Below are 409,739 nucleotides of genomic sequence, written 5' to 3' on the forward strand. Positions count from 1 at the left end.
AACAGGCTGCTTCATATTTAACTAGAAGATATGAGTGGTATCGATCCCTCATCTAACTCTCCTAGAGAAAGTGAATAAGCATATTTACAAAAATGTCAAATTTTTGTTTTGTGACAATAATTCGTTTTAGTTCTATTTTGTTGTTTTGTTTGCAAGACTTTTTTCTTACTCGTCCTGCCTGTTGTTTGGATTTACTTTAATGTGAGCACAAACTAAGTGAACTACTCCTTTAACCTCCTTTTCTGTTGCCTTTGATCAGTTCAGACTAGTCGGAGCGTTTGGGCTTTGTTAAGAGTTCACATTCTTCCGTTAACGCCCAGGTAAAGTTCCAGCTTTCAGTCAAACCCCGACTTACGAGAGTGTGTGAGAGAGAGAATCCCCCTTGAAAATCTAATGATTCTTCTTCTTCTTTCTGGCAGGTTTAAGGAGGAAACACAGCCGCTGTGCCAGTTTCTCTCCGTGGAGATCAATCTGTTTACCACCAAAGACACGCAGCCAGGACAACGGAGAGAGAGAGAGAATTACAAGTATTTGATTTGTAGATTTTATTTGCATCAATTAATTTTTTATGTGTATCTTTGCAGTTGTGTGTATGTGTTCATGTGCGTTAATATGTGTGTTAGTTTACATGTTGTCCAATCATAGTGATTTTAAGTGCTTTTTTTGGGTTTATGTAGTAAAAAAGTGTGTTTATCGCTTACGTTTAGACTGTTAAACTGATCAATAGTTAGCATTGTATTGGTGTGTGTGTGTGTGTGTGTGTGTGTGTGTGTGTGTGTGTGCATGTGTGTGTGCGTGCATGTGAGTGAGTGTTAATCTAACCAGTATAGTTAATATGTTGTTCTCATACTCTATTAGCCACTGTTGACAGCTGATGATTGATCTTCTCATCATTTCTCCCTCCAACACCCTGCGGTGACTGTGTGTGTGTGTGTGTGTGTGTGAGAGAGAGAGATCTGCAAGTGTTTGTGTGTGTTTAAACCCGACTTCATGTCTGTTTTTGCCTGAAATCTTGTGCAGTGAGGTTGTGTGTGCTAGCTCCTGTGGTGTGTGTGTGTGTGTGTTTTATTTTACTGCTGTTATAGATACGATAGCGACACAGCTAGCATTGGCGTTAGCATAAGTAGTCATAACCCTCATATAAAATAAAACCCACGTAAATTATATTTTATATAATCATTAGTATCACGCAAACAATAACTTCAGCAAACTAACTGCTTGCAAAAACTCTTTTTTCGTGTCTAATCCTACGCTCAGGATTGAGACACAAATATAAAAGTTTTCATCCCATCTTTACTTCAAGAGCACATGTGTATTTGTTAGTGATAACTAACAGCCCCTTTCCACTGCAGGGATTTCACAAAATGTAACGTTCAGCCTTTGTCACAGGTTACTAAAACTACATTTCAGCACTGCTCAGGAGGCGATACTAATTGCAAGTTCCAGTTACTGGGCACAGTGGAGGAAATTACAAAGTGGTTTGATGTGGTGGACCAAAATAAAGTTTTCCTTCTCTTTCCTCTTCTTTTTTCTCATGTATATACTTACAGGTGTTTCATCTGTCCTTGTGAAATGTATTTTACATGCATCTTCCTTGTTTTTGTTGTTTTGCTGCCATGTTGACCAGCACTCCATGGAAAAGGTAATTTTGCACCTCAATGGGACATTCCTGGCTTAATAAAGGAGCAAAAGTCCATTTAAAATCAGTTTAAAAATACCTAACACATCTTCTTAAGCAAGATGGGATGCTCTCTTCTGCTGCAGACTTACTTTGTGATTCCAGCTGATAAGATGCGGCATATTTTTACCTTAAAATCTCACCTGCTGCAGGTTTAACCTTCCAGCCTGCAGTGTTTTATTGAGCTTACCTTCAGTGAGGCCTTGCAGGGTCTTGGGAAAGCCTTGGCAGCCTAACACAGCCAGTAACTCACTCCAGCACTTCAACAATGCTGTTAGGACTCAATTATTTTCCGCCTTTGTTGCGTCCCAACCCACACTCCGAGAAACCTCTGCGCCTCAGAGTCGTTGCCACATGAACCTGTCCAAGTTTCGTAGCCATAAAAACGTCACTTCTTCTCACCTCTTTTACATTCGACGGCTTAAAACCCCTTCAAAGCAGATCAATCACCAAAGCCTGACTGGGAAATTGAAGCGGAAATGCCTCGTGCGACGGCTTTCAAGTTGGCAACCGGCAAAGTTTTTCGGCTAACGAAGCTGTTATCTATATGAGAAAAGTTAAGCTATATGTTGAAATGCATATCTGAGGCGATCGCAGTTTCAAAGAGTCACTGGCGCTTATCCAATCACACAGCAGTCAGTCTCTCCTCCCTCCTCCTCCTCCCTCGCTCTCTCTCTGGCTCTTTCTTTTTTCATTTTATCTATACCTCTCACACGTTCCCTCGATCCCACTCCCCTCTTCTTCTTCTTCTCTGTTTCTGCTCCTTTTCTCTGAATTAGATCCATGTTTTGCTATCACTCCCCTTCAAATCTCCCCCTCTCTTTATCTCTGTTAAAGAGTGTTGATCCCCTTCCTCGCTCTAGAAACCTCGGCGTCAAGCCCGGCAACACACACACATGCATTTTAATTAATACATAGATTTAAATTGCGATGCCTGTGTGGTGAAGTGATATACACCCCCGCTGGTTAAAAGTCTTTTTTATTGCTTAATCAATGTTGAAATTAATATGATTTAACTCCCGACCCCTCGTTACACATATATACCCACCCCGCATGCACACACACACACACACACACACACACACACACACACACGCATATACACATACACATGTCTGCTGGGTTATTAATTATAACACTAATTAACCTACAACTAATGATTTGGCCTCTGTGTGAGTGAGTGTGTGTGAGTGTGTGTGTGTGTGTGTGTGCATGTGAAAGAGACAGAGAAATTATGTGAGTGCTTGCATTTAAGTGTGTGTGTGTGTGTTCGTGTAAATATATGTTAATTTGATTCCCAGATATGATGGATTATAGGGGCTTACGATAACGACAGTGAAACTTCTCTTCAAAGCTCCGGGTTTGTTTCCGTAATTCCGTTTGGCACTCGGATCAATAAAGTTTTCCGAGTCAAATTTAAAAATGAGCCCTCGTCCAAATGCTTTCATTCTTCCTGTGCCATTCCCCTGTCCCTACTGATTTTTATTTATTTATTTATTTGGAGGAAATGAAAACTGCAGCATCACCTGGGGACCCCAAGCACCCCCCTCCCAACAACAACCGGCTTTGGTTTTGATTTATTAGACTGAAGGTATTTTTCTCTCTGATTTTTTTTGTTTAATGTTCACTTCTTAATCAGATTGACTCCTTTCCCAACACACTCTTTTACTGCAGTGAACGGGTCGGGTGCTTTTGCTCAAGGTCATTTCAATAGTAGCTTCTTCAAACAGTTTTCCCATCAAATACTCAGTTTTTAACATTTTAAAGCTTGTGAACTGTTTTCCAGCTGGGATTTGAACCAGCAACACTGAAGCCATGAGCTCAGACAAGGTATATTTTTACCTGAATCACAGATACAGTACGCTTATGAGTTGACTCTACATGTTTCGTGTAGTTATTACAGGGATTGAGGAGGTGTAAACGCTACTGATACTATGTCACTAAAGTGGGCAGGTTGACTAAATGAAGGTGTTAATTGTTCTGCTATCCTGTTGGGATCTGTCAAATGTATGTAAAAACAAAACAAGACAATAGTCTACAGCCATGCTAGCAGCTCTGTAAGGTTGCAATATACACAGTGGTGCTTTGAGCTAAAAGATAACACAGAATGCTAACATGCTCACAATAAGGCTAACTTGCTGATTTAGCAGGTGTAATGTTGTACCATTTTCACCATCTTAGTTTAGCATGTTGGTATGCTAACATTTGCTAATTAGCACTAAACAAAAAACATACTATAAGCTAAAACTGATTGGAATATCATTAGTTTTGCAGGTAGACTGAACTGCAAATTACTGAACAAATAAAATTTTGATCTGATGATGGCACATCCTGCGTGAAAAATTATTGTCTGCACCAAATTTCATGGCAATCCATCCAAATAATGTACCAGTCCATCTTGTAGATGTTGACATTGGTTAAGTAAAAATTGAACCTGCTGGTGGTCCAACATTGCCATCCCTAGAACCAAAGCGTGGCTAAAAAAAACATTAACATTTCTGTAAAGCATTAAAATATTTTTGATGACTCATCCTGCTCTAGGGGGCGTTTCCATGAACTTATCAAATGTCATTTGGGGCAAGCAGCTACCCCTCCGATCATTCAAAACCGCACTTGACCGTATAGCTTATGGGTTGTTAGTATGGAAGCTAAAAGCTAGTCATGCGACCCAGATGCATGTTAATGTTAGCATAGTTTGGCATTTTGGAAAATACACTTATTTGCTTTTTTGTCAAGAGTTAAATGATATCACCCTCTTTACAATAAATATGGCCAGCAGGTGATTAGCTTAATTTAGCATAAAGACTGGAAGCAGGGTGAAACTAACTTCTGTCCAGAGGTAAAGGAAATCCACCTACCTACACCTTTAAAAATCACTAATTGATGCTATATATCTTGTTTGTTCCGTATCTGTACAAAAAACAAAATGTAAAAAATAAAATATTGAGTTGAGACAGGTCTTACAATGTAGCTGAGCCCTGAGCCTGACACACTGAATCTGAGATGTCCTAAAATGTCCACCATACACAGAATTAGCTAAACTTTCTTTAGCTAGCATAGCTATATCCTTGGCCTTGTCTTAAACTGAGTAGAGTCAGCTCAGTAACATTTACATTATAGGTAGCTGGCTTAATTGTGTGTGTTATTTTAGCAAAGCCACTGATATTGTTTGTATGCTAGCTGCTACCAGATAAGGTGAGCTGGTGTGATAATCACTGAATTAACGAGAGCTGGGGTTGGCTAGCTAACTAGCTGACATTACCCAAACACAGAATCAAGCACATGGTGGTGAAATGATTACTTTATGAACAGAGATAGAAAAAAAAAATCATGTCTGCTCACGTATATTGAAACAGATGAGTTGCTCGTTTAGAGACGCAACTAGCTTGTTTCTGCCTCAGTTGCCCAAGAGCTGCAGACTACCATTATGGCAACAGAAAGTGAGTTTTGTCTTTTTCTCCATTTTGTTCACACACCTCCATAAAACTAGCTTAAAAAAATGCAGCTGTCTTCATGGTGGTGTAGCAATAAACTGTATATGATATATTAATGTTAATATGTTGAAAGAAATAAACTTTGTTGCAGTGTTACAGCTCTTTTAGGGGTGCAAAAAGGTTTTTTCTTATTTGTTAGCATGGAAGCTAGTTGTGACCTTTGAGCTTTACAACACTGCTGCATTTGTACTGCAGAGTGATGAAGCTAAATTTAAATGAAATTGATTTTGTCTGTTTGCCTTCCATCATGTCTTCTTTCCGTCCTTTTGTTTGTCCTTTCTTTTTATATTCTACTTCCGTTCTTCTTCACCTCTTTTAATCCTTCCTTTCATCTTACCTCATCTCCTTGCGCTGCTTCCTCTGTCCTTTGCCTTAAGACGAGTACTATTGATTTTACACACCTTGTTGAAATTGCGTCAAATACACACACTCTCTCTCTCCTTATTTATCTCTCTCGCTCTCTCTGCGACACACACACACACACACACACACACACACACACACACACACACACAGGCAGCGGTGTGGTGTGACAGCCAGGCTGACAATAGGTGGCTGTCACAGTGATTGATGGCACTGATTATATGTTAATAATGAAATAAACATTAAAAAACACATTTAATAAAGCTCCCCATTAATGAACCAATCACACTACCTATCTATCTATCTATCTATCTATCTATCTATCTATCTATCTATCTATCTATCTATCTATCTATCTATCTATCTATCTATCTATCTATCTATCTAGGGAGGGAGAAAAAGGGAGAGGGAAGAAGGACGGTAAAGTGAGAAAGACATAAACATAGGACAAGAAAGAGAGAGCGATAGGGAAGTAGAAAGAACAACAAAGGAAACAGCTTTATTTTAAATGTTATTTTAAATTAAAGAAATAGATAAATTCTTATTAACAGGTTCATTGCTTTTTTGTTTTTGATCAAAACAGATCCAAACATTAATATCAATCCACTGTTTAAAAATAGGTGTTCCAAAAGTGGTTAATTGTGTTCATATTAGTCAATTTCAGGAAAGCCGTGGTAGCGGTTGCTAGGAGCAGTTAACTTAACGTTTGCCATGTTGATCAAAGAAAATGATGTTATTTCTTCATGTTGACTTACAACAACCAGTGTATTTGCATCGATCTCATGTACACTTGTAGCTTTTTGCAGATTTTTCTGGCTCTGACACAGGAAGACGAAGACGACCCCATTCTTATTGGGGATTCAGACCAAAAACAGCCCCGTGTTAAAACAGCACACGGGTTTTTACAACAGTGGAAAATGATCACAGCGGCAACAATTGTATCTTTTGTTGCGATGATCGTGAGATAAACAGTTGAAATACGACATTCACATTAGAAAGTAATCCACCAGAAATGTGCACGGTTTGTGTTGCTGCAAAAGTTGAGCCAGGTTCAACTTTTTTTTGCCAGACGACCCTGCGTTGTTTTGCCCGACCCCCTTGCATTAGCACCCCCTGTTGTGTTGCAAGACTGGCCTCATTCAAATTAATGAGAGGCCGTTTTTTTCCTGCAGGGCTAAAGTTGATCTAAACGCAGCCTTAATCCTGCGTATAAAGCTCTGATTGGCTTGGGTGTTGTCCAGCTGGGGAAACAGCTAAATGGACTACTTGTATAGCGTCTTTCTAGTCTCTCGACCACTCAAAGCGCTTCACACTACATATCACATTCACTTCATTCATACACTGATAGCAGGTACCAACTGCTCCTCAGTCCAAAGAAACTAATCATTCACACACAAAATTTCGGGTTCAGTATCTTGCCCAAGGACACTTCGACATGTGGGCTGGGAGAAGCCGTGATCGAACCACCGACCTTCCTATTAGTAAACGACCCACTCGACCTCTAAGCCACAGCTGATGATGAACACAGCACCAGACCTTTTGAATCGTTAAAAAAAAAAAAATGTATGTGTGTGTTGTTCGTGGGCATTGGCTCAGATGGTTTAAATTATAATTAAGACACAATCCAAATATTAAAGAGTTATACAGATATTTCAATGATATATTTTAGATTATATATATTAATGTTTACATTAAATTCAGATTATTAGAAACACAATGAAAAAACATTTTGAATAGATTGAACTAAATTTCCAATTATTAGTATCCATGGAAATCATAATGAGAAAAAGTGTGATCTTTGCATACAACATTAATAATATTTACTTGTTATACTGTATATTGTCATTTTAAAGTATTTGTTATGGATAAGAGAAAAGTCCTTGCATTACTTTGAACACGCACATACACACACATACATTACCCAGCAGGGGGGAGTTGACTTTCACATTAGCAGTTTAAAAAAAAAAAGTTGAAAAAGTTTTGAGAGGAGGGGGAGAAGAGAGAAAGAAAGAGAGTATTTTGGTCAAAACAGAAAGCAGGACACAACGGTAACCGACGGCAACCATCATCAATCAGAGTTTGAAGACATCGCTGCTGGCAAAGACGACAGGAACAGAGAGAGAGAGGGTAGCATCAGGATGAAGGGATGTAAATGCTAAAAGAGAACGAGTTAAATATAAAAAACAGAGAGAGGGAGGCGGGTGATGTTTTTAGCCTCTTTCAGTGAAGATGGCAGGAATAAAGGGAGAGAGGAGGGGTAGGAAGAGGAAGAGAGATGATGAGCAAGAGACATAAGAAGAGAATGAGAGAAACGGGGAGAGAGTTTTGTTTTTGGCCTCTTTAGCTGTTTTAAAAGAGGAATTAGGACAATGACTAGTCACCTTGAGACCTGCTCTCTCTCTCACTTAATCTCTCTTTTTATGTCTCTCTTTCTGCCTTCCTCTTTCCCTCCTTTTTTCATCTCTTAGTGCCCAAAAAGGCCAAAAAGTGGCACAGCAAAATTAATTTGTGCAAACTCGTGAAATTTGTGGTTTACATACTTGCGAGGCGAGCTGGCGACCTACTGTAACTGGTCAGCTAACTGATAACATGCTAACTAACCAATAACATGCTAGCGCTAGCCTGCCACACTAACCCACCAAGTTAGCTGGCTTTCTGACTTAGCTAACCCAACAAAAAATTAAAGGAGTACTTCAACATTTCGGGAAATACACTAATTGGCTTTCTTTACAAGAGTGAAACGAGAAGATTGACATGTTTAGCCTATCTTAGCATAAAGACTGGAAACAGGGGGAAACAGCTAGCCAGGCTAAAGGTCCAAAAACAGGCTACATCTGCCTTATTTACACCATGTAGGCCTATCTTGTTTGTTTAACTCAACAGAAATGTTAAAATGTAAAACATAAAAAGTCTCTAGCTATAGTACACAGATAAAGTCACTGAGCACATGTTTTGGTTTTGGTCTCTGCAAACCAAACCTGCAACCTCACTGTGAGCTTGGAAAGCTGCAAACAGTCACCGCTATTGGAGGTTGTTCACCAAGAAAGATAACTCTGTCACAAATTGCCATTCTTCCTTTCATTTGCTGGTTAAACAAACAAAATACAACATGTAAATTAGTAATCTTTAGAGGTGTTGGTAGGAATATTTTCAAACTTCCAGTCTTTATGCTAAGCTAGGCTAACGTACGGACATGAGATTGATATCGATCTTTTTCAACTCAGTTTCGGAATGAAAGTGAATAAGGGGTTTTCACAAAATGTGAAACATTTTTTGTAAGAAAGTTTACTCAAGAGATGTATTTGTATTTGTAGATGTATTGTCTACTCCTGTCTCACAACTGTCTGCAAACCATGCCTCTCTTGTGGAGCAGTTTATACTCCAGCAGAGCAGGTTATATGAAATTAAATGATGCAACACAGGTAATGATAGCTTCCTCAAATTAGGACTCTCTGACTCTGTTCCTTCAAAGGTCAGCACAAGCATGACGGTTTAAAATCGGTCAGTGACTCTAATTTGCGAGTCAAAGTTCACCAAAGTTGAATTCACACAAAACTCAAAGTAAATGTACTTTGCTTCTGTGAGCGAATCCACCAATCATGCTAATTCCATTGAAATGACTTGATTTAAGCCTGAAATTTTACTATCACAAGTACTGCTGTGCCCTTAATTCTCTCTTCTTTCATCCCTCCATCTTCCCTCTTCCTCTTCTCTCCTTGTCTTTATCCCTCATTCATTTCTCTCTTCCTCCTGCCCCCCCGCCCCCTCTCTCTGTCTCTCTCTCCCCCATCCTCCTTTAAAGTCTGTTCTTTCTGGATGAGCAGGTTTTATGAGTGGAGTGATAAAGAGAAGGGGGGATGAAGGGCAGAGAGGGAAGGAGAGGTGGAGGACAGAGGGGGACGTAGGGGAAAAAAAGAAGAGAGAGGGAGAGATGGGGCCAGAAAGAAGTGGGAACAGGAATGAGCTCGGCCTTTATTACACCAGACTGGATGTTGCCCAAGAACATTTTTTATGGCATAAAATGTCTGTCCTATTTCTGTCTCAAGGTTTATTTCTGATTTGAAACTTTGGAGCTGATTTGTAAAATAAATAAATAAATAAATAAAACAACTACAGACTGCTGGAAAACACGGAGGCAGCATCTGTGACATCACCAACATGTTTCTGAAATTAAAATTAAGTCTTAATATGGCTGAAAATCTTTTTAATGGAACAAATAATGTCAAAATCAACACTAAGACACACATAACAACAATTGAAGAGCAGTCATGCCATTGAGACCTATAGTCTTGTGAAAACATATATTGGTATTATCTTAAGCAAATTCTGACTTCAGTACAGTCCCAATTTTATAGTGCCCATTGGAAAAAAAAGGAACCTAAAAAGGCACTTCTGCATTGGCTTCAACACGAGGTCGCTCTTGTAATATATACCACAATATTGATATACATCATGATATGGTACATTGTTCAGGAAACTTAATTGAGAATTTAATCACGCTGATGCAACAAGACTGAGTCTACATGCTAGCAGCTGAACAGCTATGAGGCTGTACTTAGGCAGCTAAATGCTAATATCAGCATGCTAATATGCTCACAATGACAATGCTACCATGCTGATGTTTAGCAGGTATAATGTTTACCATGTTAACCATCTTAGTTTAGCGTGTTAGCATGCTAACATTGGCTAATTAGAACTAAACAAATAGTACATCTGAGGTTAATGGGAATGTCATTATTTTTGCAGGTATTTGGTCATAACCAAAGTATTGGGCACATTTTTAAAAAGTCAATTACATTTACACCTGATGATGTTGCTAGATGAACAGTGAAGGGATCACGAAAGTTATTATAGTTTATCCTGAAGGCAACATGAATTTATATTCATTTATATTCATGACAATCCATCCAGTAGTTGTTGAGACATTTCACTCAAAACCACAAATGTAACATTGCAAATTAGCACCAAACAAAGTGCAGCTGAGGCTGATGGGAAAGTCATTAGTTTTGCAGGTATTTGGTCAGAAACCAAAGTATTGGACAAAAGTGGTGGACCGACCGACTGACCATCCATAGAGCCATGCCAACAACTATCAGATGGATTGCCAAGGAATTTTTTACAGACATTAACGGTTACCAGATGATGAATTCTAATTTTCCTGACTTTTCATTTAGCGCCACCATGAGGTTCACATTTGTGGATTTGGGTGAAATGTCAACTATTGGATGGATTGCCATGAAATTAGGTACAAACATTTATGTATGAATGTAAAATAAGAGGAGATTTTTACTGAATATTTGCTGTGTCCATTGAGTTGTAATTTAGCTAATGATTGTAAAAAAAAAAAAAAAAGCTCCTTGTATGGAAACGAAGCGTCGCTGTCGCTCTGTCCGGCCCCGAGACGCTCGCTCTGCAGTTTGACACTTAGTAATTGTGTTGTTGAATTAGATTATTAAAGAACATAACTTGAGCCGCCGTCATCAACATCATCGCTCGAGGTACCGAGGATGATGGGAAAAGACACACACACACACACACACACACACACACACACACACACACACACGTGTCATCTCAGAATTACTGTATATCATCACAAACACAAACTTGCTTACATGCACGCAATGTCATCTGCTGCTCACACACACACACACACACACACACACACACACACACAGTAATGAAAGCTTGGGGGCTATTGTGTGTGAGATGGATGGTTTGACTTTAAGCTTGTATAAATAAAAGCTAAATAAATCCTGATGGCCTCTAGTGATGGCTCAGATACAGCAGCAGTGTGTGTGTGTGTGTGTTGTTTGTATATAGAAACACTTTGGACAAGAACTGAGGTGTTTGTGTATGTGAGACAAGAGTTTGAAAAGACACACACACTCACTCAGACAGCCCGCGGCTCTTTACTCATTCATGTTTTTGTCCCAAAGTGAAATAAAAAAAGAAAATTATAAAAAGCCAGCAGACCAATGTCACCCAACACTGGAGTCTAAAACATTCTCCCTCTTCCCTCTTCACTTTCTCTCTTGCCCTTTTTCCTTCATTTTTCTTAATTGCAACTATTTTCTCTTATTATTCCACCTCTTTTCATTCTCTTTCATCCATTTCCCTCGTTCTGCTTTTTGTTTCTTTTTAATCGATTTCTCCATTTTATTTTTATTTACTATTTTCCTTTCCTCGTCTTATCTTTCTATTTCTCTTTTCTTTCCTCTTTACTTCCCATTGATCTGGTGATTTGCAGCTGCAAGTCTTGGTCTTTGCAACACAATTTAGCAGGTTAAAACTGAGCTAAATGTGGTTGAAAAGTCTTGTTTAGACGTCTAGGTTACAAATAAAAGCTGTTTCAACATAATTTAAATGACTATTTCAATATGAAGCATCTCCAACAAGTCCTCTAACCTAAACAACAAAACAGGTTGCTAGTTGTTGCTTTACAAAACTACCCACAGGAGCGTTTTCTGATTTAATGCCACTATCTGCAGGACGACATTGTTTGTCAGTACCTTTTGAAAACCATTACATAATGTCGGTTTTATGATCTGCTCTATGGTTAAAGTTTGGTTCATTTTAAATGGGTTACGGTTCATGCTAAAACTACTTGGTTAAACCTGCAAAAACTGATTTTTTTGGCCACTTGGAGACAGTGAAAACAAGTTGTGAACACAACACTGACATATCATCACCTTTTAAGTTGATATGGCAAACTTATTAGCAAACAGTTCCTTATTTACACGTCCAGCAGTTACAGAGCAACATTATCATTCATTTGGAGTCGTGTGAATGTACAAATAATCACTCTGTTTTAGCTCTGTTTTTGGTCTCCACCAACTCCTGAGGGAAATACAGTATCTGGCTCTTTAGCTGCTAAACGCTCCACTGTGTTCACCAGCTGCTCTCTAACTGAGTGTGTCTGCTGTTTGCTGCTGAGCAGGTATGGTACAGTGGGTTTTTAGAGCTTTTTTACTGAAACTGATGTCTGCTGCGGCCAAAAACAACGCTATTAGAGCGGTGAGAGTGAACCAAAACAGTAAAGTTGTGGGCCGGACAGATAAACAATGAGCTGAAACTCACTATAAAGCTCCATAAAGCCGAGGGGAGCTGCAGATTCAGGTGATAATTATGTGCGGCTTCATCGCTACAAGTTACCCCTTTCACATTGTCACATTATTTTATCATTGTCTTTGATACATTGTTGTTATAATTATAGCCGCTTTAAAGTTAGGAAAAGATCATGGTCATGGTGAAAAGAAACCAACGTTGAGTGTTGATAGGTAACCCTGTCCCCTAGAAATAATGTCTCCATACCACTAATCTGGTTTGCCAGTTACATTTAGAGAAAAACTTAATTGCTGCCTCGATTGTGCTTTGTTCTTGCACCACACAGAAGGGAGGTGGCTGGGGTCGATGGTGAACGTAGAAGGTGCAGGACTTTGACACCAGAGACTGGAGTTTGTGTTTAGGTTTAGGCGAGTAAAGCGCTGATTAAGGTCAGGGAAAAGTCAGTCAAAAGTTTTCAGTTAAATGTTAAAGAAAACAAACATGTCTTGTGCTTCAAATTTCTCAATATTTAACTAAGTCCATGATCTTTCCCTGACCTTAACCAGTGCTTTGAGTGCCTATAACCCTAACTATAAAAAACGTTAATCATGCTTTAGTTGCTACAAAATGAAATATGTTATCAGTAAACGTCTTACAGATACGTTCCTTATGAACATTTTGCAACTTTGCAGATACGTTAAGTAATGTATCCTCATTATGTTGATAAATATAGTCATTCATGTGGCATTAAGATTCTCTCAAAATGCATTTGTTGTTGCTAATAAGCAGTATAAAAACTTCATTTCTAGGAGACAGGGTTGTGGTAGGAGATGAGATACAAACTGTTCAAGTCACACTCTTTGTTGACCTGTCCATCCACCTGGCCCTTCTGATATTTCGTGGTGGTATACCACACATTATTCACACGACACACAAGGTTCCTGTCAGGATGCCTATACGTTTAAATAAATGTTTTTCTGGTGAGGCCAGTTTCAGGAGATCCTAATGACACGTTGAAATATATTCATTAATTAAAATGCTGTTGAAACAGCGATTATATGTAAGATGGATACTTATTTTGGTATTTTGCTTTTCATATTCTTTTGTTTATTTATGCACAATCCAAACATCAGTAAAATTTTCATTTTTTCTTAGAGTGTTTATGACGTGAACGCAGAGGCTGAAACACTCACAATGACTTATGACAGCAATCATTATAATGGGGCTTTAGTTCCCTATGTAGAAGATTATCAGCTGACTTGATACAATTCATATGTAATCAACAACAAAACGAAGTGCACTGGTTGGCTAACATGAAGAAAATCCCTTGTTGAACCACAGTGAGAAACGTTCATTTTGTGAAATGTAATTTTCATGTTTTAGCTTCATTTGGAGGATGTACTTTGTTTTGGTGTTTATAGGTCTATCAAAACATGTAAAGAAACAGTAAATGTGTGGTGGTAAAGCTAAAACAAAACAGTTCCTTAAGTTTGTAAACCATTGTCAAACTTTACTGTTATCTTCTTTTGCAGTTACAGTCCAGGTAACTTTCCTCAAACATACATCATTGTCAAGTGACACTGTACATCCTGCAGCCGCCCTGGGAGTTTCTCTTCACAGATAAATGACATTATTTCCCCTCCCTGCTGTCATTCATGTGGTTTTCAGAAGTGAAAGCGTGATAAAGAGAGATGATGTTAGGAGGAACACCAAGCTGGATGTTGGAAAGACCACTTTTTGAAACAAAAAACAAACAACAAACATGACATCATTATGTCCTGTCATTTCCATTAAATCGCTGAATGACAGCAATAAAGCATCTCCCCAGTTTTCAAAATCAAGAATGAGCAAGCCAAGTTTTTCCAGACTGCAAAATAGTTTAGACAGTAATTGATATTCTGGTGCCAGGTAAACAATTTATCAGTTCTGCAGAACAGTAATGTAGGCCTATGTCAGTGTGTTTTCTCCACCAGGATGATGCTTTTTAACGTTAGCTAAATGAAATGCTAAAAATATACTGGTTAGTCTTATTTAATGTGTTGCCTGTCAAAAGTAAACTATAATGCTTTGGATACTCTGCAGTCAGTTAACATACAGATCATCAAATTTAGCTTGGACTAGTCTGAGCACTGCAGCAGCTCAGTACGATCTAACTTCATACAAAACAGATTGAATGAAATCATGAAAATATGCCAGCTTGTCATGTTTACCTCTTGACTGTTAAAAGTAAATTGCTGCTTTTAAAGAAGCTGTGGATACTTCATAGTCACATAGTCAAACAGTAAACAGATCTACTGCAGTTAACGTTACTGGTTGTAGCACTAGCATGCTAGCTTTATCAAGAACACCTGTCCAAATGATAATAAGAGTCTACAGCCATGCTAGCGGCTCTGTGAGGTTGTACTTAGGCAAAGCGGTGCTTTGAGCTAAATGCTAATGTAAACATGCTAACAAGCTAATGTTTACCATGTTCACCATCATATCGTATTGGCTAAGACTTGCTCATCAGCACTAAACACAAAGTGCAGCTGAGGCTGATGGGAAAGTCATTAGTTTTGCAGGTATTTGGTCAGAAACCAAAAGGATTGGACAAATTGAAAGTTTGACCAGATGAAGACACTAGAGGGAAAGTTAAGGAATCTACAAAAGTATTACAATTCCTCCTGAGGTGAACATGAACGTGTGTACAAAATTTCATGACAATCCATCCAATAGTTGTTGAGACATTTCACTCAAAACCATAAATATGAACCTCATGGTGGCGCTAGACAAAGCGTCAGGGGATCAACATCGTCAGTGGGATTCATCCTCTGAGGACCACGAATGTCTGTACTGAATTAGACCTGAATCCATCCAGTAGTTGTTGAGATATTTCAGTCTGGACCAAAGTGGTGGATTGACCAACTGACCAACCGACATTTCCATATTCAGCCGTGCCATGGCTTAAACTTTTGTCTGAATCAATGAAAAAGCCCAGGCCTACTGTAGATCAAAGTGATAGAAACTGTGCCACCCTTTTGTTGTTTGCTGTACAGTTCGTGGTGATATTTGCTACTGATTGGCCCAGGGCAGTGTGACATCATCCACGGAGGTCTTCTTCTCCCTTGTCTTTTCCTGCAGCTGCTGCAGCTCTTTGCTCCACAGAGAAAAACTGCACCAACACAAAAATACGACATGTAGCAGGACGAGTTCTTTAATGGGCTGAAAAAAAGGCAAAATGGCCTTTTGTGTAGAACATCGGACTCTTCCTCTGTCTCTCTCTCGGGATGAAGACCATTTTGCAGACAAGTTTTTCCACTTTTGTCCTCTCCCTCTCTTGTCACCTCTTCTTGCTTCTGTTTTCATCTTTCTTTCTGTCCTTTTCTTACTCTTCCTCCTCTCCTCACGTATCCTTTTTAGTCTCATCTTCCTCCCCTCTTTATCTCTCTCTATATCCCAAAGTCCAACTCCAAGTTCATATCGGTCATTATAACCCCGCTGAGAGATATTCACCTCCACTAAGACCTCATCTCTCTCTGTCTCCCTCTCTGTCTTTCTCTCTGAGTCCAGCTTCAGTTTGATCATTATTAGTCCTGAGAGACAAATTATTGCCCTCGTGTCTCTGACTCTCTTTTTTTTCTTTCCACCTTTTTCTTACTTTGTCTTACCTTTTTATTTCTTCTTCAGTGCCCCACCTTTTCTCCTTGGCCCCTCATTCCTCCTTCACCTGTGTATTTGTATTTTTTCTCTTAAATTCTTATTTGCATACTCCCCACTTCCTGCTCTGCCTTGTTCCTCTCCAGAGGCGAAATATATTCTTCCTACTGGGGAATGACAAATAGTAGACACAGCAGTACTGTATGTATCTTGCTATATATTGTACATACACGATACCAGAGAGAAATTTGCAGATTATAATTTTACATAGAAAAATGGTATTTTGTGGAGCAATTTGCTATTTTGGTTTAACTGATACACTTAAAGTTTGCAGAGATTTTAATTTGGTTCATGATTTTCTGTCAGTTCAGCCTTTTTTGTGTTAAACAAGCTAAACTTCCATTCAGATATGTGCACCTGTGATGCATTTCCACACACACACAAAAAAAGCATTAAATGTCAATTACTTTAATGTGAAATTTAAAAAATAACACTTATCATGCCAGAAGGTCAGAAGGTGTGAGCTGGATGAATGGAAGGTGTAAATAAAATGTGTAAATTAAGGGTTTTGATTCATTCGGATAACTTGCAAACACAATTAGTGGAGCTAAACCGACCAGAAACAGAAGGCTCATTTCATCCTTTCAAATGTTTGGCTATATTATTCCCATTGCAATTACTAAATAGTTGCTTTTGGGGAACTTCCACAAGACTGGATTATTGGCAACTCAAATCTGTCCCGCGTGTTTCAGTGTGTTTGTGTTCATTTGATTAAGATTAGACACTTTTAAATTACAGGTGTGAGGGATCTGGTAACTGTGTGTATCAAAAGCAGGGCACAGAAACAAGGCAGGTGAGATCAAGAGGTAGTTCACTTGCTCTTCAGGCAGAAAAAAGGTTCAGCGAGAGGCCAGGCAAGTGTCATAACAAATCAGGCAGGAAGACCGGCTGCTGGCTGGCTGGCTGGCTGATGGCCAGGTGAGGAATGACAGGGTGTGAAATGAGAAAAAAAGTTAGCACTGGGGAAAGGGATGAAATGTGTAAAAACAGAATTAAGTGGATGAGGTGCTTTCTAAAGTTTGTAAAAAAAACAAAACCACAACAACAACAACAACCCAGCAACCCTGATGATATCATAGTGATGTCATCAGGGTTATGTTGGCTTGGGGTTTGAGACTTAAAAGTTTTAATGGGAAGCCTGCGTTACAAACTGGACGTGTGGGGTTTGGAAGAAGAGGGAATTTAGGAGGCAGCGTCTAATGAAAGCCACTATCGAGTTGCGTTATGGGAATTGTAGGATCCAGTGTTTTTGGAGCTGACACACAGTAGGAAATAAAAGGTTATAAAACTGAGTTGGACGTGAAAGAAAGTTGACTTTCTAACATTGCTAGAAATATTGAGAATAGATTTTTACATGAAGCAAAAGTACATCGGGCATGTTTGTGTAAACGGTCTAATGCTAATGACGTAGATTTTTAAACAGATGTGAATTCTTTCTTTCTTTTTTAAACTTTTTCCTTTCCCCATCTCATCGTCGTTTTCCCACTGTGTGTGTTTCTCGCCTTTTCTCTTTCATTCAGTCAGGGTTCCTCAGTGTAATGAGATTACACGGGATTATAAAACCCTGTCTGTCTGTAATCCACACCACTCAATCCCATTTCACTGCTTAAACACACACACACACACACACACACACACACACCAGTAATTAATTCTCTCTGGTGCTTCATGATGATCTCTTTTCTAGTCTTTTCTCTTTTAATCCCTTTCTTCTTCTTTTGTGATATAAATTATCACCACATGCCATTTAATTTGTTCTTTCCTCCTTCCTTTCTCCTTTCCTTCTGTCCTCTGCTCATCCATCCTTCCTAACTTCCTTCCCTCATCCATTCCTTTTCTCCTCTGAGTTCTTCTTCTTTAGGTCACGCTTCTTCTTTCAGTCTTTCCTATCCATCCCGCTCTCCTTTCTTCTTCTCTTTCCTCCCTGTTTTTATTTCTGATTTTAATCAAATCAACAGTCCCTCTTTCCTTCCCACCTACTTCCTTCCTCCTCTCCTCTGTCCAACCTTTCCCTACGTTTCCACCTACAGCCTGATGATTTGTTCACTGATCAGCGGTCAGTGTGTGAAGAACATGCGTCCGTCTCGCCACCAGAGCTCGCATGTGAGCCACTACTGGACACACACATGCACAGGGACCCGCACTCACGCGCACGCGCACGCGCGCACACGGAGTAGGGGTTGAGCATTTGAGCATTTGACCCCCCCCCCCCAGAAGCAGAAGAAGAAAAATAAAAACTTCCCGTTAGCGAATCAAGCAGCTCGTGAGAAAGTTTATGAAACAGAAAAGCAAGAGATCACACCGATACCCTCCACACACACACACACACACAAAAACACACACTCACACACATCAATGGGGTGTAATAAAGTCCTCCCCCTCTGTCCTCGCCTATCACATCCTCAGTCCTACAAGGAGTCTTCTCTGATTGGCCCAAAAGGCTGTTAATCATGTGTGAAGAAGGCGGGACCAGGACAAGGGCTGACCTGGAGTCTGATCCAGTCGCTTTTACGCACAGACCGGACAGTCCGCTTTCCGCGCACGGATAACAAGAGTCAAAGCGTATTGTGGATAGACAGAGGAGCGAGTGGAAGACGAAAATTAGGAAAGGGGAAGAAGAGGAAAAAGTGAGAGGAAAACAAGCAGAAAAGACGCAAGGACGCACAAGTGTTTTCCTAACTGGAAAGAGAGATAAGAAGAAAGTGAGTGAGTGTGTGAAAGAGAGAGACAGAAGGAGAGAGAGTGTGTGCGCCTTCACCACTCTCCACTTCTTACACCACCACCAATTCCATGTCGCTCCCCGGCTCCCCTCCACTCCTCTCGCCGGGCTCGGGCGCCCCAACTCCGGCCGCGCTCTACCGCTCGGCCCCGGACGCGCTCCTCACCTCCGTCGCCTCCACAGGCACCTCCAGCCCGGCGCACACCAACTCCAACTCTCACTCTCACTCCCACTCCCTGTCCCCGTCTCCGCGGCTCACCAGTAGCATGCTCAGCGCTTTCCTGCCCGGCTTGGGCAACGGCGGCGCCGCCCCGCTTGTGTCCGGAGGCGGCGCCGCTCTGGGTCCTCTCAGCGGGCTCGGCTCGCTGAACGCGGCCGGCCTGACCCCCGGTTCCCCCGGCTTGGCGCAGACCTCGTCCAGCCCGGGTCTTTGCAGCGAGTGCAAGCTGGTGGAGGTGCACGGCGTGAAGGTGGCCAGCTTCAGCGTGGACGGCCAGGAGCTCATCTGTCTGCCGCAGGTGTTCGACCTCTTCCTTAAGCACCTGGTGGGCGGGCTGCACACCGTCTACACGAAGCTGAAGAGGCTGGACATCTCACCGGTGGTGTGCACCGTGGAGCAGGTGCGCGTCCTGCGGGGGCTCGGCGCCATTCAGCCCGGCGTGAACCGCTGCAAGCTCATCTCCAGGAAGGACTTCGAGACGCTGTACCAGGACTGCACCAGCGCCAGGTCGGTGAATACTTTTATCACTTTTATGAATTTTAAGATTCCACCTAAAAGTCTCCACAACAGTCCGAAAGATGGACGGCGTCGAGTGAGTCCGCATCGCTGTAATTTCCTCAGAACTTCCCGGTGTGTTTGTAGCGATACAAGTGACTTTAATGACTTTTCTTCGCATGATATTTCTACAACATAGAGGCTGTTACCAAGGCTTCTTTCCCACATTTTTTCCGCAGTGTCTGTGGCTCCAAATTTACTGTTCTTAAAAAAATCCTGTTCCTACAATATTCCCACTTAGCTCTGCATCTCTGGAGACTTCAGGTGTGTTTGGGACACTCAGTAACAACTTACACTGTTTTACTGAGTATTTTTAGAGGCTGTCTGTATTTCTTTAATATCACTACACTCACTTACAGTAAGGCTGTGGTGGTAAAGTTGTTCTAAAACAATATCCCTATCATTAATTCTTACTGGTCATTCTTTGACTTTTCTAGAGTATTTCTAAGCTCTTCCTCATGAGTCCCATAGTGATTCATCAGTTTGCCTGAACAGATAACATTCCTATAACTCCTTTCATGTGACCTGGTCATCATTAACAACATTATATTCTTATAGTATTTCTCCTGGGACTTAGTATTTGTCATTCATATTGTCTCAGTCTAATCTCTGCATGTATCACTGTGATATTCCTGCAACTTTCCTTCTGTTTTTAGGAGATATTTATATGATATCCCTTTTTAAAATGTATTATAGACTCACTGACTTGTTTGTTTAGTGGTTATATTCTTGAAATTGACTTCCTTATTTTGCTTTTACTGTAACGACTTTGGAGCTTGATGGAAGTGTGTGTATCTGTGTGCGTGCTGCTAAATGAGCAGACATGTTTCAATAGTTCAGTGTTTTTAGTAAAATAAAAACACAGTGACAGCAAACAAATGCAAAACAAACAACCTTCTGTTGACTTTAGTTATGGAAAAGCTTCTCATACTCATAATCCATTACTTTATATCTCACCACTCTGTGTGTGTGTGTGACTGTTTGTTGGAGAAATGCAGCTTCAATGTGTGTTTTGTGTGTAAACCTATACTTTGAGTGTGTTTTTTAATGCCTGTTATGTATGTGTGTGTGTGTGTGTGCTCAGAGCTTCTGTACATCTACCTGTCACCTGCTTGTTTGCACTGTTTCCGTTAAACTGACAGCTTCGACCTTTCAAATTAAAACTCTAAAGTGACGTCCTGTGTGTCAGTTTTGCATCTCCACCATTTTGAAGGTAGTAAGCTCGCTCTAAAATCACAAACCAGGGCAGAAGCACCTCGCACATACACTTGTAAAAATGTCATAATTAAAAAAATCTACATGTTAAAGAGACAGTAACCTGAGATGAGAGGTAACAACATCTTATCTGAAGCAGAAAACTGATGTAGCGTCACTGCAGGCTGCACTTCTAGAGAAAAATCTCCCTCTTTGATAGCTACGCAGCACAAATGAAAACTAAAATTCACTTTTGTTTAAAAACTTTTGCTTCAAAATGCTAAATTGGACGAGTGTTGTGGAAGCCTGTAGTGGCCCAAAACCTTGCATGCCCTGAAACTTCTCCGAAGAAGAAACATCCTTTCAGTTCGGATTGAAATGTCTCTAATTTCCAGATGTGAAAGTGCTCAAATGCAAAGAGCAGGTTGTTTGTTTTCACCAGAGAAAGATGAACAGCTGCGTGATGGTCCAAGTGAGTCGCTGAACATGTTGCCTTTGTTGTCATTTGTGGCAAAGTATTTTTGGTAACGGAAGAATTTTGTTTCCTTTTTGGGCCAACAAGCTGCACAAAATTAGTATGTTGAAAGAATAGAGGACTCATTTGTTCGTGTAAAAGTTCATTCATATGTCCTACAGAAACTGGTAATATACTTTTTACCTCAACCAGCATGTCGTCACAGTAGTTTTCAGTTGTTTGTTGTATGCAAAGTCTTATTTTGAGAAGAAACTCGTCACGTGAATCAGAATAAGAGTACATTTGTTTATGTTGGTTGTGTTGTAACTTTCATTATTGTTCTGCTGTTAAGGGAAAACGTGAAATTCTGTCATTAAATTTCAGGAGTATCAAGGATTTTAAAAAGGGCTTTTTCCAGACAGGAGAGGTCAGGAAACCAGGAGATCCACTGATATTTAAAACACATAAAAGTAGAGTTACTCCTAAAAAGGACAGAGGCATTGTTGGCAGTTTCTTTCTTTTCTTGAAAGCTTTTGCTTTTACTGATGCTGGTTTTAAAGTAAAAGCGAAAGCTTGAAGCTGCAACAATGCCTCTTTCGAGTGACTCGACTCGAAAAAACCTGAAAACAAATGAATACAAATGAGTCACTTTACATCAGACGTGTTCAAACTGTGAGGGAGAGATGGAGACAAAGATACTTTGTGAGGTGAAAGACACGTGCATAACGGTTTCCTAAAAACAACGAAAAGAGTTATTGTAGTCTGGCCGCTCATTTGGCTTGCTTATCACCATGGTTAGCATTTGGAGCAGCTCATGGAGGCTAATAAGGTACTTTAAAACCCTCAGCGCCAGATTGCGGCAATTTGCACCAAAATTTGCACTCTTTCTCAGTCATAACTCTGAGAAATTTCAAAACACAGACATGATACTCACATTTTTAGATTCAGTGTAACTTACACTTCCCAAGGAAGATGGATCCATCTTGAACAAACATCCAGAAATCCGCTTAGAAATCGGAGAAATCATCACATTTTTAAGTTTTCTTCAATATCTAAGCAATTCAGTCATAGTTCTCTGTACATCCATAGGTACATTGCAAACAGGAACTGCTAATAGCTAATTCGGCATACTTTCAATGGTGCTAATTTGCCAAAATGTGAACCAAGATAGGCTAAAAAGTTGTAACTCACGCAATCCATGGCAATATTATACTTGTTGTTTACATAGTTCCAAAACTTACAGCATGGGGGTGTTGACAGGCAGGCAGTTGTCTCAGTTTTGTCTAAGGGGGGCTGCAGTGTCCGACTTTGAAAACCCTTGCTTTACATGAATACACTTCCTAGTTTGACATACTTGTTACAGCGTCTATCTCTGAAAAACAACAACAAAACCAGGGAGGAGGATGAGAAACATGTTTTAGCTTCATGTAAGTGATACGACATAGTTCTGGAAACTCCTTGAAAAGTCCTGGAATTTCACATCAGGACCTCAGTGGGAACGCTGGACGTCGTCTGCACTCGTATGTGCTTTCAGCCCAGTTAGTTTTGTGTCGTTGAAAGATGAAAATGATAGATGGGTAGTTTTTAGGTGGCAGTTAAGTATCAGCTAATTATTAACAGTGTATTGTGTTGCTGTGGAGTCACTGGATTGTTGGAGAGTGACCTGTGATTTTTAGCTGACCACACACACACACACACACACACACACAGGCTAACTCTATAGTTTATTAAACTTGAAATGTTCCATCCCTCCCCCTGTTTTTGAAGAGCAGGGTCATTTCTTTCTCTCTTTTTGTCGTTCGCTATTTTTGACTCTTTATCACTAAGTCTCACTTTCTCTCTCTGTCTCACCCTCTGTCTCTCACCCCTATCTGTTTCTTTTCTTTTCTATAAACACACACACACACACACACACACACACACACACATACCCCATTAGCAGTGTATTTCTGTCTCTGGTTAATTGTCTCTTCTTCTTCGTTATCCCCGTCTTTCACCCCTCTCTTCTGTCTCTTCATCTCAATCACTCTGTCTTCTCTCACACTCACACACAGCGGTACATGTCAGGGGTAATAATGGATCATGTGAATGCGCATGGAACAACACGGCTGGAGAGCTATTGTTGTTGAACGCACAGCGAACACATACTCCTCTCTCTCCAATCATATTGACATTCCTCTAATGCCTCGCTCTCTCACCCTCTCTCTCTCTCTCTCTTGATGTTACTCTGGGAAAAGAAAGGAAAAATTAAATGCTCAAAAAAAAAAAAAAAGACAGAAAACTCCCACTGGGCTTCTGCATACTTCGTCTTCTCGGTAACCATGTGTGTGTGTGTGTGTGTGTTGTGTTTCTGTGTGTGTGAAAGCAATGACCACTTACATCCACTTATACCTCTGGTGCTGATATTGGTCTATTACAGCATATGTTAACTTGTGTTTTGTCATTTTTATTTAAAGTCCTCTTGATGTCGTTTTCTACTTCAATTAAGGAGCTGCTCTTTTAATAATAATAATAATAATAATAATAATAATAATAATAATAATAATAATAATAATAATAATATAAAATCAACAAAAATTAGAAATACTCTGTGCTGTACAAAGTGAAACAGAGTTCCCACACATCCTGCTAAAGTTGGAAAATTAAATATGACTTATTCAAAGGAGATGACATCAGCACTGTGACTTGCAGACTTTAAAATTCCCCGATGACGTAGAAGTTCAGATCTCACCGCACACCGGCTCTCTAGACAGTATTCTTTATTTCTACATGAGATAGAAAAGTTTGTTAGGAGGTTCGTGAAGCTGCTAACACAACGTTCTTTATTCATGTAGAAATAAAGATAAACAACTTCCAGAGATATGGCGTGCGGTGGTTTGTCCTGCACTCTGCCAGCATCATTTGGTAGAAATCTTTTCAGAGTAAATACACTCTTTACACTATCCCGACCACGTGGATGATTATGTGAAAGTAAAGGGAAAAAATAAAAGAAAATGCTCCTTTTTTATGTTAGAGGTCCTCATCAGGAGGTCGGGGTACATTTCCTCAAACCCAGTTTCACCCACAAAGATCAGCTGACCGTTATAGTTTTTATCAAACGTTACTCAAACAGGAGGAAATAGTGCATTTGTTGGGGACTATTTTCAGTGGCGGATGAATCAACATTTGGTGCTCTAGTGAGTATTTGGGGCAGCAGGACGGTGTGTGTGTGGGACTGAGTCAATATAAAGTATAGTGTGTGTGTGTGTGTGTGATCATGGTGATGAAGGAACATGTCACCCAGTGTAACAGTGCGGCTCACTGATGTGTTTTTTAATAGTTCTGGACATTAATTGAGCTCTATGGCTCAGAGGACACCCACACACACACACACACACACACACACACACACACACAATACTTGTTAGTGGATCAGTCCATTGTTGGTTTTGGTCTTTTCATTGGATTTGTTACACAGATTATATCATTAGAAACAGAGATATTGTAAAAATCAAAGATCGTGCAGACCATTCACTACTTCACATCTCACTGAAATGGAGCTTTACTTTTATGCTAAAGGTCTTAGTGTCATTCGATCACGTCTAAAGTGTTTATACAAATTTGGGATAACGACGCGCACTATTTGGACAGGCTCTCCTCGAAGTTATTCATGGTGTTAAACCTGGTTGCACAAATGAAAAGTGATGGAAGTAGTTGTGCGAAGAATGAAAAAAGAGAGCTTAAGAGAAGTTCAAACACCTTCTTTCTCAGCTCCTCGCACCCGTCCAGTCGCTGCATAAAACAGGCGCACACAGCCTTCGACTCCACTGTTGGAAATGTGGTTTCAGACGCCGTTGGACGATTCAATAAGCACTTTATTTTACTCCTACTGAGGCCTTCTCTCTCATTCTGCAAGCTCAGATTTATAAAAGGTCGTCATATTTCTGGTCATCTACTTGGATAAACATGATTTTTCTTGAATGTAAAAAATGTATATATCTGCACACAGATGAACAGATTTGACTTTAAAACACAGCAGATGATTTTTTTTTATCAAACCACAAAGCTTTTTTGGGAGGAGAATCTTTCTGCTTCTTCGTCACCTCCTTGATTTTGTGTGTGTGTGTGTGTGTGTGTGTGAGGGGGGGGGATCGATAGTGAGTGACAGGAGGGAGGGTTGCTGATGTCGGAGTGTTATTCTGGGCTCTCCTTATCACGACAGGCTGTTAGAGCCCACACACACACACACACACACACAGACGATGATGGAGGTCGTATTGTTTGTAACACAGGGGGAGCAAAGTCGTTTTGTTTTTGTGAAGAACTGCGGCTTCACACACACACACACACACACACACACGCAGAATAACGTCCACACACACTCAGCATGAACTCCTTTCATCAATTTGGTGTTTTTCATTCTTTTGCATGGGGCATTAAGTTCTTTTAATGGAGCACAGTGGTTTGTAAAACACACACTCGAACACGGTCAGTTGTTTTGCCTTCTGGCTAAGGTATGTCTGTGTGTGTGTGTGTGTGTGTGTGTGTGTGAGAGAGAGAGAGAGATTGTATAGCAAGCACAAACAGAGCTATCAGTTGTTACACTGGGTCAGGTTACATCTGTGTGTGTGTGTGTGTGTGTGTGTAAGTCTGCGGTAGTGTTCATATTCGCCTGCATGCGCCTATATTTGTGTGTTTGTTTGGCTGGTTTTCGTGTGTGTGTCTGGTTTCAGCTCTGCTTTGTGCTGCTGGTTAATTGATAAAGGTTAAAGCGTTGGCCGGCGGGTAGCTGAGGTCACCTCGCTGCAGTGTGACAGTGTGCGTTAGGAGCCACACGGTGACGAATCAGACAGCATCTAAACACAATTTATCAGTTATTATTGATCGGTGATGAAATGATCAGTTTTGCAGTCAGAAACAGAAATTCATAAGTTTATAAAAACATTTCTGGAATGTTTCCTTCCAGTATGCTCCCATTGGCTGATTTACATACCTGGGTAGGACTACATGTCAATAACACGTTTTCATGCCAGTCGATATTGGTATAAATGTCCTCAAGTGATGTCACTTGAGTCAGCGTCGGTTGGGGCTGAAGACTACAAGTTTGAAAATGAAAACAACCTTTGGGGTGTGGAGGCAGAAAGAAGTGAGCTTACCAGACCTCCGTAGCCCGCTCCTCATCTCTGCTGCAGGCTAGAGGCTCGAGGCTACATTAGCCGCTACTAGCTTAACAGACCCAAATCTCCTACTGAACTGTCGGCAGTCCAGTTGCATTATGGGTAATGTAGGTGCCAGGTTTTGACAAGGAAGAAGAAAGCGTGAGGGGGGGGAAAGACGATATCTCTGGTTCTGCTGCATCGATCTTGATCCCTTTTTTGCTGTCCATGGTGAGTCCGACAGCGTTATAGAAGTGCGATGCTAAATCAGTGGAGTATTCTTTTAAGAGGTTGGCAGTCCATTCCTGCCATACATTTGACCAGAAATGGCTTTAATTCTGTGATGTGACTGAATATTTGTGCATTGTCAAATACACACTTTGGCAGCCTTTGACTTCCTTGCTAGACCTCCAATGTATTTTATGCAGAGAAAAAAGGTGTGCGGTTCTCATGAGGCCAAAAACATGTCACATTCGGTTTGTGGCATAAATTGCACCCGCTAATGTCCTCAACTGTAAATTTGGAAGCTGGAAATTTACCAAATTTCTATTGGAAATGTTTAATATATAATAGGAAGGGTTGCATTGGATTAACCCTGACCCCGAGCAGAGCTAAATAACTGCAGATCTACAAAAAGACAAAATTACTGTGCTACAGTCTTTAGGGGTTTTCATGAAGACATTTTTTATTTGACTAATTAGAACTAACTGAAAAGCCAATTTCTTAATCAACCAAGATTCTAATGACCAATTAGCTGTTAATAGATCTAATTACCTATAAAAGGCAGCTAGAAATAACTGTTTAGCTGAACAATAAAATTTCTATTAAGTACAGTTTAACACTTATCTTATACATGATGTAATATAAAAAAAATGTTTTGTACTTTTATTTAACTGTTATTACAATTTTCTCAATCTCTAAAACTAATTTGAACCATGACCACAGAAAATGCTTGATTGGTTGGAGGGTGTGCATTATTTTCAGATAACTGCAACGCTCTGACGTAGGCTGCGCGTGTCTACAGCTGTTACTTGGTTCCAGCTTCTGCTACTTGTTGTAATAGATACTTTATTTAAGCAGCAGTACACGAAGGAACCACACGAATAGTGCAAACACAAGAACTAACACAGTAAAAAAAAAGTATGCCCCTTTAAGCACGTGCATGCATACAAGTGTGCAAAATGAATGTAATTTTATGTTAAAAAGACGTATTGCACTGTGCCAGAAGTTACAGAAATGTAATTGTAAGTCCAGTTAGCGAGTCCAGTAAGACCTCAGCAGCGTCCCGGGCCACTTATGTCACAAAGCGGGGATGAGATGGACAGTTTGATGACACCTTAGGGGTATAAAAGTCTTTGGCGAAGTGAAGGCGCTCCTCTTCTCAACCGGCATGTCGTGGAGGGGGTGGGAGATGCTGTTCAGGATGCAGACCCAACTTGGACAGCATCCTCTTCTCCGTCACCGCCTCCAGAGAGGCTGGCTCAACTCCTCCTCCAATCACTGATTGTGTGTTTTTTATATAGTATATTTGCAAAGTTGCCATTTTAAACTTGCACTTCCCCAAAATAGAAATAAAGAAAATAAAGAATACTTATATTTCGATTGCTGGCTGTCGTATAAGCGTGAAAATGTACTGAGACCTCTGCATCTATAACAGCACTTCTCATCAGGGATTATCGCTAACATGTTTGATGTAAAGTGAGAAGGTTCCTCACATCCTGTGTACAGTTTAATTTTTATTACGTCTTCTATCCAGCAACTTGGTGACTGTGAGCTTGTGTGTGTGTGTGTGTGTGTGTGTCTCAGGGGCAGAGGAGGCGGTTTCATGCTTCACTTACCAACCAGCCAGGGCGAGAGACAGAGAGGAAAGATTCTCTCTCTCTCTCTCTCTCTCTCTGCTTCTCTGTTTTCTGGATAAAAACAAAGAGAGAGGGAGAGGTGAAGATCAAAGTAAGAAATATGACCCTCTGTCACCACGGAAAAGAACTGATCCTCTCCCCCTGTGTGTGTGTGTGTGTGTGTGTGTGTGTGTGTGTACGGACCGAACAAAACAGCAAGAGGGGAGAGGCAGGTCAACGTGTGTGTGTGTGGGGAATAGATAATGTTTCACAAAGGCTGTTTCAGTCTCTGACTTTTCAGAAAGAGTCTCCAAAAGGAGTGGGGCGAGGGACATTGACAGTGACAGAGAGTGAGAGAGAGTGAGACACTCTGCGTCCACACTTATCTGGATAAAACTGAAGTACGTCCGTGTTCGTATTTTCAGCTTGTTTTCGGAAACCGGCTAAATCTCTTCTTCCTCTTTTTTTTTTTTTTTTTTTTTTTTTTTTTTTTTTTGTCGGCAAACAACAAGACTGTGCATCACAGCCAACATCTGGTCAGCTGTGGCACAGACGGTGCAGTGGTTTACTGAGTCTCAGCTGGTTAAACCTCTGTTCTGTCCCCGCCTGCTCTGTGATCCCCTACACTGTGTTTCAGTACAGCTGAATCCAGAATTAAGTTGTTTCCATTTACGTATTTTTCTGCTTCTGTTATCAGACAAACGGTGACTTGATTGCCGCTCATAAGCTCTACATGTTCACCAGGTGAAAAGTTATTGCCAACTGTTTTGATGATAATCGTTTGAGTCATTTTGTCAAACAAACGCTGAATCTTACCTAGTTCAAGCTTCTCAAATGTGAATATTTGCTGCTTTTCTTTCTCTTATGTGATAGTAAATTAAATATCCTTCGGACTGTTGGACGGGCAACAGAAACAATTTGAAGAAGTCACCTCCGGTTTTAGGAAATTGTGGCGGGCGTTTTTTCCCCCCAACATTTTATAGACCGAAAATAATCTGCAGATGAATCGATGGAACTCCTGCTGCACTGAGACGTCAATCAAATCTATGTTTTATGATCGTGAAGTTGCCAGCGAACTGTGTAATTGGCTATATTGATATTTAAACACAGAGCTCACAGACAGGCCCGTAGAGCTACAGGACGCCGAGGCCGATTGTTTCTGGGAATATGGCGTTACTGTACTTAACGACCTGCAGATGTGTTTAGATTCTACAAAGTACATGTGTTTTTTTAGGCTTTTTAGACAAAATAAAATAACTGAATTAAATTTAAAAAAGATTTATTATTTCACAACCATTACGTAGAACATAGTCATTGCAGGGGAGGCGCACGTGACCAGGGGGGAAACATGTTGAGTGAAACTAAAGTTGAACACACAGAGTTGTTGAACACACTTGTGGCTAATAACATTGTTAATTGCTGCATTGCAATAACTGTTGGGCTGGAGCCATTATTAATGCTATTAGTATTGCTTTTCCTGCTATGATAAGTCAAAACTTCATAAAGGAACAATGAAGAAACAAGAGTGATCTGACTTGCTAATATATCAAGATATGTTTTCAGCTTCCAAAGGTGGGAATGAAGTCTGATATAGAATTTTATTCCTGGCTTTGAAAAACCGCCTTTCGACCAACGCTTAAGGATATAAAACATACAGAAAATATAATTGCACAAAGAAAAATGTTAAGAATTAAAAGCATTTTACAAACTTGTTCTTAGGGTGCTGACGTGTGTGTGTGTGGGGGGGGGGTGCATTGGGGAATTTGGATTTATAAACTCCTGATTATGGTGAAAGTTGACAGGAAGTTGTCTCCTTAAATTTCCTCCCACGCTGCCTTTGACTGTGTTCAAACTGGCGTATGTCATCGTTTTCAAAAGCTGAGTTTTCCTCGGCAACACTAAAACACAATGTTGGGGTTTTTTAAGATTTGAAAAGCTTCATTTTGGGGTGCAAAAAAACTAAACGTCTGCTTTAGTGTGGACAGAGGGCCAAAACTGAGAGAAAGATGCATTTTCAGATGTGGCTGGCTTAGTGTGGACGTACCTCAAGTGACAGAGAGAGAGAGGAGAGAGAGAGAGAGAGAGAGAGAGGGAGGGGAGGGGGAGAGGGGAGGAGGGTGTGTGCAACAAGATTATTTGATGCCTGTGAACACACACACTTAAACACACAAACACAGTCTCTTAGGTGCACTTAGCAGATTGGTTTAGAAATCGCATTAGGGAGTGTCACAACAGCTTTTCCTCTCGTTCACCAGGTAATCTCTCCATCCCTCCTCCTCCTCCTCCTCCCTCTTTCATATCTCTTTCCTCTCCTCCTCCTTTCACCTCCTTCTCTTCTCATCTTTTATATCTCTTGAGTTCAATCTCTCTTCCCCTAATTTCCCTCCTGCACCTCTTTTCTCTTTCTTTTCTTTCTGTTTACCTCTTTTTGCACACTTTCTAGTTTTTCTTTAATTTGTTAAACTCTCTAAATGACTTCGTCCTCTTTCTCCTCTCATGTCTTCTTACTCCATCTCTCCTTTCCTCCTCCCTTTCTTTTCTCCTCTACACTCTTCCTTTTCATCTTTTTTCCCTTTTTTCCTCATCGCTCCACTTTCTTTACTTCTCTTGTTGCCTCCCTTTTCGTTTTTCCTGCTCCTCTTCCTTGCCTCCCTCCTCTTCCATATTTCTGTCCATCTGTTCATCATTTCCTCCTTTCCCCCTCATTCACAAGCCTCCTTTTTCTTTCATTGGTCTGTCTCTCCTCCTCTCTTCCCTTCTCTTCCACCTTTTGGTCCATTTGTTCATCCTCTCCCCTTTTTCCTCGCTTTCTTCTTTCTTTGCTCTCCACATTCCCCAGACTTTTTATTTTTTTCTGCTCCTCCTCCCTCTTTCTTCCCATCTCTTCCATCTTTTGCTCCATCTGTTCACCCTCTCCTCCCTTGTGTCCTCCCCTCTCCTCATCTTCCCCTTTTTCTCCTCCTTTTCTTTCTTTTTCCTTCTCCTCCTCTTTTCTTCCCTCTTCTTCCATATTTTGGTCCATCTGTTCATCTTTCCCTCCCATATCCTTGTTTCCTTTCCTCTTGTCCTCTCTTGTTTCCTCTCTTCTCCTTTTTTTTGCTCCTTATTTCTTCCCTTCTCCTCGTACTTTTTGGTCCATCTCTTCATCCTCTCCTCTTTATTTCTTTCTTTCTTCATTTCTTTTTTCCTGCTCCTTCTCCTCCTTTCTTTCCTCCTCCTTCCACCTTTTTGGTCCATCTGTTCATCCTCTCCCCTCTTCCCGGTTTCCTTTCTTGTTCTCTCCTCTTGTTTCCTCTCCTTTTCCTCTTTTACCTCCTCCTTCTTTCTTCCCTCCTCTTCCATCTTTATGTCCATCTGCTCATCCTCTCCCCTCTTGTTTCCTTTCTTGTTCTCTCCTCTCCTCTCCCTCTCCTACATCCTCTCCTCCTCCCTCACATCCCTCTTTTATTCAATCTTCTTGTCATTTACCCCTCCCTCTCTCTTCTTCCTCCACCTGGTCTTATCTCTCTATTTATTGTGACAGCTTGTCAGAGGTGTGTGTGTGTGTGTGTGTGTGTGTGTGGGGAAAAAAAAGAAGCAACCGACAGATTTACAGTTTAGAGCGAGCGGCATCCACAAACTGCAATATCAAAGAGAGCGAGAGAGGGAGAGAAGGAGGAGGTCAGAGGCGAAGCAGGAGATGAAAGGAGAACAGAGAGGAGGAGCTGAGAGAGGGTAAAGAGAGGGCAGCGAGGGGGATGACAGGTGATGTGTGTGTGTGTGTGTGTGTGTGTGTGTGTGTGCTTTCCTACAGACATGTTATTAATAAAAACAGGAAAAAATGTAATTATCATCAATTTTTAAAATGCCATGACCGTCCCGAAAGAGAGGGTGTGTGTGTGTGTGTGTGTGTGTGTGTTATTACAAAATAATTATAGCTGAAATCAATTAAAAACATGACATACATGCATATCTGTGTGTGTGTGTGTGTCGCCCACCAGTGTTCTCGTCATACAGAAACTTTGGCAGACAGCGTGTTATTAACAAAAACTTTAACTTAGTGTAATTTGTAATTAGCAGAGTGAAAACATGTCAGGAGCATGCAAGTGTGTTTGTGTGTGTGTGTGTGTTTTCTTAAAAACTTAAAACTAATTTTTTTCCCTATTATTGCACATATTTCCTCTTTTTTTCAGTTTTTTATGGATTTGTGTGGCTTTTATGTGTGTGTGTGTGTGTTTAAGTTTTTTTTTTTTTATTGCTGTGGACATGTACAGTGTGTGTGCTCGTCACCACCACCCTGCGCGTCAAAACTCCTTCCCAGACAGCGTGTTATTAATGAAAACGTATAATAATCCATTTAAAAACATGTCATCATGATTAGAATAATAACAGTGGTTAAACTGACTGAGACGTTTATGGAGGAAGAAGTTCTCATCATTCTACCAGCGTGGGAGTGTGTGTGTGTGTGTGTGTGTGTGTGTGTGTGTGTGTGTGTGTGTGTGAGCAAACAAACATGTTAGCGCTTCAGTCGAGTGCCAACTTCCCAAACTCGTTTTGTTTCTTCTATTGTTTACATACAAAAAGAATCTGGACAAGAAAATGAAGTTATAACAAACGATGTTCACAAAATAAAGTTAGGAATATGACAACTTAATCACCAAAATTATATATATATATATATTATATATATATATATATATATATATATATATATATATATTTTTTTTTTTTCTCTTCATGAAGGGATGAAGCTTTTACCTGAAGTTTACAGTTTAATATATTTTAAAATCCGGAGACTCTAAAATGCTTTCTACTTTTGTCAACAAATGATTTAAGTTATCATCTTCTCTTTAGAGAGGAAGAGTTTTTAGATGTGTAGTTTCCGTCAGCGGTGGAATGTAACGAAGTATTACTCACGTACTGTATTTAGAGTGCAGATTGGAGGTACTTGTACTTTACTTGAGTATTTCTATTTCATGCAACTTTATACTTCTACTACATCTCAGAGGCAAATATTGTGCTTTTTACTCCACTACTATTTGTCTGACAGATTTAGATACGTTTCAGATTACAATTGTTCATACCCTTCCTGTCCAGTGAAAACCACGTATCTCCACATTTGGTGATATTTTTTTTTTTTTTTGAATGTGAATTTTTCTGATAAACTGAAGGATGAAGTGTTTCCTTTTATGGGTTGAGAAAATTCTCCTACTTCTTTAAGCTAAATGAACAATTTTTTAAAAAGCTCACGAAAAGTTGACTTTTTAGAGATACGTGGTTCTCGCAGGACAGCGACGCTACAAACACATGATGATCTTATAGACCAAGATGCATTGCTGTAGATTAAACTACCCAACAGAATATAAAGCAGTTAAAATGAGCTCAACCTTAAACATCTGCAGCAGTAAAATGCAACACACACATTAATGCAGCAGGAATATTGAACCAGAAACATCAGATATAACATTTTACTGCACTATGAGTACTTTTACTTTTGATACTTTAAGTACATTTAACTGTTAATACTTACATACTTTCACTTAAGTAAGGTTTTGAATGCAGGACCTACTTGTAGAGAAGTATTTTCACAGTGTGGTATTAGTACTTTTACGTAAGTAAAGGATCTGAATACTTCTTCCACCACTGGTTTACAAAGAACCAATATTACAACAGAATTTCAATGACTGTATTTCACTGTAAAGCAGGTCCTCATTACATGAAATATTGAAATATAGTTGTTTAGGTGCAACTGACGCAACACTTAACGCAGACATCTAAATAAGTTTTTTCAATTAAATTTTAGATTTAGCCCAGTTTTAACCAGATGTCTAGATGTTTTTGACCAGCAAACCACGAAATCAGTTCCTTCTGGGTGATGTCATCCTTTTCTCCTTAAAGGATAAGTCTGATATTCTTATTTTTCTTCTTGTCAACAAATCCAATGAAAACACCAAAACCAACAACAAATGTATCCTACAAACAAGTATTGTGTGTGTGTGTGTGTGTGTGTGTGTGTGTATCCAAAGCCTGATATATCTTCTTCCTCCGAGCCATAGAGCTCCATTGTTGTGCAAAAACTATTAAAAACACATTAATGAGCCACACTGTTGCACTGGGTGACATGTTCCTTCATCACCATGATCACACACACTGCAGTTTATTCTGACTCAGTCCCACACACACCGTCCTGCTGCCCCAAATACTCACTAGAGCACTAAATGCGGATTAATCCGCTGCTGAAAATAGTCCCCAACAAATGCACTATTTCCTCCTGTTTGAGTAACGTTTGATAAAAACTATAGTGGTCAGCTGTTTTAGGAAATTACCGAGCCTTTAAAAAAATGAAAGTATATATTTGTGACCTGTTTTTTAAAGATTTACGTCTTTAGTAAGTAGGAACCAGTGATCTTGGGGCTGAGAGCCACAGAGTGTCGGGAAGTTAGAAAGTATTGAGAGATGGACTCACACATTGTTGGTTTTGGTCTTTTCACAGGATTTGTTGACAATACCAAGAATATAGTACATGACGAGTCTTATCCTTTAGAAATGCTCCATGTCTCTTTGTGAATGAGACAACTGTGATTAACTCTTTCTGATTTCTTAACTTTGTCTTTATCTTTGAAAATATATACTGTAAATAAACACTTTGTTGCATAAAAAAGATTGCGTGTATATTTTAACCACAAACGCATAAATGTCAGAAGAAGAAATACTGACACAGGAGTACAATAACTGAAATGATGATGAGAACGAGATGGTCACCTCTCATTGTTGGTGTCATAACCCCGCTGCTTTCTACCCTTCTCTTCCTCCCTAAAGAAGATAAATACTGCATGTTTGAGGTGAATTTGTCCATAAACCTTTGACTCCTTCCATCGACTGTTTTAAAAACTCTGAAGGCTTTAGCTTCCTCCTGTATATTTTATTTTTTTGTGCTGTTATGCAATCCAACAAACCTTCGGAGCACTGAGCGGAAAATGGAGGTATTTTTCTCAGTGATGGTGGTGTTTGTTCACTGCACTATTAGTAGTTACAACTCAAAACTAAAGTGCCATTGATTATGTTGAAAATACATTTCCTGAGTTTCTTCGAGGACACAACAGCGTCTCCAAACCCATAAAATGTTCCCCTATATCTCACATCAATGGACGCAACAACAAAATCTCGGACCAAATCATTAGACACAGTGCAGTTACTAAAACTTAACTAGCCCTTGCATATTAGCAAATAAAGGATTTTTCATACATATTTTTAAACCTCTAAACACGTCTGTTGTACCTTGAGTTTGCAGCTTCAGCAGCAGGGAGAGAGTTCCTAATGTGAATATCTGAAAACATTTGTTTTTGCAGCTATGAGCTTGTCATTCAGTAGCAGCATGGTACATTTGTGTGTAAATGTGTTTGCATGTTAACTCGTGTATCTGTGATAGCCTGCTGCATGCTTTGTGTGTGTGTGTGTGTGTGTGTGTGTGCAGGCAGACATGCTGTCGTTTTGATAGCTTGTCATTGAAGCGATCGGGTCCACTGTAATTTTCTACTCAAAGGAAACAATGCAACAATACATGCTTCGCTGTCAAAAAAATCCCTCCATGCTGTGTGTGTGTGTGTGTGTGGGGAGGGTGTTCATGCTCTCGTCACTGTAACTGTTGAATCGGTCTTAGTTTGCACAACATCTTTTTGTCTTTTGCTTTCTTTTCTCCCATTTTTTCTATTTCTGTTTGCGTTTTTCATTTTTTTTTTTTCCATTATCTCCTCCTTTTTCCCCCCTGTATCTATTTTTCTGTCGCTCTCTCTCTCTTCACCTCCTCCTTTTTCCCCTCCTCTTTGACATATTGGTGTCACCAATAAATCATTGTATGCACTTCACCTTTTTAAAAGAGAGAGGGACAGGTAGAGGAAAAAAGACAGAGGGATGGATGGAGGGAATATTGTTTAGCATCTCATCAAAGTCGCAAGGTTTTCCTGAAAAAGGTAAAGACTGATGTAGGATTTTAAGATTCCCTGCAAGAAGTCTTTTTAAAATTTTTCTTCCATTTCAAACCTTTTTGTGTTCGTATGTTCATTAATCTCAATCAAATGATAGATTCCTCATCAATGAGCAGTAATGAGCAGCAATCTTTACAACACATCTTACAGAAGTGTAATCGAACAATAGCCTTGAAGCAAAAATAGAGGCTGAAAAGTTTAAGAATCTATAAGAAATGATTGAATATTATAAGATTATGACAGGGATGCTGGGAAATTTGCAAGGTTTAAGTCATTTTTTTTTTTTTGTAAGTTCAGACACCATGCATGACCTTTGCCCTCTGTCCCTTCTATCACTCATCGCTTGACAGTGTAAAATACAGAATATAAAATACAAAACATGCAGGAAAATGTTACTTTTAACATGATATCAGTCTTGGGTTCCATGTCCACTACATGAATTTGGTTTGCATTTTAAATACATATGAAAACCATGTGAATAGCCTGCAGGATTATCATAAAGTAAAAGGAAAATTAAACCGCAGCTAAAGCCAGTAAAATCACATACTGCAACCTGACATAAAAGCACAGTCAAACCAATAAAACCACATACTGTAACATGAAAGCAGAGTGAAATATAGAGCAGTCACACATAAAGACACACTCGCTGTTCATTCATTAACTGAGTTTTTAATTATGATGGTGGCCAGTTTATACCATAAAAGTCTGGTTTAGTAAATATGTGTTTATAAGCCTAAATGGACCATTTCCTGCTTTAACCAGACTTTTTCTGCTTTCTAATACAGGATTTGGCTTTTATATCTTTTCAATTAAAATGAATACATTTTTAAACCATGAATTTCTTCAGATGGGGGATTTTCAAATTTTAATCCAACAGTGTTGCCAACTTGGCGACTTTGTCACTAGATTTACCGACTTTTCAGACCCTCTTAGCGACTTTATTTCTAAAATAATATCGACTAGCGACAAATTTAGCAACTTATTCAGACCATCAGGGAAAAGGCGAGAAATATATTAAAATATATTGTAATTCATTTCCCACGCATGCTGTGGCTCTTGCACTGTGCGCAGGTAGTGTGCGCCGTGTGGAGCAGCTTCACTCTTTCTCTCGGATCTCTGAATTAAGATTTTATAGCTTGTAAATATGTAAATATATTGTTTGTGCTTCTCTCTCACTCTTTCGTTCTGGATTAAGATGTTACTACATGTTGTAAATATTTAAATTGTTCATTTGATATTCTCCCTCCTCCCTCCCTTTTTTAGATTTTTAATGTTTTTTGTTAACTTCAAATATATGATGTCCCTGTAGTGAGTTTGTGATTATTTAGCCAAAGACTTCTCTGTCTACGTTTTATGTCTTAAATTAAGGCGATCTCTCCCTCACTGCACTGAGCTGGATGCAAATGAATGCGTGATCAACATGCAAATGAGCGTATGACGTCATCTGGCGACTTTAAGCGACTTTTGGAGGTAGTGCTCGCTACTTTAACTGGGAAAAAGTTGGCAACACTGCTCACAGGTAGCAGTTAAGTTCTACAGTTTAACAGTTTGAAATTATTAAAACTTTCTTAAAGTTACCTGTGTCATTCTGTTTCAGAGCAGATAGTGGTTTAGTTAACAGACTGAGTGAACTTTTATTTAAAAAAATTGAGATTTTAAGGCAGTTCTAAGTCTAAAATGATTAACATAAAGCTCAAATGTATATAAAAGTTTATAAAACCTTTTTAGGAAGTCAAATATGACGTGCAGTTTCCCACAGATAGCAGAAAAGCTAACAGGCCTCAGCTAGCGTTAATCCAAAGCACAAAGTCAGCGATTTAATGACTGAAATTGATCCAAATTAATTCAACCATTAATTCAGCCATACATCTCATTAAGAGCTCATCTCAAATATTCAAATTAACAAACTAATTCCTAATCAAAAGTGTAAACTATAGATTTGACGTAGGCTATCTTCTTGAAAAGATTGGTAGAAGTTAAGCTAGCAGGCTCAAAACTGCTCCCAAACTACCACAATTTATAGATGCAAAGACTTAAAATTAATCCAAATTTATTCAATTAAACGAAGACCTCCAACCTGACTTAATCTAAATCTCAATCACATGTATAAAACACATTTGACACACCAGCTTCCTGGCAGATAGCGGTTACGCTAGTGGTAGTATACAAACTGACACAAGTCATTGATTCAAAGACTGACTAATCGAAATCCACTTTACTTTAAATAAAAACCCTTCAAATCTCAATCAAATGTATAAAATCTTTAACTCGTTGGACACGGCAGTTAAACACCAGCAGATTAGGTTAAGGTAGCAGGCTCGGCGCTAATCTGAGCCCGCATTAATCATTGATTCGGTGTCTGCCTGTAATTGATATGTAAATAGCATGTTTAACCTCCATTTACATGTGTGTTTGTGTGCGCCGACGAAGGCTAAATCTCACGCAGATGAGTGTGTGTGAGTGTGTTTCAGTATGTGTGTGTTTGTGAGAAAGACAGAGCGAGTGTGGGAGTGCAAGAGGCATGTTGAAGGAGGGGGGTTGCTTCCAAGTTACAAAAGAAGTTAATTAAAAATGAAAAAAGAGAATGAAGGGAGGGAGGGAGGAGAAGGAGAGGGAAGATGGGAGTGGACGGAAGCAGTCGGGGGTGGACAGGGGGAGAGAGAGGGAGGAAAATATAAAAAAAAGGAGGGGAGGAGGAGGGACGCAGTGTTTTATTGAAAACGGGTGGACAAACAGTGTGTAATTGGCTGGGGCCGCAGGGGCTAAAGGAGAGGTTCAAAGAGAGGAGAGAGAGAGAGAGAGAGAGCAAATTAACAGATAGTGGAGGGAAGACGAAGGGGAGGAAGAGGAGGAAGGGAAAGAGATGACTTGGGAGAAAGAGAGGGGGGGAAAAGTGTTGACTCAGAGAAAGGGAAGATCAGTGGATAAAAGAGACAGTTTACAGTACATGGCTGAAAGTATGTGGACACCTGAACATTTACACCAACATGTGATTGTTGGACATGTCATTCCAAAAGCATGGACTCTGCTGCCGTAACAGCCGCCACTCTTCTGGGATGCATTTCCACAAGATTTTGGAGGCTGGCTGCAGGGATTGGCTCCCATTCAGCCACAAGAGCATTTACCTGCGTAACAAAGAACGCAAGAGGCTGAGCTGTTTCAGGTACCAGTAAGATAATAAAATACGATCCAGGAAGCCTGGTTTGAGGAATAGCTCCATGAGCTTTAGGCTTAGCAGACGCTAAAACCAACAAGTCCTCCAAATTAACTCCGATCACTACTCCAAATGACATCACCAGCGCAAGATGGCAGCTCCCGTATCCAAGATATTTTGGCTTCATTTTTGTACAGTGGGAGGAAGTGGAGACGCGCCGTCCATCTTTATATACAATCTGTTGTCTAAAGCGTCCACATATACTTTTGGCCATATAGCGCAAGTGTGGTCGCTCAGGTAAATAAGGGGCTCACTTTATTAGCATTTGTGTGTGTGTGAGAGAGTGTGTGCTGACTAAGGCTTATCAGATTCTCAAGGGGCAAGAAAAAAGAGGATAGAGTCTCTCTCTCTCTCTCTCTCTCTCTCTCTGATTGAATGGATGCTGAAAGGTCGCGACCTCTTTCTAAACACTGCACGGTTCTCAGCATTAATCAAATAACACTCACACACACTCAAATGCGCACACACACACTCTTGCGCTGACCTTCACACACTTGCATGCATGCACACCGAACACGCATAGATTTAAAAACACGAAAAGAAAAAAAAAAATCATATGGGCTTACGCAGCCAGATGCAAATGATAGGTCGGCTTACACGTGTGTCTCTCACACACACATACATACACACACACACACACAACCAGGTGAATTTAGATAGGATTATACACACATACCACACTGTATAAACAGTGTCAAATGCCCTATGTGTCTCTCTCTACGCATCTTTATGTGTGTATTGCTTGATGTGTTTGTGTGTGTGTGTGTGTGTGTGTGTGTGTGTGTGGTCAGTGACATCTGCACCGTTGGCTAAACAGCTTGCGAATATGCTGATAAAAACAACGCCGGCAGCCAAATTTACAACACCTATAAAACACACTAACACACACACACACACAAAGCTCACAAATGCACACACACGTACACTCAGAGGGCGTATTATGGTGAGATTTACGGTGTGTCTGTGTGTGTGTGCTTGGGTTTATTGCAGTTTACAGGACAGAAAGAGCGTCTATGTAAGCAACAACTTCTGTGTGTGTGTGTGTGTGTGTGAGAGAGAGACAGATGTGTGTTTTGTTTGAAAAGGACACCCAGACTTTGAATTTGAATGTAATATTTTTTTATTTTGTTTTGGTCACAATTAATTGATGTGATTTTACTCTTTTATTTTTCTCTTGTTGCTCCTTTAGCTATATACCTCTTCATCCTGTACAGTATTTGTACCCCCAATTTTTACGGTAATATTGTGAATTTTGTCTTTTTTAACTCGTTTTTTAGATAAATGGATGTATTTTGCAGTAGAATTCTGATGTTTTGTCATCAGATGGTAAAAGAGTGTTTTCGTGTCAAATAGTTAACACTTAGAGGTACCATGTGGAGTTTTTGACCAATAATGGCACTATGGAGCAATGGTTTTATGAGCGGGGTCCTTGTTTTGTTTGTAACTTGTGCACATGCATAAGGGGGTACACACATGCGAGAATGCGCACCTTCCTGACGAAGGTTTCATCCTATACCATTGGTCGAGAGTTAGCGCCAAGAAACGCAGCAGTGTGCTAACACATGCAACAAAAAAGACAACTCCTAGCTAGCAAACATGGATGTAAACAATGCAGGTTTCAAAATATTAAAAAAATCTTTGCTTTTGCTTCACAAATGTTTTATGAGGAAGGAAATGCATTCAACACATTTGTGAGGCCTCAGTGATGTACTGTGAAATGAGTGTGGTTTGGTTAGAAACACTGAATGTAAACAAAACTCCACAAGGTACATTTAATGCAGTATTGATAATAATGCGCTTTGAAGTTTTTGCTTAAAGTCTTAAAATTAAATACTGTAACAGACAAAAATATACAATATATTAGTATTTTTTAGAAACGGTTCATGTCACATGTTAGTTTTAGATGTTTTCATACATTATAATGGATTATCACCATGTAATTTTTTGTTGCATGGTTTTGTTGAATTCTCTGATTTGCCAGTGCCGCCATTGCAAGGTTTTCAATCGCATCACTCTACAATCAGTAACTTCAATGCACTTTTGGTGTTTTCTGTTTAAATTAACAAGTGTAACCTTGTGGCAAAAAGACAGTAATGTTTGGTTGTAGCAAACAAACATTCAGCTAACAGACGCTGGATAAATCGCGTGTGTTTCCGAGATTATTCCAATACTTTGGAGGCTTTGTGAGGCAATGACAGTGGATTTACTCGCATAATATGTTCATGCTAAAGTACAACATGGACCCTAGCTACAATTGTTTCTATGGTTACAGTTCTGATACAGTGTAGCATGGAACCTAGCTACAATTGTTTCTATGGTTACAGTTCTGATACAGTGTAGCATGAAACCTAGCTACAGTCGTTACTATGGTTACAGTTTTGATACATGTAGCATGGAACCTAGCTACAGTTGTTACTATGGTTACAGTTCTGATACAGTGTAGCATGGAACCTAGCTACAGTTGTTTCTATGGTTACAGTTCTGATACAGTGTAGCATGGACCTTAGCTACAGTTGTTACTATGGTTACAGTTTTGATACATGTAGCATGGAACCTAGCTAAAGTCGTTTCCATGGTTACAGTTTTGATACATGTAGCATGGAACCTAGCTACAGTTGTTTCTATGGTTACAGTTCTGATACATGTAGCATGGGACCTAGCTAAAGTCGTTTCCATGGTTACAGTTTTGATACATGTAGCATGGAACCTAGCTACAGTTGTTTCTATGGTTACAGTTCTGATACAGTGTAGCATGGACCTTAGCTACAGTTGTTACTATGGTTACAGTTTTGATACATGTAGCATGGAACCTAGCTAAAGTCGTTTCCATGGTTACAGTTTTGATACATGTAGCATGGAACCTAGCTACAGTTGTTTCTATGGTTACAGTTTTGATACAGTGCAGCATGGACTTGATCTACAGTCATTAATATGGTTACATTTTACAGTTTTGATACAGTTTAGCATACATGGACCCTAGCTACAAAACTCAGAGCAGAACATCTGAAACAACAACAAATATTACAGACCCAATGTGCCATCGGGCAATGCACTGACCTCCTAACTTATAGTACAGTCTGCAGTGTAGCAGCACAACAGCACACTGTGGCTGTGAATGTGTGGGAGTGTGAGAATGTGCAACAGGAAGTCATTAAAAATGTGCGTAAACATGCTCATGAAACATTTTCCTGGATAAATACAGCACCATTCTTAAAAAGAGTCAGTGCACTTGGAGCAGAAATAAAGGCCATGTGTGTTTATGCAGCCTATATCAGGAGCTCTTAACCTTTTTTCCAGCATGTAACCCACACTGAGTAAATTTAGCCTCAGCATGGGACTCGGGCAAGAGACAGAGCACACTCTGGTCATCAGGAAACAGGCTGGACTAAAGCCTGCAACCTGCTTTTGAGTCCCAGCTGTATTTCATGAGAAATATCCACCTGTTAATGAAGTGTTTAGAAAAGGATTAGGGCTAATTTAGAAAACCCTGCATTTCTATTTAATATTAAAATTCATCATTCAGTGCTTATAACATGAAAAGGTTTACACATGACAACAGTAATCTGAAAGATTAACAAGGAATCCAACAAGCTTTATGAAGTGGGTTATGTTCACTCAGATTTCAAATTCAAAGCTAAACTCAAACACTCATTCCTTTGCAGACTTCAATATGATTGTAAAAACTTTGTAGTTAGCTTATTTACAAAGAACTGAGGTTCTGCTTGAATTCATGTCAGTTACAAAGGATTCCAATGGCAACCATGTTTGTTTTTTATGGGTACAATTACAATGCATCGACCAGAGTCACATACTACAACATTTACAGCCTCTGATTATTTGGATGCTTGTTTCTAGATGGGCTTATACACTTAGACAACTACATATAACATGAATGATAGACAATAAAAGGAAAGTACCAATAAATGATATCATACATTTCCCAAAATGTCACATTTCTGCTAAAGTACATGCACAACTTCTCTCTCATATTTTGTGCACCATTTTACCCGAGCACACTTAAAGTTAAACCTACAAAGACTTGACATACATACACATAGGATATGATTTGACAGTAAGAACTGAAAAACTGAGCAACTGCAGAGGACAACAGGTGGACAGGAGATTAGAGTTCACACTACAGAAATGGACAAAAACTGTTTGTGCAAAGAAATTGAGAGAAAAGCTAAAGTTTAATGAGATGATGGATGGTGACTCTGACCTTTTAAACTTGATTAAAAAATAAAATAATATGGAACGCCACACTGTTTTACCATTTTCTCAACATTTACAGCCATTTTGTTTATTATGTCTTCGGCTATGTGACAGTCCTTATTCCAAACATATTTAAAGTGATCCAAATAAGAACGACAGGCAGCAGCCAGATCGAAGGTAAATCATTAGAACCATTAAACACCACAGACAATGTGATTTTGTCTCCCAACTGTCAACACCAACTGGCTGATTGGAAGAGACTCGGCCTAATCAGTTTTGACGCAGAAAGTATAACTTTAATCTGCCCAACAATTGTAATGTGTGTTCTCTAGGTTAACCTGCACTTCCTATATAAAATGTCAAGTCTTCAGTCAACAGAGGATGAGTGTTTCATACTCAAAAGACAGATTTTGGCACAAGTAACAACTTTAAATCCAATAAGATAAGCTGGTTAAAGTATTTACATGACTGTTGATGTAATAAGCACCTTAATGTGGTTATAATTGAATTATTGGAGTGTAAGTAAACACACTGATGGAAAAGTTCTGCAATTTGAAATCAGGGCCGCGGTGGGACTTCAGCTGCTCTGAAGATGAACCAGTCTACTTTTATAAAATAAAGTAGAAACTTCACTTTCTCCTCAGATCATTTAATTTTCAGTCTCAAACTTCAGTCTGAAGCAGGAATGTGTGTGACTCTCTCTCAACCCGTCTCATGTTCCTCCTCATTTTTCTCTCTTCCTCTCCACCTCCTCCCTTCCTCCACTCCCACATCCCTCCATCCTCTCCCTCTCTGTGGTTCGAATTAGACAATGAAAACAATGAATTTGGTGTCTGTTTCTTTCTCTCGGTGTGTCTCGCCCTCCCCCACTTCTTTCTCTTCATCTTGCTCGCCCTCTCTCTCTCTCTCTCTCTCTCTCATGGTGACCCTGTGTCATACTCTCTCACCCATGCCAGCAACCCCCACTTTTTTTATTTCTCTTTTGTGTCTCTCGTCTGTCTGTTTTTTAGTTTTTCTCCCTATACTCAAATATCACCATGTCTCTCTCTATTTCATCCCCCTTTCTCTATCTGCGTCTCTCTCTCTCTCTCTCTCTCTCTCTCTCTCTCTCTGTCCCCATAGTCTTTCTCTGTCTCTCGTCCATTTTCTGTCTTTCTCTCTCTCTCTGTCTCTGTGTCTTTCTTTGTGATTTCATGCTCCAGCTGCTCTATTATCAGTCTGTCTGAGGTTGTGTTAACATCAACAATACTGCTACACATACACTGATGGACAGATAGATGGACAGGCAGATAGATAGTCAGATAGACATTGAGCAGGGTGGATCCTTGTTGAAACTGCATTTCATTCTTCTTTCTTTTTTGTTCTGTTTTTGTTCTGTCACTTTTTTGCTGCAGCTATGTGTTTCAACTTGAGTTTAAACAGAAGTTGAAGCTCAACTTGATACAAGACTTTTGAGTTTGAACAGAAACACAAGTTTTAAGAAGTTTCATGTTGAAGTTAACTAGAAATTTTGAGATAAAACACAATATATCGCAATTTAAAAGTGTCTTTATCAGGAGCCCAGTGGAATGCCAGTTCAAACAAGCCCCCGGTGTTAAAGCGCGTAAAGTGCGTAAAGAATTTGTTACCCATGAAGCACGCTGAGATCCATTTCTGAGTTTAAAGTTGAGTTTAAATATAAGTTCAAGCTCAACATGACCCAGAAACAAGATTAATTTAAACACACATTTTGAGGGGAAACTAATATATGTCAAATAAGAAGTATCTTATCACTGGTTGAAACGAGCCGTTGGTTTTATGCTCAACAGTTTATTTCTCCAAAAAGTCAACTTTAATGTGCTTTAATGTGTTAAAGATGAATTTAAGGTCAACTTGACACAGGATGTGTGACAGATCAGCTTCATGTTGAATTTAACCAGATATCTTGCGGGAAAATGTAATGTATCTCATTTAACGTTTTGTGTAATTCTATACTGTAAGATGTCATTTAAACATCCTTTTGAATTAAGTTTTTTTCTGGATGAGGGTGGTTTTCCCTTTGTTCACACTACTGATTCTCAAACTGTGGCTCATGAATGTAAAATAGACCACCATCTATTTTCTGGAGGGTCCTCAAGTGACGGGAGTATTTCCTTTAGTCTGGGTCACAGGGTGAGACTAAATGTGCTCTGTTCGGTCTTCAAACATGAGAAGAATCCTGATATAGTGTCTCCAAACCCAACAGGATTTTTCTATTTTGTCAAAAATATTTGTAGAGTTAATTTTTACTTTTACTACTTTATTGTCTTTGACTTTATTTTTGCTTGTTGCTAAATATCACCCAACACAAACAAGGCAAACATTAGCTGCCTCCTGCAAGAGAAACATATAGATATCCAATAAGGAACTCCCTTTGGAAATCTAATGTTTTTACATGTCACAACTGGCAAACTGATGGAAACGTCTTCAGTAAATCAAGTTCAGTTATTTTTCAATCATGCTAAGGGTGTGGCGTTCCTCCGGTTTCCTTTCGTAGTCCCAAATGTTTTTGCACACAAGTGTAATATTGTACACAGTTACGTGAAATGTTTCTGCAGAACAACAATGACATCGCAACACTGGTGACCTTTGACCTTTTGGAAGAAAGCAGAGAGATTTATGATGGAATCTGCATTTTCTTTCTGTCTTTCTGTCTTTCTTTTTCTTTCTGAGGTAATGTCTTTTTCTTTCTCCTCCTCCCTTGTTCATTGATCACTCCCTCCCACTGCTCTTCTTTCTCTCCATCTTCTCAGTTGCTTCTCTTGCCTGTCAAACATCTGTCTTCTTGTTCTTTTCTTCTTCTCCGCAAGACGATTTGATTCACTCACGAACCCCCTTGTTTTCCCTCCTTCTGCCTCTCCTTTTTCATTTCAATTTCATACTTTTTCTTCCTTTTGTTTCTTTTTCCTTCCTCTACTTTTCTTTTTAATTCATTTGATTTGCCCTCCTTTATTTATCTATTTATTCTTCCTCCCTTCCTTCCATCTCTTGTTCCTACCCTACCTTCTATCTTCTCTTACTTTTCCTTCTTTCCATCTTCCTTATTTCCTTTATTTCCCTCCTCTTTCCCTTCCTTCGTGACTACCTTATTTCCCTTTTTCCTTCTTTCTCTTTCCTTGAATCTCCTCATCCATTCTTTCTTCCATCTTTCTGTCCTTTTATTTCTCTTGTGTGTGTGTGAGAGAGAGACAGATCTTTCCACTGTTTTTGTTTGGATTCTTTCAGGATTTTGTTAAATCTCAGCCATGTTTGTAGTTTTTGGAGGACGGGGGCTTTTTTTTAGCTAATGTGTTGGTATGTAAAGAGAGAAGGAATGTGTGTTCAAGTGTGTGTGTGTGTGTGTGAACATCCATAACACAACTTTATAATTGTGTGTTTATCTAGTGGAAGACTAGATTTGTGTGTTTTTGTGCACATGCGAGCATGCAAACATCTGTAACACTTCAAAAAATTGTCTATGTGTGAGAGAGTGTGTGTATAATAGATGAGAAAGTTTGTGTGTGTGTGTGTGTGTGTGTGTGTGTGTGAACTACTCTTTTAACTCAAACACACAGAGCTTAAAAGCAGCATTTCCTGCCTTGGAGGATGAAAGCTGCATGATTATTTGTCCTGTGTGTGTGTGTGTGTGTGTGTGTGTGACCCACTTGAGGCCAACAAATACCACAGGCCTTGCTGTTCGTGTGAACTCTTTCTTGATCTCGTCTTGTGTGTGTGTGTGTGGGAGAAAAGTGAGAGAGAACATGTGGGCCTGAATGTATGCACCTGTGTGTGTGTGTGTGTGTGTGTGTGTGTGTGTGTGTGTGTGTGTGTGTGTTTTTTCCTAATGGGATGGTTGTAGGTTAGTTGTGAAGGATTCAGAGTCCTCTACCAGCCTGTAGTGTGTGTGTGTGTGTGTGTGTGTTTCATGTTCTTATATCCCAGTGGGGAAAAAATTGAGGTCCACATGGGTAGAGACTTGGTTTTAGGGTACACTTAGGTTAGGGTTAGGGTAAGGGTTAAGGTTAGACATTTAGTTGTGATGGTTAAGGTAAGGGGCTAGGGAAAGCATTATGTCAATGACTGTCACAATGAGTGTGTGTGTGTGTGTGTGGGGGGGTTCGTTCCCTTATGCTTTGTTTGGGATGGCCTACAAAAGCCACTGCCACATTCTTCTGCACTCCCTCCCTCTCCGTTTGCTTCATACTATAGGCTACACACATTTTTTCCAGCCATAATAACTTATTATTCTCTATTAACTTATGATAAACTAGAGATTATTATTATTATTATATTATTATTATTATTATTATTCTTGAAGACATTTTGACAAAGAGTAACAATCAGATATTGGGAGACAGCGAGAAATTACATCTGAAAAAATGCCTGTTGATTGTAATCCAAGGTCATTGTCAGCACGACACTGAATGTACCAAAACAACGTCTTTAAACTGAAATGGCGGTACTTTAAACATCCTGTTGCTTTTAAAAAATGAGGTTTTTCTTATAAAATACTACTCATGACTCTTTCTGGAAAGCTGTGATGTGACATTGTTTCATTCTATTATCTTATTAAACAACCACACCTGCTCAAGGTTTTTATAGCACGTGTGTGTGTGTGTGTGTGTGTGTGTGTGTGTAAAACTGTAGCATGGTTTCATTTAAAGGATAGGTTCAGTCTATCTCAGTACAATACTAACATGCTAACATATGAGCGCTGAGAGAGTTATGGGATGCTGTAATCATCCACTTGTGCTGCGACAACACTAAGAAATTGTTGTAGAAAATAAGGGCGAATATTACAGAAAAAATGATCTGTTCACAGCGAATTATCTGTGCATATCGGAATATTCGTATTTGTTTACACCCCTAATAAATGGCAGTAAAAAAACAATTCACTGCAGAAAATTTAATAATTTCTAGCAACATATGGAACCACACCCACTTCCAGTATAATCTGAATACGGATACAAATACGGATATTTTTGTGACAGATACAGATAGTAGCTTTGCGTTGCACTCCTACTTTGGGTTCAACAGTCTCACAGCAGTTTGTGAAATAGTCACACAATTTAATCTATAGGATTCATGGACACTAATTGTCCATTTTGTTGTCATGACACTCAGCACAACTTTCAAACTAACGCACTGTATTTCCTTTGGAAGTATCTTTCATGCCTGCACCACATTTTTTTTCAGTCAAGTTAGCATTAATAAATATGCAATGTCAGGTTAGACTTTAAAAATAAAGCTTGCTGAGATACATTTCAGGTGACGGTTGCAGCTTGGTTAGGATTAGACATCAAAACTACTGTGGTTTGGGTTAGAATAAATACTTCATTAAAAGCAATCAACGTTGACTATTGGTTTCACACGGGAGACCGGGGTTCTTTTCACGGCCTGTGTTTGACTTGCTGTTCTTGTGTTTCAAATACATGGGCCAGAAATGGCCATCGAACAGGTCGTCCTGGGTCCTGGGTCCTGTGTTTGACCCATCCAATCACCCCGACCTCCTCCCTATATGGCCTTTGTCGCTCTTTATACTGCGTTCGTCCTTATTAGTTTGAAAGTCGTGCTGTACATAAATCTATAGATACATTTTTGTGACTATTTCACAAATTGCCGTGAGACTGGGTTGGTGGGTTTGTTCCCCATTTATTACAGTGTAGGAATGATTGCAGCGACCAATACAGCTCTTAAAGTACATATGACGTTTAAGTACCTTTTTATTAAGGTAGAACATATCCTTTTATTGTAGGCGGAGCAAATGAAATGACCAACAAGTCCTCCAAACTTCTGATCTGGCGCTCCTATTCGCAGGACAACGTTGTTTGTCACTGCCTTCCAAAACTGCCACAATTGATTTGTTAAAACATTGATCATATGAACATTTTCATTTTCAAGAAGTGCTTGCCAGGTAAACTTAGATTGTTTTAGGCATTTGAACAAACGATCAATGCTGTCACTTTTCTGATCAGGACAGCCAAAATGGCATTTTCCATTCCATGAAATGAGGGCACCATAACTTCTGTCTATGGCAGATTTTGCTGCAGTTCAGAACCACAATTTGAATTAGAAATCTCCAGACTTGTCACAAAGTAATTGAGTTGTGTCTGGCTCTAAGGGAGGTGTAGCTGGCGAATGCCTGAAAGTAATCTTTGTACGTTCCTACATAATAAGATATTAAAATGTTAATAGAAAGTACCATTTAGCTCAGAATATGAATAGAACCACTTCGTATCAGGTCCTCCCAAGTGGCCTTAAAAACAGAAAAGTCTCAGGTTTGACACCTGCAACACCTGATGTATGTTCACCAACAGCCATATGAGCAGTTAATGTAACTTCGGCAAGACGCTGACTGTGTGCTTCAGTGCATGTTAAGCATCTGTCTGTTTTTAGCGTCACTTTGTCCAGAGTCGGCTGTTTTCCTGGAAATTTGAGTCATGGTGATCGGGGGCTGCTGTATAATTTGCAGAAAACCTTTTAGCTTCCCTGTGGTGAAATCATCATCATAATATTCCAGCTTGCACTGTGACGACATCATCATCATCATCATCATCATCATTATCATCATCATTAAATGGGCAGCAGGCCACCATGTTAGTAACTCAGCCTTTCCTAAATCTTTTTTAGCAAGGCATTAAACCTACAAATCCACGAATAGCTGATTTCTTACATCGTCGTCGTCATCAACATTACTTGTCCCATTAATTGTTTTACTGTGACATCATTATTGATAAAGTTAATTTATGCTGGGATCATTGCGATACTCCCTTTCTCATTGTGATGTCATTAAAGTTTTTTTTTTTAGTACATTTTTAGCCTTCGCAGTGGTGGAAGACATTCAGATATTTCACTTAAATAAAAGTAGCAATACAACAGCATAAAAAAATACTCCATTGCAAGAAAAAGTCCTGCATTCATAAGTAAAAGTACAGAAGTGTTGTCAGCAAAATGTGCTGAAAGTATCAAAAATAAAAGTACTTGTAATGCAGACAAATGGCCCCTGAGATTGCTGTGTTGTTATTGTCACTAATGCATTCATGTGGAAGTAACATTTTACTGTTGTAGTTGGTTGAGCTTGAGCTTTTAACCACATTATACACTTTTGGGTAGTTTTATCTGTAACAATGTTTCATATTTTCTAACATGATCGTGATATTTTGTATTTAAATCTTAATCTGCAAATAAACAAGTAACTATAGCTGTCAAATAAATGCAGTGGAATAAAGAGCACAGCATTTCCTTCCGAAATGTATATAACAGCAGAAAAGGGAAGCACTTGCGTAAATGTAGTTGCTTTGTTAATTTCAAAGTATATGGAAAAACTTTATTTATACCACTTTTCAAAAGTTACACGATGCTTCACAATAATTAAGGTAAAAGAAAAAAGTCCCCCCCCCCCATGATGTCACAATGGGGAGTTTGTGATGGCTCCAAAGCAACCCAAATATCAACATTACAACAATTACCACGAGAAATACAGCACTGACGGCTTCATTTGCATAGCCATTTACTGCACATTGTAAAATAAAAAGAACAAAACAGGAAAATTATCAGTTGGCTATAATTAATAGAAGACTAATGCTGACTCCATTAAAGCCCGTGGCTGGTTAAGGCTGACTCAGCAGAATCCAGAGAGCACACTGGACTCCCTGAAAACAGATTAACTAGACTACGACAGCATAATGAGGGCAATAACAAGCCGCTTTATTAAAAAACAAAGTTTGGTTTGTGTGGCTGGTGTCTGTGAAATCTAACCAGGCAGAAGAGGAGTCACGTTTTTACAGGCCGCCTGCTTCCAGGAAAGGGAATGACTGTCACAGACACAGAGAGGCGATGTGTCACACCGGCCCTGATATTTACTGGAAACACCGGTGAACTCATAAGCAGAGGCTTCTTTCTATTCACTGCTGAGTCGTAGAGGCAGATACAAAGACAGACGGACAGAAAGACACGAGTTTATTCATCTATAGATACACTTAGAAAGACAGAGAGACTGAACAAAAGACAAGCAAGACAAACTGTAAGATGGACAAGACAGACAAAAAGGGATTATTGAATTGATCATTTGCATTAATTTGTAAGCAAGACTTAAGAGTCTACAGCCATGCTAGAACCTCTGTGACGCTCACAATGACAGTGTTGCATGCTGATAAGCCGTTTTTGATGTTTACCATCATCATTTCTTCTGATGTTAGCGATGTCTCCACTATAAAACCCTGTGGGAAACCCAGCACTAGCATCCCGGTTTTTAAGTCTTATCCTAGCTTTGTTCATATTCGTTTACATGGAACATAGAGAACCCTGGTTGTTTATCTACCTGTATAACTCATTCACAGTTTTGGGTAGTGAGGGCTTGCTATAGTTTTGCTTTTGTAGTATTTCCGGTAAGTTGTAGTTACAAACGTTTCTACTGTTTTTTGTCTCTCGCGGCCTTAAAGGGAGGCATAAACAATTTATGAATGAAACTTAAGATCAGTGGAGTTTGTCTCTGGAAGATTGGTGTCCAGATTTGTCATACTTCCACTTTTATTTCAGTTTGGAGATCATCGTTACATTGTTTATCATCACTGACCTACAGTAACTTGATCAGAAACCTGGAGCTGGTGTTTACACGCCACAGTACTCCAGGTAACAGATTTATCCAGGTGTCTGAAACCAGGATATGATTATTATGTAAACACTCTCAACTTCTTATCAATAACATCATATTTGTCATGGACATTCGAGTACACAAAACCTGTTTTAACTGACAGTGTTGTGTGTGTGTGTGTGTATATAAAGTAGCCAAAACACCTCTTCATTTCCTCCTTTTTGGAGCTCTCACCACCATGCTCCAGCACACCTTGTGTCCTTTAATGCAAAATGACAACCCTCCAGGTCTGGAGACCTGCTGAAATCCCCTGATGGCAGAAACTGTGTCATTTTGTATTAAATAGATTGTGTTTTGGAGCATAATGTTCCAGGGTGGCCCCTGAAATGAGGCACTGCATCACTCTGAGCTAATATATCCACTGCAACAAGAGCATGAAAATGAGCAGTTTTTATTTGACGCATGTTTGACTCCAGTTTTCATACAAATTAGTGTTTTGTGTCTGTTTCTTTATCTCTTTAACAATCGACCTGTAGCTAGATCTTGAAAGCAGTCTTTACTGTTTACAGGTCTATAATTTAATCATGATTTCCTAATAATTTCCTTGGATGTTTCCTGGAAATAATTATGTAATTTGGTGCTAAAAATAAAGACTAAAACTACAGAATTTTCAGTTAGTTAGGGTTCATTTTAGTTTATTTGACCCAATGAGAGAGAGTACCCCAGGTCACATATACAGTATCTACAAAATGTCAAGGATATTCCAGTTAATTGATAGTACAACGTTTTAGTCAGTGATTAAAAAAAAAAAAAAAAAAAGAAATTAATCTACAGGCAAGCACACAATTAAACATATACAGAGAATATAGCGAATATAGAGAATATATAAGAATAAAGTCTCCAATAATTAAAATAAAAAAATAATTCATGGTTTAAATGGAGCAATTCTTTCCAAGGAAAATCCTATTTTTCTTAATACCAAATTATATAGTTTCTTTTAAAAACCTGCAAAAGAGTTACCCATTTGTTTGTTTACTGTGAGTTTTCTGTTTTTAGTTGTCAAGTGAGGAATTGAGAAGGCAAGAATTTTAAGTGTTTTAGTATGTCTTTCTTGTGAAAAATCTCTTTAGGGATAAATGCATGTTAAGATTTTAGAGCAGCGAAGGATGTAAGGCAAATATACTGTGTGAGGTGACAGGAACAGGTGGATGCAGGTGTTCTGAAAACAACAGGAAGTTAGTTTTTGTAGTTTGACCCACTTACCAACACGGTCAGCTGTTGGCGCTGCAGTGGCTGTGACACACAGCTCATGGAAGGGATTAAGGTACTTAAAAAACCTAAATGTCCGATTGCTGCAATTTGCGTAAAAAATAGTTTTCCTTCTCTGAGTCATAACTCTGAACACACACATGATGCACATGTATGTAGATTCAGTCTCTTTCTGAGGATGTAATTATCTCTGATTTCCATCTCGAATAAATATCTATAAATCTGCTTAGAAATAATAGAAAAAAAGATGGTCCTTATAACTCCAGAACTTGCCTGAGAATCATCACGTTTTTAAGTTTTTCTTCAGTGTCAAAGTAATCCAGTGATAGTTGTCTTTACATCCATGGGTACACTGCAAACAGGAACTGCTAATAGCTAATTCGGCATTCTTTTAATGGTGCCAATTTGCCAAAATGTAAACAAATATAGGCTTAAAAAATGGGGCTCAAGTTGTAGCCCACAGTTTAACTCAATGAATCCATCATACTTTTTGTGTACATCTCATTATGGGAGCTGTACTTCCAAAACTTTTATAATAATCTGTACAATGTATACAGTGTCAAACTTAACTTTGAAAACCATTGGTTTAGAGTAAAATGAAGATTAGGCCATCAAAGCTGCATCAGAGGCAGCAGAGAGGAGCAGCCAGCGGCTGTGGATGAAGAGGCATGACCCCTGCTGGGCCCTGAAGTAGCAGGCCAGGATGAGACTGAGGGGGTGTTTCTGGGACGCCAGAATTCACTGTTGAGCCCTCCAGAGGCGTCGTGGGCTCATCAACGAAACATCAAGGAAGGAGGGTGTCCACTTGAGACCTCCTCTGTGTCAACCTTCCATCGTCAGTCACTTCGGTGTTGTGTTCACCATCAGCAAGAAGACTCTCTTTTAAGTGCTTGCACAAACGATATTGACGTCTTATCCTGTGTTGTTTTGGTTTGTTTTTTTTTTTTTATTTGGGCAGTTAGCATGAGCTGACATTTCTGAACAGACAAAGAAAAGATTTCCACCTACAGAAAATCAAATGTCATGAAAAGAAGATTGTGGGGAAAAGATGCCACTATCGACACTGTTTGACAGAAAAGAAGAAAAAGAGGAAGTCCGTGATTTAATGACAGATAAAGACGTAAACAGACGGAGGTAAAGTTGTACTTTGAAATGTTAGCATGACCCAACAACAACAAAAGCAACTCCCCTTCTCCCTCTCCCATTGACTACCTGATAACGGAGTTAACAGCCTTATAAAGTGATACGGTTTGTGTGTAATCAAATACCATCGACAGCCTTATACACCATTAATGCTGCAAGCTGGGCTGCTCGACTTCCTTTCACAGGGCTTGTTGACTCCATGTTTGCATCAGATTGGCTTAAAATCAAACAGGTAGTGTGAAACGGCAGCAGTAAAGCACACGGTGCGATGTTTGTGCGTCCAGGAGAAGGTAGAAAGTCGTACATTTTTCTTTAAATGAACCGATGGAACAATATGACCATAATATCTCTGCTGGAGAACGTTGATCAATAACAGCAGGTCAATAATTGCTTCACCAGCTGCTGTTTGTGGCTTTACTTTCTGTTTTGAAGCAGAACCCCCCCCCCGGCCGCTCACCAACAACAACAAACACAGCTGAATATTTAACCTACGAGGGATGAAAAGCCCCTGTTCTCATGCCAAAAAAAGCAAATGACAAAGCAGTTTTATTGTTCCAGTAGTTAGCGCGGTGATATATTACCTCCTCGGTGGACGTTTCTCCTGGATCTCTGCTCTAATTAGCCAGATTACTTCTCCCTCTGTTGTGGAAATGTGATTGTATTGTTTGTGTCATCTACAGGCCTCCGTAGCTTGAGGGGATATTATAGCACTTAGGGACCAGACGTCTCTGGCGCATATCACAGGTCGATAAAGGTCACAGCCTACTAATGGCGCTTGATATTTTATAATAACCTTTTATCAAAGGAGGTTTAGGTTTGGGCTGTTACTCTATTTAGTTAATACGTTTCTATGGAATTTGGATGGATATAAACTGAGAAAATGCTTTAACTCAAAATTTTGTTGATTAAAAATGTCTCCCAGAAATTTAGTGTCGAGAATTACGTAATAGCTGCCTGGACTATGTTCACTGGCAGTGTTTTCTTTAACAAAGTAGTGCTACACTTTCACAACGGATGCAAGTTGTAGGGAGCAGATCGGGTTGAATGCCGACTTATACAAATCGCAGGCCACTGGAGTCTGTGAATGTTTAGGCAACACAAGAGGACTTACATTTGGGAAAGATTGTAGTTTCGGTTTCTTGTTCATACAGTAAACACGTATTATCTCCTGCTCCAAGTAACATTCCCTAACCTGAAGAGTACGCCACTGATTTAGCATTACACTCCTATAACACCTTCAGACTCAAGAGGGCGTTTTTAGTTGTTGTTTGGACAAAAATCGATGTAGCAGATATCAACTTTTTTATTCCACACATTCTTCTTCTTTGTTAAAACCTGGTGCCTACATTAAAGATGACAATACATCTGTTCTCACAAGATGAGCAGTACTCCACATGTCGAGTAAACTGAGCGCTTTAAGTTGACTTAAAATTACAAGATTCAAAACATAAGAAAAGTTATGTTAAAAGCTTTTATTTACTCGAGTATAATGGTTTAAAACCCCGACTGGTATTTTATAGACAATACACCAAAATTAAACATTGTATTTGTTGGTCATTTAAATAAATGAATTATAAAACCAATGTTACACATAACAAACAATTCAAAACAAAGATACAAAAGTAAAATCAACAAGACAGAAACCAGTAAAACACACAAGAAGAAGTAAAATATTTTATACGCTGCACATTTTAGACTTTTATACCTTTACTTCTCAACTGTTGAGAACTGTGGTTAAATGTTAAAAATTAAGATGCTGTACTCGACGTTAAAACTGGCAAAATTTTGATTTAAATCAGGAACTTTCTAGTATACAAGATTACGAATCTGACCAGACATTTGATGCCAGCTTTCGTTACTCCGCAGTTTTCGATGCTTGGTGTCACAGACACATTTCGTTCAGTACCACAAGAGAAGATTTTCGATATCCAGCCTTAATCATCGAAATTAGAGTCCACTAGAAGTTGATAAATGATAATACTGAAATATTATATTATCTGAAGTGACAAAGTAAAAGGAGGTGTATTAGGTGCAACTCCTCCTATACTTCATGATAAAACACTGTAAGTTTAAGCTTCTAAAATGAAACTCTCAGCCTTTTCCTACGACAGTAGTTTTGCAGATAAGCCATCTTCTTTCTGTCATTATGAACGGAAACTGTGACTTTTCTCCTGGCCCGAGTGTTCCTGCTGCTGAAAGATGTCCAGCTCTGAAACTCTCTACTTTAAGTCACTTTGTCACCATAAAGCGGTTTAATGTTTCTGACTTCATATCAGCTGTTATAAAGGAGGGGAAAAAGGGAATTAAAATGGTTTAAATGGGTGTGTTAAAACACAGCCGCAGCCTGAGAACGAGGACAGTCAGCCGTTAATAAAGTTGATATGTTAGTTCATCACTGTAAAACTTTACAACTCTTTGAATGTTTATCATTTTTTATAATAACCAGCTCAGTGTGTGTGTGTGTGTGTGTGTGTGTGTGTGTGTGTGTGTTTTATTACATTACTGTTATCACTTTTATAATGGCTAGCTGTGTGTGTGTGTGTGTGTGTGTGTGTGTTTTTCCTTACATGGCCAAGCCGACCTACCACGAGGGTATAATAGAATAAAAGCTAATCTGCGTGTGTGTGTGTGTGTGTAAATCTGCAATAATAATAATATATTCTGGGAGATTCAATGTGTGTGTTTATGAAAGGAAAGAGCTCTGTGTGTGTGTGTGTGTGGGCGTTTGTGTGTGTGTGTGTGTGTGTGTGTGTGTGTCCACTGTGACCCAGTGTAAACTAATATTGATTCAGCTGTTGGTGTTATACACTAGTCATAAAACTGGACTTATTGTAGGATCCAGGCTTACCTTCTGACTCTGTGTGTGTGTGTGTTGTACCAAGATTGTCTTCTGTGTTTGTGGTAGTGTCTCTGTATGTGTGGTTATTGGCCTTCGGTTGGATTTAAACCATGTGCGGTTAAATTTAAAAACCCATTTTACGTGTCAGACAGGGTTTTGTTCGCACTAAACGTTTCACGCTGAAAATTGATTAAAAAAAAACGGTTAAACTTCTTCATTCTGTTGGCGAAACAACCAAACAGTGCATTACTTCCCCCATCTGGTGAGAAGTGTGGTTGGATGAATAGACTGCTTTGACAAATACGGTTACTCTGCTTTGTTCTTACGAGGGTAGAGTTCTGTTTAGTTGACTCTTTCACATTTGCAGCTAATCTGTCCAATTTTGTGCGGATGAAGGACAAAAATGATGTCTTTTTAGTTCTGGTCCAGTTCGTGTTCACACTGGCTTTTCACAAACGAACCAAGAAGAATAAACATGAAGTCACTGACAGGTAACTCAGTGATTGGACAGTTCTGGTGATGTCATCCTGCATCAGCAGCACATCACCAGGGAAACCAAATTTCCGGTGACTGACATGCAGCACTTAAATGCCTCTTATGTGTATATTTCTGTTCTGTGTTGTCACAACGATCTAACGAAGAAATAACTGATCGTGAACATTATTAGGACGAGAAAGAGGCGTCTTGTACATAATTTATACAGATCGCTTATTATAAGATCGCTTCCTTGATGGTTCACAATCAGCAGATGGGTTTATTAGTAGTTCAGCTTTTATCTACAATACAAAATATATTGTTGGCTGCCTGCTTTGCATTCACACCACATATGACCCACTTAAATGCGGACTGCGACCCACCTTTTCAAGTGGTCTCGGTCAGAGCTTTATAGTGAGTTTCAGCTCATTGTTTATCTGTCCGATCCGTAACTGTTTTGGTTCACTCTCACCGCTCTCATGGCGTCGTTTTTTGGGTGTAGCAGGAAGCTGTTTTCAGTGAAGAAGCTGTAAAAACCCACTGTACACTACCTGCTCAGCAGCAAACAGCAGAGAGACTCAGTTAGAGAGCAGCTGGTGAACATAGCGGAGCATTTAGCAGCTAAAGAGCCAGACATTTCCCTCAGGAGTTGGTGGAGACCAAAAACTGAGCTAAAAGAGAGAGAATATTGGACTTACATTCATCAGATGATACAAACATGACTCCAAGTTAATGGTAATGTTGCTCCGTAAACTGTAACTTTTCACTTCTCTGTATCAGAGAACACAGTTTATGGAATGAATACAATTTCATAATATATATTGTGTTTGTTTGAATATTTGTATGTTTGATATGTGTTGCATATATTTGCTATATACATCAATATTGGAAAAATATTCTTACTACTGTAGTAATAAATTGATTTCAACCGTATTCGCCAGCCCGTAAAGGAGACCCAGTTTCAAATCACTGTTTTTACTTGTACAGTTGTCTGCAAACAAAGACAGCGCTGGAAGAAGATCTCAGATCTTTTACTTAAACGCCCAGTGTGTAATTTCTGCCGTTTGATGACATCGTGACGTAGCGTTGGATCATGGGAGTTGTTGCCTTCACCACCATTGCCGTCACTGCAGTCAGCTTCTCCCGGTTAGGATTCCTTCAGTGTTCGTTGTGCAGGAGGTTTTTACCGGGAGCCGCAGAGGTCTCCTCCTCTCCAAAACAAACGGAGCAGGTGAATAAAACCGGTAAAACTGATTTTTAACGCAAAACTGCTTTATTCAGTTTTTCAGTGTTCCTCCGACTCTGTCCCGGAGGGGCTGTGAGCTGCTAATGAGTGCTTAGCATGTTTCTCTGATAACTCAAGATCCAGACGTCCAGATGACTAAAATCGTTCCGTCCACAACGCTGACGCCATGCGCAGAGGGAATGTGACGCCATGTAAAAGCGACCGAATGAAACGGACCGTTACCTTGAATAAAATGACAGATTTCTCTGGGTTTGGGAAAAAAAAAAGATTTGGGACAATGTAAATACACAACTCACCAAAATATATAACACAGGTCTAGTCGTTTTTAGACATTTTAATGCGGAAAAGTTACATATTACACATTTTAAGTAAATGCAAGAAAATGCAAAATAATGTATATTGTATTATTGGATTATAATTAAACACCTATTAATGTGTAAACATCACTAATGTTGCAGCTGGTAAAGGTGGGGCTAATTTCAATCACTTTAAATACTGCTGGGTAGCTTAATCCATAATAATACATAATTTATTATTCTTCAAAATAAGACGGTGTAGTCCCTCATTCGTCCAGGAATGTTCTCCTAATGAGGGACTACACCGTCATAATTTATTATTGTTTTTACTTTTATTTTTTATTAAGAATCTTAATCTGCAAGGTAACTAATGTTGTCAAATAAATTTAGTGGCGTTAAAAGTAAAATATTAGCTTCCAAAGTGTGGTGGAGTAAAGTACAAGTACCTCAAGATTGTACTTGTGTACAGTACAATAGACAACAGCAGTAGAGTAAATGTACTTAAATTCCACCACTGCATGAAGATACAGCGCATTAGTGAGAGTGAAAATGTTGTGTGATTCGATGCACTGATGAACAAAATAACAATCCTGCAGAGAGAGAGCTGGATTTGTTGTTACATAGAGAACTTCAGACAATTTCTTTAAAAGATTAACACGGCTGCTTAAAATGCCGATTTAAACGCAGTGGAGAGCTTTTACCTAAATCTCCATTTTTTTTGAAGGTGGAAAAAGAGAAAGAAAGTAAGCGGGTTTGCCTTTTGGTGTCCTTGTGTATTTGTTTGCGCTCGAGAGAGATTCAGTGTCTGTGTGTGTGTGTGTGTGTGTGTGTGTGTGTGTGTGGTTACATGTTTGTGTGTGTGATGTATGGGGACGGTGAGTAATACTGCATGTGTCATTCTGAGTCCCCAGAGTTTTCTTCTTCTCTTCTTCCTCCCTCTCTTTCCTCATGGCCTTCCTCACTCGCTCTCTCCCATCTGTCTGTACTCTCTCTCTCTTTCTTTATTTCTTCATCTCTATTTTTTTTTTTTTCCTGTGACATTCCTGTCCGGCGCTGAGGGTGTCATCCTATTTTTCTGCTGACTCGGTGCTTCACAGACACACACACACACACACACACACACACCCGCACACGCACACACACACTCCAGCTGTTGAGAGCAGGGGCGTTTATTGGATTGTCTGTGTCCTCTATTTGGATAAGGAGAAAGGAAAGAGGGAGCGTGAGGAAAAAAGAGAGGAGGAGAAGAAGGAGGAGGAGGGAACAAAGGAGGACAAGGAGTGACAAGAGGGATGAGAGATGAAGAGAGAGAGAGAGCGAAAGAAAACAGAGGACAGAGAAGAAGAATCAGAGGACGCTGTAGAGGAGCAGAAGAACGAGCGGTGGAAGAGAGGAAAAAATCAAAATGAGAAAAATCAAGTGCAGAGAAAGTATGTAAGGGACAAAGTAGAGGCTGATCAATAATCAGTAATACTTGATAGTTTCCATTTCCAAAAAAAAAAGTATATATATCAATATATAATATACTAATATCAGTATAATCAATATATTGACCTGTAAGAATAGTGTGATTATGTTTAATAATATCACCATAATGTTAGTCATAATAATTGTAAGTACAATTAGGATGTTCTTTTATTTTTTTAATTACTTTTATTTTGTAATTTAATTTTTCATGTATATTATATTACATATTCTTTTACTTATTTTGGGCATTTTTAAACTTTTTAAACATCAAATTATTTGTTAATTAGTCAGGATTAGTCATATCTGTAACTATATAACCTATATAGCTTGATTACAGTATATCTGTTTATACTTCTAATTTATTGTTTATGTCAGACTTGTGAGAATAAACAGTGTGAAACACAGTTTTAGAGCAATAATGCTTATCAGTGCAGGGTTTTTTTTTTAAGAAAATCTGTACATACAACCATAACAATGATGAAATATATTTTGTCATTTATGTCTGTTATTAATTGTCAGTGTTTTACAGTTTAATGACAGCTGAGGATGGAAGGACATGATCTGCATTATGACAAACCCAAACACAGATATACATAGATGTTCAAATTTGTTCAAGGATTTAAATCCGAGCGAAAGTCGCTGAAAATAGCAAGGCATTAAAAAAAGTGTATTTGTACTGTACACGCGATATTAAAACAGATAAAAGACCATTTATTTTCTTCACGTTATTCACAACAACTACAGCTCCCATGAGGCTTTGGGAGCGCTTCTGTAGCTACTGTATGAGACTTAGGATGTGTTGTTGCTGAATATTAACAAGATAATTGTAAAGCTAAGCGATGAAATCAATATCTCAATATGATGTTTAAGACTATGTTATGATATTGATACAGTATTATTGCACTTTGCATATAAAATAATGAAACTGATATTCATGATATTCATTCATTAATTATTCCACTGTTTATGAATCACAACACAGAAAACAACTTCAACTTTTAATTGTAATTTGCTTGGGATCATTCATTTAAGACAACAGACGACAGAATTTTGTACCACAATAATATGAATTGACAGGAAGTGGATAAACTATAATAATACTGAATTATCACCCAGCACTAGCTAATCATTATTTTATCTTTGATTAAAAAGACAAATTGTAAATCTGAAAGCAAGAAAGGACACTTCTTGGCAAGGAAGCAAACAGATTATTCCTTTAAATATCTACAAAGTTGCAAAATGTTCATACTGACAACATATTTAATTTGTTTTCCCTAAGATACACTGGGGGAAAAGAGATTTGTTGAACCAATTTTTAAAAATTCAACTTCAACTGGTAATTGGTGTTTTTTCAAATCAAGTTTGCAATTTTGATCAACTCAACTGCTTTAGGTCAGATATACTTTAATGATTGAATTCCTTTCAAATCAACAATTTGCATTACTACAACCTAATATTCCTACAAGTCAACTTAAAATGACCAGTTTTCTTATTATTTACAACTAGTCATTTTAGTTTGAAAAATCCAATTAAAATACTTCCTTGACAATTAAAGATTTAACTTGGCTTAAAGAAATCAAAGACTCCAATCTCCCTTTCACAGGGCAAATTAGTAGTCTATAAACCTAATTTCTGGGAGAAAGGGGTTGAAACCTGAGACCTACAGCAATATAATGGGACCCTATCTGGACCTGATTAGACTGAATATAAGTTGGACCTTTTGTGGTGGTCTGTGTTCCTTTAAGCGAAGCTAGCAGGCCAAAGATGGACTGCAGAGACCTGAGACAGCAAAGAGAGAGAGAGATGGAAAGAAATGAAGAAGGCTAAAATAAAAGATGGTATAGGTAGGAAGAGAGAGAGCAGATGCTCGGAAAGAACAATGGAGGAAGAGAAAGACATAAATGATGGTCTGTGAAAGAGAGAGAGAGAGAATAAATAAAATGAAGGGAGAGGGAGAGATGAAAGATGACAGGTGTGGGAGGCAGTGGGCGAGCGAGGGAGAGAGACATAGAAAGACAGTGAGAAAGAGAGAGACAGGGGAGAAAGAGATAAAAGATGTTACGTGAAGGAAAGAGCAGCCGAGGAGAGAGAGAGAGAGAGAGAGAGAGAGAGGGGAGGGGGGAGGGTGTGAAAAAGAGAGAGAGTAAGTGTGTGTGTGTGAGAAAAGAGAGAGAGATGACAGGACGATGAAGAAGAAGAAGAGGAGGAGGAGGAGGAGGGTGAGCGTCCTTGCACTGTCAGGGGCGATCGATGGCACATCATTTACATTACACTGACTTAACTGCAGAGAGAGAGAGGGAGATGGAGAGGGGGAGGAAGAGATTGATAGATAGATAGAGAGGGAGGGAGGGAGGAAAGGACAGGTAAAAGAAGAAGAAGAGGGAGGGATGGACGGAGGTGAGGAATGGAGGGGCAGAAAATTAACTACACTTGAGAAGAGATGGAGGGATGAAGGGATGGTGAAAAAAGGGGAATGAAATGTATCTGGTGATGGTTGGGGCAAGTCTTTCTTTCCCTTACTGCCCTTCTTCTTCTTCATATTTGTCTCTCGCCTCCCACACTCCTTCTCCCCCTCCCTCCCTCGTTTATGTGTCACACGTCTCTCCTCATTACTTTCATCCCTCCTTCTCTGCCATCTCCCTCTCTTCATCTTTCTTATGTCTCTCCTCCGAGCAAAGATCAACACAATGAGCCACTCTGCTGCCTTCTAACTGGTTAGCAATGCTACTAGCCTGTTTACACGGTAATAAGACTAACCCTCATCCTCTTGGGCTAAATGCTAACATCAGTATGCTAACATGCTCAAAATGAAAATGTTAACATGCAGATATTTAGCAGGTATAATGTTTATCATTTTCTTAATTCAACCTGTTATCATGCTAACATTAGCAATGAACGCACAAGACAAGTATTCGGTCATAAACCAACGTACTGGACGAACTTTTGACCCGATGATGAAAAGTCAAGGGATCGCCACTCCTTCACAAGATATTCCCTCATTTATATACACAACCTTTATTTAATCAGGTAATCTCACTGAGATCAAGATCTCATTTTGCAAGAGAGACCTGAGTACAGCAGATAGAAAGAAAAACAAACATAGCCAGACATGACAAAAGGACATATAGCATCAGAGACAGTCATACACTTTACTAAATAGATTTGAAGATAAAAGTTTATATTATATCATTTGTTGTTATGGCCCAAAATCTTCCATAGGTGGGAAACTGGGTTGAGATCTGGAGACTGTAAAGGCTGGAGCATTTTATTCACATCATTTTCATACTCACTAAAAAATTCAGTGAGCCCTGGTGCACAGAAGCATCTGCATTTGATGTTTCTCCACTCTTTTATTCAGGTTTTTCCTTTAATTTGTCCTCTGTCTGTATTTTTTGCATGCATTTGACATTTTGACATGAGGCACCCGCAGAAAGACCGTGATTTGTACAAAATTGTCAATTTCATGACCATCTGCTCTTTCTCAGATATTTCTCATGTGAAAATGTAAATTGCAGCCCAGTGGTTGAACTGTAGGTAAAGAGTAAATACACCCTCAAATTCTACTAGAAAAGATTTTCTCCAACCATATTTAAAAAATAGAGGAGTGAGGGAGCAACGACTGTAGTAGGTGTAGTGTTTGAGGTGGGAGGTCAGGGGACACGGGGGAGACTGACCACCGCTCAGTATAGCATGGACAGCGACGGGAGACTGGTGGAGCTTTGATAGTCACTAGAAGCACATTGATGGCCCTTCGAGAGAGTCGCTGTGTGGGTACCTGTGTTGTAGCCCGGCTAGCGGCTCCACTGCGAGAGGCTCTCCTGGCGCTGGTATGTCTGTGGCGAAGTTACCGTTACCGTTACCGTTCGTCAGCCCAACATACCTCGTTAAGCTCTGAATATAGCATAGTTATCGGTGTTGTGTTTACTGCCACAGAAGAGAAGTCGTCTCTCCGCCGGCGCTGCTAAGGTCACCAGCACTCCTGTATGAGAGGAACGGTCAGCGAACGAGGGGCCAGAGAATTCGCTGAACTGAACTTTCAAATCGAAGCAGACGCATACAGGCAAATTTTGAGCAGAAAAAGGTGTTGTTTTTTTTTTTTTTTACACACTGTGTATTGTTGGTAAAATCACCTGTATAAACATAATATTCCAACAAGAATCTATATGATTATGTACACAACAAAAAACAAAACAATTTGCGTGGCATTTAATTGTTACAAGTTATCCTAAAGGTTCGTGTAGTGCCCGTGAATGTCCACAGCAAATTTCATGGCATCTGTCTGTCTTCTATAGTCCTCCCTCCCTCCCTCTGTTCATTTCTCCCTCCCTCCCTCATACCATATGTGACATTCCTTCTCAATGTGGCGCATTGAAAACTTCCTGTTGTTATAGTTTGTTATGGAGCACTTCAAAGAAAGGAGGGGGGCAGACGGACAGAGAGAGGGAGACAGAACATGGAGTCTGTTATAGTTTTACCTCTTAAATGCTAACATGTGAGAGCACCGTGTATGCCTGTATGAATTATCCCTGCCTTTCTCTCTCTGTGTGTGTGTGTGTGTGTGTGTGTGTGTGTGTGCCCACATGCCTAGGAAGTAAGGTAATGACGCTTAAAGCCATCACACACACACACACACACACACACACACACTCACGCAGACATGCAGACACACGTTAGCCCATCGACCTGTATAACTTGTCTCGTCAGCGATTGTGTGTCTGTGTGTGTGTGTGTGTGTGTGCGGTGTTTAATATTTAATAGGTGCTGGTTAAAAATGCAGGAGTGTTTTTGTCTCTTGTCCCGTAGCACACCTGTTCCTCTGGAGAGAGAGCGAGAGAGTATAGCTGAAGGATGGATAGATGGATGGATGGATAAACGAGTGGATAGATAGATAGATAGATAGATAGATAGATAGAGATCGATGGATGGATGGATGGATAGCGATGGATAAAAGGATGGATGGAAGGATAGATGAATCGGTGGATGAAAGTATAGATGGATTGCCAGAGAAATTGATAGGTGGATAGACAGATGATGGGTGGATGGATAGATAGAAGGATGGATGGAAGGAAGAAATGATGGATGAATTGATATATGGATGGATGGATTGATATATCAATTAATCACCAATCAAACTTTATTTCTATAGCACCTTCCAACAACCGAAACTGAACCGAAGTGCTGTACAACATTAAAAACAAGATTTAAAAAAATAAATGGATGGATGGATGGTGGATTGGTTGGATGGATGGATGGATGGATATATGGATGGATGGAAGAATAGAGATGGATGGATGGATGGATGGATATATGGATGGATGGAAGAATAGAGATGGATGGATGGATGGATGGATGGATAGAGATGGTTGGATGGATGGATGGATGGATGGATATACGGATGGTTGGATGGATGGATATACGGATGGATGGAAGGATAGAGATGGTTGGATGGATGGATAGAGATGGTTGGATGGATGGATGGATTGATATATGGATGGATGGAAGGATAGGGATGGATGGATGGATGGATGGATGGTTGATTGGTTGAATGGATGGATGGATGGATTGATATATGGATGGATGTAAGAATAGAGATGATGGATGGATGGATATATGGATGGTTGGATGGATGGATGGATTGATATATAGATGGATGGGTAGAAGGATGGATAGATGATGATAGATGAATCAGTAGATGAAAGGATAGATGGATTGCCAGAGAAATTGATAGGTGGAGAGACAGATGGGTGGAGGGAAGGATGGAGGGATGGATGGATTGGGGCAGATAGATAGAATAGCTGTATATAGATGGATAGGATGATTGAAGGGTGGATAGATTATTGATAGAAATATAGATTTATGGATAATGGATAAATTGATGGATTGATGGATACAGTAGATGGATGGATGGATGGATGATACAGTAGACGGATTAATGGATGGATGGATGGATACAGTAGACGGATTAATGGATGGATGAATGGATGAATGGATAGATGGGTACTGTACATAAATAAAAAGGATGGATGGACAGAAAGTGATGGATGATAAAAGGATACAGTAGATGGATAAATGGATGAATACAGCAAACAAATGGATGGATGGAAATATTAATTTGTTACATGGATGGAAAGACTGTTGGATGGTTGGATGAAAGAATAGATGGATGGGTAGATCGGCAAACAGACAGATGGTTGATGTAAGTATAATGCATGATTCAAGGATAAACGGATAGATGAATGAAAGAATAGATAAACATTACATTACATTTGGAGCAGATGTAAGAAAATAAATACAGAATAAAAGACGGGGAGTGGACAGATGACTAGTAACTACAATAAACAGAGAAAGCTCATAGATGAAAAGAGGGAAGAAAGAGCGAGGGATGAAAGAGAGAGGTGTCATCAGTTAATCAATGTAGTCTTCCTGTTTCCCTCCACTTTGTGTTTTAAGGTGATTCTTTCTTTCTCCCTGATTATTCTCGCTCTACTTCCCTTATCAATCAATACTTATTATTGGCCACCTCACTTTACCTCTGTCTCTCTCTATGTATCTGTCTATTTCTACTTGTCCTCCTTTCTTTCTTCTCTTTCTCTCTATCTCGTTTTCCCTCTGTCAAAAAGAAAGGCAGGGAGAGGAGGAAACACACAGATACACAAACACACACACACACAATGAAGTCATTCATCTGTCCAATCAAAGAGGCGGAAGCCCACAGGAAAGTAAACATCCATCTCTCTCTCTCTCTCTCTCTCTTCTCTCTATCTATCTGTCTCTCGTTCACTCCGTGAGTCCGTGAGCGTCCATGATTATGATGCCCCAGTGTGTGTGTGTGTGTGTGTGTGTGTGTGTGTGTGTGTGTGTGTGGACGGACAGACATATATCCTATTTCTCTGGTGTCTCTTTAAAAAGAATAGATTGTTCTTCTGCTACAAACAAAGAGCAAACACACACACAGTAAGGGAGAGAGAGGATGTATGTCTGACAGGATTTACGATGAGCGAGAGATGTGGGCAGACAGAAAACAGACAAAGAGAGGGAGGTAGCGGAGCTTAAAAAGAGGAAGGAAGAAGGAAGGAAGGAAAAGTAAGTAATCGATAGAGAGGTTGTGACATCATCATTTGACCTCAAATTGGGGGAGGAGAGAAGATGAAAGAGGGAGGAAGGGGAAGACAAGATGGATGGAGAGATGGGTAGATTAATGGAGCAATAGATAGCAAAGAGAAGTGACACTGAAGCAGAAAACAAAAAAGAGGAGTGTGTTTTTGAAGCAAAATTAAAATAAACTTTTGTTAAGAAGTCAGTATATATATCTGCTTGGTGTTGATTTTGACTTGTGTATGGTCAAAATTGTGATAACCAAAATGAAGAAGTTTAAGTTTTATTTAATTTTCTGAAGTGATAGCCGCCCCTAAATTAGTGGGCACTAAAATAATATGACTACAGTTCCAACGGCCAGAGTACTACTCTCTGATACTCCGTGGTGAATAATTCCTGTCGGCACTAACTGAAAGTTAATTTAAAAAAAGGAAATAATTGAAATTACAGTTGTAATACTTTTGAGAAGATCACGACACTCGAATGAAAGTCAATTTTTTCACGTGGGCCGACAGATACAACACATCACAAAAACTGAGGATAAAAAAAAAATACAAAAAGCAATGAAATCCAAATAACAGAAATACATCTCAGAAAGAGAAAAAAGGGAAGAAATATTGCACAAACATTGGGGAAAATGTGCTACCTACAACCTCAAACACATTTTCCATCCATCTGTAACTAAACTTGTCCTAAAAGGAAAAAATTACAAAGAATATGCATCTGAAAAACACAAAAATAAGATAAAAATGAAGGTTACAGTAAATCAAAAATATATGAATGAATTAAAATATGTACAAATCAGTTCAAAGAGGAAAACTTTAAAATTAAATAATTGAAATAAAAGTTAATGAATTGAAGATTAAATGTTAAGCGTGAAAACAAAATAATTCATTCAATAGAAGATCCAGGTATGCAAATTACTTTCATGTGAACACCAAAAATACACTAAAAACCACAAACACATTTCAGCCTATTAGGGGGGGAAAGAGAGGCAGAATGATAGAAAGACAGAAAAAGAAACCAAATCTGAGAACAAAGACAAATATGAACCTCAAGATGACGGAGGACTGAAACAGAAAAATGATAAATGAAAGAGAGGAGGGAAAATAACCAAAAAGAAAAACGAGGAGGAGGAATAGATCTGCCAACTGATGGAGAGATAAAAGAAAAGAGGGAGAGAAAGATGAAAGATTTTAGCTAAAGAGGGCTGACCCCTCGCTCTACCCCGCGTATTGACCGCACCAGGCTTTGATAAACTACACTGTGTGTGTGTGTGTGTGTGTGTGTGTGTGTGTGTGACCTCTGCACGTTCCGAGCTAAATCAATCTGTCAAACGTGTTAGCGAGGCCGTGCTTATTCACCGCCATGCCTGTTTGTGTGTGTGCGTGTGTGTGTGTGTGTGTGTGTGTGTGTGTGTGTGTGTGACCGACCCTGACCGGCCATCAGAGCCAATGACGGAGTATTGATCAAGGCTCCGTCGCCATAGAAACGGCCATTTGGGAAGACAGGCGAGGGTGTGTGTGTGTGTGTGTGTCAAAGTGGGAAGACTTACTTCAAGGTGGCTCATCAGATCATCTGGTGTGTGTGTGTGTGTGTGTGTGTGTGTAAAATGTCAGCTTAATGTTTTCCATTCGTGGCATGTTTTTGTGTTCTTAGCCAATTAAAAGGTCATCAAAAACAAAAATACATCAGCAGCAAACATTTGGAACCTGCTGTTTTTTCTCATTTGAATTAGCATCAATTACCTCTTAAATTATGAGACATCATCATTATTATTATCATTACTGCCAACAAACAGTTGGCAGATCGTCTGCCTCTAGCTGCCTCCACTCTGTATGTTCCCTTTTGAACCGCTGTGTCAGATTCTGCTGGATTGATTTATGGCAGGAAAAAGGTAGCTGTCCGTACCTGCATTTATTTTCTGAGCTTAGATGTCGTCCTTTTCGAATGAAAAGTGTCTGAAGTTGAAATCAGACGCTGCTCACGTGCTCGCACTAATGCACAGATGAGAAACATCATCCCTGTAGCATCATTCGTTCGGTCCTTATTTGCACATTTCAGGCCTTTTAGCTATTATTCAAAACCCACACCCGAAAAGAGCAGATTTAACAAGCAACTAACTGTGGATTTACACTGCGAGGTGTCTTTTTTTATTCTGTCAAAGGCTGGACAACAGTTGATCACACCATGTTATTACAATGATCTTACAAATTTCGATCCGAGGCTGATCGTGATAACGATTTTTGAGAGTTTAACAAATCAATATTTCAATATTTATTTATTTATTTTTAAAGAAATAGCCTACGTAACAAAATTTTTTGATGAGGATACCTTAAATTTAGTTATTAAAGAATTGTAACCAAGACAAGTACTGTGTGGGACATTTTACAGAATTTAATACTATTTCTGTACAGCAATTTCTTGTTACTTTTTGGCGATACAGAAATATTTGTGATAAGCTAAAATCAGCTAATAATATCAGCCCTGCCAATGTTGTGGTCGGGATCCAATTTATTGTCCAAGTTAATGATTACAAGCAATTTGTAATGGAAAACTAACAAAATGAGTTATTGACAGAGCTGATATTTTTATAAGTTTTGTATCTTGACAGCGTAACAGTGAGACACAGTTCATTGAACTTTTGTGATACAGACCAAAAACATTTCTTATTAGTATCTTCATATTGATTTCAGCCACATTGCTAAGCTCTTAATTCTGTCTGGACAGGTTTCACTATGTCAGCACAACTTCCAGTGATACTAGTGGTGCAGTTTTAGATGGAGAATAAGCTCCAGCTTTGGGCCGGTGTCGGCACCCAGAATCCATAATGTCCAGTAGGGGTGGGTGTCATTTGAAATGTAAATGCGGATAGGCTGAGTGATTTCCGTACTGAAACCAAAACTTTTTTTGACACCTTTTTATTTTGAGAAATATCAACATGTTGACAAATGAAGCCAAAGTTTTCAAATGTTAATAAAAACACAAGCAGCCATACAAGATATTTGCCTAATAGAGTAGTCTAAAGATGGCAGAATGTTTAAATCAGGAACTATCTGATTAAACAATTCAGTAAGTTAACAAGATTATGAATCTAACCAGACCAGCATGTTGGTCAGTACCAAAAAAGTGCTGCGATACCCGGTCCTGCAGCCAGGCATGCCAGATTTAGGGCATTTTCAAACCTGTGTTTCGTTTGCTCTGGTCTGAATCAGTAGAGTTCACAAACTTTCCCCTTGGCATGGTTTCTTATTTACAGAAAATTCAAGCGAACCACAATGCATCACTAACATGAGAGAGAGAGAACGTTCACCGCGCTCACTGGTTACATGTAACGCAGGAAGAAGGTCCTGAAAAAAGGTCCTGTCTGTCCAAATATCAAGAAGACAACGCACTTCATTACTAGTCCAGGTCAGACCTCGATTTGTTCTCCGGCTAGCTAACAACTGTTGATTTCACTCATCCACATCCCAGTATGCAAAGCACACCTGGCTACAGGAGCCGTTTGGGTCAGAGTGAGGTCGGACCTCGTTTCAACTACAAACGGCTCCAGAATTAGTTTGTGACCAGACGGAGACCACTTCCTTTAAAGGATCTCGCACCCATGTATGATTGCTGTGTTCAAACGAATCAGATTAAACCAGACTAAATGACGCAGGTTTGAAAACACCCTTAGTCCCCATTTTGACAGCACATTAGTCTCACTGTCAGTAAAACATAGTGGAACTCAAGAAGCACAATATGCATAATTGATATTAACCGTAAAAGGTATTCTATGTGCACATCATTTGTTCGGAGATTTTCTGATCAAATAAACTTTGATTCGGAGACGTTTATTCCTGTTCATCATAGTTTCTTTACTTTTGAAACGATCACATCAAGGAGGAACTAAATGATCTGACTGGCCGATGACGAGAAGTATACAGATCTGCTTGCAGCGTCCTGGAAATGAAAAGAGCTCCAGTGAATGGCTGCTCAGCTTGCTCACAGTGTGAATGCGGGCATGTAGGAGGTCAGGGGGTCAAAGGTCGCTGGCTTACCTGTCCTGTAGTGACGTCACATAAGTGTTTCGGTGAAGAAATGAGAGCCAGAGGAGGACAAATGGACTTGTTTCTATTTAAGGGTTTGAATGCAGTCAAGGTTAAGGGTTAACACATGAATGTAGGTCAGTGGACTGGCAGTGAGAGTTTGTGTGTGTGCGTGTGTTTGTAGCCAGGTTTGTACATCGATATGAGTGTGTAACTGTGTGTACATGACTACGTATGTGAGTGTTATATACGTCGGAAACTACGTGCATCGTGTGTGTATGATGTGTATGTGTGTGTGTGACCTGCTCTTTGTTCCTGTGCTCGGTGCAGTAAGGAGAGTGGACCGTTGACGAGGATTAATGCGCAACATATGGCAACCCTACGGGACACACACACACACACACACACACACACACACACACTGCAGTCATTACTCTGAACAAAGAACTGTAAGGCTAATGAGAAGGCGATATCATGTGTCCTTTGCAGACACACACACACATGGCATGGATTCACATGGATACACATACACACCTTAATCTTGCTTATGCATGGATGGATGCAGATGAACACACACACACACACACACACACCTGGTACTGTAACGTGTATCCATTGTGAGTGTGTGAGTTGAAAGGTAGCAGGGGGTTTGTTGATGGAAAGGCTTTAAGGTTTGAATGCAAACACCTGTGTGTGTGCGTGTGTGTGTGTGTGTGTGTGTGTGTGTGTGTAAAAGAGAGAGAGAAAGACAGAATAGCGTGTTGTACAGGTGTGTGTTTGTGACTGAAAGAGAGGGAGAGGTTAAGCAGAGTTCAGAAGAAAAGTGAAGGTTCATGTTTTCATTTCTTCATGCTCCTCTGCCTCTCTCTCTCAATGTATGTGTGTGTGTGTGTGTGTGTTTTTCTCAAGTGTAGAATCACACCCCAAAACATTTTCAGACATTTTCTCTCCACATCTTTTTACACACTTTCTCTTTCCCCTCTCTCTCTACCGCTCCCAGTGGGATCTGACGATATACTCTATTATTCTAGTACCATTGGATATTAATGGACGCTTCTTTAAGCCCCGCCCTCCTTAGTTACTGTTGCTATGCCTGTGAAGCTTCCATTCTAGAACTGCGTGTTTGTAGTTTACAATGAAACGATGTGTCTATATGGCTAAAAATTACATCTGTCTGTTTTTATTAGATTTAATGGGCTCTAGCTTTCGAGCTAATTAACGTTAGCTCCGTGAGTTTGTTTTACCCCATTAAACCCTATAAAAAGGTCTTAAATACGCACTTGACATGGAAATAAAGAAACAGTAGTGTTCTTATATTAGCGGCAAAGCTAGTTAGCCTAAGTATTTATAGTACGGTATGATAAGAAAGAAATGTAAGATCAGAAAAACACAGAGGTTAGCTAGATTCATGCTTTATTTTTTTGTATTTTCAAAGAATATGTTTCACTTTTATGAGAGAACTTTATAAGAAGAATGACAGGAGGGGAATTGTTGCCGTACAAAGTAGGAAAGAGTGCAAATATAAAGACTGCAAGTATAAAAATATCAAACAGATATCTAAAATCCACAAATCCAAAATACAGGCTACACAATGCCAAAAATATAGACAAGGTTAATGGTATAATGGGTATAAGAGAAAAGGCTAACTATCTCAGGTAACACTAGAGTGTAAAATCCAATAAAGAGCAATTCCTAACAAGCCTAAAAAATAATGTAGCTTAGCGAGCTCGGTTAGCGTTACTACTGTAGGTCCTAAGCTAGGTAGATGGACATGCTAACGTTAGCAGCTCATATTAGAGTAGACAAACACAGTTTAATCTATCAATTTCAGTTTTGCTGTTGTGTTTTTGGTTTTGGAAATTTCAATATAGTGTAGTTTTTATATTCCTTTGTTTTATGTTAACCTATATATTCATTTGGGGTTTCTTCTCTTCTGTTCTTTTCTGTTCTACTCTATCTTCATCCAGTGGCACTGTGGTGATATGTTGTACAGGTTTTAGTTTTTTGGTTCTCTCTCTCTCTCTCTCTCTCTCTCTCTCTCTCTCTGTAGGTGTAAATGACTTTGGACGGCCATCTGTTACTTAGCCACCCTGCAGAGAGTTGGCCTGCATGCACACCTCCTGTGTGTGTGTGTGTGTGTGTGTGTGTGTGTGCCTTCCTTTATGTTTAGTTGCACGTGTGCAGTTACTGAATTCTTGTTTATTTATGCCTATGTGCACATGCATAATACAGTAGGTTATGTATGTGTGTGACAGAAATAAAGAGAGAGAGATGCTGGCACTTGCACATGTAGAACATGTTTGCCTGTAGAACATGTATTCCCGTGCTTGTGTGAGACAGTTTTACATCAGTGTTAGCATATTTAGCCCCAGTCATCGCTAATGTCTCTTTTTCGGTCTCTCTCGTTTTGTATTTAAACCAATCCTTTAGTAACAAAGGCTTACAAATCTACAAATATATAAGTTATTTTGATTGTTAGTGTTATTCAGTTTCCTGCCTGCGGCTTCTTCACAGTAAAAGTCGTCCAGCTGCAAAAACAAGTTTAAAACTGAGACGGCATTGTTAGCAGGGCTGTAGCAAGGATTTTACAACATGAGTCGAATGTCCCCCCCCCAACAAACAGACACCAAAAAGAAAGTCTCTAAAATGTTTTAATTATTTGGATTTTTTATATTTTATTTATTGAATTAGCTGTTCAGTTATATTTAATAATAATCCCTCATATCGTCTCTATAATTGGCTCCAAATAACTTGATTTTCTAGACCCCTAAAATAAAGCGTTACTGTTTAATTTTCCAACATTAAGGTCTAAATGATGTTTCCAAGCACTCTTCACGCTGCCAGGAATAAAATTCCAATTGGGAAATACAGAATCAATGATTTATTTGACCTGAAAGTAATCAAATACCTAACTACTAACTAGAAATACTGGAATCAACCTAAAAAATACCAAGAATATGTAAATTTTTAACTACAGAATATAAAATCCCCCAGATCGCTAACTAACTAACTAAAAGCTTGAACTACTAGTTAAGGTTACCCGTAAAAGCATTTGGATATTCAGAATATTAATATTAGTGTTATCTGGTGTTGAATTAAGATCAAAGTTCTTTGTTTTATCACATTTTATGTCACTATCACCAAGTCCCAACAAATTTATCACAAATCAAAAATTTGTTTCCATATCTTGCATCAGGATTCTTCCTTTCATGTCAAAGCTGATAAAGACTGAGCTCTTTCCGTCTTAAAGTGGGAATATTTTAGGATGTGGCAACTCCTGCTGTTTCTGCTGGTTGAAGTACTTCGAGGTGTGAAAATGTCACAGAGAAAAGATGATTTGTTCTCGTCACTTCTTTTCCCCTGGAGACACTGACTATAAGAACGACCAATCAGATTTCACTCCTAGTGTTTGTTGGATTGTCCTGAAATAAGCCAATCAGGTGTAACCTCACTATTCTCCAGTATGGCGGCCAGTGAGAGCGCTCTGCTGAAACTACTGTGCGCTGTGTGTTGTCAGTTTGGGATTTGATTACGTCTCAGTGACCTGCTGTCTCTGCTGGAGCATCCAGCTGTCAGCTTCCACTGCTGAAGTGACGCTCGACCAACAGTACACCACACATTTAAAAATGTTTAATTAAAAAAGGTTTGTATCATGACTGAGGGAAACCGAAAGGGTAAATAATGTAAATAAAAATCAGGTGTTACTTTGAGTAGTCATTTGACAGAAAGTGAATCAGTCACAATTCTAAGTGTTTCATCTTTTTATAAAGTCAAAATGTGTTAAAATGCTTAGATTTGCCCAAATGTATCTTTCTTCTATCATGAAAGAAATATTTTTGTAGTTTCAAGAGTGTCATTATTTTGGATATCTTCCTCACTACATGATTAATCAGTGAACTACAAATCAAAATTTCAGAATCAGAAAAACTTTATTGATCCCCGAGGGGAAACTCTTTGTTACAGCAGCTCGCCTTTACGTCAGTGCACACAGGAGAAAGTACTAGCAAAAAATATAAAACAGGTCAGAAAATAAATTAAGTACCAAGTGGGTAAAATAAAATAAATGTGAAGTACCAAGTGAGTTTACCGGTTGATGATAATCGTACAGTATAAGATAATAGTGCATGAACTGTCAAGTTAAGTGTAGCTTATTAAGGTTATGAGGTTAGAGGTATGAGTAATATCAATAAATAGGGAATTATAAACAAAAATATTGCACAGGAGTATTACACAGAATATTGCAATAGAAGTATTGCAGAGATGTAATGATCAATGTCCAGTTTAATGACTTAATGAATGCCTTTTAATAAATCCGACATCAATAGTTCTAATTAGTTTCAGCCCTAATGAGCACTGGAAATAGTAACAATTAAAATAAACAAAATAAACATAAGTTAACATATAGTTAGTATAATGAATATGAACATAGACTTAATACATAAAACATTCCTAAACAAGTGAAAATATCAAATTCCATCAAATCTGAGCTGAATATTGAATTGTATCAGATGAGCTTTGAATCTCAGTGTGCAGTTTTGTATGATTGTGGGCCATGTATTTAGATTCGTATGAGAGGTATAGATACAGACAAAGGCGCTAACATCAACAATTACGATCTCTTCGTCTTTTCTCTCTACTCAGCGCTGATAATCTGTGTCATAGTAATTCATCTCTGTCTCTCCCCCTCCAGCTCTCGTCCGGGCCGTCCTCCGAAGCGTTGTTCTGGTGCAGGGATCCAGGAAAGCCCCAGGCTGCTGCACCCGGGCCTCCCCGGCCTGCTGTCCCCCAACCTGCTGTCACACACCGGTAAGAGAGAGAGATAGTGTGCGATAGTTTCTCTTCTTATCTCGTTTCTACTCTCTTTCTCTCTCAATCTCAGTCTTATTCCTTCAACTCCTTTTATTTAAAATGTCAGCTTTTAATGATTGAAGGAAAAGAACCCTTTTCTTTAGTTTTGTGGCAGTACATTTCTCAGGTAAATTGATGTTTTTGTGTTTTTTTTTTTTTAAATGGCATGAACTCATATAGGTACACTTCAGTTCATCTGAAAAAAAAAAAAACATTTAAAAATCAGCAGATTTGGAGATACAAGATTTTCACTGGGCAGCGACTGTTGGTACAAATAAAATGCATGTGTGTATGTGTTGTACATGACATAAGTGTGTTCGTTTCTATGTCTACAAACACGTATATGACCAGTGGATCCATTCGAAACCCATTCAATGAGCGTATCGTCGTTGTTTGTGTATTTTGAGAACTGGACACGTAACATGCTGATGTTTAACACCAAAGTCATTCGGCTTCCTCCTCATGCCAATCCATCTAATAGTTGTTGAGATATTTCAGACCAACCAACTTTTATAATGGGGGTCTATGGGGAAAATGCTTCTTTGTGCAGTACCACAGTCGGCCACTAGGATACACTGGCAGCAGAGCTGACTGGCCGCACTCATTTTGTTTCATCCTTCCTTCTCTTCCTGTTGCCATTTCTTCTTTCGTAATTGATTCCTTTTATCATCTTCTTCCGCTGAATCTCAAATACATCCCCCCATTTCTTCTTCCTTTCCTTGTTTTATCTCTCCTTTCTTCCACATAACCCCTCACCGGTTCTTTTTCTCTCTGCTGCACCTCTTCCAGTTTCAAATTCTTCCATCTCTCCTTCTACATCTTCTCATCCATCTTTCCCTCCTCTACCAGATACCTCCATTCCCTCCTTCCTTTCTTCCATCTCTCCTCCCCATGCCTCGCTTTCCTATCCATTCTTCTTTGCTTCCACCTTATCCTCCCTTCCTCCTCCTCTCCTTTCCATCTCTCTTTCCATCCATCCCTCCATCCACACCTTTTCTCTTTGATGAAATGGAAGATATAGAGATTTTTCTTTTTGGCACTGAAAGTGAAAATGGATAGATAGAATAAGTTGTGTGTGTGAGAGAGAGAGAGAGAGAGAGGGAGGGGGGGAATGGAGAGAAAAAAGGAGGGATGTCGCCAGAGGAGATGATGAAACCTAAAAACGACTGCCAAAGAGAAAGGGAGGGAGAACGGGAGACAGAGCAAGAGATGGTGGGAAGAAATTGTTTAGGAGTTGACAGCAAACAAGTGGGAGGAGGGAAGGAAAGATAAAAAACAGAGACAAATGATCTGGACAGCGATTTGAGGGATACAAGAGAATAAATGAATGAATGAAGAAATAAAGAAAAAAGATGTCATATAGGGAAGAAGAAGAGGAAAAAGACCTGCAGAGAAAGAGAGAGGGTGAACGAGTGCAGACTGCATGGTGGTGTGATGAATGACACGTCTCTGGGGTCCCACTCCTCCATCTGTCCATCCCTCCCTCCTCTTTCCCTCCCTCCCTTCCTATCTCCCTCTTTTCTTCCCTCCTTCTTTCTGCACTCAGCCATCCCTACTTCACTGTCCCCTTTTCTTTTTCTCACGTTCGTTCCTCCCTCTATCTCCTTCCTTCCATACCTCATTCTCTCCTTTATTTCCTTCCTTTATTTCAGCCTTCTCCCTCTATCCTTTGTCATTCCTACTTCTGTACTTCTCCTCTTTCCTGTCTCCCTCCTTTCTCTCCTTCCTTCCCCATTCTCTTTTATTTACTTCCCCCCTACCTTCCTTTTGACTGTCTCTCATTGTTCTTCTTCCTTCTCCCGCTCTCCCCGTCTTTTCTTCCCTCCTTCTTCCTTGAGTCATCTTCGTCCCACCTTTCTGCGCTGTCATTTCTAATTCAGTATTTCCTCCCTTCGTTTCTTTCTCTCTCCCCTTTTCTCTTTCTTTCTTTCCTCTAGCCATCGCCCTCCTTTCTCTCCCTTCTTCCTTTCTCCCCTCCATCCCTTTATTTCATTCTCTTCTCTCCCTCCTTCCTTGTTTTTCTCGCTACCTCCTTGCTTTTCTTTCTTTCCTTTTCTACTTCCTTCCTCTGATCCTTCCCTCGTTTTCTTTTCTCCTTTTCCCTTGCCCTTTTCATCTCCCTGCTTGCTTCCTTTCTTGTCTCCTTCAATCCTCCCTTTTTTACTTTTTACCCTCCTTCTTACTTCCTATCTTTCATTGTCACCCTCCGTTCTTGACTTCTTCCCTCTTTCCTTAATTTCTTCTTTCTTTCCCTCTCATTCATTTCTAACATCTCACCTTCCACACTCCCTCATAATGTCCTTTCCTCCACCCCTTCTTCCTCCCTCCTTTTTATCTCCCTTTCCTTCAACTTTTTTCTGTTCTGGTCCACCCTTTCTTCGCCTACTTCCTTATCTCCTATCATTCGTCCTTCCTTCCTACCCTGTTTTCCCTCCTTCCCTCTCTTTCATTTCTAACTTCACACCTGCCATCTTGCTCTCTTCTCTTCCACTCCTACCTTTTTCTTCTTCCTTGCATCCTTTTCTGTCTCTGTCTTTCGACCTTCCTTTTCTCCTTCCTGCCCTCTGTTTTTGTCTCCTTCTCATCCTTTCATTTCTCACTTGCCATCTCTGCCATCCCTTTTCCAACTTCATCTGCTTCTTCGTTTTCTTCCGTCCTTTCTTTCTCGCTCTTCTTCATCTCTCCCTTCCTCTTATTCTTCATCTCAATTCCATCTCCATCTCAACCTTCACTTCTCCTTCTCACCTCACTCTTTCCTTCAAATCTTTCATACCAATTTTCTTTTTCCTCTCCATCTTTCCCTCCCTCCCTCCATCCGTCCGTCCGTCCGTCCCCTTGACAGTGACTGTTGGCCTCTCCCCCCTCTCCAGGATAAATAAAACATGGTTGTGTTTAGTGACATATGGACACAGCTCACTGTGGCATACTAATGACACACACACACACACACATTACTGACTGCACATACACATCAGGTATGTTTGTGTGTGTGTGTGTGTGTGTGTGTGTTTGTCGAACATTAGTGGAACCCAGAGAAAACATTTGCTCACTTATGATCGCTCATTAGCTCTCTCTCACACACACACACACACACGCGCACACACACACACAGCACATATATACAACACACACACACTTGGCAGTCGTCGGATGTCGCATTCCGCCTCAGTCACACACACATGCAGAGTTGGTCGTCTTAGCGGCCCTGCGTCCATGGAGACGCCACGTTGCCGGGGGAGACGGGCTGTTGTTTACAACCTCGCGGGCGCCACAGCGATGGGGGGCATCGGCCAATCACAGATGGACATTTATCACACTGCTAGAAAACACAGAGCGAGAGAAGGAGAGAGAGTTTGGAGAAAATAGTGAGAAGAGAGAAAAGGATGAGAAGGGAAGGATAAACAGATGAGAGCAGAGAGGGAAAGAAGGGGAGGAATGAAATGAGAGAGAGGAGGAGATAGAGATGAGTATAAAGACATGAGAGAGGAAGAAGAAGACTACAGGAGGAGGGAAAGCTAGGTGGTTGTTGGTAAGATGGAAGGTGGAAGAAGGGAGCCACTTAGAAAAGGAAGAGATGGAAGAAAAAGTGAAGGAAGAGGAGGTGGGTGAAAAAGGAAGACATTTTGAAAGAGGGGGAAGGAAGAAGAACAGACAGAGGGAGGAAGTAAGATGCAAAGATAAGATGGTGGTATGGGAGGATGAAAGATAAAAGACGGAAGAAGTAAAGAAAGAAATGAAATGTTACAGGACAAAAAATTTAAGATAGAAAGAAAGGAAAGGAGGTGAAAAGAGACAAATAGATAATGGACGATGGAGCAGAGGAAGGAAGATGGAGGAAGAGAAGAAGAAACAGGCAAAAAGTGGGTGAAACAGAAGATGAGGCATAAACGACAACAAGAGGGATATCAGTTTAATTGGCCTCATCTTCCTTAACAAAGAAGCTGTGATGATAAGCGTGGGAGTGTGTGTGTGTGTGTGTGTGTGTGTGGTAACCTATGCAGGGTGCTGCGGCACTCATTTGACTTGTTAATTCACTTCAAAAACAGCTCAATGGTTTGCCTTGTCTTCTAACACATACACACACACACACACACACACACACACACACACAGAGCTACAAACACTTTGGATACAGAGACACAAACAAACCTACAAACACTTAATACACACGCGTATAAACACACACACTTCTTACAAAACACAAATACACTGCACAGACACACTCACAGTGCACAGACACGTGTTTTTGGCACAAACTTGCACAAATACACACATTTTGCAGTGACAAACATAAACATCAACACATCTGGCGCATGAGCGCACACACACACACACACACACACACACACACAAGTACTCTGTGTAGGTTACAGATGAAGTGCTTTCAATCTTGCCATGAAAAGAATACACTCATCTGAGGACTCTTATGTGCACCTGCAGAGCGAGAGAGAGGGTGGTAGATCGAGGGAGAGATGAAGGGGGAGGAGTGGGAAAGTGAGAGGAGAGAGAGAGGGGGCAGGGAGGGAGGAGGGCTGAAGAGGACTAAAGTGACATTAAGTCTTTTTCATCTCTCCTCCTCCTCTTTTTATTTTTCCACCTCCTGCATCACATTTTCCCTCTTTTTCTATACGAGGACTAAACACACACACACACACACACACCATGATCAGTGATGTGTGGCTGCTAGCGCCCCCCACTGGTGAGGAAACCATCAGTAGTTGAGTGAAAAGCTGCTCTAAAACGGGCAATAAAAGCTTGTTTTGATTCTTTTTTTTGCTCTAAAACACCTAACCGCACAGGAAATGATACAGGAACGTCAAACTACAGCAACAGAAAATACGTGGAAAAAGACTACACAGTCGACATCCACACAGTTAGATTGACAGCTGATCTCAGTGTTGTGGTGTTTCTCTACTGCATTTCACAGAGCAGTGAGCAACAAACAAAACAGGACTAAATAAACAACATAACTCTTTAAGATTACAATTTAATTTAATGATCCCTTGCTCATAAACAGCTAAAAGTGTGAAGTTCTGCCAGACCAAAATCAATGAGGTTATAAACTATAATAACCTGCAGCACACTTAATTAAAATAAAACACTCTGAATTGCTTGTTTTTACCAACCTGCAAGTAATGCTAATAAAAGAGGGCTGTTTGGTTCTGTGTAGAGTTGTTTTGTTTAAAAATTTGATGTCCACCAATTTGGTGTTTTGGTGGCTGTTAGAACACAACTCATAGTACAAAATCAGTGTTTGAAAGAAACGAAAACCCTTTGCACATTCGCGATCCACCATGTTTCAGAGATAAAAGAAATATAAATGTCTTTTATCTCAAATAGACACATAGTGCTACCTCTCGCCTTGATTTTTTTAGTTCTTTACTTTTCAAATTTAATATACAGCACTGACCTTAACTATTGACTTAAAACCCTAACCATTGACTTCAGAGAATATAGTCTCTAATCATTGAATTTAATCAGGTATTTTTGACTTTATTTGGTAACACATAACCCCTGACTTATATTTATTATATTCTGACTTTTTTTATATTGACTTTATTGAGCAATAGAACCCCTAACTACAGGCAATACAACCTCAGCCGATTTTACTTTATTAGGCAATAGAACCCTAACCATTGACTTTAAACAAGCAATAGAAGCCCCTAACCATTGACTTTATTAGGCAATAAAACCTCTAACCATTGATGTTAAATAGTTAATAGAACCTTTAACCAGTGACTTTTAACAAGCAATAGAAGAATCAATGTTAACAGACAAAAGAACCAATAATGAACGTCTTTAACTGGGAACAGAATCCTAAATCATTGACTTAATTAGACAATAGAACCCTTTACCAATCTTTATCAGGCAATATAACCCATAACAATTGACTTTAACAGAAAATAGAAACTCACCATTGACTTAGTAGGCAATAGAACCCCCAAGTATTGACTTTAAGACAAAAGAACCAATAATCACTGTCTTTTACAGGGAATAGAACCCCTTAACACTGAATTTTAACTGAACCTCTAACCACTGACTTAAATATTGACTTTTAGATAGATCCACTAACACTACAAGCTTTACTGTCTTACTTACTGTAGGTCATCAACCTACAAACCCAGTTGCTCTTCCAGTTCATATTGAAAAACGTAATGGAAAGTTCTAATTGAGTCTGACTAAACGCAGTGCTCAAGACTTCCTGTTGAGCTGTTTACAGACTCAAAAACATCTTATAGTCAAAGACTTGGCAAAAACAATTACTCTAAAGCCAGTGTCTATGTCTATTAGAGATGACACAAAATGGCCGCTTTAAAATGGTTCCAAATGGGCATTTGGACTTCCAGTGAAAGCTAAAGATGGGCGACCTAAGTGCCAGAGTGCGGAGCTGAAATCTATTTGACTCAGCACAAGAGCAATCGACTGCATTTGTAAATTGGCACTCCAAGTGCTCGCAGGAAGAAAGAAAAAAAACCCCCAGAAAAACAAAAAAGCCAGAATAGTGTGTTTCTATATTCAGAACACAAAGAGCAATTTCTCTGTTTTCCTGTTTGTTTTATTCAAAGTGTCACTCCGTCTCTGAGAGCGCATTCAGAGCACTTCGTCAGAGATGTAGGTGCAGTGGATTAAATATTTACAACCACGGCCAAATGGGGTGGGTTTCACGCGAGCTCAGGAGGGGGGTTTAGGACTCTCGAAGATCACCCAACAGCCTCCACCAGCAAACTCAAAGCTATTAAAGACCATCCTGACACACTGTGCTGTGGAAGGACACTGTCAGATCTCATTTAGAATATTGCCTGCCATGTAGTGGATGCTTTTACTGAAAAAGGCCTTACAGTAGCAGGAGAGGGTAGATGATATTTATGATGGTTGGCGTTAATGACGTGGTCTAACTGTTGTACTATGTAGGACAGAATCCTGGACATACAAATACGGGATGTGTTGAGAAGAAGACGTTTTGTTCGGTTTCCACGTGTACAAAATGAAGAAATTGCTTCAAGAGAGTGAAACGTATCTTGAACTTGAAAATCTCCAGTCTGTGTCTTCGTTACCTGATTGCCCACTCCTTCATTTAACCTACCTTCCTGCAAAAAGCTTAATTATTTTTGTTTTAATTTCATGCTGTCTTGCTGTGTCAGTCTTTCCCAACCAATTAAGCCCTTATTTTGAAAAGTCTGAAGTCAAACGTTTCGGCATTCAAAAGTTTAACTGCCATCAACATCTGCCAACAACAAAGTTGTAATTGACAACATGGCCTTTTTTATTTTCTCCTTTTGCTGTGGAGTTTCTGCTCTAATTTGTAGATTTTACCTATTAATCGAACAGTGTGGGTGAGACTGTTTCCTCATTTATGTAGGTGACGTTCTTTTAATCTTTTATTTAAACTTTATTTAATCAGGAAGTCTCTTGAGAAAGCATCTTGTCTGTTCAGCATTTTTTCTATCTCAGTCATTAGGAAACATTAATGTCTGTATGAAACTTTGTGCCAATCCATTTTGTTCAGTAGATGTTAGCGATATTTCACTGGATAAGTGACATATTGACCTGTTGGCAGTGCTAGAAGAAAAGTCATAGGATCACCAAAGTCATTAGTCATTATCCTGCGGCTGCCATGACTGTCTGTACCAAATTTCATGGCAATCCATCCAATATTTGCAGAGATGTTTCCGTCTGAACTAAAGTGGTGGATGAACCATGCCACTAGCATGGCTAACAAACAATGCTACGATGATTACAAATACAAAAACAGACAACATAACAAGGCCAAGAATACTGTCATATATAGCACAAAAAAGAGCAAAGAGATTATCCAGTTTAAATATACATATCAGTACTTCAGTCACAGAAAAATTGTGGACTTTTACATGAGGGCCAAAGTGATGAAAATAATCTACGTTAAAAAGTCTTTAAATCTCAACTTGTGGCCTTTTTAATCAGGCAGAGCAAAGTCATGATCATGTGAGCACTGGTGGGAAAAGTCCTCTCGATTTCTGATGAGTTGATTTCTCCGCCCCGGTGATGTTTATCATGTTATGCTGACGATTCACTTCTGTTCTGTCATAATCCTGTTTGTCCTTACACTTCCTCTTTTCATTCCTTCTTCCTGTCGTCTCCTCCTTTCTCTCTTTCGTCCTTCAGAAAGCATTAGGATGCACGTGAACGAAAAAGAGATCGGTAAACAATGTATGGACAACCCACAGGGGACCACTGAAACACACACTGACTGGAATATATTTATTCTCTCTCTTACACACACACACATAGGTTCTATATGATGCATGTGTCTTTGAAGCAGTCTGTCAATCAATCACACACTAATTCCCAAGGTTCCGTGGTCGCCATTAGCGACAGGGTCGATGCTCGGTAACCGTGGACACAGCGGACAGCCATCGATCTGAGAGAGAGTGTGTGTGTGTGTGTGTGTGTGTTTAGTCATGATGGAGAACAGTGTTGTGGCTCTGCCTACTATTGATTGTCTTCTGGTTGCATTGAGGCGAAGCGGGCGTTCTGACTCTGTGTCCAAGTGTGTGTGTGTGTGTGTGTGTATTAGTGTGTAGGGCTGTTTCTTGTATCTGTATATGCATCTTTGTGTGTGTGTGTGTGTATTAGTGTGTATGGCTGTTTCTTGTATCTGTATATGCATCTTTGTGTGTGTGTGTGTCTCAAGGTGTTCGTCAGTAATCAATGTGTGAATGCAGTCCTGACCCCACAGATGGACTCCATTTTCCATTTTTATTCCCGTCCTCTTTTCTCTCATCTTTTTTTCCTGTTACCAAGGCTGTGTTTGAAACCGCATACTAACATCCTGCCTACTACATACTCAATCATTATGTACCACATACTGCCTACTCAATGATCGATTAAGTATGCCAATATCAGCAGACTGTTCACACTGAAGTATACTCATGCAAGACAGTCATGTGCCTGCATCACATGATCGCCATTGCACAGTCTGAAGAGATGCAATGCATTGTGGGGCGGTTGAGTAAGTCCAGTAAGCTCACGGCGCATACTCAGAAATTCTTGCTAATCTAGTAAACATCCGGGCATTTCTCGCGTACACAAAATCTACATACTATGCAGCTGGAACACACTACATACTCAATTTGACGTCATACTTAGTATGAATACTACGTTAATATGCGATTCCAAACACATCCCATGTATTGATTCTTAAATTTTAAAAACTTTATTTGCAAACATTTCCACTTCCAGCAAAACAGAAACAGCTTGTTTTTACCAGCCTGCAAGAAATTACTGTTACTGGTTTTGTTGGACATGTTTTTTCGGTTGGTTTACCACTTTGGTCCGGACTCAAATGTCTCAACATCTACTAGACTTATTGGCACAAACTTTGGTACCAACATTCATGGTCCCAAGAGGATGTATTCTAATGACTCACATTTGTGGTTTTGAGTGAAATGTCTTTAACTATTGGATGGATTGCCATACATTTTGGTACACACATTCATGTTCCCCTCAGGATGAATTCTAACAACTTTGGTGGTCCCTCAACATTTCATCTAGCGCCATCGTCGGGTCAAAGTTTTAATTTGTCCACTACTTTGCTTTATGACCAAATACCTGCAAAACTAATGACATTCCCATCAGCTTCAGCTGTACTTTGTGTTTAGTGCTAATTAGCAAATCTAGCATGCTAACATGCTAAACTAAGAAAGTGAACATGGTAAACATTATACCTGCTAAACATCAGCATGTTGCCACTGTCATTGTGAACATATTAGCATGCTGACGTTAACATTTTGCCCAAAGCATCGCTGTGCCTGAGTACAGCCTCACAGAGCTGCTAGCATGACTTTTTAAATGAGGTGTCTTCATTTGAAATGTCCACATATACTGTTATAAACAATTTTTTACAGGAAACCTTTCATTTAAATTAAATAAGTCAAGTTTAAAAGTTTAAATATCAGTTTTACTTTAAATTCTGAATATATAAATAGTTATTACTTTGTAGTAGAGCTGAAGATTCTGTCAATTAATTGATTAGTTGATGGACAGAAAATTAATTGGTAACTATTTTGATAATCAATTATTTGGTTATGTCATGTTTTAAGTATAGATGCCAAACATTTTCTGGTTCCAAAAAAAAAAAAAAAAAAAAAAAAGATTTGCTGCTTTTCTCTGTTTAATATCATTTAAACTGAATCTTTATGTTTTGGACTGTTGGACAAGTTGTCACCTTGGGTTTTGGGAAACTGTGATGGGAATTTTCCCATTTAGACCATGAGTTTAATCGATTAATCAAGAAAATAATTGTCAGATTAATGGACACTGATACTGTTAGTTGCATTTCTTGCAGACTACCACAGTACTTACTTATTTATACACAATACAAATTGTAGGAATTTTTAAAACTTTTAATAGATTTATTTTAAATCTGCAGTTTAACATTTTACCACCCACTGTTGGCCAGAGGATGCTAGCACACTGTAGAACTCATAAGTTACAGGAATATAAACATGCAAAATACTGTATGTGTCAATAGATCAGACTCTCCTCTGTCAGTCAGGCACAACATGCACAACAGCATGTACAACATACACTTTAAAAATCTGATGTCTCCCTACCTTCAAAGCAGTCTAACAATCTAATAAATAAATCTTTAAAAAGAGTCTAACAATCAAAAATAGTTTTTGATTTGTTTATTGTTGTTATAATTTAGGAGGACATAGTTCAAGGTGTAAAGGAGTTTCAAAACAAGAAATCTTCTGGGCAAACAGAAGAACAGCTGTGCTCAAAGGGAACTGAAATGACCGACCCAAAGCTCACTTTACGTTAAAAAATGTCATAATGCATTACGGCCCATTACGTGAGAGTTTAAGCATTATAAACACATTTAATATGCGTGAATTTGAAAAACATCACTTTTCATTTAACATAACTTCTATCCTTGGTTTCTCACTTCTTCATTCCTTGTTTTCCGATACAACAGCACCCGATGTTGTTCCTCCCTGTTTCTCTTATCTATTTGACCTCTGTGCCTTCATCCATCCCACTTCTTCATGTCACTCATTCTTCTTTGTGACTGTTTTTCCAGACCCCTCTCGTTTTCTCTCGCCTTTCCATCTTTATATCCTCTTGTCTCCATCTTTTTCCTATTTCTTCTTCCTTTCACATCAATCCTACTTCTTTCCTTCCCTTGTTCTCTCCGTCATTTTTCGCCTTTCAGTCTTCCTCAGCCTCATTTAGTTTTTTTCATTCTCTTCCCCTTTTTAATGCATTTTTCATGAGCATGTTTACATCCTCTGCTGTAGTGGGAAACAAAATTAATACATTTAAAGTTGTTGTATAGCATAGCTTGTAGCACCAGTAAAAACAGAAAAAGCGTTTTTAACTGCTTCCCCCAATAAAAAAAAAAACTGTTCACATTATTTACATCCGATTAATACTATTTGCTATAACCTTCATTTTATGTGTGCTTGTGAGCAGCAGCTCCTTATTGTCCTCTATTCATCTTCTCCGTTTTTGGCCTCCTTTCCTCCATCCTGTTCCTCCATTTCTTTCCTCCTCCTCTCTCTCAGCAGGACAGCAGACAATACGTCTGGTCACTCTGCCCCAGGCTCTTTGACTGGATCTCTTTCTTTCGGTCTATTCTCCCTTTTCCTTTCCTACTCAGTAGCTTTTCCTCATTACAGCATGTGTACTTGTGAAACAGATATATTATAAATCACTTACTGGTGGATTCTGGAAGAGTTCTGTTCGAAATCAGAGTCTGATTTAAGATCCATTGTCAGGTGGCATTTCAATTTGAAATAGTCGGCTCTTTTAGAATCACAACTAAATAACTTACTTAGAAATAAAAGGAATAAAGTAGAAAGTAATAAAATTGATACATATTTTTCCCATGTCATAAGGTACACATATTTAAATATACATGTATTCATTAAATTGCTAGTTTTTTTCCCTGGAAAACTAGTTATAAACCTACATTATTTTGGCAATGATTTTCTTGGCAACTTACTGGCAGCGGAAACAAGCTGATTGTTATTGCTGATTGTAACTTATTAGCAAACACATCCAGCAAATAGCATTTATTTCGTGTTGTGTTTCTGACCAATATTTACTCTTTTTACGCTCTGTTTTTGGTCTCCACCAACTCTGGAGGGAAATATCTGGCGCTTTAGCTGCTAAATGCTCCACTATGTTCACCAGCTAGTTGCTAACTGTGTCTGTGTACCGTTGGGTGCTCAGGTTTTGTGTGTGTGTTTTTTATTGAAAATGCGCATAAAAACATGACGTGACTCATTGTGACCTCATCCTGCACTATTGTTTATTTACAAATAAAGTACAAAAACAATCAAAATCACCATTTTAAAAATAATGTAAATGTTTTCTGGAGTTAGCTCATCAGCTAATTCACACCCGTAGTCAACACAACTAAAACCGCACAAAACAGATAAAAATGATTACAGTATATATACCCTAACATTTCAATGTGGTTGTGAACACAAACACACATAAGTAATAGGTTTATAGTTTAAAATGATCCCTCTCTGCGATATGTCTGTAATGGTGACCTCATCAGCAAATAAAACAAACAAGCTGCCACTTTCATTCCTTAACTTAACTTCTATTGGTCCATTATTTTATCACATTATGAAAAAAAAAACACCTTTACACTATGAATTATCTAGAAAGGAGTCTCAGTGTGTCTAGAGACAAGATGGAATAAAGTAGGTCTCCACACGGCACGATCAAAAAAATTACTTATGTTCTTTCATTCTAATAAATTCATGAAACTTAAAGTTAATTTTAAATGAAAACAGGTTGAAAAAAATCTTTTACAAGCCACACTGACATGAGATCAGACTACAGTAACATCAAGTATCAGTGTTTTTCCTTCCTTTTACCCACTTTAAAAAAAAAAAAGAATTAGATAAAAAAAACAACTTTTTTTAGTGTTGAACTGTAAGTTTTTAACTTTGAACCTCTGTAGTTAATTGAGGAACTCCACTTTGGTTTAACCTGCACACAACACCCTCTTTCTCTCTTCCACACCTCCCCCCCCTCCTCCATCCATCCCTCCATCCTGCTTTAAATTAAATTTCAAACAACGCGACAACTCCTCCCTCCCTCCCCCTACTCCTTTTCCCCCCTCCCTCTATCTTGTTTTCTTTATAGCTTGCAGACAACTGTACTGTGTGTGTGTAATGGACATTCCTCCAAGGCCGTCAACCGTGACCAGGCAAAAAACCCTACACACACCTACACACACACACACACACACACACACACACACACACACACACACACACACACACACACACACACACACACACACACACACACGTATGCACAGATAAGCATGCATGCATTCTCTCAAACACACACATTTATACATGAAAGCAAACTGTACATACACACTCAGCACGACGCAAAAGCTCACGTGCACACTTACAAACATAATAGTGTATTTACACAAAGCATGCTCTCTCTCTCTCTCTCACACACACACACACACACACACACACACACACACACACACTCACTCTCACTCTGCTGGTTGTTGTGTATAGAAGTCAGTTCCAGGTCAGTGCACAGAGCCAGGGATCTTAGTCCATACAAAAGAGTGTGTGTGCGTGTAGCGGTGGGTGCATGTTCTCTGTGTGTGTGTGTGTGTGTGTTGTTTATACATGTGTGTATCAGTGAATATACATCAGCCTCGAGGCGTCTGAAACAGCACTCACACCCTGAAACACTTCAACAAAACGCTCAAACTGAAAAGAAAATTTTGACAGCGACAGCCGAGCGCGAGTGTCAGTATGTGTGTCACAGCTCACTACAAAGCATCATGGGTAAAGGCAGGCGGCACCTGTGAGGATAGTAGCTGATGGATTTTAGGGGAGCTGATGGTATGAATTCCAACACCGGTTCGACAATTATGGGCGTCTTACCTCTGTGAGAGTGTGTGCTGCTACAGATGTCTGTCATGAAGATGATGACGGTAACTGTGTGTGTGTGTGTGTGTCTCACAGGCCTGACAGCAGCAGCCATGGCCGAGCTACAGAAGCTGCAGAAGATGAAGATGATGATGAGTCTCCAGAACGGCAACGAGTCGGACAACGACGACTTACACTCCAATACAGGTAACACACACACACACACACACACACAAGCAAAAACACACAAAACCCGATGTTAAGTACATTCACTCAAGTATTTAAGCACTTAAAGAGTAACTAAACCCCCAAACCAGTTTTTTCAGCTGAAAACCGATATGGGTATTTAGTAGTGTTGTTGATGGATTCAGGTCTAAATCTTGACATTTTAGAGCAAAGTATTTGAATGCTACGTGTTGTGTTATAAATATGCAAAGTGGCCGCCCTCTACAAGTTGAAACCCGACTATTGCAAGTGAATTTTGCTGTTGGCTGATCTGGAGGCAGGTGACGTATGTCTGGGGGCAGCTTTCGTCACCACCACCACCCCCCCCCCATTTGAAAAGTCACATGTCAAACGGTTTGCTGCTTTGATTGGTTGTAGCATCAAGTCTGCAGGTCCATGCAGCGCAACGCACCAGGCTCACGAAACTCAGATCAAACATGAATCCAGATTCTGTTACTGCATTGCCTATTTCCTGCCTCACTGTTTTCAGAAACACATTTTAGTGTACTGTTTAGCTGTAATCTGAGAAAGCTTGTAACCAGGCCACCGTCTTTTTCCTGCTTGAAAACGGACCAAACCCCATCGCTCAGCGCTACGTAACGCCACACATTTCGTTGCTCTGATTGGTTGTATTTTTTTGAATTTCCAGGGTAGAGACACTTCAGCCAAAACTTTGGGGCTTAGTTACTCTTCAGGTACAGTTTTGAGGTACTTGTACTGTACTTGAGTAATTCCATTTTATGCTACTTTACTTTTATACTTTACACTACATTTCAGAAAGAAATTGTACTTTATTACACCATGAATAAAGTTTACTGGACAGGACATATGGAAATCTGTTCACTGAAATAATTAACATTTTCATAATTTTGACGCATGGCATAAAACTCTTTTAAGGGTCAAATATCTTAGTTTCTATCTTCTGCTACCTTCGTATTCATTTACTCTACTGTCCATTGTCACACCTCCACCTTTCTCTTCTTTCCTGAGTCCCCCCCCCCCCTACTTCACCCAACATAACATAACAAACTGTAAAACATATCGATGGCTGCGGGGAGGAACCAAAGACAGAAGAGAAAGTATTATTTAGTATTGAAATTCGACCCGAGCTCGTGTCACAGATAGTCTCTTCACTGTGATCATTTACACCGACTGCAAACATATGGACACATGACGGAGACCTCCATTACATAAACGTGCATGTGCATGTTATGTAAGAGCTTCTTCTGTCATTTGCTCATTTTTTTTGTTTCCTCGCTTCAGATTTCCCTTCAACCCCCCCCCAACATTTATTTAACAGTACAGTCTTGTTGATACAGTATATGAGCATCCTAAACGAAATGCACAAGGTTGTGAAAATTGCACTTATATTGTGTTTTTGCTCAGTAAAAAGAAATCAAAGGCAAATCAGTGCCTTTGTCTATGTCACTCTCAACCTCATGATGCCTCTGCTCACATTGTGATAACATTAACGGTATTTACGGAAATTACTGTAAATACCTCACTGAAGACCTGCTGATGTACAGGGAAGGGTTTCCATTGCTTAATATTCCTAAACATCCAAAAACTCATACATGAACAATATATTATACAATATTCAGAGCTATATTTTAGGGAAACTGCTAGTCTACTGTAAATATTGAGTTTCAGGAAAAAATACTGCATTTATAAGCAGTAATAAACATTTATTAAATGTTGATAACACACTTTAATGCAGATATAAGTGTTCATTAATGTATTTTCCAACAACTAACTCCTCCTGTGGGCTCCCATAAGTGGAAAATATATTTTATACATCATTTACAATATAATGTTGTCTTCATAGGAGAAATCATAATTGTTGAAAAATACTGTACATCAATAAACACTCAAATGTCCTTATATCTGCTTACATTATAGTGGTTTAATGCTAAATAAATGGGGACTCAAAGTAAAGTGTTACCTAAGTTTCTTATTTTTATCTTTTGTTTCATTAATAGCCAAGTAATCATACTGAATTGCTGTTTTGTTTCACTTCATTATTCAGTTTGACACTGTGTTCATGTTAGCCATTTTCAGTTTGCGGGAGGTTTATTTTGCCCTAAATCATCAGTAACTAGTGGTGTATCTGTCCCTGTAAGGGACACTGTGTATGCGCTATCACTGGTGTGCTACAGCTAGATCTTCCTGTCTTCTGTTAGAAGGTGCAGGTGAACAACTTTAATGGAAAAAGGACATTGCTCTTCTTTAACAACACTCTCCAATACCTTATTACCTGTAATTGTATCTGGAAATACACAACACATATGTGCAGGCTAAATATAGATAAATGGTAAAATACTGATGCAATAATCACACTTGGGTCCAAAAGGTGACCTTGAATACACAATAATTTAAATAAGAACAACAAATACTGAATATTTATAACACAAATTGGTCCAGTACTTAAGAGAGTACATTAGCAAAGTAAGCACGACCACACACACACTCGTGGTCTCCAGTGCTATCTTAAAATATTGCTAACTGTTAGCTGCAACAACTGCAATGTTTTGGGACATAACACCCATTAACATATGGCTATTTAACTGTTACTTCTTCAACTGCAGGTATGGAATGTATGCACCAAGTATGATTTCTTTAGCATGTGTAGTTTTTGAGATATTGATGCTTTTATCTAAACCCCCTTCAACCACCATTTTTTTAACCATTTTCACCCCCCCAAAATATTCAATAGTTCAAAAAGGTTGAATGCATGCTAGACCGTAAAACTTAATTTTAAAGCCAAGCCCCAATTAGACGCCGATCCCTTTTTACTGGCCGGGTGTGGCTACACGCTTTGATAAATAAACACAGGTCTCAATTAAACGCCGGGTAAAGTTTTTATAGAAGGTCTTTTAATGTATAAAAAACCGGGTCGCCCGCTTGAGCTAGTTCTAAGCTGCTTAGATTGCGCATACGAATATAAATGTTTAAACCTTTGTCCATATGGACATGCTACACATCGTTAGATCGGTTAGATTCTCCCAATTCAATTGTTCAGTTCATTTTACGGAAACCATGAGCGCCAAAGTAAAACTCATTCAGTTTTAAGGGCACTGTAAACGAGAGAAGAAAAAAAAGTGGTGACTCCTTACCTTTTGAAGTGGTCATAAAGTCAGAATATGTGTCTATTCCTCGGTTATTTACCATATTTCCCATCTTTACTGAGCAAGAGTTTTGTGCAAAAGTAATTCAAGACCTGTCCCATATAGACAGGTTGAGTTCAGTGATTGAAACAAATAAAAGCCCAGGCTATTAATTGAAGTTTTACGGTAATGTCCTACTTATGCTGCACATATGAGAGTTAGAACTACTTTTTTGTAGCTGTATGTGGCAGTAGCCTAGATACGTGCCAAAAAACAACAGGAAGAAAATAAAAAATATAATAATAATAATAATAATAATAATAATAAAGAGCGAAGAGAAAACGTGTGGATGCTTGCAGCAATTATCCTTGACTGTCTGATTATAATGTTCAGTCTAAAAGTGTCTATCAGGTAAAGATACTAAAGTACTAAGTGACATACATAAAAACAAAGACTTAACACACACACACACACTTTCCAGCTAACTCCATCTCTGCTGTGTTTGCTTCTCTGAATTATTAAAAAGACAGAAAACAAAAAGCAAAGAGAAAAGAAAGGGAGAGAGAGAGCGTGCAATCCTTCCTTCTGTTTTCACCCAGACACAGTGTTTCTATTTTTCTTTCTCCTCTTCCATTTCTTCAGCTGACCTGGCAAATGGGCTGCTAGAGTTACACTTCCTCTATTCTCTCATTTTATTCTCTTTTGCCCTGTCGTTTTTTATTTATTCCCTCCTGCTCTTCTTCCTTCTTTTATTTCAGTGTTTTTTGTTTTGTTTTGCGAGTGCGTGGAAAGCCTTCTTTTCATTGTCCGACCTTATTTTCTTTGTAAGAGACACTCACACCGGCCTGGGAAACTCCAGCGGACAATGGAGCAGAGGAACAAGTGTACGAATGAAAAAGAAAATAAAGCGAGGGAGGACAGAGGGGGGAAATAGACTCATAATGAGAGAAAGGGATATTTAGGGCGAGAGAAAATGGGGGGAAAGAAAAGATGTTTTGGTGTTTGATGGGTGAAAGTCGATAGCTCTGGTAGTCATACTTGTTTTGGGCTTTTTTTCATCATAGAAATGAGATAAACAGAGGGATGAATGAGAGGAGTGATGGAGAAAGAGAGGCACATGTGCTCATAGATGCGTTTCCCATATACTGGACACAACCTCTCTCATTGTTAAAGTAAATTAAATATGGCGGCAGATAATAAGAATGACATCACATTTTAATGTATCACATGTATCGTGCCACCTCCAGGGCTCTGCAGAGTTTTGACTTTTATTCACAGTAAAATAAATAAATAAATGGAGGTTGGATGGTGTTTTGTGATTTTTGGAGAGGTGTATTTATGTGTGTATCTCCATCACACAAATTGAGGCTTTTACGCGGTCTTTAATGTTTATGGACCAATCTTTGAGTGTTAAAGTCTGACGTTCAGACACCTTTACAGCTACTGTAGATTTTTCATCAAAGAGTGGCTTTGTGGCTTCCTCTTATTTGGCGTTAGATTTGTTTGAGCGGCATAAGAGCGAGAGACTAATATTAATATCGAGAGCACATATTGTTTTTTTTTTTTCATCCATGAAATCTCCCGTTTAAACGTAATGCAAAATGAATATACTATTCATCATATCATTATCATGCTGGCTTTCCAATTTTCTGAGAGGTAAGACAACATTTTTCTTTTTTTTTTTTAGACAAAAGATTTATAGATTTTGTTTGCATATTTTGGCATGCCAACTCATGGCCTACAGTCCAGTAGTTGTTAGGAAACTTCTCTCACTCCGACAGCTGCCACAGGGCTTTTATGCAGGTCGCTGTCCAGGATCATTAGACAATTACATTGACATTTCTGGTAGAGATCCCGGTAAATGTTTTCGATAACTGAGTTAAACTGAAGAGTGTTTAAAACCTGAAAGACAGCTAGTTTTGTGATGGAGTATGTGTAGAAGTGTTTGACCATCATCTATATTAACTCAAGGTTTTATCTGGTGACATGTGGACAAAAAAAGATGTGGGTCTAAACTTAAGACTTGCACCAAGATGGAAAGAGTAAAGACGTACTTTTAGCAAGTACATTTGAATTAAACTGAACTGAATTAAACTCAAGTGGACTGAGAGCAAAAGAGCAAGTTAGTGAAAGAGAAGAGAAGGCAGAGGTAGATGGAGAGATGGAAGGAAATCCAAAAAGAGAGAAAAGAAAGTGACGGAGGAGAGAGAATAAAAGAGAGGCAGAGAAGAAGAGGACAAGGCCAAGGAAAAATTAAGTGTGTGTGTGTGTGTGTGTGAGAACATCTGCCCATCTGTTTATACTTCTTTTCTTCCCTGGTGTAAATGGCAGAAGGGATGAGGCCCAGCTGTCATCTACACACACACACACATGCACACAGCGCAGGGAATTCAGTAGGCAATAATAGAGAGAGACGGTTGCTAATTCAAACTAATGGAGGGAGATGAAGATGGATGAGAGAGGGAACAGGGGAGCAGAGAGAAATGTGGAGGGCGAGAGAGGCAGCGTTAGAGAGAGAGAGAGGGGGGGAAGACAGGAGTACAGGAATGAAGGTGTGAAAAGTGATTGTTTAAAGATATTTTCAAACTTTATCCTGAAGATAAGACTGGTTTAATAATAATCATGATGATAATGATCATTATCATACTCATAATAACTTTGTATTAATTGACACAATATAATGGTTTATTAATGCTTACATCATTTCTAAGTAATTAAGAAATGTATTTGATTTACTGTAATTAAACGGTTTGTGGCCAGTTTGTAAAAAAAACATTGTTTATAGCAATTCAAACCAATAAACACTTTTTATTTTATGTTTAAAAAAATAAGCAGATCAGTTAAACTAATTTCTTGTTGAGTTTCCTGCTGTAAGAATGCACTTTTCACATCAGGTTACAGTAAAAAGGTACTCTTGTGTTGAGTTCTCAGAATTGCAAAAAAACTAAATAAGCATGTTGTGTGTAATATATGTAACAAAATAATTAGTAATAATGTTATTAAATGCAAATGTTTTCCTCTTAGATTTTCATGTATTATGAGTGTTTTTTAAAATTCAAATTCCACCTATTCCTTTTTGAAAACTAAAAACAGAAAATAATAAGTCCTAACCTTTTTATGATCAATATCAACCAATGCTTAGAATGAGTTTAAGATACACTTCATGGTTTTGTTTCAGTTTCCAATAGTGCCACAAAACCCTAATATCCTCACAGATCATGGAAACTCAACATTAAACCGTACTGAGTTTCTAAACATCAACAATTTGGATATAGACGGTTCTAAATCTGTGTGCCAGGTACAGCACATTAACCTGCAGGTAACCACACCAACAATACTTCAACAAAAGGCTTCACCTAACCTTGGATTAACCTGACCATAAACAAACGTAATTTAAGAAATACTTTATCAATGAATTTTAATCATGGTCTGTTGCTCCTTTTACAAGTAGCCATGGTATAAATGCAATGCAGTCTGAGGTGTCCTGATATAGAGAATAATGGACTTTGCTTCCACCGTGTCAATTTACCGTTCACCGAGCTCCTCCCCCGAACGGTGATTGTCCAATCATAGCTTCAAAACTGTGACTAGGCTTCTCCACATGTTGAAGCATTGTGTATTTTTTTTTTAGCCTTTCCAAACCCCAAAACACAAGAGCAACAGTGTAAGAATAAACAACGGGTTCATCTGTTCCAACGTAAGCAGCAAACATTAGCATGTCCAGCAAACTAGCTTACTGCCCACAATAGTAGCGGTAATGTAGCATTAAGCCACGCAGCATGTTATTAGCTAACTACAATTTTTTGTGGGGGTACAGGTTACGGGACATCCACTGTGTAGTACACACCGCCTGGGAGGGGTCCTGGATGCTACTAAATATATCAAAGTCAGTATAACATTAGTGGCTCGATAAAATATGCTAGCCTCAGTTGTCATTTCAGCTGGCAAAAACAACGGTCGTCGGACAGAAACGAAAAGCTTGATTCTGACTGAAACGAAGGAGCCATTGTTTCAAAAATTACAAAAACTTCTGAGAAATCTGCAAACTGCAGATGAGCTTTGCGAGAACAGGAAGCCTGACAGGCGAAGCAACAGTAACTAAGAGGGGTGGGGCTTTTCGAACTGTCAAATAGTTTTGAATGGTGGGACATCTTCTAGTGCATTACCACTTAAATACTCCATGTGAACTGTATATTATGATATGGAGAAGTATTTTTTTAGTATTTATTGCTCAAGTTTTTGATCAATTTTGAGTATAAATGTCTAAATATCCAAGCCTCTGTGTGTCTGTCTCTACCCAGGAGGGAGTGAATGTTCCTGGGATAAGGAGCGTCTGACCAGCCCCCCTGCTGGAGCCCACAGTGGAGGACAAGGAGGTGGAGGAGCACCAGTAGGAGCAGTGGGAGGAGGAGGAGGTGCAGCAGGAGGAGGAGGAGGTGGGAGGGGGCCGGCCATCGGAGCTGTCAATCAACAACAACTCCAGCAGCAACAACAACAGCTACTGGCTAACAGTGAGTACACACACTCTCACATAGGTGATAGATATATATTCAAACAGACAACACACTTAAACAAACTACATGGGAAAAGGGCAGAAACACACACACATTCAGGGTGTGTGTGTGTGTGTTTAAAGGGGTGGCAATATTTGTTAATGTACGCCATTTAATCTGTTCCCATCTCCTGTATTAACACTCTGCCTGGATTAATCAGCACACACTCTAATAAATGACTCAATTTATCAACACACACACAGTCCCACGTATGGACAGTCACGCAAACAAACACGCTCATACTCGCTCTTTTTCTTACTGCAGAAGTAATGTATTTACACACAAACACACACAAACTGGGCAGCGGGAGGTGACAAACACTCACATTGATTATTCTATCACTTCAGTCGTCACGACAACAGCAATCAGTGTTATTGTTTCATTGGAATGAAAGCAGCCACTGCAATATTTATTGTGTGTGTCTGTTTGTGTGTGTGTGTGTTTTCGACAGCTGAGGCGACACCTCGTGGGAGCTTGCCTTTGAAAATGGGGGGCTATTTTAAGGTCGGGGGGGTCTGAGGTCAGAGGTCAAGGTTATGTTTTTAGGAGGTTTAGGGTTAAAGGATGAATTAAAGTTAATGGAACGTCCTCACAAATGCAGTGTTATTGATGTGTGTCTGAAAAAGAGGAGGAGGAGGGGAAAGGAAGGAAAGAAAAAAGGACAAAGTGAGAGATGGATGAAGGAAGAGGTGCGGAAAGAGAAAGATAAAATGGTGGGAGAGAGAAAAGATAAGGATTAGCTTAAAAAATGGAAGGGTACAGAAATGGAAAGATGGAGAAAAAAGGCAACAAGAACAGAAAAAATGGGGAGAAAGAAAGAGAATGAAAAACAAAGAAGCGAGGAGTAAAAAAAGAGGGAAAGGAGAGGGCAAAAGTACAAGAAAGCAACAGAAAAAGGGAGTAGAAACTGATCAAATATGTTGCAAGACAGTCCAAAATAAAGATGGGACAGAAAAACACAATGAGGGAAAGAGAGAAAAAAAAGAGAGCGAAAGAATGAAAAATAATTAGCTTTGACCTCCTTTTTCTTTCGCCTCATCACCCTTTAACCTTTTGACCGCCATATTTTCTCCTCTCCCTTTCTTTCTCTCCCTCCTCCCCTGCTTTGTCAACTTTTATTAGCGAGACATTTGACAGAGATGACACCTCTCCCTCTCTCTTTCCTCAAGGTTAAGTTCAACACAAGTTCACAGACACAATACCATCCAGTCCTTCTCTCTGTTGTCTTTTTCTCACAAAGGCTTCATTTCACAGTTTATCCAAATGTAAAAATGATAAAACAGAAAAAAAACACAGAGAGAGAAGAGGGATTGGAGATTTGATGTGATGCTACCTGCAGTAAGAAGCCTGTATAAAGTCAAGGTGGCTAATCTGAAAGCAAGATCAATGACTCGTTTCACTTACTTTTCACGTATTTCACCAGGAAAATCCACTCAGTATCAACACTTCTTTCCAGGGAGTCTCGGGTACATGTAATGAAAACAAACCATAAAACAATACAACAACTGAAACATTTATTTTATTCGGAAAGTGACCATGTACAATATTAAACATAAATGTTACCATTTGATGTACTGTACCTGAGTTTGCTTAAAGTCGTCATATTATGCTCATTTTCAGGTTCATAATTTTATTATGGGGTTGTAGCAGAATAGGTTGACATGGTTTAATTTTCAAAAACGCCATATTTTTCTCATACTGCACACTGCTGCAGCACCTCTTTTGTCTTGAATGCTCCGTTTTAGCTACTGAGTGAGGCATCTCCCTTCTGTTCGATCTTTGTTGGGAGTTGCACGTGCGCAGTACCTAGGTAAGGACTACTAGCCAATCAGAAGCAGAGTAGGGCGGGTCCTGACGAGCAAGGTAGTGTGATCCAAAACTGAGCCGCTTCAGCCGTACAACCCGAACCAGCTTCACAACTTAGACTGGAGCAAGACGTTTTTAAAGTTATACATTTGTAACTAATTTATCTTTCATAGTAACGTTTTAACTTTGCGCTGTCTCTACATCACAGTAACAACTTTATTGACTGCCTGGAGGGTATCTAACGTTATTTTAATTTCATATTTAGGTGTACTAGTGGAAACCGCTCAATTTGTGCATCATGACGTGTGTTACACAGTGACGTAGATACGTTACAGAAGTGAAGGCTGGACTACAATCAAGCTTTCAGGCAGCTCAGGAACAGTGTTTTCTGTGGGAGAGGGTAACTTTGGGCTTTTTCACTTTGCAAACCTATTACATACACAAAAAAGATATACAACACAATAAAGGAAAGGGGAAAAAGCCAAAAAGCATAATATGACCACTTTAAAGCTCACAATTAAAACATACACATAGTGAAACATTGTATTACAATGTTACACTGAGTAGTACATATCACACACACAGACAAATTAAAAACAAGGATATTTGTATACAAACAAAATTAATAAAATGGAAAGTCAATGGTTACAGGGTTGAATAGCTTTTTGACTTTAAAGCTACTGAGAGAACTACAACTCTTGGTCTGGTAGGACGTTCCACTGAGTTGTGGCTTTCACAGAGAAAGCTGAGCGACGAAAGCACAGTACAGTCTACAGAAGATATTCTTGTGGATTTTATAGAGTTCTCTGAACGAAAGTAAAAGAAGTCATGTAGTGGAAGACGGGCCAAATTTTACACACAAGACACAAATTTGAAATTTGTCAAAGCTCAGAAGATGATGTTTCTCCAGTATCTTACAGTGGTGACATCTAATTGGCTTTTTATCCAGAATTTTCAAGGCTTGTTTGTACAAGGACTCTAGTGGTTTACTGACTGTTTCTCCAGCCTGTAATACAATAAAACATGTGGGAAAGGATCATAGCATGCATAAATATCTTGGCTGCATCCATGGAAAGACAGATATTAAATAGAAGCGGCAGTTTGCACAGTCTGGCAATCAAGATGACTGATTGTATGGTCAACAAACCTCCTGATAATGACAAACCAGTGACAAAATGTGGACGCCAGTGTTACAATATTTGAAGAACAAATACGAAAAAAGCAATTTATCAACCAATATATTATTATAATTTTTTTTACACTTTTCAAAAGCTTTGAAAACGCAAAAAGTGTTAGCTTTCATGTGTTTGGTAATATTACACTGGTTATTTGCAGAAATGTCAAATGATCAACATCATCAGTTAAACAAGTGTTATTGCTTCAACAGTGGACAATCTGTTTACATATGTAATAACTTAAGTAAATAATCTTTTACATTACTGTAATATTGGACAGAAGCGAGACCAGAAATTCCTAAACATAATATCAGGAAGTATGTTTCCATCCACCTGTTTTTATGTGCATCTTCAGTTTGAGTGGAAACTCAAAGTTTTTAACGCTTGGCTGAGGTGGAAAAGTTGGTGCATCGATGCAAGCAAACAAAGTGACTTAACGAATAAATTATGACGTACATGAAGCATGTGAACATCCGCTGAAGCTTCCACTCCACTGGAGAGACGAAAACATCAGATCTGTGTGGAGCGATGAGGAGACTGTAACCTTCCTCAAAATAATACATTAAACAAACAAATGCCATATTTCCACAGCGTTTTACTCAATGTTTTCACTGTTTTAATGATGTCATCTCATTACGGCTTCTTCTTCTGCAATGGTTTAATGGCACCCGACTGGAGAAATTGCGCCACCAGCTGTTTATCTCAAAGCGTCAACTCCTAATATTCACATAACAGTAGTGGATGGAAACAAGCTTTAATTTGCATTTTCTATTGCCGATTTTCTTAGAATTTGATTAAAATTTGCGCCACAGGACACACAGGATTTTTGAAATGCTGAGGTTTATTTACAATTGTTAAACAATATTTTCTGCACATTTCAATTTTTTTATTTCAACTACACCATGATGTGGATGCTCTGTCAAAAGTCTTGTGGGGAAATACTGAATCCTTGCATTCATTTTTCATTGCCTTAACATAATTACGTTTAAATGTATTTAGTCAAACACTATTACCATTAAAAGCCCACCATGTGTCAATTATAGAATATAAACTGCACTCTAAAATAAACTGGAAATGGCAGGATGTGACCTTAATGGTCATATTTCTCTTTCTTGGTCTATCTCTCTCCTCTCGCCCTTCAATTCAGTTCATTTCAACGTAGTTCACTTTAATTAGAGTTCACAGTCGCTGATCTTCCTCACCCACTCTCTCCTCCTTTCCCTCTGCCTCGCTAAGGATTGGACCTGCCCTTCATGATGATGCCCCATCCTCTGCTGCCCATGGGGCTGCCACCTGCATCTGTAGCCATGGCGATGTCACAGATGAACCACCTCAACACTATCGCCAACATGGCCGCTGCAGCCCAGCAGATACACACTCACGTACACCGCGCGCCTGTCATCAAGGTAAAACACACACATTAACACAATCTTTAAAAAAAAAAAACCATGACCCCAGCAGGTTCCATGAGAAATTTCTCAATGAAGAACTTTTGTTATACTTTTCCATATAAAGTTTAGGGTTTTCTTTCAGAATGTGTGGATACCGGTTACCAATAATTACCAGGGGCTGCCATCACTTTGGAGGACTGGTAACAAATTAAAGAATTAAAAAGGGTTTTTCAGTTTAGCATCTTTAAAACTGAGCAGAGTTTCCTCTGCCTTTCTTCAGTACTTATTGTATTGTGTCTAGATGCTGCAGGCGCTAGCGAAGCCAAATCACTCAGATGTAGCGGACTAGATGCCGTGATGACACACTTATTTGGCGTTTCTAAAATCAGCATATCTGCATTGTTCCATTATTGTGGTGACAAAATAAGATAAATTATATTACTTCCATTACATGTATCATTTCTTTTATTCTACGTAATTTTATGCTACAACATGGCAGTGTCTTCTCTTTAATCAGTGCTAGTCAATGGTAACCCATAGTAACCTCTAATGATTGACTTAAGAGCTCACAGAATCTCTGTTGTATCGATACACTTAGTTACACCTTACTCATTCCTTCTCTCTCTCTCTCCAGGAGAGAGTGTGTGACAGTCCCTCTCTCTCTCCATCTGTTGATGAGACCAACACTCCTCTGCAGTCGCAGCCCAGCAGCTCGGCCTCCAGCTCGCCCGAAAGACTGGGTACAAACACAAACACCAATATGACGAAAATGAAAAGTGAAAATATGCTGTAGATTAGCTGAACGATTAGTCGATTGAAAGAGCAACTATTTTGATAATCAATTAATCAAAAGTCAATTTTCAATCATAAAGTCAATTTTCAATCAAAAATGGCAAATATTTAATGGTTTCAGCTTCTTAAATGTGTTTATTTTCTGGTTTCCTTCTGTCTTCTGTAATAGTAAACTGAATATCTGATTTATGACTGTTGGTCAAACACTTGAAGCCATTTAAAGAGTTTGAGAAATGTTTTGACATTTTATAGACCAAAAGGACGATCGATTAATTGAGAAAATAATCGACAGCATTAATTGATCTGGAATGAAAATAATAGTTAGTTGCAGCCCTGCTACACACACACACACACACACACACAGACCAATATGATAAAATATAAACCAGATACTGTAGATACACTCTTGCATGCAGTAACATTGTACACATACACACACCTAGACAGAGACACACATCAATGCACTTACTTTACTGTTTACTGCATGTACACAGTCAAATATCTAGATTCATTAAACACAAATACTTTCTTACATACACATACTTCTGTATATAGAGTATATACACATTAGTAGTAAGTAGTTGTACACACACATTTAAAAAATGCAAAGACACTAACAAACAGATACAAACATACACAAAATATTTGATACTGTACACAGATATGCAGCTGCAGATGTATTTACACATACATGCATGCAAACATACTGTGTGTTCATGCACCAACACACACACACACACACACACACACAAACTTACTGTGCTTTTTCTCTCAACAGGATTGGTGTCAGCTGATGCAGATGTTGCACTGCCCAACCCTGCTGCACCCATCAAGAAAATAACAAAGGACAAAGGTTGGACCACACACACACACACACACACGCACGAACACTTTTGCCTGTTTACTGGTCGACAAAAGAAGACACACACACTTATAAGTGAGGATATTCCATTACCCACCTTAATCTAAACCCTCACCCATTTCATTTTGACAACTGACAAATTGTCCTCACTTAGGAGGGCTTTCCTCATCTACTGTATTTATAAACACACACACACAGAGTGACTGAAAACACACATGCACACTTGCAGAGACGAATACACAGACACACAAACAGAGAAACAGAAGCGTCAGGAGGTTCTGCCCCCCCTATTGATCACCTGTCTCTGAGCCATCAATCAGAGGAATAAGGGAGGGAGAGATAGATAGATGAAGGGAGGGAGGGGGGTGAGCGAGGGAGGCTAAGTGAACGAGGCATGGCTAAAAGGGGTCAAGAGGTCACACACTAAAAGCATGTGGGGCCTCTCTTCCCTCCATCACACTCTCTTTTCCCTCTGTATTTTCCATTCTTATAACACGTTCGGTTTTCATCTAATTCTTTTCTCTGCTCCTCCTTTCCTTCACCTCTCCCTTCATTTCCACTCTATTCATACTGCTGAAGCTCCACTGCAGACATCAGCAGGAGCAGCAGACGGGATGCTTCCTTTAAAATCAATAAGGGCAAAAAAAAAAAAAAAAGTCTGTTGCAGCTTCTCTATGGAGCATGGATCTTAAAGAATAAGGAAAGAAATTCAACTTCAAATGTCACTGACTTTAACTTAAATAAAAAAAAAAACCAACACAAATTTGGTGTCATGTTGATGTGGCTGCCTCTCCCTAACCGATATCACTGTGACATAACACAGAAAAAAACAAAGCAGATTGTTGTATTTTCCAACTTGAAGCTTGAGATCATTGCAAAGAAAAAGCTGCTTGGTGATATTTTCTAAAAGTCAATGACGGTTGACGTTTTCACCCTTGGTTTGCGACACGTTTGAGCTGCAATGTAGGGTTAGAAAACACAATCACACTGCAGCTAAATGCACCTGTTACCAAGTGTGCAAAGTGATATAACTTATACCTGTAAGTTCAGCATCAGTGCTCTTGAAATATTTAATTATAGAAACATCAAGCTACAACAACAAGGTAGCTGTACATAACGCTATAGATAACTTTGTGCCAAAGATTGTTATTTAAATCGGATATCTCCAGTGGTGTCAGGTCACATCACCTCCTCATAAATGCAGAGGTGTGTTCCCAACTTTTAAATTTAAAGTAGGCTGTGTGAACTGATCAGAACAGAGACTTCTGACTTGTGTTTACTGTAGCCAACAGGAAGTTAAGAGAAGAAAATGGAAAAAGTTGTACCCAGAGCTGAGGCACACTGGGAAGTCTGGACTTGAGACCTGTTTTGGGCTAAGGGGTTTTCAGCGGTTGAGATTTCTTGAAGACCTTTGGCACCGTTACAAATGACAGCTGAAAACTGAATGATGTACAACAAAGTACTACAGTTAATGAGTATTAGTACGTCATGTTGGGCTAGTATGTTGTACCAAGACTTTTAAGCAGTCAAAAAGGTCTTTGCCTCTGCAGTTGTCTAATCAAAATTTCAAAAGATACTGTACTTAAACAGTTGTGGACTGCTCATTAAAAACAAAAGACACAGAAAGTGTTTACTGCCCATCTCAGGGGAAAATAACAGACAACAAAATGTTCTCTGTGGTCTCCCTCCATCTGGAAGGTATATTGGAGCAATTACTGTAGCAGAATGACATAATAAACTAAACCTGTGTTTGTTGTTGAAAAATGACCTTCCTGCGTGTCACATCCTTGGTCGGGTTGAGCGTGTTTTCTTTAAGCGGCCGACGGTTGTGTTGCTACCCTATTAGTGCTGAGATATGCTTTTGATTAATTCAAATTTGTGACCAGTGGAAGCATCCAAATTTAATCAAATATTGAGGTTCACTTGTTGGTGAAGTCTGTTTTTTTTTTTTTTTAAATACTGTAACTCATAAAAATGATTAATGAGCATAAATTATCAAGCCACAAACACTCTGCACCCTAAAATGTCTGCCTGTTTGTTTCAGCTCAGCTTTCCTTTACATCAGCAAAAACGTATGGAAGTTACTGTATAACTCGGTAACTTAGTAAATCAGGTGCAGGTGCTTTCCTCCTCTGCTCCTTTTTCAAAATAAAAGCACACTGTGCTACAATGAAACATTACTGTGACACTCGTTCGTTCTGTTCTCTACTCCTCCCTCCCCTCATTTTTGTAATCCTGTCCTCTCCCCTCCTCTTTTTATCCAAATTGCCTGTCTTTCTTGCTTTCTTAATCCTTTTAAAACGCTCTCTCTTTCCTTCCTCCCTCCCTTCTGTATTCTTCTTTTCCTCCTCCATTTTTATTTTATCCCAGTTTTCCCTCACATTCTCCCCTCTCTACCACGCCATCTTCTACCATTTGTTCTTTCGCCTTTTATCGCCCTTACCCACTGCTCTTTCATTCTCTTAACACTTTTTTTTTTTTTGGCCAAAGATGACATTTCATTGTCACAATGAGATGAAATGTCTGAAAAGCTTTGCCAACACGTACAGGGAAAGCGAAAGGGATGGAGGTCAAAAGAGTGGAAAGGAACATAAGGAAAACAGGAAATAAAATCACGGTGGAAAGATAAACAAATAGACAGAAGTTAAACCACAGAAAGAGGCCCTTTGAGGCAAATTTGTGATTTTTGGCTATATAGATAAAACTGACTTGACTTTATTAAGGAAATTAGGGAAAATTTCAGAAAGAAAGTACAGTAAGTATTGAACAAGAAAGAAAAGGACAAGAATGAAAAAGGAGGAACGAAATGGACATGTGGGGAAATTGGGAAAGAGAGAAGGAAAAGATGGTGAAAGAAGAAGGTTGGAAAGATGAAGTTTAGGGTAAAAATGTGGAAGTGGACAAAAGGTGATAAAGATATGAGAGAAAGAGGAAAAGGTAGAGTGTAAAGGGATGTTTGGATGAAGTGGCAGATAGGGGATAGAGATGGTGTGTGTGTGTGTGTGTGTGTGAGAGAGCTAGAGTGCATCTTAATCAGCGTTAATTTCACAGCAGAGTTAACCCAGTTGTCAGTGTGTTAGGCATTAAGGGCTGATCAGACGCTGTGACGCACTCGCAATGAACAAACACACACACACACCAAGGATGTCTTTAATCCTTGCCAATTAGTACCACACATGATTGTCTGAATACTAACGACCTCTCTATGTGTGTGTGTGTGTTTGGTGTAATTGATTTCTCTGATGCTGCTTCGTTGCCTTATATACCTTAGTATGCATCAACATTTCATAAACTTCACTCGAAGCTTGTGACAACGTATCGCTGACGGAAAGCTGCCATCTCCAAAACATTTATTTTTTAGTAACAATTTTTAAAAGAAACATATTTTAACACTGTGGCTTATTAAAAGTAGCACACTGACTACAAAAGGAATAGTTAGACAATTTGGGAAATACACTTATTTGCTTACTCTTTTACTCTCGTCTGTTCGTTAAATGTGAAGCTACAACCAGGAAATGCGTAGCTTAGCATAAAGACTGGAGGAGTGGAAAAGAGCTAATTAGTTGGATTTTATGCTCAGCTAACGTTTGATGCACTAAGATACCTGCAGCTGAATTTTTTTTAAAACTTTGAAGGCAGGTTTTGAGTTCATAAACCCCTTACAAATCCTCTCGTTTGTTTGAAGTAGTAATAATAATTTTAATTTTTATTTGTACAGCACTTTTCATACAACCAAGTTACAAAACGCCTCACACATGGCGACATCAAAAAGAAAAATCAGTAAATAAATACTGAATGATGAAGATAAATATGTTGTCGTAACAAGAAAACTTTCTCGTTAAAACTGAATAATTTGGTATGTGTCAATAACGAAAAAAACATAACTTGAAAAATAATGTTCTCCTTATGAGAAACTGAGCAAATATTTTTATGTCACGGTAAATAAAAAGCATTAAACCAGACCAGATTTAAAAATAAAAACAAGGTGAACCAATATTCAGAAAAATAAAATGAAATAAATTTGAAAACTGCTCAAAAAACTCAAGTAAAAAGAGATTTTAAAAAGAGGCTGAGGACTTTAAACTTGTCTTTTGTTAATTATTCCTCACAGAAGAGTCTTCACTGGGACAAGCCCTGCCCCCTGGCTTCCCTGCTCCGTTCCTATTCGCTGACGGCCTGTCGTCAGTGGAGACCCTGCTCACCAACATACAGGTATGATCCTGTTTCTAAAAACTGTTGTTAAGTGTTGTCTGGAAAAGGCAGAGGACTCGATGTAATATTATCAATAAGGATTACAGTACAGCAATATTACAAGACATTCTTTATTGTCAATTGTATTAATCGTGTTGGTTAATTACAGGTTCCTCCCCGCTCTCGTATTAATAAAAAAGATAGATAGATATAGCTAGAGCAAAAATACAAAAATAATGATCCCTGTTGGAAATTTGTGACAAGCAATAACTAAACTAATATGTTTAATGATGTTCCATGAAAATTCATGCAAAAGATCAAGTGCAAAATAAGAACAGTACAACATGAAAAGGTAGGGAAAATATATTTTGATTTGATATTTTTCCAAACAATTAGATGTATTGTATACTCTTTATATTAATATCATACACATTACTCTGTTGAAACCTGTTATAAAATGAGCAATTTAGAAATATCACTAAATGGGAATATTACTCCAAGCAATCGATTGGACAAAAATACACCGCAACTGTGCAGGTAATTCCAGTAAGTCTCTTTCACGATTTGTTTAATCGTGGTATGAAAATCATCACTGACTGTTAGTGTTGGACTGCAGTGCTCCCAACATATACAGTATTGTAGTGAAAAACTATTAAAACAGCGGATATTCAAAACTTTTAAACACATGTCATCAAGATGTTTAATCCCTGATTTCAGAAAACGATGCTAGTAGCAGCTGTGCACAACTGTAGATGTCGCCACAACTTTCTCTTTAGTTTCAATGCAGACAATATGGCTCATCTTATCAACATCTGCATATTGTCAAAAGTGTTAGAACTTTAAGGTTATTTTTCGATAACCAGACTTGTACCAAATCTTTTGTCCCAGGGCCTGTTGAAGGTGGCGGTGGAGAACGCCCGGGTGCAGGACAAACAGATCCAGGCGGAGAAAAGAGAGCTGAAGATGGAGCTCTACAGAGAAAGAGAGATGAGAGAGAGTCTGGAACGACAGCTCACCTCCGAACTACAGAGCAGAGGTCTGACTAACAGATAAACAGCCATTTCACATGCTTTTTGAACAATGATACTGGAACAAATCAATTGTTTTACAGCCAGAGGAGCTGAAACTAACAACAAAACATAAAGCCCCAATGGAAAAGGCTGGAACTTGAGAAAGAAGATTATTTTTCTTGATTTTTTTTGCTCTAACTGTGCCATTGCTTTGGCTATCTCCATCTATATGTTGGATGGCTTATAAGTTGCACTCTGGGAAATGTAGGAACTAACCAAATCACAATTAACCGAACTAGAAGTACTTGAGTGGGGTTACATTATATACAGAAGGAGACATTTTCCTTCATGTCATCATATTTCTCCCCTCAGCCTCCATCCAGAAGCGTCTGAAGAAGGAGAAGAAGGCCAAGAGGAAGCTGCAGGAGGCGCTGGAGTTTGAGTCGAAGAGGAGGGAGAGAGTGGAGGACGCTCTGAAACACTCGTCCTCGTCCTCTCCTGAGCCGCTGCACGTCGCCAACAACAACACCAAGAACGGTACGATGGACTGTTTGTTGGTTTATTTCAGGGTTTGTTTTGTGTCTGCCCTTCTGCCTTGTATCTTACAGCCCTATCTGTTTTTTAAAATCTTTTTCATTGCTCGCTTGGTTTTCCTAACTTTTTCCTTGTTTAAGTGTCTTTCCAATAACCTTATTTGTTTTTCTTCTTTCCTGTTTTTATTGTTTCAGCTTGGATTCTTTGTTACATCTTTGCTAATTTGCACCTCTTGTTCAGTTTTTAATTTGTTTCTTATTCTTTCATTCTTACTATTTTGTCAAAGACTTTTGGTTATTTGATTAAGTTTCTTCTCTTTTTCTTGATCTTATTCTTTCTTACTGTCTTTGATTTAAAAGTTGTGGATAGTTTTCTGTTTGTGGCATGATTTTCCAGCCTTGTGTTTACATCGACTAACACTTGTTGTATATGAGCTGTTGTTGACTGAAGCTCTTAAAACAGAGGCTGCTGCTGTTTTTCTGTCTACCTTCCATAAAATCCAGTGTAATCACCAGCAGCAGTTAATCTGTCTGTGTAGCTTCACTGCAAACCAATACTAAAATAACCAGCACAGTTGACTAATACTGTACAGTATCGGACATGTACTTCCATATTTGCTTGTGTATAGCAATGCACAGTGAAAGAATACAGCTGAAATGATTAATAGAGCATCAGAAAAATTAATTATTTTTAAAAATTGATTGTTGAAGTAATTTATCAAGCAAAAAAAGCCAAATATTTGCTGGTTCCAGCTTCTCAGATGTGAGAATTTGATGCTTTTCTTTGTCTTATATAATAGTAAATTGAATATCTTTCGGTTTTGGACTGTTGGTTGGACAAAACCAGCAATTTGAAGACGTCACCTTGTGCTATTGGAAATTGTGGTAGCCATTTTTCGCTATTTTCTGCCGTTTTATAGACCAAACAATTCATTCAGAGAATAATCGGCAGATTAAGCGATAATTAATTAGTTGTAGCTCTACAAAAATACAAACATTTTAAAGCTGCTGTTCAAACCAATGAGGATGATGTTACTTAAAATATTTTAGGTATCACTATAAGAAATCTTATCAATATCTACAATAATAACATACCTTATGTTTTCTAAAACAACTCTGACACAGTAATGAGTTTGATGTGAGGAAGCAGCCAAATGTTTTTTTTCCTAATATCAAAACATTTTTTTACAGAGCAGTTGAAGTGCTTTGACAATTAACATCAAGAGAGAAAAAACAAAATAACATCCAAAAATATAATTCTCTGGACAAATGGTTGTTTGGGGCTCGGCTTTCTTTGTAAATCCAGTTTGTTTTTGACCTGCACACAGTTACAAGGTGCTGTTTATTTTTTATTGGCCGACCCACTGAGACTCTTTCTTGTCTTTGTGTTTCATACCAGACGCTGCTGTAGCCGAGGATAAAGCTGAACTTAATGGAAACCAGCAAGACAACAGTGCTGTACAAGGTACTTGAACACACACACACACACATCCAAACAATAATAAAAAAAAAAAAATCATAAAAAACACACAGGCACAGAGTCAGATACACACACTCATGCATGCAGAGTCATGCTGATACACACATGCCACATATTAACAGATATGACACTGTACACAAGTGTGTTCAAAGGCAGACTTACAAGTATTTAGACACACACACACGTGGTAGGCACATGTGTGTGTTGGGGCCCAGGCTAGATTAGTGGAGACATTAAGCAGACAGAGACGCTGTGGCCTCCCTTTGATGTGCACCTGATCAGACACACATGTGAGTGTGTGTGGAAATATATCATTGAGCTTATATGTCAGTGTGTATAAGTGTGCATATTTGTGTATCAGTATATTTTTTTAAGGTTGTGTTGTTGAGGACCAATTTGAAGTGTAGACATTTGAAAAAATTAGTTTTTTTTTTTGGAAAGTAGGGACATGTTTTGTGAGAATGTTGCTGGAAAATTTTGGAAAATGGCAAAACTTTAAGAAGGTGAGGACACTTTGTTTTATAAATAAAGCTATTATTATTACTTTATGGAAAGTAAGGATAGTTTTTGGAAATATTGTAACAAAGTGGGGACATTTTGAATAGTGAGAACATTTTTAGACAGACTTTTTTTGGAAAGCGAAGACATGTGGTGGCTGGTCTTCACTTCCTTAAAAGATCGTTTGAGGGTTAAGACTGAGAATTTGCTTTAGGTTAGGGTTATGGACTGGGAATGCGTTATGCCAATGAGGGTCCTCAGAAGTACAGCACTGACGTGTGTATGTTAGTATGCATGTGTCGTCCTCTTTCCACCAGCTGTGCTCAGTCCTCCCTGACATTGAAAACCTTCACTTGAAACTCTACGCGTGTATAAATGCACACACTCTGTGTGTGTGTGTGTGTGTGTGTGTGTGTGTGCATGCTGTACCTGTAGTTGTGCATATCTGTGTGTGTGAGATCCACACTCTGGTGAGACAGGGAACTCTAATTAGCTCTCTCTCCTCTTTAGACCCCTTTTAGATCCCCTCTCTTCTGCAAGCCAAGCACTCCGACAAACACACACACACACACCCACCTGATTTCATTAATGTTGATTGGCCCAGTAGGACCCCTTTGCTGCCTTGCTCACACACACACACACACACACTCATCCCTCCTGCCATAAATGCATTTTGCACCTACGGTGGTTTACACACACACACACACTCTCCCCTGCCTCTCTCACCTTCCACACTCTTAATTAACGAGTGAGGCGAAAACTGCTGAATGCAAAGAAAGACATCGCATTACAATCAGAAAGAGAAGGAGAGAAAGAAGGGAGAGAGAAAACGAGAAGCAGGGGAGAGTGAGAGACAGGGAGAGAGAAAGGGTTAAAAAGAAGTAAGATCGTTTTCTCTCGGTTGTTTAAAGCCGACCAAACTAATTGCCTGTACAAAATATAGAAGGGATGGAGGAAAAGAGGGCAAAGGAGATGAGAGGAATGGAGGAGAGAGAGTAGGATGAAGGTAGGACAATCCAAAGGATAGGGAGGAGCAGAAGGAGAAAAAAAAAAAGACATGGATGAAAAAGGGAGGAATAAAAGCAGGTAAGAAAAGTAAATCAGGAGAGAAAGAGGGAGCAGAGGTAGGAAATAAAATGAGAAGAGAAGGTAGAACAGTGGATGAGGAGGGAGAGAGGAGGGGAAGAAAAGGGAAGACAATAAGGCAAGAGAATGGAGGAGAAAAAGAATGAGGAGAAAAGGAATGAAATGTGAGGAGGAGAGGAAAAAGTGATGAGAAAAGGGGAGGGGGGAAACAGGTGAAGAAAGGAAGAGGAGGAGAGGGGAGACAAGAGCTAAAGGAAGGAGGAAATAATAAATGGATTGAAAAGGAAAACTAAGTAGGGGAAGGAAGAACAGATGGAGGAGAGAAGATGGGAAAGTGGAGATATAAAAAGAGGAGGAGAGGATCTGAGGAGGAGAGTACAAGGGGAGACAGAGAAAAGCAGAGGAGGGGGGAAGAGGAGAAAAGAACAGTGGTGAAGAAAGGAAGAGGAGAAAAGGGAAGGGGAAAGGGGGACAAGGATAACTAAAGAGGGGCGGATAAAAGGAGAGGGGGAAAATAGGAGGAAGAAGAGGAGAAAGAAAGGGGGTGGAGGAAAGGAAAATGGAGAGACGGTGTTGATCTGTGGAGGGTCAGAGTTGAGAAAAAGTGATGAGGAGAAAGTGGGAATGAGGAAAACGAGATCAGAGGTAATGGGGAAAACAGGAGGAAAAGAGCGTAGGGAAGAAGAGGAGCGGAAAGGATGAGGACGACATGAGATGAGAAGCAAAAAATGGTGAGAAAAGGGGAAAGAAAGATCAACATACAAGAGAAAAGGGATGCATGGGATTGGAGGAAAAGGAGGACAGAAGAAAGAGGGGGGAGGAGGAGGAGAAGTGTTTAGATTCCTCAGGAGGTAGTTTGAAAAATGTGACCTTGTTCCGAGACCTGGTGACATTTCCTCCACCCAGCTGATCGCCTTAACAAGGCAGGTCAGCGTCATTTTTAACCAGGACAGGCAACACACACACACACACACACACACACACACGCTGGAGGTGTATTTTATAGTGACAGATAGAGGTGAGAGGGGAAGGAAAACAGGCTTGCCAGGTCAAAATAGTGCCCGAAACGGGAAAGGAGAAGAAAACGGAAAGGAGAAGAAAACGGAAAGATGAGCAGAAAGAATAAAATCATTAAAAAAATAAATAAATGTCTCACTTCCATACTACATGCTAATTCTAACTGGAGCTTTGGTTTGTAGTACATTCACACTAAAAAAAAAAAGTGACAAAACTGAATATGGAAGAGGTCCTCTATATAAATGCTTGCTTTGTAAGTGTGGTGCTGATGGACACTGCTGTCCCCACTACTGAGTTACTCACAGCTGGAAAAAACTTTGAATAGATTGTGGACGGTGGCGAGAGAAGCTCCAGGTACATCTAGAATAACTGGAAAACAAAAAAATGAAATGTTTGGAAATGGGGCTGGGTGACAAGTCATATCATAATCGTCTTTCAGTGGAATCATTTGTGATATGATCTTTTTGTCATTTTCTAAAATTCTGTGGGCAAAATTTGATTCCAAGCAAAATATAAATTAAAAACGAACAAAATGAAATGAAGTTTTACGCGTGTTATTTATTTGTGTGTGACGTTTTATTTTAGATATGATTTTGCAAAATACAGCATTTTAAATATACTGATTTTAAGCAAATTGTCTATTTGGAAATACTGTACGTGTCTATGTGAACTTTAAAAATTTGACATTGGCAACAGCTTCCCAAAATTACTAAAACACAGTACATTAATGACCGCCTCTTTGCCCCATATTGGCCATGACCAGTGTAGTTTATTTTGAAATATAGCCCGACTGATACTGCATTTTTGAGGCCGATAATGATAGATATTTGGGAGTTTAAAAAAAAAAAAAAAAAAAAAAAAAAAAAATCATATCGGCTGAATTTTTTCTAACAAACACAAACAATCTCTTGACACGGACGCCTTAGATTTGTTTTTGTTTTTAAGAATTCTGACTTGTCAGTGCTCTCTGGTGGACAAACTATGTGACACGGTTTCTAAATGACCTCAAACCTAGCTTGGCGTTTCTGTACTGTAATTTCTTGTTACTTATTAGCCGACACATGTGCAACCATATGATATCTGCAATAAGCGGATATATCTGTCTAGCTCTATTCTGAAACAACTTCACGACCACATTTTGGTTCTTCGGAGAGTTAACGCAGCATCAAGCAGACAGCACTGAGCATGCTCGGGAACACAGTTCTGTATTTACAGTATAACTATTAGTCGATTAATGGAGAAGTCGATCGAGAGGTAATTAATTGGCAACAATTTTTAGAATCGATTAATCAATTCATTTAACTTTTTTAGTCAAAAACTCCAAACATCCTCTGGTTGCAGCTTCTCCAGTGTGAGGATTTGCTGCTTTTCCCTGATTTCCAGTACATAATTGTAAACTTAATATCTTTGGGTTTTGGACCATTGGTTGGACAAAGCAAGACAACTGAAGATAACTGGAATTTTTCATTATTTTCATATATTTTGTACAAATGTACCGATTTATCAGTTACTGAAAACAATCGTTAGTTGCAGTTCTCTATTTAAAAAGGCATGCTGAAACTGCAAAAATGGCGGAAAACATGCCATTTCCTGTATGACTGTTCTGGTTTGAACAGACTTTTTACTTGAGCTGAAACAATTAGTTGATTAATTGACTACTCAAATAACAGAAATTCATTTGCAACAATTTTGATAATCTATTTACTGTTTTTAAACAAAAATGCCAAATATTCTCTGGTTCCAGGTATAATATTTGCTGTTTTATATTGTTGTAAATTGAATATATTTTGGTTTCATTTAAGTATGTCAACTTGGGCTGTGGGAAATTGTGATGAACATTTTTCACAATTTTATGGCATTTTATAGATCAAACAATTGATACATCAAAAAAATTAATTTGGCAGATTTATTGATAATGAAATATTCATTAGTTGCAGCCTTAATTGTCAGGCAGAAAGGTAGTATGCCAGAATAATAAGATTAAGATGAATCCAGCCACAGAAAATGTACAAATCTGAACCTCTAACAACAGTCGACCATGATGACATGAAACTGTTAAGTTACAGATTTAAGTTTTAAGGACAGCACTGGGGGGATCAAAGCTGCGACTTTTTAAGTTGCAGGACAGTTTTTAAGCACCAGGCCAAACCTGCTGCCTAAAGGAGAAAAAGAAAGGACAGAAGAGGACAGAGAGAAGAATGGGTCGGGATAAAAATAATATGAGTGTAACAAATAGAGGACAGGAGGGAGCAGAGGGGAGGTGAGGAGGAGGAGGAGGAGGAGGAGGGGATGCATGTAGAATAGAGGGATGAAAGAGGAGGAGAGGAGGGGGTTTGAGTGGATCGGAGAGTGATAAAAATAGGGAAGGGCAGGAGATGAGAGGGATGAAAAGGAGGGAAGGCAGGGAATATGAAGGAGGAAACGAGGGGTGAGCGCAAGATGAAAGAGAAAATTTAAGAAAGTTTTTTTTATTCTAACACAGAGACCTCGAACCTGTTTCATATCTTAAAAAAAAACAAAAAAAATGATGAATAGAGGACAAAATGAGAGGGTAAGATGATGACACAGAGCAGAGGAAGATAAGTAAAAAAAAAAAAAAAAAGTGGAGGGCAAGAGAAACAGAAGTGCAGGATGGAAAGAGGAGAGAGGGCAGGTTTATGGTTGCTGTTATGCAGAAATGTAAACACTTTGCAACGTTCGCAGAAAACAATGACACCGCAGGGAGAGGAAGGTGCGCATGCGAGTGTGTTTCTGTCTGTTTCTGTTACATGCATGTGTGTGTTCAGTGTGTGTGTGCATGTGCTCCTGTGTGGGTGGGTGCAGCAACAGCACTACGGGGAGCGGAAGGAGAACGACGGAGGTGAAATGAGAGAGAAAGAAAGAGAGAGGGATAGCCGACACTGGCAAAATTGGAGATATGAGATTTATATCATAAACGGATGCTGCATAAAGAGAGAACAAGATGCAACACTTTCAGCTAAGAAAAAATGTGCTGATTTTAATAATCATGATCAAAGTATGAAGTTCCTGTACAAATGTGGCTTATTAGATTTGCACTTTTTTTAATACACTTAAAGCTGCACCAGCTGAGTTTGCGGGTTGGTAGCATCAAGAGGTAACAGTTTGAAACCACTGTGATTTCAATAGTGATGTCTTACAGTGCGGATGGTACAGTATGTACAAAGATGTTAATTTGAGGTCTCTAGTTTCACAGCGGTGTGTGCGGGTGAAAAGACCAGTGACCAAGACTAAAAAAGGTGGGGCTAATTTAAAATAATGAGCTGCATGGGTTGTCCCTGTACCAGCATGTCAGCGACTACTGAGAACCACCAGTCTCCAGACCAACAAATGTTTACAGCTCGTAACAGAAATACAGAAATAAAAAATTAGGAAAATTAAGTATTCCTATAATTGGTTTAGTGACTTTACAGTGGAGCTGAAACGATTAGTTGATCAACAGAAAATTTAGCGTCAGCAATTTTGACGATTGATTAAGGAAAGCGGTTCCAGCTTCTCAAATGTGAATATTTACCGATTCTGTGATAGTAAATTTATTATCTTCGGGTTTTGGACTGTTGATTGGAAAAAAACAAGACATTTGAAATATGTCAACTTGGATTTTGGAAGATTGATCTATAAAATGTAAAAAAAAAACAAATTGTCAAAAATTCTCATCACAAACGTTTAATCCATTACTCGAGAAAATAATCGGTAGGTTAATCGATAATTAATATTTATTATTATATTAAATCGATAAAGAAAATAACTGTTAGTTGCAGCCCTACTTACCTACAATCACTCAAAGAGGATGTCAATTTTATTTTTGTTTTGTTTGTTTACTGATTCATTGTTTATTTTTACCCAGAATCCCGGGCGTTTCTGAAGACCCCCATGATGTTCTAGAAAGACGGACTCCGCCTCCAGAAAACCCCGCCCCTTTCCACCTTTCCTCTCCCACTCCTGCACAGAAGAACTCCACTAGCCCGTTTCCACAGCAACCACGGCTTCCACGGTAGCCTGGACCACCACGGCAACGACCTCGCCAGGCGGGATTTTATCTTTGCTACACGCAAACTTTTTGATGTTGCTATGAAACAATGAGACTACTAGGAGGCACACCCCCCGATTTGGACTCACTGGGGGGTCGTCTCTCTACTTCTTTCTTCTTTTTAGACAAACTTCACTCCATTCATTCCTATTTTTCTCTCCCTGCACCGGGACTTCTCTCATCCCTCGTTTGTTTCGAAAACTGAAAAATAAAACTCATCCCTGAGCACATGGCAAGGAAAGAAGAAAAAAAAAAAGTCACCACGAAGCAAACGGACTGGACCGACATCAACGCGCTCTCAGATTTGGACAGCTGTCATCTCAAATCAACACGGTTGGACGTCATGCGGGAAAATAACACCGGGATCAATTCAAAATTCAAGACTTTTTAAATGGTCCGACAACAAGTGTTTCCGATTGGTGCCGACAAAACAAGAATGGTTTGATGAAGAGTGTAAATGTTTTTATTCACGTTCCCCTAAAGAAAAAAAAGAAAAGTTTCAAACCCCCTCTGGATTTGACGCAACTTCAGTCAACCTCATTGGCTGGCTGTTAACACCCTCTGATTGGACGGTAATCAGCTAATCGGAGGAGCTCAGGACTGGAGAAGAGGGGTTTAGAAAAAAGAAGTGGAAAAATATTGGGATGGGTTAAAGAAACTGAAGGGGGGGGAAAGAGGAAAACAACTTGGGAGGCTATTTCTGTCTCTCGTTTCATTCATTTTTGTTTTCCGTACAAGGACTGAAAAAAACAAATGCATGGGAAAACATTTCTTATGTTGTCATTCGGCTTATTTTATCCTCTGTACACTCCTTACCTCCAACACTCTCTCTTCTTCTCCTTCTTATACTCTTTCTTCCAATTTTTGGCTTCATTCCTCTCTCTTTTCTATAAATCAGCTCCTCTTCCTCTTATATCGTCACCTTTTTTTGCTTGGCTCGTCCCCTCTTCCTTGCTTCTTCTATCTCTCTTTTATCCTTCATTTTTGTCTCTTTCTCTCTCTCTCTCTGTAAAGAGGCATTACTCTGAAAATGTTGGATGCAGCTTTTCAATGTATTAAGTATTTTCTATCACCCTTAACCTGTGAAATCAGTTTCTCAAATGATGCAAAAGTTCAAAAAAACAAACCCTTTTTTTATTACAATGGAGTGATTTTTAGACACAATATTATATCCTAAAGGTACGTTGAATTCTCTTCCTCGACTTTGGACCTTTTCACCTTTTGACCCCCGTTCCCTGTGACCAGGAAGTAGTAGTCACATTTCTGGTGTTTGTCAAATTAAAAACGAGGAGCGCTTGATTTGTCTGTTTTTAAACTCCACTGATGCAAACTTTTATCATGACCTTCCATAATAACTTAAACTTAAATTCAATTTGATTCCTTTTTGGTTGGATTTGAGAACTTATCCCTGAACGACCCCCTTAAAGTGATGAAGAGATCAAGCGCTCCTCAGCTACATCAAATACAAGAAACTTTGTATTCCCCTGATTTTCTGACCTACTAAGAGTGCAGACTGTTGTGTTGCAGTTTTGTTTATTCCACTGCGTGTTTTATTTGTTTATTTGTTGATTACTATTTGAAATGTGTAGGGGGGGGGTGGTCGGGTTTGGGGTTAAAGGGATATTCCGTGTAGATAGAAACATTCAGCGTTTTCTTGTTTTATTATTTTTTTCTCCTGATGATCTCTCAGTCTGTCACTGTTCTCTGGGTTTGAGCTGACTGCAAATATACAGTATTATAATGACTGCTGTATGGTGGTTTTTTTTTTTTTTTTTTTACACACACACACAAATTATTCTGCTGATATACATTTTTCACAATCCTGGTGAAAATTGCAATCAAGTAATAAAAAAATAAAAACATTGTTAGCAGTGTTTGAGCTCAGATATATTAACTGCTGTCTACGAAGACACCCAAGGCGCTTTGTTAACGCCATTATGTCTAGGATTTAAAATTTCTGACTTTGTCGCCATCTGGTGATGGTATAAAAAAAAAAAAAACAGCACTGCTGATACACCTCCACAGATCTGAATCAAGGACTCTTAGCCCTTTCTGACCAAAAAGTTCAATAACTATGAGACCAGAGGAGCTAAACTCAGAACTAGAGAAGAACTAAAAGTCCCTTCTGCACATTCCTGTTTGCATTTCCACCACATCAAGCCCCATGAAGATTAGGCAGATTAGACTGATGACCGATTCAAAAAACACAATTTTTGCACGAGGAAACAACTCAGTGATTCAGCTGAGAAACTTCAGTGAGAATCCGCGAATATTCTAAGCTTCGACAGGGGTGGGCTAGCCACCATTAGTAGCTTAACCCTATGGCATTTTACACTGCATAAATTAGCCTAGCGGCTAGCAGACTTTACCTCTACTCATAGCTTAACAAATTACATATTATTTATACATTTTCTTACTCACCGTTTGTTTAGGTCACTGAATCTCCTGACAGAACACCACGGTTGAATTTCAGCGTAACATAACAAGTTGTCATCAACTCAAGTAACTCTAACTTCACCTGTCTCTCCTCTGCTCTGCTCCGTGTGGAAAAAAAAAAAATAGTGTCCAGCTGTTTTAGGAGATTTTAAAGATTATATTCCCACTAGGAACTAATGATCTGACAGGAAGTCAGAAAGTATAGAGATGGACTAACACATTGTTGTTTGTCTTTTCATTAGAAATAAGAAATATAGAAATACACTAGCCTTATTCTGTAACACATCAGTTTGTCATATGTAAAAATTCAGATGATACCACATCCTTCTCTTTCCATGATGTTAAATTATCTTTGTGGGATTTTAATACACTCACACATATACACACACAGTATTTGAAAAGATATTCACACACACACACACACACAATACAAATACAGATAGGCACTTTGGTATTCTGGTAATGTATTTCGTGGACACACACACACACACACAGTCTATGTTCCATTTAGACTGTATATTTACTCTGCATTACGAGGTTAATGAGGTGAAGCCTTTCCCTCTCACTCTCTCTCTAATGGATCTCTACCTCTCTCGCCTTCTCTTCCTCATACGTCTGTCTTTACCTGTCCTTTTACCTCACCTGTCACTCTTTTCTCTTCCCTTGTTTTCCTTTTCTCTCTTTCACAATCATTCCTAATGCCACTCTCTAGATCTTTGCTTTCCATTTTCTATCCTCTGTTTCATCTTCTCTGTCTTTCTCTCTCTCTCTCCCCTCCATCTCTCTCAGTTTACCAAATAGCTGATGTCACTTTTTCCATTTCCCCCTAATGGAGGCAGAAACACAGAGCGATGGACAGAGAGGAAAAATAGCCAGAGATGAAGAAGGATGGATAGAAAGCGAAGGAGGCAATGACGAAGGATGAAAAGGTGACAGCGTGGGGAAAAGAGATTGAAGGATCCAAGAGGCGACGTGGGAGAAAATGAAGTAAAAAAAGAACAAAAAAAAAAAGTGAAAAGAGATGATGGACAGAGAGGAGAGAGAAAGAGGTGTAACATGATGAAATGATGTGCGTTTAAAGAACGAAGATAGGGAGAGGGTGATGGGTAATGAAAAGATAAAAAGTGAGAAACATGTCTGGGACAAACAGTGACCCATCATAAAAAGGTTTATTATTGATTCTTCTTCTTCTGCTGCTCCAAACATACTCAGGACATAAAATGCATCCCATCCTGTGTTCCAGGGGTGCAGCAAAACAGTTTTATTTAGGAAAATATATATATATTTTTAATTCAACTCTAAAAAAAAAAAGAGTGTAAAATAACTTGCCTGTAAATATACAGACTGATCAAAAAATAAAAACTTGCAGTGCTACGTGTAGCTTGACATGGGTAAGTTGGTGCATACACAGTGTTTGTTGAGTTATTAGGATGGTTAGTAATCACACTTTCAGTCACTTTACTGTGATGATGGCAATCTCACTAGGTCGGACCTGGTAACACTTCTAACACCGCACATACCTGAACTGAATGTCGGCGCATTAAGTAAAAGCTGCAGCAGCACAGGGTTAAATACCAACAGTGAGAGATGACATGCTTTGTTCATCCTATAAAGATCACTGTAATAATTTTATCACTTCTTATTATTCTTCTTATGCACAAAGTACTGTAAATAAAACCAGTCTAATAAACCACAGAACACTGAATGAGCCAGTGTTGTTGAGTCTATATAAATGGGCAAAAGAGCTAAAAAATTTTTTTTTTTATTTTTTTAAGTTGCACAATCACAATAATTAAATCAGACCAGCACTCCCTCTATATTTTCAGGCATTTTCAGGTAAGCTGCATGAAATTATGAATATCCAGCAAAACACTTTACATTCAACATGAACAAATAGGAGTAAATTAATCATTCAATGCTTGTTCACTGAATTCTTTATTTAAATGAGAAAAGTGATGAGAAATGTTATTAGAGGACTGACTGTGATAAGAGGAGGCGGATGTCGCTAGTGCTAACGATGAAGCCTGCGAGAATATTTTTCTTCCTTCATATTGTAACTTTACAACTCACCGCTGTTTCCCAGCAGAGACAACGCTCCCTCTTGCACACCAGGTGCCAAATATCGCGCGAGAACTGCAGCACTTATTGTAACGGGCCTGTCATGTCTGAATAAACCCGTAAAATGCAGCAGACGCCTACGTCTGAATGACAAAAAGCTATTAGTTCAACAAATAGATGAAGCCAGCAAGGGTACATGTTTGTCAAGGGCCTCTGAGACTGATGCCGACTGAAAGTGAAGTACGGTCGGTTCAAATAGACCAAATAGAGTAATTCCTAGTGATTCCATTCACCACAGCTGTACACTATATGCAAGGTGAGATACCACTAGAGGAAAATAAATGTTGTAATTTGGATGAACCAACCCTTTAAGCCAACTTGAATCATGCTTCACCTGTGTTTTACATGTGTAACTGTGACCGAAAGCGTGTCTTTAGGCTGAAAGTATATTTTTTCCTCTCGTACGCATACAGTAACTACATTATTGTGCTTTGTGGCTGAACAGAGGACTGCAGCAGCTGAGGTCGTCCCGCTAATGGCGGAGACATATCTGCTCTTTAGCTGGAGAACTATTCTCAAACTAACTGCCCCAGTGCTTTAAAAATGTCTCCTGTCTTAGTACAAAATGATCAGTTTCTCATTAGCTGACATTATTTCTTTTCATTATTTCTGTCTTAGTAGATCAGTATTAATTAAGGACTGAGGTGTAAAAGGGATGAAACAGAGGAAAATGAAAGAAGAGAAATGTAAAAGAGAGAGAGGGAGAAGGAGAAACAAGAATGAATGAGGGATAAAACAACAGAGAGATAACCAATATGAACAGATGATTAGAAAACAGAAAGAGGAACAAAAGCAAAAGGGCAAAGAGACAGAATACAAGAAGGATGCAAACAGGCTGAAAAGATAAAGAGAGAAAATAATAAAACATCAAAGGACAGACAGAGAAAATAAAAAAGGGAGGATGGAAAAAAGGGTGAAAGAGGCTGAATGAAATGATGGAGGGATGGAAGGAAGAAGGAGCGAGGAGAGAACAGAGACATTCCCAGACAGAACAGCCAGGCTGTTAAAACACACACAAACACACACACACACACACACACACACACACACTTCGCTCCGTCATTAGTCTTCATTAAAGCCTTTATGAGGAAAATTAGAAAGGGAGTTTCCTTCCAAACTGAGCCCTGGGGTCCAACCTGCTGGTGTGTGTGTGTGTGTGTGTAATTGTAGATAATTTCTACATGGGGTTCAGTAGATGAAGGAAGGAATGATACAGTAACTGTGTGTGTATAAGTATGATACATACACTCGCACACAATCATGAAGAACCTGTGTGTTTTCATGAGAGAAAGCACGGACGTGAGTAGAAAGTAAGAATAACGGACAGAGAGAGGAAAAGGTAAAAGATCAGAAAATGGAAAGATGCTGGACTGAATAAAAAAAAGTGTGAGGAAAATGATGTAAAACAGAGAGCGAGAAATAATGTCCAATATTGCACTACGAGGGATACAACACACCAGTAAGAGCATGCTACATTCCTCAAAGTAAAATAAACTAACCTATTTTTGTTGGTCGAATCGTTGAACAGCACTACAGCTGACTCTACAGGTAATGCATTTATGATTGTAGGTAAAGTGTATTGATGAAAAAACATCAGTAATAATGCTGGGGGGGGTTAAATGAAAAAAATAGCTATAGATTAGAAAAAACAGGAACCACAAGCACATGACAGTAAAATAAAATAGCCCACTAACCCCTCAAAAAGTCAAATGTTCAGCCTAAACTTCTGATTCTAGTCTGTACCACATAATGTTGTAATACACATTTTTGTTGTTTGCCAACTAATAGGGAAGGACGAAGAAGAAATTCAGCAATTTTCGCAACTAACGAATAATTCTGAATGCTGAACTTTTACTTAAATAAATGATCTGAATAAATCTGAAAAGTTTACAGCTTGCTTTCTCGTGGAGGGCGGCAGGTATAGTCATTCACTGGGAGCCAGTTAAAAATTGTGCCAAAACACAGACTGTAGGGAACTTCTAACATTAAGATAACAATTATCTTATTATCAGCCTTTGATCTGTATGTTCAGCATGTTCAAAATAATCGCTAAATATGCTACTTCTGGTGGAGCTATAAGGAAGCAGTAATATGAGATGGAAGTAGTGCATTCATCTCTGTTTTGCAGAATCGGAGGATTTGGGACATATGGTCAGAAACTCTCTGCTCTCAGGGACTCACAATCCTGCTGCCTGCTGGACCTTATGTTGTCCACTTAACTGAGGACTCACACTGATGATCTGTAAATCAGATGATCCAATACTGACATAGCCTGCGTCTGACAGACTGGACCACAGACCGGAGGGTTTGAATCCTCACAAACTTGATAAAAAGAACAAAGTCTCCCTGGATTTTCACACGAGAACCAGAACTTGACATCGCAACTGGGGTAATAACGATTTACCTTTACACTACTCTCTCTGCCCTAAAATAAAGAATGAAAAAGTGATGTTGGACAGAGTGGGCAAGATAGACTGCATCTGTGGGTGTATAAAGTGTGTGTGTACGTGCATTTGTCTTACAGTGTGTGTCTTCTAGTGTGCAAATATCATGTGCACTGGTTTGTGCAACTGTGAAAATATATATGTGTGTGTATGTGTCCTGTCCTCTTGCTGCTGACAGCTTCTCATTATCCACCGACAGCTGGAGGAGGTCAACACTACCCCTGTCACACACACACACACACACACACACACTGTACTTGTGAGGACCCTCACTGACATAATGCAATCTCTAGCCCCTAAGCCTAACTTTAACCTAAACCTAAATACAGTGCTTTCCAAAAATGTCTTCACCTTCCAAAATGTTCTCAATTTTTTCAAAACAGTCCTCACTTTCACAAGTTATCTTACAAAAAGGCCTTACTTTAATTTTTTCACAAATGTCCACCAATGAAAAAACTCCTCACTTTCCAAAATGTCCTCACTTTGAAAAAAATGTCCTTACTTGAAGATAAAATGTCCTCACTTCCAAAATGCCTTCACCTTCCCAAACTGTCCTCAGTTTCAAAATAGATATCCCTACATTCCCCAAATATCCTCACTTTCCAAAATCGCATTAAAAAAAAAAAAAAAAAAAAAAAAAGTCCTCTTTCCAAAATGTGCTTATTTAAAATAAAAGTCCTCACTTTCTAAAAATGTCTTCACCTCCACAAAATCTCCTCACTTTAGAAAAGTTGTTCTAACTTTCCAAAAATGTCCTCATTGAACAATGAACTGTTTGCAAATACATTTCGAATACAAATTGGTAAAAACATAATCCAGCCAACATTATGTTTCTTTCAGAAAATATTTTCTAATAAAAATTATTAATTATTATTAATAAAAATAATACTTCTGCGCAGATGTGTTTGCTTTTAATTACGCGTTTCCTTGCCCCTGATGGCTACACCGCGCATCCTGCTCTGCACCCTGAACTCCTTCGAGAGCGTTGGTTGTGCGAGTTTTCAGAAACAGCTAAACACTCGCAAGGTGCAATGGCGTCCTCAAATGTCTTGTTTTGTCTGGTAAAACCCAAAGATATACAGCTTACAATCATAGAAGACTGAGAAAGCAGCAAATATTCACATCTGAGAACCTAGAACCAGAGAATTGGCATTTTTTTCTTTTAAGTTTAAAAAAATAATAAATAAATTCGATTATCAAAATTGTTGCAGATTAATTCATTAAAATCGATCAAAGATTCAATAATTCGACTTATCGTTGCAGCTATAGTCACAGCAACAACGGAGGGAGGTTTTGAGGAGAATCTGCTGTTTTTTTCTGACATGATCTTAACATTAAGAGTAGGAGTAACCTCTTCCAGTGTCGCCAAATTAAAGTTTTCTCAGAGCAGATATTCTGGTGTCTGCCGGCTAGTGGATATACTTTTTATTCCTCCAGGTACAGCTGGTAAAAAGCAAGTATATCATGCCTAACTAGGATTGAGTGTTTGAGTTGGTCATCTTGGAAATATTTACTTTGCATGCTCACTGAGCGGGATAATAAGTGTGTTTGTGTGTGTGTGTGTGTCTGCCTACTGAACTGGTACAACAATAAACACCACCCTATTCTCCTTTCTCCATCTCTCTCATCTCTCACACACTCATTTGCTTTGTCCTCTTCTCTCTCTTTCAATTTCACCCCACACACACACACACACACACACAGACAAAAGTACATACACACAAACACACATATACCTTCATCTCTTTCTCTCTCTCACACACACACACGCGCACACACACAATAAACACTTGTCATTGGTCGGCATCAGTGGTTTATTCTTGCCGGAGCGAGGGATTTGTTTTTGTTCTTCCTGTCATTCGCCCATTTGACTTGATGGATGGTGGGTGGTGACGCAAAACACCTGCCACACACTAAAACATAACGTACAATAAGTGATGTTTTTGTGTGCAAATACTTCATTTGAAAACAGCGAACAAATACAGAACATTTAAGTTCATACACGCAAACGTATTTACATGTGCACACACACACAAAAAAGGTTACAATTAGCAATATCCATTCCTTAAAGCTGACCTAATCCACCATTAATTTCTTGGAAAAATGAAAAGTAGCAAAATCTGCCAATCTTTTTTTTTATTATTCTTGTGAGGACCAAATAAAGAAACACACACACACACGGTCCACACCATCAGGGTGCACAGACAGATTCCTCTTGCCATGGTTGACTTCCTATGTGGCCTGCAGTGTAAACAACAGTTTATCTCCATAGAGGACAAATGGACAACAGCAGCACAGAGAACATGAGGAGCAGAGGAGGATATGACCCCATGAGGCTGCGGTTCAAATCCCAGCAGAGCTGGGAAATGTGAATACCGCTCTGCTCAATAACTACCAACCAAGTAACCCTTAAGCAAGACATTTTGCCTCAAGAGTTGGTGGAGACCAGACCAGCGCTTGAAAAGAGAGAAAATATTGAACATTCGTGTAACACAACCCCAAATTAAATAACATTGTTCGGTGTCTGCTGGATGACTAAGACGTTAGCCATAACAACTTTATCAACTAAGATATGGTGATGGCTGTGCAATTAACAGCTTGTTTAGATGTTTTTTGCCCACTAATGGCCAAAAAATGATTCACTCCAAGCACCAATCTACACATTGATTAAAAAAAATTGCACCCCTTATTCATAATTCGTCATAGTTAAGTCACACACAAGGCATCCACGTCTGCAACTAACGATTGTTTTCATTATTGATTAAACTGCTGATTACTTGATTAATCAATTAATTGTTTAGTCTATAAAGTGTCTAAAAATAGTGAAAAATGGCCATCACAAGTTCCAAGAACTTAAATAACTCGTTCCGTCTGACCAACAGACCCAAACAGGCTTACAGTATATTAATTTTACGATGACATAAAACACAAAGTTCTCATTGGAGAAGCTAACACCAAAGAATGATTAGCAGTTTTGCTAAAACCAAGACTACAGCCATGCTAGCAGCTCTGTGAGGCTGTACTTGGGCACAGTGCTGCTTTGAGCTAAATGCTAATGTTAGCATGCTAACAATAACAATGCTAACATGCTGATAGCAGGTATAATGTTTATCATGTTTACCATCTTAGTTTAGTGTGTTAGCATGCTAACATTTGCTAATTAGCACTAAATACAAAGTACAGCTGAGGCTGATGGGAATGTCATTAGTTTTGTAAGCATTGGACCAATTTAAGTTTTGACCTGATGATGGCGAAGTTATCACAATTCATCCTGTGGGGGACACGAATGTCTGTACAAAATTTTGTGCCACTTCATCAAGTAGATGTTGAGCTATTTCACAGGATAAATGAAAACTTTGACCTGCTGGCGGCGCTGCAGGAAATGTCAGGGGATCAAGTAGGTTTTATCCTCTGGTGACCATGAATGTCTGTGCAATATTTTATGGCAATAAATGCAATAGTTGTTGAGATATTTCAGTCTGGACCGACCGACCAACATTGCCATTCCTTGAGCCACAATTCTAACATGGATAAAAATGAATTAAACACAATTTATAATCAAAACTGTTGCCGATTAATTTCTTCGTAAACAAATCAATTAATTGACCATAATAATACTGGAATCAGTGCAACTTACTTTTTGCAATGATAGCACTTCCTCCATTGTTTGTTGAGAATGAACATTACTTATAATCATGTACAAAAAAAAAAAAAAAAAAGGTGCTTGTCATTTTCAGTCAATTTCAAATCGTGTAAATAAATAAAAAAAAAGGTTTCCTACAACATGTATAGTACCACTCACGTGCCAAAAGGATGGCATTTCTGAGTAGCCTGGCGTATCCTGAAAAATGACATATGGCATGTAGAGACTACGCCACAAGTCTGTAGATAAAGGGAGTGAAAACTGAGCTAAAACAACCAAGGAGTCAAAGTGGTAATACAGCTTTAAGTACAACATCAAGTTCGTTTTCTGTCAATTTAAAATGTTCAAGTGCAATCAAACAATACTGGTGAAGAATGGATAAATCATGATAAATAATCATGATGCCAAAAAATAATGAAGCAGATCAACTTAGACTTAAACCATCACAGAGAAAAAGAGACAGATAAACGCTGACACTGATGTAAACATGGACAACAAGATGTGAATATCATCAGGCAAAATGTCAGAACAACTATTTCTGTCAGTTGCAATTCTGGGGGTGGGAACGTGTTTGTGTGTTGTTTGTGTTTGTTTTTGTTTGTGTGTGTGTGTGTGTGTGTGTGTGTGTGCATCCCATATGGTATCATGGGAATAGAATGAGAAAGCCACACACAGTCTATTACACACAAACACACACAGGGTAATGACAAAACTGGATTCTTCAGATTGATACCAAATTAGAAACAGTTTTTTTTGTCCCCCCCCAAAAAAAAAACAGACCAAGAGGAGCTTGGCAGGCGGGATGAACACTTGACGAGAGAGAGAGGTACAGGCAAAGAGACAGAGATGGGGGTGGGGGGGTAGCTAGAGGTGGAGAGGGAGAGAGAACGTGAGAAAGAAAAAGGGAAAGGATGGATGGAGGAATTAAAATAACTGTAAAAATGGAATGAGGGCGGGTGAGGTGGAAATGGATCCATGGGGACTCTGTGTGTGTGTGTGTGTGTGTGTGTTGTTTTAGCTGGGCGGCCTTGGATTCCTTGTTGACCTTTACAAAGATAGCAGCTGGTCATCTCTTACAGTTTTAAGTTTGGTTTGTGTTCTGGTTTGACCACAACAATCTGAAAAGCAGATGGAGAGAGCGTGGTGATGGAAAATAAATTCCTCTGTCGTTCATCGACCTCTCTGGAAGGAAAGGAACTGAGAGAAAGAACGAAATGGCTTAACTGAACTGAGAGAAATGAATCTGGCAAATATTTATTTTTTGTTCCGTTAGTCTTTCATCCAAATAAAGCCTTCACTTCGACTGAGGAAGAAAGAGAAAAGTTAACTGTGAGTTTGGCCGAGCTGCATTCTTTTAACTTTCATGCCAAGAAAAAACACTTTGAATTTAGTTAAAAAGGAAGAGTTTTCACACAAAGTTAGAACTGGTCGACTTTGGACAAAAAACTTCTTGCACATCTAATTATTTAGGGTAGATCTCATCAAGTGGCTACCATCATGGGCACAAGCTGAAGCCTTAAAGAGCAACCTAACAACCCATTTTAGCTTGAACTGACCCCCCCGGTTAAGACAGTTTAAAAATGCATTAAAACCCAAACTGAATCTCTTTGCAAATTAAAACTCCCAACTCTCCACATCACTGAGAATTGATTTCTGTTTTTCTATTAATTGATAGTGGGTATTATCCATATCAGGACATCGCCTTGATGTCCTAAAAATGCAGACCCGGTGCATACCCAAGCCAAGAATCAATAGAAAAAGGTTATTTTTCTGGCTTCAATGAACCTGCGCACAGCACAGATGTTTTCCAACAGTCTATAGTTCCCTGGCAGATGTAATAATAATAATAATAATAATAATAATAATAATAATAATAATAATAATAATAATAAAGTGAACTTGCGAATACGGAGCCATGGAGGGAAATAAGCTAAATTGTGCGTCAATTCAATAGTTCGGCTCTCAAATTAATAATGAATGTACATGAATTACTAATTTGTGCTCTCGATGTATATATATATATATATATATATATATATATATATATATATATATATATATATATATATATATCTGAATCAGAAATACTTTATTGATCCCCGAGGGGAAACTCTTCTGTTACAGCAACTCACTATCACGTCATATCTTGCCTACTCCACTCTTGCAGAAGGCAGAAAATGCCTCTGGTGCAGCATCCAGTCAAACGGAAGTTTGAAGGCGACTTTTTCCAGGGTTGCCAAGTCTCATTGTTTTTGCCGTGAGACACCCTCTTTCCCACCCGCCCAAACAAATCTCGTGCAAAATTAAGAGTAAGTCACAAAGCCACTCCTTCATGAAGAATATACAGTAGCTGTAGAGGTCAACAAGGCTTCCACCGCACACAGGACAACGTCTGAATGAGAGTCAGTGGGTATTTCCATTATGCAAGTAATAAGTAATACAACATTATAAAAATTACCTGTAATTGTATTTTGTTGATGTCTCATTAATGTTACATTTCGCTGAGTGAATGAATTATAGGGCTGCAACTAATTACTGTTTCCATTGTAGATTTATCTGTGGATTACATTTTCAATTAATTGACTCACTGTTGAGCTAATAAAATGTTAATAAATTGTCAAAAAAAGAAGCTTATGTTGTTTAACAGTCCAAACCCCCAGATATTTAATTTACAGTCACATTTGAGAAATGATTGATTGTTTCTGTTGCTTGACCTATAAATTGATCAACTAATCGTTTCAGCACTAATGAATTACTTTGTTTCCTCTGCTGAAAATTTTAAAAAGAAAGTTGCCTCTCTTTTCATCTGCTTTCTTATGACCAAACCATACAACACAACAATGATGCAAAAATAGGAAATGAGACCAACGTCTCCACAGGGAAGGGATGATGGATGGATAGATAGATAGATGGAGGGATGATTCAAACAGAGAGAGAGCGAGATATGGAGGGATGACGCTATGAGACATGAAGGGAAGTGTGATATGCCATCCTCAGGTCTGCTTTAGTATCATTTCACAGCCTAAACGTGCAAAGGTCAGCTGTTATTAATGGCAGGCCCTGAGGAGTGTGCGAGTGTGTGTCTGTGTATGCAAATGTGCGTGAGACAGACAGACAGCAAGTGTGAAGGCTTGCATGTCACACCTTTCTGCTCTAAATGCCATGTAGCCTGCCATTAGTGTCGTTGCTGTATCATCCCCACGGGGCATGAGGCTCAGGGTGCGTCTGGAAATTTGACCTGACGCTCCCTTTACTGCTTCCATGTACAACACGAGCAGTTTTATTTTTCTGTCGTGAGCTAAAATCTGCTCTGGAGGAGCCGCATGTTGTCTGCTTTCCACCTGAAGCTCTTATATTTTTCTTTCATGCTTTTCTACAAATTGTATGAGTTTAAAACAAATAGTAGAAGAAAGCAAAAAAATCTCTATCAGTGTTACATATTTGTCATGACTTTTTAACATCACAGCTTTCAACCATCAACTCTACTAAATAAAGTATTCTGTTTGTGACATGGCAGCTCAACAAAGCCGTTAATGGTAACAGTGTTTTTCTGGAAAGCCATTGTGTGTATAATTTTTGTGTAATTGTATAATCTTTCAAAATATTCTGATACTCTGATAGTATGTTCTTATTATTATTGCTTTCAGCTCATTCATCTTGGTGTCCCTGGGACGGATCATTAATACACAAGTAGAACAGACAATTATAAAAAGACAGAAAATAAGATTATAAACCTCAAAATCTAAGGTTACCAAGTACATGTATAACTAAATGTAATGGTGGAATACTTAAAATTTAAAAAACGCCATATGTCCACTCAATACCAGCACAGTGGACAAGGCTCAAACCCCCCAAAAAACTCAAATGTTAGGCCATTTCACGATGAACCCACTATTGCCTGCTTTGATTAAACTGTGCCACTTTAAACCATGCATTTCCCCAGTGTCCCCGCTGACCTGTGGTGTTGTGGTCCTGTTTGGTAGCAGGGTCGACCACGACCCCCTCCCTTCAAAAAACAAGCTGTGTCTTGCACATAACTGACTTAACTTTACTGTGATATGGGAGCTGTGTTAAGTTACAGGTAATGCAAACTGAACATTTCCTGCTGCTGCTTTCCACTGGCGAACCAGCGGGAGGCTTTTAGTTATAGGAAAGGCAATGTGCTTATCACAGAGTTAGCGGAGCATTGTTAGCGGTGCTATTCTTCAATAAAAAAACAGGTCTATGGACATATGAACATATTCAGCACTATTTTGTCAATGATCAGTTTTAGGTACTGCAGAGAATGGATGTAGGAGAAACCGCCACAGTGACCTGTTAGATGAAGGACTGCAGACGACAGGCTGCAGGGCTCTTATTGCGAACCAGCACACCTCCAACATGTCACCTCCGTCATGTCAAGGTAAACAATTCATTTTACCCTGCCATGCTGTACAGTGGAAAACCATTCACAGCATGCCAGCACAGCTTAAATGGCCACGGTTCACAGCTCGGCAGCAGTATTGAACAATGAAAAATGGCATTAGGTTAATTTAGAGGTACTGACTTTGTAAGTCCAGAATAAACAAGAGATTCAAACTACCCAGCCCTATGTGAAGTCAAGGGATTGTCCCTTTAAAAACTACACTGTTTTCCCAAAAACAACCTTGCTAATTGGCTAAATTAGATGGTGATGAATCTGTCTGTCCAGGAAATGTTCTGGATAAACTTTCTCTCAGTCGAAATGGGAGGAAATCTAAAGCAGACGGATGTGTCATCAGCTCTGCCACATGTGGCCAGACAATAATTCAGGATGATTCTCCAAACTTAAAAGCAACTAAATGTCACCTCGTTCCGGTCTTTTGCTTCTTCCAAAAGGACAACAAATGCAGCGTAAATGCAGAACGAATGCGGTGTAAATGCATGCAGTGTTGCTGCTCCGCTCCACCTGATGTATTTTTGGCTGCGGCTGTGTCCCAGTTGTGTGCGGCTCCTTGGTGTTAGGAGGCAGGTGAAGGGTGTCTGGTGACAAAATGCCTGGTGTGTAGCCTATTTTCCGGGTTTTGACCTTCCCTGAATACACTGCTGTGAGGAGAACGAAGATGAATTAGAGCACAGAGGCTGTCCACTTGGAGGAAAAAGAGAAGACTAACTGATGGATATTAAGTGTTTGTCTCGTTTTCTCTTTCTATTTGCCTGTTTTTCTGTTTTATTTTTCTCTCCATCTCTTCCTCTCTGTCTCTTGTCTGGATCAGAGTAATGGAGTGTTTGAGGTCAACTCGAGGTTCACAATGAGGTTTTGGACAAACAGCAGTAAAGATTGTCTGTTGTTTAACCTGCGCGACATGGAAACACAACACCGCCAAACAAAATAGAGGAAAATGGATTACAGTTAACGCAGAAGCAGAGAAAGATGTAATCTTAACCTCTACAGCTCCACACATAATGGTGTTTGTTTTTCCAGGTCATCAAGGGTTAGAAATCTCCTATTTTTCCTCCACACACACACATCTCGTTCTTCTTCATGTTACCACCTTCTCTCACTCTCAAACGTTTCCCGCTCTCCTGTAATTTCTATCACCTCCTTTTATTTTGTTTCTTTCACTGTCTTCCTCCTTAGTGTCACGTTCAGGTCGTATCAGAGGAAGCTGGGGAGCTGGAGGACATTTTGTTGCTACAGCTTGAAAGCGTTGATGTGAATAACTTTGAAGTAGCTGATATGTCAACATCCAAGATAATGGTTACGACAGAGCTTTTGTTAAAACAGAGTAAAGATATTATGTTTTTAGATTGGATTGAGTTTGCTTGTTGACTGGGTGCTATGTTTACCACCTGTCTTAAAGAAATGTGTTCCTAAAAATCTATATTAACTGTAATCATTGACACTTTTACAGGACAATAAAAAAGGGATGCAACTGCAAAAATATCTACCGAAAATCTACAGAAAAATATCTTTCCCCCAGTATTTTGTGGGTTTTTTAAATGAAATTGGACCCAATAGCGACACCCTGTTGCCATTTAAAGAGCATTTGTCTCCCTATACAAGTTTAGTAACTATTAAATCAATTTGTAGATGCCATGCCTATTTCTGCCTTTAACCAATGTTGTGTGATTTGGATTTTTTTGATGAGCAGGTTTTGCGCCATTTGTATAAACTCTTAAAAAGGTCCTGCAGGAATTTAAATAGCCAAATCTCTAAGAATTCTACAAAAAACAGCCAGATTGTCTATCACTGTGTGCATTTTGATGCAGATTTAAAAATGTTATCATGTTCTGTTAAAATTACAAAGTTTGAAGATTGTGCAGCCTTAAACTGACATTATTAGGTTGTTAAACTGTTAAGTCAACGTTGATCATTTGTGTGTGACGGCTACTTTTAAATACTTTCCTATAATGCCATATCAATTGTGCTGTGCAATGTACTACGCTGGGTACGGTGAGAGCCTGTTGGATGTTATGATGCCTATAGGCCTGGAGTGTACACTGTATTTTAATGCTGAATTTGCACTGCTGATTATGGTTTTGTTTGTTTATTCAGTTGCAGAATTTGTTTTGAATAGTTTTCAATGTAGCGGCTCTACAGGTAACTTGAACTGTCATGTTCATGCCTGCTTCACCCCCCCCCCCTCAATACACTTCACTGTGGAGAGATAGGTCTGTAGCATTTTATAGTTGCGTATTATATATAATTTAATAGTTACTGTGTACTGTCCATGGGACAGAAAATCATTTCAGACGGTGTGTGAAAGACAGAAAGAAAGGTGAGCTTGTACATCACACACACACACACACACACTGGTGGGACAGATAACACCAGATGAAGATTGAAATGGGAGTAAGAATCAATATTTCCATTCAAACGTCTGTTTCATTTTCTCCAGATTAGAGGAGACTGTTTCCCTCTGTTCCATCACCAACCGACCTCTGTCCACAACACTGTCGCTGTGTGTTTATATGTGTGTGTGCGCATTTCTTTCTGTCTGTATGAGAACCCAGTGTCCTCACAGGGATGGAAAAAGATGAAGATATGCAACATATGAGGCCACTGAGGGGGTCTCCATAGGTAACAAATGTGTGTACACGTGTGTGTGTGTGTGTGTGTGTGTGTGTGTGTGTGTGTGTGCGCGCGCGCTTGTCCACATTTGGTACTTTCCATTTCCACCATCCACAGTGTCCAAATAAACTGTCAACCCTGGCATGGCTGATAAAGTGTGTGTGTGTGTGTGTCACAATATTTGTCCTATGTTATTGGAGCTCTGAGGCCACAGAGTCTTCTATAAACACCCAGCTGTGAATTATTCAACAAATAAACACATCTAACACCTCACACACGCAACATGCATACACACATATTCAGACACAACATATTTTAAATAGATGATACTCAATTCTCTACATGAACACACACACAAATCTACAAGTGTAGATTTGAGTGTTGTAAGGAGAAAAAGGCTGATGGATTGAATTCACTTTGGACACACACACACACAAACACACACACACAGAGGCCATTTCATTTTGTCTCAGCTTTAGTGGATTAGGCTGTCGGTCAGTTCAGTGGAAGGTGAAACAAAAACTGCCGTTACATTCAATGATGGGGTGACACCTACTGTTTGATATGAGGTACTGCATGGAACTACCTGGGCTGCTCAGACTGTCAAGGTGTGCGCGTCGCAAGCAGAGGCGGAAATGATAATTCACGCTTTTATCTCGTCATGTCTCGACTATTGTAACTCCCTCTTCCCCTGCCTCAGTAAAACATCCCTGGATCGTTTACAAGCGGTCACAAAATGCTGCTGCTAAGCTTTTGACCGGGTCCTCCAAAAAGGTGTCAAGTGACACCAGTTGATTGATTTCTCTTCCCCATCAAATTCATATTCCAATTCAAGGTTCTTGTGATCGCTTACAGAGCTCTGCAGGGTCAGGCACCTGCCTACGTTAGAGATCTACTGCAGCCTTGTATTACCAGCAGGTCTCTAAGGTCCTCAGATCAGGGTTTGTTGGTTGTTCCTCGATCCAGGCTTAAAACTAAAAAGGAGACTGTGACTTTAAGCTCTTATTTTAATTGATTTTTATTATAATTATGTATATTAATTTATTTAGTATGGTGTTTTATTCTTCCCAAGTCTGTATTTATGTCTGTTTTTATGCCGAATGTCTGATTTTTTTTCCTTTAAAGCACTTTGTGATGTTCTGCTCTTGAAAGGTGCAAAATAAATAAAGTTCTTTACATCACCATCATCATTGGACATAAGTTTTTTTTCTTTTCTGTTAATTCATGCACTCAAATTATTATTCAAAGTGAACAAATTAAGGAATTTGTGGGTGCACATTGCTCATTCATGAATCATCAAAACGTACCCCTAATAGACCTTTTTCATGGCAGACATCTTCACATTAAAAGGAGGAATAAAAAAAATGTCAGGCCTGTTGATTGACTATTTATTATTTTAACTATTTTTTTAAATTTATAATTTAAAGAAACCAAACTACAACACCAGAAAAGAAAATCATAACACTGTTACGCTAACTCAAACAACATATAGACCTAACACCACCAAAGGCGGAGCAGAAAATCACAAGGAGAATTCATAAATGTTTCAATTAAACAGAACTGGATGAATTTTCATATATTATTACAAACGTTGGACGACCAATACAGTGACTGACTATTTTCTAAGTAGGAACTTAAGTTCCAGGGTTCACTGAATCCATTATCAAAGTCTTGGAGGATTGATGCTGCCCTCTCCATTGTCAGCCAGTCCAAGAAGCCCTTCAACTATTTGATAAATTGGTCAATCCATTAGACTATGAAGTGCCAGAAAACAGTGAATAACAGTCCATCACAATTTCCTAACGCCCAGTGTGACGTCTTAAAAAAAAAGCATTTTCTGTCAGACTAACAGTCTGAAACACAGACATTCAATTTACAGTGATAGAAAACAAAAACCAGCAAATCCTCACAGTTGAGAAGCTGGAACAAGAATATGTATGGTATTTGTGCTTTATAAACAATTTAAGTGATTATCATAATAGTTGTTGACGTTTTTGCCCGTTTTCAGCAATATATAGCCTGGTACTGCCTAATAACCGCACACACACACACACACACAGCTGGCAGACACAACAACAGCAGCATTAAACCATTCATAGATACACAGGAACCAAAAGACGAGCAGTAAAAAATAAATCAACAAGCCTACCAGAAACAAAAGTATGAGGCAGACTAGACGACTGACTGGGACCCCCAAGAGGGTCTCTAAAGAATATAGATAAAATATGTTTAAATACAATACATATAAAACTATGCTCCTATTCTAAGAAATGTTTGAGGTATCCCATCAAACACTGAAACAGAGTTATCCAAGTGGGCTTTCAATAAGAAAAAAAACAAAAAACATGGAGGGAAAGTAAAGCATTCATTGCAAAACTCCCAAAAGGTAAACTCCTTTTTTGTTAGACCCACTGAAACAGTGACAAAGGTAATGAAAAAAATACCAGAAAAGAAAACTGCATTCAAGAAAGGAGGAGAAAGAGAGAGAGAGAGAGAGAGAGAGAGAGAGGAAGAGTAATATATGTAGGAGGAAGAGGAGGAGAGAAGGTGCAGCAACATGCAGGCCTGGTCCATTGAGTGGGGCAATCAATAACCTCCTTAATACCAACATCCTTAATTAGAGAAAGGGTGAGAATAAAACAGGAGGGAGGTCCCATGCCTGGGTTTGCCCTCGGGCCCCCAAAACGCTAAATCCACCCCAGACAACAGTATGACAGCGGCCAAATAACAACAAACTGACACAGTTTGATGCAACAACATCAATACATCCATTATAGTCAGGGTCACAGAAACAGCTGCACAAACTTAAACAACACCTATTAAGTCTAAGGGCTGCAACTAAGGATTAGTTTCATTATCAATGTATCCAATATGTATGTATTATTTTTCAATTAATTGAGAAAAAACAAAATACATTGTTGTTAGGTCTATATAATTTCAGCAAATTTCGAATAAAAGCCCATCACAATTTCCCAGAGCCCAAGGTGTTGTCTCCGAAACACAAAGACTTACAATTCAATTTACAATAATATAAAAACAGAGAAAAGCAGCAAAACGTCACATTTGAGAAGCAAAAACCAGCAAATGTTTCGTATTTAAGCTTGAAGCTTGTACTTAAGTACAATTTTGAGGTACTTGTACTTTAGTGGTATTTCCACTTCATGCTACTTTATATTTCTGCTCAACTACATTTTGAAGGCAAATACTGTAATTATCGTACATTTACTTCTCAGCTTTAGTTACTAATTACTTTGCAGATTCAGATGTTAACACAAAATATAAATCATCTGATAAATTATGATATAAATTACTGTTATAGATTAAGCTACCCAGCAGTTTATAAAGTAGCTGATATTAGCCCTACCTTTACCAGCTGCAATATTAGCTTACACATTAATGCATCACTAATTATAATCCGGTAATATAACATGAATTTTCCTGAAATGTTTAAGTATATTTTTATGCTAATACGTATGTACTTTTGCTTAAGTAACGTTAAGCTTTTAAATGCAGGTAATGTCTGTAACAAATATATACACCCCAAAATAGCTTAACTAGCTTACCTTTGATGATTGCAGGGCACTGATGGTCCAATGATTAAGTGTGTCACCAGTCATGTCCTGATGCCAGTTTATAAAAGAGCCTTTAGGACAGTAGGCTATGTTTCTGGGGGGAGGCGTCCAGTACTTCACCACAGGTGGTGGTGGGTGCTGGCAGGTTGTTTTAGGGCTAACTGGCAGCCACGTTTGTCCACGTTAGCTAGCTACTTTGGGACAAAAGCGCGGGAGCAGGCTTCTTTGAGAACGACAGCAGATTTTTTTTTAACTCTTCTTCCTCGCGACAAAATTTTGTGACAAACTTAATAAAAAAAAAAACTTGTGCCATATGAACTTGAGCTCCGTTAAAAGCAGCTAAGATAGCTTTAAGCTACCATTACTCTCTGCGCCGAGGTGAGCGATGAGTGACCTACGCGGACTGCTGACCTTTGACCCTTCGCTAAGCCACGCCCCCCTTAGCTACGGTTGCTACGCCTGCTAAGCTTGGCTAGCGAATTTAGCACTCCAAATTATAGGATTTTTTATATACTTGATACTTGATTTCAGCTTAATTAAGCAATAAATAACCAATAAAAGGTTTTGACTAGCCACCAACCAAATTCTGTAAAATTGTTTGAGTATTAGGAGTGGTTCGACATTTTGTGAAATGTGCTTATTCACTTCGATAGTTAGATGAAATGATCAATACCATTCTCATGTCTGTGTGTAGGCTAGCTGGAGCTGGGAGGCGATTAGCTTAGCTTAGCATAAAGATTGGAAGCAGGGAAGAAACAGCTAGCCTGGCTAGCTCTGTCTAAAGTTCGACAACACCCCTAAACCTCAATAACTGACTTGTTTCTCGTTTTATTAATTTAATTTTAATAAATGTAAAAATGACAATTTGTTTGTTTTACGGGGAGTTATGCGCTGGAACTATTTCTTGGCGGAAGGTTGTCAGGCAAGCAGCAGAGGCGCTGCACAGGGAAGCTGGGTGGGCAGATAAATTGTTGTTTTGCCAAAAAATAGACATTGCATATAGTGTAACCCCCTCTACTCCCAAAATGTGGATAATTGTAGAATGTAAATTCTTCTCTGAGTATTATAAACCCCATAATTCAGCCTGTGGCTACGTGCATTCTGGGCTCTGTACAAAACTGCAAAACCCGGGTGTAAAATAACAAAAGTCAGAGATATGTTTTTTTTTTTGTCTTTTATTCTGTTACTCTTTCAGACAGTGGATGTATCTTTTGGACGATGACAGTGTGTGATTTGAGGTTTGACAATTAATTTACAATTAATAAAATGCCCCCCCTTTTTTACTGCAACAATTGCTACTGCTAAAAATGAACTGTTGACAGAGAAAGTCTAGTACTCTGCCTCCCTCTAGTGGTCTGAGCTGTACCTTTGTTACTTGACTGCAGAGAAAGGTTGCAAATACACCACTGGACAATTTACTGTTGTTAATTTATTGTTTTGATAATTTGGCTGTTGTGAAGCACTTTGACACTGTAGCAGAAATTGAGAGATTTACAACTTCCTTTGAGAAAATGGTGTAAAGAAAAGTATACCAAACTGTTGATGGTGACCGACAGACAACATCATAACATCCAATTTAAAATGACACCTTAAAATCTAGAAATGATCAGTTATTTGCGATGCGTTTACAAGAGTTTTCAAACCTGTGTTTATTGATCCACTCAATGGTTTCAAAAAGCAACTCCAATACAACACAGCCAGCATTTTAATACAGAATAAAAATCTGTAAAAACACACACACACACACACACACACACACACACACACACACACACACAAAAAAACACACACACACACACCTTCATCGTCAGCTTGGGAGTCAACAACCACACACAAATACACCTTAAATAGCAGCTTTTGTACAGCACACACAAGCAGAGAAAACAATTCATGAAAAATCCTAAAAATCAAACAATTATAGAAACACAAAATCGCTGACATTTAAAAAAAAAAAAAAAAAGCTATCATATGTTGTATTTAATCATTAAAGGGGAATTTCACTGAATCTGAGAGTCTAAGAAAATGCAATAACCTGGTCTGCATCACTTCAGATGGTTAAAAAAGTCAGAATAGTAGACAGTCGGTTTCCTCTACTGATATAAAACATTTCGAAATACTATAATATTAAAAAGGAAAAGCATTTCTCTATCAGGATCAATGTATGTTTTATATACAGCTAGAGTGTTAACCTTCTCGGGCAACATAATGTGAGCATTTCCAAAGGTTGTAAAAAATAAATGAACTCAAAACTAATTATGTAAGTCCCAGTTTTCAGATGGAATGAATATTTCAGTAAATACAATACTTTTAAAAACAGCAGAAGAGTGAGCAAACATACAAATTCACATTATGAGGAGATACAGTATGAAAGCCCCACTGCAAATCTACATCTGCATTCAACTGAGAGAGAGAAAGAAAACTAAATTCCCTTCTGCCGAGGGTCAAGTTCTCCAAAATCATCTAAGTACTCTGAGACTCACACAGATTCCAGTGTTGGTGCTGCTGCAACTAATGATGCAATTAATGACTTTTCGATTAAATCGATAAATTATTTAGTTGATAAAATGTCAGAAGATATTCTATTAACAATCATATAAACCAGAGAACTACAGCAAATCATTCAATCTTTGCATCATTTTTGCTTAACTAACGTCCTAAACGATTAATCCACCATCCACATTGCTGTTGATTAGTTTTGTTGATTGAATGATTGACAATCCTTTCTGCACTACTGCTTTTTGTTTATTGTTGATTTGATTTTAACGAAAAGTCTGCGTAGGTCTGTTTCCGACCTGTCAGATTGTCCGACTGCTCGTGTTTCTTGCCCTGCGGACTTAATTTGAGTGATATCAACATGCTCCCAGATCTCAGCAATTCTAATGTATCCTAACCGATAGAAACGATTGCAAAAGTACGAAAATAACACCCAAGTTGTAATAAACTCAACGTTATTTTTAAAAAAAAGGTGCCTGCAAGTTCCATCGAGATTAATCTGAATTTCAAAAACCCATGCCAATTAACTGCGACAAACCGTTTCAGACAGACAGAAACTGAAATAAAGACTTTAAACACTGTGTGTAACAGTACAAGATCCGATTAGGAAATGCAAGGAGTCGAACCTCCGTTTTGACAACAGTTGAAGACGTTTAAAGAAGCTGCAGACTGCTTTTACTAAGAGTTTACTTTTGTTTAGGAGAGCTGATCCAGGTCCAGACAGGAACCAGGGCTCACAGCTCCGTCTTCTGCCCAGACACAGGCACCTGTGGCTGGATCTCCTCATCCGACGACATCCCTCCATCCATCTTCTCCACCGGAGCTTTGCTCTTTTTCTTCTTCTTCACCTTCTTCTCCTTCTTCTTCTTGGTCGCCTTCTCTCCCTCCGAGCTGCCGTCTCCTCCCTCTTCTCCCTCCTCACTTTTGCCCTTTCCCTTCTTCACTCCCTTCTTCTTTTTCTTCTTCTTCTTGTCCTCCGCAATGGCTGCCTGGTCTCCCTTCTTCCTCTTTGTCCAATCCTCCTTCAGGCAGGCTGGACAGAACAATATAAGACGAAAGGGAAAAATAAATGGTGAAAAGAATAGGGGAAAGATTAGAATGGAGGAAGGAAGGATGAAGGGTAGAAAGTCGGCAAAATTAAAGATGGAAGGAGGGAGAATAGAGGCAAGAAAAAGATAAAGAGAACAAAAGAGATGAGAAAAACAAACGGAAAAGATAAATCGACGTAAAAGGGAAGAGAAAAGGTACGAAAACAGGAAAAAAGGGGATGAAAGGGGAAAAAATGAAAGATAGGAGTAAGGAGGAAATGATGGAGGGAGAAAGCATGATGGTGTGTGAATTTGTATGTGTGTGTTACCTTTGTCCTGTCCTTTGAGAACGTGTTTCTCACACAAATAAGTGGTCAGGTCTTCTTCCTGACTTCCTTTGTACCACTCCTCAATCACGTCCTCATACTGCTCTACCAACACATCACACTGACACACACACACACACACACACACACAAACACACGTTAGTACAAGTGTCAATGAATATTATATATAAGCACAATTCACAAGGTTTTTTCAGTTTTTTGTGATTCTGTTTTTCACACCATAAGCCCACACTTTTATTTAGATTAGAAATAAAAGCTTAGGTTTGTGTTTGTAGGTTCGACTGCTGAAATCTTGTTTGGATGTATTTGTTTTACCCAGTTTTTCTTTGTAACTGTGTTTTCAGAAGTACACACAAAAGTGGTGATTTTCAATTTCAAAGATGAAAAACAAGGGATGCAAAACTCTCAGGACAAAATCAATTTGATTTAAAGATTTTCTGTCATTTCAGTGAATGTGAAAGTACCTGTTTTTTAAGGTCAGCCACTTCTGCTGACGTCTCGTTCCACAGCTCGTAGGGAATATCCATCACCACGTTCACTCCTTTATTCACCAAACCATGAAGGGTGGAGAAGGTCTCCGACATGCCCTGCAGACAGTAACAGTGCTGTCAAACAGGACAAACTTTCCAAAAGCTTGCACCATGAGACGTTTCATTTACATGAAATATATTTAACTGCAAAAGTGAATCATTTCCAAACTGCTTTTCACGCGGAGCGCTGGCTTTTATTTTAAAACAGCTGCAAGTGTGTGACATACATGTGCAAGTGTTGACTTTCAGTTAATGTGGAGATCACACAGAGACAGGTGTGCATCAAAAATGCTGCAAAAAAATGCAGCAAAAATGTGAAAGGATTTTAAAGTCTTTAAACGGCTGACAAAAAAAGAAGAAGTGCTACAAAAGCCATGTGCAGGTGTACGGCACCAGGGGACATGGTGGTTTTGCAGGCGTCATGTTTTTAGAGACATTACTCTGCATGACCTCATGAATCTAAATGTAGACGTTTTTAAAACTACTTTTTTTTGTCAGTCTGAGACATTACAGGGGAGGAAAATACTTAATTATACGCCAAATAAAGCTCAACAAACACAGAGTTGATGAGAGCTGAGAGAGTGAACCAGAACAATGAGCTGAAGAACGCTTCGTAAAGCTGAGGGGGAAATGCAGAGTTGGGGGATATTTCTCTGTGGGTTTGTCACTACAAGCAACCCCCTTTCACTTTACAGGTAGCCATTTCATCCATTGTTAATATAAAAGATAATAACATCAGCTGTAACATTTTAGGATCATGTTAGAAATAAGGGTTCTCAAATTATCCCTCAGATTCAATGTGTTTTACAGAACCATAAATAAGACTAATTAATTTAAAATGAACACTACCTACATCTATTAAAATAACTTTTCCCAACACTTAACATCAAACTGCAGCTACACAACATGTAAGTAAAATAACAGACACAAAACACACACACACACTGACCTTGGCAAAGCGGTTACTACCAGTTCTCTCTTTGTGCAGATTGTACTCTAACAGCCTCTGACACACATTTTCTACAACCTCGATGAATCTGAGGTCTCTGTGGGGAGAGAGACACACAGAGACACACAGAGAGACACAGAGAGACACAGAGAGACACACAGAGACACACAGAGAGACACACAGAGAGACACAGAGACACACAGAGACACACAGAGACACACAGAGACACACAGAGACACACACAGAGACACACAGAGACACACAGAGACACACAGAGACACACAGAGACACACAGAGAGAGAGAGAGAGAGAACTCAGGTTTCAGATTTAAAACTTTTGTCAGACCTTGTTTGACTACAACACATTTGGATATTTCATGTTTTGTCTGGGAACAGAATTTCAATCAGAGTTGTGTTTATTTTTGTGATATTCACAAAGTTCAGTCCTTCTATGTCGGAGCTGCCTCTGGTGTCGAACAGCCTTCTGCTCCTCAGTGCTTCGACTGTTTAAGGGATGACAGCACTTTGGGTCTGCGAATGTCACAGATGACCTTGCGGACTCTGAGTTGCTTCTCACGTAGTTTCATAATGCTTTTCTAGTGAAAGTGTTTTGGTTGAATGAGTTCCCATCACAGTGAGAGCCAGAACATGTATGCGGTCTTACAGATACAAACCAGGTGCGTCCACATCTAAATGCCACACTGTTTCATCAGTTTTGGGGAAGTGACTGATTCAACAGAAAACGCAGAATGTTGACTGTGTGTTACATAGTCAGGGAAAGGAATTAAAGACCAATTTAAAACGCTGAAACAAAAGCAGAGATGACAGACAAAAACACATCATTTCTAACTGGACGTGACAATGGTCGTTAAAGTAAAAATGGGCAGAACGTGATGAAGGACACCAGGAGATAACTGCGTTAGGTAAAGCCCATTAGACTTATGTTATACAACTGCTAAAGGTGTCTACTAGTAACTGAATTTGAGATCATTTTAAAAATCCTGAATTTGGAAGTCTTTTTCAGGCTCAAAGTCAACACTTTCAACTCCTCGAGGCTGAGCTCTGTTATCACACATCCACCACCAACAGCAGCTTCCCTGCTCTATAATAAGTTCCTCCACAGGAACTGAGACCTGACCAAATTCCTGTCCCCTGCTGCCTGTGTGTGTGTGTGTGTGTGTGTGTGTGTGTGTGTGTGTGTGTGTGTGTGTGTGTGTGCGTAGAAAGAGAGACAGAAAGATCCAGAATCATCTCAGCAAACAGCAGAGTGAGACGTTTAGTTTCTACTGTGAAACAAAGCTAAACTACTTTGTGCTTGACATTTCATGTAAAATCACAACAAAATGAAAATACTTAACATATAACATATAACACCACACACACACACACACACACACACACACTTACGACTTGACATATTTGATTGGCGGCGCCCCCTTGCTGTCTATGAAGCGGTAGTTCCTGTCGATGACTTCCTTGGTCTTCCCCGTCTCATCGAACGCCGACTTCATCTCGATACTGACAAACTTACACACTGGAGAGGGAGACAGAGAGAGTGTGTTTACTCAAGAAACACTTCTTCTGTCCTGAACATAAATATTGCCTTCTGTAATGAGAACAACTGACTCATTTTAAACTTGTCTTGAACACTCAGTGACCCTGCAGGTTCCTATTAAATGTTTTAGTCTGCATGAAATTTAAAGCCAGTATTATCAGCTGATTTTAGCTTACTACGGATGTATATGTATTAGCATATATGTAGGCAGATAAGTAAATTACAGGTTTAAAGGCTCCTCATCAAAAACGTGTGTTACTGTTAAGTATTTATGTTAAAAAACAAAGATCGGCTGATATTTCGTTGTCTGATTTTGTTGGCCTCAAAAATCCAGTATTTTGACATTTCATTCTTCAAATTAATAATTTTATCAAAAATAATAATAATAATAATAATAATAATAATGCCAAAACTTTACGCAATACAGCTTCACCAATTGAGTTAGTTGCCTTTTTTGTTGTATATAGCTTAAAAAAGTAATTCATTTATTCTTGTTCTTGACTTGAACAATATTAGCAATTTATAAGACATGGTATTAATTTTCAAACTCTAGCAGGCTTATTGAAGACACAATCAAAAGATTTGAACAGTTAATCAAACAGTTACTCAAAATAACATTTGGTCTTGAGCTCTTTAGAGGAAGCTGTTGACATGTATGATTAAATCGATTGTAAACAGTGGTTATAGTGGTTAACAGCTATATTATAACAAACCTCAGGCCTTTTCTCAGTGTGAGCAACCAGACATTAAATTACAGAGACATTTATCTATTTCTCATTGTGCTGTGGACCTCTGGAGGCCCTCGGACCCTGTTTTGGGAACCAAACGCTGCTAACAGGCAGTTACCTTCACATTTGTTAGGAAGATGAACCCACTCATCGTCCCCTCCATTCTTGGCTGCTCCGACCGATGAAATTATCAAGAAAAACGACAAGTATGCCGCTGAAATCATATCGTCGGCTCTGTCTGACTCTTTATCTACCTATAAAAGTCGTTTTGTACTTAAAAAGCATACAAATGACCGTTATATTTCCGTTTCCACATCCTTCTCTGTTTCTTCACAGCTGTGAAAATCTGAAAGTAATCTCTTCCGCCTTTGGCGCGACGCACGCTGCGCTCCGGGCCAATCAGAGAGGAGCAGCTGGACCAATGAGAGGCAGGGGAGGGCCAGAGAGTTGGAAAAATGCAAGAGGTATCACTCTGCGCCTATTTCATGATACAGCCAAACAGGAAGTGAACCTCTCATTCACGTTAGACCGTCCTTATGTAAAATAAACCAGGCACCAGCTAAATCATTTGACTACAACATAACATAAAAAAAGAACAATAACAATACATGTTATTACAAGAGACTACTATATTAGCAATTATTATATAGTGACTGTACTAAAATTAAGTGGAAAAGTGACAGGGTTGTGTTTTCTTTTGCTGAGGGGAGGGTAGTATATTTTTGGAGAACGCAGGGGAGAGTCTTTCAACTTCTTTATATATGATTTCAGCCTTCCCTTGAGAGACGTATTGAAAAAGAAAATCTATTGTTTGGACACCGGGACGGGGCGACGAAATATTGCGTTAAGGACCTCAGCAGCATTTTGGCAACTGCTACTGTAACTCCACTTCTGAAAATTACTGTTCCATTAACATTTTAATGTTGAAATATGAGTGCACTATCTTAAATTCTTTGTGTACTTTGCGGTTATTAATGGTGAAATGAATTGTACCAACTCAATATTGTTATATTATTTCAAGATTTTGGGGGTATTTCCAGTCCCTTAAGTATTTGTAGTTTCTTTCTCGTTTTTTTTTTTTCACTGTATACAAAAGAACAGGAAACTCCTTGAGTCTTTGAGGAGTTGCATACTTTATTTATTCTACATACCCTTACCCTTTACTAATGGGTGGCTCCTCTGTTTTTGTAGATTATCTTTGGCTTCAGTGTTGCCAGTTGTTTTGCAATTTTCAATTTCACCCAACAGAGGGGGCCATGCTCATACCGCAAGGACAGTAAGTTATCACTGGTTATGCAACATTCAACTGAAAACAAACCCTGTGTGTGTGTGTGTGTGTGTGTGTGTGTGTGTGTGTCCTTATTTCCTGGTGGGGACTTTAACCTGAATGCACACTAACCCATAGGGAAATTGAGGTCCTCATGGATAGAGACTGCTGAGGGTTACGACTTGGTTTTAGGGCACAGGTTACAGTTAGGTTAGGGTAAGCATTATGTCAATGACTGGAGGATAGTGAAACAAACTTGTGTGAGTGTGTGTGTGTGTGTGTGTGTGTGTGTGTGTGAGAGAGAGAGAGAGGGAAAAAAGCAATGTGTTTCACCCAGTGAGATAAGAGTGTTTCTCAGCAGTTCAGTAATAGTCCAGTTTTTCTGAGAGGTGCTTCAGTTTACTGCTGCCTGCCAAAAGGACAGCCAGCTTCTCATACCACAACGCAAACACACACACACACACACACACACACACACACACACACACACACACACACACAACCCAAACACACACACTAACACACACACACACAGATCACTTTGTGTCTCATAGCAGAACTTGACACTGAGTTGGTGGAGGGGAGGCTGATGTTGAGAGAGAGAAAGAGAGAGAGAGAGATGAAAGCCGGTTTTTATTCAGCAGTGCAGCCCACACAACGGGCAAGCGAGGGCTTTGTTAAAAAACTCTCATCTCTCTCTCTATCTCTCTCTCTCTCTCCCTTGCTCTCCTTTTCAGTTGTTCCTTGAATAAAATAATAATACATTCAGATTATATAGCAGGTTGTTGAAAAGCTCTCTCGCTCTCAACACATACAGTATAAAAAGAGGCAGCTTTTAACGGTTTAAACCAATATGCGCTCAAACGCACGCACACAAACACTAAACTGAAACAGTGATGCCAGCCTGATCACGAAGAGCATCCCAGACAAAAGAAATAATAGAGGGAACTGGGATTGGAGGCTTTGTATTTAAACAAAAAATGTTTTCATTAAAAACTTGCATTGGAAATGTGTATGCTCCTCTTCTCCGGTCACTGTTGGGGTTTTCACATGTCCCACAAAAGTCTGCAACAGTCTGCTCATCAATAATTTACTGCACATGTTCTAATATTTACATAAAATTAAAGTCTTGGTTTTAGGAAAATGTAAGGGGAAATTGACCGTTTGCTAAGCCCCACCCCCCTTAGTTAGCGTTGCTACGCCTGTCGAGCTTTCCATTCTAGCACTGCACCTGTGCAGTTTACAACAGCCAAGTTTCCACCCAAATGTAGTGCAGATTTTAACAGAATTTCCAGAAAATTGGCAAAAGACTATGTTACTATCCATTACTGTTATTTGAATACACATTTTTTTATGCGCAAATTGTAAATGTGCGTAAAAACTGTTGGATTGAAACACCTGGCAGATTGAATTCATAGTCATTTTTGAAACAATGGGTCTTCCATTTCACACAGAACAAAATCAGGCTTCTTATTTATAGCTCATCACTGTCAGTTTTGTTGGCTTAAATGACTATTTTATCAGGCTAACAGTGTTGTCTAAAACATCATTGTGTGCTGTAGCAGTAAGATTTCCATTAACTGGAACCAACGGAGCCTATCCTGAACAATAACAACCAGTCCCAGACAAAAAGCCCCAGACGTGGCTGTCCACATAATATTGGCCATATAGTGTAACATTATTAAATATACAAAATCGTATTAATAAATAGAAATCAGCTTCACAGCACAGTACATGTAAACCTCCACTAAGAACTCCCACTGCTTACATAAGGAAATTCACTGCATCTGACCTGATTTACATGGATCTGGTCTCTGTTCGGCTTCAGAAACCACATCCTCGCAGTTTTATGGCGAGCAGGTTTCTTACAAGTCGCTGCACTTGCTCGGTCAGAGGAGACAGTCAGTCTCAGAGTGAGTCCTCGTCTCAAAACGTGTCTAAAAATAACCTGAGCTGCAGAGCTGGAGCAGACAAAGCAGCTGTTCCTGTTAAAAGTGACTTGTCAACCGCGATTTACATTTATAGCTGTTCTTTGCAGACTTGTAGCAGATGTTTGGGTCTTGAGACATGTGGGAGGATACTGGGATTATTCTTTTAAATTATGGGGGCAATGGAGGACACGACAAAATCACGACAAAGCAGTTTTTTGCCCTTCTCAAACAGTTTCATCTCTGATTAGCTCGACTTCTCCTCTCTAATGAGATAAATGTGACTTCAGATTAATTCTATGTACAGTCTTTGTATCAGCTGAAAGAACAGGAGCGATGTAACCGCTTTAACCCACGACTTCACCCCAAACTCTTCATCATCCTCTGCAAAATCAGTTTTACAAATGTTAATGTTTGACGATAAACTGCTGGAGAAGTAAAGAGAGGCATTCAGACTCGTCTACCAGTGCCATGAAAGCGGTTTTACTGATGCCACTAATAAATCAAAACTGTATGTCTTAATGAAGCTGATGTTATTATTATGGTTACAAGTAGGATGAGACAGGCTCTAAGAAACCTCTGTAACACACGTCTCTAAACAGATTCTAACTGACGACAGGAAAATTGTGTTAGAATTAAATCATAATATAATCTATGACCTTGGCACACCCCCACAAACAGAAAACAGAAGAAAACTGGAGTTCCTATTTGCAGAATCTTATATTTCTAAGGTTTGTGTAAATTCTGTGCCAAAATTGGAGCATGTAGAGATGAGTCGACATCTGAAGTCGTACGCAGCTGCTACCAGCTTCTTTTTTAAGGGTCGAGAATCAAATACCTGTCTGCAATTTGTGGCTGTCAAAGTTCACTTTCCCCCTGAAATAATGTGAAACCTGTTGGTGTCGAAACGTCTTTCTGTTCGTGATGTTTTAAAACAAAAGAAGAACCAGCAGACTGAAGCCACCGATCACATGACCTTCTTATACCAGAGACAAGAAAGGATGAAAGTCAAATAAACAGTCCGGCCACACCCCAGTTTTCTAAGGATGCCTTTATTAAAGAGTCAACAACGTGCGCTAGCCGTCCGGTTCTAGAAAAATAACACAGTCATACATTCATCCATGTGGAAATCCAAAAAACAAAGAAAAACAAGGACAGGTTTTTATTCTTAAAGCTCAAAATCCCTTTAGAAGGTGAGAGGGGAACCTGAATGATGCCATATATATGTACTGTATATGTATGTGTGTGTGTTTGTCACTGTGTGTGCATGTGTCTGTGTGATGAGTAGCCATGCCAAATTATTTTGCAAATCAGATTTTTACTACCACTTCACAAAATTACCATGCCATATATACTGGGATTTGCTTATTGATCGATACCAATAACTGAAACGTTACTCCACCACCTGTTCTGGCTATTAGAACTCTTGATTTGGGATGTATACCTTTCTAACTACTTTTATGTTGTGTGCTGTAAAATAACAGTTTAGTAGCTTTAGATCAGTTTTAGATTTAGAGGTTGCACATCCGTTTGTGAACCTTTAAATGTGTTCAGTGCTGTTGGGAGCCATTTTAACAGATTTACAGCTTGTGTGTTACAGTTCATCTTCAGATCATCTGCACAAAGCTGGCGTAGCTAATGTGCACCTTCTCAAAACTGTAACTGCACATCGGGGGAAACGTGATTGGTCAGTTTGTTCCTACAAGGTTGCGATGCCAGTGGAGACTGATGAGAGTGAAGACAACATTAAACAAGATGAAGAAAGACTCGGTGCTCTGCTGCTTTTCAGTAACACACATCTAGCAAAGACATTCCCACTGCAAACCTTCTGCTCACTGCGGTAACTGCTCTCTGTCGCAGTGAAGGAAACAACGTAAACCCAGTGTCTGCACTGCAGTAGTCTCCTGTTCAGTAATTAGACAAGCCGAAACAGAAGTGACCTGAATGTTGTTCCAGTCCTGTAAGTATGTGCGTCGCCCATCATCGCTCTACATCGCAAAGTAAATGAAAGGATGTAAACACAGTTCCTGCTGGGAATATAATTAAAGCACGATCGGCCTGATCATGGTCAATATGACCTTTTAGCGTTGCAGTGGTGATATCAACTAGCCTGCCATCGCCAGACCAATTCACAAATATGTAGTCTGGAACCTCTCAGTTCATTTTTGATTTCCAAGCCGCAGACCAAAATGCCTCTGGACGCAATTGGATGGACCTACAACCAATCAGAGCAACGAAACGTGTGATGTAGCGCTGAGCAACGGTTTTTGCCATCAGAATCCAGAGGTCCAGTTCGTTTAATACTGCGTTAGCGGATTCAAGACGTTCCACATCAGCAGCAGCCATCTTGGATGTTTCCGAAAATGCCTCAAAGGCGCTCCTCTGTACAGTCATCGTATCAAGCCCGCCCCGTGTGAGATAAACGGTTGTGATTGGCCCGACCCGGGCCATGTCGGCTGGAAGTCTGTCTGAACGAGAGGGGGACCAATCAATTCATGGAAACACATCGCTTGGGAAATGAACTGCTCTGTCGTGCAGCAGTATGGTGGCAACGTCAGAAAATAACCTAATCTAATGCCAAATCTAAGCTGAGTGTGTGAATTAGTGCTCAGCGCAAGCACGCCTAAAAACACATTACACAAACACATTAGACACGAGGCTGCCACCTTTAAATCCACGTGTGAACGAGGTGAGAGTTAATGCCACTGTGATACACTTGGAAATACACATTTTAACACGATTTAATCTGTGGCGTCGAATTTTGATGAATGTCACGTCTTAGCCGAACAAAACATTTTCTATTTAGTGTCCTAAAATTCTGTTACACAAGAGCTTGAAATGGTTTTTGAATCTGAGTGTGAGAACCATTCTGTCTCTCCTCCTACATCGTCACTATTTCTGTCTTACTAATGAAAACTCAACCAGAGCACTGTCAGTTTGTCTTCAGTGGTCTTCATGCATTATAACTGCATTTTAAAGCACGCCTTTAAGTATTATTAATGTACAGAACGTTTGTTGTTGTGCATGTTTTATGTGTGCGCGTGGTTTGTTACAGCCTGTTCTGATGGATTCAGCGTCATGTGATGCGACAACCATCTCTCTCTCTCTCACACACACACACACACACTAGTGGACAAGGCTGGTTGCCGTGGAGGCAGAGTGAAGCCACACAGGACTATTAGCTCTCTGTGTGTCTTTGTGTGTGTGTGTGTGTGTGTGAGATTCACATTACAGAGATCACACAGGGTTATTAAAGTGGACTGGAGGCTGCAGCCACCTCAAACTATTTACAGTCAAACCTGCAGCCGGTCAGTGATTATATGTCTGTGTGCGCGTGAATAATGCATGAGATGAATGAACCTTGTGCCTTTCCCTTCCTCACGCCTATTGCTATCAAAGTATCTGCTCTATGTGTGTGTGTTGTCCCATCTGTCCCTTAAGAAGTCGTCTTCAATGATGCTCAGTTTGTTTCTCTATTGCATAGTTCCTCTCTCAACACACACACACACGCATGCACTTCTTTCCTTTCATTCAACCCTCCTTCCTTTTATCTTTTTTCAAAACACTTTCATCTCCTCAGATATAACTACCTTAATGATCATTATTAATCAGTCTTTAATACACACACACACACACACACACATATATATATATATTGTGTGTATAGTGTTTACAAGTCCTCTACATATCAATCAAAGGCTCAACACAGTTTAATTATGGATCAATAATCCCTGTGCGACACACACACACACACACACACACACACACACACAGCAGCGAGTTAAAAAGGCCCAAGATCAGCCAAGCATTATCAATACTGATCTATCAGAGTGATTGATTATTAGACCCTCTGACGCGGTGCATGTGTGGCACTGCGCAGCCCTGATTATGGGGTGGTGAGCAGGCTGGTTGCCGTGGTAACCAAGAAAATCCCCCCCCCCTTCCTGCTCTCTGATTTATCTGCAGTTACAGTCTCCATGTGTCTTGCTGAGTTGAAGTGGATATTAGATCTGCTGGGGAATAGGAGCATTGCTTTCATCTTGACGAATTTCTTTGTTTTAATGGACAACAGTTTAGTTTAGTGGAGTTTTGTCAACCAAGAGAGGAGCAACGTCAATGCTAAGCTGAGCTCAAATATAGAAAATAATGAAATTATGAGGCTTTCACATCACACTGAAACATTTTTATTTTATTTTGCTCCACTTTCTGTTTAAAAAAAAGCTAAAATCTCATTTTTGTTCCATTCTTATTAATGAGAAGTTGCAACAAAGTTATGTTTAAACCATTTTGGGGATCGAGGCTGCTGCAGCAGGACGGGACACTTTTACTGTTTTGCTGAGCAAAACACATCCACCTCTCCACCTGGCCGCTCTCCATCCTTTCCTTATTCACCTTCTCTGTCAGACACAATCACTTTCCTGAAACAGCAGTTTGTTCCTTCTGTGGCTCCAACTTTTGCTATCCCGAACATTAGTTATTTAATCGTGATCTTAAATCTAAAGCTCACTTGAGCTTTAATTCCTTCGCTCAGAATTAGTCAATGATGCTGATTACATGTGATGTCTCTTCAAGAACCAGTTTTCAAAAATCAATAAACTCTCAAAACCCATAGAGCAAGTGTGCTCTATGTGAGACTGAGCTGGCAGATTAACCATTGATTTATTAAATGTGTGGAGCAGAGGATCACAAGAGAATTAAATTTGAATCTACATTTTTTTAATATCCCAATGCATTAAAACTGGATTGATTACATTTTTTTTGGGCCACTTGGGGACAGTGCAACAAGCTGAAAACACAACACTGACATATTACCACATTATAAAATTGTTTTGCGGAAAAGTTAGCAAACAGTTGCCTATTTACACGTCCAGCAGACACAGAGCAACTTTTGAATTAATTTTGTGTTTAGTCCCCTTGACAAATATAAGTCCAATATTGTCCTTTGAGCTGTTTTGGTCTTCAGAGAAAAGTGTGTCGCTCTTAGCTGCTAGTGTTGCGTTCATCAGCTAGTCGCTAACTTTGTCTGTCTGACGGTTGGTGCTGGAAAGGTAGTGTACAGTGAGTTTATTAGAGCTTTTTTTCCGATGAAGACAAACAAGGCTGATGTGTGTGGAGCCTGCAGGTCCGAAAAACCCCAACAAAGAGCTAAAAGAGGCTAAAAAGGCGCAGTAGCGCTGAGGGGGACTGCAAATTTTGTCACTACAAGAGACCCCTTTCACATTAATTATAGTCATTTGATCCATTGTTGAAGCCCCTTTTAAATAAATAAATAAAATATTCATGACTAAATGGGCAACAATTAAAGTAAAAAACAACAACATCCTAATAAATATATTTATTAGGAGCTTAACAGTGAAAAACTGTTAAAACTTGGATCCCATCACTCATAGTAAGAAGCTAGTTGACAAAATACTTTTTCAGGGTCTTTAATATAACAATATTGATTAGTGCAGCTTTAAAACTCAGAAAACACGAGGACCTGATATTATTTTTTCTCACACATTCCTCTAAAAATTGTGTAATTTTAGAATTTTTCAGATTTTTGCAGTCTGCAAAACGTAAAGTATAAAACACCATGTGTAGTTGACAATAATGCTGTTAATTATGTGACAACAGTGTGAAATGGACACTCAAATGTCAGGGTACAGGTTAGCTAGTCCTTACATTTAGGTAAGTAAAACACCGTTGGTTAACAACAGATGAGCTGCTCTAGGGTTAAGATTTGATTAGGCACAAAACACTCTTGTGGTTAAAGTAAGGGTTAAAGTTAGATGTTCCCCTTTTACACATTTGTCTTTCTGTGTTGTTGGTGGGATGTAAATTTACATAAAACTGATTTTGTTTTTAAAGACAAAAGAGACGGGTGTCATCACTACCCACTTAGCTGCACCCCCGCTGCCAGCGCCAGGATGCCCGGCGGCGTCTGACTCCCTGTTCTGGACGTGACATTATGATTACAGGATGTTGAGCGGGTAATCGGGTCTCCATGGTTACACCATGACATTTTGGGACGTTGATTCATCGACGGATTGGGGCTTTCTGCTGCCTTCACCGCCAAGACAGCTGGTAGTGAGGTCGCAGCATCTGCCAGAGGGGCGAGTGTGTGTGTGTGTGTGTGTGTGTGTGTTGTCTGGTGTAGGTTAGGAAAAGAAATAAAGGTAAGGAGAAACCAAAACAGGTAAAACTGCCTCCCTTTCTCTTGAAAGGGAGGGAGAAAGAGAAAGAAAGGATGTAAAATAAGACGGAGAGACAGCTGATGTCACCCTGTTGAAGAGGGAGACAGTGGAGGACTCTGGAGAGAGCTCACAAAAGGGCAACACATTTGGCCAGAAGCTACTCATCACACTAGCTGACATTTGGAGTGTGTGTGTGTGTGTGTGTGTTGCAGGTAATGGTGGTTTTTTTGATCAAACATGCATAATTTCTCTACTTCATCGCTGACAGTCGTATAGTAACCAGAGTAAAATTCAACAGCCTCTGCTCATGCCAACCTTTTGAAGTCGCTGCACTGAGCGGCGACTTCAAGAAAAAAAAAATCATGATGAAATTCTGGTGAAATTTCCCTTTAAAATAGATTTCCCAAATTTAAACTTGTCTCTACTTTCTCCATCTACCCATCAATCTTTCCTTCATTCCTCTTCCTTTCTTTCCCCCTTACCTTTTTTCCTACCTCAAGCCCTTTCTCCCTTACCTCCTTTCCTTTTCTCCCATTATTCCTTCCTCCTTGCCTCCTCGCTGCTTCCTTTCATCTCCTTCATTTTTCATCCAGAAAACGTTCTGCGTTCATTTCCATTTGTCTTTCCCCCCCTCTCCCTCCCTTCCTCCTTTCCACCCATTCATACATCCATCATCCCTCCTCCTCACAATAAATATCACCATATATTTGTATTCATCAGGTTAAAGTGTACTTATTAAGGAAGAGCTGAACGAGAAGCCAGGATATCATAGGCAACTCAAATAGAAGCAAAGACAGTCTTTAGAAACCAGAATAGTCCTCATTACTATTAGAAGTCTGTTATTATTATCGTTATTATTATTACTAGTATAACTGTTATTAGGATAAAATAAAGTTCCTTGGCCCTTGTTGATGCAGAGAGAGAGAGAGAGGGGGCAGGCTATCGACAGCACAGCAATGCTTCCAGGCCGTTCCCTTTCATCCCAGTGATTCGGTCGGAGTTAAATCCATCAAGAGGAGGTTATTCCATTTGTCCCGTTAATTTTTTTGCAAATTTAAGTTAGTCACATTTCATTTGGCTGAGTTTCACAGTAGTTCCATTCAAATTCCAGTGGTTTTAACAGGATTTAATTCCATTTTTAATCTGTTACAGATTTGAAGTTTGGTTAAAGGGAAAGACAGCATCATGTGTTGAAAACCAAACAGGGACTTTTAACGATATTTCCCTTCTGAAAAGTCACTTTGGCTACTTGTAATTCCATAATAGTCACGCGTGTTTGAATCTCCCAGAGGAAAGAAGAATGAACGTGTGCTCTCCTTTTAATTCTTCTCTTCTCGCTTCTCTTGTGACGTGTGTGGAAAATGGCAGACGTTTATAAAGACAGTTTGGTGTAAATTTGTGAACGCCATGAAGATGCCCGTTGACCTCGTCCTCACCGTGCATGTGATGTGCTGAGAGAGCTGCGTGGAAACAGCAGAGCGAGTCAGACCTGCTGCCGACTTGTCCCAGTTGTTCACTGCAATATGGCAACAAAAAAAAAATCCTCAGCAGCTCCTGAACATTTTCCCCATAGACCACGATTAAAAAGGAGACATATATGAAACTGCTGACAAGTCAATAATTACTCTTTGTGTTATGAACTTTTAAACTATGAGGGTTTAATGAGTGTAAAATATTCCCAGAGACTAGAAAAGCTATTTCTATGTGTGTGTGTGTGTGATGTTATCGCCATGTAAAGTCTAAAGCGGGAAAGGCTCAGGGAATGAGACAGTAACGAGCATATGCAGTGGGCCACACACTATAGAAGCAAAACATTCTTGAATCCAGTTTTTCCAGTCAAATTCATGCAATTTAGGGATGTCATGAACCTCACATTCTTGGTGAAAGGAAAGACAGTCTGAGTGACTTGAAAACCGCTCTTAAGTTACATCGCTCGCTACTTAGCTCACTAGCAGGTTACTTTGGTAGCTCCCTCGCTGTCCAGCTAGTTAGCCCACTCAGTAGCAGGTTAGCTTGGTACCTCGCTCACTGGTTAACGTGTATAGGGCCTGGCGTTCTTTTTGAATTGACAAGAGTGAACAATGATGTGTCTGCGCTATATTCCCTGAGGAATCCCAGACACCCAAACGATGTCTTGGTGAACATCTGCCATTTCAGGACCGTCGCTGGACTGCTCTGTTCTCGGAAATGCTGCATTCTAGAATTCCGCTGTGGAATCCCGGAATCCATCCTGCTGAGTTCCAGAACAGATTCCGCTGGGTTCTCGTCCCCCCGCCTCTCTCTCTCTCTCTCTCTCTCTCTCTCTCTCTCTCTCTCTCTCTCTCTCTCTGAATGCGTTCAGCCATTTGCAAACAAACAAATAAAAACTGTTTGGTTGTCCCTCTCTCCTATAGCTGTGTGGTGACAGAGTCCTCTATGACCTCACAGCTGTCCTCTATGACATCGTCGCAGGGTCCCACCCACCCGCCCATCATCAGCACCCCTCCTCTTCCCCCTCCTCCATCCACGCCACGCTCGCCCGCTCCTCCCACGCCTCCGCCCTGGAAAACGTCCTCGCTGGAGTCCAGGAGGCGCGAGCTGGACTCGGACATGTTGGAAGCACAGTGCAGGGATTGGCAGGGGCACGGGGGCGGGAGGGGCAGCGTCAGGAGCGAGTCCCGCCCGTTCGTTCTCCGCGGGGAGAACGAGGGGTTATTGATGTCGACTGAGCGGCCCACCTCGTTCAGGTGAGTCTCGCTTCTGGTCACGTCACTGAGTCTGAAGTCGGAGTGGCTGTGGCTCCCCAGGGGGCGGAGCAACCCGTCGGAGATGGTGTAGGAGGGCGGGGACTGGAGGGGGAGAGGCATGGGTGGGGCTTTGCGTTTGGAGCGTGAGAACAGGTAGGAGAGGCGCTTGAAAGAGTCTGTCTTTGCGCTCGGAGCTGAGAGGCGCTGCATGCGGCTCCTCGTACGAGCGAATGATGAGGAGAACGACAAGGAGAATGATGAAGACGGGGAGGGGAGGACGGTGGTGGAGGACGGAGGGATGACGGTTGTCTTCAGCCCGTTGCTCTTTGGTTTCCCCTCCTCTTCCTCCTCCTCTTCCCCCCATCCAATGCCCTCCTCCAGCTCCCCCTCCTCCCCCTCTCCCCCTCTTTCTATCTGGGTCATTCCAGAAATGGAGCGCACCAAGGCGGACACGCCAAGCGTCGGTGTCGGCCCCACTTCGTCCTCCAGCGGGGTCATGAAGGTCACGCCCTTTGACCTCTGGCCACCACCTCCACAGCCATCACCCGATTCGCTGTCATCCTCCGAGGCCATGGCGCCATCGTCTCTCGCTGTCTCGCTGGAAGAGGAGTAATGTCGCCGGGGAGGACGCCGGTTGCCGAGGAGATCCAGGACCTCGTAGCGGAAACTGGAGATGTCTTGCTTCAGCTCCTGGAAAGAGACAGAGAGAGAACTGTTGTGAATTTAATGTAATAATGTAATTATTGGTAATATTTAAAATGAGATCACGAGAAATTAAATCTCTCTGTCAACTACAAGAATAAAAGAGAGACGAAAGTGTTAAGAAAGACCAAGAAGAAGAAAATTAATGTAAAAAGAACAGTTTAACTCTAACTACAAGTCCAATTTCCCTTTGAAATGAAACTGTCATGTTGAGCCAAGAAATTTAATTAAAGAATTTCTTTTATCAGGAAGGCTGAAAAGTTCAGTCTAAAGCTTTAAATGGAATACATATCTGATATTCAGGGGAAAACATGAGAGAAAACACAGAGAAGAAGAAGAGGGGGAGGAGGGGAAGTGGAAGAGATGAGAACGATGACTGAATGAGAGAGGGGAGGTGAAACATCAATTTGTACAGTCAGAGGGTGAAGAGGAGGGTAAGGACTCAGGAGGATGGTGGTGAAGAGAGGGAGATCAAGGTCAAGAGACAAGCAAAAGAGAGAAAGAGAGAGTGGATAAGTGGAGAAAGTGAAAGAAATGTGCAAGTGAAGAGAGAGGGGGCGGTCGAGGGAAAAGACTCGAATAAACTCTCTCACTTTGTTTATGCCTAAATAAATAGCTTGATTCATTTTAAAGTCTTTGTTGCCATCCCAGCTACCACCCTGAAGAACGGTACGATAAAACATCAGTAGTGCTATTTCAATGACAATCCGCTCTGAAACTAATCAGGTGCAGTGTTTAATTAACACATAACATGCTAGGACATCATTATAACTGAACACTGAACACACACTCACTGTCTTCATTTACAGTAATTTTCTGATTGGTGCTGAATCAATTAGCCTTTTCAGCCTGAAAAACGTGAGGATTTGCTGCTTTTCTCTGAACTGTCAATTGAAGAACTGGGTTTTGGTCTGTTGGTTTGGACAAAACAAGCAATATGAAATAGAGCCCGTCTAATACATCATGTTTATGTTGTGGATTTCTGACTTCTGCTACTGCTCTACTCTGCGCATGCGCTGAAAGTGACCGCTGCACGCACCTCGCAAGACCTCGCAGAGCAAAAAAGTTACTTTAATGACTTGTGAGGAGATTTAGTGTTCTACCACCAGTGCTGACAGACGGCCTCCTTGACCAGGTCATGCAGTAATTATCTTACAGATATTAAATTACTAATGAAGCTGCTTTGATGGCCGATGCTTTGGCCACAAGATGCTGCTGTACAGCCTGAGCATGTCAAATCAAGGTGCGTTATTGCCTCCTCTTATACTATTCATAGTGCATCACAGGCTCTAAACCCCGATGCTTAAAAACAAATCGGTGACGACGAAACACTTCAACGGTGGGTTGCAGGAAACCTTGCACACTGTAGGAAACCTTATTTATGTACACTTGGTCACTCCTACGTTCATAACAGGCTACAGTCCGTCTGTCATCACTAATAAACCTGGTTATTATCTCTAATTAACACTAATTTTCCAAAAAAAAAAAAAATCAAATTCCTTGACCTTTACCTTAATTTTCAATTTCAAAAATGCTTTACAAACTTCATTTGAATCAGCGTGCTCTCGCGAGGTAACTGCACGCTGCAGATCAGACTGTGCATGCACAAAGCGGAGAAACAGTACTGAAACAAATAACAGAAAATAAAAATACTTGTTTTTTGGTTTTGGTTTTTCTTATTTATTAGATTAAAATTTTACCATTTTCCGGATTGAATGAAATAACTGAATGAACGGATGATACACAGTCCTGACTTCAGTAACTTCACGAGTCACAAACTGCAGCAACAACAAGCGTGTCCACGATGTGTTTAGCACTTTTTAGTGTCATCTGGAAACACCGGTGTCGTTTTGTGTCTTTGCAGCACGTTTGTGTATAATGAATTTTCTGACAATGATGTAGGAGTGCAAAGCTGAATCGGTGGAGTTAAGGAATCCTTATCAAAAATGTTTCTTTATGTAATGGGTTACTTCCATAAAGTGGAAGGAGATCTCACAAAAGACAAAATAATGGATGCAGCAGAGGCAGATTGTTATAGCAGTATGCATGACATCAGGGTTATTTTCTCAGACTTTAGAAAGCCCCATTTAAAAAAACCCAAATATCAATGCCAATATATTGATATGCGTGATTTTTTATTTTTGTAAACTGAACACTGATATTAGTATCAGCCTCAATTGAAGACACCACCTTTACTCTGGGAAATAGTGACTGAAATTATTAAACTATTTTCTGATATTGTATAAACTAAAACAATCAATGAATAAATCTAAAGCTTTTATGAACATAACAATGTGGTCATGTTATCTGTCATTGGTCCACCATCTGTGAGGAGAGGTGTTTATTCCATCACCTTTTTCTTCTTCATAGGAAAACATGTATTAGATGTAGTAGTATTTTTAACGTGCAGCATGTTCCGTTTGTTGCTCAGTGTTTGGCTTCTGGGGGAAAGTTGCTGGTTTTTATTGTGATTCAGTTCAGACAACTTGAATTCAGCCTGTAGCTTTTACAGAAAATGAACAGAAGTGCCTACATAAACATTTACTCTGTTTACTTCTACTGTAACTCCTTGCTTCTTTCTCTCTCTCACAGACACACACAGAGACCTACGAGCTGTGAGCCAAATAAACTCAGTAAACTTGAATCCTTTCGTCTTTTAAAATATGATCACAGCTACTCCATCTTTTTTCTTTTTGACTCGCCATATGGGATCCAAATCCTTTATTCCTCAGAGGATAAAACACTGATTTACTTCAACATGCACCTGATGTTAGTTACACATTTTAAACACACAAACACACACTCTCTGCAAATGCACACACAAAAACACACTCAGGGTATGAAAGTGATTCAGCTCGATGTGCACCTGATGTTGTTTTTGCATTGAAAAGCCCACAGGAACTTTCCACTTCAAAGCCCAGGCTGGGCTCCAGAGGCATCATGGGAAACACACACGGGAGCTAAAACAGCTCAGAATAAATTACGGCTCAGAAGATTTGGAAAAAGCAAAGAAACTCTCCTCAAGGATTATTGGCTGAACTGGTTGCACGTTAGTACGCCTGCCGCCAGCTCCGAAGAAGTTGAACCCTCCATGGACGACGAAACTTAAAGTGAGGCATCGACAACTTCATCGACATCTTTGGGTAATTAATTAGCTAGTTGGATAAGTTGTTGTTGGAGATAACTGAGCTTTTTTTCACTGTCTTGGTTGACATTTTTACTAGCGTTAGCTACAGGACTGTCAACTATCATGCACTGACGGAGAGACTCCCTCAATTGACACTTTCCACAGGCTCTCACGCCACACGTCCATTTTCTCACACGGTGAAAAACAAATTTATAACTGATAACGGCACGAAAAGAGGACACTGACAGCGCACAGACAGACAAAGTCAGCGGCTCTTCGGGCAGCAGCGTCTCTCCCTCTCCTCTTGCACCGTGTGCAGGAGTGATGGGGACGCTCTGTCGCTCTGAAACTTTTTACAGGGAAATATTACAGTATGCAAGCACTGCGGTAGTGAGAGAAGTTTGGTTTTACTGAAATTACATTTTGGTTATTACAGAGAGAGTAAAGTACCGAAAAAAAGGTACCCTTGGGTTTCCAGCACCGAATTCCAGGTGCCGGTACTGGTACCGCATCGGTTCAAATGTGAATCGTACCCAACCCTAGTCACTGTCCATGTTTCTGCAGACTGAGCTCTGCAGGGCATCCAGCTACAGACTAATAAGATTTACTGTAAAACAATAGACAGATTTAGATTGTACTTAATGTTTAAACTCTATAGTGTTTGAGCAGAGACAGTCAGCCTTAAACCAAAAAAAGATTCAGATATGCTGGTGTCAGGTGTAAACATCCTCTGACTGACGTTCTCTTTTTGCTCTTTTGTCTTTTGTCATCATCTTTTTTCCTTCTTCATGTATTTGGATCCCCATAAGCCATCACCACGACAACAGCGGCTTGTCCCAGTTTCCACCATAAAGTAGGCTACCCACCTTAAAGTTCTCCTCCGTCAGTCCCTCGTCCGTCTTGGCGCTGCGTATCATGGCCGCCACGTACCTCTTCACCAGGCTCCGGATCACTTCCTGTTGGAGACAGTCAGCATGGTTACTTAACATGCTCAGTTACTTTATATGTTATTTTATTGTTTTATTCAACATATTTGCTTTACTTTTATGTACGACCCTCGCAGTATGAAAACCTCCGATCTACAGTAATAATTTGTGTTGTAATGTTAACTCAGTTAGAGCGGGACTTCTGTATTCCTACACATACGCGCCGCTTTGTACACTTAGACTGATATTGATTTTTTTAGGTCGAACTGTTTTGGCTGTTAAAATACGTATTACTGTTGATCCCCATTCACAACAATACAGAGCTGAGCGTCTGTGGCGGAGCAGCTGTTTGCTTCTCCAAACTGGCTGCGCGCCAACCCCCATCTACTGTAGGTAACACACTGACTATCGATAAGTACCTCATACAACCCCACTTCAAAAAACCCAAACTATCCCTTTAAAGCGCATGCAGGTTGGACATAGTTGTATGACACAATAGTAAAAACTTAATCCAGATTTTTTTTCCAGGAAAAGTAAATTCAAGGAAAATTACGGGCTGAGGAACAATTTACGTTCATGGTTGTCAGTGTTTTTTAATGGAAATAAATGAAACCATTACCGTGTGATCATTTTGAACTTGTTCACTTGCTGGTTTGTCACAAAATGCAGATTAATTTAACCTAACTGATGAATTTAAATGTTATAATGTCATTAGGTAAATCAGCCAATGAGGCAGGTGACCCTTATTGATTTAAAGACCAAAGACAAATTTCACCAGCAGTTGGTGCTCAGTGGGTGGTAATTCAAACCCTGACACACTGCTACAATACACACACACACAAAATAACACACTGCATCCTCCCACAGTCAACACCTGTGACTGCCAAACGGGATGGTCTGGCATGCTGTCACTCTCCGCCTCTGCCAAAACACACCACACACTCTGTTAAAGTGAAGGGCAGATTCCTACAACAATCCTTAAAAACACTGACGGTGATCAAAGTAACAGTCGGCGCTGCCAAATACAAAGTACTGGCGTTCCTGCGTTTGTAGTCGCTGCCAGTGCTGAGGTGTCGAAATACAAGTGCTGCGTCTCGTTTGATTTGCTGTACAAATTCTTTTCCCAAAAACTGGACATCAGAATTACTGTCATGGCTGCCAAAAACAATAAACTGTGTTTCTGAAGGTTCTAAAGGTGCTCTATCTCAGTTTAATTTATATTAGGGGACACTTTTTTAAAAAATACAAATGTGTGGAATCACAATCATCAAACCTGATATCAAATCTAATGCTGTTACTGCTTTTACAATGATAAAACACATGGAAATTCTCAAGTGATATGAGTTTTATGAAGTTGTTTCTGATGAGACTGATGTTTAAATCAGAGCAGCTGTGGCACCCTGTGAAGGACCTGAGTGGGTCCCTGTCTTGTTTGTACTGCGCATGTGGACGCACGTGCACACGGGCAGTGGTGGAATGTAGTACTGTACTTAAGTACAAATTTGAGGTACTTGTACTTTACTTGAGTTTTTTCTTTTCATGCCACTTTCGACTATACTTAGAGGGAAATACTGTACTTTTTACTTCACTACATTTATCTGACAACTTTAGTTACTTTACAAATTAAGATAAAAAAACAAACACACGAAGAGTTTATAAAATATGATGTTTTTTTTATAAATGAAACTACCCAACAGTTTATACAAGTACAGCTGAAACTATTAGTCGATTAATCTATTGATGTAAAATTAATTGGTAACTATTTTGATAATGTTAGTCATTTTTTCATGCAAAAACATTTCATGGTCCCATCTTCACAAATGTGAGCATTTGCTCCTTTTAATTATTTTCTTATATATAGTTTTTAATAAATTTGAGGTTTGGACCGTTGGTTGGACAAAACAAGCATTGAATTTTTACTTTTTACAAACCAAACAAATCAATCGATTATTGGAGAAACTAATCAGCAGATTAATCCAGAATGAAAATAATTATTAGCTGCAGTCCGATACAAAATAGTTCAAAATGAGCTCCACCTCAACCAACTACAGCAGTAACATCCTGCTTTTACATTAATGCATGAGTAATAATAATCTAATGATATAATATATAATAGCATAACAGGCACAGAGGACAGTTTACTGCATTGAGCACTTTTACTTTTAATACTTTGAGTACATTTTCCTGATTATACTTACATACTTTTACTTAAATTACATTTTCAATACACTTGTAACAGTATTTTTACACTGTGGTATTAGTACTTTTACTTAAGTAAAGGATCTGAATACTTCCTTCACGGCTGAGACGATTCACATTCCTACCATTGGTTTCACACCATTCCACTGATCTACAGGTGGCGGTAATGTGCCAAGAAATGCAGCAATGGTGCCAACAAAGGCAGGGAAGAAGAAAACTGCTAGCTAGTAAACATGGATGTAAACAAAACACTGCCAGCGAGACATGGCTGGGGGAGATGCAGTCTGTTGTGTGTGTGTGTGTGTGTGTGTGTGTGTGTGTGTGTGTGTGTGTGTGTGTGTGTGTGAGAGAGAGAGACAGAGAGGCTGGGAGCGACAGTGAAGGAAATTGGGTGTAAATATGCAGGACAGGGTTTTACTAGTGTCTGGACTGTTTCTGCTGTGTCACAGATTGGTCTGTTACAGGCCCAGTTAAACTGGCTTTAGCTCCAGTGGTTTGAATTTCAACTGACTGTGTTGTTAGAGAAATGTAAACACGAGTGAGTTCACCACATGTTCTTCTGTTATAAATTATTCAGGTTTTATTTGCTCTCAGATTCCAAAGCTCTTCACAAGCCTCAAATAATATTTCCAACCATAAAAGGAGCCTTAACAAAAGACGGACCCGTGCAATCAAAAAACAGACAAGCCTGAACAGACCTGAATCTTTAGCATCAACAAGGTTTTGCAGATGCTGTATTTAAAATTTATTTCCTTTTTTTTGTCTACAAATATCTTCCACACTGCACTTTATTCTTCACTTGATTTTACTTGGTCACATTTTAATTGTTCAAGTCCCTTCCATTGTTGTTATTACCTTATAAATTAAATTTCCAAAATGGACTTCCCAACAGGAAGAGGTAGTACTGACTTCTGAATGTTAACTAGTGTTATATTAATGTTTCCTCCCACTTCATCACTTCATCACTACAGGCAACATAAAGAAACGTCACTTCAATATACCATGTGTTCATTATAGTGTTGATTGGTTATTTGCATCAATAATGGGTGTGACTGTAACCACACCCAACAGTGACAATTCGCTTTCTTGCCTATAGTTAGATGAGAAGAGCGATATCACACTAATTAGTCCGAAAACCAAAGTGTAAAAATGACAAGTTGTACTTTTACGGGTTATCTGGCGGACTATTTTCTGTCTGGAGACAGTTACTTCCTGGAGTCTTCGCTGGTTGCCTGGCAACCTCACAGTGACGACAAGACTCTAGGAAGCCACTGTGCCCGGCCGCTGGTACCTTTTGACAGAGCCAAGCTAGTCGTTTCACCCTGTTTCCAGTCTTTATGCTAAGCTAAGCTAACAGTCTCCTTGCCATAGCTACATGTTAACCGTACAGACCTCAGAGTGGTAGTGATCTTCTCATCTCACTCTCAGCAAGCAAGAAAACAAATAAAGCAAAAATGTCAAAGTATTTCTTTAAGTTGGACTCAGGACAGTTCAGGTTGGATCAGGTACTGGACTGTTGGGGGGATTGTGTTCTTCTGAAGACCTCTAGCACACACAAACAAACGCACCTCTACACACAGTAAACAAACAACCATGAAGCTGTGACGGGGGTACAGACCTGGTAATGCTGATTCTGTATCAGACTGTCAGCGTGGCGTTCCTGCAAAGAGAAAAAGAGATCATGATGTTTCTGCATTCATCAACGCATTATTCTGTCTTTCTCTTTCTCCACATCCTTTCATTCCTCTCTCATTTACCCTGTTTTCCTCTCAGACAACCTGATTTACATTACACTTTCATTCCAAAATTACAGTTTTTGAAATAGTGACGCTCTCTTTGGAAAAATGAATGAATAGCACCAAACTTAAACAAAAGAGAACAGGTAACAAATTGCTTTTGGCTGACAGCCTGGATCCTCCATATTGGAGAGGTGCTGACTAATGAACTCCAGTAAATCATTTCCCCCCTCTAAAAAGGGATATCGGACATTTTGGAGAGAGAAGTTCTGCTCTTCATTTACATTTTAGACCTTTAGCTGGTGCTTTCATCCAATCATCTAAGTAACAGATGTGAGCAAAAATGTGAGTATCTTCTCTTTAAAGCGCTCTTCTCACCTCATCAAACGATGGAACCAATTAAATCAAGTGTACTGAGAGCATTTAGGTTATTTTTAGAGAGCTACAGCATCAAGCCATACCTATATGATTCAGTGTTTTTACTCTGATGCTGCAGACTTAGACGCAGCGAGAGCACAAGTGAGCGTTATTCATGCAGCGTTTTGTGACTAAATGCTTTACAAAAGAAGACGATAAAGAGAAAAAATAAGAGAAACAGACAACATGGTAAATGTGTATCCAAATCAGAAAATAGCAAAGTATTATATCAGCTAAAGGTCAATTAAAACAAATGTGTTTTAATATATTTTAATATATTTACATCAGATGCAGATAGGTACTGTGCTAAAGTGACAACAACAGAAATACAAAATGTCAATATGGCCTTTACAATTTTATTTTTTCATCCAAGAAATAGTGACACAGGAGTTGTTGATGTTGAAGGTTTGATCTCTGAAGTTTAGGTTTGCACTTCTACCACTTGGAGTGGCAGAAGCTGGACGTTTCACCCATTTATCCAGCACATTTAGCTAGTTTCCATGCAGCATGTGGTCTTCAGGTGTTACAGATGACTCAGTTTTCTGGGATGATAAATATTGTGACAATAAATATTCTAAAGATCAGCCTCACACCAATTTCTAATCCTATATTTTTGTCTTTAGTTTTATCCTAAACACAAGTGTGTGGATATATGTGTGTTTACCAAATCACAAATTCTTTTTTAAAATTCACTGACCTACTCCACAATGTTTCCATGTACACGTACCCTCTGGCAAGTGCAGAAGTACCTCCAGGGCTACACGTACCTGGGCAACACTGGGTGAAAGTATCTATTATGTATTATTGAAGTTCCTGTGGATGATTGCCTTTTCTCTATAAAAAGGATGATGCCTCTCTTTTGTTGCTCTGATGAGGGCTTGTCAGCATAAGGAATGAAATGATAAACTGTGGCCATACTGAGAGTTTACTGAGAAGTGTTTTAAGATGCCTTTGAATCAGCAAGACTGATTTGGTTTTCTGAGACAGTAGGTAGGAGGTAAACTGTCTGGCTCGAGGACACTTCATCAGCTACACTCATGAACTTTTGGTTATGTGACAGTCTGCTCTTGTACGTCATTCATCAAAATCGAGTTGCTTAACAGTGTTGCGTTCAGGTGCTGCTACATGAGGGAAATCAAGCACAGGTATAAAAATAGGGCTAATCATGTTTGCTTTTGATTGAAAATATCCAGGATTTTATTTTGTGTTTAGTTTGAATATTAATAATAAAGTGAAAATCAAGATTTTACAAAATCAAAAAATGAAAAATGATTCCTTCAACAATCAGAAACCTGAAAGTGGATTTGGAGGCCAGTTTATTCATCTGATATGAAACTGTGTCGGCTGCAGTGGTGGAAGAAGTACTCTGATCAGTGCAGACATACTCCTGCATTCAAACTCTCACTTAAGTAAAAGTTCTCAAGTATGTGAATCAAAATAAAAGAAAGTAAAATATGCAGAATGGCCCATTTCAGATCGATATGTTATATTACTGAATTATAATTATCAATGTATTAATATGTTCATCACCTTAATGTTGCAGTTGGTAAAGGTGGAGCTTATGTTTTACTATATATACTGCTGGGTAGCTTGAGAATTTCATGAAGTTCATGTCAATAAAGTTTTATCTTTATCCATAACAATGCATCATAATGCATTTGTTGATTATATTTTGTGTTTTTAATCTGAATCTGCAAAGTGACTAGTAACTAAAGTTATCAAGTATAAAGTAGCCGAAAATGGAAATACTCAAGTAAAGTGCCTAAAAATTGTACTTAAGTATAGTACTTGAGTAATTCCCTAACCCCAACCCAAACCTAAAGCTGTTATCATTGTTTTATTCCCCCACTTTTAAATATTTTATTCATGATTTTTTTAATAAGATATTTTATCATTAGAGGATATACCCGGTCACCCGACCCTCTCTTATCGTAACCTAAACCTGATTCTAACCTGAACCTTAAAACCAAGGTCTGAAACTCAAACTGGTCCAAACAAACACACACACACACACACATATACATGTAACCCTGCATTCATCCTTCCCACATCTTCCTCTAACAATCTTTCTCTCTCTCCCTTTTCAGCGATGTCATTGCTTTCCATATATCATGCTGTTTTTCTGCTTATACTGTTCTGCTTATACTGCTTATACACACACACACACACACACACACACACACACACACACACACACACACACACACACACACACACACACACAGGCTCTCTCCCTTGATCAGATCTCTACAGTGCTGTGTGGCTCTGTGAACCTATGTGGGCTGGTGGGCTTATATAACTCAGCTGACTTCAGCTGAGGTGAACATGCCAGCTGCACTCTGTGTGTGTGTGTGTGTGTGTGTGTGTGTGTGAAAAAGCCTTATCATTCTGCACTGCTTGCTCACAGTCTCTCTCCAGATGACTGGATGGTTAAATGTGTTTATCAGGACGTGTTTATCCGCTGATGTTCCTTCTGTGCTTATAGACGCACAGCTGATGTCCGTCCATGTGCTGTGTGATTATGTATCTGTAAAACGATATACATCCACACATTCCTGCCCTGCTCTTTTACTCTGAGCAGGTGGGTCGATGAGTCCTTCTGCTCTGACTGATTGTGGGCTCTGAATTTATTTATTTCTTATGCTACTTTATACTTCTACTCCACTACATTTCTTTAAAAGCTATAGTTGTCACAACAGCTGCCTCAGTTTTTCATTTTACTCAGTGTGTCCCTCTGTCCCTGTCTCCAGCCACTTCTCATTTTGCCCATGCATTTCTTAGGAACTCTCCAGTCATTGCAATTCTCCACCTGTCCACCAGATGCCCTCAGACTCTCCCACCTGTCCTCATTCTCCAATCAGCAGTCAGTATTTATACCAGCCCCCTTTTCCCCAGTCAGTTGCCAGATTGTCAATGTTGTTTCTACCTTTGCTTTCCAGCCTCTGAACCGTGTAACCCGAACCAAAACAATCTCCCCACAAGGTCCATTTAGTAGCTGTTCTGGAGCTTTTGATCGTACGATCTTCCTCAGCAGATGAACTTGCCCAGTTGTCATGGAAAGTTGCCCAACTGGTGTTTCCATGGTCAAGAATGAACTTTCAATCTGAATCTTTTTTGGTTCATTTAACAAAACAAACTAAAGTTCTCAAACACAGCAGCGTTTAACACAAGCAGCATCGACGTACATCCGAAGATATCTGGTCAAAGAATATGTAAACAAAACAAAAGCGCTGAGTGACAGTACTCGACACATTTTGGTCAGTACTCAGGAAGTATGGAGGTTTAAAATCCAGCCCTACTCTTCCAAATCATTTTGGTAAAACATTTTAGTTTGTTTACAATCTGTGTTATCCTTTGAGCTTGTTGGACTCATACTGGTGAGTAAAACACAGAAAACTGAATTTTCCTTGAAGAGAAAGCACATCCTTTCAACTCATGTAGCAAAGTTTCAAAGTAACCAGACCTCAGTTTGCATGTAAAGCCATTGAATCCTCCAGTGACTTGTTAACATGAATATCAGAATATGGCCTTTTAGCCCAGCTGAGGCTTGCGCAGCATGTTTGCATGACTGCTCAGTGACAGGCATATGGCCACGCCAGCATATTAGGCTACACATGAATAAATGAAACGTTTACACATGTTTATTCTTGAGTTTCTGAACTTTGGGAGTTTTGTCTGACGTGGAGCAACCGAGAGACTTGTAAGTTAGACTGGCTGTCCCATAACTGCAGTGTTCACTGGTTGGATCGGGGCAGCTGCATCTTGTCACAATCATTCAAATTCAACTTCAGTTTTATTTAATATACAGATGAATGAAATGTCGTTCCTCTCTGGGGCTGAGGCGCAGAAAACGTAACATGGATGACACAAACAATAAAGGAAAACAAACAACCAAGAAAGCCAATCCCTGACAAGCCTGCTGTGTATAAAATGTGCCCGTTCAACTGGACATGAAGCTATAATACCCTCTGTCAGATGTTCCCGAACCCTGGGCGGCACACTGACACTGGCATAGGAAAATTTGGTACCGGTGAATAATAATTATAAATCTTCATAGGCTATTTTTGCATGAATTACCTTGAACTTGGCACAGTGAGTGGTGCTTTTTTCTTCATCATTCCTGTCACGTCCACAACATTATATTGATTTTAAATTAAATATAGGTCATCAGTACACAAGGTAAAGAGTTCTTCATCACCACAGTTTAAACTACAGTTTAATTTTTATTTATAAGTAACCACAACAAACACAGAACACAAAGTTTTGGTTTCTGTTTAGTTTCAATTTTATGGTTGTCCACTCTCTCTGGTGAACTCTCTTTTCTCTCTTTCTGTCATTTCACTCATATAACTCTGTCTCAACACTTGTGTGTTTATCTACTACCTTACTTGCCTAATGAGAATAATTATGATTTGCAATTTTGAGCCAAATGAATAAAGAAAAATTGATAACAATATGATTTTGATCAGCAGTGATGATGTAAGAACTGTAAGACTCTGCGCACTCTTGCTTGGTCTTCACTTACCGTGAACTCTCGGAGGTTTTCACATTTGTGCGTGTCCTCCCCGGGCGGCTGGCCTCTCCTGCACAGCTTGTTGTGGAGCCACATGAGCAGGTACCAGATGGACTTGGGGCTGGGGATGATGTTGAACGGAGGCGGCAGCGTGCCGCCCTCGTCAAAGTAACTCATCCACAGCTTGGTGCGGGCAAACTTCCACTCGATGTCGGCGTGGTCCTGCAGGACAAAAAGAAGACAGCTTGTTGAATCTACGAGGTCATGTAACAATGTGAAAGGTGATCTTTTTTGTTTTAAATTAAATTTGGTGAAGCAATTAAAAGAGACATAATGCTTAACAGCTGTTACTAAGCTGTTCATTTAGAACTAGTGCAGACTTCAAGACTTCAAGATAAGATATACTGATAGATCATTCCTTCTGAAGAAATCTGCAGTTGGAGCGAATGAGCGCAATACCGTAAATTCTCATATAAAGCATTCAAATAATGTCAGAGTCTCAAATGACAAACAAATAAAGTCCGGTCGCTAATAAAGGCCAGGTAAAAAAAACATTTCCGGTAGCCTCGCACAACAGCTCACGTAGTGTTATGCCCATTTCCACAGCGCTAATTTCATCAGTAGCCTACAACAGCAAAGTCATGTTATACTCGCCACTCTGCTGCTCTGAGTTTCTCTTTTTTACCACAAATAATGTTTTCATTCCCTAATTAATTCCAGTTGTTTCTTCCTGATTGATTTTAAGCTACAGCGTCAACAACACTTCCTGATGTTTTCTCACATTAAAATCCTACCTATAAAAAGGGATGGCTGCAAGGATGGGTTCAGTTTCAGTCGTGGTATTTTAACATCGTTCGGGGAAAAAGGCACTCCTGACATGATGCTGTGGAAATGGCCATTATAATGAATCCATCAAGACAACAGGCAAACATGGAGGAAGTTTGGAGTTTGCATTAACTGGGGAGCAGGGGCAATTCGAAATAAAGGCCTGGGCTAACTATTTGAGAATTTATGGTATTTAACATCTCTGATCCACTCAAACTAGACGACCCGCTGAGATAAAACCTCAACGAATTTTTGTCTCAAATCTCAAACAATGTGTCTGGGACAGGCAGATCATGGCAGGGATTCACACACTTAATCCATTTCATTTTCCATTAACTTATTTCATTTTTTCATCTGTTCGTCTTTAAAGGTTAAAAATTTGAGCTGACAAAAAAATCAGTATTTTTATAAACGATTAATCGTTTCAGTCATTTTTAAGCAAAAATGCCAAACTTTCATTTCACTTCTTTGTCATTTCTGATTAATGACATGTGAATGCGGGTTTGTGGGTCACTGACTGTCCGGTCCAACAAAACAAGTCATTTGAAGATGTTACCTTTGGTTCTGGAAAAATATATTTTACGACATTTTAGAGAAATTAGAGACATTTAGAGAAAACAATTAATAAAAAAAAAAAAAACATGCCCATCACAAGCTCACAACCCAAAGTAGTGTCCTCAAACTGCTCGTTTAGTTTGTTTTAGTTGAGATGATTTTAATGAAAACAAAGAAAAGCTGCAAATTCTCACATTGGAGAAGCTGGAACCTGCACCTTTGGGATATTTACTAGATAAATGCCTAAAAAGGATTTAATATTGTGACTTACAGCGATGAGCTGGTAGGAGTTGTTCATCATGGCGATGAGCATGTTGAGCAGAACCACCAGCGAGATGACGTTGTACGTCCCGAACATGGTCGCCCCAATGAACTCTGTGAACTCGTGCCGGGCCTTCACGTTGGTGACGTACAGGTTTAACAGCCCGAATATCGACCAGAACAGAGACTGAAGAGTTTCAAATAACCTGAGGAAAGAGAACAACACAGAAGTTTGCTTTTGTAAAGGATTCTTCAAAAGAGCACTACAGAGAGCTGCACAGGCAATACAAGGACAACAATTAGAAATAAGATCTCAGAGGAAAAGAGAGGAAAACACAACTTAAAGTGACACACAAACATTACTTTTATCTATAAAGATATGTATGTAACACTGAGATTGAATGAATACATTATTGTAGAGTTCACACTAAGATCGTGTTTCTTCATCTTTCTCAGGGTGTCCTCATAAGCAAACAACAAGCACAACAAATTTAAGTTGATTAACCATTTCATAGGCATTCAAATGCTTACAGCTGACTAGGCTGACATCAGTGGCTCAAAGCAAACACGAGAAACAGTCATTAAATGTCTCTCTCTGTAAGAGCAGATACATGTTAACGCCTGACAGACAGAAGAACAAACTAAACTCTGATGCTCATATTCATACGCCACGTCTCTCTAACTGGTATGAACACCAGAGAAGGTAAATTACAGCAAACGAAGCAGATCATTGCCTCTCACTCAGCTTAAGTCACAAGACTGTTTACAAGATTGGTTACGACTCCCCCAGTCGCCAAAATCCCTTTGAGTGGAGGATGACAGGTTGCCTAAACTGTAAATGAGCTACTTGCAAATGTGCAGTAAATGTCTCTTTTACAGGATGAGTGTTGCTCCTTCCACTGAGTAGTTGCTGAGAGGAAATCCATGCTCAGATCCTTCTGTTGAGTATAAAAACCTTCAGAAGGAGTCAGGCAGCGGTGATGCTGCTGAGGAGTTAAACGATATGAGATACTATACTAGTGCTGTAAAACCAAACAGTACAATCCGAAAAAAATACATTTATTGCTCGATTTTTACTCAAACAACTCATGACAAAATAGCATGAGACCGCCAGTAAGTTTGAAAAGAAGAGCTGGATCTGTTAACAGATCCCAGTTAGTAAAATCAGTCTTAATGGTGCTGAACTAAAACAACTCGATGGCACAAAATGTGCATCCAGATGGCAACACAAATACAGTACATGCTGTAGCAGGAAGAATAAACAGATTCACAGGAACTACAGAAAAAACCCCAAGCCATATCAACATGTTTAAATATTTTAAATCATGTAAAGTAAAAGACATTTTGCCACTGCAGCATTGCAGATCATTGTCTCAACATAAACAGAAGTGTGTAGCATGACTGAGTATAAAATTTCATCCTTGACCTCGGTAACAAGAGTTTGACAAAAAATCTTAACTCAAGGTCCACTTACTAGCTTTTTTCCAGGGGTTTCTTCCTGACAAAAAGTGCAGAGAATCTGCTTTTAGAAAAACTACATCCAGTCAGTTATTTGTAATGTTAGCTAACCCCGAATGGCACTGTGAACACTTCTGGTTTCACTGTAAAACGCCTTATTGTGAGTTACTATCAACAAAATAAACTGCATTAACTGCCCTGTAAAAACTGTATTTAATGTGGACTTTGACCACTGTTGACCTCCCAGCATGCACGCTGTTTTTGGCCGGAGGCTACACACGACTGACCAAAGATCGACGCCCAGAAACGTCCCGAACACAGCAAACTAATAAGGCAGAGGGCAGCATCTCTGCAGATACAGACACCGCCACACACTTCTAGTGGGTCATAAGTGATGACTGAGAGGGATTATGCTTGTATGAGTCTATACATTGTTTTTTAGAAAAATCCGGCTCATTCTGCCTTTAAGGTTTGGTCGGGTTTAGGCACAAACGTGACTTAGTTTAGAATAAGATCGTGGTTTGCGTTAAATGCTGGATGTAATCTAATGATATTAGCCCGATAATTGCCCTAACCTGACACACAAAGGGCGTCGGGAACGAAAACGGGCGTCAGGCGCGACAATTGAACGTTGTATCATAGTGGACGACAACCAGCACTGCATCTGGGACGCCTCGTGACGTCCCAGCGTTGTTGACCAATAGGAGCACAGAGCGCTCTTCCGCGCACAACTGTAAACATGGTGACGCGAGAGAGGAGTGATGTTGGTGCTGCGAGGTGGAACAGTGAAACAGGGGAAAGGTCATAGTCGTTTTTTTTTCTTTGACAGCTGAGTTTCATAATGATGTTGACAAAAACAAACTGTATTTAATGTGGACTGGCCACCTCTGGCTCGGTGCGTCCCTCCTTCTACTCACAGGATCACATTTAATCACAGTGTTGACTGACTGTTTTGATCATATTTGCTTTTTGAATATTTTCTGACAAACTGGACTCTACTAGCAGATGGATTCTTGGTCTGTCCGTCCTCGTCTCTCTCTCTCTCTCTCTCTCACTATTTTTCCCCCTCTCTCTCTTTATCTTCTTCCATCTTCCTCGCTTCTCTCTGTCACTTCATCCCTCTGTTTACCTCCTCATTTTATTTCCCTTCTCTGCTCTGATCTGTCTTCTGTTTCTCTCTCTCTCTCTCTCTCTCTCTCTCTCTCACACTATTTTTCACCCTGTCTCTTTCTCTATCTTCTTCTACCTTCCTCCCCGCTCTCTCTCTGTCACTGTTTACCTCCTCATTTTATTTCCACTCTCTGCTCTGATCTGTCTTCTGTTTCTCTCTCTGTGGCTGTTTGTGTGACAGTCACAGTTACAGCGGAGGTTGCTGAATTTTTGATGAAGCAACAATTGGCAGAACCAGACAATACATCACACGAGAGAAAGAGAGAGAGAGAGAGAGGTTTTGTCTGCAGGGTGTTATATTTGTGCTGCATTAAATATTCAACACTCCAACATTTATTGTCATTGCAGTGTGTGGCAGGAGTGTGTGTGTTTCTATAAGGTATGTGGGTGTGAATGATCACCATATCAATCAGTATACAGAGTGTGTGTCTGTATATACAGCATGTGAGCGGTGGTGTGAATTTTCTGTAAATGTACATGTGTGTGGAGGTGAAGTATGTTTACATGTGTGTGTTGCTGTGTGTATTCAGAGGGCGAGAGACTGAGGTGAGTGTGCAAATGAAGAGAGAGCGAGGGAATTTAATCAACCATGAATGAAGCAACCGAGCGTGATATTGCGTCGGAGTTATGGAACGAGAAAGAGGGGAGGACGTGAACGAGATGGACCGAAATATTAACAGAATGAAGACAAATAAACCTCTCTCTTTAACCTTTCCTCATCAAGCACACTTTAATTAATCTCTAGCATCCATTAATTAATCATTATAGTCTTTTATTCTTGTATCTTTCCTCTCCTTCACCGCCTCTACCTTCCTTCTTTTCTAGCTCTCTGTTTTTCCTCGCTGTCTTTTCTGTACTTATTATTTGTCTCTTTTTATTTCTACTCTCCTTTTATCCAACCTCTTCTCCTCTCCTCTTTGTTTTGTTTTTTGGTACATGTAAATATTTTCGCTTAACAAGAGGAAATTAGCATTTTATAGGTATTTTCTGTTGCTTTTGTTTAAAAAAAAAAAAAGCTATTTTTAAAATCCAATTCTCTCCTTTCTTTCCTCTCCTTGTTTTTTCTCCTCCTCCTCCTCTCCTCTTCGTCTCCTCTCCAATCCTGTCTCCTTTCCTTGATTCCTCTCTTCTCCTCTCATTTACTCTCCTCATCTCCTCTGCTTTCCTTGTTTCCTCTCCTTTCCCCGCCTCCTCTTGGATCCTCTCCTCTACTTTCCTTGACTGTGTTTGAAACCGCATACTAACGTACTGCCTGGTATATACTTAATCAGTAAGTACCGCATACTGCCTACTAAAGGAACCATTAAGTATGCCAATATCAGCAGACTGTTCACACTGAAGTATACTCATGCAAGACAGTCATGTGCCTGCATCACATGATCGCCATTGCGCAATCTGAAGAGATGCAATGCATTGTGGGGCGGTTGAGTATGTCCAGTAAGCTCATGGCGCATACTCAGAAATTCATCCGGGCATTTCTCACGTACACAAAATCTACATACTATGCAGCTGGAACGCACTATATACTCAATCTGACGTCATACTTAGTATGAATACTACGTTAGTCTCCGTTGAGTCTGAAAGTGGGCATTTTGTTAGTTGTTCTTGATTTATGAATGTGAAATTTCCCCAGCAGACAAACAAGTTTTATTTAGTCATCAACCATTCTGTTATCAGTATGAACAGACTCCTTGTTTCCTTTCCTTCCCTCTCCTTTACTTGTTTTCCCTACTCTCCTGGTTTCCTCCCCCTTCCCTCCCCCCACCTCTTTTATCCTCTCCTGGTTTCCTCTCCCTTCTTTGTCTCCTCTACTCTCTTCTCCTCATTTTCTCTCCTCTCGTTTCCTCTCCTTCTCTCTCTTCCTTGTTTACTAGCCCCCTCCTTTCCTTGTTTCCTTTCATTCCTCTACTTCCCTTGATTTCTCTCCTTTTCTCTTCTCCGTTCCCGTCCTCTCATCTTTCTCTCCAGTAAGCCGAGTCACAAACTGCTGCAGCTGATCCTCACAGCCACTCAGTCATTTCACTGTTATACTTCTACAGTTGTGTGAGTTGGTGTGTGACACGGAAACATTGTATGCAGTGTTTCTGTGCGAGAAAACAAAGTGTGTTTATGTGTTTAGGTTTGGCAGCCGGACAGCGTGCAATTAAATCCCTCCTATAGTAGTGCTTACCTTGCTTTAGAGTAGGTTAGATTTTCTGTGTGTGTGTGTGTGTGTGGTCTTGACACAAGTGTACAGTTAAATTACTGCAGCCTGCTGAGCTTATGACTGACTGCAGACACTTAATCGTAACAGTGTAGTAACAGTGGGCCACTGTGACCTGCCTTATGCTGTAACCACAGGAACTTTTTTTTTTCTTGCAGGCTTTGTTCTTTTGAGGAGTTTCTCCTTCCACTCCTCTGATGCCGAATATGAACATCTCTGGCTCACTCACAGAAGCATTTCAGAAGTGGAGTCTGTTCGTCAGCATCCACATTTGTAATACAGTTAAGAGTTGTTTTGCCAACATTTTTAGTGTTTTACAAGCATAAATACACATTTGCAGCTGATTTAGATGTGGTACCAAAAGCTTTTTTCCTGTATTAAATATGAAAACCTGTTGTTGCTTCCACACCCCTTGTCCTGCAGATAGGGGAGTCAGATCAGACTTCTATGTGTCGTTCTAGAGGGCGTGGACAAAATATGTATTTTGTTGTTTCATTTGGAGGACTTGTTGTTTTGATGATAATACCTCAAGTAGGATTTTGAATGCAGGACTTTTGCTCGAGTATTTTTACATTGATGTACTAATACTTTTACTTATGTAAAGGATCTGTGTACTTCTTCCACCACTACCAACAAGAATCTATGTGATTCTGTGCACAACGCAAAAAAAAAAAAATCATATGGTATAATCATATAACAAACTACTACTAGAGAGAGTGAGCCAAATGAACAAAACCAAAGTTTTATTTTGCTTTAGTACATATCATTGCAGATATGTACTAAAGCATGAACATACAGCAGACCATCAGAAACACTCAGTTTATCCTCCGTACTTTTATAAACACACACATCAAAACACAACCAACGGCATCTTTATGACTGTGTTGTCTTGTCGTGTACAAAATGATGTCTCTCCACACTGTCATTTTTTAAGCTGTTACTGGTCTAACCATGGTTCTTGAAAGCAGAGGAAACACTCAAACAAACGCACTGAAAGAACTTTATAGTCATATGGAATTTATAGTCCATATGACTATTTGGTTGAAAAAGGTCTACAAGTTAGATTCTGTCTGGTGAATCAGAATCCCAGTAGCACCCATGCTGAGGGAGAGAGACTTAGAGAAGGTGTGCAAATCCCAGAAAGAAAGAGAGGATTGTGTGTGTGAAAGAAAATAGACGAAATATAGAAAGTGAAGGAGTATTTACAGCATTTGTGTGAAGGCCAAGAAAAGGGAGAGTGAGGTAGAGACAGAGTCAGACACACACACACTCATGCTGCATGGTGTAAAACGATCTAACACATTAACGGTGATAAGTGTGTGTGAAATACAGATGAGCGAGAAGAGGGAGGCAGGAGACGCAGAGGGGAGACACCTGAGCAGAAACAGGAAATGATCTCGCGAAATAACTCAGAAATGTTGATAAGTGTGTGTGAATTACAGAGAGCGCGAGCAGGATGCAAAGCTCTCTCTCACTCACACACAGAGGAAATAATCCTTGCATTGTAAACCCATGAATGTTGATGCAGGCCGGGTTGCCCGCGGGGCTGCGATCGCTCTATTTGCATAATGCATCATCTCAGCCGTCACCGCGGTGATCTGCTCGCTCATTTAGCTTCAGAGGCTGATTTCTTTCCTACAGACTCTGATCCACCAGCAGCACGTCAGGGCCGACGTACAGATGAGGAATCCCGACATGATCAACACGATAGTTTTTACTCTTTTTGTTTATTCAAGTCGCGGTTTGCTGAGTGTGTTGTTTGTTTAGCGAGGAGGTCGGAGTGGATTTATGGGTGTAAAAACTCCCGCCTCAAGTCAGCAGTGCATTTTCAATATTTATCCAAAGCTATAATGTTTCCCTAACCTTAACCAAGTGCTTTGGGTTGCCATGAGTAAATCTTGTGAACTGAAAACTTTGACCGTGAAAACTTGCACAAACCTTGTGACAACAACTCTTCCTGGGTTCCACACAAATTAAAATGGATTTGTAATACTTCTAGCAAAAAGGATGCATCTTAAAAAAACATTAGCAGTGAACATACTACTGTACTGAATGTCTCGTTCACGTGTTGATGTAATCTGGGCAGCATCTTCAAAAAGCTATATAGCTAGTGTGAACTTTTTGTCAATTAATGCTTTTCACTGACAATAAACAGTTGATTTTTTAGTAAGTTGGTGCAATGCTACTTTTCTTTATTTCACTCTTCTGTTACAGGCAAAAAGATCTCAAATTTGATTCTACTGACACCTGAAAACCACATACAGACTGAAAATGTTATTTTACAGCAAAAGAAAAGTCAATGGGAAAACTTGTCCTATTTGTCTTATCATTCACCTGCCTGATGATCTGTTGAAGATTATATTTATCTAAAAAAAAAACACTTTTATATGAAATACCTTTAATAGAAACAGACACAGTTAAAAGTTAGAAGTGTGATCTGTTGTTTGGGCATCCATTCTCCTCGCAGTCCTATCATTGTCCTGAACGCTTTACTGTAATGGAATCGATCACAAGTCAATACAGCTATTATCTAAAACAAACCACATGCCTCATCAATATTCAGCCCACTGACTCGGCTTGGCTCTCACTCTGCCTCCCTCAGCAAAGATACACTGGATCTGTGCTCTGTGTGTGTTGCAGAGCTGCCATATGAGCCATAATTCAAACTTGGCCTCTCAATAAGCTAAACCCCCGACTGGTTTTCCGCATTTGCAAATTCGCCCGTCTCACGCTAAAAAACAGCCCATTAATATTCTTCACGTCTACTGAACGAGCCTGAGCTCCTACTCGACACCAAAAATCGTTTCCATATCATTATCTGGTGCAATGACACATAAGAGCAGGGTCTCACACACACACTACTTGGACAGGATTTTATTCTCAGGGTGATGTGCGCAATAAAATATTCAGTCATCGATCCAGACAGCATTTAAATGGATGTTAGCATCACTGCTGGTGGATATTATCACAGTTGTTATTAGCAAACATGGCATCACCAAAAACAAAAAAACTTTCCCCTAAACATCAGAGTTCATTTACCATCCAGAGAAAAAACTGGACAAAAGTTTGTTTTGCAACTAACTACAGACCTGACGATACACTAGGGATTCTTACTTTTGTTTTTTAAATGAATGAATGAGTGAATAAATACATAAATAAAATCCAGAAATGTATGACCATATATAGTATTTTCAATATTGAACAATTTCTACGTGAAATTCAGATTTAAATAATGACTATAAAAACTTTTCACACTGACTAAAGAAACAAGACTAAGAGTCTGCAGCCATGCTAGCAGCTCTGAGGCCGTACTTTGGCACAGTGGTGGTTTGAGCTAAATGCTAACATGCTGATGCTAAGCAAGTATAGAGACAGAGCGCAATTAAGTCCCCACACCGGAGGGGAAAACAATTTATCGCTCTCCACTGACTTTGCATTGCGTGAAGGTGCTTCCTTGTCACTTCGGTCTGCTAGCAAACAACAGAAAAATGCCTAAAAGCTGCTGTGTGGTGGGAAACACTACCAAGAGGGTAAAGAACCCAGAACTAAGTTTTCATAAACTCCCGAACCCAAAAACTGAGCCTTTAAGAAGACAAAAGTGGATACAGGCAATAAGACATGAGGCATCAGCAGGAAGAATGGGAAAACTGGGAGACCCTGCACTCAGTATGTGATTCAATCAAATAGTTGTAAATATCAAGTATTTCACTTCTGGCCATTAAGTGTCATAATTTCTCCAAGAAAAGCAACGTAAGGAGAAGGAACACTGAGACAGACTGACAATATTAAGTTTGTAAATATACCTTTTCCTCTCTAGTAGACATGGGTTGCTAAAATAATCCTTTGACATGCTGAAATCTAATGTTTTTAGCTAGCTACAGGCATTTTGTTAGCGTTTCGGCCCTTGGTTGCATCGTGGCGCCGATTGTTTTCCCCTCTGGTGGGCGTGGGAATGTTCACCATCTAAGTTTAGCATGTTAACAACATATTAACATTTGTACAGCTGAGGCTGAATGTCATTAGCTTTCAAGGTATTTAGTCATAAACCAAAATATTGGACAAATTGAAATTTTGACCTGGTGATGGCGCTGGAGGAGTTATTACAATTCATCCTGAGGGGGACATGAATACCTGTACCAGATTTCATGGTAATCTGTCCGATACTGGCAGAGATATTTCAGTCTGGACCAAAGTGGAATGACAGAGAGGCAGATAGACTGACATTTCCATCCCTACAGCCATGCCGCTAGCATGGCTACAAAAAATAAATAATGCAGTTTCCCTTGTAAAAAGTGTCTGAAACACACCCTTCTTTTTCAAGAATAAAATGAGGATCACAGCTACACCAGGTGAAGTGCTACAGCACTTAAAGCTATTTAGAGATATAAGAATATATAATATAAAAGTAGAAACACATATGCTAATTTGATCAGCTGCAGATCACAGTTAATGTTTCCCTTATTACATTTTATACACTTTAAAGGCATTTCTAGACCAGGAAGTTCAAAAATTAATATTTTAGAGACTTTTAGGGATCAGCAGGAGTCATACAAATGACTGAACTGCATATCACTTTCCTGAGCAGGAGATAAAACACACCAGTGTTTTGTCAGTGACAATTAGATCAACATTAATGAACAGTACTGTAAAAAAAAACACATTACCTGTTTCCACCAGGAAAGGTGAAAAACCTTCAAATAGTGCATTTTCCCCCGTTGATATCTCCAATGAAGTCTTCACAAATGTCTACTTTACTCAAACAGAACGTATTTGTGTATCAAAGTGCCGCAGTTTCACCTTTATTTTTTAGTTTCACTCCTTTTCAGACCATTACAGACACACACGTGGATATAGAGTTTGCATTATGGATGGTACTCACGTTGAGAAGGCGTTGTTCTGCCTCTCACAGCGGATGCCCTTGCAGTTGTTGTGTTCCTCTGAGGCCTTTGTCTCATAGTAGAAATACAGCTGGTTCAGACCATTAGCAAACGCCAGCAGGACCTACACAGGAAAGACATAATTTCATTTATCCCTTCATGAAATCTTCTTCTTGAATAATTTTGGGTGGAGTATCACGCGGTGTTGACTTGACCCCCTACTGCTACAGGGGGCATGAAGCGATGTGGCTCCTGTGCCTCGGGCTCACTGGGATTGATTTTAAGAGTTGTAGGTTAGGAGTTCCCTTGAGAAGGAATCAATGAGTTCTGAATGTAATGAAATATGCCTTTAATGTTCTTCTACCATCAATGAAGAATACAGTGTGCAGAGGAATTTCTTGCTCTCATCATCAACGATGCAGTTTGAAAATAGATATAAAGTTCTAATAGAAAATTATGCAGTAGATGATCAATATTTGTACAATTATTTGATGGATTGTCACAGAATTTTATACATATATTCATTTCGCCCAGAGGATGACTTTTATTGAGTTTCGTGATTTCCTCAGTTTTCATTCAGGTAAAAATTTCCACTTCTCCAACACCTCAGCTACTCTGAAACTCATGACTGAACTTCCGTTAAACTTTGAGATGAATGCTAACTGTGAATGTTAGCATGCTAAAATGCAAAATGTTAGCATGCTACATTGAATATGCTAGATATTAGGAAAAAATAGCACAGCACGCTAAGATCCACAAGTTGTTTAACATGGATGTTAACATGCTAACTGTAGAAAGGTTAACTGTTAGTATGCTAACTGATCGCCTGACAAGCTGGATCTGAGATGGCCTAAAATGGCCGCTGTAAAGGCTAAACTTTATACTTTTGCCTCACTAGTGGTGCAAATAGAAGAATAGCCAAGTTATTACTTCATTTTTAATCCATCCAACAATTTAGTTTTCTGCATGAGAATCACGCTACCGCTAGCATGAGGAAAAGCCGGAAAGCAAATTTCAAAGAGCTTTACTGAAGTTAAAACAAAACACTAAAGTTTCAAAAATGACAACGCAAGCACACACACTAATTATACACATACAAAACAAAGCAAACCAAATTCTGTCTCAACGCAGCTTGTTGTGAGTGAAACACAAAACCCCCCCCCACCAGATTTGTGTCTGAGGTGGATCAAAATGTCTTACCAGACAGTAAATGAAGAGAAACTTGAGGATGTCCAGCAGCATCCTCCCCAGTGAGATCTGCAGGGGCCCGAGGTGGGAGTTGGCAGTGAAGAGGGAGATGAGTCTGAGGGAGCTGAAGATGTTGGCGATGGCGAACAGAGCCTCGGCTATGAGCGTGGGGTGCCACATCTCCCACTCCTCCCTGGGACGGGAGGAGTTATACTGAAGGAAGGGGAGATGGAAGGAGAGATATGGGGAAAAAGAGAGGAGGCAAGGGAAGCAGGAGGATGAGGAGGACGAAAAAGCAAGACATGGAAATATAAAAGAGTTTACTACAAGAAGAGGTAAGAGACTATTCAGAGAGTCAGAAAAATGAGTCTGTTAATAGCAGACTGCAGACAATAGCAGACAAGCTGAGTGTTTTTGTAACTCTTATTCTGTTCTTTTTGAATTACAATGAGACAAGCACTCTGACATTCTGGCAAATATGCTTGTTTTCTGTCTAATAAGGACTTAGATGAGAACACTGATATACATTTTATCTCTACGCATTCAGTACAGTGGTTAGTCTAGGCGTGTTTTAGCCTAGCTTAGCACAAACAATGGAAGCAGGGGGGAAACTGCTGGCCTCTGCCAAAAGAGGAAAAACTCACCTCTCCACAGCTAAGATAAGATACAATGTGTTAATAAGACAATTTTGGAGCTATTCAAAGGCACCTTTAATGGAGCTAGCTGTTTCCATATGCTTCCAGTCTTTGTGCTAAGCTAGGCTAAACTTTTCCTGGGCCAATATGAACACACAGAGATAATTCTGTCCTCACCAGAAAGTTGACTAGCGTTTGTACAAATGCCAAAAACAACCTATAGCCAATTCAGTTTCCATCCAAATTTAGCTCAAATTTCAAACACATTTCCAGAAAATAGGCAAAAGAAAATGCAAATGAATGTGTTTTTCCATCCACTACCAATATGCGAATATTAGTGGGGGCATCGAAATAAACAGCTGGCCATTGCGGAAGAAGAGGGCACAATGAGATGACATGGTTCACTCTCAGTGCTCTCAAAGCGTTGCAGAAGGCAGCTGTTTTGAGAGAAAAAGCTTTAAAAACTCACTGTACACTGCCTGAGAGAATAATGGACTTGGAGATTCGCCAGGTGGCCAAAAACACAACTCCAAATGAATGATCATGTTGCTCCGTAACTGCTGGATGTGTAAATAAGCAACTGTTTGCTAACAAGTTCGGCATATCACCTTAAAAGGTGATATAGTTACTCTTTAAGCTTCAGGGAAAACAAGCAGTGGTGCTACATCTCACAGCAAAGGCCCTGCTTTTAATGAGTCAGGTGAGCATTTTAAACCATCATCTGTAAACTATGAATGGCTCCCGTACAACGACCTTAAGATTAAGCTGAGGATCTACTGAAGCGTCGATCCCCGGTGACGCATGTGTCTTGGTGTCGGTTGTTACATTTGATAAAATAGAACCATAGGTATCTGTTCTGTGAGACGGACGAGTGACGGACTTCAAAAACGCTTTCTGTGTGGATTGCCCTTTAGGGAGAAGGTCGGGTTGGATGGTCAAGTCAACAAAGCATCTGACATTTACAAGGGAGGCCACTCGTATCCCTTCTCCTACAAACAGTCAACACTGTGCTCATTTAAACATGACCATGTTTCTCTAACCCTAACCAAGTAGTTTGTGATACTAAACCTAACCCTAACAGTAGCAGGTATCATTCCTATCATTTAAACCCCGAAATGTATTTCCATAAGGCTTTCCATTGGCTTTTAACCAGGATAAAGAGGTTCGACCACATCACACCTGTTTCAGCCTCTTTACAGGTGGCTCCCTGTTGGTTTCAGGATTGATTTTAACATCTTGTTGATTACTTTTAAGGCTCTTCATGGCCTGGCTCCAGATCATATTTTAGACCTTGTAATCCCTTATGAACCTTCACGTAGTTTGAGATCTTCGGGCAGGGGTCACCTGTCTGTTCCTGAGTCCAGGATGGAAACTAAGGGGGACGGAGCTTTTGCCATCAGGGCCCCGAGGCTCTGGAACAACTTGCCCGAAGAAATTAGGCTGTCTGAGTCAGCGTCTTCTTTTAAGTCTCTTCTCAAAACGAATTTATATCAGCAGATCCTGATTTTACCTGAACTGTTTATTTTATTGGTTTTTAATTGATTGTTATTATTTCTTATTTTGTTTTTGCCCTTCATGTATTGTATCATTCACTGTGGTATTTTATTTCTCTCTATGTAAGGCACTTTGTTTTGATAAGTGCTCTATAAATAAAGTTTGTTATTGTAGGTTAATTAGAAATGTCGGAGTGTTCCTCGAAAGATAAACTTCATGATTTTGTGACAGCACCCCCTAATCCCCTGAATCCCCCTCAAGCTCACTGCTCATCTTTTGATACTCAACACAGTTCACAGCTGAGTTCATGGTTTTTGTCTTTCTCTCTTTCTGACCTCCAACATCCTCTTCTTCTACCAGCTTTCCTTTCAATCCTGTTTTATCCCACATGCTTAGAAGAAGAATTACTTCAATAATCTCCCTTAGGGGAAATTCAGTCTTACACATCGTCCTCTCTTTTTCTGCCATTTGTGTTTCTGACTCTTTCTCTCCTTCCATCTATCAACTGCCTTTCAAGCTCTCATTTTTATATAACCATCACCCTCTTTTTTCGCAGCATTCCTTGTTTCTGGGACGTTTCTTTTTGCTTTATTCGTGTATCTGTCTCTCTCCATCCCGTTCCCACCATCTTTCTCCACATCTCTCTCGGCTGTCTCATGCTTGGCTTCCTCCTCATTCTAAATTCGGCCATTAGACTTCCACAGGACGTCTGTCTTATTAACTCTGCCTCTATTAGCATTCACCGTCCACACACACACACACACACACACACACACACACACACACACACACACACACACACACACAGGGGGACATCCAGAAACATGCACACAGATGCACACTCATTAAATTATAGACTCTCTCGCACCTTCTCTCAGATGCACTTGCTTTCTCTCGGTCTGTCTGTCTCTCTCTCTCTCTCTCTCTCTCTCACACACACACACACACACACACGTACACACAATGACAGAGCACAATTTTGCAAGGGACTGTCAGCTCTCCAGAGAATTTTAAATGTTAATAAATATTTAAAGGAAAAAAGAAAAAGACAAAAGGTAAAATATATTGTGCCAACAGCTGCGTGTTAGTGTATGTGTGTGCATCCGTAGACTTGTGTTAGTGTATGCATGTAAGCATACAGTTGTGTGCACAGTTTATATCTGTATCTATATGTGTGTGTGTTTATAAAACTGTGTGTATGCATATGTGTGTGTGTGTGTGTGTGGGACCTGTGTAGGAGGGCCACCCGCCACCATCAGTGACTCACAGCTGCTGCAGATGGCCCAGCCGTCTGCTGTGTATGTGTGTGTGTGTGTATGATTACACCATTCGCCCTTAATAAATAGATAAATGCATGCAGAGTGTGCAGCTAAATAAAGTATTATTTAAGCTGAAACGTGCTGTGAAAGTGAGAAAATGATTGCATCAAAGTGAAACTCACTTTGACACTCCAGTTTGTTGTTTTAAAGGTCAAAGGTCATGGCTGAAGTTTACAGTTCATATTAACAGTTAGTTAGCGCATGAAAGCTAACTAACTGAGCTAACTGATTGTTTGTTTCCCATTTCATCTCATATTACTGCTGTGTGGTTAAAATTATCGACACTGTGTTAAAAGGAATATTGTTATGATATTGAAACATACAGATGGGTGACAAACTAAAGGAAAAACCCTCATGACATCCAGTTATTCAGGCTTTTCCTTCAGTTTGTCAGCCATCTGTATGTGGCGATATGGCAAATGTAAAATATGAACATGGACAGTGGACGTGGTTCTGTTTACACTACATTGATGTGTTCACACATGTACAGTCTGCCTGATCATAAATTTGGGGCTAAAGGAGATTTGCATAGACATCTGCACAGAACCTCGCGGACATTTCCGTCAAGCAGATTATCGCGCCTGTGCAATAATTACCCGAAAAGATGGCTGATACATCCTTCACCCTCAGCGGAAACCGCACCCATCTCCCTCTTCTCTCTCTCTCTCTCTCTCTCTCTCTCTCTCTCTCTCTCTCACACACACACACACACACAAAGACCTGCAATCTTTACCTTAACGTAGGCCACTATCTTCAGTGATATGGTGGCCAGGTAGAGGGAGTTCATGGCGAAGTCCATCAGGTTCCACCAGTCGTGGATGTACTCTGTGAATCCCCCGTCCCACATCTCCTTAATCTCTGCCCAGATGAAGCCTGAAACACACAAACGCACACAGATACACACTGTAGGTTATTTACACGCACACACACACAGTCATGCATGTGTGAGCACATTGATGTCATCCATCGGTGGTTTCTGTTTGCTTGATTTCTGCTCTGTGACCAAACTTTTGTTAAATATTTTCTTTTGGCAGCAGCCTCGGGCTGAAAGCAGAGAGCCAGCACATCTGTTCTGTACGAATGACTTTAGACTAACTCAGGTTTCATTCTAAATAATTCACAAGTCATTTTCTATTTCATCTGTTCCCCCTAGAATATCTCCTTTTCTACCATAAACCTGACACCGCCAATAGATGGAGTCCACGACTTTGGAAATATTTGAAAATTAAAATGCTTTTACAGCAACTACACATTTATTCTTTAGCATTTAACCGACACTTTGAACGAGAATAACTGAAAATGAAGGAACGTATGCTCTAATGTTCATCATGAACAATACAACCAGCTAATGGTTGTTGTTGTTTCTTTTTATCACAAACGTTTTGTAGCTGAGTGTTTCCAAGAGAGGAAGGCAGGAGGAGAGAGCGGAAGAGACGGCGAAGGAGAACAGATGGTTTTGTATTTTTCCAAGTGATTATGGTTATGATTTGGAAATGATTGGTGTCAGCTCTGAGAGAGAATATGGAGATGTAATCACTCATTTTCACACCCACCCACCCTCTCTCTCTCTCTCTCTCTCTCTCTCTCACACACACACACACACAACCGCCTCCTCCACACACACCCACATCCCAGCATACATATACACTCACTCACACACACACTCAGAGTCCTTTTGATGAATAGCAATGAGTGAAAAAAAAGAAGAAGAAAAAAGTTTTTCCCATTAATTTTAAATCTGGTTGTTTTTCACTGTAGAAGAGACATTTCTTCAGAGTACGGCTGCTTACTGGACAGTGACTTATTCAAGTCTTTAGTGCATGTAAATATGAGCTGTGAGTCATCTATTAAAGGGAATACAAATGAACAAGTACAACTGTGACATGATGCCATACATTATTAAAACTTTGTCAGTGCATCCCAGAATGACTCAGCTGTTCAAGGTCCGGTTACATTTAGACACAGATTCGGTGTCTTCGTGGTTAAAGAAAACCAACATTGTATGTCAGTAGAAAATGGGCCACAAACGATCAAATTTCACTCCACCATGACCTTCTCCACTTAACCTGTCCTTGTCCCCATAAAGCACTGCCCTCGGCTGAGACCCTGAGACCAAAGGCTCCTGTCTGTCCCCAGGACTAAGTGATATGGCAACAGGCCATATCTTTCTCCTGCTCTATTGATGTTTTCAAGAGTTTACCCCAAAACCCACAACAGACTGCAGCAGCCCGGCAGCGGACGTAATGTACGTCCAGTGAAGAACAAGAGCAGAGAGGAGCAGCACAGTCTGCGGAAATGTTGCATTTAAACTTTGGTGTTGCCCCAGGCAAACCTTTCGGTTTTCCAGGCAGACAGAAGACATCTGTCAGATCACAAAAATCCCTTTTAAGATGTATTTTGTGTAAGGAATGCCGTGTGTCCGAATCATGATCGGACAAAACAAACAATCTAAAGACTTGGGGACAGTTCACACTATCTTATTATATTACACAAAGCAATTTGTTTATTAATTGAAATAATACTCCAGAAATGAACAGATAATGCAAACGTTCGTCCGTTGTAGCCGTAGTTTTGATGTGTTACACCAACAGAAATTCATCGGGAGAGACACTGAGACGCATGTCTTCATCATGTCTTCATCACGCTTTCAAGAGTCTGTCATTGACTGAAAGCAACAACGTCAAGCCCTGCTTCTGGGGAGTTCCAAAGCATTCTGGGAAATGTAGGAGCACACTGAAGTAGAAGCAGACGAAGCAAAAAACAACAAAAATACCAAGAACACTTAATTAGGAAAACTCGGTTGTGGTAGTCTGCTTGGCGTTTTACATTATCTGGCCTTTCTTGATTGTTAATTAAACACTTTTTATTTTATTTATTCATTTTATATTTTTCCATTAGTTTGTTTGCAACCTTTTACTTTGTGTATTTCATCAATGTTTTTAAAAGTTTTATTCTTTGAAATTTCATCTAAACACTTTGAGCTGCATTTAATGTATCAAAAAGTAAAGTAAAAATAAGTAATCATCACAAAATCCTCTGAGGATGCATCAAACATAACATACGTACCCAGCACCCATGGGAGAATCATCCACTCGACGATGGTGGGTGGAGGTCCCTGCATGTGCAGGTTGGTGCGGGCGATGTGCTGCGAGGCCAGCAGCAGGAGGAAGAGGAAGGTCAGGTAGGACGCTGTGTGGCAGATAAACTTGATGAAGGGCTTCTTGATGAAGCTTCCCAGAGCGCTCTTAGGAGCCAACAGGTAGATCTGAAGAGAAGCGAGGAGGAGACAGGAGTTAAAACAGGAAACGGAGACAGAAGGACAAAGGAGAGGAAGGGAAGGGAGGGAGAAGGGAGCAGAAATGAGGGCGAAGAAGAGGGCGAAGGAGACGGGGGAGCAAAGCGGAAAAGATACAGAAAGGGTGAGAGAGTAAGGACATGAAAGGAGGAGATGAGGGAGGAGAGAGACGAAGCAAGGAGACGGAGATCAAGAGAAAGATTAACTGTTTGTCCTTAAATGATCCATAATAACGTCCCTTCAAGGTACAAAACAACACAAAGAGAAGAGGCAGGAGGAGAAAAACAGCAGACACGATAAAGGAGGGTGAATGGATGAAGCTGTCTTGTATCCTCTCAAAAAAGAGAAAAACAAAGAAGAAAAACTATGACTGTGTTCTCTGTGATAAGATTCCTCAAAATTGTGATATTATGTAACTTATAGTGAACAATACAGTTTTTTTTTCTTGAATGAGACAGAAAGACTTAAAACGATTATTGTTACATCTTTTGCTCTAATGACTCTTGTGTACTTCAGCTTTTTTAACTCGTGTTCAAACCATGAAACAGAAAGTAAGAGCGACGGTACATCAGTTGATTGCGTTCAGGCTCAGCCACCCGTCACCTCGTGTTGTTGGAAAGCTCCGTCTATCAGAGCTGTTATTGCTATTGCCAGTGTTATTGTTGTTATGATGGCTCCTGGCAAACTCAACTTACACTGAGTCATGCCAGTGAGGCTTTAAATGGAAGTGAATAACAGAAAGAGAGCGCGAGAGGGTCAGAAACAAGAGAGAGAGAGAGAGTTTACGTGCATCATTAAAACATTAATAACTTAATCACATTAAGGCAAAACTGATTATTGCAATGTAAAGACTTGAAGGGAATTATCTTACATTAACAATGAAGTCAGAGTAAACAGAACTCATTCAAGACCGGTCTTGTCATGTACGCTCTTTAGTCTGGAGTTTGAGTCACAAGGTTAACTGCGAGGCAAAAAGTTGCTAAATGATGCAAACTGCAACTTTAATATTGTTATTCACCCTAATTGAGATAAAGAGAAACAAAGAGAGAACTAAACAAAACACCAAAAAATAGCTTTGCCACAAACATACTTTACAGTGGTCTGAAAAGACAATATTCTTTGTCCTTACTAATGGGTTTAACACTTATATATATCCAATGTTTATCCTGGAAATGCATTATAAGAGAAGAAAATACACAATAAACATTCAGATGCTATGAATGAATCCTGGTTGTAGGAGGAGGTAAACGAGGCGCCATCTCACTTGCAAATCCTTGCAGTAACACTGATATATGAAAGGATTTTACTTTTTCACAGCTTTTTCCAATACATATGTCCAGGAGATCCTGTAGAACCTGTGACATATTCAAACTATGGTCGTCAAATGCCATTAAAATAAGGGCTAAATCAAAAAAACTTTTCAATGAAATTTAGTCGAGTTTTAACGGGTCAGATCTGCTGCCCAACAAACTCAAAGCAAAATCCACTCGCCTTTGATCCACGAAACTGACTTCAATTAAATTCATCCCCTTTTAATCGACATGTTGTGTTTAAACCCACACTTCAGCGCATGCTGACTGTCAAGGTGCTGATCCTGCAGCTGGGAGCAGCTGGGCAGCTATCCCGCGCTCTCCCCCGCCCACAGCAGGGGGAAGGCTGCTGCCAGAGGGAACTTACGTTACATTTATTTAACCAGAGCGACTCACAGGAAGTGCATTCAACGAGGACACAACCCAAAAATTGCAAGAATCATGCAACTTCCAGCTAATAACATCCTTGTCTAATCATTGACTTCACCTGTTTCCTAGCATCCCTACACCCCCGTTAGTGTTTTCTGCTTGCTGAATCTTGAATCCCCTTTCACGTGTGAGCACGAGAAAGAAAAATATATCTTAGTTCTGTTTGTTGTTTTCTGCGCCGTAGATTGATAATCGCCTCGCTGGCTGTAATGTTTGTTGCTTTGCAAAGAGAATAAACTCCTTAAACGCTTCATCAGTCTGTTGCCTGTCACTGCTCTTGGGTCCTCGCTGCATTCTTACAGCCGGCAAAGGACCTACTCTGCTCAAGACTGAGCGGTCGGCCTACACAGGCCCGATGGTGGGCCTCCACCCTGCTAAACTCCTGCTAGCTGGTACTCTCTTATAGTTCCTGGCTGAAATTTCACTTTTACAATGTTTCCAGTTTTTATTAAATTATGTATTTCTTCTGATTACAATGCAAGAAATCACTGATTACAAGTTTGATGATTTATTATCACAAACTAGCAGGTAATGGCTGCTGACAGAACGTTCACATCCAGACGGTGGAGGTCGGACAGAAGCGGTAAGTTAATGTTATTTTTTCCCCACATCTTGTGTCATAATCAACTTCACGCTAGCGTTTTCAGACTGAAAAACGTTTACCCAGGCTACCCAACAGGCTACTATGTCGCGTCCTCCCTGGTCATTTCCTGTTTACAGTCTGCACACAAACTTGTGCTAATAGATTGCAGCGAAAGTCTGTGTTTGAGTGCTGAGTTGTGATGTTCGAAGGTTCACCTCACAGCACACTGGAGCACAGTGGGTTCTTGCCTGAAAAGAAATCTTTTTTCTCAAATATCCGGGTTACAATAACCTGGGTCACCACAGACTGTACTCCCCTAATGAGAAGTCTGCTAATTTCCTCTCTCTGTTTTGAGTGTTGTTGTCATGCTGATGTTTCCTGGCAACAGCTCGTCCAGCAGACAAATGAAAAGTCTTACTTAATTGCTGCCTGGCAACAAATTTTCTTTGATGAAGAAACAGTCGTTTAGTTGCAGGAGCCGTCCTTTTTTTCCTTCTTTCCTCCATCCCTCCCTCACTGCTGCCTCTGTTTCCATTTCTTGTTCTGATTGTCCATTCTTTCCTCATTCACTCCTTCCCATCCTTCTTTCTTACTTTCCTGTCTTCCCTCCATCCTCTCTGTATTTCTCTCCTTTCTTTTATCCTTTATTCTTCTACTTATTCACAGTTCCCTCTCTTCTGTTTTATCTTTTCTTTTTCCCCCTTATCATGCTTTCTTTCCTCCGTCTGTCCCTTCTTCCTCCTTTTCTCTTCTTCTTCCCTCCCTTCCATGTTTCCTTTATTTGTTCCCTCTCAAATTTTTCTTTAATTCATCCCTTGCTTTCTTTCTCCCTCCTTTCCACTTCCTTCCTTTCTCTTCTTCTCAAACTCTCTCTTTCTCTCACTCATTCATTCCTCCCTCAACTCTTTTCTTGCTTCCTCCTTTCCTTCCTCAGCTCCTTTCTTCTCTTCCATACTGCCTCACTTCCTCTGAACTTTCCTCAATCCCTTCCTTCTTCCCACACTTCCTGTCTTCCTAAAGTCTTTCCTGTCCAGTATTGTTGCTCCTTGTTCCCTTTTTTCTCCTTTTCCATTTGCTTTACCTATTTAGTTTCTCCTTCTTTACTCCCCCTCCCTCCTTTCCGTCTTTACACGCTCACTTCCTCCCTCCTCCTTCCGTACCAGTGAGAAGAAAGGAAACAGGAGTCCGATGATGAAGCACGTGACCAGTTTGACCGCCCAGTGTCGTCTCCTCCAGCCCGGGAAGCCGTCGTACCACAGCGTGGCCAGCAGCTGCTGGCAGTTCGGTTGGGCCACAAACTGAAGAGCGAGAGAGAGAGAGCGAGAGAGAGAGAGCGAGAGAGAGAGTGTGTGAGAGAGAGAGAGACTGTTAGTAAATACAGTTGAAGTGTCCTTGTCTTGAAATAAATGAGGGTAACATTGTTATCAAAGGGGGAAAAATGAGCAAAAAAACCTGAAACCACAATGTGACTCTGGGAGTTTTGAGAACAGTGCGTTTATTTCCTGCCTTAACAAAAGCACTTTTAACAGTGGCTCGTTTATCATTCAGAGGCCTTTTTGGGTATAAAGCTGCTGATAAGAAACAACCTTCGGGTCTGTTCCAATTAAACATTAAAACGCTTGTCTTTTGACCTCGTCCGGCCACCTGATGAGTTCATGAAACACAGCTTCTACTTCTTACTACCTTTCTCCTGACCGGCCATTGGTGTTTGTCTGATAGCTTAAGTCTTCAGAATTACAGGGCCTGTAAGCCTTATGACCGAAATATCCACTTTTCCTTCATATTTGCCACTTTGCTTAACTTGAAATGAAATAAACGGATCCTGTTTTTTTATCTGAAAAACATCCTCTAATGTTTTGTCAGTGTGAGGCGCCTGGATTTGAGAGCACATACCTTTTCACATAGAACTGGACAACACTAAAGATCACCCGTGTGCCAAGAATGCACAATTTCTCTAATTCCCTTATTTTCATAATAACTTAGTAACTTCGAAGTCTCTCAGGCTTACCGGCATCCAAACGAAGGGAGACCATCAATTTTCTGTCTCTGCCCCTAAACTTTGGAATAGTTTTTCCTCTCATGAAAAAAAAACTAAACTACATGTTCTTGTTCCTGTTACTATCCTGCCTGCTTAATACTTTTACTGTGAAAAGTGCTATATATATATTACATTTATTTATAACTAAGACATTTGAATCTGTATCTGGATCCAGGGCAGTAGTTGATGGCAGAAAAATGCAAAAATGTTTAAAAAAATGTTTTCGTTTCTTAGCCCATGCCCCAACTCCACACCACGTTTTTGAGACCCTTTTGGCAGAATTTAAGTAAACTCTATACATTTAGTGATGCAGAGGTGAAGAATACTTTCAATTTGTGATCTTATATGAAAAGCACCAACAAGAGCTACATAACTTTGATATGCACATCTTTTCATATGCCAACCTTAAAGCGCAGTAGACCCCGGAACTCCCGGCCCGAGGAAATACGTCTTTTAAATCTAAGCTTCAAAAGTACTTTTATCGCACCGCCATTCCCTGATTTCATCTGATTCTAGTTTTTATTATTCATTATGGTTCGTTTAATATTTTTATTCTATTACTGCTGTGTTTTATGTGTTTTTGCTTGCTATGTGAAGCACTTTGTTTTCATAAGTGCTATATAAATAAATAAAGAAGAAAGTAACCTCTATCCTGCATAATAAAAGTGAGTTTAGGTGGCTTTACTCTTCCCCGAATTCCTGTTTATACACAATATGAGATCTGATAGTTTGGTCTTTTCACTGCAAAATAAAAACAGAAGGTAAGGAGGAGAGGGAGGGATGTTTAGAATTAAATGAAGAGAGAGACTCAGAAGAAGTATTTTCTTATGTTACTGCACAGCGAACCAACAAAAGATATAACGGTGTTGCTGTTTGGCAGCACACCAAAAAATACAGTAAACAATGTAAACATTTGTGTAGCTCTTTGTTTATTTCTGTTCAAAATGTTCTAAAATGTATATCAGGCTTTATAAACACAGACAATGAAGTCATTTTACAATCTGTATTCTTTCAAACGGGTTAGAGCATCAAACAGGTAAGTCAGTGACAAATCTTCCTCCTTAAGCTGTTATGACAAACCAAAGGTTACTTCCTGCTCTGACAGAACTGTGGCTGCTCGGTTGTTCAGGTCGCTTCCATTTACATCTCATTACAGCTCATCCTCTAATAATGTTGGCATTACACCAAAGGCTGTTTGTCCCCGTCAGCCCTTCAGCTGCCCTCTGAGTCACCAAGAACCAGCTGAGTCCTCCTTTCTTTTTGTCTTCCCTTTCTCTCTTTTTCTTCCTCCCACTGTCTCCTTCCACTTCTTCTTCTTCTTCCCTCCAGTCCCTCCATCCATCCTCTCTGCTCCCTCCTTTCTTTTCTCTCTCTGCTGATCTCTTGCTGTTTTGCCAAGTTTGAATGTCTGTCTTTCTTTTTTCCGTCTTTACTTTCTTTCCTGTCTCTTCCCTCATGTCTGGCTCTGGGTGATTACTCTGGTCTTGGTAAAAATCCCAGGATTGTAGATAAGTCTCATACTCTAAAAAGACTTGGGAGACAGTAGGTTATCTATCACATCAGCTGTGTGTGTGTATGAGGATGTAAAAAGTGTGTTTTCCTCTTAAAACAAACAGCCTACTAAATACATTGGCTAAATAAACATCCAGCTCAATTCTGCACATCCACCTTCACAAGGACACACAAACTGCTACCAACCAAACATTTAGCTAAAAGCTTTAAAAGGCAAACTGCCAAAAATGTTCAGGTCAGCAACTGAAGCTGTCAATCAAACATGATGCTCGGCTACTTTTCTGAAAGCTGAACAGTTGGTGGCTGCAGATTTCCACACTTACTTGTTTTGTTACAAGTGTGGGCTTGTCTCATAAATAATTGATCCTAGCACATTTTATTTGGACAGTCTATAACTGATTCTCAGCTCTCTGTGTGGGACAGTAATTCAGAATTTTTATCATCGCGGCTTCTAACTTCTAACTAGCGTCATGTGGCGTTGTCTGAAAAGCACACTAAAAGTCACAAGAGCTATTTATGGTGCTGATCCTATGGCGAGCCCCGGAGCAGACACAGGCAGTCCCTTGGGAACACACAGTGCACAGGAATTCTGAAAAACCCTTAATGTTAGGTAAAGATCATGGTTACGGCAAATAAACGATGTATAAAAGAGTACTCCACAAATTTAGCACTAAACTCCTATAACAGACTCACGACGGAGAGTTAAAGAAAAGGATCAAAATCGAGGCAGAAGAACCAGACATATTGTTTGTCTTTGTTATTCCATGCTTTCGTCTTCCTTGTCAAAACCTGGCGCCTACATTACCCACAATGCAACTCGACCCCCCAACAATTTGGTTCGAGATTCAGATGTGTTATGCTAGTAGCGGCTAATGTAACCTTGAGCCGCTAGCCTCAGCTACAGAGGTCTGGTAAGCTCATTTCATTCTAAAGCTTGCAGTTATGCTTTTCCGGGCTGCATGTAGGCGAACGTGCATGGGGGTTACTCAGATACGTTCGCGTGGCTGTTTCTTTTATACGTTTACGTTTGTTTTCGCCTCTGTTTCAAACCTGCCTCCTGACAGGAGCCGAATCAACCAGTCAACTTGCTCGACACGCAGATCTGCACGATGCCACCGTACCATAACACCCTATAATTCCAGCTTAAATCCACACCCCAGATTTTTTACATTTTCAAACTTGTAGTCTTTAGCCATTGCAGACGCCGACTCAAGTGACATCACTTGAGGCAGTTTATCAGACTTCACGCAACTCCCTCTGGAGGCACAAAAGGCTTTTTACAACTTTTGTCACATATGCAGTAGTAGTAGCAGACTTGGCCGTGTAAAATCAGTGGTGGGCCCCTTTAAAGTGTAGTTATGGTTAGGCAAGTAAAGCACTTGGTTAAGGTTAAAGAAAGATCGTGGTAACAGTTAATACGAGGTGAATGTTAATTGTCTGTAACCGGTATGTAGATCTGTAACAGAATACAAACTGACTCGCTACACTCCCATCCCCCACCCCGACCTCCACACCCTTCCTTCCCCTCTCACTACTGCCTGTGTTGGTACTGAAAGTTAGCACTGGGTGTAAATCACGAGGTGCAGAATTGTCCAGTATGGATTCATGGGGATACTGGGCTACGATATCACCACAACCAATCACCAGACTAAAGGTGCCTACACACTGTGTGATAACAGTGATATTAGGTAGGTTAGTAGGTTTATTGCATGCCCCATGTGCGAGATGGGTCTAACAAAATCTTGGTCGCAGTCTGTGTCAGTTTTGAATTGGATTAAATATGCAAGAACAGTCATCATTTGCACAACCACAAGAGGTCGACCTTCATGTGTTTGAACAAACGACCAGTGCTGATGTTTTTCTGATGAGGACAGTTTCCAGAATAGTTGACAAATGATGCTGACACACACTCACACACACACACACACATATTTATATATATTTGAGTGTGTGCATGTTATTTGTGAGAAGCAATAAATGAGAAGCAGTGTTTTTATCTTTTTAGCATGGGAGGGGTTCTACACTCAATTTAATCCTCTCATGTCGCCTTACACCTCTGATAACCAACAACCTGAGAGAGCAACAACGGATGTGACCTTAATACACGCACACACACACACACACACACACACACACACACACACACACACACACACACACACAGATAAACCTGTTATGTTTTACTCTGTCAGCTACAGAGCAAGTTGTCTGACCGCTTATCTGGTTATGTGTTACGTGTACATGTATTACTGTGTGTGTATTCATGTGTGTGTGTTTGTATGTAATAATGTCTCTCTCTCTCTCTCTCTGTGTGTGTGTGTGTGTGTGTGTGTGTGTGTGTGCGTGTGTGTGTGCACGAGAAAGAGAGAGGATATTGGATAATGAGAGGATTTAATTATATAGATGAAACGATAGAAGCAGAAAAAATGAGAAAAGAGGGGAGGAGAGAGATAAAGTTTTAGAAGTCAAAACCAAGGTGGCTGCTCCGTCTTGCTCCTCTTCCTCCTCCTCCTTTTTTTGCAACCTCCAGTCCTCTTTTTCCTCTTTCCTCCTTCTCTTCATTCTTTTTTCCATCCCTCTTCTTCTTTCTTCTCTTCTGTAATTTATTTTTCGCTCTCTTATCTCATCCTCCTCCCCATCCCCTCGTCTATCTCTCCTGTCACTAATCCTCTTCATCCTCAATTATCCTCCTCTTCCTTTTTTCTCTTTTTGCCCTTTCTCCTTCCCACTCCTTCGTCTCCTCCTCTTTCTCTTTTCATCATCCTATTTTTGTCTTATTCCCTTCCTCCTCTCATCTTTTCTTCACCTCTGCTTTCTTCTCAGGCTTGCCTTCTCGCCTCCTTTTTTTCTCCCCTCGTTTCACTCCTCAACTCTCCATTTTTTCCTCCTTTTGCATTCTCACTCTCCCCCCCTCCCCCTCCCCCCCCTCTCCTGTTGCTATGGCAGCAGTATGCTAATGAGGGAGTTGATCTCTGGGCTCCACTAAACTAAAGCAGTCTTCTCCTTTCTCTCCTGTTCTGTTTCGGTCTCGAGCTTCAGTCGGCAAACATCCTCATTATAGTTTACTATTCAGGCAAAAAAAAACTTGATGTTGACGTAGCGGCTCCGCTCAAAACAGCTCCCCGACCAATCAGAGAGCCAGATCAGATTCGTAAGGAGAAAACAGTATTAACAGAGTGAACTGATCTGAGACATAACACTGTTTTTTTTTTTGCTATGTTGTCATATAGGACAAAGTGAGACATTCTTGGTTTGACATACACAGATTATTAAAGTGACCATTTAAACTAACAACCCATGAATTAGCTTAAATTACACAACACATAAGTGAAAGCTAGAGTGGTGGGTGATGTGGTTCATCATCAGTGGTCAGTGAATAGCACTACGACCTGGTGATCAGATGAGTAAAATGATTGACGTCATATTTCTGTCTGAACCTGAGCTCTGCACTGAGCGGAAGAAATGCTTCCAGACTGGGCAGGAGGCCTACGCGCAGCCTCACAGGGCTGCTAGCATGGCTGTACACTCTTAGTCTTGTTACTTTTATTTGTCACCCATCTGCATGTGAGCACATTTATATGCTTCATAACATGTCAGCAGAACAGAAAGAACGGAAACTCTCCCATAAACCCATTTTATTTAAAATGGTTTGTCCCGTTAGTCTCGTAATCAAACCAAATACATGGAAATTAGCTTTTTTTTTATTTATTATGTTACATATTTGTAGTGGTTTATTAAGAAATGGCCTGTTCCAAGTTGCACAATCATCTAAATATATTCTGCATCCGGATCCAGATCTGAATTGAAATACCAAAATATAGACAATCATAGCATAAGCACTATACAATACATACAAAAGTGTTGACACTCAAACATTTCACCCATATGTATGTTTTGAACATCTCACTTCAAAATGATAAAATGCCCCAAACTGCTGCCACAAAGTCAGAAGTACACAGTTTTCTAAAATATCATCGTATGCTGTAGCATTAAGATCTCCCTGCACTGGAACTAAGGGGCCCTAACCATCCAGACACTGGAAAAGTGCCACTGAACCACCAAGATAAATTTCCAGTCTGTCTTAAATTGATTACCACGGTCTGTCTCTTTCTCCCCTCCTCTCCTCTCCCGGTCCCTCTCTCTCCCCCAACAGACCTGGTCAGTGATGTGAAAACTGCAGAGCATAAAGTCTTAAACTTAATCTCAGTGTGCCCGCAGCACAGAAATCATACTTTTTCATGCAAATCCAATAGCAGCTTTACATAACACGCGCACTACTTTTACTGCTGTCTGAAAATGCCTTGAAGGGGGACGAACAAGGGCGCTTCCCTTCAAGTAAAAAAACCTTAGATCCAGGAGAACATCTGAAGAGCTTCACCTCAAAATGACAAATCCACTCTTTGAAAATAGGGACTCTTACAAGTTGACAAAACACATAAATTAAAGGAACAGAGAGCAAGTTTAGGCCCACATTTACAGAGTGATGTTGATGAGTTGTGCCACAACAAATATTTTTTGGTCAGAAAAAAACTGTGGTATAGAGACCTAGAAACTATATCTAACCTATTACCTTTAACTGTCACTAAAATTAAAGCAATCAGCAAAAACGTTAAAGAAGGAGAACAAATTAGTAGGAACAGCCAAAACTAAAATTTAAAAGCTTCTTAAAAATGTACTTTCAATTATTAAGTCATAATTTTAAGAGGCAAAAAGCAAACAGAACTATTATAGCTCATTCAAAAGTATTATCAAAGGGTCTTTTTCTTTTGATAAATATCAAAAAATCTAAATCAACTTTGATTCAATGTCGTAAAACAATAAAATAAAGAGTGAATACTATTTATAGGCTCTGTCAATTAAATGAATAATTTATCAACGCATTATTTTAATGCAATCAAAAACAAAAAAAAACTATGAGTATTCAAGTGGCACTCTTCAGACTCCATTTCCAGCGACTGTAGGATGTGACATGATGTGAAGAAACATTTCTCTTTAGTTTTAATCCACAGCAAGGTCGGAGGTCAGGGTCAGCCACTCAAAAGTAAAGCTAGAGCTGAGTGGCGTTCAGATTGTTTTCTCAAAGGCACTCCAGTAGGGTTAATTGTTTACTGATACTAGAGCGGAAACCCGTATCTACTGATTGCAGAGCTCTTTTTAAGTCAACAACCTTCAAACATTTAAATGTGTTTAAATTGTTTTTGGAGATTTCACTTCTGCTGTTCTTTCATAAAACAGTACAGACAGCATAAAAAGCCCACTTACACCCACGCAGCGACACGTGCACTCACAACAACACACGAAAACAACTAGAACATGATATACCATGAAATCTGCACTGCTGGCAGCCCACTGAGTTTCAAGTGACATTTAAAAATCAATCACCAAACATACAGGAATGAATCAGAGAGGAAGAGTATTAGCTGGGAATTATAGCTGAAGGGAAGGGAGCATAGTTGCCAGTTGATAGAGTCTCACTCGCTCGTATTAAATAAGCACTGCTTATAAATTGCTGAAAATATTCTGGAGACGTCACTGGAGACGTGTCTTTCCTCTTTATTCACACCCTGCTGTATAAGTTGCAGCGATAAGGAACTGATTTGATAAAAAAGCGAGAAGTGTTTTTAATCACTGATAAATGCACCCAGTCATCCAGCAGATACTCTGGGGAGCTGGCACAGACAAGGAAATTAGCTGAGTGGAAAACCTGACTCTCCAAAAAAAAGCCCCAAATCCCCTTTTATTAAACTCTTTGTTGAGAGGAGTTCTGATGACTCATGTTAACCTACTGAATGAAACAGCAGCCTGGAGTGCTGCGGGATGAATAGGCTTTTACGTTACATTTGCATTTTCGCTGTTGCAGCAGAGCAGGACTATTCAGGCTGCTCCTACGTGATTGATACAACGACTGTGGACGGGGGAATCAAACCTGACTTCTATGTTTTATTTTATACCACGAAGGCAGCTTCTGCACATGTGGACAACTACCATGGGAAAGTTAATTAATTTACGATTTAAAATCCTCATGAATGCCATCGGCCCCTTTTCCATAAAAACCTGTACGCTTTCATTCTCATGACTTTGGAAAAGAGAAGATAAGAAAGGTTTGTGTTGACCTTAAAACCGGCTTAAGACATCAGTGATCCGATCTCTGTGTGGTTGGCTTTTAAGAGTTTGAGAAGAGGACTCCTGCACGGTCCAAAGACATGCAAAGCAGATGAATTTCAGACTCTAAATTTCCATATAAAGTATGAAGCAAAGCCTGCGAGCTGTTTCAGGCAGTCCTGCTCTACACTCACACATCACACTCTTTTCATTGCAACATATATCCTATTTAGCATGGCTGCGTACTTAAGCCGTCAGTACTCTGCTCACTCTTTTGCTGCATGCCTGCTGCTACACCGCTCACCTGAAAGCTATGCTGTCTTTTGCTGCTACTGCTCATATAGCATATTAAGCCCCACCACCACAACTTTACGTTCCACTGGGCGGGGGGAGTTAATATCCTTAATATCCTTGTGGCAAGTGATAAGGTCAGACCCTAGACACCAAACATCAACGCTGTACATATCATACAGTCACATAATAATCCATACTGCACGAGTTGGCCGCCTGAACTGTATGAATGTGGGTATTTTTTCAGCTTTCAGCCCGGTGCATGCCAGGATGAGAGCATCCTGTAATGATTCTCAACAGAAACATCCAGGTGTAAGTGTCTCTGCTACACAAAAGCAAAAATCAGCTAACACAAAGGAAGCTGAGTTAATCAATTCAGTGTCACATACTCGGGTCATTCCACTTCATTCTGCCTCGGACATTAAACTACAATCTGCTACCCAACGCTACTTTTCAGCTAATTTAATTTCTGGGCAATCTGCCTTGACCACTAAACTAAGAAATATGCTAACCGCAGCTACGCTACGTAGCGCCAGTTAATTCAATTTCTCTGCGGCCTGATGTAATCTGCCCTCGCTGCTCAACAAAGCAAAAGGCTAACCCAAAGCTATGCTAACGCAAATTCAGCCTGGCTGCGCACATGCTTGTGATTTATATGCAAATATGGAAAGTGCTCATGTGTGCTCTGTGGAGCTCATTCACTTTCTCACTTATTCATATTTGATCTGTCTCTCGCTCTCGTCTTTCTCCTGTTAATCTGTTGCTCATTCTTAGTCCCTTATAAACACAATTCTCTTTCTCTCTTTCTCTGTCCCACATCTCTTTTGTCTCGATCCATTTCTTTCATTTGTTTTTCTACATCTCCTCTGTCTCTCTTTCCTCTCCACCCACTCTCCTCTTCCTTCCATTCCGGTCACTCTCTCCTCCCTCTCAATTCAATTTTATGCAATTAAGCAATGGACCGTCTTGACATGATGTTTTGATTAAAAAAACATGTTGCCAGACCATATACATAAACAGTGAATATAATGAATCCACAAAAAAATAATAATACACAATACACATAATGAACCAACTAGTTACTGGTAACAGATACAGTGAGAACTATTCAGAAAAAGGACGATTCTGTGCATTACGATATATATGAATAAAGAAGTTACCTCAATAAAAATACACTACATGGCCAAAAGTATCTCATCTATGTTGACATGTCAATCCAAAACCATGGGCATTAATCTGCTGCTATAAGAGCCTCCACTCTTCTGGTTTCAGGCTTTCTACAGTCAAGTTCTTCCACACCAAACTGGGAAAACCATTTCTTAATGGAGCTGGCTTTGTGTACGGGGATATTGTGATGTCGAAACAAGAAATAGCCAAATTCAAACTGTCGGTATAGACTTAAAATCACACTTTAATATCACTGTGTGCTGTAGTTGTGGAAATTAACAAAGTAGATTTAATCAAGAACTGCACTTATGTAAAACTGAGGTACTTGTACTTTACTTGAGTATTTCTATTTTATGTTACTTTATAGTCCTACAACTAAAATACACCATTGTTTAAGAGTAAACCAGTGTTTGCCAACCTTTTGGGCTTGTGACCTCGTATAAAAAATGAGTGTGTAGTTGGGGCTCCTTGTCACATTTCAGATGTTTATGAGTTGTTAGCAGTTCCACCGAAGAGACATTTCACCTTTTTGGCACACTTCCGTGTGTATTGTTAACTCAGAGTGTTTAATTTAAATAACTGTTTGAGGCCCAAAGAGGTCAAATTATCCACTATCTCACAAAAAAGCAAAGATCGGAGAAAAAGAATTAAAAAAATGAAAACATTGTGTCAGAATTAGAACAAAAAACAAATAAATAAATGCTTTGCTGGCTGATGCAGCTAAGTGTGCTAAGATAGCAGATTTATTAAAGCAGTCTGCAGGTGATGATGAGGACAGTGGCGAAGAGGCAGAAACATCAAAGAGGAGTGAGCAGGGTGCAGGTGCTTCCTCATGCTGTGAACTAGCTAAATGAAACTAAAGAATAAAGGTCTGTTAAGCTTGGTGATTCAATAGAGTCCTGCTGCAGAGCACAATAACACAAACAATCCAAATGAACAGATTGTGTTTTTTTTTTTTTTTATTAATGATTTGTTGATCGACAAACATGTTGTGTCAGTTTGAATTTGGTGTATCGAATTGGGGCCGCTTGACAGAAAATTCCTGGGCTGCTTTTTGTTGCCAGTCCGCCCCGTGGCAAAAAATTAACAGTTAAAAATTCAAAGAGGAAAGGTATTACAACACGTTAAAAATTAAAGTCTCTTTTTCTTCTCCTGCTACCTCTCTCTCTTTATATCTAACCTCTCTCCATGCTTACAAGGTCTTACTGAAGCTTCCTGCTGTGCTCTGGTGTGCAGAAGGTTTGACTCATCAGATTAGTGAGATATTATGTGTAGATTTTAGTTTGTGTGTGTAGGTGTACGTGTGTGTATGTGTGTTCTCCTCTGACTTTTCCGAGGCTGTATGTGTGTGTACGAAACAATAATCCGGCAGAGTATTTGAGGAAAGGTGACTAACACAAATGATTTATGAGGATAAGCTAGAGAGTAACTAGAGTTACTAAACACTGCAGATGGTGTGTGTGTGTGTGTGTGTGTGTGTGTGTGTGTGTTTGTGAACCCCTCTAATTGAGAACAGGAGTTGATAGATTAATTAAAGCAATAATTCATTTGGATGAGGTGAATAAAACATGAATGAAGGTAAATATTTTATTCAGCTGCTGCAGATTACTGAACCACACACACCCAAACACATACATACACACTGGAGAAACACACACAAATGCAAACAAATATGGTCAAACACACATGTCACACACAAGAGCACACACACAGACAATCCATTCATTATTGAGACTACTGTTGATGTATAATTTAGCAGGACTGCAGGTATCACAGGCCCACAGGCAAAAAAAAAAAGACATTTAAATGATTCAAACACACAAACACAAAGTACACACACACATACAAGCACTGCTCTTTCTATCACGCACACACATTCATGTTTGAGGGGTTTTATTGTGGGTTAAATGGAGGTTAAATGGTGAAAACGAGTGAGGGCTTTTTGCTAAACATCCCCTTCAATCTGCAGGTCGACTAGGGAGAAGAGACGGATCGAAACAACAAGAAATTAACCATAAATGTCAATGTGATGTTCTTTCTTTAGTTTTCAGAGGCTGCATGACTAAAAGAAAAGAAAGAAAAATGGCGAAAATGGGGTTCAGGGAAAGAAAACTGTAAAGAAATGATAGGACTTCTCTTGGCTATACTTGTTTGGGAACGTTCAAAAGCAAAAACTGTAAAGGCAAGCCAATCCTAGGGTTTGGCGGCGACCTCTAGTGGCCGTAGAAATTATGACACGAGCAAAACAGGAAATCAGGTGACGTAACATGAAGAATGACAAAGTCCATGCAGGTGGTTGGTTGGTTGGTTGGTTGGTTGGTTGGTTGGTTGGTTGGTTGGTTGGTTGGTTGGTTGGTTGGTTGGTTGGTTGGTTGGTTGGTTGGTTGGTTGGTTGGTTGGATGGTTGGATGGATGGATGGATGGATGGATGGGTCGAACAAACACAGGACTTTCACGCAGGAGACTGCTGTTCGTGTCCTGTGTGAAACCAAAAGTCAACGTTGACTTACTTTAACTTATGCACATAAGTTATGTAACGTACTTTACTTACATCACGTATGTAATGTAACTTAACTTCCGAGTAGTTTTTGTGCCTAAACCTAACCAAACAATGTTACAATGTTAACCACATGTTTTGTGACCATTTCACAACTTTACGAAGGTCCGGTACGCCTGTCGCTGGCACTCTCCAACGGTAATACACTGTCTGTCGTTTTGGGAGTCATCTGCAAATGACCTAATCTGTCTTTTAGGTATGAGGACGTGTTGGATTATCAGGCAGATTTCTGCCTCAACCCAAATACAGTGGGGGTGAAAGGATTTCCATTTGCGCTCCTCTAAGCATCACCAAATTACATTTAAATTAGACAAACAATGTGGTGGTTACAGTGGTTACTTTGCAAAAATGCTTAACCAATGCGTGAAATACGGAGGATCTCGGGGGATCTGACACCTCAAATTAACACCGTGGACACGTGAAAATGTCAGTATCAAACTTTTGGGGTTCTTAATTTAAAAGTCTAATAAAACAAGTACATATGCAAAATATCAGTCCTTATTTATCCAGTCCGTTATACCCTGATGCTGCGAAATAGTCCGCAACGTTCTTACACATTTTTACACTTTCCATGTTTAAACAAATAAGATTAAACAAACGAGATACGTGTTAATTAGTGAGCTTTAGAGGTGCTGGTAGGTGGATTTTGTTACCTTCAGACATGAGCAAGGCTAGCTGTTTCCAGTCTTTGTGCAAAGCTAAGCTAACTGGCTGCTGGTTGTAGCTTCTTATTTTGCGTACAGACATGAGAGTGGTATCAGTCTTCTCATCTAACTCTTGGCAACAAAGCGAATAGGCTTATTTCCCAAACTCAGGAGATCAAAAATGTCCTCACGTTTGAACTTGTTTTATTACTTTATTATGCTTAACTGTGGAGAGTTTTCTCCATTTTGTTGACCTTTGGAAGGAAATAATTCGATGAAAACTGTTGACAGGCGAAACTATACGACTTTGTTTCCTCCTGCTATCTGTTTTATATGTATCTGTCACTTGCTCTCTTTTTTAGGGATGTTTTTTTCGCTGTCTGCCATCCCTCAAAATAACTCCATCTACTCCCACTATTTTAATATGACTTTCTTCTCCCCCACCATCTCTCTTTGATTGCTGTCATTAATCAAAATGTCACACAAACTTTATTCCTTCCCAACTTCCGGTTTGTGTTTTCCCCCCCTCAACTTCCTCTTTCTTCCTCCGTCTGTACTCCTCTAACTCTCTTTTTACTGGCAATACTTTTACTCTCGCTTTCTTCCTCACCTCTTTTCTGTCTGCACCTCTTACACTAAATGTGTAAAGATACATCATCCACTTTTCTTTATTTTCATTCTCTCTCTTCCCCTCCACCGTTCTTCTCCATCTTTCTCCATGCAGATAATTTGGCTAAAAACAAGACAGAGAGGGAAATGAAAGAGAGGAAAGATATATTCCACCGCCCCGCTGTGTGTGACTCACTCGTTCTTTTGCTGACTCTATTTCTGAGTTGGTTTCCTCTGTTCCACCTCTCCACCTCGCTCTGGTTTTGTTTCTTCTCTTGCTGTTCATGTCTTTCCCTCCACCTGCCATGTCAGCTGCATAACCACCAGTCTGTCTATCGCTCCATCCCTCTTTCATCCTCACCTCCTGCTCTCTCCTACACATTTTATCATCTGCTCTCCGTTTCCTGTTGAGTTACATCAAATGAAGCCTTGTAAACATTTAAAATGTCACAGAAGTGTTTCAGCTGAGTTTCCATCAGCTTGGCTGTAGCGAAGAGAGGCACTTCCTGAATGTCAGAAATAAACACATCAGCAAGAAAAACTGAGTATTTCAAGTATGGATCAATGTTGGGAAACCTGTTTGTTCTTTATTGTACTATAGTGTCAGCAAGAAACAATACATTTACTGTACATCTAACCTTCAAAACATTGTGGAGACTTAAACATGGGAAACAAATAGCATGTCTAATCACTGAGTGGTAGTGCTGGGCAATGTATATCGAATTCATTTGAATTTTTGCTTTTGCGCGATGTGAAAAATATCTTCATCGTGAAAATCTAGTTATTAGAACATGCACAAAAAGATAATTTGTGGTCAAAAAGTACTGTGAATGATATCTGGGTACATTAACGGTCATGACAGTCCTGTGAACTGTGACGTGAAAAGTTACATTACTACCATTATATTACTACTGCCGCAGTTTATGGGGACTTTCGTGACACCAGGTGGCCAGCTGGCTCAGGCTATCTTGTAGTAAATGTAACGACTGTTTCTACAAGACAGACTTAGAAATACTCTGCACTCTGATCTGAACTCTCGGTTTGTGTTTGTTGACGAGATATTATCTGGATATGAAACGTGAAGACATGGGAACCAGCTGAACCAGTGTGCGCATTCCATCTGTCCCTGCCATGTGGTCGGGTAGCTAAAGCTAGCTAGCCAGCTATATGCAGATATCAGCCTGATGTCTTGACGAGAAACACAAACAGCAGGTGAATTAGTGTTGGGACGTTTCCACTCTGTCTGTGCTGGAACTGACAGACAGCCCATAGCTCTATGGGATAACCTGTGTTTTTTGAATATGCATAATGATGACAACCTTGCAAGTGGTGCAGGTGATTTATTATTCTTGCACATGAAGACCTAGAAATATGAAAGTTTAGTCTTGCTGCGTTTTGCAGATGGAAAAATTCATTACAATCAAGAATTGTCACCAAAATTGATATATTTTACTTCCTGGCCAGCACTATTTAGCGGTAATGAGATTGTAAGTTCAGACTGATTTGAAAAGTATGCACTCCATTAACTTTGATAAAAAATAAATTCAGACGTTTGTTCAATGTGATGGATTACATCACATAGAACAAGTTTCAAGAGTCTGATAATTGCTTTTCAAACCACACATAAATGAAATGAAGCCAAGAAGTAAGAAAAATACATTCAAAGATCTATAACACGACAGTACGGTTTACAAAATTGTAAGTAGTAATGTAAAACATGTGACTTGTAGTAAATGGGCTAAAATATGCAAAATCACTGATATGAAAGTCAGAAAGTGAAACTAATTTAATATTTTTCTGACAAATCTGTTTCCATCTCTGTTTAACTGCATGATTTCTTTACTGACAAATTATTTAATGTAAGTGAATGTTGTGACTTATTGCAATATCGGGGAAATTTGACCAGATTGTGCCTTGTTTTGTAACTCACTATATTATAGATGGAAAGTTAGAATCTCTCTCTTTTTCTTTCTCTCCCCCTATTCCCTCGCTCATGTTTCTCTGCAGCAGAAAAAGGAAAGTGAATAATTTGGGCTCCTTTGGAAAGCCTCCGAGCTCTTCCTCTCTCTCTGTCAGCAGTGTTGGATGGATCAACACACACACACACACGCGCACACGCACACATGCTCTCACACACAAGCAACACTTAACAGGGCCAAGCAACACGGTGAGGAAAAACTGATTCATGGTTTATTATTCAGCAACAATTTGTTCTCTCTCCATCCAACTTTTCCCCACTTTCATCCCTCTTTCACTCTCTGGATCTGCCTCCATCACTTCATCTTTCATAATAAAGTATTTCTGATTCTGATTTCCCTCTTCCCTTCCTTTACTCATCTCTTTCTTCTTCAGGAATTGCCTGCTTTCATTCTTCTCCTCAAGTAGTTGCATAATATATGTATATAATGAAGTATGATACTTATTATAAAGTAACAAAAAAGTCAAACGTATCAGATGTCATTTACTGGTTCACCATCCTGTATAACACATGGGGTTTGGTGTGATGAAAGGACTCGAAGTGTATCATATTTAGCAATGCCAGCTACAGCAATTTTTCTTAATTTAAACTCTTTCAGCAAATATTTGATTCATCACCGCATCTTAAATTGTTCTCCTTCATTCTCCATTTGATTTGATTCATTTTATGTTCACTCAGTTAACAAAAACACATGCAAAGCTTTTAGCAATGAAGAATGAAATCTATTATATATCTATAAATGAAATTCATATAAATCCAAACTTTATGCTCAAACATGTGTCTATATGGTACTTTCAACAAATTACATAAACGTATTACTCATAACAATATTCTAAATACAGCTGATCAAACCAGAGCGTTTACAGCATTTTTTAGCTGTGTAAACAGTAATCAGTAAGTACCGTTTCAATAAGGAAGAAATTATTCAGTCCATATTTTCTCATGCATACTGTGAGCCTAAAATATTAATATTACCATAAAACATTATTATAATTATTAAAATTACAATGTCCATATTAATATTTAAATTAGATACTACAGCTCCATCACACACACACACACACACACACACACATTTCTGCAACTGAATCAGCCACACTGATGGTAAAATACTGACTGGGCCAGGATCGGGTGGGATCGGGCTAGGATCTGGCTAGGATAAGGTTACCATCTAGCCAAGATTGGGCCAAGATCATGTTGGGATCTGGCCAGGAATGGATCAGGATCAAGAAAGGATTGGGCCAGGTCAGGTTTTCAGGATTTTGCAGTTACTTTAATTTAAACTCTTCAAATCGAGGTTGGTGGTCTAAGCTTTAATGATGAGGCTGGATGTATCAGACTATTTTTACTCCCCTAAAAGGTGTATGAATCTCTTTTTCTGTCCTCCTCACTTCTTCATCTCTCCAATCATTTTCCTTACATCTATGTACTCATCCCTCCATCTCCTTCACCACTCCCCTCTCTCTTTCAGCCGTCCGTCCTTCATTACACTAATGTCATCACTTCTCCATCACTTCTGACCTTTGCTGCTCCCTCCTCTCTCTTTCTTCTCTCCTTCTCCTCCTCTCTCACAAGGGATTTGCCTCAGGTTTCCATACAGCGGATCATCAGAGCACCAGACCCCGGGGCAGTTTCACCGCAGCATGTGTGTGTTTGTGTGTGTGTGGGTAGAATTAAAAGCAGGGCAGCAGTTTACCCCAGGAGTTTCAGCTTCAGTCAATAAAACTACATTTAGTGTCTGTGTGTTTGTGTGTTTTTATCTATATCTGGTCGTGTGTGAAAGTATGCGTGTTTATCTTGCCTCAGCGCTAATAAACGGCAATGATCCGTGTCGACAGAAATCCCATTTAAATGGCAGCCTTAATTATTAAAAGGTGTTTGAAGTGGATGGCAGGGTGGTGGCAGGCTCAGTACGTATAATCTTTTCACTCTGATTATTTGGTCGAAAGATAGAAACGTCGGGGATACGCAGGATTTAAGAGCAGAGGTCTGCACAAACATCGGCCTGAGACCTGAACCCAAACCGCATTGATGACTAAGATGCAACCTAACTGAACCAAACTCGTAAATTTGATCCCTGAACCTGATCTGACTCGCTGTTGACTCAGTTATTCTGTCTTCAAAGAGAAAGAAATATTTTCTTTGGAGACACAGAAGTAGAAAAATAACAAATCTGGCAACAATCCACATATTTTTCAGGCAGTATTTATAAGGTACGGCCGCCCACCAGCAAAAACCACAATGACAAAACAAGAAAACTACAGAAATTGCAGCCAACTACTAACACTTTATCATCTCATAATAATCTGCCTTTTCTGTTAAACTCAACTTTTCCTTTGCCCAGTACTCTTCACAGATTGCCCCAAAATGACATATGTTTCCGTACAAGTGACAAAGCCCTCTAGCAGCTACAGGAATTATGACAGCAAAAAAAGTCAGGGGACATTATTATAGAGCCGCAAATTCCTCGTAGGGAGCAGGTTGAGGTTGATGGATGGTGCAAAAAAATGTCAGACTGCTCTTTGTTTCCTGTGAGTCAATGTTGTTTTTTTAAAAAAAAAAAAAAACATGACTACGATCGTTCCTTAACCTTAACTACGTGGTTATTACTGTAACCATGACAACAAAGGACCTTAACCGTAACTAGCTAACCAAGTTGTTTCTGAGCCTAAACCTAACCAAAGCATCATAAAACAGATTTATTTTTAAACGGTTTCGGAAATCACAGACGAATTATGTCATCCAGCTGAGAGCGGAGGTTTGTGTGTTGCTCTAGACTGCATGGACAAACAACGTTTTTTTGTGATTTCATTTGGAGGACTTGTTGCTCCACATGAACGTGGTGGTAAACTCAGAACTTCTTTTCCTGCTGAACTTGGTAGTTCTAACAGCACAGGCACCATCACCTTCGCCAGACAGGGTCACAATGTTTCCAACGTCCACTCTCCTCTTTCCTCCTCCATCGTTCCTCGTTCTGCTTACTGCTCTTTTCTCCTCCTCCTTCCTCCCCTCTGCTTTTATTTCCTTTCTTCAATCCCTCTTCACTCAATCCACACCTCTTCTGCTTCTCCTCTTCCACCCGTTCACACTTTTTTCCTGTTACGCTTATTTATCAGAACAACCCAGAATGCACTGCAGAGGTGTTGTGAAGGGTATCCGCCACTTTCCCACACCTCGCTGCCAGCCAGCTGTACATAGTTCATTACTTCCTGTGTGTCAAACAGCCAATCTCAGAGTTTATTTCGGGTTTAAAGGCCCTCAGCATGATGGGTAACCTGTAGCGTGTATGTGTGTGTGTGCAATTTACCCATTAAGTTGGAACCACTGAGTTGGAACCCAAAGTTACTTTGGTGTTATGTAACTCCTCAACTCACTCTTCCCCCCTCTCTCTGAAAGTTGGATCAATAACCATGACCACATCTTTATGGAGAGGAGAGGAGACAAGAGGAGACAAGAAAGGAGGAGAGGAGCGATAACAAGAGAAAATGAGAGGGAGCAAAAAAAGAGGAGAGGAAACGAGAGGAGAAGAAAGCAGGCGAGACGAGAGGAGAGGAAAGGAAATGAAGGAGAGGAGAAGAGAGGAAACAAGAGGAGAAGAAAAGAGAGGAGAGGACAGGAAACAAGAGAAAAGGAAATAAGAGAAGAGAGGAGAGGCAAGAAAATAAGGGGAGAGGAGACGAGCAGACAGAGTAGAAGAGTAGAAGAGTAGAAGAGAGGAGAGGAAATAAGAGGAGAAGAGAGGAAACAAGAGGAGAGAGGAAAGGAGAACAGAAGAGGAAAGGAAATGAAGGAGAATAAAGGAGAGGGAATGAGAGGAGAAGAAATAAGAGGAGAAGAGAGGACAGGAGAGTAAACGAGGAGAGGAAATAAGAGAAGAAGAAAAAGAGGAGACAAGAAAGGAGAAGAGGAAACAAAAAAGAGGAGGAGAGTATAAACAAGAAAATAGGAGAGGGGACAAGAAGAAAGGGGTGGAAGAGGAAACAAGGAAAGGGAGGATGAGAAAACAAAAAAGGAGAGAAGAGGAGACAAGAGGAGAGGAGGTAGGTGGGTTATGAAGACAAGAAGAGGGAGGAAGAGAAGAAATAATGAGATGGAGGAATTAAAGAATGGAGGGCATGTCGAATGGATGACCATGTTTCCCAGGAGACAGAGACTGAAAGAGGTTAAAAAGGGCATGATGGAGAGAGGAAAGCAGAGAATGAGAGGATGATAAGAGCCATAGACAGAGCCATAGGAGTGTATGCAATGCTGAGGTGGACTGTCAGAGCTGTGTGTGTGTGTGTGTGTGTGTGTGTGTGTGTGTGTGTGTGTGTGCATGTATTGATCCCCGAGAGACATGAAGAGTATATTTGCATTGATCACATTGGAGAATGCTGACGAGGATGTACTTACACTCACATACTCTCACACAAATACACCCATATATGCACTCATACGTAAACCAAGCACACATACACACAGTTTGTCATGTTCAATAGAAGGTTGACAGGTAATATAACACTCCTGTGGCCGCCATGTTGGAGGCCCCCAGCCCTCAACAATAAGTGTGAATATTGCAGCTGACTGTGTTTCGAAACCTGCGTTTTAAGTGTCCGTCTGGTTTGGTTGTCGTGTATTTAGCCCTCATTAGCAAACAGCTAAAAGCATGGGCTCCCTTTAGGATACACTGACAGGAGACACTGGACATTGTGGGTATTAGAAAAAATGGAACATTTTGTTCGAAAAGGTCAATCTGTAAGCACCAGCCCACACAAGAGTGTAACACAAGGAGGAACAGTTCATTCTTCAAGTAACAAGACTGAGAATCTACAGTCATGCTAGCAGCTCTGTAAGGCTGCAGGCACAATGGTGCTTTAAACTAAATGCTAATGACAGCATGCTAACATGCTCACAATGACAATGCTAACATGCTGATGTTTAGGTGTATAGTTTACCATGTTCATGTGTAGTATGTTCAAACTGGAAGAGTGACAAAATAAAGTGTACTCAAACCAGACAGAACGAATACTAAATTTTTAGTGTGCTGTCGATGCACACTATTCTCCCATAATGCAATGCACAGCGGAAAGGGAGGAGCGGGAAAAAAACGTTGATGTTTATTTGTGAAGTTTAATTGGCAGTGACATTCTAACAACGTCACACATACAGTGGTGTACATTATAATTTCTTGTTAGTATAAAATGGTGAAGTATGTTGATGACCATTAATATGTAGTATATACTGTATATAAATCAGTATGTTGAATGGATTTGGGACAGCTTTAGTTAAGCGTCTTAGCATGCAACAACTAACTGGCACTAAACACAAAGTACTGCCGAGGCTGATGGGAATGTCATTATATAATTGTTTTTCAGGTATTTAGTCATAAACCATGACTACATTTTAAATCATTAATTTAAAATTTTGAGTTATTTTAAGACATTTGCTCGAAAGATATTTTAATCTTTCGAAGACTCTGATTCTAAACCCTCACTACTGACCTACCAAAACTATGCAAAATCTATTGATTCACATTGTTTGACCTTAAAGTAAACGTTTCTAATGTCAAATACAGCAGAAAATATATATTCAAGAGTTTAAGTAAAATATCTTTATCAAACAAACCTGGACAATCAGCAGTATTGAAACACAAATGTTAATTAGAATACGTAACAATTGTATGCACAATTACTTAATAATGCATGAATGCGTGCACCTGTGTGGACGGATGTGATCGTGCGTATGTATGCATACGGGTTGATGTGTGTGGGAGCAAATAGTGTGATTTCCTGGAGGAACAATAAAGAGACAACAAAAAACATGCAGGTCTCAGTTTCTCATCACAAACACACACACACACACACACACAGTCACAGCATTATATAATTTGCTCTAAAAGCCTGGTGTTGGTGAAACATCGTGGCAGCACTTAGTGTGTGACACCTCCACCTCCATCGTACAGAACACACACACCAACACAAACACTATACACAACAAATAAAGGAACAAAGCAGAGAGCTGAAAGTAGGTTATCCAGAGTGACAAACAGACCAAAGGAGATACAAGCGAGAGACGTGAAAAGGGTAAAAACACAATGAACGAGTCAGCAAGAAAAAGAAGAAGAGAAGAAGAGAGACTGAGAGGAGAGAGAGAGATGTAGCGAGTGAGTGTGGCAAGAAGATAAAAGGAAACAAACAAGATGAGGGGGCGTAAGGGTGGGAAAAGGAGGGGAAGATGTAATATTAAGTAATGGAGAGATGGGAGGAGGGAGAAAGAAAGATGGAGAGAGAGAGAGAGAGAGAAAGAGGGGGTGACAGCGAAGGTAAAGGATGTGACAGTCAAAGAGAGAGAAGGAGGGAAAGAGGTTGCAGTATGTGGAAGGCTTACATAAGTGTCCTGACAGTGTTCGTCAACTGTCTCCTGAGACTGCCACACACACACACACACACACACACAAATGAAAAGACAAAATTTCATACACGCAAGACGAAAGGACAAATAACACACACACACACACACACATCTGCATGTTTACTCACACACATACACAGCACACACATACATAGGGCACCTGGAGATGCTAACGTGGCATCTGTTTGTTTGCTGGCATCTGCCGTTGTCATGGCGTCCAGGGGCCAGAGATCCTGCCTGCGTCATTTATAACCACGTCTCTCACACTGCATTTCTCTGTCTAGCAGAAACTCAAACGTAAGACACCTGCATCTTCATTACATTTTTCATGTCGCCGCTTCATTTCTTTCTTGCCTTTTGTGCGTCACTCATTCCTCCACTTCATCTCGCTACATCCTCTCACCCGTGCTCTCCCCCATTTTCCTCTCATCAAATTTTTGTCTTCAAAGTTGAAAGTTAAATAGCGCACGTTGGCAAATCAGTGTACCACAGGTCAGTCAGACAATACCAGCAGTATCTCCTCTCTTGCTCTTCATCTACTCCTGATGACATACTACATGTCTCTCTCTCTCTCTTCTAAAATCCATTGATGTCTCCACTCTTTTTTCTCTGTCTTACTCTTCCTATCTTTCCCTCTCTCCTTTTCTGTCTCTCACCTTAACAAACACTTCGTAATATGGCGGATTTTGCTAACAGCTTTCTCTCTCTCTCTCTCTTTCATTTTTGTCTCTCTCTGTGTGTCCTCTTCCATCTCTGTGAGCCCATGCTGCCAAACAAGACTCACATTTGTTGGGGCATCTGCAGTCTGCAGACTTTAAGACTGTATGAGAGTTTTTAATGCAACCAAGATTTGAATGTGTGTACATACAACAAGGCAAAACAGACAGTTTGACTGCACAGTTAATAAAAGCGTGATGAAAGCTGCTTGCTTTTATATTTGTATCCAGAGGTGGAAAGTAACTAAGTGGATTTACTCAAGTACTGTACTTTTGAGTACTTTACTTAAGTATTTCCATTTTCTGTTACTTTGTACTTCTGCTGCACAACATTTCAAAGGCAAATATTGTACTTTTCACTCCACTACATTTATCTGATAACTTTAGTTACTTTGCAGATTCAGAATAATAATGCAAAATGTAACCTACAAATAAATTATGATTATTATCGGTTAAAAAAGAATTTTATTGATCCCAGCAGTATGTATAGTAGAAAGTAAGCTCAACCTTTATCAGCTGCAACAGTCAACTGATGAACACATTAATGAATCAATAATTATAATCCAATTCAATTACATTTTATATAGCGGCAATTCATAACAAACGTTATCTCATTGCACTTTTCCTATAGAGCAGGTCTAGACCGTACTCTTTATAATATTATTTACAGAGACCCAACAAATCCCACCATGAGCAAGCACTTGGCCACAGTGGCAACAATATATATACTGTTCTAAAATGGGTCATTCTGCAAAGTTTGTAGTTCTACTTGTAACAAAGTATTTCTACTATTTGTACTGTTACTTTTACATGAGTAAAAAAATACATACATAGTATAATAGAGTACTTCTTCCACCACTGGTTGTATCAAAAGACAAATGAGTATATTTATAAACATGGAGACAAAAACATGTACTGCATGTAAAGGATTTACAAGGACTTGAGAATTTTTTTTATATTTTCACAGGCTACTACAACAAATAGTGGCTATCCAGTTAAGGAAAATACTTGGTTTGAATGTATTATACATAGTTCTGTGCATTAAACCACAATACTTTACTGAGTGAATTGTGTCTATAGCACCAAGTATTGAAAACTACAAAGTACAATGTACAAAACGATGGCAACAATTCTTAGTCTTGTTTGCTTTCTTCTTTGACCAGATATTGCTACATTTGAATAATAAGATTTTACACTATATCAAATTTTAAAAACTGGTAATACTCCTGGGACTGTAGGTACATAGTAAGATACTGCCAAAAGTTGGTATTGGTACTGTATCATGTTGGCAGTGACAGCAGAATATTCGGATAATATGCAGCTCTAATTATGCACAACTAAATAAGTAGAATTTCCTGTAATAATATAAAAAATGTAAATTACACTATATAATATTTCCAGCATAAAGAACATGTAGTATCTCAGCCCCCACTGTCTGTTTCTCCCACTCATGCACTCTCTGCCTTAGTGGCAGATACATATTTTTTGTAACAGCTCTCTTCCTCTTCATCACTTCATCTTTCTCTCTCCAGCTAACCCTCCATCTCCTCTCACTTGTCAACAATTTGAAAATGTCTTATTAACCACTGACAGCTCTGTCCTCCTCCCTGCTTCCTTTTTAGTTGCTTTCTAACTTCTTACATCTTCTCATCGCACTCCTTATTTCCTCCTTCTCTCTCCTCGGTCTAAATTTGAGAATATGTCTTATTTTAGGACTGAGACTCGCTCCTGCAGTCTCCAGAACGCCACGGGATGTTTTGAAAAATAAGACTTTCTACTTTCTGTACGAGTCTTGCTCAAAGGACTGCTCTGCTAGAGCTGCAGCCAATTATACCTCCCAGGAAGGTGTAGTAGACGGCAGCCCACTTCAGTGCAGGCAGAGAGCGGAAAAGCAGATTCTCGAAGTTTCTGTGAGTCATATCGCAAGAAAGAATGATGGATATTTAATTAGTGTTTTACAAGGTGCAAAAGAGTGAAGAAAATATGAACTTATGACCGATTGTTGGGATAATAATGAGATTGGAACCAGAGGATTATTTGGATCATGGAACATTTTAGAGAAGATTGTGCTTAAAACTGCATTCCCTATCACAACCCTGTCTCCTAAAAATTACATTTGTATAAATTTGTTGTGCCAATTACGTTTGATGGGAAACTTAATTGCTGGCTGGAGGATGCATGCAATTTGTAGAGAGGTGGTCGGGGTGGACGGTGGGTGTATAAAGCACAAGACACTGACATCATTAGATTGTGTAATGATAATGTTATGTAAAAGCAGGAATTTACATTTGATTTGTAGTTGATTGGGGTGGAGCTAATTTTGCATCGGACTGCAACTAATGATTATTTTCATTACAGATTAATCAGCTGATTATTTTCTCAATTAATGATCGATTGTTGGGTTTGTAAAAATTCAGAAAATAGTGAGAAATGCTCGTCACAATTACCCAGAGCCCAAATTGACACATTGAAAATGATTAAAAATGAATTAAAACGATTAGAATAATTAAAAGGATAAGCCACAAATCGTCACATTTGACAAGCTGGAACCATGACATGTTTTTTAATGAAAAATGGCTAAATGATTATTAATGATAATTAATGTTTTGTCAATCGACTAATCAACTAATCGTTTCAGCTGAACTTTTTTGTACAGTTACTAAAGCTGTCAAATAAATGCAGTGGAGTAAAAAAAGTACAATATTATTGGAGTAGAAGTAGAAAGTAATAATAGTAGTAGTAAAGTACTCTACGTAAAATACACAGAGATAAATAAAATGTAAGCCATTGGGGAAATTGTTTCACCATTGCTCACTGCTCACCAAATGACAGCAGTAATAGAAAATGGTCTGGTCAATAAGGAGTTGATGCACATTGAATGATCTATTTAAAGCTTCTTTTTTTTAAAGTTCTCAATTTATATGCTAATTCCTTCCATCATCTCTCCCTCTACCACTGCCTCTTTACTAAGCCTATATAATGAATTAAATAATCACCTCTGGCATTCCCACAAAAGGGCAAGTAAGCAGTTTTCATCTTTCACCTCAATGTTTTTCACCACAACTACTCAGGAAAGACACCCTTTATTGCTCCACTTTACTTTCCCTCCTTCCTTCACCTTTGTCCACCACACCAGTGACAGAAACCTCCTCCTAAATCTTCCCCTATGTCACCACTCCTGCCTGGGCAAAAAAGCACTTCACTTTTCTCTCTATCCATCCCTCCATCCTCCTAAAACCTTTAGCCTGGATAAGCACTTCACTTCCCCCTATCTTCCTTTTCATCCATCCCTCCATCATCGCTAATCTTTTGCCGCATCACCATGCTGTTAAAGGTGAAAAAGTAATTTACTCCTCCCGTTCTCTGTTTATTAATACCTCTATCTGTCCCTCCATCCTCTGAAAGTCAGTTTTTACACCAACTCTGTTCTCTGTTGGAACCTCAATTTTTTTTCCCGCATTGTTGGTCGTTTTTTCCATAAAGTAACGAAAGCTGTCAAGTAGCCTACCAAAGGCTGCCATCAAAATGCTTGCTCAGATTCATACTTTTCTTTACTTCGACAGTTCCTGATTGAAATAATAATTAAAATATTTTTTTTTTACATAGTTCTTAGCCAAATGTTTTATATGGCTGCTTAGCATGAACACAGTTGCACTCATGTATGCATCTAACATTCAGAATATTAGCATGTGAAGCGTATACAGTTAGTATTTGAACATGATCACAGTTAGCATATGAAAAGAAATGTGTGCGTAATGTTTAGCATGTAATTCAGCATATTAGCATGTGGACATACCACACAGTAAACATTTTAACATGCTCAAAAATAGGATGTTGAATGTGCCAACATTAAGTATGCTATGTTAAGTATGTTGGCTTATTAGCATGTAATGTAATGCATAATATCAGGTGAATATAGCCTAAGTTAACATGCTTATAGTTAGTATGTTATAATGCCGACAATTGGTATGTGATGCTTAGAATGTTAGCTTGTTAGCATGTAACTTTCAGCATGTTAGCATAAGTTATATGGCTGGTTTTATTTAGACAACAATTCACATTTGAGAAGTTAGCTTCTTTTCTTAAATTTAAAGTATTTTGGAGAAAAACAGGTTTGTATTCCTCCAAGCAATGTATCAAAAAAAATAAATATCACTTTGGTATCAGTACTGTAACTCTTTGTGTCAGTGCTAGAACCGAAAATTTTCATCAGCGGATATCAAACGATATCCAGCCCTAGTCAAAGGTGACCTCCGTATGTGAACTTTACCTGCAGGACAATTGTACGCAAGCTTTTAAGATTATTTTGCTCCATGATGATGTGCAGTGTAGCCTTGTGTGTGCATCTTTGCATGTCTTGTGTCTCTTATTTCATAAATGTAAAAAAGCCTTTGTGTGTAGTGAAAACAACAAAATCACAGGTGTAAACTCCTTACATCTTTATCCCTGTGAACTTCTCTACCTGGGGAGAGAAAACATGTCACCAGTCCGTCTAGCACTCATATCTATCTTCCCTCCTCAGATCTTTACCTGTGTCACCTCTCCTCCTCAAGAGAGAGAAAGCACTTCATTTCCTGCTCTTATCTCTCCCTGTCCCCCTCAATCCATCTACGTATCATCCCTTGGCTGTTGTAATCCCTCCTCTCCTCCCCTCGCTCTGTCCTTTCACATCCGTCTGGCAGCATCCCTCTGTTGCAGAAAGCTGGAAACAGCAGGGAACAGACAGGCGGACGGACGGAGAGAGACAGAGATCACCTTGGGGTTTTCTAACTCGGTTTCTTTCTCTAACTCTGTCCCATCAAATCTCCATTTCTGTCTCGCTCATGCGCTTGCTTGATCCCTCTAGCTTTCTACTCTTCTCTCTTTCTGTCCCATTAAATGTCTCTTTCGTGTCTGCTCACTTTGTTTCCGCTCACAGTCGCTCCAGCTCATTATCTCAAATCAATCCTATCCTTTCCCTCCCTGCCCCTATCATCCTCCCTCGTCTCCCCCCACCACCTCACCTGCTCACTAGCCCTCCCTCTGTTTTCCACACTCTTTCTGTTGCTATTATGTACATCCCCTTGCATTCTCACTCGCCTCTAACAAGTCCCACGCAGAGAGTGACAAACTCCCTCAAAGACAAGGAAATGCTGTACTGCGGGATTGTGTATGTAAGTGTGTGTGTGTATGTTTTAATAGATGTAAATATGGCAGGAGGTTCTAATCCATTTTTGTATGTTATTAGCATAACATGGAAACATTTTGTAGGCTATATAATGTTCAGCATGTAACATTCTGGGCATTAGTGTGTGTTAACATGGTCAGTTACGATGTTGAATTGCAAAGACACAACAGACACAACATCGCTGTTGTCAGGAAGCTTGCTCCTTCAAAATGTTAACTTTTAAGTAACCAAGGAAAACACTTTTTTTCAGCTGGAGGACTGTGTGTTTTTGGCCTCATATGAGGATTGAGAGATTTTTAAAAATTTAGAAATATAGTAAAATTGCCCTCCTCGCCAGGGATTCCATGAATAGAGGTCACTATCCAGGCCGAGTCCCTACCTCTTTTTGGTGGTATTTGATGGCCAGTTTGAGCTTGGCCAGGTCGTGGCACTGTCTGGGGTCCAGTTCCTCGCTCTGGTCGTTGTCTCTGTGGTTCAGGATGGTTTCCAGCTCTCTGGAACTCCTGGCCTGGTCCAGAAGGTCTTTGGCGAACCGTTTGCACTGCTGCGACAGCTCCTCGTACTCCTGACGAAACTCATTCTCCACCTGAGAAGAGGAAGACAGTACAGTCTATGAGAGTGGTAGGAAACCTTTTTGAAGTATTTATGATGGGTATACTGTCTGTTACTGTCAATTCTTAGGCTGAAGGAATTACTACAGATATTATGATATGAGGTATGAGGCTTTCTGTGATTACAGCGCTGGAACTTACAGCAAAAGACAAAGAAAAAGTACACTATAAAAAAGAGGTACACAGTCACTTAAAATAGCACAAGTGCAGGAACCACTTGAGGCAAATTAGTAACATAAATGATAATGGATGATGCTGCTTCCACAGAGGTTTTAACAGCCCATCAGTTTTAGGATGTGGCATCACTCCAGTAGAATTTACTTGGGTGCTTGGAGAATCGATGCCGAGGAGGACTGAAGCTGTTCTGGAGGCTCCTGGTGGACATGCTGTTTATTGTGGCACTTTAAGTTGGTGTCTCATTTAATTTGACAGTAAGCTGTATATTGTGGAAATGAAAACTGGCAGAAATCACAAGGCCAATCCTACCCTGGTCCAAATACCTCACTCACAAGTCACCGTACATCAGACTAAACCTTTTCTCCACCAAGAAGAATTAGTGCAAACAATGTCTTCTGCAAGAGGAACCCTGTACCTGTAACAAAAGTCCTTTGCCAGGAAACAAAAAGCATCGATATCCATACCTTGCTGAGCTCTTTGAGTTCCCAGCCCAGTCTGAAGGCAGTGAGGATGGGATCTTCACTAGACAGTGCGATGAGGGAGGGCGAGGCCAGAGCCTTGTAGATGTTGAGTCGAGACCGTGAATGCCGAAGACTGTCGACCTACAGAAGGAGGCGGAGAGATAAACAAGAGGAGAAAGATTAATTTATTACTTTTAAAGGTTCAAACCAACCTGTACCACCATTGATTGAGTGTTTTAAGATTTCACTTCACATCGTGGTTTGGTCACCTGAACTGCAGGCGTAAGGGTGAACTAGCAGTTGTGGAAGAAGTTCTCAGATTCTTTACTTAAGTAAAAGTACCAATACCACGATATAAAAATACTATTGTAGCTGGTCAAGGCGTTGCTGCTTTTAACTACTTTATTTACAATTAGGTAGTTTAGTCCAGTGGTTCCCAAAGTAGGGTTTGGGCCCCCTCAAAAGGGTCACAAGATGAATCTGAGGTGTCGTGAGGTGATTAATGGGAGAGGAAAGACTGAAAGACAAAGTTGTGCTGGACAAATCTGTGTTCATTTTTGGACTTCTCTCCAATCTTCTTCTTTTTTTTATATTTTGAGCCTCAAACAGTTATTTAAATGAAACCATGTGAGACGTTTAGAGGGGAAACGTCTCTTTGGTGGAAATGATAACAACTCATAGACATCTGAAAAGCTGTCAAATGTAGTGGAGTAAAAAGTACAATATTTTGCACTGAATTGTGGTGGAGTATAATTAAATAGTAGCATTCTGAATACTTCACGACCACTACCACGAGCATCCTGGCAGACGCTTCATTATTTATTTCCTCAGTTTGAGACTCTGCTCTCTTCGAGGCAGTATAGGAGGCCTTTGGCAACCAAAGCTATTTTTTAAGAAGTCTTTCATTCCAAGTACAATATGCATTTTAAATTACAAAAACTGAGCCACAAATCTGTCTCCACAGTATTGTATTTTAAGTTTTAATGTTTTCAGCTCAGTTCACCTTGTAAATGTACTTGCACTTTGACAATGTGCCTTTGTGGTGTTGGATTTTGTTGGCCACTGCCATTAATCCTTTTCAACTCATTGTCATATTTGTATTTGTTTGATTGGTTTTATTTGTGTAAATGAACTGTTTATGTGTACTTGTGTTTGCAAACTCGCTTGCCTCAAACTGCCCCTCGATGGATGACTAAAATTATTACTATTTTGAATTGATTGAATTTTGAATTATTTGTACTTTTCTGTGTTTTATACTTCAGTGGTGTTTTGTTACAATATTTGTTCTCTATGTTACTTTACATGTATTTGGGCTGTTTTTATGTTTTGGTGAGCTAAAGATCTGGTGGAAAATAAAGTTGTAACTTTTGTATTCATGTGTTACAGAAACATATATATAATATATATAAAAATTAAACAGCCACTTTCAATATTCATCAGTAGTACTCAGTGTTGAACCTCAATACTCTGTAAAGTAATAACTAAATTGTATCCTTAGCAATTAGTACCAAAAACTGTCAAGTACCAAACATTTTCAGTCTTTTTTTCCTTATTTACACTAAATTCAAATTTTGTTGTCTTTAGTATGATTACATAACAAGATGGAAACTCAGCTGTTAAAGTATTTTACACTAAAGACGAACTATTTAAGTCAGTGCTGGATGTACAAATGGGAGTAATTACTGTATATTCAAATATTGATTTTCTGCAAACCAAGCCCCAACCATACAGTGCCAGAGAAATAATCACTTACCTCTGAACTGGATACACACTCAACACAGTCACATCGTATCTGGTGCGGTCTGGGAATGGTGACCTATACAGAACAACAACATAAAGGGTAAATCATCACAGCTAACATCGAGTTAATGAAATACCAGTTGCAGACAGAAACTTGTGTGTATGGTGTGATCACCTTCCGCTGGACGAGGAGCTTGATGATCTCGTAGTTGTTGGTGTGAGCAGCGAGCATGATGGGAGTTATGTCTGGGGTGAACTCTGAAAACTGACTGTCCATCATCAGTGAGGGAACCTGAAGAAGAACAAAAACTCTTTTATAAAATGCTTTAGGGAACCACCATCATATGACAGGTGGATGACAATGGCTGGCTGATATCTAAAATAAAACAATCCAGTGTCAGTCTGATCTTCTGGTTAAGCCCTTCTTGTTAGACTGGCAGTTAAACAGAGAAAAAACATCCCAAACTCTGAGCTTTTATTGTGCAATTTAAAAAACATGATTCAGCACTGCTAAGTAAGGCGAACAACTCAAAGCAAAAGACAAATTAGCCAAATGATGAATCAAATTAAACCCACTTGAATCAGATTAAAACAAATTAAATTAGTGTAATGCATTCGACCAGAGAAGATTCCTGCTCGACCACGCTGTAGAGGTCCATTTATTTAAAGTCACATCCTCTCCAAAACTCATTATATCCCTCATTAACACCTGCTGTAGTTCGAGAGAAACAAGAGAGTGAAAGAGCGTTTTATTACCAAGTGAAAACCAGGTGGTCTGTCATTACAAGTAGATGGGAGAGAAAGAGAGGATAATGGATATATTAGAAAGTTTAAAGGCCCAAACCAGTGGTTTTGCTTTTTTGAGCCCATTTACTGCAAACTGTGTGCTCTTAGCAGGAGTGCTGACCATTCTCCAAACCATGTTGCTGTGTTTTAGATATTTGGAGCCATTTTCCTACCTTTTCAAGCAGCCATTAGTTGCCATTCATTTCAAGGGATAGTCAAAACAACATGAACGGCTGCTGTCGAATGTACGGAGTCCCTTAAAGGTCACGACGGGAATTGTTTTGAGGACTGCTTTTGCATTCCCTCGCAATGCTTTTGCGGTCCTTGCGTTAATACTTTTCTTCTTCCATTCCTTCTGAGCCATATGTCTATTTCCGCTCAGCTGCTCCCAGCGCAACGCGACAGTATATCAGCTCATTGAATTTTACTTTGAACTGGGCATTAAATATGCTGATAGAGTACTACTGCTCAATAGACATGGTTATGTAATTAGTGAAAGTTATCTTAAACGAATTCTTAGATCAAGAGATCTCTCCAGAAAAAAAGCAGTACAGTAATCTGCAGGAAGCTGTCGGTTTCATTCGTGAACAGTTACTGTACTGTGTATAGAGTACCCCAGAGGGGTTTCTCTGAGGAAAAGGAGACGTCTCCAGAAGCAGAATTACAGATCTACCTCATAAAGCTAATGTGCTGTATTTGTATGAGTCAAAAAAAGCAACAAACAAGAAGGCGACTGAAATGCTGCAAACAGAGTCTGTGGTTCTGCCACAGAGAGAGCAGACAGCACTGAACCACTTGCAGAGATACATCAGGAATGCAGACCAACGAAGGTTGGAAAGCTTTTAGCGTTTTTGCACAGGGTCCTCTGTTCTTTGCACAAAACAAATTAAAGTAACCTTCAATGCTGAAACAGGTTTTGGTAGAAGGCCTGTTGCTGTAAGTGTGGAGCAATAAATGCTATTCCTTATAAATACAGCCCCTACCCAGAAGTCTGATAATGTTCTATCTGATAACGGCTTTGCATTGGACATCATATAAGGTGAGGGGTCCATAAACAATGCTAAACGCATTAACTTGAGAATCTCCACATACCTTCCATTACAAAGACATGCGGCTCAGAAGGAACGGAAGAAAAGTATTGTGAGGAAACACTAAACATACTGTGAGCGAATGCAAATGCAGTCCTCAAAAAAACTGTCCACATGTAAATAAGATTGCAGTAAATTAAACAAAACACTTTAACTATTTAGCATGTATAAGCACTATATAAACATTTAATAAATGCTTTTTAAAACACTAATGTAGTTGTAAGTAGACATTTAAGTGTTTATTAATGGACAGTATTTGTCATCAGTTATAACTATTCTTTGAAGATATTTTATATTACATCTGTGTTTTACTATATTGCCATTAATTATCTGTTTATACACCAGCCTCCACTTATGGGAGTCATAGTTGTTGACAAATACATTAACATGTATATCCGCAAAACACAAGGCATCCAAATCCTATGATACTAGCACACGCACACTCCAAGACATCAGAAGGAGTGAGAGGAGCAGACTTGAGGAAGAGGAGGGAATGAAGGAGGAGTGGAGCGAACATGTGTGGACTCGCTTTCATCTCTCAGAGGGAGAACGAAGCAGAGTGCTTCTCTTCATCCTTCTCATCTTATCTTCACTCTGTCTATCTTCTCCTCTGTCTTTCACTCCTCCTCGCCTCCTCTTTTTCCACCTCTCCATCTCCCACATTCTTCCATTTTCTCTACACTCTGTCTACCATCTTCTCTCCTTCCTTTACACCCTCTCTTCACTGTTTTCTTCCATCTTTCTCCTCGTCTGACCTCCTGACGTCCTTGTTTTTCGACCCGCTTCCTCTTCCTTTTCTGTCTCTTCTGCTCCTCTCTCTCTCGCCCTCCTCTCTGCTGCCAAAACCTTTTTTCCTCAGCTGATCTCTCTCCCCGTCTTTTTTTTCTCCTGGCGTGATAAGGAGTGTGAGAACAGCTGCCACGGGCTGGGCATCACACACTGATTAAAGAGACAGGGAGAGAACACACTCACACAGGTAAATATAAATGAACTCAGTCAAACACACAGGAAAATGATCTCTAAAGTTTCAGTACAACAGTGTTTTTTTGATCTGACAATCTTGATTTGAATGATTTGTCATGCATCAAAATATTCCTGTGTTTCCTGCTGCTGGTGATGAGGACCGTTCAGAATACACTCCCACTAGGACTGACCAATATTAGAAAAAAAAACAACACTGCAATATTTTGTGCTTGTGGTTTTTGTATGGTACTTTATATCCGAGGTCTTCTGAATCAGACACATGGAAATTGTGTACCCTAACTAGACGTCCCTGAATTAGTGTTTTGTTTTTTGTTTTTTTTTAAAAGCGACACGATCCAAATCGACCAGAGGACAGTCAGACCCGGTTCAAACAGATCCGAGGATAATTACACCTGACCCAAAATGCAGTCAATCGGAACAGGCCTGAAAAGACTAGTTTCGACATTTTGGGAAATACACATATTTGCTTTTTGGCTGAGATGAGCAGTAACTTCCTGGAGTCTCCGCTGGTTGCCTGGCAAATGCTCGCAGCCAAGAAATAGTCCCAAACACAACCCCTCCCCCCAGTAAAACAGCAAATTGTAGATTTTACACTTAGGTCAGAGATATGACGAGATAAAACGTGCTAATAAGTGAGCTTTAGCTGTGCTGGTAGGTGGATTTGTTAGAGCCGGACAGAGCGAGGTTAGCTGTTTTTCCTGTTTCCAGTCTTTATGCTAAGCTAAGCTAACCAGCTGCTGGCTGTAACTTCATATTTAACGGACAGACACCAGCGGAATTGATCTCATCTAACTTAACTAACCTCATTTAACTGACTCTTCCTTCCTTAGTTGAAAGTTAAGACACGAAATTATGATTTTTCCAGTTTCTAAATGGTATCCGAATTTGGCTAATTATTATTTTGGACTGCATTTATATGGCACTTTTAATTTGCCTCAATTACCCATCCACCTGCTGATGGAAGAGAGCTACCATGAAGGGCACTGGCCTGACCATTGGGAACAACATGGTACTCAGTGTCTTGCTCAAGGACACTTCGGCATGTGGACAGACTGAGCTGCGACCTGCTCTACCTCCTGATCCACAGCCACCGCCGCACATTTTCCAACCAGAAGTCACATGTTCTCTGTAGTGTGGGCCTAGTTTTCCTTGTTACACCGCATCTTTTGCAACGTGAGAGAAATGAGGAAAAACCGACTGATGGCCGCACCTGCTGTAGCCCTCCTGCACTCACCTTAGTTCGCTTTCTCCTCATTTAGTTTGACCTTTTGACCTTATGCTCATTACATTCACATCGCACATATGTCAGCAAGCAGATAAATGATAACATAGCTTTTGTTTCATACATCATAGTTAACTTAGTATTGCAGGACTTTGTTGCTTATTTTGTAAATTGTATCTTTAAATTTTCGGTAAATAAAAGCTTTTCAACTTTGTTGAAACCCCCTGTGACTCCTCATGCCTGCCACCTCGGTCCCTCTCACCCACAAAGGAACTGCTGATTTACTGTAACTGCAGATCAACCAGAGTCCCTTGAAGTCATAAAAGAAATCAATAAACAGTGAAACTACAGAAGGTAGGTGCTGTTCTCGTCCAAATTTAAACCATTTTTTTGTTATTGATTTTCTTTGTTTACTATTCAGTTTATTAGAAAAATATATACAGGAAATACAGATTTATATAAAAATCAAAACGGACTGGGAACTGTACGAAAACATACATGTTTGTGTCCACACATCTGCAGATACACTGATAAAAGTGCATTCACAAGCTCACACACACACACACACAGATCAAAACAACCAAAAATGATCTTCGACTCCAGCAACACGCCCACAAACACACACATGCACACTTAAATCTTTTTTCCACACACTTCACACATCAAAGGAAAGTGTGAGAGGGAGCCTGAAAAATCTTTCCTCATCTGCATAGCTCTCTCTCTCTCTCTGTAACTATTTATCTCACTTCCTCTCTCCGTCACTGCTGATGTCCCTTATTTCTTATTCCTTCCCTTTCTCTTCGTCTGGATTTCCTCACTCCATGTCCTGCATTCCTTCTTTTATTTGGCTTTGCCTCTCTCTCTCTCGCTCGCTCCTTGTGTTATCTCCCTCCCTCTTCCATGCAACTCTCCTTCTACTTCTTCTTTTCCTTTTTGTATACTCAGGGCCTCAGATTTCATCCTCCTTTCCATGTTTTATCACTCCCTTCTTCCCTTCTTCCCTTCCTTCCTGGCGTTGCTGCCTCATCCCTTCCATTTCTAGTGAGCTGGTGATGTAGAAAACTGCATTTGGTCGTCGTTAATCAGTGAGTAGGAGAGAGGGAGGGAGGACTAATGAAGAAGGGAGTGAGGGGGAAGGATGAAGGGAGAGAGAGAGAGAGAGTAATAAAAGAGAGAGGGGGAGTCAGACTGAGTCAGATGGAGAGGGACGGCAGAAAGGTCAACAGTTTTGCTCGCCAAGAGAAGATAAAAGGCATCTACTCTACCTGTCAGCTGAGAAAGAGCAGTTTAGAAAACACACACACACACACACACACACACACACACAAAACACACATCCACTTCTTAATATAGGTATCACATGCAAACACACACATGGACAGCTTCTTTAGCTTAGTGTATAAAATTCAATTCAATTCCCCAAATGTTGCTGTTGTGTTCAGAAACTCTGACGCTTCAGCTCTCCGACCAACAACAAAGTCTTGTCTGTTTTCCACAAACACGTGTTTGTATCCAGATCAGTAAAATGGAAAGTTTGTGGTGGGAAAAAGTAAAAATCCCACAAAGTCTGCGGTGTTTGCTGCCGTTTCCTCGTCTGGATTTGACTCTTTTAATGCAGTGATTACAAAGATGTTCGATGCTGTTATCGTATATCGTATAAACCGAAACTGAAATACAAAAGAAAACTATTTTAAGCTGGAATCTTCTTTCAGGTAATATATGAATTTTTATGTCATCTGCATGGTGGAGTGCTGTTAAGGTTACTCTGACCTCTAGACTGTTTGAGCAGTCTATGTTTATTCGTTACTAGCCGGTCGTAGTTGAGTTATTTTCCTCCAGTCTCTCCTTTTTCCTCTCGTCTCTTCACATTTATGAGCGTTTTGAGCAAACTTCCAGTCGATCTGGTATGCAACTGACTGTTCGCTAAGCCCCGCCCCATTAGGCTAAAGCTCCATGAGTTGTTTAGAAACAGTCTCCTGACTTTTTAATGTTCTCAGCTGACTCGTTTTTGAACGAGAAGGAGTCTTAAACATGCACTTGATAGCTAACATTTACATACACGATATGATAAAAGACTGAGGCTACATGTCCCAAGCAAAAAGTCTGCATCCTCACCGTCTTCAGATGTACAGACTACAAAACTGGCCGTCAGATTGATGGGACTTTCTGGTTGATAATGAGTCAAATTGTCTGGTGAAAGGTGTTTTCTAACATCGTTTTGATAGTTTTTTGTTCATTTTAATTGCTTTTGGTTTCAGTGCTTCCTGTGTTTGTGCAAATGTCATTATACTGTGTTTAAAGCAGCTGATTAACACCATTATATACATTTTATCAAACAAATGGTATAGTAATCATCATTCAGCATTTAGCGTTTCTCAAGGGTCATTGTTACCATGATCAAATATCCAATATCAACTATCAAAGTATTTTTATTCTAACACTTTGCTAAGAATTTCAAAATGCTAATAATGTAATTTAACTCATGCGTATTAATCTATAAATGAAACAGTTCAACATCTGTTTATGCACTCATACCTGAGTGGAGCTGATACTAATGGCTGTTTGTTCATTAAATGTTTATAAATGTGTAATATGTTACTTATTTACATTTTATATCTTAAAGAATTTTTCTAAACCTACAGGAGGCTGTGTAGCTCTGAGAGCACTGTCTGTGGTGAATAAAATTATTGACGGGGATAAAAAGAAAAATAATTAAGAGAAGGACAAGTGGAAAGAAAAACAAACAGGTAGAAGAGAAAGGGGAGGACGTTTACATGAGAGAGGGAAAAAAGCTGAAAAAGAGAAACAGAAACACAGCGAGAACAGATTTGTTCCCGTCGTCGTCCAACTGAGAGGCGACCAAAACCTTCCCACAATCCTCTCCTTTGGCCAAGGGTTGGTTGCCATGGAGACGTGAAACCTCACAGCCTCAGACGGTCCAGGAATTAATGTACGAGAAGATGTCTGTGTTTTTCCTCTCATCTTTTTCTCTTTCTTTATTTTAAAATATACCTTCTTATTGCATACTTTTCCTCTCTCTCTTCCTCTGATCTCTTTTCTTTTCCAGTGTCTCTCACTCTCTCTTCATCTCCCCCCTTTGTCTGTACTCCCTCATGAATTTAAATCTATCTCACTCTTTCACTTCATCTCTCCGAATCTCTCCTCCTCGATCCCCCTTAACACCTACACGTTAACTGAACTGTGCAACATGTTCTTTTACTCTCTCTTTCTCACACACACACACACACACACACACACACACACACACACACACACACACACACAAAATGCGGCAGGCAGACAAATATACTGTCTGTCTCTAAATCCTATTTCACAGTGTGTCTATAAAACGAGCTGTTTAATTTTCCTCCTCTCAGCAGAATGTGGCATGGAGCATTACAATGAATGGATGTACTACTCATTATCACACACACACACACACACACACACACACACAGCATACAAATGGAAAAACACACACGGACGTACATTTACGGATGAGTAAATGCAAACACGTGCACGCGTGAATGCGTCTGGATGCAGCAGATTAACGTACATCCATGGAGGGTACGTTCTCTCCCTCTCTTTTGTTTAAACACACACACACACACACACACACGTAGATGTCCACACACACCTGTTTCTCGCCGCTAGGCCTCCTGTGCGACAGCAGCAGCTCCACGGCGCCCACCACCTCCTTCCTGATGGCGTAGAGCAGGGCGTCGCCGGTGTGGATGCCATGGTCAAGCAGGAGCTCCATGATCTCCAGGTTCTCATTCTCGATGGCAATGAGGAGCGCGCTGCGGCCCAGCGGGTCCAGACAGTTCACATCCATGTTGTAGTAGACCTCCGCCTCGCGGAGGGCATGTTTGACACCCGCATAGTCACCTGGAGAGGCAGAGGGAGGGTCAAACTCTTATTTAAATGAATCCATCTGAGAAGTTTAGAAGAGAAATCTCACTTTGGTGGAACTGACATTTCACAGACGTCTGAAACGTGACAGGAGCCCCAAACAGACGCTGACTGAGACACTGAAGAGGTCACAAGCCAAAAAGATCTTATCTAATCTTTAACAATGTGTTGTATTTTAGTTAGCAGTAACTGTAACTGCAAATGAATGTAGTGGAGTAAAAAGTATATTCCCCTCTGAATCGTAGTGGGGTAGCTTAAAATGGAAATACAAGTACCTTGAAAGTGTGCACAAGTACAGTTCTTAGTGTACTTAGTTACTTTTCACCACTGTAAAGTTTTCTTTTAATGATATCCTTAATGTTCATCAACATAGAAACACAGGAGTCTCTTAAATAATTTAACAGTACTTTAGGTTTGTGTCATGGTCACCAGTTTCATTGCATCGCATGCAAATGTTAGCAGTACTCAGCGCCAGTTGCTGAACTTATTCAACATTCATCAAGAATCTGAAAATGACTTCATTTACTAACTGTTGAATGTTTTATCAGGTTTCTACAGTCGTAGCATTTTAATAAAAGAACCACATCTTTTTCAACACAGATGTTCGTCTGATTCATCCCGGAGTTTGCAGGTGTTCTAACAGTCACCTTACAGTACAGTGTCTATGCAGAAATTGTTTTTATTGGTTGATTATTGATTATTTATAATCCCAAAATAGTATTAAAAAAACATTCAGTGGCACAAATATGACTTTTGCCATGTGATTTCAAATACTTTCATAATTATCAAAACATATTGATGTCAAGGTAAGGCTGTGATCATTTCATTTTTGCAACATTCATTTGTGAATGTGATTTGAATAGGTTCTCAGTTTGGGTTTCAGCATCTTGTTCAAGGACACCATGACAGGACGACAGTCTGCTGAAGCACATGTCAGCTGTTGCAGAGATGACACCTGTGAACTGTTGGCTACAGCAGAGTCTGACTGACCAGCTGCTGCCACCAGCTTCAGCCATCAGAAAGACTCATCATTTAGGAAGTGAGTGGATCAGCAGAATGAAGAGGGAACTATTATATTGCTAAAAGAGATCAAATAAATGGATGGATGGATGGATGGTGGTGGAAGGTTGTGTGTTGTTGTGTGTGTGCACCTTTCTCCACAGCGGTGAGGTAGGCCCTCTCCTCAGCAGACAGCTCCACCTCAGCCCGGACGATCTGAAGCGGGATGCGGTCGCGGTACGGCGAGTATGTCGCCTAAACACGAACAATAACAACACAAAAAAAAACTATAAAATGCAGAGAATCAAGTCTGTCAAAATACAAAAACCATCATAAGAAACATAAAGAACATAATCTTAAAAGGTTCAAGTCATAATTCATAATTCTTACCTCCTTATGCTTATTAAAGCACAATTTGCTTTAATTTGAACTCAATTATTTGCAATAGTAGGTATCCCTTTTTCACAAATGTGGATTTATATGATTAGAGTTATGGATTTTTAAGTGAGGTATGCCACCTAAAATAAAGAGCATCTTTGCTCATGTCAGAAGTTATTATTACACCTCTATTAAATATTATGTTACGCTTCAGGGAAAATGAGCAGAAGTGCTGCATCATACAGTAACGTGCCCATACTTAATGAGTGAGGTGATTGTTTAAACTGTAATCTAGAAGCTAGATTGATAACAGGACAAGATGCATCAGGATCTGCGTGATCCAGCTCAGCAGGTGACAATGACTGATTCATCACATGTACTTCTGCTTCAATCAGTCCCAATTAGGCTTAAAAACTCACCATTTTGACACACGTTTTATCCAAAAGAGACTCCATCGAGTTAAAGTTAGTTTAAACTTTGCATTGACCAGATGGATTTAATTCAGAAGCTCTGTGTTCTTTGTGTCAATGACTGTGATCAGACAGCGAATTGTTTTCAAGACACAGACTGACATTGCCGTCCCTGCGGCCATTTGGCTGTAAATAAAATAAATCAGTTTGTTTATTTGCAAAAATGAAATCCTCTGTCATGTCTGCAATCCATTGTAAGTTCTTTATGCAGTGGTGGATATTTTATTTTATAAGTCAACCCTTCAAAACAGAGTCGGCATCATTCATCATCACATTATAGCTAAACAAGACGCATAAAACAGCCGGGGCTGTGGTTGAAAACATGAATTTAGTGTTGAAGTAACCATGAGGTTACAGTGAATAACGTCAGTGGTGGAACGCGATGCGCTCATGGATGATTTCATTATTCAACACTGAGAAAACAGGAGGATGATGGATAGACTGACAGACTTGATTTGTGTGAGTCTCTGTTTTTTCCTCTATATGTTTTCTTGTTCATCTATCTTTGTGAGGACCAATAAGAATTTTAGACCTTTACAGTGAGGACATTGTGTCAAAGGGCTGTGTTTTTGTGTGTGTTTGACTCACCTTCTTGTAGTACAACTGTGTCATGGGATTCATCTGGCCAGTTTGGAAGAAAGAAGGACAGAAGTGAGAGTTACTAAAGAAGAACGGGACGAGGAACAGTACTGCAATAAATAGAAGCGAATGAAGGAAAAACGAGAAAAGAAAGAGATGTTGTTCACTTAAACGTCTCATAAAGTCACGAGAGAGAAAGAAAGAGGCGGCGCTGATGTTGTTCAATCAAACACAACAAAACAGAGCAACATTTGCATCAAAGGTGGAATCATGACTCAAATCTGAACACACAGACATGATACACATATTTTTAGATTCTGTGTCTTCACTTCCTGAGGACATCATGATCTCCGATGTCCATCTCGAATAAACGTCCGTAAATCACAGAAAAAAAGACGCTCATTATAACTAAAGAACTTGCCTGAAAACCGTCACATTTTTAAGTTTTCTTCAGTATCAAAGTAATCCAGTGATAGGTGTCTGTACATCCATGGGTGCACTGTAAATGTACATGTAAACAAATATTGACCAAAAACTCCAGGGCAGCATTATAGTATATGGCGGTGTTGGGGGGCACAGTAGTCTGAGTTCAGCCAAATTATAAAAAATACATTCTTATTTACCACTTAGTGATAGTCTAGTGATCTAGTCATACTCATAGTTTAGACAGCCGCTGCAGTGGTTTCTGCTGACATCCTAATGCAGTGGAAGTGAGTTTGTCTCATGGTGGTCAAAGCATTGGAAAATTACATTTAAAAAAAACTCAAATGCAACATGTCTTCACAGAAACAATGTCCCTGTAAGTCAGGATGATGACAGACTTCCCCTCACTGAGGACAGTTTTCACCTTTGTTTTTTACCTTCAGAGGAAAACGCTGTGTTCTGTGGATTCTCCAGAGTAACTTTATACATTGTTTCTGGAAAGGCACATTACTCTCAAAATCACAGCAAATGAAAGCGAAGCTGACTGCATGGCCAGATACCTCTATCGGCAGGAAACCTTTTTTATTTGAGTGAACTGTCCCTTTAGGATTTTTCAACTTTCTATGATTCATTTCGACAAGTGAACAGTGAATCACCTTATCTTTGTCGCAGTATGATTACATAGAAAGTTGATAAACAACAATAATGGATTTTCACCCAAACCTGAGAGTGGGCAGATTGAATTCTTAAAATATCATTTTCAGACTTCTAAAACTAAGTATAATACCTAAAGACCAGTAAAAGCCCTCAACTATCTATCTAACTATCTAGCCTATTCTATCTGACACTGAAAGACTTGCAGAGAACCAGCAGACAGCAGGAGCAGAGTAGGTGTATTTGAGATAAAACCCTCCAACCTGAAACTGAACTGACACAGTGAGAGACAGTGATGGATGTGCAGACAGTTGAAGCAGTGCAGATTAGTGACTCTACATACATTTAGCACAATGAACAGCATACAGACCAAGGATAAGCCTCATTCCGCAGTATTAGTGGCTCTAGTCTTGTTAATACATGTAATCCCCATGAACCACCGCCTCCTGGAGAACATTTAGAAGCTCTCTGCTTGTTTGCACATTTATATTTATTTGTGTGGGTTTTATCACATTGACTTATTGCACCATAATTGCCCCACATTTGTTTATTCTAGGAGCAAGCGTTGTAGACAGATGATGCATTTTGATTGTTTTACATTTTCCTGCGAAGTGTACGATTAATGTTCCAGCAGTAGGGAGCCATCAAAATGAATCCAGAGGAAAATAATACTGATAAACATCTGCATGTGTCTGTAAGACACAATTACTGAAGCTGTTGGTTTGAATACTGGGGTAGGAAAATAGTTAATAACACTTATCTTCATCAGTAAATACTGCTGTGGTGTCCCTGAGCTAAAAAAAAAAGAAAGGAAAAGATTGAACAACAATGAGAATTTGGATAAGCTTGAAAAATGTAAGTCCTGGTCCAAGAAAAGAACAGTGAGAGAAGAGCCAGGAGTCAAAATGTAATAAAAAACTGTAGAAAACAACATTTGCATCTGAATATCGTTAGTCACATGTGCTTGGAAAGTAAAACAGGGAGGCCAGGAGCAAACTGCAGCCTGCACAGATGCTCATTTCCAGCGGTTTCCTCACTGGTGAGGAGGTCAATTAAAGCGCAGATTACAGTGTTCAGCATATTTAGCTATAGACCAGTTTGGTGCTTGGGACACAATTAAAATCACAAAAATGAGGACTTACGGCTTGACTTGGACCTGACTGACCTGAACATTCAAGTCTCTAATTTTGACCTAGTAAAATCCAGAAACAAAAACTAAATCCGACAGCTTCTGGTAGGCTTGTGTTGCACTGAGGACATTGTTCCAAATTTTCATTAATCATTTGGTCTATAAAATGTCAGAAAGTGTTGAAAAATAGACCGATTACAATTTCCTAAAGCCCAAGGTGACACCTACGACTTGCTTGTTTCGTTCGACCAATGGTTCAAAAAGAAAAAGACAAGCAGCAAATCCTCACAACAAAAACACGATTAACGATGATTAACTTTATTTCGATCGACTAATTGATTATTTGACTAAACTTTTCAGCTGTTGTCTTGATTTAAATGCAAAAAAACTCAAAAGCAACTCTGGTTTTGACTCCCTCTGCTCCTCAACAACAAAATGTTTAAACTCTCAGCATTACAGGTTCCTTTAGCTACTGCTACTTTAAATATCAAACACAAAGTCATAGAATGGTAAACAGTTGAACTGTCAAAACAATATTTGCATCAATAGGAAAGTCAAGACAATTTAACCCAGTTTCTGAAGCACTAAAGGGTTTGAATGTACTGTCTTTCACACGATGCTCCCGTTTGTGACCAGAACGCTGGCTCATCATGGACAAAATCTCGCTGATGATGACAGATATGCTAATATCACAGATGTGGGTTAGGACTCGCTAATTTCCTGGGTAAAAACCTAGAATCCAATTGTCATAGGATCATCACAAATGTGTCCGTGTTATTTTTGTTTCTGATTGCCGACCATGTCTCTAAATCCTTCAGTCCTCACAGAATATATCCTCTTTATAGAGCTTTATATTCACAAATCACACTACATTTCTCCCAAAGAGCGAGGTGAGTTTCCTGCTGCTTTCTTACAGTCTAAGAGCTTTAATGAAGCTGAAAAGAAAAAGAAATCTTCAGTGCTGACTCATGGCCCCAGCTGAAGTGTTGTTGCTATTTAAAAATCTAAGCCCTAGTCAATAACCTAAACCTTTCAAATACTTAAAGGCCACAAACACACTGCAGCTAAACACACTTGCGGTTCTTCATCCTGTCAAGTTCAAACACAGTTTGCTTCGGCAGAAGAGTGTCAAATCACTGGCAGAAAGATACAGGTCCTGAATCCTAAATCTGAGCGTGGAGCCATTAAGTCTGTTGTGAAACAGAAATCCACTGAATGACCGGCTGTCAGGTTATCTCTGCTGGCAGATAATGGAGGACTGTCGTGGTCAGAAATGGCAGATTTATTGGTCTGAGAGTGATGCAAATGTTTTGCTCCACTGAAGTTGTCGTCGCTTCAAAGTATCGTATTTGTAAGACGAAAAAGAAGATGTCTCTGCTGTCAGTGGACCCTTTATCAACAGCTGACAGATAAATGAATGCCTCCAGTAACCAGCATTGTCAAGTGGACTGAAAATACTGACTCAACTGGCAAAGGAAGTTTCCATGGTGCTTTAAAGTATAAATGTTACAAGAGGTTATTTACAGTCATTGCGAGATTCCCAAAAAGTGAAAGTGTGTACATACTTTGTACTTCACGTAATTTATTTCCGTAATCATGAGGCTGATTAAACTCTTTTAGCCGCAGAGGAAGAGGCAGGAGGAAACACCGTGACCTCAGCATCTTGTATGTGTCTGACCTTTTTGTAATGAGCTGCAGTTTGCCATTTTAATTTTGCTGATTATTTGCAGTAAATGAATTCACATCCAGGGTGACCTTCAGCGACCAGAGCAGTCCAGAGCTGGACTGGCCGGGACCGAAGTGAAGTGAACTGACCTGAGAGCCGAGCTAGGTTTAACTGAACCAGACAGGATTAGACTGGACTGTGACAAACTGAAAATGACTTGACCTGGCTTTAACTGTACTATTTAATCTAACTGGGAGCTGCCAAGTGAGTTCCAGTAATCCGCTGGATGGAGGACAAGTGAGGACAAAGACGAGACTGTTGCGATGCAAAAACTGTTTATTTCAAGTATAATTCTATGGAAGATTTTAAATTATAATTTAAAAAAAATGATATAACAATGTTTATTGTATTTCACTTCATTTCTTTGATTTGTTTTTACTTCCATAATACTCAGCAGACCCATTTTAACTTAATGAGTCAGATTCAACATCCATAACAGCTACAAACACTCTGCTAAAATGTCTTAAAGCAGGAGCTTCTCCTTATCTAACAGACTGCACACAGCCACGTTGAAAATAAAATTAAATACAATGAAAAGCAAAGTAAATGGTGTCACAGGGCAACCATGTCAACTAAAAACTACACTTGTACACTACTTTAGCTGCTAAATGCTGCACTGTGCTCACCAGCGAGTCTCAGACTGAGTCTGTCTGCTGTTTGCTGCTGAGCAGGTCGTGTACAGAGGGTTTTTAAGAGTTTTTTCTCTGAAAACGATGCTATTAGAGCGGTGAGAGTCAACCAAAACAGTAAAGTTGTGGGTAGTACATCTAAACTCTCCATAAAGCTCTGAAAAAGCCGATACATTGTTAGTATAAAAATATTGATTATAGCCTGCGCTTTGTACAGCCACCATTTTACCACCTCTGTTCAAATTCTGTGGTAAAAGAAACATAGCGCTTCCTGGACAAGCAATTATGTTCCCTCCTAAACCTATTTAGCAAAACCATTTATAAATATAGAAATATATGTTTTTTGGTAACAGGGTTGCAAGGGGACAAAGCACTAAATAAAACCTGTAGCAGAACAACATGGATCAAGCATAAAGACGGTTTTTAGCGTAACAAAGTCTTCAAAACATTTGCTGATTTATCTATAAATCTATATTTGGACTTTTGTCAGCACATCAGTGTTAAAATTGAGTGAGATTTTCTTACCAACTAAACTAAATTCTTCAAACATATTTTACACACATGTTTCATATACACTTATTTTCATTTGCAACATACATGAAACTGCATGTTTCTGGAAAGATTTGTATTCATATGCTGCAATTTTCCTCGTTTGTCTCGCAGGCTGTTTTGACGTATTATATGTAAAACACTTTGTGGATTTAATGACAGCTAAGCAGTGCAACAAATTATATTTTCATGCATCCTTGTTCAGATGTTCTGCTCTGGGAGGTCACTGTGTGCGAGCAGAGAATCCAAAATGTCCTTTCTGACCATCCTGGAAAAAGCGACAGTTCCTGCTTAGGAGTAGTGACTGAAACCAAATTTAGACCTTGTGATTGAGGGTTTTTTTTTTTTTTTTCAGAAAGAAACTAACACAGAGCAGCCGAGTCTGCTGCAGAGAAACAGTACTCAACCTGTTTCACATGAACACCAAGGAGTCTTCATCTGGTTGTTCTCATCTTACTTCATTTCATCCTACTCACTTTCCATATTGAAAAATAATCTGGGTTTTAAAAACGTTACGTTTTATGGACCGAGCAGCTGAAGTTGTAGCTTCATTCTGAAATTGTGTGACAAAATAAACACATTCTGCAGTGGACTATACTGAAGTGATAAAGATCTGCTCACGCCTGCAGGTAATGCTGCTGAGAGTTCGCCTAAATTATGTGGACAAGATTGAATTATGTGGATGAGATTAATCCTGCAGTGGCGTATGTGCAGTTGCTGGAATGCAGATGCATTTAAGATCTGCATAGTGAAGGAGAATTTATGCTGACGGCTTTACAATGCTCCAATGACTGTGGGACAGCAATACAGATAAACTCTCCTGCTCGGCTCCTATCTCACTCCATCGCTCCCTCTTTCTAGTTTTTCACCAGAGAGAACTCGTCAATTGAATATTTTCCTCTGCTCACCAGACATTTCACAACAATCCTTTCATTTGTTCCACATCCATCAGTAATTTCCTATCCATCCTACTGTCTTTGCAGCCTACCTTCATTTCCCTCCAGCCTGAACACTTTGTCCCTTTTTAACCCACCCGATCTACCCTCATCTCTCCTCCCCCCCGCCTGCTTTTATACCTGCAATTTGTGCATGTATTTGTAACAACTCTATATTTCTCCCTTTATTCTTATCTTTCTTCTTCAGAAATCTCCAGCCTGAACATCCTCATTGTTCACTCTCTGCATCTTTAAAATTTTCTGCTCTATTTTCTGTCCTTGGAACCCCCCCCCCAAAAAAACCACTCCATCTTGAACTTGCTTCTCCTCATAATTCTCATCTTTCCTCTCTTTCCGTCTCATTGCCTTTTCTTGTTCTTCCCGTCTTGTTTTCCCCTCGGCTGCAGTAGAAACAATTCTTTTCGACTCTCCACATCTGTCTCTCTCTCTCCTCCTCTTGCATTTTTTAAACAGGGATGGTTGTTTACAGTGAGCGTAGACTATCATACTGAGCTGTCCCCTTTCTTCCACATCTGAATCTTCTTAAAAAGAACAAATCCCACTTTACCAAACTTAATATGCAACTAACAAATGGATGTGCAGGAGGTCAGTGTCAACTCAAATGAATGATAAAGGGCGAAACACACTGGTAGCGTGTCCCATCATATGATGTGCATCATTCGATGCTCATAGCACACACCAGATGCACTACAGACAGAAGAAGTAGTCAAGGGAAAGTAGCCCGGATGTGCTGATAATAGTTTGCCGACAATTGCTGCTTTTCTGGAGCGTTAGAGTAAGTGCTGGGAAATGGGACAGGGACGTATACTGATGCAGCACAGCACCAATCTGCAATAATGCAGCTCGCTGCCACCAGCGTGTCCCACGAACAGACTCGAACAATAGTGGCACAACAGGCTGCCATCCATTGTTCAATGAACCTCCAAATGCCGATTCAAGTCTCCCAGCGGTGCGACCTGAGAAGTCGAGAAAGGGTCGACTTTGTGCAAATTTCCTCTGACGTGTGGGAGCAACAAGCCACAGATGACCGATCAGACAGGAGCACGGCTGTTAGCGGCTGAGCTGTTCCAACTCAACTACGTAAAAGCGCTTCAAACAAATGTGGGAAAAGCCGATCGTCTTCCCCGTTGAGTCGAAACTAAAATGAGCTACTTCGTTGTGCGCCAGTATAGCGGCAATGGAAGAAAATAACTGTCCAATTAGAGCTGAGTATGTCAATCACATGCTCAACTAAACATGCCTTCAAGCTTCCCTCGCACTCCTGCTACTTTGAGTCAGTATGTGTGAACGGCCCGTAAGACGGGGAAAACTTCTCTGGGTTGCACGTACAGTAGGCAAACATGCACATACATACACACACTAATGTATAATAAAAGTCCTGTTTTCACCTCCAAACCACCAAACATCCTGTAGCCAGCTGCGTGACAGATACAGTAGACAGAAGATAATCATTTTCAAACCAATTCAACATCTGAAAATCAAATTCTAAAAAATGATTAGCATTTAATAGCATAAATATTTAACAAGGTCAACAGCTTTCCTAAAATATTTTCTCCCACTGTGATTATGACGCACCATGTGATCAGAGCTCGGACCCATTTGAATCCACTCAGGTATTAGATATAGTGACACACAGACCCTAGACCCGTGGCAGTAAAATGAGACCCAAGTCAGAACCGAGTGGACCCGCGAAGACCTCTACACTAGATAATAACCCTTTTGTACCTAGTTTAAAGGGCTTTTGTTGTAGCATCTATGTAAACACCGTTTGCCGACCTCACCTCTCTTATTGAAACTATTTCATCCGAAGAGCAGCAACGGCAGTCCTTAAATAATCTGCTCTCAAGGTACAAAATGTGAAAGAGTTGAAGCTTCTTCAAATCGGATGATTTTGTTTTCAAATACAGTTCAAGACGTGAATAATACTCTTTATGATGATTAAAAACTAACGGACCAAACGGGTGGAAGGGGAATCATTCGAATATAAAGTCAAATACTGAATTCTGATTAGTTGGTTAACATTGGTGAGGTGCAATAAATGTATGTATTCATGATTTTGGCATATGGGTGGGGCGCAGTTTCGATGTTTATTTATTCACGATTTTAGCATGGTGGTGGTGGTGGTGGTGTAATGTATTTATTTATTCATGATTTGAGTAGTCTGGGCCGAGGATGCTGGGATGGCTGACGCAGTGTGTTGTTGTCGTTTTGTTCTACGTGGTTTTTGTGACGCGTCCCTGTGTATACCTACCTGTGCTATGTGCTGTAACACAAATTGCCTCTTTGAGGACATAAAGTTTTCTAAATTAAACTAAAAAAACATTTGATATTTATCGAGCTGAGCCAATTAGAAACTCAAAACAAAACAATCCATATTATTCCCAAAGCAGCTGGAGCCTGCAGGCAGAGAACACACTTTGCTCCTGTTTGTGGCTGCATTGGTTGCCAGTAAATCACCAAAGAGATTTTATGATACTTCCGGTAGCTGTTGAAGAGTTTGATGGACTTGCCTCTGATTGTACTAATGCCCTGCATGCTGCTCCGACTTCCTGCCAAACTCCCCTCAGATCCTCCGACTCTGTTCTTTAAGTCGAACCTAAATCCAGGACTGACTGTCAGCGGCAGAAAACACAGACGGCTTTAAACACAAGATCAACACCAGTCTCATTAGCCTCACTTTTGTTTGTGGCTTTCATCTTTTCCTCTTGTCTTGTGTATTCCTGTTTTGTTTTATATTCCTCTTCTGCTTTTCGGCATTTCCTTATTTATTTTGTTGTCTCTTATTTATATTACAAATTTGTAGGCTATATATTTTTCTCACTTTATTTTTCTATTTTCACTATTTTCTGACATTTTATTGACTAAACATGGCTTGATTATTGTAAAAAATAATCAACAGATTATCTGATGATGATGATGATGATGATGATAATCATTAGCTAACATTGAAACAGACGAGCATCTCTTTTTCTCGTGTGTTTATTCAAAGATATTTTGGGATAGTTTCTGTATTTGGGTTTATCAAAACAACTTAGGTGTCTGATCTTTCAATTACAATGATGTTAAATTTGGCGTTGTACTGGAGGACAAATCAAAAGACTTAACAATTAATAGTATGATTGTTATGGCAATTTTTTTCATTCACAAATGTAAATTTGGCAATATTAAACCTTTATTTAATGTTTTTATTCATGATATGTCATCTTTAAAAGAGTCTTTGAATGTCTGTAAATCTAAGAATGCACTTTGGCTATGTAATAATCTGGATGCTCTTTCTTTGAACCCTGTAACTTTGTAATTATGGCTTTCTTTGTTCTTGGTTTCATTTTTGTTCAATTATTTGACCTGCTCTATTTGAAATATTGTATGTTTAATAAGCCTGTATGGTTTTTGAAATAAATATTTAAAAAAATAAATAAATAAATCATTAGCTACAACCTTTACAAACAGTAAAAGTACTTTCCAGCACTGCATGTTGGATCATGTATGTACCTTAAAAGGAGGAAAATTGTAATTCCCATTACCTTCTAAGTAAGCCCATGTATCAGCAGCAGACATTAGAAATACATCTAAGCACCAAACGGCAGCAGAAAACAGTGGAATAAGCAGAAAGTGTCCTGTCGTCTTCGGCCACTCAGCAATAAAGCTGGAGGTCTAATGAGAAAGTGCTGCGAGCAGAACTTAAGAGCCAAGTGTTTGCTGCTTTTTATTATATGTGGGTGGTTCTCTCTCTCACATTTTCCTTCCTCTTCTTAACTGTCTCCCCATCGCTCTCTTCTTCTATGGGCAACCTCTCCGGCTCTTTCCAATGTTTCCCTCCAGCCCAGACACTCCCTCCTCCTTAACACGTCTCCCCCACACTCTATCACTCCTTCTCTCTCTCTTTCTTCACAACTCTTTTCCCTCCATCTCTGACCACTCCGACCTTTCTCTCTCTTTTCCTTCACTCTGAACACTCCTTCTTTTACTTCATCTCTGTACCTTTTCTCTCTGCTCTTGACATCTCTGTGCTTTTACATCTACATTGTGAAACTTCTTGCTTCTGCAATAATCAAGTTTAAATGTATCCATACATGCATTCATAACTAGGCTCCTCAGGTGCTCATGGTGAAACCGCTCGAGATTTCTGGCTCAGTAACTCAGGGTGCGGGAAATGCAATGTGCCCTGCATAAAATAACTTTTTTTTTTGTAAGACGGTTTTCCTTAGAATTAAACAACAAAATACACAGTTAGTAACTGCGCTTCAGAACGACATGTAAACTTTTCCCCGGGGGGGAGAGGGGTAGGATCACACAAGAATCACAATTCTTAGCTTGTACAATTCTGAATTGACTCACAGATTCAAAAAGTATCATTTATCATGTATAATGTTATATCAACAAAGGTGGAACTCAACTGCGAGGGCACAGTGTAGCACCCACACAGCGTGCACACGCTAGAGTTATCTTGTAGTTCATCTTCAAAGAAGGCAAGCGTTTAATTATGTAATAATTAGCTTTGCCAGACGAAGGTGAAGTATTGTGTTGATAATTCACCCACAGACTACGTTAGCTAAGTGGAGCACAGACCTCCAGCAGCAGCAGACATGTCGACCGCCCAACACACACTGCAACACTTTCAGCTAACTCTGGCTGGGCAAAGAAAATGTTCCGTTTTAAAAGCCCTGCACTTGTACAGCTTCGTGGATAACGATGGATTTCACTCTCACTGGTGCCAGTGTTGCGGCAGAGAGGCCGCTCTCCACTGCTGGAGACACGATGCTTGTTTTTTTTACGAAAGACATTTAGTCAGTGATGCTGGACAGTATATTACGCTTTCATTTCATCATACAGGCAGAAGACTGTAACATGCTTCCAAATTCATGCAGTTCTCTTTTTAAAAATTATGTACTTTCTAAAACTTTTCTCTGCCTTTTTCTGTTCACCAGACAGAGACATTCTTAAACACAGTTTAGCCTAACTGCCAGTTTCAGATTACAATTCAGTGGATTAAGGACACGAGCGAATGGTTTGTGCACTGGAGTAAGAGCCTTCTTTTTCTTCTGTTTTTTGGCAGTTTATACACTACTGGTTGTATCACTGTATAACTTCAATCAGAGTTCATGTAAGAGCCGCAAACTAGTGCCCTCTTTTCTATTTACTGAATCGAGAATCAATTCTGAATCGATTTGTCGTGTGTAGCATTGGTCGATGCTTCTTGTACCCTGTAAGTGTTAGACAAATACATATTTTTTCTTCCTCTCTTCTCGTCCACTCATCCATTAATCATCGTTCTGCATTGTGTCTGCCATCCCTCGCTCCATTCATTTCCCCTTCTTTCTCTCCTCTGTCACCCTAAATATCTATATAACTATCTGGCACCTCACCTTTTTCTAATCCTTACTCATCTTATTACCTCAATTTCTCTCTCTCTCCTCTTCTGTGATATCATCTCTCTTTCTCCCTCTCTCCTCTTCGATCTCCTCTTCTTCCACTACACTTTTACTATCTCTTCATTCATCCCTGCAATATTCCCCCATTACTTTAGCCATTTATCTCGCCCTCTCTAACTCCACTCCATCACTCCCGGTGCCCTCTGGCGGGTTTCCTCCAACTGTCTCGCTCCATCTTTCCTGTACTTTATCAAACTCCCTCCCTCTATCTTTCACTCCCACTTTCTCTCTCGGTATCGCTCACTGCCTCACTGATCTTTTCAGGTTATAGTTTTTGCTAAATCCATGTCCTCTGCTTTTAAAAAGTCTTTCTCTCTTTTCCTCTATTTTATTCTCTAAATTTCTCCTTCTCCATTTTACATTCAAACATTTGTCTCCTCTTGTCATTGATGTTTCTCTTTATCTCCATGTTTCTCTCTCTCTGTTTCTCTTCCACTCCATAGACTCTCCTAATCTTGCATTCTTCTCATAACCTCAGCTGTCTTCTCCTTCCTCTCTTTCTCCTCTGTTCCTCCTCTCTCTCTCTCTCTCTCCTCTCTCCATTCCCCCAGGACCGCCCGTCTTCTTCCCTCCCCACCCTCCATCTTGCCCTTTTCCTCCTCTTTAAAGAGATGTGTTTGCATAAAAAGAGAGAAGTATTGTTAAAATTATATATTAAAAGTGTTAGATAATATGATGAGCTTGTATTTACTGTTTCTACCTTTTTGAGGTATTGAGATACATATTCTATTCTATCGATATAGTTGTTCAATTTCAGGTCACGATGTGGCTCAGTCCTGGCTTACTGGTAAAAGAGACTGTCCCGTCAACAAGTCCTAACATGCTCCCTGGATAAAACCATCCAATAAAAGCTCCCAGAAAAAAATGACAATTAAATATGTGGACACAAAACAGACTAACTGAGCCAAATCTGGTACAAAACAGTAATCTCTGTGGCTGCAAGACAGCCCAAACACAACATAATCAGAGTAAAAGGAAGGAAATGTTATTGACAGAGCGCCCAAACCGCAATCAGGTAAACATTACCTGAGAAATCAGATCCTGCTGGGTGATGGCTGCAGGAACGCAAAAACATCAAATTAAAGATTTTGTGATTTAGGGGGTTTTCATACCAACAGGAGCCCTGCGGCAAAACACACAGGCCTCCTCACTCATTTCAGTGAGACTACAGAGGGCGACTGAAATAAAACACAGGGGACAAGAACAGCAGCAAGAAAGCACCACACTGGTTCTGGTTCCTGCATCTGTGTCCCGTCGACTCACCTTCTGGAAAACTGCACACCCTCCGCTAACGACCACAAAATGATTTAAGAAATTAGACCGCAGCCATGCTCTTGTGATATCACTCTGCTAGCTACAATGACCCATGAGCCAACAGTCTCAGTTTTACATGTTTTATATGATGGGCCGAGTTAGCTAGTCACCCCAAATCCCATCTGTTTGGATAAACTCGTGTATATGCCCCAGAGATCTGAAGGAGTCATCAAGAATATTTCAATGTTTTACAGGAAATGAAAAGCGAGGAAATGTTTTAACATATATTTGACATATAACAAGAGGGATCCGAACTTGGAAAGTGTATTTTTTTATTTTACTGTGCCTTTGTTTGGCATCTTCTGTTAAAGCAGATGAAATGTAGCTGCCTTAACCCATTCCAGAGTACTATAGTAAAGTTTTATACACTTTTTTCGATCAGTCGATTAGTCAATTGAAAGAAAATTCATCTGCAATTATTTTGATAATTGTTTAATCATTTAGGTAATTTTTCAGGCAAAAACTTCTTCAGTGTGAGGATTTTCTGCTTTTCTCTGTTCTATAACAAAGTAAACTGAATATCTATGGGTTTGGACTGTTGGTCGGACAAAACAAGCAATAAGAAGATGTCACTTTCGAACATTTTATAGACTGAGCTATTAATCGTAAAAATAGTCGACAGATTAATCAATAATGAAAGTAATCGTTAGTTGCATTTTTGCACTGGTCAAGACAGTGAGTCAACAGGGAAGAAAATGGCTGGCTGCTTTTTCGTAAGCATAGATGGAGAAGACATTATATTGCTGCTGTGACAAACTCTGTAGAGCTGTACAGTCCTGACTCACACAAGAACAAGGACGCAAACCGCCTTTTGGCATTTTATGTCTTCAAAATGGACTTGTGGGTTTGTACTTCAACTTCTTTACCTGTAGCAACATGGCCATGAATCCTAATGTCTATAATATAAAGGCCCCCTTATTGATCCTCAGGCAAAAATAGTCTTTCCCCACTTTAGTAGCAAGGGCAGTTTCAGGTTCTATCACCCGTCCTATGACTCTAAGCTATTAATTTAAGACATAATGAAATGAAATGACAAATGCAGCTGCAGGGCAGAGGTAAAATAGATTTTCTTTTCTAATAGGAGCAATTGGAAGAAGAAGGGAATTTAAAAAGGGGGATTGTAGATAATAGGATGACATAACAGAGTAAAGGAGAGGACAGGAGAATAAAAAGGGAAGTAATAAAGAAGATGGGGGAAAAAGTCACCCACTTGTTTGGAAAGTATTGATATGCACTCAGAAATAGAAATCTTCAAGACTTCAAGGCAGTTCAGTATTCATGTTTACAGTTTATTCAGTTCCTTGTCAGAGCACAGCCGAAGCATTCACACTTGTTTGTTTCTGCTTTGAAAAAGGAATAAAGAGAGACGAGCAAAATGTGAAGACTGATGGATAAATAGAGGAGGAGAAGAAAGTGTTTATATAGGGAATGTAATGTAAAACAGAGGATGAAAAGGAAAACAGAGGAGAAAAAAATGGGGTAAAATGGAGAAGAGAGGGAGGGGGAATACAGGAGGGAGGAGGAGTAACAGAGGAGGAAGAAGAGAAAGAGCTGAATCTTAATGAGCGCCCTTACTTCAGGAGAGATAACTCAGGAAGACAAACCCTGCTCAGTTGTGTTGTGTTCGAGGACTGTAGTAGAAAAAGCAAAAGGAGTGAAAGGCAGGGCAAAGGGGGATCTTAATTGGAATCTCAAGTTCAACCCTGAAAGTCTGACCAGAGGAGCCTGAATCCGCTCTGCTCCGGCTGCAGAGCTGCAGCTTTGATGGAGGGGGGTTTTGAGCGCAGCCTGCAGGGTTTTCCTCTGGCTGATGGAGGGGTTTAAGGTGTTGGGCGTTGCCAACAGGGAGGTTTGGCAAGAATAGGGATTGAACATGCAAACAGGAAATCTGATTGTTAACACTCTGCTGAGTGCACATGCTGAACACGAACAGCAAATGATGCTTACTGAGGCATCCATTAGAGCCAGAAGAGAACCAAAGTTTTTGCTCTCTGTGATGATCATCAGTGTATTGTGTTTTACAGAGAAGGGATGGGATTTCCTTTTCATATTTAGTCATTTTGGGAGAATCTTATTCAGGGTGACTTGCGGTAGTGGTGCAATCACATGCCTGTATAGGATTCTTTCATTCAAATCTTAGACTTTTTTGCAGTTTTATTTTTGATATGCTTTGGTTCAAACTTACAAGAAATCCAGACATTGTAAACAAAAATCACATTGACAAACAGCTTGTTTAGTGGACCTGTCATCTAAAAAAAAAAAAAAAAAAAAGTTTATCAACATGATGTCTGCACTCTGTGCCGTCATTTACTCTCCCAGTTACCAATGTAGGAAGAAACAGCTGGATATGAGCTTCACTCTTGGCAGAAGTTTGTCTTCAGTTCATGAGCACTGATTTGGTGATTTGCAGGTCAAGACATCAAGCTTTAAAAGTGGAATAAATGTGATTGAAAAAAGTTATTTAGAAGTCTAGGTTACATATAGTCATTGTTTCAACAGCACTTTAATGAAAATATTTTAATGTAAACTTATAACCAGATTTAGCCTGCTTTTAATCTAGATGTCTTTTGACACCAAATGAATGCTTACTGGGAGCTGATGGCTATCAGATATCAACATTTGTCTGTTTATGCATAGGCCTTTAAATTTTGGGGTCTTTTGCTGGAGCTGGTTTGGATTAAAGGATAGGTTAAAATTTTTCCAAGCCTATTCGTTAGTCTCCTGTTTCTTATAGTGTGGGCATGTTAGGAAGAGACATCTTCACGGCGAAGGAATGATTACGGTGACCAGCAACTCAATGCACATTTTGTCGTATGTGCTGTATAGTGGTGTGTGGGCCCAAAAGCAGATGAATAGGAAGCGGTATCAGGGTGAAGTAGCTGGATGACTACAGTGTTTATTGGGTGGTGGTATGCAGGCAAGTACAGGCAGACCGGTATTGAACAGACAAAAGGCAGATAGGTTACCGGCTGGCAATGGTGGAAGCGGGGGAGTGAGTCCAAGGTGGCAAACAGTTCACAAGGGAGCAGGCAAAATACAAAACTCCAGGATCCAGCCAAGGTGCAGGGAGACAAAGAATCCAATACAAACTCACGGTAAGAGTGCTGGGGAACTGGGCACAGGAACCAGGTACAACAAAAGGAGCACCAAACGGCAACACTCACAAGACAGGAACAAAACTCACGGTAAGAATCACATCAGGCAGTACTAACACCATACATTAACAACAAAGACAAAGACACGGACTAAATACCCTAGGGGAGGTGAGACAACGAGACACAGGTGCAAACAATCAAGGAAGGGCAAACAATCGAAACTGGAAGGAAAACAAAGTCAGGAAGTAAAACCACAAGATACACCAGGGAAGGAACACACTACAAAATAAAACAGGAAGTGACAAACCCATCACACAATTGGTATGTGAGTATTGTAGAAAGATGGATCCAAACCTATTCTTTACTTGGAACAAGACTTACAATGCATTTCACTGACATAACTGCTCCAAAATGTTGATAAACTTCCCCGGACATGCTGAGCTACACCAACAATGGCAAAATAAAAAATAAAAATTTCAAATTGGTAAAATCTGTTCTAAGAGTCAATGAGTTTTGGGGACTTTCTAGAGGAAACAAGGAACGAAATCAGCATACATGTTCATGATTATGAATCCTCTACTAAACGTAGTCCTGTAGTTAGTTTAGTCCAATTTAGTTACATAGTGGCAGTGGTAAAGCAGAAATCAGGAGTTTAAAGAACATGCAGCAGTAACATGTTGAAAGATGTCCTCCTAGATCCATATTCGTTAAGAATAATATTGTCATCCTGATTTTCCATTTTGTAATTTCGCTATATCAGTCTGCTAAGTACACAAAACATCTATTGACTTGACTTGAGAACCGAAAGCAGTTTGTGCAGGTTAGATAAAAGCCTCCTAACCTCACCTGAACAAAACACACAAAATGACTCCAACCCAAAAACACAACAGAAACAACATGGTCAGAAAACAAAACAAAACAAAAAGAACTCCTCAAAGGGCTTAACAGAACATGTTAACAGCTTTTCCTCTCACTTAACCTTTGTTTAACAGGGCGAGTTAATTACAAACAAACTTCTTATTTACAACCTCAGCCTGGCAGAAGGAGCCACAGAAGAAAATGAGACGACAGAGAAAATTCTGGCAAATAAAACTATGTTGGCAGATGATGCAATCCTTTGTTGTGTAACGCTCTAAATATAGTAGCAAGAGGCATTCTGCATTTGGGGAGACGAGACCGCCAGCTGAACTGAAAACATCTAAACCCCAGCGCTACCTAAAATCCTGGGGGAGCCTCTGCCTGTTTCTCCTCCCGCCTCTAATCCCTCTATCCCCCCTCTTTCCTTCTTCATCCATCCCTCCTTTCCTCCCTGCTGCCTTTGGTTTCATTTCACCGTAACTAATTTCACCCTCCTTCACTTCTCTTTCAGCCTCTCCGTTCATCCCTTTCTCTTCTAATCCCACTTCTCCTTTTTGTTAATTCTTCTTCTTCTTTCCCTCACACCATTTTTGTAAAATCTCTTTCCTCCAGTCCTTCAGAAGCACTTCACCTCTCCTCCAATTCACCCATCCTTCCTGTTGGCTTCTCCATCCATCCCATAATCCCTCTGGTGGCCCCTCTCATCTTTCTTCCACTTCCTGATTTCCAGACTTTTATTCATCCTCTCTTCTTTTTCTGTCTCTCGCATCCTGGCATCCTGTCATTCACCTCTCCTCCCTTCATCCATCCTGCCATCTATTATCTGTTCCCTCCATCATCCCTCACCCCCGCCTCCTCCTCACCTCTTCTCCTCCACCTCACTGTCTTCTCATTTATCTCCACTGTCATCCCCTCCCTCCATCCTTCATCCCTTCTCCTCATCTGTCCTGCCGTCCCCTCTTCTCCTCATCCCTCCTTTTGACATTTATCCACCTCTTCTCCTCTTCCTTCTTAATAAATCCTTCCCTTTCTGCCTCATCTTTTCTTTTCATCCATTCATCCTCTGTCCTCTCCCCCTTTAGCCTGTGTTTGATTTAATTATCCTCCTCCTCCTCCTCTTCCTCTCTCTCCTCCTTTCACCCTTCTTTTTTCTTACATTTTATGCATTTAGCTAACGCTGTTGCCCAGAGGTCACGGCACTCAAACTAAACACGGCTCGCAGCGATGTCAGTGTTTTAATAAACGCCTCAGACTTAACAACAAACAACCACGAACAACAAAACCTTTGCTCTGACAAAAGACTGGAGTAACTCTTGTTTTCAACATCAAATCTCTCCGCTCTCATTTAAATTCTGTTGCACTTGAAGAAACTTTGTCTGTGGTAGTGAGTAAGATTTAATGAAAACTCGACTTATCTGTTTATTCAGTGCTTCAGCCAGTTCCTGATGTGACATATTTTATTTGTGTTATTTTGGCTAACTAAAAAAAATTTTGGCAGTGGATCCTTTTTCAGTTGGCACGAAAGACAGAAAGTTAATTTTGGATGCTGGTGGTGGAGCTCTAGATCAGTCGCTTTTAAAGCTGCCTTGATTAGAAAGTGAACGTAACTTGGACTGAAATGTAGCTTTTAAAATGTACAAATAGGGACATTTGTGTGTTTTAAGCTGCAGCACATGTTGTGTTCCAGAAAGCAGTACAGTGCCTACAGGAAGCAGCAGACACTTAAGAGAAAAACCTAATGTAAGCTGTCCACTCTTATTTAACCTCCTTTGTCATGATTATGACTGACTAGCGCTAGCCTGTTCCCAGCTGGCTAGTGTGTTAGCCGTTAGCTCGTAAGCTGCAGTAGTTCACCAACTAGGCCTGCAAAAATGTCAACAAGCCTCAAGCAACACCTATTTTGCGAAGATGCGTGGATGATCTTTGCCATGCCACTTTCTGATGTGACCGGTCCTTTACTCTGTGTCAACTGCTTTGTACTAATTTTTTTGAGAATATGCATCACTTAAGAACAACATCCACGGCCATGATAAGAGACTTATATGTTGTGTATTCCCAAATTAATGTCTTAAATCAAATCTGAGGCAAGGTCATATTCCAGCATGGAAAACGTCTACACGAATTTGACTTTAGGAAAAAGTGACAGCCCCATTGTCCTGTCTGAGATCATGAGAAGAGGAAGTGAATGGAGGACACTCTCCTTATAACCTCAGTAAGGACTTCTGAGATGCCTTTCAAGTCATGTGACTCCTAACTGGCCGTGGAGTGAGTGGTGAACTTGATTTAAAGCTTCTAAACATGAAAACTGTCATAGTTTGCTCCTCAGTCCCTGTCTTCAGCCACATTACCACTTCCTCAAATACATTCATTGCCATTCTTGTCCTGTTCACCAGATGCCCTTTGATTTTTTATCCTGTTCCTGTTATCTCACTCCCACATTCAGCCACTCTCTCCTGCCCTGCAATAACCCCTTTCCCTCCTTTCCCCATCACCTGACTGCCCCACCTATCTTCACACCTGTTTCCACTCTCCCTCATCAGCCCTGCAGTTACTTGGCCCACTCTTCACCTGCAACTCATTCCCTCATCATCCACGCACCATATATACTGGTTCACTTCCTTTGTTCTTGTACAGTTTGTTCCTGTTGTTATGTTGGTGCTTTCTTGGCTTCCTTTTGGACTGCTCGATGGCTGCCTGTTACTTGTTTGTTGCTTATCTACCTGGCTGCCTGCGTACCTGCCAGTAAGCTTATAATAAATCACTCAAGTTATCGTTCTGCCTCCTCTGTCTGCATTTGGGTCCTTTCTCTGTTCCCCGCTTGCCAACACCATGAAGAAAACAATATTAAGTTAAAGAAAGAGTCCATTCATCATAGAAAAAAATGAAGACTCTGAGGAAATGGGTCTTTGTTTTTAACTATTCATTTACATTTTCTCATTGGTCTACCTAAAACCGCCGCATTTTGAATCCTATTCAGTGAGCATTATGAATCAATTTAAAAAAAACTCCTCAAAAAAAAACCTTTACAAGAAAATAAATGGGAGAAAGCCCAGAAAAGCAACAGAAGAAGGATCCATCTTCCAATAAGGACAAAAATGCAATAGGTGCAGTATGTAGAGATTAGGCAGAATTAGCAGTGATATAATTACAATGTGAAGAACCAGAAATTCAGCACATAATCAAGAACTACGAAGTAATAGCATTATAAAGCACTAAGAATACAGAATAGGAAATTTACACTATGCAAAGACAAACACAAACAGCTGTGAAGAGAATTGCTCTATACACCCAAAAACCTGCGGCATTATACAAATTTGCAAAGCAAATTTAACTAAAATAAGTTAACGCGTTCCACTCATCCTTCCTTCCTTCCTACCTTCCCTCCTTCCTTGACTCCTTCCTTCCTGCCTTTAATTTAGTCATACGTAATTATACGATGAGCTATAATTGAATTTGTTGCGCTACATCGGTCTTCTTAATTGGCCTGGTCTTGATGTTTCTGTGCGTGCGTGTGTGTGTGTGTGGGGCTCTGCATGCAAATGTGAGGTTGAAAGAGTACTGTGCAAGTATCGGTAAGTGCCTGTTGCGTGTTGTGTGTTATTTTCTCTAATCAGTGAGTGTAAGTGTGCTCTGATTTGCATCATTGGACCTGGCATTAAGGGAGTGAGACGTACACACACACGCACAGGGAATTTTCTTAAACAGTGATAAATTGAGCTATTATCACATCTACGTGAGGCGACAGGGTGTGTAGTGTCTGTGTGTAAGTGTGTGTTAGAAGAAGTGAGGATGCTTGGGATTGCAGTAACACCTTTTAAATTCTTAGCACGTTCAAGTGTGTGTGTGAGAGAGTCAAAACAAAACCGATACTCCTTGTAAAAGTTTTTGTTGCTGTTTTCCTGGCATTCACAAATGCTCTCTCTCAAACACACACGTCTCTTGTGGTGCTTAGTCATGACAGAAGGAGGTAAGAGGGGTCGCCATGGAAACACAACTTGGAGTCGACCAGTCAGATAGCAGCTTTCTTGCAGCAGCAGGTTAAAGCAGCAGGTTTTGTTTGTGTGTTTAATTCCCCGCCTCATCAGGGCTGTCGCTTTTTATTCAAAATTCAAACATAAATTAAATATTCAAACTGTTTGAATTCAGAATGTACGGTCTGTACGCGCAACAGACCATTTGAAGTAGTTTTGCCTTGTGGTCCAGTAGAGGGCGCTCTTAAAATTCACTATCAGCTTGACCTATTGCATACACTATTGACCTATCAGTAAACTAAGGTAATAAATAAAAATAGAGGTGTACACTAGCGAGCAAATCCGTGCTGATCGGATAATCACAACACCGAAGCATCTAAGAAGCACAAAAGGCAGCAAGAGACGAAGGGTTTTATTGTACTACATTATAGCCACATTTGTATTCTATAAAAGTCCGTAACTAACAATTACATTCATTATCAATTACTCCGATGAGTGTTTTCTATATTAATCGATTAATTGTTTAGTCTACAAAAGTCAGAAAATAGTGACAATTTCCTAAAGATATTCAGTTAAAATCAATATGACAAAGAGAAGCAGCAAATCAAGAGCAAAGCGAGATGCTGGAACTGGAGAAAGTTGACTATTTGATTATTTGGCAAATCCTTTCAGCTCTAGCTCTGAATAATATTAAAAAGTAAAGTATACAAACTGATATTTGTATAAACATGTAATTTTATTTTAAATGGTTGTAAAGAAGGTAAGGACCGTTAGGTATTAAATGCAGAAGCACTGAATTATATCGGTATCGTAATTAAAAGCAACCACAGGAATAAGAACCTTAATATATTCGTGTGATTAACAGATCAATACAGTTTTCAGAGACTGACCTCACAAGAAAAACAACAGCGAAGAAAAGCAGCATTAGTCATTTGTTTTATTGACCTGAAACATCCTGTTTGAACTTTCCTGTCTGCAAATTAATTACAGCCCTCTCCAGCAAAATGACAACATCTGTCATTTGTTCAAGCAGCTTAAAAAGATATATATTTACCTTCGATGTCAGAGGAAATTAGTGTAATGCTCCTGCAGCACAGTAAAGCTGTAGTGTTTCTGCTTTTTGAGCTTATCTCTGCAGGACTTCAGTTCAGCACCATGGGCAGCATGTTTGTTGTCCTTGTTTCCTCTTTTTTATTTATCTTATTTTGTTTTTTGAAGGCAAAATCACAACTTAGAAATACACTACGTGCCCATAAGTTTTTATGCCTGTCTACACACTTTTGTGCACTTTCGGTCTGGGGCTGTTTATCATGGTTTGGACTCGGCCCCTTAAGTCAGTGCTCGACACTGCACCAAAGTTCAACTAGATGTGTCTGAAAGGGTCTTTAGTCAGTCAACGTTGTTTTGGGTTTATTTCTGTAACCACGACGACGAAGGTCCCCTAACCTTAACCAAGTCATTTTAACCCAAACCACGATGTGTCCCTAAACCTAACCAAGTCGTTTTTGTGCCTAAACCTAAGCAAACCTTAAATAGCATTGTCACATCATAAAACAGATTTATTTTTCAACAGTAATTTGTAACGGTTTTGGAAAGCACAGACAAATTATTTCGTTCTGCCGATAGTGCAGAAGGAGTTATCTTAGACAATAGTGTGCTTCCAACTTTGTGGCAACATCTCAACGCCCCGGTGCACAAAGCCAGGTCCATGAAGAAGTGGTTTTCCCAGTTTGGTGTGGAAGAACTTGACTGGCCTGCACAGAGCCCTGATCTAAACCCCATCCAACACCTCTGGGACGAACTGGAACGCCGACTCTGAGCCAGACCTGATCACCCAGCATCAGTGTCACTGATGCTCTTGTGGCTGAACGGGAACCAATCCCTGCAGCAGGTTCTACATCTGGTGGAAGGAACAATTACATATGGTGTAATGTTCACATACTTTCAGTCATATAGCGTAAGTAAAACCAACTCCTTCATATGTCGTCTTTTACCAGCAGTTTGGTTTCTTTAACCATTAAGAAGATCTCTCCCTCACCTTAACCCAGCAGTTTCAGTTGCCTGAAATTGAATAAAATCTCTTTAACAAATGACCAATTTTTTGTGTAGATTTGCAGACTATTGGGTTATCATTAACTCACGTATAAGTGTAACGAGGTAGAATATGTCAGTCACCTTGTTCACCTTGTACACACTCAAAGTGCTGTTATGATTACTGTGAAAACACACACACACACACACACACACACACACACACACACACACACAGGCAAGTGTCCATAAAAACAGGCTACAGGCTAATTAGTCTCCCCTGTACCCAACCTGTGTGTATGTGTGTGTGTGCTTGTATGTGTGTGTGTGTGTTGGGTTAATTAGCCAGGAAGACAGCAGCCAGCCAGACGTTAGACGGCTTCCTTTGATCTGACGCAGCTAAGTACTTCCCGGAGATACACACACACACACACACACACACAACCCACCAACACATGCACATAAACACAGACACTTTCTAAACAGAGATGACAATAGCAGATTTTATTGTGACATCTGCACTCAAGTCTTGAGTCAACACACAGATAAAACACACACACACGCACTCTCTCTCTCTCTCTCTCACACACACACACACACACACACACACACACACACACACACACACCATAGAAAAGATTCCATATTCTGTTATTGTTACTCTGACAGCAGAAGAACAACAGGCTTTCTAATTATGGACCATTCAACTACACACTCAGAGTTACCTAACCTGTGTGTGTATATGTGTGTGTGTGTGTGTGTGTGTTGATGTAAATTTACAGCACAGCAGGTCAAAGTGAAGGGCAGTAAAGCACTTTGCACTTAAGAGTTGAAGCGAGTGAAATAAGAAGAGATGGGCTGAGAAAATACGGTCAGTCAGGGAGGGAAACAAGAGGGAGAGAGGGTGTGAGAGAAGATGAAGGCATAAGGGGAGAAGAGATTTTGGAAAAAGGGGAGACAGAAGGAGAGAGAGACGGGAGAGAAAGTCAGACGGCGGAGGTAGATACTGTATACTGAAGTTATATTTGCTTGCAATCAAAGTGATGCTGTTAGGCGAATTATGAGTGTAAATGACAACGGCTAAGTGACTGAGCTGTTGCTGAGCTGAGTACACACAGATGGGTGACTAATGAAAGGGAAATCAAATGTAAAGCGTCTTAGTGAGGTGTTTTTCCAACACGAGCCTCCACAACAGCTTCACTGCTTCTTGACATAGATTCTCAAAGTCTCTGAACTCTACTGGAGGGATGAACACTATTTTCGACAAAGATTTTCCCTCATTTGGTGTTTTGATGATTCTAGTGAACTGTCTAATGCCGAATTCAGACTGCACAATATCAGCCCGATAATGGCGCGACCCAACAGATGTGGGGCGTCTGGAACGAAGCATTAGACGCGACGATTGCTAATTTTATGCCGCGTAGGGTGTCACAGTGGAAGACAACCGACGCAACAACATTTTTTTTTTTGCCTTTTCTCGCCTAGTCTGACAACTTCTCCAACTTGTCCGGTGACGTTAGCACAGAGCACTCTACTGTGCACAACTGTAAACATGGCGAAGCAAAAGAGGAATGACGTTTTCTTTCACTTCAGTGAAAGCATTTCACCCTCGTGTCAGGAGCATTATACCAAATAAATCAAACCTGAGGGTGCAACGTCGCTCACTGCACACATGTATGCTGCTCACTAGCTGTGGAAGAAGGATTTAGATCTTTTATTTAAGTAAAAACAGCAATATAACACTGAAAAAAATGTCCTGCATTCAAAATTTTACTTAAATAAAAGTATTGACAACAAAAAGTACTTAAAGTATCAAAAGTAAAAGTACACATTAGGCAGCAGAATGGCCCCTTTCATTGTAATGCTATTGTAACCCATAACAATATATCATTTTAGAAACTCAATTTAGGTTTTCTGTGTAAAATTTTAATCTGAAAAGTAACTAGTAACTAAATCTGTGGGTTAAATGTAGTGGAGTAGAAAGTACAATATTTCCCTGTGAAATGTAGAGGAGTAACAGTAGAAAGTAGCTTAAGAATTGTACTTAAGTACAGTACTTGAGTAAATGTGCACACCTTCACCGCCGAGTGACCAGCTTCTCTTTCCATTCACAAATTAAAACTGATTACATGAGTAATGTATGTTGGTGCTGTCAGTGAAGTCGGTGTGTGGCACCCCCTTCCCAACCACTTCTCACTTACTAAGTTGTGAAAGACGGAGAGCTCTGATTGGTACAGCGTGTAGTCTGCCACATCTTTTGGCCAAGCCACAGCGAGAATTAGCTGACACGGCGACCATCTCAAAAGACAAACATATCGTGTCGGCATGACACATTGCTCCAAAATCTCCCAGAGGTATTCATTTGTGTTGAGATCTGGTGACTGTGTGACATGGTTCACATCGTGTATCTGCATTCGTTAAGTTTCTACACTCATTTATTCAGCTTTTACCTTTAAAAAGCCATCCCACCCATCTTTACATGGACAGAGACAATGGCTCGGTGGGACCCCTGTGCAATCATTACTTTATTATCTGAGCTTTACATTTCAAATTATGATCGAGCACCTAGAAGAGATTTTACATTTCTAGCTGCTTCAGTCACATAGAGGCAGCTGATCAACCAGGCAGTTAGAGAGCTAAAATCATTTGAAGATGCACAACGATAAATAATATGAATAATTAGCTCCATACATCATCAGCATGAATGTGTCATGAGTGTGTGAACAGTCTGTTGCTGTTACAGCAGAGAGGCTGCAAGATGGATTTTCTAGACTGCGCCGACGGTTGTTTTTCATACCATGATCCGTAAGTAACATTTAATGAAGAGGGTTTTGAAATCAAATTCTCTCTCTCTCTTTTGTGTCTCTCCTTCTGTCTTTCCTACAAAAGTAAAGCGATGTGGTCTTCTCTGTCCATTAAGTAGCTATTAGCCCTGTGGAACTCATTAAAGACTCTGCTGGCAGGCAAATGACAAAAACATAAAATCCTGATGAAAATCCACAGAGCGAGGAGGAGAGGCTGAAAGAGAGAGAGAGTTATCAAGGAAAAAGAGGGACAGAGGACAGATGTACTGAGTCAGCTGTCTATCTAAGGTCCTCTCTGCCCACAGTTGTCAAAATGTCAAAATAAAACTGCCCTGCCAAGACAGAAAGCTTTTTTCTTTTTACGTAAAACATTATCAATCTGGAAAACATTGACAGCTGAAGCTAACAGAAATGAAAATATATTTCAAAGACAGGTTACAGTAGTTCAAGTCACTTCTTGACAAAATAATGACTTTCAGAGCTTGAATCTTTGAAATTACAGAAAAAAAAAATAAATGAGGTTTTGCTCCCAAATATACCAGCATTTTGTAAATGAACTTTTTCTTATGCAAAGAAAATTAGATACTGTAGGCAGAGAGCGAGCGATGGAAAAGAGATTAAAAACCACAAGGAGGAATGAGAGACACAGACAGAAAAGGAGACAGATGGAGGAGATTCACTTCCTCCTCCAATGTGAAAAACAGTCCTTAATAAGAGACGTTCCAGTCGAAAACTGTGAATATAGCAGCATGTCTTTGCTTCAGTGACATGGAGGGGAAAAAAGCCTAAATATTCATGGGTGAGGAAGAAACTGCCAGATAAACGTCTGACTGCCACTTGAAGAAGAGACACAGTCAGTGAGTCATTTAACTGTTCACGCACTGAATTAATTTCTTCAATTTCTGAGAAATGGCCAGTTATAAAAACACTTTAGGAAAATAGTAACTGTTAATGTAGCAAGTGTAATCAAAGCTTTGTTAAGCAGAGTGAGACGAAGAACAGAGAGAGAGAAGTGGTAAGAAGGAAAAACCCGATAGAGGAAAGTAGAGAGACAAAGGGAAAGAGAAAAGAAGATGAGTAAAAGAAAACAGAAAGAGGGAGGAGAAAGCGAGAGGGAGGATGAAGAGAACAAGAAAAGAAGAAAGGGGGAACGAGTTTGATACGTGTCACTTTTACCATTTTTTCTTATGTGTGATGCTCTTACAAACAGTGTTGTCATGCTAAAAGTCTTGAGGTCTGATACCCAGCCCTTGTCCTGATTGATCACTTCTGCAACTGTGTCGAAAAAGACAGAACAGCTGTGATTTATAAAGTGCAATTTCATACCTGTGCTGCAGATGTTGTGAGACTTTAGAGCTTTAAGCTAAAACTTAAAGCCAAGTCACTGCAAGCATTGCGTAATCTATTTTTAAACAGTGGACGCCAAATGTTCCCGTACAGGAGAAACCAAACCACTGCCTTTAAACTGAGCTCAGCGCTGATGCAGAGTGTGAGAAAAGAGAAAAAGAAGATGAGATGAGAGAAAATAATAGAGGGAATGAAAGAAAGACAAAAACCCAGATGAAAACGGTGGAGGGAGGAACAGGAGGATGTGAGATGTGACAGCGTTTCCTGTCCCGAGGGTGATCAGTCTTTGCCGCGGCTCCCTAACGACCACGGCTGTCATGGTTACCAGCATGGCTGTCCTGACAACAAGCATGGCATGTCATACAGCACAGCGCCGTCTGTGGACAATCTGTCTGGGTATGATACATCTCACACACACACGCACACAAACAAAATGACATACATGCCAAGAGAAACACACATACCAACATACACTCGCAGACACGCAGCGAAACGCAGCCCTGAAAATGATACAGATGCTCAAAATACACACACAAATGTGCACACAAAACAATATGACACACTAAAACACACACACACACACACACACACACACACACACACACATTCGGGGTAAACTACTGATGCTGAGACACAAACAAACAGAAATATACAAATATAGACACACACACACACAAGCACTAGAACATATTAGCATACACAAACACACATACAGCTGGTGGGGCGTCAAGGAAAAGACTCACATACACATACAAGTACACACACATATACAAACAGGACAAACAAAAGCAAAAACACACGCATTCAAAATATGTACACACACTTATGTGACCAATGTCACTTCCCCTGTGTGCTCCTCTCTCTCTTTCACACACACATTCAGCTGCAAGCCTCCTCTGCAGTGCTTGAGTGTGTCTGAGTGTAGATATAAATACACACAAGCATTAATATTAAAACATGCAGTAAGAATGACAAATTCTCGCTTGCTCGCTCGCTCGCTCTCTCTCTCTGTCTGGTCATGTGATCTAATCAGAGCTAATGTGTTGCTGTAGAGGCCTCAGAGGGCTGTCCATCATTCAGACAGACCCACTAAAGACACCATGGATCCCTCCACGGGGGATGGAGAGACACACACACACACACACATGTTGGTACACAAACACATAAATACAGCACATACGCACAAACAAACATATATAATGCTGCAGATACACAGAAATGTCATTAACATGCACCAGCAAAATAACACACACAAATAAACATAATGGAATTGCATGAAGGCACACACACACACATTTTGCAGTGCTGCATAGGTCAATGAGTTGTTAGGGAGATGGAGCACTAGATGAGGAAATGGAGGCGATGTGAAGGAATCAGTGTGTGTGTGTGTGTGTGTGTGTGTGTGTTATTGATCCAATCTCCCCTCTGCAGCTCTGACATGTGCGTTTTCCCTCCTGCGGAGCCACAGCATTTACATTTCAGACGTTTAGTTCAGGGTCTCCTCCTCGCTGTCGGACACGCGGCCACTACAGGGATCAGACGTGACATTTAACCAACACGGACTAATGACTGGTCCCAAGTAGGGCTGTCACATATCAAACTCTCGCTGCACGATTATCGCGGCCAAAGGAATTCACGATAACAATATTATCGCGGAATCTATTGAAAATTAAAAAAAATAAATAAATAAATATATATATATATATATATATATATAGTCAAATTCATCTTTAACTTTGTTTATTGCGTGTTTTGTCTTTACTTTACCGCCACCTACTATGACAAAGCGAGCCCGGAAAGAAGCGGAAATGATTTTTAAGAGGCGCTGAAGTGCAACATCAGTTATTTGGTTTTGTATGTATTTATTTATTTTCTTACGTTTGTTTATATTGAAACATTTTGCTGCTGTCTTATTATTTTGTTCTTTTGATTGTGTTTTGATTGATTGTGAAAACATTTATTGAAAAAAAAAAGCTAAAAATAGTGTTTGTGGAACAAAAAGGTATTTTTAAAGTCTGGATTTTTGTATTATTGATATTATTTCAATCTTATTTTCACCCTGTTTGTTATTGTTCAGGCCACACTGATGAAATTCAAGATTGTTTATTATTAATTATTATTTCTTTATCAAAAACAACCCTACAAACAAAGTCAATTTACTGACTGAAAAGAGAAATTACTTGTTCGTTAATTTGTTGGTTTCATTAACACTTTAATGTGTTTTCTTCCCACCACCTTTTCTTATTGTTCGTAGTAATTTGCATGACAACAACATCAGTGACCAGATTGAATCAGAGAGTAGTAGCTAGCTTGTTTTCATTTTTCCTTTAATCAATTGACAACAAAGCGATAAACTGAACATTTTTCTGAAAGAGGACAAAAAGAGATTGTTTGACCTTTTGTTCCCTTTTAAATGTTCCCCTGAGGCCTGAATAAATATGATCTGTCACAGGAAAAAAAAAATCATCCCCTCCTTTGACTCATACACACCCTCCAGCTGTAAGGTTAATGTGTGTGTTGTCGTCCACTGGGAGACGGTGGAGCTCAAATCAAATTTCACCACCGGTGACAAAAGCTGAGGTGTAGAAGAAGAGCTTCTCACAACAACGGGAGACTGAGATTAAGGAAGGATGTAGACGGAAAACCAAACAATTCAATCATGACATTTGTTCAAAGTCAGATTTCGGCCAACTAAAATAAATATTTTTTTATAGTTTACTATCACATAAGACAAAGAAAAGAATCTGCAATCGAGGAGCTGGAACTAGGTGGTAATTGTCTGTTGATTGACTAATGGATTAATTAACTAATTGTTTCAGCTCTACTTCAAAGAACAGCTATTAACTGTCTTTTGAAGGGTTCCTTGTTTCCAAAAAATGATTCATATATGTGGATTTAATGCTAACTGATGTCAGTTAATGTGACATGAAAGGCTACAGCAGAGGAGAGGTCTTGGTAAATGAAATGCAGGGCTGCGTCAAAGCTGAGGTTCTGGCTGAAAGGTCAATCATTTGAATCTCATGCACATAAAAATCCAACAGCATCTATTTAGCTTTGTATCTAATGCAAATGGACCTTGTTTTTCTCAGTGTTATACTTTCTGTATATTTTCACTTTCACTACAGTACTGTGATGAGGCAACAGGCCTTGTATATACTGAAGTGGTCACGGGTGATTTTTCTAAAGTGACTTCTCCTGGCTTAAGTTCACTGTTATATCATTGCAAATGGTGGAGAAATTAACATTTTATTGGCAAAGACAGAAAAACAAAAGAGACTACGAAGATTTTCCCAAAGATGGTTTGGTCTGAAGAAAAGACGAAGGCTGCTTTGGTTAAATCTGTTTTGAAAATGTGAAGAGTTGCAGCTGAAGGGAACAAACTTCACCACACACCTCGAGGCCGTCACACCGTACGAGGGCGATCTGAAGTCAATAAAAGGGAATTATTTTAACTTTTTTTCATCTTTCTTCCCAGTTTTGATTGTGTGTTTGTATGTGTGTTGTTGTCTGTGATTAACTTGTATTGTATTATTGACTGCTGTGCCACTATATTATGGTACTCCTGGTTCACATTTACACAGTGTCACAAAGATAAATATGTTTATAGGTACCCTGCCTAAGGCAAAGTCACTGTAGTAGTCAAATGTAAACCAAGCGGTAAATGGATGGATGGATGGATGTTTATAGGTATATGTATCGTTGTTAAAGCTTAATTGCCTAATTAATTGTTGATCTTGAAAAATAATTCGGAATTCGCAAGAAAATATTGTAAACTGAGATCATTTCGTCAACATACTATGCTACTATACTTGCATATCGCTGCATGCAAAACCTACTTATTGGTTCATAAAAATAAGTTGCAGAAACCTAATGACCTAATACAAAGCATGCTGTCTCAAAAGAGATGATGTTCCATCTTTTCTGTAACATATAGACAAGACACATATTAACAATTCTATGCACAGTAAAGCCTTGTTTAAATATAACCATGAAACATACAGGCACGTTTCTGTCATGGTTTTGGGTTTGTGTTTAGTCATTTCCTGTTTTATTTTGAAATAATCTCCTTCCCTCATGTGTCTTTTAGTTTTGCTTCCTGTCTTCGATTGCTTTGATTGTTTTCACCTGTGTCTTGATCAGTTGCACCTGTGTCTCATTGGCTCCCCTGGTTGTGTGTATTTAAGTCTGTGTCTTCCTTTGTTCTGCGTTACATCGTCACTGATCCTGGTGTCGCGCATGTATCGTTGGTAACTGGTTTATAGTTATTTTTTTGTGGCCCTCCTTGGATTTAGTTGCCTGTTTGGACTGCTCACTGGGTTTGCTGATCCCTGCCTGACTTCCCCTGTAAGCCTGTGAACTTTATTAAACTGTTTGTCTGCAGCTGCTCTGCCTCCTTAGTCCGCATTTTGGGTCCTATTTCCCTCCTGCTTGACTCCAGAAACTGTTGAATTATGCATCAGACTCTCATGAAGATCAGATTTGTCTTGGTGGGATTTGTGGTAGTGAAGAGACGTCGCAGGCTTACACAGTGCGAGACAAATGATGGGCAGCCGGCGACACACGCAGCATGCTACACGCCCCAATCGCCACGTGAAGAGTCACCACTGAAGGGACAACTACAGGTTGTTGCTGAATATTTGTATTTTCTTTTTTGGACAGAAACTGGAGAGACACACACATCTCCTGGAAATGGGTTGTTCTGGTTTGCTGTGTTAAGCTGATTCACTCCTAAGTTGTTTTTTGTGTTCTTGAACTCGATCAATGTATGGATTGATCCTCAGCAGTTAACTGAATCTACATCACTTTGGGGCTTTTTATTTTTATTTTTTTCATCTACACTGGCTGACAAGCAATCAACCAGTACAGACAAGTTTATGGGCTATGAAGAGTAGTGATGTGCAGGGTGAAATATCAATACAGTGTAATCAGGGAGGGAAATGACCAGCAGCCTCCAAACAGAAGCTGCTACATTATTACATTTCACTGCAGGCGGTGAGTTTGCCTGGCCTGACCTACTCTGTGGCAGGAAGAAAGAAGCTTACACAACACTTATTTTTATTCCAAAATGACATTGATATTTAATGTTTTTGCTTTCAGGTCTCATGTCAAGTCACTTATTTAGGGATTTAAATCTTAAATACAAGGCAGAGTTGAGTCACTAATAGATTCCCAGTCAAATCCTTATTTTTGTAACTTAAGTCTGATCCAGCGCTCAGTCTCAAGTCTACAGCTCTGCGGAGAGCCAAACACAGTAATGTATTTAGATGGGTAAGTGAAAAGAAAATGGACTCAAAGCATAAAGACTTTTCGGGCCACAGTTCCAGTTACAAACCAAAAAACGGCAACAAACGTAACTCCCCGCCAGAATGACACACACATTTCATTTTCTAAACTGAAGCCCCTATCAGCAGGACGACACCAGCCTTCCAAAAGCTGTAACTACTTAGTTAAGGTAACGGGACCTTCGTACTCATGGCTAAAATAATAACGTGGTTAGGGAACGATTGTAGCCATGATTAAAAGAAACCAACACTGACTTTAAGTAGGTAATGAGAAGTGAACGCTGGTTAAAGGCAGACTTTGTGGCTCTAATACTATTTCCTCCTTTGTTCTCGCCATACAAGAGTCTAAATTAACGTTTGCTTATGTCACTTTAAAAGCAATGTAGTTTGAATGACTTGTTGTGCATAAAGCAGCTTTACGACACGTGTGAGCTAGAGCATTATACTCATTGCATACTGAGACATCTTTAAGGTGTAATAATTGTGAATAAGCCTGGACACAAGTGTCTACTAACTGGCTAAAAACTTAGGAAAAGAATTGTCAGAGCTGTGCTAATATTTTTCTCATCTGAATAACATTTAGGAATTGAATGAATAACAAACATTAATTTACATAACACTAAATTCCACAAAATGAAGATGGAGTAAGCCTAAAGTAATTAGAATTTTTTAATCTGTAGATGATGACATTAGTGTCTTTACCAACCGTGACATCCTTAGTCAGTAAAATCGTAATGACAGACAGCGCTGTTGATTGTTGTCACATTTCACAGATTTTAATTAAAGACTGCCAATTTGTGTCTTAACAAATGACATCCTTGGAAATCGAAAACCTGGTGATTGAGAAAGCGCTTGACGTTCTTAGAGTTCATTAAGCAGAGTAACTGCTCTGTGGCTTATTAATCATAGCTGCCATTGATTTGAACGTTTTATTACCAAACGTTTTAAATATTTCAGCTTTCTTTTATTGCTGTCAAATGATGGAACAATATTTCATATTATTGATGACAACCACTGAACGAGATCAGGCACTGATCTGAAGGTCAGTCTGTCAAATTCATTGACAGACTTCATCGTGCCAGTAATGGCAGCAGGTTTAGACGTTACACTGGCGGGGGCTAATTTTACGTCTTTATCTTCTTAATTTCTAAATCGTGTTCAGACCCACAGTCTACACCAACCAGTGTTTTAAAAGTAATTAGTATTATAAGTATACAATGCAAACTGTTTGTATAGTTGTTTTTGTATTTCAGTGTTACTGCAGCCTTTGGTGTCGTGTGTGTTGCCCCTACATTCAACAGGATGTGTTAGCCTGATCAAAATAATGAGGGCTTTAAAGGATATCTTCTTTGTCTGGGAACAGGTTTGTAAAAATATTTCCATGTTTCACATGGAGAACCGTGTGCTCAGTTAGTTAAAGGAATCGTTAAATATTTTTGGTAATGTGCATATTTGCTTTCTTGTCAAGAGTAGATGAGAAGATCGATACCAGTCTCATGTCTGTCCATTAAAGCTGCAGCCAGTTAGCTTAGCTTAGCTTAGCATAGCATAACAACTGGAAATAAGGGGAAACAGCTAGTCTGGCTTTGTAGCTAAGGTAACAAAATCCGCTTTCTTGTTTGATCTGTAAACCAAAGTGATGTGTGCCGGACTATTTCCTGGCTAGGAGCACTAACTTCCTGGATTTTGGGCTGGTTGCCTGGCAACTGCTACCAGCCAAGAAATAGTCTGGCACATAACCATCCCATAAAATGCAGAATTGTCGTTTTTACACATCTGTTCTTGTACAGATTAAACAAACAAGATTTAACATGTTAATTAGACTTGAGCTTTAGAGGTTTTCGTAGGCGAACTTTACTTTTGGACACAGCCAGGCTAGCTGTTTCCCGCTGCTCCTTGTCTTTATGCTAAGCTAAGATAACTAGCTCCTGGCTGTAGCTTCATATTTCACAAACAGATATGACTAATGAATCAAACATGGAACAGATTTTCCAAAATGTCAAATTACTGCTTTAATGTTACCCAGCAACAATTTAGAAATCTCTTTGCACCTCACTTCTTCACCATTTTAGCAGTTTTCAGACGCTGAAATTTTACAGTGATTGTTGTGGCGGGTCTTGCCCTTTTTTAGTTTGTCTATCCCGCCTTTTATTCACCTGTCTCTTACCTGTTCTTGTTCCTGTGCTTCACTGACTTTCTGTTACTGTAAAAGTCCTGCCTGAAGAGCCTGCTGTTTTTGCTTAGCAGTGGTATGATATACTGTAAGCAGCAGAGTAGAAATCAAAGCGGGAACTTTATGTAGTGAAACACAGCTTTATGTAGTGAAACACAGTTCACGTTATAAGAACCTTCTCTCTAACAACACATTTCCATCTTTAGGGGTTAATGTGTATCCAGGCATGACAGAAATTATGATCATGGGCTTTAATACATTCAATTGTAAAGGAGCTGAAGTTGCCTTTTTATGTGATATTGATTTTCCTGACTCCTAAATTAAATGTCAAAGCACTCTGTGGTTCACTTTGATAGACTACAATGAGCAGTTGCTTACTAAAGCAGTCCTTTAAGTGTGAGATGTCATAAATATTGAACTGAGCGTGTGATCAAAACTGTGCGCAGCTTCAAAGAGACGGGGTGCAGTCGGTTTCCACACATTAGCACATTGTCTTCCATTGATGTCTTCCATTAAGTGAAGAAATCTGCTACAAGTACACATACAAATGTGAGTCCTTCTATTGCTCAGAATGGGGGGAAAAAGGACAAGTGAAGTTCAAAGTTGGACGGCCCTTATAACCAATAAAAGGAAGTGTTGACAAACTCCTGGATTCATCCTGATAAGAAGTGAACATAAAGTGCGTTAAATAGGACAGTTAGAAATAACCTTTTCCAACATTTCTGTGAGCTACTATTTTTCCACGAAGCGCTCCTCATTCTCTGATAATTATAGCCGATGCTTCTAAATCTGTCTCTAATTAAAATTATACAAATGCTTCAGGCATTTACAACCTGTCCACAGTGAAGCTTGTAAATTAACACAAATGGTTTACAAACATTACGCGTTCAATTTCAATATTAAATGACCTTTTTAGACAGGGTTCCTCACTTTAGTCCACATTAGATACACTTCAAGCTGGAAACGACATTTTGTACCCCTGCTGGTGAGGGCCATTGTTACTGCCTCTGCTTAATATGACAAACATCCAAAAGAAAAAAGAAAAAAAACTTAACTGAAGGGACCTACTGTCTTATTGTTGGTGAAGTGGTTTAGCAAGACATTTCTGCAGCTGAGGAATCAATTTTTATTTTTTCAAAAGCCAATCTGTCAGGTGTCCTTGAATAACAACCTGCGCATTTGCCTGCTCATTCACTGCGGTCTGTACTGGATTAGAGCATCAGCTAAATACTTACAACACAGTGAAAACACATTGGTGTATTTCAACAGCACACATATCAGGAATTTGACACAAATTCTTAGATTCTGCAGTGAGTATCCCTTTGAGCAGTTAAATGATTTCAGGTTCCTGCGTTGAAACCTACAGTGGCTCTGTGAGGAAATCGATATTGTGAATAATTTAATCATTAATCCTTAATTGGCTGAGCTGTCTATAAAAGGTTAAATGCAATGTAAATCAATATTATGTCCCTGTTAACATGGGTCAAATGACCAATAAAAAAAATAAAATTGCTTATGTGAAAGTGCAGAACAGCCTGATGAAGTCAGTAAAGTCAGTAAGGGCGTCATATTTCACAAAAAAAGCTGGACCTTCATTCCCCTGAGATTGGAGTTTGTGTGAAAAAAATGCAGGTTAGCTCTTCACTGTGGACAAAACTAAAGTGAAAAATGTCATTTCTTTGTAGTGACTTGGGACTGTAGAACTTCTTTAATTGAAACGGTTAAGGATGATCAAATCTTGGGATGGGAATTGAACTTGTCACTTTGCGAGGGACCACATTTTACTGTTTGAGCAGAGAGGAGTTTATCTGGATTTGAAGACATCAGGGACATTGGATAACATTTCCTGATACTGCACTGCAGGTATCTGTTGGTGTTTTGTGGATTTCTGGCTGTTAATGGATGCACGGTGATTGTTAAGGTAAATAAACCTATGAGCTTTCAGTCACACAACAGACGCTCCAAAAACTGCCGGCCAAAGATGCGTGATATTTTCAGTGATGCCACTATACGTGTATTTCTCACATTACAAAGAGTTCTTAGGTAAACTAAAAAGAACTACAGATAAAACTCATAAAACACTGTAGATAATGTAGAGTTCTCTCTGCAGCTTCAGGGAGCAATTAATGTGTTTCTACCTGTGGAGGGCGTCCTTCTCTAAATCATTCCAACTGACCTGTCAGCAGTGGTGGGAAGAAACTAAGTACTTAAGTATTGTACTTAAGTACAATTTTGAGGCACTTTTACTTAAATTAAGTAATTCCATTTCATGCTACTTTACACAGAAAAGCTATGCTGAGTTTATGAAATTATACACTGTTGAGAGCTTAAACTACCGAATGGCATATAAAGTAGTACCAGTAGTTCAAAGTAGCTCCACCTCAACCTGCTACAACATAATGATCTCATAATCTGATATATGCCTAATGAGTACTTTTACTTTTGATACTTTTAGTACATTTTGTTGCTAATGCTTAAATTTTGAATGCAGGACTTTTACTTGTACCTCCAGTGTGTTTTTTCTACTTTTACTTAAATAAAAGATGCAAATATTTCTTCATTGCCAGTCAACAACAAAAACTGAGTGAAACTTAGTAGTTCCTGAATCCGTTGGATCTCACAGACCACTTCAAGGAATACTAGTAGGATACATGAATTTCATGCGAGTTTGAGATTTGTTCGTCTGTTGTTACTGTAACCAGCTGAATGTACGAAAACATTCAGCGTCTGCCATCAATGCATTCGTGGGAAAACTGCTGAAATGGTAAAGAACTCTGTGGTGCAATCGACTGCAACTCTGGTAAAAGTTTTTATAGACTGCTAAAAGCAAAAAGAGCAGAAATAAGAATTATACTTTCTAAGAGGCTGCATAACATTCATTTCATGTTTTCGTGTTAACTTTGATGTTCTGGTGTAATTTTAATCCTGTCCAGATCAACAGCTGGTGTTTTCCTCAAATGCTGAGTTGAAACCTGGTGTCTTGCTCATAAAGGCTGCATAACCAGAGCAACATGTCTCTTTAGATTAGATTAGATGAAACTTTATTGATCCCTGAAGAATAACTGGGTTGTCGTGGGAGCAGCGGTAATAGAATTCAGGAAGGGGAAAAAAAGAACAAAACAGTAAAAGCACTCAAACAGAATATAAAATAATCAATAAATAGGAGAGAGTCATTTCAGCACAGTCTGGTGCCAAGAACTACAGAAAGAATAATGGAGAAGTACACAGTAGCGGCTTCATCTGACGAGTCTGACGAGTTTTACTAGTTTTTGGAGCCCTCAGAAATCATGTTTGAAATGTTTTACTGTCCAGTAGTGGCTAAACGTATCGATGTGCTTCAACAGAATCAAATTACTGACCTCCCCAGTTGATCCTATACTGTCCTCAGCGATCTCTGAGGACGTATTTCATGATGAAGCAGCATTTAAAAAACATACAATGTTACGATGTTAAAGACTTGAAAGCTAAGTGGACAAAACGGTCTCACCACACGGCCCATTAGTAGCTGTTCTGGAGCTTTTGATCGCATCACATAATCTTCCTCAACAGGTGGAGTTTTGCCCAGTTGTCATGGAATTGCAGATGTTCAATCTGAAGTTCATGACAGCTGGGCAAACTCCACCAAAACTGCCCTATAATGGACCTTGTGGTGAGATCGCTAAGCCAACTACTGTTTTCAAGGTCAAGAATGAACTTGAATTTCAACCTCAAAACTTGCTTAAATTGTAAGTAATTCTCTGTAACTTTAAAAATATGTAATTAAATAACCAATAATCGGAGTCAGAAAAACTCTCTAACCTGCTTCATCAGGACTGGGTCAGGTGCGTTAATAGCCAGAAAATGAATCAACAACAGTTTTGGTAATCGATTAATCGTTTACGTCACTAACTGAGCAAAAATACAGTTTAGGATTTGTTGCTTTTCTCTGTTAATATCATTGAACATTGAATATTTTGAGTTTTGTTGATCGGACAAAAATTGGAAATTGCGATGAGGATCTCTTTGTTTTCGGACATTTTAGAGCCTATACTTTATTGGTTAATTGAAAACCCTTGCCATACAAACCCCCAAAAAACTGTTGGACCACATATACAGTATTTGACATCATCTCTGTCTAAAACTGAGCTGCGCCCACTTCAAACCAGGACAAAAACACCAACACAGAAATCTCCCATGTAAAATAACCAATAAGGTTATGAATTTGGCAGATATTACCCAATACCCAATTTATTATCATAAGAAATTGATAAAGAAAATAAGTTTTCAGGCCTTTGATTTAATCCCAGCTGCAGCTCACATTCCCGTTGAGCATCCTTGATCAAGGCTCACTGACTGTACGTCTGTATGAATTAGTCTGTCAGCTAAATGACTTAAATGTAAAGAAGAGCCTCTCGGGTACAGCGGCTGTGTTAACACCCTGTCTGCCTGCCAGGATCCCTGCTGTGCTGATGTTCCCTCTGAAGCTGAGGAGAAACCCTCCGACAGCATGGAAATGGTCCTGTTTCACACTCCATCTGGCCAACAGGGCCTGCTGCTAAATACCTCGACCACAAATTCTTTTCTCTGAGTGACATTTAAAAGGATCGTTGGTTTGACAGGAAGTGCAACAGCAAGGTGAAACTGAGGTTGTTGCCTGTCAGAGGTGAGATCTACTATAGATGTGCATGTGTGTGAAATATCATGAAATAAAAATGAATACGTGTGTGACAGTATGTGTGTAAAGTATGTACAGAGATATTGCATAAGAGTTATATCACGCAACCATTTTTTTAAAAAGTTCTGCAACCTAAATTTTATCTGTCAATATTTAACAAACACGGTTTTGGTTTTTAAAGAGAAGTCGGTCTTCAAAAACCAGAGCTGTTGGAAAATTGATGACATTTTGTACATATAGGTGAACAGTTCATATTCTTTCAATAATATATTCTGTAGTAGTGTCCCTCTTTTATGTTTAAAATTGTGCTTTACTTCACCCACATCTCTCTAAAACACTTTGGGTTACAGTGTGCAACAAATGTTTTCTTGATTTCCTACAGTTTCAGAGTGGTTGATGAATTTTGAAAAATAGTTATAAATATACAGTATATAAATATAATGTTCAAAACCATTATAATGTGCTTCACATAAAACAGACAACAAAACAAAAAACATAAAGCCAAAACATGAACACTCAAGTTTTAAGATTAATATTCTCCATTATCGATTCATGTACAAAATGTCAAAGCATTTAAAAAGAAATGCCCATCACAACGTCTCAGAGCCCAAGATGACATCTTCAAATGGCTTTTTTGGTCTAACCAACAGTCCAAACCCCCAAAATAATCAGTTTCTATGAATAAAACACAAAAACTGCAGGAGCAGGAACTAGTGAATTTTTGGCATTTGTGCTTGAACAGCTGCTGATTCATTTTCTATCAATTGAGTTATTGATTAATCAACCAATCGTTTCAGCTCTAATCAGACACAAAACTTAAAACTACAAAGAAAATCTTTAAAAAAATATATTTATTTTTAACATCTTTGAACCACCACTGTTTATACATTTACTAGAAATGTCATTTCCAGAGTGGATTTTCACTATAAAAGAATCATTTTATGGATCCCCACATAGGCCAAACTTGGTGGATGTGAGTTCATGAACTCATGAGGAGGCATATTCATGAAAGAAGGTGAAAGAAACGTTGAAAAAGGAAGATGAAACATCACTGTAGTGCCACCAAAATCAGGTGGTAAAAGAGTGCGCCAAGAGAAACCATTAAACGTGGTAAACAACAGTGACTTCAGCAGCCCATCCTCCCTCTGTTGTCTCTCTTTCTCTCTCTCTCTCTCTCTCTCTCTCTCTCTCTCTCTCTCTCTCTCTCTCTCACACTCACACACACACACACACACACACTGAGTGTTAATTTTTAATCCTATTTGCAGGCTGCAGACGGCCAGGAGGACACGGCAGAGGGAGGGAGGGGTGAGACAGAGATATATAGCGAGAGAGATGGGAAATGATGAGACAGGCCATGTTGGGACACACACACACACACACACACACACTCGGCAGAGGTGAGAAGATGGGTGAAAAGTAGAAGAGACAATGCGACAGGCGAGGAAATGAAAGTGGTGAGACAGAGTGGCACTGAGACTCTCTCCATTAAAGACGACTGTTGTTGCTGCTGCTGCTGTTACTTCAGGGACATTTCCCCAAATATTTCACTAAAACTCCCCCAACGTTAGAGCACATTTCTCACATTTGTGTGCTTCCTCTTGGTTCATAGCTGTGGGTTTTGTTGTACTTTCATATCTACACTGCCAATAACAATTCACACTCAGCCTCCTTAAGATGATACTATGTCTAAAGCATAGATTTCAGCATAATGCAAGTGTCAAAAATGTCTCTGTGTTTATTCGCAGCGGAGGTAAAACAATTAGTCAATCGACAGGGAATAAATCACCAACAATTATTCTAACTGATTATATGCTAACTGAAAGTCATTTATCAAGAAAATATGCCAAATATTCACTGGCTCCAGCTTCTCAAATGTGAATATTTGCTGCTTTTCTCTGTTTTATATCATTGTAAATTGAATATCTTTGGGCTTTTGAGGACATCACCTTGAGCTCTGGGAGCTTTCTCATGATTTTCTGACATTTGATAGACCAAAATATTAACTGAAAAAATAATGAACACATGAATCAATAATGAAAATAATCGTTAGGTGCAGCCCTGGTTCACAGATGACATGTTGACTCACCAACATGGTGACACCCAAACGTCACATAATGTGTGCTTACGCCTCTTCTGCTTTGGCTGACACCAGGAATGATATTGCCTGCATTATTTCAACTGCTGCAACACAACCAAACTACATTTTGTACACTTTACACTTCATATGGATCCCATCATCACAGGCTGAATCTCCATATACTGTACATATATTCAAATAAAGCAAGGTAAACAAGAGTTAATGGGAAAGAGCTGAAGATCTGAGGACAGGTTAGCGAGTAACGATTTAATTTACATGCTACGAGCGTATTCCAAGTTGGATTGTAAACCTTAACATCGCTGTCCGTGGTGCTGAAAAGGTTAATGAAGTGATTTTTAAAATAACTGGACTCCTTTAACCAGCTATAATATTTTTAAATACAGAAAATATGATTCTTAACTACAGTAAAGCAAAGAATGTGGCAGAATTTTGTACACTTGGAATCATCACCCGTATATTCATGAAAAGTCACACTAATGCAGTCTTCAGTCAACACTGGGGTATTGGACCTCAACACTTTTTGGTATCGTCTGAAATGTGCCTGTGCCAAAAGTTGGCATCAAAGTCTGGTCAGATTCGCGTTCCTGTTTTTTTTGTTCTTTGATCACATAGTTACTGATTTACATCAACATTTTTGCCAATTTTAAACTGTATTTTATTCAGTTCTTGTACATCTGACAACTTTGGTTTCTTTTGTTAGATAATAACAAGAGATCGGAGAGCAAATAAAGAGAGCGTTTTGTATAAAAACACATTTATAGTTCTCAAAGTAAGGTATTGAAAAAAAGTACTGTTTTGGTATCGGTACGGAAACTCATATATTGTATCAGCACTAGTCCTGAAAAGTTTCAAATGATACTCAGCCTTAGTCAACAGTCAGTTGCCATCCTGCTGTATTTGAGATGATGCATGGTTAGTGGATTAAAGTGAGTACTAGATAGAAGTAAGTATTAGAAAGGCAACTTTGCTCACTTTTGCTGCAGCTTGAGGCAGGAGTTACCATCAAAGCACAAATGAAGGGTTCACCTCAACTGAAACAGGGACAACATGAAATGTGTTGTTAAGTGTTATCGCTCAGGGTGTCCCGTAGCGTTTTATAGTGGAGGCCCTGCCTCGCCTGAAAAATAGAGTGCCAAGCAGTGGTGCTACAACTCACAGCAAAAGCCACTTATTTAATGAGTGAAGCAGATTTATCACGCCGTACGTTCAGTTTGCAGTAATCTGGGGCTGCAAATAATGATTATTTTCATTATCAATTAAATCAATTAATTTTCTTGATTAATTGTTTAGTCTCACAATTTCCTAAGGCCCAAAGTGACGTCTTGTTTTGTTCGACCAACATTCCAAAACTCAAAGATAATCAATTTACTATCTTGTAAGACAAACATCTGCAACTTTTCCCATTTTAAAAGATGGAAACAAATATTTGACATTTTTGCTTATAAATTACATAAAAGATTAATTGGTTATCAAAATAGTTGCACTCCACTAATCAATTATTAGTACAGTACACCCTGCAGCTCTAAATGACTCAGAAGCACGCTGTAAGTTTGGGGGGGAGACTTTTTAGTTTGTAGCTTATCTGCTCCACTAATCAATTTCCTGGGGGAAACCCTGTTGCTGCCAATATACTATTAAAAAAGACAAATACCTATACAGACTATACAGAGTAGAACACAAAAGAAGAGCAGATGCAGGGAGAAGTGGAGTCTAATCACCCATATTGATTAGTTTAAGGGCACACAGACAAATAACGACAAAATTAGAGGATGCCATCACCCAAAAATGTCCAGCAGCCTACACTTCTCTCCTTTAAAGTGCAGGACAGTCATCACTGCTGTCTGAAGGATGAGGCGACAGATTGGTCAATGTGGCACCAATTTGTCCAGGGTTTGGGCCAGAATTCCCTTAAAAACATCCTCTGACGTCTCTGTTGAGGGGGTTGTATTGTAGAAAAATCTCATCTTTGATGGAAAATAGTGTGTTTACATTGCAAGTAGTTTGCCGGTTTGAATCCCATGAGCAACTGCGACAAAAGGAGAAGAGATTGGGATCTGTCAAGCTGCTCCGCGTCAATTCGAACACTGCCTGAATATGAAGCAGAGCTGAGGCTGAGCATGTAGGTTGAAGCCCTTAATTGGATAAATAAAGATTTCAAATAAATGCTTGCTCCTCAAAGGTTGTTATGTGGCAGCATTTCTGTCTTTAAATCTCCCGTCCTGGTGAGAAGCCGGCTCTGTTGACTGACTTCTCGGTGTAAGCCTCTTTAAGCGCTACTGGGAGACGTCGGATCCTAAGAGCGGAGATTTAGATTGTTCCTGTGATAAATCCCTCCGCAGACCTGACGACTAAGCTGAATGTAATGCTGCTTTCCAGTCGCTCTGGGTTATTGATCTTCGGCAAAGCTATTACGCGTGAGACGTCGCAATGGAGATACTGCTGCCATATTCTAGAGTCATCCTTCATTTTGGTTTCTAAACCTTCATCATCGCAGGGAACACCAATTAGCTCGGGCACTGTTTTTCAGAAGCACGAGGCTTCACATTTATATAACTGTACACATACTCTGGGTGCAGGTGCCTTGCTCACGGACACTTTAACACCATTTATCAAGTGAGGTACGATAAGGAGAATCAAGGGAAAACATCAAAGCGAACAAGGACAAAATTACTGCTTCAAACCATCTATGACAAATGTCTAATTCAAGAGCCTATAGTGTACGCTCAGTGTCTTTTTCCATATCATAGTAATAGCATCAATTCATTAATAATAAAATTGTACTCCCTTTGATGCTCTTCACTAACTATTCGTATGAATCACGTGTTCTTTTGTGGCCGTGTTATTCTTAGAAACAGGTTGAATTCAAGTGCATTATAGATAAAAAATGCAGTTCAACACATTGATGCACTTACCTCTGTAAAGGAAAATAAAAACAGTAATACATTAATGATAATAATTAATAATACATTAAAGAAAATACCATCTGAATGATTCGGAGATAAGTCAGTTCTTTTTTTGCAGAATTTATTTTGTTGAGACCGAGAAGCAACTTGTTTTTTAAATAGTGATTGTAAAGAAAGCAATGAGAACAACATGTGTAGTGGTGAATTGATTAGTTGATCGATAGAAAGCAATCATTTCAGTCAAAGATGGCAAATGTTCTCTGGTTCCAGCATCTCAAATGTGAGGATTTGCTGCTTTCCCGTTTTATCACTGTAAATTTTTCTTTAAAAAATAACAGTGATATTCGACAGGTGACACCTACCACACGAACAGTTTTCCTCTCACCTGTAGTGCTATTTATTCATCTGGATTGTTTTGGTGCGTTTGAAAACATTTGGGAAAAACTCAACAGCAATGTCTCTTTCCAGAAATCATGACCCGGTTACTCAAGATAATCCACAGACCTGGTTGGGAGCAGTTTCACGTAGGAACTGTTTTCTTTCTACTGATAGTCTTCTGCTTTTGTAAAGATCTTATCAACCAAAAGGCCTCGTCTCGGGCTACATGAGGCATTCTGAGGCGAGGTACGTAGATAGACAAAAACAACTTCAACAGCAGCACAAACACTGTGTGGCACAGTCGCCCCTGAGCAGCTCTGTTGGTGTAGCTGGGGGTGAAATATCTTATTTAAAGGGACTTAGGTCGAGGAGGGTTCTCTCTCTCTCTCTCTCTCTCTCTCTCTCTCTCTCTACATTTGGCCTGATTTGTATTTCTGACCCGTCCTCTCTCTCTCTCTCTCTTCCTCTCGCCCTAAATCCCCTCTAGCTGTATCCTTTCATTTTAATTTTCAACCTGCCTACATTTTGATATGAGCTCTCTCCCTCCCTCTCTTCCTATTTCATTGTCTGCCTCGCTCTCTCTCATCCACCTTCTTAGCTGCCCTCTTCCTCTCCCCCTCAGCAGGCTGAACATCTTTGTTTAAAGTATGATTGTAAATTTACAAACACATCTTTTCTCTCCATTTTGGCTTGAGCTTTCTGAAAACTCTTGAGTTTATAAATCTGAAAACGCCAGTGAGGGATGCACACATCCAGCCTTTTCTATACAGATTCAAATAAACTCAGTTCATCTGCTGATACCAATTACCGATCTGACACCAGTGCTCTGTTTTTCCCAAATTTTAATTCTGTGTACCTCACTGCGTGGAATTAATTGGGAACATTTTAATGTAATGGAACATGAGGCCAAGGGTTGCTATGCCACTGAGAAGGGAGTTGGTGGCCCGCAATGATGGATCAGTCACATCATGACCAAAACCTGATCCACTAAATATGGTGAGCATCAGCACTGATACCAATTCAAGTATCAGATCAGTGCGTCCCTAATGCTGGCATCACATTTTAGTGTGTAAGAGGAAAGGTTTTGGAAAACAGGACGTAAGGCTGGGCAGGAAGTTAAGAAGACAACTTTCTTTTGCCTCAAACTTTCTCTGTGATTAATCATTTCAAATGTCACTGTATCCAATCACATTGTCATTGACCTGTATTGATGTTTTGTTTGTTTTGAGGTGACAGGCGTTTCAGTTTGGATGGAAATCTTTACAGAAAAACCTGGAAACGCAACTGTAGACGCACTTCGTTTTCACACATAAACAGCATTTTTTTTTTTAATTAGCCAGCCAAGTGTGGACGTAATGTCAAATGTCTCTCTTTAATGAACCTTTTCTCTCTTTCTTTCTCACTCTCTTCCTGTTCTCTCTCTTTCTCTGGCTTCGCTGTAATTGATGGTACGTTAAAGTCGGAGAAGAGGACGATTATTATTCTTTTGCGTCGTTGGCATCTGAGAGCCAACCAGCTGCACACTGGTACTTCAATTACACACACAAGGACAGAAGCATCAGTCACTCCTGATAACATGTGCGCACAGTATACACACACTAATAGATACTGACATAAACAACTAACAGGAGAAACACACACACACACACACAGAAAAAGAAAAGACAGGTATGCTGCTGCTCTCCTCCACATATAAAAATAAAATTCAGCCCATTATCTCTAAAAGTAATTGCTGTGTTTTTGTAATGGCCCTCTGCTCATTGTTCGTCAAATCATGGATGACTGCTTTTGCTGCGCATTAAGGCTAAAATAAATTGCTTTATTTCAACAACGAGACACTCATTGTCTTGCTGCTGGTTTGTCTTTGTCAAGTAATGGATTGGGGTTGTGTATTAGGTTTAAACATGTCAGGCTGGAGTCAATAGAGGTTTCTGCACTTAAGAGGATCATGTGGGAGAATGTGGTGACTGTTGCCCCATTTCCTACAGTTATTATTATGTCAGCTCGGGCCCAAGAGGCTGGCATTTCTTTTCCTCAAGGGGAAAGGGGTTTTAGGCTATTCTGTTCGTGTGTAGTGCGTTTCAGAAAATCACTCACTCTGCATCTTCTAATTAGCTACATAACCTACAACTCACTCTAGTGGCCCTGCAAGGCTGTAATGCTCATTACACACCAGAAAACAAAACTGTTGGATGGCTGGAAAATAGAAAGACAACTTTGGTTTTCTTAATCCTTTCCACTAGAGGGGCAAAAAATGAACAGTTTGTGCTGAGGGTGCTTCTATAAGAGAGGCCATGTTGTTATCAACATCAAAAGGGTTTATCCTTTTTACGGTGGCCATTTTAGGACATCTAGTTAGTCTTATGGTCAGCTGCTCTTAAGGCAGGATGCTAACATTAGCATGTTAAAATATAAGTTAGCAGCTATTGGATGTTTACATTGGATGTTTGCTTCCTATTCTTAAACATTATTTGAGTTCCCACATAAGATCACTACTGCACCTAATGTCTGTTACCCATACAGAACAATTTTTCGGTTGAACTCAAATATTAAAATGCTCTCGAGAAAAACAAAACAAACCTGGTTCCAGTATCTGTAATTTAAGCTAAAAGTGATGAATTTATCTGCATAATTTGCTGTACCATCTTTTCTCTTCAGTGTGGTGAGAAACAAACAAAATAACATCCAAATAAGACAATCAGCATCACTTTGGTTCATTTTGTTCTGGGTCTCCGATTCCAACATATGTCTCAACTAATCTATAAAATATTTGGGTTTATTATAGTATATCATTTTTTTATTTCAAACACAAACATTACAATTACTATTATGAGCATGTCTACTTCTGTCGTGTGATTTTTACAACATTTTCACACGGCTAGAAAAACTGCCATTGTAGTTGCTCTTGTCATCCATCTTGTATTCCAACACTTACACAGCACAGTTATAAACCCGTCATCTAAACCGGTTTTCACTTAAACAAAAACTTCAAATGATCTGTTGCCTTGAAGCATGCTAACATTAGGCCTTAGCGCTCAATAAGCACTATAGCAGCCTTAAGATACTGCCAGCCTGGCTACATGTGGGGTCCCACCACTGTCAACAGCACTATCTGGAGGCTGGGAAAGACAGGCTGCCATGATGGTTTGGGCATGACATTTAGGATGATATTAACTTTACTGATTTAGCTACATGAGCACACACACACACACATAAATACACATGTATGAATATTAACAGGCCTCTGAACAAACACGCAGACAGAGATGAACGCATATATGCAGAAAACAGACGCACACATGAACACATATTTAAAAAGCCATGCAAACATGAACACACATGCTCAGCAGACATGCGGAGAATGAATATTGGCAAGTTCACATGTCAACCGGTCAATGTTCATCAGGGTCCATGTGAGGAGGAGACCGCATCTTCCAGGTCACCTGCCTCGTGAACTCCATGAACCTACATCAATACATTCAGATACAGAGGGAGGGCTGTGTGTGTGAGGTCATTTCCATCATGCCTTAATTGTTAAACCCTTTACCTAACTACAAATAAACCTGATTACTCAAAATTGAAAAGAAAACCTGATATTGGCTTGTCCCCGATAAAATCGCAAACACCCCTCCTCTATTCCCTCCCTTACGGTCTCCTCTCTACTGTATGGTATCAAAATGAAGGCAAAAATGCCCCAAGGTTGGCAAACATGCAAATAAAAATGACAGCAAATTACTAATGTATAACTTACTTATCACACTTCCTATCACAAGTACACAACTAAAACAGTCTATTCTTTGGGAATCTGCATCTAAAAAGAAAAAGCAGATGTGAAGGAGGGACATTTTCTGTCCAAAATGTCCTTGAGCAGGACACTGAAAGCCCACTCTGGATAAACAGGCTATACATGCCAGGAACAAAAAACATAATGTACAGCATGTGTCCACTGGGAACCTCCGTTTTACAGCCCTGGCTTTGTTTTCTCATTATTTTAATGGAAAGGATTTTTCAAACATTTAAATTAAACGTTTATTCCTGCAGCTCTGCAGATTGTCTGTAATTGCAGAAGATACAGTGACCTGCTGAAATGAACACAGCCTCTCACGCTTTCTTTACCACCTTTATTTTTCTCAGTGACCTGTCTGCCTCGCTCATTGTTTGAACAACTGGCCTTTTTTCAATCCTTCCATTACATCAAGTCTAGTGTAATGGGATCAGTGCTTTGAATATCACAGACCTCTTTTGTACTCGGTTATGTAATCAAGGTGGGGAAAGGAAGTTAAATTTACTCTGAAATTCATGAGCAACTCCCAACTCTCTTTCTTTTTATCGCCGATCGCGAGAGAAGCAAGTCCTTCATATGAAAATAAGACGCTTCGATGTACTGACTATAATTTACAAATAAGCAAGCTCCTTTTGAGTCATGTGACTTTTGAACTTGTGATTTGGCCACTTGTGTAAACCATAATGAACCGAAAACAAAATGTCAACACGGTGAATTTTGTTTTTCTCCGTCATCAGAAAATTCAGAGCAGCTCCTGATGTATCTGATCCCGTAATTGTCCCGTCACCATGACATCTTTGTGGTGACCGGCACGGTGCAGTGACTGATGGGTAATTTTAGCTAACAGGCTGATTAGTTGATTAATTAAGTCACTGATGGGTAACTTCTAGTGTTACTGTAATTGTTGAAACAGCAGAAGCTACAGCTCAGGGCTGTGACTAACGATTATTTTCATTATCGATTAATCTGTCGATTCATCTACTAATCATTTGTTCTATAAAATATCAGAAAATATTAAAAAAAATGTTTGTCACAAGTTACCAGAGCCCAGACTGTTCAAATGTCTTCCTTTGTCTGATGAAAAGAGTCCAAACCCCAAAGAAATGTGGTGCACTACCATAGAGGACTAAAAAAAAAAGCAAATACGCACATTTGGAACCAGAAAAAAATCCCATATTTTATTAAAAATAGATTTAAATCTTTAATCTGTTAACAAAATTGTTGCCATTACATTTCTGTCGATTGACTAATGAATCGTTTCAGCTACGGGATGATTTAATTATAAGTAATAAGTAATATTATACTTTCTATGTTTTATTTCTTGATGTCTTTCCAAAGCTGTCTCTCCTTTTGACTTTGACTCACTCTCTTACTGTCTCTCTCTCTCTCTCTCTCTCTCTCTATCTCACACACACACACACACACACAAACACACACACACAGAAACACCTTCCTCCGAAGCCTAGATGACTAAGCAGCAGAGGTCAAAGGCTGCACATCAGATGTCTAGACAGCATTCTCCAGACAATTTGACATTACACCTCTTCATGATGTCAGTACAGGTGTATCTGTGTGTGATTGTGAGGGGGGGGGGCACGCAACAAAGAGTGAGAAAGTACAAGTGTGTGTATGTGTGTTATAAAAGTGTGACAGTGATGGATCTGAAAGAGGAACTTTCAACAGTTCTGTGGTGCCAGCTTGTTTCGTCTAACAGAAACAAACCAAGAGACATTAACCTGTTCTTCTATAAATGGAAATGTTCAGTAGCTCAGTAGAGGAAGACACCGCTCCGCCTGGGGTGCAGGTTCACTTCCCACTGCTGACACCCACACTGGCGGTTTATATAAGCAGGAAATGTCAATTAAAATCACATTTTTATTAACATCTTGCTGGTCAAAAAATGAGCAATGTAACTGACAGAAATGCTAAATCAGATATAACTGGCTGCTGTTATCTCTCAACACACGGGATGCAATAATGGATGCCGTTTGACTGTTTTAATTTGACATGACTATGACGGGTTAGAAATGTCTGCAGCCCTGACGAGAATCACTTGGTCACACTGTGTGTTGTGTAACATGGCCGACTCTGCAGTCTACTGCTTCAGTCTATCTGTTCACATCAGTCAGTACTCATCTGAACTGCCAGCTGAATTAAAACTCATGGAACGTCTTCTCTTGTAGCTAAATGTAGTAGGAACCGTGTTTCTGACTTTCAGGCCATCGGGAGTACTTTTTTGTTTTGTTACATTCTAGTGAAATGGTGCTAATGTCAGCCTGACCCTGAAGGACATTTATAATCATTTGTGCACTGTTTTTAATATATAGCATACATGAAAAGGATCACATTCATTTGGAGCATTTCTTTTACATATATCATTGATCAAAACTAGTTTTCTCTGTCTATTAAAATGCTTTAAAATAAGCCTTACACTTAAATTACTTGTTCAATTTGTCCTTATTATTAATGCGTTTGATTTAATTGTGCTTTCTACATCAACATCTTGCCTTTAAGCAGATTTCTTCTCAACAGCTTATATAAACAACTTGCAAACTTGCAATGCATTGTTAAACTTTTCTAAACTCCTCCTGCATGGAGCACATGGGGACACCAGTACGTGCACTAAAAAGTGGAGTTTCTGGAGTACTGCTTGATTACAGAAGTCCATTAACTACACTTGCAGGAATGAAAACCACAAAACCGTAAAAAAAACATCCATAAAACCTTCCATTAAAAGAAATATAATTGTACCTAATCAATATTAGCCAAAATTCAACGTATTGTGTTGGATTGCGGGGAAACATTAGCTCATTAATTGCCTGCACAGGAAGCACTGGGGCCCTTGAGGTCATCCCATGGTGCTGCTCTTTCTAGAATAATGCCTGCAGCTGCGTGTTGGACGCTGCGGTTTGATTTGCGTCTTTATAGACAGGCAGGCAAGACAAACAACAGCAGAATTTCAGGGTAAAGAGAACACTTCATGCATTTCAGATGAGCGTTTTAGTTTGAGGACCAGAATGAGAGAACAGAGAAAGAAAACAGCAGACGGCCAACAGCATTATTGCTATTCCTCTACTAATTGCTAATTTTGCAGCACACCATTTTCATTTTTAAAACCGAACGATCTTTTTTTTTTTGTTGTCAGCAGCTTGAGCTCAGCTTGTCCTGGTTCTACTATGCTCCAGTAAAAGGCCACAACACCACTAGACTCTGCTTACTGGAGACCGGGAAGGCGTCCTGACGTCGCTCATGCTTCCTGATAAAATTTTTAATTAGCTAATGTTTCCAGGCAACAACCACATAGACGACTCTGGTGTGAATCAGGGTGAGGCAATGGGACGGAGATAAGGGAAAAAAATGCCTAGAATAAAACAGATACGATATCGAGATCGCAGAAAGGTACCAAATCCAGTGAACTTACATCTGACATTATGTTTGAGCTCTTTTATAAACCTTTGGTGTGAGTAGTAAACGTATACTGACTACATGACATGACTGTTTTTATCTTGTGTACCACACTGATCTATGTTCTTATCTACTTTGACTTTGATTTTCTAATTGCTCTATAAATAAATTGACTTAACTTGACAAAATGTTCGTTTACACACATGTATGTGTTTCTCTGAGCATTGCTGTTTTTGCCAGCACACTTCTTTAAGTATCCAGTGTCGGTGTAGTTGGCTGCATTGTTATATATCCCTTCTTTAACAAGAAATGCACCTCATTTAAAGGTGCTACTGCACTGTGATACACCACGCTTCTAAACATGACTGGATGTTATTGCTTGGCCTGCTAGCGTGACCAAAATAAAGAGAGAAAATCATCTAAAGGTTTCCATGTTTGCAAAAATAGCATGTGACACTGATGTAATACACAGTAAATACTGTATGGCATTGTGTGTTGCGATGGACGCACGTTGTACAATTAATCCACAGTTCAGAAGGATTCTCGTGTGTGAAAACAAACTGATGATGATCCCAAACAACTGAAGAAAAGAACCTGGCTCTGAACATAAGTAGGACCTTGAAGTATGTCTAGGCGATAATTCAACTTTATTGGATCGGCTTTCAGTGGAATCGTATCATGGCATGATCATATCACATGTAATCGAACAATAATAGAGCTGCAACTAATGATTATTTTCATTATTGGTTAAACTGACAATTATTTTCTTGATTAATTGATTAGTTGTTTGGTCTATATAGTGGCATCACAATTTCCCAGACCCCTAAGTGACATCTTCAGATGTCTTAATTTGTCTGATCAACAGTCCAAAACCCAAATATGTTCAGTTTGCAATGATATAAAACAGAGAAAAATATAAAATCCTCACAATGGAGTAGGAGGAGGAACAAGCACATTTATAGCATTACTCGATTATCAAAATCTGTCAATCGACTAATAGATTAATTGTTTCAGCTCTAAGCAGAAATAACAATTTCAACCAAATTGTGATTAAAAACTAACAAAATTAGATGTTGTTTTTGTTTTAGATCTGTTAAGAGTATTGTCTGATGTAGTAACCTGTCGATTATTTTCTTGATTAATCTATTGTTTGGTCTATGAAATGTCATTAAAAAGTGGCAAAATAACCTATCACACTTTCCCTGACATTCCAAGATGACGTCTTCACGTATTGATTTGTCCGATCAACAGTCCAAAACCCAAAGATGTTTAATTAACAATTATATAAAACAGAGAAAAGCAGCAAATCCTCACATTAGCTGGAACCAGGTTGGAGTTTTTGTAACCGTGACGACGACGGTCCCCTAAACACTCCAAACCATGATCTTTCCCTAAACCCAGCCAAACCTCAACCAGAGCGCTGTCACGTGATAAAAAGGACATATTTTGACAAATGATGTCGTCCTGCCGATGAGGGCGTCAAGCACTGTATGCCTGTGAGAATCTACACACATGTCTGTGTCTGTGGCTCCCAGTGTGTGCGTGCATGTGTGTGTGTCCTCCAGCTCATTAGCAGACACTTCGGAGGGGATTACGTTGATGCTGCTGTTTCGAAGGACTGGTGATGATGTCATTTTACTCGCTGATTAATACTACCTGCTGTGTGTGTGCGTATATGTCTTCTCGGCTAATAATGCATGTATGACAGAGGGAGGCAGTGTGGAGAAACTACAGGGTGTGTATAAGGGGTTGTGTGTACCTTTGTGTCTGTGTGTTCAGAGTGATCAGTGACGTAACTCGCTGATTAATGGAACTACTGTTTCCTGCGCCATCAAAACAACTGCATCAACTCTGTGTGTGTGTGTGTGTGTGTGTGTGTGTGAGAGAGAGAGTTCATAACAGGGACGCACAGAGAGACCAGCTCTTGTGCCGCCTCTCTAAGTATAGTATATCACTGTTAGTCAAGCTTGCACAGACATAAATGCATATGCTCTGCAGCACATGCTGGACGTGCAGTTCCCATCATGCATCAGCACATGCTTAGTTGTGTGTGTGCAAATGCGTGTTTACGCTTGCATGTGGGCTGGCATACATGAATATATAGGATCTATTTGTGTGTGTATGTGTGAAGAAATCGATCACGGTATAGGTTGCAATCATTTGCCTTTAAATTGCCTCCGGAGAGGGTTATTGGGACTGTTATTATAGTAGAGGAGAGAGAAGACAAGAGGAGAGAAGGAGAGGAGAGGACAGAGAGGAAACAAGAACAGAGGAGGAAAGAAGAAAAGGGAGGAGAGGGGAGGAAGGAGGAGAGGAAGCAAGACGAGGAGATGAGAGGAGACAAGGAAAAGAGAGGAGAAGACAAAAAGGAAACAAGGGAAAAAAGAGGAGAGGGAAGGAGAGGAGAGCAGAGGAAACAAGAAGAGAGAAGGACAGAAGGAAGGGAGGACAGGGGGAAGAGAGAGGAGAGGAGAAAGGAGGTGAGGAAACAAGGAGAGGAGACAAGGAGAAGAGGAGAGGAGGATGAAAGGAGGAGAGGAGACTGGGAGAGGAGAAATGGAGAAGAGAAAAGAAGAAAGGAAACAAGAGAAGATGAGAAGAGATGAGACAGGAGAGGAGAAATGGAGAGGAAACAAGAGGAGAGGTAACAAGGAGAGGAAAGGAGACGAGGTGGGACGAGGAGAGAAGAATGAGGGATGCGTGGTGAAAAAGGGGAGGTCAGAAGAGGTGAGAAACAGGGAAGGAGGGGTTGAGGAGAGGATAATAAAATAAAGGAAGATAAGAGCAGAGGATGAGTGGTGATTTACTGCTCCGACAGAAGGAGAGAAGAAGAGTAGAGAAAGACGACAGGAGGGAAGTAGCTTGTGGTTGTAAAAGAGAAGGAAGAACGAAGAGGTGAAGGAGGGAAGGAAAAAAGGAAGAGGGAGGGAGAGGGAGGAGATCAGAACCGAAATAGAAAATCAAGCAGAGAGAGACGAGAGGAAGGAAAAGGAGGTTGCGTGAGAAGGACGAGACACTAGACGCCAAGGGGAGCGATGAGAGGAGAACAAGGAGCAGAGGAGGAAGGATAAAGGGAAAGAAAGAGAAAGGGGAAATAAATTAGAAAAGCTGGATGAGTGGAGCAAAAACGAGAAATAAATGGAGTGAAAAGGGAAAAAAAGAATGACAAAATAAAGGGAGAAAAGAGAAAGAGGACGAGTCGCAGAGAAAACAGCGGTGGGAAGGTAAAGATGGAGAGATGTGGCAAAAGAGAGAAATAATGAAGGGATGGAGTGAGATAGAAGAGGGAGGAGTGTGGAAAAAGGATCATCAGTGAGTGATGAGAAAGAAATGGAGGGAAAGATGGAAGAAAATAAAGAGCGTCCACAGTGGGATGAAGTGCACTGCCTGCGTTTCACTTTGCTGCACAAAACAATCACAAGCCAAGCACCTCTCTATCCATCCATCTATCTGGAAAATAAAAAAATGAGTGGAGGAGGAAGAAAGAGGGAGAGAGAGAAAGGGAGGAGTGATGGAAAGAGAGAGAGAGAGGCTTGTGATGCTTTAAAAAAGTCCTCTCCCACACAGGTCAGAGCCGAGCAAAATCGCAAACCAAAAAAAGAAACAAAGGATTTTAAACTTTCGCTCTCTGTCAGCCCAAAACCTGCTCCTGCTCGTACACATGAAGATTCACCAACATGCAATACACACAACTTTTGGACCAGTACTAATAATAACCATAGGCGTTATAAAGCTGAAACAGAAACTGAACAACAGAAACTTGTCCTGCGACTTGAGTGAGTAATCCATTAATTGTTCAGTTTATATAATGTCTGAAAATATTTCAAAATGCCCATCACAAGTTTCCAGAGCCCGAAGTAGCCTCTTCAAATTGTATTTTTGTCAGAACAACAGTCCAAAACCCAAAGATATTCAAAAGAAAAGCATCGTCACCTTTGAGGATCTGGAACCAGAGAATGTTTGAAATGTTTGCTTAAAGAAGAACTTAAATGTTGCCTGAAAATATCTCTATTTAATGCTTATTGCTTAAAGTTGAAGAAGACCCTTGAACCATTAAAGGTATAAACATAAATTACTGAATTTAATAAGCTCCATAAAATGTAGGACACTGAATACACAATTTCCATTGAAAAAAATCACGCACTTGACTTTTTCTTTTCAGTGATCCTACTAAAATATGAATTATACAACTCCTTTTGCATTTTACATATCCTGGTTCCCACACTTCTTGTCCACAAGTGTGTCAAATTTCAGCTTGATATGTAAAAGTGCTAAGGTTTTACAAGGCAATTAGTAAGCGGTGTAGGCGTCCTTTTATGTGCCATATATCCAAAACCTCTCCAAAACAGCTGAAATGTGCTTTTCAATATTTGAAGAAATAATGATTTCTTTTAAACAGATAATCTCTTGGCACTAATGTCAAACATATTTACAAGAACTAACAACCATAAAATGGGGAATTGTAATTTGGTATAGAAAATGAGGAGGTGGATACACAGTTTGGGTCCAAAAACCTATCCGAAATGTACCCAAACCTCTTCAAACAACAACATACAACACATCCAGTGAACTGGACCACAAGTGACAGTTAATCCTGTTGAGACTGACGTCAGCTGCAATGTTGCTTTATATTTTTTACCAAAAAAATATATATTTTACCAAAAAAACATGCAGTTTCTTTAAAAGAAGAAGATATGATTAAACTGATTTCCACTCTGGAAGGGGCAGTTTTTAAATTTGGATCCCTTAACTTTACATAAGTCTGTTTTTTCACTGTTACTGCCTATTATTGTAAATTAATATGTTTTAAATTACTTTTAGTTAAGTACACGGAGTCCTCCTCCATGGTGTATACTATATAATTAAGTGCATTTACTTGATTTGTCATTTAGGTACTTTTATTGCTACCTGACACTTTTGCACTTCATGCAGGCGTCATCTTCATCATCATACTGTTTCTTTAAAACTAGATCTGTTAAAACAGATTTCCCAATAAGTCGAAAATGCGGAGAAAACGTAAATTATGCAGTCCATCTAAGTAAAAACAAAAATCAGCTACAAAAACTACAAAGTGGTTTTATCTGATTTTTCACCAGTTTTTTTTCTTCAATTTCACATAAATCCAAGATTTTTTTTTACTTTTCATATTAACTTAACAATGGATATGGACTGAAATTAGTAGCTTTAAGAGGAGACCACAACCCTCATCTTTCCCTAACCAGAGTTTTTTTTTTTTACTCACTTACTTCAGGGGCACCCTGTGGAGTTTTTGAGCACTAGTAGCGCTACAGAGCAATGTTTTTACAAGTGAGTCCTGGTTCTGTTTGCATCGTGCATGCCAACAAACACACGAGCGGTGTGATACACATTCCTGACGCCAGTTTCACGCTCCTCCACTGATCGACAGTTGGTAGCGGTGCAAAGCAACATAGCCATGTGCCAACAAAGCAGGGGGGGGGGGGAGACTGCAAGCTAGGAAACATGGCTGTAAACAATGTACGATTTTAAATATTCAAAAGAAATCCGCTTTGCAAAAGTTTTATGTGGAAGAAAATGCATTCAACATGTTTGTTAGACCTCGAGGATACACGCACTGTGTTTTGGTGAGAAAAACTGAATGTACAGGACACCTTTAACCAGATGTTAACCAGATGTGATCAGAAAACACGAATATGAAATCTTTCTGTGTCAGTTATATGGGTCTTTTTGGAGGGCACTCACTATTTTGTCGTTTAGGCATGAGGACTTCTTGTTTAAGATCTAAATACATTATACCACAACCACATACAATACACATACTCATAATAGACGCACACACACACACACACACACACACTGGGCTCCAGGTGCTCTTATTTCACATCTCTATATTTCAGACAAACTGTGAAGCTGCAGCCATCTGCTGATAATGTTCAACGGTGCAAAGATGCAAAGATAAAGTCCGACTACAGGCAGGTGTAGAGACGTCACTCATTCTCTCAGTGCTGACATTTCCCATCCTGAGACACAAACTGGTGAGATTTAGCACCAGTCTGAACCACTCGCTTTGCCGAAGGCGGGTTTAAATCTATTATTCTGAGGTAGAGCTCAGATATGATCCATTTTTCTCTTCTGTCTGACATCCTTCTTAGTGGGAAACTCTGGCCGCTCTCTGCACTCCACAGAGCTAAGCCACTGTCTTCCGTGAAATCCCTTCTTTAAACAAACATTCATGTTAAAGCCCTCTCTCAAAGTGCTTTTATTCCCCATCTTTGAGTTCTCCAGTTTTATTCGGTTTCATCACTTTTATCTCTTTTTTCATCCTTTAGTCTTTTCTGCCTCTTGTTGCCTGTTTATGTGCTTAAGAAATGTTGTACCATTGTTTTTGCAAGACACTACATAAATAAACTTGTATTATTCATTGTGGGCTTTTGGAGGAAGAAAGCACACAAATATGCCTCCATTATAAGTCATACCGGATTGGCACTAGCAGCATGTTTCAAAGGCATCCATCTCTGCAGCTGCTGAGGTAACGTTTGGATGGAGCACAAAAAAGATGAGAAAGAGGGACGGGGGATCACTGAAGTGTGATCTGTTACGCAATCGACACCATCAGGAAACACACTGAAGCTGAAAAACAAGAAACATACTGACATTGGGAGATGTTCAGTGTCAAAAATATATAAAGGAGGATCAACCTATTGACTCTGAATCTGCATTAACTATTTTCATTATCGACAGATCTATCGGACAATTTTTCAATTAGTTGTTCAGTCTAAATAATGTCCAAAAGTAGTGAAAAATGCCCATCACAAGTTCACAGAGGCCATGGTGACGCCTTCAGACTGCGTGTTTTGTTCAACCACAACTCGAAGATATTCAGTTTGACATTGTATAAAACAGAGAAAAGAAATACATCCCTTACATTTGAGAAGCTGGAACCAGTAAATGTTTGGCATTTCTGTCAGCTGTCCAATCAATTAATCAAATAATTGTTTCCACCCAACAAAAACCCAATTTGCCTGTTGTGTTTTTAACTGGATAACACAGACCTGAACGGCACTGGCTTCACAAAGCAGCCCGACAATGACTAAAATGATAATTATTCTGCAACTATTATCATTGTAATTACTTGTGATAGTTAGTAGGATCAAAATTATACCACGGCTCTTTTGCTATCTCATATTAACGTGTGGGTTTCTTCCACAAGAGCAGGGAGCTCAAATTAAACTGAATGTTTCAGAATTGCTGACAAGCTGATGTTTTATAATTAACTAAAAGCTCAAGATACAATCAGGCACAATTATTGTTCATCCACTGCTGGATGTTCATATTGTAGATTTGCTGTTTGCCATCTGCGCTGAAGCTCAGCCTGTGTGTGTGTGTGTGTGTGTGTGTGTGTGTGTGTGTGTGTGTTGCTGCAGAAGAAACTTAATGTTTTGCCTGGCATTTAAAAGGAGGCTGTACTTTCCTTCAGGTGGACAGGGGAAACACTTAAGAGGCCTGATGAAGGGTTTAATATGCAGGGAAAACCCTTTGGGCCCGCGAGCGCACGTCGACGTGCACGCACACACATAAAAACCACAACACACACACACACACACACATTCTGCAGCTCCATCCATCTCCCCCTTTTTTTGTTTCTTCCTCTCTTATGCGCACTCACACACACACACACACACACACACACACACACACACACAGGTCTGTACATAAACACGGAGGAGAACTGCGTCGCTCTCCCTCTCTCTCTCTCTCTCTCTCTTTCTCTCTCTCTCAAACATACACACGCATGCACGCACACGCGCAAAAAAACTGCACAGCCTCCATCTCGTGCGCACACAAAACGCACGAACGCGCAAAAGACAGAGCCTACAGAGACCCACACAAACTCTGCAGCCCGCCACCCCCCCTCTCTCTCACACACACACACACACACACACACAAGCGCGCACGCACTCTCTCTGCACCCCCTCTCTTTCCAGCATTAGTCAATAGTCAGGATACATAAACCACCCACCAGTCACCCAAAGCATCTCCCAAACCCTCTCTCTCTCCCTGCAACAGCACACATACAACCTGCAGCAGCTTCAACACATCTACAGCGCCAGCATCATCACCACAGTCCCTCAAATTCACACTCAAACAACATGAAACATCTGGAGTTTGCTAAATCAAACAGGATTCTGGGTAACCAACATATGCAGATAGCTTATCAGCATGTAAACGCAGTTCAGTGCATCCAGACCAAGTGATACAAAGGTGTAATACAGTCAGGACATGTGGGAGGGATGGAGGGGACATTTCTTATAATAACAGGAGGATTTCAGAGGAAATTCAGTCCTTCTTTAGTTTAAATCACATCTCACAGACTGCAGAAATAAGCTGCAGCACTTGAGGAAGATTTTAATTAAAGACAAAACCCAGAAAACGCACCAAAAGTCTCAAAAATCCGATTCCACCACAGAGCAGGCGCAGCTTCATTAGCCCGTTTCTCCTCTGCAAACACGGTTCTGTGTGTTAAAACTGACATTCCACATTATGGCCGACGTTTAATTTTAGAAAAGCGGAGTTAACATGATTACAGGTAGGAGAGCCGAGTGCTAGCGCCTTTCAACCTGCGTTTCAGTTACATTTGAACGGTCACAGTTGTAGTTAATTAATCAATTATGGATGCTTACAGGTGTTAATTCGCTTCTTTTGCGGTTTTAATCCGGATTTGAAAGCCAAAGAAAGAGAAAACAGTCGGTGTTTGGTGTTTCTTACCTTTTTTCGGAGACCCTCTTTCTCCGTCAGTGTGGAAAAAAAAGAAAAATAACCGTTGCTCTCCTCCAAATTAACGATTAGTCCCCTCTCCCCGGGGGTCTCACGCACCTCACGTGCGGCGGTTTCTCACTTGCTCTCCTCTCTGCTCTCTGCGTGGATCTGTCTGTCTCTTCTTTTCTCGCGGGATTTCCTCCTCCGCCTTCCTCCTGTCTTCTTCTCCTCCTCCTCCTCCTCCTCCTTCTTCTGCTGCGCGGGATCAGCTCGTCCTCCTCGCGCCACCTGGACGGAGCGGCTCGCGACGCTTCTGCCTGTGGTGCTGATGCTGCTCCATCCTGATGTCAGCGGCTGCTGCTGCGGCGGGGCACTCTCTCTCTCTCTCTCTCTCTCTCTCTCTCTCTCTCTCTCTCTCTCTCTCTCTCTCTCTCTCTCTCTCTCTGTCTAAATCCTGAAGCTACAGGTGAGGAAAAAATATTTCTGAAATCCCAAACAGACTGCCGGAGCAGCTCACAACTGCGTATCACAGCGATGCGTCCTGGTTCCTGCGTATGCATCTGTACACCGGCAGGAGACCACTCTCTCTCCCCACATTAAATCACTGTTTATTGATCACTATTAAATAAAATGGTGAATTATATACTTTGACTCCCCTACATTTACAGTAGTAGACTGTTATGGTTAATAGTTTGCAGATTTTTAATTTCACACACAAAACATAAGAAGATGTTATAAAATATGATGCATTGTTACAGATTGAACTACCAAACGGTATATAAAAATTAAGATTAGCTCCACCTCCACCACCTACAACAGTACACTTCTACTTACACATTAATGCATCAGCAACAATAATCTGATGATATAAAATATAATAGTGCAGCACTTACAGGGAACATGTTTATGCTACTTTCGATACAAGGTGTATTTTGCTAATAATAGCCTACTTACTTTAACTTAAGTAAAATTTCCAGTGCAGGACTTTGACTTGTAGCGGAGTATTTTCACAGTGTGGTTTTAGTCCTCAAAAGATCTGGATACTTCTTCCACCTCTGCCTTAACATTAAAATGCTGCTTATACTTTAACACGGTGATAACCATCGGAAATATAACACTGATTGGGGCTGTGCTGCATAATGACAACTTTTACTTGTGATACTTTAAGTACATTTTGCTGACTTATGTACTTTTCCTCAAATAATATTCTGAATGTAGTGCTTTTTGTAAAGGAGTGAGTTTACGTTGCTGCTAACGTTGCCATATACTTTCAGGTTTGTTTACCACATTCTTTAAATCCAATAATTGTAATCTATTGCATGTAATCTGTTACCCTTAGCGATCCCTTTCAACAGCATACTGCCATGGAAACATCATTAGTTTCAGAAGTTGCGAAATGCAATGAACTGCTGACTCCAAATATCATATTGATGTCTTACTTCTGGATTCTAGATTAATCTGTTCTCCAGATGACTAAAATGCATATGTTACAATAATATTCTCCAACATAGCATTGATGGCAGTACACATTTTCAAAGGTATCTATATTAAGGGGCAATATTCCATTACTGACCAGTGTTTAGAGACTTTTAGCCATTCCTCTCTCGCTAATTAGAGCTGTCAATCATTGCCAGGGGGCGGGTCCCAGGTGCACAGGCTATCTGGAAATAGGAGGGTGCAGCATGAATGCTGAGGAGGCTTTGAAGCAAAGGTCCAGTTAGACCTGCGCTGAAAGTAAATGATGACCTCAAGCACTTCATGAGGGGAAGGTTGTGGAGCAGCAGTGTCCTGGACTTTAAAGAAGCATGCGGGTGAACAGAAATGTACTAGTTTTAGTTTTGAAGCAGCAATTAGGACAAGGGAACAAGAACCGAATGACAAACTGGCTCTCCAACAACTGCTGGCACTTTCTTAAGCTGTTTGGATGCTAAAATAATTTGTTTTGCAGCTAAACATTTGTGATTGTTTCATTCCAAAATGTTTTTCTTGAATGGGTTCATCATTCTTTGCAATTCCTATCTCCCCCACAGCCCTTTGTGTTTTTCACATTGATCTAATACCTTGTTGACTATTGTCATGCCTGTTCACAGCAGTACTGCCAGTCTGAGTCGCCTTGAAAAAGTTGCCCATATTTCTTCACCCTGACAGACGAGGAAACTCTTTGGGGCAACCCTGCAGAGCAGCATGTCCAAAGAGCAGAAAGTGAGAAAAATGACTTGAGTGCTTATCCAGTTAATGTGACAAAACATCATTGGTGCAGAAGTAGACTGCATATATAACCTTTATCAGCTTTATATTATTTTGATATCACATCTGAACTCTCATCTTGACCTTTGAATATAAAGAACAACATCAACAGCAACAACTTTTTCTGTGAATGTTCCACACACTCGAAGAAATATTGGCAATTTAAGTTCCATTAAAGACACCATGTGGAGTTTTCCACAAGTGATGTTAACATTCATTGTTTCTCACCAAAACACGTTGTGCATTTCCTTCCTCATTAAACATTTGCACAGCTGATTTTTTTTTAATATATTGGAGCCTGCATTGTTAACATCCATATTTAGCTAACTGTCGTCTTTTTCCTCATCTTGTTAGCTGCTTTTGGTTGGCGTGTTGCAATGTTTGTTAGGGCATTAACTGTCAAGTGAATATGGTGAAACAGCCTCACGTGCTCAAAACGCGGTGCAGCTCATAAAAACATTGCTCTATAGTGCTACTACTGGTCAAAACGTCACTCCTTTAAGTATTATATAATATTTATAATTTATTTATATTAATTGGTAGTGCTGAACTCAATGAGCATCAAAGCCCACAAAATATTTGGTTGAGTCTTGTGGCTCTCATTCTGCACAAGGTATACAATATAGCGCTGATGTTTCAAGCCATGTTACCAGTTAACTCTCACTGGTGTAACAGACTGAAACACGACTAAAACTGACTACAAACACATTTTAAACAAGACTACGTATAGCCATGCTTGCTGCGCTGTGACGCTGTACTCTGTGAGGGCGGCGCATTGCGTGCTACCATTTGTTAATTCGTACAAGTACAGCTGAGGCTGATGGGAGTTTTGCAGGTATTTGGTCATAAACAAATGTACGGGGCGAATTAAAATGTTGACCTGATGATGCCGCTAGATGAAAAGTCAGAGGATCGCTAAATTCTGAAGGATCCATGAATATCTGTACAAAATTTCATGGCAATCCATCCAATAACTGGTGAGATATTTCAGTTTTGAGTAAAGTGGTGGACCGACAGACTGACACTGCCATCCCAGGAGCCATTCCACCAACATGGCAAAAAATGGAGGATGGTAAACACACAGCCTACCATTTTTCTTTAACAGTATGCCATGATAAGGAGCAATGTTCTTCACCTCCGCTTTGCCCGTTCTTATCAGGACAGTCATGTACTGTTGCTGACTTATCATTTTCATATATTTGAAAAAATTCTCGAATCAGGACTTCACGATTCTTGTGTCTAAATGAATTATAAGAAGTAAAATGAAAAAGTTTTGTTCTAATAAACCCCCCCAAAAAGTCATTGAGGTCAATGGAATGAAGGTTTAAAAAATTTTTAATATGCCAGTATACGGTCGACAGTGATATGCTATGGTCAGCATCGTATCATTATAGAAGATAATGCTATCATGAGTACTCATATTACAGTAATCCAGTAAGAATCACCCACCACTATGTAACTGTAATGGGACATTCAACTATTCCAAATACAATGTCATTATACTGAATTCACTGCGTGTAGTAATCTTGTCTGGAGCTAAATGTTCCAAGGGGAAAGAATGAATGAATATGTGAGTGACGGTGTGTGTCTGTTAATGTGTGTGTGTGTCTGTTAATGTGTGTGTGTCTGTGTGTGTGTGTGTGTGTCTGTTAATGTCTGTGTGTGTGTGTGTGTGTCTGTTAATGTGTGTGTGTGTGCCTGGGAACACGTATAATCCATCATAACGCAGACACCTGGTGCCTCTGCCATTGCTCCTGTAGTGCCTGGCTTGTGTGTGTTTGTGTGTGTGTGTGTGTGTGTGTGTGTGTGTGTGTGTGTGTGTGTGTGTGTGTGTGTCTGCTTGTTCTGCCCAGTGTGTGGGAGTCGGTATCCATGGGACACCTGATTCAATTACTGGATCGTCATGAAGAGATGAATGGAAAGGCAGAGAGGGGAGGAAAGGGTGAGAGGGCTAAGGAAGGAAAGAAGAAGGAGTGAGAAACAAGGCAAAGGGACAGAAAAGAGGTGGAGAGAGACAAAAAGGGGAACCAAAGAGGACAAGAAAAGAGTGGATGAGGGAATTGAAAAGAGAGATTCAATTAGAGAAAGAAAAAATGGAGGGAGTAGAGTGAGGAAAGAAAGGAGGGACAGAAGGAGGCATGGACGAGGAGGAGAAAAGGTAGATGAATAACAGAGCAGGAGAAGACGAGAGCAGAGGAGAGGGGAGGGGGAGGACATGATATGAAAAGAGAGATGGATGAGAGACTGGAAATATAGAAGAGAGGAGGACGACAGTGTGTGACATTTTCCAGAACAGATGCTCGTTGAAGTGGAAGCTTTGTGACGCGCGCGTGTGTGTGTGTGTGTGTGTGTGTGTGTGTGTGTGTGTGTGTGTGTGTGTGTGTGTGTGTGTGTGTGTAGAATTTGGCTGGAATGGATTAGTCTGAGCTTAACCAGTGTTTACATGCACGTCAACACACACACACACGCACGCACACACACACACACACACACACACACACACTGAACCTGTGAGGTATGCTACCATATAAGCAGAACCCAAAAAGACAACCTGCGAGGTAAGAAGTGTGTGTGACTACGCATGTACTGAAAACTAATTTTTTAAACTTAAAAATAATTTTATATCTACTAAGGTTTGCTGTTCAGAATTCCTTAATGACATGTTTTAAGACATTAAAATGCTAAATTAAATTGCCTGGTAGTTCTTGTAATAACATCTACTCCTTTTCCCTCATTAAAAAATCCAGAATTGATGATTATGCAACTGCATACTTCACTGATTAATCCATTCTCAGTGTATTTCACCTGGAGGTTTCAAGTTTCCACATCACATTTGTGTAAAATTCATACATAGCTTCCAAACTAGTTATATTTACAAGTTTTAAACTGAGATTTAAGGTCAGCACAAGCCAAGTTTCCATCCACATGTAGCTTTAGGTTTTAACCAAATGTCTAGAAAAAAAGAAAAAGGCAAATTAATGTGCGTTTCCATCCACTATCGTTACGTGAATATCAGGAGTTAGCTGGTGGCGCTAATTCTCCAGTTAAGTGCCTTTAAACCATTGGAGAAGAAGAGGACACAACGAGATGATGTCATTAAAAGAGTGCCAGTCAAACCTCAAACATGATGGAAGTATGGCATTTTCAGGTTTATTTCATGTATTCATTTGAGGAAGGTTACAGTCTCCTCATCACTCCACACAGGTCTGATGTTTTGTCTGCCACAGTTTTTCATCTCTTCAGTGAATGTTTAAGTCATATGCTTCATGCACATTGTGGTTTATTCGCTAAGTCTATTTCCATTGCACTTTGTCACATTTTGCTTTTCCACGTCAGCCAAGTCTAAAATTTTTTTTTCAATATTTCAACTTTCTTTTCTTTTCGAGTTTTTTTTTATGCGCTAATTGAAAATACCCATAAAACAGGTGAATGGAGAAACACTTGCAGATGAATGTGAAAACAGTCATCTGCACATACATCATTCTGCACAGTGAAGCTCAAACATCAAAGTGAAGTAACAATAAGCAAAACACATTTACGACTGGAGGGGGCCATTAATAGTAAAGTTTATTGTTGAAATCAAAAGATATCCTGCCTCAGTATTTGTTGCAACTCTGTGATGACCAAATTTATACTTCATATACTGTAACAACAAGATGAGTTTACAGCCTAATATAAAAATCTCCACAGAGCCTGCTTCCCGAATTTGCAGTGGGAGTTTATTCCAAAGAAGGGGAGCTCAGTGAGCAAAGGCTCTACTCCTGGAAGAGTTTTTTTTAAATCTAGGAACAGTTAAAGAACCAGTATCAAGAGAACGTAAAGGACTCCCTGTTATACCTCTTATGGACAGGTTATATATGGTTATAAAACTCCAATAATAGAGATAGAAATAGACTTATTTGAGGTTTAAAATAGGTAGTGTTATGTAAAAAGTACTGTCAACACCAATCACAGATAGAGCATATGAAAACTCGTTGTATTTAAACAGTTTTTAACAGCTGGGGTCTCTGAGGCAACATAGGGGTGCTGTTCAAAATCAGGTTTATAAGCAATTCTCATAAAATTAGGAAAACGTCATGAAGTATCAAGCTGATGTTAAATGTGGTTTTTGAGCTGTTAAAGAAGGTCCGGGACTCTAAGCAATGCTTGTCAAAAACTGGCCTGGAGTAAGTGACAGACAGAGAAGTCACGCATGCGATCAAAAGGAAGTTTATTCATTAACTACATTTTTTAAAATAATAATCAAGAAGCCAAGCCACACACAGCAGCAGGTAGAGAGAGAGGAATATCACAATACATTGATAAAACAATTGAATATTGTCTGGTGTTCTGTAGCTACAAGATTTCAAATCTTTCTCTTAAGTCTTGTCAGACTACAGTACACGATCCAATAACTTAACCTTAGCTATTCCACATGTACGCACTAATCTTGAGAGCTGGTTTCAGGTACTATGCACCTTGCACGTTAGTTAGACATTTTAAAGCTTTATCATCTGATGTCTTTCTGACTCTTGAAACTGTTAATGACTGCATTTGTTGCTTGATTGGGGTTGTCTGGCCTTAAAAGTGTTGGTTTTGTATTATGGGTGTGTGGTTGTCTCTCTTGAACTCTATCTAGTCATTAAATTAGCTGAATTGAGCCTTCATCTCCCTCTGCTGGTTAATCTGTGTGCTACATCACAGAAACATCTTCCACATCTTCTACTTTTTCTAAAATGTTCCTATACAAGCATGTTTTCATTTGACCCTTTTAACCTTTTCTCCTCTTGTTCCTATTCCCTTGGATATCAGCATCTATTTTTGTTACTTTTCCACATTAGTGGCAGTTGATCTGGGAACTAAAAGCTTAAGCAATTATATATGTGTGTGTGCTGTATGTGTGTGTGCATGTAGAGTGTGCTGGGGTTATTGATGATGTTAATATACACGTTATGTGAGACATGAGCAGCTCTGCACCAGCATTCATTACCTTCTTCTCCACCTCGTCCTCCGTCCTATTCTCTTTTCGTCATTCTCTCCTGTCTAAAAAGCTTGAAGACATTCACCTCCTCGTGCTGCTCCTCTTTGTACTTCACTTCATCTCCTTATGGACCTCCTTTCCTCCCTCCACCCCTCCTCACTCACAGCCTCCTCTGTTTGATTGCCTCTACTCCTCCTCCCTCTCCTCAATCACATCTTCATCCTCCTCCTTTGTTCACTGTCCCGTTTTTCTCTTGTTAACGAGTCGGTGTCAGCCGTGACATTCTGGTTAAACTGTGAGATTTGCCTCGCTAACTGTTTCGCTTTGGTCCGACAAGCAGCAAATTTGGCCTGCATGTGTCTCGTGTACATGCATGAATGTGTGTATTCATGTGTAGCATGAGGAGTGTGCATATGCTATAATATGTTTATGCGAATAATTGTGGGTGGATGTGTTGTATATGCCTTTGTGTGCGTGTGTGAGAGACAGAAAGTGTGTTCTTGATTGAGGAAGCGCTTAATTGAAAGACTTATTATTGACTGAAAGATGTAAAGGGGAAGATAGAGAGAAAAACAGAATGAGACAAACCAATTGGAAAATAAATGTAACAAAAAAAAAATAAGAAGAAACAAAACACGGTTGGAGAAGGCAATACATGGAGAGAACATAACTCATCTTTAAAGCGATCTGCGTCAGGTCCAGGATTCATTTCAGTGAAGATGAAAATGGTTAGGCGTGGACTGGAGGGAGCAGAGCGTTGATTAAATCTCCATTGCAGTGATTACGGCATCGTCAGTGAGCTGCCAGGAAGAGGTTAGCCAAAAGCGACCAATATCATCTGCTGTAGTTTGTCTGGGTTCAACTCCCCAAAAACTCTCCTGACAAGACTCTCTGCTCATTTCATGCTCCTGTCATCTGAAACACCTTCACATTGCCCAAACCGCCCTGTACGCATTTTTTGCCCTGTTTTTCTGGGCCCAGTCTGGTGATTGGAAGTGTATTCTTCTGAATCTTGCAGATGACTGCAGATCTTGGTTTCAGTGCAGGCCCAATAGAGTTGTAGCAATAGCAGGAACATTTTCAGTCAACCAACATTCAACTACAGGAACTTTTCTGGGAACCCAGAAACCTTCAGGGGAACCCAGAAACCTTCAGAGGAACCCAGAAACCTTCAGAGGAACCCAGAAACCTTCAGGGGAACCCAGAAACCTTCAGAGGAACCCAGAAACCTTCCCCGTAGGCCCATAGTTCCTGCCTCTCAAAACGTTTCTGCATCAGGAGGCAGAACTTCCTGTTGGCAAAGGAACTCTCATGGTGGAGTCTGCAGCACTGACTCACCCCCCCCCCTTGACACATACGGACTCACCGGAGACAGTAAAATAAAACGCCTATGATTTATTGATTTCTTAGAAAAAATCAATTTTAATTTCAGCTCGACTTAAATGGAAACTAACGGCTGAACCCTTTTCAAATAAGAACAGTCATTTTGGGTTCAGATGTACATTAAGATTAGGTTTCTACACTCTTTAGTGTCACACTAGTGTTTTAATGTTGCACTACCCAAATGAAGTCTTCCTTGAAAATATCCTACTTATTCTGTGTATTGTATTAAAGAATAAGTTGCATCTTGCAGCTTTAAGCCTGCCTGATGCTCTCTGTTTCGCTGTATACCCATAATCTCCTTACTGAGTGGCCTCTGGGGTGTATTCAAATGGTCACAAGCTTGATATCTCCAGCAGAGGGCAGAGGTTGAAGGAAATGGCTTTTAGCTCCTTGACGTCTTTACATAACACCATAAAGCTGGTCTCATGTGAATAGAAGACTTTGCAGGGCAAATTCTTCCAAACAGCTTTCTCTCTCTCTCTCTTTCTCCTTGTTCTCCCTTTTCTTTCTCCCAGATCTTTTCTCTCCCCGTGCTTGTAATTTCTCCTCCTCCTCCTTCATCCCTTTGTTCTATTCGTGTCTCTCTGTGGGTTTTTCATGTGTAAAAACCCAAATTGCTGGATTACCCCAAAGTCACCTTGCCCTTGCACTTCAGCTCTCAGACGAGAGGCGCACAACACACACACACACACACACACACACACACACACACACACACACACACACACACACACACACACACGCACAGTCTTCCATGTAAGCACTCTGTTTCACACCTACCTTTCAGTGTCTCAAACACACTCTCTCTTCTCTTTCTCTCAAACACACACACACACTTGTAGAGACCTGAGGAGGCTGCTTGAGTTCAGCATGACCCTGAGAGAGGGAAGAGGAAATACAAAGGTTTAAAAAAAGAGGAAAGATGATATCATGGTGTGCCCATTTCTTTCTTTTTGGGACTGGTGAGAGAAACTCGACTTGTAAAGATTGGTATGATTGGTATATGTCCATGAAGCACATTAGAGACATATTTTCACCAAATGCCATATGTTTTCATTAAAACTCTTTTGGTTTCCGGAGCGCCACACGTATCTCTGTTTGGGGCTTTTTAACAAATTCATGATCCACTTAACTCAGCTCATCAGCAAATAGTTTTGGTTTTACGGCACGCAACTCCACTGTCTCTCACTGCTCCCAGCAGTGTAATTCAATCGCGTATGCTGCTGATATTTGCGTGGCACTGCAAGTCCCACTGTACACGCCACAATCATTCATTGGGTTCGACTTTTTCAGTGGCATCCTCCCAAACTGGTGTCCGGCAGCTGGTGTTGACAGCAGTAGCTGTGGTGGCTGGTGCCCGAAAGAGTGGCAGCCACCGGCATCTCACTGGCAGCTGGCACACCTAAATGCGGCTGTCACTCCAAATGGGGATAAAAGCGCACACTTTTTGGGCAGTTATTTATGGTGTCGTGCTCATTTGAACACTCAAAAAGTGACAGAAGTAGAAGACAAATGAAAAAAGAGCTTGAGAGAGAAGTTCAAATCCTGCATATTTTCTCCAAACACGGAACACATCGCTGCGTACAGGGCATGGCTATCAGATTGTCAGTTTTGGAAAGTTACAGAAGTGTTGGATGCAGCCTCCCTAATTCTGATGTTTATAAGGTGTGGGGGAGGGGGTTTTAGATGATTACGTTTAAAGCAGAAAGATTTCCAAGGTTGTCTGAGTTCAGCACTTAGATCAGTCAGTTAAGGCTCTTACTGTGAAATCCTACATTTATGTCATAGTATTACTGTGACCAGAAATCACAAGCTTTCATACATTTCAAACGTTTAGGTCTTTCTTCTGCCATCTTTGATTTACAGCTATACAAAGTTTTAAAGTGTTTTTGACTTTAATACTTTGTTTTAAATGAGTTAACTGGCCAGCAAGAGTGAGCCAGGTAACATTAATCAAGAGTAAGTGAAATTAATGTCGACCTTAATGATGGATGCAACCAATCTGCAAGCATCGACTTTAGGAGGGAAGCAAATGAAAAAGACAGAAGGAGACAAATTAAGAAAATAGAGAGTGAGAGACCTGTTGGAGTGACAAAATTCTATTGTGTTGTATCCTCTTCTATTGTAGCTTCCACCTCATCACAAAACATCTGCCGTCCTCCTTTCACCTGAGCTGGTAAACAGATTAGCATCCCATCCTGAAAACACTGCAGCACCAATCACATCAGCCCCGACTTCCTGTGCCCGTCACACTTTCATCCCGTCTGTGAGTGTTTTTATCAGATCAATGCTGTTTCAATTTTTCCTTTCCACAGGGTGTGAGGGCACACGCCGATGAAGTATGGAGAGATGGCCGTAGATAGAGTGTGCATGTGTGAGTAGAAAGAGAAAGAAGAGAAGGAAAAGAGAGCCTGAAATACTTGACTGACACAAAAACACAGAGGCAGATTTAGTTCTGCTCAAATATCTTGGAGGGAAAAATAATGTTATTGGTTGAGTTACCCAAGTGGCTGCTACACTGACTGGGAGCTGAAACCTTAAAGGTATAATATGTAACATTCCCACATTAAAATGTCTAAAAATGACTAGCCCTTTGTTACATATTGTTAAGTTGTGTACTTACATTATTACAAATGTTTCCAACAATGTTCAAACCCAGAGAATTCCGTAATTTTATTCAAGGTAATGGTGCGTTTCATTTGACTGCCTGTCTTTACCCCCTCTAGTTTCTATAACTCCCAGGGAAACACGGGAAACACCAGATGACGCGTCTGAGAATGAGGAAGGAAGTTGGCGAACATGACAAACGTAACGTGAATAAAACTTTTATACATTACGTCGTCCGTGTACATGATTTCTGCCTAAGTCACGTCATAGTGACATTTGTAATTTAACCAGTGACTAAAAATACTTTTGTCACAGCAACAGCAATTCAGGAAAGCTGCAGGAGGGAGGTGTCTGAGCTACACCCACTCACCAAATTATAGTGAGTGGTTTGAAAATGTGTTCATCATCATCATCATCATCATACAGTCACGATAGTAATTTGTTAAAAGCAAATATAAAAACATTGTCTCTCCATTCCTACTCATGTCCCTAAGTTGATCTGTGTCACATTGTGGGAGGTCCCTGACTGTGCAGGAAGGTGCTGAACTATAAAATGGGCACCAGATGGCAACAAAACACAAGAAAATCTCATTTCCTCTTTGAGTGTCATTCTCACCCAAACACAGTCAACTGAATAGCTGAGGAAAGTTTAAGCTAACTTTAGCTGGATATCCCTGTGTAGCTGACATTACTTTCATTACATTGTGTCTGGATTGCTGTAATTTGCTACAAACATGTCTAAGTAAACACAGATCATAGTTAGTGGAGTATGCTGCAGTTATAATAATAATAATACATTTTATTTATATAGAAGCATTCATACACAAAATCAAAGTGCTTCACACAAAAAAGCAATACAAAACAATAAAAACACAATAAATAAGAACATATTGAGGTACATGATGAAATAAAAGATGCAAAGTCATTATGAGAGTCAACAAAAAAATGATATAAGATATATAGACTCCTTAGTGCAACCATAAAGAGGGACAATATAACACCTATTTTACCTACACTAGTTTCACAATTAAATGTTTAGCACATGAGGGGATATTTACAAAGCCTGTCGCAATGTTCAACAATTACTACAATACCCAAGATTCATTGCAAAGGCTGTGTTCTGAGACCATGGCACTGCATTATAAACTTGCACGTGCACGGACATTGGTTTGGCTAACAATTATCTTATCCAACAACATTGCATGTTGCACTGTTATAACACACATTATTCAAACAAAAGCTATATTTGTTGGTAGTCAGCTGATTGAAAACCTCAATTCACTTCTAGCTGCTGCATCTGTCTTCTTGCCGAGCTGCAGTAGCTGCAGTTCAATTGCAGTTTTGTGTTCCTCCATAGTAAGTAATAGTAATTCCCCTTGTGTCTTGTCTGCTCTTGGGTCCGCCTCCTGAACCGCAACACTGTAGTAATGAATTACATGCACTTAATGACGACATTAATGTCAACAATGATTCATTTTCCATCAAATGCCATGAACATTTGACAGAATTCAAATGATGGGTGTATATTCAAATCAAATAGAGCCACTTAGGCCATGGCACCTGTCTGCTGCATACATCTATGTACATAGTTTTGTTATTTTAATCACATCTGTGGACAGAGGATGAAAGAAAACACAGAGTTGCCCTCATGTGATTTCCCCAGGTGCCTTCTAATTCTGTGTAGCCAAATCACCAATGTAGAATTTTCTGAAAGGGATAATTGCGATCTTCAGGTCAAACCAAAAGCATCAGTGACCAATTAAAGTGCAAATGTAAAATGGTAGTTTACACAGAATGGCTTTATAAATGAACAAGTACCACTGACAATCTACAAAAGGTCAGATATGGCCAGCCAGCCTTGGAGTAAAGCACACAATGATGAGTGAGGGCTTTGCAGATTGTAACTAATCTCAGTGCCCCTGATATTCAGTATTTAACAATGTGCAGATGCATTCATATACAACAAATCACCATAATCAAGAACCAGTAACGTGGGACACCAGTCTTTTTCTGGCTTTAAAAGGAGAAACAGGACTTATTTTCTTAAATAAAACCTAACTTCAATCTCAGTTTCAAGGAGATTATGTTACAGTTATCAAGCAGGGGAACCAGGTAAACTAAACTGCAGACACTGAGACAAAGCAGGTGCAGTTCAATAATAAGTACAAAAGCTTACGCCGATGTGAGGCGTGCGGTGGACGAAATAAGGGCAGCAGTCCAAACAAAGGCAAGCACATCAGACAGGTAGCAAGCTAAATCCAAATTCAAAGCCCAGGCAAGGCTCAGGAGAAGAGAAGCGAAGCGAACAGAAGAGGAATCCAACAGAATACTCAGGAACCAAGGCACAGACACTTGACATGGAAGGATGAATGACAATCTGACAATCTAAAAACACTCAGGTGAAGGGAGACAATGATATACAGGTGAGACTAATCAGGGCAGAGCAAACAATCAAAACTGACTGGAAAAGCAAACAAAGACAGGAAGCAAAACTACCAGACACATGAGGGAAGGAGTCTTTCAAAATAAAACAGGAAATAAAATACATAAACCCTCAAACCATGACAGATTATCAATCTGAGGTTTAAAAGAAAGGCAGTCATCAAGCCAAATACCGAGATATTTATAAACAAATTAGGAAAATATCTGTCATCCAATTTTTAGTTATTTAAAATGGATAATTTTGGTTAATGTTTAGGATTATGAGATGAATAATTGAATATCATCAGCAAAGCAGAGATACATTTAAAGTTATTATCTGCATATACAAAATGAACAGAATAGGACCCAAGACCGAACCTTGGGGCACACCACAATAACGAGGTTCACCTGAGGACGCATCATTGGCAACTGAGAAAATCAGACAGGTAGCAGGAGAACCACTCCAGGGCTGAACTAGAGATACCCACCCACTGCCTAAGTCTATCAATTAGGATACTGTGGTCCACAGTGTCAGATTCTGCACTGAGATCCAACAGCACCAGTGCTGCATCCTGCATCCTGATGCATCAAGATGTCATTTAAGACTCTGAGAAGAGCTGTTTCTGTTGAGTGCAACCTAAAGAAGACAGACTGATACTTAAGAATATTGTGCTCATCTAAGGTGGTTTGGCATTGTACCTCAGTATACTGGTGTGAATAATGTAAGTGTATAAAGTTTATTATAAAGTGTCACCAGAGGAATGTACAGGTATGTGCAAGGAGGAAAAGGTGGAGCAGCTGGAGAGAAAAAGTGGTGCATCACAGTTAATACATTTTAAATTATAGTATATTTAAAAAAAAACAATTGTTGTATTGATAGATTTCCAATAGCATTTACAAAGCTTCTTTCATCATCAACTTGACAGGATTCAAATGACCTGTAACTAAAACTTGGACTTATTCAAATCAAATAGTCTCATGCAGCCCAGAACACCTGCCTCGTCTGTCAATCTGTGTGTGTGTGTGTGTGTGTGTGTGTGTGTGTGTGTGTGTGTGATCTTCTACTTCTATCTTTGTGAGGACTTCAGGTTTAGACTGACTGAGGGCATTTTTAGAAAGTGTGGACATTTTGTCATGTTCTCACTTTTCAATGGTTAGATTAAAGTTAGGGTTGGGGTTAGCCATGTAGTTGTGATGATTAGTAATGTATTATCTCAAGCAAGGTACAATCAAGTGTGTAGTGAGTCACATGTGAGTATGCACGCACATGTGTGTGAAGGTACTGCAGACGTGTTGTTTTCCAATGTAAAAATGATGGGAGCTGTGCTGTGTAGGACAGTGGCAGCTGCTGTGTGACTTAATGATGGTTTGTTTTACCTTGTCACAGCAACTTGCTATGTGACAGAAGCCACACAGAGGAAAACGATACAGGTGCTGATTTTTACCAGTATCCAAGCCAATAGGCAATGTCTCACACATTATATAGTTAACTAAACTTGCTGTATTAATTTTGTAATATTATAATCAATTTCCTTCATTTTAACATACAATCGGCTCTAATTTGCAATTTGACGAGATTAGAGTAGATCAATAGCAGCAACCTGCATCAAGAGGTTCAAGCTGTGTAGGATCAGATGTGGCAAGGAGCTGCTGCCTGCTGCCCACTCAAAATACAGAACATTGACTTTGCCACGTACTGTTGAGTATTGGTCATCTTCATTGTGTGTGTGTGTGTGTGCGCGTGTGTGTGTGTGTGTGGATATTGTTGAAAAATCTGAAACTGACACCAATGTCAGTTACGATGTTAGCTTTACAAGAAGTCTGTTAAAAATTTGGTGAGATTTTATAGCTGGACACAAATGGTATGTAATGGCATGTATGCACGAATCAGTAATGCAACAATATAATGATACTATATTCAAATAAAGGGATAAATGTAGGATACTAGGGACAATAATATTATTGATGCCAAGAAGGTTTGAATGATGTGCAGTCCCCACAAGTTATGTTAATGGATGTGTGTGTCTGGGTATTCATAGAATGTATAGGAGTTTGTCTATATAAATTTACAGACATACATGTATGTATATCGTTAAATTTTCAATTTGTTCTCTGACTGTAATTGTTTATTTATCAATAGGTTGTCATTGCCACATCTTTTTTTTGCAAATAAAACCTATATGAATTTGAATTTAACTTAGAGAGAGATTCTAATATTCTGTAGTATTCTAAATGAAAGAATACTAGATTTCCTTGAAGAGCACTCCATCTTGAGTAAAAATCAAATTGGCTCCCTCCTCAAAACACCGCACCACCGACCATGTATATACCTTTCACATTAATTAACAAACATGCACACCAAACAAAAAATAGAAGATATTCGCTTGTTTTATTGACAGTGAATGACCTACACACACACACACACACGTAAAAAAAAATGTTGCAGTGTTTAGTTTTTCACTTTTTGTATTTGTATTTTAACTGCAAGTCTACAATTTATTATTATTATCCTGTCTTAATTATCTGTATATATTGTAATATCATAATTCTTCTGTTTATGTATGTTTGTATTTTACACATACTTTGACAATGTTAACATCTATTTCCTATGCCAATAAAACCCAACTGAATTGAATTGAGTGAGAGCGAGAGCGAGAGGGAGAGCGAGAGAGAAGTCCTTGACTGGCTGTATATTGCAGCCCTTCTCTGAACCCCACATTGCTCCCAAGGGCTGTGCCATTGGAGTGTGTGTGAATGATTAGTTTCTTTGTATTGATGAGCAGTTGGCACCTGCCATCAGTGTGTGCAATGGGGTGAATATGATATGTAGTGTGAAGCGCTTTGAGTGGTCTGGAGACTAAAAAAAAAGGCGCTATACAAGTACAGTCCATTTACCATTCATTCATACCATTCAAGAATGCTTGACTAAATATAGAATGGATTCTGTAATAAGTTACTTTATGTACACACAGTAGGTGGTTTACGTACAGCATATGTACACCACCATTCAAAAGTTTGGAATCAGCTTTTATATTGATGTCTTTCTTCAATAATGGCTATTTTAACATAGATAAAAACAGTATAATTCAGACACCAAATGTAGTTTTTACATTTAAAATAGTTTGGATTGAAACTTCCATGTAGTAGATGTCCCCACAGTGTTGCATATTGAAAAATAGAGAGTAGCCCTCTCAGCCTCAGTCCTCTGACTGTACCGAATCAAGCTTTTGTAGCACACAAGGTTTGCATACACACACACACACACACACATATATAAAAATGTAAATGCACAGTACATACAGCCAGAATATATTTGCTTTTGGCTGTAATGGATATTATTTAAATGCTGTACATGTATGTATATTACACCCTATATGATATGGAAATATAGTAGATATAGTAGATGATGAATTATTGCACGGGAGTTCGCATGTCTGATTTAGCTGTCTATGAGTGTGATGCTTCCTGTGGAGGGAGACTGTGAAGAGGTTCACTTTACAGCACACATACAGCAAACGAAAAGGTGTGTGGAAAAAAAGTTTGATTAAAATACCACAGCCATGCACACAGACACACTCACAAAGCACACAGTTAATGGCTCTATTTGATTTGAATACACACCAGACTTTGTCTTCACATCATTTGAATTCTGTCAGCTGTTCATCTAATGGACCAATAAAATAAACTACAATTGAATGTATATATTATTGAAACATTTTGAAACTGACACCAATGTCAGTTCCGATGTTAGAATTACTAGTTTTACAAGACGTCTGTTTAAAATGTGTTGAGATAATATAGCTGCACACAAATAGTATGTAATAGTATGTATGAACTAATAATGATACTGTATCCAAATAAAGGAATAAATATAAAATACTAGGGATGGGTATGAGTTTGTCTAGGTAAATATACGTACATGCATTTATGTAAATAAATGCATAATTGGGCGGCTGTGGCTTAGAGATAGAGCAAGTCGTCCACTAATCGCAAGGTTGGTGGTTTGATCCCGGCTTCCCCCTGCCCACATGTCAAAGTGTCCTTGGGCAAGATACTGAACCCCACATTGCTCCCAAGGGCTGTGCCATTGGAGTGTGTGTGACTGATTTCTTTGTATTGATGAGCAGTTGGCACCTGCCATCAGGTGCTACATATTATATGTAGTGTGAAGCGCTTTGAGTGGTCGGGAGACAAAAAAAAAGGTGCTATACAAGTACAGTCCATTTACCATTCATATTATATATTGTTAAATGTTTCCATTGTATCTGTTCCTGTAATTGTGTGTCTATCAATAGGTTATGCATTTGCCAGTCAAGTTTTTCCATAGCCAGTGTTTTTTGTTCAAATAAAACATATTTGAATTTGTATTTAAATAAGAGAGAGAGAGAGGGAGAGAGAGGTGGAGCAGGGCTGCAATATACAGCCAGTACAGAATATTTAAAGCAGATACTCAGGCACAGGAGTCCACAGAGGGGAGACGGCGAGCGAGGAAGATCACAAACAAATACTCATAAGGTTTGTGTTCTTATTACCTTTTAATATCATCATCTCCTTAAATCCACATTAGTATGGACAACTGGAATGGACAGAAAGCTAACTTTATCTCACTGATTGGACACTTGAACAGTTGATAATGCATATTGACACTTTGAAAGCAGTGGGTATTTAACAGACAGGCGACGTCTAATGAAAGATGCTTTTGAGTTGCACTTTGGGAGATGTGGGATCCAGCGAGTTTGAACCTTGACTCTGACTAGGGTCTAAAAGTCAGGATATCTCGGCCTCTGCTGCACAGATTTTGACCATTCTTTTTTAAAATCTGTCTCACAAAATCACTGGAGTACCCCATTAATTCCACCATGACTTTTTTGGGGGGGTTAATGCAATAATGTTATACACACTTTAAGCAGTCTTAATTAAGGATTACTTACTTACTTAAGGATTTTTTTAGGCCACTTCGGGGCAACACAACAAGCTATGAACACAACATTTACATATGACCACCTTATAAAGTTGATTTGGTGAACATGTTAGTAAGCAGTTTCCCAATTACACATTAAGCAGATGCATTGCGATATTGGAATTCATTCTGAGTTGTTTTTCTGTCCATATGGTGAATTTAACTCCAGTATTCACTCGCCTTTTAGCTTGAATTTGGTCTCCACTAACTCCTGAGGGAAATATCTGGCTCTTTAGGTCCTAAATGCTCAGAGACCAGACGTTAGAGACCGGCTAGTATCTAACTTTTTCTGTCAGCTGAAAACAGCTGCCTGCAATGTCTGGATGAGAGCTGTGAGAGTGAACCAATATAGCAAAATTGCGGGCTGTAAGACCAAAATAATTAGCTGAATGATGCTAAAACGCTCTGTAAAGCTGAGGGAAACTGCAGAACCAGAACCAGTTTAAACTTTTATTAGAAACTTTTAGACTCAAATCAGATTATTTGTAAAGTTTAATGAAAAGACAATGTAATTGATATGGTTTAGAGAGTTTACCCTCTTCCAGGATTGATAGACAAGCAATAGATGTAATTTATACATTTTTTCCTTTTTTTTTCTCTTCCAGATGTCAGTAAACTCTTCCTGCTCCTCCAATGAGTCCCTTCTTCATCCTAACCTTTCCTCCGTCAGCTCCTGCATCCCTTCTGGAATGAAATGCCTCATCACCAGACCGAGCTCCTTAATCTATGCCTCGTTCTTCATCATAAACATCATCCTAATGCTTCCTCTCTACATCTGCATCCTCTACCTGGGTCTCAAACGATGGCGGCAACAGCGCTCCACCTCCACAGCAGCAATGACGAGTCACTCAGACAGCTTCACCTACCACATGGTCGCCATGGAGCTGATTGGTGTCTTAGGGTTCATCCTCTGCTGTTGTGGTATCTATAGGGATCATTTCAATATATCATTCGTGGGGTTATGTCTGTGGAACTTCACCTGGTATGGAGAGCTGTTCTTTCACATGCTGACCTGTGTGGAGCTCTACCTGGCTGTTGTTCATCCCATCACCTATCTGAGCCTGAGGAGAGCGCGAGGGATCAGAATCAGAAATATCAGCATTGGGTGCGTTTGGCTGCTTTGCTTTGGAGGAACAAGTCTGACTATGACTATGGGAAATGTCTCCTTAATTGTAGATTTCTGCCTCCTGTTTTTCTCCTTGACCGTCATCTCCTTCTGCAGCCTTTCTGTTCTCTGCTTTCTGATTCGTCCAGGGCCAGGGGAACAGGGCGGGGACAGGGAGAGGGTTGACCAATCAAAGCACAAGGCTTTCTACACCATAGTGGCCATACTGGGAGTGCTGTTGTTGAGGTGTGTTTGGAGTCTGGTTTGGACTGTTCTGAGTATGTTGAGAGATTCTGAGTGCATGTTGAAGACGTTGGAAGTCTGGTTTAATTTTCCCACCAGTTTGGTGTTACCTTTGCTGTTTCTACACAGAGCAGGAACATTAGTGTGTTGTAAGCACAACACCGAATGAGGATTAGATTTAATTTGCATTAAATTAAATCACTTCAGATGCAAGAAAAAATATAGAGCGAATAATAATTCAAATATACCATTAGATTACATGATAATAGTAAGATTACAAAAAGTCTGCCTGAGTTGATTTTTTTGGCCTCATGAATAACTCCAAAACAAACTGACAGACACACAATCCTATCATATTAATGTATTTATAATTTGTTAGGACTAACATGTTAGCAAACAATTGCTTATTTAGACATCCTCTGGTTTTGTCTCCACCTACTCCAGAGAAAAAGATCTGGTTCTTTAGCTGCTAGATGTTCCAATTCCTTCACCAGCAAGTCGCTAACTTTGTCTGTGTGCTGTTTGATGTTGGACAGGTAGTGTACAGTGGGTTAACCAGAGCTGGTTTGAGTTGGGTCATAATCCTTTCACATTATGCAGAGTCATTTTTATCATTAATAATATACAACTGATTATTCCTTTAAAAAGCAACTCAATACCCATTTGTTTAGACTTGCTTTTGTACAATTTGTTTTGTTGTGTGTTGTTTTTTAGCTGGTCATCTGTATTTGTCTGTTGCTCTGTCTCTTATTTTACTTTTTCTCTATTGTTGTTGTGGTTGTGTAAAGCACTTTGTGGCATTGGTAGATTATAATAGTTTTTGAAAGTTTTTTCACCAATACTGGGTCGAATAGATTGACAAAATAACAAGAGTAAGAGTCTACAGCCATGCTAGCAGCTGAGTGAGGCTTTAAATGCTAACAGCAACATAGCAACATGCTCAAAATGACAATGCTAATATACAGATGTTTAGCAGGTATAGTGTTTACCATGTTCACCATTTTAGTTAAGCTTGTTAGCTAACATTTGCTAATTTGCACAAAAAAGTAAAGCTGAGGCTGATGGGACTGTCATTAATTTTGTATTTGGTAAAAAAACAAAACAAAGTATTCTAAAAAGGGAAATTTTGACCAGAGAGGATCACCGAAATGATTGCAATTCATCCCGAGGAGAACATGTCTGTCTGTGCTAATTGTTATGCAAATCCATCTAATAGTCATCGAGACATTTCACTCAAAATCACAAATATCAATCTCATGGTGGCTATCATCTAAAAGTTGAGATGTTTCAGTCTGGACCAAAGCGTTGGAAAAACCAACAGACTGACCATCAGACAGACCTCCATCCCTGCTCTGTTTGGCTGGCTATCTTTACAGTTATGTTGTGTATACAGCGTTATAAATAGTATAAGAGTGTATGGGGGGTGAAAAGAATGCTGGAATAAATGTAGTATGGATAATGTAATAAGTTATTTTATGTATATATATAGTAGGTGGTTTATGTACAGCATACATACACATATATATAAATGTATATGCACAGTATATGTAGCCAGCATAGATTTTTTTTTCTTTGGCAGTAAATGGATATTATTTAAATGCTGTACATGCATGTATGTTACTTATATAATATATAAGCATAGTAGATGATTTGGTATTACAGGGTTATTGGACAAGAGTTGTTTTTATAGCTCGCATGTCTGATTTAGCTGTCTATGAGTGTGATGCTTCCTGTGGAGGGAGACTGTGAAGAGGTTCACTTTACAGCACACATACAGCAAACGAAAAGGTGTGTGGAAAAACAGTTTGATTAAAATAACACAACCATGCACACAGACACACTCACAAAGCACGCAGTTAATGGCTCTATTTGATTTGAATACACACCAGACTTTGTCTACACATCATTTGATGTCGGTCAACACTTCATGTAAGATAAACTACAGTTGCATCGATACATTATTGAAAAATCTGAAACTGACACCAATGTCAGTTCCGGATTACAGTTTTACGAGACGTCTGTTTAAAATTTGTTCATATTATAACTGGACACAAATGGTGAGTAATGGTATGTATGCACTAATCAGTAATGCAACAATATAATGACACTGCATTCAAAAAAGGAATAAATGTAGGATACTAGGGACATAATATTGTTGATGCAGAAAATATCTGTATGATGTACAGCCCTCACACATTTGGTGTATGTGTGTTTGTGTATTTATAGTATGTATATCAATACACAGACACACAATGGAATAGTTGATATATATGTATGTATATATATATATATATATATATATATTCTATTGGCTCGCCTTCAAAGTGGGTTGACATCAGGGATACTGCTCTAAACTGGTTCAAATCTAACTTTTTCATTACTGGTCGGTGATGCCTCCTCTTCCGTGGCCCCTCTTACCTGTGGTGCTCCCCAAGGCTCCATCCTTGGCCTCTAATATTTGCTAGTTTGCACAAAAAAGTAGAGCTGAGGCTGATGGGAATGTCATTCATTTTGTATTTGGTAAAAAAAACAAAACAAAGTATTCTAAAAAGGGAAATTTTGACCAGATGATGGTGTTAGATAAAAAGTCAGACGATCACCAACATGATTACAATTCATCAGTGGAACATGAATGTCTGAACCACATTTCATGGCAATCAATCCAATAGTTGTCGAAGCATTTCACTCAAAACCACATGTCAACCTCATGGTGGGGCGAAAGGTCAGGGGATCAGTAAAGTCAGTAGACTTCACCCTCTGGGCACCATGAATGTCTGTATAACGTTTAATGGCTATCATCTCTGCACCATCCCTGCTCTGTTTGCCTCTCTGCCTTTACAGTTATGACTAGAAAAAGTGGCAAGAACATGCATTGATGAATTAAGCTGCTTCCAGAAATCAAACCTTCCCCACATTTGTCCAGCTCTCTGCTACACTCATATGTTTGTACCTATAGACTGAATTCTAACTCTCATCTCATCCCATCACAGAATCAAATTTGATTCTGGATCTTTACACCAGTTTATATAAAAATAACCTTTAGTGAGTTCTTGTTAATGTTATTTTCTCTTTAATTAATTAGTTGCTGTATATCTTAGTTATCTGTTCCTTGTAAAAAAAACCCACATAAAATCTGTTATGTTACTTTTGTTTCAATAAACAATCATAATCAACTATGAAATGCAGTTTGAATGGTTTTATTTTAATATATTTACATAGTTTTATTTAAAAATCTTCCTGCACACTGGGCAAAACACAAGCAGTAATTTCTACTCTGCTTTCTGTTTTATGAAGTCAGATTTCATTGCTTTGTTGACAGTTTAAATAGTTTTTTGGAGTTGTTACTTTTGTTGTGGTACACAGAGAATGGACTCAAAAGCACGACTAGCACAGAGGGAGTGAAGTAGTTAGTTTCAGTTTATTGCCAAAACACAAGGAGTAACCAGGTGTGTGGAAGTAATCGCTGTGAGCCGGTCGACAGCGGGCTGAGGCGGATCCATGGTTAGATCTGTCTGGAAAGCTGGCGGGTAACTTGGAGACAGGTGAGAGGAATGGACCTGGACACAGGGAGTCAGAGAGTTAGTCAGGGGTTCAGATAACATGAAGGCAAATCTTTTAGTAAGGTGAGTCAGAGGCCGAGGCGTTGTACCACTTGGGTAAACAGACGATCTGGTGAGAAGAGCCAGGTAGATATATTGCAAGGTGTTGATTGAGGATGGAGAGCAGGTGAGTAGCAGGTGTGTCAGTCTCTGATTGGCAGTTCACCAGAGGCCGCGCCCCACCAGTGCACACACACACACACACACACACACAGACAGACAGACATACACAGAAGGGGAACCAACAGGGGACAAACAGACAGAGACACTAGGAATGGTACATGACAACTTTTTGCTCTCTCTTTTTGTATATTGTTTCCAGTTCTGGCTGCTGGCCTTGTCCTTATCTTTAATGGATAGAAACGAGAGTGATATCAATCTTCTCCTCTAACTCTCCACCACAAATTGAATCAAAGTATATTTCCCAAAATGTCAAACTGTTGATTGATTGTATTGGTGTACCTGCCATGCTTGACAGGGTTCATGTTATAAAAAGGTCGCAATTAAGTATGCACAGTTAAGGCCCAAAAATGCAATTATGAACAGGCCACTCCCCACACACCTTAAGACTGAATGACTTGAAATTTCTCTCACAAGTCCAGCTCAATGTGCTCTACAAAAAGCCTCTTGGACCACTAAAGTCCGCCATTTAGATATTTTTGAAAAACACATGTTTGACATCTCCTCCTAAACCGTAGGTCCGATTGCTCCCAAAGTTTTTGTGGATCATCATTGGACGAACCTTATCGAAAATGTATAAAGCTTGTTGATATCTTGTTTAGTTTTCAAGATATTGACCAATGAACTTCAAAAGGGGCGTGGCTCTGTTGTTCAATCATCACACTCACTCCTAGGATATAGCCTCATAAGTACCTGAAACATGCCCTGAAAGTTTCCTTGAAATCGACCACTGGGGGGGCTCTACATGAGCAAAAAATGTGCATGGCATAACATGAATCAGACTATGACTCAAATTGTTTGCTTTCTTCATTCTAATTGTAAAAATGCAAAAACGGGAGATTTAACTGCTTTTTTCACATCTAGGTCACATATGACCAGGTTCAGATCAAAACCTTTAAACTTCTAATGGTCTGTGTTGGCTTGAACCCTGGAATTGCCACTTGCAGCTATATTTTTCATTTGATCTGTTGCTGTAATTGTTTATTCCTAATAGGTTATTCACATGTCACTCAGCTTTTTATTGCCACTTTGTTTTTTTTTATTTAAATAAAGCATTTGAATTTGATTTTTAAGTGAGAGAGAGAGAGAGAGCAAGAGAGAGAGAGGTGGAGCAGGGCTGCAATATACAGCCAGTACAGAATATTTAAAGCAGATACTCAGGCACAGGAGTCCACAGAGGGGAGACGCAGAGCGAGGAAGATCAGAAACAAATACTCATAAGGTTTGTGTTTGTATTACTTTTTAATATCATCATTTCCTTAAATCCACATTAGTGCGGACAACTGAAATGGACAGAAAGCAAACTTTATCTCACTGTTTGGACACTTGGACAGTTGATACTGTATTTTATACAGTGGTTTTCTCTATAGAAACTTTAAGGGCACTGATTTTACACATGAAGGTCGCTTTATTCGTTATGGTTGGTGAAACTCATCCTGCATGTGAAAAGAGTTGTAGAATTTAATCTGTGGCTCGGGAGGAGATTTCTAAAGTCTGTTGACGTCATCAGGGTTAGGCTTGAAACTACAAATATTTGACAGAAAACATGTGTTGTAAAGCGATTTTGAACCTTGATTCTGACTAGGGACTAAAAGTCAGGATTTCCCAGTCTCTGCTGCGCAGATTTTGGCCAAGCTTTTTTAAATCTCAATTAAATTAAACATACTTTATCCAACCCTGAAAGAGGCAATTCAAGGCACGCAAGCCTCCAACCTCTGCAAACTGCAGGGGGATAAAGAACTGGTCCACTTCCATCCACATGTACTGATTTATGAATTTTCTCCAGGGTTTTCATTACCAGTGATGTTAATGCTATAGGCCACAAGTCATTGAGTCAAGTCATATGTTAGAATTCTTCCAGAGATCAGGAACAACCCCAGAGTCTTTGAAATACACTCACTATCTTAATGTCCCTCCACATATTCCATCTGACCCTTAGCTTTGATCCCTTTCAAATGTTTAGCTGCAAACTGAGTTGAAACTTACAGTGGCTGCCCAAGTGAGCGTGTCTCTGATAGATCCCTAAGTTGGGCACACAAATCCTGAGTGTCAAAACAATGGAAGAACCTATTTAATTCATGTGGCAGTCTCATCTCTGATGTTCTCTATATTGGTGTTTGTCCTCACATAGTTTTGATTCCTCTCCAGGATTCCTCACCATGGTTAAATCTATCTGCAATTGTATTCTTATAGTCTAATCTTGTCTGTCTCACTGCTCGCTTGACCTCTTCATTAACCTCTCTCCCTTCTTCTAGTGTCCTGCAAAAAAATACCCTTTTCCTTTTATTTTGAATACTTTTTAACTCCTTTGTTACCCACTGTTTATTATTAGGGAAAATTGTAATTTTCTTGGAGGGTATCTCTTTATCCACACAGAAGTTAATATATGATGATATAGCATCTACTTGCTGATTAATATCTGAGCATGGCTCAACAGGGGCATCCCACTTGGTATATTCAAAACGGCATCTAAGGGCCTCGATGTTATTATCTGACCAGACCTTAAATGTTTTAGTAACATGTTTTTCTCTTTGAATAACTGGAGCCAGCAAAACAGAGTTGTGGTCAGTGGTCCCAACGCCCTGGGGGGGGGTCTGTTTACTCTGGGAAGAGAACCCATTTGTAACATTTGTCCAGTACCTTATTGAGTCAGGTGGGACAGTCAATATACTGATGAAATGCAGGTAAAACACCATCCAGCAGGAAAAGAACTGCTCTTGGGGGCAACACAACATGCTGTTAACACAACATTTACATATAACCACCTTATAAAGTTATTTTGGTCAACATATTAGCAAGCAGTTTCCTAATTATGTTATCATTTTGAGTTGTTTTTCTGTCCTCTTGGTTAATTTAACTCCAGTATTCACTCTCCTTTTAGCTTGGTTTTGGGCTCCACCAACTCCTGAGGGAAATAGCTTGCTCTTTAGCTGCCAAATGCTCATATATGTTCACCAGCCAGTCTCTAACTTTGGATGCTGATCATGTAGCGTACAACAGGTTTATTTGAGCATAACAGACATGCTGAAAACAGCTGCCTGTTATGTCTGGAAACAACGTTGATGAGAGCTGTGAGAGTGAACCAAAACAGCTAAATTGCGTTTCTCCAAATACAATGAGCTGAAAGATATTAAAATGCTCTGTAAAGCTGAACCAGAACCAGTTTTAACTTTCATTAAAACTCGTTAGACCCAAATCAAATCAGTATTTGTAAAGTTAAATGAAAAGACAATGTCAATCTCATTTAGTTTAGCTTTGAAAATATTGCTATACAGGTTACAATGATTGCCCAAAGGACATAACTCATGTGACCAAATAATACATTTACATATGGGGATGAACCGACTTTACATTCAGCAACTGTCAAGTCAGTTATTTACACACATATTTGTGTCAGAGGACTTTATAATCTGTACAATATATACGACACCCACTATCTTTAAACGCTCAAATTCAGATAAGGAAAAACTAAAAACTTTAACTGGCAGAAGGTGCAGCAGAGGAGGGATTTCTCTAGATGTAATATATACACATTCTCCATTGATTGTCTTTTTCTCATTCAGATATGTCAGTAAACTCTTCTTCCTCCTCCAACGAGTCTCTTCTTCATCCTAACCTTTCCCCCGTCAACTCCTACCTCCCTTCTGGAATGAATTGCCTCATGGCCAGACCGAACTCCTTCATCTACACAGCCTTCAACCTCACCAGAATCCTCCTCCTGCTCCCTTTTTGGATCGTTATCCTCTACCTGGGTCTCCAACGATGGCGGCAACAGCGCTCCACCTCCACAGCAGCAATGACGAGTCACTCAGACAGCTTCACCTACCACATGGTCGCCATGGAGCTGTTTGGTGTCTTAGGGTTCATCCTCTGCTGTTGTGGTATCTATAGGGATCATTTCAATGTATCATTAGTGGGGTTATGTCTGTTGGACTTCACCTGGTATGGAGAGACATTCTTTCACATGCTGACCTGTGTGGAGCTCTACCTGGCTGTTGTTCATCCCATCACCTATCTGAGCCTGAGGAGAGCGCGAGGGATCAGAATCAGAAATATCAGCATTGGGTGCGTTTGGCTGCTTTGCTTTGGAGGAACAAGTCTGACTATGACTATAGAAAAAGTCTCCTTAATTGTAAATTTCTGCCTCCTGATTTTCTCCTTGATCGTCATCTCCTTCTGCAGCCTTTCTGTTCTCTGCTTTCTGATTCGTCCAGGGCCAGGGGAACAGGGCGGGGACAGGGAGAGGGTTGACCAATCAAAGCACAAGGCTTTCTACACCATTGTGGGCATATTGGGAGTGCTGTTGTTGAGGTGTGTTTGGAATCTGAGTGGGGGGTTGATGACAGAAAGTAGTGTGTGTGTGTTTATTGTGTCTGATGTCTGGTTTAACCTCCCCAGCAGTTTGGTGTTACCTCTGCTGTTTCTACACAGAGCAGGAACATTAGTGTGTTGTAAAAACACCACATGAGCATAAGGATTCGATTCGATTTGCATTAAATAAAATCTCTTCAGATACAAGAAAATATAAATACAGAGAATAATAGAAAAATATAGTATACTATAATAGAACAATATTAGATGACAAGATGTTGGTAAGAATACAAAAATGCTGCCTGAATTAATTTCTTTTGGGGACAAAACAATTGACAGACACATAATCTTGTCATATTACTGTCTTGTTAATTTGTTGTGGCTAATTACTCCAGAGAAAAAGATCTGTTTCTTTAGCTGCTAGATATTCAACTTCCTTCACCAGCTTGTTGCTAACTTTGTCTTCTGTTTGATGTTGGGCAGGTAGTGCACAGTGGGTTAACCAGATGAGAGCACTGAGACTAAATCATGCAGTTTTGGTTTTACAGTAAATGTGCTGTAAAACCAAAACAAAGCTAAAAGTGTGAGCTTGTTAGCTAACATTTCTTAATTTGCACCAAAAAAAAAAATAGCTGAGGCTGATGGGAATGTCATTAGTTTTGTAAGTATTTGGTAAAAAACTAAATATTGGATTCATACTGGGTCGAGAACATTGATGTCTGAAACAAATGTCATGCCAATCAAAAGTTGTTGAACCATTCAAAACTACAAATGTCAACCTCGTGGCGGGGCTAGAGTAAGTCAAGTGATCAATTAAGTCAGTAGACTTCACCCTCTGGGCACCATGAATGTCTGTATAACATTTAATCAGTCATCTAATTATTATATTTCAGTCTGGACCAAAGTGAAGGACCAAAAAGCAGACCAATCGTCGGACCATCTGTACCTATAGACTGAATTCTAACGCTTAGCTTTTTAAGTTTGGTCTTTATCTTTTTATGTAGTTTCAAAACTGTGTATAAGCAATGATCATCCCATCGCAGAAGGAAATTTGATTCTGGATCTTTACACCAGTTTATATAAAAAAAACCTTTGTTATTTCCTTCTGGTAATTAAACATGTTATGTTGCTTTTGCTTCACTGAATAATCATGATTAAACAACTATGAAATGTGATTTGAATGGTTTTATTTCAAAATATTTACATGGTTTTATTTAAATTATCTTTCTGCACACCAGGCACAACACAAGCGGTAATTTCCACTCTTTCCGATTTCTGTTTTTATGAAGTATGCATTTCAGATTTCATTGTTTTTCGGGCTGTTGACAGTTTAAATTGTTTTTTGGAGTTTTTCCTCTTTTTACATTGAAGAACAGCTGTCCAAACGATAGGACGGGTACTTTACACGGCATAATAAGTAATGAGATGTTGAACTGAATCAGTCCTCATGATGGCAAAAAGTAGGGGGAAAAAAGCAAGGTTGAACATTATTATCAGTTGTGAAATGAGTGTTCTTGACAATTTTATGTCTAGTATATGCCCAGAGATGACAACTATGATGATGAGAATGAGAATATACTATACTGTTCCACAGTGTCATTTGTAGGAGCAACAAGCCACGAATACAGTTAAACAGAGAGGTTTTACATGCAAATTAAAGACAACCAAAACAGCTCTTAATCATAGGATGCATTAAGCAATATCTCCTTTTTTTTATACTTTTTTGGGCAATTTTATGCCTTTATTAGATAGTGGATGGGAACGAGGTGAAGGAAACAGGGGAGAGAGAGAGATGGGCAATGACATGCAATGAAGGTCTGCTGGATGCAAACTGGTGCTCCATGGTCGGTGACTTAACCTCTAGGCCACCAGTGTGCTCCTTTAGCCCTATTTTCAATTCTAAAATGACTCAGTGCTAATTTATGGTCCTCATTCTGATTCAGAGTTGTATTTAAAACACAGTAGTCTCCCTGCTCTGTGTAGAAACAGCAGCAGCAGCACATAACTGCTTGGCAGACAGAGCCAGAGTCCTGATATATGCACCACACAGCGGATACTGCAGCTCAAGACAGATGAGATCCATGCAAACCAGATTCCCCCCAAACCTCAACAACAGCGCTGCCATCATGGCTGCGATGGTGATGAATGCCCTTTGCTTTGATTCGTCAACCTTTCCCCTTTTCCTTTCCCCTGGCCGTGGGCGAATCAGGACGCGGAAAACAGAAAGGCTGCAGAAAGAGATTAAAGAGAAAACCAAACTGCAGAAAGACAGGATCATGTTGAAATTTGGGCTGATTAGAAATCTTATGATCAATCCAGAGCATATTAACCAGACACACCCTATGCTGATATTTCTGATCATGACCCCGCCTGTCTTACTCAAGCTCAGGTAGGTGATGGGGTGAACAACAACCAAGTAGCGCTCGACACAGGTGAGGACGTGAAAAAACATTTTCCCACATGAGATGATGGCAAACATGTTACACCCCACCCCCATCATTTTCCGGTGATCAGTGAAGGCACCACAACAGCAGACAATGGACCCACAGAATCATCTCAATAGCGACCATGTGCTGGGTGAAGATGTCCGTGGGATTCATCGTTACGCTGTAGCGCTGTTTCCGCCAGCACTGGAAACCAAAGGAGAGGATGAAGATGGTAGAGAGGCAGGAGGAGAAGGATGCTGGTGGCGGTGAAGATGGAGGAACCAGGTGTGGAGTTGAAGCAGCTGTCGAGGAAGGAATTGTGAGAGGAGTTGGGGGAAGAGTGGTGAGGAGGAGGATGGAGGGAGACATTTGGGGAGGAAGAGGTGTTGTAGTGCATTTCCATTGGCCTAGAGAGAAGGGGAGCAGGGGACGCATTCAGAGAGGGAAAGAGAGAGGAAGAGACATAATCATTAAAACAGTAAGAGAAGTATATACTGTTAATTCTCATGTAAAAGCTGGTAATGAAATAATAGCTGTTCAATCAGCGTGAACAAATAAAGGCCAGCTAAAAAACATGTAGGTGAAATTATCTGTAGCATGAGTAGTCATGAGTTTCTCTTTTTGAGCAGAAATAATGTTTTCATACTAATTTATTCCGGTTGTTTCTTCTTTGCCATACTCCTGATCAGTGTTAAATTAACTTCAACAAAACTCAACACTTCCTGATGTCTTTTCACATTAATAGCCTACCTTTAAAGGGAATGCTGCAAGACGTTTAATGTGAAAATTCAGAAGGAAGTGCTGAGTTTTCATTCATGTAGCTTAGTATCATTTCGGGGGGAAAAAGGAAAGACGTGACATGAGTCTTAATGTACTGATGAAATTAGTGCTGTGGAAACGGACATTATACTGATTTTTCAAGATGTAAGTTAAACATGGAGGTGGAAGTGTTGAGTTTGCATTAACTGGGGAGCAGGAGGAATAAAGGCCTGTCTCTAATATACCCAAATAACAGCATGGTTTTCTGGATGCTGGAACACAAGACTTTCACGTGGCAGACTGGGGTTCATGTCCCTCGTGAAACCATAAGTCAACGTTTCACAAAGCTAACCTAATGCTAATGTTTATTGTTACCATGACGACAAAGGTCCGGTATGCCTGTGGCTGGTTGCTGGACATTCATAGGATTATGCAGGAAAATGGTGCATTACCTTTTGTAAGATATCAACGAACTGTTGTATGAGGATACATTGAGTAAGTTGACTTTCTGCATCAATGGGTGCTATAGAAATAGCTACTACTGCTACTAACATTATTTCTAGATATAGTGTATCTTTAAGTAGCCAGCAACTCTACTTTATCAAACAAATGAGTACAACCTTTTGAACTTTTTCGAAACGCTTTTTTGTCTGATGAAGCAAAAGATATCAACAACATAAAAATGCCTGTTCTGGTTCATTTAGACAATGTGTGGGGAAATTCCCATAGTTTTTCAAGACTTCAAGTGCGTCCACATCAGAACTAAATTCTTGAAAAGTAAATTAATAAACAAAGGATGCCAACCTTGTCTGGAGTATTTGTCTCTGGTCTTCCTCTGCGTGTCTTCAGAATCCCTGACTGCTGAACTCTGGCATTTTGTTCAAATATTAATATGTGTGTGTGTGTGTGCGTGTGTGCGTGTGCGTGTGCGTGCACATGTATGTGTACAGGACGTTTGTGTGTGAAAGACAGGTGGGAGCAGGACTGTGGGCGTTTTGCATGTTGAAAAACTAATGCGGTGTTTATTTTGTCAGCATTTAGAAGGCAAATTTTCAGGGTTCAGGGTCATCTGCAGAACAGCAGCATTGGTAGTGACACAGTGTCTGGCCCAAGAACACTCCAGCAGGGCAAGGCATACAGAAGAAACACAAGGCAATACAAAAAGACAATATTAAAAAGATTAAAATAAGATGAAATAGAATAAAACGGTAGAATAAGTGGCAAACAGAAACGTCTTTGTAATAATTTCTTGATTGAAAATGTCATAAAACCCAATAATGTAATAACTTGACCAATAATGTAATAAAATGTCCTGACTGATATTGTAATAACATTTTTACAGATAATGTAATACTATATTACATTATTGGGAAGGTAAATGAGACACTTCATTAAATAAGAACCGCTGGTGACTCAGGTGCTCAACAATAAGATTTCATGGAGATTGAATCAACTGTTTTGCCTTCTTCGCTCGCTTGTGTAACGTTAGCCATCTCCTGCAACTATTCTCATCTTCTGATGGTGTCTGATCTAAGATCCACTCAGGTCTAATGGACGATCCTTGCACAACGACCAATCAGCATGGGTATGGGCGGGTTCATTTCCCGTTGATAGGGATTTTAGTTTAATGCATCTTTGGCTCAAACCAGTGCAGAGGTGCACTGTCAGGAGAGGCAAAGGGGCCCCAGATGTCCACAGCTATAAACTCTCTTAACCCTCCTATGAAGGCACTGTACGGTGCACTGCTGCTGCCTTTCTCCAAAAAACTAAACACAGATTTATGTATCATAAATAATCCAGTTGGAGAGTTTTATGCCTTTACAGTTTTTGAATTTTATTTTAAGCAAAATATTTCCATAACTTATAATTGTATCTGACAGTCAAATGTGTACTAAATTGGATGCCTAATCAAATCAGCTCAGAACACCTGTGTACGCGGTTGTGTTGTTTAAAATTTAACCCGTTAATGCAGATCATTATTCATTTTTCTATTTTTACAGACAAGCATTTTTCAAACCCACAGGACAAATTCTAGTTGAGATTTCTAAAGTTTCCAGAGACACCACTTACTGTATGTTGGGCTGAATTTTGGAGAAATGTGCATAAAATGATGCACAAGACATCTGGTGTATTTCCATTTGATGGAATGATGCAGCCAAATGTTAACATTTAAGCAAATGACAATGACTGAATGAAAGGGATTGCTCATATCGACAGTGAATTATCATCAAGTTCTACTGAGCTTTTTAGCCCATTTTTGAATCTTTTTTGGAGGGTTTTTGCAGGTGATGGGATGAAGGATCGCCAGTTAGCGCTCCACACAGGTCAGGATGTCAAAGTACATCTGTCCAGATAAGTTGATAGAGAAAAGGTAGACACCCTGCATCATCATCATCAACAGGAGAGGACCCAAAGAGGCTCATCAGCTCTGTGACGACCATGTGGCAGGTAAAAAGGCCCGAGCGCTGTTATTCTAGCAGCTCTGTGGGGCTGTACTTAGGCACAGTGGTGCTTTGAGCTAAATGCTAATGCTAGCATAATCAAGCAAATCATAAACTAGCAAATCTTGATCTTTAGCAGGTAATGTTTACCGTGGTCACCTTCTTATTTTAGCGCGTGAACATGCTAACATTTGCCAATTAGTACTAAACACAAAGTACAGCTGAGGCTGATGGGAAAGTCACCCTTTTACCTTTGACACACCTGATATAAAATGTCTGTGCAACTTATTTCTTTAAAGGAAGTTTTTAAAAGCCTTTTTGTAAAATAATAAAGAACATACTCTTTTTAAGTTTTGTGTTTTTCGTCTAGTCAAGCTGTATTTTATACAATAAAACAACTGAAAAACAGATTGTTTTAGTAACCAGAATTATTTTATTATATGTCATTTTGATATATATTTGCATGTTGTATAACCACTAAACATTGCTCATTGTCACTTTGCATTGCTTTTCATTTGCAGCTTTAGTTTGCAGTACGTCATCCTTCTCCTTCACAGATGCAGATGCAGAATAGCACCCTTCCACCGCCTTGCTCAAAGACACTTCATCACTGACAGTTTTTGAAACACGAAGTTTAGGCCCTCAATAAGTTCACATCACTGTAATCTTCCTCGGTAATCAAAATACACACAGATTGCACACAAACACATATGAGAGTCATTATTCATTACATTTATTATAATTTCAAGCCATGCATATATTATTGTACTGCATATTGATTGATTAGTGCACATATAAACATTATAGTATGAAGGTAAAACAGTTATCAGTTTATTTTATGCTCATACATTTCTCATATTTTACCATTTTTCTGCCAACACGGCAATAAACAAGAAAGCAAACACAGTAAATACATTTTTAAAGAAAGAAAACTGGAAACCACTTTGATTTGTGATGTTTGTTCATAACCAAGTATCTCCAGGTTTGTTGATTTTTACATTTCCAGATAAATTGATTGGATTACATAATCCTGTATCTGTTGAAAAATGTCTTTACAAATAAAGATTTATTGTCACAGAGTTTTATTTGACATTTTGGAGATATCAGACACAGACAACAGACTACAGTTCAAAAACAATGTACCACAAACAAATGCAGCATGTTGTCATAATTCATTAAAAAGATAAACATTGTGTATTTCTTTACTAGATACAATAAATAATTCTGGTGTTGAGAAATGTCCTTATTCTTAACTATTCTTCACCTCATCTGTCAATTAAAGGGGATTTTTGACAGAATTCAAATGAGCTGTAACTCAAAACTGATGATTATTCAAATCAAACAGCGTCATTAAAACCAGAACACCTGTCCGTCTGTGTGTCACTTGTTATTTTAATAATCAAACCAGACTTTAGTCCAGTCTTTAACTGTTAAATCTGAGTATAATTTGACCCATTTAGATGTTTTTTACTGCAATTTGTCACTTTGACTGTTTCACTAATATTGCAAATTTTGCTAATCTTGACGTTTTTTGTTTGAGTAATTATCTGATATTGGTTGTTCATAGACACAAACAACACACTCGCGAGCATTCATATAAGATAAAACCTTATTACACTGTGCACATACAAGATTAGTGAGCTGTATTTCTGAGAGTTTGAAAATGATTTAAATTATAGTAATAGAGGTTTTAAGGGGTGTTGTACCAGTCCTGAGAAACTGGATTTTGGGTCATTTGGGATGCACTGGCAAACGCTTCTGAATGAAACTTATTGGTTTAATCATTCATCCTTCATTGTGTGTCCTGGGCCCCTGCGGAGCCTTCCCATCTTCCCATAGTTACTACTCTGTGAGGTTTAGATATGATGATTTATTTTTATTTTTATTGTGTAACGCTTACTTTTTGCTCCTTTCAATTAACATAATACCACTCACATGCCAAATTATGACTTTTCTGAAGAGTCTAATCTGTCCTCAAAATAATATATTGCCTGCTAGGCTGTGACATAAAGTGACAAATCCCAGAGATAAAAGGGGTAGAGGACGATTTTAGGTTCAAGAGAATAATATGACTACTGAAGACTACTAAAGATGAATTAAAAATAATCTATTCAACTGTAACCTTTCAATCAAATCAAATTTATAATTGCTGTACTCTGTCTACTTGTCCTGATTCATTGTTGTTCTTACAACACGGTAGTTTTCCTGCTCTGTATAGAAACAGCAGCGGTAACACCAGACTGCTGGGCAGACAGAACCAGACTACAGACAACCACACACCACACCTTTCAGTCTCCCCCAGCTGTGGTGAGGCAAACAGAGCAATGGTAAGCATATTCCCCCCAAACCTGAACAACAGCACTCCCAGTATGACCATGATGGTGTGGAACACCCTCAGCTTTGATGGGTCAACCTGCTGTCTGCCAGCACCCACTTCCCCTGGCCCTGGACGAATCAGAACACAGAGAACAGAAAGGCAGCAGAAAGAGATGACAATTAACATGCAGGCTATCGTACAAATAGAGATGATGACAGTGGAATCATGGTCTTCCAGGGACATGAGACCCGTCCCTGCAAAGCACAGCAGCCAAACACAGCAAATGGTGATATTTCTGATTCTGATACCCTTTGCCGTCCTCAGGCCCAGGTAGGTGATGGGGTGGATGACAGCCAGGTAGCGCTCCACACAGGTCAGCATGTGAAACAACATCTGTCCTGATAAGTTCATGGAGCAAAGGTACATACCCACCATCATCATTTCTGGGAGATGAATGTGGACGCCACAACAGGAGAGGGAAGACCCAAAGACACTCATCAGCTCTATGACCACCATGTGGTAGGTAAAGAGGTCGGAGTGGCTCATCGTCGTGCCGGAGCGCTGTTGCCGCCATCGTTGGACACCCAGGTAGAGGACGAGGATGTAGAGAGGGAGGAGGAAGAGGATGCTGGTGATGGAGAAGGCGGAGATGATATAAGCGCCAACTGGGGAGTTTAAGCAGCTGTGCAGTTGATGGTAGATGCTGACGGAGGAAGAGAGGGGAAAAGGAGGAAGAGTGGCATTAGAGGAGGAAGAGGAGTTGACTGACATAGCTTTGGGCAAGGGGCAGAGATAGAGTGAAAAGGAGGGAAGGAGGGAGAATAAAAAAACAGAATCAGCAAGTGAAAATACAGAAATGATGTAAAACGTGACGGAGAATTAGCAGCTCAGTGGTGTTTTTAGCTAAATGCTAATGCTAGCATGTTATCATGCTCACAATGGCGATGCTGACATGGTGATGTTTAGTAGATAATATTTACCATGGTCAACGTCTTTATTTAGAGTCTTAGCATACAAATTTTTGCTAATTAGCACTAAAAACAAAGTAGAGCTGAGGCTGATGGGAATGTCATTAGTTTTTTCAAATGTGGTCATAATCCTGGCGTATAATATAGCATCTCTTACCACTGAACGACTCTTTCTCCAAAAAACTGAACACAGGTTTATGTATCATAAATAATCCAGTTGTTGGAGAGTTTTGTGCCTTTACAGTTTTTGAATTTTATGTTAAGCAAAAGATCCATCCAGTAGTCGTTGAGATATTTCACACTGGATCAACGTGGTGGACTGACTGACTAACTTTGCCGTCCCTAGAGCCATGCTGCTAGTGTGGCTAAAAAGGTCTGTAAAAGTCTGTTTATTAAAATAAGATCTTTAAAAGCCTTTTTAACATCTAATAAGAATAATAATGACTTTTTTAAAATACATTTTTTACATCAAGCTGTATTTCAAGGAGTAAGACAGCTGAAAAAAAGACTAAATAGAATAAAGTTCACCGTCATATGAAGCGTATTTAGTAACCAGCATTATTTTATTATTCGTCATTTTAATATGTAAGATGAAAAAAATATTCAATTACATCTATCATAAGAGCATTACAATACACTCACCTTGTCTTTAGTTTTAGGTTCTGAGCTTTATGATCTCCTGTCCCCTGAGTGTCTGGACTGTGAACTGGTGTGTTGCCCATATAACTATATATGTGTTGATTCTTGTGTTTTTGTGTGTGTGTGTGTGTGTGTGTGTGTGTGTGTGTGTGTGTGTGTGTGTTAAATTGTTTGTGGCTTTTTGTTTTGCATGTTGTATAACCAGTTCCAGCCCTCAATAAGTTCACATCACTGTAACCTTCCTCGGTAATCAAAATACACACAGACTGCACACAAACACGTTTGAGAGTCATTATTCATTACATTTATTATAATTTAAAGCCATGCATATATTATTGTACTGGATATCGATTGATTAGTGCACATATAAACATTATAGTATGACGGTAAAACAGTTATCAGTATATTTTATGCTCATACATTTCTCATATTTTACAATTTTTCTGCCAACACGGCAATAAACAAGAAAGCAAACAAACCGACAACACAGTAAATAAATAAATAATAATGTTGATAACTAAGTATCTCCAGTTTTGTTGATTTGTACATTTCCAGATAAGTTGATGGACTACATGGTCCTGTTCGTGTTGAAAAATGTCTTTACAAAACTAATTGATTATCTCAACAAGTTATTGTCACCAATTTGACATTTTGGAGAAATCAGACACAGACAACAGACTACAGTTCAAAAACAATGTACCACAAACAAATGCAGCATGTTGTCATAATTCATTAAAAAGATAAACATTGTGTTTTTCTTTATTAGATACATTGAATAATTCTGGTGTTGAGAAATGTCCTTATTCTTAACTATTCTTCACCTCATCTGTCAATTAAAGGGGATTTTTGACAGAATTCAAATGAGCTGTAACTCAAAACTGATGATTATTCAAATCAAACAGCGTCATTAAAACCAGAACACCTGTCCGTCTGTGTGTCACTTGTTATTTTAATAATCAAACCAGACTTTAGTCCAGTCTTTAACTGTTAAATCTGAGTATAATTTGGCCCATTTAGATGTTTTTTACTGCAATTTGTCACTTTGACTGTTTCACTAATATTGCAAATTTTGCTAATCTTGACGTTTTTTGTTTGAGTAATTATATTGGTTGTTCATAGACACAAACAACACACTCGCGAGCATTCATATAAGATAAAACCTTATTACACTGTGCACATACATATACTGTATTTCTGAGAGTTTGAAAATGATTTAAATTATAGTAAGAGAGGTTTTAAGGGGTGTTGTACCAGTTCTGAGAAACTGGATTTTGGGTCATTTGGGATGCACTGGCAAACGCTTCTGAATGAAACTCATTGGTTTAATCATTCATCCTTCATTATGTGTCCTGGGCCCCTGCGGAGCCTTCCCATCTTCCCATAGTTACTACTCTGTGAGGTTTAGATATGATGATTTATTTTTATTTTTATTGTGTAATGCTTACTTTTTGCTCCTTTCAATTAACATAATACCACTCACATGCCAAATTATGACTCTTCTGAAGAGTCTAATCTGTCCTCAAAATAATATATTGCCTGCTAGGCTGTGACATAAAGTGACAAATCCCAGAGATAAAAGGGGTAGAGGACGATTTTAGGTTCAAGAGAATAATATGACTACTGAAGACTACTAAAGATGAATTAAAAATAATCTATTCAACTGTAACCCATCTGAGTTTCATCAAATCAAATGTAGGAGTTTACTCTGATCCTTGTCCTGCTTCAGTGTTGTTCTTACAACACTGTAGTTTTCCTGCTTTGTGTAGAAACAGCAGGGGTGACACCAGACTGCTGGGCAGACAGAACCAGACTCCTGACAGCAGCAGCCCACACCTGACACGCTCACTCACTGCAGAGGAGGCGTGAACCGCAAGAACAAGCAAATGTCCCCCAAACCTCAACAACAGCACTCCCATTATGGCCACTATGGCGCGAAATGCCCTCATCTTTGATTGGTCGACCTTCTCCCTGCCGCCTCCCCCTGGCCCTGGATAAATCAGAGCGCGGAGAACAGAAACACTGCAGAAAGCCACGACAGCTAAAGAGAGAACCGAAAGACAAAAACCTGGGACAGTGCTGTAATTCGAAGCCAGACTGGTTAGACCAAACAATCCAAGAAAAAGCAGCCAAACGCACCCAATAGTGACATTTCTGATTCTGACCCCGCCCCTCTTCTTCAGGCCTAGGTAGGTGATTGGATGAACAACAGCCAGGTGGCGTTCCACACAGGTGAGGATGTGAAAGAAAATCTGTCCGTTTGAGGTTACCGAGAACAAACGCACACCCACCACCATCAACCATGGCACATTGACGCAGGCGCCACAACAGTAGAAACCACACCCAAAGATGCCGATCATCTCCATGGCGACCATGTGGTAGGTGAAGATGTCCGAGTGGCTCGTTGGACCCGTGGAAGCTGAGCGCTGGACACCCAGGAAGAGGACGAGGATGCACAAAGGGAGGAGGAGGAGGATGTTGGTGACGGAGAAGGCTGTGAAGATGAAAAAGCTCAATCTGTAGTTAAAGCAGGCGGCTGAGGCAGGAAAGAGGGAGGAATTAGAGGAGGAGAGGTGAGGCGGAAGATGGGAGGCATTGAAGGAGGGTGAGTAGTTGGAGGACATAACTGTTTACATGAAGATGTGATGAGGAGGAGAGGAAGAGGAGGAGACAAAAACAGAAAATGAAATGGTAGATGAGGAGAGAAGACAAAATGACGAAATCTGGATGAGACATGGTGAAAACAAAAATAATCTGATTTACTAAGTTACTAAATTAAAACTTGCTAAACTAAAGTTTAGCTAACACAACTTTGCCATAAACAGCTCAAAGTGATATTAAATGACTCTGTCGTGAGGAAGGGTTTTTACTGTTGTCTACAAGTGTATATTGAGCCAAAGAAACAATAATAGTAGTTTGAAAAATAGACACTCACCTTTTCTTCTCGAAACCCTGTCTGCTGTTTCTCCAGACTGCAGAGCTCTGGTATCTCCTCTCCATATATATATTAATGCTTGTGAATGAGGGTGTGTGTTTGCGTGTATGAGTCTTTTTTTTTGCATGTCACAGCCATTAAAGGTGTTTGATTCATTGATACTTTATACTGTAAATCTCAGTAGGCAAATGTCCTGTTGAGGTTCTCCTTCCACAGGCAGGCCAGGCCGCAGGGTCAGATCCAGAACATAGCAGCAGCTCGTTTGCATTTTGTTTATTGGAGACAACAATGATCAGCATGTTTCGTGTGTACTTTGAAACCGGACTGTGTGCCATCCAAAATGGACATCTCATCGCCAACATTAACACCACAGTGACAAACACAAACACATCTTCTTCTAATGAAAGCACACCGCTGAAGCTACAACTTGACACGAAAAATTCTAATTAATATTCACGAATGCTACCAGTGTATGAGTAAACTTTCCATTGAAGGTCTGAAAAAAATGAAAAACATTGAGAATACACTTGATAATAAGCATCACACATAATCTGAGAAGCTTAATTTATACACAGACCTTGAATATAGGCCTACTTCATTTTAACTCTCCATTTAAATGACAGGATTGGACATGATTCAGGTGATAATGTAAACTAAGATGGTGTTTATTCAAATGAATCAGTCATATCACAGAACACCTGCTCTGCTCTTCTGTGTGCATGGCTGTGCCATTTTCATCACATCTAATCTGCTAATTTGGCAGATATTTTCCAGTCGTGCAGGCACGTTGCACAACGATTATTAGTGAGAACTTGTAAGAAGCTAAACTAAAGGCTGCCTACTATTAAAATTGTAATACTTAAAAAGGCCACTAGCTGTCAGCATTTCTCTCTACATTTATCTCAGGAAATCAAGTCAGAATCATTCAATCTAATAATTCATCCCAACTTTATTATAATCCAATATTTGTAAAATATCAGTGAAAGTCATGTTTCCTGACAGAAGGCACAATGCATGAGAGTTCAGTTACTCGGAGTAAGGAGTACTGCTCATCCAGAGAAAACAGTTGTGGCTCTGGAGAAAGCTGTATTTTTTTGTTGAATTGCATTATGGGAACTGTAGGATGCAGCATTTCTGAAACTTGAGCCATATAGAGTCCTAAAATCAGGATATCTTGGCCACTGCTGCACCAATTTTGACAATTCTTTTAAGGTATTTAACCTCCAGTAGTCTCAGCTTTACACTGTCCACACATTGTCTGACGCATATTGAAAGTTTAGTTTTCACTTGGATTATCTAAACATCTGTTCACATAACATTATCAACAGTTTTTTTAACCTTTATTGGTGTGTTTTGGGGACATTTTCTTGCTCTACTTTGTTTTGTTTTTCAAATATTTAGCAGTACAGGTGCAGGACAATTGCAGCATACAAAGGAAAAGGTGGCGCTGTCACTTTTTTGTCTTTATATATAACCTGCTTTGTGTTCACATTTGCATGACGAGGACCTTTGTGAGTAAGTAACGATGCATCCTTATATACATTTTTGGGAGTTTGCAAACTTCAGTGAGTGGACTATTTCTCCATTTCCTAATATTTAGCCCTTACCATCACAAAGTTGGACTCACAAGGTTTGCACAAGTCATATGCACTTTCAGGTATAATCATAAACAGTGTTGGGCACTAATACATTACTCAGTACATGTTAAGGTATTGTGATTACTTTTTTTAACCAGTAGTGTAAGAAATTACTGTTATATATTTAGTTTAAAGGACAGACTGCTGCGAGATGTGTTAGGTTGGTGGAGGGGGAGGAAGTGTGGGGAGGAAAAGAGAATAAAGTGGTCTTATTTACAGGTTGTGCCTGTTAGCTGCTAGCTAACCACCTGCAGCTTTGCGTACATTTATTTGGTTATAGCCTTCAGTTGAGGACGAGACTTCTCTGGAGTGCTGCTTAGCTGTTGATGGCCAGTAAATACCAAACCAAATGTTGACTGCTTGTTAATCCACAGTGTCTTTGTGTCCACAATTAGATCTAACCAACGCTCTTTTGAAAATGTAAAGAAAGTTTTTGCAGACTGACATCCAAACAACTACTTTTGACCCATTATATTGCTCTGCTAGCTACTGTCCCGTGAGCTAACGGCGAAGCATGGTTTTATTTCATGGGTGCTACAAATCACATTTGATTGGATAAGTTACTGTATAGCCCCCAAGTTCAAGATTACTCATCCACATTTCTTTCATGTTTTACAGGAATAAAAAAGAGAGGTGTCTTTAAAAATAAAATACATAACAAAATATCAACAAACAGAACAAGTGACACAATGTATTAGAACTCTGAAAGTGTGTTTGTATTTGACTTTATCTTTAAATACAGAATATGAGCTGTATGGGTGATGAGGAAAGTCATGTAATTACTTTCTATGAGCTGTGATTACTGTAATGTAACTTGCCCAACACTGATCATGAATGAAACCAGTGTCTGCAAATGTCATCAGCAAGTTCATGTCGAGAAGTCTTTTTCAGCATGAGAAAACTCTCTCTCACACACATACGTGCACGCACATATCCACAGGGGGGAGTTTCCTGTTGTACTGAGCGGGAGCAGAAGGGGAGGAGTGAGGAGGAAGAGGAAGAAGGAGGAGAAGAGGAAAGTGGGAGGAGAGGAGAGAAGGAATGTCAGAGCCGAGGCATTGTGTTTGGTTATCGCACAACCAGAGAGAGAGAGAGAGGGGGGAGGGAGGGAAGAGTGACTCTGCTGGGAAGTAGAAACCCTCTCAGAAGGAGGTGTGACTCAGCCGTGGAGAGAGGAGCAGCTCCTTCACGTGTGGATGGAAATTGCTGGAGACGTGGATTAACCAACAACAGACCTGAGCTGCTTGATTACAGCACGAGTTCCCCTTAGAGACTGATAGGTTGATTGGAGGACTTATCAACTGATTGAAGTTCCTGTCAAACCATCTGCAAGTCTACTGATTTGAAGATCATCGGATTGGTTGGAGGATTGGAAGCCTTGGTGACTGATTTGAAGCCTGATCGAGTGATTCCAAGTCTGATTTGAAGCCTGATCGAGTGATTCCAAGTCTGATTAGAAGCCTGATCAAGTGATTTCAAGTCTGATTAGAAGCCTGATCGAGTGATTCCAAGTCTGATTAGAAGCCTGATCGAGTGATTTCAAGTCTGATTAGAAGCCTGATCGAGTGATTTCAAGTCTGATTAGAAGCCTGATCGGGTGATTTCAAGTCTGATTAGAAGCCTGATCGGGTGATTGGAGGTCTAGCTGACCAGTTTTACACTTGATTGGAAGCCTGATTGAAAAAGCTCACCGATTTGATACCTAATTGACTGATTTGACACTTTTGGTTGATTGGTTGAGTCTGATTGACTGCTGGGAATCCTAATTAACTTATTGGAAGTCTATCAACTTTGACACCAGATTGGAAGCCCGATCAACTGACTGGAAGCTGTGTTGGAGTCTGTTCTGTTGGCATCAGGATGAGCGGAGCAGGGGAGGTGGTGTGTGAAGGCTGGCTGCGAAAATCCCCACCAGAGAAAAAGCTACGCCGTTATGTGAGTACTCAACTGTTCTTTTAGCTTTTAGCAAAAAAAACCCCGAGAATAAGTTTTACAAGAACACTATAAAAGGTCCTACATGCTATCAAAAGAGCACATTTCTAAAGTGCCTGTATGTTCGATGTGTGTTTTGGCTTGTTGGGTGTCTGTGGCTCGCTCAAGTACACATCAGATAGTGACTGCTTTTAAAATGCTGACATGCACCTACAGGACACACACACTCCTGAGTAGATTTTAATTAAGCCTGAAGATCAGCTCTCGGTTTCATCATCATTTACACACTGAGTCATTTCATAAAGTTACAGAGTCATAATCATAAACTAAATCAGAAATACTTTATTGATCCCCGAGGGGAAACTCTTTTAAATCATAGAACATTTAGCAGAACACAGCTGTCTGCTTTTTTTATTTCTTTTTTTGCAAATTGAAGAATAAACCTAGCTAATTAAGGTACTTTCTCAATGTTTCACAGACACCTGACAACTTAATTTCTAAATAAACAGTAGTGCAAATCTGTAAAATATATATCCACACTTTCCTCTCTCCAACAACTGATTTTAAACTTTTACAGAGGGAAGCCGCATGCTTTGTCAGAGAAACAGCTGTTTCTAACTGGCTAACCTACAAAAATGTTAAGGTATTTTGCATCTTTCAAATCTGAAGACAACCTGGCTATGTGCCTGGAATGAATACCATAGACTTGGATACATTTGCACACATTTTTGTTCTGTTGTTCATATATTTCTTTTGTCCCAGTATACATGGGTCGAGTAAGTGACTTACATTTTCATTTCTGGGGTGAAGTATTACTTTAATCTGTTGATTTGTTATCAAGTATCAATTAACAAAATGGCACAACTGATTCCTAGATAGATAGATAGATAGATAGATAGATGGGGTGTCTTAATATGCAAGAAAATAGCGTATAAAAAGTTGTCATATACCAAAAATCTATACATTCAGGTACAATTCAAATCAGCACAAAGCTTGTTTGTCCAACGGCAGCAAGGCTCGCTTTCCAGTAAAGAAGCAGCTTAGGCAGTAATACACACACACACACACACACACACACACACACACACACACTGCATATCTGGCATGCCTTGCCAATGAGTTGAGCTACAGTAATCTCATCTCTCCCCTCTATATTTTCTCTTATTCTTTCTTTCTTTCAAGAGAAAACTTTGTCTTTTTTAGAATTCATCTCTGTCCCTTTCTCTTTCATTCATTTACTTTCTCTTCATGTTCTCTTGTCACTTTCTGACACTGTGTGTGTGTGTGTGTGTGTGTGTGTGTGTGTGTGTGGAAAGTGAAGGGCAAAGGAGGAATAAATGGGGCATAGGAAAAGTTATTGTTTAGAGTGAAAGAGAGAACTTGCCTTTACTGCCACAGTCAGCAGTTGGGGTTTTGCAGACGCTGAAACAAAGGATGTCTGAAAGAACTGAATGAAAAAACACTAAAATGTTCCTGTATACATTCAGCCATTATGGTATATACAATCCACACACACTGTCTGGCCAGCTGTGTGTCAACTGTCAACACACACACTCACACGGAGAACCCTATAATGGCTGCAGCAGGCTGAATCTGTGTTCATGTGTTCATGTTAAGTATTGGGCCAGAGGTTGTGGAGTGTACCTCATCATACACTCCCTGTTCTGTTGAAAGCTGTGTGTGTGTGTGTGTGTGTGTGTGTGTTATGTAATAAACTAATCACTCTCAGCTGGGCCTGGTTGGAAGAGGGGGCCTCCCTGAAGACTTACATTTGGAAACACACACACACACACACACACACGGACTGGAACAGAACCAAGGAGAATGAAATATTCTGCAACCTTCAGTAAAATGACAAACTTCACACACACACATAAGGTCAAACACATTTCAGGGAAAGCTGTATAGGTAAAGGTTAGAGAGACTGTCCTGTGTCTCAGATATGACAGCTTGGATACCTGCAACAGCCATGTCTTCCCATCAGAGGATATTTCCACAAAGAGTGCGCTAAAATGGTTGAAAGTCATTAGTGATCAATTAAACAGAAGGGCAATTTTTGTTTTACCATCGTTTCTATCAGTAATAACAACACAACACTGTACTCACCAGGTTCAATGCTGAGTTCTGGGAACATGGCTAGCATCGCTCTCAAGAAGTAAAAACAGGAAAATGATTACCCGAACTGATGAAACATCCATGGCAGCTCACAGCATGTAAAGTTGCTAATTCTGCCACACAAAATTCTGTTTATTTTTCACATTTCAAATTATTAATTGTTGAATAATTTTACATCTAAAGGCCAATAAAAACGTTTTAAATAAAACAATCTAAGAAGGAATAATCATTCTTTGGCTGAACAGGCCACCACCCAGTGACATTTGCAACCTGTGACAGGGGTTCGAGAGTAGATGTAGCTTTATTTTAAGGGGTCACAAGCCTAAAAGGTTGGGAGCCACTTGTTTATATAATCTTGATAAAGTCTTTACTTTGCAACCTGTATGATTGTCTGACAGCTCCTGACTTTGTTGTTGCAATGTTGCTGTGTGTCCTCTTTTCAACTTTAGTTTCAGTGAGTTGCAGTTCCTTCAAAGTGTTTACACCGATTGCCGCAAAACTGAAACTGTTGTAAGGTCACATGTCTTCAGTTCTGAGAACTCAGCGTTAAATGTGACGTGAAGAGGAGGAACAGATGAGTAAATGAGGCACTGAAAGGTGGGAAATTTGTTATTCAGGTCTGGTGTTAATTTTGGTTTGGAGGCAGGATGGAGGAAGGGTTATTTTAGATCCATTGTGCCCTCTTCCTGTCAGGGTCAGAGGTCAAAGAAGGAAACAAAACAAAAGCAGAGGAGGTGAAACAAGATAGAATACGTGAAGAAGAGATTAGAGAAAGTATTTAAGGAAAAGAGATTATAATATAATTATTATTGAAACTGAACTGAAATTTTACCTTAAAAAAACACAAACAGCAACCACCTCAGCCGAGTTAAACATTACTAAAATCTTAGAATCTTAGCTTAGACATACCTAAAAATTTTTTTTGGGGGGGGGGCTGTACATGTACTCACAGATTCTTGTTTCTTGTTGTGATTTTTCCAACAAAACATATACAAAAATGCTTCTTTTTTTTTTTTTTGCTAAGGATTAGTTTGTATGTGTCTACTTGGATTTGAAAGTTTGGTTCTGCCAAATTCTCTCGCCCCTCCCTACCTGTGACAAAATAGGCACGACCCCCCCCCTTACAGGTTGCATTAGCATTACCAAGCCGGATAAGTGCCGGTGAAAAACATCGTCCTACACAAACAAGATTTATTCCACTGCAGTGGCACATGGGCCCACGGATAACTGTGCTATATTCAGAGCTTAATAAGATATTTAGGGCTGACGAAGGGTAACATTAACGTCGATAAACAGCTTGGCTACGGCTATGTCTTGACACTCCACCGCAGGAGCACACATCAGAGAGCCTCTCGTTGTAGAGCCTCTAGCCGAGCTACGACACAGGTACCCACACAGTGACTCTCTCAAAGGGCCATCAATGGGCTTCTAGTGACGGTCAGCGCTCCACCAGTCTTTCCAGCAGCTTCTCATGAGTCCCCTGACCCTCCACATCACACACTACGTAGCCACGAGGCCTCCTACAGGCGCTGCTCCCTCACTCCTCTGTTGCATGTATTAAATATGCTGGGATGGAGGGTTCAGGCAGAATTTGAGGGTGGTGCGGCCTGATTTAGTAAATCAGTTTGAAACTAGCTAGGAGTTACTAACAAACTTTGTTTTCTTTAGCTGGTGCAACTCAGTCCTGTTCCTTTAATTAGAAGGCATATAAAAATATTTTCATACCAGTTGCTTCCACCCTGCTGCTTTTATTTGGCCAGCAGCCTGAAGACGACTGATCATCAAACACAGTGAGGGGGACAGACAAAAAAAAAAAAAAAACATACACATCTACTGCCATCTCTTACCGGCATTTCCTGTTCAGCTATTTCCTCTTCCTGTCAGTGTTTGGAGAGAAATAGGGGGGAAATGTGCTCTACAGTATTTAATTGCTGTGCACTTTGATCAAACACACACACACACAGAGGTGTGCCTTTGGAGTCACGTTGGTTTCGTTGAGAAACACAATTAAACAGGGGTCGGAAGAGTTGGATTTGGTTTGATGGACTAGTGGAAACTCACTGGCAAACACACACAAAGCCACATTTAGCCACAGAAACAGAAGCACAGAGCTCAATCCTATTTTTCAAGTCTCTCTTCTTCTCCAATTCTGTGTCCTTTCACATTATCTGATTCCTTTAAACAGAAAAACACTGAGATCATCATGTGGCCTGGAAGTGTGTGTGTGTGTGTGTGTGTGTGTGTGTGTGTGTGTGTGTGTGTGTGTGTGTGTGTGTGCGCACATGTTATTAAATTAAAATATTAAAATCCTTCTTCATGCTCTGCTTCACACCTTTAAATAATCATGATGTGTCTTTCACACACACTACCTACACACTAACACTAATCCCACAAACACACACACACACACACAGATGGTGAGTCATGTCTGAAATATGAGGTGTCATCCCGTGGATCGCTCATGGGAGATGGACCCTACCCATAATGCTCAGCGCATGATGGCAACAACAGGAGAAGAGAAGCATTTAGCAATTCACTGTGTGTGTGTGTGTGTGTGTGTGTGTGTGTGTGTGTGAGAGAGAGAGAGAGAGAGTTGTTTAGTTAACATTCATGTGCACTGGAGTGTAAAACGTCTGACATGGGAGAGACACCAGAGTTAGCCTGAAAGAGAGAGAGAGGAACATGAAGGATAAACTGACCTTGTAATCAATAATCTATGTATTCATTTTGCAAAAAGACTAAAAGTCCAAAGTCCTGCTAGTGATAATATACTGTCAAGTTTGTCCTGATGGTGGCGTCAGAGGCAAACTCATGGAGGATCCAAAATGGAAAGGGTTCATCTTCTTTGGAGGATGAACTTTGTAGATTTCATTTATTAACGCGGCATGTGGTACATGTTTTGGACAGATACAACATTTTGATACACACACAGTATGGATATCAAATTTCATGAAAATTGCACCATTTGATTTGAGAGTAATTTTACCTGATGGCAGTGCTAGAGAAAAGCTAATGGAGGGTTCATCCTCTGGGGAGCGACTTATCTATTCTTGAATCCTTACTGCTAGAGTGTTTAAAAAATGGTAATTTTGTCCCGATGGTGGCCCTACAGGAAAGGTCAGGGCTCCATCGAAGTTATTATTAAGGGATCATCTTCTTAGGACCAAGAATATCTATAACAGTAGGATTTTTTTCAGTCCAACACCTTTGTATTGTAGAGTGTAAAGAACTTTGCAGCCTGGAGATTTAACTTTTAGTCTTGTGCAAGTGGGTGGATATGGTTGGATAAAAACTGACTCAGGACATTTTTAAAAATTGTAAGAATTATAATGAATCATAGTTTACATAATCTAATAAATCTGTTTGTTTAATAGCTTTTCATTTTAATTTTGTTTTATGTCAACAAAAAAATATTCAATAATCTCTCCCATCGGATAGTAATAACTGGCTCTGACTCTCTCCAGGCGTGGAAGAGGCGTTGGTTCGTGCTGCGAAGTGGTCGGCTGAGCGGGGAGCCGGATGTCCTGCAGTACTACAAGAACCAGCAGTCCCGCCGGCCAATCAGGACCATCAACCTGAACTTATGTGAACAGGTAAACAGACGGAGGACACACATTTCGTTCTGTTCGTTGATGACCAGAATGAATTAATGTTCCAAGAAGAAATCTAAAACTTATTGTGCATGTTTAAAAGTTAAAATTTTAGCATGTTTGTGTTTTTATAGTATTGTATAATAGTTTTTTTGTAATTGTAATATGTGGAGTGATAATTACTGTGTGGTAACATGGTCTTGACAACTTGACTGCAGTGTTGAACTAAGTCTTGAGCCTATCACTCTGGGTTGTCAGTAACACCTGACGCTGTGGTGTGGAGGTTTCCGGTTTATGGCTGCCTCAAGTTTCTGGGTTTAATGCTAAATTAAACTACGCTCCAGCATTTAAAAACTATATATCATTCACTTTTCTTTAATGTTAAGCAACATGTTTTGTGGGGTTTTTTTTTTTTTACATTGGCCCATTTTTTACATATTGTATTTTCCAATAAATTCTGTCAGAAGGAGTTTGATGCTAGCTAAAGGTTGTACATTTGTGTGCTTCAGAAATGCTCCAACAGTGGTTCACCAGTCTGCCTCTTTTCCCTGTCCCCCTTTTCAGGTGGATGCTGGCCTGACATTTACAAAGAAGGAGCTGGAGAGCAGCTTCGTTTTCGACCTGAGGACGGAGGAGAGGACCTGGTACCTGGTGGCTGAGTCTGAAGAGGACATGAACCGCTGGGTATCCTCCATCTGCCTGCTCTGTGGCTTCAACCCGACCGATGACAGTAAGGCAGCGAGAGGGAGGGAATCAAAATATTCCTTGCACCTTTCTTGTTTTGCATTTGAAATAGATGTGTGTGTGTGTGTGTGGGTTGTGGCTGAGTCAGTGTGAAAACTAGTGGGAGGAGAGAGAACATGCGTCGGTGACTCAGATGTGTATATGGTAAAATATTGAAAATATCATAAAATATGGTATTATGTATAAGCTTTGCCTTGTATAGTCATTTTAACTTTGCCTTGTTTCAGCTCAGACTTTAATACCCACAGTTATTAATTCTGTATTAAGGTTTATAATTCATGTTTTGGTAACTTAGTACTCCACCAATTTAGCATTGCATTGATTGAGAACAGGTGTGGCAGTGATCAGGCCTGTGTGTGGCTAGAGAAATTGAACTCAGGTGTGATAAACCACAGTTAAGTTATGTTTTAACAGGTGGGGCAATCACTATTTCACACAGGGCCATGTAGGTTTGGATTTTGTTTTCCCTTAATAATGACAACCTTCATTTAAAAACTGTATTTTGTGTTTACTTGTGTTATCTTTGACTAATATTTAAATTTGTTTGACGATCTGAAACATTTAAGTGTGACAAACATGCAAAAAAAAAAAAAAAAATCAGGAAGGGGGCAAACACTTTCGCACACCACTGTAAGTATAAGTGTCAGAATCACGATGGGACTCACTTTCTCAAGTATCAAAATTGATGCAACAGTGACAAAATATATATAATAAACAGAGATCTTTTTTTTTATTCTTTGTTGTCAAAACCTGGTGCCTACATTAACCACAATGCAACTCAACTGCCAACAGTTCAGTCGGAGATTCTGGTGTGTTTTGCCAGTAGCGGCTAATGTAGCCTTGAGTCGCTAGCCGCAGGCAGAGATGAGGAGCGGGCTACAGAGCTCTGCTAAGCTCACTTCTTTCGAACTCCACACCTTCAGTTTTTTTCATTTTCAAACTTGTAGTCATCACATCACTTGAGACAATTTATCAGACTTCATTCCCCCTGGAGACACAAAAGTTAATCTTCAAAATATCTACTAAGACCCATGTTGACAGGTTGAGCTTTAAAGAAAATATTACCATTTAAAGTTCAAACACTCCAATACCACAGTGTCCTACAGGGAGGCACGGGAACTTGAAAGTTTCCTGTAACTTTTTCATCCCTGCTAGGAGTTACGCACAGATTTTTCTTTGATCTCTCATTTGAGTGGCTTTTTTTCTACAGTTCCAGAGAGACCTCCTGTCTCCGGCTCGGCCTCCATCACAGCGATGACCCCAACCAGTGGCACCGCCATAACAGGGTCAGTCCCACCCCCCTATGACCCGGTGAGTGTGCGCAACTTGGACCATGACGGCACTACAGAAGACGATTATCTGTGGTTAGCGCACTGCCAGTGTCAAATCAGGTAAACCCACGTGTCATAGAGACCCAAATATGTTTTTGTTGGTTTTGCTCAGCTTTTCAAGCAAGCAAATTGAAGGTGAGAACATGAGACAAAATATCCTGATATGCAGGCCATGAAGAGGACAGGTTGACTTGAAAACATTATTGTTTTAATTGTATCTACAGACATGGATTGTTTTCATGTATGCGGCAATAGGTATGATAAATGCCAGTCTCTTTATACCCATGATTTGGTGAGTTTTAGGGTATGTAGACCTCAGTCGTAGAAAAAGAAATAAATAAAAAAAAACATACATACACAAATACAAAAAAATAAGATGCAAATGTAGGTCCCCAAAATGCTACGCTTCACTGTAACATTCAGAACCAATACAGAGAGCCATGTTGCTTTACAAATCATATAAACCTCTTACAGTTTAAGTTTAAAGTTGCCTCCGATCTCATGTGATCTCATCTGTTACTAAAACAAGCAATGATAATAGTAATAAATCAGTAAAACAGTTTGAGTCATGTGAGTTTTGTTTAAAAGGTTGGCTTCCATTTGAGTAAAGCTTTTACCATCACGTAAAGTAAAGTGAACATAAATTACCCCAGAATACATAAAGGCACAAATTGGACTTTTCCACTCGGGTTCAGACTAAAGAAAACCAGCTGAACTTAAATCAACAAGACCAACAGCCAGAGTTGCAGGTTCAGACGTGTTGAACCTGAGAAGGGATTAGGGGTTTATCTTTGCCTGGATCACGCCCACGGATTTCTAAAAGGCTCCACAAACCTTTCATGGGACAGTTCAGAACAACTCAATAAAACCTATTTTCCTCCTTAGTTGGACAGATTTTCATCTAGGTCCAGATAGTTTTGGTTGTGATATGCTGAGGGGTGGAGATTTGTCTGGAGCTCTTTGATTCTGAAACACATAGAAACTGAATTGAAAACTTCAACAGCAACTTGTTTTCCAAAAAATCATCACAAGCTCTCAAAATTCCTGATTTAACTCTCTTATTTTGGTATCTCTCTGTTTCCAGGCCTCCTTTAGGTTCCTCCACCTCTCTTGAAACCGACTACAACGACAACCTCTACCCTCCTCCCTCTGCCACCTCCTCCTCCTCTTCCTCTTCCTCCTCTCCTTCCCTCCTTCGGAACGGCAACCCAAATCCATCCTCTTCCTCCAGCTCCAGGACAGCCCCTTGGACAGTTGCCACCATGACAGGCCCTTTAAGCCAGTCTCTGGATGCCAGCACGACCTCTGACCTCCACAAACGAGCCGGCAGAGCTCGTTGTCACCCCTCTCCTCATCCCAGGAAGCACTCCCTGGATTTCCACCTGCGACCCGTGGCGATACCTCTCAGTGATGATACACACTCCGCCGTGCATCCCCACTCATACGCCACCAGTGGTTATCAGATCCCCCGTCCAGCATCCACCATGCAACCACGGCCCCCTCGCCGCCCATCCTCTACCCCCAGTGTGGACTCCCTAACCCAGGCGGAGCTCCACACCTCCACCCCGACTCCTCCTCCACGCCCGCCGAAGCCCCTGACCATTGCAGCCCAGGGACAGAGCTCAGCTGTGGGCGCGCTCCCCCGATCCTCCACCGAGCCAGAGAGGAGGGATGGATGTGTGGAGGGAGGGGGAGGAGGTCTGCCAAGGAGTAACACTGTCACTATGCCAGGACGCACACAGACAGGTAAGAAGACAACAGTCTGTCCTGACTTAGCTTTCGTTAAAGGCCTTGTTTTGAAATAACAGTATTTTTGGGAATTTGTTTTCTTGTCGAGAGTTAGGTGAGATTATCCAAATCACTCTCAAGTCACCCAGCCAAGAAACAGTCTGGCACATGACCCCCCTAAAACATTTTTAGTCATTTTTACTCTTTGGTTTTCGTATCGATGAAACAAACAAGATATAATGTGTTAATTAGTGACCTTTAGAGGTGCTGGTAGGTGGATTTATCAATAGAAATACATATCTTTCCCAATTTAATATAACAGTTGCTGGGAAATCCCTGAAGGAAGCTGCGTCGTCACTATTAGCCAGCAGAGAGGTTTAAACCTGGTACCTTAGAGACGGCCAGAGAGCACTATAGTTATAAAGCGGCTTTATTGTGCAGAACTGGCAGCGTTGATGGATTATATCCTTACAGCTGAAACAATTTGTGCCTGTTTTCACCATAATTTGATTGGCATTAGTTTCGTTAATAAGACGAGAACTTTGCCCCACAACAGCACAAAGAGTTTTTTTCAGCCAGATCTCTGTTTCCAGCCTGGTTGGTAAAAATGTACACAGACAATTCTCCGATGTTCTTGGAGACACAGCTGCTTAAGAGCATATTTAAGACAACAGTCTCTATATTCAAACATGCTCAGACTTGATGCTTTGTGCACAAATGTTTGCTTTCTTAGTTGAGGCCCCTTCTGCTCATTTACATTCATATCTGGGCAAGCTCTGTTTCCACTCTGTCTCAAAGCTGCACAAATGTTCGGTCAATAAGTTACATGGGATTTTTACACTTTAATGGTGCTTAATATACTGCATATGCAAATCCTTTTCCATGTGGAATTTAAAGGAATAGTTTGACATTGTGCAAAATATACTTATTAGCTTTCTTTTTGAGAGTTAGATGAGAAGATCTATACCACTCTCATGTCTGTGCGCTAAATATAATGCTACATCCAGCTTGCAGTTAGCTTAGCTTAGCATACAGACTGGAAATACAAACAAGACACCACGTTAATTGGTTAGCTTTGGAGGTGCTAGTACAGTAGGCACATGTTTGAACTGTGGACAGAGCCAGGCTAGTTGTTTCCCCCTGTTTTCAGTCTTTATGCTAAGCTAAGCTAACCTCCTGGCTCCAGCTCTGTACTTAACGCATGGTCTCGTTCTTCTTCTCCTTCAAGCTCTCAGCAAGATAAGCGTATTTACCAAAATGTTGAACTATTATCCTTTTAAGAGCGTACTGAGCTTCAGGTGATTTGTGCATTAGTCTGTATGATCTGTGTTTCAGGTTGTGAGTCTTTTTACATCCCTCGGTCTCTGTCTGACAGAGCGAGCATGTTTGAGTTCAGCGAGAGCTTCAACAGTTACTTCGTGAGTTCCAACTTTTAAAACCTAAAATACAATACATTTGACAGACTTCTGTTCTGTCATCCCCTATTTTATATTTCATCTCTGTATTTCATCACTTTCTCTCTATATCATTTCAAAATGTAAGTGTCTTTCTCTCTCAGTTTAATAAAGGCATGGTACCTCTGGGCAGTGTTTGCTCTGAAGATGATGATGTGGACGAAAACTATGTTCCCATGAGCGCTGCCACCACTGAGCCTCCTGTTGCACCAAGGTTAGTCAAAAGATACATGATATGATCAAACTGTGTTCGTGTAATAATTAGTTTTAAAAGGATTTAAAATACCTTTTCAGCTCTTCATTGAAATGTAGTTGCGTTAATTCTTGTCATGATAAAAGTTAAAATGTTCAAATTCAGATTTCATTTCACTCTGCTTCGACAAAACACAGACATGATACACAGTGAACATAAAAGAAAACCCAAATACAAACAGTCTCGTCCTGCAGTTTAAACAAAAACCGTTGACAGATGTAATTTGTGTTGTTTTTTTAATAATATATAACACTAATAATATGTGTTTCTTTTTACATATTTTTAAACGTTTACTTTATAAAAGGTTCAAGTCACAGACACCAACTTGAACACATGACCAGCTTGAACCACTTCAACAAACTGTGGATGCCCACTTTTAAATACAGGCACGTCTCTTGTTCCAGGGTGCCTCCGCCGTCCTCCTCTGACCCCTCTGTCCTGCTCCAGGATGCCAACTACGTCCCCATGACCCCCCTCACCCCTTCCCTTCCCATTCATCCCACCCCTGCAACAGGTGACCTGGCGTCCCTGGGGAGGCAAGTTCCCCCGCCAGCCCACATGGGCTTTCGTAACTCCCCCCTGACTCCCGTCGCTCCCCTCACCCCGCCGCTCCGGAGGAATACCATTAACGCTGCCAGTGGGGTGAAGGTCGACGCCATGCCCCCTCCGATCCACCGCAACCTGAAACCACAACGCAGAGGTGAGCAGGAGCTTATCAGGAATTTATAGCAAACCCCGCGTCTCCAAGAAAGGAAGCTTGATCGGATGTTTAATCATTTTATAAACATCTCTGTCAAACAAATAAAACAGCATTATATAATTAAATTACAAAAAATGTATAAGTAAAAAAGAAAGAGAAAATTACAGTTACTAAAAGTTCCACTCTTTTGACGGTAAATGACACAATTGTGTCATTTTGATTTTGTGATGAAGGGGGGAGATATTAGTCCTGATTGGTAAATGACACAATTGTGTTGTAAATGTTTACATCCGGAAACAGTCAGGGACCCGTATGTGTGGATAATATGCTGTAAACTTCACTGTCCGGCTAATTTAATTTAAAAAAGATTTACAATCTGTTCTTAAGCAAGAAAGCCCTTTGTGGTTAGAAGTTCAACAAGAGCTTAACTTAAATTATCCAGATGTAAGTTAGCAAGCCCATCACTGATTGTAATCACATTATGTTTGCACTGAAATAAATTAATATTATTTTTTACAGTAGTCTACAATCTGTAAGAAGTATTTCAAAACTAACCTACAAGGAATCATCACTTTACAAAGAGATGTTTGTTATTATGGTGTGTATAGAAATCAAAATGTCAGTTCTGCTCATTAACAGTAAGCATTCCCATTGATTTAGCCGCTGTAGTAGCGCAGCCTGGTTGCTGCTTTCTCATGTTGTGTATCACTGCAGGCGTTAGAGTCAGTCAGCCTGCGGAGAGAACGGACGTCCAGACCGCTGCAGAGCCGACACTCAAAACGAGAGGTACAAACTACTAACTGAACTGAGAACCGACAACACAACACAAACTGAAACTGAAATCATCTTAAACCTCTTCAACAGATTACATTCTTGACCTTGGTAATAGTAGTATGACAATATAATCTTGATTATAGATTAAAACCCACTTATTAGCTTTTTTTCCAGAGCTTTCAACCACATCCTACGGTCTTAATCAGCATTCCCTGATACAAATCGTGACATGGGGTTCAAACTATCAGAAAAAGCAAATAAGTAGACCTTGAGTCAAGACTATTTTGTCAGATATTACATGTTGTGGGATAGGAATAATGTGCAGATGATATTCATCCCCTATGAGGTATCCTAGGAATTACGTTCAAGTGATTCACGTCCATTTCCAGTAGATGCAGGAAGTAGCAAGGTGGACAGTAAGGGTGTGGAGCGAGGACGACTTTCATGCAAGAGACTAGAGTTTGTGTCCCGTCACAGGCTTGCAATTACCATCGCTTTTTAATTAACCATAACCACGATCGTTCCTGACCTTAACCAGGTGTAACCCTAACTAAAGTTTATTTACCATAACCACGATCGTTCCTGACCTTAACCAGGTGTAACCCTAACTAAAGTTTATTTACCATAACCACGATCGTTCCTGACCTTAACCAGGTGTAACCCTAACTAAAGTTTATTTACCATAACCACGATCGTTCCTTAACCTTAAACATAACGGAATTTCCATGAGCAGATGTTGTACAAAGCAGGAATTTTAAAACCATTTGTATCGGACGTAAAAAATCTTGTCACTGAACATAATCCAGGGTTTTGCAGAATCGTCCAGTATCGATGTTTTTGTCTGGCGATTGGGTTGAAATGTAATGTCTCTTAATGTAAACAGTCCAGTTGCCGAAACTGTTTCTGGTCTTGGTTACCAAGCAACAAAATGAGTAATCTTGGAGCAAACAACCTCAAATCAACGTAATCTAGGCACAGAACAACTCAAATGGATAATGAGGTGGGCCCAAAGCTTCTTTAGTTAGATTTGAGATTCTGATCTTGCTTCAGAAAGTTGAAACTCCCTGAGTTAAAGAAATGCTAATACATTTAGTAACATCAGTAGCTTGATAGAAGCTTGGTCTTTGTTTAATGGACAGGACTCTTGTAGAGAATAAACGTGAGACTGGTAGAAATGAAGCCAAATCTACACTGTGGCTTACTTTCTACCACAAAATTTGGTCGTGTCCCCTTCACTCGATTCTGTCCGACTTGGCAAAAACTCATTTCTGTCAAATGTCTGCGACGAGACCGTTTCTGTTCCTAAAATAGTTAATTTCTTCTTATCAGTCTCCCCCAGTGGTTCTTGTTCTTCTCTCACTTTCTCTTTCCATATTCCCCCCTCTGTCTCTCTTAGTCATTTGTCTCTTTTCCCCCCTCTGCCTCTTTTAGTTTTAATTATTTACCTGCTTCCACTTTGCTCAACAAGGCTGCAGTACAAGGTCATGACAGCCACGCACACGCAAACACGCAGCTCCATATATAGAGCGGTAGCTTGTAGAAAACGTTCACATTAAATATTAAGGTTCACTGTCAGGGAGCTGTTTCTGCAACACTCAAAACACCACTTCTTCATTTGGGATTTTACTTCATAGTATGCCTCATTGGTATTTTATTTTTTTCAGTTTCTTTATCTTAATTTACTCACAGATAACTTTTTGGAAAACATTAATTCAATAAGCAGTCACAACCTATGAGGGTTAACTTACGTCTTATCCAAAGTCAGAGGAGGACACTTTGGCCCCATTTAAACTTGTCATTTCAAGCATCTCATATCCAGATAAAATCCAGATGAGATTTAAGACACTTTCATTTACGCTTGGCCACATATATGTCTCTGTTGCCCAGATCTCAAATCTGATTGTCTTGGTTTTCCCGGGCTACATGCACATCAGGGTCGGCTCTCCTCCAGTCCCGAAGGAGGTGGTAATGCACCTGAAGCTGTTTGATGACCGGCAAAAACGCCAGAAGAAGAATAACTTGTGCACTTAATTACAGCAATAACAGTTTAGCTAGCTAGCTAGCTAGCAACTATCCAACAACTAACACATGAATGAATCGTACTGATGAACTATGAGCGAGACAAAAGTTGTATCGTCTCCACAGGCTCTAACTCACACCGCTCCCTCACCCATAAATGCTACAACAGCTTGGTCGCCTTGTGTTTGATCGGAGCTGTTTCCTCGTTGCTTTAATCAGAAATACTTTATTTAGTTTGTTCTAATGAGACAGAACAAACGGCTAACTTCAGTTTAATTGTAGTGTAACTTTAGCTGCCATTACCATAAGGACAGACGCGACAGACCATGCATGTACTAATAAAATCAGACAGTGAGTGGCTACTGTATACTCCCACAGACTGCTGACATAGTTACGCTTAGCTTTTTTGAGATCAGATAGCTATCTGATCACTAAGTATATATGGGGTCTTTAATCCCTGTGTGTCCCGTTTCGGAGGTAGGTCTAGGACCTGTTTAGCCCAGCTTCGCACAAAAACAGCAAACAGAGGTAAACTGCTAGCCTCACTTTATCTAAGCTAATCAAAACCAAAAAAGCAATTTCTTGAACAACAGCAGTCTCTGTGTCAGATGCATCATTATTGCTTTACATGCATCATCTCGACTGTTGTGCTCCTGGCGATCGTCCCAGGTGTGTTGCATCAGTGGCTAATGACCCATGTGAGATCAGACCCTCCAGTCTCTGCCCCACACAGCCTCTGATCTACCAAACTAAAAGTCTTACCAAAACAACTTTGTTGTCCATTTTGAACTGCTGTCCAAATGTCTCTTTTCCTAAAATTCAGCATAAAAACAAGTGAGCAAGCGATGGTCACTAAACAATCACAGAAAGTAAATAATGTGGAGGAGGAATTATTTCTCACATCCAGGGTTTGGAAAGTAAAAGATTCAACTATGCTTAACATGCTCTGGTCCTAAATATGTACTTAATGCACAGATATCAAGCTTTTCTCATCTGACTGTGGGTGAGATGACAAACAAACAGTCCTTTACACCACTGTTGTTTTGTAATGTTTTTCTATTTTTTTACATAAAACTTCCTCAGTTCTGCGGTTAACTGTGTTTCAGAAAGTAATAAGAAGTGAAAAGTCTCTCTCTCTCTCTTCCTCCCAGTGAAACCAGCTCCTCTGGACATCACTCCAGTGCAGCAGGACTGGCAGGAAGTCCCGCCCCCTGTCCGCTCGCCTGTCACTCGAACCTTTACACGAGAGTAAGTTGGTGTATGTTTGTGTGCGTGTGTAGCTCGGTGGTTTATTGCAGCGTCAACAGAAAACTGCAAAACATGTCAATATTTAATGTCTATTACACAGCCAGAGAGAGGCATGACGTGTGAGCAGCTACAGTGAGCTGTGTTGCACTCTGCTGCCCCCTGTGGTGCTGAAGGAGCACTGCAAGTCATCACTGTTAACCCACTTAGTAATAGACAATGGCAGAAAGTAACTAAGTATATTTACTCAAGTACATTTTTGATGTACTTGTACTTTACTTGAGTATTTCCATTTGATGCTCCTTTATACTTCTACTCCGCTACATTTCAGAGGGCAATATTTTTACTCCATTACATTAATTTGTTGAGCCAATATTTTTTTTAAAGGAAAGACTAGAGAAAAGTCAAAAAAGTGAATCATCTCGCGACCCCTCAGATTTCTCTTGTGACCCTTTGGAAGGGCCTGAGTCCACTGGACTACCTAACTGTAGTTCAGGGTATAAAGCAGTAAAGTAGCTAAAACCAGCTCCACCTCGAGCAGCTACAACAGTGAAATGCTGCTTACACGTTGATGCATCAGTATTAACAATCAAATAATGTCATATTTAATAATAAATCAGTCACAGGAGACATTTCACTGCAGAATGAGCAGTTTAACTTTGATCATTTAAGTACATTTTACTGATAATACTTTTGTAATTTTACTTAAATGTGATTTTGAATGCAGGACTACTACTAGTACAATAACATACTATTGCTAGTAACAAATAAAATTCCTATCGCAATTATCTAGAGTACAAGGGGATGTCTCTAAATGTTTTGTTTTGGCCAACCAACACACTTAAAAATGACTTAAACGATTCATTGATTATCAAAATAGTTGCCAGTTCATTTTCTGTTGATCAACAGTAAATGAGTAAATTAGCTGACTAATCATTGCAGCTCTAAATGTGTTCAAATGTCTTGATATTCAGATGGAGCCAGAGAATGTTTGTAGTTTTTGCTGGAAAAAAAATCACCTAAATGATTAATCGATAATCAAAATCAAGTGATTGCTGCAGCTCTAAAGCATATTCATGAAGTTTATTGTGTGTGTGTGTGTGTGTGTGTGTGTGTGTGTGTGTGTGTGTGTGTGTGTGTGTGTGTGTGTGCATTAGTCCGTCCAGTCGTCGGTCAGTCAGGCCGACCTCTGCTCACAGCTCATCCCCCTCCTCCGATTCTGATGACCCCGATGACAGCTACGTCGCCATGACGACCTCCAGCCTCAGTTTCAGCGCCGGGGAGTCGGTAAAACACTCCTTCCTTCCTGTATTTCCTTTCTCTTTTTCCTCTCTTCCTCTTTTCCTTCCATCCTTGCTATATTTGCTTTCTTTCCTCTGTCCTTCCTTCCTTCATGCTTTCCTTTCTTTTATATCAGTTTTCCTATCACTCATCTTTCCTTTCATCCATCCTTTCTTAATTTCTTCTTCCCTTCTGATCTTATTCACTTTGGCTTCATCACTTTCTCCCCAATTTCCTTCTTTCATTCTTCTTATTTCCTCCTCTCTGCTTATTCACTACTTTCCTTCCTTCCTCTGTTTCCTTTTAATATATGCTTAACTAAACTGTGTGTGTGTGTGTGTGTGTGTGTGTGTCTCTACAGTCTCTGAGGCTAATGATGCACAGGGCATCAGAGGGCGGAGTCAGCAGCCCGTTGCTACGGCGAGCCAGAGGTGACAAACAGGTGGAGTACCTGGACCTCGACCTCCACACTGGGCGATCGACACCAACAAGACAGGTAACCCTGCTCTCTCTTTCTCTCTGTCACGTCACATAAATGAACAACATTTAACAAAATATTGTTCATTTTTATACTGTTATATTTTGTGCAGCCCTGCATGCCTGATTTTAAAAAATAATTTTCCAATAATTGAAATGATCCTTTGTGTCAGCCAGTAGAGGGCGCCAAGTCGACACTGTCTCTTCTCATGTCTGTTAACACATTAAAAATCTTGTATTATTATATATTTAATTTACTTAATATTTGCTTCACTAATTTCCTCTGTTTTTTTCAATTTGTGTGATACATTTATGATTTGTATATTTAACTGATACGCAAGTATATCTGCTTTGTCATTGGCTGCACCACATCTTTTTCAACAGTTTTCTTTTGTAACTCTTCTTGCAGTGGACCGATCAATAAATGAATACAACAAGTGAAAAAATATAAATTGTTGTTGTGGTGTGTGTGTGTGTGTGTGCGTAACCAGAAACGCTGCACAGCAGAAGGTGGAAGCGGCGGCAACGAGCAGGCCGGAGCAGGCGAGGAGCGTGCACTGGGCGGGCGTACACGTGTGGACTACGTGGTGGTGGACCCCAAAAGAACCAAGGCCCTGAGGAGCACCAGAGAAGCATGGCATGACGGGAGGATGTCCACGGAGAAGGAGAAATGCTAGAAATGCACAAACACACACAGACATACTGTTTGAAGGAGCTTCTAAACCAACACCAAGGTTGTTAAAGGAAAAATTACTTAGTGAGTTACTTATTACTTAATATATTCCTTACTCCACTTTTATTTCATCAGTCTAAAAATGTCCAAAAAGTTGTAGCCAACCTGAAAAAAACGGGTGACTTTCTTATTCTAACCTTAGATGGACCTGTCCATTTAAAACTCAAATCATTGTTGGATACTTGTGTAGTCTTTTAACAACAACAACAGAAAGGTATGTCAGGAATAACAGTTGTATTATGTGATCAGCTATATTGAAACTCAAAGTGAACAATGACAAAGACTCAGAAGCAACAGAAAGTTCTGTTTTTCACACTGCTGCTACAATTAAGTACTCAAGGCAAAACTGAGAGAACAAAATCCATTCATCCATAGCATGGTGAACATGGTTCAGCACAGGTAAATCCACCAGCTGTCAACAATTGCTACTAAATATTAGTGTGTCTGTATGTTAGTGTCCCCAACAGCAAACCGAGCATCAGTTAGAGCTCTGTTATTCTCTAAACATCGTGTTTCCTGCTGAAATAGTGAAAAAGATGGTGAACTGTGGGACGAATCTAGATGTTCTGATGATTAACAAATCAGAATAACGTGATCATTTTCTTACGTAATCATCCCAGCAGCCACATGTGCAGTGAATGAAATCAAATATGTAAGGTTACTGGTGAATAATTTCATTGATTCTGTGAGGGGGGGGATGTGATTCCAGTAATGACTGTCCAACAGTGAATAAATGAATAAACACTACACATCGCTCTTTGGGCTTCTAGTGTGTTTTATTGATTTTTCACATGACAAAGTGTCTGAATCCAACCAGCTGAGCACTGAAGCAAATGAAGTACTGCAGTTCCTCTAGTGGCCACTAGATGCTGCAAATTATTGTTGTGAATCAGCAAACTACAGCTGCCTCCAGAGCTGTTTATGACTCAAGTATAAAGTTACAAGTCATTCGGTACAAGTAAGTCTCAAGTTGAGTCTTAAATCCTTAAGGGCCAACCAAGTCACAAGTCTTCATAAGCAAATTTCAACAAATTCACTAGACTCAATAGAACTTTGTCAACCCATCCACAAGTTAGTACACAGTAGGTGTGAAATGATTGTTTCTCTGGGGCCATTGGTGCTCCATTTAACATTTAGACCGTGCAAACAAGGCAGACAACATAATCTGCAAAAAGATAACATAAGGTGACAAGACAAAACAAAACTAGTGCAAAACAGTGTAAAAGACAAGACAAGAACAGTGTAAAAGACAAAAACAGAGAATAGATGGGTGTACAGTCCTTGGAAGGGGTGCAAAGTGTCTGCAACAATGGCGGTTGCACGGTGGATGTAGTGTTCGCTAAAGAGGTCCATGATGGATGGGAGTGAGCCCCCAATTATCCTCTCATTAGGATACATCCTCTGAGGACCATGAATGTGTCTGCAAAATTTACAGCAGTCCATCCAATATTTCTCGATATATTTCAGTCTCGCCCAAAGGGTTTGCCTGCCCAACCATCACACACTGACCAACATTGCCATTCCTGGAAGCATGCCGCTAGCATCCCTAAAAATATGCTCTCAGACTCAAATGAGATTCAGATGATCTTATTTGATGTTACTCTGCTTGTATTCAAATTGTATTTGAATGACCTGTCTAACGGGGTGCACGGTGGCAGAGCGGCTACAGCTCCTGCCTCCCAATAAGGAGATCGTGGGTTCGTGGGTTCGATTCCCGGACCGGACCAACATCACACAATCTCTCTGGGTGGAGTCTGCATGTCCTCCCCGTGTTACCGGGTTCTCCGGCTTCCTCCCACCGTCCAAAGACATGCATGTGTAGGTTAATTGATAACTCTAAATTGCCCGTATTGAATGAATGTGTGAGTGAATGGTTGTCTGTCCTTGTCTGTGTCTGTGTTCGCCCTGCGACGAGTTGGCCACTGTCCAGGGTGTGCCCTGCCTAAGGCCCGAAGTCACTGGGATAGGCTCCAGTCACCCGCGACCCCCTAACGGGGACCAAGCGGTAGAAAATGGATGGATGACCTGTCTAACCTATCTCAATTGATATTCAAATAACCTACATAAACTAATTTCCATAAACAAATCTGATCCTGGCTCAGCGGTTAACTGTCAGTTAATCTTAACAACTTTATTTACTGTGGGGTAGTTTAACCTTAATGCATCATGTTTAATGTAATGTATAGCAACTAGTAACTATGCCAGTCATATTACTTTTGTTGTGTAAAACGTGCAAAATTTCCCTATGAAATGTAGCGGAGTACAAATATAAAGAAGCATAAAATGGAAGTAAAGTACTTAGCTGCTTTCCGCCACTGCTGTCATGTACAGTGTGTGTACATTGGGAAGTAACTGAACAAAACTTGAACATGTAAAATCACAAGGACAGTTTTGTAAAAATGATTTAGATTTTATTCAATTCATTCAGAAATTCAGGTTGGACACTTTCCATTTTCATTGAGGTGTGTCCAAATGTGTCAAATTCCACAGAGTATATTTCAGAACGGCTGGCATTCCCAGCATTTTTTATATCATGGTGTGTTTAAAACGAAGGACCGCAGGAGAAGTATTACATCACACATACTGTCCAGACGTGCTGACAAGGAGCTCATGTGATAGTGAAAATACCTGGAGGGAAAAAGCAGCGCAACATGACACTGCACTGTTTCTGCTAGCTTTCAATCTTTTTTATAATTGGGGGTTTTATGATATGTGCTTCTGTTTTTACGTTTTGTTTGTTCTTATTGTGCGTTGTTGCTCTGTGCTGTTTATTCGTTAATTTATTATAAAACTGCAGTCAAAAACAATTTTCCCCATGAAGACCAAAAAAACCTGTTTATCTTGATCCAGATGCTGCCACTTTTTGAGCCAAGGCCTGTTCAGCGGTGCCAAAACATGAATTGAAACTGGCATTACCCAAATCTGAGCTTCAATTAAACACTGAAAGTTAGTATCAGCTCAAAACTGACGAAACGTATCTACTGTGAAGGCAAATGAAGTGATTTGATGCCACAAACAAGCAAAACTACCAAAGAACAAGAGTCTACAGCCATGCTAGCAGCTCTGTGAGGCTGTACTGAGCAGCGGCTTGAGCTAAATGCTAACGATAGCAATATTTTGACCTGAAGAGGATCACCAAATTTGTGACAGTTCATCCTGAGGGGCACATGAATGTCTGAACCTAATTTCATGGCAACCCATCCTGTAGATGTTGAGACATTTCAAAACCACAAACATCGACCTCATGGTGGCGCTACAGGAAAAGCCAGGGAATCACTAAAGTCAGAAAGATTCATCCTCTGGGAACTAGGAATGTCTGCAGAAAATGTAATTACAACCCATCCTGTACATGTTGTGAGTTATTTCACCAAAAGCCAAAAATTCTACCTGCTGGTGGCGCTGCAGGGGAAATCAGGGGCTCACCAAAGTCAGGAGGCATCCCTCCTCTGGGGACTATGAATATCTGTACAAAATGTCATGGCAATCCATCAAACAGTTGTTGAGATATGTGGTGGAAAAATGTGACGGACTGCATATAATATGAGAGAATAAACTTCGAAGAACAGCAAAAAATGTTGACGCGACAAGTGCTCTCTCAGCTTCACTTAATTTTTCAAATAATCTGCTACACGTAGTCATGTTTATTTGTTTACTCTGTTTTTGTCATTGTTATGCTGTTAAGCAACCGTATCCAAGGGGTGGGACTTGAGAAAGGGCCTATCCAATATATAAGCCTACTTTGAAATCTGGTTTCTGATTTGAAACCTGATTAAGTACCTAAAGCTGGTGTTGGAGTTTGCATTTATCCTGTTTGTTCTTTAACATCTCTGTCAGTTTGTTTGCCTGTTAAGTGAAGTTTGTCCATGCAGGAGCAGGAGTTCTCATTTCTGCCTGTCAGGTGGGTACTGCCTTTACACAAGGTATTTTAAATATGTTCTACAACGTCCCTTGGATTTGACCTAGAGGCTGCAATGCATGCACGCTCCCACATACACACACACACACACACACACACACACACACACACTCATATGAACTTTCACCTGTTTCTCATATTCCAACATGTGGATCCATGAAAATATTTTGAATACACCTAACTAGTCAGTGAAATAGATCTGCCATTAACATACTTTATAAACAAATTGTTAAGAGAATGCGAGTAGGCTTCTCTGTACTTATTACTGTCATTATTATTGTCATCTTAATTGAGAACACTTAAGTATTTTTTTCCTTTAGCCTTGTTTGTTCATGGGCTGAGTCATTCTGACCCTTTGTCTCGGCTCGATGGGACAGTTTTGTAGTACGTCATCTGCTGCTGTCATTACAAAGAGAAAGTACCTGAGAGGCCACGTGGACGGTGGAAAACTCCGCCACTCCAGATCTCTGTTATTAATTTTGACAGCTGTCTCATTCACAGGAAAGATAAGATCAACTTTATTGATTCCACACCTGGGGAAATTCACTTGTTACAGCAGCTCAACAGTTAAAAGTAGGGGAAGAGAGTGATTGAGTGATAAATCAAAATACAAATAAAATTAAAGTAAAATTAAAATAAAAGCTATAAACTCCTTTTACTTATACAGATATGAGCATGATGGATAATTGCATATATAATTGTATTACACACTGATGAATAAATGAAATGAATGAACATATGTGTATATAATAAATATATTGAAATATTTTTTAAAATGTGTTGTGAAATTAGTTTAAAAATGTATTTGAATATACAGATGGATATATGTATTTTACAATTTATGCTAATACATTGTTACTTTTTCCAAAACTGTATTGATGATTTTAAATAATTGTTTTTAGAGAACATAAAATCAAAGGAAAACGAATCAGTTTTCCATAGACCGATGCATCACATAGTGTCATGTAGATAAACCGGTCTGACCGCCTGACATCATTTGAGGGGGAGGGTGTAGTTTGCTGTAACCTGCAGACATCCACCTGCAGATCCACAGATGAAACAAATGACTTATGCAGACAGATGCAGATGCAGGAGCAGGAGGAGCGGGAGTCAGCGGAGGACAGACACAAGTAAAGGCTCATCTTAGTGACAGACAGAGGATTACAGAACAGAAAAGAATTAAAACTGAAGACTCTGAGCGCTTTGTAGTTACACCATCACATGTGACTCTTCGCCTCTGTCTCCTCTCACAGGGAGAAGATGGTCTGCAGCATCCTGCTGCTCATCACCCTGACCTCCTGTGTCTGTGGTGAGTTTACAATTAACTAACTAAGACATGGTGGGTGTTATACAAGCTGATTCCAGTATTTTTAGCCATGCAAGCTGTGTGGCTGTAGGGATGGCAATGTGGTTCTGCTGGTCAGTCCACCACTTTGGTCCACACTGAAATATCTCAACAATTATTGGATGGATCGACATGACATTTTTTACAGACATTCATGGTGCCCAGTGGGCAATGTATCCTAATGATTTTTCATTTATGACCAAATACCTGCAAAACTTCCCATCAGCCTTAGCCGTACTTTGTGTTCAGTGCTAATTAGCTTGTTAGCATGCTAGCACACTAAACTAAGATGGTGAACATGGTAAACATTGTATCTTCTAAACAGAGCCTCTTGCATGGCTGTAGTCTTGTTAGGCTCAATATATTTTAATTTGAAAAAAAAAAATCAATTAAGGATTCGGCATTTCCTGGCAGCTTGAAACAGCATACCTTTATGTTGAGAAATAAATAAACATTATATATATACAGACAAGACCCAAGGTGTAGGCTGTGCAAAGAGGCCCCTGAGACAATCCAGCACATAACTGCAGGGTGTAAGATGCTGGCAGGGAAAGCATACATGGAGCGCCATAACCAAGTAGCTGGCATAGTGTACAGGAACATCTGCACTGAGTATGGACTGGAAACCCCGAGGTCAAAGTGGGAAACACCTCCAAAGGTGGTAGAGAATGACCGAGCCAAGATCCTGTGGGACTTCCAGATCCAGACTGACAGAATGGTAATGGCGAACCAGCCTGACATCGTGGTGGTGGACAAACAACAGAGGAAAGCCGTTGTGGTTGATGTGGCGATACCAAGCGATGGCAACATCAGGAAAAAGGAACATGAGAAACTAGAGAAATACCAAGGGCTCAGAGAAGAGCTGGAGAAGGCCTGGAAGGTGAAGGCGACAGTGGTACCCGTGGTCATCGGAGCACTCGGGGCAGTGACCCCCAAACTGGAGGAGTGGCTACAGCAGATCCCTGGAAGAACACCAGACATCTCGGTCCAGAAGAGTGCAGTACTGGGAACAGCAAAGATACTGCGCAGAACCCTCAAGCTCCCAGGCCTCTGGTAGAGGACCCGAGCTCGAAGGATGAGACCACCCGCGGAGGGTGAAGGACAAAGTTTTTTTTATATATACTGTATATATATGTATATATGTATATACATGCAAGGTTTTGAGATTTTGTCTTTCAACATTCAAATCTGTAATTAGCAATATATTTTAGGTATACACTAAAGCCAAAGGGCTATCTTCAATTATTGCTTAACTGAATTTATTCACTTAATGTACACATCAGTACTCTGCTTTTAATGTCCATATTTTGTATGAAAGAGATTTCTGGTAAGGTAGATAATGCAGAATACATGAGGTGAGTCATATCAGTAAATTTATGACTCACTTATGTGAGCACGCACTGTTGCGTCTTTTGTTTTGTTACGTCTAGTTTATTTGTATCAGAGTTTACCTCTACGCTTGTTGCACAGCTGAAAGGTGTGGCGTGTGCAGCTGTCTCTGCTGCACCGTCTGCTGTTCACGCCCTGCAGGACTTGAACACAAATACATTGTATGGTTACGCTACAGCAAACAAAGTACTACGACACTGTGATAGTCTTATGGATGAACAGTTTGTGATTTTTGTGTATCTGTATATTTGATCAGTGTAGAGTGTGATGCAACATTTAGAGCATCAGTGGACTTTAATCTCTTTCCTCTCTCCTCCTCTTCCCCTCAGGAGTGTTTGAGCCTCATAACACGGCTCTAAACTATCAGGCAGAGGAGAGCAACAACATCACAGTGGAATGGCGCTTCTCGTCCAAAGCCAACATTTCCCTCCCCTCACTTAAGATCCACTGTTTGTTTGTGTTACCTGAGCTGAAGGTGTTTTATCATCTGGACAACAGTGTTGAGGAGTCTCAGCATGAGCAGTTTGCAGGACGGGTGCAGTGTGACAAAGACGCTCTCAGTACAGGACGCGTCAGACTTCATCTGTCCAGAGTCAGGACTGACGACTCGGGCCCGTACCTCTGCAGAATGGCCACTGAATTCGGCAAGAAGATTAAAGAGTTCTCACTCAACATCACTGGTAAGTCGACTCAAGGTTGTCAAATATATATCTGCTTATAACAGTCTGTCTAATGTTTGCGAACGTGAAAACACATGGACACATTCCATCAGCTGTCGATACAAAAGCAAAAATGTACCTTAAAATGTTTGTTGTCTAGAAATGATTATTTCTCTTTTAGTTAAATTGAATCTTGACAAGAGATTGAACTTTGATAACAGTTGGGTTGTTTACAAAAAGAAGCAGTCTTCATATTTACCTCAGACGCAGACATTATGTGTCCTGTTTGTTAGTTGGCAGACTGTCTTGAAAACCTGTTCAAGGATACGTCTGGTGACATTCTTTATTTTTGTCATTGTCAAAAAATCACATCAGTCAGTCTCTCAGCACTTCCTGAATCCCCCTGCCTGTCTGGAGCTCTCAGCCCATTTGTTCCTACTGAAGATCTAAATCTTTAAAAATGGGTTATAAATATATACTTTCATTTTTTTAAAAAAAGCTCAGTAGTTTCCTAAAACAGCTGGCCACTGTAGTTTTTTAGCAAAAGTTACTCAAACAGGAGGAAATAGTGCATTTGTGGGGCACTATTTTCAGCTGCGGATTAATACACATGTGGTGCTGTAGTGAATATTTCCAGCAGCGAGATGGAACCTTTCAGGTTGGAGGTGGGGAGGTGGAGGAGGTGGAGGAGGTGGGGAGGTGGAGGAGGTGGGTTGCACAATCGTAGATCTGAAAGACAGAATGACTGAAGCTCAGTGATACTTAAAGAACAGCCTCTGAGGACTGATTGGCTCGAAGAATGCAGGCAGAAAGATCATTGGCCAGATATGGTGACATCAGAAATGAATCAAAGGGATTTTCACAGCGTGGGAAAGTGGAAGTGACGTAGTTGACTGAAGCGGAAAAGGCAGGAAAATCGAGTAGAACAAGAACCAGACTTGATTATCAGAACTACAATCGTGGACTAGAAGAAACAAGATATTCCTTCCTGTCACTTGTACTGACTTTATTTAAAACAATGTTTGTGCTTGGCGGACCTTTTTTGTCCTTCACACCTAACAGTAAATACTTTGTGGTGTACTTTAAGTTTTCTGTGAAATGTTTTCTCCTCAGATAAATCACATACAGACACAATAGCTGACGAGCCCAAACCTGTGATACCAAAACCAGCGAGCCGGGGAAGAATCGGCCTCTACGTTGGACTGGGACTGGCAGCGGCAGCAGCAGCTGCACTGGCTGTCTGTCGCTGTACTTCATCATATACTGCACTGCACTCCACCTGAAGCGGAGACAGTAGGACCGAGAAGCTGTGTGCAGTGACACAGACGTGAAATGTTTCAGCTTTCTTAAACTTCTGCTGCCCCCTGCTGCTCTGAAGAGAAATCCACCAGATGGGAGTCTGAAGACAGAACTGGTTCTTCTGTTAGAGCATCACGTTTCCAAGTGATGGATAGAAATCCAAAAACACTCCAGCTGAGTTTCGTGGTGGTTTTCTGCCTCATGGTTACCTGATTCAGTGGTCCCACTGCTGTTAGTTCCTGCCGTAACAGACAGAACAGGCCAAGCTGATAGCAGTGCTCACTCTAAAGCTGGTGAGGATGTTATCTTGGTTCATGTTAAACTGGATGACTTGTGCAGGCACTGGTTGTATTTCTGGTCATCTCTTGTTATTATGTGCTGACTTAAACATCAGATGTACTGTAACACCACGAAGAGTACTGTAATGCCAATTACTGTTGATGCAAAGAGTATAGATTATTGCTCTATTATGAGTTCTACTAAAGTGAAGATGCTGTTAAAGTATCAGCAGGTCTGATAACTTGGTGTCGTTATTGTACAGATCATTTAATGTACATTCAGGGCTTGCTGGATGGTGGAAGAAGGACTTTTACTTAAGTAAAAAACGTAACACCACAGTGCAGAAATACAAGTAAAAGTACAAAGTATTAGCAACAAAATACACTTAAAGTACAAAAAGTAAAAGTACTGATTATGCAGAATGGCCCATTTCAGAATAATGTGTGTTATGTTATTGAATTATAATTATTGATGCATTAATGTGTTCATCACTTTAATGGTACAGCTGGTAAAGGTGGAGCTTATTTTTTACTATACATACTGAGCGTGAATTTCACCAAGGGAGTAGAAGTATAAAGTAGCATAAAATGAAATTGGACTGAAGTACAGAACTTGAAGAAATGCACTGAGTTACTTTCCACCGCTGGTTGTATGTTACAGTCAGCTGCTAAACTATTGTGTAGCTTTAAAAACAAAAACATCATCAGCATGTCTGTAAATATCTACATATGTATACATATATATCTGTAAATATAGACTTTTATACTGTGTTTTATCATCACTGGATCACATGTTTATCCAGTTTTATTCACTTTATCTTATGAGCCTTATTTGAATTGACAAGTGTTTAAGATTTTTATTTACTGAAGTTAAAAAAGTAAATTATTAATTTTCTAATGAATCTTTTAGGAATAAAAATAAATAAATAAAAACTTTGCTGTTTCCATTTTTGCCAGAATATTCCTTTTTTATTTTTCATTATATATTTTCAAGAAACTGATCAGAATCAGAAATACTTTATTGATCCCCGAAGGGAAACTCTTTGTTACAGTAGCTTGCATTTACGTCAGTGCACACAGGAGAAAGTACTACAAACAATATGATACACTATAAACACTATAAAACAGGTCAGAAAATAAGTTAAGTATCAGGTCGGTATAAGTATAAGATAAACTAAGTGTCAAGTACAAAGGGGGTTTACCGGTTGATGGTGATAGTACAGTATAATAATACAATGTAACAAAATAAGTAATAAGTAATAAGCAGAAATAAATAAGAAAAACTCACATGGTAAAACTAGTATTGCACGGGAGTAGTACACAGAATATTGCACAATTATTCAATTATGGCGGAGATGTAATGATCAATGTCCAGTTTAGTGACCTAGGGTCATACAGACTGACCCTTAGAGGGAGGAGTTAAATAGTTTGATGGCCACAGGCAGGAATGACTTCCTGTGGTGCTTTTTGGTGGGATGAGTCTTCTGCTGAAGGCGCTCCTTTGCTTCACCAGCACATCATGGAGCGGGTGGGAGACACTGTCCAAGATGGCACTGTGGTAGTTTAGGTGTTATCACTTCCTGTTTTATTTTGGTAGTATTCTTCTTCCCTTGTGTGTCTTGTGTTTTTACTTCCTGTCTGTGTTTTCCCTCCAGTTTTGATTGTTGGCCCTCCCTTGATTGTTTGCACCTGTGTCTCGTTGTCTCACCTCCCCTTGGGTATTTAGTCTTGGTCTTTTCTTTGTTCTGTGTTGGATCATTGTTGTACACATGGTGTTGTTCCTGGCCGAGCCCTTGATTGTGAGTTTATCTTGGATTCTTTGTTCTCCGGTGGACCTTGTTTGGGATTTTGGATATTGGAATTTGTCTGCTCATTACCTGTCTGCTCACCTCTGCCTGTTCTTGCCTGCATTCCACCCCACAATAAACACGGTAGTTATCCGGCTACTGCACCCTGAGACCGCTTCCTCGTCATCTGCTTTCGGGTCCACATACCTCCATACAGCACCCCTTACGACAGAATGATCCAACCGTCCAGCCGCCGGCTCCCTGTCCCAAGGCCCAGTCGCCGGCTCCAGGCCCAGCCGCTTTGACGTCCTGACGACCCAGTTTATTGTCTAAGTGTACTGCCAGATACTTGTAGTCCTCTACAATGTCCACACTGACTCCCTGGATGGAAACCGGGGTCACTGGTGCCTTGGCCCTTCGTAGGTCTACAACCAGCTCCTTAGACTTTGTCGCATTGAGCTGCAGATGGTTCTGCTCACACCATGCGACAAAGTTCCCCACCACAGCCCTGTACTCCGTCTCATCACCACCGCTGATACTTCCCACCACAGCAGAGTCATCAGAAAACTTCTGAAGGTGGCAGGACTCTGTGTGGTAGCTGAAGTCCGTGGTGTAGATGGTGAAGAAGAAGTGAGAGAGGACAGTCCCCTGAGGGGCCCCAGTGTTGCTGACCACGCTGTCCGACACACAGTGCTGCAGGCGCACGTGCTGTGGTCTGCCAGTCAGGTAGTCCACAATCCAGGACACAAGGGGGGCATCCACCTGCATCGCTGCCAGCTTCTCACCCAGCAGGGCTGGCCGGATGGTGTTGAAAGCACTGGAGTCAACATGCATGAAAAATACACAAATACATCTCTTGGCTGTGTCTTTCCATATTCTAGTCATTAATGCGGAAGAAACATTAAATATCACATACAGCTTTAAATTAAAAAAAAACGTTAAAAAAATAAATATTATTCCAGATTAGCATATTTACATATTATACAAGGAAGATATTGTGCAGATTTCAGGTCTGTCTGATAAGTGACAGTGTGTGATGAGGCGTCCAATCAAAACACTGGACAGCGTAAAGGTGAAGAACAGCGTTTCCTCCATCAGGTCCATTATTTTGTATATCAGCTGTGTACTATGACTCTTATACCACGGCCACTTACTGAAGAATATAAAGGCAGCGTGTGTTTTCATCATTAGCAGCTTTTACACATTGTTGTCATTTTACTCATGTGATGTGTGTGAAGCATCAAAGTTGTTGCTATGGTTACCTGCTGGTATATTTGATGTGCTCTGATGGACAGTTTTATTACCTGCCAGCCAATGGGAAACTGGTATTTTCTGTGTCCGTGGTATAAAGTTGAATTCTAACAGTCTTGTCTCGTTTGCATTGTTGATCAAACTGTTTCCTCTGATCCATCTGCTGATCTGTAACTTTGCTCAGATCCATCACTGGAGACTGGCTGACTGAGTGGACTTTCTTCACCAGGCTGAGAGTGAATGAGTGGAGTTTGTTCACCAGGCTGAGACTGACTAGGTGGACTTTGTTCACCAGGCTGAGACTGGCTGGGTGGACTTTGTTCACCAGGCTGAGACTGGCTGGGTGGACTTTGTTCACCAGGCTGAGACTGGCTGGGTGGACTTTCTTCACCAGGCTGAGACTGGCTGAGTGGAATTAGTTCAATAGGCTGAGACTGACTGGGTGGACTTTGTTCACCAGGCTGAAAGTGACTGAATAAACAGTAACAAACACCCAGCGCTGCTGCTGCTGCTGTCAGTCCCAGTGCACAGTAGAGGCCGATCATTCCCCGACTTTCTGTGTTGGGTCTCTCAGGTTCAGGCCGATCCCTCGCTGCTGTAAAGAGACCAAACACATCTGCCATTCATGTGAAGAAAAAACATTTCAATATAAAAGGAAACAAAATATCTACAACAGATGAAGATGTAACATATTTCCCAGATACTGCGAGAAGGAAGTGTAAAGATTGTGGATTGTGGTAGTCCAAAATACTTTTCCTCTCAGGTTCTTATTTATTCAAAAAAGCTGCTGAACTGAAGAGAAAGTTCTGCTGAATCAACTTACCAGTGACATTGAGTCTGCATTCACCGAAGCCGCCACCATAAGTTGTCCTCACTTCACACAGGTACAGGCCCGAGTCCTCAGTCCTGAGTCTGGACACATGAAGTCTGAGTCGTCCTTCTCTGAGGACATCTCTGTCACACTGGACTCGTCCCGCAAACTGTCCATCCTGAGACTCTGGGACCTCAACACCTTCATGTAGACGATACAGGACTGAGACCTTGTGATCAGTAATCAGTGCACAGTGGATATTAAGGGAGTTTGAACTGTCAGGTTTGGTTGTGAACGTCCATTCCAGTGTGATGTCCTCGTTCTCCTCTGCCTGATAGGAGCTCTGTGTCACATTCACTACAAATGTTTCTGCTGAGGAGACAGAGAGGGAAAGTGAGGACCAGACAAAGGGACAACTTTAACATGTGAGCCTTTAAACTCCATCTAGAGATGTTGATGTATTCATATCAAAGCTGGGAGGCTGGTAAACAAAAAGTTCAGAGATACTTCAGTAAAAAAAGGTGCATGATACCAACAATAAATACAACTCAAGCAATACTTGAAGATAAAGGAGCCTCCTGATTTTAATAAGGACTGTCTACTTTCCATAAGATGCAGATGTTTTCACTAATATATTTAGAAATAGGAGTCATAACCTCTGTTAGTGAGGTTGAAAGAGTATTTAGTCTTTTCTCTTTCTGGATAATAAACTGCAGGTGGAAATGAACCACAGACGCAGGAGGTCAGGGTGATGAGCAGCAGGATGCTGCAGGTCATCTTCTCCCTGTGAGAGGAGACAGAGGTGAAGAGTCAGAAACACACGAGGTCAAAGTTCAGTCGTCACATGTCTGAGAGGAAACATCTACAGTCTGTCTGCAGTCATTACAACACTCCTTTGTATTTATTCTCCTGCTCATTACACACAGCTGACCAGAGCACTTCCTGACTGGACACCAAGCCTCGATGCTGATGACAAAACAACGTGAACTACAACCACAGCAACGCAAAGTCTGTTTGTTTTCCTGAAGACGTCTCACATCTATAATAAAGTAAAACAGTTCTAAGCTGCAGTAATGTGGTTAAACTCTCCACCATAAGCAGGAAACATGTAACAGCATGAGGATCCAGGTTCAGTGTCTCTGAGCTGCTGCTGCAGAGCAGGACCTGGAGAGTTCAAGACTCAGTAAAAAATGCACCAGCAGCTGTGTGGTTCAGCTGGTGTATGTGTGGCTCCACAAGTCAAAATGAAAGAACCTTCAAAATGGTGTCCTAAATGCAGCAAGTTAAAGACATTGGCAACCTTCCACCCGGTGGATGACCTGACGTCCTGGCGTCCCAGTCTTCCCACGGGGATCCTGTGATCTTGGTAACTATATTCCACGTTTGATGTCAAACATGACGCTTCCCATTAGACTTTGGGCAAAGACCAAGACACTGTCTGAGCTGTGTGTGAATGTTTAGCCCTGTGTGAGAGGGTTAATCATTCACAGCCCTGTGTGGGCACATCTTAAAATAAAGTCCAGTATTATTTCAAATAAAGTCCAGTATTAACCAGGCAGCATCTGTTCTTTGTGACCTTCAGACTTCAAACAAACGTCACAGATTCTGTGAAGAAATCGTTCATGTGAGCAGCGTCCAGGGTCAAACGGACAAATTTATTAAAAAAATGAAATTATGACAAATACTGAATATTTATTGTATAATATATTGCACATGGAAACAAGCATTAAATGTCATACCAAAGCATTTTAAACCCCAGTATGAGACACAGAAAACACTCACAAACAAATGTTTTTCAGAAAAGTTTTACACTTACCTTTCCCCAAGGGACCGAGGAAGCAGTCCTTCCTCCTGTAGAACTGAAGGACCAGACCGCGAGACGGGGACAGCTGGTCTACGCGCTGCAACAAAGTGAGGTGATATTTATACTGTCATCCTGTCAGCTGCAGTAGAGATGCGTCGGAAAGCGAACGGCTCCTTTTAGATGAACGATGGTAACCCTTACCTCCTTTTATAGCAGATTCGGGGGCGGGGCTGCTGCTGTCAGTCCACAGTAGAGGTCGATCCTTAGCCTTTCGATCCTTTCTGTGTTTGGTCTCTCAGGTCCCTCGGCCCCTCACTGCTGTAAAGAATAAATCCCGGTCCCCAGCTCCTCACAAAGATTCAGGTGAGCTGAAGACTGCAGTAACCTTTGTTACTTTGTTCAGGAGAAAGTGAAGGTGAAGCAGCATTTGGGCGTCAGAGGCTGCTTGTCCCTGCACACCCAGACTCACCTCTGACCTTTTCACCTCTGTCACTGTCTTCATGCACTCAGAGAAATCAGCATGATGAGAGTGTGAGAGAGGGGGGGCAGCATCTTATAGGACCCATCAGGACTAACAAGACTCTGTCTGGAGGACCCCCTTTCTATCAGAATGAGTCAGAGCACCGGTTCAAGACCTGAGCCATAAAACCAACAGACAGACTCCGAGACTCTCTCCCTCCAACGTCTGTTTCAATGTCAGAAAACCTACTTGTGACATGAAATGCACATCGTTCTGTGTTAAATGATGTTCGTGTTACTTTGGGGTCGAGTTTAAGGTATTACATGTATTACAGGTGTATGTAAGGTAATATAATTATACTTCCTGGTAAATACATTCCACATTTGATGTCAAACATGACGCTTCCCGTTAGATTTTGGGCAAAGACAAAGACACTGTCTGAGCTGTGTGTGAATGATTAGCCAGCGGTGTGCACACACAGGGCTAATCATTCACACACCGTGTTCACTTCGACATGTGGGCTGGGGGAAACTGGGATCGAACCGCCCACCATAGGATTGGTGGTCACTAAGCCACAGTCGCCCCTAATGACATGTGAATGTTTTCATCATATGTAATAAGTGACTTGCTGAATGTGCCTAATCCAGCAGAAGGTCTGCTCTTATGAAGATATTCATTTCTCAGTTCTCTTGATTTCAAATAAAGTCAAAATTATAATTCAGCTTTTTACTCTGAAACACCAAATCATCAAGTAGAGATGCACCCAGTTCACTGAAACCATCCAGACAAACTGCCAAACAAAGAAATCTAGTGAAGGTTTTGGTCAAAGCCTTTACTGAAGTCAAGAACAAATAACAACGTAGACATTTATTTTTTTCCTTTTATGGACACTTTATTAAAGAAATAATACTTATATTAAATGCTACATTCAAATAAAACTTGGAAGTATATTTGTGCAAAGGATTTCTATCAAGCTTACAGTAAATAAATAATGCAACAGCAGAGTAAATATAACAGCTGAAATGGACAGTATTACAGTTTCAGTTCTTAATGGTCTTAAATTAAATTGACACCTTAAAGGCTCAGTTCACAACAGCAGAAAGCTGTAGTTATGTTGATGTGAGCTGCCTGCTGCTCCCAGATCAGAGTGGATAAAGAATCACATACAGAACAGTAACAACTGTGGTTTTATCATTTCTGTTATTTTCAAACAAAGAAAAGGCTCCTTTATTTCCTCCACAGACCAGGAGCAGGCCGTGAAGAGTCTGAAGCTGACCTAAACGCTTCATTAAACTCAATGTCAGTACTAACAACGACGCAGATTAATGGTATACATTTCTCTCAGCATTGTTCCTTCACTACAGCAAACATGGGTATGAACACAGTATGTTAGGAGTCCTCATTGTGCAATATGGTTATTATACCGTGGTCTCTTAAAGGAGCAGTGTGTAGGATTTAGTGGCATCAAGTAGAGAAATTGCAGCTTGCAACCATTTGAATACCGCTCGTTCGCAAAAACCCCCCCGCTCCCTCTGTAGATATAAAATCAAAACACAACGATTCTTATTTTCAGGTGATTATACACTGAAAGGAAACATACTTATGAATACCATCGCTGTATTCTGCAAACAGAGCCACCTAAATATTACACACTTTTGGTTTAAGTCAGTTTGCTTTGTTTAAAAAGTTTGATACTCTGGCCACTGAGAACTCTGGATTCTGATTGGCTGGAATGTTTTGAAGGTGGATTAACTTTTAGTAACCCAGACAGTATAACCGGACACCTTTGACTTACGGTGCCCCACTGCATGCAGCTGGTGCACATTTTAATGTTTTCCTCCCCTGCCCCTCAGACAGCCCGAGTCCGCCACTGCAGGATTTTAAAACAGTTCAGCCTTGTGAACCACTTCCTGTGCACGGTTGGGCAAGCTACTTGGAAAGTGTAGTGAGCTAAGTTACCAGTTACTCTACATTAAATGAAGCTTCACTACACTGAAGCTACTGCGCAGAGAAATGTAGCAAGCTAAGCTACAGCAACGTGGCAAAAGTAGCTTACTACATCAAAGCTTTTTTTTTTTTTTTTTTTTTTTTACACTGAACCAACTTCATTCCAAGTCAATGCTCAGTGATCAATAAAACTGTCAATAAGCTGTGCTCTCAGCTCTCAGCGCTCCAAAACCAACCATGCTTAATTTTATTCATTTTCTGCCAACAGGCAGTGAAAGGTTTTTAGCTAGCTAGTGGTTAGCTGTTGCCAGGTTGCTGGCTGGTGTTTGCAGACTGCACTGAATTGTGATGATTAGCTTGGTTGGCGATGTTGGTGTTAGCTTATTCACCCGAATGTGTGAACTCAAGCTTGCGTGTCTGTATCATAGACTCTATAGAATAAGTGGACGTAGTCACCGGGACGTGGACTACCATTTTGAAGCCTCGAGATTGGCATTTTGGCCGTCGCCATCTTGGTTTTTGCAACCAGTGACCGGAAGTGACCATATTTGGACGAGCGCTAGCTGGGTTAGCAAGCTGCAGGTGAACAGCTGACTCCTTCGGGTGTCTTTTAGTACAACCGAACGCGGAACAAGACATTTTTAGGCGACCAAAATGTTACAATTAACTTTCATGAACTGAAAACACCAACAGCACCCAAAAAAAAAAGTACAGCTAGTTAAATGAACACAGTGCAGTGGATACGCATCGCCTCTATCCTGATACCGGGTCGTCGTGGGAGCGACGAGGTAGCCCCGCCCTAAAGCACAGCCTGCTTATTTTACTCTAAATGGGACCATAATTTATAAATTGAACATCATGCTGTATTGAAGAAGATATTTCTTCAAGGTATGTTTGCGGTTGGAAGGTATTTCGCTGCAGCAGACGTCGTAGGCGTCAGCCCAAGGATTGTTACGTCATGTCACCGTCACATGGAAGTGCTTCTGTCGGCTACACATGCACATCCGTGCGTGACGGTGGCGTCACTTACTGATCCTCAGTAGTTTTATTTCAGGCCGCAGCAGAAAGCTCCGCTGCACTTGAGTTTCAGAAATGATTGTGGAAATGTAGCTTGTGTCGTTACCGCACTACTTGATCAATAAAAGAGCTAAGCTACTGAAAAGCTATTTGATTCAGAAAAGAGCGATGCCACCACCGCACTACTGAGAAATGGAGTTAAACTAGTACCGCCGCTTCTTGTAGCGCCGCTACTGCCCAACACTGTACCTGTGTGGCTAGATGTTACCTAGCAACGCAAACAATAGAAATTGTGAGGCTCAGGAACTACATTTCATAATATTTTAAACGGAAAAGAGCGAAGTTTTGTTAACGTAAATCTTAACATATATTAACGACTTATATTTAAAATTATATTACGTTTGGCATTTTGTTGGCAAGCAGCCGTGGTTTAAGCAGGAAAATACCCTCCTTGTATGTGCCCTGATTGATTCTGCGAAGGCAAACTGTTCTTAGCTCCCGGGTCATCCATTACAATCAGTACAGTTTGCTGATGATGCAGCATAAAGCATCAGTACTGTTGCTATGGTTACTTAGCAGCAGTACTGATAGATAGCGAAACATCATGAAATAACATCCACTTGATGGATTGGCACCAAATTTAGTTCGGACGTTCACGGTCCCCAGAAGATGAATCCTACTGACTGTAGTGATCCCCTGTTATGGTACACAGAGTCTGGACCCAAAAGCACGACTTGACAACAGAGGGAGCTGAAGCGGTGAGTTTTGGGTTATTGTCACAAGGTGAAAGAGTAACCAGGTGTGTGGAGGGAAGCTCCGTGAGCAGGTAGACTGGGCGAGGACGGCTGGCTGACGTGGAGCAGCGGTGAACCCCTGGTGAGAAGTTTCTGGAGAGCCGGTGAGTAGGTTGGAGGCAGGTGTCGGTCTGAGGACTGAACCTGAACACAAGGAGTCAGGAAACGTGCAGGAAGACTTTCTATAAAGCAAGGTCAGAGGCCGAGACAGAGTACCTCTAGTGTTGACGGACTGGTGAGAAGAGCTGGGTAGATGGACTGCATGGTCTTGATTGGTGGATGGAGAACAGGTGAGTAGCAGGTGAGTCAGATTCTGAGTCAGATTGGAGGTTCACTGGAGGGCACGCTCCACCAGCACACACATACACAGGAGTGTAGAGAGAGACAGAGACAGAGACCAGCAGCTGGACCAAAACATCCCCTGACTGTTCTTCTAGTGCCACCATAAACTTGACAGTCATGGTTTTATGTGAAATGTCTCAAAGCAGCGCTGTGCATCAGTACAGCCTCACAGGGGCGTTAGCATGGCTGCAGTCTTGTTACATGCGTGACTACAAATGTCCAGCAGGTTTACAGGAAGTAAAAAGTAAAGCAGTACAGTAGTACTGCAGCCAAACCTAATCTGCAGTGGCAGGTGGTCGCTCCCTGGCTTGTTGGCTTTTGTGTCCCAGCTTCGGGCCGATCACTGGCTGTAAAGAGAAAAAACACATGTGTGTCTGTTATTCATGTGATGAGAAAACATGTAACAACAAAGTAACCAGCAGATGAAGGAGTTTTCATATTTACAGCATTGTCTGTTACAGTTCTAAGATGCTTTTTGAAGGAGTTTTCATTAGTTTAGAAATGGCAGAATAGAAAGTGCAGAATGTGGGAGTTTGTGATTTGAAGCCACTGTGTGTAGGAGCTTTGTGTGATTGTAGCGTTTCTTCAATTAGTTTGATGACATAAGCTTTTGCTGGCTTTTACCAGCAGATGGAAGTGAAGTGTTTTAGTCAAAACCTGCATATAGTTCTTCAGGCCACAATACTTTTCTACTGATTGTGTTTCTGGAGTCATTTCACCAGTTAAAGGAACAGTTTGACAGTTTGGGAAATACACTTCTTTGCTTTCAGGTGGAGAGTTAGATGAGAACATTGATGGGACTCTCATATCTGTACAGAAATATGAGGCTACCACCAGCAGCCAGTTAGCTTAGCTTAGCATAAAGACTGGAAACAGGGGGAAACAGCTAGCCTGGCTCTGTTCAGAGGGAACAGATCCACCTACCAGCACCTCTAAAGCTCAATAACTAACATGTTAGATCTTATTTGTTCAATACGTACAAAAACTGAAGTGGAAAAAACGTCAGTTCGCTGTTTTATGGGGTTTATGTGTCGGACCATTTCTTGGGCAGGTACAGTAACTTCTGGATTCTCCGCTGGTTGCCTGGCAACTGCTCCCAGCCAAGAAATAGTCCGGCACATAACCCCCCGATTTTAAACTTCGATTTATGTACGGATTAAACAAACTAGATTTATGATTTACTCTTGTATTCAAGATGCAAATACTTCAAAATGATGTGAAGTTACAAAGACTACAAACTCCTGAGGACATATAGTTAGCAGGCACGTACTTGGTGGACGGCTCAAACAAACACAGACATGTTTGAGTCATCAGCTACACTTAGGTCCAAACAATATGTCTGTAGTCCAGTTTAGCAGCCCAGTCACAACAGCACTGATTACTGACGCAGAATATCCAGCTGAAAGAAATCTGAAGAGAAAGTTCTACTGAATCAACTTACCAGTGACAGTGAGTCTGCTTTTACCAAAGCTGCCACCATAAGTTGTCCTCACTTCACACAGGTACAGGCCCGAGTCCTCAGTCCTGAGTCTGGACACATGAAGTCTGAGTCGTCCTTCTCTGAGGACGTCTCTGTCACACTGGACTCGTCCTGCAAACTGTCCATCCTGAGACTCTGGGACCTCAACACCAGCTTGTAGATCATAAAGGACTGAGACCTTGAGATCAGTAATCCGCTCACAGTAGATATAAAAGGAGTTTGAACTGTCAGGTTTGGTTGTGAACGTCCATTCCAGTGTGATGTCCTCGTTCTCCTCTGCCTGATAGGAGCTCTGTGTCACATTCACTACAAATGTTCCTGCTGAGGAGACAGAGAGGGAAAGTGAGGACCAGACAAAGGGACAACTTTAACATGTGAGCCTTTAAACTCCATCTAGAGATGTTGATGTATTCATATCAAAGCTGGGAGGCTGGTAAACAAAAAGTTCAGAGATACTACAGTAAAAAAGCTGCATGATACCAACAATAAATACAACTCAAGCAATACTTGAAGATAAAGGATCTTCCTGATTTTAATAAGGACTGTCTACTTTCTATAAAGAGTCCTGCAGATGTTTTCACTGACTGATTTAAAGATGGAGGTCTGAAGGCTGAAAGAGTATTTAGTCTCTTCTCTTTCTGGATAATAACCTGCAGGTGGAAACGAACCACAGACGCAGGAGGTCAGGGTGATGAGCAGCAGGATGCTGCAGGTCATCTTCTCCCTGTGAGAGGAGACAGAGGTGAAGAGTCAGAAACACACGAGGTCAAAGTTCAGTCGTCACATGTCTGAGAGGAAACATCTACAGTCTGTCTGCAGTCATTACAACCCTACTTTGTATTTATTCTCCTGCTCATCACACACAGCTGACCAGAGCACTTCCTGACTGGTAGCTGCTAATGCTAAGCTGCAGTCATGTGTTTCTGTCACAAGATGGCGCCAGTGCTTCAACTCTCCACCATCCAAATGAAAACAAAGAGCATTCAGCTTCACACAGGCTGGAATAAATCCACTAAGTGGCCAGAAGTATGGGGGGTCCTCTGATGAGGCCAGACGAGGAGGAAGACGAGTGCGGCTGCAGGGAATCTACTCGAAGAACTCCCATCCTGGCTTCTGCAGTCACTGCTGCAGTTATGTGCAGGGTTTCTTGCTGGGGGAGCATTTCCCCCCAATAGAAGAAATGTTTAAAGTTGGCTGCGTACTGGGGGTCTCTGTTTATTTGGAAGGAAGAATGATGCATGTATATTACAAAATACTAATTTATTTGATCAAGTTTTGTCTGATATAATTTCAGACTTGCCATATTTAGTTTTATACTTCCTGAGCTCCTAACTCATGAAGGCGGAACGGTGACGTGTTATGGACAGGAATAGACACGAAAACTTTGTGCAAGCTTCACAGCTGCCAGCAAAGTGAAACTGCATGGTGAATTTCCACAATCGCTGTTCAGGTTAAATGTAGCACTGACAGGCTCCTTTATTCCAGAAGTTGCCTCTTACTCGGCTTTGTGAATTTGGTCCAGGACATAAACACATTGCGATCTCTGCAGCTCAGAGAAACATGCTGCATCAGTAAATCTGGAATATAAGCAGCTCTGAATGTAAAGGAACGAGAATGTAACTGCAAACAAACCTGAATTTAATTCAGTCACCATAGAAACACTCGGTGTGGTCCCCTTATTAACAGCAGCAGACACAAACCAGCTGATGCTGCTGTCGGATCTCGCGGTAACAACGCGTCCCACTATCCAGGCTGATCTGCGAGCTTCATCTTTAAAGTGTCTCCGTGGAGTAAAAAGCCAGCTGAAGAAGAAGGGACCTGTAACATCACATGGACATACGAGGTTCTTCTTCCTGCACGTGCAGCTGTCCCCGCTGCTGTTTAACGGCACATGGAGCTGCTTTTGAGGTGGATCAGGTTTTAGGATGATCCGGCTTCCTCTCAGTGAATCCCATGAAAGCTGCTGCTGTTGAATTGTCTCGTTACTGAGCGAACCGGCCGCTTTATTATTCGTAGACACCTCGTCTGATCCGGGAGTGCAGCGAAAGCTCCGGTGGAAATAAGACAGAGTTCCTTTAATGACTCCGCATTGAACAGGCCTACAGAGGCTGCACTTCCCTTTCCCCAAGGGACCGAGGAAGCAGTCCTTCCTCCTGCAGAACTGAAGGACCAGACCGCGAGACGGGGACAGCTGGTCTACGCGCTGCAACACAGTGAGTTCATATTTATATACCGTCATCCTGACTGATGCAGCAGAGATGGGTAGGAAAGCGAACGAGCTGTTTCCTTTATAGTGAGCGATGTTAGTCCCGCCCCGCAGAACACGACACCCAATCAGCACACTTTTACGAAAACAAACCGCACAAGTAATGTTCCTGTTTGTCCTGAAACCTTGTGCTTTCATCTGACCTAACATAACCTACCTCCTCATTCACTCCCCGATTCATATGACCTACCTCCTCATCCTCACCGTGTTTCACAGTTTCATTAGAAGTCTTCGCACATAAAATATCTCTGAGTCTAAAATCATGAACTCTGCAGTTTTCAGAAGCAGCTTCTCTGCAGCGGCCGCAGGATGGAAATGCTCGGCTTTCCTCTAACAGAAAGTTTCTTTATGTTTCATTGTAAAGATGATTTTATGAGACTTACTGACAGACGATCATGCTGCTAAATGTCCTGTGGTTGGGGACATTTTCATGGCCCAGAGAAGCTGAAGAAATTCATCCAAATATTCCAGATACACATTTAGATTCTTGTGAGGAGACACAAAACTTCTGAACTCTGCAGTTTCAATCCTGGAGCAGGTTTTCCAGGTCCAGATCCAAGTAGCTCAATAAAGAACCGAACATAAAAACTTTGGGCCGGTTTGAATCGATTTTCAATCTGCGTCGATTTCAAATGAATATGTTCGTCAGTCACGTGTGAACAAACAGTAAATGCAGCTCAGCTGAACACAAAACAACACAAACAGTAAATCATACAGAAGTTTTAGTTACTTACGTGTTTGAAGGCGAGCAGCTTTATGTCTGAACTTCATTATCAGTTCAACAGACGGACAGCTGATCTACATGTTCATGGTTCATTCTTCTTCTTCTGTTGAGTTTTATGGCGCTCGGCGTCCCTAATTGTTCATTACCGCCACCTGCTGGATTTTAACAGCTTCACAGTTTAAACTATTTACAGTGTCCACCTAAAGTGCTCCCATGCCATAGTCCAGTCTCTAACCCAGACCCAAGTGTCTGAGCCGGTGCAGCTCCTTCCCTCAGTGTAACATCTGGATCCTCTCCAGATGTGTCCACAGCATTCAGGAACCTCCTTGCAGCGTCCAGCGCCATCTTAATCCTTTCCGACTCCCCCTTTATTCCAGCAGCACAGTTTATAACCGTGGCAAGAAATGCCAGAAATCGCTTCTTGCCCATACTGATGTTCCGCTCATCTCCATTTCCTTTCTGCTGCTTTTCCTTTTGCACCATTTCACCGTTTCTCTCCATTCTCTCAGCAGCTTCAGCGTATGACAATCCCCTTTCTGCTCTGATCTCATTCACTTTTACTTCCTTAATTCTCTCTGGGCTCTGTGCTGATCCCGTATGGTGGTTTCCCTTCGCAGTGCAGGCACTTTGCTTGCTCTTTCTCCAGTTATCCTTCCCACACCTCCTGCCTCCTCTTCATCCTGCAGCAACTCGTCCATATTCCTGACAGCAGAAACACCTGAGAGGAGCTCCCTCACCCTGTAACACACATGATCTAGATCCCCTCTCTCTGGTAACTCCTCCTCAAACGTCAAACACACCGAGCTACTCTCCTCCTCCTCCCCGTTTCTGAATCTTGTCAGCCTTCTCGCCTCACACACACCTTCAGCCTCCCGACATGACTCGGCCTCCACCGTCTGCTTTATCTAATGCATGTTTATCTGACTTTATTACTCCCCTTCTTCTTCACTTCTGCTCCGAGGAGGAAGCAGTCCACACCGCTGTGATCTCTAAACGCATGAATCTTCAGAGCTGTGTCTCTCTGACGCTTTGACAGGCAGTCAGTGAGAACCATCCCACTTCCTGTTATCCTGACAGATCTGACATCTCCGAGCTTTCCTCCTACAGACTTTCAGACCTCATGTGTCTGCGTCACAGCGACCATCCCGACAAGATACTTCTCCTCTTTCTTCACCGTCTGACCGGATTCACTTGAGTTACTCTTCTTCCTTTTCTTTCCAACGTTATGGTGCGTAACACCAACCGACGTTATGGTGCGTAACACCAACCAGCGTTATGGTGCGTTACCGCCACCAGCTGGACTGGAGTGTGGATCGGGACTCTCGCTGTCCCTTCACTAATGATTAAATAAAGAAAATAAACTGAGACGTGTTCTCCTCAGATACTGAAGCAACAGCAGATAACACTTCTCTCCAGAACTTGTTTGTGAAAGATCTCGTAGATCAAACCTGGTCTTTATTTCTCTAAGCTTCAGGGTCAGCTCTCTTCTCTCGGCGTCATATTTTGGACAGTAAATCACAACATGTCCCACAGTTTCTTCTTGGTCCCAGAATGAGCATCTTCCTGTGTGATGCTTTCCTATTTTACATAATGTGCAGTTTAACCCTGTGTGGCCCAACCGGAGCCTGGATATTACAGTTTCCTCTTCACACCGGCTTTCCTTTGACTGTTGTAAAGCCACCTTCCTGTTCTCTCTTCTTCTCGCTGCTTCAACTTCTCCTTAACTGTGGTTTTCATTTCTCTTTTACTAAGGGCTACTGCGATGTCAGTGTGTGTTTTTGTGGCTTCCTTTGCAGCCTTGTCCGCTCTTTCATTTCCTTTGCTTCCTATATGTGCAGGGATCCACAGTAATGTCACATTTGCTGCTCCGCTCCCTGCCTCTCTACCACTCTGCCCTTCAGCCTCTCTTTCTACACTGAACCTCCTCATCCCATCAGCACGTTCAGCAGATTCCTTCCAGTTACAAGTCTCACATTTATCTGACACTGACTGTTTCATGGCATACAAGCTAGCATTGAGTCCTGTGTGTCCTGGTCTTAGCCTAGAACAGATAACATCTTCTGTCCTACATTTACCTGATTCTTTCTGACTCTGGCTTGGATTTTATAGTATTCTATAGTTATTCCATGTTTCCTGCCATGATGCCATTATTCCCTGATGAGTTAGTGATTTTGCTTCTGATCTCCCAAAACTAATTTCTAAAATGTCATTATCATTTTGTTTAGTGCATCTTTAGCAAGTTCATCTGCAGCCTCACTTCCCTCTATTCCAGCGTGAGCTGGTCTCCAGCAGAAATGGACGTCTGTTCCTGGTTGCTGCAGATTCAGTAGGCTCATATAAACCTCGATTAACAGATCCTCTCGGACTGTTTCTCCTGACTGTGTACTTTGTCTTGCAGCAGCAGAACCTGAACATACCACCACTTTAACCGGTTTAACCTCCTCTACCCACTGAAGACTTCTGCTGTGTGTCCTGAGAACCTGTTTGAGTTTCTCTGATCAGATCCTCGGTCAGATTCTGGGATGTGTATACCCAGCCCTACGTGTTCGTTATCTGAGTGTTTTGATCCATCTGTAAACATATTAAGATAATTATAGTAACTTTTCTTCACATACTCTTGAACCATGCACCCAGTGTTATTATTCCTCTCTGCCCACTCTCTCCTCTTTTCTAATATTTGCAGATTTACTTTGGGTTGTGGAAATATCCGTGGGGAAACGCTGCTATGGATAACTGCTGGACTGTGTTGTATAGTATCTCATTTGTACTGTTTCACTTTCTTGTTAATGTCCCAGCCAAAACCTTTACCAGGAAATGTTGGACGAATGAGGGACTACACCTCTATATTCCCAAAGTTGTTGCTATGGTTACCTGCTGGTATGTTTGATGTGCTCTGATGGACAGTTTTATTACCTGCCAGCCAATAGGACTGTGTCCGTGGCATTTCTGTGTCTCTCCCCAGCTCTTCACACATGACCATGGTGTCACCATGTGTTTCTGTGATCTCTGCTTCCCTGCTCTACGGGCATGCCATGCCTCACTGACTGAGCGCTCAGTGTAAACTACCTCTTCATCACGGGAAACGGAAAAGGAACACGTCAGCTTTCATCAGGAGCCTAACAGGTTACTGTGTGCCTACCACTGTCCTTGGTTGACCCCCTTGCTATAGATGACACGGTGGTTTACTCGCTTTTACCTCTGACGCCCAGATGCAGCTCCGCCCTGACATCGTTCATTAAAAGGAGCCAGCTCGTTCGCTTCATATCTACAGCAGCTGACAGGATGACAGTATAAATATCTGTTCACTTCGTTGCAGCGCGTAGATCAGCTGTCTGACTAACTACCTCTTCATCACGGGAAACCTTTAGTGTTGTGTAGAGAAGCAGTCCGTCTGTTGATGATAATGAAGTTCAGACATAAAGCTGCTCGCTCGCCTTCAAACACGTAAGTAACTAAAACTTCTGTATGATTTACTGTTTGTGTTGTTTTGTGTTCAGCTGAGCTGCATTTACTGTTTGTTCACACGAGACTGACGAACATATTAATTTGAAATCGACGCAGATTGAAAATCGATTCAAACCGGCCCAAAGTTTTTATGTTCGGTTCTTTATTGAGCTACTTGGATCTGGACCTGGAAAACCTGCTCCAGGATTGAAACTGCAGAGTTCAGAAGTTTTGTGTCTCCTCACAAGAATCTAAATGTGTATCTGGAATATTTGGATGGATTTCTTCAGCTTCTCTGGGCCATAAAAATGTCCCCAACCACAGGACATTTAGCAGCATGATCGTCTGTCAGTAAGTCTCATAAAATCATCTTTACAATGAAACATAAAGAAACTTTCTGTTAGAGGAAAGCCGAGCATTTCCATCCTGCGGCCGCTGCAGAGAAGCTGCTTCTGAAAACTGCAGAGTTCATGATTTTAGACTCAGAGATATTTTATGTGCGAAGACTTCTAATGAAACTGGGAAACACGGTGAGGATGAGGAGGTAGGTCATATGAATCGGGGAGTTTCTGAAAAAGACCCGCAGGACAAAGACGGCAGAGGTCACACTTTGGATCTGGTTGTGCGGTTTGTTTTCGCAAAGTGCTGATTGGGTGTCGTGTTCTGCAGGGCGGGACTAACATCGCTCACTATAAAGGAAACAGCTCGTTCGCTTTCCGACTCATCTCTGCTGCGTCAGTCAAGATGACAGTATATAAATATGAACTCACTGTGCTGCAGCGCGTAGACCAGCTGTCCCCGTCTCGCGGTCTGGTCCTTCAGTTCTGCAGGAGGAAGGACTGCTTCCTCGGTCCCTTGGGGAAACGGAAGTGCAGCATCAGCCGGTTTGTGTCTGCTGCTGTTAATAAGGGGACCACACCGAGTGTTTCTATGGTGACTGAATTAAATTCAGGTTTGTTTGCAGTTACATTCTCGTTCCTTTACATTCAGAGCTGCTTATATTCCAGATTTACCGATGCAGCATGTTTCTCTGAGCTGCAGAGATCGCAATGTGTTTATGTCCTGGGCCAAATTCACAAAGCCGAGTAAGAGGCAACTTCTGGAATAAAGGAGCCTGTCAGTGCTACATTTAATAATAATGTTTTGAATATTCACCGTTTCACTTTGCTGGCTGCTGTGATGCTTGCACCGGCCCGCCCATATCAAGGCTCTTTGCATGCAATATCCAACATGGGGGGGGGGGCAGATGACTCAGAGGAGCTTGAGGGCCGGCAGCAGCTGAGTTAGAGGGGGATGAGCAGGAGCCGGTGTGTCGAGTCTGTTAAAGAACAGATTCAGTTCGTTGGCCCTGTCCAAGCTGCCTTCAGCTCCTCTGCTGCCAGTCGGTCTGAAGCCAGTGATGGTCTTCATGCTGCTCCAGACCTCTCTCATGTTGTTCTGCTGGAGTTTTCACTCCAGCTTCCTCCTGTACTTCTCCTTGGTCTCCTGATCTTCACCTCCAGGTCGGCCTGGATTGCCCTCACCTCCTCCCTATAACAATGAGCAAGATAATAAATACAAAGGAGTGTTGTAATGACTGCAGACAGACTGTAGATGTTTCCTCTCAGACATGTGACGACTGAACTTTGACCTCGTGTGTTTCTGACTCTTCACCTCTGTCTCCTCTCACAGGGAGAAGATGACCTGCAGCATCCTGCTGCTCATCACCCTGACCTCCTGCGTCTGTGGTTCGTTTCCACCTGCAGGTTATTATCCAGAAAGAGAAAAGACTAAATACTCTTTCAGCCTTCAGACCTCCATCTTTAAATCTGTCAGTGAAAACATCTGCAAGACTCTTTATAGCAAGTAGACAGTCCTTATTAACATCAGGAAGATCCTTTATCTTCAAGTTTTGCTTGAGTTGTATTTATTGTTGGTATCATGCAGCTTTTTTTCCTGTAGTATCTCTGAACTTTTTGTTTACCAGCCTCCCAGCTTTGATATGAATACATCAACATCTCTAGATGGAGTTTAAAGGCTCACATGTTAAAGTTGTCCCTTTGTCTGGTCCTCACTTTCCCTCTCTGTCTCCTCAGCAGGAACATTTGTAGTGAATGTGACACAGAGCTCCTATCAGGCAGAGGAGAACGAGGACATCACACTGGAATGGCGCTTCTCGTCCAAAGCCAACATTTCCCTCCCCTCACTTAAGATCCACTGTTTGTTTGTGTTACCTGAGCTGAAGGTGTTTTATCATCTGGACAACAGTGTTGAGGAGTCTCAGCATGAGCAGTTTGCAGGACGGGTGCAGTGTGACAAAGACGCTCTCAGTACAGGACGCGTCAGACTTCATCTGTCCAGAGTCAGGACTGACGACTCGGGCCCGTACCTCTGCAGAATGGCCACTGAATTCGGCAAGAAGATTAAAGAGTTCTCACTCAACATCACTGGTAAGTCGACTCAAGGTTGTCAAATATATATCTGCTTATAACAGTTTGTCTAATGTTTGCGAACGTGAAAACACATGGACACATTCCATCAGCTGTCGATACAAAAGCAAAAATGTACCTTAAAATGTTTGTTGTCTAGAAATGATTATTTCTCTTTTAGTTAAATTGAATCTTGACAAGAGATTGAACTTTGATAACAGTTTGGGTTGTTTACAAAAAGAAGCAGTCTTCATATTTACCTCAGACGCAGACATTATGTGTCCTGTTTGTTAGTTGGCAGACTGTCTTGAAAACCTGTTCATGGATACGTCTGGTGACATTCTTTATTTTTGTCATTGTCAACAAATCACATCAGTCAGTCTCTCAGCACTTCCTGAATCCCCCTGCCTGTCGGGAGCTCTCAGCCCATTTGTTCCTACTGAAGATCTAAATCTTTAAAAATGGGTTATAAATATATACTTTCATTTTTTTTAAAAAAGCTCAGTAGTTTCCTAAAACAGCTGGCCACTGTAGTTTTTAGCAAAAGTTACTCAAACAGGAGGAAATAGTGCATTTGTGGGGCACTATTTTCAGCTGCGGATTAATACACATGTGGTGCTGTAGTGAATATTTCCAGCAGCGAGATGGAACCTTTCAGGTTGGAGGTGGGGAGGTGGAGGAGGTGGAGGTGGAGGTGGAGGTGGAGGAGGTGGAGGAGGTGGAGGAGGGTTGCACAATCGTAGATCTGACAGACAGAATGACTGAAGCTCAGTGATACTTAAAGAACAGCCTCTGAGGACTGATTGGCTCGAAGAATGCAGGCAGAAAGATCATTGGCCAGATATGGTGACATCAGAAATGAATCAAAGGGATTTTCACAGCGTGGGAAAGTGGAAGTGACGTAGTTGACTGAAGCGGAAAAGGCAGGAAAATCGAGTAGAACAAGAACCAGACTTGATTATCAGAACTACAATCGTGGACTAGAAGAAACAAGATATTCCTTCCTGTCACTTGTACTGACTTTATTTAAAACAATGTTTGTGCTTGGCGGACCTTTTTTGTCCTTCACACCTAACAGTAAATACTTTGTGGTGTACTTTAAGTTTTCTGTGAAATGTTTTCTCCTCAGATAAATCACATACAGACACAATAGCTGACGAGCCCAAACCTGTGATACCAAAACCAGCGAGCCGGGGAAGAATCGGCCTCTACGTTGGACTGGGACTGGCAGCGGCAGCAGCAGCTGCACTGGCTGTCTGTCGCTGTACTTCATCATATACTGCACTGCACTCCACCTGAAGCGGAGACAGTAGGACCGAGAAGCTGTGTGCAGTGACACACACGTGAAATGTTTCAGCTTTCTTAAACTTCTGCTGCCCCCTGCTGCTCTGAAGAGAAATCCACCAGATGGGAGTCTGAAGACAGAACTGGTTCTTCTGTTAGAGCATCACGTTTCCAAGTGATGGATAGAAATCCAAAAACACTCCAGCTGAGTTTCGTGGTGGTTTTCTGCCTCATGGTTACCTGATTCAATGGTCCCGCTGCTGTTAGTTCCTGCCGTAACAGACAGAACAGGCCAAGCTGATAGCAGTGCTCACTCTAAAGCTGGTGAGGATGTTATCTTGGTTCATGTTAAACTGGATGACTTGTGCAGGCACTGGTTGTATTTCTGGTCATCTCTTGTTATTATGTGCTGACTTAAACGTCAGATGTACTGTAACTCCACGAAGAGTACTGTAATGCCAATTACTGTTGATGCAGAGTATAGATTATTGCTCTATTATGAGTTCTACTAAAGTGAAGATGCTGTTAAAGTATCAGCAGGTCTGATAACTTGGTGTCGTTATTGTACAGATCATTTAATGTACATTCAGGGCTTGCTGGATGGTGGAAGAAGGACTTTTACTTAAGTAAAAAACGTAACACCACAGTGCAGAAATACAAGTAAAAGTACAAAGTATTAGCAACAAAATACACTTAAAGTACAAAAAGTAAAAGTACTGATTATGCAGAATGGCCCATTTCAGAATAATGTGTGTTATGTTATTGAATTATAATTATTGATGCATTGATGTGTTCATCACTTTAATGGTACAGCTGGTAAAGGTGGAGCTTATATTTTACTAAACATACTGAGCGTGAATTTCACCAAGGGAGTAGAAGTATAAAGTAGCATAAAATGAAATTGGACTGAAGTACAGAACTTGAACAAATGCACTGAGTTACTTTCCACCGCTGGTTGTATGTTACAGTCAGCTGCTAAACTATTGTGTAGCTTTAAAAACAAAAACATCATCAGCATGTCTGTAAATATCTACATATGCATACATATATATCTGTAAATATAGACTTTTATACTGTGTTTTATCATCACTGGATCACATGTTAATCTATCCAGTTTTATGCACTTCATCTTATGAGCCTTATTTGAATTGACAAGTGTTTAAGATTTGTATTTACTGAAGTTAAAAAGTAAATTATTAATTTTCTAATGAATCTTTTAGGAATAAAAATAAATAAATAAAAACTTTGCTGTTTCCATTTTTCCCAGAATATTCCTTTTTTATTTTTCATTATATATTTTCAAGAAACAGATGCATGAAAAATACACAAATACATCTCTTGGCTGTCTTTCCATATTCTAGTCATTAATGCGGAAGAAACATTAAATATCACATCACAAAAAACAATTATCCCAGATTAGCATATTTACATATTATACAAGGAAGAAACTGTGCAGATTTCAGGTCTGTCTGATACGTGACAGAGTGTGATGAGGTGTCCAATAAAAACACTGGACAGCGTAAAGGTGAAGAACAGCGTTTCCTCCATCAGGTCCATTATTTTGTACATTTACACTTTGTTTGTTGTCATTTTACTCATGTGATGTGTGTGAAGCATCAAAGCTGTTGCTATGGTTACCTGCTGGTATGTTTGATGTGCTCTGATGGACAGTTTTATTACCTGCCAGCCAATGGGAAACTGGTATTTTCTGTGTCCGTGGTATAAAGTTGAATTCTAACAGTCTTGTCTCGTTTACATTGTTGATCAAACTGTTTCCTCTGATCCATCTGCTGATCTGTAACTTTGCTCAGATCATCACTGGAGACTGACTGGGTGGACTTTGTTCACCAGGCTGAGAGTGGCTGAATAAACAGTAACAAACACCCAGCACAGCTGCTGCTGCTGCTGTCAGTCCCAGTCCACAGTAGAGGACGATCCGTCCCCGACTTTCTGTGTTTGGTCTCTCAGGTTCGGGCCGATCCCTCGCTGCTGTAAAGAGACCAAACACATCTGCCATTCATGTGAAGAAAAAACATTTCAATATAAAAGGAAACAAAATATCTACAACAGATGAAGATGTAACATATTTCCCAGATACTGCGAGAAGGAAGTAAAGATTGTGGATTGTGGTAGTCCAAAATACTTTTCCTCTCAGGTTCTTATTTATCCATAAAAGCTGCTGAACTGAAGAGAAAGTTCTGCTGAATCAACTTACCAGTGACATTGAGTCTGCATTCACCGAAGCTTTCACCATAACTTGTGAACACGTCACACAGGTACTGGCCCGAGTCCTCAGTCCTGAGTCTGGACACATGAAGTCTGAGTCGTCCTTCTCTGAGGACGTCTCTGTCACACTGGACTCGTCCTGCAAACTGTCCATCCTGAGACTCTGGGACCTCAACACCTTCATGCAGATGATACAGGACTGAGGCCTTGTGATCAGTAATCAGTTCACATAAGATATTAAGGGAGTTTGAACTGTCAGGTTTGGTTGTGAACGTCCATTCCAGTGTGATGTCCTCGTTCTCCTCTGCCTGATAGGAGCTCTGTGTCACATTCACTACAAATGTTCCTGCTGAGGAGACAGAGAGGGAAAGTGAGGACCAGACAAAGGGACAACTTTAACATGTGAGCCTTTAAACTCCATCTAGAGATGTTGATGTATTCATATCAAAGCTGGGAGGCTGGTAAACAAAAGATACTACAGTAAAAAAAAAAAAAAAAAGCTGATACCAACAATAAATACAACTCAAGCAAAACTTGAAGATAAAGGATCTTCCTGATTTTAATAAGGACTGTCTACTTTCTATAAAGAGTCCTGCAGATGTTTTCACTGACAGATTTAAAGATGGAGGTCTGAAGGCTGAAAGAGTATTTAGTCTTTTCTCTTTCTGGATAATAACCTGCAGGTGGAAACGAACCACAGACGCAGGAGGTCAGGGTGATGAGCAGCAGGATGCTGCAGGTCATCTTCTCCCTGTGAGAGGAGACAGAGGTGAAGAGTCAGAAACACACGAGGTCAAAGTTCAGTCGTCACATGTCTGAGAGGAAACATCTACAGTCTGTCTGCAGTCATTACAACACTCCTTTGTATTTATTCTCCTGCTCATTACACACAGCTGACCAGAGCACTTCCTGACTGGTAGCTGCTAATGCTAAGCTGCAGTCATGTGTTTCTGTCACAAGATGGCGCCAGTGCTTCACCTCTCCACCATCCAAATGAAAACAAAGAGCATTCAGCTTCACACAGGCTGGAATAAATCCACTAAGTGGCCAGAAGTATGGGGGTCCTCTGATGAGGCCAGACGAGGAGGAAGACGAGTGCGGCTGCAGGAATCTACTCGAAGAACTCCCATCCTGGCTTCTGCAGTCACTGCTGCAGTTATGTGCAGGGTTTCTTGCTGGGGAGCATTTCCCCCCAATAGAAGAAATGTTTAAAGTTGGCTGCGTACTGGGGGTCTCTGTTTATTAGGAAGGAAGAATGATGCATGTATATTACAAAATACTAATTTATTTGCTGAAGTTTTCTCTGATATAATTTCAGACTTGCCATATTTAGTTTTATACTTCCTGAGCTCCTAACTCATGAAGGCGGAACGGGCGCGTGTTATGGACAGGAATAGACACGAAAACTTGCCCCGAGTCTTTGTGCAAGTTTCGCAACAAACAGCAAATTCAAACTGCATGGTGAATTTCCACAATCGCTGTTCAGGTTAAATGTAGCACTGACAGGCTCCTTTATTCCAGAAGTTGCCTCTTACTCGGCTTTGTGAATTTGGCCCAGGACATAAACACATTGCGATCTCTGCAGCTCAGAGAAACATGCTGCATCGGTAAATCTGGAATATAAGCAGCTCTGAATGTAAAGGAACGAGAATGTAACTGCAAACAAACCTGAATTTAATTCAGTCACCATAGAAACACACGGTGTGGTCCCCTTATTAACAACAGCAGACACAAACCAGCTGCTGCTGCACTTCCCTTTCCCCAAGGACCGAGGAAGCAGTCCTTCCTCCTGCAGAACTGAAGGACCAGACTGCGAGACGGGGACATCTGGTCTACGCGCTGCATCATAATGAGTTCCGCACAACACAACAACCAGATCCGAAAATCTGCAGTAGTTAGGTGTCGCGAACGAGCTGCCTCCTTTTAATGAACGATGAGACCCGCAGAACACGAAATCCAATCAGCACTTTACGAAAACAAACCGCACAACCAGATCCAAAATGGGAGCTGTGCCCTTTGTCCTGCGGTCTCAGCTTCATATGACGTAATCTACTGCACTTTCTATTCTGCCATTTCTAAACTAATGAAAACTCCTTCAAAAAGCATCTTAGAACTGTAACAGACAATGCTGTAAATATGAAAACTCCTTCATCTGCTGGTTACTTTGTTGTTACATGTTTTGTGCACATAACTGCAGCAGTGACTGCAGAAGCCAGGATGGGAGTTCTTCGAGTAGATTCCCTGCAGCCACACTCGTCTTCCTCCTCGTCTGGCCTCATCAGAGGACCCCCCATACTTCTGGCCACTTAGTGGATTTATTCCAGCCTGTGTGAAGCTGAATGCTCTTTGTTTTCATTTGGATGGTGGAGAGTTGAAGCAGTGGCGCCATCTTGTGACAGAAACACATGACTGCAGCTTAGCATTAGCAGCTACCAGTCAGGAAGTGCTCTGGTCAGCTGTGTGTGATGAGCAGGAGAATAAATACAAAGGAGTGTTGTAATGACTGCAGACAGACTGTAGATGTTTCCTCTCAGACATGTGACGACTGAACTTTGACCTCGTGTGTTTCTGACTCTTCACCTCTGTCTCCTCTCACAGGGAGAAGATGACCTGCAGCATCCTGCTGCTCATCACCCTGACCTCCTGCGTCTGTGGTTCGTTTCCACCTGCAGGTTATTATCCAGAAAGAGAAAAGACTAAATACTCTTTCAGCCTTCAGACCTCCATCTTTAAATCTGTCAGAGAAAACATCTGCAGGACTCTTTAGAGAAAGTAGACAGTCCTTATTAAAATCAGGAAGATCCTTTATCTTCAAGTATTGCTTGAGTTGTATTTATTGTTGGTATCATGCAGCTTTTTTTTACTGTAGTATCTTTGAACTTTTTGTTTACCAGCCTCCCAGCTTTGATATGAATACATCAACATCTCTAGATGGAGTTTAAAGGCTCACATGTTAAAGTTGTCCCTTTGTCTGGTCCTCACTTTCCCTCTCTGTCTCCTCAGCAGGAACATTTGTAGTGAATGTGACACAGAGCTCCTATCAGGCAGAGGAGAACGAGGACATCACACTGGAATGGACGTTCACAACCAAACCTGACAGTTCAAACTCCCTTAATATCTTCTGTGAACTGATTACTGATCACAATGTCTCAGTCCTGTATCATCTGCATGAAGGTGTTGAGGTCCCAGAGTCTCAGGATGGACAGTTTGCAGGACGAGTCCAGTGTGACAGAGACGTCCTCAGAGAAGGACGACTCAGACTTCATGTGTCCAGACTCAGGACTGAGGACTCGGGCCTGTACCTGTGTGACATGCTCACAACTTATGGTGGTGGCGTTGGTGAAAGCAGACTCACTGTCACTGGTAAGTTGATTCAGTAGAACTTTCTCTTCAGATTTCTTTCAGCTGGATATTCTGCGTCAGTAATCAGTGCTGTTGTGACTGGGCTGCTAAACTGGACTACAGACATATTGTTTGGACCTAAGTGTAGCTGATGACTCAAACATGTCTGTGTTTGTTTGAGCCGTCCACCAAGTACGTGCCTGCTAACTATATGTCCTCAGGAGTTTGTAGTCTTTGTAACATCACATCATTTTGAAGTATTTGCATCTTGAATACAAGAGTAAATCATAAATCTAGTTTGTTTAATCCGTACATAAATCGAAGTTTAAAATCGGGGGGTTATGTGCCGGACTATTTCTTGGCTGGGAGCAGTTGCCAGGCAACCAGCGGAGAATCCAGAAGTTACTGTACCTGCCCAAGAAATGGTCCGACACATAAACCCCATAAAACAGCGAACTGACGTTTTTTCCACTTCAGTTTTTGTACGTATTGAACAAATAAGATCTAACATGTTAGTTATTGAGCTTTAGAGGTGCTGGTAGGTGGATCTGTTCCCTCTGAACAGAGCCAGGCTAGCTGTTTCCCCCTGTTTCCAGTCTTTATGCTAAGCTAAGCTAACTGGCTGCTGGTGGTAGCCTCATATTTCTGTACAGATATGAGAGTCCCATCAATGTTCTCATCTAACTCTCCACCAGAAAGCAAAGAAGTGTATTTCCCAAACTGTCAAACTGTTCCTTTAACTGGTGAAATGACTCCAGAAACACAATCAGTAGAAAAGTATTGTGGCCTGAAGAACTATATGCAGGTTTTGACTAAAAAACTTCACTTCCATCTGCTGGTAAAAGCCAACAAAAGCTTATGTCATCAAACTAATTTAAGAAACGCTACAATCACACAAAGCTCCTACACACAGTGGCTTCAAATCACAAACTCCACATTCTGCACTTTCTATTCTGCCATTTCTAAACTAATGAAAACTCCTTCAAAAAGCATCTTAGAACTGTAACAGACAATGCTGTAAATATGAAAACTCCTTCATCTGCTGGTTACTTTGTTGTTACATGTTTTCTCATCACATGAATAACAGACACACATGTGTTTTTTCTCTTTACAGCCAGTGATCGGCCCGAAGATGAGACACAAAAGCCAACAAGCCAGGGAGCGACCACCTGCCACTGCAGATTAGGTTTGGCTGCAGTACTACTGTACTGCTTTACTTTTTACTTCCTGTAAACCTGCTGGACATTTGTAGTCACGCATGTAACAAGACTGCAGCCATGCTAACGCCCCTGTGAGGCTGTACTGATGCACAGCGCTGCTTTGAGACATTTCACATAAAACCATGACTGTCAAGTTTATGGTGGCACTAGAAGAACAGTCAGGGGGTGTCCTGGTCCAGCTGCTGGTCTCTGTCTCTCTCTACACTCCTGTGTATGTGTGTGCTGGTGGAGCGTGCCCTCCAGTGAACCTCCAATCTGACTCACCTGCTACTCACCTGTTCTCCATCCACCAATCAAGACCATGCAGTCCATCTACCCAGCTCTTCTCACCAGTCCGTCAACACTAGAGGTACTCTGTCTCGGCCTCTGACCTTGCTTTATAGAAAGTCTTCCTGCATGTTTCCTGACTCCTTGTGTTCAGGTTCAGTCCTCAGACCGACACCTGCCTCCAATCTACTCACTGGCTCTCCAGAAACTTCTCACCAGGGGTTCACCGCTGCTCCACGTCAGCCAGCCGTCCTCGCCCAGTCTACCTGCTCACGGAGCTTCCTCCACACACCTGGTTACTCTTTCAACTTGTGACAATAACCCAAAACTAACCGCTTCAGCTCCCTCTGTTGTCAAGTCGTGCTTTTGGGTCCAGACTCTGTGTACCATAACAGGGGATCACTACAGTCAGTAGGATTCATCTTCTGGAGACCGTGAACGTCCGAACAAAATTTGGTGCCAATCCATCAAGTGGATGTTATTTCATGATGTTTCACTATCTATCAGTACTGCTGCTAAGTAACCATAGCAACAGTACTGATGCTTTATGCTGCATCATCAGCAAACTGTACTGATTGTAATGGATGACCTGGGAGCTAAGAACAGTTTGCCTTCGCAGAATCAATCAGGGCACATACAAACTTGGAGGGTATTTTCCTGTTTATACCACGGCTGCTTGCCAACAAAATGCCAAATGTAAATGACCATTGAATCCCCAATCACTGAAGTAGGCCGTCATCATTACTTCCAACCATATGGGGCAGTGTTGCCATGGAACTCCTGAGAAAGGCTTTCACAAGAAAGGACTTTATTATTGAACTTGAACCAAATGTTACGTTGTTTGTTTTTGGTTGACTAATAATTCTCGCTGCATACTTAATGTGGACATTGTATTTTTATTTGTTTTATTAAGTGTACATATTTTACCTCACATGCTTTTATTTTGAAGTCTGGAAAAGGAAGTGCAGCAGCACTCTTTGTGTACATTGGCGCTCTTTTTACGTGAAGCGCCATTCTGATTTAACGTTAAGAGAGAAAGGATAAGCCCTTGGGTACTCACTGTACAAATGTTTGTTTTAAAAAGGTTTCTTTCTACATCTTAGCTCCTGGCTGAAGGGCACAAGGTACCGTTTTAGTTTTATGTTGTGTGGTAAACTTTGAAGGACTTTGAAGTGTTTGGTTTAGCTATATCATTCTTTAGCTAATGTCGTTATTGCCTTGTCAGTGTTTCTCTTGATTTGCACTCCAGATAGATTGTTTACAGTAATTCAGCACTTCATTTGGTAATTTTATATAATTAATTTACGTTTTTCTCTCTAAATTGAGATTGTCCGTTTTACCAAAATTAATTGATTGTTAACTCGGTGTTTCATGTAACGTAGTTAACATCGCACTCTAAAAGGAGATTGTTGTAATTAAAACAATTCATATAGGTTATTACATTAGCCAGTTTGCTAAAATGTGATTTTATTTACACATTATTTATGATTTAAGCCAATTAATTGCAAATGTGTATTCGTTTATATATTTATGGATATTTGTATACAATTTGCAGGCAGATGTCTAATGATTGTTTGTTTGTTTTTATTCAGCTCTTACGGTGTTTTTGGAAATTAAATTCTTTATAAACATCAGTTCCTGAGAGTAAAATGCAGCTGTTCAGCCGGGAATGCTACAGTAAGAGCTTTACCCAGAAGAACAACAGCTTCACCTAATCAGTCCTACCTCACCTCTGAAAGCTGTCTAATGACAACCAAAGGACTTAATATGATAATCTAGTCCAATGCACGCCTGTAAAGAAAATGGATGCTTCTGAAAATAAGGACCTCGACCAGCAAGTGGAGGCCCCTCATAATGGTACGGAAGAGGAGGAGCTTCACCGTTCTGGTCGACAACGCAACCCCACTGAGAAGATGCATGCATATAAAGAGGAGGAAGCCCTAAAAAGGGAGAAAAGGTTGATTCAGCTGTATGAAAAATGGAAGGACCTGGCTCGCAACACAAGGGAAGAGCTAAAAACAGACGTTAGTGAGAGTCAACTGGTAATGCTTATTAACACACTTGAGAAGGGAAGGGATGATGTTATGCATGTCTACCTGGAAATCAGAGATTACATTGCTCCATCCAGTGACACTAGACGCAGAATCGACACTTGTGAAGCTGTGACAAAAGATATTTCGAAGATAATTTTTGACAGAATGGCATGTCTTGAGGACTTTGACAGAGAAAATGTAAAACACAGCCTGCGTGATTTACACCATCACAATTATGCTCGCTCTGTCTATGGATCCACAGTCTCACGCCCCACATCATCAAGGTCTACAGTTATGTCCATTGCAGCCAAGCGTGCAGATGCAGCAGCTGATTTAGCAGCCAAAGAAGCAGAATACTCAGTCATACAAGAGATTGAAGCCCGAAAGTGTGAGCTGGAAAAACTAAAGGCAGAGAAGGATCTAAAAGCAGCTAGAGCCAGACTGCAGGCCTACGATCAAGAAATGGCACAGGAAGTCAGCATACATTCTTCACACTCACATACAAGGGAACAGCAGGATGTAAGTGTAGCGGTGCAGCAGCATGTAGTTCCATTTCCCATCCAATGTCCTACCAACATCACAGCAACACTACCTCCTCCAAAATCTGATATATCTCATCTCGCTCAAGCTATCCAAGATAGCATAGCCCTGAACAGACTGCCTACAACAGAACCATCTGTGTTCAGTGGTGATCCTATCCAGTTCATTGAGTGGAAGGCTGCATTTGTGTCGCTCATTGATGGAAAGGCCATTTCTTCTGCTGACAAGCTGCACTATTTAAAAAGGTATGTTGGTGGGCCAGCTCGTAAGTCCCTTGATGGTATCTTCTACAGAAATGATGATGAGGCTTATAATGATGCATGGAACAAGTTGAACCAACGGTATGGACAGCCATTTGTCATACAGAAAGCATTTAGAGAAAAACTAGCTAAATGGCCTAAGATTCAGCCTAAAGATGCTGAAGGTTTCAGAGATTTCTCTGACTTCTTGAATGCGTGTCATCAAGCTATGCCTCATGTCAAAGGGCTTGCAATATTGGATGATTGTGATGAAAATCAGAAACTTGTACACAAATTACCAGATTGGGCAGCAGCACGGTGGAACCGCCAGGTCACGCAGACACTTATTGAGACTCATGACTTTCCAAAGTTTATAGATTTCGTGACCTTCATGTCAATGGAAGCAGAGGTTACTTGCAATCCAGTCACCTCCTTCAGTGCTCTTCGTGCCTCTGACCCCACTTCAGAAGAACGAAACCTTAAGGACAGTAAAAGGAACAGGCCTGATGTCTTTCACATTCAAACAGCTACAGAAAATAAACAAAATGATAAAAACGAACAAAAGCCCATTAAAGGAAATTATAATATGTGTCTCTTCTGCAAAGACAGCAAGCATAAGATTCACAGCTGTTTTAAATTTGTGGCAAAGTCATTAGAAGAGAAACGGAAATATGTGAAGGAGAACAAGCTCTGCTATGGTTGCATGAGACCAGGCCACAGCGCAAAAGACTGCCGTCACCGTCTGTCCTGTGACACCTGTAGAGGTAAACATCCAACGTGTCTACATGATGAAAACTACACAAAGAAAGTCAACACTGCACCAGTCTCAAATCAAGGTGACACAGAGATGGCTACTAGTACGTCTCACAAAGTAGAGAATGATGAGCCATCCACCAATACTTCAATGATAGTGCCAGTGTGGGTATCAACCGAGAGGAATCCAGCCTGTGAAAAACTTGTTTATGCTCTGCTTGACACCCAGAGTGATACTGTGTTTGTCGACCGAGATCTGAGCAACAAGCTACAAGCTGACTCCTGTCCTGTGAGACTGAAGTTGACAACCATGACTGCAAAAGATGTTGTTATGCCGAGTGAAAAGGTGTCCGGTCTCAAAGTAAGAGGCTTCAGCTCCACTGTTGTCCTCAACCTTCCTCCTGCCTACACTAAGGACTCCATTCCAGTGAACCGTACTCACATCCCCACTTGTGACACAGCACGACACTGGAAGCATCTCTCTACAATAGTGGACAAAATTCCACCACTTCAGGATTGTGAGGTTGGTCTCCTAATAGGCTACAGCTGTCCAAAGGCTTTGGCACCAAAACAGGTGATTTTAGGAGGAGACGATGAGCCTTATGCAGTCCATACAGACCTAGGATGGAGTATTGTTGGTCGTCTGCCCACACACCATGAATCACAAAGCTTCAACACCATCTGTCATAGAGTAAGCACTAAAGAGCTTCCCCCAGTGACTCCAGCAAATGTTATTAAGGTTTTGGAGTCTGACTTCAAAGATGCTGGTGAAGATAATAAAACTGTGTCGCAGGATGACATCCTCTTCTTGACCAAACTGCACCAAGGCATAAGGAAGAACGATCACGGGCATTACGAGATGCCTCTCCCATTCAAAGAGAGACCTCACTTGCTTAACAATAAGCAGCTTGCCATTGTAAGGCTCAGTCATCTTAAAAGGAAATTGTTGAAAGATGAAAGGTACAAGGAACACTATGTTAGGTTTATGGAAGAGGTCATTGAGAGAGGTGATGCGGAAGAAGTGCATGATGAAGGAAAGGTTGGAGAGAAGTGGTACATCCCTCATCATGGGGTGTATCACCCTAAAAAGCAAGACAAGCTCCGTGTTGTCTTTGACTGCTCCGCCAAGTACCAGGGAACCAGCCTCAATGACCATTTGCTCCAAGGCCCAGATTTAATGAATAAGCTGACTGGTGTTCTTGTGAGATTCAGACAACATCCAGTTGCCTTTATGTGCGATGTCGAACAGATGTTTCACCAATTTCATGTGGAAGAAGCAGATCGAAACTACCTCCGTTTTCTCTGGTGGAAAAACGGAGACTTAACTTCACAGCCACAAGAATACCGCATGAAGGTCCATCTTTTTGGTGCTACCTCATCACCTGGATGCGCCAACTATGGTCTGAAACATCTCGCCAAGGAGAATGAGAGTATGTATCCTCTTGGCTCAAAATTCATCACAACAGACTTTTATGTAGATGACGGTGTCACCAGTGTAGCCAGCGCAGAAGAAGCTGTCCAGGTAGCAAGAGAAGCTCGACAACTGTGTGCCTCAGGTGGTCTTAGACTACACAAATTTATTTCAAATGACAGAGTTGTCCTGGATAGCATTCCAATTTCTGAATGAGCCATTGAAGTAAAAGCCCTTGACCTCAACTTCGATGACACCCCTTTAGAGAGAGCTTTAGGGATCCACTGGCACATTGATTCTGACAGACTCAGATTCTCTGTTGACCTCAAAGACCAGCCAGCAACACGGCGTGGCATACTATCCACAGTTGCATCACTGTATGATCCGCTGGGCTTTATTGCTCCTTTTGTGCTCAGTGGAAAATTAGTGCTTCAGGAAATGTGCAGAAACGGAACAGGCTGGGATGACCCTCTTCCTAAAGAATTGCAGCCAAGGTGGGAGCTTTGGAAAGCTGATCTTATGAACTTGGAAAAGATCAATATACTTCGCTGTTATATACCTGCAAACTTTGGAAAGGTCATAAAAAGATGACAGATGCGAGCAACAGCGGATATGGCCAGTGTTCCTATTTAAGAGTCACAAACGAAGAAGGTAACATCCATTGTGCCCTGGTCATAGGTAAATCCAGAGTTGCTCCCATTAAGGTCCAGACTATTCCCAGGCTCGAACTGACCGCTGCGGTCATCTCAGTTGCCATGAGCAATATGCTTAAACAGGAGCTGGAATATGCAGACATAGAAGAGCACTTCTGGACCGACTCCCAAGTAGTTTTGGGGTACATTAACAACGAAGCACGCCGCTTTCACACGTTTGTGGCAAACAGAGTGCAGAAGATACATCTCAGCTCTACTCCTCAACAGTGGAGATATGTTCACACTAATGAGAACCCTGCTGACCATGCATCAAGGGGTTTAAACGCTGGTGAGATTCTTACATCCAATTGGTTGACAGGGCCAAGAATCTTATGGAAGAAGAATATACCTCCTGTGGCAGATATTGACACAGCACTAATGACTGGAGATCCTGAAGTGAAACAGGCTCAGACACTGAGTGCAGAAACAACAGAAGTCACCCTCTCAGACCGCTTGTCAAAGCTGTCTTCATGGTCTGGAGCTGTCCAAGCTGTGGCTCGCCTTGTTCGCCGAGCCAAAGGGGATAAGTCCATCGGTCACAGTACGGTAGCTGAACGAGAAGATGCTAAACGCATCATCATTAAAGACCTACAAAGAAACACCTATACAGGGGATATCAAGTTATTGAGCAAGGGGGCCCAGCTGTCACCTAGCAGCAAGCTGTATCATCTTGATGCCTTCCTAGATCAAGAAGGAATACTCAAGGTGGGAGGAAGGCTTTGCGATGCACCCCTACCCAGCTCAGTCAAACACCCGGTGATCATTCCTAAAGATCACCATATAACAAAGATGATCATCTCTCAATGTCATGAGAATGTCAAGCACCAAGGTAAGGGCCTTACTATTAATGAGATCAGATCACAAGGCTACTGGATTCCAGGAATGAGCAGAGCAGTAGCATCCCATGTACATCACTGTGTGACATGTCGGAATCTCAGGAGACCCACCGAAGAACAAAGAATGGCCGACCTCCCTTCGGAGCGTACAAATCCATCTCCACCCTTCACATACTGTGGTATGGACTGCTTTGGTCCCTTTGTTACTAAACAGGGTCGGAAAGAACATAAAAGGTACGGCCTCCTCTTAACATGTTTCAGCTCCAGAGCTATTCATATCGAAATGCTAAATGACATGTCTACAGATGCCTTCATCAATGGCCTGCGCTGTTTCGTTGCATTACGGGGAGCAGTGCGCCAAATCAAATGTGACCAAGGCACCAACTTTGTAGGAGCCAAGAATGAGCTGAAAAATGCCCTCAAGGAGATTGACGCTGATCGTCTGACAGTGTTCTTAGCTGAGAAGCAGTGTGACATTGTCCTAAATGCGCCCCATTCAAGTCATGCAGGTGGGGTATGGGAGAGACAAATCAGAACAGTGAGAAATGTTCTTCGCTCAACTCTCTCACTCTCTTCTGACAAACTGGACGATGCATCACTGCGGACATTCTTTAACGAAGCTATGGCGATCGTAAACAGTAGACCACTAACAGTTGACAACCTAAACGACCCCAACACCCTTGCATCTCTCACCCCTAATAACCTGCTTACTATGAAGTCTGTTCCAGCATTACCACCACCAGGCAGATTCATCAGAGAAGACATCTATGCAAGAAAAAGGTGGCGTCATGTTCAGTACCTCGCAGAGCAATTTTGGAGTCGCTGGCGTAGGGAGTATCTTTCCAACATTGCCACCAGGCAGCGCTGGCACAGAGCAAAGAGAAACCTGCGAGTAGGAGATATTGTGATGGAAAAGGCTGATGGTCTGCCTAGAAATGAGTGGCGGCTGGCCAGAGTTACAGAGACTACTACAGATAAAGACGGGCTTGTGAGAAGAGTCAAAATATGCCTTGGTGACCGGAATCTGGAGAAAGATGGTCGTCGTCTCAACAAGCTGTCTGTCATTGAACGCCCAGTCCAGAAGCTGATCCTGTTGCTAGAGACCGTCTAACTGCTTCCAGTAGCAACCAAGTGTATCCTTTTCATTATATTACTTAAATTGTAGCATTCATTCTCCATAGTATGGGCACTTTTCGTCCGTTTCTGAGTTAAAGGTCATTTTTTATTTAAAAATCATTTGTAATTTATATTTCTTAACGTCATACAAATCCCTCATGATTTGGTGGGAGTGTAAATGACCATTGAATCCCCAATCACTGAAGTAGGCCGTCATCATTACTTCCAACCATATGGGGCAGTGTTGCCATGGAACTCCTGAGAAAGGCTTTCACAAGAAAGGACTTTATTATTGAACTTGAACCAAATGTTACGTTGTTTGTTTTTGGTTGACTAATAATTCTCGCTGCATACTTAATGTGGACATTGTATTTTTATTTGTTTTATTAAGTGTACATATTTTACCTCACATGCTTTTATTTTGAAGTCTGGAAAAGGAAGTGCAGCAGCACTCTTTGTGTACATTGGCGCTCTTTTTACGTGAAGCGCCATTCTGATTTAACGTTAAGAGAGAAAGGATAAACCCTTGGGTACTCACTGTACAAATGTTTGTTTTAAAAAGGTTTCTTTCTACATCTTAGCTCCTGGCTGAAGGGCACAAGGTACCGTTTTAGTTTTATGTTGTGTGGTAAACTTTGAAGGACTTTGAAGTGTTTGGTTTAGCTATATCATTCTTTAGCTAATGTCGTTATTGCTTTGTCAGTGTTTCTCTTGATTTGCACTCCAGATAGATTGTTTACAGTAATTCAGCACTTCATTTGGTAATTTTATATAATTAATTTACGTTTTTCTCTCTAAATTGAGATCGTCCGTTTTACCAAAATTAATTGATTGTTAACTCGGTGTTTCATGTAACGTAGTTAACATCGCACTCTAAAAGGAGATTGTTGTAATTAAAACAATTCATATAGGTTATTACATTAGCCAGTTTGCTAAAATGTGATTTTATTTACACATTATTTATGATTTAAGCCAATTAATTGCAAATGTGTATTCGTTTATATATTTATGGATATTTGTATACAATTTGCAGGCAGATGTCTAATGATTGTTTGTTTGTTTTTATTCAGCTCTTACGGTGTTTTTGGAAATTAAATTCTTTATAAACATCAGTTCCTGAGAGTAAAATGCAGCTGTTCAGCCGGGAATGCTACACCAAACGTAATATAATTTTAAATATAAGTCGTTAATATATGTTAAGATTTACGCTAACAAAACTTTGGTCGCTCTTTTCAGTTTAAAATATTATGAAATGTAGTTCCTGAGCCTCACAATTTGTATTGTTTGCGTTGCTAGGTAACATCTAGCCACACAGGTACAGTGTTGGGCAGTAGCAGCGCTACAAGAAGCGGCGGTACTAGTTTAACTCCATTTCTCAGTAGTGTGGTGGTGGCATCGCTCTTTTCTGAATCAAATAGCTTTTCAGTAGCTTAGCTCTTTAATTGATCAAGCTACATTTCCACAATCATTTCTGAAACTCAAGTGCAGTGGAGCTTTCTGCTGCGGCCTGAAATAAAACTACTGAGGATCAGTAAGTGACGCCACCGTCACGCACGGATGTGCGTGTGTAGCCGACAGAAGCACTTCCATGTGACAGTGACATGACGTAACAATCCTTGGGCTGACGCCTACGACGTCTGCTGCAGCGAAATACCTTCCAACCGCAAACATACCTTGAAGAAATATCTTCTTCAATACAGCATGATGTTCATTTTGTAAATTATGGTCCCATTTAGAGTAAAATAAGCAGGGTGTGCTTTAGGGCGGGGCTACCTCGTCGCTCCCACGACGACCCGGTATCAGGATAGAGGCGATGTGTATCCACTGCACTGTGTTCATTTAACTAGCTGTAAATTTGTTTTTTGGTGCTGTTGTTGTTTTCAGTTCATGAAAGTTAATTGTAACATTTTGGTCGCCTAAAAATGTCTTGTTCCGCATTCGGTTGTACTAAAAGACACCCGAAGGAGTCAGCTGTTCACCTGCAGCTTGCTAACCTAGCTAGCGCTCGTCCAAATATGGTCACTTCCGGTCACTGGTTGCAAAAACCAAGGTGGCGACGGCCAAAATGCCAATCTCGAGGCTTCAAAATGGTAGTCCACAAACCAATGGGTGACGTCCCGGTGACTACGTCCACTTATTCTATACAGTCTATGATACAGACACGCAAGCTTGAGTTCACACATTCGGGTGAATAAGCTAACATCAATATCGCCAACCAAGCTAATCATCACAATTCAGTGCAGTCTGCAAACACCAGCCAGCAACCTGGCAACAGCTAACCGCTAGCTAAAAACCTTTCACTGCCTGTTGGCAGAAAATGAATAAAATTAAGCATGGTTGGTTTTGGAGCGCTGAGAGCTGAGAGCACAGCTTATTGACAGTTTTATTGATCACTGAGCATTGACTTGGAATGAAGTTGGTTCAGTGTAAAAAAAAAAAAAAAGCTTTGATGTAGTAAGCTACTTTTGCCATGTTGCTGTAGCTTAGCTTGCTACATTTCTCTGCGCAGTAGCTTCAGTGTAGTGAAGCTTCATTTAATGTAGAGTAACTGGTAGCTTAGCTCACTACACTTTCCAAGTAGCTTGCCCAACCGTGCACAGGAAGTGGTTCACAAGGCTGAACTGTTTTAAAATCCTGCAGTGGCGGACTCGGGCTGTCTGAGGTGCAGGGGAGGAAAACATTAAAATGTGCACCAGCTGCATGCAGTGGGGCACCGTAAATCAAAGGTGTCCGGTTATACTGTCTGGGTTACTAAAAGTTAATCCACCTTCAAAACATTCCAGCCAATCAGAATCCAGAGTTCTCAGTGGCCAGAGTATCAAACTTTTTAAACAAAACAAACTGACTTAAACCAAAAGTGTGTAAGATTTAGGTGGCTCTGTTTGCAGAATACAGCGATGGTATTCATAAGTATGTTTTCATTAGTGTATAATCACCTGAAAATAAGAATCGTTGTGTTTTGATTTTATATCTACAGAGGGAGCGGGGGGTTTTTGCGAACGAGCAGTATTCAAATGGTTGCAAGCTGCAATTTCTCTACTTGATGCCACTAAATCCTACACACTGCTCCTTTAAGAGACCACGGTATAATAACCATATTGCACAATGAGGACTCCTAACATACTGTGTTCATACCTATGTTTGCTGTAGTGAAGGAACAATGCTGAGAGAAATGTATACCATTAATCTGCGTCGTTGTTAGTACTGACATTGAGTTTAATGAAGCGTTTAGGTCAGCTTCAGACTCTTCACGGCCTGCTCCTGGTCTGTGGAGGAAATAAAGGAGCCTTTTCTTTGTTTGAAAATAACAGAAATGATAAAACCACAGTTGTTACTGTTCTGTATGTGATTCTTTATCCACTCTGATCTGGGAGCAGCAGGCAGCTCACATCAACATAACTACAGCTTTCTGCTGTTGTGAACTGAGCCTTTAAGGTGTCAATTTAATTTAAGACAATTAAGAACTGAAACTGTAATACTGTCCATTTCAGCTGTTATATTTACTCTGTTGTTGCATTATTTATTTACTGTAAGCTTGATAGAAATCCTTTGCACAAATATACTTCCAAGTTTTATTTGAATGTAGCATTTAATATTATTGCTAGCTAGTACTAGCTACACTGGTTGATGAGGATTCTTAATGAGAAAGTAGTAGAGCCTGCTGGTTAGTGTAGCACAGTTAACAAGCTGACGTTTAACACAAAATCAATCACATTTTTCATCATATTATTTCTTTAATAAAATGTCCATAAAAGTAAAAAATAAATGTCTACATTGTTATTTGTTCTTGACTTCAGTAAAGGCTTTGACCAAAACCTTCACTAGATTTCTTTGTTTGGCAGTTTGTCTGGATGGTTTCAGTGAACTGGGTGCGTCTCTACTTGATGATTTGGTGTTTAAGAGTAAAAAGCTGAATTATAATTTTGACTTTATTTGAAATCAAGTCGAGTGAGAACTGAGAAATGAATATCTTCATAAGAGCAGACCTT

General features: G+C 40.1%; 8 protein-coding genes and 2 long non-coding RNA genes across 39 annotated transcripts; 5 read left to right on the forward strand and 5 right to left on the reverse strand.

Moving 5' to 3' along the window:
• The first annotated feature begins 18,653 nt into the window (after positions 1 to 18,653).
• LOC122869714 (dachshund homolog 2-like) lies at positions 18,654 to 120,497 on the forward strand. The gene is made up of 12 exons (XM_044182946.1): positions 18,654 to 19,724; positions 76,921 to 77,036; positions 91,079 to 91,189; positions 98,613 to 98,822; positions 103,082 to 103,251; positions 103,871 to 103,976; positions 104,807 to 104,881; positions 109,002 to 109,102; positions 109,970 to 110,117; positions 110,464 to 110,628; positions 112,024 to 112,089; positions 118,571 to 120,497. Exons 1-12 carry the CDS (start codon positions 19,069 to 19,071, stop codon positions 118,606 to 118,608), a joined length of 1,962 nt encoding a protein of 653 aa, XP_044038881.1. The 5' UTR covers positions 18,654 to 19,068; the 3' UTR covers positions 118,609 to 120,497.
• LOC122869715 lies at positions 103,102 to 140,449 on the reverse strand. Of its 2 annotated transcripts, XR_006376391.1 has the most exons (4): positions 139,991 to 140,449; positions 115,009 to 115,074; positions 103,846 to 103,972; positions 103,102 to 103,240 (listed from the first exon to the last, which is right to left on the reverse strand). It is a non-coding gene; the product is annotated as an uncharacterized LOC122869715 (long non-coding RNA). The 2 variants fall into 2 exon arrangements; XR_006376390.1 differs by lacking the exon at positions 115,009 to 115,074 and having other exon boundaries at positions 139,991 to 140,443.
• Positions 140,450 to 141,619: 1,170 nt separating this feature from the next.
• Positions 141,620 to 148,003, reverse strand: cnpy3 (canopy FGF signaling regulator 3). The gene is made up of 6 exons (XM_044182947.1): positions 147,747 to 148,003; positions 146,753 to 146,879; positions 145,347 to 145,443; positions 144,332 to 144,454; positions 143,850 to 143,967; positions 141,620 to 143,525 (listed from the first exon to the last, which is right to left on the reverse strand). Exons 1-6 carry the CDS (start codon positions 147,850 to 147,852, stop codon positions 143,227 to 143,229), a joined length of 870 nt encoding a protein of 289 aa, XP_044038882.1. The 5' UTR covers positions 147,853 to 148,003; the 3' UTR covers positions 141,620 to 143,226.
• Positions 148,004 to 151,859: 3,856 nt separating this feature from the next.
• On the reverse strand, positions 151,860 to 298,386 carry trpc5a (transient receptor potential cation channel, subfamily C, member 5a). Its single transcript, XM_044182948.1, has 18 exons — positions 297,869 to 298,386; positions 237,535 to 237,567; positions 236,251 to 236,353; positions 234,825 to 235,075; positions 227,283 to 227,399; positions 227,121 to 227,183; positions 225,371 to 225,508; positions 224,498 to 224,704; positions 196,108 to 196,245; positions 192,397 to 192,595; positions 190,064 to 190,203; positions 185,895 to 186,095; positions 184,697 to 184,818; positions 174,997 to 175,192; positions 173,358 to 173,567; positions 168,298 to 168,339; positions 164,421 to 164,510; positions 151,860 to 160,415 (listed from the first exon to the last, which is right to left on the reverse strand). The coding sequence occupies exons 2-18, from the start codon at positions 237,565 to 237,567 to the stop codon at positions 159,387 to 159,389; spliced, it is 3,279 nt and encodes a 1,092-aa protein (XP_044038883.1). The 5' UTR covers positions 297,869 to 298,386; the 3' UTR covers positions 151,860 to 159,386.
• Positions 298,387 to 341,116: 42,730 nt separating this feature from the next.
• On the forward strand, positions 341,117 to 361,123 carry LOC122870546 (GRB2-associated-binding protein 1-like). The gene is made up of 13 exons (XM_044184806.1): positions 341,117 to 341,929; positions 347,506 to 347,634; positions 348,196 to 348,361; positions 349,586 to 349,766; positions 350,791 to 351,452; positions 352,770 to 352,852; positions 352,993 to 353,102; positions 353,546 to 353,841; positions 354,556 to 354,627; positions 357,786 to 357,882; positions 359,037 to 359,166; positions 359,522 to 359,656; positions 360,129 to 361,123. The coding sequence occupies exons 1-13, from the start codon at positions 341,855 to 341,857 to the stop codon at positions 360,312 to 360,314; spliced, it is 2,322 nt and encodes a 773-aa protein (XP_044040741.1). The 5' UTR covers positions 341,117 to 341,854; the 3' UTR covers positions 360,315 to 361,123.
• Positions 361,124 to 365,349: 4,226 nt separating this feature from the next.
• Positions 365,350 to 370,210, forward strand: LOC122870298. Its single transcript, XM_044184447.1, has 4 exons — positions 365,350 to 365,416; positions 365,540 to 365,595; positions 367,350 to 367,700; positions 368,793 to 370,210. Exons 1-4 carry the CDS (start codon positions 365,367 to 365,369, stop codon positions 368,960 to 368,962), a joined length of 627 nt encoding a protein of 208 aa, XP_044040382.1. The 5' UTR covers positions 365,350 to 365,366; the 3' UTR covers positions 368,963 to 370,210.
• LOC122870341 lies at positions 369,738 to 372,246 on the reverse strand. The gene is made up of 3 exons (XR_006376547.1): positions 371,872 to 372,246; positions 371,476 to 371,478; positions 369,738 to 370,253 (listed from the first exon to the last, which is right to left on the reverse strand). It is a non-coding gene; the product is annotated as an uncharacterized LOC122870341 (long non-coding RNA).
• Positions 372,247 to 372,267: 21 nt separating this feature from the next.
• LOC122870174 lies at positions 372,268 to 395,052 on the reverse strand. Of its 19 annotated transcripts, none has more exons than XM_044184089.1 (6): positions 394,970 to 395,052; positions 393,979 to 394,052; positions 393,472 to 393,650; positions 380,911 to 381,091; positions 373,118 to 373,477; positions 372,268 to 372,889 (listed from the first exon to the last, which is right to left on the reverse strand). In XM_044184089.1, exons 2-6 carry the CDS (start codon positions 394,043 to 394,045, stop codon positions 372,432 to 372,434), a joined length of 1,245 nt encoding a protein of 414 aa, XP_044040024.1. In that variant the 5' UTR covers positions 394,046 to 394,052; positions 394,970 to 395,052; the 3' UTR covers positions 372,268 to 372,431. The 19 variants fall into 19 exon arrangements, with proteins under 19 accessions (XP_044040024.1, XP_044040035.1, XP_044040039.1 ...); XM_044184100.1 differs by having other exon boundaries at positions 393,472 to 393,647; positions 394,970 to 395,051; XM_044184104.1 differs by having other exon boundaries at positions 393,997 to 394,052; positions 394,970 to 394,987.
• Positions 373,896 to 399,764, forward strand: LOC122870292. Of its 11 annotated transcripts, none has more exons than XM_044184438.1 (4): positions 373,896 to 375,016; positions 389,055 to 389,128; positions 389,459 to 389,812; positions 390,921 to 392,817. In XM_044184438.1, exons 2-4 carry the CDS (start codon positions 389,062 to 389,064, stop codon positions 391,088 to 391,090), a joined length of 591 nt encoding a protein of 196 aa, XP_044040373.1. In that variant the 5' UTR covers positions 373,896 to 375,016; positions 389,055 to 389,061; the 3' UTR covers positions 391,091 to 392,817. The 11 variants fall into 11 exon arrangements, with proteins under 11 accessions (XP_044040373.1, XP_044040374.1, XP_044040376.1 ...); XM_044184439.1 differs by having other exon boundaries at positions 389,462 to 389,812; XM_044184441.1 differs by lacking the exon at positions 373,896 to 375,016 and adding an exon at positions 383,036 to 383,162 and having other exon boundaries at positions 389,462 to 389,812.
• Positions 399,765 to 403,685: 3,921 nt separating this feature from the next.
• LOC122870122 lies at positions 403,686 to 409,576 on the forward strand. Its single transcript, XM_044183929.1, has 2 exons — positions 403,686 to 406,352; positions 406,821 to 409,576. Exon 1 carries the CDS (start codon positions 403,694 to 403,696, stop codon positions 405,743 to 405,745), a length of 2,052 nt encoding a protein of 683 aa, XP_044039864.1. The 5' UTR covers positions 403,686 to 403,693; the 3' UTR covers positions 405,746 to 406,352; positions 406,821 to 409,576.
• The last annotated feature ends 163 nt before the right edge of the window (positions 409,577 to 409,739 follow it).

This window comes from Siniperca chuatsi, linkage group LG22, assembly GCF_020085105.1.
Source record: "Siniperca chuatsi isolate FFG_IHB_CAS linkage group LG22, ASM2008510v1, whole genome shotgun sequence".
In the NCBI taxonomy this organism is placed as follows: domain Eukaryota; kingdom Metazoa; phylum Chordata; class Actinopteri; order Centrarchiformes; family Sinipercidae; genus Siniperca; species Siniperca chuatsi.

Excerpts from the sequence above, each read along its gene's own strand:
- trpc5a (XM_044182948.1), bottom strand. The coding sequence starts at position 237,567 with ATGAATCCCATGACACAGTTGTACTACAAGAAG. Across the intron at positions 235,076-236,250 it reads CCTCACCGCTGTGGAGAAAG|GTGACTATGCGGGTGTCAAA; the intron begins GTGCACACACAC and ends CTGCCTCTCCAG. Across the intron at positions 224,705-225,370 it reads AACTCAAAGAGCTCAGCAAG|GTGGAGAATGAGTTTCGTCA; the intron begins GTATGGATATCG and ends TCCTCTTCTCAG.
- LOC122870292 (XM_044184432.1), top strand. The coding sequence starts at position 387,337 with ATGATAATGAAGTTCAGACATAAAGCTGCTCGCTCGCCTTCAAACAC. Across the intron at positions 387,384-389,054 it reads GCTCGCTCGCCTTCAAACAC|GGAGAAGATGACCTGCAGCA; the intron begins GTAAGTAACTAA and ends CTCCTCTCACAG. Across the intron at positions 389,129-389,458 it reads TGGTTCGTTTCCACCTGCAG|CAGGAACATTTGTAGTGAAT; the intron begins GTTATTATCCAG and ends CTGTCTCCTCAG.
- LOC122870546 (XM_044184806.1), top strand. The coding sequence starts at position 341,855 with ATGAGCGGAGCAGGGGAGGTGGTGTGTGAAGGCTGGCTGCGAAAATCC. Across the intron at positions 353,842-354,555 it reads CCTGAAACCACAACGCAGAG|GCGTTAGAGTCAGTCAGCCT; the intron begins GTGAGCAGGAGC and ends GTATCACTGCAG. Across the intron at positions 357,883-359,036 it reads ACTCGAACCTTTACACGAGA|TCCGTCCAGTCGTCGGTCAG; the intron begins GTAAGTTGGTGT and ends TGTGTGCATTAG.
- LOC122870122 (XM_044183929.1), top strand. The coding sequence starts at position 403,694 with ATGACAGATGCGAGCAACAGCGGATATGGCCAGTGTTCCTATTTAAGA.
- cnpy3 (XM_044182947.1), bottom strand. The coding sequence starts at position 147,852 with ATGATTTCAGCGGCATACTTGTCGTTTTTCTTGATAATTTCATCGGTC. Across the intron at positions 144,455-145,346 it reads GTAGTAACCGCTTTGCCAAG|GGCATGTCGGAGACCTTCTC; the intron begins GTCAGTGTGTGT and ends TACTGTCTGCAG. Across the intron at positions 143,526-143,849 it reads TCTCAAAGGACAGGACAAAG|CCTGCCTGAAGGAGGATTGG; the intron begins GTAACACACACA and ends TGTTCTGTCCAG.
- LOC122870174 (XM_044184086.1), bottom strand. Across the intron at positions 373,478-380,910 it reads AAGCAGACTCACTGTCACTG|CAGAAACATTTGTAGTGAAT; the intron begins GTAAGTTGATTC and ends CTGTCTCCTCAG. Across the intron at positions 372,890-373,117 it reads ATGCAGACTCAATGTCACTG|CAGCGAGGGATCGGCCTGAA; the intron begins GTAAGTTGATTC and ends GTCTCTTTACAG.
- LOC122870298 (XM_044184447.1), top strand. The coding sequence starts at position 365,367 with ATGCAGATGCAGGAGCAGGAGGAGCGGGAGTCAGCGGAGGACAGACAC. Across the intron at positions 365,596-367,349 it reads CCTGACCTCCTGTGTCTGTG|GAGTGTTTGAGCCTCATAAC; the intron begins GTGAGTTTACAA and ends TCTTCCCCTCAG. Across the intron at positions 367,701-368,792 it reads GTTCTCACTCAACATCACTG|ATAAATCACATACAGACACA; the intron begins GTAAGTCGACTC and ends TTTTCTCCTCAG.
- LOC122869714 (XM_044182946.1), top strand. The coding sequence starts at position 19,069 with ATGTCGCTCCCCGGCTCCCCTCCACTCCTCTCGCCGGGCTCGGGCGCC. Across the intron at positions 77,037-91,078 it reads CAACCTGCTGTCACACACCG|GCCTGACAGCAGCAGCCATG; the intron begins GTAAGAGAGAGA and ends TGTGTCTCACAG. Across the intron at positions 91,190-98,612 it reads CGACTTACACTCCAATACAG|GAGGGAGTGAATGTTCCTGG; the intron begins GTAACACACACA and ends GTCTCTACCCAG.